Source organism: Lissotriton vulgaris, chromosome 2_1, assembly GCF_964263255.1.
Source record: "Lissotriton vulgaris chromosome 2_1, aLisVul1.2, whole genome shotgun sequence".
In the NCBI taxonomy this organism is placed as follows: Eukaryota; Metazoa; Chordata; class Amphibia; order Caudata; family Salamandridae; genus Lissotriton; species Lissotriton vulgaris.
Genome location: NC_141687.1, coordinates 1,757,197,071 through 1,757,773,786, shown reverse-complemented (window position 1 = coordinate 1,757,773,786; position 576,716 = coordinate 1,757,197,071). Strand labels below are relative to the sequence as shown.

The following is a 576,716-nucleotide window of genomic DNA, read 5'->3' as shown; positions in this document are numbered from 1 at the left end:
TTTTGTTTATATGAGAAGTGAAATGTAGATTGAGAGAGTTTCTGTTAATATCTTCTATGAACTTGAGTGCTTCTTGCTCATCTCCTTGCCATAGAATAAAAATAGTGTCTATGTATCTGAGATAGCAGCATTTATTTTCATTGACCCAAGTTTTGTGCTCAATTTTAAGGACCTGTTCCTCCCACCAGCTGACGTGTAAACACGCGTAGCTGGGGAGAAACAGGATCCCATCGCCACTCCTCTAAGTTGTTTAAACAAATCCTTACCAAACAAAAAGAAATTATTATTGAGACACCATTCAATAAGGTCGACAATAATCTTGTTGTGTTCATGATATTCAGCAGTTTTATTAGCTAAAAAGAGTTTTACTGCTGCTAACCCCTGTGTGTGATTAATACGAGAATAAAGAGACTCCATGTCTAATGTTATTAAAAGCATATCAGAATTCCATTTCAAATTTTTGATTTTTCTATAAAATCGCTGGTATCTCTTACATAACTGGGTAAGGCTTTAACCATATTCTGTAGAAAATAATCAATATATTCACCCACTTGTTCACCCATGCTTTTGATGGCAGATATAATCGGTCCGCCGGGATTTGGGCTTACTCCCTTATGAACTTTAGGAATTAGATAAAGGGTAGGCAAAACAGGAAATTCAACATTCAGAAATTTAAATTCCTCCAAGGAAATTAAACCTTCCCTGCGCCATTGTCCCAACATTTTTTGTGTATATATATATATATATATATATATATATATATATATATATATATATATATATATATATATATATATATATATATATATATATATATATATATATATATATATATATATATATATTATATATATATATTTATATATATATATATATATATATATATATATATATATATATATGGATGGCAGCGACCACGGCGTAGGTAGAGGATTGGGATATTCTTTGCTCCTCTAGTGTTGGGCAAATATCAGCGTGGTGACGGAAAAGAAAACCAAGCCCACAAATTTGAGCACTGCCTGAGCAAAGATGGATCAGGAAGGCGTGAATCCAATGTCATTAGATGATGGAGGTAAGGGGTGGTTCCCTCAATACAGGAGTTAATGGTTGCCATTACTATCCTTCAGACCGACGTACAGGATTTGAGGCAGGAGAATCATGGGTTACATCAGGAATTGAATGCCTTTAGAGCGAGAGAACATCCCTGGGGAAAGGGGTTGGGTCCTTCTTCCAAAGTGCAGGGACCAATTGTACAACCCACTACCTTTCAGTTTGACCGGACTGCTAGTCAGGGGGCTAGTGGTGGACCACCTGTAGCCATCAGTTACCAGTCCGGTTCCAGTTCCTTTGGCTGTTCCAGAAAGGTTTTCTGGGGATTGTAATAAATATGGGGTTTTCATGAACCAGTGCCATTTACACATTATGTGGCGTCCCACTACATTTCCGGATGATTCAGCTAAGGTGCGTTTATCATTTCCTATTTAGCTAGTACAGCAGCTAAGTGGGCTATTCTTCTGGTGGAGGGTGATGATCCTGTACTGTATAATTAAGAGCTGATGAGTTGTTTATTAGCAAAGCATTCATTTTTTCAGGCTAGTGATGCTGAATTGCTCAAACTGAGACAAGGGAAACAGGATCTGTTAACATACATCTATTCCTCCAACCGTCTTTTGTCAGAAACACACTGGCCCCTATCAAAAAGAACTTCATTATTTTATCAGGGGTTATGTGAAGAGTCAAAGGATGTGGTATCCCAGGTTGGTAATCCTCCAGAAGATTGTACCAAATTCATTGATTTGGTAGTTAAGTTGAACCATCGGTTGTCTGAAAGAAAAGGTGAGAGGAATCGCTTTAAGGCATCTCGTGTGGTAGTATTTAGAGGGAAGTCAAAAGAAAATGTTGAGTCTAAACAATTGCCTGAACCTATGCGGATTGGTGGGGTAGGGGGTCCATTGACAAGCAAAGAGAAGGGAAGACGGCGAGCTCCAAATTTGTGCTTGTATTGTGGGAAGAGCAGGCATTATGCCCGTGGAATGCGCCTTAAACCTCCTAGTTTTCCTACAAGCAAAGCAGTGGCTTTTGTAGGAAGAAATATTGCTGGGTTATCTTCTGAAGAAATTGTTTGTAGCAACCCATATGTTATCCTAGGTGGAGTACAAAGGGTACCACGTCATTTTAGCATTACACTGTGTTTGGTGTTGTCTGACAGCAGCAGGTCTACTATGTCGGGATTTCTTGATTCCGGTGCTACTGGGAATTTTATGGACATTTGGCTAGCTGACAAATTGAATGTTCCATGTGTGTAAAAAGAACAGCTTGAACCTGTAAGAGCAATTGATGGGACAGAAGTATTATCTGGGTTGACAATTCGGCAAACAGAACCTCTTTTTTTACTTTGTGTCAATGGGCACTCAGAAAATATTAGTTTTGACCTTATAGATACTCCATCTTTTAAGGTCATACTCGGAGTACCTTGGCTGGCAGATACACAATCCTAGGATCGATTGGGTGAGGCGGACTGTTACGTTAGACTCTGAACATTGTTTACAACATTGTTATCAGGTAGTGACAGATTGGGTTGTGCCTTTAACCTGTGCAGTGGGCACTTGTGGAGACCATTTTTTTTTTAAATCGTTTTTATTAACTTTCTCAGCAAAGGAAAAGCTGTCACAGTACATCATTTGTCGTTAGAGGTGTTACAACAGTATAAACATACCAGTGAGATGTACACAATAATCCGTGGATATGCGGTTTGGGGGCACAGATATGCTGGTAACTGAGGCATCGGGAAGGCGGGGGGAAACCTGGGAAAAATAGGGGGGGGACGGGGAACCATAAGGGGAAGTGGGATGTGGACATAAATGGTCGCGTGGCTGCAAGAGAGAGGGGAGAACGCATCCCAGTGAGGGGAGAAAAACACCCCCCGGGGGAAGAAAAAAAGGGGGTGGGAGGGTAGAGAGGCGAAGACTGTGGCAGGGGAGCCAGATTAGACAGGTCGTGTAGGGCACATCTGTGGGGGCGGCGATGGGGGGGCGGTGGCATGGGGGAGGGAGGCAGCGGGCGAGAGTTGGGGAGGCGAAATGTGGTGCAGAGGGGGGACTAGGTCATGTGTGTACTAGAGAGGCGTTGGTGCCGTTGGAGACGCGGTGGCGTGTTGGGAGGTGTTCGGGGGTCACGTGTGTGGGCAATCATGAATTGGTGATATAAAGTGGCCCATTCCAATGATATAGGATGTTTACGTTGGCCCTTTGCCTCCTCCTCCCGCAGCGTGTCCTCCTCCGCCAAAGACAATTTTTTAACCGCGCCCACCCATGTCTCGAATGAGGGCCCGGCAGCCGCACGCCACTGCATGGCTATGTTCCTTTTGGCTAATAGCAGGGATAGAGCAGCATATCTGACCTGTACCTTGTGTGTCTTTGGCCTGCGAAAGACCCCCAACGCAACTGCCTCCCAGGAGCGCAACTCTGTGAGGCCCTTGAGGATGCAGATGGAGTCCAGTATGGCCGACCAGTACGGCCGAAGGGTTGGGCAACTCCAGAACATGTGTAGAAGGTGTGCATCTGGGGATTGACATCGGGGGCATAGGAACTGAGTGTCGGGGTAGAATCATCGCTGTAGGCATGCAGGGGACTGGTAGGCCCGGTGTAAAATGTAGTATTGTATACTTTTGAATCTTACGTTTCTCGAGACTTTCTTAGGGAATTCCAGCGCCCTCTCCCATTCCCGGTCGTGCAGTTGTCGTCCGAACTCGTCCTCCCAGGTCGCCCTCAGAGTGAGTAACGGGTGGTGTGTGAGTTCCCAGATTGATTTATACAGCCATGTAACAAGGTGTCTACCGCAACCCATGTGAAGGATGGTGTGAACTACAGGGTGCGTCGCGGGTTTACCCGCTGTGAGGTCGCTGTGTGGGCGAAAGCAGTCCATGAGTTAACGATGTGTCAGAAACTGTCATGGTGAGAGGTTGCGGTCTTCCATGAGTCTGTCGTACGGGCGTAGCTGCCCCTCCACGAACAGTGCCTCCGCCTCCATGACCCCCGCGTCCGTCCATGTGTGCACCATAGTGCTCGTGAAGTATGAGTCCCCCCGGGGCCACCCCGCCAGTGGTAGTCGTGGTGAATAACAAGAGGTCCCTGGCGCCATACGGTGAATTCGCATCATACATTGGCGGGCTACAGACACCTGTAAGGGATAGGTTCGGCAAGGCTTGGTGCCGGGAAGCAGCAGACGAGAGAGTTCTGGTATGGGGATAGGGCTGTGTGTTGTTTGCGTTTCTCCAGAGTGTCTGCCAGCTGTCCAGTACGACAGCCACTGGAGCTGTGCTGCCAAGAAGTACGACTCGAAGTCGGGGGCGCCCAGGCCCCCCTGAGTGATGGGTAGCTGGAGCTTGGCGAGGGCAATTCTATGTCGGCTATTTCCCCACACAAGTGTGCGCAGTAACTTATCCAACTCTCTGAAAAAGCTTCTGGGTGGCACAACCGGTAGATTGGTGAAGTAATACAGTAGTCGGGGAACGATGACCATTTTCGCGAGCACTATACGGCCGATAGGGGCCAGCGGGAGGGTTTTCCAGAAGCCCACCGAGGCGCGGACACTGGCGAGAACCCTACTGTGATTGCCCTCGTAGATGTCGGCGGGTGAGCGATAGAGGCAGACCCCTAGGTAACGAGGGGCACCCGAGGTCCAAGAGAGGGTCTGCGTACCGATCCGGACTTCCCGAGGATCAGAGGGATGGTGCAGGGGATACACCGCTGACTTCTCCCAATTCACTCGGAGGCCGGATGCCTCTGCAAATTCGGACAGGGTCGTCCATACGGGGGTTAAGTCCTCGGCGATGTCCCAAACATACAGTAGAAGATCGTCCGCATACATAGAGACACAGTGGATCGTACCGGCCAAGGGAATGCCCCAGGCTACGCCCTCCCGGCGTAGACGGATCGCCAAAGTCTCCACGGCTAGGGCGAAGATCAATGGTGACAGGGGGCAGCCCTGCCTGGTGCCCCTCTCAACACGCAGCGGGGCCGAGATGTATTTGTCAAGTCTAACCCGAGACGTTAGGTTAGTGTAAAGAAGCTGAGTGTATTGTAGTAGGGTGGTACCAATTCCCGTCCGGCGAAGAACCGCAAGGAGGTATGGCCAGGTCACTGTATCGAAAGCTTTCTCGAGATCTTAAATAATGCATGCCGCACGGGGAAAGGCGTCTCCCACTTGATCTTGAATATGAAAGACCCGTCTGATATTCTGGGACGTGTTCCTGCCGGGGACGAAACCATTTTGATCTGGGTGTACTAGGGGGCGGAGTATCTGCTCAAAGCGGGTGGCCAGAATTTTCCCCAGGAGTTTGCAGTCAGCGGAGAGAAGCGTGATGGGGCGGTAGGAGGAGAGTTGTTGCGGGTCTCTGTGCGGTTTGAGAAAGGAGACAATTACCGATTCCCGGAGAGACTGTGGGCGTTCCCTCCGATCAAGAGCCTCCGCAAACATAGTGGTCAACCGGGGGGTCAACATTGTGGAGAATGTACTGTAGTATTCAAGAGGTAGCCCATCCAGGCCTGGGGCCTTGTTCCGGGCCAGGGAGCGTATTGCACTGGAGACGTCGGCCGCTGTAATTTCCGCATCCAGGGCATCCCTGGTTGCCTCTGTGATATGGGGAAGTAGCAGTGGGTCCAAGAACTGGAAGATCGCCTCCTGCCGATAGTGTGTCTGGGTGCTGTACACGTCCGCATAATAGTGTTGGAACGCATAAAGTATATCTTGTTGAGAGCGCACCAGAGTACCCGCGGGAGTCCGAATTTCAGTAATGGGTGTCGCGTCCGAGTCTTGATGTGCCAACCACGCCAATAGTGTACCAGTTTTGACACGCTCCTTATGTACTTGTGTCGCATAAGCACGTAAATTAAATTTCCGCATGTCTGCCAGCACCGTGACGTACTTTGTTTTGGCCTCGGCTACCTGGGCCACCGTGGCCGAATGGGCATCTTCCTTCTTGGTGAGTGTCGCTAGGGTACGCTCTGAGTCGGCGAGTGTGCGTTCAAGTGTGCGACTGGCCCCTGTTATCTGCTTAATACAAGCGCCGGTGCAAATACTTTGAAAGCGTCCCATTCCATGAGTCTGGAGGTGGCAGTCCCTGTGTTGTGGGTAAAATATTTTTGGATCGTCTACGCGTGATCATGTCTAAATACCTGGTCCATGAGGCAGTCCTTCGGGAGGCGCCAAGTGGGAACCGGAGGGTGGGGCAGCCTCCAACGTAGGCCAAGGATGTGAGCGTCGTGGTCTGAGATCACGAGGCCCAGGTAGTCGGTATGTCGGACTTTGGGTATTACTGACGGAGTGCACAAAAGTCTGTCAAGTCTGGTCCGCAGATTATGTGGGACAGAGTGAAAGGAGTACAACCGGCTGAGGGGATAGTGTGCTCTCCAAGCGTCTACTAGTGACCAGTGTGCGACCCAGCGGCAGAACCTTCCAGAACATGTGTGGGCTGGGGAATGTGGGGATGGTGGGTGGGACCTGTCGAGTGTAACGTCTAGCTCGCAGTTATAGTCACCCCCCAAAATCCACAGGAGCATGGCGAATTGGGCCAGCACCCCCGAGAGGGTATCCCAGTCCTTATCCTGCTCTACATTGGGAGTGTAGATACTACCTAATAGGACTGGCTGTCCGTCTAGCAGGCCCTCCAGCAGGACATAACTCCCCTCCTTGTCCACTACCCTGCGCGTCTCCAGAAAGGGGGTGCCTGGGCGAACCCAGATGAGCGCGCCACACGCAAATACCGAGTATGATGTAGCGCATAGAATTCCATGCCAACGGGATCTCAGTTTGTCTGACTCCGCCGCTGTAAGATGCGTTTATTGTAGGAACGCGATTTGGGCCTGTTGGAGCTTAATGTATGCGAAGGCCGTGTATCTTTTACGTGGCGTGTGTAAGCGCGCACATTCAGGGTGAGTATATTGACGTCTGCGTGCGGCATGGGTTGGCATGTGTAAGGCGCACTGCGCCTGGATACTGGATATGCAGCTCAAACACGTCCGTGATCACGGTGGTGCTGTGAGTGTAGATAACCCCCGTGGGCCCCCCTTCGCGTGTGGCGCCTGCCCTTATGCTCATGTCTTCAGTGGGGTGTAGGGGATGAGGGTGCAGGGTAAACAAAAATCAACAACTGGATGGGTAAACTGTCCCAATACATGGAGCGCATCGACAAGCTCGATGCGTCCAAACTAGCTCTCCTAGAACCAGGGAGCAAACAGTCAAATCTTCGGGGTGGCAGGCCGAGCCTGCGAGGCGTGTTCCTTTACAGGTGGTTGCAGGAGAAATGATCGTCCATTCGGGGTGTGCTGTGTCCATCATGTCCTGATAGGGAGCGTGGTCGGTCCCCGGGCGGAGTGCCCACAAGTAACGATCCTCCAGCGAGCATGTTGTCGGGTTGCAGCCATTGATATCATTATTGAGCAGAATCAGCGATCAAGGGCGTGACTGGGGGCATGGTGACGGGATCATCTATGGGATGAAGTAAGTTACTGTCCTCCTCACTGCTTGACGAGAAAAGATGCGGGATCCCCGCGGCGTCATCCTCCGATTGGGGAGCTCCAAGGTCCGCCACGGCCTGAAGGGCCCTGCGACGTTCCTGCATGAGCTGTTCCAAGTCCGGCGATTCAACATCTTGGCTTTTGGTGGGGTCTCTCCAGTTCTGTTGTCCCTGCTGTTGCTGTTGTTGGGTGGCTCTCTTCCTGTTGCGGGGCGCCTTTTGGTTGCGTTTCTGGGACTGAGTCGTTGTCATCGATCCACGCACACAGTGGAGATCAGCCCAGTCACACGCTTCCTCGGCCGTGGAAAAAAAGCGCATGGAACCGGCGAGAATTACTTTCAGGCGGGCAGGGAAGAGTAGGGAGTACTGTACATCATTCTCCCGTAGGCGCCGTTTCACGTCAAGGAAGGACGCCCTGAGTTTTTGTACTACCTTGGCGTAGTCCGGGAAGATCATGACGTGTTGGTTTTCGACCTGCAGAGGACCTGCTCATCTAGCTGCCCGCAGCACTGCGTCTCGGTCTTGGAAATGGAGAAATTTCGCCAGTAGTGTGCGAGGGGCCTTGCCAGTTATCTGTCTTCCGGTTGGGACCCGGTGGGACCGTTCCAGTGAGTAGAAGGCGGTGCGGTCCCTAGTCGGTGTGAAGGATTTCACCCTGGCCTCCACATATTCAATGGGGTGCGCCCCCTCCACCCCTTCCGGCAGACCTATCACACGTATGTTGCAGCGCCGGGAGCGTCCTTCCAAATCGTCCACCTGGTCCTCCACCTCGGCCAGACAGTCCATGATCGTTCGAAGGGTTAGTTGATGGGTCTTTAGGGTGGGCTGTACTTCTGCCAGAGTCTTCTCCCCCTCCCCGACCCTATCCGACAGTTTCCGCTGGTCGTCGCAAATTAGGTTAATGTCTGTGGTAAGAGTGCCCAGGCGTTCTTCCATGGATGCCCTGGAGAGTTCAATGGCCGCGAGGACTCAATCTAGTTTGTCGGATATGGTAGGGTCAGGTTGTGGCAGCATTTTTTTTCCTAGGGTGTTAGTGCGGGGTTGGTTTTCCGGCGCTGTTTCAGGGACCGCAATCAAAAACAAAGAAACCTCCCCTAGAACAAAATATATAGTCAGGTAATCACTCTAATCTTTTTCAAAACATCATCATTGTCCCACACAGAGAATATTTATTTGAAAAACATATGTCTATTTATTATTTTTTCTAAAAGGTTCATTCATAGATCCAAAGACAGTAAAGACATCAATATATATACACTCTATTTACATTTTGAAACATATGTGAAACCGCCCTCTCATAACTCCAAAACATCCAACACTCTCACACCCATCCAAACCATCATCAGTCATACCACTAGACAAACCACAAATGATTACAAATAATTGACATTCATATATATACATAAAAACAAAACAAGCAAAAGCGCCGACGCGCGTTTCGGAAAAGGACCGATCTCCACCAATCCTTCTTCAGGGCGCAAATGAATATCTACAATGTCTTCAGTATCTTCTCTCGATATCGGAAGTATACAGTTCAATTCAAATTTGAAATTTTTTATTTAAAATAGCGTGACAAAGTGGAATCAGGGCTGTATCTTCACATCCTTACATTGAGTCTTTAAGGAATATCTGTGGGGACAATGAGACAACCTATCAATAAAACTAATTTAAAACAATATAAACTGCTGGGAAACTACCACCCAAGAAAGAGATACACCCGAATGAGAGTATCACAAAGGAATAATTTAAAAAGAAGAGTAAAAAAAGATAAAAAAGATACCATAGGATACCGGTCGAAGAGAAAAGGGCAGAAAAGTACCAAAAAGCACAGAAAATAAGTAAATATAGACTTAAAGCCATCACCATGAGACAAATTACATATCACCCATGCACCATACTTTCATGCATGTGATGTGTAACACCGATGATCAAAGGAGCACATACCCCTATATCCATACAGGAAACAAGCTTAGTAGTACACGTACTAAATATGATATTCAAAGGAGCATTTGCTCGAAATCTAAAGAAACAAGGAGGGAATTAAGTCCAGAAAACCACTGACTGGACAACCTTATAACTCTGCCTCAAAGGTCATAAAAAAATGAGAGGTAATTAACATATCATAGGGTGGGGTGTACCACCAATATCCCCACACATGAATATATCACATCACCCCCATTTCAGTCAGGATGGACATTCTCCTCGTATCCTAACTACAATATCTATTGACCCCACCTGAGAGATAAACGGATCTCTAGTCCCAGCCACTGCTGAGAATAAATTTCAAGGTGCTTGAAAGGGGCTGAATAAGCCAAATAGGTGGCGCCTATAGTCTAACTGAATTGCATGGTCAAACTCTAAACATGTAACTAACAACAGACTCATCCGTACTGAAGGACCTACCGTGAGTATATTAATCATGGAGAATGTTAGTGAATCAAAGCAATGGTTCGACTTGCGATATTAATAATGGGGCCCAAGTTCCTAGGATGTCTCCAGGCGGTTTAAATCCCGTGACTAAGCATAAAAGAGGGATAAATGGTTAGAGAAAGACCTAACGTCTCATAATAAAATACATAACCTATTCAGAAATATTTGAAAACCTACCGTGAGTATATTTATCATGGAGAAGGTAACTGAATAGAGGCGAAGGTTCAACCAGCGGTATTTAGAAGAGGGACACAAATTCCCAAGTCCCCATACGGTTTAAATCCTGTGGCTAGGAAAACGGAAAAGGAAAATGTTTAGAGAAAAAACCTAGAGTAAATAAGAAAAAATACACAGCCAGACTACGATCGGAGCGGGGTGAGGGGTTTTGAAATTCCCCACAGAATTAGCTCTTACCGCCTGAAGGTAACGCGCCCTCCTTCAAAACTGTAGCAGCGTGGATCCAGGTATAGAAATAGAACGGGCCAGAATCTAGAGAGAGACACACTCTCTTATATATTCGATTTACCCGCCTAATTGAGATGACTTACACCTGGAAGAATACCGATATCAACAACCGACTCGACCCTAGTGAGCATGTGAAAGCCTAGAGGTAAAAAGCGGACTTGACGCGATGCCTCGAGACCTACTTAAAGGTCAATAGCTCATAGATGTCCCAAAGGTAGAGAGCGGACTAAACGCAATGCCTCATAGAAAATCAAGGCTGATAGTGATATCCGAAGGAAAGACACCAGTTCCCAACAATTGGAAACTAAAGTTCTAACCAAGACACCCCACAGGATAGCAACAGTACACCCAAAATTAAATAAAAATAAAAATAAAATAAAAACAACCGGGAATCAAAATACACAACAATACAAAATATATAAATAGAACCTAAATGGCCGGAGATAATAACAAGGACCCTAAAGAATATGGGGTTAGACAAAACAAGTTTCAGCTAGATATACAGGAAAAAACTTGATAAAGCCCCTACCCTATAGAAAAGACTTCATAACAGGGCATTGTGCCAGGGTATGGATTCATTGAGTCCTAATTCTGCTGTTCGTAAAGTATAAATCCAAAGCACCTCTCTTTTGGCCCTATATCCATTGATGTTGTTATCAATGAGCTTATGAACCTTTTCCAGGATTCTCCACCTTAAGTCACTGAGGAGATGTTGTTTTTCCTGCCAATGGGCCACCAAAGGTGCTCCACTTTTGTTATTTTTGATGGCCGACCTATGCTCACTCAGTCGGAATCTAAATTCTCGACTAGTTTCACCCACATACCCCAAAGGGCAGGGGCATAGAATGAGATAGATCACGTTAGATGATCTACAGTTCGTCATTTCTTTTGCAATTAATTTATTTTTACCCCCATGTCAATTCTGGAGAGACAATTGCTGACTCACATGCGTGGCAATGGCAACATTTGTGGGTGCCAAGTACGGGATTTGACCCTGTGATAGATTTCTGAAGAACTTGGGCCTCCAATGCAAGTTTAGAATGGACTAAGTGGTTTCTTAGATTTTTATTTCTGCGAAATGCAAAAATAGGTTTAGGAATAGCCATACCCTCTGATCCCGAATTAAGTATGTGCCACTGGGAACAGACAATATGTCGAATCTGGTTTTCGAAGTTGGAGTGACGTGTCACACAGACCAGCTTGGGCTCAGTGGTCTTTGTCTCATTCTTCAAGAGCGCATCCCTATTGTAGTATTTAGCCCTCTTATATGAATCTTTGAGTAATCTAGATGGATAACCTAGTTTAAGCAATTTCATTCTTAGTTCCTCAGCATGTAATTCGAAATCACGCATGGCCGTACATTTACGTCTCAACCTCAGGAATTGACTAAATGGTATCCCATCTTTCTGGCATCGAGGATGGAAACTCTCGTATCTAAGGAGAGTATTGCGTGCCATGGGTTTAGTGTACAGTGACACTTCAAATAGAACTTCCAGTGCCATAATCCAGATGTCTAAAAATTCAATTTTATTCCTTCTTTTGTTGGTACTGCACTTGAGGTAAGGATTACATAGATTGAGCCACAGAGTGAATTCATCCAATTGTTCTTCTGGTCCCCTCCAAATAAAAAAGACATTGTCGATATAACGGTGCCAATGAAAAATGTTTTTTAAAAAAAAGGGAGCAATTTCGTTATAGATAAAACGATTCTCGAACTCCCCCATATATATATTGGCCACATTAGTGGCGCAAGCTGCGCCCATACTTACTACTTGCACCTGTTTGTAGATGGATCTGTTAAATTCCAAATAATTCTCTTGGAGCACTGTGCTCAAACATTCCAGAACAAATAGATTATCCGAGTGACTGTTAGCCCTCTCTAAAGCAATTTTAACTGCTTCGAGTGCACCCCTTTGAGGGATTGAGGTATAAAGCACCTCAATATCCATTGTGACGAGTATATCCGACTGATGATTAAATGTCAATCCTTCTATGACACTGATAAAATGACCAGTGTCCCTAATATAGGCAGGCAAGCTCAGAACAAGAAGTTTCAAAAATGTGTCCACATACTTCGACAAAGGTTCAGTAGTTGAACCAATTGTCGAGACGATCGGCCTATATGGGGGCAAACGAATACTTTTATGGGTTCTGGGTAACCCATATAGCACGGGTATACTGGTATATGGAGGATTTAAATATTCAAACTCTTGTTTGCAAATGGTACCTCTATTCAGGGCATTCTGAGTAAAGCATAATATGTCACTTCTGATTCTCCTTTCGGGATAAGCTGCGAACATGTTGGTAATGTTCTGGAATACTCAACATGGCTTCAATTTGTGAAACATAGTCCTGGTATTGAGGACCACTATCCCCCCTTGTGTGTTTTTGGCTGTTTCAGGGACCACCATCTGCTGCGTGGACCTTGGCTTCCCCATGGCGAGGATCCGAGGCGCGGTGCCCGCGTTCGTCTTCTTCGAGCACAAGCCTGGGGCTGGGGCGTCTGTGGCTCGTGTGGCAGTCGTGTGACTCGTCGCCTTCTTGTGGTAGGGGGCGTAGGGTGCTCTAAGGTCTCCAGCGCCCCAGCGGGGGCCGCCTCATTGCGTCGCCAGCCGTGCCTGTCTGGGGCGCTCCACCACGCACAGTCTATCCTGCGCCGTCTCTCTCATCACACCCACGCTTACAAGCAGGGTGGGGGATCACCGATCCACTGTACTCTGGTTCCCACCCAGCAGTGGGGGACACGCGTGCATCCAAGGGGATTCACCCTCCTCGGAAGGATCCGTGGTGGGGCTTCGTTTCTGTCCAATTCAAGCACGTGTGGCCGCCATTTTAAGGTCAGGCACTGGTCTTTTGGAGGCTGGCGCGCCAGTAGAGTGTCCAGGTCGGCAGGGGGTATAACAGGGGGGCCACGAGGTTGCTATCCAGGTATGTCACTCACCCCCAGGAGTCAGCTCATCAGGTCTCCGGGAGGGTCATCAACGTCAGGGTTGTCCCATCGCGGCCGCCATTTTGAAAGCAGGCAGGTGCCTTTGTGAAGAGCTCTCACCAATTATCCTGTTTACCGGGGAGGGAAACCGGGTCTCCTGGGCAGTCGCATGTGCCAGGGGGGTTCAAGGCCTCCTCAGACCCCCGTAGCGGTACGTGGTGTGACGGCATCTCCCCACGTCACCGGCCCGTCTCCGCCGCTACTGGGGTGTTCTGCAGCGGTCCACCAGTATCAGGCGCGAGTATTGGGCATTCCAACCGGGGACAGACAGGGTCGCTGTGTCTCCGATGTTGATCACTAGTGCCCGCCGGACAGTGCAGGCTTGGGCGAATCGTGGTCTTCAGCCCGGTCCCGGCCCGGGCCGAGCCGCCGCCATCTTGGGCTCAGGTCCGCGGGACCAAGTCGGCACCGGTTTCTGCACGTACGATGCAGGGCAGCTGGGTTTCACTGCAGCCCCCCGGCTTCTCTGGTGATCCGGTGTCCGGAGGTGTGTTCTGGACCCCGAAAGGACGAGGATCCACTGGCTATCCGGCCGCCTGACTGCGGAGCCTCAGCAGTCAGCAGCCGCCATTGTGGCCCGCTAATCTTATGGAGACCATAGTGATATCCCATCACCCTATCTGGAATTTAGTGATGTTTTTCATAAAGTACAAGCTAGTGTATTGCCTCCACAGAGGTCTTTTGGTTGTCGCATTGATTTGTTGCCTTGTGCTACATTTCCATGTAGCCGCATATATGCATTGTTTGAACCAAAAGAGCAGGGCTTGCGGGTGTATCTTGATGAAATGCTGGCATCTGGTTTCATACGGCAAACGTTGTCACCTGTTCGTCTTCCATCTTTTTTATCCCTAGGAAGGAAGGAGATCTTTGTGCTAGTGAGGATTATAGAGCGCTCAATAAAGTGACAATTAAAAACAAAAATCCACTCCCTCTGGTACCGGTTTTATTGGATCAGTTAAGTCATGCAACTGTTTTTACAAAACTCGATTTAAGGGGCGCTTACCATCTCATTCCTGTCCGTGAGAGGGACAAATGGAAAACTGCGTTTCGTACAAAATGTGGTTTATTTGAGTATTGCGGTATAGCTTCGGTGAACACATCAAACCATGGGGCAATTATAGAGGACCCTACACCTATCACTGTGCATAGCATACCACCTGTGGCCCCCCTCGGGACGTAGTATCTAGCCCCACCTTACATGATGACCTCAACTCTCATTCTACTGGATGTTTACCCAAGGAGGACAATTTAAAAGATTTATCTTGGAATATAGCTGGTCTTAAGACCAAAAGGGGAGACAGCCATTGGGACCATTTTCTTGCTGGCGCCGACATAATTGCCCTCCAGGAAACTTGGGACCCTAAAGATTCCTATTTCCTGTACGTTTTTTTAATGTTCTGTAAATATGCTACACCATCCAGTATGGGGTGAGCCAGTTGGGGGCTCCTGCTGTTAATTAACCTGAAACTAATATATAAAGTCAAGCTAATGGACTCACGTTCTCCAAATATTTTAGTAGTTGAACTAACAGCTAAGAACTTACCTACTCTGTTAGTGATTAATTTTACAACTCTTTCACGAGAGATGATAACTTAGAGCACCTAAGGTCTCTCTCTACTTGTTTGACTGAGTACGAGTCCAAGGTTGATACGCTCTACCACATACTAGTCCTAGGTGATTTTAATATCCATGTTTGTTCGACTGATTGTTTTTTAAAATTAGACGAGGAATATTGCCCGCAGGGGTTACCGCATTTTGAACATTCCCCCTCGGGGATCTTTCTAGAGAGTCTCTTATCTGACCATAATTTGATCTGCCCAATTCAGCGGTATACGTTATCCCCCATACCTGTATACATTGGCCATGGCCATCATAGCACCATTGACTATATCCTAGTCTCTGGTTCTCTGGCGGACCACTTAGGTACATTTGGGGTAACTGATAATTGCCTAAGTGATCACAACCCACTGACACTGAATCGTAACATTTGTGCCACTGATAAAGTTAGCCTTTTGGTCCACATAATTAATACCAACATTGATCCAAAAGCTCAAGCTCGCCGGCTAAGATGGGATTCAATTACCCCGGACAGTTTTATTGAAAGCCTAACCGGTGTTTGTATAGAGGGGTTTGGCATTTGTTCAGACCAGGACGCCAATCCATTAAAAGTCCTGGATGCTTTTGATCGTATTACAAAACATGTGGCGACTAACTTGACAGTTTCTTGCAAAACTAGGCCTACAAAACATAAAAAATGGTTTGATGACACTTGTATAAGAGCCCATAAAGCACTCAGGGACGAGCTTAATGGGAAACCCAGATCTGCAGATAGGATTAAGGATACAAGGAGGGCATGTAAAATTGTCGTGGGGAGTAGGAAGAAACACCTAAGAGAGATGGCATGGGAAGAGCTTAGCCAAGCAAGTGTTTTATCAAATAGTTCCAGATTCTGGAGTGTGGTGAATAGTCCTACCTTTGATGAATCATCTAATCCCGTTTTAGATTGCCTCATTCCCCCTGAGAAATGGGTACAACACTTTGGGGCTGTTTATAGTGAGGTTAGTCAGGGTTCTCCACGCTGGACAGTGGACAGTGGGTGTGTTTCGTCCCCTTTGCATTTTACTAAGGACAAAGTAATAGAAGCAATTGGGTCAACATCAAGGGGGAAAGCGCTGGGCCTTGACGGCGTTCCAACTGAGCTTTATAGAGCAGATCCTATTTTATGGTCCAAAGTCTTAACTTAACGGTTTTTAATGCAGTTGCCCAGGTTGGTATTCCCCTGTCTTGGGCAAAAGCAGTTATCATTCCAATTTTCAAAAAGGGTGCCAGAGATGACCCGGCCTGTTACAGGCCAATATCTCTCATGGATTCTGCGTCCAAAATCATGGGGAAAGTTGTCCTTGCCCGACTAACGGGCTGGTTGGATCAAAATAATATCATCTCAGATCTCCAATATGGGTTTAGGCAGGGCAATGTCTCAATCTTCATTTAATAATTGGAAAGTACACGGTCGCTAAGCAGGGGGACCTGCATCTGGCATTTATGGATTTATCTTCTGCCTTTGATCTTGTTAATCGATCAAAGTTATGGGCGATATTACATGGCATGGGCTTAGATGCAGATATGATTTCCTTCTTGGCGGCCATGCATGAGAATTCTACAGCTTCTATGCGTTATAACAAAGATGCAAGTCTCACAGATTTTTGGCCCGTCAAAAGAGGGGTGAGACAGGGGTGCAGTTTAGCACCCCTTTTGTGCACACTCTATATTAATAATCGAGGGGCCGTTTTAACTTCCAGTTGTAAAGACATCCCAAGGGCTGGTACCAAAATTATTCCCGCTCTGCTTTACGCAGATGATGCAGTTTTGCTGGCAAGGACTTGAAGAGGGCTTCAAACTCTTTTAAATTGTTTTATCGATTTTATAGGCTCTCTAGATTTGGTCACGAATTTTAAAAAGTCCCATTCTATGTCCATTGGCTCTGGTAGAGCAAGGAAGGCTAAATTCTATTGCAAGAATATGGAATTAACAATGGTCCCCGCTTTCCCTTATTTGGGGGTTCTTTTTGACGACAGACGCTCGTGGGTTACCCAGCGTATGCATAAAAGTAATACCTTAGCCTGAGCCTCGGGGGCCATTTTGCAATTTGCAAAAAGAATTGGCTCGAAACCTCTCCCTGCACTTTTGAAAATGTACAATGCCAAGTGTCTTCCAATGGTGACTTATGGGAGTGACCTATGGGGTTACTTAGAGACGGGTGAAATCCAGGCGGTTGAAAATGGGTTTTTTCGTAAATTACTGTCGGTCCCGGCCTCTACCCCTGTTTTTAACATCCATGAGGATCTTGGAGCTGGCTTCATCTCAGATCAGATTGCGGTTGCCCCTATAATGTGCTGACTGAGAATCTGGGCCCAACCGTCGCCTAATTTAAATCAGCTGATCATACAAGACTGCATCTCGCTAGACAAGGGCCTAGATATGCCTTGTGTTGTTATATCAAGTCTCAAATGGCTTCTCTCGGTTGTCCTGAGCTCTTCTTGAGCCCAAGAGCTCTGGGCAAACCAGCGATTAGAGACCTGAAGCTGCAGTTTTCTGACAGATCTATACGGTTTAGGGAGGAAAGGGAACTAGCTAAATCCACAGTGAGAAGTTTCGTCACACTGAGCATAGGTAGACAGTTGGAACCATATCTAACATATATAAATAGGCCTGATCACTTGTTTGTCCTAGTTAGATTTAAGCATAACATGGTTCCCTGGCTACTGGCCTTTCCGAAAGGGTTTTTTAAAGTAGGTTTGTTAAGACCCTGTCCTTGTGGCCACTTCTCAGAACAAATTATTCTTCACATGATATTTTTCTGTGGGTTCTACGTCTCGCTACGTAGGAAATTTATTATCCCCCTCCTAAAAGGTCAACATTTTAGAAAGTCAGACCAGCGCTAGCATACTTACAAATGTTGGCATCGCCCGTGGTGTGCTTTGGGGTTGCCAGTTACATAACAGGCGCTATTAGATGCATGAATAGGCTGATGATATCATAGATGGGATCATGTTTTAAATGAAGTTATTTATTTAATATTAAGTGTTTTTTAATAGTATATCATGTAACTAACAGATATGTTTGATAACTGTAGATTTATTATTATGTATTTATTCACTTAGGACCTATTATGTTGGATAGGATTGCGTTGTATATGATAGTTTTTACAAATTGTGCAGTACTATGAAATTTGGAACAATAACTTATGTAATAATGAACTGATTGCTTTAGAATGTTCTGTGTTGTGTACTTTGATGGTTTTAATCTAACCGAATAAAGTTAAACTTGAGTATTGCGTTAAGCCTTTTGGTTTATGTAATGCCCCTGCTGCTTTTCAGTTTTTTTTTAATGAAGTTTTGCAGGAGTCCCTTGATGTGAGTTTGATTGTCTATATTGACGATATTTAGATTTTTTGTAAAACTACTGAGGAGCATGAACACCATGTATCACAGGTATTACAGAAACTACGAGAACATCATTTATTCGTAAAATTGGAGAAGTGTACGTTCAGTGTGTCCTGTATGTTTTTGGGTTTTCTTATTTTCTGTGATGGCATTAAGATGGACACTCAAAAGGTTGAAGCTATTGTTACTTGGCCTTCTCCTACTTGCGTGATGGACATTCAGGCTCTCTTATGGTTAACCAATTTCTATAGGCGTTTTATCTCCCATTTTTCAAATATTATCACGCCTATGACAGCCCTATTGAGGAAAGGAGTGCCTTTTCTTTGGTCTTCTGCAGCCCAATCCGCTTAGAACAGTTAATAGCCAAATTTACCACAGCTCCGGTTTTCATGCATCCGGATCCGGCCCTGACTTTTTATGTGGAGGCTGACGCTTCCGAACATGCTGAGGGAGGGGTTTTGTCCCAGAGGGATGTTCATACAGGTGTTACGCACCCTATTGCTTTCTATTCAAAAAAGCTGTTACCAGTTGAGAAAAACTATACAGTGGCCGAAAGAGAGTTGTTGGCTACTAAATTGTCTTCTGAGGAGTGGCGTCATCATTTATGGGGGCTAGACATCCCATTGCGATCTATACAGATTATAAAAACTTGCAGTTCTTTCTCTCTGCAAGGGCTTTAACCCCGAGACAAATTAGATGGGTGTTGTTTTTTAATGGATACGATTTTACCATCACATATAGACCTGCTGCACCACAAGTTAAATCAGATGCACTGTCTCGTATTCATGTGATGAGGTGTCGGTTTCTGACGTTAGGCCTATGATCTCAGCAGATAAGATAGTGGAGTGTGTCTCATTGGATGATTTTCTGGCAACAGTAAAGGAAGAGGTGGGAATACTGGATTTGACGCCATGGTTGACCAATCCATTGTTTAAGCTGAAGGACGGGTTGTTATACCATGATGGACGGCTATTTATACCACCTGATTGAGGAAGTAAGTGCTCACCTGGTGTCATTCCTCTTCTCTTGTCGGACATCCAGGGATGAATAAGACCAAGGAGTTTTGTTTATGGTGGTTTTGGTGGAATATGGTAGGAAATGATGTTCAGGTATTTGTGGCATCCTATCCTGTTTGTGCGGTTAGTAAATCTTCACACACACATCCTTCTGGGTTATTGCACCCTTTACGTGTGCCTCCTACTCCCTGGCATACTATTATATGGATTTCGTGATGGTTCTTCCTTTGGAAGCGAGGTATACTACCATATTGGTGCTGGTAGATTTATTCACAAAGACAGCACATTTTATCTCTTTACCTAAGGTGCCTACGGCTGGAGAATTGGCTCTTGTTTTTACAGCACAGGTGTTGAGGATGCATGGCTTTCCCACTGCCATTGTGTCCGATAGGGGACCGCAGTTTATATCCCATTTTGGACAGAGTTGGGCTCCTCGCTGAAGATGGAGTTGCGGTTGGCCTCCGCCTACCATCCACAGACGGATGGGCAAATGGAACGTATTATTCAATGGTGCAGTATATACAATGTCTACTGTCCTCCTTAACAGGAAGCTGGGTAACAGAACTCCCCTTGGCTAAGTTTGCATACAATAACAGCATGCACTCAGTTTTGGGTATGACCCCTTTTTTGTTTGATGGGGTTTCATCCTAAGGCCATACCTATCCAACCCTCTGGGCGGGTACCTGCTATAGAAACATTGAGTCGTGCTCTGGAGGAGATTTGGGAGAAGGCACAGGAACAGTTATTGGCTACTAAGCTTAGTATGAAGAAACAGGCAGACTGGCAAAGGTGTCCTGCTCCTTCATATGCAGTGGGATATGGTGTGGTTAGACACAAAGAATTTGAGGTTGGTAGGCCCTAGGAAATTGCAGCCTAGGTATGTGGGACCCTTTAGTATTCTCAAGGTGGTGAACCCTAAAAGCTATGAAACTAGCTAACCCTGATGAGTATCGCATTCACCTAGTGTTTCATACATCCCTGTTAAGACCTTACACTAGATTACCCAGGCATTGCCTCCAGCTCCCCCTGTGGTGCTTGATGACCATGAGGAATTTAAAGTCAATGCTATATTGGAATCCAGGAGGAGACGAGGGAGATTATTTTATCTAGTGGACTGGAAGGGACACACACGATGATCATAGCTAGAAATGTACATGCTCATCGGTTGGTGCGCCTGTTCCATGTATGTCACCCTTGTAAACCTCGTCTGGTGGGGAGGCGTTTGGGAAGAGGTACTGTTGGGTTGTAGGTGATTAGTGGGATTGGGGCTTTTTTCAATACTCCCACCCCCCTTCCTGTTAGCTACATACTTGATCGGGTGCACTTGCAGGAGTAATCAGCTCACCGGCAGCAGGTATTTAAAACCTTGCCTGCTGGACGTCTGTGCTTGGTTTCGCTTCCAGTTCTTGTAACCGGAAGGTCTGCGCCGACGACGCTCCTGTTACGCTCGTGGATTTCTGGATCTTTGCCCTGCAGAGGATTCGTTGCATCGGGTTTTGGACAGATTGATTTGGACCCTTGCTGGGACTATTCTTACCTTACTTTCCTCTTCCCTCACTGCGGTTTCATTTTTGTTTGGTTATGAACCTCCCTTACTAGGGTATATGGGTGAAGTAACGCAGCTGCGTTCGCGTCTTCACTTCTTGCAGTTCATGTATTTTTGTATCTTGTCCATATCATTATGGGCAATTCAGGCATTTTTACAGAGTAGTTCTATGCTGGCAGTTCTACGGGCTCTCCTCTCCTTGGTATATTTTTTTGGGGGCTCACTTTGTCTTTTTCCCCCTATTGATTATTTTTGGCTTAGAGTAGCTGTCTTTTTGGGGATCAGGAATATTGGACATTTCAAAAGTCGAATGCCTTTCCTCTTGCGGATTGCCTACACTAGTTCCTGGTTTCGAACAACAAGTTGGGATTGGTAATTCTTGAGTATTTCCTATCTCAAGGCAACTGGACCATCGTGAGGGGGTAAGAATAACGTTAAACCTGCAATATTCTGAACCTGGTCATGTATGTTTGCTATTTGTTTAGCACCCTGCTGAATTATATTTCTTCTTTTCACTCTTCTAAGGGCCAGCTGTGCCTTCATGACGTTCGATCACTGGTCGAGGTGAGACAGAGGGAGGTTCCACCTGATTGTTGTTTTTCTTTTCCCTGGTTTCTCCCACCTTCTCCCGGCGCCTTTGTTAGCTGTCACCTTTATATGCCGCGACCGCGGCATAGGTAGATGATTGGTTTATTCTTCGCTCCTGCAATGTTGGGCAAATATCAGCGAGGTGATGGAACACAGAGACCCTAGATATAGGAAACCTATATCTTTAGTAAGAAGTGCTAGCACCAGCTTACACAGGCTGCCATGGCAGGCCTGTAGTTCCATGTTGAATGGTCTCTCATGGGTGGCATAATTCATGCTTCAGCGCGTGGTAGACCTCTGGGGTACCTATGGCCTGGGTACATTGGTACCATATACTAGGGACTTATAAGGGTAACCCAGTATCCAATCTGGAGTGCACCTTAGTACTGAACACAACAATTTGAAGCCAGAATCCAACTCAAACTGGTACCCACAAAGCGCTACACACCAAATTCCCTGCATATCTTGCCCAGAAAATCATGGTTTCTGGAGGAGCCAGAAACTCCCGGTCCGCCAGAGACTTTGTGCTCCTGCCAACCCGCTTCTGAAAAGAAAAAAATTACAATTGTGCTTTTTCTAGGCTAGCACCAAGAATCTGGAACTCGCTGCCATCTTTCATCAGAAGAATTCTCTCTCTCTGTCAATATTTAAAAAGGAAGCTAAAACCTTCCTAATGGGCAGGTTTCTCCCATAAATCATGCATTGCACACATTGCTCAGTGGCTTTGCTTATTTTTGTTGCCGCTAGAGTTTGGTCTTACTGGCTGCTTTCCATCTGCATTATGATCTGAGCATTGTATATACACTTGTTATTCCCGAAATGTTTCACTTCCTTCTACCCCTCCTTATGTTTTTTTTCTTTTGACTATTTCATACTTATATACAATGTGTTATCTCTGTAAAGCACTCTGATACCCTAACGGGACAAGTTCATGCTCTATAAAGCACTAAATAAATACATTTTGGGGGAAAGCAGATATATTGGGTTCCTGGTTAGCAGGATCCCAGTCAGACTAGCCAGTAACAGCTTAGCAAAAGGCAAAAAATGTGGGTAAACATAAAAGGAGATCCTACTTTCCTACAATGATTGTATCCCAATGTTCTAAAAGGCTTTGTCCATTTTGCAACTTGAGAGTTGGAGTACAGATGGCTTTCCACAATTTAAATTGTTCCTTGGAGTTTGGATCTCAATGTATTCAACTAAATAATTGACTTGCTTTGTCCCCTCTGGATGACCTAATTGTCTTCATATGGTTGTGCCTTGTAGTTTTTAATTGTAACTATATACAGAGCGGAAGATGGTCGCTCGCGGATGATGGAAGGATTTTAAAGCACACCAGCTGCTCCATGATAGTAGCCGTCATAAACATGTAGTCTACTGTGGTGACTCCTCTAAAGGTTTTCTAGAAATTACGATAAGAGTGGCTCTGTTCTAGTAAATGTTGGATGGATTTAAGGTTGTGTCTGTTCAACGTATTCCATAGTTGACCAGATGGTACTTCAGCAGAGTTGAATTTAAAGATTGATGCCCCAAGATAGTGGAGATTAAAATCACCGCAAATTATTATCTCGTTGGTGGGGTGGTCACAGAGGAGCCTTCTAAGGAATCACATGGGTGTGTCATCGTTCTGGCCCGGTCTGAGCCAAAACTATTGAAGAATAGGTTACTCAGTGTTATTCTTGTTTTACAATCTGATTTTTGTGCCTTCGATTGTAATAGCTTGTATCATGCTATTTTCAGTTGTAAGTTTATTTCGCTTTAATTTTAATCCAATATTGACATTATGTTCAGAGTCCGCCAGAAGGACTTCCAAATATATATTTTTTTATTTGCAGGACAATGGATTTCATAAAGCCTGGTATGATTATTGGGTCTAATGACCACGTTGCTTGAAACCACAGAACATCGTGGGATGCAATCAGGGATCTTGCGAAGGGCAGGTTGAGTATTCTGGACAGTCCTGCTACTTTCAATGAAAGGATCTTTAATTCTGTATTGCAGCTAGATGGTTGTTTACTGGTGCTTGGAATTATACTGTCTATTACTAATCAAAGATGGGGCTATCCAGATACAGTCTTGATTGTTCTTATCCACCACTCGCCCCATGATGACTTTTCTAGGATGTACTCCTATACTTGAAAGCTGGCATGATATGCTCATTGTGCATTGTGTAATCACTGTGGACTCGCTGGAATTAATAGGCTCCAACTATGTTTTGAATTCAATGCTCAGAATGTCCTCTGTAGTAATATTGGTCAAGTTTGGGATGACTTTAAAAAGGAGTAGTAATTTGGCTCGATTAAGGCTGTTGTGGTTGTCCTCTGAGCTGAACTACGGTGTTAGTACCAACTTAGTGGAGCTGAGATCACTACTTGGTCCATTGTAATGAGTATTGGTTCATGTGTAGAGAGTTGATTCCAAATTTGTTTCCACCCAAATGTTCCATTCTATCTGTTGACCTAAACATTTGCAAAGATTAGAGGGTCTGGCAGTGACTAGTCGTATGGGTGGGGAAGGAACAGACTGAGAAGATATTGCTGTTACTGGACTTTGGTCATCTGGGGATCCGACTCAGCCCTCAGCTGGGGAAAGTCGAGAGGCCTGGGTTTATCAGTCAGTTGAGTAGTTTCTTTTGAGTCTGCTGTGTTCGTTCCTGTACCTCGTCTTGAAAAGAAGGTACACTTTATTGGCCTTGCTAATTTTGGGGCCTTGTTTAATCGACTGCTCATTATATATTTGTTCTTTAGCTGCTTTATTTTTAGCCTTTTTTTGACCTATTGGAGAGAATCCTCAACCAATGTTTTTCCATTTGAGTCGCGTTGGCCTCAGAGGCCTTATTGACATTACACAGGTTTATTCCAGGTGACCCTATCGTAGTGGCAGTGATAGCTGCATTCTCTTAAAGTTGGTTTGCCGGGAGCACTCCAGTGCCTGATACCGGCTCCATGTTTTGTTTTATTGAAACGTTTAATAGGGTCTTGGGTAGCCTCCTGAAGGTAAGTAGATCTTCGGTCTGCCATAGGAGGATGGGGAGGGTGTTCCAGGACTTGGCAGCGAGGTAGGAGAATGATCTGCTGCCAGTAGTCGCTCTCCGGATGCGGGGGGATGGTGCCGAGGGCGAGGTCAGTGGAGCGGAGCTGGCGGTTTGGGGTGTAGAAGGTGAGTCGTTTGTTGAGGTATGCTGGTCCGGTGTTGCGGAGTGCTTTGTTTGCGTGGGTGAGGAACTTGAAGGTGATCCTCTTGTTGACGGGAAGCCAGTGCTGGTCTCTCCGGTGGGGTGTGATGTGGCTGTGGCGAGGGATGTAGAGGATCAGGCATGCAGAGGCGTCTGTATGTGTTGCAGTCGTTTCACCAGTTTGGCCGGTGCTCCGGCATAGAGGGCGTTTCGGTAGGCCAGTCTGCTGCTGACAAGGGCCTGGGTGACCGTTCTTCTAGTGTCGATGGGGATCCACCTCTAGATCTTTCGGAGCATGCGGAGGGTGTTGAAACAGGAGGATAAGACCGGGTTGACTTGCTTGGTCATGGAGAGTGTTGAATCGAGGATAAATCCCAGGTTGCGTGAGTGGTTGGTGGGTGTTAGTGCTGCTCACAGGACTGTCGGCCACCAGTAGTCGTCCCAGGCAGAGGAGGTGGAGCCAAGGATGAGGACCTTCGTCTTGACCGAGTTCAGCTTCAGGCGGCTGTTCTTCATCCATTTGGGGTCGGCTTTCATTCCTTCGTGGGGGTTGGTTTTGGCTGTGAGAGGGTCCTTGGTAAGTGAGAGGATCAGTTGTGTGTCGTCGGCGTAAGAGATGATGTTGAGGTTGTGCAGTCTGGTGACGTGGTCGAGCGGGGCCATGTAGATGTTGAACAACGTCGGGCTGAGGGAGGATCCTTGGGGTACACTGCTATGTTGTGGCAGTTGGCAGTTGCATGGCAGTTTTCCTTTTCCGGTTTAGTTCATAAGTTGCTTGTTTTGCTCCATGCTAGTGAATTTAGCCTCCATTTTGGCTATGGACGTGGCTAGAGCTTGAATCAACTCTAGTTGTAGTTCGAGTTTCTCTGACTGCCAAGTAAGTGCATTTATTGTAGCTACCAAACAGTAGCTCATGTTGCTCCTTAGAGGACTGCGGCATTAACTGGACAGATCTAATGTAGATGCTCTTATCTCATGTTAGACTAAAATCATAAGGCTGGGATTGCTGAATTTCACGTTGTTGCAGCTCAAAGGCATTGGTTATAATCTGCTTGTGAACCTCAGGGGCTGGTGATGTGTGCTTAAAATCTTGGGAAGTTCTTGATTTCCGCTCTGAGCCTATTAGCTCTGTTGTAATGGCTAAGGCTCTGCTAGCACCCTTCACTGGTCTGAAGATGTTGGTTTCTTGCGGCATTTCAATATGGATTTGTGCGATAAACTAGGCGTTACAGCTTCAGATATCTTGTGGGGATTTGTAGCTCTTGGAGCTGTAGAACTTTAGCCTGTGGTGCTTCTGGGCTAGCTGCTGCGATATGGCCTTCTGTAGGACTAAGTCCTACAAAAATTCTGTCTGATCGGTCTGCAGAAGAAATTTCTACTATAGAAGTAGCTACATTTTGATCCCTCAGTCTGGATATCATCATATTACTTTCGTAGGAGGATTTGAAGGTTGTATTAAGTTCTTTATGCTTAGTTATTATAAACCATTTTGCCTCTGGGAGTTGCACATGTTGTGCATTGCACTGAGAGATTCATAGAGTTGCCAGTGGTGGATTTCTTGCTGCTCTGCTTAAAGCATTTGCCAGGTTTGGAAATTACCTTTGGGCCTCCAGTGTTTCAATTTAGATTCCGTATGCATTTCCCGATTCATGCCCTTATATAGGTATAATTCACATTGCCCTTATATAGTCATAGAAATCCAGTCCTTATTTAGGCATAGCCCATGCTACTGGAGAAGTGTGGCTCAATGGTTAGAGCAGCAGACCCTGATGCAGAGGTCTATCCTGGGACCAGGGTTCAATTCCTCGCCTCGGCGGTCTTGGGCTAAAAAATTCCACGGACCTGATAATTCTCACCTCGGTGCCTATTCGAATCATGGAGTCCCACTCTGCAACTCTGGGCAATAGCTTGCTTAATCTCCACAATGGCCCCCACAACGCTAAGGATGCCTGGTCTGCACCTTGGGGGTGCCCAGGAGTGGACGCCTCACAGGGAAAGCCAGGATGGGTTCCACAGTGGTATTCGTACAAGCGCCTTGAGACCCTTGCGGGTGAGTAGTGCGCTATACAAGTATCAATTTACATTTACATTTTACTCAAATACAGGCATGACTACTGACATCCGTTCGTCTACGTCACAACGACTTCTTGGAAAACCAGGCTCTTAAGCTTGAGCGACTTACCCTTGCCTGGATATTGATTTCTCCAAGAACTCATTCATTATGCATGAAACTTCTATTCTTTAGGGGTTCATTCATGACGTTCATATGCCTGACATTTACGTCAATACTGGCATTTCTAGGGGGCGTGGCCAACAACATGGCCGACTAGGTCGAGTCTCCCGGTAGCTCCGGCGAGCCGACTGTAATCCGGCATATTAACGGTGCCCGAGAGTCCTGTGCTCGACTCCCGGAGCAGCTTGATGGCCCCGCGCGCCTGAGGGGAATAAATTGTGGTGTGTGGTGCCCTAGCGGTCGTTCTGACGGCAGATGACGACTCCGGTGCGGGGCCTGAGAGGAATTAAGATGGCGCCCGCCCGCTATTGAGACTCTGCGGCCGTTGCTGGTTACGGATACGCTGTGGAGTCCGACAGTGAGCAGAGTGAGCGGCCGGACCCGGACCCGTCTGAGGAGCCGGCGCACGAGTGGACCTTCCGGTGAGGCGGAGCGGGGGTGCTCCGAGCGGCTTGGCGGAGAGACGGCGCAGCCCGCGGCTGTGAACGGGACCGCGCGTGGAAGACGGGATCCTCTGCCCCCCCCCCTGTGGGGCCTGTGAGCGGCGCTGGGGTCCCAGCCTTATTATTGCATAGGGTCTGTGTAGCGGCCCGTGAGGACGGCACCCATCCTGGCAGCCGACCCCTGACACAGGAGTGCCCGGCTCCGGACACCAACCTGAGGCGGGGGCAACGGGGCCCGTAGTGCCGGGGCCTGGAGGAGTCCGCCGGTGAATGGTGCGGAGACGGAGGCTGGCGTGGCCTGCAGTGCCGCGTTTGGGTCGGGAGGCCCCAGAGCCAAGAGTCCGGTGAGTGGGGCTGCACGGCCTGGGGACCCACAATCGACGCGGCTTATGAACTCCCTGAGACTGGCAGCGGTGAAAGGGAGGCCAGGCCCAGGGAGTGCTTGCCCACGGTGGCGTCCTGGAGATACTGTGAGGCATTGGGAGGCACAGGAGCCCTGGATGGCAGCTGGAGGTGGCGCAGAGGCCCGCACATAGTTTGGGGTCTGCAGGCGGCGCCAGGTTGTGGCCCACACCTGAACTGTAAACCGTCCCCTGGGGGCCCCAGAAAGAGGCTTGTGGGAGCGCACTGCGCTGGTACGATCCTGGAGGTGTACCTGGCGCTCCTGGCCTTGAGTGTTGCTCCTGTGGATGGGGTATCTGGAGCTCCGACCAGACGGCGGTAGCTGCAGTGGGGACTGGCCCTAGACATTGATCTCGCGACGGCTGTGGCGACTGGGAGCGAGGTGTGACGGGGAGTTTGTACCCAGTGGCTGGTGGCTGATACTGTGGAGGAAGGTGGACTGATCTCTCTTGGGCGCTCAGGATGGGGAAGAGGGACGCAACGGCCCGGATCCCTAAGCAGGGGACACTGGATAGATATGCTACGGCCCCTCCCGCCTTTGACGCTGATACGCAACCCTCACGCTCGGACACTGCTCTTCTAATGGGGGCCATCCCAGCATCTAGGGATGATATCCAGGCTTCACGAGCGGCCCTTGAAATTAAAATTGGAGAGGTGGGTTCAGAGGTAACTCTAGTGCGCCAAGACTTCCGTAACTTGACGGAGAGAGTGACTATTGCAGAGAATGGATTGGGTGACGTGGAAGATGTCATTCAGGGGCTCAGGAAGGACGTCGCAGAGCTCCAGGCCTCTCACAAAAACCTCCAGTGGAAGGTGGACGATGCGGAAAACAGGGCCCGCCGCAACAACCTCTGCTTCGTGGGCTTTAGGGAAGGAATCGAGGGGAACAATATGGAGGCCTTTCTGCATGGGTGGCTCCTAAAGACCTTCCAGACGGTACGCTTCTCTAACTGCTTTATCATAGAGAGGGCACACCGTGCAGTGGCCGTTTTCAGAACTTCGCGGATTGAGACACAATCCTGAGAGAAGCCAAAAGACTTGGGGAGATCCGACTGAAGAATGGGTCCATTATGATCTTCCCAGACTACAGTCAGGAAGTCCAGAAACAACGTCGCTCCTTCAACCAAGTAAAGGCGAAGCTCAGAGACTTACATTTGCAATACATGCTCCTCTTTCCGGCTAAATTGAAAGTTATGTTCCAAGGAAAGACGCACTTCTTTACACATCCGGAGGACGCCTGGCAGTGGCTCGAGGCACCTCGGCGGGACATGGAGGGCAGACGGGAGTCCGGACCTGGTAGGTCGGCAGAAGGGGCCCAGTGGCGGCAGCTGAGATCTCAGAGGTCCAGGGGGTCCAGGGGGTCTCGCGGCAACAGGAGGCAGCTGTCGACTCCTTATCCTGCACATAACTCTAATTGGAAGACCCAAAGGAATTCGTCCTCGCTGGTGCTGGGCGATCGCACCGGCCCAGATACAGTTGTTTGGCGCGGAACGCAGGATCTGAAGGGGAGGAGGACACTGGTGGACGCTCTTCTGAGGACGAGGAACCAAGGACTCAGTCGATGCATCTTCTGGTGGTAGCAATTAATGAAATGGAGAAGGAGGTGGACGGAGGGGCTACGGCATCCCCAGGCAATCTTCAAGACTCTCATTTGTGAAGCCGGGACATTGCTGATGCAGGCTCGTGACCGGAAAACACGCAAGTTGGCATACCCCTCCCTGTATTTTTCCATTTTTGACTCTTTGTCCTTGAAAACACATTGTTTGCTAGTGTTGGTGAACGGCAGAGAAGGGGGATTCAGGGCCCCAGGGTTTCTTTGGGGTTGGGTTTCTGAGGGGGTTACAGGGGTGGGCGACAGACCCTCTCCTCCTGGAAAGTCCTGTACGTGACCACTTGGCGGGGATGGGACCGAAGGGGGAGGAGCTGGGGTGGGGGGAGTGGGGTTGGGGGGAGTTGTTTCCAGTTCTGGGATTTTGGTCGGGAGGTGGGTCTAATTTGTGGTTCTTATGGGGGTGGTTGAGCCGGGGGGGGAACAGTTTATTGTTTGTCATTGCACTCAAGCGTTTCTGAATCTGTGGGCTTACACCATGGCTCCTCCGGGGCACTACACACAATCCTGTGGGATAGGATGACGTCCGTCTCGCCAAGGGGGGACTCCTCTTTAGGGAGGATGAAGATTTTAACGTGGAATGTTAATGGCATGGGCAGCAAGATTAAACGGGGATTAGTGCATAATTATATTAAGAGACTGAAAGTAGACGCGGTTTTATTGCAAGAAACTCATCTACAGGGCACGCACTGTAATTTCCTCGCTAGAGGACAATACAAGATGCTGGCACATGCAGGCTTCACATCAGGCTCCAGGGGGGTGGCTATTCTCTTCAGGAAGCAACCACCATTTCACATTTCACAGACATGGGTGGACCCGCATGGGACGTATGTGGGAGTGAGGGGGCGTTGGAGGAGGAGGGACTACACGTTCCTCTCGGTATATGCACCACCTAAACTGCAACCAGGTACACTGCGAGCCATCACTGATATTCTACTTAACACTTCAGACACGATTCAGGTCCTCGGGGGGGGATTTTAATGATGTAATGGACCCCAGTAGGGACAGAACGGGCAGGAGGGACAGACCCATGGCTGCCACTTTGTTAGCAAGGACAATGGCGACGCTGGGCCTTATTGATGTGTGGAGATGGCGGCACCAAGAGGCGGTGGAGTTCTCGTTTTTTTCTGGAGCACATAGTGTTTACTCCCGGTTGGACTATACCTTTATGGCCAGAAGGATGCTGCAGGCTACTGACACGGTAGATTACCAAGCGAGGGGCATATCGGACCACTCTCCGCTTTTAGCCGACATCGGGGGAGGCCGGGGGAAGCCGAGAACGGATACGTGGAGATTAACGGCCTGGGATATTCAAAATACTGACATTGTCTGTGGCCTTAGGGCTGATGTAAAGGTATACTTAGGAGAAAACGAGGGCTCGGTACTGTCCCGGGTGACGCTCTGGGAATCCCTTAAGGCGGTCCTGCGAGATAGGGCCCAGAATAGGGTAGCGGGAGAGAGGAGGAAAGCGTGGGAAGACGCGCGCGCGCTAGAAGCACAGATCCTGGCCCTGGAACGACAGCACCGATTGGGGGGGGACTGGGGTACCCTCCGACGACTGTAGACGCGCAACACCAGTACAGACACCTGGTGATGGGTCAGGCAAAGGCCCAGGCCATGGCGACGCTGCATCGCCTGTATGACGTCGGGGATAAGTCCGGTAGGCTGTTAGCATGGCTTAGCAGGAAGGAGAGAGAGGCGAGGTGGGTGGAGAAAATAAGAGATAGCATGGGGAACTGGGTACACACGGACGACCAGATAGCTGATACTTTTGCGGTATACTACGGCGCCTTCTATGAGGCCAGGGACCTAGGGAGGACGGGTGATGCGCTGCAATATATGTCTTCTATAGACCTCCCCGGCCTCGAGGAAGCGGATCAATGCAGCTTGGAAGCGGACATTATGGTGGACGAGGTCAGGGATGCACTGTCAAGGCTTAGAGCAGGGAAATCCCCGGGTCCCAATGGCTTCCCGGCTGAATTCTTTAAAAAGACGGCGGATCTTCTGGCCCGTCATTTATTGGGGCTATTCGAAGATGTAGCGGAGGAGGGAGAATTACCTTTAGATCTCCGACGGGCCACGATTGTCCCCATTTACAAAGAAGGTAAACCGCCGGAGGACTGTGCATCCTATAGGCCCATCTCTTTATTGAATGTTGAAGTCAAGCTCCTTGCGACGATCTTGGCTCTTCGCCTTCGGGTTGTTATTACGAGACTGGTCCACCTGGACCAGATGGGCTTTCTTCCTGATAGAGCGACTCGGTATAACCTTAGGCGGACACACAACTGTTTGCTTGAGATCTGTGAACGGGAGGACCCCCATCTCTTTTTATCCCTTGATGCTGAAAAGGCGTTTGATGCCGTCCACTCGCCCTTTCTGGAGGGGGTTTTGCTTAGATTTGGGTTCGGGCCCAAGTTTAGGAAGTGGGTGAGCCACTTTATACAGATCCCAGGGCAAGGGTTAGGGTGAACGGAGTACTATCCACAGACTTCCCGGTCAGGCGAGGCACCAGGCAGGGGTGCCCCCTGTCCCCGTTATTGTTTGCTCTGACTATAGAGGTACTGGCAAGTGCAATCCGCCAAAATGAAGAGATTGCGGGGTTCCGACTGGGCAGGACGGGAGCCACACATGAGAAAATATCCCTCTACGCGGATGATGCTCTTCTTTATATTACACACCCGGACACGACGATCCCTGCTCTGTTTGCGGAACTGGCCAGATATGGGGCCCGGGCGGGATACCAAATAAATTGGCACAAATCAGTACTTTATGACCCTTCGGACAGGGAGGGTTGGCCTGCTCTCCCGGAGAGACTCCAGACGACTAGGGAGGGCTTTACTTACTTAGGGATCTTTGTGACTACGGAAAGTTCCCCTTCCTACGAAAGGAATATTAAGAGAGTGTTGACCAACTTCACGGACCACGCGGCACGGTGGAGGCTACTCCAGCTGACGCTCTTGGGCCGAGCGGCCCTGTTTAAGATGATCTCGCTCCCGAGATTCTTGTATGCCTTCCAGAATGAGTATTTCCCCCTCCAGAGGAAGGTCTTTCGTGCCATACACGCGGAACTACGCAGATTCCTGTGGCTGGGGAAGCAGCCCCGGGTGGCCCTATCTACCCTGCAGAGGCACCAGTATGATGGGGGCATTTCGCTGCAAAATATAGAAGCCTATTACTGGCCGAAGCACTTGACGCCAATCAATGAATGGATACATGCCCCGGCACATCACCCAACCTACGCCCTAGAACGCCACTTGGTGGACACACTCACCTGTATACACTTTTTGTATGGGGGCAAAGGGAGAGATAGGCTGCTACCGGCTACAAGAGTTACTCTGGGAGCGTGGTTTAAGGCGGCAAAGGCTACCGGGTGGGATAGTAAACCAACACGTCAGACTCCCCTATGGAAGTGCACCTGGCTCAAGGAACTGCATAAGTTGAATGGCTTTTTGGCCTGGGATGCAATAGGTATCTCTACACTGGGGGATGTGATGAAGAGGGGGCAGCAGCAATCGTTTGCTGAGCTGAGAAAAGAATATGGACTTAGTCACACACAGTCTTTTAGATACACGCAACTGAGGCATGCCTGGAGGGCGGAGAGAGCGCTGGCAGGTCCCCTCCCAGACTATGCTCCACTGGAGGGCCGTCTCCTGCAGGAACAGATCATAATATTTGGCCCTGTCCGAACATTCAGGATTTCTGGGGTGAGGTGCTCCGGGAACTGGGAGCGGGACTGGAGATTGCTTAAGTTGGTTCTGCTGGGAAGGACGAATGAAGTTGACGTGAGTCGCCCGCAACTAATCTTTTTAGTACTGGCTCTGGTGGTGGCTAAGAGGGATGTGGCCAGGAAGTGGGGAACCCCAGAATGCCCACAGCTGGAGGAATGGCGCAGAGGCCTGGATCTGTATATGGCTGCGGAGAGGGTCACGTACAAAGCAAGAGGGTGCCCCAAGAAGTTCGGTAGAGTGTGGGGGAAGTGGCGTCGCTATCATGGGCTGGATGGCGGTCTTTGATATGGTTGCTGTGGCTGGGAGGAGGGGGGTTATATGGCTCTGGGTTGCGGGCTATTACTCTACCCTCTTGAACTGCGGGATGATTACAGTGTCCGTATTGACTGTGTTACTTATCTGTGTACAGGGATACGGGGTGCTGGGGGGAGGTGGTGGGGTTCCGGGATGGGAGCTGCTGAGTGATGCTGACGTGTTTGTTCTTTTGTTTTGCACTGAAAAAACGAATGAAAATATTTTTAAAATTGAAAAAAAAATACTGGCATTTCTAAACACATTCAAGGTATAAATATACCTTCACTTGCTATGGCAAAGCACGGTGTGGTTAGGTGCAGGGGTGGGAAGAAGATCAGGCCAGGTAGAAACGGTAAAGGGGAAAGTACTTCAGAAGAACCAAAAGTCAATGTGAAAGTCAAAACCAACCACTCGCATACCAGGATCATGAGCTCTGGTTTAAAGGCTCCCTAAACATTTAAATCACATTACCGGCTCGGTCCACTAGGTAGACCAGGAGCAACATGGCCGGTTTTAGCTGGCTATACACCACATCCTGACATGAAAGAAATGTTAGACATAGAGTTACTAGCTCAACTCAAAGAGTTAATAAAAATCTACAGACAATTGGTTCAATATGTCATGCGGACTCTTACAGTCCAACCCCTAATAGTTATTCCATAACAAACCTCTCACCTGGGGAATACACTAAAAATTACACCACAGACTTTACACGCAGTCAGGGGTAAATTACCTGCAAAACGTGAACAAATTCCATTCTGGGTAGCTCAAAAAATTACTCAAATCAAAGCAGTATTTCCTAATACTAGCCCTCATGAAAAACACAGAATTGTAACAATCTGTTTACCGATTGGGATCACACCACATCTGGAGGACTGCACCACTTGGGGTACCGTCTTCGCTGCTATCTACACTAAAACACATGGTGTTCCGTCTATGGCAGTAATACCTGACTTCCTGAAACAGATTCAAAATGAATACATGGCAGAACCTGCTCTAAATTTAGGTATGAAATTACTGAAAATTTTTAACCAGGTCTCATCAATAATATTATCTGATATTAACCCCTTCCATGCTCATGACGGAACGGTTCCGTCATGAGCGTAAGTTGGCCAGTGCTTATGACGGAACCGTTCCGTCATGGTTCCATAGGCCCAATGGAACGTTCAGCACCGCAGCAAAATTCGCGCAGCACAGAAGGGGTTAAAGGAGAAGCAGCATAAGTGGCGATCCGCCAGAAATTAAGGGAATTTGATGTAATACAACAACCACAAGAACTTGCCAGAATAAATGAAAAATCCTATGAAGAAATAGGCAGAGACAGTCTGGGTTGGAAACCAGTGAAGCCACAACTGTCTGAAAGTCCTGAAAAGGTCTTCTCTATAAACACTCCTACCTCTTCAAAAAAGAAGTGGGAAAATAGCAAACAAACTTCCAAAGAGAAGCTTTCTCATTCCAGAGGTAGGTCTCCTCAAAAGGAGCCCTCTGAAAGGAGGTACAACCTCAGGTATAGGGATAATTTGAGAAAACCTACTGGAGACTAGAGTGAAAGACCACGAGGATGTAATCACCTGTGTGACCACATTCACAAAGAACTCTGCCTTCATTAAGAAGACAATTAACAGACATTGGAACATTATTAATTCCGGGGGTTTGAGCTTTCCACATCCAAGATTTGCATTTAAACGCTGTGGGCTTTGGGTATGGGCGGACCGGAATAACAGGCGTGGAGGCCGTATGTAGTGAGCTATGTCTTTAGCTGTTTTTATTAACACACACAGATATAGAGTTTGCAGAGGTAGAGGCACCAAAGGATTGGAGAGGGAAGGTAGTCGTCAGGGAGGAGCGATCCGCGATGAGCTGGCGTGGTACGTCTTCTTCTCTCCGACTTGAGGATCCGGTGGCCCTCGGAGTTAAAGAGAGACAAAATAGGGCAGTTTAGTGCTCTACGTTGAGTACTGACCGATGACACCAACACCCGGTTTGTGATGGGACAGAGGAGAGAGTGAGGAGGGTTCGGGAGGGTCGAAGACGGAAGGGGATACAAGCGGGAAAGGAAAAGGGTGAAAGGAGTGAGGGGTCCGGTGGCGGTATTCTCTATATACAGTGGCTCGGGAAGTGCGCGTATATACAGTGCTCCTAGGAGTGCTATACAGTGAGGGGATTTCTTATATACACTATGATACAAGTCGGCCTGCAGTTCAGGAGACAGGGTACTCACATGCCCCGCCGCAACTCTTCTCCGAGTTGCGGCCGCTCTCCAGCCACCTCCTGGGGACTCCACCAGTCCTCGCTCCAGATCTCTTCCTCCTCGCCTCCGGTCTTCACTTCTCCTTGGCTTCCGCTATCTCCGTCCACCGCCTCCAGTTCTTGGGTTGCTGTCTCCTGCCACGAGTCCGCCGTCAAGAACCCTGGTCCTTCTCTGCGGCGTCCTTTTCCGTGTTCCGGTCCGGGATCGTAGGCGGGACTTCCGGGGTCAGCGATAGTTGCTTCCGGGTTGTTGTCACTCGTACTCGATTCCTGCATGGAAAGAGAAAGGGGAGTATGCCGGGTTGCCAGGGACGCGGTGGGACCATCAACGGAGCCCAAAGAATCGGTACTGAGCCACCGCCCAATAGAGGTAGGGGCACGGTCCGTTCCACATCCCTTTCCCCTAGCCATCTTTCTACTAGAGTTTGTTGGGGGTGGGTAACGAGACAAGTAGTCGGCATTTCCCTGCTCCACCCCTTTTCTGTGTAGCGTTTTAAATCTGTAGGGCTGAAGAGTAAGGAACCATCGCAGAACACGGTCATTGTGTCCTTTGTTTCTGGCCATCCATTCTAATGGCGCATGGTCCGTATATAAGATGAATTCGCGACCATCCAGGTAATAACGAAGGCTTTCTACGGCCCATTTGATAGCCAAGGCCTCCTTTTCGATTACTGCATAATTCCGCTCTCGGGGAAAGAGTTTTCGGCTTAGGTAGAGGATTGGTCTCTCATTACCGTCCCGGTCTTTCTGGGATAGTACGGCCCCTATACCTTGGTCTGAAGCATCCGTTTGAAGGATAAACGCCTTGGTGTAGTCGGGACTGATTAGAACGGGTTCGGAAACCAGAGACTGCTTCAGTTGGCTGAAGGCATGTAGCAACTCCGGGGTTGGATGGGAGAGGGCCTCCTCGGCTTTTGTGGACTTCTTGAGGAGATCGGTTAAGGGAGCAGCTGTTTGGGAGAAACGGGGAATGAACCTCCTGTAGTAACCCAGGAGGCCCAGAAAAGCCCTTAATTCTTTCCGTGTTTGTGGGAAGGGGATGGACTGTATGGCATCTATTTTTTTGTTTTGGGGTCTGATGACACCCCCGCCCAGGAGGAAACCCAGATATTTTACGGTTTGTGCTGCCAGTGTGGTCTTGGAAGGATTGATGGTAAAGCCATGGCTTCCCAGCGAGGAGATGACTTTCTGTAAGTGTTGTAGATGTTGGGTCCAGGTGTCGCTATAGATGATAATGTCATCCAGATACGCCCCGGCGTATTGGGAATGAGGTTGGAGGACCTGATTCATGGCCCTCTGAAAGGTGGCGGGGGCACCGTGAAGGCCAAAGGGCATCACTTTGAATTGAAACAGGCCATCCGGGGTTGAAAAGGCTGTTTTCTTTTTGTCCTCTGCACGGAGGGGGATTTGCCAATAGCCTTTACAGAGGTCAAGGGTACTGATGAACTTAGCCTTGCCTATGCGTTCTACCATTTCATCTACCCGGGGTAACGGGTATGTATCAAAACAGGAGACTTTGTTGACCTCCCGGAAGTCTATGCAAAATCGTACCGAGCCATCCGGCTTCGGTACCAAGACAATAGGGGAATTCCAGTGACTGATGGACGGCTCAATGATGCCCATTTGTAGCATCATGTCGGTCTCCTCCTTGATCACCGTCCTTCGAGCCTCTGGAACTCGATAGGGCCGTTGTCTCACGGTTTTCCCAGGTTCAGTTCGGATACAGTGTTCTATAACCGAGGTATGGCCTGGTAAGGAGGAAAACACCTGCTGAAGGGAGGTCAAGGCAGCACGTAGATCTTCTTTTTGGGGCTCCCGTAAGTCGGGATCAAAACAGACCTCATAAGGGAGGACTGTTGGCGTAGCACGACCGGACAGAACAGGACGGGGTCCTTCCCATCGTTTTAGAAGATTTATGTGGTAAATCTGGGTAACCCCTCGTTGAGGATCCAACTCAATTTCATAGGTCACAGGGGTTACCTGACGCAGGACTTCAAAAGGGCCCTGCCACTGACCCAGCAGTTTATGGTCTGAGGATGGCAGAAGGAGAAGTACCAGATCACCTGGGTTGAATGAACGTGACCTAGTTCCCTTGTCATATTGACGTTTTTGAGAGGCCTGTGCTGTTAACAGGTTCTGACGCACAATCTCTCGTATTTGTCCTAAGTGGGTTTTTAGGTTAGCAACATATTCTGGGAGGGGTTTGGTGCGATCAGGTTCGGCCTCCCAGGCTTCTTTTGCCATGTCCAACAGGGTTCGGGGAGCCCTCCCATATAAAAGTTCGTAGGGGGAGAAACCTGTACTACTTTGGACCTTGCATCGGATTGCAAACAAGGCTAGGGGCAGCATCTCTTCCCATCTTTTGCTTTCGAGGGCCAGCAGTTTCTTAAGCGTAGTCTTGAGGGTGGCATTATATCGTTCGACTAGGCCATCGGTCTGGGGGTGATAAGCCGAGGTCCTTATCTGTTTTACACCAAGCTGTGAACATACCTGTTTCATAAGGGAGGAGACAAAGGGGGTCCCTTGATCCGTTAGGATCTCTCGGGGAAAACCTACTCGGGAAAATATTGAAATAAGTGCTTTTGCAATGTTCTGGGTGGTAGGCTGTTTTAAGGCCACTGCTTCTGGAAAACGAGTGGCATAGTCTACCAAAACCAGGGCGTATCGACACCCACTTCTGGAAGGAAGCAGAGGACCTATAAGATCCATGCCAACCCGACTAAAAGGAATGTCTATGAGGGGCATAGGCTGGAGGGGTACCCGGGGAGGGCGATATCGGCTATTTTTCTGGCACACGGGACATTCTTGACAGTATCGTTTTATCTGCTGATAGACCCCCGGCCAATAGAACCGGTCGAGGATGGATTGTCCCGTTTTTACGTCACCAAAATGTCCCCCTAGTAGGTGGCTGTGGGCTAGGAATAACACTTTCTCCTGAAAGGGACCAGGGATTAACAACTGCGAAGCTTGCTGAGGGCTGCCCTTCCTGTATAATAGTCCATTCCGCTTATAGAAGTAGGGACCTACTTGAAGAGGGTCTTCATTGTCCAGAGCCCGGTTCCAGGCATTCTGTAACATGGGATCTTCTTGTTGAGCCGCCCGGAACTCCCTATCAGATTCCCAAGGATGGTCGTTCACTTGAACGGGATACGCGGTGGTGTGATTTCTTTTCTCCTTCTTCTTTTGGCTCTTAGTTTTGTACGGTTTGATTGGTAGGTTTGCTTCATTATTGGTTTGGGGAAATGGTGCTTCTGCCCACCATTTCTCAAGGGAATCGGTTGTTTTCTGGAGGAGATGAGGAAGTCCGCTATAGTCACTGCCCAGTATTATTTGTTCTGGTAAATTGGGTACTAAGCCTACGTTCAGAAGGCTTCCTTGGTCTGCATGATGTTGTACCCGCACCCTAGCAGTGGGATAAGTCTTGGTGTCGCCGTGTACGCACTGGATGGCAACTGTACCGGTCACTGGTCCTATGCGAGTGGGTAGTTCCTGAGGGCGCAACAAGCTTTGCCGGCAACCGGAATCAGCCAGCGCGCGTAATGGTTGACCGTCTATTCTCACCGGACAGTGAAAACGAGGGGGTTCCATCTCCGGGGTGTCACATACCAGATTCCTAACCAGCCCCACCTCCATGGGTTCCTCTCTCTGGGGGCAAACTCTGGCGATGTGCCCATAACCCCCACAATGGTAGCATTGGGGTCCGGGGTTCGGTGGTCGTGGTAGGACGGGGTAAGGAAATAGGGGAGTTGGTTCTGGTTTTCTAGGTAGTGGAGGTCTTTGGGCTCGGATGTGATTGGGGTGATGACCTCGGGTTGGGTGCTCCTCCTTTATCCTCTGAGTCTCCTGGGCACGATTGAAAGCGCTGGCGATTTCCACGGCCGTATCTAGCGTTAGGCGGGCGTGCTGGCGTACCCACTTCTGCGTGGAGGGATGCAATGAAGCCAAAAATTGCTCCAGATATATTTTAGCCAAAATATTGTCCTTGGAGGAGGTGGCGGGTTTCAGCCAACGATTAGCCAAATCCTGGATACGGAAGGAAAGAGCTCTGGGGTTTTCTTGTGGCCCTTCCTTCACTTGTCTGAGGCGTATCCTATAAGTTTCATCGTCGATTCCTAGCCGCTCCAGAATGCATGTCTTTATATCAGCATACGGGTCTGCCCCTGGACGTTGGCCTGCTGGTAGGCCGCCTGTAACTCCCCAGTTAGCAAAGGACCCAAATAGTGACCCCAGCGGTCGGCTGGCCAAGCAGCAGCGTGGGCCAGGCGTTCAAAGTTTGTAAAGAAAAAGTCCGGGTCTTCGCCTGGAACATACTTTTGAAGCACCACCGACGGAAGGGAAGTAACCGGCCTCTGTTGTCCCAACACGTCAGTGAGTTTTCCTAGGGCCTGGTCTTGGGCCGTACCTTGACCCTTCAGGACATCGTGTAATTGTCCACGATCCTCTTCGGCAGTCTTTAGGAATTGTTCCATGAGCTTTCCCATCTGCTCCTGGGATTCGGCCAGCTTCTTTACTGCAGCCTCCATGCTTCCGGTGGATCCCACTTCTGACACCACCTGTGGGCTTTGGGTATGGGCGGACCGGAATAACAGGCGTGGAGGCCGTATGTAGTGAGCTATGTCTTTAGCTGTTTTTATTAACACACACAGATATAGAGTTTGCAGAGGTAGAGGCACCAAAGGATTGGAGAGGGAAGGTCCTGGAAGGTAGTCGTCAGGGAGGAGCGATCCGCGATGAGCTGGCGTGGTACGTCTTCTTCTCTCCGACTTGAGGATCCGGTGGCCCTCGGAGTTAAAGAGAGACAAAATAGGGCAGTTTAGTGCTCTACGTTGAGTACTGACCGATGACACCAACACCCGGTTTGTGATGGGACAGAGGAGAGAGTGAGGAGGGTTTGGGAGGGTCGAAGACGGAAGGGGATACAAGCGGGAAAGGAAAAGGGTGAAAGGAGTGAGGGGTCCGGTGGCGGTATTCTCTATATACAGTGGCTCGGGAAGTGCGCGTATATACAGTGCTCCTAGGAGTGCTATACAGTGAGGGGATTTCTTATATACACTATGATACAAGTCGACCTGCAGTTCAGGAGACAGGGTACTCACATGCCCCGCCGCAACTCTTCTCCGAGTTGCGGCCGCTCTCCAGCCACCTCCTGGGGACTCCACCAGTCCTCGCTCCAGATCTCTTCCTCCTCGCCTCCGGTCTTCACTTCTCCTTGGCTTCCGCTATCTCCGTCCACCGCCTCCAGTTCTTGGGTTGCTGTCTCCTGCCACGAGTCCGCCGTCAAGAACCCTGGTCCTTCTCTGCGGCGTCCTTTTCCGTGTTCCGGTCCGGGATCGTAGGCGGGACTTCTGGGGTCAGCGATAGTTGCTTCCGGGTTGTTGTCACTCGTACTCGATTCCTGCATGGAAAGAGAAAGGGGAGTATGCCGGGTTGCCAGGGACGCGGTGGGACCATCAACGGAGCCCAAAGAATCGGTACTGAGCCACCGCCCAATAGAGGTAGGGGCACGGTCCGTTCCACAAACGCACACCCAATCTGAAAGATGCCTTGGTCCACACTAGACCAAAAAAACAAAATACAAACAATCAGAGCACCCTGTGGGACCTCCATCCGGTAGTTGGCCATTTCCCCTGCGGTGGATGCACAGTGTGCCCCCAAACCAGTGTCACCAAAGAGATTCAGCTATCCCACACATTCACCTGGCGTTTGCAAAGACATACCAATTGTAATAGCGCCAAGTGTATTTATCTCCTCACCTGTCCCTGTAACCAACAATACATTGGGATGACAATGAGACAGATAAAATTGCGCATTCAAGAACATAAAAGTAACATAAGATGCCTGAAAATAAATACTAGACTGTATCAACACTACACTCAAATGGGACACACAGCCGACAGTATTCGCTGGCTGGTTCTAGAATGCCATCCAGGAATCACCAAAGAAGGCTTGTTCAGGATTGAACAAAGGTGGGTCCATCATCTCAAACTGGATACACTGGGACTTAATGACGCTGTGCCTTGGTCATCTATTCACACCTAGACTATCTCGCTATACTTAGATTATTATAGTGATCTGCACTCAACCAGTGTGTTCTTACCTGACCCCTGGCTCACATTTGCTCACTAATTGACCCTCTATGTGCAGCTATATTGTGACGCGACCACGCCCACTATGGCAATCACCGTAATCCGGAGACGCAGGGTACAATGGCGACTTAGTCACCAGTCGCTCCGGTTCCGTCACGGATTCCTCGTGGGGGTAGGTGTTGCAGGCAGAGACCGCACGCCGTTCGGGTAAGTCTTTTGATAATGGTGTCGGCTCAGCAATTGGGTTGAGCTTCATTGAGATACTCGTGGTTTTCAGGGCAATTGCGTGCTGAGGTCTGATGTAGAGTTTGAGACAGGCTAACCGGGAGCAGATGGGCTAGCTCTGGAGACGGGATCCGTACCTTGCCATTAATCTTAGTGGATATAACCTTGAGAGTGGAACGTGGGCTTCTCCTCCCCTCGCGCTCTCACGTCTCCTTCCCTTGTTGACGTTGTAGACTCGAGGGGCATGGCGAGGCTCATAGGTTCTCCTTATCATTCACCACTGATCAGTGGAGGGGCGGTACATTCCAAATCCATTCTGCAGGCCTAATGTTGCCACAGTTACCGCTCTGAGAACTGGACACTGGGCATCAGTAGTGGAATTGGCCAGGTTAGCCCAGCTGAAAATGTTCTCTCCCAACAATTGAATACCGGCCCCCATTTAAGAAAATTATTTTTCCCCATCCTCCCCCTACCTCCCCTAGGTTCCTGACTCCTCTGTGCAGGTCCCACAGGAGCAGACTGCGGGGCACCTTAGGGATACTCTTAGGGTAAGCACCTTTTTGTCCAATCTTCTATTGTTTTTGACTCGGCTGAGTCTTGTAAATAATTTAGTGTGTGTATTTTATGTATAGGGAAATGCACCTAGGTTCTAGAGGAGAATTATGCTGATCACCCCTCCTATATGTTCTCCCCTTCTCTAGGTTGCACCACTTGAAGCAGGACCAATTGGCCTGCCTATCACAGACCAATCAAATCAAGGTTGTATAAAAGTTTTTTAATTCACTGTGTAGTACTAGACACCAAGGTCCTGAGGAATTGCTAGATTAGCAAGAAACATGTCGACCTAAAAAGAGGGTTGCAGATACCTTTGCCACTTACTTCCGTAGCGTCTATCTCCCCTCCCACTTTTTTAACCAAGGGAGTCAGCCACGCCATTAAAAATCCTTGTGGACTAACTTACCTTTTTTAACCACCACCACCTTCTCACAACTACACACTTTTTCTGCCCTCTCACACGCATGCACCATATGGCTGGAACAAAAGATCTCCGCTGAAGAGCCCCTTCACAGGTGTCCGTCAGACATTGCAGCGCCAGTCTGACGAGGAGCAGGACCCATATGATGAAGCATGACACCTAGCTTTCTGGGTGTGTGAGGGTTCTAGTTCCCAAGAGGGAAATTTCCCTTTCTTCTTTCCCTCTTGGTTTTCTCTATACACATACACACTTTTCTTTCTTAATCCTTCTGGGGAACTTTGGGCTCTATTTTGCTACTAAAACCTGACAAGTATCAAGAGACTGATACACGTTCCTCTCGTAGCTTTCAGACGGTCAGATAATAAAGAAGAACGTGTGAAGTTCAAAGACGATTAACACGTTCAGAAAAGTAAACCAAAGACTCAATTCACCAAAAAGAAGGTAGCAGGTCTAAAAATCAGACATGCCGAGGTTCTTGAGGACACAACTCAAGAATGGAGAATGGGCTCAGACAATGTTGGAAAGCGCAGCAGAAGTAACAATAGCTCGCCAGAACCTGAAGGGACTTCTGGAAACAGTGGACTTGAATGAATACATTGAAGTTGAAACTGCAGATACCAGGGTTAGTTCTCCACAGAGGTTATATGAAATAACACTCCGGATGGAGGGAGACATACCAAGAAAAGTGAACTCTTTTGGGAGCGACTTTCTAAGGGTTACAATATACTTCTGGCTGAACAAGACTGGCCACCAGCATTTGTCAGGGAGTGCCCATATGGTGAAGACATCATTATGCCAGCCTTCTCTAACCATATTCCAATTCATTTAAAGTGTACTTATGCCAGGAAATGGGCAGTTGCCCAAGCCCCAGCATTATATAAAAATCATATAGGATGGGATGAGGACTCACCTCACCATAAAATCCAGTTGAAAAATCAACCAACTGTGCAAAGGCAGTACCCAGATAAGCAAGAAGCTAAAAAACAGGTCAGGGAGATATTAGATCAACTTGAATTCCAAGGGGTGATTGAAACATACTTTGTCTCATTGTTCCTACAGAGATATTGTAAATTTGCAATTTTGAATTCTCAAGAGACAGCCCTGGTTGTTTATGTACCTAAATTTGGATTGAGTATTTGAAAATGTAAGAATTCTACACCTTTGAAGAAATTGCGTAATTTTTCCATGCGCCCTGACGAAGGATTTGTGGATACTTGTCCTTTCCGAAATGCTCGTCGGCGCTCTTTGTCTTTATATAATTTTGTCTTTGTTTTCTGGATTTTTGTATTGTAATGTGTCATACCTGTGTATTGTTGTGTTATGGTACATGGTGTTGTGGTTGCTTGTGAGGACGCCTGGTTGCTTGAGGTTGTTTGGGGGCTGTATGATATGTTTATTTTATTGAATTGTACTGTATAAATATTAATGGAAAAGTTATTATTGATGAACAAAAAAATTAAAAAGTGATATGTTTTTCAATAAATACTCTTGTGTGGGACAATGTTGATATATAGAAATGAATGGATATATTACCTACAGAATAACAGTTTTTTAGGAGAGGTTTTCCTGTTCTTGTTGGTATTTTCTTCCCTGCTTCCTCTTCCTAGTATTTTTGCTTCCAGGGACCCTCGCTTGTTGTGGATATTTTCCCCAGCACGTTGCTGTGAGGGTTGCTCTCATGTTCTCTTGCTGCTGGAGATTTCCATTTTTTGTCTTCATATCTTTTTCTTTACTGTAATTTAAAACAAAAAAAATCTTCTTTCTTTCCTTTTCACTGATCGGGTGAGGGTGTATTTGTTTGTGTGCCTGCCTCGAATTTCGAACTTTTACCTGACCATCTGTTCCCTTTTGGTTAGGTAGGATCAATCTATGGAGAAAATTAAAACCTTCGGATTTTCTGACAAAGATTTTTCTAAACTCATTGGACAGAGTATATCTGCTGAACGCCGCTTTACTTTGAACAAAACAGATAATGACGAATGGCTCAAATTATTGAACCTTAAAAAGAAAGCCAGAAGAACTGAGTCCCATGCGGAGTTTATGTTAGCTTATTTAAAAGCGGGGGTTATTCTGAACGGACTTTGTGTGAGAAATATTCCAGGCCTTTTCATTGAAATAAGAAAATTCCTTGAAAAGTGGTCGCTCATTGCTAACTGGTGTTCGAGGGATTTAATGATTCTTATTATTGAAACAGCCCGTGAGGTGATAGATTCACTTTTGAAAAAAATAGCAGAGATTGAGGAAGCTCTTAATAAGAACAATCCAGTTGAAGAGGCTAAGAAAAAGTTAGAGGAGGTCAATTTTGAACTTGACTCCTTCAGTGACTACTTGATAAAAAAGAAAACTGAAAAATTAAAAAAGGATATCCGCTTTTTCTCTGAAGAAAGAGTTTACCCATATTTGGGTGTCCAGTATTACAATACTCGTAGGGACCAGGGCTACCAAGGAGATTTTCCCTATTGGTCTAACAAAAAGATATTGACCTTCTCTGAGTCCTCTGAATCTGAAGGAGAAGCTGGATCTAACTTTTATAGGGGAAATAATTACAGGAGACCAGCTTTCGATCAACACTTTAGAGGTAGTTGTTTTTTAGGGAACAGACAGTACACTCCAAGAACCAGGTTCAGATCCCTGGGCAGGGGCCAATATCAGCAAGCGGAGGATCAATATTACTCAGAGAGTTACCCTCGACATCCTCAAGGGAGGAGGAACCAGTACTGGAGATACTGAACACCACAAGAGAGGTAGGAATAGATTCTGAGATAATGGATGCATCTGGGCAGCGTGATCTTATTCCTATCTTTAACTTATCTAAGGTTCCATTTGATACCTACACTTTGAGCCTATTGTCCAAAGGCATATCCTTTGTCCCGAGTACTGGACTTGACAAATTTGAACTCAATCGGGACATACAATCTTTTTTTAGAAAGATCAGATTAAAAATATTATTTGAAAACCACGACCCACCATCTGTCAATAATTTATCAGGACTTCGTCCTGATTCCATTTTTACTCCTACCCTGGATGAAGTCGGACCAGAGGTTGGTATTTTTGAAAGGATTGTATGCTCTAAGATTCAGAACTTGATTAAGTTTGTCCCCACACCTGTATATAACCTCAACTATGAAGAATATATGGCTTAAGACACTGTCTAAAAACCAGGATATTACCTTTAAGCCCTGTGACAAGGGAGGGGGCATTGTGGCTTTGAATACCGAAGATTATGTAGTGCAAATTGAAGCGATGCTTAGCATCCCAGAACACTACCAGGGAGGTCTCTTATCCGGGAAAAATAATTAAAAATGACATCTTACTTTCACTCAAGGAGCATTAGGTAGAGGGACTATCTGCCAGCAGAAATTTGATTACCTTAGTCAGCCCTATACTAGTATACCTGTGCTCTATGGGCTACCGAAAATACACAAAAGTATTTCACAACCACCCTATAGGCCTATTGTTTCGACAATTGGTTCGATTACCGAACCACTGTCAAAATATGTCGATACATTTCTTAGACCTTTGGGTCAGCTGCTCCCAGCTTACATCAGGGATACTAGACACTTGATCAGCAATATTGAGGGCCTGACATTTAACCATGATTCTGACATTCTAGTCTCTATGGACATAGAGGCACTTTATACTGCCATTCCCCAAAGGGGTGCGTTAGAAGCGGATAAAAAAGCTCTAAAGAGGGCTGACAATCATTTGGATAATTTGTTTATCCTGGAATGTCTAGGTACAGTCCTTCAGGAAAACTATTTTGAGTGTAATAAATACATCTTTAAGCAAGTACAGGGCATGAGTATGGGCGCTGCCTGCGCCTCAAACGTGGCTAACATCTATATGGGAGAATTTGAGAATCGTTTTATTTTTAATGAAATTGCCCCTTTTTTTGAAAATATTTGTCAATGGTATTGTTACATTGACGATATTTTTTTCATGTGGAGGGGACCGGAAGAGCAGCTAGAAGAATTTACTCTATGGCTCAATTTATGCTATTCCCATCTCAAATTCAGTACCAATACGAGCAGGAATCAGATTGAATTCCTGGACATCTGGATTCAAGCCTTGGATGGAGTGATTGAAGTATCACTCTATACCAAGCCTAATGTGCGTAACACGCTTCTACAATACCAGACCTTCCGTCCACGAAGTCAGAAATATGGCATACCGTTCAGCCAATTTTTGAGGCTGAGGCGTAACTGTACCAACATGAGAAATTTTGAGACTCACGTCGAAGAACTGAGAAACAAATTACTTAGACGAGGTTATCCTCCTAGACTTCTTAAAGAATCATATAAGAGGGCGAAATATTATAACAGAGATGCCCAGTTGGAGAATAAAAAGGAGAGTAGTGACCCTAAACTCGTCTGTGTCACACGACATTCCAGTATCAATAACCAACTACGTCAGATTGTCTGCTCCCAATGGCATATTCTTAACTCAGGATCCCATGGAGTAGCCATACATAAACCTGTTTTTGCGTTCCGTTGGAATAAGAATATTCGGAACCAGTTGGTTCATTCTAAATTTAACACCACTGTGCTGCCTCTCCAAAAATCCATCAGTGGGGAGAATCCCATCTACGGTACCCACAGATGTGGAAATTGTCATGCCTGTAGTTCGGCGATTGTTGCCGCAGAATTGGTATGGGGTAAGAAAAAGTTCTCCTTGAAGGAAATGACGAATTGTAGATCGGCCAATGTGGTCTAACTTATACTGTGCCCATGCCCGAAGGGGTATGTAGGTGAGACCAGTCATGAGTTTAGAATTCGACTCAGCGAACACAGGTCTGCTATTAAGAACAATAAAAGAGGGCCCCTCTAGTGGCACATTGGCACGAAAAGCAACACTCACTGTCTGATATCAAATGTAGAATTCTGGAGATAGTGCATAAGCCCCATGACAATAATATCAATGGCTTAAGAGCTAAAAGAGAGGTTTTCTGGATCTATACCTTACAGACAGCGGTCACAGGTCTGAATGAATCTATACCGTGGCAGAATGCACTATTGTGATCATCTTCCCGGTGACCGCCCCATTATCTATATGCTGTATTGATATATATATTTCTTTCCTTACTTGTAGTTTCTCTTTTATTTTCTTATTTTTTCATATATTTTTTTCTTACTTTTTTAGTATTGGTTTCCTTTGTTTTTTCGGGACTATGTTTGAGCATCTTAGTTTGAGCATCTTGTTGCTCATTTTTCTCTAGGTTGCGGGCTGGATTTTCCCGTTCTAATATGGCACCCACCTTTAGCTGTGAGTCATTTACTAGCCCGCTCTTTATGTCTAGCGTCCTGATGCTCCTACCTAAGTTTCTGTTTCCTGTTCCATCATGGCGCCACTATTTTGTCCTGCTAGTCCTCTTTCTATCGTTGTGCATGAACCAGGTGTTTGAATCTATCTGTGGGGGCTTATATGTAAAGACAGAAGGAGAGTAGGGCGCATTCCATCGGCGTATTGTTGGAATACTTGCGACCGCCTGAGGACGTTGTTACTTGATCTAAGGTATGGTTTCGGTCTGGGCTCGTTTGATCCACATGGGTCTGTGTGGTTTCTTGAGGGGCTGCCTGGTTACCCGTGTTTGTTTTACCTTGGTTTTGTTTAGCCCCCATTACATCGGATAGAGTACACAAATTCTGCCCCCCGTGTTCTACCCTGCAGCATCAGAGGGAGCACACTAAAATATTGGCCCCTTGGGATGTACTTACATCGCATCTTTCATATTCTTAGGTATGTTATTCATTTCCTTCGCTATCTTCCTTTGTTCAAGGGACTGCCTCAGTCTTTTTATGTTTATCTTTTTTCTTTGGTCTTTTTCTTTGTTATTTTCTACTGCAGTTACCTTTGAGACGTACTTTAGCTATTTTCGTGTCACCCGTGGTCGTGGGATATATTGTTTGAGGGTAAGTCTACTCTTGTTTTCCCTGGGTTTGGGGCCGGTCTTAGGTTGCCATTTCTCCTTTCTTTAACGCCCACTTAGCATTGCGTCCTACCTACTTAGCATGGGACACTTATAGATAGGGGGTAGGCTCTGGCGGGATGGTAGGTGTGGATGGCCCAGTCTCTAACTGTTATTAGGGTAATTCTTTGCCATCACCTCCCCCCTTGGCCATGGAATTTTCACCCGGTCTGGTACCTTTGGGTCCTCTGATCTTTGATAGTTCTTCGAGATTAGGACTATTGTGATCTTTCTATTCGTTGTGCACATGCTGTCTATCGTCTTAGGATACATATATGTGTTTCCTTTTTTCCTTGTTTCTATTAGGCGCCCTTGCCCTGGAAATTGAAGTAGGCCACTGCTGGATGAATTTTTGGCGTGGCCTAGTAGTGTTATTCCGCATTGGACCTCGTGGTAGGTTCAATTGCGGTATCTTTTCTGGATTTTTCTTAAAGACTATCATGCACTTGGTTCACTCCTCCTTTTCGTCACAGGTGAAATGGGTTTATCATTTCTATATCTTTCTCCATCTTACTTTCTCACATTAGATCTGCTTTTTTGGCATCATTCTCTATTCGTACACATTTGGAGACTTTTGTATCTAACTTGGTGTTGGTTTCTCCAACAGTTTTTTACTTTGATCAGCTTATCGTATATTTACTTTGTCTCATTGTTCCCACAGAGATATTATACATTTGCAATTTTGAATTCTCAAGAGACAGCCCTGGTTGTTTATGTACCTGAATTTGGATTGATTATTTGAAAATTGAAGAACTCTACGCCTTTGAAGAAATTGTGTACATTTTTCCATGCGCCCTGACGAAGGATTTGTGGATACTTGTCCTTTCCAAAACGCGCGTCGGCGCTCTTTGTCTGTATATAATTTTGTCTTTGTTTTCTGGATTTTTGTATTGTAATGTGTCATACCTGGGTATTGTTGTGTTATTGTACATGGTGTTGTGGTTGCTTGTGAGGATGCCTGGTTGCTTGAGAGTGTTTTGGGGCTGTATGATATGTTTATTTTATTGGATTGTACTGTATACATTTTTATGAAAAAGTTATTATTGATGGACAAAAAATTTAAAAAGTGATATGTTTTTCAAATAAATACTCTTGTGTGGAACAATGTTGATATATAGAAACTAATGGATATATTACCTACAGATTAACAGTTTTTTAGGAGAGTTTTTCCTGTTCTTGTTGTGATTGAAACATGCACCTCATCAATGAACAATCCTTTGTTTCCTGTCTCCAAACCAGACAATACATATCGTCTAGTATTGGCTTACAGACATCTAAACTCTTGTTGCAAAACATTTGCAGTGCAAAATGCACACAGTACAGCATTATTGAATAACATTGTGCGTAAAAAATATAAAACCACATTAGATATTTCTAACGGTTTCTTTTGTCAAAATATTGCACCTGAAAGTAGGTATTGTACGGCTTTCTCAATAATAGGGACACAGTGTCACTTCTGTCGTCTCCCTCAAGGATTCAAGAATAGTCCTGGGTTATTCTCAGCAAGGGTAACAGAGTTACTAAAAAACTTATGATGATTAGGCATTGCCTTACGTCGATGATATCTACATTACAGACGATGACCTGGATAGGCACTTGGACAGGGTGCACACCATTATCCTTGACTTCGCCTCTGAGGGGTATAAATTAAATTTTAAGAAATCGAGAATTGCCCATTTCAACGTCCTTTTTCTAGGATATGAACTTTCAAGTGAAGGCAACAGCCTGGCAGCCAACTTTTTAGAAAAGTGTGCGCTGCTCCAACCTCCAAAAACGCTGAAAAACTTACAGTAAATTCTAGGTTTCCTAATTTGAATACACAACCAGAAATGAAATTCACTTCAACAGAAAAAATTCTGACAGCTGGTCAAACCACTGTAGCAAGAGAAAGAGCTCTAGCACAGGGGAAACGCATTATGGTCGTACCTCCCGTACCTGCCTTAGAGGCAGTGACAAAAGCGAGCATTCCAAATGCTAAAGCTTTACATCCAAGATGGATACAATGGGTAAATTCTCTTACTGCAACTGATGTTGAATATGTTTTTATCCATATTTAAAAACACAAGCATTTTTACAATAGAAACAAGAATGTCCTCTGCCTTCTGAAATTATGCCTCTAGACCAGTATAAATGTATTATTTATACTGACGGATCAGCTCAACCTGCTACGGGGGTAAACAAGCCTATAGTGCTGCATGTGTGATCGTTAAAGGTTGTATGCGGTTCTATGGTGACAAAAACGCAATCTCTAGTAGATTGTACAGCTCAGCGAGCTGAACTACAAGCATTCAAAATGGCACTTGAAAATACGGATTGCGAATTCCCCACACTCTTAGTGTGCGATTCTTTCTATTGTGTCCAATCTTACAATGAATATTTACAGAATTGGCTTCAAAACGGTTTCAAAGATGCAAAAGGTGGACAATTAAGCATAAAACGCTTTGGGAACAAGTAGTTCAGTTATGAGAAGGACTACAAAACACTAACGTGATACACACGCTGAGTCATCAACGTGATGCCGTTTACGTTGAAGGGAATTCATTGGCTGATGAAGCCGCGAAGGGGGCTGTGCAATCGGCTTCCGTAGTTGCAATCACTCGTTCAAAAACGAAAATAGACAGTGAAATAATTCTGGCTGTCAATTTGACATGCAAAGCCAGCAGTGCAGCGTTACCTAAGAAGTTTCCACTCAAATACTCATATATAATTGATGCAAATAGCGTTCCGTTTGCTCGAATTCCTGGAGTGGGGTATAGAGTAATTCCAAACAGGTAACGTAGAGCATCTTTGATTTACGAAGCACATTTGGGAGAGGGTCTGATACATCTAGGGATCTCTAAGACAATTTTAACTGTAAAAGAGATGTGCTGGTGGTCAGGAATGAATGCACACAGTCACATACTTATAATTAACTGCATAGGCTGCAATAGAGATCGCAGCACAGAACGCCGCCAGATACCTGACTATAGCATAGTCAGTCCAGTACAGACACCATTGTTAGACAGCATTAGACTTTCTAAACGCAGACGTCCCTGTGGACAAATGCCGTCCCACAAATACTAAGACAAGGTTCCTTTGGATGTGGCCTCAGTGCTTGGCTGACGCTCAAACTGTTATAAAAGATTTGCGAGTCTTTAGCGGCACATACACAATTGGCACGCTACTGTAGAACTGGGCGGTCTTAGAAGCAGACCACCCAGCGGTGCAGGAAACACCCAAGACCACAGCTTCCTCCAAGTACGTTAAAAATTGGGAGACCACACCACTGGGAGTGAAGAAATACAGGTTTATTAATCTTACACAGGAATCTCTAGAGATGGAAAAGTGTCTGTGACACACTGGAGGTAGGTAATGGGAGGCTGTTCAATTTGAAAGGAGCACGCAGCATCCTTTATAGAACGTGGACACTCCCTTCACAGGGAAGAAAAGCAGAAAGTTCATATAGTTTGCTGGATGGAGATACGGATCACCTGCCCTTTGTCACGGAGCTTGATGCTGGAATGGGGCAGTCTAAGCCTTAGGCACATCACCTGCCTCTTGCTGTGTATTTTGGACAGGAATGGAACCCCCCCCCCGGCGAGGTAATCTGCCATCTCAACATTCCTGAAACATTTTAGCATGGGTGCAGAGAAGTGTGGCTCACTGGTTAGAAGCGTCAGACCCTGAAGCAGAGATCAGGCCCGGGACCAGGGTTCAATTCCCGACGCGGCAGGGTCTTGGGCTTAATGTCCGCGGACTCGATAATTCTCTCGCCTCGGCGCCTACTCTTATCATGGGTCCCGCGCTGCAACTCTTGCCAATAGCTTGCTTAATCTCCACAACGGCCCCTACAACGCTGGGATGCCTGGCTTCACCTGGGGGTGCCCAGGAGGGGAATCTCACAGGGAGAGCCAGGAAGGGTTCCACAGCGTTATACAGTGCCGGTTGGCCCCGTTGCTGGGGCAGCTGTGCGCTTTACAAGTATACTTCATTTACATTTACATTTACAAGGTCAGCTCGAGTGCAGGTCAACCTGTATGTGGTCAGTGGGACAGAGGTGAAATGGACGCTGTAGGCACAAAGATGGTGGGGCACATGGCAACTTAGCAGATTCAGGTTTCACAGTCCCTCCTTTTGCCATGGGGAACACCTCAGTCAATTTCGATCCGCATAAGCTCGTCTACAGCTTGTTGATACAGTATTTTACTATCTTTAGTCCCTTGAGGCAGCATGGTAGGTGGTGTACATCTGATAGCACAGATAGAACAGAGTGCAGGCCACAGTGGATGCACAGACAGCAGAAGAACAGGAGAGCTAGCGGAATCAGTAAGATTGTTATAATTTTCCAACCCCAGGAGACAAGCAGTTGCCAGAATCCAGAACTCCAAGACCAGGGAGTTTCAGTTTCTTGATGGTTTTCGGAGGCAATTTGGTGAAGCTTGGAGATAGCATCATATACTGACGGTGACGAATCAGGAAATATACACACAACAGCTTACGCCGATGATGCGTCACGCTCCTCCCCTATCGGCTAAGATGACGTCTAGCACCATACGATTTTGGAGGGCAACCATGCGGGTGGCATCAAGTTCGGCAGAGTAGTTGGTCAGTATTCCTGCAGTCGCATTAATTGTTGCTTCAAGGACTCTGGTTAGTCTTCTGATTTGAAGGCTGTTGGACATAGAACCCCAGTACAGCAAAAGTCCTTTCATAGCATCATAGAACTGTTGACCGGTGGTTTCTGTCTGGTCAACATCTGGCAATTGTCTTCTTTGGCGGTGGTACATATTGTCTCTGTTGAAAGCGGGTGGTAAGAGGAAAGCAACGTAGCACGTACCACTCCAGTCTGGAGGTAACCATGTGTAAGCTTTGTTTCCACACACAAAATGCAATCCTGTAGGAAGGCGGAGATATGGGGTGAAATTGTCATAAGTCATTGTAGTATTGCATAGACTGACTCCTACAGGTGTTTTTCCTCGGCCTTGCAGACATAATGTACAAGGGCGTGGAGTGACAGAAATGGCAACTGTTTTAGCTCGAATGGTAACGAAAGTGTAAGACCACATACCTCGCATCGTGGGACACATGATAGTACGCATTGGTGCTTAGTCAGAGGCATTACAGATGGTATTGTTGTGGGCATGGAATGTCCAAAGAAAGGGCTGGAATGTAGTAAGGTTGCCAATGCCAGCGTCGCCACGTAAGGGAAAGACATTTGTCAGGTTGTACATTAGAGTGCAAGTATAAGCAGACGAGGCAGGGAACACTAAGAACTGTACATTGTGTTGAGTTGCAAGAGGTAGAAGTCCACAAACATAACAGTCAGTTGCACCCGCAACTTGATTAATCTGCTGCAGCATTTGGATGAAAGTATTATTACTGAATTCAGAATGTCTGTTGAAGTGGGAATCAGGCCACAGAACATATGAATGTTCAGGAACTTCAAATGGTTGTGGGGTGTGAGGCAGGACAGTGTGATGGGCTGGAGCTGTTTCTTCAATAATCCAGAACACTACACTGAACAGAACAGCTAACATAGTCAGGACAATCAGTACTATTGTCCAGGTACTGTAAACTCTCAATCTAGCTTTCTTGAGCGTGGGGGTAGTATCACGGGTGCATGTGGCCTCTGGATTCATAAAGTTCCTGTGTCGTTGACTGTTTTATTCATCGGGGGAAACATTGGCAGACCTGGATGATGGCCCTTGTTGGTAATCATTGTTCAAGGGGGTGCGTAGTCTTTGGTACTCATGAATAGGACAGATCATGAAGTATCCGTGTTTTGGGGACATTGGTCCCACATTATCGTAACCTCCAGCCATGATAGCTCTACAAGCGTCCCAAGAATACTGCAATATCCCTAATAGCCGCCAATAGTTAATGCTTCACTGACCAATATTTGCCCCGGTAACCCACTACTAGGGGTACCCAGGACACTCAGTCAGGTTTTTCTACCGCCCTGCAGCAATGGACAATGGAGTACTAACAGCCATTGGAGCTGGGCTGGTTCTTCAGCTTAGCCTTGGATCGGAGGTAGTATCCGTCTGTTCCCTCGTCACAAAGTTCTAGTTCAGGTTCAGAATCTGAGTCACAGTCTATTGGTCTGTTGTGGGTCAGAACGTCTTTGTGTATTTTCAAGTTGTCTTCAGTTATGGAATCCACTTTTCTGCAGTGGAAGGCGTGCACCCAGGATTTCTTTCCCTCTACTCGTAAGGCCGTTCTGGTCCCCAGCAGCACCTGCAAGGGACCTTTCCAGCGAGGCTGAAGCGACTGGGTGCGTGCAAATTTCTTCACCAGGACAAAGTCTCCGGGTTTGATATTGTGGCCCGGACCTGTTCATGGAGTAAAGACATTGTTTTAGTGAGTTCATACAGATAATCAGTCAATACTTCCTGGGGAAGGTCAGTCAGGGATTTTGGAGTTGGGGCATTCCAAATATTCAATATTCATAGGTCTACCAAAAACTGTCTCGTAGGGCGAATGTGGGACTGATCATATAGACAGCAGTAGAGGTAGAGCATTTACCCAATTCAATCCTGTCTCAGTTGTTATCTTAGCTGATTTCTCCTTCAGGATTCCATTATAACGTTCCACTAATCCTGCTGCCTGGGGGTGAAATGCAGTGTGGAATTTTTGTTTGACCCCCCAGTCCTTCTAAGATATGTTTGACTGTCTGGCTGATAAAATGTGATCCTCGATCACTTTGCATCAATCTACAAAGGCCATACCTGAGAAAGAATTCAGGAGTACTTTAGCTGTAGTAATGGCAGTATTATCCTTGATGGGGTATGCTTCCACCCATTTACTGAATGCACAGACCACCACCAAGACATACTTGTAGCTGTTAACTCTGTTCATTTGGATATAATCCATCTGAAGGACTTCGAAAGGGGCAGAGGGCAGTGCAAATCCTGCTGTCTGAACCTTTGTTCCCTTTCCCACATTGTATCTTAAACAGGTCAGACAGTGCTTGACAAATCGCTCGGCCAAGGGTCTCAATTTGGTATGGTCCCATACTTCCTTGGGCATAGTATACATGGCTTGAGACCCAATGTGTGCAGGTAAGTGTGTCATTGTAAGTAAGGGAATAATATATACTGTTGGTAGTTTCCACGTAAGAGTATCCTGAGATCTCCAGCATCCCTCCTCATCAAACATACCATCTGTTTTCCACTGTTCTTTTTCCTTTATGGCAGCGGATTCTTGTATGTCAATAATCCGTTGTCTGGCAACATGCCATTTCTCAGCTTGCGATTTTAGGACATACATTGGTGCAGGTATTAATCCTAAGGCTTTGTTCCTGGCTGTGCTGTCGGCCAGAGCGTTCCCCTGTCCTACTTCGTCAATAACTTTCTTGTGTGCCGCGCATTTGATCACTGCTAACTTAGCAGGGAGAGTGATGGCTTCCAAAAGGGCATTAACCAATTCACCATGTTGCATAGGCGTCCCATGAGAAGTGAGTAACCCTCTTTCTTTCCATAGTAGTGCAAAATTGTGTACTACCCCAAAGGCATGCTGACTGTCGGTGTAGATGTTTACAGTCATGCCTGTACTGAGGATGCAAGTGCGCGTAAGTGCTGTTATCTCTGCCGCTTGGGATGATTTCTGTAATATACGGGCGGTCTCAACTACTGTAAGTGCTGTGGTGACAGAATAGGCTACAGATGTGGTGCCATTCTGGAGTTTCTAGCAAGAACCGTCTACCCACAGGTGGCCTTCTGCATCTGTTAAGGTAGGGGTAAGAGTGTAGTGGGATTCAGAGTGGTACAGCGTTGAATAGTTATGTGCACATTTAACAGAGTGAGTTCGTATCCATACAGTCGGGCACTAGTAAGGTGTTGGGTTTTGGTTTTATTCAACAGAATATCAACGCCATGTGATACCAGAACTGTTAATGGGGACCCTAGAACTATACACTATGTCTGGCGTACTGCCACAGCAGCCGCTGCTACAGCGCGCAGACAGGTAGGCAAAGCTCGGGCAACTGGATCCGAAACAGCAGAAAAATAGCCACAGGGTCGTTTGTATGTACCATGCATTTGACAGAGAAGTGAGAGGGCACAACCTGAACGTTCGTGTAAAAAGAGAAAAAATGGCTTTTGATAATCAGGTGTAGCTAAGACTGGTGCTGAACACAGAGCCTGTCGTAGGGTCATAAATGCTTCTGCATGCTGTGATGTCCAGAGAATAGGATCAGAAACATCTTTAGTCATCAAGGAAAGAAGTGGCTTGATAATGAGTGAAAAATTTGGGACCCACTATCTACAGAAGGAGGTGAGACCTATTAGTGCTCTCACATATCTTTGGGTGGTTGGAGTAGGGAAGTTCAAAATAGTCTGAATCCCGTCTGGTGTAAGAGTGCGACCCTCCTTAGACAACAGGTGACCTAAGTAAGTCACCTGTTTTCTACAATACTGCAATTTATCTTTGGATACCTTGTGGCCATGTTCAGCAAGGAATTTGAGGGTCAGTAATGATGCCTGTCGAGCCAATTGGGTAGTATCTGCTGCTAACAAAATGTCATCTACATATTGAATAAGAGCCACTCCCTTTGGGAGATGGACCGGGTCAAGTTGTTTTTTCAATGCTTGGTTGTAAATGCTCGGACTTTCTGTATAGCCCTGAGCGGCGAGACAGAATCTATATGACCTGTTCATTAGGGTGAAGCCAAAAAGAAAAAGTGAGTCTTCATGAATGGGGATGAAAAAGAATGCATTTTTCAAATTGATTACTGTAAAAGCTTTAGCTGTAGGTGGAAGCATGGTGAGGATAGTAGTTATGTCTGAAACTACCGGAAATTGTGGTACTACTATCTTATTAATGGCCCACAAGTCAATCACAAATCTGAACACCTTTTGGTGTGTAGCTGATCGTTTTCATACGGGCAAAATGAGGCTGTTGCAGACGTTGGAAGGAACCTGTTCCACCACGCCAGCCTGAATGAGGCCTGTTACAAATTTTTGTTGTGCAAGCTCTCCCTCTTTAGATATTTTATACTGTGGTAATCTAGGCAAGTGTGCACCTTCTCTGACAGTGATGTGAGCTGGTGGCATCTGGATAGTACCAACATCAGTATCAGAAGTTGCCCATAAGGTGTTTGGTATGGTAGCTAAATCTTCCTGAATGTCGGGAAGTTGGAGTAGCTGTACAGACAGTTGGCACGGGGAAACATTGTCATACAGAATGACTCTAACATTATCTGGGGAACATCAGATAGTGGCACAGTAATGTTTTAAAAGATCCAATCCCATGAGATTCTCAGGACAATCTGGTGATAGCAAGAATGTTGCAGAAGTGTCAGAACCGTTGATAGAGAATGGCGTAGGTTTGGAAAGGGAGTTCACAGAGGGCTTACCATCGAACCCAGTCGATGTAATTAGTTTGCCGGATGGAGGAGCCCTAGGAATCAGTGGGGTGGTCAAGGTGCTTGGGATGCTCCTGTATCCTCAAGGAAATATCCTTTAGCGCCAGCCACCGATGCTGTAACATAGGGTCCCTGTTGATCTACAGGTATACCTCCACTGGTTCCTTCCCCCATACTTGAGCTCCATAGGCTGACGAATATACTGGGCTCATCTCAGTATCGTCAGCGGCATAATCCTGAAGGGTAGCCTGGCGTTCTGAATTATTATCAAACCTGTTGCCTCTATATTGATATTGGGGTCGGGAGGGGATGTTGAACAGTCGTGGTTGCGTTTTGCCTGTGGCAATGTTATCATCTAATATCGGGCAATCCTTCTTCCAATGTCCCCGTTTCGCGCAATAGGCACAAATATCAGTAGACTGGGGACCAGATCGATATGATTGCTGGTACTGTACTGGAGTGTTTTGTGTTTTCGGGGTAAACCTGGCATTTTGCTGACGGACATTATTTGTGTAGCGAGGGCAATTACGAGTGTCTAACTGGCTAAGCAACACTTGTTCTTTTAATTTCTTCTTTTTAGTCTCCTTTTCTTCTTCTGCGTTTTTATACTGAGCCTCGTAATATTGTGCCATTGTCAATATAGTGGTGGGCGTTGCTGCTGGCCAGCTACTTTCACTGGCCATAAGCCTGTTCCGCACTGCTGGTAAGAGCCCTTTAACAAAAGTCTGAATAAGCAGATGGCGACCAGTTTCGGTTGCGACATCCTGACCACTGAAATTGGTATATGCCTTTCCTAGTCTAGTAAAATAATCAGAAACGGATTCATCAGTATTCTGTTTGCAAGCATTGAGAAGGGTCCAATCTACCTTTCTCACTGGAGCGAGAGTTTTTAGTTTGGCTAACAGTCTTTTTTTCGGCAGTGCTGATATATCTTCATGTGGCTTTTCACCAGGTTTTCTGTCTTTTTCCCTTGTTTCCAGGTCTTCCTGTGTACCATGGAAAGCTGCCTGATCGTTAACATATCTGAGTGGTTTCCAAAGCTCATCTGGCAATATAAAGCCTTAAAATAGAGTGATGTCAATTAGGGTCAAGGTATAAGTGTTCAATATCTGCTGGACACTCTCATAGAATCCCGTAGGATTCTTTCTGATGTCAGGTATATCTTTTCGTAACTGTAACATCTCAGCCTTTGTTCGAGGAGTATATACAAAGCTAAACATTAATCTGGAACAGGCATTCAGGTTGTCTGGGTTATTCAGGACTGTTCCAGTACCCCGCGGAGGGACATAGATGGGGGCAGCCTCTTTGACTGGCATCTGAACAATACTCTCTGTCTGACTATTGGAATGCAGAGTATTTTTTATCATTGCTAGTAATGCATCTCTGTCATTTTTTGTAGATTCACCATCGTGCGAGCGCCTATATATTTTCCGGAAAACAAGCGGTATTTCCACCCTTTGGTCCTCCTGTTTGGCCATAAGGTGGTAAGCCATTCTTTCTAAAAAATAGAGCTTTCTTGTCGAATGTACCTGGCCTTCTGCTGCGGCGTGGATGTCTGAAGGGGAGGCACAGTCTGTAATTAGTTTGTAAGCTATGCGATCTATTTTTTTCTTTTCCTCGTCTCTGAGTTTCAGAGAATGTGACCTTTTATACTCGCCAGGGTCGGAGTCATAACTGCTGTCTGAATCTCTAACCTCCTTTCGGAGTCCCTTTCTGTCATATTTCTTCACAATTTTAGGAATAACTACAGGGGCAAGGTACCTCCACCTGAGCCGGTGGGGTTGGGGCATCAGAAATGGGAGTGCTCTGGGAAGCTGCTGGCTGCGGCTGTATCAATTGTTGTGTCTCATGATAAGCGGGAGGTCTAAAAAGCAACATAGCATCGTCTTCGTCAATTTTTGGGGGCAGTAAGGGGTACTGTCCTGTTGTGTTGAGTCGGTGTTCCCTATCACATCCTTCTATATTTCTCTCTATTTCTCGCCCTCTAAGGGCTGCCATTTCCTGTTGAGCAGTTTCTCTGAGTGTCTTATTCTCTCTAACTTGAGCTCTTCTCTTTCTTTCATTAATTTCTTTCATCCATAGACCAAAGGAATCAAACATACTCGTTCGCACCTTCCGTCTATGCAGCTGCTCTTCCAAATATGTAAGTTTAGGTACCTCAAAAGAACCGAATTCTGGCCACTGTAACTCAGCATTATTTTTTGTGTATTTCCGCCATAATTTTGTATAAATTATACCGGAAATACCATATTTGATGTACATCTCTTTATTAGGGGTCCCCTCTGGAGGGGCTGGCTGACTTTCTTCTAACACATCCTGACTGTTCGAGCAACAACAACAGAGTTTACAAAACTTACTAAAAACAGGCATGTTCACTGTACTTAAATAATATTTCTCTCAGAAACCAGACAGTTCCCAATCAGGAATACATTACCTGTCCTTCGATCTTTGCAAAGATGAAATCAGAAACCATAAAACAGAAAAACAGACACATGCATGCGTAACTGAATCAGTATATAAGAATTATTTTTATGTCGCTTAAAGCGACCCTACCAGAATACCCGATGTGTTTCTCCGCTCCCGGGTGGTTCTCCTCCTTATTTTCCAGACAGCCTAGATGGACCAGAAGGGATTCCAGTCAGGACCGGGGCCATTATAGTCAAGGACAACGGCGAGGGAAGAAAATCCAGGCAACGTTGGCTGCCGAAACTTCAGTCTCCTTTCCGCAGGTGCACTCCTCAGTTACCGATCTTCGTTTCCTCTCTGGGTCATCAAGCTTAGACCACAGAGTCTCTGATGGAGCCCCGAGTTTATGCGCCAATTGTAGAACCGGGGGGTCTTAGAAGCAGATCACCCAGCGGTGCAGGAAACACCCATGTCCACAGCTTCCTCCAAGAAGGTTAAAAAATGGGAGACCACACCATTGGGAGTGAAGAAACACAAGTTTATTAATCTTACACAGGAATCTCTAGAGATGGAAAAGCGTCCGTGACCCACTGGAGGTAGGTAATGGGGGACTGTTCAATTTTCAAGGAGCACGCAGCATCCTTTATAGGACGTGGACACTCCCTTCGCAGGGAAGGAATGCAGAAAGTTCATATAGCTTGCGGGATGGAGATACGGATCACCTGCCCTTTGTCACGGAGCTTGATGCTGGAATGGGGCAGTCTAGGCCTTAGGTACCTGCCTCTTGCTGTGTAGTTTGGACAGGAAAGGATCGCACCCCCCCCCCCCGGCGAGGTCAGCTGCAATCTCAACATTCCTGAAACATTTTAGCATGGGTGCGGGGGAAAGGACAGCTCAAGTGCAAGTCGACCTGTACGTGGTCAGTGGGACTGAGGTGAAATGGACGCTGTAGTCACAAAGATGGTGGGGCACATTGCAACTTAGCAGATTCAGGTTTCACACTACATTCTGACCAGGGTCCTGCATTTAGCTCTCGGGCTTAAAAAGAGGCCATGGCCAGTTTGGGCGTTGCATTGCAATACTCTTCTCCATTCTATCCTGAGAGAAATTCGGTTGTCTACATTCAGAGGAGTAGAAAAGACAACCACCTAAGGATAACCACATTTAGGGGCATAAACCAGAACACCTTACCCATGATGCATGAACACATTCAGAGGAGTAATAAGGAGAAACACATGATGACTAAACATTCAGAGGTGTTAAGAATAGAGCACATGATGCAATAAAATCACATTCAGGGGTGCAGCGCAAGAAGACACATGATGACTAAACATTCAGAGGTGCAGCGCATGGAAAGGAAGACACATAATGCATAAACATTCAGAGGTGCCTAATAAATCAATAGCGCAAAAACACACAGCAGGCAATTACTATTTAAAAGCATAGAAATCACATTGCGCCTACCCTACATAAGCCACTACCTGTGGCAGTCCCTAGGCCAACTGGCCTTGTTGGGGCAAGGATGCCCTGGGTCCAAAGTCAGGGCGCGCTGCCATGCAGCGCCAGTCCAAAGTACAAAAAGCCTAAACGTGGCAGGTGCCCACTAAGTGCTGGGCACCTGGAGAATCAACAAAACGGCGCCAGCTAAGCCACACAGGCTCTGAAGCCAACACTGCGCACGTTGGAGCCACACAGGCTCTGGCCAACACTGGTCAAACGTTGGAGCCACACAGGCTCTTAAAAACACATATGGCCCCTCTGAGCCACACAGGCTCTCTTCAGCGTTGGGGCGACCCACTGCCATCCGGGGCCGCCCTGACTCTCCAGTCACTTCATAGAATGCCCCCAGCGCCTCTCAGGGCACGAAATACAAAACAAATGGGGCTGGGAGCCTCTCCGGGCTCCGTGCACGTTGGGGCGACCCACTGCCAACCGGGGCCGCCCATGAAGCCTTCATGGCTTCCTTCTGGCACTCTGGGTAACGTTGGGGCGGCCCACTGCCATCTGGGGCCGCCCTTGAAGCCTTCGTGGCTTCTCTTCACCGAGCGCGAGCTCGCGCTACTGCGGGGGAGGGGCGGACACCGACATCGCGTCCCGGCGCCCCTCCCCTGCTCTGCCCCACTCCAGCCCAGACTCACCGGGGCTCTCGTTGCTGCCGGTCTTCCTCCTGCAGCAGGGCTCCCTCGCATCACGGGAGCCCTGCGATCCGGCCGCCATGCTGCCTCCTCTCTCTCGCCGGGGAGCCTCGCGGTGGGGGCAGGCACCGACAAATGTGCCTCGCGCCCCCTCCGCTTCCGTCCTCAGGCCGCTCCTCTCGCTGCAGGGCTCCCTCCGCTCACGGGAGCCCTGCCGACCAGCCGCCATCACTCGTCCTCCTTCTCTCCCCCGGGCAGCCTCTCTCCTCTCGGGCTGCGGGGGCGGGACTTCCGGCCGGCCGCGCTGGGATTGGCCGGCCGGCCATCCACTTCCGGGTCGCTGCGGGCAGCGCAGCGGCCCTTCTCCTTTAGGCAGGCAGGCGGGGAGGCATTTTAAAAGATCGGCAATACCGGCGTGGGCAGCCGAAGTTTAAATAAAGTAACAAATAAGCGAGGTGGGCACTCGCCAGGCTGGCAAAGCGCTCCTCAGCGCTAGAATCAAAAATAAAGCGCTCGAAAGCGCTATGGGCAATAAAGTGCTCCCAAAGCGCTAGAATAAAAAGTAAAAAGGGTCCTTCCAGCAATGCAGCTCCACCATGCTGCACAAAGGTCCAGAGAGTCCCAGGGGGCAAAGCAAAGTCCCCCCCATCAGCCCAGCAAGGCAGAGGGGTCCCCCAGGAGTCCAGGAAAGTCCATCAGGTGCCCAGGGCTGGGCAGAGCCAGGGATTCCCCTTAGCTCAAGCAGCAGCAGCCCCTGGCAGATTCAAGTTGAAAACAAGAACAATTTGGAAGGGGATACAAGCCCTTTTTATACAGTGCAAAACCTTTGAAGTTCTTTGAAGTCCTTTGAAGCAGGCAGTGTGAGAACCAGCTGGACTGGTTTAGAGGGAAGTCCCCTTCAGTATCAGGGACAGAGGTGTCAGTCGCCCAGCGGGAGGTGGAGCCAGCTTTGTAGTTACACAGGAACAGCCCTTCACTATCAGGTGCCATCTCCTCCCACTTCCCTGGCAGCAGATGCTGCCTTTCATCCATGGGCTGACTTCAGACAACCTCCTGGGCTCTCCAGCCCCTGTCATCCTCAAACCAGACAGTCAATCCACAAGCAGGCCCATGCACTCTGGGCCAGGCTCACCAGCCAATCACACGCTAGCACCAACTTGCACAAATATGCCAACTTCCAAAAGTAGGACTTCTAGACTAGACACAGCCATGTCGCATACATCATTTTGCGGCATTCATTCTCACGAGTTCTCTCATACCAAACTCGCCCCTGCACTCCCCACGCATCAGGAACTACCATGGGCATACATATTCCCCATTCATTCCTATGGGAGGGCAGGTCACTCACCATTCATCCACAGAGAGCTCAAGCACTTTACACTGTACCACAGTGAAAAAGTGCGCAGAGGCCTAAAATCACAAATACCAGGTTCCATAAATAGGCTAGGAAAACGCAAAAAGTCTAGGGGTGAACCTGCCTAATGGGCCGGGTCCAACACAACCCCCTTCCAGCCAAAACGCAGGGTAGACCAATCACACCACTGATGGGCTTCACTGCTTTGGGCGACAAAACCACGGACACGGCCTTGCACAGCAGGGACACCGTCCAGTTTTTCGCCACTCTGAACCTACATGGTTTCCTCCAAATAATAACTCTCTGACTCAACTAGGGTACCCCACTGGTACACACTAGTCATCCACAGCCAAGACCAGGCCATAGGCCATCCAAATCACAGGTCCTAACTAATCCACAGAGTGGGGGGTAGTAACCCCTGGCATACAATAGCCATGCTCCACTCTCTCTCTCAGTGTAGCTACAACCACCACTGATCCAACAACCTAGGGACCATACCCTCAGGCTGACCAGAGGTCACGGGCAAGAATGCCCCACCCTACCTCTACTTCTGGGTTTCCGCACCCTCACAGAAAAGCACTTCACCAGAACACAATTCTCCTACCAGATCAGGACCTCACTCCATCACTGGTCTACCACCTGGAAACTATTTCACTTCTGAGGTACAAAGCACACAGCACAGTTCCTCTTCAAGCAGGTGGGGGGACACAGCACACAGCAAAGCCCCCTTTCCTCTTCCTTGGTGGAAACAACAAACTGCAGGTGAGCCCCAGAACACACAGCAAGGGCAGCCCCCTCAGTCTCTTCAGCTGATCCACTTTGGTAGAGATTCCTCTTGACCTAGAAGTTTCCTAATCTCCCAACCTAAGATCTAAACCCTCAGGTTACACCGGGGTCAGAAGCAAGGATACCGTCCCTCTGCACCCCCTTCCAGTTCCAGTATGTCTCAGGCTAGACAGAGCACACGCCAGCGGCGTATCAGCGACACACTCTCCTCCAGTACTCCCTATCAGGTCAGGCCACACCCCAACCCGGCTTTCCCCCCTCCTCGGGGAACGACCTCCAGAGGCCCCACAAATGGTCAAGCACTCTAGACGGTCAAATGCTCAGCGAGCCAGGACTTCTGCACCCTCCACTTAGGAGCGGTACTGCCCAACACTAGGACCGCCGGAGTTCTGGTTACAGACACTCCCCGTCCTCTAGACACAGGAAGATCCTCCTCAAATGACCTATGTACAGCTTAGGCCCCTGACCTGGCGCTCCCTTAAGGAACCCTCCAGGCCCTGAGATAGGGTTTCAGGCCAACGTGGGACACACCGTCCCACACTCACTCCGCCTCCACTGAGACAGGGCGTGAGCCCCTACACCCCTACCATACTACTGGGACCAAGCTGGGTTACACATGAACCTCTTCCCCTTTACAGGATCATCAGATACACAAGCCACTCCTTTTGGAACCACTCCCTAATGCCTCTGCAAGACATCTAGCACACCGCCAGACATCCACCTTCTTGTCCAGTGCCTCTGCAGGACCTCCTGCACACCACCAGAGGTACACCTCTCACGCAAGCTTTTTAACAAAAAGAAAACTCACACCAACTCCTCCAGTTCAGCACATCACTCATTCGCACAAACCCCCCCCTCGGACTGGTAAGGCAGTTACTACCACCCCTGATCACTTAACCTGACCACACGTGACACAGGTACCAAACTCTGGGAGCGGGGAATGGGAATTAACACACTGGACACATTAAAGCTGCCACCACTGGATCCTACCACACTGGGGAATCCAGACACACACTACACTCAGGGAACAACCACCCTCCTGAGCAAGTCATTTCTCCTCACACTCCCTCTCTTCCATCTACCCACACAGGGACAGGATTTGGGATTGGACATTGGACCCAGCAAGGGATTCCTAAGCTATGGGAACCTCCCCCTCTACTGGCGTCCCGCCCTATCACTTTCTCTCATCTGCCACTAAACATAAAGCGCAGAAACACATTTGAAAATGACACTCTTGAGGAAAAAAATCAAAAACAATAATCCCAAACATGTGACTATCTGAAAAACAATTGTAGAGTTTTGTAATGTAGCCAGTTGTTGCTATGGCACTGCGCAAACACAAGTCCAAAATCCGCACCGCTGACCAACAATGTTAGAACTGGCTATTTCTGGTAGGCTAAGGCTGACGCCAAAGCCAGGCAGAAACCACCATTCTAGTCAGGGCAAGGAAGTCACACGCCAAGATAACCTCTGCTCACCCCCTTGGTAGCTTGGCACAAGCAGTAAGGCTAAACTCGGAGGCAATGTGTAAAGCATTTGCGCCAGCGCACAACAGCAACAACATACTAGGCACACCACAGAAGAGACTCCACACAAGGTTATTATAAAAATAACTTTTGTATTGTAAAAACACATCAGATAAAATCACACATATACATGGTGCCAACTGGCACGGGCAATATTCACAGGGATTATGTACACAAGACAGGGCCACAAGGGCCACTGTCATAGTCAGATATAGCACTTCTAGAATAAGAAATAATAAAACATAAAATGGTAATCACAAAGATAACAACCAGTAACCACTGGTAACAGGAACCAGGACCTTACTAGGACCACCTGTACTAAGAAAGAAGAACCACCTAAGTATCACACAGCATTAGGGGTCTAAGAAAGAATACATTACTCATGATGCAATAAACCTACATTCAGAGGAGTAGAAAAGACAACCACCTAAGGATAACCACATTTAGGGGCATAAACCAGAACACCTTACCCATGATGCATGAACACATTCAGAGGAGTAATAAGGAGAAACACATGATGACTAAACATTCAGAGGTGTTAAGAATAGAGCACATGATGCAATAAAATCACATTCAGGGGTGCAGCGCAAGAAGACACATGATGACTAAACATTCAGAGGTGCAGCGCATGGAAAGGAAGACACATAATGCATAAACATTCAGAGGTGCCTAATAAATCAATAGCGCAAAAACACACAGCAGGCAATTACTATTTAAAAGCATAGAAATCACATTGCGCCTACCCTACATAAGCCACTACCTGTGGCAGTCCCTAGGCCAACTGGCCTTGTTGGGGCAAGGATGCCCTGGGTCCAAAGTCAGGGCGCGCTGCCATGCAGCGCCAGTCCAAAGTACAAAAAGCCTAAACGTGGCAGGTGCCCACTAAGTGCTGGGCACCTGGAGAATCAACAAAACGGCGCCAGCTAAGCCACACAGGCTCTGAAGCCAACACTGCGCACGTTGGAGCCACACAGGCTCTGGCCAACACTGGTCAAACGTTGGAGCCACACAGGCTCTTAAAAACACATATGGCCCCTCTGAGCCACACAGGCTCTCTTCAGCGTTGGGGCGACCCACTGCCATCCGGGGCCGCCCTGACTCTCCAGTCACTTCATAGAATGCCCCCAGCGCCTCTCAGGGCACGAAATACAAAACAAATGGGGCTGGGAGCCTCTCCGGGCTCCGTGCACGTTGGGGCGACCCACTGCCAACCGGGGCCGCCCATGAAGCCTTCGTGGCTTCTCTTCACCGAGCGCGAGCTCGCGCTACTGCGGGGGAGGGGCGGACACCGACATCGCGTCCCGGCGCCCCTCCCCTGCTCTGCCCCACTCCAGCCCAGACTCACCGGGGCTCTCGTTGCTGCCGGTCTTCCTCCTGCAGCAGGGCTCCCTCGCATCACGGGAGCCCTGCGATCCGGCCGCCATGCTGCCTCCTCTCTCTCGCCGGGGAGCCTCGCGGTGGGGGCAGGCACCGACAAATGTGCCTCGCGCCCCCTCCGCTTCCGTCCTCAGGCCGCTCCTCTCGCTGCAGGGCTCCCTCCGCTCACGGGAGCCCTGCCGACCAGCCGCCATCACTCGTCCTCCTTCTCTCCCCCGGGCAGCCTCTCTCCTCTCGGGCTGCGGGGGCGGGACTTCCGGCCGGCCGCGCTGGGATTGGCCGGCCGGCCATCCACTTCCGGGTCGCTGCGGGCAGCGCAGCGGCCCTTCTCCTTTAGGCAGGCAGGCGGGGAGGCATTTTAAAAGATCGGCAATACCGGCGTGGGCAGCCGAAGTTTAAATAAAGTAACAAATAAGCGAGGTGGGCACTCGCCAGGCTGGCAAAGCGCTCCTCAGCGCTAGAATCAAAAATAAAGCGCTCGAAAGCGCTATGGGCAATAAAGTGCTCCCAAAGCGCTAGAATAAAAAGTAAAAAGGGTCCTTCCAGCAATGCAGCTCCACCATGCTGCACAAAGGTCCAGAGAGTCCCAGGGGGCAAAGCAAAGTCCCCCCCATCAGCCCAGCAAGGCAGAGGGGTCCCCCAGGAGTCCAGGAAAGTCCATCAGGTGCCCAGGGCTGGGCAGAGCCAGGGATTCCCCTTAGCTCAAGCAGCAGCAGCCCCTGGCAGATTCAAGTTGAAAACAAGAACAATTTGGAAGGGGATACAACCCCTTTTTATACAGTGCAAAACCTTTGAAGTTCTTTGAAGTCCTTTGAAGCAGGCAGTGTGAGAACCAGCTGGACTGGTTTAGAGGGAAGTCCCCTTCAGTATCAGGGACAGAGGTGTCAGTCGCCCAGCGGGAGGTGGAGCCAGCTTTGTAGTTACACAGGAACAGCCCTTCACTATCAGGTGCCATCTCCTCCCACTTCCCTGGCAGCAGATGCTGCCTTTCATCCATGGGCTGACTTCAGACAACCTCCTGGGCTCTCCAGCCCCTGTCATCCTCAAACCAGACAGTCAATCCACAAGCAGGCCCATGCACTCTGGGCCAGGCTCACCAGCCAATCACACGCTAGCACCAACTTGCACAAATATGCCAACTTCCAAAAGTAGGACTTCTAGACTAGACACAGCCATGTCGCATACATCATTTTGCGGCATTCATTCTCACGAGTTCTCTCATACCAAACTCGCCCCTGCACTCCCCACGCATCAGGAACTACCATGGGCATACATATTCCCCATTCATTCCTATGGGAGGGCAGGTCACTCACCATTCATCCACAGAGAGCTCAAGCACTTTACACTGTACCACAGTGAAAAAGTGCGCAGAGGCCTAAAATCACAAATACCAGGTTCCATAAATAGGCTAGGAAAACGCAAAAAGTCTAGGGGTGAACCTGCCTAATGGGCCGGGTCCAACACAACCCCCTTCCAGCCAAAACGCAGGGTAGACCAATCACACCACTGATGGGCTTCACTGCTTTGGGCGACAAAACCACGGACACGGCCTTGCACAGCAGGGACACCGTCCAGTTTTTCGCCACTCTGAACCTACATGGTTTCCTCCAAATAATAACTCTCTGACTCAACTAGGGTACCCCACTGGTACACACTAGTCATCCACAGCCAAGACCAGGCCATAGGCCATCCAAATCACAGGTCCTAACTAATCCACAGAGTGGGGGGTAGTAACCCCTGGCATACAATAGCCATGCTCCACTCTCTCTCTCAGTGTAGCTACAACCACCACTGATCCAACAACCTAGGGACCATACCCTACAAGAAGGAATTTGGGCCTTCTTACAGACAACCAGTACCTGTCCTAGCAATCCACGGATCAAGAACAGTTTTGCTGCAGCCCCTTGCTGGTAAAAAGGATAAGAGGTTTGTGTCTATCGACCTAATGAAACCACACTATGTGGCCGATGCTAAGCAGTAGGCCAAGTGGACTCCGACCAAGTAGCAGACGCACTCCTCTAGCTACAATCCAAGAGGTTCATACTAAGAGACTCATCAGCTTTGAAGAAGCTGCAGTGAGAAAAGAAGGACTATTCAACAAAGCTATGGACCTTGTACCTCTTGAGACCCAAATAACAGTTCGTCATGAAACACCTGTCTACAATGAAGTAACAAGTGATCAAGGGCCAGATGTAGGTGGCCATTTACCGGCCGATAACGGCCGATTTCGGCCGTTACCGACCGGTAAATGCAAATTGAGATGTAGGGCCCTGTATTTTACAGAATCGGTAAATTTACCGATCGGTAAATTTACCGATTCTGTAAAATACCGAATCGGTATTTTTACAGATTCGGTAATAATGAGATGTAGGTGGGACTCTTCTGAGTCCCACAAGCCTTACAGAATCGGTATTTTACCATCAAATACTATTTGATGGTAAAATACCGATTGTGGTGTGCATGCACATGTGTGCATGCACACCTGTGCCATATGACAGGCAGACCTGCCCTTAGGGCAGGTATGCCTGCCACATGGCCCCCGAACCTTTTTTGGGGGTGCTAGAGGGTGTCAAAGTGACACCCCCTGCACCCTTGTCAGAATCGGTATTTACCGATTCGGTAAATACCGACCGGTAATGCCCCATTCATTCCTATGGGCTTCAAAGCCCATAGGAATGAATGGGGCATTACCGGTCGGTATCTACCGAATCGGTAAATACCGATATTTACCGATTCGGTAAAAGGAACATCTGGATGTTCCTACATATCCACCCCTGAGATTTACCGATTTTTAATTACCGAATCGGAAAAATTCGGTAATTAAAAATCGGTAAATCTCATTTACCTACATCTGGCCCCAAGTGTTTTCAGCGATTTCAACAAATACGGATGCAATCCAAACCATTGACAGAACTGCCTCTGGCTATTTTATTAACTTTGACACGTTTTCTGAGGATACCAGCAAACCTGAAACGACGCCAGCAAAAATAATTGTTAAAGAACAAGCAACTGACTTTTTTCATCACCATGGATTGAACTTTGGATTGTGTTGGGAATAATGTTTCTTCTACTTTGGTTAGCTCTGGTAATAACTCTGGGTATGCTGATAAATGGAAGATATGTCAAAATGGACACAGAAGTAAGAACGTCAACTTACTCCTCAAACCACACAAATCATCTCATTGTGAATAAAGAGACTTGTCAGCAGTGAACATCAAATGGTGGTATAGCTTGGGACAAAACAGAATATGACATTTTTGGCCCGTTGGAGCTGTTGAAGATTCCACACCCGGTCAAGATTTTATTAAGTGACTTTGTTTCATCTAGTACCTTTACTGATGATTGGGACTTCGACACTGTTAATAATATGATGTCAGATCTAGAAATGTCTGCAGTATTCACAAATCATGAATATAAGGTTCTTCAGACTATGAACACATTTATTGATATAACCATTATGGTCATCATTTCTTGCACAAATCTGCAAGTCCTAGAAATGTATTAATGTATAACCAATGGGAACATTGTCCTACACCGCCAAGGAGTAGCTTAAAAACATTTGCGAATAAGTTTCCATATTTTTCAGGGTTCAATGTATCCAATCCAGAATCATTTTATTTTTGAAAAGTAAACCAAACAGGACTGAAGAGTATGTTAACAAACACCAAACAGATTTATTCTGCAGCCTTTTTTGCCCAACAGTCTAGACTAGGTTTCGACTTTTGGAAAGACGACATTGAGACAAAAACTGTCTGAGGGAAGAAAGATTGGCAGGTATAGAGGGTAGAGGCTATGTTTAGAGCCTGTATCATCCCTGAGCAAATAAGGTTTTTGAACGACACTGTTCAACAGACGTCTTGCATTGGGTTAGCCAAGATCAAAGACATGAACAACCCGTCCATACCTACACTTACACCTGAAAGTGATAACACTTCAGAGGGGGAGGTCGACGTACATACTATTTTGCATCACAACTGAACAGATCCAGATTGGAAAAAATGGTTAATCTGGCCTACAGACACAAACAACTGTCAACATAGATTCCCGAACAAAACACAAGGGTTTAAAATCAATAGGCCAGACCCAAGATATGTTCAAAGACAGCATCCTGGAATAGTAACAATGTATAGTGTAGGGAAGGTCGGCCTTGATTGGCTACAAAGATCTACACTTAAGGATGTAAAGCAACACTTATCTTTACTTAAAGATGCGCAGACCTTAGGGAATTCTTGCTAGGACCAAGAAAACCGCGTCAAAAAACTTTTTATATATGCCAGTATATATGCTGTATATAACGAAATATGGAAGATTACGCAAGCAGAGACTGCAGAACGAATACGAGAAATGGATCTATTCATTTAGAGAAATCTCTCTCTGTAGTTGACAATGGGTTAACAACTCTGTCGTCCAGAATATATTCATTGGACAGCATAGTATCTTCTGCCATAGACATCCTGGAGCAGGACTTGGTCATGTTGCAACATGGTTGTTAGATCCTGCTGTCTCTAGTTGACAGAGGTATACACTTCTGACAAATAGGGACATACCTTTTCTAGTCAGGGCAAGGGGATCACACCCTTTGATAACCCCTGCTCACCCCCTTGGTAGCTTGGCAGAGCAGAACAGGCTTATCTCGGAGGCTGTGCGTTAAGCATTTATGACCACATACAGTAATAAAGTGAATACACTACAAATGGACACGACACCATAGTATTATAAAAATAAATATTTTTATATAAGGCTTAGCACAAGACCAAATAACGACAAAAATATACACAATCTTAATAAATACTTTTGGAAGGGAAAATAACGGTTCAAATGCGGATGCTTCTTTAGGACAAAGTCTTTTCGTATCAAAGCAATTCTTCTTCTTGGAAACACAGTTATTAGCAACAAGGTAACCCACACGGGGGCTACACGACGTCGAGGCAAAGTTAATCCAAAGGTTCGGCGTCGACCGCGAGGAGCGCTACGTCGAGCCCGGAGTCACACGGACCCCCAACAACACAGTACCTTGGAAAATGAAGCACACGATGATCAGCGGCGTCGAGCAATCCGGCGTCGCGTCTTCGGTGTCGATCAGGCCTCAGCAGTCGTCGATATCGATGATTCTGTTGCAAGTGTGAGCAGCACTCACGGCGTCGAGAGGGCACGAGGGCGATGTGATCAGCAGCGGTGCAGACACGAGGTCCCTTGGAGCTGGAGCCGAACTCACTACTCACTGGCGTTGCTGCTGGCGTCGATCGGGCCCGGCGGCTGGCGTCGAGGAAGCGGGACACTTGAGCCGTCACTCACGGTGTCGAGCTGGATTCGGCGACGTCCGTCGGCGTCGAGATTGCTGGTTCTTTCAGAGGTGCTGGATTCACAGGTTCCAGCAAATAGCACTTAAAGCAGATGAAGTCCTTTAGCCCTGTGACTTCAACAGGAGACTATTTACAAAAAGGGGGTGGTGATGAACAGAGTGTCTGAGTTAAACAGACCACTCTTACCCAGTCCAAAGATCAGGGCTTGATCCATCACCGTTATTTATCTCACTGCCCCATCCCAGCTCAGAACCTGGCTATATGCAAATCAGTCTGTCCCTGGCCCAGTGCATCATGGGAACAGGGCAGACTAAACTACCAAGCCAATTCTTCACCAGAAAGGAGACAAGCTACCGGGGACCGGTTTCTGGCATTTCAGCCTTCTTCGGCCCGGCTTGCTTGAATCCTGATGGAGCAGTGAGAAAGGGACTCATGTCTGAGTATACCCTGCCACACCTATAGTGGCCAAAACGATTTACAAAAAGGGGGTGGTGATGAACAGAGTGTCTGAGTTAAACAGACCACTCTTACCCAGTCCAAAGATCAGGGCTTGATCCATCACCGTTATTTATCTCACTGCCCCATCCCAGCTCAGAACCTGGCTATATGCAAATCAGTCTGTCCCTGGCCCAGTGCATCATGGGAACAGGGCAGACTAAACTACCAAGCCAATTCTTCACCAGAAAGGAGACAAGCTACCGGGGACCGGTTTCTGGCATTTCAGCCTTCTTCGGCCCGGCTTGAATTAAGCTTTCTGCTTAATTCAGAGACTCTGTGCCTCACCACCCCTTGTTGTAAATATTTTTGTCCACCCTAAGCGTGGAAGGGTATTCTCAGATGTGAGACCCTTGCTCATTGCACCATCAGGATTCAAGCAAACCGGGCCGAAGACGGCTGTAATGCCAGAAACCGGTCCCCGGGAGCTTGTTTCCTTCCCAGTGTAAGAATTGGCTTTTGTAGTTTGGTTTGCCCTGTTCCCATCATGCACTGGGACAGGAACAGACTAATTTGCATACAGCCAGGTTCTGAAACTGGGATGGTGCAGTGAGCAAAAAAACGGTGTTGGATCTAGCCCTGATCTCTTGACTGGGTGAGAGCTTTCTGCTTAATTCAGAGACTCTGTGCCTCACCACCCCTTGTTGTAAATATTTTTGTCCACCCTAAGCGTGGAAGGGTATTCTCAGATGTGAGACCCTTGCTCATTGCACCATCAGGATTCAAGCAAACCGGGCCGAAGACGGCTGTAATGCCAGAAACCGGTCCCCGGGAGCTTGTTTCCTTCCCAATGTAAGAATTGGCTTTTGTAGTTTGGTTTGCCCTGTTCCCATCATGCACTGGGACAGGAACAGACTAATTTGCATACAGCCAGGTTCTGAAACTGGGATGGTGCAGTGAGCAAAAAAACGGTGTTGGATCTAGCCCTGATCTCTTGACTGGGTGAGAGCTTTCTGCTTAATTCAGAGACTCTGTGCCTCACCACCCCTTGTTGTAAATATTTTTGTCCACCCTAAGCGTGGAAGGGTATTCTCAGATGTGAGACCCTTGCTCATTGCACCATCAGGATTCAAGCAAACCGGGCCGAAGACGGCTGTAATGCCAGAAACCGGTCCCCGGGAGCTTGTTTCCTTCCCAGTGTAAGAATTGGCTTTTGTAGTTTGGTTTGCCCTGTTCCCATCATGCACTGGGACAGGAACAGACTAATTTGCATACAGCCAGGTTCTGAAACTGGGATGGTGCAGTGAGCAAAAAAACGGTGTTGGATCTAGCCCTGATCTCTTGACTGGGTGAGAGCTTTCTGCTTAATTCAGAGACTCTGTGCCTCACCACCCCTTGTTGTAAATATTCAACAGGAGACTGGCACTCTTCCAGTCCTTGGAGATTTTCTTAGCAAGCGTGAGAGTACACACACAGTTCCTCTCTCCTGGTTCCTTGGCAAAAATAAAGAAGCACTGCAGGATTCCCCACAGAAAACAGCACACTGGCAGAAGGGGTAGGCAAGTCCTCAGATCAGCAGGCCTCTTGTCCTTGGTTACAGGGTTCCTTGTCAGAAGTGATCTGAATTCTTGGTTCAGGGGTCCTTCTCTTATACCCCTTTTTGGCTTTGATCCCTTTGTCCATGCAGGGGACTTTCCCAACATCCTGGGTCCGTTGTGGATGGAGCCAGGCAGAAGCACCTGGCTTATTCACGGAGCAGGGCTGGGTCCTCAGACGCCCAGCAGGAGGTGGAGCCAGCATTGTTACTGGCAGGAGCAGAGCTATCGGCCTCCTGGCAGGAGGTGGGGCTAGGATCGTCCATGGCAGGCACAGAGCCATCCATGGCTTGGCAGGAGGTGGAGCCAGCATTGTATCAGGCAGGGCAGGCTATCAGCAACTACTCTCCCCCTACTCTCAACGCAAATGTCCCACTCATCCCACACTGACTCATCCAGACCTCTGGAGCCACCCAGCTCCTGTCACACTCACGCAAGACCAGCAGAAACCAGAAATGGTTAGACAAGAAAATAGACACTTTCTAAAAGTGCTATTTTCAAACCCAGAGTCCAAAAACCATCCATATCAACGGATGCGTAATTAAACCCCTAGTTCAGGGATACCAAACTCGACATTGCACCATGCTCCCCGAGCCAACTAGGATCATAGCAGTAATAATCCCGGCGGCCCATTCTAACTAATGGAGAGCAGGCTACCTCGCAATAGTGAAGAACGAGATGGCTGTTGTTCACTATCAGGACATGCCAACTTGGTCAGGCGTATCCTACCTTATACTTACAATGCACCCTGCCCGTGGGCCTACCATAGGGGTGACTAACATGACGTTAAGGGAAGGTTTGAGGGACTGGCAAGTAAGTATACTCGCGCAGCCTGCGTGACAGTACTAGACTGCACGTGGGTCTCGCAATGACCGACCCGTAGACATTCTTTTACGAGGCCGCTCTTGTGGGTGGCACAACACGTGCTGCAAGCCCACAAGCGGTATTTGGATTTACAAGCCCGGGCACTCCTCGTGCACTAGACTAGGGACTGACAGTAAACCAAATAAGCCAAACATGGATACAATCGATACATCAATTTAACATTGGGAGCACTTGCGCTGTGGCACTGATCAGCAGTGGCACGGCGCCCAAAGCATTATCCAGAAAAACATCGTAAAAACAGTGGGGGCAAACAGAAAAAATGGAGGAGAGACTCAAGCCAATGATGTCAGGTCTAACAATGGTCAATCGCAACTACGTTCTATCATGCTATTAGGCTGGATGTTACAAAACCTTCTTTCAGGCTATGTGCCTTGGAGTTTAATCAATACCACGTCACTGTTTTCAAAATTCAATCTCACTGATAAACAGAAGGAATTTGCACAAAGGGGAGCAGACTATACGGTGATGAGCATTGACAAACTGGAAAGATTGCTATTTATGGTAAAAGAAAAACCAGCTACTGAATGGATAATACATGAAACAATCACTCTGCCTGTTACAGTTTTTCATTTTCAGTATTGCCTAAAACACATACCAGCAGGCACATATGAAAGGTTGGGTGAAGAATACCTCAAGACATCCTGGAATTTACCATACACACACAGATGTTGGAGTGCGGGACATGAAGTGTTTCTCAGCGGTACAAACTGTGAAAATGCACTAAGCTGTTCTCTCCTTTGTCAGGGTATTAATTTACACGGGGCCTGTGATGGTTCCTCTAACAACTTATCCTGTCACCTGCAAGGTTCACCAGCTGCGGTGATTGATCAAATTTTTGGACAACTTTCGAATGGGAGTTACCTCATGTTGAACGATCACAGCTGCTGATGTTGCCAGGTATACCATATCTAGAAACTGTGTCATCCAGGGTCACTTGCTGTATGCAAGTATTATTTCCATAAACCAAGACAGTCAGGGAGTTGCCTCTATGGCCTTCACTGAACATCTCTTCTATACAAATTGATACTCTAAGCAGAATGAAAGCCATTCTTTTGCAAAAATAGTGCCACTGACCTTCGGCCAAAGAGACCTATGATCTACAAGTCGCAAGGACTTCTGCCGAGATACATGCCCTTTTGAATACAAACTGCCCTACACATTTCTCAGAAATGTTAAGGCGTATCTTAAACTTGTCTGATACCAGCGGTACTGTACATCTATTTAAGAACGTGTGTTCCAGACAGTTAGCACCCTTTCAAGCAGTCCTCCTTTTAGGACTCATTGCAGGGATATTCTTTTTGCTCCTTCTGCTACGATATGGAAAGCCAAATCACCAGCGCCACTCCAAGCACCATAGAGAGAGCTCTATTGGAGATGCAGTGTCGGGAGCGCATCGTACAAATGTTGGGGTTACCTCGTCTACGAGAATTAAATACCACATGGTTTCTGTCATTCAGACCAATCTGGCAGGATTGCATCTTACCGGTTTTACGCTGCCTGCTATGCGGAGAAGAATGCGTGCTAAACATCTGTCTAACATTCCCATCCGTCATGCCAACGGATGTTCATACTTTCCTGGAACCGGTAACGGCCCATGCTCTGTGTTGTCCCCAGTGGCTACCAATTCTGATGACGGCATTCATTGAGATCTTACAGACGCAAATTGCTGATGCTGAGGTACGAGAGGAAACTTCAGGCGCACAGGTAACATCCGATTCGAACATTGCTGTTGCGACTAATGATGAAGGCTATGCTTCACATCTATGTGCGGTTACTCTTCTAAACAAGGTAATCCAACTTTCGCCTACAATGATAGACAATTTTTTTGTCCTCAGACATAGAAGATTTCATGTTTTCTCCTAACACTGACTTTTGATTTTGGCACACAGTGTTCTGAGAGACTTTGAATTTGACCTTCATTTTTGACAACAAAGAACTTTTTCCTATGATTAATTTTTTGTCCACATTTTTATTTTTCATTTTTTGGCACAAGTAATCTGCTTATAGTAGAACTAATCATAGAGAACAAGAATGATTTGAATACTTCCAGAGACAATATATGACCTTGTCCACAAACAAACAGTTTTATGTAATCTGACATGAAATGGTTTCGACCCTTTTTCTTCTGTATTCTTCTATATTTACGAGCCATTTCATAAATGTATATTTTTATGATTCATTCAATTAGCAATTCAAATGTCTACATTTGATTGGATTGGAATGAAACATTGCTTTAATGTGTACAGCACCAATGCAATTTTAGGCTTACAACTAGTTTTGATGCATTATTTACAATGTGTTTGAAACATGCTTTTAGCACTTCGTGTATAGATACATTTTAGATATGTAATCATGTTTAGAATTTAGTAATGTTGTACATACGAAAATGGAGTGGATGTTGTGTTTTGTATAGAATCCGTATGCATTTCCCAATTCATGCCCTTTAATGTTCACTTGGAAGATCCGTTGGATAGTGATGCTGCTCATCTTATCGATATTGCTAATAGTATGGGCCTCACTCAGCTGGTGACTGGTAGTACAAACTTGGGGGGTCATTTATTGGATGGAATATTCTCCAGTAATAACCATCTACAATGCCTTCCACCAATGCCAACAGTTTGGTCAGACCATAAAGCCATTTTGTTTTCATTTCCGGTACAAAACCCCCAGACAAGGAATCTGATAAACAGGCAGAGGAAAATGGTCCGGCCCTGGAATAAGCTGGAAGTGGACGTATTTCAATCAGTACTAGCCCAAAATCCTCCAACATCCCTAGAAGACCCAAATGATGCCGTGGCTGCATTTGAGGACTGGCTGCGAAAGTCAATAGACCAAGCCCTACCAGCCAAGTGCATCTCTTGTCATAGGCCTAAACCTACCAAACCCTGGAATTCTGAGGAGCTTTGGACACAAAAGCAAAAATGTCGCTGCCTGGAAAGGAGGTGGAGATTATCATTTGACCCGGAAAATAAAGTACAAAAATCTTATTTTTAAAGGAAAAAAACAACTATTTCACTACGGCCATACTGAGAGCAAAACATTCACCCAAATAACTTTTTTGGACAGTAAAACGATTAGCCAAAGGCGCCGAGACGCTGAATCACCAAAAACTCAAGCATTCTGTGACAAGGTGGCTATGGTTTTTCAAGATAAAGTTAAGGTGGTCTACAACTGTTTTGCCAAAACTATAGATCAAGAAATAGCTGTCATTCCAGAGGTTTTAGTTAAACCTCGGTTTGCCAGAACTATTCTCAGGACCGACATTGAATCTAGGGATTCTCCTGAATTATCTACCTTTCCAATACTTACAATGGAAGCAACAATTAACCTATTAAGATCTATTAAATCAGGCTCTCCTCTGGCTTTATGTCCTCCAAACATTTTTCATCTTTTTTCTGAGACTTTTGCGTATTCTTAATCAAATATTTTCCACTGGCACTTTCCCCACCAGTTGGAAGTTGGCCTCTGTGCTCTCCCTTTTAAAGAAACCAAATCTGGAAGATACTGATCCCAATAATTACCGTCCAATCTCCAGACTGCCGTTACCATCAAAATTGGTTGAGAAAGCAATGAATAGTGTCCTATCTGAATACATTGAAAATAAATGATTTTTTAGATGACACTCAGTATGGTTTTTGAAAGCACCACAGCACTAAATTAGCATTCATCACAGCATCGGAAATGATAAGGCAAACAGTTGACGCGGGGGGCAGTGCAGCACTTGTGCTGCTTGACCTCTCGGCCGCGTTTGACATAGTGAAGTATCAGAAGCTCTTGGAAGTTCTAAGGAGCATTGGTATCAAAGGGAATGCATTTACCCTACTTAACTCCTTTTTGTCAGACAGGGAACAATATATGGCGTTAGATTATCTTAGATCGCCCAATTTTACATTGTCATGTGGGGTGCCACAGGGCTCTTCCCTGAGCCTGACTCTTTTTAACATTTATGTTGCTCCATTGGCAAAGTTGATTAGGTCATTGGGCTTTTCGGCTGTCTCTTATGCAGATGACACACAGATTATCGTCTCTGTATCAGCATCCCCCACTGACACTTTGAAACAATTCCACGCTTGTCTTCGTCAGGTTGGGGAATGGATGACCTCTAATTGTTTAAAACTTAACGCACGCAAGACAGAGGCCTTGCTCTTCGGTGCATATACTAACTTCTGGTCACCTGACATTTGGCCCCTGGAATTTGGGCCATTACCGATGCCAGTGACCAAGGTTAAGAACCTGGGAATCATTTTTGACTCCAAACTTTCATTTGAAAATCATGTCAACCAGGTTACTTCCCTCTCTTTCTACACGTTAAAACTCCTACGAAAAATCCTCCATTTTATACCCGTTGAGCTTCGTAAATTAATGATCTCAGCGCTTGTCCTTTTTAGAACCGACTACTGCAATAGGCTTTTTATCAACCTCCGGAAAAAGTGCCTAACGAAACTGCCGGTTGTGCAGAATGCAGCTGCTAGGCTGAATATCCCAAGACACAGATCTGTGTCGAAGACACTCAAGGACTTACATTGACTGCAAATAAACCAAAGTATTGAGTTTAAAACTCTAACTATTGTCGTTAAGACCACACAGGGCATAGGACCAGATTTTTTTAAACTGAACTTGATACCCTATATACCAGTACGCAATCTTCGCTCATCCTCTGCACATGATCTCATTGTTCCCAGGGTGAAAAAATGCTCCTGAGGGGGTAGAAGCTTTGTGTTGGGCGCAACTAAATTGTGGAATTCTCTACCTATAAAACTGAAACTGGAGACACATCTGTTAGCCTTCAGAAAAGCGTTAAAGACCTGGTTATTCATTAAAGCTTCTGCGAATTCTTCAGTCAAAATTTGGTCTCAATGAGTAAGCACCTTGATACCCTCAGGTGAATGTTTCACGCTCTATAAATCGCCATTTCATTTCATTATATAGGTATAATTCACATTGCCCTTATACAGGCATATAAATCCAGTCCTTATTTAGGCATAGCCCATGCTACCCAAATACAGGCATGGCTACTTACATCCGTTCATCTACGTCACAACGACTTCTTGGAAAACCAGGCTCTTGAGGTTTAGGGACCTCCCCTTGCCTGGATATTGATTTCTCCAAGAACTCATTTATTATGCATGAACATCTATTCCCTAGGGGTTCATTCATGACGTTCATATGCCCAACTTTTACGTCAATACTGGCATTCGTAAACACCTTCAAGGTATAAATATACCTTCACTTGCTATGGCAAAGCACGGTGTGGTTCGATGCAGTTCGACTACCTACTTGCATGACACAGCTCGCTACAGCAAGTGCCGAAGGAAGCCAGCACCCCAGCTGATGCACTGACCAGAAGCTGTCTTCCTCCTGCCCAGAATCCAGCTCCAGTTTTTCTGACTCCCCTTGCGCGGTGTTAGGAAATCGAGTCCGGGAAAGAGATACCAATCTCTCTCATTCTAAGGTATGGAGTTGATAAGAACCTAGAGAAACCTTCGGCAATTCTTGGCAAAACTAAACTATAGCTAAGACAGCACCTACTTCTTCGCTCGTACTAGACCTGGGTTAGGTACACTGGGGTAGGCGTATTTTAGAAGCACCAGTTGAGTATTTTAGCCTGTGTTATTTATGTATGTATTTTTAAATATGTCATAGCAACAGACAATGCTATTACAGTATTATTTTATATTACTGTTTACGCTGTACGCATTATACTTCGAATTCTGACTAACGATTGTAGCAGTTGACCTCTCTTTCATGAGAAAGAAGACTGTTCAATAAACCCCTTTTATTGAAACGCCCGTCTCTCTATTTTCTGTGCAAACTCTGTAGAAACGAAGCATGCACGATTGACGGAGTGAAATAGTTATCTATTGTTTCCACAACTCTGAAGATATTGTTCCGACTCTAAGGGAAACAAAGTTATCATGTTTATGCGGTTGTCAGAGACTAATCCCTTCTTGTTTATGTGAGAAAGTTTCTAGTGACCTTCGAGTTAGCTGGCACACACACTTAAGTTTAATGTACTCGATAGAGACATACTGACCTCAGTCCTATGTCAAATCTATAGTGTATATTATTTCAATGCGCAGAGCCAATTAGGGATATAGGAACTACACTACACCAGGGAACTTGGCCATAGTGTCTCCCAGTTGTCTGAAAGTCCAGTTGCCATTTTCGCTTAATATACTTGCTGTGTTTAAAGGGTCTACGGCCTCACAAGCTACGTTTGACATTAAATCTACTCGTTGTAATGGATCAGAGTTTATTGGCATTGAAGTCAGTTTTATCGCGTTAGTTCTTGAAAGATTACACATGTGGAGATGGATCAGTTTTCTATTTTGACAGAGCTTTTGCACGACACAGGTGGAATAGTCTGTGAGACAATTTCCACCCTTATGAAAAAAAGAGGTTTGTGATCTGTTTGTACTGTGCTCCTCCTAGGCCTATCTATTGTTTCCACAACTCTGAAGATATTGTTCCGACTCTAAGGGAAACAAAGTTATCATGTTTATGCGGTTGTCAGAGACTAATCCCTTCTTGTTTATGTGAGAAAGTTTTTAGTGACCTCCGAGTTAGCTGGCACACACACTTAAGTTTAATGTACTCGATAGAGACATACTGACCTCAGTCCTATGTCAAATCTATGGTGTATATTATTCCAATGCGCAGAGCCAATTAGGGATATAGGAACTACACTACACCAGGGAACTTGGCCATAGTGTCTCCCAGTTGTCTGAAAGTCCAGTTGCCATTTTCGCTTAAAATACTTGCTGTGTTTAAAGGGTCTAGGGCCTCACAAGCTACGTTTGACATTAAATCTACTCGTTGTAATGGATCAGAGTTTATTGGCATTGAAGTCAGTTTTATCACGTTAGTTCTTGAAAGATTACACATGTGGAGATGGATCCGTTTTCTATTTTAACAGAGCTTTTGCACAACACAGGTGGAATAGTCTGTGAGACAATTTCCACCCTTATGAAAAAGAGAGGTTTGTGATCGGTTTGTACTGTGCTCCTCCTAGGCCTCTGTGCACGCCAGTGCTCGAAATTGGGACTGGATGCAATTGACTAATTGCTAAGGGCACCCTGGGTGAGCCTTATAGCCCTCTCCCTCTTTTTTGGCTGCGTTTTGTTTTGTGGAGGCACCATTAAGTGGTTGGTGTTAAGACATGCGCTGAGGTGGCCAGAAGTAGGGCCACAGCTTTACTTCCTGTTTGTAGTGGGATATGATAAAGGAGGCCAATTTATGTGAAGAGTCTGAAGCTGGTTGAGACAAGAAGGAGTGTAAGTTAGGTGGAACAGGGGCGAAGCAGGCGGGCCCCCATCCTCCCCTATAGTTACAAAGCAGAGGCTACGGTTCTTCTGTGGTGGTTTGCCAGTTTTGTCAGTTTCAATGTTGTTTGTATGCGCCGATATACCCCCTGACAGCGGCTGGGGCTGACCCCTCAGGAAGAGTCTGGCGGGAGCTGAAGGTAGCTCAAGGTGACTATGGTCGATACAATGCCCGCGCCTGAGGTACTGAGAGGAAGGGGTCCCAGCTTGAGTGTTATATAATGTGAACAATTCAAAAAATTATTTACACAGACAATGAATGCATCCACATTGTTTTATTCACAATGGGACTAGGTATACTGAATATACAAACAACTAATCAATAATTTTAAACGGTTGTACAGTGCCCCAGGGAGGGAGGGGAAGGTGATCAGGTGAGGATATTGTGATGGAAGGGAATTAGTGACAATGAAATCAGCCAGTTAACAAAACTGTATTGGCGAGTTATATACAGAACAAAGGACCATTAGTTCAAAGTTTAAATCAAAAGATATCATACTTCACAGAATACAATGAATGTAAAGATAGTGGGGTGAAGTTGACGATCAAACAGGTAATTGTCGACGTTTCGACCCTCAAAAGTTCGCAGGGATTAGTCGTGCCCTTGCTGTGGGGTCTTCATCAGGACAAAATGTGGGGCAGGCAACCTTGGTTGGTACATAAATTGGCACAAGGTTAGGGACTGTGGTCACATGGGGTCACTTCGCAACGTGCATGTCCTGTAGTAAAAATAAGTTTGGCACGAGTTCAATAGTGTAGTTCAGGGAAGGTCATAATATCCAGAGTTGAGAGATGTCGGAACTCGGGTCTGCGGGTATAAAGACTCCGTGATATGCAACGCCGATTGAATCTGGCAGAGGACGCCACTCTTACTCGCAATCTTGTCAGTTTCAATGTTGTTTGTATGCGTCGATATACCCCCTGACAGCGGCTGGGGCTGACCCCTCAGGAAGAGTCTGGCGGGAGCTGAAGGTAGCTCAAGGTGACTATGGTCGATACAATGCCCGCGCCTGAGGTACACCGCGTGGAGGGCCTAACAGGCCTAAACAGTAAGATGATGTGAGGTGTGTGGAGGAGCAGGACAAAGAAAGCTATTATTCTTGGTTTGGGGGTGCAAGGGGATTCAAATTTTACCAGCTGCAGTGAAAAGAAGCAAAAGGAGTTTAACCCCCTGACATTTTCCGCCTGCACCAGTGTCTGCCATCCTTGCTCCTCTCTCTCTGTCCTCCTATCTCCCCCAAGCAGAGTGGTGAGTGGGGCATGCCGGGCGAGCCACAATCCGCACCTGGACCTAAACGGTCTTTTAGCTACCAATAGCAATTTTGGTGTGTCATTGGATATATACTTACATGATCAAAAAGTTTATGGATACACTTCAAATAGGCTCCGAAACCCATTTCCTGTGAGCAAGGAGGCAAGATGGCCGCTGACAGACCGTAGGGAGCAGTCGCTACCCTCCCAGGCTCCTGCTCAATGGTGAAAGTAACGGGAGAATGCCGACGATTGCCGCCTGCATAAAGATAGTATGCAGTACTCTGTAAAACTTGTAAAGCGGCTGTTTTACTGGATAGTGAGAAGCGGATTGAATCTGTCAAGTGTGCTTTGCTGGTTTGGATCTCAGGGCAAACCTCCACTTGCTTCATGACAAGCCCTGATGCAAAGTATGGCCCCACGCGGTCCAAGACCGCAGAAAGATGCACAGAGAGAGAAAGAAAAAGACAACGCTGCTTTAAGTGATCCCGGCGTAGCCCCAAGCTCTAATCTTCGGTCGATGACACAGAACTGAACCCGCAGAAATATGTTGAGAGACAATGTAGACAACGCAGACTATGCAGAGGAGGACGAGAATATTGAAAAACCACAAAAAAAGAATGAACCAAAGTCAAAGGAGAAATCAAAGGAGAAAAAGGAGAAACCTCAATTAAATAAAAAAGGAATAAAGCGCCAGAACAATGAAGCCGCTGGTAAAGCTGCTGGTAAAGAGGGAAGTATGCGCCAACCTACCCTCCACGAATCCTTTGCAGCGCCCGCTTTGACCCAGTCCTCAGTTACAGCGGCTGTGGCAGGGACGGAAGCGGTAACCGCCTCACTACAGGCAGATTCGGGACTGGCGGAGATCGCGGAGCCGTGCATGGACTGGCAAAATCGAGTGCGGACCCCCGAGAGGCTCGGATAGAGAGCGCAGGTGAAACTGACGCACGGACAATGGAGGGAGCCTCACGTTCGACGGATGCACAGCCGACTGTGTTGGAGACTGGGAGGATGCAGCGGCACGAGCACGAGCAACACCAGCTACGCGAACAGCCTCAGGATGGGAAAAGGCAGGCTGCCGCTTTGCCTGAAGATCGAAACCCCATGGAAGTCTTGGGTAGAGAACAGCACCCTACGACTCAAGCACTACTCGCTGGTAAGGAGGGCAGTGAGGGCGGCGAGGGTCTTGACAATGTGCTTAGCAACGAGATACAGACCCGGTCGAAGGAACTTGTGGATGGGGTGGAGAGACCGGCGCTCATGCAGATTGTGGTTGATGCAGTGGAGTTGACCCCGGATGGGGTGAATGACGCGCAGTCTGTTCCCTTTGCTACTTCTAACATATCCCTCCTTGACTGCATTGAAGAGCGCACTGAAGTCCTAATCACAGAGGAGGGGGGTATGACTCAACAAGCAGACCAAGATGGTGGAGACCAGGGATCGGGGCAACTGTGAGAGAAGGCAGACCAGTATCTATCATGCAAGCCCCAGCTGGCTCCTCTATGAATCCGGGATCTCCAAGTGACGAATGCTTTTATTCGGTCAATGACGAGGAGGACAATGATGAGAGTGAGGACTCCATTTCTGAAAGTGACATTGGGGTTTCCGAGACAGAATGGGAGCTGGAATCTGAAGCTGTAACGTCGGATAGTGGGGGAACTCATAAAGTGACCACTAAAAGAAGGGGAAAAAGTCTGAAAAATAGATTTCGCAGTAAGTCAAAAACCAATATGAGTCCCTCACATACAGAAGTCTGTAAAAGGTTAGACTGGGATTACTCAGCAACCTCACAGCTTTATCAAGAGGGGGCTGCAGCTGTGCCTGACTCTCAACCCAACTCATCTGCACAAGCGACAACGATGGATATGCTGTATACAACATTAAAACAAATGCAGGGGGAGGCTAGAACTGAGTCCCGGAGGGCAAAGCACGCTAATCAAAAAATACAAGCATCTCTACGAAAAGTTAATAAACTATTACAGATATGGCATCAAGGGTTACTGAAGTAGAAACAAGAACTGAGAAATTGGAGGAAGAAGTTGGGAATTGGAACGAGTTTCGGAAGGAACAGGAAAAGATGGCAAGTGATGTGCACTGGAAACTCGAGGACTATGAGAACCGCCAACGACGTAACAATATAAGATTATTGGGGGTGGTGGAAGGAAGGGAAGGGCAGGATGTGCGGGCATTTGTTATTGAGTTGCTTAAGGGGGCCTTTCCTGAATTAACGGGTTGGGCATGGGAAAGGGAGATACAAAGAGCGCACAGGTTCCCTATGGTTCAAAAAAGGGCCTCACCTGCTGATAAACCTAGGGCTATTTTGATATTCGTAGGGAATTTCCTTTTAAGACAGGAGATCATGGACAAAGCCAAGCCTGAAGCTAGACGAGCATATAATGGTGTGGTACGACTTTCTTTGCCCGTCCCGATTTCTGTCACGCCACAGTGGAAAGGAGGTGGCGGATGAGGCAAATGATAACCCCTTTCCAAAGCATGGGCTGTGAAGCATACTTGATGTTTCCATCTCGTCCTAAGGTAATCGATGAGGGACAGACCAAGATCTTTTTCTCTGAGATTAAAGGGCAGGAGTACCTTGATGAGATCAAACAAAGAATAGGGGGCACAAAAAATATGGTGGTTGCACTAATCCAGACAAAACAAAAGGTTTAACAATAATGTGGATAACCTGAAAGGAAAAGGCTAAAACGGGTGTCTTAAATAAAATAGTATTGGAGGCTCAGCACTGTCTTGGCTGGAGAGTTTCCTTTCCGGGAGATCGCAATCTGTCAGCTTGGGCCCCTATTGTTCCACCTCGAAGGCGCTCACAAAGGGGGTGCCACAAGGCTCATGTCTCAGCCCTACATTGTTTAATGTATATGTGGCCCCCCTTGCTGAGATTGTACGGAAGTATGGGTTCACACCAGTTTCTTACGCTGATGACACCCAGCTCCTCTACCCTTTCAGCTCCCTTGATCCTACGGTCAAGGCAAATTTTGCTGAGGGTATGAGGGCAGTGTCACATTGGATGGCCGCAAATTGCCTCCAATGTAACGTCACAAAGACTGAAGTTATGCTCTTCGGCAGAGCGAGTCTTCTCTGGTCCCCTGAATGGTGGCCGCTGGACTTGGGCCCAGTCCCTACACCTAAGCCTCATGTTAAAAATCTTGGGGTTAAGATTGACCAAAAACTGACACTCAAGGAGCATACCAATCATATTGCAGGACTATGCTTTTATACCATTGGCCTCCTAAGACGAGTATTTCCTTATCTTCCTGATATTTACAGGAAGACACTCGTGCAGGCTCTGGTTACTAGCCGCCTAGACTACTGCAACGGCCTGCTGACGCTAGCAAACGCTGACGCAGTAGGTCGCTTGCAGGTGGTCCAGAATACGGCGGCTAGGCTGGTCATGGGTGCGCCAGCTAGGACTCCTTCTAAGCCTTTGTTGATGGAGCTACACTGGCTCCCGATACGGCAGCGTATCAGTTTCAAAATATGCTGCACGGTCCACAAATGCTTATATGGGGATGGCCCTAAATATCTCTCCCAATCTGTTGAACCATACCAACCTAGCCGCTCACTTCGTTCAAGCAACCAAGCACTCCTGAAACCCCCTGCAACAAAAAGAGCGAGACAGGGAGACCGAGCATTTTCGTCGGTTGGGCCTGCCCTATGGAATAAACTTCCCACAGAAATGAGGCTGAACACCAATCACCTGGCCTTTAGAAAGGCCCTGAAAACACTCCTCTTTCAGGAAGCATTTCAGTCCCATTAATACACCTGAAGATTACGACAACGTCCTGGCTAGCAAAGCGCGGAGATACCCTCATGGGATTGATTCCTGCGCGATATAAGAAATTAAAATAAATAATGGCATAAAGAAATAGATGGTAACTAGAGCAGGGGAGGGAGGGAGGAGCGGGTGGCACCTGGGACTACAGCTGTCACGCATAGGTCAGGATTTACATATTTGCCTGTAAGGGGGGGCGGGGTGAGGAGGGGGGGGTACAGGGCACTTGGATGTTTTTTGTTTAAATATTTATGTACAGGAAAGATTTCATGAAATATGTAAAACTCAGAGGGTGGATAGATCACTTCAAGGAGGAGATGATATGACATTGTGTGCTACTGATGTTAACTTGCTGGGACAGATAACTTATGTACATTAATGGGTACGCGTATAATCACTGTAAATGTTTGCAGATTAAATGATCGAACCAAGAGGCAGCGGGTGGCAACGTGGCTAAGATCTTTAAATGTGGACTTGGTGTGCCTCCACTAAACTCATATAGCGGGAGAGCAGGGTCATTTGTTAGATCAGTTGGGATATCAATACTAGCCTACACTAAGCAGGGTGCCAAAAACAGAGGTGTGGCAATTTTGTCTAAACAAAGGGATCTTACAATAAGGAGAAAACTTGAAGACCGATGGGGGAGATGGGTCCTTATAGAGTATAAAATGAATGAGGAATGGTTTACTTTAGGGTGTGTATATGGCTCAATGGAAGATGATCCTGATATCTTCGATTTTTGGGATTTGGAGTTGTCCACATGGTCACCAACTATTATCTTAACTGGAGACTTTAATATTAATGGGGCAGGTGGGCTTGGACTGGCTTATAATAGGGGGTATCAGGGTAGAAAAGGGAGAGTTTGGTGTTCACTATGTAATCTTGCAAGGAATAATGCCCTGATGGATGTCTGGGGGACACTCCATCCTGATAAACAGGGATTCACTTACTATTCAGCACCTCATAGGGTATGTGCTAGGTTAGATTACGTTTTTGTTTCAAACTCTCTTCAATCAAAAGTAAAAATTGAAAAGCTCCCACGTATATTCTCTGACCATAACCCTCTTATTTTAACAGTAAGCCTTAGCAGTAAAAGACCAGACCATATCTGGACATTCGAGAGGGGACTGTTAAAGGATGAGGCATATATTACCCATATGAAAGAGTGGATTACGGGTTTTTTAAATATCAATAGAGGCAGTACGGAAGCTGGGAACATCTGGGATGCATTTAAGGCAGCTATTCGAGGGGAGACAATAAGCTACAGTGTAGCTAGTCGGAGGAGGGAAAGGCAAAAAGATGAAGACCTCATTAAAGCGGTGATAGAAGCAGAGGATGAGTTAACTAGCAACGTCATAAGGGGAGCACCTCTAGATCAAGTATTAATAAAAATAGCTAAGGCAAAGATGGAGGCACAGGAGAGCATAGCTAACAAAGCTGCTAAAGCATATTTAGCAAATAGAGAGAGATGCTCTGTGGGTCGTACTCTTGCTATACGAACTAGGCAGAATGTCTCTATTGGTCAAGTGTGCGGGGTTCAGGATGAAGCAGGAATAATAGTCTCAGATACAGAGGGAATAAGAGAAGTATTTAGAAAATGTTATACCTCACTATATGACCAAGAGAACCCAACTGATGCCTCTAAGATAGGTGATTACCTCCGAGATATTCCAGTAACAATGCTATTGGAGAACGAGGCAAAGGGACTGGAAGATCCTTTTAGTTCTGATGAGATATTTATTGTCCTGACTAGTCTACCCTCTGGGAAGGCTGCAGGACCTGACCAGATCCCATTGGATTTTTTTTAAATTTTTTGGGACATAATTAAACAGGATCTGACAACTACAATGCTGCAGGGGCAGGGAGGGATATCGATCCCAAAAAGCTGGGATGGGGCAGATATTGTCATAATTTGGAAAAAGGGCAAACCCCCTAACCAACCTGGATCGTACAGACCCATAACATTGATGAATGCGGACACAAAAATATATTCGAAGGCATTGGCGCTTAGAGTTGCCAAAGTCATCAATAGACTCGTGAGTATTAACCAGCACGGGTTTATACCAGGGAGAGGCACCACCCACCACATACGAAAAGTCATTACCCTTCTTGATGCTGCAGAGGTAGCAGGAGACCCGATGGCGATTATGTTATTGGACGCAGAAAAAGCCTTCAATTGGGTCTCCTGGGACTTTCTATGGTTTATATTGAGGAGACTGGGCTTTGGAGGGGGACTGGTGAGAGCGCTGCAGGTATTATATGAGGCCCCAACCGCTCGTATTCGAGTAAATGCTGGATATACGCTTTCATTTAAAATAAAAAGGGGAAGGCGACAGGTGTGCCCCTGCTCCCCACTCCTGTTCGCTCTTTATATGGAATCGGACATGCGCCGCATAGAATTAAATAATAATATCTGCCCAGTAGACACTTACGGGGCCCAATACAAAATCTTGGCCTAAGCCGACGACGTAGCGATTGTGACACCTAAACCTATGGAAGCCATGGCATTGGTTGAGATGGAAGCCCAGCAGTTTGGAGAAGTGTCTGGTTACGCTCTCAACACTACTAAAACACAGATTATTAAAAACTGTAAAGCACACTGCTTAGATAATCGGGTGGTGGAAAGTGGAGTATATTTAGGGGTAACAATCACAGCGGATCTAGACAAACTAGTGGAGGCAAACATAGCACCTATAATAAGTAAAGCCAAGAAAGATCTGGACAGGTTACATAACATCCATTTTTCATTAGTAGGACGAACTAATATAATTAAAATGATCTTCCTCCCAAATTTTTATACCTATTTAGGGCTATACCTTTGTTATTTGAGGCGAAATGGTTCAAAACTCTGGAGCATATGATAAACCGGTTTGTCTGGTCGCATGGAAAGACCCGAAGGGCATTGAGATTTATGGCACTACCGAGGGAGCATGGTGGATGGGCCTTGCCAGACTTAAAACTATATTACTGGGCGGCATCTCTTCAATACATGGCAGGGCAATTAGGAGGGGGAGAAAGTGAAGGACAAGATCAGTTAGGAACCCTAGCAATTTACACATTGGCTTTAGGAGATCACGCTGAGAATCTTTTCTTGAAAATTACTGATCATAGTTATTTTAAGAGGACTAAATTTAAAACAGTCAAAGCAGCACATAGGATTTGGATTTCATTTGCGAAAACGTTTGGCCTTGGTAGATATATAACGCTTACACTAGGTTAAAAAATAATCCTAATCTCCCTGATTATATATTCTCAGGGGTTGTCTTTAATGAATGGGCAAGACGCGGCATTACGAAGATGGGTGCTAGGATGGGAGCACAGGGGGTAATGCAGTTTAGTGGTTTGCAGGCAATATATGGTTTGGATACAACTCATTTTTTTAAGTATCTGCAAATAAGGAGTTTTATGACGACAAAAACTGGAGGGTTGGCGGGATTTAACTCGAACCCCATCTTGGATATTATAGAGAACGGTATAGAGGGTACAATAAGAAGATTTTACTCTGAATTGATAGAGCATCAAGTTGATGATTTGGAAAAGTTTGAGAATAAGTGGACACAGAAACTGGGGGTTGAGAAGAACTGTTTTCATAGATCATTGGAATTAGGTCAGAAACTCCTGTGCTCAGCACCACTTCAGGCACAACATTATAAGACTCTCTATTTATTATATCACACACCCGCCAGGATAGCGCAATGGGGAGGTACAGCTGGAACTACGTGTCCAAAATGTGATAGTGATGAAGCTGATCTAGTCCATATGCTTGCGACGTGTACCCATTTAAAAACCACCTGTGATGAAATTGAACTATTGCTTAAAAACTCATTAAGGATAGAGATCACACTTACCCCAGCAGTGGTGATGTTTGGAATAAATCATAATGCTACCCAGGTACCTTATGAATATTTTGTATTCTTGGCTATGGCTGTTCTTAGACTATGTATTGCCACAGCTTGGCTGGACCGTATACCACCCATATTCCATCAATGGTTAATGAAGCTATTAACCATGTATAATCTTGAAAAAGCAATTTATGCTAGGAAAGGTGCAAATGGTAAGAAAATAGGAAAGGAAATATGGGAACCTATTTAAAGATGGAGAGACATAGATCCAGGGTAGGAGGTACTAAAAGCAGTGCTTCAAGGACTTAATTCACTTATTTGATTTATGATTCTCTATGTTTTGACTATATCTGATGAAGATATATTAGGATTGTAATGTGATTGTTCATGCCTCTTTATGCCGTAGCGCTCAAGATATACTGTTGGATTATATGATCTGGATTAACTTTTTATGTTGTATTGCCTTATGTGTTAATTTCTATTACCCTATATGTATATGTAAGCCCTGTACAAACATAAAATGGGGAAAAATCCAAATAAAAATATTTTTAAAAAAAAGGATACACTTCAAATAAGATACAAGAAAAAAACACTATGCTTCAGAAATCCTTTACTTAGTGAAGTTATAACTGTTGCAAAAGGCAGTGTACATTCCATTGAATCATCTAAAGTCATGGGTCAGGATTCAGCTAGTTCAACGCCTGTACATGTTATTGATTACAAAGTGGATGTAAATGTTGTTAAACTAAAATCCAAGGTGAACAAACAGTTTAAGAAAACAGGAGTTTTTTGTTACGGGTGCGGGTCGAAAGCTCACATAGGTAACTCGCCTCACTGTCCAGATTTTGGTAAACGTTGTATTAAATGTAAAACAATTGGACATTTTCATACAGTATGCAGAATGAGCAGGAATCAGCCTAGTGGAAACAATGTAATTTCATCCTTAAAAAGTGAAAATACTGATAGTTCAGATATTGTACTCAATCTTGGTGTACTTCAAATTGCTGACAATGATATTAAGTATCCTATATGTCAGGCTACCATACCTGGATTCCTAACTTTGGACATGATGTCAGGTGCACCTTTCACATGTCAGGTGCACCTATCACAATTATATCTGATGCTCTATTTTTTTCTAAATGGGGTAATTACATTGCTCTGATGTACGTCCAAAAGCGTATGGAGACCAAGATATTGATATGTTAGGTTTCTTCAGTGACAGTATCACTTCCTTGGGAAGGACTGCACATACTGAAATATATGTTGCAAAAAAAAGGTATAGCTGTTGTGGGATGGAAGGATCTCGCTAAATTAGGTATCTACCAAGTTCCTGGTGGTGATCCAGCTTGTCAGGATTAATGATTTTGCTAATACATACTTGTGCACACTTGAGGAGTCAGTCAGTCAGTCATTTAGACTTTATTTAGTTTGTTACAACCATAAAAGTATACACTATACATTTATAAAACTTTATAAAAACACATAATATGGAACTTTTGTAAAATTGCAACTCAATAATTTCCCGGAAGATAACCTCGACACCTTTGTTATTAAACAGTATCCTCCTAGGTTGTTAAAATCACATGAGTTAACATGAGTAAACACAATACATACATTAAAATGCAATCTCATTTTTGTTGTTGTTATAAAAGGTGGGTTACATACACCTATAACTCTGTACTCTGGAGAAACCCCTTAACTCTACTCATGTATTTCCCCAAAGCACAGGCTATATCCAGATTAGACATTCCCACCAGAAGGTCTGCAGCTTGCTTTCTATTCATTGTCCTGTATTTTTTTAATATCGGGCCTAAAATCTCCTTACGTATATCAAGGACCATCCTACAGTCTAATGAAATATTAATAATATCACAGGAGGTACCTAACGTACAAGTACAGTTGCCATTACTATTTATCATGAGATTTTTAACCCTGCTATTTAAATAACAGGGATTTATTCCCATTCTCAATTTTAATACCTCTCTTCTTAAGTGCTGGTTCGGCAACCTGTCCAAGTAATGGTAGGAATGGTCTTCTGAAATCCATACTTGAATCATATGGGACACTGATATTTTTTGCCGGAGATACTCTTGATCGCTTATACGGGACGCGTCCGCTCCCAATGACTGTAGTTCCTTTTTACCTATATTGACGTGTCCTAGTTGCGTATCTAGTTCTTTTCCTAGCTTCCCATATGCTTCTTTTAATAAGGCTCTTGTTTCTTTTGCCCAAGATAACTCGCTAGAGGCAATTTCCCTCTACACCACTGTGATATTTTTCTGGGGGGCTCCCCTGTCTCCAGACGCTGCTAAAGCCGTATTAGTGCCATCCTAGTTGTAATTGCCCAGGAGGTAACTCCCAGCTCCATTCTTGCTGCTTGTACCATTGCTGATTTTGGCAACGAGAACAAGCTTTTCAGGATCATACCCTCATCTTTATCCCAACCTTTTTTCCCTCTTAGGAGGAGAACCTCTGATCCATATAGAAATTGTGCCGGGACCATTGCTAGGTAGGCCTTTATAACCGGCCCATCTGACATGTCTCTGTAGAAGCTATTAAATCTTTTTAAGCCCTTTATAGAAGCTGTTGCCCTAATTTTTAATGCTTCCAGATGGGTGGTCCAATTCAAGTTACTTGTGAACCATATTCCCAAGTATCTATATTTCGTTACCCTCTTAAGTAATTCCGTGCCTAGATGCCAAGGGAACCGGGTCTTGCTTTTAACAAAACATAGTATTTTGGTCTTTTCCATATTTAGTACCAGTTTTTAATTTAAGCAGTATTAATGGAACATATTTAGTTTCTTCTGCAAGCCTATCTCCGTCTGGTCCATAATCACCAGATCGTCTGCATAAAGCAGACAAGATATGAGGTTACCTCCTAGCTTTGGACTAGCCCCTCTAACCTCTCTTAGATTCCGAGGTAGGTCTGCTATAAACAGAGAGAAAAGCAATGGGGCTAATATGCACCCCTGCCTCAGGCCATTTCCATTTGTAGTATCGGGTTCCCAAGGCCTACATGCTCCGAAGATAACCCACTTACATTCAAGAACTGTTGGCACGGAAACTGAAAAATTCAAAGAACAAGTTTATTAAGACCCCATGGGGTGGTGGTACATTCCTACAGCACCCTTCGGTAATGCAAGAAGTATCACACCGAACATCGGTGTGACTCATTCTTTTATACAATTTGCAGGTAATAAAAAGATAGGCGGTACAAAGTTACAGAGCGTTATGTACATATATGGTCATTTTTGGAACACAGCCAGCTCATTGGAGGGGTTACAACTCCACTGGTCAGTTTGGCGGCACATTCCTGAGGGGTGATTGGTCAGTGGGGACTGCGCATGTACAGGCATGACCAGTACTAAAAATAGCCTGTTGCTGGGCAAACTCGAGTGGTCAGTGGCACGGACAACGGACTAAAGGACACACTGGCCATGAGGCCGCTTATGATCTAAGATGGCCGCCGTAACACACAAAATGGCGTTTCCAAGTATAGCCAATTTAAGCGGGAAAACGTGTAGCACAGCTAAGCGCTAACTCAGCCATTGTCAAATTACGACAGACGACCCTTTTAGCGTTTAGCTGAAGCTACCTCATAGTGAACATAGTCAGGGTGTTCATCTTCAATATCAATTAGCATTATTTGAGTTACTTCTTTATGAAGCATCATTTTGTCATGAGCAAGAGCTCGTCTTGATGGTATGCAAGCCGATAAGCACATAGAACACAAAGCTGGGCCACATTGAATACATAAGCATACAAAGAACAGTATCCCCACAATGATGCATAAAATCGTTAGCAGTTTCCAACCCCAAGTGGTAAGCATTGACCAGAACCACCCTGAAAGAGTCCAAGTTCCATTGTCCGGGTGTATTTCAGCAGCTATCTTATGCAATTTAGAAATAGCATCATAAACAGATGGAGAATTGTCAGGTACGTATACACAGCAGCTGCTTCCGATAATTCTACACGCCCCCCCACGGTCAGCTAGAACTACATCTAGAACCATTCTATTTTGGAGCGTAACAATCCTAGAAATCTGGAGTTCTTCCGTAATATTTCCAAGTGCAATAGCAGTATCATTGGCCACAGCCTCAACAACACGGGTCAATCGTCGTATTTTCCGACTATTCAGAGCGGCCCCCACAAAGGAAAACAGTCCCAAATTAAAGTCCACATATTGTTGTAAGGCAGTATCAGTCTGGTCGATATCGTCCAGAACAACAGTCCGTTTGACACGATTCAAAACAAAGTCGTGATACAAAATATAATCATTATGATACATGGGCGGGGCGATGAATACAGGGGGTAGTACAAAAGATACATAACAAGTGCCTAACCATCCCAACGGAAGCTGATGATAACCTTTCATTCCACAAATGAAATAAGTGTTGCGAGATGCTACAAACGATATGCCATTCGGGCTGTCAAAGGTAAGTGTGGTGTTGCATTCACTTTTCCCCACCGGAATTGTACCTTTATTGCGTATACACAGATCAGCTTTAGTAGCAATGACATTAATAACATGTGAGCTAGATACATTGATGTTCCGTTGGGGCAGATGCATTATCGGGGCGGTACTCCTCCCATTCAAATCGAGTACCCTCAGCTCGTGGATACCCATCCCTGTCGTGATAAAAAATTTTATTCAAACGGAAAAGCACCCCCCCTTTTGTTGGCCATCTCAAAGTGAAGAGAAGAGTGTACCAGGCATTACAGGATCCATTATGTGAAAACAGGAGAGGAATGAGTGGAGTGCCCCCTTTCTTCTGGTGCCCAGGCAACATTCCACACACCCAACAATTAGACGTATTTGTCATGTTATGCGTATGATGCAGAATCTGAATAAAGCTATTGTTCAAATAAGTCTGTCGGTGCCGTTCTTCATGATAGGGTAATGTGAAGTGAAAATGTTCAGATGGAGCCGGGGTAGTCGGCAGCAAATGTTCACGTGCAGGCACCACGAGTTCAACTACCCAGGCTATCACAGCTATTACCACAATTGTCAAGACAAAAAGGATGGCACCAAGTATTCTTTTGTCTCGTGATGCGGAAGACGCCATAGTTCAAAAAGTTCTTAATGTCTCAGATAGTTCAAATTGTTCACAAAGTCTCAAATATACATATGTATATACCTAAAAAAGAAAAATACGGTGCTGAGCTCCGAGGTAGCCGTTGTTTTCTTCTCCGGGGTCAAGACGGGTGTCGCTACTCTTGGCAGAACTGATCCCCCCCCCTTGAGATTCCCGGTTTCCGTTCACAAACCCCAGAGTGGTAACCAACCAGTCTCGAAAACCAAAAAAAATCTTCTTATCTTGGCCGCAGATTATAGCGCTCTCGTCCAGAAACAGTATGGTCCGGGAAGGCTCCCTCAACTTCGGCCGACGTCACAGCTGGGCTCTTTTCTTTCTCCAGAATCTCTTTGTAGTCAGTCAACACAGCAGGATTCACCAGATTAGGAGAGACACAACGGCAGTGAGTTGAATGCACCCACCGCTTCCTATTGGTCACTCGTACAGCTGTCCGAGTCGCCAGGAGGACCTGCTCGGGGCCACGCCACCTCGGTTCCAAGCTGTTCGCCCTCTCAAACGATTTGACCATAACGTGATCTCCAGGGCGAAGATCATGGGCCTCTCCAGTAGAGTTGTCAGGGAGCGCTTCTCGAACCTGTTGATGAATAGAAAGCAAATCATTTGTTAATCGTGCCAAGTAATCGTTCATCATTATACAAGGCACATCATGTATTAATCGCGGCTTGGGCACTCCCCAAATATTCATAGGCCTTCCAAACACCACCTCATACGGTGTGAGGCCAGTTTGCGAGTGGGGCACTGATCTGAGAGAGAGTAATGCTAACGGCAAAGCATCCGGCCACTTCAATGACGTAGACGCCACAATCTTAGCCAGTTTGAGTTTCAACGTGGCATTGTACCGTTCAACGAGACCTGCCGACTGAGGGTGGAACACAGCATGAAACTTCTGCTGAATCCCCAGCCCCTTCAGCACATACTCCACAATCTTCCCGACAAAATGAGGCCCATTATCGCTCCACAAAAATTTGCAAACTCCAAATCGAGGGAAAAACTCCTTAAGCAACACCTTAGCTGTTGTCAGAGCTGTATTGTCTTTCGTGGGGAAAGCCTCTACCCATTTGCTAAAAGCACATACCACCACTAAGACATACTTCAGGTTGTTGCAACGCTCAAGCTGGATATAATCCATTTGGAGTACCTCGAATGGTGCGGAAGGTGGAACGAACCCTCCTTTCGGAGTATGGGTCCCCTTTGCAGGATTGTGCTGCAAACATATCAGGCAGGTCTGCACTACTCTCTTGGCGGTATTAGCAATCTCGGGATGCTCCCAAACTCGTGTTAACAGTCGAGTGATTGCAAGAGCCCCCACGTGCGCCAACCCATGTGTCATCTGGACCATCGCTTGCAAGTAAGCTGCAGGCAATTTCCATTTCTCCATGTTCTTGCTTCTCCAACAACCTTCATCATCTAGCACCCCATCTGCTGCCCATGCCGCAAGTTCTGATTCAGTAGCTGATTTCTGAATATCTAATATCTCTGCTCTAGCATCATTCCATCGCTCAGCCTGTGATGTGTCACGTACATGGGGGAGTCAGTTCGGGACATAGCTGTTTGTCTCGCTATACTGTCCGCAAAGGCATTTCCCTGACCCACTTTATCGGTTATCTTTTTATGGGCACTACATTTTATTATCGCTACTTTCTTTGGACCAAGCAACGCGTTTAGGAGATCACGCACTAACTCTCCGTGCATAATGTGTACTCCGTGAGAAGTCAAAAACCCACGCTCTCTCCAGAGTAGCCCGAAGTCATGTGCTACTCCGAAGGCGTACCGGCTGTCTGTATATATGTTCACACATAGGCCAGCACTCAGTTCGCAGGCTCTTGTCAAGGCTATCAGCTCTGCTGCTTGAGCCGATTTCTGTGGTATTCTAGCTGTTTCCACCACTGTCTTAAGTGTCGTGATCGCATAGGCTGCGGAAGTCGTGCCATTTGGCAGCCTCAAACAGGATCCATCAACCCACAGTTCCCCATCCACATCTGGAAGTGGCATATCCTGTAAGTTGACACGACCCTTTGTCTGTTCCTCGGTCAGGAAAACACAGTCATGATGTTTTTCTTCCTGACCCTCCTCGACCGGATAGGGCAATAAAGTGGCAGGGTTCAGGGTAGCACATCTTTTCAGTGTGATATGTGGCGCCAACAGTGTAAGCTCATATCCTGTTAACCGTGCACTCGTGAGATATTGGGTCTTTGTTTGATTTAGCAGGGCATCTACTGCGTGGGGAACTAGCACCAACAATTTGTGCGATAACACTATTCCCTCACTCTGCCTTATAGCTACTGCTGTTGCTGCCACTGCTCGAAAACACCCAGGTAACCCTCGTGCTACAGGATCAAGAATGGCTGAAAAATACGCACATGGCCTCTGCTTATCCCCGTGTGCTTGCATTAACACTTATAACGCGCACCCATCTTTCTCGTGCACGTACAATGTGAAAATCTTCGTGTAATCTGGTGTACCTAACACGGGAGCGGAGCAGAGGGCCTGTCTCAATTGTTAAAAGGATTTTGACATTCATCTGTCCATTCAAGGGGCATTGGTGTAGCTTTGGACAGTAACGCTAGCAAGGGTTTTATAATGTGCGAAAACCCCATGATCCACTGCCTACAAAAGGACGTTAACCCTATGAAGGCGCGTACATCTCTCTGTGTGCGGGGGACTGGCGTATCTAAAATCGCCTGAATTCGATCTGATGTTAATGCACGCCCCTCCTTAGACAAAAGATGACCGAGGTAGGTCACCTTGGGTCTACAGTATTGAAGTTTTTTCTTAGAAACCTTGTGATTATTCTGTGCCAGAAAAGAAAGCAACGCAATCGTACTCTCCTCACATTGTGCATAAGAATCTGCAGCAAGCAGAAGGTCATCCACATATTGGATAAGGACAACCCCAGACTGTAACTCAAAGGAATCAAGCTGTCTTTTCAAAGCCTGACTGTAGATACTCGGGCTCTCAGTGTAACCTTGAGGAACACGACAAAATCTATACGATTTATTATTTAACGTGAAGGCAAACAAATATCTGCTATCAGGATGGACAGGGATGGAAAAGAACGCATTTTTCAAGTCAATTACACTAAAGGTCGTTGCCGTTGGTGGTACCAGTGTAAGCAAGGTCGTAATGTCAGACACCACCGTGTATTGGGGAATGACAATTTTGTTAATTTCTCTCAAGTCAATAATAAACCGATAGACTTTGTCGTCAGTATCTCTCTTAAGGATCGGAAGAATAGGGCTGTTACAAACATTATAAGGAACCTCCTCCACCACTCCTGCAGTTATCAAATCTTGAACAATATGTGTCAGGGCAATTTCAGCTTCCCTCGAAATCTTATACTGTGGCACCCGTGGCAGAGAGGCCCCCTCCTTAACAGTAATATGAATAGGCGGAATACGCATCTCTCCCACATCCGTGTCTGAGGTCGCCCATAACGTGTGCGGGAGAGAGGCCAAAGCTGGAATGTCTAGTATAGTGCAAAACCTATCTAAGTCAGGATAATTGTCATTCAGGATAACCCGCACTCCCTCAGGAGCGCACCGTATCGTTGCTCGAAAATATTTAAGCAAATCAATGCCCAGGATATTATCTGGTGTATGGGGCGATAGCAAAAATTTACCAAAACTAAACAATTTGTCAAGACAAAGTGCAAGGGGTTTTGACAATGGGCTAGGGGAGGGTGTGCCATCGAACCCTACACATGTTATCATTTCCCCAGACAGGGGAGCCCTCGGAACCAAGTTTTTTGACAAAGCGCTACGAGTAGCTCCTGTGTCGACTAGAAATTGATCAGTAGAACCCAAAATGCCCGCTGTTACATATGGACCCTTCTGATCTACCGGCACTTCAATTGATTCCGTACCCCATCCTACGCAGTCCTATGCATGCACGTAATCCTGGTGCTCCACATTCTCACCCTCCGATATCTGATATTGGTTTCGTCTATCAAAAGTATTTCGTTCATCCTGGCCACGGCCCCTCTCCTCAGCCCTTCCGCGATCGCCTCCACCACCTCTCGCCCCCGTATAACTGCCCCGCGACCTACCGCCTCCTCGACCACGCTGGCTACGTTGTTCACGAAGTACCGGACAATCTTCAGCCCAATGCCCAAACTCTTTACAATAAGCACATTGATCCTCCGCTATATCCGTACGACCGTACGACGTATTGCCTCCACCTCGTCTACCTCTATCATTCCCTCTACCCTGTGTTCCACGAACCTGTGCCAACATCACCTTCGTTTTCAATTCTTTCGCTTTTCTATCAACACTTTCTTTAGCCTCCAACTCCTGCCGCTCATAATACTGAGCCATAGTTAACAAAGACGCAGGGGTCGCCGTGGGCCAGGAACTCTCACTCAATTTCAATCGCTTTGCAATCTCCGGTAGGAGATTAGCCACATACTTATCTACGAACAAATGCCGACCCGTATCATCTGTTAAAGATTGACCACTGTAAACATGAAACGCCTCTTCGAAGCGTGTAAAGAAATCTGAAACCGTTTCATCTGGCTTTTGTTTGCACGAAGCTAACATGGTCCAATCGATCTTTTTAGAAGGTACGAGCGTTTTTAATTTATTCAAAATAGCCGCCGGGAGGTCTAAAATCAACTGGCAAGGCTTACATGCCGGTTCCCTATCTAAATCAGCTGCATTTATTTCTTTCCATGTTCCCCCAAGTATTGTTTCATCATTATTTTTACGAATTTGTCTCCACATATCAGGCGGAAGAATTAACCCAAAAAACAGATCTATATCGACAAGAGTCATCACACAAGACGAAATAGCCCCTTCCACCCCTTCATAGAATGCTGCCGGATTTTTACGAAGATCAGGTAAAGAATTTTTCAACGCCATAACATCTGCTCTATTCCAAGGCGTATACACCCAGTTATATATAAAATACCCCTTCGCATCCTTTGACAATTTATCATCATCTGTACCTTCCCCTTTTGGTGGAACATACAAAGGTGCGGCTTCACGCATAGGCATAACATGCATTGCAGAACTCTTATCTGAACCCCGGAGAGAACACTCCTTAGACTGCCCATTAGACTCCGGCCTGGACTCCTTATTCTTTTTCCGCTCGTCCCGCAATCTGGTAGTCTCATCTCGCAGCTGGATCAGTTGCTTGTAAAGGGCATCGACATCTGCAAGATCAAATATACCTTTATCCAAATTCTCACTGTGAACTGACACAACCTTAGGTTCTAGCGTATCTGAAAGTTGACGATATGCGATAACAACTTCATCTGCCAAAGTAGCCAAAAAATACAGTCATTCTTGTTCTGTCCAATTACCCCTTTCAGTAACAACTTCAGACTGAGAAACAAAATTCGTATTCACTTTACGAGCCCAACTACGTAAATGTGCGGATCTCTCCGCAGAAAACCTGACACCAGATGCACCCTTCTTTCCCGGCTTATCCTGTCCGTCGTCATCTGAATCTGCAGTTGGAGCCGTAGGCGAAACGTACGGAGGCGGTGATCGATCTAGCAATGAAAAATCATCAATTTCATTATTAAGGACAGGATAAAGCGGTCGGCAAATAGGGAATTGACCAGTCGTTTGCAATTTACGTTCCCGTTCCTCCCTTTCTTTCTTCTCCTGAGCCTCCTTTTCCTCAAGCTGTAAAGCCTTATCACGAGCAGCCTTGCGCTGCTCTTTGTCCGCCAAGGCAACTTCACGTTTCTTTCGCTCACGCACTGCTTTCTCCCACATTCGTACACAATCAAACATATTTTGTCTAGACCTTCGGTGAAACAAACATTGCTCCACAAACTGTACTTTACGCAAATCGAACGACCCATGTAGAGGCCATTGCAATTCAGGATCCGATTTAGTATACTTATTCCATAATTTACTGTACATTATAGGGGGAAGGCCAAATTTGATATACATTTCACGATTTGGTGTTCCTTCTGGGGGAGCCGGTTGTGCTTCCGCTAACCTAATTGTGGTACCATTTCCAAGACAGCACATCCCTCGGAGTGTGCTTAAAACAGGCATGTTCAAAAGGTATCACGAAAGCGCGATACCGTATAAAATGGCACTTACAGTACTTCACACAAACGTGCCGCTCAGAGGAAAAAAAACAAAATTAGAGAAACATCTCTACATGCCTGCCTATGTGAAGTGCACTACACATATAGATTCAAAGTTCACAAATTCACAAATGTTAGCTAACTCAAATCAAAGTCATAGGTCATAGAACTTCGGCAAGCGTCCGAGGACTACCTTACCGATCACAAATCATAGAACTTCAGTAAGCGTCCGCAGACTACCTTACCGATCACAAATCTTACCCAAAGTCTCAAAGGTCCAGATTCCAACTGCCAAGGTCTTTTAATCGAATCAGCCAAACTGCACTTTATCCAGCAACGCAGACGATCGAGAACTCAGTCGCAGACCGGCGCCACCTGGAAGGTCAGATCAGAAGGAAAGGAAGAAACACCGCGGGTGCCAAGACTCGGGTCACTCGGTGGCAGCGTACGCGTCCATGGTGAGTTTCCAAACCTTCGTCACGACCTCTCCTTCGGGCATCCGAGTCGCCGATGAGTCCCTTCGTGGTCGCCAATTTGTAGTATCGGGTTCCCAAGGCCTACATGCTCCGAAGATAACCCACTTACATAATACATTCAAGAACTGTTGGCACGGAAACTGAAAAATTCAAAGAACAAGTTTATTAAGACCCCATGGGGTGGTGGTACATTCCTACAGCACCCTTCGGTAATGCAAGAAGTATCACACCGAACATCGGTGTGACTCATTCTTTTATACAATTTGCAGGTAATAAAAAGATAGGCGGTACAAAGTTACAGAGCGTTATGTACATATATGGTCATTTTTGAAACACAGCCAGCTCATTGGAGGGGTTACAACTCCGCTGGTCAGTTTGGCGGCACATTCCTGAGGGGTGACTGGTCAGAGGGGACTGCGCATGTACAGGCTTGACCAGTACTAAAAATAGCCTGTTGCTGGGCAAACTCGAGCGGTCCGTGGCACGGACAACGGACTAAAGGACACACTGGCCACGAGGCCGCTTATGATCTAAGATGGCCGCCGTAACACACAAAATGGCGTTTCCAAGTATAGCCAATTTAAGCGGGAAAACGTGTAGCACAGCTAAGCGCTAACTCGGCCATTGTCAAATTACGACACAATCTGGATCCTTCCAGATAATCCGACCTCCTCGTACAGGATTACCTGGGCCCAGTTGTCTGTATGTAAGGCCTGGATAAGGGCTAACAGGTCTGCGTATATCTTGTAGCCCACCAAGGTAGACTATAGCTGCTCCCTGCCTACAAGGTCGAATGCCGCGCGGAAGTCAACAAAACAACAAAACAGGTTACTCCTTTGCTCTATAGACTTCCGCGTTACCGCCCAGAGGGCAAAACAATGATCCACCGTTGAATGCCCTTCTTTAAATTCTCCCAGTTCAGGAGGTACCATACAGTTATCTTCAGCCTAATCTTTTAGCGAACCTAAAATTATTTTAGAGAAAACTTTTTCCTAAATATCCAAGAGGTTTATCAGGCGATAATTTTTAGGGGAGTTTACATCACCTTTTTTATGTATGGGACTAATGATGGCCCCTTTCCAGCTATCTGGTAACTTTCCTGTTTTTAGTATTCTTAAGATCATCTTTGAGAACAAATCCGCCCACCAATCTATATTTGTTTGTGTAATAATGGCGGGTAGATTGTCTGGGCCAGCAGCTCGTGTTAAATTTAAGTTGCCTATCACGGTTTTAATATGGCCTTGAGAGAACTGCTCCATTACTTTTTCCCTAACTCCAGGCCAACTAGATGGTACTATCACCTCCCTCTTTGGCCAATTGCCGTAGATCTCTTCAAGATAGATTACCCACTTATCCTCTGGGACAGAACATTGCATGGACCCTGCCGTTTTCCCCGTACATTCCTGTATCAGTTTCCAGAAGCCTTTGACATTTTTTTCTTCAATTGCCACAAGTAGGTTCTTCCAGCAATTTTCTTTAAACAATCTTTTTTTTCTCTAATAGATGCCTTGTATTTTATCCTTAATTTCCAAAGTGCTAGAAATGCTGCATCATTATAGCTACGCCTAAGGCTTCTTTCACTCTTTCTAATAGCGGCCTTTGCTTTACAGCATTCTGCATCAAACCATGGTTTACTAATTTCATGTAGTGATAATTTCCTTACCAAGCTAAACTTCCCCCGTTTAGTTTTTATTCTGAGGCATTCTACAAGTTGTCTTATCATATCCTCATACCAGGATATCTCCTCCCCCTTTGCTAGATTTCCTAAGTCAACTACTATCTGAAGATCCTTCAGCTTATTTAGGTGTTCTTCACTTATCCGGGTTATAAGTCGCTTGGGATATTCAACCTCTACATGTAACACCTTCTGTCTCGGTGGAACCTTATTAGCATACATTTCTATCGATAGTGGGAAATGATCCCTGCCCTCTACTTGGAGTATTTTGAAATGTTGAGTTAAGTGGAAACACCAAGCCTGAATAAAGACATAGTCTATGGGGCACATTTGCTGTCCTATTTTAAATGTGCGCTTTGCGGGCCGATCTGTATCTTTCCGACCATTAACACAAACCAAGCCCATGGCCCCCAGCAGCCGACCAAGCTCCACATGCTGATTTGAGAGCTCAGTGCTGATGAACATTGCAGACTCTATGTTATACGATTTTAGCAAGTCGCTATTCCAGGCATCAGTTTTTAGGGGATTTAGTCTATGATTAAAATCCCCTAAAATTAAAATCACATCTCTTGGGTAGAGTTCATATAAATTCTCTATATCCTTTTTTAAACGATACAGCTCTACTTTATACTCATGTTTTTCCCCTTTCTGTATGTACACATTCATAATACATAAACCTTCACAACCTATGTTATTATTTAGAATCAGCACTCTGCTACCCAATGCCCAGATACATGTTAAGTCGAGGTGAAAAATATCTCTATCCTTGTGGAGACCAACGTCATCTGGCCACCTGATGCCCTACCCATTTGATTCTTTCTTGCAGGTTTTATATGATTAGCAAAACCTTCCGTAACGGGGGTTTCGTCGCACAGCCATGCCTCCAGTAGGCACATAATATCGGTCTTCCCGAGGAGATGTTTAAAAGTCTCTTAAGGCTGTATTCTTTTGTAGCCATTGATATTTCAAGACAAGATGCGCAGGCTGTGCGACGACCCAGTTTCCTAATCGATGTTACTCAAATTCCCCTCCTCCTCCTGGTCTATATAAGCCAGCTCTCTATACCTGTTCCCGACCAAGACATCTTCCTCCACCCACCCTATCTTTTTGGGAATTATTGTAATTTCCAGGCCTTCCTTGTTACTCCGTCCAGATGATCTAATTTTTATTTGCCGTTCTCCCAACCCTGCATGGTCTAAGGAATTGGTGCCCTTGGTTATCCATTTTCAGACCCTCTCTATTTACTAATCTGATTCCTTTCCTTAGCATCTCAGCTTCTGCTTTTTCCATTGCAACTTTTATTAAAGCTGAGTGAAGAAGGACCTTTGTTATTTCTTCCCCTTTAGCATTAACCAAAACCCCCACTTCTTTTAGGTCATCTGTACTGACATATTTTAAGCTGAGGCATTTAGCAAATGAGAACAGTAACTGCGAGCGATTTAGGGGTTTTAGTTTCTTACCCCATTTCCCCGCTTTTCCCTGGCCCATAGCTTCTAGGTATAGCCAGGTGTTCACAATCCTGGATGCCTGTAAAGTCTTTTGGCTTTCCTCTGGTCTTTTGTCCCTTCTCTTCAAATTACTTTGTACTCTACCTCCATTCTTATAATTAGTCGGCAGGAATAAGTTACTGGGCCCTGTATCAGTGGACATCTCCATTTCCCATATGGGTTCTAACCCCTCTTTTCTCCCCCTGGGCTTCCTCATAGAGGCCTTTACATTCTTAGCCAAGTATTTACCTAGGTCCCAACATGATTTTTCCTGGGGACTAAAGGTGCTTGCCCCGGTGTCTACAAGGGTTAACTTATCTATTTCTACTCTCACCGCCTTGTCCCTGGACCTTAGGTCATGGAGTACCTTTTTCCTGTTTACCCGTTGTTGTACTGCCTATTTGACTCGTTGGACCTTTTCCCCTTTCCTCCTCTTCAGGCAACGCCTCCTTTCACCATATCTCTTTATAATCATGGGACAGCGGGAGATATATACGGTGGGCTCCTCCTCTTTAGGAGTCTTTCCCCTAGTCACATCTCCCGCCTCGTCAACTGTGTTCTCTACCGCTCTTACAAGGGATGGCATTTGGTCTTTAATCTGCATCAGTACCCCAATTATGTTCTTAAACTGATTAATTTGGGTTTTCAGAATTTCATTATTTACAACTGAAACCTCTAGGATTCCTTGCAAAGTTTTCTGAAGCATCAGCATAACCTCGATCATTGATGAGCTCGAGGTACCCGTCACCTCCAAACTATTCACAGGTAGACCTGATAGCTCAGTCTGGGCAATATTTGCATTTTCCAAACTGTCTTTCCCATTAAGTCCATATTCCTCGTCTGCAGCTTCTCTCTCCGTTTGTGAATCGCTCTGATTTTCATTTTCTTCCTCCCCCTCTACCTCTGAGTCTTGAATTAATACTGACTGAAACAGCCGTGGGGAGGAGGACAGCCGGGGTTCTTTCGTGATCTTAGCAATGTCGAAGTTTGTCTGGTTCAAGGAATCGGCGTCTGATACCAGGATCTCTGTCATTTTTGGGGACTCCACCGCCTTTAGTTCTCTTTCTGGTGTCTCCTTTTCTTTAAAATGTTTATAAAAGAAGTCTTTAATAGATTTTGAGACTGTAGAACTGCCTTTTACATCTGCTGCCTTAGCGGTCATCGGCCCCTTGTGTTTAATTCAACTTGAGGATGCAGTAGACCCCACTACAGATGTTTTATTTCTGGTAGGTGTCGTTATTGCACTCTCCAAGTCTTTGGTTAGTTCTGTTATGCCCTCTACCCCAGAACTTGTATTTGCTGTTGTTTTAGAGTTCTTTACTACCTTACGTCGTTTGTTTTTTTCCTAATGCCATATCTTTTAAATTTTCGTTTTCTGCTTACTTCCAAGAGAGCAGAGATTTTTCCGGGCAGTTTTCTTCACTTGTTATATTACCCGCACTTTCTAGGTGCACTACGGCCCCTCTGGCAATAACTCTTTGCTGCAGCTCCCCCAATTATAATTTTGCTTTTCCTTTTTTTTCCACTTACCTCTGTCCTGTGGGCCCGCTCTCTTCCTCCACCACCTTTTCCTCTTTTCCTCTGTCTCTTCGTGTCCTCGTGCTCCCAATCCTGGCAGCCTCTTGTGTGTCTTTCCTTGCTGGTTTGCGGTCCCGGGGTCACTATCCTCGCCCTGACCTGCTATGGGCGACCACCGGCTAATAACCGGTCACTCCAGTTGGTGCCTGCAATCCGCTGCCGCCCTCACCGTGACGTCTCCTCAAATCAGTCGCCAATGGGGGACAACGAGGGTGGATGCTCCTCGCGTATGCTGTAGCACTTTTCCCACAAAACGCAGCGTACGGATACGTGGAGTAGCGGGCAGCCAGCCACCACTTCCACGGTGCCTGTCCAGCACGGCAACGCCGCCGAGGCTGACCCGGAAACCGGAAGCCTGCAGGCCGGAGGCGCAACGATGACGGTGAAGGTGGGAGGTTTTCTCAGCAGAGCAGCGGCACACACAGTAACAGAGATTGCAGAACTGACTTGAGGAGTCTAATTTAGTGATGTGGAAAAAGAAATTTCCGCTTGTCTTTAGTGACTCACTAGGTTGTGTTAAGAAATACTTAAACAACATTGTGTTAAAAAAAAACTCTGTCCTGGTCACTCATAAAACACGCCCCATTTCTTTAAGTGTCAGGCATGAACTCAAACCTCTTCTTGACAAAATGTTAGTTGAAGGGGTAATCGTTAAAGCAGAGGCTTCTGAGTTGGTCAGTTCCATAGTTATTGTGCGCAAAAAGGAGAAAAGCATCAGATTGTGTGCAGACTTGCGCAGTATTAATATGTGTATAATTATTGAAAATCATCCTTTACCCAAAATGCAGAAATTGTTAGCTAAAATAGATGGTGCACAACACTTTTCATTATTGGATCTCAAATCTGCTTACCATCAAATTCCTCTTCATCCTAATTCTCAGAGTTTCACCACGTTTGTCACACCCTTTGGTGCTTACAAATTCACTAAACTGTCTTTTGGTCTAGCGTCTGCCGCCAGTGTATTTCAGAGACAAATAGACACAATTCTAGAGGATATATCTGGCGTGCAGGCTTATAAGGATGATGTTCTTATATTTGCCCTAAACATTGCTGAACATGATAATATATTGGAAAAGGTTCTCAGCAAATCCACTGATTATGGAATCACTGTCAGGTTGGATAAATGTTAGGTTAATGTTAAGGAATTTGATTATTTGGGGCATTCCATTAGTGCCAAAGGTATTTTGCCAAAACTTTGTTTGGTGAAAGCCATTAAGGATGCACCTGTTCCAAGAGATAATGATTCATTACTCTAATTTTTGGGTTTGAGGGAGTACTTTTCAAGGTTTGTGGGGGGATATTCAATTGTTGTACAACCTTTGAGAGAGCTGCTTAGAAAGGGGCAGAAATGTATTTGGAATGATGAGACACAGACTACGTTTGAGAATGTGAAACAATTGATTATTTCAGCGCCTGCACTTTTCCCTTTTCAACCAGATATGGAATGCATGCTTACAGTGGACGCAAGTCAGGTTGGGTTGGGTGCAGTCCTTTCACAAACCATTCAAGGTAAAGAACGCACAGTCGCATTTGCATCTCACTCTTTGTCTTTAGTGGAATCAAGTTATAGTACTATAGAGCGAGAGGCACTGGCATGTTCATGGGCTGTGGAAAAGTTTAAAATGTTTTTGCGGGGGCAGCACTTCACTATGTTCACTGATCACAGACCATTGTTACACTTATTTAATGGGACTGGATCAGGAAAAGCATCTTCTCGTTTAGTAAGGATTTTGTCAAAGTTACAAGGGCAGAACTTTACTTTGAAATATATACCAGGTGGAAAAAATGTTAGAGCTGACTGCCTTTCCAGGTTACCCATTTTGGAGGATGTTAAAGCGGATATGAGTTCTGATGAATGTGTTTTTGCAATGGTCGATGAGGTCATTTCTAATTCTGCCTCACTTTCACATGAGGATTGGTTAAAAGCTTTTGCCTTAGATCCTGCTTTAGTTATGGTGGCTGATTTCACAAAAAAAGTATGGCCTACAATCAAAAGTGTGGAACCCTCTTTACGTCCTTTTTTACAGGTCGCTGAGGAACTAGCGATGGTGTCCCACCTGTTTCCCTAAGAATGTCTCTTATCAAAGAAGGTCATGCTGGTCACTTAGGAATTTCAAGCACATGTAAAGCATTGAAGCAGTTTTTTTGGTGGCCATCTTTGGCGTCACAAGTAGAAAAGTTTGTTGAGGATTGTCCCATTTGTTTAGTGTCGGACAAACATTGGAAAAGACATGAAAGACCCCTTATGCCTGTTCCTTTGCCAGAGGAAGCTTGGTGTAAGATTGCATTGGATTTTGCAGGACTGTTGGAATTATTGCCTTCAGGTCAACCTTATCTTATGATAGATGTAGATTAATTTAGCAAATGGGTTTACTTCAAATTTGCATCACAACCTGATACTGATTCAGTCATAAACTTTTTGAGGAGTATATTTTTCATTGAAGGGGTTCCAAATGAGTTAGTTTCTGATAATGGCACACACTTTGTGTCTAGGAAAATATGTGCATTTTTAGATTAACATTCTATCAGACACCTAACCACAGCTTTCTATTCTCCTTCTATAAATGGACTCACGGAAAGAATTAATCGCTTTTCAAAAGAAGGAGTTCAGACAGCCTTGATGGGGTGGGATGTGAAGACTTTTTAGGAAAAAAAGTCTGGTCACATTTACTCACACCTCACAGCACAACTTGTGTATCACTGTTTCATTTATTAAGAAAAGGGTTTCCCAGGTGTTCATCTTGCTCAGATTGGGTCAGAAATGTGAATAAAGAAGGTTCTAGTCAATGGTTGAAAGCTGTAGCTGAAAGAGTTGAAAGAAAACAACAGCAAAGCAAAGCAGCTTTTGATTGCAGACATAGAATTCATGAAAGTAAATTGAAAGTTTGAGATTTTGTTTTGGTTAAAGTTCCTAGGAGAGTAAGAAAAGGAGAGTCCAAATGGTCTCTTCCTGTGGAAATTGAAAACATTTCAAAAGGGTCAGCATTATTGAAAGGAAAAGGTTAGTGGAGTAGGAGAGATTTAGGATATTTAAACCAGGAAGAGAAACGAGCCATACTTCCATGCGGAACGAGACACCGATAATCCACGACCCCCGGGACCAGTGGTCCAGTGTCAGAATCCAGGGACCTAGAAAGAGGGATATAAACCCATTCCAACACAGGAATTGCAATAACTATGACATCGAGAAGCAGAAACCATAATTCAATACAGTCAAATAGAGCGTAGCAGTGAAGAACCAGAAAGGAACCGCTTCAATATACATTAAATAACAACGAGCTTTCCGGCCTATTTCAGCCCTCTTACTCGAGACATTGTTTGAAGTTAGGGCAGAAGGAAGGATAAATCTGTGATTAGTTCTCTGGGGGGAGAAAGAAGAGAAAAACAAGAGGACCCTGCGCAGAAGCATAAAGCATCAGGTCTGTGCATCTTCCTGATCAAATCAACCAAATAGCTGAACTGCATGAAAAACCCTACAAGATTAGATAAAACAGGTCCTCACAATATCCTGATCAAGTCAATCGAATACCTGAACCGCATGAAAAATCCTACAAGATTAGACATAACAGCACTTACTGGTAAAACAGAAATCCTGAGGTAGGCATTGGCCGAAACGCGTTGGTGATTTGTTCTGCTCTTCATTACCAGTGACGTTATCAATTATGTCCTTTACATCATTAATATTGAATCGACTATTCATGTCTCTTGATTATGCTGTATACCACTAGTAATTACGTTGTTAATTTTACTTATTGCAAATAATGTATCAATTTGCACAAATATTGATCAAATGGAAACATTGTTCAATCTGAAACATATGGAACAAGTATAACCTTTTATGTGCTAGACCATCAGATGAAATACTGTGTATACTAAATGTACAAGTTTTATAAATGATCACTACATAAATACATATTTTTGATAAAAGAGAAAAAAAGAAAAAAGAGATTAACAATAAAAATAATATTTTTCCAATAGTTTGCTTGATACATTGTCTTAATAGAAGTGTTAACACATAGAACTTCTTACTATATTCTACACTGAACCCGGTGTTTTTGTCCATTTTCTAAATAAGTAAGAGAGATTTAGTACATGTTACAAAGAACAGGCATGTAAAATATTCATGAATTTGCGTGCAGACAGCTTTGTTCTGCGCGCGGATGCATGTTGCCTTTCAAACTTCAGTAAGCTTTATAAATAATCTTAAGACTCACAGTTGAGTCAGTTGTCTCTGGATTTGCTCGCTGCTAGACCTGCTGCTATGGGCTCCTTGTATTTATACTTAAAAAATAAGTACTTAATTACTTTTCATACCCAGGATTGCCTTTCTTCTTTTTCTTACTGATGTGCCATTGTTCCTGGAAATCTCATACCACAGAGGGGTCCCTTCTGAAGGAGATAGGGATAGGGAAATTGGAAGAGTTCATGGCCTGGGATACAATTGGGATTGCCAAGATGGGAGATATCATAAAGGGAGAGACCTTAATTTTATTTGCCTCCCTACAGCAAGAATACCAACTGAGCAAGTCACAATAGTTTAAATACATACAACTTAAACATGCAGGGGGGTACAGAGAGGTTAGACGTGGCAGAAATCCCTGCGTATGCCCTACTAGAAGGGAGATTGCTCCAAGGAGAATTAGAGGCCAAGGCTGTCTCCTGGACCTACAGGACTATCAATACCGCACCCTAATACATGGGCTGCAAATGGTCGATGAAATGGAGGACACAGACTGGGAGGCTGCCCTGGTGCACCTGAAGGAGAGGCAGTGATCAAAATCAGGTTCAGACTGATCCAATTTAAGATTGTACATTGGATATATTACGATAGGGCCTGTTTACATCGAATGAGTAGAGCAGATTCCCCTACTAGCCTCAGATGTGGAGCGGAGAGGGGCACGTTCCTACACACCTCCTGGCGCTGCACCAAAATACAATCATACTGGATCGCCGTCTTAAGAAAGCTGAATCAGATACTAGACATAACTATCCCAACAGACCCCAAATATATCCTACTAGGTGTACCAATGGAGGTCGACCATCCCACTTTCAGGGTCCTATTCTGTAACCTAGGCCTCATAGTGGCAAAGAGAGACATGTACAGGTATTGGGGTGCCACAGAGATGACTAGGGATAGATCTTTACATGGCAGCGAGAAAAAAAAATCACATATAAAGTGAGAAAACGCCCGAGGAAATTCAGAAAAATATGGGGTGCATGGTTTAAGTATTATGGTATAGACCTGGGAGAAGAGAAGGGAAGGCCCCATTTACGCTAACTCGTTGCCTGGAAGTACAATTCTTAAGTCTTGGCATGTTTTATATAGATTATGTAGTTGCTGTGCATTATTTGTGTAAGTCCTGTACTCAGAAGAACACACCACAAATGTATTTCCACTCCAATGAAGATATGGTTGTAGGTGTGCTGTTGAGCACCTTGTGTTGCTTGTTCCAATATCTAATAAAAAACATTTTTTTTAATCTAGGTAAAAAGTTCTCTGCGAATCACACTGTGGTCCCAATCTGTGAGACCTTGGAAAAACATTTAGTTTGCTAGCAGATCACAAAAACAAAGAATCGGGTTATACATGAGAGAATGATATTGTGTTCAAAACATTTTCTACAAAATATTATTTATACTTTGAAGGTACAGTTTGAAAATGTAATAAAGTGGCTCTATATATCCTGGACCAAAGTAAGGTACAGTGTGTATAGAGTCCCCAGTCCCCAGAGGTATGACAGAGGTTAAAGTTAGATATAACCTTACTCTGTAAAGTGGTAGCTTGGTCGAGCAGTAAGGCAGTATCAGAGGACAGTGTAAAGCATTTATTGTACACAGTCAGCAAAAGGTTTCACACATTCAAGAACTGAACTCCAGGCCAATTGTTTTATATCAAAAGATATAGTTGTTTTATTTTAGAACCAACAGGTATCAACATATACTTTTCTCAATATGCGTGACTTTAGATAAGTACTTTGCAAAAAGGCAATAGACTTTGTAGGTACAATAGCTACAGTGGTTGCAGTAGGCAACACAATTCTAAACACAATTTTACATTGAGCTCAATGGGTTTTTCTACATAAATGCAGTTGATTACTTTAAGGATTACTTTTCTAACCATAGGACTGGATCCTGGATTCAGTCCCGGACCTACGCTTTGAACAGTTAAGTAAAAGCGTTTTGGTTACAGTTGGGATTTTTAAGGAATATAAATGTATTTTCAAAGTTGACACTTGGAAATTTTTCTGTGAAAAACAAACAATGTTATCCCATGGAAGGAAATTCAAGTCACAGGTAAAGTAAGTTCTCGTTACTTTTGTAGTCTAGTACTGGACCCTAGGTTCAGCATTGGGACCTCTACATAAGACAGGTAAGCAATTACGTTTTGGTACTTGGTATGATTTTTAAAGAATATTTGTAGTTTGCAAAATTCGACACTTGGAAGAAATTTCACAGAAAATCAATCAATAGTTTCCTATAGAAGAAAATGCAGGTAACTGGTAAGTACAGTTAGGATTACTTTTGCGGTTCAGTACTGGGCTAAAAAGTACAGTACTGGCTTCTCCCCTGATCACAGGTGAGTAATTCGGAATTCGTTATTCTGCTGATTTTAGATGAATATTTTAAAGTTTCAGAAATCGACAGAAGAAATTTCAAGAGAAAACCAGTCAATGTTAACCTATGGAAGGAAAGTGAGTTATCGGCTGGTAGGTAAGTACTCGACTGGCAGAGTTGAGGTTCTGGGCATAGACTCAGGGGTCTCCCAGGGTCGGAAAGGTACAGTTGTCACACCCTCAGCGGCACAGGAGCAGCCGGGTGCAGAGAGAGTGGGCCCAATGCAATCCAATGGAGGGTAGGGGGCCTTTGGTTGGTGGCTGCAAGCAAGCAGGCCACGCGGCTGTGGGAGCTGAGCTCCTGGTCACTTACTCAGGGCAAGTGGGGAAATAGAGTAGGGTAGAAGTTGCTCTTCCAGTGGCACTCGGGCGGCTGGGTGCAGGGTGCTTTTGAGACGTCTGGCGCTTAATGTTATCCAAGGGGAAAGTAAAAAAGTGAACAAAGGCTGCAGGCTCGGGCCTGAGATTCTTCAGGTGCGACCACCACTTTGAGAGGTAAGTTGGGATCTTGGAGAAGAGGTAGGTACCCAAAAGGAGGGTATAGGGGGACGCAGGGCGCCGGGTGCAGGGGTGTCTTTTGGTGACTGGAAATCTTACCCTCGGCTGGTCGCGGTTGGGGGGGCCCTGGTTCTGAGGCTGCAGGCGTTGTCTGTTTGATGAGGAGGGTCTTTGGGCACTGGACTTCGGGTCCCAGTCGCCGGGAGGACGTCTTCGTGGTCTTGGGTCACTCAGGCACAGGCCGGGCTTGGAGGGTGCAGAGGGGGTTGGATTTGCGGTTCCTGGTTGGCACCAGGGGTATTGTTGTGGGAGCAAAACCACTGCTTGTGGGAGTCCCAATCTTTTGGAAGGTTCAAGGCAGGCAAGTCCTCCGGGGTAGTCGAGGCTGCTGTCCGCAGGAGACGCCGGAGTTTCACAGGAGCAAATTCAAGGATCAACAGGCCTGTAGGGTTCTGGGGCCAAGTCAGTGGGCATTGTCGTTTTGTTAGCAGCTGCGCGGCAGGTCTTCTTGTTTCTTGGTCTTCTTGTTGCCAATCGGGATCTGAGGAAGGAAGGTTCAGAGTGCCCCTAAATACTAAATTTAGGGGCGTTACAGGTAGGGCAAGGGCAGTGACCAATGGGTCCCTGTCCTGGGGTGGGTACACCCCCAAGCCTGCTCCTCTCCTGTGGGAGGGGGGCAGGAGCCTAGCTGTGATAGGGCAGGGCTCCCCATCTTCAAGATGTCCGGAGCCCGGAGTCGTGCTTCACCTCGTCTCTCCCACCTGAGGGGTGTGGTTGGCATGGGCTAGCGCACCCCCTTTTCTCTTGGGGTTTCCCACCGTTCTTCCCGCCAGAATGGGGGTCAGAACCGGTGGGGGCCAGTTGCTGAGTACAGCAAGTGGCCTGGAGAAGCTCACAGAGGCGGTATGCCTTTGAAGCTTCCCCTACCCATCCTGGGGGAGGAGGCTTGGCACCTTGTCCCAGGATGTGCATTGTTTCAGGCCCCCAAGAGCGGCAGGCTCTCGACCCAGGGGTCCAGAAACATGTCTGGTGGTGGCAGCCTCGGTAGCCACACAATCAGGACACTGGGAGTTGGTTAGGTTTCAGGGGGCATCTCTAAGATGCCCTCTGTCGTGCATTTTACATTAAATCTCACACTGGCATCAGTGCAGGTTTAATGTGCCAAACTTCTCAGTTCTCAGTGAAGCCATCATGGTGCTGTGAAGTTCGTAATGACAACCTCCCAGCACCATATACTCTTAATGGCAGCACTGCACTTACAGTGCCCAGGAATGGCCGTGGGTACTGTAGGGGCACAGGGCTCATGCGCCTGTGCCCACACCACTGGAATAGGGCACACAGCTAGAGGGCTGACTGATGCATGCCAGGGCAGTGAGCTTGTGGGCATGGCACACAGGTGTGCCATGTTGACTCTCTGTTTAGTTCTGTACTTAGACACTCAGCCTGCAAAGGCAGTGTGTGGGTGTCAGGGTACAGAGCCCCTAAGGGTGGCACAATAAGTGCTGCAGCCCTTAGAGGTCTTCTCTGGTCACCATGCCCGGGGTACCTAGGGTACCATTTACTAGGGGCTGACAGATGGCCAGGGATGCCAATTAGGTTTTAGTTTCAACACAGTTTTAGGGAAGGAGCACAGGCCCTGGGCACCTGGTTGGCAGGAGCCCAGGGCACACTCAGTCAAAGCACATCAGCAATTCAGCAAAAAGTGGGGGGCATACACATGCAAGAAAGATGGCACTTTCTCACAGAAAAGGACAGAAAGATGACTGTGTGCAAGAATATGACAGCAATAGGCAGCAAGAACCATTTTGAAATCGAGACCTACAGGTCAATGTTAAAATGAACAAAGCTTCACAGCAGAAGATCTCAAATTCCACCTCCGAACTCTAGTGGAAGCAGAGCTGGATCGTTTGGAAAGAGAAGGAGTCATAGAGAAGGTGTCGGGCCCCACCCCGAGGGTGTCCCCCTTGGTGATAGCCCACTAACCAAAGAAACCTGGGGCCATCAGGCTGTGCGTGGACATGCGGTTACCAAACAAGGCTATCCGCCGGGAGAGGCACATCTCGCTGACCATCGATGAGATTGTGACGGACTTGAACAGAGCCCAATGGCTCTCGAAGGTAGATCTGAACTTGAGATACCATCAGTTGATGTTGGCAGAAGGGAGCAGGTACATCACAACATTTCTCACCCATGTGAGGCTGCGCAGGTTTAGGACACTGAGTTTTGGGGTGTACTCGGCCGCAAAGGTCTTTCAAGAAGCCGTAAGAGAAGCCCTGTCTGGCCTAGTAGGAGTTCTTAACGTAAGCGACGACATCCTAATTTACTCGAAGTCACTAGAGGAGCACCATGTGAGGTTAAGACCGACACTGAAAAGGTTGGTGGAACAAGGTCTGATGTTGCATCAAACAAAGTGCGAGTTCTATGCTACCGAGGTAGAATTCTTCGGTTATCGGTTCTCTACCAAAAGACTACAGGTTAATCCTGCCAAAGTAGAGGCTATCTGGACAGCAGCCATACCACAGATGCCCTCAGACGTGAGGAGCTTCCTGGGGATGGCCAATTACTGTGGCCGATTCATACCGCGGCTAGCCACTCTGTCGGAGCGGCTGCGAGAGTTAACGAAGAAGGATAACCCCTGGCAGTGGACAGACAAGGAGGCCCAAGCCTTTGCGGATGTGAAGAGAGCGCTCTTGAAAGGAGCTACCGTGGCGTATTTATTCGGCCGGGAGCGGCCACCGAGTTGATAGCGGACCCTAGCCCCGTAGGGTTGGAAGCCGTACTCCTGCAGTTGTCGGACCAGGAGGAGTGGGTACCCATTGCCTACGCTAATCGATCGCTCACTGCGGTGGAGACCAGGTATGCCCAGATCGAAAGGGAAGCACTTGCTAACAGGTGGGCGTGTCAACACTTTCACATCTACCTGTGTGAGCACCGTTTCATGGTAATAACAGATCATAAGCCGTTATTGCCCCTCTTCGCTGGAACCGCCAGGAGTGGACCATCCCGAATTGGAAGATGGGCTGTTCAGACTCAGTAATATGAGTTTGAAGTAGTGTACCGCCCAGGAGCAAGCAACCAGGCTGATTATCTGTCAAGACACCCTCTAGCCCCAAAGCGGACACAGGGCATGGAAGTCGACGAGGGTGCCGAGATTTACGTGAGGTAGCTAATGGATGATGGTCGCCCCCAAGCGCTGCTGATGGAAGATATCCGGAAAGCGTCGGCAGAAGATGAGTGTCTACAAATGGTGAACCGAACACTTCAGGACAACCAGTGGAAGTGGTTCCTGAGCGGAAATGAGAGAAGAACAACCGAAGAAAAGGACTACTGGGAGAGTGTGTGGAGGAGTCGAGGTGAGCTGAGTGCGGCAGGAAATGGGGTAATCCTGCAGGGTTCCTGGATTGTAATACCCTTGGCCCTCTGAGAACGCACGATCGTGTTGGCACACCAGGGACACCAAGGGGTCGAGAAAACCAAGGCTCGGCTGCGAACCACAGTGTGGTTTCCTGGGGTGGATCGGATGGTGGAAGACAAGGTCCGGCGATGTCACGTCTGCATCATAACAGGGGCCGATCCACCAGATACCCCCATCATCACGGAAGAACCCAGCTTATCACCCTGGGAACGGGTGAGATTGGACTTTGGCAGTTCTCTGGATGGCCGACAAATGGCTGTGATGGTTGATAGTCACTTCAAATTCCTGGTAGTTGAGATGGTGGCGTTGACGGCATTCGAATGTTTGCAGCCTGCACTTGAGAAGATATTTGCGCTGCTGGGGCTGCCTGTCGAGATCAGGCCAATGGAGATGGGGAACAATTTATGCAGACCCTGAACAAGGCCTTATGTTTCGGAATAGCGCAAGAGGCGCATCTGGAGACATGTCTACATCAATTCCTGAAGGCCTATCGCCAAACCCCTCATTGTACCACGAAGTGTGCACCCCATGACCTCTTGCTGAAGAGAGCTGTGCGGGACGGAATACCTTCCAGTGAAACATGGACTCCCGCAGCCATTGATGTGGAGAGGTCGCAGGCTCGCTGCAAAAACAATAATGACTGAGCCATCCAGAAAAGGAGGGTGTGACCCTCGGACATCCACGTGGGGGACTATGTGGTAGGGACGGACCGATATCCCGGATCTAAGTTCCGCACACCTTTTGAACCTGACTCCTGGAAAGTAATGCAGATCCAAGGAACACTTGTGGAGGCTGAAAAGGGACACCAGCGGATAGCGCAAAATATTTCCTGGTTCAAGAAGGTATCCCGGCCAAGCATGGCCGTCTCTGAACCGGGGGGATACAGGTGGGGAGAGGAGGAGTCCGTTGGACAGGACGATGAAAGCCCCACCCTGGGTGCTAGCCTGCAATGCTTGGATGATAATGTGGCAAGCAGGGGACCTGTACCCGGTATGGGCAGTTCTGCGGAAGAGTCTGAAGGAGAAGGCCGAAGTCAACCCCACTGGTATGCTTTCCACAACAACCCAGTGCCGAACACCAGGCTGAAGCACTTTGTGGGGTAAGATTCATGAACTATGATACGGTGCACAGGTACCGCAACCTTGACTGAGCCTTGTGGACTGGCTGAGTTGAATGAACAGTTATTTCGTTTTGTTTAAAAGTCAATGGGTGCATTGGATGGGATGTGGTGAGCCACCTGGCCGCTATCCTATTTTGTTTGCAGGAACCTCCCTGGGCCAGGCGCGGACCAGGGGTATATAATAAACGGTGGCGCTAGCGCACTTGGCTGACGGCACGGACATAGTATCCGTGTGGCTGTTCTACGTGTACGTCTCTGGGTGTATCATAGGCCCCTATCCTGCTACTACCCGTCGCGTCGAGGGTAGCGCTGCGATCCACCTACACACTTGCCCGTAGCCCGGATCACCACACCGGTGTCTATAACTGCATTTCTTCTGAAATCCTTTGTAGACTTTTGACCGGACCCAATTAATCTTCTTGGAATACCTATGCTTCTTCATTCCCCTCTTTAATCCAGAATACTGCTGAGCTTGAATGGTCAATGTATGTGCCACTGATGGTTTTTATTAGACGGAGTTCTGTATGAAACAGTAGATGAAGTATTACTTTATAAATATTTTTTAATAAAACCTTGACTCAAAACGTTTGACATAGAATGGAACAGTCCTTCCATAAATCTTCCCTTGGAGTCCTCTTGTCTCCGTCCATAAAGGGATTTGAGGCCGGCAGGGCAGGGGAGGCTTAGGTTCTTACCTGTGAGACCCTGGCTATATTATCTTTTGATTAACATTACCGCACTCTCATTATCAGCCCAATTGTGTAGAGAAGCCAGTGCACGTTTATCCTCCACTTTCACGCTTCATTAAGACGAACCAAAATATATTTTTTTTAAAACGTTCATGTAGGGTAGGAAAATGGTCTGGGTGGAGTATCAAGCGTCAAATTAATTAGCATCAAGCCTTTCTCGCTGAGAGCCAGCGCCCACATACCCTTCGAAGAAGCTCACGCTCTGAGAAATGCGCAGGCGCTCAGTTCCAACACCTAACAGCCGTTAGAAGCCGCGGCCCGAATGACGTCGTTTTAAAAAAAAAGACACACACAACTAGGACCCACCAATGAGGAGCGAGGGGAGGTCCTGTCCATTCTCCCTTACGTGGAAGGCGGGAGGTGGGCGCGGTTAGCGTGGGCCCTGGTTGGGCGTGTGCCGCGCCCGCCGCTGCACATTGTTCAGTGGCCAGGGCTGGTGCCAATGCGGTACGGACTTAGTGGGCACGAAGCCGCTCAGGGGCTGCGGCAGGGCGTGCGAGCCTGAGCCCCTGCACCTGGCTGCGAAAGCTACGCCCAGAGGAGCTCGGGGTAAGTCACATCCCCAGCACTGGGCATGAGAAATAACTCAGTTTGCAGGCTTTCAGATCGTGGTGGCAGGAAGGATATGCTGCATCATATGGACGAGTTTCGCCCATAGCTAATGCACGGGCGTGTTGTGGGTGCATTATTATTATGATGTGTCTGAGTCTATCTCTCCGTCCGTGCCTGGAAAGGTGTGGGCTATTCTTGGCATGCACCCCTGCACAGCCGAGCCTCTATGCGGAGCTGCTCTTTATTCGTGAAAATCATCATTAGGGTTTGGTGCATGAAGGGATGCGCTTTATTTTTACTGCATACATTGCAATGCCGGTTCTTGTTAAGCACTGTATCAGCGACATGCTATGTTCTTGTATGTACTGGCCACAATTTCAGTGAATGGTACAGGCAGGGGTGTTTTGGTGTGTACTCCGCCTTTACAATGTATTTGCAGTACATGTTGGATTGCTATATTACCCCATGGACAGGGCCTCAGCATGGACATTCATTATTGTTTTAGGTTACTGTTAAGGCCTCAGTGCAATTTGAGGGTGGGATGTGAGATTTTGTTGCCCTATGTTCTATCTACAGCGGCCATGGCATGGCCTATTTCACTGCCCTCGGGATATGTTGTGCATGGTGCAGGAGGAAGGCTCAGTATTATTGTATTCAACCTATGATGCAGGAGCTGGTGCAGTGCTGATGTTCCCCATACTGGGTAGTGGTTTAACTGCTTTTAATGGTTTTGTGCTTCAGGGATGTGTTGTATTCTTGGTATTTACGCTGCCCTCATGACCTCATTTCTTTCTGCAGGCAGTATGTGTATTGTTCTCACAATATTTTGTCTTAAGGGTGTTTGTTCACGGTACAAGAGAGGAGAGTTATCTATAATAGGGTATATGGTTCCCACAGGCAGAAGATGGGATGACTCTTAAACTTGGTGTTTAATCTGACCACATAGATGGGTGGATTTTACGAGAAGGGAGTTAATTACTTTATTGTTCACCTTTGCCGTCAGGATCCCAGTGGGTGGTACTGAAGGGGTATGCGACCAACTCGTAGAAAGTATACGCCTTTCCCCATATGGAGATTTTTTTGTTGTTGAGTGGAACAAGCCAGACGCAACTTCCATAACTAAAAGCCACAAGGTGTCCTACTGCAAAAATGTCTACCTCTTATTTGTGTAGCTTGCATTGTAAGTTGCTACCTTTCTAGACTGGGTATGTCTCTGCCCCACAGATATATGCACTCTTGAAAGTTTGCAACCCAAACACGATATAGCTATATAAAGGACTATACTTTGTAAGCGATCACATTTCTTTTACTGTCATGTTGAACAGACCAACACATCTGCGTGACGGAACCCATGAAGTATATTTAACGTGGTATACTGCCAATCAAAAGTATGTGCCTTTGTTTACATGTCGTATCATACTGGCATGAAGGCCAGCAAAGGCACATAGATCATTTTTCCAGGATCACACCACGTGGTCAGGTGGAGAAGCATGTCGTCGAGGTTCATAAATCAGCAATTAAACCACTTGGTCACATTTGCCAGTGGTTATGCTGTGCTACGTGGCTGGATATGGGTGGTGGTTTTTGATAGACCAGGTTTATCTTTGTGCAGTGATAGATGATGTTCACCTTCCAGGTTATTAATCTATTGCATGTATTGGGTGACGTTATTGGCATGGCGCAACCCTGCACATTCTTCAACAACAGATCCATGCACTGAAATCAGGTGTATCCATGTGCATGTTTTAGTGTGCATGTATAATGGCAGGAACCAGAACCCCAGTGGAATATGTAGGTAGGTGGCCGTAATAGGGTCACGCATTGGAGTCATATCAATCAACCACAACCAGCTTAGAATGTGGACCTTGAAAGTAGCAGGGTTACAACAGACAGGAACATGGGCTACTAAAGGAAATGGACCACGTTAATGAATGGGCGATATGCTTCAAAGTGTACATTCACGGGCATTGCTTGTGCAATTGTCCAGCTCGTGCCGCCCGTCACTTTTACCCCTCTGCACTTCTTTCTGTATATCTTTGTTACGTAATCTAGGTCTGCATGCAATGCGCTGGGCCTTGAACAATGCTTTTGATTGTTGTACAGGCCTGCAAATCCCCGTGCGGTGATTTAGTTGGTTGTGTCGCAGATGACATATGCACTGCTCTGGATTATGTACCAGAGTCTGTAGAAGGCAGGGTAGGGTGTCTGAAGGAGGAGTGAAACCTAAGCAGCCAGAAGCAAGGCCTGTCTTCGGAGGTTCACTTTCCTTTGCACTGTGGCCTGGCATCCCTCCCCCCGTCTGTTTTAGCAGCAGGTTATTCTGTCAGCCACCTCCCTTGTGTGTGTTTGTCGTCCTCCCTTCTGCCCCACGCCCTACAGGATATCCTTCATTGAAGGGAAGCCAGAGTCATGGGGGCTTGCTTGTAGAGAGCCTTTGGGGGACTGAGATAATCCACTGCCATACTACACCACTGTGCAGAGACACCTACCATCAGTAACGAGCCATGTGTGGTTCAATGCGCAGAAGAACCATAGTGCATTGCAATTCCTTTTGGCAGGCATACCTTCAAGACAGCCCATACCTCTGACCCACTGTTGGATCTTTAGCAGTTAACACTCCTATATTAACGTTCTTTTATTCTTTCATTACCTGTTATTGAGATGTAAATAATTATTTCATGTGATGCACACCTACGTATGAATGTGTCCAGGTGTTGTGCTCCACTCACTCCTTCTTAGGTCTGGTGTTATCCAAGACCTTTTTAATTTCAGTAAAAATGCATGTTAATATATTTACTTATAGGGTTTTTCAGCCAACCCTCTTGATCCATTGGTCTGCTAATATGCCATTCACATTTTCTTTCACTACAGCTTGCGTTGCGCAATGGGGGCCATATATGTATAGTATGGTCAGTTTCAATAAGAACATTTTTTGTTTTGCTAATAACTTTGGTGCCATTTTATGAATCTTCCAACTTGCTAAAAAAAAAATCCTCCACCTCATCTCTTTTCTGAAACGTTTCCGGGTTATCCTTAATTCCTCTGATCTTGGGTCTGCCGCCTCTAACCAGTGAGCCACACCACTCCAAAAAACTAGAAAAACTGGGGAAAGGGCTCCCAACAAGTTGTTTTTCCATGTAAATTCCTGTAGGTAATTTTGTGAAGCGATACAGAAAAAACAGATGAATGGAATTATAATAATTTATCAGGAAGTTAGAACTTTAATCAGAAAGCGTGCTTTGTGTGATTTGGTGTAAATCAATTGACCGTTTTTGAGAAATTAATGTTTAAAGATGGGCTGAAAGGGTTAAAACCATTTGGGTATATCTGGAAGGTTGGTCATGCGGGACTGCCATTGTACTGAAGATTTAAAAAATAGAACAATCTGATTGGCCAAGGGAGCTTTTTTCCCCCACTAACCATCTGCGTCTCACTGGACTCAGTGATCTCATTGGCTGGCAGGAATTTTGCTGCCTCCTATACAGGATGCTTCGACTCAGTCTCTGTATGCTGAAGATGAATTTAAGAACCTGTAAGGGGTAGAGTTGAACTACATGTAAAGCGATACATATGTGGGACCTGGTGCGACCCTCCGTGAGGTCCTGAGATTCTTCCACACAAGCGGCACTCCATGGCACTGGGGGCTGTGCAAGGTTCAATAAGAGAAGCTTGCAAGGTGATATGTAGGTGATGCTTGGGCGACAGCAACGCAAGAGTACCGCATAAATAAATAAATGCGGGTAATGTGTGGTCTGTAATGTTCAGGGGAGTAGTGTGTGCCTGAGGGGCTGGGTGAATATTTTGAAACTAAAAAAACCCTGAAATTCACTGAAAAAGCAAAGATTAAAGTGACGTTTTGCTTAGACTTGATAACATCTTACTTTATGTTAGAAAAACCCTAGGAGTTCACTGGGGGAAAAAAAAGTTTCAAGTGACTTTTTAGTTAGAAATGGTACTAAGATCTTACCTTATGTTGAAACAAAAATCCTCAAATTCACTGAAACCTCCACCCCCCACAAAGCTTAAAGTGACATCATAGGAACTTTTAAATACTATTATGTGCACAGAAAACAGCTGGTGAATACTGTATTTTAAGGAGAAACTTTAGTTTTTTGCATGCTTTGGCAAGAGGCCTTAGATCGAATCCCCAAACTATTTGAAACGTATACCTGCAACTCATACAAGCCCTGCTTAGTCGCTCTCTTGTTTGAATGAGAACTGCTTGCACTAATAACGTCACTGGTAGCAAAACTGGGAACAATTTAACTTTTAACACACTGAATCCGACTTGTTTCCAATACTACACGGTTTCGATTTCGTACATGTACATAAAGTCAATCTATGCTCTGTCTTTGTGTTTTTTTGTTAAAAGAATAAATAAAAATTTTATTTTACTTTTTAATAAGCAGTAGTTTGGATGATGTCATCAATTATGTTGTTTAACATATGATTGATGTGATTGCTGAGGTCCTAAGCAGTGCATGGAGGGAGCATAAGTAATAGTTAGCTCAGTAAAGTAAAAATTATTAATGTAATGATTTTTTGTTGTTGTTTGTAAACATTAGTTAACTATAATGCCACTTTGTTTTTTTTCTGTCAGTATAACTGAACTTTACACACAAAAGAGAGAGGGGAGGGACCAATGGGTTGTTTAGAGACCCCACACTACTATAACCCCTTAATACAAACTCATTTGAACAAAAAATAGTAGTGGGTCTATTGAACAATTGGCTCTAGTATGTGTCTGCAAAGGTAGGCTTGAACTAAGTCAAAAAGTTGAGCATCTTTCCTGTGTGGAAAAATACCCATCAGTTGTCGATCCTGGGCGCCCTGTTCATCATTTGGGTTTCCTTCACACCGGGAAGGTAGGTTTAAGGCCCATAGTAATGATGGAGATGGAAACCTTTTTCTTGTTTTAAGGGTAAGGATGGACAACTCAGGAGCAGTGCATATGTGGAGTGAAAGGGTGTGAACTGTGATTGTGAACAGATAAAATTAGGTAAAAGAAAGGCAAACAGACTTTAATAAACACCTTTCTATTCCTAGTGTAAAAAAGCGTGCAATACTAGTGGTTTTAACAAATAGCCACTACATTTTATATGTGGTCTACATGTTTCTGCAGGCTCAATTATGGATCCTCTCCGGTATCCTGCTGCTTTCTTCAGGACCTTATTCGCGACTGCTCATTTTTTTCTGAGGGGGGGGCAAAAAGCCCATTAGACACCATGGATGATGTTTACTAATAGGATTGCTTTATGGTATGGAAAATATAGACTATTTCGGGAGTCACATCCACATTGTGGTTTTATAGACAAAATGTCTTTGGTTGTTATTGTGTTTATCATTACCTATGCATTTCAATGCTCATGCTTATTTGTTGCTGAAGCACTCACAACAGAACTTTATTGAATGTGGACTCTTGCAAGAGAGGGCCATGGGGAAATCGTGTCGCATTTATGCCCCCTAACGGACCGAGTGTAGAGGGATAGCAGACATTAGGGTCTGGAAAGGAAATTAATATTTGTCATAGTAGTTTTGATGTTTATGAAACAATTTTTGTAATTTTTTTTGGGTGTACTTTTATTATCATTTTGAAAAGCGAACAAACAAATTGACAGCACATACGTTATGAAGTGATGTAGTCTGCCCCCAAAAGGCAGTAGAAACCACAGCCATGGTAGGAATAATTAGGCAAGCCACCCAAGCTGAAGATCACAGGGTTACATAGTGAAGCCAATATGGTAGGTTTAAAACAATAGATTCAACCATTTGCCCCAGACCCTGTGGAATTTCGCTTGGCAGCCACATGACTCAAAAAGGGGTACCTCCTGAGCGGCGCACCAATCTACCCCTCATCGCCATTTTCGTAAGGTAGGATTATTGGCCTGAGCCCAGGCCGCCGCAATATCTCTCTTGGCCACAGCGACCGCTGTCCACAGAAAATGTTTATCCGCTCTAGAGCCGTCAAAGCCATCAAACAGGCCAAGGAAAAGACGCAGGGAGTCATGGGCGACCTGCCGACCCAAGATCTGTGCAAGTTCAGACTCCACCACTGACCAGAACCGGGGTAAGCCAGGGCACGACCAGACCATATGGTAAAAATCAGCCAAAGCCTGGCCGCATCGTGTGCAGTCCGGGGAGGGGCGCAGTCCCGCTTTATGTAGATGCGCTGGAGTGAGATAGGCCATGTGTAGGTAATGGAGTTGAATGAGGCGGAGTTTAGAGGAGGTCGTAAGGGTTTTGGGAGTCATAAGAGCATCGCGCCAGTCCGCTTCTACCATGGGGACCCACCCATCCCTCACAGCGGGCCGCAGAGAGGCTAAAGTGGCTGGACCATTGTCACCAGGGAGGTGTATATCTGAGACCCCCCCCCCCTCCGATCCCCCCCTTCCCAAATTGCCCATCATGACCTGTGCCTCCAACGGGCTAAATTCTGGGATTGATGCACCTGCTGGGATGTGGACCGTGAGGGCATGGTGGAGCTGCAAGTACTTGTAGAATTGGGAGGTGTGAAGGATGTGACGCTGCTGGGGAAGGCCCTGAAATCATCCCCAGCCTACACATCCCCCAAGAGAGAAATCCCGACATGATCCCACTGCTGGAAGCCTGTGTGGGTCGCCACCTCTCGCAAACACGTGCCCTGCCAGAGAGGTGTCTGTTGAGTGAGTCGGTTGTCCTAGCGCGTATTTCGCAAGGCAGAGCGCCAGGCCACCAGGACCGCTCTAGTGACACCTAACCAAGGTAAATATAGTTTAACAAGGAACAGTGGTTCCTGTGGACAATCAACATGTAGTAAACAATAAACGGCACAATGGCAATAGTCGAAAGCAAGGAGATGTTAGAATGAGAAAAGAACGTATATATCACAAATTATTCAGGAATTTGAGTTGTTTATGTAAATGCGCATTCACATTATTCAAAATCCAGTGCATGGTGTCCCAAGTGAAGGTGGAACCTACATATCAATGTTGTGACTATTTGTGACATAAAACAAGGTTTCAAAAAAATATACAAAGATGACCATAACCGTAATATGCAGTGAGTGATCACAGCCTCCTAATATGATGGTAGGGGCTGGGAAATGGTTTGCTTTGGGTTGTCGATGACGTTTCGACCCAACGGTCAATAGGTGGTCTCTTCAGGACCTAACAATGGAGGGACACCTGAGAATAAGATTCACTTTCAGAGTGTGCAGTGTACACCTTAAGGCAGTGAAATTACAAAGGAGGGTACTTGCATAGGGGCCAGCCAGGCACCCAGTGAGGGGAGTGGTACTGACATTCTATGAGGTTTGGTTGTATATTTGCTTTATCTAAAGTGTGGACGATCGACAATCCGTTTCTGAGTGTGCTTCTCCAAATCAGGAGAGTAAACAATTACTCATCAATATCCTGTTTGAAAGCTACCTGAGTCACCTTTACAGTTTCCCACTCTAGAGATGAGGGAGAACTGCTTCTGTCTGACGTCGTCGATAACCCAAAGTGAAGCATTTCCCAGGCCCGTACCATTGTATTAGGAGGCTATTATCACTCATTGCATATTACTGTTATGGTCGTCCTTGTATATTTTTTAAAAACTTTGTTTTATGTCACAAATAGTCACAACCTTGATATGCAGGTTCCACCTTCACTTGGGACACCATGCACTGGATTTTGAATAATGTGAATATGCATTTACATAAACACCTTGAATTCATGAATAATTTGTGATATATTTTATTTTCTCTTTCTGACATCTCCTTGCCTTAGAATATTGCCATTGTGCTGTTTAATATTGTTTACATGTTGATTGGCCACAGGAACCACAGTTCCTTGTTAAACTAGTGGGCCTGCAGCATTGATTGTGCCACCCAAGCACTTTTAAACATGCCTCCGACCTGCCAATGCAGAGCCTGTGTGTCCAGTTTTAAACTGACATGCCGACCTGGCAAGTTAACCTAATTACCAGGCCCAAACCTTCCATTTTTGTTTTTTTTTACATATAGGTGACCTCAAAACTAGGCCCAGGACAGCCCATGGGCATGGGCAATGTATTTAAAAAGCAGGACATGCACATTTAAGTTTTCCATGTCCTAGTAGTGAAATAGTCTTACATTTTGTTTTTTCACTACCTCAAGGCCTATCCCTCACATAGGATAAGATTGGGACTATCTTGTTACATTTTATAAGTGTTGTTTCCAATTGGAAAAATAAATTTGGTGTCTCTGGACTCACAATTTAAAAATACAAAGTACAGTTAGGCTGGTTTTTAAATTACAGCTCTGAAAATGACACTTTTAGAAGGCTGGCATTTTCTTACTTAAACGATTTGGTGACTTTTGCCTGTCTCTGGAATACATGTCTGGGGTGGGTGACAGCTGGCTTCCTGCACACCCTCTAGATACCCACACACAAAGGAAGGGTAGATGTGACTTTGTAGCCATCTGCATGTTGATGGGTCGTCCTGAACCAGATGGGAGGGAGGAACTGACACTTCAAACCTGAAAGGGGAGGGAGGAGCTGACACTTCAAACCACAAAGGGTTGCATACTCCCTGTAGTGAGTCTGGAGCCAGGACAGGAAAGGCAGGGTTTAGTGCACTTCAGAACATCTCTTTGAAGTTTCCCAACTTCAAAGGCCCAACTTGGTGTAAGCGCTGGAACTCTGATACCATGAACTCCGAACACTTCTACAACTGAGGACATTCTACCAGGAAGAAGGATTGCTGCGCTGCCAGGAGGGATTGTCAATTAGCTGAACTGCTTTGCTGTGTTGGGCTACTGCTTATTGCCTGGGAGTGAGAAGGACTGGACCTGACTCTCTGCATTCCAAAACCTAAGTATCTCCAAGGGTTTGTTGGCTTCCCTCCCTGTTTCTGAAGTCTCACGGCTATCAAAGACCACCTCCCCCCTTGCAACCATAGCCTGGTCTCTGTCTGATGCGAGTCCTGCCCTGCCAAGTGGTGCCAATCCAGTCCTAGGCCCATGGAAGTGAGTAGCTGTGCTGCAGCCCAAGAAAGGCCATGCATCGATGACGTTGTGCTGATCGGAATTGGTGCATTTCCCTAGACAGCCGCTGCTGCACAAACTGCAGCCACTGCATCACCAACTACGCAATGCATCGTCCCCTGGTTCTGACGCATTCACGACTTTGCTCTGTGCCAATGCATCGATATGTGCTGCTTGCATCGCCTACAGCCCTGTGGTTTGACGAATTGCCTTGATTTCCATCGCATCTTGCTGCATACTCAACTCGGCGTAGCTAGGAATCGCTTACATCTCTACGCTCGACAGCGACGCATCACCTCCTTTGCTCCACGCACCGCCATCTACGTTGATGGGTCCAAGTTATTATTCAGCGGGCCTGCGTGGCTCCTGTGTCTGGTCCACGCTCCATTGTGGTCGGTCTGAACTTTTGGATTTGGCCGGGTCATATGTGACCAGATGGCCCCAGTTGCTGCTATCTGTTTCTAAGCACTACAAAACAGTTTATACTTTAATGAACCCCTTTTGTTGCACACTTCCTGATATTCTGTGCTTTGTACTCTTTGGAGTTCAAAAAGGATTGCAGTCTTTTCTTTGACGGTATATTTGGTTGCTCCTTCTGCTTTTATATGCCTTCCTGATCAATCCTCTCTATTCAGGTCGTGCTTAGTGGTGTGATTCTTGAAAGTCTTTTTGTGTTTATTTCATACAACTGCGTTCATTATTCTGCATTGGGAATTATATTTGGTGTTAACCTTTTTCATGCTTTCACTGTTCAGCTCCGTTGTTAAGTTTGTCTGCTTACTTCTAAAACTGCATTTCAAATTTCTGGCACTTAAGCCCATAAGGTCATCAGGTCACATGTTCTGTTGGTCTGGCCTCTTTTCACCGTATTTTACCCAGACGAGCTGGTCCTTCATACCTGTCCACAGTTTCTGTATACAGCTGTATCTGCCTTCCACACGGGCTAGCTTATAACAATACTCATGTCCTTGTCTTCTCCTTTAATGTAAAGGAAGGACCACTTTGAATGTGACTTAGACCCACGCAAGCATTTCTCAAAGTAGTTTGACAGTCACAGACACAGAGTGCTGTGCTTGGGCTCATTTGTGTTGTGTGGTTGGGATGTCAATAACTAGCAACCTCGGTGTTGCGGTGGGTTAGATAATTAATCTTCCTTAGAAAAGAAGGCCTATATTATTATAGGAGTTGTCACGGGATGGTTAAACAGCCAGTGTTATTCTGACTCTGGCATACAGGCTCGCTGTAGTGTCACCGGGAGTACAATTGAAGAACGCGAGTTGCATATTTCAGCCCTCATCCCATGTCCCCAGGGGTAGGCGGCGGGGAAGAGTCCTCTCGTGCATGCACATCTGCTCCGCGTGGTCAGGCTTCACGAGCTCCTTCAGCCGCTGCGTCACCTCGGCCGCGCGCATGGGCCCGTCGATGGAGTTATGGGAAGTGAGGGTGTCGGGTTCTGGCAGTGACCTCACCCCTGGGCCTAGGCCATTCCTGAAAACCGATCTCTTGCTCTTCCTTTATGAATCACTTCGGCACATCACATTACCTTCCATGAAAGATGCGGCCAATCCACGGCCTTGCGCGTGCCGTAAAATCACTCTTCCTCGTTCCTCCTTCGCGAGAGATGTTTTGACCGACTTCCCACATGAAACAAAGCCCGTGACGTACATAATGAAGGCTCCTTGTTGGTAATGAACATACGCGTTTCTCTGACTCTACCTTTTAAATGAGTCGCCCTACTTTTGGAAATGTTAGTAGACGGTGCACCACAAATCCATTGCCAGGAAATACCTCGGTCTCCTTCGGGTTGTCTGCAGTGGCTGTTCATGTGACAGACACCGGTGCCTTGTGTTGGTGCTTTAGTAAACCAGCAGGTTAGGACATGGAGTGCAGAAGATATATAGCGCTGCCTTTTATCGCCCTCTTGCAGCACTATCGTAACAGGGAGGACCGTGGCATCGGTGGCTTCACTTCACTTCAGCAAAGCGCCCTGAGAGAGAAGAATGCAGCGCCCAGAAGCAGGTGCTGCTCAGCGTGCCAGCAAGGTTCCACATTTACAGGCATATTTGTGTATGGGGATAACAACTAAGGTATAAAGAGTCTGCCGAGCTTGTCAGGTCTCTTGCTGGTACAGCCTGTGCCTATCCGGCTCAAACTTCATGTGTAGGGAAGGGCTACTTTGAAAAGACCCAATTGTGCACTCATTAGTATGAAGGGATGCTAACAAGAAGGCACATTTACCCCAGAGTTCTCCAACATGTAGCTCTATGTGCCGTCCAACCCATTGGATGAAAAGCTTTTGTTTGATTGAATTAGGTATGTTTCCAACATTAAAATGTATGTATTTACCTATAAATTGTGCTTTTTTCCAAAACTGATAAGCAGATGTTAGGAGAAAACAATATTTAAAGAGAATATTCAAAAGGAAATTCTTGCTGCACTGGGGGATTTTATAATTGATGTTCTTTCCTGGGAGCCAGGCGGCATTATGTATATGTGTGCATAGACTTACTCAACATTTGGAGTATGGGTTCATGACACACAAGTACACACATGATCACCTCTTTTTTACAGACCTGCTATTTTGTAACAATCTCTGTAGAATTGAAACGATGAGAGAATTCATTATGTTTGAAAAATGGGCCATGCCATTGATAAAGTTGAAACTCATTCTGATATATATAAAATGCCTTTTCATCTCTGCTGCACAGATTTTTCTGCCAGGTAGAGACTCCCGTCAACCAATATCGTTTAAAGGCGCAAAATGTTTTCTTGTGGATTTCACGGTCTTCGCTTGAGGCAAGAGTGAAAATTAGGCATGGGCTGGCTTGAGTTTAGGGCTCATGTCCATGAAAACACCTGTCCTCTTATTTAAAAATTATAGAAAAGTTTAATAAACTGCAAAAATGTACAGTGCACATATTACCAGAACTCTAGAGTAATACACAACAAAAGAAGCTAATCACATGCCCTCTACGTTGGAGTCAAGAACATTCCCCTGTTTCTCCACTGTGCCTGTTCCCTGAGGGTAATGGGGGATGTTAAAAAAAAAAACACGGATAATAGCATGATGTATTTTTCTATTCCGTGGCAGGTTCAGCAGTGCCAACTCGGTGTCCCAACTTGTGTCACATGATATCTCCTCCCTTCCCACACTCACCCAGCCCAGTGCCAATATCACACATTGGGAGGTGAAGTGGGCTGTAAACCCATACTCCCAGTAGATTCCCAGGTCCTGTGAGGTGGTTCAGCATTGCAGATGATCATTGGGGGTTTGGCCCTTACCTTGGAGCCCCAGAAGTGTGTGTTTGTTTTATTTTCTCAACCAGTGTTGTCACAGAGCAACACCACCAATTCCTTGGCTTTCCACAACTGTGCTCCATCACCAAACCCGACCTGCACCTTTCACAAAAGAAAACATTTTTTCAAGTTGGCAGGTCTGACGGTTAATTTAATTTCAGGTGACAGTAGTTGGACTGCAACCTGTGACAGCAGCTTTATTTTTTAGTATATCTGTGCAAGCCCTTTGAACCACCTGCCGATCTTTGTGGGCTTGATTCACCATTTTCATAGTGATGAAATACCAGTATCTTTTTAGAATCTCTTGAGTGTCAGAAAAATGGGGACAACAATTTCATTCTTTGTTCTTGAACCATAGAGAAGATTTCAGGGAACACAATGGGCCAAGATCTCCTCTCCAGGCTCTGAAAGACGTTGAAAACTGTACTTCTGTCAACGGCAGAAGTTAACATTTTCCTAAAGTGAGAAAAATGATGGTGTAGGGAAAGTTAATTTGCAATCAGTTTGTAGATTTTCACATTAACAAATGCATTTGTATTTTTGCTCTTACAAAAATGTAAATTAGAAACGTTTGCTAGGAGTGCGGTTTCCTAGCCTACTTCTGTAAACACTTGTGTGTTCCTAAAAGTCGTAAATCTGCACCAATGTAAACTTGCAGGTACACTTTTGTGGCTTTCTTTAAGACTTGATCCTCTAATTTATTTTCATGTTGCTCATTATGAGTTTTTACACTGATTCTCAATTATCTTTTTTTAAAACACATTTTACTGATTATTGCCTCAGAGGATTGTTATTTTAAGATTCAGTCGTTTATCAAGACTCTTGTTTCAGGATGCAGTTTTTTTGTGTTCGTCATCAGTCTTGCTTTCATGCTTTTGCATAAGCGGTATCGTTAATCTGAGCTGCATTGTGTGACTGTACCCTATTTAGAACTGCTAAATATTTGTATTGACCTCGCCTGCTTGCCGGTATCTTTAAGTGCGCTGCATTGTTTGATTGTGCCATATTTCGACCTGTGCATTTTTTCGAACAGCTAATTAAGTGTATTAACTGCACCTCGCTTGCTTGCACCATTTGTTGTTTTGACATAGAGTTAACTGCGCGATACCCCCCGGCGCCCTGCTCGACTCCCCCCTCCATTTTGGATCTGTTGTTGTTGTGCTCCGTGTTGACCTGAGCCCGCCCCGCCTCCCAGCTGAGCCGCCCTCCCACTAACTATTTACAGCGCTCCCTGTCCCAGAAGCGCTGTGATCCCTCTTTGCTTCTGCCATGAGTGGTCGCTCCCCTGCCTCTCCACCTGAAGCGGTATCGTTAATCTGAGCTGCATTGTGTAACTGTACCCTATTTAGAACTGCTAAATATTTGTATTGACCTCGCCTGCTTGCCGGTATCTTTAAGTGCGCTGCATTGTTTGATTGTGCCATATTTCGACCTGTGCATTTTTTCGAACAGCTAATTAAGTGTATTAACTGCACCTCGCTTGCTTGCACCATTGTTGTTTTGACATAGAGTTAACTGCGCGATACCCCCCCGGCGCCCTGCTCGACTCCCCCCTCCATTTTGGATCTGTTGTTATTGTGCTCCGTGTTGACCTGAGCCCGCCCCGCCTCCCAGCTGAGCCGCCCTCGCCCCTCCCCCTTCCCACCATCCATATGACAGCAGCCCAAGCGTGCAGCATCCACGCGCAGCGACCGCGCCCAACCCGCGCCGAAGGTGCGCCAAAGGTAAGCCCGTCTACGCCCGTCTGCGCCTGGACCGCGCCCAGCGCCATACCCCCTGCCCTTCGCGCTGCCCAGCCCTCCCGCATTACCTACGATGCCGCCACCCTCCTAGCCCTTAACCCCGGTCGCGCCCCCAACTGCGTCCAAGCCGCTCCTGGACACACCCATGGACCTTTCTCTTGCTACTCCTGCAAATTCATCGGCACCGACAACATCTCCGCCACAACCACACCACAGATTCCCGACCCCAACCACCTACAATGCATCCTCCTCAACACTCGATCGGTCCACAGACACGCCATTGACCTATGGAATCTACTAGACACCATCTCTCCAGACATCGCCTTCCTAACAGAAACATGGATGAACGCTTCCTCCGCCCCAGACATCACCATTGCCATCCCTGAAGACTATAAGATCACACGCAAGGACCGTACCGGCCACACAGGAGGAGGAATCGCTATCGTCCATAAAAAATCAATCCACATCTCAACCAGCTCTGACGTCAACCTCGCCAACTCTGAACACCTTCACTTCCAGATCCACATCGACCCCAAGACCACACTCAGAGGTACCCTCCTTTACAGACCACCAGGACCCCGCGCAAAATTCAGTGAAGACATCACGGACTTAATCACTCCACACGCGCTCCCCTCCAAAGATTACATCCTTCTGGGAGACCTCAACTTTCACCTTGAAAAGAACAACGACCGCAACACCACCACCCTCTTGGACAACCTCGCCAACCTCGGACTTAAACAACTGGTCACTTCCCCCACCCACATCGCAGGTCACACACTCGACCCCATCTTCACCTCCAGCAATCATGTCTCCTTCAGCCACACTACGGATCTCCTCTGGACTGACCACAGCTGCGTTCACTTCACCTACAACAAGCCGAAACCCACCAACCAACTCTGCAAAGAAACTGGAACAAAATCACCATCGACCAGATCTCCTCATCGCTCCTTCTAAACACCCCAGCCCACTCTTCTAACCCAGACCAAGCCGCCGCCAACTTCACCCTATGGTTATCCAACACCGCCGACATCCTAGCACCACTGAAAAAACGTCAACGCAAACCTAGCAGCAAGAAGGCCTCATGGTTCAACGATGATCTTAAGAAGTCCAAGAAACTCTGCCGCTCCCTTGAAAAGGCCTGGAAAAAAGACCCAACCACTAGCACCAAGGACGCCTTCAAAAACGCCACCCGCACACACCACCAACTAATCCGAAAGGCCAAGAAAACAGCATTCAAGGATCGACTAGACAACAACGCCCACAACAGCAAGGAACTTTTCAACATCGTCAAGGAATTTACCAACCCCTCGGCCAACTCCAACGACCTTACCCCTTCTCAAGCCCTCTGCGACTCCCTGGCTTTATTCTTCCACAACAAAATTGCAGACATCCACAACAGCTTTGACAACCAACCCGGAGACCAACCCACCCAACCATATGCTGAACATTCTCCCCCCTTGAACGCTCTTAACGACTGGAACCCAATCTCCACTGAGGACACCATCCGCCTGATGAACTCTATCCACTCAGGATCCCCCACAGACCCATGTCCTCACCACATCTTCAACAAAGCAGACTCCGTCATAGCACCGCACCTCCGAGACGTCATCAACTGCTCCTTCAACTCCGCCACCTTCCCGGAAAGCTGGAAACACGCTGAACTCACCGCCCTTCTGAAAAAACCCACAGCGGACCCCACCGAACTCAAAAATTACCGCCCCATATCGCTCCTTCCATTCCCAGCCAAAGTCATCGAGAAAGCTGTCAACAACCAACTCGCCGCCTTCCTCGAAGCCAACAAATCCCTCGACTCCTCACAATCTGGCTTCCGAGCAAATCACAGCACTGAGACCGCCCTCATCGCAGCAACCGACGACATTCGAACTCTACTGGACAATGGAGACACAGTCGCCCTCATCCTCCTCGACCTCTCTGCAGCCTTCGACACAGTCTGCCACAGTACCCTTTTACAACGCCTCAGAAACATCGGAATACAAGGAAAAGCACTCGAATGGATCACCTCGTTCCTCACCGGAAGAACCCAGAGAGTCCGCCTTCCACCACTCAAATCCGAAGCCACTGAACTCATCTGTGGCGTACCACAAGGATCCTCACTCAGTCCCACCCTCTTCAACGTATACATGAGCCCCCTTGCGGCCATCGCTCGCCAACACAACCTCAACATCATCTCCTACGCGGATGACACTCCACTGATCCTTTCTCTCACCAATGACCCCAGCACCGCCAAAACAAACCTACACGAAGGAATGAAAGAAGTTGCCGAATGGATGAAACAAAGCCGTCTGAAACTGAACTCAGATAAAACAGAAGTCCTCATCTTAGGTACATCCCCCTCTGCATGGGACGACTCTTGGTGGCCGGAAGCCCTTGGAAAAGCACCCATCCCAACAGACCACGCACGGAACCTAGGCGTTATCCTGGACTCTTCACTCTCAATGAACAGACAAGTCAACGCCGTATCCTCATCCTGCTTCAACATTCTTCGCATGCTCAAAAAAACATTTCGCTGGATCCCCACCGAAACCAGAAAAACAGTCACCCATGCTCTGGTCACGAGCCGACTGGACTACGGAAACACCCTCTACGCAGGTACTACCGCTAAACTCCAGAAGAAACTCCAACGAATCCAAAACGCCTCAGCCAGGATCATATTAGACATCCCACGTAACGAACACATCTCTGGCCACCTGAAAGACCTCCACTGGCTACCCGTCAATAAGAGGATCACTTTCCGACTGCTAACCCACGCACACAAATCACTCTACGACATCGGCCCAGAATGCCTCAACTCACGACTGTCCTTCTACACCCCCTCCCGCCAACTACGTTCTTCCAGCCAAGCCCTCGCCACTGTTCCCCCGCATCAACAAGACCACCATGGGAGGCAGATCCTTCTCATACCTGGCAGCTAAAACCTGGAACTCACTCCCCACCTACCTTCGCCTTACCCAGAACCACCTAGCTTTTAGAAAGCAACTTAAAACTTGGATATTTGACAAGTAAGCGTCCTCCCCTCCCTATGCGCCTTGAGACCCTCTGGGTATGTAGTGCGCTATATAAATTCTCTGACTTGACTTGAACTTGACTTAGTTGAACAAGCTGGGCCCTCCTTTTTTTTCCTTAAAGAACTTCATAATGGTAAAGGCTCTAGTATTAAGGAACCATCTATTGAAGTTTGAAACGACTTCTACATTTAGATACAAATCTCACATTTAGTGGCAGAAAAAACCTCTTTCAAAGATCCATACTATGGTACTGTAAACTAGCAGCAAAGGGTTTGCGCAGCAGGGGTTTGGGTCTTGTTGTCTTATGGACAAAATAGAAATGGGTAAAATAAACATGAAACCTTGTCCTTAACTCAGTTTCATGCTCCTATATGACCATCCGTTAATGCCATAATCAAAACTGTATGGTGAGGTTAACCACCAACATGTTTATTTACTTCAGTGAACTCTGACAAATGCCTCTTGCTCTTGAAGCCCTCACCTGCTTTAGTGGACAGTTTGTCCCTTACACTGTGGTCTCCTTCAAAAGATTTAAAGATTTGGTACAGAAAACACTATTGACACTTGAGGCAGGCAGGAGGTCTCAGAGATTGGTTTGGTTTTCTCTGCTTTAAACTCGGGCTATGGCGTCCTGGTGGTTTGAGTCCTACACATGTCCTACAGTTTTGCCAGTCTTCAAAATCTTTGATTGTTCAAGATTTGGAAGACCAAACATACTTGAGGTGGAGGTCTCTGCTCCGTAGAAGTGCTTAGAAGCTTTAGCACAACAACAAGGTGATGAATGGAATCCTTGAATTAATCTCATCCACTAGCAATCGCTCTGGGCGCATTCGACCCTGCTCCTCATGGGAACAGTGTGTATGTCCAGAGCTGCCACCAGGTGCCTCCCTTCCTCCACATCCTCTCTAAGCAATACCATCTTACTTCACACACAGCTAATCCAGATGGAGAGCTTACCCTTGGATATACTGGGTCAAGCACAGGCTCCGGACCGGAGTGGGCCACCTTTTTGCAGCTGAGACATGGTGTTGGCCCACCATGCCACCACCATCAAGTCTAAAAGCTGCCTGAGCAAAAAAAGCTGGCCAGAACTACACTTATGAGGCTACCATCTTAAAGCTTCCTAGTTTTTGCCCATCTGATGGTGTTTGACAAGATTGTGCTCGCATATCCCAATTCCCTCAGGTACACAGCTGTCTTAAACAGCAGGGGTGACTGCGCATACTGCGTAATTTCCATTATCATCTTTGTATGCTGCTGCCCCGGGTAAATGTAGAAAATTAAAAGTTTGGAACCCCTGAATTGTGAAAAAATCTCTAATTTCCTTCTGTACCCTCTTCAGAAAATGTAGGCCTCTTGCATGGCAATATGGTGGACCCTTACATTCGAATGAAGATTTCATACAATTTTGGAGGTATAGGGAGAAGGCTATTGAGATCATTCAGTGCTCTCCTGATACTGGGAAGCTGAGGGATCAGATGACTGTTTTAAAAAAGCAAAGGATTTAGAGAAGTTTCTTCAAAAGAGAGGGAAGGCTAGGCATTTTCTGAGGTTTTTGTAAGATTCTATGAAAGAAGGCTATTGACTGAAAAGGGTTCTGTTGTGAGTCAATAATAATAATTCTATATTGCATGATTAATTAAAATCTTACAATAAAGAAGAAAAAAAAGGCATCAAAACACAAACATAAAAACAGAGCTATGAATCCAAAATCCATCAGACCCCTTAGCTGAACAATTTCCACCGCGGATAATAGAGTATACATTATATACGATACTTTTGGTAATACATTATTGCAAATCAACAGGTCAAGTCTTAAAATAGTAGTAATATACAGTTACAAGTTCATTACTTATGTGCAAATACTCATGTGCAATTCGGAATTCTTCTCTAGCTATCAGTAACTTCCAATTTTGTTATGCTCAAATCACTGGCATCAAATTTCATTTTCGCAAGAATCAGAAATTTGCTAAAATGTGCGTTTATTATTATATCCGTTGGATTGAAACAAACTACCATGGCTTTTCTACATGATCGTACACCTCTATCGTTCAGACGATTCTTTAAGTATCTCATTCTTTCATCATTAATTGATGTACATATGCAAACCAAATGTATGTTTTCTTCCCACTGATTGCATAGTCTATAGGGAATCGTCTTAGTTGGTCTCAGCCAAGGCATTGCATGCATTAGTCCCGGCAGATTGCCAAATCTTGCTTTCATAAATATATTTTTTGTTTGTATTGTTCAAGGTATAATTAGATATGGCTATGACTTTGTGAATGACCATTAACGAGAACTTATTGTTTGTGTGCTGTCCGAGGAGCCAACTCACCGCCTGTTCCCGAGTTGAGGGGAAAGACGCTGTAACTTGCCGGACCCGCTCCGCGGGTCCCTCTGCGCCAGGAGCACCCGAGGGAGTAGAGGAGAAGACCAACTGACCCCTCCTGCACCAGCAGGGCTGCGAGCAGCCTAGCAGGGACTCCGTTGACCAGGAGTCCCTGCGCGGAACACCTGTGGCCGCTCTCCCTGCCGGACACGCCCCTGACAGCTCAAAAGCTGTTCTGTGCTCCAAGTCTGCGGGAAAACTTGTTGTTTGTGTGCTGTCCGAGGAGCCAACTCACCGCCTGTTCCCGAGTTGAGGGGAAAGACGCTGTAACTTGCCGGACCCGCTCCGCGGGTCCCGCTGCGCCAGGAGCACCCGAGGGAGTAGAGGAGAAGACCAACTGACCCCTCCCGCACCGGCAGGGCTGCGAGCAGCCTAGCAGGGACTCCGTTGACCAGGAGTCCCTGCACGGAACACCTGTGGCCGCTCTCCCTGCCGGACACGCCCCTGACAGCTCAAAAGCTGTTCTGTGCTCCAAGTCTGCGGGAAAACTTGTTGTTTGTGTGCTGTCCGAGGAGCCAACTCACCGCCTGTTCCCGAGTTGAGGGGAAAGACGCTGTAACTTGCCGGACCCGCTCCGCGGGTCCCGCTGCGCCAGGAGCACCCGAGGGAGTAGAGGAGAAGACCAACTGACCCCTCCCGCACCGGCAGGGCTGCGAGCAGCCTAGCAGCGACTCCGTTGACCAGGAGTCCCTGCGCGGAACACCTGTGGCCGCTCTCCCTGCCGGACACGCCCCGGACAGCTCAAAAGCTGTTCTGTGCTCCAAGTCTGCGGGAAAACTTGTTGTTTGTGTGCTGTCCGAGGAGCCAACTCACCGCCTGTTCCCGAGTTGAGGGGAAAGGCGCTGTAACTTGCCGGACCCGCTCCGCGGGTCCAGCTGCGCCAGGAGCACCCGAGGGAGTAGAGGAGAAGACCAACTGACCCCTCCCGCACCGTCAGGGCTGCGAGCAGCCTAGCAGGGACTCCGTTGACCAGGAGTCCCTGCGCGGAACACCTGTGGCCGCTCGCCCTGCCGGACACGCCCCTGACAGCTCAAAAGCTGTTCTGTGCTCCAAGTCTGCGGGAAAACTTGTTGTTTGTGTGCTGTCCGAGGAGCCAACTCACCGCCTGTTCCCGAGTTGAGGGGAAAGACGCTGTAACTTGCCGGACCCGCTCCGCGGGTCCCGCTGCGCCAGGAGCACCCGAGGGAGTAGAGGAGAAGACCAACTGACCCCTCCCGCACCGGCAGGGCTGCGAGCAGCCTAGCAGGGACTCCGTTGACCAGGAGTCCCTGCGCGGAACACCTGTGGCCGCTCTCCCTGCCGGACACGCCCCCTGCCCTGTCAACATCTTACATAACTGGGCAGGGCCGCCCCTGCGCGGGAGCGACCGGGGCGAAGACCGGGCCGTTTGAGGCCGTTTGAGGCCGTTTGAGGCCGTTTGAGGCCGTTTGAGGCCGTTTGAGGCCGTTTGAGTACGGCCTAGGCCCACCCCCCCATGTCGATTGGAAGGCCATAAGGTAGGCGGCGGATTCCGCACTAACATCTCCCGTTCCTTGGTGTTGCTAATACAGCCTGACATTATTGTAAAACCCTGCCATCTGTATCCACTGCAATGCCGCTACGGTCAGGCAAAGAACGATCTGTGCAAATCCACACTACCAAGGGAGTCGTATCCGGCCCCCTTGACGCTTTTATATCACGGGCTACTGGAATCCTGGAGAAGGAAATTGCCATGGTAGAGAAAAGACTCTCAATAGATCTCATCAGTGGCAAGCGATCGTCATTGGGGGCCTTAGCTAATTCCACCTCCCCTGTGCCCTCTGCCCCACATGCTGCCTTTAACTGCGTCCACACTACCTCTACGGACGTAATCGTCCATCTAGAAAGCATAGGGGCGAGCCCATCAGCTGATATTCTGAAGAAAGAAAGGCACAGTATAGAAGCTTCCCAATGCAGTCAGGGGGATGATGATAATGACTCATTGATTAGTGGGGGGCCTGATCCTAGTCAGCTTTCTGGATACCTCCCCCCTTAACCACTGTAATAACTCTAATTCTGCTGAAACCTCCAACCACCCCGTACCCAACCCTGGTCCCAACATTAAAAAGAGAAAGTTGGACTCTAGATTGTCGGGGGAGAGAGATTTAAAAATTCCTAAAGTAAATGAAGCCCAAGACGATAGGAGACAGGGGTCTGAGCTTCCTCCAGACCCTCTAATCCCCTCTGTATTTACCAATATGCTATGCCCTTCCCTCTCGGCCTTGGGCTCCTCAAGTACCTGCCCCATGTGCCTTAATAGTGACGAAGTCTTGTTAGCAAAAATGGAGGCCATGTTTAAAACTTTACCTCTACCTGTCCTGGAGCGGACAAGGCTCATGACCTCAAAAATTGATAGTATGGAGGCCTTGATTAATTCAAACCATGCAATGCTACAAACATTACTTGGCACAAATCACACGGGTGCCAGCAAAACACTAACAGCTACTAAGGCCCCTGGTAACAACAATATGGCAAGGGGTAAACCACTTCCTAATAAAACCTCAGGGCCGAACACTACCATGCTTAAAGGGGGTGAAAAATCTAACACTACATCTTCTAAACCAGGCACTAGCACCCATGTCCAGGCACCAAAGCCACATTCAAAAACAGTGGATAAACATAATACTGGTGGGCGTCAAACCATGGGACCTCCCCCACAACCTACCTCAAACCCTGCCCCCCCTAGCACGCAAAGAGACCAACGTACTGCCCTCACTAACTACAGGGAGGGGGGGCGCAAAAGACCAACTACTCCTTGTGTTGATTTACCACCTGAAGCAGCTCAACACACGATTGTCCTGACAGGTGTAGCACCGCTAAAACCAGGTACCAGGGAGTCTTATGGGGACCTTCGTAATAAAGTCATTTTCTGGCTAAATAAAAACCGCCCGTTACCTCCCTCCACTCCTACGGAGATACTATTCGTGAGGAGAGTAGATTGGGTGGGACATGGGACCAAAGACTTGGAGGGAGATTGTATCTTAATCTCGTTCAAAGATATGTGGGTGGTAGATGCCATCCGACGAGAACCGAGGTTTGCAAGACAGGGGGATGTACAAACCTTAGCCTTATCGTATTTTTACCCACATAGGCAAATACCCCCCCCAATCCTACCCCTTATTTCGCCAGGCCCCAGCCGTAAGACACCCCCTGGCATTAACCCCTCTTGACTGTCAGCGTCCCTTTCTCTTTAATCACTTTGGTCCCCTCTCTGGCCTTGAGGCTATCGATTGACTCAACGATCCACCCAGTGAGCCTTCCCCTGTTAAAGCAGCAGCCCAAGAGCCTATTGAGCTCAGCATGGTGAGTCCATACCAACTTAGTAATCTAGTAGATGAGGGTGGAGGTCCAGTTTCTTTGCTACTTAATCCACCACCCCACATAGTTGTTCAAGAGATCCCGATCAAGGATAACTCCATAGTTCCAATAGACCATGTTAGGCACATAGAGGTTAAAGATGATAAAGGGCGTCCACAGGGAGTTACACAGCCCTTACCCTTGCAACCTCCATGGTCCACTTGAATGACAATTTGAAAATCTTGTCCTGGAACATAGCGGGTATTAAGGCCCGTCTTGCCTCTACTGATTGGTCGAACTTTGTGGACAACTACGACATCATTCTGTTGCAGGAAACCTGGGCAACTGAGCCTGTCTACAAGTTGGGTTACATTAACTTTTTTAAACCTGCAATTAAAGGGGGCAAAGGGCGGGCCTCAGGTGGCCTGACGATCTGGGTGAAACAGTCTCTGGGTTTTCATCCAACTGAACTCCCTGCTGAGCATCCGGATCTCCTCCAAATCAAACTAAGCAAAGGGAATCAGCAAAATGTGAACATTCTTAATATCTATGCTAGAGGTCTGCCCGGTGGTCGAAGTCCGCCCTTGTTGAACATTATCGACCATATAATTTCGGAAATGGACAGCGGAAATGTCACCATTCTTGCTGGTGACCTAAATTGCACCATAGAACCATTGTTTGATATGGGAGACACCTGGAGCATGGCTGAGGACTCTGTTTGGGGCATCCCCGACTTAAAAGTGGCAAAGAGGGCAAAAGCAACAGAGGCGGCAGTGTCTTGGATGGCATTCTGCCTACAAAAGGGTTTTCGTGCATGTAACGGCCGCTCTACTTCGGACATTAAAGCAAATTGTACTTTTGACAATGGGCAGAGGCAGAGCCGCATTGACTACATCTTGTTGAATATGGAACATTGGCAGTTACTAATTGATATGGCAGTACTACAGCGCCCGGAAAGCGACCACAACCCGCTGTCATTGCATTGAAGATACCAGGTCTAAAGAGACAGGAGGAGTCCACCGCCACCTACACAGGGGACGCCCAACTTACTAACGATAGGAGGAGATTGAAATGGTCCCGGGTCATGGAGGATAAGTGTCTATGGGACAATATTAATACTGTGGCAAAAAATGCGTTTAATGAAATGTCGCAAATTGACTTGTTGGGGCGGACTCTGGTTTGGCTAATAATGTGATGGGACTACATACTAAATGCTTTGATCAGTTAAAATCCCTTCTCTCCCTCCCGTGCCGAAATGCTCCTACTACAACAAATTCCTTGCCCCAGAAATGGTACAATAGGAAATGTAGGGAGGCACATACAGCTCTCATTTCAGCCATTAAATCACGGGACATGGTCGCAGTGAAGGCTGCAAGGCTCAATTACAGGAAAACTCTTAGAGAAGCTAAACGGGAGTGGGAAGATAAGTTCTGGTCAGATCTTCTGGAGGCATCTTCCTCTAACAACCAAAAAAGATTTTGGGACTTAGTTAAATGGGGGAAAAACTCGGACTCTTCTACCCCGGGAAACAATGTGCCCCTCGAGGATTGGGTATCATTTTACTCTGCCCAATTCAGAGCTGATGACCCCGAAGCTATGAATCCCTCGGGCAATATACTCTCGATGACCCCCCCCATGGGGAAAAATTAACCTTCACAGTTGCTGAGGCCGAGCTGGCCCTGGCCTTGACTCTCCGAGGGAAAGCTCCTGGCATGGATCTGATCCCGGCGGATTTATTTAAATCCAACCCCGCCTTGTGGCTCCCGTATATAACTATGATAGCCAACACCCTAGCCTATGGAGCCACAGTCCCGAAATCGTGGAAGGGAGCTGAAATAGTCCCGATCTATAAAAAGGGCGATAAGTCCATCCCAGGAAATTACCGCCCTATCAGTTTATTCGATTCAAAAGATAATAGCACGTATGGTCTTGGGACGGGTCCAGGGATGGATTGAAACAGAGGGCATTCTATCTTCCATGCAGGCGGGCTTCAGATCAGGAATGAGCACCATAGATCAGGTGTTTAGACTCTGCTTGATCTATTGGAAGGTGGTTTGGCTCGGCGGCGGTACCATCTTTGCTGCATTCATTGATCTGAAGTCCGCCTTCGACCTGGTGCCAAGGGATAAACTGTGGGGTGTGCTGAAAAACTTGGGGTGCCCATTAGAACTGCTAGACCTCATTGTTAGACTCCATGAGGACAACTATGCGAGGGTAAGGTGGGGTGGCCAGGGACAAGTGACAGAGACATTTCCCGTAACTCGAGGTGTCCGCCAGGGGTGTGTCCTGGCCCCAACACTCTTCTTCCTTTTTATTGATCAAGTTGTCAAATTCTTCATGGACACCCCCACTGATGCCCCAATGCTGGCTGGGATGAGATTTCCTCTTCTCATCTTCGCAGATGACACTTTAATCCTCTCAAAAACACGTAGCGGACTCCAGCGGGCTCTGGAACGCTTTGAGGAGTACTGTGCCATCAACAACTTGGTGGTAAATGTGGGGAAAACTAAGTTCATGGTTTTTACTAAAAATTATCCAGTTCGGAGCTCCGTGAGGTTGAATGGAGTAAACCTCGAGCAGGTCGATACCATGACCTACTTAGGGGTTACCCTTGATAGCCGTTTGAGATGGAAGGACCAAATTAACATTCAACATCTCAAACTTGCAAGGCTGACTGGTTGCCTTATTAAAGAGCAAAAGGGATCAACTACAAAGCGGGTCCTACCGGCCCTCAAGATCTATGATGTTAAAATCTCTACCGCCATTTTATATGGCGCGGATCTTTGGGGCCATATGGACTTGCTTAACTTGTTTAAAATCCAATGTAGATTCCTCCGTAACTTAGTAGGCCTCCCACAGTCGACCCCTTCGATCCCCCTCTGCCTAGACCTTGGTTCCCCTCCGATCAATGAGATGGCTAGATTTAGGCTGGTGGCCCTGTGGAGACGTATATGGACGTCCCCAGATCTATCTCTATTTGCAAGAGAACTGGCCGAAGTTAGGTCTATCACTGGTTCGGGGAAAATGCCATGGCTCTCTGCTGTCAAAACTATCCTTACTGATATGGGCTTAGAACACCTTTGGTCATCGCCCCAATCCAACGTTTTCCCCTCTAAAGATGAGTTCAAATCCCTGTACTGGGCCACGACTCGCCTAAAAAGAGTCCTACTCTCTAATAAAAATAGTCTCACAGGCAGGTTCCTAACATTCAAACTTGACCTATCGCGAGAGCCCTACTGGGACATAATAACTAGACCGCTAGACAAAAAGCTGTACCATCAGTTTAGAGTGGGTTCTTTGCCTCTGAACCCTTTCTCAAACAAATGGTCTACAGGGTCATCGTCCAACTGTACATGTTGTCCAGGTCATATTGAATCTGAAGGACATTTTCTTTTTGCTTGCCCTAGATATGCTGCACCCCGAAAGAAATGGTTAAAACCCCTGTTTCAAAAATTACCATTCAAAACATCGATGGAAGCAATTTGGGTGCTTAGGACCAATACCTCCGAACTTTTTGTTGTAAGTCTGGCAAAATATTTGGGTTGGGCTTGGCTCCTAAGGCTAAAAAAAAAACATGCCATAGTTCCCAGGCCGACCAAAATGGCTCGTAATCTGTCATAACCTGTTTGATTATGTATCAGCTAAACGATCTGTGATTATAATTAGCTTTTCCATCTGCATTCCTTGTAATCCTGCCAAGAAAGGGCCCACTGATAATGAATACGAACCATAATGTCTCTTTTTAATATATTTCATCGTTTCATAAATTCAGGTTCTACATTAATTGACATTTAATTCTCTTTTATCTATTTGTTTTAAATGCCCTTTTGTGCTTGCTTTTCGATGGTTGTTTATTTTTTCTATTCCTGAACAGTTTTCTTTTTTTCTTGTTGTTTTTGTTTAAATGTATTGAATTAGTCAATTTCCTTTGTATTTTAATGTGTCTTTTATGATTTGTCAAAAATCGAAATAAAGACTTGAAACCTAGATATGGCCGAACTCTAAGGATCTTATGTTCATTCACTATCATCCAGGCATGTGTACGCTTAGTAAATAGATCCCTATCTTTCAGAAGGGATAGAAGTTTTGTTGATCTGTTCGTTATATTTTTTAAAGATTAGTGGTTTTAACAACATTTACCGAATCTCGTGGAGTGACCACTCTTTTAGTGCTTTTTGAAGATATTTATAGAAATGAGAGGCTTGATTCTGATGCATTTCTTGCCAGAGTAGACAGCTCAATGGATTGAAAGTGTTGCTTTTAATTTGTTTCCATACCTTTACATACTGTCCCATCCTAGCGATTTGCTGGTTGCAAAAAACAAATTCCAGTTGGATCTGGCCGGCGATGCATTAGTCGAAAGTCAAAACAAATATTTAAAAGTTTTTGTTAATACATTATTCAATAATGAAGAGTCCATACCGCAAAGAAGTTCACTTCCATAGGTGAGGCTTGCAGCAATTTTGTTTTTATAACCTTTAGTAGTGGAAGATAGGTTGGCCCGCCAAGAGTGCCATGTAGTGAGCGAAAGGCCATTAGTAAACAATTACTTCTTTTTGTCAACTCTGCTTCATATTGTGAAAATGTGCACTTTTCGTCAAACAGATACCAAGGTATTTATAAAATCTCACTTGTTCTAACTGCCGATTTGCAGATACCATTTATGTTTACTGTGGTTCGATGCCCTATTACTAACGGCCATTTCTTTTAGTTTTTGTTTCCTTTATCACCATCTTGTTCTTAATTGAATACATTGATATTTTGTTTATAAGTCGCTGCAATCCTATCTTTGTTTGACTGAGCAAAACATCATCATCGGCATAAAATAGATTGGAGATTTGTTTATCTGCCAGTTTCGGTGAGTGTGCCAACTCATTGTCCAGTACATCCATAAGGTCCGATAAGAATAAATTAAATAAATACGCTTTAGACCCTGGGATGTTTCAATTGTTCTTGATAGCTGTGAGCCTTTACCCAATTGAACCCTAGTGCAAGTCTTGGTGTATAGTAATTGGATTGCTTTTAAAAGGCCAGGACTAATACATAGTTAACCAGTTTCCTCCATAAAATTTGCCTATCTACACAGTCAAAATATGATTTAAAATCCATGAAATAAAGTATAGTGGGTGCTTTATCGCCTTAGATTTTTCTATTAACATTCCCAGTATTAACATATTAGTTGCCGTCGCTTGACCTTGCATAAAACCAGATTGATTTGTTGGGATTAAGTGCTTTTCTGTTGCCCACTCAGTTAATTCTTTGAGGAGAAGTGATGCAAAGAGATTAGCTTCTGTATCTTGCAGCGTAATTAGTCTGTAGTTAGCTGGTAGGGACCACGCTCCATTTTTGTAAATAGGTGAAATTATAAAACCCCTCCAGGACTCGGGATGATCGATGTTTGCAGTGCTTGGTTGAATACTAGTTTTGGGTAACTAGACCAAATTAGTGCATTCTCTGTGTAAAAGACAGCTGGAATCACATTTGGGCCAGGGGCACCATCAGATCTCTGCTTCTTAATGAGTTTGCATACTTGACTTTCGGTTATAGATCGGTCAGTATTCTTATTATCCTCTGTTCTACTTGTATGGTCTATACCGGGGATTCAAATCCATACCTTGGTTATAACTCAAATGTGAATGTAGAAACTTTACCCATTCTGACTAATAAACTACAGAAGATGTGGGTGGTGGGTGTCGTACTAGATCTGTTCCTGTTGTTAATTAATATCCAGAATTCTCTTGCATTATTCTTTTTACTAGTATATAATGCTTTTGCCCAGAGCGCTTGTTTTGCTTGAATGTGTTTCTTTCCAAGTTGTGAGTCAGGAAAGCAGATGTTTAGAAATCAAACAGTAAGACTTTGGGGGAAAAACATTTTATATAATTTAATCTCTTTTGTTTTGCGATTCAGAAAAAACTAGCGAGGAGTGTGCTGCATAGCAAACAGAGGAACTGACTGGGTAACATAGTAACTTCTAATCGTGAAACCACATACAAACGTATGATCAACAATTTCGAGCAGATTCTAAAGTGGATATTGGTGCAAAAGTAGGTATACAAATCATCATACAACATGATCATTTGACGAGTAGAGAAAGGCACGACTGCAAGAGTTAGTACGAAGAGTGTGAGATGGGGGAAGGAGCTGGACTCAGCTGTGAGAGAAAGACCAATTACACCGTCGCTAAGAGGGGTTTCTGAGGCCGGGCTTCGGAATCGAGTCTCCTGTGAACTGAAGTGTCTTCCAAATCCTTGATGCATATCCTGAGAAGGAGGTTTAGGGGGCAGGTCTCTTTCTGGAGCATCGAGGTTTCATTTTAAAAGCAGAGATTAACCTCCTAGAGGTCTGTTCTTATCAAATGCCTTAGCTCCTCGTATGGTAGGAGTGGAGTTTGAGTAGACCGTGGATTTACCCCTAGGAATGAGTTAGTCACTGTGTGTTGACAGAGGGTGTGAAATGAGAGCTGAGGTGAAGATGATGTATGATTAATTTAGTCAACATGTAGCGGAACTGTGGTGTGACTGAACTTTTTTGGGATACATTTTGGTAGCATAGTTTGAAGGCAGGGGGAGAGATGGTGGAGGTGTCAAGAAGATTCCATTTGAAAAGTGATTTGAAGGTACAGAAAAGAAGTTGTCGATTTAATTTGTAACTCTAGTGAAAAAGATATCTTCTTATTGTATTCTGACTGATAGAGTAAACCTAATGCACAAAAATAGTGCATGGTACTAGAAATGCAGAAATTGTGAGGTTTTTGGCACAAATCAGGCCAGAGATGAGAGGCAACAGAACTATTGAAAATAGCTTTATTTTAGAGTGCGGTGTGTTTTAACAGATAAACCTAACCACTGCAAGATTTCCCGTAAACTGCAGACAGCAGTGGAATACTTAGAACGTTGGAAGCTGAAAAGACAATGTGGAGAGACTTTGATATAGAAGAAAAGGGAGGGGTGGGCTTTTTTCCTCTTTTTTTTTTCATCTTTTTTTAATAGACCAATGCTGCTCGGCTGGGCAGCTTTCCACGTGGAATGAAAAACATTATGATACTTGTTTTGATCGTCCTGTTAAGGTATAATTGTCCCCAGTCAACCTAGGTGTAACCCAGCAACACATGACGCACATGGCCTGTTGTTGCAGCCGATGCAGGTCATTTTTCAGCCAGCTGTCCAGACCTTTTCAGCTGCAGCTCCTTTTTTTCAAGAATCCGTGGTGACCGCTGTGTAAATTGAAGGAGTCTTCCGACGAGCTCCTGGTATGCATTATATGGCAAACCAACTTATGAAACTTGAATTAAATGAAAACTAGTGCCATTGTAGAAAAGGTATTCAGTAGATCTACTTTACCTCTGGGATCAGGAAACCTGGTACTTTGACCAGCGGACCTAACTTGAACAACATGTGCGATCATCCTTGTGTGAAGCATCATTTTAGCTCCTATCTCTAAGTTCACTTGAATACAAATATTAGTAGCACATACAAATAGACAGATTACCAATATAAGGACTGTTGAAAAAAATAAGATATTTATTTCTTCCACCTTGTACCTAGCACTGTACATCGGAGTATTATTTGAGTGGAGTAATTTCAAATGTACTATATTGCAATACAGACAAAACACAAAGGGACCGATTTTGATGTCCGTCTGAGTTGCCTCAGACCAACATCGTCGTGGAACTGGTACCCATTAATTACTAAGCGACTGCACATGGTGTGGCCGCATACTCCCATTTCCTTATGGGAGCTTGTGCTCCATTGGGAAATAGGAGATTGTGTACCTCAGGGTGCCTGCCACGTGGTGCAGAGAACAGCGGGGGCACCATAAGTGCCCCCTCGGCCCCCAACTGGAGGCAGCACGGAGAAAGGGGGCCCTGCTAGGGGACCCCAAACATGCTTTCCTACAGGCTTTACATGTCAGAAAGTCCAGCATGTAAAGCATGTCGGAAACCGAGCTTCGCAATCCCAACTGCGGAAACGCCATACATTGGGATTACAAAACGGTCTCCGACAGGCTGCCGGGCTCCTTGAGCCTGTCGTAATTCAGCCAGAATGACTGGCTAGTTTCAATTCCGACCGCTTACATTGAAATTAGGCGTTGGAATTGAAACCATCTGTCGGTCAGAAAGCCTCCGACCGCAGCCGACCAACATCGAACTAGGCCCCTATGTGCTCTTTATTTAAAGTAATAGGTCTTTTGGGTGTCCTGTGTAGTTGTGTATTTCGAACTGGCTTGGACAACACCAGAAATTTCTCGCTTCTTTGTAGTCTGTGAATGTTCAGTGAAATAAATTGTGTTAGTTGACTGGGGTATGAGCTATGGTCAAGCAACAGCCACAATCCCTGGTAGGGTCAACCAGAAAAAGTTACTAAATGAACCTATGCTTAATCCTGGGTGACTTGGCACAAAACACTGTTTAACCTTCGAGGCAATAGGTGTAGTCTTTTTTAGCACTCACACAGCAGTAAAGTTAAAACAAAACAAAAACTTCAACTCCAATTTAGAAAAATAGAGTACGTTTTAATACATTATTTGATACCAATGCAATACAAATCCAATTAGTAGAACAGAGTAATGAATTTTTAAAGTGTTTAGTAAAAACTAGCACCTAAAAGTGGGTGGCACAGTATGAACTGTAAGCCCACTAGTAGCCTATAATTTACAGGCCCTGGGTATAAGATATACCATTTCTACAAGGGACTTATAGGTAAATAAAATATGCCAATCCGGTGTAAGCCAATTTTACTGTGATCAGGGGAGAGAGCACAAGTACTTTAGAACTGGTTGGCAGTGGTAAAGTACACAGAGTCCTAAGACCAACGAAAGGAAATCTGGTCACCCTGAGAGCTGGCCAGGTCCAACATTGAGTAAGTGACCTTGTTTCACCAGGTTGTATTTATGGTATCACTTGACTGCTGTGATGTGTTTTGGAGGTAAATGGCCTAAGCAGAAACTTTTTTTCAAGGTGGTCATATGGTGTCTGATTCTAGGGAATGCTCATGATGCGCTGTAGAAGAATGAACAAGTGTTTAAAGCGTAAGGTTGTTTAGCAGCAATTTTGAGGGACCATCTATTCAAGAGAAAAGAACAGTTCTCTTTCCCCAGTTCTGCGTCACTGACAATCGCTGGCAATAATTATTCCAGAATGTTTTGTTTTTGTCAATGCCAGCTTTGGTATTGAGTAATTTTGTGACCTCATTCACCGGGTGTCACCTTTATGCAGAATGCAACCTGTGGGGAATTGCCAAATCCATGGTAAAATACGTAATAGAAGAAAATTCTGCAGAACAAAAACGCAAAATCTGCATGGGAAAGTAGAAAAATCTGCTGCAATGACGGAAAATGGTTATTAATTGTTGTAAATTTATGGTCGGCAGACAGAGCTCCCTATAATTGTGGTTTTTCTCACATTACTCGGTGTCCATAAAAGCAAGCCGGCTGAAATACATAGGGTTTTTGACTCCCTCATTCGATCAGCTTTCTCCTTGGCAATCTCTCTTTGTGTGTCACTCGGCCACTCTGTGCCCTGGTGCCAAGGTGACTTCACCCTCCATAGCGTAGTCCCCCTTGCATGGCACTCCTAGCCCATGTCTATAGATAGCTTACACTAATCTCCCATTGCCTCAACGCTAGCCATTCCTCAGATGTGCCTGATGTTTTTATGGGCTATCATTATGCTTGGAAATTAAGACGAAGATAGAAAATCTGCAGAAATGTTCCAAAATAAGTGGGAATGTAGAATGTTGCCTTTTCCAGAGGAAAATATACAGTGCAGATGGACACTAACACTTATTTACCAATGCTTGCTGCATAGACACCTGGGACCCGTAAATATGGGGAAAAATAAGCCATCGAGTGGAGTGACTCGGGGCTCTTCCAGTAATGCTTTATTTCTCGTAGTACCAAAGTGTTGAAGGAGATCTAGGCAGCATTACACCGTTTAGGCAATCTGAGGACATGGCAGTCCAGAAGTGGGACATGTGCAGGTTCTGGTCATAGCCTTTTGGCAGGCAGTTCTAAAAGGGTAATGACCGGTATTCAAATAATCGGTGAGCCATAGTACTTGCGGATGTCCAGTAATACGCAGGTCTCTTTAGCAGGGCCTGAGGTTCCAGACTGACCTGTCCTGAGAGAGTGTTTGTAATCAGTGGTCATTAAAGGTGTTGGCTAAAGCTCAAGTTCTTTCTCACAGACAAGAAGTCAAATCTTGCCAATCACTGAAGACCAAAGGATTTGTCTTTATTCAAGCCTAAATGTCAAGATAATAGTGAGCAATTTGATTGAGGTAACATTTTTTAGGACCTTGACAACGAGCATCTTAGCGGCTCAAGATGACCATGTCCTGGAGTTCATACCTTGGGCCTGCCTGGGTCTCGAGTAGGTGCCCCCTGCGAAGAGCCATGGTGGTGCTGGTGCAAGAGTAGTGTTGCTGCTTTGCTCAGTCTCACACGTGCACTTCTTGGCTGCACCACTGGTTAGTGCTACCCGTGGCTCATCGGTAACCTCATGGATACTTGATCTGCTCTTTTTTTGAATGTTTCATCTTCTGTGTCCCGTGTTCATGCATTACTATAATCGTTTTATTAGGTCTCGTGGCGATTACCGCGCGAAAGCACGGTCTCGCCAGAGACCTATAGTCACCGGCTCAGCTTCCCAGGAGACAAGAGATGGCCACGCGCATCTTCAAGAATCGAATCGGAGCGGGGCGCGCGCGCGTGTGCACATCTCCTGTCTCCTGGGAAGCTCCAACACACACAGCCACACCTCCCCCTGTTTTCGCGCACACACACACACACACACGAGCGCACATACACGCGCACATACACGCACACATACAGAGACACCCCTCCCCCCCGCCGCCGCACACTGAAAACCCCTGGTTCTGCGTAAAGCGTATGAAGGACTCCAAAGCGGTGCCGGCTGCAGCGCCAGGCTCTGTATAGCTCACTCCCTGCCCACTGATCTGCTGTTTTTATTTATTTTTATTTTGCGTGTTTGTACCGCGCTAGGATCACCTCCCGAAGGAGTATCTCCGCGCCTTTGGCGACCAAAAAAGAAGAGCAAATAGCGGACCCTAACCATAAGCATAGATCAATTTTGAAAAAGGAATGTCTTTAATTGCTTCCTAAAAGGAAGGTGGTCCTTGCACTGTCTCAGAAACAGTGGGAGGCTGTTCCACAAGGTTGGACCAGCAACCGTAAGAGATCTTCCCCCTTGTCTTACTTTTCTAAATTTTGGAATCTGTAACAATGCCTGCTCACTAGATCTCAAAGAGCGTGTGGTGTATACCAGGAGAATTTCTTAATCAAATATGCTGGACCATTTCCCTGTAGACACTTATGCATTGTACAGCAGATCTTAAACTTCACCCTCTGTTTGATGGATAACCAATGTAACTTCTCCAGAAGGGGTTTAGAGGGGGTGCGAGAGGGCTGGTTCAGGACCAGACGGGCAGCAGTATTCTGGACCACCTGGAGTCTAGAGATTACCGCTTCATTTGTTGACAGCAGCAACCCATTGCAGTAGTCCAAGCGACTCAATACTAGGGCCTGCACCAAAGTTCTCCTAGTAGAGTCTGGTAGTAGAGGAAATACCTTTCGTAGCATCCCGATGATATGGAAGCAGGAGCCCACCACTTGATTGCTATGATGTTTTAATGAAAGCTCCTGATCAAGTCGGACGCCAAGGTTTTTCACTACCTGCTTGGGCTCTGGAGCCGGGCCAAGATCTTGAGGCCACCAGTCTGGGGTCCACAGAAGTTTGGCCTCGCCGAACAGCATCACCTCCGTTTTTGCAACATTACACTGCAGGAGGTTAGATGCCATCCAGTGTGCCACCGCCTTCATCCCCTGAGCAAAGGAGTTCCTGACCTCCACCGTAAGGGTTTCAAAAGGAAAGAGGAGTTGGGTGTCATCTGCATATGACACAGGAATAAATCCATACGATCTCATGATGTTAGCTAGGGGGGCCACATAGATATTAAAAAGAGTAGGGCTCAGACAGGAGCCCTGTGGCACCCCCTTAGAGATCTCCAACTCCTCTGACCGATAATCCCCCAGGGTGACCCTTTGGGTACGACCTGTCAGGAAACTCCTCAGCCATGACAGCGCCTTGCCTTCCAGGCCGATGTTAACTAGCCTGGTTGTCATGATGTCGTGTGACACGGTGTCAAACGCCGCAGACAGATCCAGCAGAATCAGGATAACAGAATGACCTTTATCCTGGAACATGCGTAGATCGTCTGCGACTGATAGCAAGGTGGTCTCGGTACTGTGTCTTGGTCTAAAGCCCGACTGGGATGGATCCAGACTGCCTACTAGCTCAATATAGCTGGATAGGTGGCGATTTACATATTTCTCTATAATTTTCCCCAAAAAGGGGAGAAGAGAGATGGGCCTTAAATTCGCCAACTCCGTCCAGGGAATGGCAGTATTTTTCCTCAGTGGCCTTACTAACGCCCTCTTCCAGTCCATAGGGACCTGCCCTGTACAAAGGGAAAGATTAATCAAGTTCTGGATTTCTGGTCCAAGAACTTCTACCAGTTTAGGCAAGATACGGGCAGGAATGCTATCATAAGGACTTCCACTCTTGATCTGTGCAACCAAAGAGATTACCTCCTCCAAAGAGATAGGAGGAAAGCTAGAGAGACATTGAGTAGGTGGTCCTGATTGTACACTCGACTGGGATCTGTTGTTATTGTTCATTCCCTCAGCCGTCTTTGAGGCCATTATCTTCTCATAGATAGCCTCTATCTTCTTCATAAAGAAGGTAGAGATCTCATTGCACAGCTCTTGGGTGGCTACCTCAGCAGTCTCACAGGCTGCTGGTCTGGTAAAGGTTTGTAAGATGTTATACAAAACTCTAGAATCTTTCCCTGCCTCTATAAGTTGTGCTGCAATATGGTTTTTCCGAGCAGTCCTGATGGCTTTATGGTACAACTTAAGAGAGGATTTGTAGAGTGTTTTATCCTCCAGCCTTCTAGACCGTCTCCATAATTTTTCCAGTTTTCTAGTATTTTGTTTCAAAGATCTTAGGTCTTCCGAGAACCAGATTTCTTGCTTTTTAGCTGGGCGGGGTTTGTAGATTTTCTGGGGGATAGTAGTATTTATTGCATCCCTAACTGCCTCCTCAAACCTGTACAACTCTGTTGTTATATCTCCTGTAGTAAGTCCATACAGGGGAGCTTTGTACTGATCTCTAAAGGCTTCCACCGTGAGTTTATGCCAGGGTCTCCTTTTAGTGGCCAGAATTCTCCGCTTTTGAGGCTTATTATTAGTGGCAGTATGGAACTTTAAGATAAAATGATCTGTCCATTCTACTGGTTCAGGAGGCATACATTTAATTAAAGGAGAGTTGGACATTACCAAGTCCAAAGTATGGCCTGCCTCATGAGTGGGGCCGTCATTGATCTTTTTCAATCCTAGGGAGTCTAGGTCCATTAGGAGAGTTCTTGCCTCCTTACAGTTCTCTAGCTCACTATGGACATTAAAATCCCCTACCAAGAGGAAATCCTGATTATCTTGTACAAATGGTGCTAAAGCCTCTATTAGCACGACTGGGAAGGTCCCAGTCGGACCTGGTGGTCTATACAATAATGCACCCTTCCTTTGATCTCTGGGATTAGGACTAAGTTTAAAAATGAGTAATTCCATTTGAGGATTACTAATTTCCTCCAGGATAGTTAAGTTCAATTCCTCTTTGTAAACAATTGCAACCCCCCCTCCGGTTTTCTTTAAGCGGTCAACCCTGGCAATCTTGTATCCTAATGGGACACTAAGTGTGATCGCTGGAACCAAATGGGGCTTAAGCCAGGTTTCTGTAAAAAAACAGAGGTCTGGCTCCTCAGTCAATATAAGATCCCATACCTGTGTGGAATGCTTCACTAAAGATCGAATATTACAGAGTAGATTTTTACTCCACGTAATGGAGTTATCTGCCGGTATAGTAATAGGGGCAAAATCTTGTCTTCTGGCTGGTATGACCTCAGCTACCTGTAAATGCCTGTTCAGCTTCATATCCAGATCAAACTGCATATGGCATCTATAACAGGAAAAAGGACCTTCAGCTGGAGTGTCAATACCAATAGTACAGGCATGGGGCATATCAGCGCGAATCGCCAGCAATACCTGCGACGTGTATGATCTTCGTGTGGTAAATGATGTTTCCGGGACATGTAATGGTCGCGCCATAATCTCCAGCCCCTTAGCCCTGTCCTGTCGCGGACGGGCGCAGACGGGCTGGTCTTCGGCTCGTCTTAGGCGCTGGAGTAGGCGCCCCCCTGCGCGCCAACGCTGCGCGCTAGGGCCGACGAGGGGCTAAATAGCCCAGGAAGTGCCAGAGTCTAGAGCGCTAACCGCTCGCTTTCCAGTATGTCCTGCCTCAGCCCCGCCCTCCACACACCGGGATTGGCTGCCGAGCGTGCAGGCTTAGGTAGGATTTTAAACTATCGTAGCTTTGGTGTTTGCGGGTATGCAAGATAGTTGCAGTGTGACTCTGAGTGATTTACAACCTAATTCCTTCAGTTCAGTTTAAAACACAGTCAACACTATTCTAAAATCATCAAATTAAAAACAAATTCGGTCGTTTTTCAAAACAGTTTCCTTTACAATTTTAGCGCCGCTATTTGGTTTTGTAGCGCCAAGCGGGGTCAGGAGAAGCTGCCACCACCTCCCTACCGCAAAAAGCGATGCCTCCTCGCCGCCTAAATAGCCCAGGAAGTGCCAGAGTCTAGAGCGCTAACCGCTCGCTTTCCAGTATGTCCTGCCTCAGCCCCGCCCTCCACACACCGGGATTGGCTGCCGAGCGTGCAGGCTTAGGTAGGATTTTAAACTATCGTAGCTTTGGTGTTTGCGGGTATGCAAGATAGTTGCAGTGTGACTCTGAGTGATTTACAACCTAATTCCTTCAGTTCAGTTTAAAACACAGTCAACACTATTCTAAAATCATCAAATTAAAAACAAATTCGGTCGTTTTTCAAAACAGTTTCCTTTACAATTTTAGCGCCGCTATTTGGTTTTGTAGCGCCAAGCGGGGTCAGGAGAAGCTGCCACCACCTCCCTACTGTTGCCGGCGCGAGCTGTCCCTGCCCGCGTGCCGCTCTCTGGCTCCTGCCCACGCGCTGCTTTACGGGCCATGGATTTTAAGTACTTTCTTGCCAGGTTAAACAAAAAACCACAGGTCCCAGAATGAAATGAGTAGCTATTTGCTAAAAACCAACCACGTCCAGCATCTCACGTGGTACGTGGTATGTAGAGCCCTATAGAACCCAGTCCGACTGGGCTGAGAAACACGGGTAAAACTGGAGAGCATACAAAGGGGAATAATGTCCGAAGGAGTCAGGAAATGCACTGTCTGTCTGCGTGGTCTTTAAATAACGTTTGTGTATGTAATGAAGTCCCACTGATTGTTGATTTGGGGTGGGGACAGAACCCTGACTTATTTTGGAGTTGCAGTGTACACAGTCTTTTTGAGAGACTCAATGCTTAATATAATGTAACGAGTACAGAAGTTGTCTTTAATTTGAGCACTGGAACATGCAAAATATGGGACCCAAAATAACAAAGAAATGAGCCATTGCATATTAATTCCCCGCTCTGGCTCATTTAAATATGCTTTGGTTCAGGTCTACTTTTTAGGTCGAGCCTGGGCAGCTTATGCGCTGCCCTGCGAGGCATGCTGTGTTAAGGTAGGGACTTGAAGCCCCGCCCAAGCCGCCCCCTACTGGTCTCTATTCCAGGCATGCTGCCCTTCGTGTTATTGACTCGGGTGCGTGTATTTTTAGAAGCGGTTTTCTGTAATTTCCGCCCGTTCACGCTGTTTTGTAGCGCTATGCAGTGGAGCCAGCGCCAGCCAACGCACACATGGGCACTGCCGGGCGTGCACGGCTCTCGGTTCTGATTCACTTGCACACATGTGTGTCTGTGTGCTGTACGTCTCTGTGTGTCTGAATGTGTACTGTGTTTGTATTTGTGCGTTGTGTATCTGTGTGTGTTGTGTGCGTGTGTTGTGTGTCTGTATGTGTCTCTGTAGGTGTGTGTGTTTGAAAATGCGTGCGAGTGTGTCTGTGTAAACACATTGCTAGGATGCACCAGTGCGTTTTAATCGATTCAGCTGTACAATGTCTTCGAGAAATGAACAACGGCTTGTAGGCACACATGGCAGTGCCGTGTTGTTGAATGGCTAGGACGGTCTATCCTAGGGATACTAATATGCCACACAACACTGCACCGAGGAAAAAGAACAAGCAGGAAATGTGGCCAGCCTGGCTCCCAGTAATAAAATCGCCCCCCAGCCCCCCCCACTAGCTTCATAAACAGCCAACACCATGCCAGCCTCGGGTAAAACAACAGTCCGGCCTTGCTGGAAACTCGTCCTCCTTGATACCCTCCCTAAACAATGTACTCTTAGTACAAAGCCTGTTCTCCTATTCCTCTGTACTATCTCCACTAGAAACACCTACTATTGCTCTTCCTCTCCAGTGCCCTCACTACAGCTCCTACTGCTGCTCTACCTCTCCAGTGCCCTCACTACTGCTCCTACTGCTGCTCTTCCTCTCCAGTGCCCCCACTACAGCTCCTACTGCTGCTCTTACTCTCCAGTGCCCTCAAAACAGGTCCCTCTTCACACTCTCCGCACCCTCCCACTCTCCACACCCTCCCACTCTCCGCACCCTCCCACTCTCCGCACCCTCCCACTCTCCGCACCCTCCCACTCTCCGCACCCTCCCACTCTCTGCACTCTCACACACTCTGCACCCTCACACAATTACACTCTACTGATTACAATATACACTCCACACAATACCACTCAGTGCCACATAATTATATGCTACATAATTACACTGTGCACAATGCAACATACACTCCAAATACCACTCAGTGCCACATACTTACACTCCACATAATTACACTGCACTCAATTCAACATACACACCAAATACCACTAGGTGCCAGATAATTACACGCCACATAATTACACTGCACTCAATGCAACATACACTCCAAATACAACTCAGTGCCACATAATTACACTCTACTAAATGCAACACACACTCCACACAGAACCACTCAGTGCCACATAATTATATGCTACATAATTATGCTGCACTCAATGCAACATACACAATACCACTCAGTGCCTCATAATTACACACCACATAATTACACTCTACTGAATACAACATACACTCCAAATACCACTCAGTGCCACATAATTACCCGCCACATAATTACCCGCCACATAATTACCCGCCACATAATTACCCGCCACATAATTACCCGCCACATAATTACCCGCCACATAATTACCCGCCACATAATTACCCGCCACATAATTACCCGCCACATAATTACCCGCCACATAATTAAACTGCACTCAATGCAACATGCACTCCAAATACCACTCAGTGCCCCATAATTACACTGCACTCAATGCAACATTCACTCCAAACAATACCACTCAGTGCCACATAATTATACACCACAAAATTACACTCTACTGAATACAACATACACTCCAGACAATACCACTCAGTTCCACATAATTATATGCTACATATTTACACTGCACTCAGTGCAACATACACTCCAGATTCCACTCAGTGCCACATAATTACTCGCAGCATAATTACACTGCACTCAATGCAACATACACTCCAAATACCACTCAGTGCCACATAGTTACACACCACATAATTACACTATCTATCGCACCACCACAGCATCACTCAGCACTACCACAGCATCACTCAGCACCACCACAGCATCACTCAGCACCACCACAGCATCACTCAGCACCACCACAGCATCACTCAGCACCACCGCAGCATCACTCGGCACTACCGCAGCATCACTCGGCACTACCGCAGCATCACTCGGCACCACCGCAGCATCACTCGGCACCACTGCAGCATCACTCGGCACCACTGCAGCATCACTCGGCACCACCGCAGCATCACTCGGCACCACCGCAGCATCACTCGGCACCACCGCAGCATCACTCGGCACCACCGCAGCATCACTCGGCACCACCGCAGCATCACTCGGCACCACCGCAGCATCACTCGGCACCACCGCAGCATCACTCGGCACCACCGCAGCATCACTCGGCACCACCGCAGCATCACTCGGCACCACCGCAGCATCACTCGGCACCACCGCAGCATCACTCGGCACCACCGCAGCATCACTCGGCACCACCGCAGCATCACTCGGCACCACCGCAGCATCACTCGGCACCACCGCAGCATCACTCGGCACCACCGCAGCATCACTCGGCACCACCGCAGCATCACTCGGCACCACCGCAGCATCACTCGGCACCACCGCAGCATCACTCGGCACCACCGCAGCATCACTCGGCACCACCGCAGCATCACTCGGCACCACCGCAGCATCACTCGGCACCACCGCAGCATCACTCAGGGGCACCACAACATCACTATGCGCTACCACAGCATCAATCTGTACAACCATTCAACAACAACTGGTTCAAATATGTTCTCTCAATGTTTCAAGCTTTATTACAAATGTCACAAAAAGAGGTTAATATTTCACTTCTGTCCTTGGATTTTTGTCACTATAAAATACACTGAACATAATCTTCACAAAAGTTATTTACAAAAGTTTAACCTATTGCCATTATAAAGTACAATAACTTTTATTTAAGTATTAATTATTAAAAAATTCAAAGCTATTGTTATTTGTAATATCAATACATCTAAGTCACGTAAATACAACACATATTGCCTTACAAATGCTATAGGTGTCACGGACAAGGTGGAAGACTGAGGCAAGATGGCACCCACGCGAGTGGATGCATAGGCTGACCGCTCCTCAACTCACCTGCAAGCCCGGGAAGTCAAGCGGAGAGACGTGGCGAGAGAGGCGAAGTGCTGGATACTACGGCCACGGATTTGGCTTCGGCTACGGCTTCTACGCTAACATACTGATTTTAAGCCGCGGCTATCCGGAGTACATCGAATTTTGGTTGCAGCGGCTGGCGGGATCTTACATTTGGCGTTTTGGGTGTCTGTCAGCTACAGCGGCGTTTCCGGACTGAGAGTGCAGTGCGGTGTCGGTGAAGGGGAAACCCGAGCGACCAGAGAAGCTTGGAAAACGCTCAGACTGAAAGAATAGACAGCCGGTGAGTGGCTGTTGACACACCTGCTCGGGCACCTGAAACCGGGGATCGGCGGACGAGTGGTGCAGGCGTGCTGCAGCGCCGGGACAGGTTGTGGGAGGAGTCGAGCATTCTCGGCGGTGAGTAGCTTCGGGGGCAAGGTGCTTCTCCTAAGGCAACACGCCTGTTTTCAGAGCAGAGTGCAGTGTGGTGGTACGCAGGCAGACGGATAGGGGCTTGTCAGCTACATCGGAAAAAAGCTAGCAGTAGCTGCCTCCATGCCGCCCAAAGGTATAAGGGGGAAGCCGCGGATTCCAGAGGAACAGGGGGAGAGTGGTGCCCCCAGCGAGGTGTCTAAGACTGTAACTGGCAAAAATTCTAAAATACAGCCGAAAATACCACAGGAGCCAGTAAAAACAAACGGAGTACAGCCAAACGCAAATGCAATGGGAGTGGGGTCAGACAAAAATATAGTGATCCCTTCAATCTTCCCAGCCGTTGCATTAGGGAAAGATAAATCGAAGGGGGTACCTGCAAAAGGATTAACAGATGTGCCCTCCCCTAATCCTAAATCTAATATTGACGAGATTCAACAAATGGGGGAGATCCCTCTTAATGGCAATGGTGTACCCCCTGTATTAGGAGCCAATGGAGTAGACAAAGAGTTGTCTTTACAACAGGATGGTGAGTCGGGGGACTTTTTTTCCATGTCAGAAACCTCTTTACCCTCATCATGCGATGACTTGGTTGCACAATATGCTCAGCATATGAGTATGGAAGGAGGGAGCCCAGCAAGTAGTTTGTGCTTGGACGACTCTATAGATATTACGGAGGACAGCCCCTCTACAGTGCATAACTTTGCATCTGAATCCTCAGTCCACATAGGTAAAGATGGCATGGCATGTCAATCTCAGGATAACTCTCCAACTGCAGCAAACAGTGATATTTCATTGGCCCTGATCTACGAATCTATAATATTGCTGTGTGATGAGACAAGGGAGGAGAGCCAAAGGGTACAAACCTCATGCAGTAAGCTCCAGAATTCAGTGCGGAGGATTGCGAAGTCACAGGCAGATTCTGCAAACAGGTTTAGTGAGGCAGAGACCTGCATCTCCAACCTTGAAGACGTAGTCGAGCAGCAGAAAGGTGTGACAGAGGCACTGCAGGGCGTAAAGGAGGACACTCTGGAAACATGCCGATTTTGAAAACCGGGCTCGTCGAAACTACTAGAGGGTTCTCCAAATCCCTGAAGGCAAAGAGGGCCAGGATCCACGCAAGTTTGTAGTAGACCTGTTTAAGAGTGCTTTTCCGGAGTTAACCAAATGGGATTGGGACAGCGAGGTAGAAAGAGCGCACCGGTTTCCATTCAATATTCGAGGGCCTGCCGTACATATAGCTGTTAATTCAGCTGAGAGAAACTTGGGCAGACCTAGGGTCTTGCTAATCTCCTTCAATAGCTTTTTAGCTCAGGATGTTTTCAAACTTGCACGGCCAGACAAGCGGCGACCTGGCCCAGGTTTTGAGTTTTTTGTCACCCCTGACCTTTGTAAATACACTATAGACACTCACTGGCAGCTTCGACAATTAATCGCCCCGCTACAGTCCAAGGGAGCAGAAGCGTTTCTTCTTAACCCAGCAAAACTGAAGATTATACACAAAGATCGGACACTATTTTTCACTAATGTAGGGCTGGCCAAGGAATTTTTGAATAAGATTTAGAAATATAGTATGCGGGTCAGCTTGTCTACAGTTTAACTCCAGAGCTATGTCTAGTCTACTGCTTGAGTTTTTCTAATTTTCCTTGTGTATTAGGTTTGCTTCCATATAGTTGGATTCATTTGGTAAATTCAGTATCTCTCGTTTGTATATAGCCTCTCTAGTTAAGGAGGAGTTTTTGTTCCTTTTGAATTGATCAGTGCAGTAGAGGTCTTGTGGGTGGGTATGAGGGAACTGTCAGATGGCATCTGCAGGACCATAAGTCCTAACGCCTCGTTATTGGGAGGGGTGGGGAGGAAGGGGGCGGGGGGGGGGTTGTAGGGGGAATGGGTGCTAGGGGGGTTTTGGTGGTGGGGTTAAAGGGGGAAAACAAATTCATACTTCCTGTCAAAAATGATAATAAATGTAAAAGAGTTAATAAAAATTTTGCTACACAGTGGCACAGAAGGATTTTGTGTGGTAGGAGCCATGTTAATTTGTATTAAACTTCGGTGGGGAAACTTAGTCAAGACATATGGCTGTTGCTAGAGACATTCGAATATGCTCCTTAAATGTTTCAGGGTTAAATAATTTCAATAAACGAAGAAGAATAGCGGCTGAGCTACATTATGTGTCCCTGGATATGGTGTGTATTCAAGAAAACCATCTCCCATGTAATAAACACCAGGTTTCCTCTCAACAAACAGGAAAAATTCATGGGGTTGCTATTTTAGCGAAAAAGAACTTGGTTACTGTACGACGGAAATTATCAGACAAAACTGGCCGATGGGCTATAGTTGAATGTGTGGGGCGACAGGGGAGCTTCACTGTGTGTAATATTTATGGCTCCAATCTAGATGAACCTATGGTTTTGAAAGATCTCCATATGGAGCTTGCAACTTGGGCTACCCCTTAAATTGATATTCATATCCCCGCAAATAATTATACTGGCCAGGATATTGCTGGGGGGTAAATGGTTATAAAGGCCAGAAACCACAGGTATACAGGGCGCTCCTTAATTTACTAAAGGATTATGGCTTGGCAGATGTTTGGAGCACTCTGTTCCTGACAGACCCTGGTTACACTTTTTATTCTCACCCCCATAAAAAGAAAGTGAGGCTGGATTTTTTTTTTCATGGATGTGCCTCACTTAGCTAAAGCCAAAATGCAGACCTATCCGAGAATGGCTTCAGACCACTCACCAATTGTTTTAAGATTACTTGGTTGGGGGGGCATTGGGTACCGTAAGGAAATTTACCTTTGACCGAAAATTGTGTTTGAGTTTATAGCATATATGACAAGATGGTTAAGGGAATTTTTTTACCACAATAGGGACACTGCCCAAATTAACATTGTATGGGATACTTTTAAAGCCTACTTTAGGGGAGAGGTTTTAAGTTTTGGGCTTGCTCTGCAAAAAAAAGTAAAATTAGAGATGGAGTTGCTTTACCAGGAACTACAGGCCGCCGAGGAGAAGCTAACGAGATGGATAGCCACTCGGGGTAACATAGATACTTTAGCGGTTGAGGTGGCAAAGAAAATGGCTAAAATTTTGGGAGTATGGGAAAGTGAGAATGCGAGAAAATATCTGGCACAGCAGAAAAATTGTCATGTGTATGGTGAAGTAGTAGGACGACCTTTAGCTTTAAAATTACGTATGAACGAAGCTAGCCGCAATATACCAGCTTTGAAAGACAAATCCGGGGGGTTAAAGACGGACCCTAAGGAAAATTTGGCCATCTTTCATGAATTCTTTTGTACTTTATATAAGACTGAGCAAAGCTCTATGGACGAATTACATGTCACGGCATTAGGGGAGTTAGTTAAAGTAGAACCAGTAGCGGCTGACTTTTTGGACGCCCCGGTATCACTGGACGAGCTAACCAATGCAGTTAAAACGTTGGCAATGGGGAAAGCATCAGGCCCTGACCAACTACCAGGGGAGATATACAAAGTGTTTTTCGAAGAGGTAAAAGAGGTGATGTTGGATATGTTTAGGTCAGCTCAAACCGTACTAGCGCCAATGTCATGGAATGAGGCTACAATTGTAGTCTTCAGTAAGAAGGGCAAAGAGGCTGAACTTCCGGGGTCATATACACCCATTTCACTTTTAAATTGTGATGGGAAGATATATTCCAAGATCTTGGCTAATCGTTTTTCCAAAGTAATAGCTTCTCTAGTTTCTCCTGACCAACATGGGTTTATTCCCGGCCGAGGAACGGTGGCACATATAAATAAAGTTATCACTTTATTTGATATTGCGGAAGTAGAGAAACGCAATATGGGGCTGATTCTGCTTGACGCAGAAAAAGCGTTAGACCGCGTTGAATGGAAATATCTATGGCTACTAATGGAGAGTATGGGATTTCCTAGGAAATTCATGACGGCACTGCAAGTTTTATGAGTCACCGATAGCGAGAATAACATCCATGGGCACAATCTCAGAAATAGTATAGATTACTAGAGGCACAAGACAGGGGAGCCCCTGCTCTCCCCGGCTTTTTGCACTATATATTAACCCTTTTATTTTAATGCTTTGTAATAGCGGAGCTATTAAACCCTTTTTGGTACGCAACATCCCCCACATAGTTTTTGCCTTTGCTGATGATATTGTGATAACAACGGAAGATCAGGCCTCTGCTTTGATAGCGATTGAACGGTTGACCAAGAAGTTTGGCCTTATGTCTGGCTATAAGCTAAATGCAACGAAAACGCAGCTTGTATGTTATGAAACGGTGAGAGTTAATGATCCTAGAGTAGTTGCGGAAGCAACTTACCTGGGAGTTAAGATAAGGGCAGCAATGTCTGAGGTAGTGGAGGCAAATTGGGGATGGCTATATAGGAACATAGCAGACTCCTTGGAGAAGGGGGGGGAGGTTGCACTTCACTCTATTCGGCCGGACAAATATATTAAAAATGAATGTACTACCAATGGTGCTATATCTCTTTAGAGCATTACCACTAGAAATAGTACCAGCTCAGCTTCAGAAGCTACAGGCTTTGTGCTCTAGATTCATATGGACCCCTGGGAAGCCACGGAGAGCTATGATATTAATGACATTATCTAAGGATAGGGGTGGGTTAGGGGTACCTGATTTTGTTTTATATTACTACGATTGTTTTCTTCAAAGAATGAGCATTTTATTGCTTGGAGGGGATGAGGGCAATATAACAACATTAAGTTCTAGTAGGTCTATTTATCAGTCAGTCAAAAATACTTTATTCGGTTCATTACAAAAACCACAAAAGTATACAAAAACATGCAAAGAGGTCCAAAGGGCACCAAGTAGCACAATGACATAAAAAAATATATGCAATTTAGGTGCAAACCAGGGGTGAATGCCCAATTAAAAATGCATAAAAGTACAAGTACACGGTGTCCAATTTAAAAAAGTTATGAGCAGCAATCCATGGTTAAAAAAGAGGAATAAAAATGTATGCACCTATTTTAAAAAGAAATAAGATGTATTATAATTCATCTAAGTCCAATTTATCTTTTTACTGAGTCTCATTGCTATGGTAAAAAATTTGGCGACATTGCAGATTTCCCATATGTTTGGCAGTAATTGAAGGTACAGTAAAGCGGGCTTCACTTGGCTAAATCCTTTCCCCTTTAATAAGGATATAATAAACTTTTTCCTTATATAAGTGAAGTAACCACAGAAAAACAAGAAATGGGCAGTATCCATGAGGGAACAACCATCGCATTTGCACAAATCCAGATCAAGGGATTTAGTCCAACAGGGGCGGCCAGAAATCAAAAAGTGGATTTTATTTAACCAAAACTTAGTTAAAAGATATCTATGGCTTGAGATGCTGACGACCTTTAGATAGTTCCAGTTCGCACCCAGAGGGCACGATCAATTGATGCGTTCTCACAGTAGGCTTTGCCAGTTCCAGGCCTTCTCTGTCCGACCCTCTATTTAACATAAAGGTGCTTTTCACCCACTTTAGGTCGCCCTTAACCAAGTGAGATGGCTTATTAAACAGTTCTGGCCGTCCCAGCTTTATGGATAATTGTTGGACATATTTCAACCACGGAATGTAGTCCCAATGATCTAGTGCGAGGCAATCATTTAAAACTTTGTGGTTCACCTTCAATTCCGGGTTCAGCCAGACTGAAATCCACTTCAGTAGTGGGGCCATAGCGATTCGATCCCCAAATAATCTATGCCACATTCCTGATGTACAATAAAACCGGCTGTAGATCTTGGTAAGGAAAGGATTGTTTTGAGAAAATTGTCCTCCGCTACCTTAAGCATCTTAACGGGTCTGAAGCCCCACAAGTCTGCACCATACATCGCAATAGCAATGCATGTTGCAGTATAAACCTTCAGTACCGCCTCCAGAGGTTTCACCCTTAATTTGCGGGAAAAACCCAGAACTGCCGAGATAGAACGAACAAAGGCATTCTTTTCTCCAACAGTTGGGGATGCCAAGTTGAACAGTCATCAAAAACAACCCCCAAATAGGGAAATCTCGACACTCTTGTCAATTTTTGCCCATTGCAATGCAACGCCTTAACCTTTTTCTGGGCCCTACCTGTCTGGCCCACAACCATTACATGAAATTTACCATAATTGACACTTAGCTCAAGAGATGACATAAAAACATAAAAAGAATTTAGTAGGCATTGGAGACCCACTGCGGTGCGGGCTAAGAGGGCGGCATCATCCGCATATAATAATGCTGGTAATAGAAACTTCCCAGCCCTGGGTATATCTTTACATGATAGTTCTAAAACACCTCCCAGATCGTTAATATATAGTGTAAAAAGCAAAGGAGCTAAAATGCATCCTTGCCTTACACCATTGTAGATGCTAATCTTCCCCGTGCTGTTACCTTTTCGATCATACCTCACAGAGGCTGTAAGATCCCTATGGAGGTCTGACAGGAAGTACACAATTTTGGGGTCAATACCAGTCCTTAAAAGCAAACCCCATAACTTGGACCTATTTACTCGATCAAACGCTGAGGATAGGTCCATAAATGCAATATACAGATTTCCTTGCTTCGCTATTGTGTACTTCCCTATGAGCAGTTGCAAATTGAGGCTTTGGTCTATTGTGCTTCGCCCTTTACTAAAACCATACTGTAGGGCGGAAAGAGTATCCGTTTCTTCAAGCCAATCAGGAAGTTTGCATAAGACCACTCTCCCTAGGACCTTTACGGCTGAATCAATGAGAGAAATTGGGCGGTAATTACCCGGGTCACCTCTATCGCCTTTTTTGTAGATAGGGACAATCACCGACTGGGACCATGTCTCCGGAATGCCTATACTAGAAATTCTATTAAAAACATTTGTTAAGATTTTAGACCAAAATGCTATGTTAGCTTTGAAAAGGTCGGAGGGGACACCATCCGGCCCTGGAGCCTTATTACTAGTCATTTTGCCAATTGCGTCGGCCACCTCACCTTTGTTTACTACTAAGGTATAAGGGAGCCTGGTGAAGGTGGTCGACGCCCCAGCCCCAGAATTCTCATCCTCATAAACTGACTTAAAGTGCAGCAGCCATTTATCTTCTTGTATTCTGCAGTCCAGTTCATTGTTACAAGAGTCAGCAAAATAAGATTGGTTTACCACTGCCCAGAACTTGGCGCTATTTTTCAACACTCAAAATACCAAGGAGCTCAGAGGGAATACGGACAGGGTCGCCCTCCACTCACAAACTACAATTCAAATAAAGACCCAGTCCAAAGGCGTGCCCATATATCAGTGACTCCCAGGGGGGGGGGGGGGTTTAAATGTCCTACTCCCCACTACACTCTTATACACATTATAAGGAGGTAATGCACTGTACTCCGCCCACGTTAAAAGACCTGTTCTCTCAGGCAACACCACAGAACACCCACTCAAAGTGAGCCAACCCGGAGTTGGTCACACAAGTCCACAACAAACATTGGACATTCCTCTTAATAGAGGAAAAAATGTGTGAGAAACAAGTGACCCCTCACAAACACACCACCATCGGGGTAACTAGTATGAAATTTCCAGACAGACCCCTGTCTCATCATCGGTGGTCACTTGCTTCTCAAAGGAAAGTGAGAGGAAAGAAAAGACGTGTCCAAAACAAACAACACATAAAGTGACAAATAGTGAAGTGCAGAAAAATCTGCTAGTGACAAACAAACACAAATATAACTGAGTGCTTAAAAACACACACAGCACACCAGTCCCTTAACCAATTTTATTCATAGGGGGGTGATCGTGTGCTGTTGGATATTAAAAAGGCTGGTAGCTAATCATGCATACCACAGGGGTCTGTCTGGAAATTTCATACCAGTTACCCCGATGGTGGTGTTTCCGTGAGGGGTCACTTGTTTCTCACACATTTTTTCCTCTATTAAGAGGAATGCCCAATGTTTGTTGTGGACTTGTGTGACCAACTCCGGGTTGGCTCACTTTGAGTGGGTGTTCTGTGGTGTTGCCTGAGAGAACAGGTCTTTTAACGTGGGCGGAGTACAGTGCATTACCTCCTTATAATGTGTATGAGTGTAGTGGGGAGTAGGATATTTAAAACCCCCCCCTGGGAGTCACTGATATTTGGGCACGCCTTTGGACTGGGTCTTTATTTGAATTGCTATTTTTCAACACGTCAATTGACGTTAACTCTGCCCAGGCGTCCTCTCTAATCTCACGTCGCCTCCTTTCAACGGCTACCTTATAATCTTTCCTGAGGGTGGCTACAAGGAGTCTGTCCACTGGTTTGCTTTTAAGGGCCGCTTTTAGTTTTTTGTTGGCCATTGAACAATTTTTATCAAACCAGCCTGCCCTCCCATTGGTTTTACCTTTGCCATGTCGTGTCATGTTGGAGGCAATTTCATGACAGACTTTTTGATACGCCTCCACTACTTATTTGTCCCCAGCATCGGCATTCATACAAAGGTCCAGTTCCTCCCGGCTACCATTACAGAGATTTGAGAAACTCCTTTGGGACTATCTTGCACCACTTAATTCTGCGGGCTTGGTCAGTTGACCGGATATCGCATTTGTCCACCATATTCGGCCTACTCTCAGTTATTTTGATAACATTTCTTATCCTTAACAGGACTGGATTGTGGTCACTGAAATGGGTCCTCACAACGGAATAACTGAAGATATGACTGCCACAGGTACTACTTAAAAAAATAAAATCTATTGTTGACCCGCTGCCTTGTCCTTTTAAATGTGGGAATGTCTTCACCTCCCCTACTTGGTAACATCAGCCCATTTTCAGCCAACATGGTTTCCAGTAAAACACCCTGGTCTATATGCTCGAAGTGAATGTCAACTTGATCCGGGGGACCCAAAAAAACGTTTGGTGGACATTTGTCCGGACACTCCTGGATATTAAAGTCCCCCCACAGTAAAATGGTGCATTCAGCCTCAAGTGACTCTTAAGAAGAAAGAGTTTAGCATCATTAAGTTGCTAGTAGGTTGAGCCCTGTCAAAGGAATTCTAAAAGTTTACCACAAGGACATTGTGGTGACCCTTACGTGTTATTTGTACTGCCAGGCAATAGGGGCAGCCAGTGGCTATTTCTTTGTACATACCAGGGATTTTAGCAGAGATCAGCGTTACCAAACCACCCCGCGCCCGTCCCCGAGTAGAGGAGACAGCTGGGAGATAGAAGGTGGTGAAACCATCTACTGTTAAGACATTTTGTGTGTCCCAGGTTTCCTGCATTCCGATAATGTCCATAGTACTTAGGAAATCCTTCCAAATGGGGTCATCAACTTTGTTCCTAAGACCGGCAATATTCCATGTGGCCACAAATAACTCCCCCTTCCCTCTTACTTTCTTATTTTCAATTTTCAATTACAGGTTCTTGTTCGCCACCGTCAATACATGGGTCGGTAACTAAGGCTGGTAGGCCCGTGTCTGTATTCAACTCCTGAAAAGCCTGGGTAGTTTTTACCTGCTGTGGTGGGGTTTGGGGGGTGTTTTCCATCTCACTTACCAATGGGCCCTGTGTTTGTCAATCTACCCAGCCTAGGTTGGACAAGCAGTCCTAACGATTAGCCATGGGGATATTAAAGTATTGTTCTTGACAGTTAACAGACTGGGGTTAACTGTTAAAATGGCCTTAAATGACCCTGCCCCAAATCCCCCATGTGTGGATCTACCACCTCTTCCATAAACCATGCACCAGCTATCCTCACCTCCATCACCCCATCCATGGGCATTAGCATTCCATGGGAAGTTAGACCTCCTCCTTCCCTTTTGGTCATTTGGAGCTCTCAGCTAACTCCATCTTTTGTCCATCTGCTCAGTTGGCAGATAGAAATAAGAGAGTGGCCTAGCAGTGACTGTACTGGCTTGATAGCGAGGGGTCCTACTGCAGATATGTTCCACCACCTGCGGGTTTTCAAAGGTTACCACTATGCAATCCCCTTGTAATCATTTCTTGTTTCCACCCACCCAAGGGGTTCTTTCCACCATTAAAATGTTACTGGGGGTGTTCACTGGTAGGGGATGGTTATTTGATCGCCAGTGGCATACCTTATTCTTTAGTGCTTGGAAGGGTTCCACGTAGGGTGGTGTTAGTTCTGTTACCCCAGTCAGAACCACAACATAGGGGCCAGCATCTGGAGGAAGGTGAATATTTCTTCGGGGCTCTGCCTTTTCTAGTGGGGCTGAGTCCAGATTTGGGGTCAGAGGGGTCTGTAGTACCTGGTCATTAAATTTAACCTGGGTGGTAGGCTTGGGTTTAACAGGAATAGGTGTTTTATTTAATTCAGGTGTCTTAACATTTGATCCTCCCAAGTTTGAGGTCCTAGTCGGGTTCTTTGGCATGATTTTTTTTACCCGTGGCTGCATTGTTATTAGCCAAAGGTTGTTTACGAGCGTTAGTTGTCGCACTGGGGGCCATGGTATTCTTAGCGGGGCTAGGGGCACTTATATCCGTATGGATATTTTTCAACACAAGTTCAATGCCGCGAAGCCTTGCCTCCAAAGGTGCAGGTAGAGTTCAAGATTTCAATGACATTGTTGCTCATCAGGTTTGCCGCTCTTCCTTCCTTGCGAGTATCCCCCAAGTTGTCATCTTCCCCACTTACTTCCAGGATATCATCCAAACTGTCATCTGCAAGCGTATCATCAGGTAAACTCAATGATAGGCCACCAGCTACCAGCTGGATGTCCCCTGGATCTTCGACTCTTACGGCCGAGTCCCCACTAACAACTACAGTCTCTTTGCCAGCTGTCATCTAGTTAGAGATGATTTCTACTTTCCTGGTTTTATTAACAATCGACTTGGAGGCCTAATTCTAGGAATCGCCCCCTCTATCTGTCCCCTCCAGTTAATATCAGTAGTCATGGATTGGGTGTTCACATGCAGGGCTGCAGAATCGTTTCCCAATGTGCCTTCTAACAAAGAATTAGAGTCAGGGGGTAGACCAGGGCTTTGTTGGGGACTCGACCTAGCTGGCATAGTAATGCATACTGAGGTGTCAGGTGTTCGTGTCTGGGCAATATGGCCTAATGAGGATCTTTTGGCCGATGCCAAATCTTGTGACACCCTTCTGCCCATTAAGACTATCCCCTCATCAATTAGTGAGTTGGTACGAACTATAAAATCATCTAGGGTACCAGTCAACTTTTTAACCCCTGCAGTCATACTTCTGGTCTCTCGGCACTCCATATCAACTCCTCTTAATGCTTAAGTTACAGTCTTATCATATCCCAGCAAAAAACAAATACTAAGCAAGTATACACACCCCCTTTGTATCTAAGTGAGAAGAAGTTCGAATTAATGCACCCGTGCTTACAGTTCAGATGTCCATGTGTCGGTAAGTTGATACGATTGAAGCAGGGTGAGTGGCCCAGCCCAGGCTCTTCAGGCCTCTGAGGGCCACAGAGGGCCCGCCCTTTGCCCGGGCTTAGCCCGGCGCCACCCGCGCGGCGGCGAGTGACGCTTGGTCTTAAGCGCCTCCTGGCGCGCTTCCCGGGTGAGCTACTTCCGGCCAAGGAGGCTGCTGGGAGATGTAGTTGCAGCCTCCTGATGCTCGCCCCCACTGTAGAGTGTTGTGCGCGGCGGCGGGGGTGAGCTGCACTGCCGGTGGCGAGGGAAGGGCTCCGATGCACAGGTTGCAGAATGCAGGTAAGGGCTCTCCTTGCGTAAGGAAAAGGAAGCGGATTGTCCCACTCACCCGGGAGTGACGCTTGGTCTTAAGCGCCTCTTGGCGCGCTTCTCGGGTGAGGTACTTCCGGCCAAGGAGGCTGCTGGGAGATGTAGTTGCAGCCTCCTGATGCCCGCCCCCACTCTGCGGCCGCTGTAGAGTGTTGTGCGCGGCGGCGGGGGGTGAGCTGCACTGCCGGTGGCGAGGGAAGGGCTCTGATGCACAGGTTGCAGAATGCAGGTAAGGGCTCTCCTTGCCTAGGGAAAAGGAAGCGGATGGTCTATTTATCATTTAACCCTAGGAATGGAAGCTAACAGGAGTCTATTTAGGGAGATAGAATGGAGCTACTTTAAAAGAACCAGGTTTAAGACTGTAGCAGCAGCTAGTAAAGTATGGAAGAAAGTGCGCAAATCGATTTAATTTAGGAGTTCTCTCGTACTATACCCCAATGAATGCAGTAAAATTGCTCCCATCCATTTTTGGGGACAATTTGGCTAGGGCTTGGCAAGGAAAAGGCATTAACCTATTGGGGGATTTATCTGATCATAGGGGAGCCATTAAACAGTTTGTGATCTTACTACAGGCTCATAAATTATCGCAGTCACAGTTTTTTAAGTTCTTACAAATTAGGGATTTATTAGCTAAATGAAAATTGAAGTTAATTTCTAACCCCTTGATGGAGGCTTTAAAGTTTCAGAGCAGAATTGGTGGGCTGCACAAAATTTTAAGTGCTGGCAAAAAGGATGATCTGGTAAAGCATATGCTACAATGGTCTGAGACTGGGGGGGGGGATCGAATCTGATATTTCAATGGAAGAAGCACTTACAAGAGCCAATGTAGTTCTTATGTCAGCAAACTTAAAAGTACAATTTTTCAAAACTTTATTTATACTTTATTACACACCTGCGCGGATGAAAAAATGGGGCAGTCGGTATGACGTTAGATGCTTTCGCTGTTCGGCAGAAAATGCGGACATTGAACATATTTTTTTAGTTGTGTTAAATTGCATCTGTTTTTACAAGATATGGACCGGTTTTTATCCAACATCTTAGGGGATCCAGTCCGCATTACCCCTGCCCTAATGCTATTAGGGATGGGGCAGGTTGTTTCAAAGGGGGCTGTTTGTATCAACATCGATTGATTTTATTTGTAGCAATGACTATAGCCCGATGTATGTATAGCTGGGGATTGGCTATGTCCTGAACCTCTAAGGTTTGAGGTTTGGAGGGCGAAAATGTATAGAATAGCTAGTTTGGAATTTAGTTTATACTCCTTAAAGGGAGTTAGGAAACGGAAATTGGGCCTTATGATTTGGGATTTTTTTGGGCTCATATGAACAATTGAGGGCACTATTAGGTAAATACGCATGGATGTACGATTTGTATTACAAGACCCATGGTGGATTTAAATAACAATCTATATCATTGGGGTATTCTGATGACGAGTGATGGAACGTTATTGCTTGTAAGATCTGACTTGGGCCTATCTGCCCTACTTAATCTCCATGTGATATAGAGGATGTGTATAAATGTATTTTTACTCTTCTTTAGATGTATTAACTCTCGTGTTATCTTATTGCTGTGTAATCTTTGTATTTTGCTTAATTCTTGTACTTCGGTATTGATGTACAGAACTTCAAAGCAAGAGCAGTTTTTTTTATGTTTATCATGTTTCTGGAAGTGTGGAACTAAAATAAAATTTAAAAAACAAATGCTATAGGTTTCACATTTGTGAAAGTTAAACGTATTGGCATTGTAAATGACAAAGCTATGTAGCTATTTTCAAAACCAACACATAAATAAAGTGTCATTTACAATACCAATAGCTCAAACTTTCTTAATCGGAGACCTATTGCATTGCAAATGCTTGTTTTGTGAAGAGCTTTGACGTATGTCAGGTGGGGTCTGCATGAATGCAATGTCTGAATTAGAAATGCGTGTCTCTCGGTGCACAATTGCAAATGTCAATGTGTTGTTGTATCTCTAAGTTTGTGTGTGTTTTGTGGTCATATGCGCTGCGCTATGTTTGGTTTTGTGTAGGTTTCTGTCACTTTGCCTGCGAGGACTGCGTGTCTGTATTAGTACACGTACACTTGCAGTAGTTTGTTCATTTCGCTTGTTCATTGAGGTTGATTTGCCTGTTCACGTGCCTAGTTTCTGGACTTTTGTATACACATCTAAGATAAATATTTATGTATTTATCTCTTAGTGTATTTACAGGCTTTATTATTATTCCCGCTCTGTGGTGTTTTCTTGTTTGGGGTGTTTGTATACGACTTCCTGTGCATTATTAGTCTTTACATTTGTGTTCTTAATTCCGCTGCCTGACCTCGTGCAGCTGGGTGTAACCGGTGCGTCCAGATGCAGGAATTCCTTCCTTCCTGCGTGCCCCTCCCGTTAACCTCACGGGACCCCTCTCCACTTCCTGATGTGCTCGCGCCCATGAATGGCCACCAGTTGCACATCCACAGCTGGGGCGCGCTCCAGATGTTCAGCGGTGCTTACATGTGAACCGTCAGCCTGCCAAGCCACTGGGCTGGCTTTCATCCAAGCGTCGACCCATCCTGGGTGTGTGCGCCCAGCTCACCGTGCAAGCCTGGACCGCAGGGCCTGCGAGGAACTGACTGGTTCGAGGCACTGTGTTTTCAGCCTGACGTTCGCACTTAATGATTCTCAATGTTCCTCAAAACGTATGAGGGTCTCCATTTTATCGGAGTTGTTCGTGAAGTGTTCACAGACATTTCATTATATTTTTCTTACCAGTGTATTTTTCACTTGTTTTGTTTGTCTCTGCCTCGGGAATTGTTGTGAATTTGTCGTGGTTTTATTTTCCTATTTTCCTATGTTCCTTGTTACCCCCTGGAGTTGTGCTTTTTATGGTTGGAGAGAGTGTCATGGCTTTAAGCGGGGCGGGCCCTGCCGGACCCAGGAGAAATTAAAAAACGAATTTGAAATGGCCCCTATCAGGCTTTATATTCACATCCGTAACTGGCCAAGCACGGCTCGACAATGACTGTAAATAGCTTTAAGATATTCCATGTCAGTAACTCAGTCCATATTTGTACTTCACGTGCTTTACTTCATTTTGCGTTCTTTAAGAGTGTTTGATTTTCCACATTATTTTTTTGTAGTATTTATTTGATGCGACCTATGAATGACACTGGCATAGTGCTTAATTTGAACAAAGTCGCCTCCAAGTATATTGAGTGAGTTTAGCTTTTGGGTGGGTGGCTTATGATGGCGCACAATTGTGAGCTGTGGAGTTGAGGAAGAAGGAAGTGCTAGGTTCTCACAGTGCCTGAGTGGGTCATAAGGGTGTCCAGACTATAAGCACATTATTTAAAAATATCTTTTTATTTTGGAATATTTACTGTAACCATATTGAAAAATAAACATTAAGAACAGTGGTGCGGAGGACACATACATAGATTCAGGGCACAACTCCTAAAAAAAGAAGTGGGGGGACGCTGACGTCACGACAGGAAGTGACGTCATGAAAGGTGGCTTGCACTCAGTTGCAGTTTATAGTTATCGAACTCCCGGTAAAATGAGTGGGGGGATGCCGTCCACCCTCGTGGTACCCCGACTCGAGCCCTGCATAGATTATAATAAGTAATAGTGGTTCGTTCACATGCAATAGGTGGTACATGGGAGTCCTTCGGTTCTAATGCAGTCAGGCATCATCTCCCACCCGCCCCTCGAGTGCCACAGTCTTATTTACTGGCCACTCAGCCCAGGAACCCCTCATGATCTTGTTCACCCTAGTGTCTGGTGTGCTGTTCGGACCATCTACAAGATGAAGCCCATAGTAGCTTATCCACTGGCTCCATATTTTACAGAACTTTCGGGGGTAGCCCCTACTGGCTTATGTTACCTTCTCTGCCGCCATGTAAAGGTCCATACCTCTTCTCCATTAAAAAAAATATTTTATGAACTTTGTAATAAACAATACAGGTCATATTGGCTTCTAAATAAATAACTGTTATGCACAAAATACCAGGGATGTTTCACCAAGGAGGGGCCCCCGCTGCATGTGTGATCATGTGTGTTCATTTCCTCGTCTTTCTTTCAGCTCCATTTCAGTAGTTGGGGAGATGACTGATTAACATCTGTAGTAGTATTAGGTCTGTATCCCCCAGGGACCCGGCTCCTCCGAAAAGGTTAAAAGGGAGTCTGGAATGCCTGGAGCCTAAGACATCTGGTGGCGACTTCTTTAGGAACGTGTTGTGTTCCCGGGTGCTGGAAGGAAGCCATGGTTTTGCCGCTCCCTAAGAAACCGCACCTCGGGTTAGATCGTTTAGATAACCTACGCCCTATCTCCCTTTTGCCATACTTTGCAAAGGTGCCTGAAAAAGTGGTGAATGCACAGCTAACGGCCTATATTGAGGAACATGATCTTCACCCCACCCAGTCCGGCTTTCGAGCTAGGTACTCGACAGAATCAGCTCTGCTCTTAGCCACTGAATCCATCAGGCAACTTGTGGACGCAGGTCAAACGGCGGCCTTGATCCTGCTGGATCTAAGTGCCTTCTTTGACACTGTAGCTCATCACACGCTGGTGCAATGTCTGAGGAAGGGTGGGGTGTCTGGCAGTGCCATGAATTGGCTAAAATCTTTTCTGTCTGGTTAGTGCTTTCAGATGAGACATGGCGAACACTACTCCAGGGTCATCAAGCTGAAACTGGGAGTGCCGCAGGGCTCGACCCTGGGCCCAACCCTGTTTAATATATATGTAGCTCCTGTGGCGGAGATTGCAGAGGGGTTTGAGATCAGGGTCGTATCCTATGCCGATGACACGCAGCTGGTGGTCTCCCTGACCCAGGCACCCGAGTCGGCTTCCTCCAGCTTCAGGGCATGCAGGCCAGAATTGGCTGCTTGGATGGCTAAGAACTGCCTGAAGCTGAATGGCGACAAGACAGAGGTGCTTGTGGTGGGTAGGGCCCCGACTGTGTGGTCATCTGCATGGTGGCCCCAGGATTTGGGGGTGACACCCACGCGATGTGTGCAGGCGAGGAACTTGGGAGTTTGGTTGGATCCCAGCCTTTTTTTCGAGTATCAAACTAGGTGGGTGGCAGGCGCCTGCTTTGGGATCCTGAAGGTCCTGCGTAAAACCCTGGACCTACTACCCGTGTCGGCTAGAAAGATTCTGGTTCATGCGGTGGTGACGTCGCGCCTAGACTACGGTAAGAAAGCTTCATTTTCAAGGCACTTTGTGTCTGCCACCGGATCCTGCAGGGAAAGGCCCCTTCGTATTTGTCAGAACTCCTGTGCCCCTATGTTCCCACACGTCAGCTGAGGTCCGGTGGGGTAGACTTGGTGTGCGTACTTGCTACCAAAAAGGCCAGGATGGGAGGTCGGTCTTTCCGACTATTGGCGGCCAAGCAATGGAATGCTCTCCAAATTGAGCTCCGGATGGAGGCCCAGGAGGGATGTTTCAGGAAAAAATTAAAAACGCTTCTCTTTCCCCAAGTTTAGTAGGGTGAGGGCTGTGGGTTTCTGAATTCTGTCTGACTTTACCACAGCGCGGGGACACACTGGCATTAGTGTAACAATTGAGCTTTATAAATGGACCTATTATTATTATTATCATTATTATTATTATTATGCATAGCTCTCCTCAGTAAGTGTTCCATTTCCCCCACTTTTTATCCCATTTCTTGGGACACTCTCTATTTTTAAACACTTCTTCTCTGTGATCATGCATTTGTCCATTTCTTTAGCCCATTTTCTCGAGGTCGGCACCTCCGCTGCTCCCCAGCGCATTGTTATGCTGTGTTTGACCATTGTGTACCCCAGGGTGGCCCATTGTTGTTCTGTTGTGGTGAGATCTGTTGCATCCCATATTTTGAGAAGTCCCTATTTTGGTGTTAATTGGATATTTTTACCTATAGCAATATGTAGGTGTCGTGTAGCTTTGGGCTAAAATAGGGCATTCCCATAGTATATGATAGAATTATTATTAGTTTTTATTAGTCGCAAATTGGATCATTCCCATGGGGATCTCTCTGCGCCACAATATCAGACAAAGCAGTGCAGAGACCGTTAACTAGTGACAGAGCAGCCAGGTTTTGAGAAGTTTTTTAAACTGCCGGAGATTGGAACATGTACAGATGTTATCTGACAATTTGTTCCAGTGAGAGGGGGCGTGATACGAGAAAGAACAGCCACCCATTCTGACTATTAATTCTTAATGGGCACAGTAGCTGTCGATCATTTGATCTCAATTGGCGAGAGGGGATGTACGGTGTTAGCTTCTTCCTCAGGTAAGCTGGACCCTTCTCCTGGAGGGTTTTGAATACCAGATATAGAAGCTTAAACTCTGCTCTTTTCCTGATGGGCAGCCAGTGAAGCTGTGGGAGGAGGGGTCCCGAAGGGTTTCGAGCAGGCTGATTAAGGGCTAGACGCACAGCTGTGTTATGCACAACCTGCAGCCTGGATAGTAGGTCTCCCTGATCCCTACCAGTAGGCGAGTTTCCATAATCTAGTCTGCTCACTAGAAGTGCCTGTATAATGGATTTTCTTGCTGAGATAGGGATCCAGGGAAAGATCTTTCTAAGCATTCGCATCAGACCAAAGCATGTGGTTGAGATGCTTTTTACGTGTTCTTCCATGGAGAGTCTGTCATCAATTAGAACACCCACATTTTTCACCCATTTTTTTGGCGTAAGGGGTTCTCCCAGCTCAGACGGCCACCAGTCTGGGGACCAGAGTTCCCCTGCTTTCCCGAACAGCAGAATCTCGGTTTTATTTGTGTTAAGCTGTAAGAAATTCACAGTCATCCATGCTGCAGTTTTTAACACGCATCCGTATCTATAGTAGCTATCAATTGAGAATCGTCCGCGTTCGAGATGTTGTCAAACCCACAAGATCTAATGATAGTGGCCACGGAAGACACATAGATGTTGAATAAAGTGGGGCTTTAGATGGACCCCTGTGGGACCCCTTTGTCTAGAGCCGTGGTCTGCGATATAAACAAATCTAGTTGGACTCGTGACCTCTTCCGCATAGTGTCAGAGGCAAAGTGGATCTTCTCTACACCCAATCTTGTTGAGGGGGGTCCCAGTGAAGTAAGTTCTGTGTAAAATCTTGAGTTGGATAAGGCTGAGTTTTAGTGGGATATCTGCTTCACGTGGGGACATTAGTGCAGTTTGCCATTCCTCGTCCTCAAGTGGCCCTAGTTCAGCTTGCCATTTTTTTCGGAGACGTTGGAGTGGGTCGGGTAAACTGTTGCTTATTTTCCTATGTCAGCTGTAGTGTTTTTTTTTCCCAAAGGGCTCTGAAAGTAGTCTGTCTTTTAAAGGGGAAGCCCACGGTATCTTCCCTGGTGTGGAAATTGCGGCAGTTAGGGCGTGACAGCTTTGTAGGTAGCAAAACACTTCCCTGTAGTCCAGGTAATACTCTTTTTGGAGTTTAGAGCATTTTAAAATGTTCCCCTTTTTCCATAGGTCACCTACGCTAGAGATACCAATGGTGTCCCATCTGTCAAATCCTGGTTGGTTACCTAGCCTGAGTCTATGGGCGGATCATAATGGTGAGGCAAGGGTCATGGTATCCTGCCAGCCGAGTTTTTTATTGGTCTGGCGCCAGACTTCAATGGTTAGGGCAGTGGGGCCAAAGTAAAGGCTTTTCTTGGCTTTTGAAAATGGAGCCCCATTATACCCCTCTCTCCCCATCTGGTATCTGTCTAATTGATAAGCAGGTTCTGTCTGGGGATGGTAATCCCAGTGATTAACCTCCACTAGCTGTGATGTCCAATAGTAAAGGAGCATATCGGAGAGTGATATTCCACCATCGTACCAACTTCTGGTTAATTTATGCATGGCTATACGGTGTGTCTTGCCATCCCATATCAGTGTCCGGATTTCACTGTCTATGTTTTTGAAGTAAGACTCTGGGACTTTAATGGGGCTTTTCTGGAGGATATATAACACCGCCATTCTTGAATGGTTGGAACTTCTGCCAAACACCCCCTCCCCTCACTTCCACGTCACATCTATTTTTACAGCTACTAGATCCATAGCGCTGAAGAGATGATGTTGCTTTGTAATATCTATATTGTTTGGTATACCCAGTATAACATAGGTGAGTTCAGCCGGAAGCACAACCTCCAGAACCGTACTGAGTTTCACCAGGATCGCATTCCAATACCACTGGATAAAGGGGCAACTCCATAACGTGTGCATAAAATCCCCTGTAGCATCATTACACCTCAGGCATGCAGGCGATGTTGCTCTACCCATTGGGTGTTATTTAAACCTGTCATAGAACTCCCTGTGTAGGATTTTGTATTATATTTGGTGCAACCGGGACTTTATATTGACTTTCCTGGGATGCATAAGCGCTGCCTCTCAGTCAATGCCTTCCAGTTATGTTATTAGGTTCTTATAGAGTGCACATACAGCAGTTGGTTTCATGGCGCTGTGTCTAGGATTAGCCGGACCAAGATGGAGTTTATTCATATGCTTGTGTGAACAACCATGTCTTGAGGGATTTTCTGAAGCTCAGTAGATTTGTACATGATCTAGTTTCCAGAGGAAAGGAATTCCAGAGTCCGGGTGCCCGAGTTGCGAACCTACAGCCCCCTTGTCGCTTCAGCTTGAAAGCGGGAGTTGCCAGCAGGTGTAGGTGAGTAGAGCGCAGGTTACGTGAAGGAAAGTATCTTTGGATAAGGGTATCAATGAATTTAGGGCATTGGCCATGTAGTGTTTTAAAAACCAGGCTGCCTACTTTAAATGCGCAGCGCTGGAGATAAGAAGCCAGTGCAATTTCCTCAGAAGTGGGGTAACATTTTACCACCTGGGTTGCTGGTGGATCATTCTGGCTGCTTTATTCTCCACCATCTGTAGACGTTTGGTTAAAAACAGTGGCATACCAAAATAGACTGAGTTTGCGTAGTCTAAATGGGACATGATCGTGGCTGTCGGCACCTATGTTAGTGCTTCCTGAATGAGCAACCTGCTGATCTTTCTTATCTTCTGTAATTGGAAGAAAAAGGTAGAGATCACAGAGCTGACCTGGGATTTTAGTGATAAGTCGTTGTTAATTGTGACGCTGAGACTTTTAACAGAGGGAGAAGGGGTAGGGGAGGGCCAACCAAGTTCCAGTGGCCAGAGTGTGGGCCCCAGAGGGTATGGCTGCCGCCCGTATGGACCAAGTGATTGCAGTCCATCCAGTGGTGGATGTGCAGCATGGTAGACTGAAATTCAAGGGCTGATTGGGAACAGTTGTCAATTGTGAACATTAATGGGCCCATCCGATGGCTACATGCACATTGAATCCTTGGCCTTTCTGTAGAGTGCTTAGAGTAGAGATCGCATATTTGCAAATTCTAATTGTGGGAGAGTGAGATGTGAAGATGGAGGATTTCATAAAGATGTGGGGAGAAAGGGGGCTTAATTGCTTAGTAGGGTGAGTAGGGTGAGAGACTGCAGAAGTAAATGGTGTGAAATGGAGAACAGGAGTAAATGAGACACCTCAAAGACCACTTCCCCCTTCTATTTTAGTAGTGTTTAACTCCGTCTCTGTTTCAGAATTGAAACATTTTCAATTGTAATTATTCACAACAAAATCATTGTTATTCATGTATCTGGTACAGCTAATCAGCATTACCAAAGCCAATAGGTTTGATCTGGTTTAGGTGTATGTGCTAGTTGTTGTGTGACTTGTCATCTGTTTAATGGTACTACTGCAGAATCTTGTGTTACCTTAATGTTCTTCTCTCGGAGATGTCCTTACATGGTTCTGGAATGTTAGTGAGTCATCATTCACCTTTTTCTTTCAGTATTTCCTAATACTTTGTTAACAAACAAATCCTGTGTCTAGTTAAGGGAATGTTTTTTATTTTCAGATTTCTTAAGATATGTGTCTGGGATTTAGTGGTCGTTTCACAGTTTCATGTCAGAACCTCATTAAACCAGGGTTTTCTTCTCCATAAAGTAATTGTAAAGAACGTAAATGAATAGATTAACAGGACGTCATGGCGTTATTGGCAATTCCAAATGTGTATGTTAATGTTTAACTTCTAATTATCCCATTCATTTTGCTGTTAGAGGCCTCCATTTTCTCCCCTAATTTGACTGAAAAAGCCTATGATTTAGAATGCGTTTCTTCTTGTGTAACTGTACCTTTAGGTTGTATAAATACGTTGTAGTTTTGGAACATAATCAAATACTTAGACCTCCTTTTTTGTGTGCAATTTAAGTGCAGGCCAAAGTACCGGATTTGTATGCATTCTGGCCTCCTCGTCCAACCTCCCTTGCTTATTGTATAGAGTCTGTGCAGGTGTGGAGAGTATTGCTAGAAATGTGGAATTTAGGAAGGATTACATCCTTGTTTACCAGAAACGCATGTTTTTCTGCTAGATAGTGGCAACACGTTTTTGGAAATTGATGTATATGTCCAGAAGTGTTAACCAGTAGAAGTTCACGAAATCACACAATCAGTGAATCCAGTATACACCTATAACCATTTCTAGATGCAGCTGAAACCAAGAGACATTTCTACCAGAAAAGTGCAATGTTCATAAACCCATATGTACTAATAGAAGGTGGTCTACAGAAGTTTCCACCACAGCATTCTCCTAACTCTGCATTATTGCTCTTAAAAAGTGCCCAGACCCGGTACCAAGGTTGGCATACTCCACACTGTTTAAAAGGTCTGTCCTAGGGGCCACACAGCAGGTTAGATTCTTAATGTTAAGTGATGTGAACACTTGAACTTGCATGTTTTAAGCAATTGACCCCGGATATGGAGCATTATGTATTTTTTTTTTACACCTTACATTCTCCAATAGCTTTCTACAGCTTACATCCGTAGATAGCTTGTCATCCCCGAAAGCTGCATTCCACGATGCTCCTAAAATCCTGCATGAAGAAACGAAACTCGATTTAATTCCATTTGATTTTTTTGGGTGTTATTCCTCTCCTTTCTTTCTTCAGTGTCCCTCGTTTTACCTTCAATCCTCCGCATACTTTCTATTTCTCTGTATAGCCTCCTCCCAGTCTTATGCCTGTCTGCATTATTCTCTCTTATTATAACTCTGCAAAAGGCTGACACCTCATTACATAGATCACAACCTCTGCAGCTATAAAAGTCTATCCCTGCAGCTTAACATTATCTAATCTCCCCCATCCTATTTATCTCACTGTCCATTCACCTGAAACTACATAGCCCCATTCAAGTTAACACCTAATTGGTATTAATATAATCTATCACAGAGTAAATGCATGTAATGCTTTTTTTGTTTTTGTTCTGAGCACGACTAATCCCAATAACCAGAATTTAACCACTGGATTATTGTGCTGCTCACTTTAAAGCACTTCAATGCGTTGTAAGGAGTAGTAAGCGCCATATACATGCAATTACAATTACATGGCTGGATGCAATAATAAAAGCCTCACGGTAAGGTGCTCAAGTACTGGCCAGGTGGTACGCTGAAGCACCACATTTTAGTTTACATGTTTTTTTTGTAAATCTTTTTATTAACTTTGCTCAGTGACTCCGCAAATACCAAACAATGTAAACACATGATATGTGCAGGGATAACAACACAGTCCGCACATGAGAGAATTATATAGGCCATGCCTCTAGGAAATAATTCCAGTTCACAGTTCTTTGCTCACAACTATTTTAAAGACTCATCCCCCTCACCTTTTTCATCCCACTTAAAGCATTGTGGAAATTGTACCTTGAAGCTGAAGCCGACAGCACTAGAGCTTTTCCTAGCATGCGCCTCCTGAACTTATAACATGCACCCCTTCAAAAGATCCTCTGCTCTGCACCCATTGTGAAAAGTTTGAAGATACCAAAACTAGCTACGGTTCTATGTACATTTGAAAAATATCAATATGATTTGGCTCACTGTAAGGCTACCTACCCGTCTTAAAGAAATGTAAGTGTTTTCTCCACACTCTAGTCTCTGAAATGTGTTTCCTGATCTGCGGTTGACTGCCATTTCAGAGGCAGTGGCCTAGCAGTGAATAACCCACTTCCACCATATTCCAGTTCATCTCAGAAAATCAATACCAATTCACGTACGGTGAAGTAGTAAAAAGAGTTAATATACCTCTGATGCACACTCTACCATTCGTCTGGTGTCAAGGCGCTGATATTGAATGTTAGTGGCATATCATAAAAGTACCCTGTGGGTATTGGATAGATTGGTTACTGTTGGCGAAATAATATATTTAGGTTGATCCTGCTTTTTAATGGTTATATAGGCACAACATTTCTGTTTTGAATGAAGCGGGAGCAGGGATGACTGAGTTCCACGACCTTTGAAATTTGAAAAGCAGTATTAGAAATGGCCAAGTAATCTTTACTAAGCTTCCTGTAGTGACCTTCTATTTGCGAAAGGTGCCAAGGAAACTGGTGCAGCATTTACAGGCTTCCTTCCATACCGACTTGTAACATCCCCAGTAGCATTGCAGTTGCTGTGTCCCACCACTCATGAAATGCATATGTGGTGGAGTAGATTTGCAAAGGAGGAAGTGCAAATGTAAGTATTGACATGAACAGCACATTGCTCATACTTGGGATCAGGATCCTTCTGACACCAAGATGCTCCTGCCACAACCCGATGTAGCTCATGGAAGCCAGGCTATATAAGCAGTAGTCGTGCATCTGCTCTCTGGATAACCATGAAGGCTCAAGCTAGACTGTGTCCACAGCTCTCCTACGCTTTCTGCCCACAGATACAGTAGGTGAGCTTGAATCCATATCATAAATAAAATTTAGCCACGCATCTGCAACCATCATTTTACCTCCTGCAAGAGTACATCTTCATTTGTTTTGTCAGTGAGGCCTAAATAATTGAGCACTAATCTTGAATAGCGGAGATGTGCTATTATTTTTATTTTGGTCAACATACGTAGGAAATGTTAAATAGAATGAGAATAACCTGGTTATTAAAATCTGCATCAGGATTCAGGCCAATTAACAATTGGCTATTGTGAAGAGGCTTCATGACTGCCGAAATTCACGTTATAGTGTCCCAGACAGCGGAGTCATTTTTGTTTTCCTTTTTTTTAAGGTGCTGGGCTGTATACTATGTTCACTGCCTCAAACGTGCCTGAGACCTCATCCATGTGTGACAGTGTGCGTTATAGTCCCCTATGAATGGAAGGTATGGATCGCAGATTCAGGGTTGAGTGGCTCTAGAGTTGCTTCAAAGCAAAATTTGTGCAGCCTGTCAGGCATTGACATAAACGTGGTCTTCACAGTGACTGGTCAGGGGTGTTTTGCTGCAAGGACAGAGTCTTCTGCACCATACTTCCTTCTCCTCCGTTGTATCATTATCACCACACTTCTGTCTGATTGGAGACATCGGTTTCCCTTGTTTGCAGTCATTAGCATTTCCTTAGTTTCTTTTTTACTGCAAGGGCAGTTACTTCTGTGACACATCTCCCACGCGGCTACACTGTGACGTGCTTACTCAATATAGCTGCTGTCTCTGCATTACAGCATATTTACTGCAGAACCTATGTTGCTCGCCACCTGGAATTGTATTTGCATGGCAATCTTTCAGAAGCCCGTTAACGAGTCCTGATTGCAGCTGCATCTGTGGTTTTATGTTTAAATCCCCCAGGGCCAAACAGTTAGGCTTACAGTAACGCGTGCCCCGCCTGCAACATTTGGATCACTGCCGTGTCGCCTTGAGTGCTCTTTGCACTTTGTGTGCCTTGCCTTCTTGGGAGTAAGTTCTTTTTATGCATAGTATCTGGCAGCCTTTTTGGGTCTGCTTACTACACTGGCTACGAGTGCCATCAACTTGGTGTCGGAGAGAGGAGATGTGTGCTGTTCGCGCTTCTTCCTAGTATCAAAGTTGGACATAGGCCTCGGGCCAGTACTGGACATTTGTAAACTGAATGCCTTTCGGCAGAAAGCCACATTTAAAATGCTCAGTCTGTCCCAGATTCTTTCTGTTCTGGACCAAGAAAACTGAATGCTGTCCCTAGAGTTACAGGGTGCATATTTTCCTATACCCATTGAAGAAATGTGCCCCCCTATTTAATCTGCCCTGGGTTTTTTATTGCTTTACGAACTACCTGCATTATGGACATCTGTGGTACCTTTGCACAGGTAGCATGTCACTGAGGGGACTCTTCATGGGTTGGTGTCGACTTATCCCCCTTACTCATTTGTAAGGGGGAGGTGGTTTCAAGGGTTACCGTCTTCCCCTACTTGGGGGTCCTGTTCGATGAGAGGGGATCGTGGGTTCCCCAGAGAAAGGCTAAGAGCATATCCCTGGCCCATTCCACATCCGCCCTGATGGGTTTCTCAAAAAGGCTAGGGGCCAGGCCAATGGAGGCCCTTTTGAAAGTCTACAATAACAAATGCATCCCCATTGCCACCTATGGGTCAGCCATGTGGGGTTATGTTGCCCAAGATAAAATCCAAAGGGTAGAAAATGGGCTCTTGAGACAATTTCTGTCTGTCCCTAAGTCCTCCCCCACCTTCTCTATCCACTCTGAGGTGGGCTTGGTTTATATAACGGATAGATTGAAATTGGCCCCTCTAGTATTCTGGGCAAAAACATGGCTTAACTCAGAATTAACCCTGAACCACGCAATTCTGTCGGATGTTTTGTCTATGATTACGCCATGAAAATACCCTGGTTGAACTACCTAAAAAACACCTTTACATACCTAGGGAGACCCAAACTTTTTTTTGTCACCGTCCAACATTAGGAGAGAGGATGTTAAATGGATCAAGAGTCACTTCTTGGAGAGGGCACGTTTGGCCAGAGAGGAGAGGGAACTTGCGAAACGCTCAGTAAGATCACACCTCATGTTAATCACCACCCCTTCTCTCAAACCTTACCTTAAAATTGTCACCAAACCCCTACACAGATTTTTATTGACCAAGTTTAGGTTTCATCTGATTCATTTTTCTTTAGGTTGCTATCAATCATGGGCCAAACCAGAAAAGGCTCCCCCCCTGTGACTGTGACAAATTTTCTCACCAAGATACCATGCATTTTATGATGTTTTGTGGGTTTTACGCGGTTGCAAGGAAAAAATATTTATTACCTGTTTTGAGGGAGGCCGGCTTTATCCAAGTCAGGCCTGCATTAATTTACCTCCAGATGTTGAGCAACACTCGCATTATCTATTTTGTGGCAAGTTTCTTAGCGACGGCTTTCAGAATTAAGAATAAACATGCGCCACCAAATGCATTATACTAATCATGGTATTGCCCACATTGATTTTATTTTCGTGTAATTTGTAGTGTAAATGTTTACTTCGGCTTAACACTGACTTCGTACATCCATGAATTGCCTATTTTAACCTTGTATGTAATTTCTTATGCCTTTTATGATTTTTAACAAATCGAATAAAGTGTATTTTGACTGACTTATGGTGGCCTTAATAATGAGAGTATTTGCATCTGGAGTGTTTCACTGAACTATATAGCGTTCTTAGCGTATTATGAACCATGCACAGAATCCTGCCATTATCAAGCCTAGAGATTAGTATGAAACGAGTGTGATCATCATTCCTATGGCAAAGCAGGATACCCAGTGGAGGTTTCCATTATTGAACCTCTTGTGGCACTTCAAGATTTAGCAATTTTCACTGGCTTGGCTGCTAATTAGATGGCCTTTGAATCCACTTACCAGTCCATGTTAATTACTCTGCTAGCCAGCTGGGGTATCAGAGGAGGGAGTCCCCAATATTGGCGTGTCCTTTAGTTCTCTGAGCTTATCATTTTTTTTTACCTTGCACCCCAAATTGATTAGGCCTGGTTTTTCGCCAGTACCTCAAGTTAAAAAACCAACATACTGCCTCCTTCACCACTTGGGTAGTACTCAACTGGCCTGCTGGTGAGGTTTGTTGTCCCAGCACAAGGTGACTTTTTTCTCCCAAGGTTTTCCCAAGGTAGCAAAATAAGGTTTTGCTGCAGTGATGTGTCCCGGAAGAATCGGAAACTGTGCTGCCTGGTGTGTAGCAGGGAGCTGGCTGCTGGACAAGGTGTAGGGCCACACTGACTCAGGCCAGCCTGTAGGTTCTCATGGTGATAAGCCAACCAAAAACCACGAGGACTATATAGCCATGGTGGAAATAACTTAATTTAAGGCTTCTCCTTTGCAAGAGGGTAAGGAATTTCTAAGTGAATTTCCAGAACGGCGTTTACTATGAGCATGTCTACTCTTAGCATTTTCTGATATTGTAGGAGCCTGTAGTACCTCTTTTCCAGCTCATGAAGGACACAGGGGTTTTTCCTTTCGCATTTGGTTTTAGGGCATATTGTTTTGGCTGTGCCTCAACAGGTCCAGAATTTGGGCAACTAAGTATCCTTCAAGCCCTTACAGTCCCCATAATACTGCACTTCAAATATGCTCCTGGACCCTGACACTAAATCTCAGTTATGTGTTGATTTTGGGAGCCAATGAACTCTGCTGGAGTTGTAAATGAAACAAAGTTCGACTTTCACAGGCAGTTCACAAGGTATAGGTCCCAAAAGTGTGGTACCAATTAGGAGATTTTCTTTGTGTGATTGCCCATTTGTAGCATCACTAGCCCCTAGTTTGCAAATTTGGAGAACAGTTGAGTCTGTATCTAATCTTGTAGACTGTGTTGAGTGCCCCACTGTGACTGTTCAACAGATCTCCATTTGTCCTTTCATTGAAACGTCAACCTATAATTTGATCCCGTTCTTTTGCAACTTAAAATCATCATTTTGTGTGGGTGGTAGACCTTCTTTATGCCTGGGTGGTAGTCATTTGGGCTGTTCAGATGTGCTTTGTGACATTTTTGCATGATTTTCACTTGTATGAGCTGAAGTCCACTGGTTAACTTCTTCCCCAACTTGCAATCAGGGCTGCTGAGAATTTAGTTCCACGGGTCTAGATAGTTATAGTAACCTATTTGTACTTTATAGCACCCTACCTAGTATCTTTCATAATATTTTCTAGGGGTTGTAAAGAGAGCAGGATACAGACAACTGTAGTCTGAGCCATTATTCAATCTCGTCTTGACTAAGATAACAGGTTCCCAGAGTTTGGGTTGAAGAGGTTACAGTTGATCCAAAGTGTGTCAGCCTGATTGTTGGCTGCCCATAAAAAGGAGGACCATATTCCAGTTTTTTCGCGCTCTAATGGCTACAAGTAGGCAAGAGAATAGAATTTAGTACCCAGGCCAATGAGCTTATAACCTTGTACTTGCAGATGCCAGGTTTCTTTGCAGCTGCAGATGCCAGCTTTAATGGCAGCTAAATTCAGTTGACTCAATCTGATAAGAACCCTAGATCATCTAACCTGAACTTGGTGCAAATTCTGGTGCCAAACACTGTTAGAATAGGTGGACTATCCTCCTCTATCATAGCCAGGCTCTGGAACTCTGTCATGTTTCTCTTTGCAGTAAATCTTTACTGCTGAAGTTTAGAAAGTCTCTTTAAAATTATAGCGTGCATTAGTGCTGTAATATTACTTGTCAAGTCTCATTTAGGATGCTTTATGAATAATGTAACATATATATTTCCCAGTCAACCCTCAACCCCACCAAGTATCGTTTCCCAATTGTCTCAATGGTAATTTGAACTGTAATGCATTGCTTTGTCGGTTCTATAAAACTGGCTTCAGATTTCTGCCGCAGAAGGTGCTGGGGGCGCCTGGTTTTGTTGGTTGGTTCTTCGATGTGACTGACTCACATTTTTCTTATATGCAAGTAATGAATGAAATACTAATAAAAGTATTCAAATGCTTTATTGGCAACCTCGGGACAGCACAGGCAAGTAGGTGATAGCACGTCCTCAGCTACACCGTACTGGCTCCCAAGTATTTTAATTTACACGTACAGACTAAAGAATAACAGAACACTCTACACTCTAAGATCTATCAAAGACATATCACTACACACTACTTTTTTCAAAAGATATAATTCTGATCGGGAATAGAGGTTTATTTATGTGGTAAGTGTGTCCTTTTGCACTGTTATGCTCAAGCTCCAGTCACTGTGACCTATCAACCTAGCTACCATTGTAAAGTCAAGTGTACAAAAGGAGTAACTTGGTTTTTGAGTTGTAACGCGTTTGTACCTGATGCTATGTGTCACCAGTGGTACGCGGCCCTTCCTACAACAAACTCTTCCCTTACAGCAATAGAAATTTCCTTGTATTGTCCCATCCGTATGTAACTTCAAGTTTGATTCAAATTGTTCAAAGATGACAACTAGCAGACTAATGGTTATGTCAAACATTTAAATAGAGTGGGTGTTTTCCAATTCTTGACGCCCCTTTTGGAATGCAAATGCCCAAATTTTGATAGTAATGGGGTAAAAAAATGCCTCGCTTTAGAAGTTTTAGGTGCTTAAGACCACCACCTGCTGTGAAAACAAAAGTCTTCCAGCAGAGCGATGAAGGTGATTGGCTGCAAATAGACAGCACAGCAGCTGATCCTTAATTACCATGGCAAAGAGGTTGTTTCTAGGGCTTGTTTTGGTGAAGAACTCCTGCCCACAGGAAACTGCAGACCCTGGAGTCCTCTTACTCATAGAACTATCTGCTACGGCTGCACACCAGAGATGCCAGAACACCAAAACCCATTTCAGTAACATTGCTTAAAGTTTCTTTATCCTCCAAATCCAGTGCTGCATGCTCAGTTCAAGGGTGAGGTCGAGGTCATCAGCAGATACTTAATCGCGATATGGGCATGTTGTTTTTGCAGTTGTAAATGTGTGATGAGGAAAGGGTTTGGGCAGATGACTAACCTGGCACTAGTGATGGCCCTCCTTGTACGAGATGGATTCCAAGCTGGTACTTCTACTATTCCTAACGGCTCTTAAATATTCTTCGAATGCAGTAAGGTCTTCTGTTGATGGTGTGCACATCTAGCTCATTCCAGGACAGGACTTAACGGCATATTTAACCAGCATTTGCAATGCAATAGGCCTCACAATTATGAGAGTTTGAGCTACTGGCATTGTAAATGACAATGCCTTTTACTTATGTGTGGTTTTAAAACCGATACATAAAAGACATTGTCATTTACAATGCCAATAGCTTAAACTCTCGAAAATGCGAGACCTATTGGATTATAAATGCTTTACAGGCAGGACAAATCTATTTGAGAAAATAGTACTTGAGGCTGTAATGAAAGCCTACTAAGTAACGAAACACGTACCGGGGGTGTCGCCATAGGAGATTACAAAATGAGACAAGGCGGTACTAAGGAGGGACTGCTTAGCCTATTGACCAATGAACAGCCACAGTTCACAGTGTACAACGACAAAAGCCAATGAAAAATATGAGGGGAGAGGGGCGAAGCTTCAAGTCCCTACTTGAATACAGCATGCCTCGCAGGCTTGACCTAAAAAATACAAGTTACTAGATCCGTTTTTAATCTTTTGATTTTTTTAACCTTCGAATCCCTAGTCAACTAGTCCATGTTTTTGCAGCTTCTATTGGGAAAGCTCTGCCTCTTGTGAGCATACCAGCTTATTTGGGTGCAGTAAGGCAGTTCAGTAGGAAGTGATCTTATTATGAACGCATTTAAATACTCGACTCAAAGTTTGAAGAGAGTACTCTGCCTCCAGCGAGCTAGTGTAAGTCAGCCTAGCTGCAGCATTGTGTACATCTTGCAGTCTGGCAATTGCCTTATTTGATAAACCAGTGTATAATGCATTACAGTAATACAAGGGTGAATTTACTGCTGCACCTATGATTGATTAGCCCTCTGGGTTTTGATGAGGCTGCGAGTCTAACGTATCTTTTTGTGTTGGAAATAGCAGTTTTTGACCAATGGTTGGATCCGATGAACCCAGGTTATTTCCATATCCAGTTAGTCCCTAAATGTATTGCTCTACAAGCGGTTTGTAAGTGTTTGCCCCACCAAGTCTAAGGGGTTTGAAGTTCAAACAAAAGGGTCTTCTATTGAGACTGGAGAAGATAGTTTCGATTTTGCATTGTCTTCCTGTATGGTTGATTAGTGTATTACATAGGTTTTCAAAAGTGACTGGCTCTGGTGTTACTGTTTTGTACACAAATGTGTAATCACCATACCATGGTACCCCCTTTTTTAATATGCATAGTTCCTCGAACAGCAGGGACAGATGTATATGAAACTGTACTGTGAAATAGAGCTTTAGAGTGGCCCAGGACACGTTGGTAGTGTTGCTTGTCTTCTAATTGATGATTTGATGATGTTAACACGATTTTCATTCACCTTTGCTATATTTGTTTAGCATTTAGAGACACCGAGCCAAGTAATTTGTATTTTTAGCTCCCAGCAGTGCCTCTGTTTTGTTCGGTGGCCTATGGCCGCCAGTGTGACACTATCAGGGTTCAAAGGCTTCACGCACAAAACCTGACCTCTTACAACAAGGGCTGGAAGATTCTGTGACACTTGAGCTTTTATGAGAGCAATGTTACCCCAGAGTGTCTTGCCAAGTGATAAGGGTTCTAGGTGAGGAGTCTATCTGGAAAACCCGTTTCAGCTCTTTCAAGGAAGTTGTGTGAGGCGCTGTACCACAGTAATGAAAAGTGGTGTTATCCCTGCAACTCTATATGTATTAAAGGGTGTGTAGAAGAGTCATGGGATTTGGTGGATGGTGCCAGGTCCTTAGGTGCTGGTTGATGGACTGCCTCTTCTTTCGTATCCCTTGAGACAGCTAGTTGAGTCCTTCGGGCGGAGTTTGGCGGGGATACATTTTGAAGTATGTGGACGTTAATCAAAGCTCTTCTATTGGGTAATGTGTTGCACCTGATCTGGATGAGGCATAATTCACACATTGGAGATTCGGAGTTTGAGACAAGAAGCAAATCATTTTGTAGACTCTGTCTCCTGCCCTGCTCCTAGCTCTTCCCAGACTTGACAATTACAGCTTCAAGCGAGCTCTGCTAAAGTGGAGCGTTCATTGTGTTGGTCCAGTCAGGGCCTGCCCTCATCAAACGCTCCCATTCACAAATCCTATTGTAGGTGGAAGTATGCCCAGGGTTTTTTCCACTCAAGGTTTAGTTTGATTATACCAAAATAATGTTTAAAGCATTAGTTTCATTAACTCCATATAATTATTAGAAAATGCGGCCCCTTTTATTTCGTACTGTCAGTCAACATGGCCTTTGAGTTAAGCTCTCAAGCGAAATAGAAGACAAAGAAGGAAGTACTGTTTTCCTTGGTGTGAACGAGTCGAGGCACATCCCTAGGTACACAATGAAGCGGTGGCCAGGAAGGATCAAAAGTCTCTTGCAATCCAGCAAAACATTTTATGACATCAGTGCAGCGGGATTTCCAGCATCGCCTCCTTTCTCTAACATTATGTCTCTCTCTCTCTCTCTCTCTCTCTCTCTCTCTCTCTCTCTCTCTCTCTCTCTCTCTCTCTCTCTCTCTCTCTCTCTCTCTCTCTCTCTCTCTCTCTCTCTCCTGCACATTCTCCGCTCTTGCTTTCTTCCTCTCTCGCTCTCCCTCTCTCTCCTGCACATTCTCCGCTCTTTCTCTCTCTCTCTCTCCCTCTCTCTCTCATACACATTCTCCGCTCTTTCTTTCTCTCTCGCTCTCCCTCTCTCTCTCATACACATTCTCCGCTCTTTCTTTCTCTCTCGCTCTCCCTCTCTCTCTCATACACATTCTCCGCTCTTTCTTTCTTTCTCTCTCTCTCCAAACAAATAAACAAATCGTGCAATCTGCACAGTCGGTCTAGTTGCACTGAACATGACGCAAATGGCGAAGCTCTGACAGAAGTTGTGTTAGGCCGCTCTAGTCTAAGCACAGTACAGTACGTACATAACGGAGGCTTTACTTACATACAGCACTTTACGCTGAAGCCTCAGTAGATTCAGTGATGCAGTTGTTTCAGATATTGTTGTGTGGACAGTGTGTCTGGCTGCACTAGCACGTGATAGGTAATGCAGTGAGTCTGTACAGTAAGTACTCTGTCTTGCTGCACTAAACCCGCGATATACTTAATGCATCTACACAAGTTGTGACTGATTACTATAGGCTGATGGAAAAGTACCGTGTGTGTGTGTGTGTGTGTGTGTGTGTGTGTGTGTGTGTGTGTGTGTGTGTGTGTGTGTGTGTGTTTCTGTGCCTGACCGCACTAAGCACGCGATGCGCGTAATGCGTTGTCTTGCCCAAACAGTGGGAGTGATTGATCCAGGCGACAGAAGAGTTCGATTGGTCTGGCTCCACTAAACTTGTACAAACTGTGCTCATAACAGTATAGAAACAGAGCTGGCCCCAAGATCCTTAATGGGCAGATCTGTGGCGCAGTTTACCTCCACTCTATTGAATAATGATAAATGACTACAAGCAATTTGTTCAACTGCTTGCAACAAGGTTGGACAGTTTTTTTTTTTTTTACACCAGAGGATGATAAAATGCTTCTGCCGTAAAGATGCATTCCATACATATTGGGCCAGGACGTTTGTGATCTGTTGCTTAATGTGAACATTATCAAGCCTATTATGTGTATAGTCCGTCGCTTTTTTCAACATGCATTCATTAATAATGCTCCAGGTAAAGGGTGTTTGCACATATTATCAAAAATGTGGAAAATTACGAACATGCAAAGAAAACATCATGGGAACTTTTGGGTAACACCCCTGTTTTAATCCATTCCATGATACAAGGAGCCCCTATGAACTTCCATTACTATTCTGCTCCTCATGTTCGTTTATTGTGCTGTCACAAGTTTTAGGAGTCAAGATGAAATTTCAAGAAAAGCCATGGTCCACAATCTAGGTCCTTTACCTGATCGAAAGCCTTTGAAAAAGGAGTAAAAGCTGATTACATCGTCTGCCCCTGAGACCTGGAATACTTGGGCAACCCAATGTAGAGCTGCAATGTTACCAAGCACAGGCAAATTAGTTCTGAACCCCGATTGCGCAGTCAGGATTTCACAACCATCCTTCACTTCTTGTGCAAGGGTGCATATGGGATTCCCAGTAACAAGCTTCCAGAATCCAGACCCACAATTAGTCTGTAGGTACGTTGTGTATCTTGTGGTCCGTTCTTCTAAATAGTTAGTAAAATAATCCCTTTTCAAGAATTGGGACCTAATCCTCCAAAAAAACAATAGCTGTACCAGGAACCCAGAAAAAGCATATTTCTTCATCATAGATACCTGGATACTAACAGGCTCCACAACACCTAAATCCATTGCCTTCAATGTACATTTTGTAATCTGGTTGAAGATGAGGCCCAGAACAGAAACCAACTCCAATTTATCGCCCTAATCAAATTTGACAGCAGACCATTCATTTCATTACCTTCATGATGCTCAAAGTTTTTATTTTACAGAGACTTGGTATTAGATGGAGACCACAAAAAATGTATTCTTTGTTCCTACACTCAGTGCTCTAATCCACTAATAGTATTAATTGTCCAGGGCTGCTCTATTTTTTTCAATTTACACCGTCCATTTTCCAGTGTTTTTTCAGTCTTTTACAATTAAACCTGTAATTCCAGAGTTTTTTCTAAGTTCTGAAGTTTGTTAGAAGCGATTAGGCAGGTACCTCTTCAACCGCATCCATGTCTTATTTATCTGTCGCTCTACTTTATACTTGCATCTCCATTTGTCTACTTACCAGCTTTTTACTTTTTACCTATTATAGCAACCAAGGGTGAAACAAAGAATTCATAACCACACAGCCTATTTCCCCGTGTATCTGTGACATTAAGATACACTAGGGGGCAAATCAAAACGTGTAAATTATCAGAGTTTCACAGCAATCAATCCAAGCTGGTACCTGATGCTACCTCCAATTCTAAGTATACCATATTGTGATCCCTACGTTTGCTCAGAATAACCATCAGAACTTGAATGCAGTTCAGCTAGAGGTAATATGTAGTTATTATTCAAAAAACTACATAATCTCCTTCTAGCGGAACAGTCGGGTTTGCTTTAAGCAGAACATCCATCAGTTATTAAACTTTATATTTCTGCCAGTTTCAGCAACAATAGCATCCCTCTTTTATCTGCTTTCATTTATGAAGGAGCAATGCGTCAAAGTTGTCCAAGCTAATTTACATCTTCATTCTTATCCATGCTTATTGCATGGTTAAATACGTTCACATTAGATCTTCAGTAATCATTACACATGCAATATTTTCTTTCTGATTTGTGCCCAAAATCTCTTCTATAACACTGCCTAACGAGTCTAGGTTACACCTGGGGTTGGGGGGAGGGATTAGGGTTATCCACTTTAAATAATAACAAAGCGAATTCCGGTGCAGCCAGGTAGTCCTGTACCTGAAGTCTCAAACCAAGGGTTGTGTGAAAGTCCAAATGCAATAACTGGCATTTCTATGACTGTAATCCGAAAGAAGACCTGCAAGGCCACCTATAGCGTTTCACCATACTCCGTATATAGCTGGGTTAGAAATAGTATATTAGTTATCAAGCTCAACCGAATGGCATATCCTGGTTTCTTAAAGGCGAATAATGAACACTTTTAATTGAATTAAGAACTCTTTCTTTGGCATATCCTTTGTAAGCCCAGTTACATTTTAGCGAGACAGTCCCATGACTCATCCTGCCTAACTTCAGAAGAAAAAGGCCTTATCTTCACCCCACATTTAGCAGCATGAGTCTGTTTAAATTTTAAATTAAGGCACTCTCCCTACCCCCTGTGAAGTAGACCACTGTTCCGTTTTCCAGTATTCATCTTAGTGTTAAATGTGAGACAAACTTGTCTCTCAACGCATTAGAATAGATTTCACTCCAGCAGTCCCAGGCCCTACTCAAATTAGTATCCAAAGTGTTCTGTTGTTGAATTATGCTGTCAAATATAAGATCTCTAAAACATGGGATCTGTTAAGGAGACTGCAAATAAATCCGTAAAATCAAAGGATGGACATCATCTAATAGTAGCCTCATTCGTTCATTGGCAGCACTCCACAGCAGACACAGTCTGAGTGGAGAAGCTCTCCTCCTCAGTAGAGTGTAGCTACCTTCCAGTTCGGTCCCGAATGCCAGTCTTTAACTTTATACTCAAAACCCAAGTAAATTTACTTGGGGCATTTTTTTGAGATTAGATTCTATCGACCCATCGTGATGGACCTGGGCATTGTTTGGTTTACAATTCCAGCATCCTGTGGCTTAAAATCCTTTGGTAGATAATTTACAATATGGGGCATTGCCATTGATTCTCTTGTGTGTCTACATTTACAGTCCTACTGATATATCGAACAAAACAACCTCCTGGACGAGTCTCAGTTTGGGTTCCGGAAACTTCATGGAACAGAGACTGCTCTCATAAAGGCCGCCGATGACATCAGAACCATCAGGGACCAAGGAGGAACCGCGATACTGGTCCTGCTGGTTCTCTCGGCGGCCTTCGACACGGTCAATCATGTCGTTTTGATTGACCGTGTCGAGGAAATGGGCATTTGCGCAAGGGCCAAGGAGCTTCTGGCCTCGTTTCTGTCAAACAGAACGCAAGCAGTGACCCTGGGCGCCTTTCAATCTACTGAGCTCGCCCTTCCATGTGGCGTTCCGCAAGGCTCATCCCTAAGTCCGACACTTTTTAACATCTATGTGTCGGACTTAGCGAGGGTAATTAAGAACTACCGGATGAGCCTTACCTCATACGCCGACGACACCCAACTGGTGATCGCAATTAAGAATGATGGTGAGGAGGTAGCTGCCAGGTTCCAAGAAGGCATGCTGGCCATCAAGGAATGGATGTCTGAGAACTGCTTACGTCTCAACTCAGATAAAACCGAGGTAATGATCTTTGGAAAACTATCGCCACAGTGGTCCACCTCTTGGTGGCCGACCACACTCGGAGCCCCCCCAGAACCGGTGCAAAAGGTCAGGAACCTGGGAATTATATTTGACGACAATCTCAATTTCTCCAGCCATGCCAATCAGGTTTCGTCGTCTGCCTTTTATAAGCTTAAGATCATTAGGACAATCCTGCCCTATCTTCCTGAGAGTACAAGGAAAACAGTGGTGACCTCCTTAGTACTCTCATCACTTGATTATTGCAACGGATTATTTGTAAATGCTCAGGCACGGGTGGTGGCCAAACTGCAGCTTATTCAAAATGCGGCCGCAAGGCTATTAGCTGGCATTCCCAAATTTCAGTCCACCAAGCAAGCGATAAGGAACTACCACTGGTTAACGGTGAGAAATCGCATCAGATTCAAGACCTTATGTCTCACCTATAAAGCTCTCAAAGGTCACGGACCAGCATTTCTCAAACAGAAACTCTTTCACTACCTAACGAAAAGATCCTTACGATCTGAACAGAGACATCTACTGGTAGTGCCACGTACCAGGACGGTTACATGGGGCGACAGATGTTTCACCAATTCTGCAGCCAGACTTTGGAACACGCTTCCAAAGGAATTAAAACTGGCACCCTCGCTACTTCAATTCAGAAAATTGGTAAAAACCTGGTTATTTGACCAATAAACTGCACAGGACAATCTTTATAAGGTAGACACATGCTCAATCAGAGATCGTCAGCTAAGTCACAGCGCCAAGACACCCACGGGTATATGCTGCGCTTTATACATTTTTTAAAATAAATAAATTATCCACACTTTGACGTTGTCTAAATTGTTCATGTAATTACTAGACTTTTATCAGCTAAATGATCAAGTTGCTTATATTTCCATGTTGACACTGTTGTTTTTTATTAACCACTTAGGTTTTGAGTAGCTGTGTTTTGATTTTCAGCATCATTGGCAATTTCACCCTGACTTTATTTTAAGTATGGTGATCTGGGAGAGAATCTTCTGGCTCGATTAACTTTGAAGATACCCCTCAAGTAAAAAAAAAACATGATCTTACAAACACACAAAACACATAACCAAAATCTGGTCCAAATTCCCTAGGGATTTTTTACTTTAACTGCTGTATATATCCGAGAACTTTAATATCTCGGATACCTGCATGTAGTACCTTGCTTGGATAACGGAAGTATACTTTAGAAAATGGTATCAAGGCTAACAAATGAGTATCAGAACTAACTGTGCACTGGAAAAAATATGAGTACTAATAATAAGGTTTTGTTTTCAGAACTTTTAGATTCAGAGATGTGTTTAACCTGCTGCTGCACAATTGCTTAAAGTTAACACCCGGCAAAGAATAGTCCATTATTAATATTTTAGAGTTAGAAAACCCACGAGGGAGCAAAGGATGTCCACTTCCTTTTACTTGTTTTTGCATTTCAGTCCTGTTCAATACTACTATTCTTCTTAACAGTCATGCTCTGCAGTAATACTACCCATCAAAGGTATCTACAGTGAGATAAAGAGTGCTGTAAAGAACAAAACGGAGAAATCAAAACCTGAAGAGTGAGTCAGTGGCCCTGTCAGTCAAACGGTTGACGAAGCAAAGATGCACCTTCCTTGGTGATGCTTCGGGCAATAAAAAAATAGTTTGTAGTAAATGAGCACCTACTTCTTTGTATACCTGCAGCCACTCTGACGCCGCACCATAGGGACAAAGAACACACTTTAAGTGACTGTGCAAATCGGAGATAAGTCCAACAGCATTGTTGCCCTTAATGTCAAAGACAGTCAAAGAAAAGTCCAAGCACGTAAAGGGCAACTCTAAGGGCTTTTGTGGTCCGTGTTTTAAAGAGTTGCACTTCGTTGAGGGTTGTCAGTATTTCAGGTGGGTCAGTGTTCCCACAGGCCTTCTCACCCTTAATTTAGGCTGGACCACATGCTTGTGAATTGGGTGTTCCACAAAAAAGATATTAAAGACCCCATAGAACCTAACATGAATATTGTTCTGGGGGCCTAGGCCCATTCCTCACCCACTTATCTGGGACTGCTCTGACTTTACTTCGAGGCTTCCCCTTGCGCTCTCTCCTCCTTCTCACCCAGCCACCTCTTTCCTTCTTCTTTCACTCTCTCTCTCGCTCACTTACTTTCTCTGCCATCTTCACTCTTGTGCTCGTTTTCTGCTCTCTTTTACCACTTTCATACTCTTCTCTCTTTTAGTGCCTTTCTCACTTTTTTGCCTTTTTAGGTCTCGCTGGTTTTAGCAGCGCATAGCGCTGCTCCAGCGAAAGACCTATTGTTGCGGGTTTGCCGGGAATGGCTGACAGGGGGTGGTTACGCGCTTTCCCTCAGCGATTTCATCTCTAGGAAGCGCACGCCCAGCCCGGCGCCGTGCACATCTCCTGTTCTGTTCTCAACATTCAGCAGCCTCTCGCCTCTCTCATTCGCGCACACGCACACACACAGCCACACTCCCGCATGCACACTCCCGCATGCACACTCACGCATGCACACACACACAAACACGCACACACACACACACGCAGGGACGTTCAAATTGGACTACTATTTATCCAGAGTACCCATGACTGAAAGGATAAGAATGGTCTCCATGCGTGGCGTCTCCTGGTGAAGGCTACACTTCACGGGTCTCACACCAACGTTCCCCTCCGCCGCTGCTCGTCGTGGGCTACCCCTTTCTCCAGCCTCACTCACCTGCCTCTCCTTATCCTATCGCCCCTCCTCCGGCTCACCTAACCTATGTAAAATGCTCTGCATCTCGCTTCCGGCTTCATTGCATGCTCCAGGGGGCATGTGCCTCATTTCCCCTCTCTCCTCACCTCCTCATCCGATCCGTGCGGGTGGGCGCCTCTGCCCTGCCTCTCTACTTCTACTCCCAGCTGCTGCTGCTCTCCCGATCCAGCCGGTTTTGATCTGACTCAGGCCAGAGTCTGAGGCACACAGGAACCGCCCACAGTGGGCGGTCCCACACACAGTATGCTCCTCCAGGTAACCACCCATTCCAGGCACCACGCATATCCTGATTGTTTCTGTCCTTGATTGCCCGTGGAAGAAAAGGAGGGACGTGCGTAAACAGTAGAGTGCCGTATCACCTAACCCAGAAGTAGAAGCGAGACAGCAGAGAACAGTGAATCCTGACTCAACGCATGTGATTGCGGCGAAGTAAGCAGCTAAATCTTCTATTCTAAGGAAAATAACTATCCAAAACAAACATCTTAACCCCTTCCATGCTCATGACGAGCTCAGCTCGTCATGAGGCACAGTGGAGCTGTGCTCATGACGAGCTCAGCTCGTGATGATCATGTCCACTAACATTAGGGCCCAGCACAACAGGGTAATCTCCCTAGCAGCCAAGGTGTTAAACCATGCTTGGCTCCCATCATGCAATATAAATCATCGACTTTCGTTGATTTTGATAAAATATATATATATATATATATATATATATATATATATATATATATATATATATATTTTATGTGTGTGTGTTTATATAAATATATATACTTTTTATATTTGTGTACTTGACTAGAATTGAGAATTACTGGCTCATTTAACACAGCACCTAAATCCTAGAATGGACAAAGAAGCGCTATTGTAGGTGCCAGGATTTCCTTTTGCTTAAGTGTTGAATTTCCATCTTTTCAGTATGCTTGTGTGACATTTTAATGTCTTATGTGTGATCTTCTTTTTTTTTATTTTATTTTTACTGTATTTAATGCATTTTTATAAAGCGCAGACGTTATCCGAAGGTGTCAGAGCACTGTACAATAGAACCAGTTACGTTACATGAGAGAACTGTTACAAAAATGGAACAAACAAAAATAGCAGGCCATAAAATCTAAACAACGCAGTCAAAAGGAACACAATATCAAACACAGCAAGCACGGAATGTACAAATAAAAATATAAATATATAGGACAAATTTACAATGACTAAAACACTTCCTGGCGAAAAATAGCAGGTCATAGAATCAAAACAACTTGGGCAAAAGGAACACAATATCCAACACAACAAGCACATAATGTACAATCAAAAATATAAATATATAAGACAAATTTACAATGACTAAAGAACTTCCGGGTGGGGTCTGAGAAGGAGGGAATTAGTTCTGAAAGTGTATTTGGAATAGAAGAGATTTGAGGTCCGCTTTGAAGATATGGATGGAGGTGATGGCACGGAGCAAAGTAGGAAGCGAGTTCCAGATTCTCACTGCATTACCTGAGAACGATTGCGCCATCAATTTCGTTTCCTCTGTGAACTGTTATACTCTTAAAAAAGGAACCAAACAAGCTGCAACATTCCTGCAGTGCTGATGCAAGGCCACCGATTACATTCTTTGCTAACATGATATGGGCTACCTGACAGTTATGGTAGGTAATGTTCTTCCCGCTGTGTACATCTGGGCCATGTGCTGGTAAAAATTTCAGATCAGGACAGACGGTGAGCGACAGTCATGACCTTCCCAAAAGAAACAAGCATTTGCAATGCAATAAGTCTTGCATTTACGCGAGTTTAAGCTATTGGAATTGCAAACGACAATGCCTTTTTATTTATGTTTTAAAAATGAAAACAAAACTTAAAGGCATTGCCATTTGTAATGTCAATAGCTCAAACTCGCGTATATGCGAGACCTATTGCATTGCAAATGCTTGTTTCCATTTCTGGCAGCTTTTTCTTTGTGCCTTTTCTGTATTTTTCTCTTTTGTGTCCCTTTTTGTATTTTGTGCATCTTTCTCTGCGCCTCTGCTATGTTTTTGTGCAGCTTTCTCTTTTTGCCTCTTTTCTATGTTTGTGCAGCTTTCTCTTTATGCTGTTTTCGCCTTCCTGCTCCCCTCCTCCCCTCCGTTTCAAGCTCCCTCACATTTTTCCAACCTCCCCCGCTTTTTACTGCTCCTGAAGGAGTCCCCTTCCTGCATCTTCTACCCGCTCCTAAAAGCCCTGCTCACGACCCCACAGCCCCTCCCCCTTCTAGTACCTACTTAATAGCAGCCCAGGGCAATAAAATCTGGCCAGATAAGCCCCCCCCACACCTCCCTCCCAGCAATACTCCGCACCCTTCCTTTGGTCGATTGACCTGGGACGCCACTCACCAAGCTGCTGCCCAACAGTGCACAGCTCAGTAGGAGCCTTCATCTGCTTCCACTGCCAATTGTCATGCAGCCTCCTCTCGCACAAGCCAACAACCTAACACTGCACGCCATTACAAACTCGCACTATAACACTTACTCACTCGCATGCATGCTGCTCAACACATGGCCACTCAGCAAACGTGACCGAAGTCTGGGGCCTGCTAAGCAGCAACATACCAGACCACCTCTTCATCATGGAAACCTGTCTCAACTCCCGACATTTCCATGACAATACCTACAGGCTACAAGATCGCATGATGGGATCTCAACCACAAGCCTGGTGGAGGACTCCTCCTTTTTCAAAGAATCCATCAAGTGCTTGACATCCGTAAACCGCTATCCCATTCATGGAACACCTACACTTTAAGCAACAAATCTCCGATTACTTCACCCTGCACGGGACCCCGCCTACCAACCACCTGGGCTGCAAACCACCCGTACTAATCTCATCACCGCCTTCGCGCCCAGCTCACCATCAACTCCAGAGCCGCCTTACTGCTCAGCGACCTCAGCTTCCACCTGGAAGACAGGACCAACCACTGCTCCACAGCACTCCTTGAAATCCTGGGCAGCATTGGCCTCACCCAGCTTGCCTCTCCACAAAGGACATACACTGGACCTCATCTTCACCACTAGCGACCGCATCAACTCCAAAGCCACCACGCCGCTTATACGGACTGGCCACTCCATCATGCACTTTAAGAACGACACCCCACAAGTCAGTGCACCCTCCAGCACCAGTCTTCCCAGCTACAGCTGGGGCAAAATCTCCAAAACAGACTGGCCCAGCTCCCTCACCACGGATCAACACAACCCCGCAAACTACCTCGACAAGGATGTCACAAACTTCAACAAGTGGGTCAGGAATTGCGCTAACTGGAATGCACCCATCAAACCCAACAAACAAAAAATCCAGCAAGCAAGCCAGCTGATACACAGAGGACATCTGACAATCAAAACACTACAAACATTTAGAAAGGGAATGGAGAACCAGCCACGAAACTGCCGACCAATCCTCCTATAAGGCTGCTGTCCGATGCTACCACCAGCAAATATGAGACACCAAGAAATATGCACTAGCTGAACGCATTGAAGCCAGCTCCAACAGCAGCACAGAGCTATTTTCAATCACAAGAGACTTCACCACTCCTGCAACTGTCAGCAACATCGGCTCTCTCAAGAACTCTGCAGCGACCCATCAGACTTCTTCCACAGCAAAGTCACCAATATTTACAGAAACTTCCCTTACCCAACGGACACTGCTGACATTGCCAAGCTACCAACCACCACCTAAAACAACCACCTGGCTGAATGTACACCCCTCACGAGAGACAACACATAGGGACCATTTATTCAGGGAATCTCATGGAACCACCACATCTACAACTTGGGACCTCCCCCAATCAGCATCAACCTCTCCCACATCAACACCTCCAACACATCTGCCACACTGATGACTGTAAACATGCAGACGTTAACACTCTCCCCAAAAAAGGATCAGCTGATCCAAACGAACTATGGAACTTTTGTCTAATATTCCTGCACTCGTACACAGTCAAAGTGATGGTGAAGGCCATCAACAGACCTAGAGGCATCACCTACTGGATAACCCTAACTCTGGCTTCTGAAAGAACCATAGCACTGAAACGGCATTCATAGCTCCATTATTTGGACCATCCTAGATCATGGAGAAACAGCAGCCCTCATTCTACTCGACCTATCCACAGCTTTTGACACCGTCTCCCACTACACTCTTATCAGGAGACTCCAAGGCATAGGCCTCTAAGGATCCACACTTCACTGGATCTGCTCTTTCATCACGGGAAGAACCCAAAGAGTATGCCTCCGTTTAAATCAGAAACCAAGAAATTGATCTGCGGAATCCCCCATGGATCTGATCGCAGCCCCACCCTGTTAAGCACCTAAATAGCCCTGCTAGCCAATATCACCCAATATTGAGGTATCTCTGTCATCTCTAATGATGCTGCTGCCCGACTCATCCTCTACCTGACGGACAAGACTACCACCCCCAGAACCAACTTCACCACCTGCATAACCATAGTTGCAGACTGGATGAGAACCCACTACCTGAAGCTCAATTCTGATGAGACGAAAGTTCTGATTTTTTTGTATCAAGACCTCCTACAGGGACACCACCTGGCAGCAGTGTGAGCAAGGAGCTACACCCACTGACAACGCTGTAATCCTGGGACTCATCCTAGATAGCAAACTCTTCATGACCGCACAAGTCAATGCAATGCCCCATCCTATGCATGCTACATAAAATCTAGTGTCTTCCATAGAACACCAGACGGACGGTCACCCAAGCAGTCATCACAAGCAGGCTTGACTATGGCAACAAACTCTATGCCGGAATCTCCAAGCAACTCCTGCAAAGACTCCAGACCATACAGAACACCACAGCAAAACTCATACTAGATCTCCCATGCGGCACCCACATTGCTCCGCACCTCCGGGAACTCCACGGACTCCCCATTCACAAACACAGCCAATTCAAACAACTCCCTCTCTCTTGCAAAACCCTACACAATATTGGGCCAACATACCTTAACAACCTCATACACTTTAACCATGCCTTTCAACTTTAACACTTACAATGCAAATCTTCTTACTCCTTCTTGTAACATTCCCATATGAGGATTCAGATTAACTTTCTATATACCTCCTGTCAGCAGTGGGGCCAATCTTCCAGCGTTCTTATTTTAGCCTAAGATATTGCTTCATTTTCGGGTATTCTTTCTTTCCAGGACATCCAAGGGCAACAAACACATTTCTCAACAAATGCTTTTCCTAACAAAAAGCCAGGCCTATTTGCTTTGTCAGTACCTGTATAATACTCTTATATACTGATCAGGAAGATAGGCCAACAGAATACATAAATCATGCCCTTTCCGTCTTGCCTCCCTGGAACCCTGTCTGGTAAACAGTCCCTCTTGTTTTAGGAAAAAAAAGTTCCCACTGTTAATTTGTTATGATTTGTATTCAGTTGGGGAAATATCATTTACACACGCTATTGGACCAGTTTTTGACCCCCCCCCCCTATTTGACAGCTTGGGTCGAGTTACCTAATTGCTATAGTATAAGATGAGTTACACTCATGGCCTATGCACTGTTTTAATACTGGGCCAGTAGTGAACAGGAGGTATCCACAGAAAGACTGGTCTGTGTAGGAACACTCCCAAGTCCTGGCTACGTCGGTACCTCTGAAATGCTGGGAACTCATAGAGGACCCCGCCTGCCATGTCACGAACTACACCTTTCGGAGGCACAGATCTTTTTTATAAATTCTCCTCCTCACTTTTCTCATGTAGGCCACGTTTGTCTCTTGTGGTTCAGGTATTTTCCTTGAGAAAGAAGCTACTTGGGTTAAGAGGTGCCCTCTTTGGGGTGTGCAGAAAGGGGCCTGGAATCCTTATTTATTTTTTTGTGGGGCTTATATTCTTAGTTTTTGGACACTAGTCAGAAGGCATCAATAGCTGCGGCCTTGAAATATTGGTTTGGAGAATGTTTCAAGATGCCCATTGCTGAATTCAATACCCTTTTCTATTTGCTAATCGGGATATAAACATGATCTCAGCCGTTACTGCAGCTTTGAGGTTAAAAAGCCCCCCATCCCCTCCTCTGTGGTACCATTAGGATGGTTCGTTCTGCTGGAAGCCGCACTCTCGATCACCAATCAATAAACCGCTCAGAGCTCTGTTGTCCTAATGGAGGCTTTCATTTATTTTTAGCTAAATGCTATTTCCCACTCCATCTTAATAGAATGTGCGCTGATCCATCCATCGATGACACTCCCTGCGACTGTGTGGCAGCCATGGTGACCTTTTTGTCCTGGACCACCATGTCGCCATATTGTTATGCAGTTACTTGTCAAACCGGGCTTCTGCTTCAGGGAATGTCATTGCACATTGCGCAGCAGAGGCCAGAGTGTCCTAGATCCAATCTGGAACTGCCACTGCTGATGTAAGTGAGACTTCACCTAACGTCACCTGTACTTTGGGAAGAGGGGAGCAGCTCAGACCCCTGACACAAGCTTTGTGTGAAAAAAAGTCCTTTTATTGAAACAGGTGCACATCACAATTAACTTAGGCATTCGCCTCACAAAACTAAAACCTCACTGTAGAAAGTTCCAAACCTATTTAACTCCACCCCTACGGTATCCCTCCCCCTTCATTACAACTTAATACATCAATATTCTATCTGATCAATGGATGTTCGAATGTAACGGATACCTCTAAAATCCCTTGCCTCTTTCCAACATCTTTTTATCTGTTAGCCACTAAATCTCGTATCTAAGCTTAAACTTCCTGTCTCAACTAGGCATGAACTTACCTACCCGTTGCCCTTTCAGCCAGAACTGCCATTGAAAACAACGAAAAACTTTGATAAACCATGGCAACTTCTCTGCCTACCACCAGCAGGGGCGCAACTAGGTCTTAATTTCGGGAGGGGCTAACATGGCAGATGAAGGGGCGTGGCTAATGTAAATCAATGGGGCGGAGCTAAAATGGCAGATAATCAGGATCGGTTAATGCTCAGGTCAAGCTGAGAAAAAAATGTGGTGAATTATGCATTTGAAACTGGACAACAATTAAAGCACATATTTTTGGTAGCTTGATGCATTGCCCCCAAAACCCATACTCACCCTGAATCTTAAAATTACCCCTGGCACACCAAAACACATACCCACGCTGAACCCTAAAATTAACCCCCTCACACCCTAAAACCCATACCCTCCCTGAAATCTATAATTACCCCTGGCACCCCAAAAACCCATACCCACCCCACACCCTAAAATTACCCCCTGGCACCCCAAAACCCAATACCACCCTGAACCCTAAAATCACCCCCCTGGAGCCCCAAAACCCATACCCGCCCTGAACCTTAAATTACCCCTGGCACCCCAGAAACCATACCCATGCTGAACCATAAATTCCCCCTTGCCCCCCAAAACCCAAACCCACCCTGAACCTTAAAATTACCCCAGGCACCCCAAAACCCATACCCATACCCATGCTGAACCATAAATTCCCATCTGGCACCCCATAACCCATACCCACCATGAACCCTAAAATAGCCCCCTGACATCCCAAACCTGCCCTAAACCCTAAAATTACCCCTAGCACTATAAAACACATACCCACGCTGAACCCTAAAATTAATCCCATGGCACCCCAAAACCCACACCTACCCTGTACCTTAAAATTACCCCTGGCACCCCAAACTCCATACCCATGCTGAACCCTAAAATGTCCCCTGGCACCCCATACCCACCCTGAACCCTAAAATAGCCCCCTGACATCCGAAAACCCACACCTGCCCTAAACCCTAAAATTACCCCTGGCACCCCAAAACCCATACCGAACCATAAATTCCCCCGGCACCCCATAACCCATACCCACCCTGAACCATAAATTCCCCCCTGGCACGCCATAACCCATTCCCACCCTGAACCCTAAAATTGCCCCCTGACATCCCAAAAGCCACACCTGCCCTGAACCCTAAAATTACCCCTGGCACAGCAAAACACATACCCACGCTGAACCCTAAAATGTCCCCTGGCACCCCAAAACCCATACCTACCCTGAACCCTAAAATTGCCCCCTGGAATCCCAAGACCCATACCTGCTCAGAACCCTAAAATTACCCCCTGACACCCCAATCCGTAACCCACCCTGAACCATAAAATTACTCACTGGCACCCTAAAACCCACACCCACCGTGAACTCTAAAATTACCCGCTAGCACCCCCAAAAAAAATAAACACTACAAACTTACACTACATTTGCATATTTGGAGGGGACTGTCCTCTTTGACTTTTCTATGTATGTAAGTCAAGAACAACATTCACAGTAACCTAGATATGCAGGCAGTAGGTAATGCTGTGCTGAAAAATGCATTAAAGTTACTGGAACTTACACAAAAAACTGCTGCCTGCTCTTCTGATACTATACTGTGGAGTCTGGCTGATCAGCAGCACTGTGTCCTATCATCCAGCCCCTCCTGAAGGTCTCACTGTGTAGATCAATGTGGGTCAAATGCACAGACAGCAGGGGGAAAGGGATGGCCAGTGCAGGTGAAGCTTTTCCTTTGTAAATTAATTCCTGCTGGCGTCATAGCCCAGGGTTTGCTGTCTGTGCACTTGTATGGAATACACATCTATACAAGTGCACAGACAGCACACCCTGGGCTAAGATGCCAGCAGAAATTCCTTTACAAAGGAAAAGCATCACCTTAACTGGCCATGCCTTCCCCCTGCTGTGCACATCTTCACACCCCATGCTCACAACCCATCAAGTGCTTAGGTGAAATCCCTGCCTTCAGGCAAGGATTTCACCTCTGCGCCACTCTAAAGGAAACACAAGAGGTCAGAGCAGGGGGGGGGTTCACTCGCTGAAACTGTCCAGAGGCTGGCTGTCTGGCTCAGGCTGCTGGGCCTCTCAGAAATCATTAAAACAATCACATTCTCGGATCGGATGCGCAGCCTTCCTGCACCATTTCAGTGCGTGTCATCTTAGCCCGGGCAGAGGAGGCGACGGGGGGGGGGGGGGCTGAAGCCCGGTGAGCCCAATGGGTGTTGCGCGCCTGACCACCAGTGCACCTGCCTCAAGCGACCACTTCTCTTAACAGCATAAACCCCCTTTACACACTTATTGCAATAAACATGCCCAAAAATGAAAAGAGAAACTTTAATGCCAAGACAAAAAACCCTGGAGAAGGGACGGGTGGATGGGAAAAAAAGTTACCACTTGCAGCCACAGTGTCACCTGAAAAACGGTGGCAGGCATACAAAATGGCCGGATTTATATCCTTGGGCTGCAAAAGTAGCCGAAACCCCCGAGCGGTCGTGCGACATCTCCACTTCCCCAAAGTACCCGGCGGGAGACCTCTTTAGGAAGCTGGGTTTCTGTTGCAGTATTGCACAACCAGTAATACAAAATGTAACCAAACCAAAGTGTATATATACAACTGCAATCTACTTTTTACCTCTGCCTACCTTTGGGGTTCCACTGGACTCTGTGCACAGTATACCTCTCTTTGGTATAGTATGAACAGAGCCAGCTTCCTACAACCTCTCCCTGGTCAGCTGCTCCTCAAGTCCTCCATTGATGCAAAGAATAACGGCTGGGATTCAGGCAAGTGAGCAACTGTTGACACACTATAGTTATCAGTTTAGGGCTGACTTGAGCGCGCTGCTATCGCTAGACGTAATGTGAGCAACACCGGTGTACTGCATTATCTGCATAGAAGGACTTTCACTCCACCCACAAGTCAGTAGGCAGGAAGGAGTACATGGTTTGATTGAGCAGAAGTTGCGTTCTTTCACAGTGAAAAAGTGCTTTGCTTCACCCACACACAGCTGCTATTTTATTTATTTATCCTGCCCCCATCGCCACCAGCAGTATGGCTGCCTAAGCTTGAACTTTGTGGGCACACACATGGTAATGCTGGTAAAGTGTCATGGATAACTAGATGATTTACGGTGTTCGTTTTTCTCTGGATGGAATACTGCATAGGCCACAGGGTAATGGTTCAGCCCTCATCATTCATTAGCTCTCTTGGCCGGTGAATGATGACATTTTCTGGTATGTATATCCAACTGAAAATGAGTGCATTTCGGTGTTGGGGCCGGACAGTTCTTTAGTTTTCAATGTTCTCCTTTTATATTTCCCCTTTTATTTGTTTGCTTCTCTTTATATTTCATTGATTCCTAAGAGGATATTACAGCTCTCCAGTCACTTCTAAAGTTTTGCTTGCTTGCTGCTCATTTTATCTGTAGTGTGCCACATTCCACATAGCCACTTTTTTTAAACCATGAGACGTTATGGAATGCTATTGTCTGTAGTCAGGGCCACTGGACTTATGTGGCAGGACAGGGCTAAGTAATGTGGCAGAATTGAGTGAATTATGCAGTAAGATAAGGCAAATCATGCAGAGAAATTTGGCACTTATTTGCGAAAGTATTATTTTGTTGTTTTTACACTTGTTAACACTCTCCGAGTATTGGTTGCATGTCATTAGTAACATTTGCAAAGGGCCTTCCACTGACCATAACAAGTGTCGCTGTCTTTTTAGTAATTTTTTAACTGTTTGAGTTGGAAACAATTTTTGGGGGGTTCAAATCTGGCAAATCTATAATCATGCAGAAAATGCTGCAGCCCTATTGTTGCATAATTCCAGTGGTCCTCTCTGTAGTGTATTATTTTTTTACCTTTACAAAAAGGGCAAAATATTGGTTCTAAATATGGTGACCATGATCGACCTTTAAACCACTGATATACTATTTACAATACCCCTGCAAGGCGGATGCCTGTTGCTATGTTTAATTTTGTTATTGTAAGCATATTCCTGCTGTCTTGAGATGGCAGCATGTTTTCTTTTTTCCACTTGTATTCTTTTAATTTATTTTGCATATGTTGTTGAGTTTGTGTTTTGTATGCAGTTGTCTAAGGATGAATGTCAAAATTAGTTGGTGGATGGATGAATTGATGCATGAGTGCAATGATTAGTGATAGTGCATGTGATGAATTCACGAGTGCCTAAATCCATCAGGGACACAAAGTGCACGTTCCCTAATAAGTCGTAAGTACCTATTGGCTTTTTTTTTAATTGCCTGACTTTTTTTAATTATCGAATATGCCACATATTATGGGAACTGGGAATTATGGTGCCAAGGTATGTTTGGAGGTAGGAAAGAACTCTTTTGACTACGTTTCTGTGTGCGGTTTCCATGGAAGGCAGTTTAGCTAGGAGCGAGTTCCTCTTGTATAAGACAGTGACCCTAATGGATCTTCCACCAGATTTTGTCAGTCTGCACATAGTATTTTCATGGCTGGTGCATGCCTGGGTGTCCATGCTTGTCAAGTGCTGTTATTTTGCTGGCTTTGTATGCATTCATATTTGCTTGTGAAGCTTTGAACATGGGTTTGAATCTGGAACTGGTGCAATATGATTTTCATATGGGCACAACATTTATTGCCGTTTTTAAGTTGTGTAATTGATGTTTGAATTAGTTAGACCTATTGTAAGTTGATTCAATGGCACCCTAAAAAACACGACGGCGCATTGAGTTACTATTTTTTGGGGTGGCCTGACAATGTTAGGGGTATGTGTTTGAATATCGTCTTTTTGGTGCCAGCGCATCATTGATTGATTGATTGATGCTCATTTCTCATTTGCCGCTCACATCAATGATGACTTTTGTGAACTTCAACAAGGTTTTTATTTCCCGGGTAGTTGGTGCTTGTTGCTGGTGATGTGCACTGGTGCTATTAGCAGGAAAATCCAATGTGATAGGTGGAAAGCTTGAATTAATTCCCGACACTGGTAATAGCTGAGGCCACCTTCCGTTTTCTGATTGATATACCCTCCTGCAGATTCTTCACCTTAAGAATATGCAGAGGTGGTTCCTCCATTAAGGTGGAGGAACGTCGCCCCACTGTTTTAAAGCTCCCCCCCCATGCCCCAGAGATAAAAATAAAATAGTAATAAAGTTAATTTTTCGCTATTTTTTTCAATATCCCTGTCCCAAGTTTCGGGACGTGGGTGAGACCGCTGCTGACTGGGCGCAGCAGAAAGACGTGATGGGCAGGGCACACCCACAAGCTAGGGGATGCTGCTTTAAAGTGTTTGCTACCTCAGAAGGATGAAAGGCTGAGTTGTACCTTCGGCATCCCAAGCGGTGCCCACGAATCTCACGCAGTTCTTAAGAAGGGTTGACTTAGCTCACGAAGTCATCAGGCAAGGTGTTGGATTGGTCCCAGTTTTGTGAACAGAGTAAATCTCCCCACCCCATTTCTCCACTGCAGGACAGGACAGTGGAAGCAGGGACCAGCCCTATGCAAAACCTTGGGGGCTTTTTCCCTCTCCTGGAAACATTCTTCGAGGTCCACACATTTTTTGTGTTCTTTGACAAGGGATAGTCAAACTGAACCACAACACAGTAGTCTTTGTCGTACACTTGGATGGGTATTCCTATCACTGCGTGAGGAATTCATCAGCACTCCATGGCATGCAGGCGGGGCGTTCCCACCCTCCGCTCTGGGGCATTTAGTGTGCGGTGAGTTCAGAGCCAACAGCAAGCAGGCGAGGTGAAGTGCGATTCGTTCCCACCATAAACTCTGGGAAGCTTCATAACGGAGTAGTGAGTTTAAATATCCTGCCATGGAATATCATGAAGGTAAGCGAGTATACATAGATCAGTATGGATGCACTGTTTTTACCTCCAACTACATGTACCTTGGCAATCTTCAAGGTACGTAGATGTTAAGCATAATAAATATACAATTACCTATACATACTTTCAGATTGATTTTAGTCATATTGGTTTGGTAGTATGTATTTTATTCTGGTCGATATATTTTGTAGCAGAATCTGTGCATAATGTTCTTTCTGTCGACCCTTCTGGTACCCGTCCAGCCGCGCAGGGTTGGGGAGAGCAGTGTGCTCACAGAAGTCTTGCTAGACTCTTAGACAGGAGGAGCTGGGAAAAAACAACGGTCATGGAAGAGAAGTCATTCTGTACTCACAATGCAATATTAGTATTGGCAAAAATGTGTAACGAGTCGCCACAGTAATAGTCTTATTTAAAACGTAACCTGTCTGCATCTCAGAAGGGTTGTGTTCTTTTCCCTTTGCCTGTCTGTGCACGGTCAAGAAGTCTCTTTTGACCTATCTCACTAGCAGGAAGGAGCCTGGGCTCGAGGGCCGGATTGTGATTGCGTAACATGAAGTTGATATGGAGCCAGACCTCCATCTCACCAGCGCCTCCTTGTGGCGTGGTTGCCTCGGTGCAGCTCTGGACCGGAGGCTGCAGGAGCCCCGCCATGTTGCAGCAGGCCTGAAGAAGGAGAATCGCAGAGGCCGCCGCACCCACCCGCAGGGTGGGGGAGGCTCAAAGGCCGGCGCCATAACCCACGCTGTGCCAACAGGGGGATGGAACTGGTCCTGGGCGCCCCGAAGCGGCCTGGACCAGCGGAAGCGGGGTGCGCACCAGCCACCCCGACAGGAAGTGACCTTGGGACTTTGGCGCCCACGGGGGGCGACCAATGGCCAACCTTGCTACCTTCGAACCCCCCAATCAAAGGGGGTTTCACCTGAAGCCCATAAGGGGCTCAGGGGTGGCGGAAACGGGGTGCGCACCAGCCACCCCGACAGGAAGTGACCTTGTGACCTCGGCGCCCATGGGGGGCGACCAATGGCTAAACTTGCTACCTTTGAACCCCCCAATCAATGGGGGTCTCACCTGGAGCCCATAGGGGGCTCAAGGGGATTTAAGCACCGCCGCTCCCCAGCCAGAATCACAACGTCTTCGAGGGAGCTGGGAGAGCGGCGCGACAACGACATCGTTTGAAGAAGACCGACTACGACAGGAGGCGGCGAAGGACGGACGAAACAGAAGGACGACAGCACGGAGCAGCGCGCCGTTCAAGTTCTCCACCCAGCTCCCCGGGATCCGAGGCGTCGGAGAGAGAAGACGACCTCGGCGACCTTTTCCAAGCTCCAGCGCGGTAAGCATTGTCTGGCTTGAAGCGCGCATCGGGCCGCTTCTTCGGACACACGGCACGCACGTGCAAAGAAGTTCAAAGGCGGGTCCGGAATTCCTTCCGACCCAGCGGCGCAGGCTAGCCCGCTGAAACCAGATCTAGGCCTTGGGGACAACATGGCGGAAGATCAGCCAGGAGACATGGCGGAAGTGTTGAAGAAGATCCGCGAGATATCGGCGATACACGGCGACGAATGGCTCCAGCCCCATTTGGCCAAAGGGAAGGAGAATAGGCCAGACGGCCAGGCGGAGGAGGAAGCAGGCCCGTCAGCACCCAAGAAGCCTAAGACCTCGCCGAGGAAGAGGACGGCCAAGAGGAATCCCCCAAAGAAAGTGCGCCAGAAGCTCCCGCCGCTGAAGGCAGTCGACAGCAAGAAAAAGGACACGAACGACAGAGCGGTTAATGGTGAGCATATTAGTACCATTGTGAAAGAATGCTTGAAATCGCTCGCTCCGTCGCTACTAAACAGCTCAGGGCAGGGGGCGGCGGGGCCCAGGGAACAACGCACCGACGAGTCAGGGGGCTTAACTTGGCATATGTTGGATCCAGGGTGGGCCCGACAGTCAAGGGTACAGGATCAGGTGGGCCTGTCCCCACAGGGGGATCAGGTTTCCCCATTACCCGGTTGGGGGTATAATACTGGGTCCGGGAGCCCGGGGTCGGGGGGGCTAGGCAGTGACCTGTACGCCAGACCATCCCCCGGTCCTGCCTCCTTGACGACGAAAGCCACGGGGCTCGCGTGCCTTATCCCTCTCGCAGTGAAAGAGAGGATATGGCGCAAGGAGTTTATCGATATATTCTCGCTCCTAGAAATACAGCTAGAGGGCCTCGACCTGACCACATGTGACAGGAGAGAGGACGAGAAAAGGGAGAGGCGAGGGGCCAGAAAGGAGCGGAACTTTGAGAATTGGCTAGACGCTTTTAGGATCATGGCATGTATCATAGTAGAGAGGTTCCCGCATTGCGCGGCTGACCTATGGCTGTACGAGGCTAACATACATTCTGCGCAGAGGCAATTCCCCGGGGATGCATGGTTGGAATACGATAAGGGTTTTAGGTTAAAAATGCAGAGGCACCCAGAGATGGAGTGGAACGAAGAGGACGTTTCAGGTTTTATTCACAAAATGCTCGCGGCCAAAGAAGTGAGAGCCTGGCCGGGGAAATACGACCAGTCCTTTCGGAGCTCGTCCCACAAGGGGAAGAACAAAAGTCACCAGAAACATTTCCCTAGGCGGTCCAACTCCCCCCCCGCGACCAAGGCCATATGCTGGCGGTATGATGCGGGGGACTGTTCATGGGGCTCCTCGTGCAAATTCCAACATGCGTGCTCAAGCTGCGGAGGGAAGCACGCGGCAGCTGCATGCAAAGGCTCCAAGCGGGAAGCAAAGAGCGAAAAGAAGGAGAAGCACAAGAAGCACTAGCCCGAAGGCCAGTGGGGGCATGACACTAGTAGACATTAAGCAGTGCCAGCTGGCTATGTCGCCCATTAATACACAACAGCTGCGCAGTTTAGCAAACAGGTATCCAAACAAAACAGACGCAAAGACGCTGGTGGAGGGTTTTGAAGAAGGCTTCATTATCCCCTTTCAAGGCTCACTGCCATTAACAGGAGCAAAAAAAACTTACAGTCAGCCAGGCAGCACCCCCGGGTGGTGGGCGCGAAGATAGAAAAAGAGAGGAACTTGGGCAGAATCGAGGGCCCCCTACCTCAAGAAGTGTGCGAGGGAATAGTCATCTCCCCACTGGGGGTGGTTCCGAAGAAAGAAAAGGGCCAATTCAGGCTGATACACCACTTGTCATATCCTGAGGGGGGGTCCGTAAACGATGGCATCGACCAGGAAGCATGCTCGGTGGGTTATGCGTCAGTGGATGACGCTATCGCGCTAGTCAAAGCGTCAGGGAAAGGGGCTCTCATGGCCAAGGCGGACATCGAATCTGCCTTCCGTTTATTACCGGTACACCCGACCAGCTTTCACCTGCTGGGCTTCCAATGGGAAGGGGACACGTACGTCGACAAAGCCATGCCCATGGGGTGTGCCATATCTTGTGCCTATTTCGAACAATTCGCCACTTTCCTGGAATGGGCCCTCCACGACAGACATCAAGGGGGCGGGAAACTGCACTACCTGGACGACTTCCTGTTCACAGGGCCGGCGGGATCGCCGACGTGCGCCAGTACATTGGCGGCGTTCGAGGACCTGACCGAAACACTCGGAGTCCCCTTAGCAAAAGAGAAGACGACAGGCCCAACGACTAGACTGACGTTCTTGGGCATTGAGCTTGACTCCACGACGGGGACCGCCAGGCTCCCCCCGGAGAAGGTACAAGAGTTCAGGGAAGAAATAGCCAAACTAAGAGGCCGGCACAAAGCCACCCTCAGGGACATACAAGGGGTGATAGGCAGGCTGAACTTTGCGGCGAGGGTCATCCCGCCTGCCAGGGTCTTTTCCAGGCGCCTCACCGCGCTTACGGCTGGTGTTACCCACAAGCACCACCACATCCGACTGAGCACGGGGGTAAGGCAGGACCTACAAGTATGGGACGAATTCCTGCAGGATTTCAATGGTGTGCTGATTTGGAAAAAGGGTTGGGTATCAGCCGATCAGCTAGCACTATACACAGACTCAGCCGGGAGCCTGGGATTTGGGGCGGTCCTGGGGAACAAATGGTGTGCCAGCCAGTGGCCAGACAGGTGGCATGCGCAGGGGCTCACAAAAAACATCACGTTCCTCGAACTATTCCCGATAATAGTGGCTCTGACGGTATGGAAAAAAGAGATAAGGAATCTAAAGCTCACTTTGTGGTCGGATAATTTGGGGGTAGTGCAGGCCATTAACAGAGGCGCAGCAAAATGCCCGGGCATGTTGAGGCTAATGCGAGAGTTGGTTAAATTGCAGCTCGAAGGGAACCTGGAGCTGAAGGCTCGGCACGTGCCGGGGACGGAGAACACGGTCGCCGATGCGCTATCCCGGTCCCAGATGACACGGTTCAAACAACTTCTACCCGGTGCGGACGAGGTGATGACCCCCTTTCCAACATACCTGTGGGACCTGGGGGGGTTGACTTGTCCAGACTAATAGGGCACTCGCTCACCTCTGAGGCGCACAAGAGATACAAGAAATACGCGGCCACAGTAATGAAAATCGGGGGCATAGTGTCGCTGGTAGACAATTCAACGGTCCGCACAGCGGCTGAGAAATTTGTGCAATGGGCATTCGACGCCAAGAAAACAAGGTCTTGGGCACAGGCGCACCTGGCCGCCATTGCATACTTTGCCAGGCTCCACACAGGCGAGGACCCCACGGCAACGGTTTACCTGAAGGCAGCCCTGAAAGGCTGGCGAAAGTTTGAGGGGACCAAAAAGGACACCAGACGCCCCATTGATTACGACAAGCTGGGTCAGTTACTTAGCGCCCTAACCAGCATCATTGCAGACAGGTATGAACGGCTACTCTTCGGGGCCGCGTTCACCACGGCCTTCTTTGGGGCTTTTCGGGTAAGCGAAATAGTAGCCCCCAACAGGTCAGGCCCGGCGCAGCGCTGCTTGCAGGCAAGGGACGTCAAGCCGATGGTAAAAACGGTGGAGCTCACGCTTAGACAATCCAAAACGGATAGGGCTCGAAAAGGGGCGACGATTCGGCTACATTGTATCCCGGAGGTGGGGCGCTGCGCAGTGTGCTGGCTGCTGCGATACATGGCGGTTCGGCCGGCGGGGGATGGCCCCCTCTTTGTGCACCAAGATGGAAGGAACTTGAGCAGGTTCCAGTTCACGGCCATAATGCGCCAAGGCCTCAGCAAGGTGGGGCTCCAGGCAACATCATTTGCCCCGCACTCCTTCAGGATCGGGGCGGCCACCTCGGCATCGCAGTATGGCATGCCAGAGGACAGGATCCAGGCCGTGGGTAGATGGCGGTCCAGGGCATACAAGTCTTACATACGGCCGCATCTCATATAAAAAAAAAAAAAAAAAAATGGGGTAGGACGGGGGAGGGGGAGCAGCCGCCTTGGGATGCCGCACGGCAGGGTTTTATTGCCCCCCCTTTTCCTCGCCCACACCCGGTGCGCAGAAAGCCACCTTAATGGAACATTTTCTCTCGACAGGAGGACGCCCACAACTGGTATGGGTCGTGGGACACTCATTCGTGTCCAGGATGGAGTCCTGGTGGAGGCGAGTGGGGCACAACCAAAGCAGACCCAAGGCGACGTACATCCGCTGGATCGGACGGCCCGGCATGAAGTGGGAGCAGTTACTACCGACCCTGGACGGCCTCATGGCAGATTCAGCCTGGCTGCCAGATGTGCTGATCATACATCTAGGAGGGAACGACCTAACGCAGTTGGGCCGCAAAGCGGTGGGCCAAGCCATCCAGAGGGATATCGCCAAAGCGGCGGCGTGGCTGGGGACCACGACAGTGGTGTGGTCGGAAATGATCAGCAGGAGGCACTGGAGGGGTGCCGACTCAAATAAAGCGGTGGACAACGCAAGGCGCAAGCTAAATACCGCCATGCACAAGTTTTGCGCAACCAACGGCCTGGAATCAATCCGGCACGGCCTCATCCACCCAGGCCGCCCAGAGCTATATGGACAAGATGGGGTGCATCTGTCCGATAAAGGAATGGAGGTGTTCTGGGGCAACCTGTGGGGCGCAATGACGCTCGCGGGTTGTCGTTGAAAAGGAGCAAGAAAAAGGGGTAAGTAGGTAGCCACGAACCAAGGGGCAAAGGGGGGAGCCGCAGAAAGACGTGCGCCTCCCTGCGGCGTGGCGGAAATCCTACAATCGTTGGCTAACCAAACACACCGGTGGGCGGTGTGTAGGAGGAGGGCCACTCACTTTTCAATGCCGTACGGCAGGGTGACGTGGCCGCACAAAGGAGGGGAGGAAAAAACGGAGACGGCACTCGCGGCCCAGACCCGGCCGGACGGCAGGGCTCAAATGGTAGCGAGCTGGGGACCTAACTCCAGGCAAAGAAGCTCCCCTCCACAACACCCAAAAGGGGTGTGGCCAACCAACTACCGGAACACCAAGAAACTGATTAAGAACTGGTTGTACAAAAGTGCCATTTACGAACTGATGGGTGCACGAGAGACAGACACCTGTACCACGGGAAGGTGTCGTAAACTGTAATGTGATGTGCATGATTTATGGCTAAAGTTCGCAAATGAAGATTGTACAACCAGTATGTTATTAATATTGTTATTAATAAGCAATATTGTTATTAATAAATCTGCGGCCAGCAATGACCATCAACAAGAGCTGAGATTGTTGGCTGACATTATTTGCTAGGATGGTCGTGGAGATGGGGGAGGAATGCAGATGCCGACCGGCAAGTAAGTATATACGGGGGCCCACTGAGTAGGCACATGCGAGGGTTATCGCAGAGGCCGCCGCACCCACCCGCAGGGTGGGGGAGGCTCAAAGGCCGGCGCCATAACCCACGCTGTGCCAACAGGGGGATGGAACTGGTCCTGGGCGCCCCGAAGCGGCCTGGACCAGCGGAAGCGGGGTGCGCACCAGCCACCCCGACAGGAAGTGACCTTGGGACTTTGGCGCCCACGGGGGGCGACCAATGGCCAACCTTGCTACCTTCGAACCCCCCAATCAAAGGGGGTTTCACCTGAAGCCCATAAGGGGCTCAGGGGTGGCGGAAACGGGGTGCGCACCAGCCACCCCGACAGGAAGTGACCTTGTGACCTCGGCGCCCATGGGGGGCGACCAATGGCTAAACTTGCTACCTTTGAACCCCCCAATCAATGGGGGTCTCACCTGGAGCCCATAGGGGGCTCAAGGGGATTTAAGCACCGCCGCTCCCCAGCCAGAATCACAACGTCTTCGAGGGAGCTGGGAGAGCGGCGCGACAACGACATCGTTTGAAGCCCACCCACCCACACCTAAGGAACAGCAGAGTCGCAGTGCTGGACAGTGGGGAAAGCGTTGGCGGAAATCCTACAATCGTTGGCTAACCAAACACACCGGTGGGCGGTGTGTAGGAGGAGGGCCACTCACTTTTCAATGCCGTACGGCAGGGTGACGTGGCCGCACAAAGGAGGGGAGGAAAAAACGGAGACGGCACTCGCGGCCCAGACCCGGCCGGACGGCAGGGCTCAAATGGTAGCGAGCTGGGGACCTAACTCCAGGCAAAGAAGCTCCCCTCCACGACACCCAAAAGGGGTGTGGCCAACCAACTACCGGAACACCAAGAAACTGATTAAGAACTGGTTGTACAAAAGTGCCATTTACGAACTGATGGGTGCACGAGAGACAGACACCTGTACCACGGGAAGGTGTCGTAAACTGTAATGTGATGTGCATGATTTATGGCTAAAGTTCGCAAATGAAGATTGTACAACCAGTATGTTATTAATATTGTTATTAATAAGCAATATTGTTATTAATAAATCTGCGGCCAGCAATGACCATCAACAAGAGCTGAGATTGTTGGCTGACATTATTTGCTAGGATGGTCGTGGAGATGGGGGAGGAATGCAGATGCCGACCGGCAAGTAAGTATATACGGGGGCCCACTGAGTAGGCACATGCGAGGGTTATGGGAGACGTTTTTTAGAAGTACATCCTCCCCTCCCTTCCTGTTTTGCAAGCAGCTTCCTTCAAGGATCGCGCACCCTTGCGGTGGAAGGGGGAGGGGGCACTACAGGCCGTTTTATGGTAAGTGAAGAGGCGAGGTCTATTAATGCCGGTAACTGATGACTGGGATGGGCGACTGGGTGGAATGGGGTGTGGAGAAACGTCATTAGGTGCCCTTCGGAGGGACGTCAATGTGTGCCCTTGTGCACCACGTGCCAGGGTTCAGGCCTGCACTGCCTCCTGCTAGCACGGTAGTTATTAATCTGCGGTCGGCCCTTTTCCTACCAGGGGCCGTGTGTTTCTCCGTGTGATGTGAAGCTCGCAGCGCACGTGGCTCCTACAGTGAGGCTGTTGGCCCTGGTGTAACAAATACCCTAATGCAGCGCGAGGACACACTGTGCCGCTCAGCAGGGGAGTCCTTTCTGGATACAAGCCTCACGTGGACCGCCAGCATGTGTCACTTCAGCACCGGCCCAGAGCAGGCCAGGCGTGAACGGAGCCCCCTCGGGTCAGCCGCGGTGCTTTAGCAGCATATTGCAGTGAGGCTGAGGCGGTGTCCCTGGCCTTCCCTGGAGGCAGAAACACACACATACCCTCCCTGCATGGGAGGAACTAACATCAACGCCCTCGGTGTGTTTGGCACCAACATCCATCCTTTGCATGTGAGGAACCAACAGCAACGCCCTCGTCATGCGAGGCACTAACACCCACCCTCCCTGCATGTGAGGAACTAACAGCAATGCCCTCGTCATGCGAGGCACTAACACCCACCCACCCACCCACCCACCCTACCTGCATGTAAGGAGCTAACAGCAACGCCCTCGTCATGCGAGGCACTAACACCCACCCACCCTCCCTGCATGTGAGGAACTAACAGCAATGCCCTCGGTGTGTTTGGCACCAACATCCATCCTTTGCATGTGAGGAACTAACAGCAACACCCTCGTCATGCGAGGCACTAACATGCATGTGAGGAACTAACAGCAATGCCCTCGTCATGCGAGGCAATAACACCCACCCACCCTACCTGCATGTAAGGAGCTAACAGCAACGCCCTCGTCATGCGAGGCACTAACACCCACCCTCCCTGCATGTGAGGAACTAAAAGCAACGCCCTCGTCATGCGAGGCACTAACAGCCCACCCACCCTGCATGTGAGGAATTAACAGCAACACCCTCGTCATGCGAGGCACTAACACCCACCCTCCCTGCATGTGAGGAACTAACAGCAATGCCCTCGTCATGCGAGGCACTAACAGCCCACCCACCCTGCATGTGAGGAATTAACAGCAACGCCCTCGTCATGCGAGGCACTAACACCCACCCTCCCTGCATGTGAGGAACTAACAGCAATGCCCTCGTCATGCGAGGCACTAACAGCCCACCCACCCTGCATGTGAGGAATTAACAGCAACACCCTCGTCATGCGAGGCACTAACACCCACCCTCCCTGCATGTGAGGAACTAAAAGCAACGCCCTCGTCATGCGAGGCACTAACAGCCCACCCACCCTGCATGTGAGGAATTAACAGCAACGCCCTAGTCATGTGAGGTACCAACATCCACCCTCTCTGCATGTGAGGAACAGCAACATCCTCGTCATGTGAAGCAGTAACAGTTCCACCTACATGTGAGGCATTAACAGCAATCATCTCGTCCTGTGAGGCAGTGACAGCCATCCTCCGCTTGTGATGCTCTAACTACAATGCTTTTATCATGTGAGGCCTTAACAGTTACCCCTGCATAAGAGGCATTAACAACAACACTCTCTTGTAACATCCACCCTCTGTCATGTGAGGCAGTAGCAACCCCCTCTCTGCTTATGGTGCCCTAACAGTCTCATCATGTGAGGCAGTAAAAACCACCCCCTCTGCATGCGAGGCAGTAATAACCACCCCCTCTGCATGTGAGGCAGTATTAACCACCCTATCTGCATGTGAGGCAGTAATAACCTCCCTCTCTGCATGTGACACTTTAGCAGCCACCCTCTCTGCATGTGAGGCAGTATCAACCACCCTCTCTGCATGTGAGGCAGTATCAACCGCCCTCTCTGCATGTGAGGCAGTATCAACCTCCCTCTCTGCATTTGAGACAGTAATAACCGCTCTCTCTGCATGTGACACTTTAGCAGCCACCCTCTCTGCATGTGAGGCAGTATCAACCACCTCTCTGCATTTGAGGCAGTAATATCCGCCCTCTCTGCATGTGAGGTTTTAACAGCCACCCTCTCTGCATGTAAGGCAGTAATAACTACCCTCTCTGCATGTGACGCTTTAGCAGCCACCCTCTGCATGTAAGGCAGTAATAACCACCCTCTCTGCATGTGAGGCAGTAATGACATATTACAGTTGAGTTGTGATGTCATAATGCCTAATGCCAGAGCCAGCAGCCAAGGTAAAAGACAGGCAAGGGGGCATCTTTGCAGCTGCAGTTTTATTTAAAAAAAAAATATATATATATATATATATATTGAGAAGATTTTCCAAAACAGTAAACAATAAAAATGAAAACTGTTTGTTCCTTCTTATGGTATTTTTTTTAATTGAACCGTGATCAGCGTGTTTACTTTTTGTACACTGTAAGTCATTACAGGAAAGATAGAATCTTTGTGCTCTGAGCTACAGCATTTTTTTTTAAATGTTGCATTAAACTGTATCTTTTTTGTTTGTCAAATGTTTTTATTAACCTTTCCGTATATAAAACATATTGCATGGTAGTGCATTAAAACTGACTTCATTACATAGGTTTCAAACATTTGTACATGCAGTTGTTTGTCCCGGATGACATTTACTTTTTACATAGTATGGTCGCTGCAACGTACATTATCCCATTGCTGTGTATGCCTTTACATGTGAAAACGCATCTCCTTCCTTTTGACAACTGGTGTACTAACTACAGGTTGTGGGTATTAACTATTTACTGGGGTACAAAACTGGGGAGGTGTTCGTGAGGTCTGAGATATGTACATCAGGCGGGGTGCTAGGTCCATAATGTATCCTGTCTGCGGGTATGGTTAATTTCTTCAGGTTGGAACCTGTCCAGCCGTCCCAGCCGTTTTGGCTGACCAAGTTAGTATATGATTGAATGGTCGAACGCTGCTACGCACTTGCAGTTGTTAGGGGAGTTGAGTGTGTGCCTATGGTCTGGGTCTGTGCTTGCAAGCCTGCTGGGGCTTGCAACAATATGCTTGGATCGCCACGCATTTTGTTGTTTGAATTGGTGTAAAAGTAGGGTCCACTCCATGGATATGTGGCGTTTGCGTATTCCTTTTATTTCCTCCTTCCTTATTGCCTCCTCTTCTTCTGCTGCCCATTTGCTCACTGCTCCCACCCAGGCTGCTATCGGGTTTCCAATAGGGGCCTGCCAATGAATAGCTATTCCTCTTTTAGCTAGTAGTGTTGCTATCGACCAAAACGGATTTGCACTTTGTTGTTTCCGCCTTCGGAAGATTCCGAGTGAGCAGGCCTCCCAATTGTTCATGTCGGATAGACCCGTGAGGTCTTAGTGTCTCATTGATATTGTTCCAATATGATCATATTGTAGGACATGTCCAGAACATGTGATGAAAGTGTGCGTCCAGTCATCGACAACGGGGGCATAGGAACTGAGTGGTTGGATAATTTCGCTGGAGACGCACTGGTGTTTGATATGCTCTGTGTAATATGTAAAATTGTATGTTTTTAAAGCGCACATTCTTCCTCCCATGTCGCCCGCAGCGCATCTAGTGGTTTGTTTATGAGCTCCCGTATGGCTTTATGAAGCCAGGTGGCCAGGTGCCGGCCCATTCCCATGTGCAGGATTGTGTGTATGACCGGTAGAGTTGTGGTTTCTCCTTCTGTCAAATCATGAAATGGAAGGTAGCTTGCTATAATCTGCCTTTGAAGAAGGAATTGCCTGTGAGGAAGTTCAAATCGGGGTGCAAATATGGGCAAATTTGTAAAGTGATCTAATAATCTTGGAACTAATATAATCTTGGCCAAGCCACCGGTCCTATCGGGGCTAGGGGAAGGTTCTTCCAGAATCCTACCGCTGATCTAATCCCCGCCAGTGCTTTGCAGTAACTGCCTTCAAATATATTGGATGGGAGTGCTACAAGCAAACTCCTAAGTATCGAGGGGCGCCAGCGCTCCATGCTATTCCCTGCTCTCCTATCCTAACGTCCTGAGGAGTAAGGTCTTGGTGTAGGGGATATATCGTAGATTTGTCCCAGTTCACTCTGAGTCCGGATGCTTCTGCGAAGTCTGCGAATGTTGTCCATATGGGAGTGAGGTCTGCAGTGATGTCCCGTAAATATATTAGTAAGTTGTCCACATATATTGAGACGGTGTGTGTTGTGCCCGCTATGGGAATGCCCCAACCCTCTCCCTCTAGGCGTAATGGTATTGCCAGGGCTTCTACCGCAAGGGCAAAAGGTAGAGGCGAGAGCGGGCACCCTTGTCTCGTGCCTCTTTCCACCTTAAAGGAGGATGATATGTATTGACCCATGCGTATTCAAGAGGAAAGTTTAGTGTACAGGAGTCGTGTGTATGCCATGAGAGTTGGACCTATCCCTATCCGTTGAAGGACTGCAAACAGGTATGGCCATGTGAGAGTATCAAATGCCTGTTCGAGGTCTAAGATGAGACAGGCCGCTCTGGGTAAGATGACACTCACTTGATCTTGCACATGGAATAGTCTGCGCAAATTTTGGGATGTGTTCCTTCCCAGAACAAACCCACATTGGTCTGGGTGGACCCGTGGTCGCAGGATCTGCGTATATCGTTCCGCCAGTATCTTCCCGAATATCTTACAATCACCTGATACAGCTTGATGGGTCGATATGAGGCCAGCTTTTTCGGGTCTCGGTTTAGTTTTGGGAAGGTTACTAATACGGATTCCCTAAGGGATCCCGGGAGCTCTCCCTTTTCTAGTGCGTCTACGAACAACTCCATGAGGGGGGGGAACTAACAATGAGGAGAAGGTTGCGTGATATTTCAGTGGGAAACCATCCATCCCTGACACTTAGTTATGCGCCTGGGCATGGATTGCTTGGGTAATGTCCATTGACTTTATCCCTGTGTCTAGTGCAGTTTTCTCTCCTGCCTTAATTTGTGGTATAGTCAGTGGATTAAGGAATTGATCTATTGCTTCCTGTCTGGCCTGCACTTGAGTTCTATATACCTGAGTAGAATATTGGTGGAATAGCTGCAGTATTTCTGTTTGAGATCGTATGTGGTTTAAGATCGCATGTGGATCTAACACTTCAGTGATTGGCTTTAACACTTCAGTGATTGGCTTTAACTCCGTGTCCTGTCTAGTTAGCAAAAAAATGGTCAGGGGTTCTGCCCACTTAACCCTCCCATACCTGAACAGGAGACATCCTAGGATGAAAAAGTAGCAGCAAAGGGTACCGAAGGGATTGATCAAAATTTAATTCTCGAACAAGAAGCAATTAATTCTCTTGTGAAACCGAAATTAAACATGAAATAATTACATATATAAATTCATCAACATATATGAGCTGGCATCAAGGGAAGCACAATAACCGACAATCTATCTACAAAATATCACATATACATATATACAAATATACAGCACATTTACAATATCAAATACCTATGTACCCCAAACACAAGATATATATAAACAAAATATATATATATATATATATATCTATCCTAATTCGGATCAGTGCCTCAACTCAATTAATAATGAGAGCACAAAACAATGGTAGTCCCAAAAGAAAAGCACCTGGGGGTTACTAAATCAACCCAGACTATATTTGTGTTGGTGCCAAAACATAAATCAAACAAATTATTTGATGGTAACAAGGGACTCCAATTGAAATAAAAGATGTCGACGCAGTCGCGGTCGCGTTTCAGCCAGATGATGTAGGCTTCATCAGGACAATGGGTACTCTGGTAACAACAATTATATACATATATTATACCATCTTCCTTAAATACAAATACATAAACTCAAATCATATCACAGCTGCATCAATAACATTATCTCCCCCATGCGTGGAAATGCAAGGTCTATTTATATATCCGCTAATGAAGTGAAAGAAAAAAGGCTAAGGAAAGACAAGAAACCAAACACAATATATAAACCACCCGTGTGCAAAGAAACATCAAGCATACTGAGGGAAAGAGAAATGCATAAACTCACGTGTATATAGAAGAAACCTTAAACTTCATCTCTCTGAGAAGAAGCAAATGTCTCAAGAAACACCAGGTGCACCAGACATAGTTACTCAATATCATCCCATAGTGGAATCCAACGCTCCGTTACTAAACCCCTGTCACCCGACCGGTCAAATATATATATATATATAATATATCTATATACCTATTCATCAGGTCCTCGTGATGTCTAGGGCAGATGCCGGCAGCCAGCAGACATACCCGCCCACACAAAGGTGGGGGGTAGGGTAGGGGCAGGAATCACTCTCAAACCCCAATATAAGGAATTCACCCTAGAGGGGACAAATGACAACAAGCTATAGATACATCACTCCATGAGGAACTGGGCAGAGAAATCCTATCATAGTATCAAAAAATGTGGACTCAACAAATTGGAAAGTATCATACTCGTAAGTCTGACATACCTTTATATATAACAACTGACAGTCCACTTGGATAAGGCAAGAGGAGGGCAGGCGTGGCTTGAATAACACGTCCTATCTGACATCGCAAGATCATCAAGCAAGAAGGAGGGAGATAAAAAGGAGAAATCGTCCATTACAAAAGGGTACCAGGACCTCTGTATCTACTAGTTAAAAAACACACAAGCATGTTGCGTGAGAGGAACACGCACAAAGAGACCAGGTATCCCGTAGTGGTCAGAAATCATAATATGTGCCTGTGTCTCATATGCACACACTCAACGTCTAGGGGACTAAGTGGGAACTAGAGCATTTAGCCAAACAGGATATAAACAGGTCCAATTGAGGCGGGAAACAAACGCTTATTCATAAGTACAAGCGTTATTCATAGTACAAGTAAAACAGCCAAAAGTGGGTCTACCATTTCGCCCGTGTTAGAAGAAAACACCTGATAGACAGAGAGACCATTATCTCACAACTACGGCCCTATCGCACTGACTGGAGAGAACGTGAAACTCCAACCTATGTTACACACCGGTCACATAGATTAAAACTTAGTATGCCGGGAAACTAGCCACAAAGAAAAACTTATCGCACTAGCTCGCATGGTCCTGACAAAATACCGGGTCTACCAGGCAGGCGCATCACATCTATCTAGATGCGCCGAGCAGGGAACAGAAGGAAGAGATCAATACCTGCAGTCTTATGAGCACGGCGACACGGAAAGCCGGTGTACGCTACCACGAGAATGAATCTCCAGGCGAAGAAAGGCGGGGCTCCACACGCCTATAGAGGGCGCGTCTAGAGCGTCAACACGGGCGTCAGTCCCAAAGTGGACACAAAGAACAGACAAATCTCCCTACGCGGCTATCTAACGGGTCCAGAATTATACTACTCGGATATTGGAACAGCAAAACTCAGTCCCGGTCGTCTCAAAAGGTGAAAAGCTGGTACATACACTCAAGAAAGGACAATCATTCCAGAGCAGAGGTTTTATTAACGAGAAAAATTAATCATTTATAAACAAAAAGCAGATGCTCACAAGTAGCTAAGGAAAAGGAATAAAGAATAGTCTAATTGAAAACAAAGAGCTCAAGCATTTCCACAAATTGGGTTCCCATTCTGGATATTGCATATTTATCCTATTTACGAAAAGACGGAGAAAAAAACACACATAATAATTTAATGAAAACTGGCTATCCAAAATTGGTTTCCTAAGAGTATAAAAACTATCTATACATAGAAGAATATACAAAGAAGTCAAGATGAAGATAATTGCAATAGTGCTAAGCATACAACACTGCTATTAATCATATTTTCATCATCTATATCAAATAGCAAGAGGAAGCAGCAAAAAGGCAGCAAATCAGAGAAACTTCAAGAAGGAACAAATGACAAATCGGATCAATGCCCAAATTTCATCACGTTCATTCAGACCTATTTCAGACTTGTGGTATCTCTCTATTAATCTCGCTTCAGTTCGATTAAGCTTAGTTTCTAGATCTGTTTTATTTTTGGCTATGATTGTAACCAGAACTGCCCAAGAGAGATCTTCTTCATTGTGGTCTGCCTTCATAAAATGCTGTACAAGCGGCGCCCCAATGTACTTGCATCTTATGCGTGATTTATGTTGTCCAATGCGCATTTTAACAGCTTGTGACGTCTGACCAATATATGCCAGGTCACAAGGACAGGTGACAACATAGATACAATTCTTGGTGTTACAGTTTGAAAAAGTACGTATCGTATGCGTGTGGCCATTGATCTCTACTTCTTTCAGATCTCTAGTATTAGGACATACAGAGCAGTTCATACAGCGATAATGTCCAGTTACGGGTGGTAATCCCAGCAAACCCCTAGTGTCTTTTTTGGGTGGTAGCATTCTGTTTGCCTTAACCAAATGCTGCTTTATATTCTTTCCTCTACGAAACGCAAAAAGAGGTTTCGGTATATTCAAATGGTCTATTAGTCTCCAGTTTTTTTAAATAATCTGTTTGAACTTATTCGCTTTGGGATTGAAAGTCAATACGCAGGTCAATGCAATACCTTCTTTTTTATCTCTAGGTGTAAGTAAACTTTCGCGGGGTGTATACCATGCCCGTTTGAGAGCTGTTCTAATCAACTTCCTGGGGTACCCTCTGTTGCAGAGTTTTTTCATTAAGATCTCTGCATTGTCGAAGTAATCACTTCTATTGGAGCAGTTGCGACGAATGCGCAAAAATTGCCCATAGGGCAAGTTTTCTTTAAGGCTCCTAGGATGGCCACTACTGAACTCTAAAAGCGTATTACGGTCCGTAGGTTTAGTGAAGAGATTAACTTTTAAGGTTCCTTCGTTGTTAAAAATCCAGACATCAAGGAAATTGATTTTATCGTTGCTTACACTTATGGTGAAATTCAAATCGGCGGAACATGAATTAAGCCACTCATAAAAGAGAGTCAATTCCTCATTATTGCTGTTCCAAATGAGGAACACATCATCGATGTAGCGAACCCACCTCGACAACAAATGTCGAAATGGATTCGCCACACCGAAGACGTACACCTCCTCAAACCGATCCATCACCAAATTAGCAATTTCAGGTGCAAAGCAACACCCCATTGCGACTCCCTTAAGTTGTAAATACAGGGAGTCCTTAAATGAAAAAAAGTTATTTTTAAGACAGATTTTAGCCAGTTCTATGATAAACGTCGTAGGGACCTGGTGAGGTCTACTTCTACGATCCAAGACCAATTCCATCACCAATAATGCCTCGTCTTGGGGTATATTAGTGTACAGACTTTCGATGTCGAGGGTGACCAACAATTGTTGGTCACCGTCGAACACCGAGTCTTCCACCTTATGTATGAAATTCATCGTATCTCTCACAAAAGCCCTGGTGGTACTCACAAATGGTTTAAGGAACGTATCGATATATTTGGCAAGGGGCTCCAGGATTGAGCCACATGCCGCAATAATCGGACGTCCCGGGGGCTTTAGAGCGTCCTTATGTACCTTTGGGAGTACATATATCATAGGTGTTCTTTGTTCAGAAGTGTTCAAAAACTCGTACTCTTTTTTGCTAAGGTATCCCAGATCCACAGCCTCAGTCGTCGGGTGTAGAATTTTGGCTCTCAACATAGGTGCGGGGCTATTTAATATTACAGGCTAGTAATGTCCTCGTTTTATCCCTCTCCTTATGTACCCTAGTTGTGTATACCTTAAAATTGTATCTGCGCAGATCTATATTAGCGGCTGCTTATACTTTTTTCGCTTCTGCCACATGAGCTATGGTCGCTGTGTTCGTATCTTCTTTTTTGGTGAGGGCTGCTAGCTTAGTTTCAGCTTGTGTCGGTGCTCCTTCCAGTGTTCTCTTAACCCCCAATATTTGCTTTATACACTCTCCTGGGCTATTACTTTGAACGCATCCTACTCCACCAATTTGGAAGATGCCGTTCCAGCATTGTTAGAGAAATATTCCTGTATGCTTTCTCCCTGTTCGTGTTTGAAGACCTGGTCCGTCAGACATTCCCGTGGTAATCTCCACCTGGGTACTGGTGGGTGGGGAGGTTTCCATTGTAGACTTGGTATATGGGCGTGATGGTCATAAAATACCCTGCCTAGATAACCAGAATGCTGGATTTTGGGGATTAGCATCACTGTGCAAAGGAATCTGTCTAGTTGTATCCGAAATTGTGTGGGATGGAGTGGAGCAAGTATAGCCTGGTTTGCATTTGGCGAGCTCTCCAGGCGTCTGCGAGTGCCCAGTGTGTGACCCATGTTTGATAGCGTTCCGTTTGTTTGTGGGCGGGAGAGTGTGCCGGTGGGGTGTTGGATCTGTCCAGGGCGAGATCCAATAAACACTTATAGTCTCCTCCTAATATCCACGGTATAGAAGCATATTGGGCTAGTACTCCTGTAAGGTGATCCCAAAACCTGTCTTGTTCAGTGTTTGGGGCGTATATGCTAACCAAAAGTATCGGTTGTCCCTCTAGGAGTCCCCTATGAGAGCATACCTCCCCTCCCTGTCCACTGTTCTCTTGAGTTCTTGAATGGGGTTTCCGCTCAGACCCAGATCAGCCCCCCTTGTACGAAGGCAGAATATGATGTAGCACATATAGTCCCGCGCCATCTCGTACGTAGTTTGTCTATTTCCCTTGCAGTTAAGTGTGTCTCTTGTAATCGAGCAATCTATGCCTTTTGGCGTTTTGGTATAGGAGTAAACTGCGTATCGCTCAGTGTATACAGGCCTCTAACATTTAGCGTTAAGAGGCTAATATCTGTGGTCTTTACTCTGTTAGCCTTTTTGCATTATCTATGAGGTCTGGTGTGTCATGTCCCAGCTGGACTAAGATGCCCGGTGGTTCCCTACTGCAATGGTGGGCATGTGTATACCACAGTATTGCCTGCCTGTATTGTGTAGTGAGCCAGTGTTGTAAGATGCTTTGAAGGGAAGTGGTTAAACTTGACAAGGGGACCACATCCCAACTTTGAGGAGCTACAGCACACGGTGGTATGTCCAGACTAGACATACTGTGATTATGTTAATTCAATTCTTTTTAACGGGGGGGGGGGGGTAGGGGGTTGTGGTTCTAAGTACTAGTGATGTCATTTCTACGTAGCCCTAATGGATCAATGAATTGAGCATGGTGCCAGCGTTTTCCCCTGCCAGTGTGCACTGGAGTCCTGCCAGTGTGGTCCCATTCTCTACTCTGAGTCGACCTTAGTGGCGGGCAGATGCGGTGTGTTTCCTTGATTCCTTACTGGACAATATGGGGTGGGTGTGATGTATTACAGGTCTCACTACAGCCAGTTAAGTCTATCAAATGAAAGTGTCCGCAGTCTGTGGGGTCACCTCCGGTGGGGTACCGAGCCCACTCGGGACGTATTGTTGTCTTGTCTTCTACTTCATCATCTGTTGTGACAATATGAGGGCCCCCCCTCTCACTGTCTGAGCCACCCAAGGTAGGCCCTATTTCTGCTGCCGCTTGCAGGGCTCTTCGACGCTCCGCTATGATTTGTTTGAGGTTTGGGGGGCCTCTTACTAATGTCTCCATGCGATGTTCGGACTGCTTTTAGATGGATCTTTTCGATTGTTGAAGTTTACCTTTGGAGTCTTGTTTTTCCAGCATGGTATCTCGAGGTCTCACATTTTGTAGATGCTGTTCCGCCCAGTCATATGTAACTTTGGGGGTCGTAAAGAAGAGAGAGCGGCCCTCGTGCATTATTTTCAGCTGTGCTGGGAAGAGCAGAGTGTATTGGATTGCTTTTTTCCAGAGCATTAACTTTCAGGAACGATGCCCGTTGTAGTTGCACCGACCGGGAGTAGTCCGGAAACAACATAACTGTCTTGTCTTCTACTTGTATGGGTCCTTGTTGCCTGGCAGCCCTGAGTTTAGCGTCTCTCTCCCTAAAGTGCTGAAATTTTAGCAGTAGGGGTCTAGGTGGATTTCCTGGAGGTGCCTTCCTTGCTGGACTCTGTGTGCTATTTCCACCGAGAAATATGGGATCTGCTCCTAGTCCGGAGTGAACAATTTGAGCCAGGATTCCACATATTTGACGGGATTTGGGTCCTCCACTCCTTCCAGTAGGTTGATCACTCTAATGTTGCATCATCAGGAACTACCTTCCAAATCATCCGTCTTTTCTTCCAGGGCCTTAACTCTACATTGAAGTTCCGTCAGCGTGTTCTTGCTGAGTTTTGATTTGGGGTTCTATATTCTTGAGGGTTTTGTCTCCCTGTACCACTCTATCTGCTAGTTTCCGATGGTCATCTCTGAGTAGATTGAGGTCTGTGGCTAGTGCTCCAAACCTGTCTTCCCTCCTTACTTGTGAGTGTTCAGTTACCTCCAGCTCTTTGTCAAGTTTGTCTGCCATTGACGCTGATGTTGTGGCGTCCTCTTCCGCTCTGGAGCATTTTGTGGACAAGGAGGATTGTCTTGTGTGGGCTGGCGTTTGTGGGTTCCAGATTGCGCAATGTCGTCCCATTCTTGGGGTCGATAAGGGCACTGTAGTGGGTGGATCTTTGGCTATGTATGCTCCACTGTCCGGTTATCCCAGCGTTTTTTAGGTGTATTAGAAACTTTCTCTTCTTTGGCTGTCCTTCGGTCTCCCTGCTCTACGTTTTATGCGTAGTTTCTCGCCTGTCCTACCGGCACCTCGAGCCCTGGCGCTGATTGAGACCACCTTGTGAGGTGTGACAGTAGGTCTAAAAGGGTGGGAGGAAGAATGAGAGGATCCTCTGCGATCTACTCATGATCGCTCCTTTTGGGGGTTGCTCCTTTGAGTGTGAGAAGGGGGCTGATTGATACGCCCTGTTCAGGTATCACCTGTTCAAAGGTAGCGGTGGGCACTCGCCCCATCTTTTTTCATGAGGGTGCGCGGTTGTGGCGCATGCTGTCTACGGGGGTTATTCCTGCCCTTCGTTGTCTCAAGGGTGCCAGGTATCATATGGTGACACTGGGCCTCCTGGTGCCCCCACAGTGACTTGAGTTCCCAGCGATGTCTCCCACCCTGTTGTCGGGGTCCTCTTTGATGCCCCCCTCTCCGTGGGCCACCAACTGTGTCAGTGATGCTGCTTGGCAGGACTTCGGATACTGGTGTTGGGCTTTGCTTCCGCAGTATGGCCCTCAGCGCCTCTCTGTCCCAGTCTAGTAGTGCGTTACCCTCGGGCTTTTCCAGCCTTGATGATGTTGTTGCCAGCGGGTTCTCCCCCTGCTGTGTTTCTTCCCTGCCAACTACTTGGTTGGGCACTGACGCATGCTGCCTATTGACTCCCCAGTGCAGGCCTGGTTGCCCTCCGGTTCCCTAGAAGCGGCTCCCCGGCGCCTTTGCGCGTCTGGAGCACCAGTCTCCTTACTGCTGGTGTCGACCCTGGCGCTCACCTGCAACTGCTTGTCACTGCGGTCTCGGCTGATGTCTGCCTCGACCCCTCCGATCGGAGCTGGATCTCGCCTCCTAACCGTGCTCTGGAAGCGTTGAAGAGCCTCCCTCTCCGGGCGCTGCCATCTGGGGGATAAAGCCTCTGGCAACTGCGGGCCTCACATCAGGTATTTCCTGCATCCACTCCTTCATCGCTCCCCAGCAATTCCGCTATTTCCCGTCCGCCCATTCTCTGGGCATCAGTGTGGGATCTCTGACCTGCACCGCTGGTCTCGCCGTCTCCACTGTAGATAGATAGGAGTCGGGCGTTATTTTGTCACCTCCCTACTTCCCGCCAGTCCCGTCGCTGGACCGTATCTGCTATTCAGTCCCACAGATCTTGGCAGATATTGGGCGTTGGGGTCCCCCCCGCTCACCGAATGGTACTGAGCGGGAACCGCCGGGACCAGTAAATGCCGAAAATTGAGGCTGCCTGCTGGAGCTTTATCCCGGCGCGTCCACCATCGTGGCTGTCGTAACCACGCCAACCTGATTCTGATATCTTAAGTAACAAACTACAAACTGCTTTCTGAAAGAGCAGGATATCAAAGATGTAAGAAGTTTGTGGGAAGGGTGATTGTGTGACCATGTATTATAAGGAATAAAATACCCTGTGCTATTGGATACAATTATAGTTTGTCACCTTTGAGTTCCAGGACCTTGTAAATGAGCTCCTCAATGACTTACAATATCTTTATAATGTTCAGCAGGGGCGACTTTATCCCATAGATAACATGAAACCATAGCAGCCACACTTTCAGCAGAGGAGAGTGACAGACAGCCATGTAGAACATTAGGCTGTGACTGCAACTCCCGCCGCTTGTGTTGCTGAGGCAATAACCCGGTCAGTTCAAAAGCTTATAACAGTCACCCTCATGGCACATAAAGCAATAGCAGTGAATTTCAGCATGTGAGGTCTACCACTGACCCTCATATAATGTAGGACTGAAACCGTCACCCTCTCAACGCACAAGGCTGTTAATGTGAGGCTTGCAGCACATGGAACTTGATCAGTGGACATCCTAATATCTGCATCTGTATCAAGTACACTGCAGGTGAAGTAGCATTGGGATATTTCTACCATGTAAGGCTGTAGTATGCACCTATATAGTACTTGAAAGTATTTAACTGCTAAATCATGTAACACTGCGACATTGCCTTTCATGTAAACAAATAATCTTCCAAGACCTCCTGTTTTGAGGGAAGGAAAATGGTTTTTTATGACAAAGGATACCAAGAAGTCATTTGTTCTCTATGGAACACCTTCTCCTGGAAAGCTTGATAGTTTTCTACATCCCTGAATATTAATCCTGTACTATAGGATCTCCTTTGCTGACCTCCAGGCTTTTTGGACAGCCTCGCTAATAGCTCTTCTCCATGCAGTTTCAAGTTTGACTACAGACAAGGAAGTCTGACAATATTGTAAGAAATTGGATTATCATTTGGGGTAGATGACTACCCACTTCAAGGAATAATCACAACCCTAGTCATGATGAACACTTAAAGTCACAAAATCAACCAGAGCTTAACCACTCTGGTAGCTTTGGCACACAGAGCAGACATGCTTAACTTGAAGCAATGTGTAAAGTATTTATAGAGATCCAAAAGAACAATAGTGTCAAAAGGCAATGCAATAAAAAACCCAAATCGACATGGGAAAAGAAAGTACGATGTAATGAACAAAAATGACACCAAAATTACCAAAATCCAATAAGGGGAATCAGGAAATATGACTTTTGCAAGTTTTAAGGAGAAATGTCACTAAGAAGAACAAAGCACCAATAATAGTCTGTGATCACGGTAGACTGGGACCTAGGTGCAATTTGACTCTGATAGTGATTGACAGCAGGTTGCATCCACTAATCTGGTTTGTCTTGGTCAAAGATTTTACCATCGGACTTTAGACCCTTAAGTCCCAGTCTACCAGAGGAGAACACGTCTAAAGCCCTACAGGATCTCAGCGGAGACACTTGGAGACTCACAGGTTCTCAGGCAGATGCTAACAGCAGAGTCCAACCGAGATTCAGTTGCTGCTGAGCAGTGTCAGGAAAGGGCCTATTGTAGCTTATTGTGTCTGTGTAATTTTAACAGGTGGTCGGTCTTATGACCCCTGGAGTACACTTCTCTCTCCTGGGTACAAGAGAGAGCAGGCCCAGGCCTTCAAGGCCCCTCAGGTCACAGAGAGCAGGTTCAGTCCTCTTCTCCTCTCTTGCTCTTTAGGTTCAGGGGTGTTCTGAAGTGGATGCCCGGAGTGGACACATTTATATCTGGCACGTGCTCGCTGGTGGGAATCATTCCTGGGCATGCCCTAACCAATGGGGTAAATGGTTCAAGAGCTAACACCACCCACTTTGGCCATTTTCAAGATGGTGAAAGTCTTCGGCCACTATAAGTGCTGTGTGTGTGTGTGTGGGGGGAGGGGTAATGTACTATGGTAATCCTAGTGTCCTCCCACATCTAAAACTAAAATCCGGTTTGGGCCGGCAATGTACCCCCAATAAACAGAGTCTTAAGTCTGGTAGAGAACCCCCGACCTAAGGAATGACATTTAATGACCTCCCTCAACACATCAGAGCTTTCTCTCCTCTTCTTGAGTTCCCCAAGAAGCTGAACACCTGTCTCTTTGTATAAGCAGTTTAGGGAGCACACACCTGCCCAAGCGCCTGGATACCGTATCAGGCGATTAGTGCGCTATGCAAATCAACATAACATTACATAACCGGGAATCAAAACCCCTAGTATCGGTCATGCACAAAGCCCTTACCGTTTTAACAAAAAATTCTACAACTTTATCTTTTATGTGTACTCTGACAGCGTTCAAAAACTGAATCTAAAGAGAAGTGACACAGCGGCTAGGAGAGTGAACGGCTAGATATTATTGGAATGCTGACAGAATTGAAGTATTCATACTAAGTGCAACTTACCAATGGAATCCTTCCTACTTGTCAAATACTCTGGGTACTCCTATCTTCCCTGCTGTCAATTTTGGGATTCCACGTTTTAAATCAGAAGTGTAGTGTTGCTTTCTGTAGCTGCAGTAGAAGTGTGCTGGTGTCCTGGAAGTTTGGTGCTTCTAGGCAAGGCAGTTATGCTATATGTGACAAATTTGGAAGAAGTGGTGATGCCAGAAATTGTGCTGGACCAGTATTCCTACATTTAGAAGTTGGCTCAACGCCTTCTCCTGCCACTCCCATTTGGAGAGCTGAGAGAACTGTGCCATATAATAAGAAGTCTTCCAGAGTTGAGCGGTAGGTTTTGCCTTGATTTAAAAAAAATAAAAAATAAAAATATATATATATATAGATAGATAGATAGATAGATAGATAGATAGATAGATAGATAGATAGATAGATAGATAGAATTCCCATTACAGCTCAACTTTAAACCAAAACCTTTGAACATGGGCTATAGCAACGTGCGAAGTCCTCTTTAGCTGCAAGTCTCGTCTGGCTGGATGTGTTGAGGAGGACACAGGGACACTCAGCTATGCATTCAGCCTACCAAGGTTAATAAGTCCTCCCCATACACAGTTTTGTAGTAATAAGGTGGCTTTTTTCAAGTCGCTGTGTGACTTGTGTTTTGTTTCTGGGCTTCATCTTATTTGGGTGTAAGGAAGAGTGGTAGGAATATCAGCATATTGTCTGTCCTCCAAGCAGCCCCATATCCGACATGACATTCGATTCTAAGAAGGCACTAGCAAAGCCAGTAGGTGTTGCCTTATTGTTGGCAGACTTTTTACCTTTGTGTAGACGTGTTGCCGATGTTGAGCACCATGGACATAAGCAAAAAAGAAATGGTTGCCACAGTGGGATGATGCGGGCACCTATCTTGGCGAGATGAAAAATGTGCATGAAAGCACGTTGTAGTGAAAGGAGTAGCCCCAGATAACAAAAATATATTTTTTTAAATGGGGAGAGGAAAAGTAGCACTATGGTGAGCAGCGGATGAAAATGCAAGAACGAAATGCTGTGTATGATGGAGTGGAACGGGTGAAGCAATGGGCGAACTGGGCGAGCAACACCGAGAGGATGTGAAAGAGGGTGGAAGAAGCACACTTGGCAGAAAGCAAGAAACGCATGCACGCCCAGGAAGGGTTACACGATAATGAAAAAATGTTTACTTATGTGAATTTTAAAAGGACCCAAGTCATCCGATCAAAAGGATGGTGAAGAGGCTATGATTCAGAGAATGGACAAACAGAGGAAGGAAAGCAATTGAATAAGACTTAACCAAAGGAGATTCACCCGAACGGCGACTAAAGATGAGCAGTAGTAGGTCAACTTCAAGTATTGGTATTGTACATAATAGTTCTTTGACAACAGATGGATCAAAGCTTGCAGTCAAGACCTAAAAGCACCCAAAGCAAGCCTTGAAAGTAAAGAACGAGATGGGCTTGTCTATTTCTTCGTGGCATAACGTAAAAAGCTGCACAGCTACACACAGCGAGCGTCTAGAGGGTTACAAAAAGGTAAAGAGTCAGTTCTTGTACAATGAAGCAGCAATTTTGGGGTTAAAGTATTGCAGCATGTGCCCGTGGCTCCCCCGTTCCTTAGTAAATAACTACAGAGGATAGTAGATCAATCAATATTAGGCATCTAGGTAAGTTATTAAGTGATAGCATGTATTTGGAGAGTATACTGAAAAATAGTCTATAAGTCCAGCACTTGGGTAAGTCACAGTAACCAAAACACATTGTACTTAAATTGCCTGATAAACAAACAAAATTCCAAGCAATAGCAATTCGCAATAACCGTTGATGCAGCACGGTGACTAGAAAACCATTGGGTGGCTTTTACCTCCATAGGGCTCAAGCTCTGGTGCTTGGTGGACACTATTGTTATAAGATTAGAAGCGTATGTGGCAATTCCTGTATGAGAAACCTGGGTTGAAGAGCATGGTGGTGGACATTCCCTTGGCAAAAGAGGATAAAGGAGCACCTAGGGTCGAAGGGCAGCTGCCTTGGTACGTCGTGGTGGAATTGCACTCCACATTCCAAAAGGTCAGTCTACACGTACTGCTAAGTGTTGTGTGCGTCTGCACATAACATATAAAGATGAAGGATTGGAACCTGGAAGCTTGGGTGCACTCTTGTGCCTTTGTGTTCTAGTGTGAGTGGGCGTTGAAGTGACCAGTGGTGAAAGAGAACAGGAGGCAGTGGAAGTAGTGTTGTAGGATTTTTTATTGAATAGTTCTGCTGGCTGGTAATCTGATTTATTTGAAATAAACACCCTCTGTGGCATGCGAGTGAGTAGTACAAATCCTTTGAACGCATACAGTTCTGCCTAAAATGCATAACCGTAAACTGGTTATACTTCTGGTGCTCTGGCAAATAACTTAAATCCGACATAACCGCTCCAAACAAATGTTTTTAAATTCTGCCTTAAAAAATACATCCACAATCTCACACCTGTGGCAACCAAATCAGAGTTATGGACCATGGCCAGCAAATCCAACTTCACCCTGAGGCTAAAACCGAATTTAGGCACTGCTGCCAGAAATTAATCTTTAGCTCTGGGGTCTTTTGTAGCTTGACAACAATCTGTTAACTTTCCTTCAAATAAGCTGCAGCCATGCATAAACAGTCACTGTAGCCGCCTCACTTTAATGAAATTTTTACCCAAGGTTTCCTCCTCGAAATCAGTCAATTGCTTCCTGAGGCAATGCAAACGTTTCTCAAGGTTTACAGTAAGCTGCAGTCTTGCAATAACCTGAGCACGGGTTAAATGAAGAACTAGCAACAGTGTTCATTAGGTCTACAGGAAATGCTTGAATCGCACCTCTGAAAACAGTAAAAGTGAAGGTTGCAGGTTTTCACTAAGCTATGTCCCATTCAAGAAAACAAGCTTTTGCAAAGCCAATAGTTCTCACCTATGCAAGAGCTATTGGCTTTGTCATTTTATTGTAGTCATGTTGTACACCATCGTGGCTGCTGTTCTGCATTGCTAAATGTTTGTGGTGCAGAGTGGAGCGAGCACAGAGGGGAGAGGCATAGAGTGTAGGTCTGTATGGGTTTATTATTGCACCTGGCTTAAATTAACACATTACAGCCACCCAGAACGGATGTAAAGATTCCAAAAATGTTTCAATAAGTTGTTTGCAGTGAAGCAGCCATTTTGGGGTCGGGCACAAAGCCTTGTGTCACTGAGTCTGACGCAGCATACCTTGCATAAAGACTTTCAATATCTACCCCTGTGTCTTTCTCTCTCTCTCGCCCTTCCTATTTACCAATTTCCTACTCTATCTCGTCCCAGAAATCTGAGATTGGGCCATAGTGGACAAAGGAAAGTCTTGCACGCTTCACTAAGCAGCACATTAGCACTGCCAGTGAGCTGAACAGGATTTGGAGCAGAGAACATCATTCAGATGAGGCAGTAGTGAAAGGACAGATTGAGGACTGGACAATATCAAGGGGCAGTCAGGGTGTAGAATTTTTTGAAAAATGTACCTGTCCAAGGGAGCGGATGCTTCGGAAATCTACATGTCAAAAAATGCATTTGTCCCCTTTGGTGCCAATTCAGTGAGGTGAGAAATGATGGAAGTGTTCTCATTCTATCAGAGCTATGCTAAAAGCCTCCTCGATTGTGCCAGTGCTTGTTTCCATCTCTATATATATCATGTTGGTCCATTGTTCCTTTTTGCTTTGTGTGTCGCTGGACGGTTTCTTTTATTCATTCGTTCAATCTTTATTTTGATCAATTTAGATCATAAAAGAATACAGCAATTTAAAACCATTAAAAAGAGTATACAATATGAGGGGATTTAAAAACAATACATTTATTCTGTTTAAAATCAGTTACAATACAATAAATTTAGGAGTCATCAAGAGCAATTTTTTTATAAAAATGCTGCCTTTTCATTTAGAGCTGGACCAGAGGAAGGAATGTTATTGAAAGTGGAACTAGTGCAAGAGACATGATTGGGAGGACCAACAAGATGAATACTGTTCAGATTTGACCGGGCCAGAGGGGAGTACTGAGATGGGGCAGGAGAGGAGACAGACTATTGAGAGATGGGTAGTGCTGGGGCAGTACTAAAACAAAGTCCAGGGCAGTGGGTCATAATGATGGACATGGTTTCTCTGTTTAGCGCCAGTATTTTAGGAAAGTAATTAAGAAGACCTGATCAACCAAATAGGCTAAACTTGAACCTGCAGCATAAAAAGCGTTCCTAGGTTATGTGAACTCTGGTGTCGAGAGGTCAGCTTTGCAGCATCACTAATCACACTCACTAGTTTGTGTGATGTATGCTCGAGTATATTTAATGTGAAAGAAAGGGACCCCCTGTAACGAGTAAGAAGTTCCTAGGTCAGGGCAACAATGTAACAACATCCTAGGCAACTTAAGGGTCCTGTAGGATGACAGGCACAACAACACAGAAGATAACCAGTGCTACAGTGTACTGGACTAATAACGACAAAATAAGTTACAAAATATATTGTTCATTTATTATAAAAAACCTACATACACAATACAAGTAAAAAAACAAACTAGTTATCACATATATAGTAAATAGCAATATATGCCAAATGATGTAGGGCATGTAATGATAAAAATTGAATACACATATAATAAAAATCAATACAGAATTGGGTTGTAAAGACAATAAAGTAGGTTAGATGGTGATCTCTACGTGCGTTTCGGCGCACACGCCTTCTTCTGGAGAACCACTTGAAGATTCTAAGAATTAATAAAAAAATGGCGCAGGGTTGCGCATGGAAGGTATATCTCAAGTAGGGACAGCAATCTTTACCAAAAATGATCGAGCCAATGATGAGGACCTTAGATAAATCTTTGGACTGGATAATCGTGGGGTTCCTTCATATCAGGAACCCCACTCAGACGGACACCTTACGCCAGCTGCCTCTCATCAATATTTGCCACAAGTGGCGACCTATGCCCTATTGCAACAAACGTACCACGATTATCCAGTCCAAAGATTTATCTACGGTCCTTGGTTTCATTCGGCGCTCAGCACCTGGAGGAATCAACCCCACGATCTTTAAGTTTTTTTATAACTATGCTAACCTTGATGGTTCATCCATTCAAGACCCTGGCATTACACCTTATCAGAATGGAAACTGGGTTCTAAACTCCTCCTCACTGACGTTGCCACCTATCATTGACCTTATCATTGGCCCGATAATTTTTGGTAAACTTTGCTCAGGCAGCCGAGGCAGTCAGACCCAACACTAATTTTTTCCCCTCCGTAGTTTTTATATACTACAAACTTGCCCCAAGGGCATTGCAGCACTTTACATGAACACCAGATTTCATTACACAATCAGATATTTTTTTTTGGCATGGGGATAAGTAGTGAACCCCCCCCCCCCCCCCAAATCATATGATAGCGAGCCGTGGCCGGGACTTGAACTTGGTTCCCCACTTCCAATGTCAGCTGCGCAGCAGGTAAGGGTATAGAAGGCACTACATTTCTGTGGGGGGACTGGGGACATGATCAGCCTTGGAGAGCCTGCCTAGGGGGGTCTGGCTTGGCCCTAACAGCCAAGGCATGCGCCGAACCATCAAAAGATGTCAAATAGGAAAACAATAGTAGGAAAAATATGATAAAGACTTTAACATTATAAAACATATTTTTCAACGTTTCTTGGTGTCTCAATAAGTACATACGATTATATAACTTGAGTGACGTTAATTTGAAGAAAAAAAATTAAATAATGAAACATTTGAGAAAACCCCTATGCCCTGGCGATGTTGCCACACGTTACGTTACCCAGAATCTGTCACTTTGGCATGTCCTCTATTTGTGTCCTATATTCTGAATAAATGAAAAGCCAGATTATTTTATATTTAGCACGTATGTGAGGTTTTGGTAGAGCATACATTCTGTACTGAGTTGCTTCAATGTGCTCTGAAATTGAAGGGTGAAGGAAAATGATACCCAGTGAAATAAAGCGGTGGGTGATGTGGGGTGAGCCAGTAATCGAGTCCAGGATTGCATATGGTGCTGTTAATAGACTGTAGGGTTACATCCTTTTTTCTCCCGTTTAACGACGTAGGTCAGTGCTTTGTGTTCAGTTATTCAGTTGTTATTCAATTAGTGGTAATATGGGGGAGGGGCATACGATTCAAATGGGTGGTTTTCTGGTTAAAATCTTTCCACAGGCTTTGAAGTCCAAACACGGGGACAGAGCATGCCTGTCCAAAATGATGCTGTGTTTTGCAAGCGTTTCCTTGAAGAGTTTTAATGTAATCTAATGAGCACATGCTCGGGTGGGACCTCTTTGTTTTTTGTTATTTATTTAATTGCGGTGGTTGCGGTGTTGAGTCTCTCCCAAAATCCTTATTTTTCTCTCAAGTCAGCTGAGCTAACAATAACATAAAATCAGGGCTCGAGTCGGGGTACCACGCGGGTGGACGCCGTCCCCCCACTTATTTTACCGGGAGCTCGATAGCTAAAAACTGCAACTGAGTGCAAGCCACCTTTCGTGACTTCACTTCCTGTTGTGACGTCAGCGTCCCCCCACTTCTTTTTTTAGGACTTGTGCCCTGCATAAAATAGCATCTCCTGCCTTCCTCTCCTCTACTGGAATACACGGAATGATTTTAGGAGAGGTTGAACACGTCAGTGATTATAATGAAATATTTAACAACACCAAGAGATTTCGCTGATACGCAGAGAGATTATATGTTCTATCTGTATATTTTTCAATTGCAATTCAAAATCCGGGGGGCTATTTCCCCATTACCCCCACACTCCAAAATCTCAAGGAGATAAATTCCCAGGGTCCCTACGCCCATTCCTATCCACTCTTCTTTCTCTTCCGGGTCAGCACGCTGTACAGGAGAGCTCGTGTAATACAATGTGCCAAGAAAGAAAGGCCCCATCTCCCATCCTCCATCCCCCAGGGTCCGCCGCACCGCAGCCTGTTCCTGGGATGCGCTCACAGTTGCAGAGTGCTGGGGCCTGTCTACACTCCAGCCTGCATTAAGCCACCTGATAACCCCTCGGGGCTCCCTGATGAGAGCAGCAGGCACAGACCAGGCAGCTGGCCTTGGTCCAGACTGTCATTTCCTCTCCTAATGTCCCTCATTCGACGCTCGTTGTAGGGCGGCCCCCTCCTCCCGCGGAAAGCTCTTATAGATTACGTCTCATCACCAGCCCCACCCCCCAACCCCTGCAGGGACGTCTGCGGGCTCCAGTTCAGTTCTTAAGCAAGCCCTTGCCCGCGAGCCCCCACGCGGCCACGCCTGTGCGCGTGCTGAGATGACAAGACGGCCTCGTAATGTACGCGCTGTGCCCTGATGTTCAAAGGTAGCGACTAGAGTGCCAATCAATCAATCAATCACAGGCATTTATATATCGCACTACTTACCCGGAGGGTCTCAAGGCGCTTGGGGGGGGGGGGCGGCGGGGGGGGGGGGGGGGAGGGGGGGGGGGGAGTGCTGCTACTGCTCGAATAGCCAGGTCTTGAGCTTTTTCCTGAAGGAGAGATGGTCTTGGGTCAGGCGCAGGTCGGTCGGTAGGGAGTTCCAGGTCTTGGCGGCCAGGTAGGAGAAGGATCTTCCTCCTGATGTCTTTCTTCGGATGTGGGGGACGGCGGCGAGGGCGTGGCTGGCTGATCGGAGATGTCGTTTGGGAGCGTAGAAGTTGATGCGGTTGTTGAGGTAGCTCGGGCCTTGATCGTGTAGGGCTTTGTGTGCGTGGGTGAGGAGGCGGAAGGTGATTCTTTTGTTGACGGGGATCAGTGCAGGTCTCTCAGATGTCCGGAGATGTGGCTGTGTCGTGGGATGTCGAGGATGAGTCTGGCTGAGGCGTTCTGGATCCGCTGGAGTCTCTTCTGGAGCTTGGCGGTGGTTCCGGCGTAGAGGGCGTTGCCGTAGTCCAGTCGGCTGGTGACGAGGGCCTGGGTGACCGTCTTCCTGGTCTCGGTGGGGATCCACCGGAAGATCTTCCGTAGCATGCGCAGGATGTTAAAGCATGACGAGGAGATGGCGTTGACTTGTCTGGTCATGGTGAGGGAGGAGTCCAAGATGAAGCCCAGGTTGCGTGCGTGGTCTGTCGGTTTGGGTGCGCTGCCCAGGGCGGGGGGCCACCAGGAGTCGTCCCAGGCTGAGGGCGAGGAGCCCAGGATGAGGACTTCTGTCTTGTCTGAGTTCAGTTTCAGGCGGCTGGTCGTCATCCACTCGGCTACGTCTTTCATCCCTTCGTGAAGGTTGGCTCTGGCGGCGGCGGGGTCGTTGGTCAGGGAGAGGATCAGCTGGGTGTCGTCGGCGTAGGAGATGATGTTGAGGTTGTGTTGGCGTGCGATGGCCGCGAGGGGGCTCATGTAGACGTTTAAGAGGGTGGGGCTCAGCGAGGATCCTTGAGGGACGCCGCAGATGACTTTGGTGGCCTCTGACTTGTACGGTGGTAGGTGGACTCTCTGTGTTCTTCCGTCGAGGAAGGAGATGATCCATTCCAGCGCCTTCTCCTGGATTCCGACGTTGCTGAGGCGCTGCACTAGGGTGCGGTGGCAGACAGTGTCGAATGCCGCGGAGAGGTCTAGGAGGATGAGGGCCGCTGTTTCTCCGTTGTCCATCAGGGCTCGGATGTCATCGGTGGCAGCGATGAGGGCGGTCTCGGTGCTGTGGTTGGCTCGGAAGCCAGACTGTGAGGGGTCGAGGGATCCATTCGTCTCGAGGAAGGCGGCCAGCTGCTTGTTGACGGTCTTCTCGATGACTTTGGCTGGGAACGGGAGGAGCGAGATGGGGCGGTAATTCTTGAGTTCGGTGGGGTCCTCTGTGGGTTTCTTGAGTAGGGCGCTGAGTTCGGCGTGCTTCCAGCTCTCAGGGAAGGTGGCGGTGTCGAAGGAGGTGTTGATGATTTCTCGCAGGTGGGGTGCGATGGCTGCGTCGGCCTTGTTGAAGACGTGGTGGGGGCAGGGGTCGGTCGGAGATCCAGAATGGATGGAGTTCATCAAGCGGATGGTGTCTTCGGTGCTGATTGGAGTCCAGGCGCGGAGGGTGGTGGTGGGGGGCGGTGGTTCGGTTGTGGCGTGCGTCGGTTGAGTGCTGAAGCTGTTGTGTATGTCCGCGATCTTGTTGTGGAAGTAGGAAGCGAGGGAGTTGCAGAGGTCTTGCGATGGGGTGATGTCGTTGTTTCCGGCATTGGGGTTGGAGAGCTCTTTCACGATGTTGAAGAGTTCCTTGCAATTGTGTGCGTTGTTGTCTAGCCGGTCCTTGAATGCAGTTTTCTTAGTGGCGCGGATCAGTTGGTGGTGCTTCCGGGTGGCAAGCTTGAGGGCGGTCATGTTATCCGGTGTTGGTTCCCTTCTCCAGGCTTTCTCGAGGGCTCGGCAATTCTGGAGCTCTTGAGTTCATTGGTGAACCATGGGGCCTTCTTGCTGCCGGGTCTGCTAGGCGGGGTCCTCAGTGGGGCGAGTTCGTCCGCGCTGTTGCAGATCCACTTCGTGAGGTTGTCGGCGGCCTGGCTGGGGTTCGCTGAGCTGGCGGGGGGGTGCTGGCTCAGGGAAGCGGCGAGCTGGTCGGCTGTGATCTTGTTCCAGCTTCTTTGAGCAATCGGTTGCTGGTGGGTCGTCGTTCTTCTGAAGGTGAAGTGGATGCAGCTGTGGTCCGTCCAGTGGAGTCCGGTGGCGTGGCTGAAGGCGATGTCTTTGCTGGATGAGAAGACTGCGTCGAGTGTGTGTCCGGCGAGGTGGGTGGGGGTGGATACCAGCTGCTTGAGTCCGAGGTTGGCGAGGTTGGCGAGCAGGGTGGTGGTATTGCGGTCGTTGTTGTTCTCCAGGTGCCGTGGCCCTACTCGGAGTACGAGGGCCTAGGCGGCTCTTGCTGCTGAAATGAGCTACTCTGCGGAACTCTTATAAGTCCATTAGAGATATTCTACGCGTGTACTCGACCTTGTTGGTACTATGTATTTTTAATATTTATCAAATAGGGCATCTTTGGTAGACGACTGAGTGATGGACATAAACACAACTAAATCGTGTTGCAGTAGTAAGGAATTTAAAACCAACCGCTAGAAGGCCTGTATACGGACCCCCCCCCAGGAAAGAAAATACAGGCACTGGATAAGATCAGTAAGGATGAAAACTTGTCAGTTATATTATAAAAGTGTGGAGCGGTTACCTCTCTGTCCTGTACTTTCGTCAGATCCGGGGCAGTTAGTCCCTTCCGGGCTGTTCTCAGGTAAGTAACGGGCTGTTACTTCTGGTGTCTATGGATCTTGAGCACTGTTGCACTACCCAGATCCACAACACATATTTATTTCCTGGGAAAATGCAGATTACTTAGTTCCACGTACATTTTGGACTACTTAAACATTTCCTGCGGGTTTCATACATTTTCGGAAGTTTTTACATATTTTCATATCGGGCTGAATTTTCAGGCGACAAGTAATTGTGCAGAAAGGAAGGGAGAATGTATAGGGTCAAGAAACCTAGTCACTGCGGTTGCTGTCAACGTAAGCAACCAGCACTACTGGCACGTGCTGATGGTGGCACCTCTGGTGAATCATTGGCTCCGTTGAGCAGACCCCAGGTGCATAACGAGTCATTGCAGGGAATCAAGTTGCTCTGAATCTGTCGCTGAGTGCGTGTGTCGCGTAGAGCACACTCGTGCTTTCTATCTACCGAAAGGGGGACCTGAGAAGAGTAATGTGAGGGATATAGTGTAGAATTCTAAAAATGAATAAATAGAGCCACTGCCATTGAGCATATTTTGCTTCATTTTTGCCTTTAAAGTAAAAAAAGTTAACATACAGTTCGACTGAAGTTCATGTATCTATTTGGAGTTTCCATCAAATCTTGCAATTTTCTCTGATACATTTTACAATGTTTTTGCAGGCACGTGTTTTTCTCCATATTTAAATTGCCTCCAGGGGCGGCTGGTGACATTTGAAAGTGGTGAGGCATAAACTAATTTGAATAATCTTCCAGCAACCCAAATATCAACATGTCTCCCCGCTGTTAAAAACCTTGCACTGGCTCCCGGTTGCGCAACGCTGCATTTTCAAACTTGCTTGCACTGTTTTTAAATCTTTTTGTTACTGCTCCAGCTTTTATTTCTTTCTGCCTTCACCCTTATGTTCCCCCTCGACACCTCAGATCCTCTGCCCACAACCTGTTGGTCACTCCCAGGTTTAGACGCAAGAAGCACAGCGGTGCTGGCTTTTCCTTTCTTGCCCCATTCACTTGGAACTCCCTTCCCCTCCCTATTCGACTCATCTCTGACTACCCCAACTTCCGTAAATCTCTAAAAACTCACTTGTTTCGTCTTGCCCACGGCTAGCTGCCTACACCCCCCACACCATAGCCCACTGTCTTTGAGCGCCAAGAAACCAATTGGTGTATGTGCGCGTTATTAAATTTTTATTAACATAACATAACATATGGCACCGCAGCGAGCGAGCGAGCCCGAACCACCTTGCATCCATCCATACATCAATCATGCATATTTTGCTTCATTTTTGCCTTTAAAGTAAAAAAAGTTAACATACAGTTCGACTGAAGTTCATGTATCTATTTGGAGTTTCCATCAAATCTTGCAATTTTCTCTGATACATTTTACAATGTTTTTGCAGGCACGTGTTTTTCTCCATATTTAAATTGCCTCCAGGGGCGGCTGGTGACATTTGAAAGTGGTGAGGCATAAACTAATTTGCATAATCTTCCAGCAACCCAAATATCAACATGTCTCCCCGCTGTTAAAAACCTTGCACTGGCTCCCGGTTGCGCAACGCTGCATTTTCAAACTTGCTTGCACTGTTTTTAAATCTCTTTTTGTTTCTGCTCCAGCTTTTATTTCTTTCTGCCTTCACCCTTATGTTCCCCCTCGACACCTCAGATCCTCTGCCCACAACCTGTTGGTCACTCCCAGGTTTAGACGCAAGAAGCACGGCGGTGCTGGCTTTTCCTTTCTTGCCCCATTCACTTGGAACTCCCTTCCCCTCCCTATTCGACTCATCTCTGACTACCCCACCTTCCGTAAATCTCTAAAAACTCACTTGTTTCGTCTTGCCCACGGCTAGCTGCCTACACTCCCCACGCCATAGCCCACTGTCTTTGAGCGCCAAGAAACCAATTGGTGTATGTGCGCGTTATTAAATTTTTATTAACATAACATAACATATGGCACCGCAGCGAGCGAGCCCGAACCACCTTGCATCCATCCATACATCAATCATGCATCCACCCATCCATCCACCCACCCATCCTGCATCCATACATCATTCATTCATGCATCCACCCACCCATCTGCATCCATACATCATTCATGCATCCACCCATCCATCCATCATGCATCCACCCATCATGCTTGCATCCATCCATCATCCATCCATCCATCCACCCACCCATCCTGCATCCATACATCATTCATTCATGCATCCGCCCATCCTGCATCCATACATCATTCATTAATTCATGCATCCGCCCATCCTGCATCCATACATCATTCATTCATGCATCCACCCATCCATCCATCATGCATCCACCCATCATGCTTGCATCCATCCATCCATCATCCATCCATCCACCCACCCATCCTGCATCCATACATCATTCATTCATGCATCCGCCCATCCTGCATCCATACATCATTCATTCATTCATCCACCCATCCATACATCATTCATGCATCCACCCATCCATCATGCATCCACGCATCCATCCATACATCATTCATGCATCCACCCACCCATCTAGCATCCATACATCATTCATTAATGCATCCACCCACCCACCCACCCATACATCATTCATGCATCCACCCATTATGCATGCATCCATGCATACATCATTCATGCATCCACCCATCCATCCACCCATCCTGCATCCATACATCATTCATTCATGCATCCATCCACCCACCCATCCTGCATCCATACATCATTCATTCATGCAACCACTCATCCATCCATCATGCATCCACCCATCATGCTTGCATCCATCCATCCATCATCCATCCATCCATCATCCATCCATCCACCATCATCCATCCACCCACCCATCCTGCATCCATACATCATTCATTCAAGCATCCACCAATCCATCCTGCATCCATACATCATTCATGCATCCACCCATCATGCACCCACGCATCCATCCATACATCATTCATGCATCCACCCATCCATCCACCCACCCACCCATCTAGCATCCATACATCACTCATTAATGCATCCACCCACCCATCCATACATCATTCATTCATGCATCCACCCGTCATGCATGCATCCATGCATACACCATTCATGCATCCACCCATCCATCCATCCATCCTGCATCCATACATCATTCATGCATCCATCCACCCACCCTGCATCCATACATCATTCATTCATGCATCCACCCATCATGCATGCATCTATCCATACATCATTCATGCATCCACCCACCCATCATTCATGCATCCACCCACCCATCCGGCATCCATACATCATTCATTCATGCATCCACCCATCCATCCACCCACCCTGCATCATTCATTTATGCATCCACCCATCATGCATGCATCCATCCATACATCATTCATGCATCCATCCACCCATCCACCCACCCACCCTGCATCCATACATCATTCATGCATCCACCCATCCATGAGTGAGAGTTCGAACCTGAAGCCAGTCGCATCGGGTGGCCGATCCTCTCGGCTCTCCTTAATTGCTTTCTACAGATCTTAGAGTTCTTTTGCAGTTACCGCGGCGACGGCTGTGACAGTGATGTCGCAGTGAAGAAGGACGGAGGAGGGTAGAGGAGAGTGGCGGGTGGCGGGTGGTAGTTTTTCGTGGTATTACAAACAGCAGCAATAAGCAATAAGAGGAGAAAAGAAAAGAGATAAGACTGAAGCCCCTTAGTGCTCGCTGAGCACCTCGCCCCCACCACGCCTCACCTCTCCTCCTAGTTGATCACAGATCGCAGGTTACAGACGCAGGTTACAGGTGCAGGTTGCGTGTAGTAGTAGGCAGGCAGCCGATCGCAGATCGATGGACGACGGATCAAGTTTTCAACTGAGACTTTCAGAGTCTTTGAGTTATAGTTATAGTCTATAGGCTATAGGTCGACTGTAGACTGTAGACTGCAGGCACTGCTTCACCACAGCTTCTCCATAGGGTCTCCTTTTTGCAAGCAGGATCGGCCGAGCTGGGCTAGGCTAGGCATGGTTCTCGTCATGCAGGTCTCATCCTGGTGCTGTATGCAGCGCCGGGATTAGCTGGGGGGGCACCATGACTGCTCGCCCAGTCGCCCTGTGCAACCCCGGGGGCTGCGGCCCGCCCCCTGGTCCTCTTTCTAAGGGGAACTGCTCAGGGGAAACAATCTGCGCATGCGTGGGCTAGTTTCTGCCCAAAAATCCACTTGCGCAGCTGCAGAAGGCCCAGCCTCCACCCCCCCCCCCCCCCTCACTACCACCTCCCCCGCCCCCCTGTGCACTCCGGTATAAATTGGGTGCCTCCCGGATTCCCGGCCGGCGGGTAGCGCGATTATTTTAATATTTGCATTTGTATTTTAGTGACGACGCTGTGGGTCCATGGGGCTTAGTGGGGCTATGCCCCTACGCCCCCAATGGACGCACCTCGCCCGATTGCCTCTCTCCCCCTTGGTGTCTCTTTTTTTCTATTTGGGTCCTTACTGGCCAGGGGCAATGTTGTGCATGTATGTATATATTACTTCTATAGCGCAAACCTAGCTAAATGGTAGCTGAGTGCAGTACATGGTCAACTACAAGCATAAAGTCAATGAGTAGTAGGAGAGCGAGCTGGTTTGTGGATGGTTAATGTATTGTGAAGTAGTGTTCTTTCTTCAATTGGATGATCATTTTTGGGGCAGTCATCCTGATGGATACAGCAATGAAGTACCAGATCTTCAGAGCATGGATGGAAATGGTCTGCTGTCCTTCTTTTTTTTATTTTTTTTTCTTCTTCTTCTTTTTTTTACACTTCTTAGTTTGCAGTCTGTTGATGTCTTGGCTTTGGATGTGTTGAGCACCACTAGAGATGGTGAGCTTGTTTGAAAGATAAGCAGCATGCTGGTTATGATAGATTGGTAAACAATGTTGCTGTTTTTGTATATGGTGCAGGCTGGCAAGCCGAGCCAGTTCCATCAGGAATGGGGGTGATGTGATCATGTCTTCAGGCCCTGAATGAGATGTGCAGCAGCATGTAGGGTGCCCTTATGGGGTGGCAGTGTGGAGTCTGGGAGGCCATGGAGTAGGGCATTATCACCACCCATATGTGCCAGTACGAGGGCTGAAACAGCAGTCCTGAAGTTACCGTTTGGAAGAAATGGTTTGACTTTCTTCAGAAGAGAAAGCAGTTACCAGATTGTCTTTGTGGTTTTTTGGTAGTGTATTTCCCGAGGGTGAGGTTGGTGTCCATTACGAATCCAAGTGACTTGGCGTTCAATGAAAATTTGAGTTCAGCGCTGTCAAGGTTCATGTCATTGAGTCAGGTTTGTTGTACCTTGTTTGTTGCTGTTCGCAAATAACAAATGTTGTCTTGGTTGGGTTGAACTTCATGATGTGCAGGAAGTGTTAGAGCAGAGGTCTTCAAACTGTGGGACGCGCCCCCTGGGGGGCCGTGGATGGGTTTCCAGGGGGGGGGGGGGACGCAAATGCCTCGGCAATGACATGTAAATGAGGATGGCCTGGAAGTGCGGCGATGTTGATCTTCTGCATTTCCAGGCTATCTTCATTTACTCTGAGCCCTTGAAATGAGAACTGAGATTAGAGTGCTGTGGGGGCGGGGGTCAAAGAGGCTGCTAAAAAAGGGTTTTGACAGTCATGTAAGTGTCTAATTATTTTGCCATATACATGTGCTTACCAAATGCTATACAATACAAGGTTATTTTTCTTCATTTTCACATTTCATTATTTTGTCTAGCTTGTGCTTTTGAAATTGCGTTCAATTTGGAAGACTCAATGGGTATTTCCAAGTATAACTTGAATTCTTTATCTGAGTCTCCCACAATCACTATTTCTGCAAGAAAAGAAAAAAACTTGTGTTATTATTTGCCCGTTATACTTCCTGCCAAAGATCCGAGATAAAGGGCACAATTCTCAAAAAGAATTCAATGGGAGCTAATTAAGAAAGGCACAGTATACTTGTGTGGTGACAAAATGAACAATTTAGGCGATACACAAACTAACATTTGCATAATCCATCATTGGTTTATGGTCATTGGTGTCAAATGTACATGGACATATTTTTAAATCGCACAGAAAATTTGAATTTTGTCCTTTGCAGAGGTCTTCAAACTGTGGGGCCCGCCCCCCTTGGGGGTATGGGTGGGTTATGAGGGGCACGCCAATGCCTCTGCAAGTACATGTAAATGAGGATGGACTGGAAGTGCGTGATGTAAATTTGCTGCATTTCCAGGCTGTCTTCATTTACTCCAGTCCCTTGAAGTGAGAACTGTGATCAGAGTGCAGTGGGTCAAAGAGGTTGCTAAAGTAAAAAGTACGTGTTTTGTGTTTCCAGTCATGTAAACACAGTAACAACTTAATTGAACAATAAATGCAAGTTAAACTAACTGGTGATAAATGCACTCTTTTAGGTTATGAAACCTCAGTTAGTGACTACCCTCACTCCTGATGTCTGTGCTTTAAAGCTGAGCGACACATAATTGAACCCTAATTGGCGCAGAGGAATAGTGACCTTTGTATTTATAGTCTGGGCCACTGGAATTATGAAATTGTGTGGTTTTGGCTTTTTGCTCATAGTAATAGATATCCTGCATTTGCCACATAATTCATCATCTATTGCTGCATAATTTGTATATTTTAACAAAAAAAATATTGTTTTGAGCTCAAACGGTTCAAAAGTAAGAAAACATAATGCAGCAACATGTTACCCTCGCAGTGGAAGGGCCTTTATAAAGGTTGACTAGTTACCTTTCTTTTACTTATTGCTATATGTGGGGGGTTAAATTGGTACTTATGAGGGGCAATATATGTAAGGACAGTGTTAACAAGTATAAAAATGATAAAATAATGTAGTAATGCTATCACAAAATATGCAGCATAATTCGGCTTTGTTTGCTGCATAATGTAGTCAACCCTGCTGCATAATTTGGCCTTCTCCTGCCGCATAATTCCAGTGGCCGTCTTTATAGTGCTATGAGGTCCCAGCCTACGACAGAGAGCACTGTGAATATGTAAGTCATTATTTTAAAATAGTATTTACATATTCTAAGCTAGGCTGCTGCAAAAGGATGCAATGATTGAGATAATACAACTTCTTAAAAAAAATTGTAAGTAATCAAATTGTATCCAATGCAGATACTTTTATAAGTGTCTCCATTTTTTTTCTTCTTTTTTTCCTGAGTTTTATATAGTGCAAACTTGACCCGCAGGTATCGGGTATCAGAGCGCTTTACATAGCACCAGTTGCATTACATGAGGACATATTCATTTTTGTTAGGCACTGGGAGATTAAGTAATTTGTCCAGAATCACAGGATGTTCAGCGTCATTGCAGAGACTTGAACCCAGTTCCCCAGATTCGAGGTCGATCAGATAACACCCTACATTACATGTCAAAAAGAATAAATATTTGCCACCATGAAGCTTTAAGCAGAGCGACTGGAATTATTCGGCAGGAGAGAACCACATTAAGCGGCATGGTTGACTAAATTATGCAGTAAGAAAAGGTAAACTATGCGGCTCAATGCAGCACATTTTTTAGTTAGCATCACTTCATTATTTTTTTCATTTTATCTCTTGGTAACGCTGTCAGGGGAAATATTTTACCTCATTAGCACCAGTTTAACACCCAAATACAGAAGTAGGCAACTACAAGATTACAAGTGAATGTTTTCAAAGGGCCTTCCACTGCTCCGGAACACTTGGCCACGTTTTAAGTAACTTTTTGTTCCATTTGAGCTAGAATCACGTTTTTGTTGAAATATACATCTTATGCAGCAGATTTTGGATTATGTAGCAAGTGCGTTAAATTCATAATTATGTGGAAAACACTGCTGCTGCAGAAACTCATAAATTCAGTGGCCCTGGCTTTAAGTGGCTCAATCAGTTAGCGGCTGGTATGAAGGCTGGCTTCTTTTTTTAACTTTCTGAACTACCACCAGACCCTTCGCTTTCAGGCAGAGGCACCACAAAGTCAGCTTAAACCATTCAGGGGCAGTTTGTTTTGTGAAAGGTGAGTCCATGGGTTAGCAGGTAGAAGGCTAGCAGGGTTGCACTCGGATGCAGAGCCCTAATCCTCTCAACCCCTGGGGCCTCACAGTAATGGTTGAGGAGAAAAAGGAAAGGAACAAGATTGATAGATATTGCCAAAGAGATGGCCCAGAATAGAGAGCACTGTATGGGGGCTAATTTTAATGTTTAAAATGGCCATAGACCGCTTCTTCAGAGAGTTATCACAAAGAAGGGTACAGCAGGTACTTCTGCCAGGTGTATAAGTGGCCACTGCTGGAAGCTGATGCAGCAGGACTGGAGCCCAGGGGATTCAGGGGCCCACTGCATCACAATTATGAATGTGTACCTTTAAAAAAAGGGCATGGGAGCTTATTTTCGTTTCTAGCCTTAGGACTGAGGTACTGGTCCGTCATTGTGGGGAAGAGGTAAAATATGCATCGGAGATAGCCTGCCACTCAGGACTGCAGTTATCAGTAGTACAGCAGGTGTAGTTGCATTGAGGTCCAGGAGTGTGAGGGGCTCACATCACCCCAATTACGGGAGCAGTATATTTGGAATACTACTTGTTTTTGTTTGATGCATTTGCTGTTTTGTAAGTCTCATATTTGTGCCGTTTATGAGCTATGGAAAAAGTACTCTGGAAATCCTCTCATACGTCCAGCATGCAGCCATGTTCCTTCCGCACCCCCAATCCTTTCCATAAAGTTTTGGAGGGAGGGCCCGATGTCAAAATATTTTGCTTAGGGGTGCTCGGAGCAAAAAAGTTTGAAGACCTCTGTGTTAGAGGGATTAGATATCGGAAGTAGAAGTGAATTTAAAGAAGAATTGTTATCCTCTGCATACCGGTGGATCTTGATGCTGTTATCTGTGAGTAGAACACCAAGTAGTTGCACGTAAATGTTAGAGAGGACAGGAGACCCCATGGAACCCTGGGGGCATCCACAGATGATTGGGATCTTTTGTAACCTGGAGTTGCATATGTAAATAAACTGGTGTTGGTTGGAAAGGTAAGAGGAGATACAGTGAAACACATTGCTGGTGAATCCCATTCGACACTCCAAGGTGCATATGCGGGTGGGAAGGCAGACTCTTTTGAAAGGCAGTTGAGAAGAGCCGCATCAGAACGCAGAAATCATCCTCATCTGTGGTCAACAGGGCATCATCTACGCTTTGTAAGTTAGTAGTCTCCATGCTGCAGTGTGATCAAAGCCAATTTGGTAGCCGTGCAGGAGATGGTTTGCATTGATGTGATCTTGGAGTTGAACATAGTCTGCCTTTTTAATGAACTTACTGTTGAAGATCAGATGAGTGATAGGCCGAAGGTGGCAAAGTAATAAGTGTCTAATGTAAGTTTCTTTAGGAGTGGGAGGGTCTGGCCTGTCTTGAGAGCTTCTATGAAGATGCCTTGTGTGGAGGGAGTTGAGTATGTCAGCAAGATCCGGACTTTGAAGCCTGACCATAGTGGGATTCTACTGTAAGGGTAGGTTGTAAAGCAAGCCTGGTGTCGATGTGCTGTCAGCTTGTCTGTCTTTTTTTCACAGCAGAAGAGCTTGATGGTATTTCACTTTTCTGGCACAGTGGTAGGTGTGCGCAGTACGAAGTTGATGCAGAACTTGATTTTCTTGTTCAGCGTTGTGCTTCTGTTTGTGGTTTCATTGATATATAGCATTCGGGGCTTACTGTGGAACTTGATAAGGGTTTGGGACCCCAAACATTTGTATGACTAAAACTTATAGCCCGTAGTAAAGATTTCTGTGCAGACAGAACAATGGGCTAGATGTAGCTAATTCTATTTTACCACTTCTAAAATAACGAATTTTACCGATTCGGTATTTAAGAAGTGGTAAAATAGAAGGGGGCACATGTAGGTATTTCAGAATCGGTATCCCCCATTGATTCCTATGGGCCTTGAAGCCCATAGGAATCAATGGTGAATACCGAATCGGTATTTACCGTTCGGTAAATTCCGATTTTTGCAAGGGTGCAGGGGGTGTCACTTTGACACCCTCTGGCATCCCAATTCCGGACTTGTGTGCCATGTGGCCCACAGACATGCCCTAAGGGCATGTCTGTGTGTCACATTGCACAGGTGTGCATGCACAGATGTGCATGCACACCTGGATTCGGTATTTTACCACCTAATTGGATTGGGTGGTAAAATACCGAATCTGAAAGGCCTGCGGCACTCAAAGATGTGCTACCTACATGTGCTTTTACAGAATCGGTATTTTTACTGAGTCTGTATTTACCGATTCAGTAATTTTACCGAATCTGTATCATGCTCCTACATTAGAAAACCCTAATACCGGTCGGAAACTGCCGAAATCGGCCGTTTCCGACCGGCATTAGGGCTCCTACATCGGGCCCAATGCGCCTTATTTAGAGTAAGGCAAGAGGCGATTCTCTTAAGAAACGCAACAGATATTCCATCTGCCGTAATGCACGTGCCATAGGCTATAGTGCATGTGTGATAAGGTGGACAGGATATCAACACATTTGTCACGGTGTATCCCATCAACCAAACTCTAAATCAGACCTCAGTACAGGGCTTGAAAAATCAAAAATATTTTCCTAGACCTGCAGGTCTAGTAACTTAAAAATACTCAACCTAACTGTAATGTATTTGAACTCTGTCTCTAAAAGCTGAGCAAATGTGATAAGTTAACAAGCTTTAAAGGCATTTTTTTTGCTCATCAGCTTTGTGAGCAATAAAGATGCCTTTAAATCTTGCCATCTTGTCACATTTGCTCTGCTTTCAGACAGAGGTCAAAAGTCAGTTTTTCTTCCTACTCGAGAAGGACCTAAAAATAGCTTATGCTAATTAAATCTAGCTCGCAATTGCAAGCTGGCGAGAGTCCTGCTAAATCTTTAAAATACTATTAGTCTTTACTTACAACAACTAAGTGTACAACAGTTACCTTCTGGGGAACATTGTCAGTCACGTACACCAACCATAATGAATAGCAGTTAAAAATAATATGGGAGCCTACAGGACAATGTTATTGAACTTCGATCCAGTTTCTACCAATGCTCAAAAGCATGCTACAATCTTCCTCAAATAATTTTAAGAAGCCATAAAGGTTAAGGTGGTGACACCCATTGTGGAAAAAAAAGTACAAACACTCACCCAGTGACCCAATCTACATCAGAGGCCAAGCCCCCTTTGACTCCTTAATTGTTTAAACCATAGGCGTTGTCCCTACGCACTGTAAGGAGGGAAAAAGACTAGATGCTGTGGTAAAAAAAGAGGTGGTAGGAGCAGCTACACATTGGTGCATATCGTACTCTGCCAGACTTCTCTCCATTTATGACCTGTTTTAATGAAAGGAGATGCAGGGAGAGTGTGGATGGGATAGTGTCCAAAGGCAAGACTATCTTAAAGACCAACATTTGTTGCATGCTCAATGCTGCGGACACACCCTGCAGTGGCATTAACACTAGCGCCCTCTTGAGAAACTACGACTGGCTTTTCATCTTTGGGTTTAAACTCAAAGTGAAGCAGCATCTCCTCAAATCCCTTTCGACAGGGAGCATCTCTTCGACCCCCACCCAGGTTGATGAGATTGTAGACGAAAAGAAAAGGACACCAAGATCGCCAAGTCCATGGGCACCTGCAAACTCCAGCTACAAGATGCACTTTTCACAAACCGCAATAAGGAGGAGATAAAGCTGTCTCCCCGTACTAGCTTAATTCTTATCAAATGCAACACCACAATTCCTACCAGCATATGGGAAAGGGCCAAGGTGGCTCCAGTGAAGGAGCTTCCACCTCTAAACAGTGACTCACCAATACCCCTGCATACATCTGCCAGGGATAGAATGCAAGATTTCCTCTCTTGCTGGGAGTAAATCATATCAGACCAAAGGGTTTAGCTATGATTTGCCACTTCTACTGCCTACCACTACACACATGCCCTCCCAACATTCCACCCCACTGACACGTCCTCAGCTGAGACCATCTATGGCTCCTCAAGGAAGAGGTACATAAATACTGCTTCCTCCCGCGCTCGTTTGGTGGCTAAGGTGATCCCATCCACTAGCTTCTGATTCTGGATGCAATTTTAAATACTGGGAATTTTATTGTTTCAAATGTGAAGCGGACACTTTTTTAGTTGAAGTGCATTCCGGTTACTGCTACTGTACACGCGCTCCTTAGCGCTTAGCCTTACCTGGAAGGGTCTCACGCCTGAACTCCGTGACCTGTCCTACCCGCCCTGGTCCGACGCGGTAACTAGTACCGTTGCGCGGAGGGTGTGGTAGGTAGAGTCAGGCACTTCCGGTTTGGAGGGTCAGCACTCTAGCTGCAGGGGGAGAATCGGGCATAAATACCGCTTGGACCGGCAACGGCGCTGCGAGCAGAGGGGGTCGGTGGCCGCTTCCTCCGCGCTCGTTTGGTGGCAATGGTGATCCCATCCACTAGCTTCTGATTCTGGATTCAATTTTAAATACTGGGAATTTTATTGTTTTAAATGTGAAGCTAACACTTTTTTAGTTGAAGTGCATTCCGGTTACTGCTACTGTACACGCGCTCCTTAGCGCTTAGCCTTACCTGGAAGGGTGTCACGCCTGAACTCAGTGACCTGTCCTATCCGCCCTGGTCCGACGCTGTAACTAGTACCGTTGCGCGGAGGGCGTGGTAGGTAGTCAGGCACTTCCGGTTTGGAGGGTCAGCGCTCTAGCAGCAGGGGGAGAATCTGGCATAAATTCCACATGCCCCAGCGACCGCGCCGAAGGCGCGCCGAAGGCAGGGATTGCTGTTATCCATAAGGGTGATATTAAATGTACCATGGAGTCAGCTACTATATCTGATAGCGAAGCAGGCGCTTTTTCCATTACTGTCTCTAACAACTATATAATTAAAGGCCTACTGGTGTATAGACCCCCTGGAGGCAGAAGTCATTTCTCGGCTAGCCTCATACAAAATATATTGTCTCCTGCTATGAGAAATTCTTACTGCTAGGGATTTTAATTTGCATTTCGACGATGCCGCTAACACTCTGGCCCAAGAGGTTCGTCAGGATTTGCTAACCCTGCAATTAGTATTAAAATCTGAGTTACCCACACACCGGCTAGGACATACGCTAGACCCAATCTTTTGTAATTGGGAAGCACTTAAAATTGATCCCCCAGAACCGATGGTTTAGACGGACCATTTTCTGGTGCCATTCCAAATTGAGTGTTCTACAGGAAATAACCCTGGGAAAGGGGGAGGCATCACTAAAAGGCAGAGAAAATGGGCCAGGTTCTCCCTAGAAGATTTCAGCGCGAGTTTGGTGCGGGGGGGACCCCCGGAAGGACTTGGCACAGCTATTGAAGGGGCTTGTGTAGTACTGGACCTTCGTATTCAGCTTGCCTTGGAATAAACGGCCCCCTGGTCCAGCAGGGGACCCACGCGGCGTACTGAATCCGCAGCGTGGTTTAATGCCGAATTAAAAGAGGCTAAGACGGCTTGTAAGCGTCTTGAAAGAACTTGGAGAAAGTGAGGTTCCGTGACAATTGTAAGTGGTGTTTTCGACTCGCACGAATATGGTCGAGTCTGGTATCTATGAACCGCAAATGACGAGTTTAGTAAGTGTGCGCAGTTTCGCTGTGCTAACTTAAACCGTTCGTTTGTTATGTGGGTTTCTCATCTGTACCCACGGGTTCCATCTTAGATACGGCATCCATTTTGTCTCTTGCCCTCAAGTAGCCAGCGAACGGACGCTGTCCGCTTCGCGACCCTGGGACTCTGTAGAGGGAATCCGTTACATAAATTAGAAGCCAAGTCCAAGTAAGGATTTCACCATTTAAGATTTAATGGCAGAGAAATCAACCCACGACCATTGAAGCAGAGAAACAGGTAAGCAATGGTCACAGTAAACATATCACAATTCTAAGAACATGGAACTAGAACCAAAACACAACATTCCTTAAAGAGCAAGTAAGGAAAAGTGAAATATAACTATAAGTACATACTACACATCCTTCCCCTAATAAATGAAAAAGAGAAGCAGATGAAAAAGAAAAGGAGACAAAAGAAAACACAGTAAAACAATATAAATGGATACATAAAAAAAAACAAGGTTAATTCAAAACATAATCATGGAGTCTCACTGGAACAGATCTGATTCTGCGACCAAGATCCCTACCATCACCCGCACCAATGGAATTGGAAACAGGCTGTAAATTGGGAGAGGGAGTCAAAACACTTGAATCACCATGTGCTAAAAAGGATGGATCAAGGGAAGAGGAGTTAGAAGGAACTGAAGTAACAGATGGGGACATAGAGGATTCTCCAACTCCGAACCAATCAGAAGTGCAATCCTCAGGCAAATCAGAGGACAGCTTGTTGGAAGAAATGATCTTAGCTTGTTGGTCAGAGATTTTAATAAGGGCATTCTTGTTCCACCAACCCCTTTCAAATAGAAGAGCAGCAGAACGAGAAACTTTTAAAACCTTAACAGGAGCAGAAAATTTGGATTGCCCCTTAGTTATTTTAACCGGTTTCTTAATGATAACCCAATCACCAGAAACAAGTGGTTTTTCAGAGACATGCATGCGTTTGTCGTAATAATTCTTGTAACTTTCCTGTTTGCTCTTAACATGTTCACGAATTTTAGTTAAATCCACGTTGACAACAGAACTTTTCATCAACCAAGATGGGTTCAATCTAGAAATGGGAATTCTACCTCGCAGTAAAACAAAAGGGGACACACCAGTAGTACTATGCGGGGTACAATTATAATTCCAGATCTTTTCTCTTAGGAATTCAGCAATAACAAGTCTATTAGCACAGGCTGTTTGAATAGCTTCCTTCAATAAACGGTTAGCTCTTTCTACAAGGCCATTAGAAGCAGGACTGTAAAGAGGAACCAACATGTGCTTAATGTCTAAATTGTTTAAAAACAAATTCATCTCCTGTGAAATAAAGTGCGAACCGTTATCTGAAACAATTTCATGTGGATAACCCTCAATGGCAAACAAACTCTTTAAAAAAAAAATTACAGCAACAGAATTAGGGTTCTTGACAAAAGAAAAATAGATCCATTTTGAAAAGTAATCAATGGCCACAATTAAAAATTTGAAATCATCATTGAAAACAGAAAATGGACCAGAGAAATCTATGGCAATTTTCTGCCACGGAGACTCAGGCCACTCTACAGGAACAAGTGGTGCATTGGACAACTTCCAGTGTTTATCAGAACATAGACACTGTGGGCATTGATTGACAAAGGTTTTAACTTGGCTATCGATACCCGGCCACCAATAAGTGGTTTTAATCTTATTGGTAGTACCAGTGATACCAGGGTGAGACTCATGGGCCAAAGAAATAATGGATTGTCGGATGCCAACAGGTGGGACAAACTTGTCTTGCCTGAACAAGATGTCACCTGACACTGACAATTCAGAAGCAACTTGTGCAAAATGATTTTCCTCAGTAGACATGCTTCTATCTTTGGGCCACCCTTTAATCAAAAATTTCTTGACATTGAGTAAACAAGAATCGTTATCCATACCCTTTAACCACTCTTGTTTAGTAAGTTTAGTACCAAGGAGGGCATCATCTACGGCAAACACAAACTCAATATCAGAGTTGACTAAATTACAAGTGGACAAAGGAATGCGTGACAAACAATCAGCACGAATGTTTTTGCCACCCGGTAAATATTTTATCTCAAAATTAAATTCTTGGAGACGTGCCAATAGTCTAACTAAGCGAGAAGAAGCTCGATTGGAGGAACTCTCACCAAGCATGTATATTAACGGCTTGTGGTCTGTGTATAAAAGAAATCTGGTACCCCAAATGTACATTTTAAATTTTTCCACAGACCATGAGCAAGCCAAGGCTTCTCGCTCTATGGTGCTGTAATTTGCTTCAGCAGAAGATAGCGAACGAGAAGCGAATGCAATGGTGCATTCCTCACCCTTAATCACTTGACTAAGAACAGCCCCTAGACCACGGGAACTAGCATCAACAGTAATAATGCACTGTACACCATGGGAAAAGGGCTTAATGGCAGGAGCAGATAGTATCAAATCTTTGACGGAGTCAAAAGCAGACTGAGATTCAGAGGACCAGACAAATCTAGCATGTTTTTTTAACAGATCCCTAAGAGGCTGAACAACAAGAGCATAGCTCCTAACAAAACGAGCATAATACTCACTCAACCCCAAAAATGCTCTGAGCGAGTCTTTATCCAGAGGAGGAGGAGCGTTTCTAATAGCTTCCAACAAAGAAGATTTGGGTTTAATACCGTCTTTCGAGAGATTGTGACCTAAGTAATCAACCTCATCAGCCAAAAACTTACATTTCTTCTTGTTGACAGTAAGACCATTGTTTTGTAGAGATTTCAAAACATACTCCATCAAAATGTAATGCTGATCCAGGGATTCGGAATGAACCAAAATGTCATCCTGGAAAGCCTGAATGCCAGGACAATTATAAAAAATAGAGTCCATTAATCTCTGAAATATACTGGCTGCCGAGGCCAGACCAAAAGGTAACCTTTTATACATATACACTCCAAAGGGTGTAACAAAAGTTGTGAGAGGTTGAGAATTTAAAGATAAAGGAATTTGGTGGTACGCTGAGCGCAAATCGATAGTGGAGAAAAATGTACTACTACCAATGTTGGCTAGCATATCGTGGATTTTAGGCAAGGGGTGTACATCAATAACAATATTACGATTAAGTACTCGCAGGTCTGCACATAAACGAATTTCCCCAGAAGGTTTTCGTGCTACGACGGCAGCAGAAACCCATTCTGAAGACTCAACTGGACAAATAATGTCTTGGGCAATAAGTGACTCGATGTGCTTTCTCAAATCCTCTCTCACAGACAGGGGAACAGGCCGTACCTTTTGGACAACAGGACAAGAGTTGTCTTTTAACTTAATATCATGTTCGAAATTCTTCACTAACCCAATCTTATCTTCAAAAACAACTTTGTATTTCTCTAAAACATTGCAAAGAATGGGGTCATTACAATAATCAAAGACAGCCAGAATGGGAAGATCACCCAAAGTAACAGGTTCAGGATGTCCGGGTCTTAAAATAATACCAAGTCTGGCTTGGTCTTGCCAACCTATAATATCACGGCCATTGTGTGCAACATATATTTTAGTATATATGATGCGACCTTTAAAATCAATGTTGTCTGGAAAATACCCTCGCATTGTTATATCAAAACCCCCGAAAGCCTTAGGATTAACATCAGTAGTGAATAATTCTTTGTTATTCCAAGAGCACTGAAAAGTAGCTTCATCCAAAATGGTAATAGGGGATCCGGAGTCAGCCATAACCTGTATGGTCTGAATCCCAATAGAAATGGAGCAAATAGGACCCTTGATGCTGAAATCACATAAAGCATTTACCTGAATGAACGAAATGGAAGAAAGATTTAATGCATCACAAATTTCTTCCTCGGAATAAACCAAATTAACCTTAGACTTATCTTTGGGTAAACGACACGAAGCAGCAAAGTGACCTACACGCTTACAATTAGAACACCTTTTACCCTGTGCAGGACATTTTGGATTATTTGCAACATGAAACTTCGAGCCGCACCTGTAACAAAAAGCATTAGCTTTGGATTCAAAAGCTCTTTTCCCAACATTTCGGTTAGAAACAACATTAACATTACAATTGTCCCCTGATGCCTGCGAAATATTGCACACAGTTGAAGACGAGGCATATTCAGCTAAAATTTTAGAGGAGACAACAGAACACTCAATACTTTTCGCAATTACAATAACTTCATCTAAAGATGGATTTTTACATGTCAAAATTCGCTCTTGGATCTTCTTATTAAAGCAATTAAAAACTAACTGATCACGTAGAGCAGTCTCAAGATAAGTTCCAAATTCGCATTTTGATGCAAGAACTCGTAAGGTAGCCACATAGTCTTCTATAGACTCCTCCTGTAATTGTTTTCTTTTAAAGAACATATGTCTCTCCACCATGACTGATGGATCATCTTTAAATTGTTTGCCCAAACGTGTTAACGCCTCTGTGTATACATTCCACGAGTCATCATCCGCAGGTGCTTGTACCACTGCCAAATTGTCAAATAATTGTTGGCCAGCATCTCCTAAATGATTGAAAAGGATAGCTCTTTTTCGGGACGCAGGATAATCTAAAGCATCTATAGCTTCTAAATAGTTAGTAAACACACGTAGCCATTTGTGCCATGGTGTAGGAGGCTTGCCAGGATTAATTAGAAATGAAGGAGGAGCTACAATCCCATTGTTGTTATTTCCAGAAGTTGCCATAATGAAGTAAAATGAATAATGGCAATTTTAAATAATAAAATATAATGTTCTCAGTAGTAAGCCTTTTTGAAACTTATGCGATTTCTTCTTTTATCTTATTAAAAAAACAAATTACCTGTACAGGAAACCATCGACTATAGACCATATAGTCGCGTTGCGCTGACAAATTGCCCGTTAATTGTAAGTTAAATGCCTTTTTACACACTCGTGTTGAACAAACGTTACGAGATGGAAAGGCAAACGAGGCAGGTTACCATGGTAGCGACTTCCTGTGTAGCGCGTGTGTGAGCGGCAAGGCAGGTTGCTATGACAGTCACGTGATGACGTCTGAATGAAAGACGTGCTGCGCCTGCGTGAGAGCCGCGTGAACACACAAGTCAGGAAGCGCGAGATCGAATCCTTCACGGATTTGAATCCAACGGTGGTGTCAGGCCTGAACAACTTCTTCACAGGTAATCGAGAAAAAAAAGAAATAAATAACTCACAGTTTTGAAAGTTACGTTAATAGATAACGCATAAATGTAGAGCGAAGAGTCGAAATCGGCAATTTCCGTTGAAACGCGATAACTGGAATACTCAACAGCTGAACGGCTCACGTCGGTGGGTTTGATTTGAAAACGAGATCCCAAATGTTTTTTCTAATCGTCGCCAATATATGTAGAGGGAATCCGTTACATAAATTAGAAGCCAAGTCCAAGTAAGGATTTCACCATTTAAGATTTAATGGCAGAGAAATCAACCCACGACCATTGAAGCAGAGAAACAGGTAAGCAATGGTCACAGTAAACATATCACAATTCTAAGAACATGGAACTAGAACCAAAACACAACATTCCTTAAAGAGCAAGTAAGGAAAAGTGAAATATAACTATAAGTACATACTACAGACTCCCAAGATATTTGCGGAAGACACATGTTCTTTGAAAGTGTCTTTATGACGAGGGGGTTGCTACTGTAAGGCAGGTGGCGCCGCTCGAGGCTCATCTTGCCGCACGGGCTTATTGTCTCAGCCGTGCATCTCATTAGGCACGTCCCTTTGATGCCTGTATCTCGTGCTTCCCGACACCTCCCCTTTTACACCCTTTCCGATCTCCCCACTGTCTCCGTCTTCCTCTGCACCTGTCTTCGTTCCTATTTCGATCTACTTTACTGCTGATTGGAATTTGCTAATGGTGGGAAGATGGGTTTTTACAGTTGGGAACCGCCAAATGTTTCCGCACTTATGTTCCGGATCTTGTGTGTTTCAAAGTGACCAAAGCGACCCCTCTGAGAGCTAAATGTGGGAACCGGGTTGTAAACTATTGTGTATCATGTTAGCCTATGGGTAAAAACTGTATAAAAGGAGCGATCCACAGAACCAATTTGAAGCAGTCTCCCCGAACTACACTCGATGTACTTCCTGTGACTTCTGTGTTCCCTGCAGTAAATAAACCTTGACTCTTTGACGCCGAAGGAAGTGTCCCGTGTCTCTGTGACTTGTACGCCGGAGCAGGTTACCCACGAAGGTTTCAGGTGTTGTGCCCTGGCACCGCTGGGTCCAAAAGAACCCAGTCCTTCAGTTGGCGCCCAACGTGGGGCTGCATCAGTGGTACCGGTCCAAGCCCGACGATCGTGAGGAACTTCGTGTGAAATCTCCGAGGGAAGGTGCACCCCGCTTCATCGATCCTGTTGTCGAAATAAGTGGCCCGAAGACTTTTCCCGCGAAGATTCCCGCCTCCTAACGGCTGCGACGGACTGCTGCCCTGACTGTAGACCTGTTTTGGCGCCTGGCGTAGACCTTGGTATAGCGAGACGATTGACGGGCCTTCCTGAGGACGCCATTGATCTTTGAGTTAAGTATTTGTGGGTCGCTCCCAGAATTCTTGGTTGTAAACACTTTAGCGAGTGTTTTTGTTGTAGACACTTTAGCGAGTGTCTTTGTTGTAAACACTAGTGTTTTTGTTGTACACGCTGTGTGAGTGTTTTTGTCGGTGACACTTTGCTAGCGTACTTTGTTGTTGTTGTATTTGTTTGACGACTGCAGCCGCCAAAGACCGAGGGTTTTGTTCTTGCTGGGGCTTGGTAAATCCCGTAACCCTTGAAGTTTGTGAAACTCGGCTAGTGTGCAAGATGCCTGGTCGCAGTACTTTGTTCAGTTGCTTTAGACCTTGTGGTGCGGATTCCCTGCTGGAGGACTCGTGTCCGATACCTCCGGTTGGAACTCCTACTTATGACTTATATAGCAAACATGGGCTAGGCCCGATTGCTTTTAATGATTATTGGATAAAATATACAAAGAAAGACGGCGATCTTCGTTGGCCACCTCACGGTAGCTTCGAAGCGTCGATCTTAGATAATTTGGAAATAAAGTTGTTCGAACGTAAATCTAGGCCGGCCATGTTTGATGCCTTTCGGTTGTGGCGCAAAGAAGCCCGACAGAAAGAGATCAGACAGAATAAACGTAGTGAGCGAGATACTGTTGCTACCATAGTGAAGAAAGCTGAGCAGTTTCAGCGTGATAAGGAGGATAAGGATAAGGAAGTGTTTGAGAGACTACAGCGTATGTCCATAGATAAATGCTATCCTGCTTTGCCTACGGAGTCGGATAAGAAGGAAGAGGCAGTTGAGGATTCTTTAATGTCCTATCTTATGAAGTCGCCACCTCCGTACGTACAGGGTACCGCAGCTCCTGTGGTCCCTGCCGTACCTATTCTTCCGCCTGTTATTCCTCCACCAGTTCCTCAACCTGCACCCGCTCTTCCGACTATTCCTGCTCCTGTGCCTGTTTCTATTCCTACTGCTCCTCCGCTTCCACATACTCCTGTTCCCGCTACTGCTCACGCTGCTGCTCCTGTGTTGTTAACCCCTGTTGTTGCTAATGTCTCTACTCCTTCTCTTGTTAGTCCTGTGTCTTATTCTTGTCCCTCTACTCGTAACCGTAATTCTCCCATTGCGACAAACTTCTTTCAGTCGCTCGGGCCTGTTTTTGGGTCTGCTGGTTTCGATGCACCGCAGAGACGTAGTCAGCTTCCTGGTAATAGAGAACGTGTTGCGCTATACAATATGGCGATGGGTTGGATGGTAAACCCTATTAGAAATCCACCTCGTGTTGTCCTCGAAACGTTTGATCAATTCAACATACCGACTCAGAGATATGTGTTTGATGAAATGTGCAAGTTTTTACATGATCAGATAGCGACCTATGCGCCTGACGAGGTGCTGACCGCCCTGTCTGAACTTCGACTTCAGTTCGCCACTGGACTGATAGTCGATACTAATGTCCGACGTGCTATTGAGCGGTTACTGTCTTTACGTCCCGCTCCCATTCCTCACGCACTGTTTGTTGAGGATCTTGAACGCCAACAAGCCGAGTCTGGCCAATATCCTATGCGTGAAGTTCCGCCGGTTTGGGTACCCGCTGATAATACTAATGCTAATGCTCCAGTGGCGGCACATTTCCAGAGAGTGTGGATACACCTCCCATGGAAACGATCGGAAGTGCTTCAGGTGAAACAAACTTTGCCTGATCCTCGCAAAAATCCTGCGGGGTATTACAAAGAATTATCGCAGCTTGTGGATGCTACGGTAATGAATCTTGCCGATATCGACATGTTGTTTGGTAACGTCGTACCGCAACCGGTATGGGCTAAGATTCGTCACCAAGATCACGCAAATGAATTAGGTGGTGATTGGAATGCCATTACAGCGGCAGACGCTGGACAAGCGGCTGCTACTAAACCCGACCAATTGATTGAACTTCTTCCCCAGCGAATCATTACATTAATGAAAACGCTTATGCCAGCTATGAGGGTAAATTGGGATAAGTTGTCAGCCTGTAAACAAAAGAAAGATGAGAGTGTATCAGACTTCTTTACGAGGTTTGAGGAAACATTCGTTGATCATAGTGGACAGGATATGGGTACTGAGGGTGGACAAAGGTTGTTTGTGGATAAATTCGTATCGAACTTATTGCCCGATTTGTGCAATAAGTTGAAGAATTCAGAAAGTGCGTGGGCCGTTTCTACCTCAGCTCAGATATTGGCTACGGCACAATATTATGAAAATAGGGAAAAAGAGGAAACTGACCGTGCTGATAAAAAGACGAAATAGCTAAAAACTAAAGTGTTGTTGCAACAAGCATATCCGCCGCGTTCTAATCAGAATGCGCCTCAGCAGAATAGATCACAGTCGCAATCGAATCGATCGCAGTCGCGTAATGATTCCTCTTTCCAAAGATCTTCGTTAGGGTACAATCAATGTGCTTATTGTAGACAGGAGGGACACATTAAATTTGATTGTCCTGCTTTAAATGACCGTAATAGTGGTAATTCGTCTAGAGGAGGCCGTGGTGGTTCACAGAATGCGTCACGTGGTAGAGGTCGTGGTGCTCAGAACGACCGCTCTGACAACTCATCAAATTCTAATAACTGTTTCGATCAACGTGGATCATCGCAAGGACGATCTGCGCAGTACAATGTAGACGATTATTACGTCGATCAGGGAACTGACGACAGTAATTACTAGGACAGCCAAAGACAAGGAGAGGGAGTGGTATCAGTTCCGGTTGATCAGAGAGGGCCTTACGTCGCAGTTGCTACATCGGGCGTCGTTGAGCCTTTTCTGTTGGACACTGGTGCAGCGAAAAGTTCTATCATGCATTCGAAACTCCCTGGCGCACCTTTGTCTGGCTTAACAAATGTATCCGTTGGATTCTCTGGCGCCCCCGTTAGCAATCCAGTTTCACGCCCTTTGCCCCTTAAAATTGGGCCTCGTGAGCTCGAAGCTCCGTTGATTTTGACCACTGGCTGTGGCGAAAATCTTTTGGGTCTGGATTTGCTTAAACGTTTGTATGCAACTTTGTATTGTTCTCCTGCGGGTGTAAAGCTTACGTTCGGAGAGAGAGTAGTCTCTCCCATGTATTTGTCCCTCGATAAGCTTCCACCGGAATTGGATTCTCTTCCTGCGTCTTTGTGGGCGACGGGTCCAAATGATGTGGGCCTACTTGATATCTCCCCTTATGTTGTTCAGTTGAAATCGAATGTGCGATTGCCACGTATTCCCCAATACCGTATCTCCCTTGATGGTGAACGAGCTTTGTTAGCGATCATCTATGATTTGATCGAGAAAGATGTTATTGAGGAGACTCGGGGGAACGTGTGCAACAGCCCTGTACTGCCCATTCTTAAACGTACTGATCCTACCAAACCGCCTGTTTATCGTTTTGTTATCGATTTACGGGAGGTAAATAAAATTGTGGTTCCTCAATTCCCTGTTGTGCCTGACATCACGGCGCTACTGACTCTGATTCCAGCTACTGCTTCGTGGTTTTCGGTGATTGATTTGAAAAATGCGTTTTTCAGCATCCCGATTGCCGAAGAGAGCAGGGACCTTTTCGGTTTCTCTCTTGGTGGACGTAGCTTCCGCTTCAAACGCGCTCCTCAAGGCTACTGTGAAAGTCCATCGATTTACAGTCAAGCTTTGAAGGGTCAACTGGATGCGTTTAGGTTGCCGGTTGGTGCGGCTTTAATCCAATACGTCGACGACTTATTGGTGGCTGCTGATACTCAGGACATTTGCAAAATTGCCACGGTATTGTTGCTGCAACATCTCTGTGAATTAAATCACAAGGTGTCACCTTCTAAACTCCAATATTGTTGTCAAGAAGTAACCTATCTAGGTCACTTATTGTCAAAGGAGGGAAGGAGATTGACCCCAGAGAGAATTGCAGCGATTGCGCGAATGGCTGTGCCACAAACCCAAAGAGATGTGCGTGCCTTTCTAGGTATCACGTCGTACTGTAGGCAGTGGATTCCTAATTTTTCATTGCTAGCGAAACCATTGGTGGCTCTTACGTGCAAGGATGTTTCAACTCCTTTACCATGGACGGAAGAATGTCAGAAAAATTTTTCTGAATTACGTGACTCATTGTGTTCGGCTCCTGTGTTAGGTACTCCTGATTACAGCAAACCGTTCACGTTATATGTTCACGAGAGGGAAGGTTGTGCTTTGAGTGTCTTAACGCAACCTTTTGGTGGTAAGCAACGTCCATGTGCATATTTTTCCTCGACCTTAGACCCAGTAGCTAGAGCATTGCCGAGTTGTTTGAGAGCAACTGCGGCAGCTGCGGTCTCCATCCGACAATCAGCAGGATTGGTCATGGATAATATGCTTACGGTGATGGTTCCGCATGCAGTCGACACTCTTTTGAATCGAACGAAAACTCAGCACTTGACGAGTGCAAGGTTGTCTGGGTACGAATTGACGCTCTTGGCAAGCCACATTCAAATAAAACGTTGTAATGTCCTAAATCCGGCAACTTTGTTACCAATTAGTGCAGAGTCAGATGAAGTAGCAGAACATGACTGTTACTTGCGGACAGAGGAGGAAACGAAAGGTCGAGTGGACCTTAAAAACACCCCATTGGAAGACCCTGATGGAACTCTGTATGTGGATGGGTCATGTTTTAAGTTACCGAATGGCGATGTGACTACTGCTTATGCTGTTGTGACGTTGAATACTGTTGTTGAGTCTGCAAGATTGAATCAGAACTCTGCCCAAGCTGCAGAACTGATTGCTCTTACTAGAGCATGTGTGTTAGCAAAAGGGAAACGTGTGAATGTGTACACCGATAGTCAGTATGCTTTCGGTGTAGCGCATAGCTTTGGACGGTTGTGGCGAGAGCGTGGTTTCTTAACGTCACATGGCACGAAAATACAGCATGGCCAGCTTGTGAACGATCTTTTGGATGCATTGACTTTGCCTGCTCAAGTTGCAATTGTTAAGTGTAGTGCGCATCGTAAGGTGACGGATGATATTGGTCGTGGTAATGCTTTTGCAGATGAGATTGCTAAGGAGACTGCCCGGAACCTTAGCACTCGAATGTATGTGACGAGTTCGGTTAGGTGGCCTACAGAATCGAGTATGTGTGAAAATACCATAGAAAGCGTGAAAGCAATACAGAATGAGGCCACCGAGACTGAAAAGACAAAGTGGAAAGAAAGTACGGGAAGGTTGGATGCGAATGGTTGCTGGATTGATTTGTCGGATCAGAAAAGATGGATGTTGCCTGATGCGTATGTACTGGCCGTTGTGACAATGGCACACGGGTTAGCACATATTAGCGCGAAAGGTATTTGCAAGTTGTTGGCTGATGTGTGGAAGAATGATGGTATTACGAAATGTGCTGAACGTCTGGTGAAGAATTGTATGGTGTGTATAATGTACAATCCTGGCAAAGGAACCCCAACTCCCCCTGGCAGTTTTGATCCTCCTTCGTATCCCTTTGAGGTAATCCAATTGGACTTCATCCATATGGAGCGATGCAATAACCTGAAATACGTTTTGGTTGTGGTTTGCGCATTCTCCCGATGGATCGAGGCCTATCCCCTCAAAGATAATACTGCTTTGTCTACTGCGAAAATCCTACTGAAGGAATACTTTCCTCGGTACGGAATGCCTAGAGTCGTGTGGTCAGATAACGGAAGTGAGTTTGTTGGAAGTGTGATGAAGAGCGTGTGTAAGGGCCTTGGAATTAACCAGAAATTCCATAGCGCCAATCACCCCCAGTCAGCTGGATTGGTTGAAGGGTACAATGGCACCCTTAAACTAAAACTAGCGAAGATTCAGGCTACGACTGGACTTTCGTGGCCTGACGCTTTGCCTCTAGCATTGCTGTCAACTAGGGCGACTGTACACTCCCGAATAGGGCTTAGTCCCTATGAAATAGTGTTCGGCCGTCCTGCGAATGTGTGGGGGGTTCCTAGGCCAGGACTATTCACTGATCTTGAGTATCCGATGTTGATTGACTACTTACATGACTTGACTGCTAAACTGAGGTTAATTCATCAACAGGTTTACGACGCCTTGCCGACGCAGACGGAGGGTCCAGGCCACCAGCTCCAGCCCGGAGATTGGGTAGTTACCCGTAACTTCTCACGCAAGAAGAATCTGGACCCCCGCTTTGTTGGACCTTACCAGGTGCTCCTGGCCACGAGGACTGCCGTTCGTCTTGAGGGGCGGAAAAATTGGGTACATGCTACCCATTGTAAGCGAGTCCCTATTCCTTTGCCGGCAGACCCGTGGGTAAGGAAAGGCATTGCGTCAACAGAAACAGAGACATTGCCGGCGTTTGTACCTTTTAGCGACGCACAGCTTGTTGAAGAACCCTCAGCGCAGCAGAAAGCCATTGTTGAAACATTGTCAGCAAAAGACTCAAGATCAGATCAACAAACTGATCAGCAGGACGCTGACTCTTCGACGGATCCTTTGTTCGATGAGCAGACACGTCCCGGGAAACATCGATATTCTTTGCGTTCTCACACTAAGGACAAATAAAATTTTCTTGCTTTGCTGAAATTGATAACTGCAATATCTTCGTTTCCCCTGATCAACTTTGAATATTCGTATCATTGAAATTTGTTTTGTACATATATCAAGCTACTTTTTGTATCTTTTTCCTTCCACAGCTGAGAAATATTGTGCTAAATAAATACATATTGTGTATTGAGGGCCGTAGGGCCGCGCGCGTACTTCCTTCTGGACAGTAGGTCTTGACGCTAGGTTAAAGGCCGTCGGTTCCTAGGAACTCCTGGGGATTGACTATTGCTGCACAGAACGAAGTGCGTCAAGAAACGTTGCGGACGGTCGTAGGGAAATGGCATTTTCGAAGCTGAACGATTTGGAAGGAGCTCAGGCGTACAGAGTCAAACTGCAGAACCTCAGTCGTACTAAATGTTTTGTATTCCAATTGTTTGTATTGTTTTTAACTGCTTCTGCATTTTTGGCGGGTGGGGTGTATTACACTATGTCTCACTTCTTACTTGCTACCCCTACTCCTACTCCTTACCCTAACATTACTTCTACTACTTCTACTGCTTCTCCCCATTCTTTTCACATATTACCGGAACACGAACAGGCTAGACGTGTAGAATTCCGCAACAATTCCTTTATTCAGCTCCTCCATCAGCATCAGTTAGTGGTTAACACTACTAATTGTTGGGTGTGTGGGTTGATGCCACATACTACGGGTAAGGGAATTCCATATCTGGTGTTACCGTATAGTTCCCAAGGGTCAGCTCGAGCATTCCAAACAATGTTTCGAAGCGCACTAGGTTTCCACCCCACTCAAGAACAACGTTCCCCCAACTCTGGTCCTACCTCGTATCAGTGGGTGCTATCGATGGCAATAGAGGATATGGAAGATGAGATACATGATGCTTTTCTCATCCCTAAAGAAGAGGTACAAGCCTATAGGGTCCTAAGTAGAGGGGAATATAGTATGTTCACTAATGAAAAGCAGCTTAAAAGCTCGCCTCCAATATGGGTCGTACCCCACACTGGTAATCTTTGTCTTGTGGGTCGTGGTTCGCAAGCCTCACTTGGATCAAGTGCTTGCACTGAAAGTTACGTTCTGCCAATGTCCCCGTCCCCTGTGTTTCTGGCTGCCAAGGGTACGTACTTCATCTGTCATGATCGTGCATACACATGGTTGCCCGCAGACTTCACGGGCTCATGTTTCGTTGCAAATCTGTTGCCTCCGACGTTCACTGTAGATGCCGATTATCATAAGACTAGAGTTGTACGAGGCGTAATTAGCGAAGAGGATACTGCCGGTCAAGAGGCAGGAGACTTTTTCAAGGGTTTCCTCCCGTTTTGGGGACCTATGGTTAATAGTAGGAACCTGAGACATTTGACTCGAGTGGTAGAATCGACAGCTAATGTTACTGCCAGTGCCCTTGGTAATATCACCACAGAACTTCAGGCGGAGAGACTTATGACGTTACAAAACCGTATGGTTTTAGATGTCGTCTTGGCAGATCGCGGTGGGGTATGTAAAGTGATCCATTCGAGCTGTTGCATTTTCATTCCTGATAATGCTCCTACTGTCTATCAAGCCATCTCGAAGTTGCATAAGATCTCCGAATCCATACACGTGGATGTAGGGGATTGGACGCTACTTGGATGGTTTTGGGGCCTGATGTCGACTTGGGGTTGGAAGATTCTGATGATCATCGGGGTTGTGGTAGTGTTCCTGTTCACGTGTTGCCTTTGTGTGCAGTGTGGTCCTGCCTTATGTGGCCTCTGTGCTACAACGTGTATGAGACAACCATCTGTTACCAAGGGGACTCGGTTGGACAGAGCTATGCTACAACGACATCTTGATGGTCTGATGAATATCGAATATGATTCCGACTAGTGCTTGCCTACATGAGGGCAAAAGGAGCGTCTGAGGTTCCGTGACAATTGTAAGTGGTGTTTTCGACTCGCACGAATATGGTCGAGTCTGGTATCTATGAACCGCAAATGACGAGTTTAGTAAGTGTGCGCAGTTTCGCTGTGCTAACTTAAACCGTTCGTTTGTTATGTGGGTTTCTCATCTGTACCCACGGGTTCCATCTTAGATACGGCATCCATTTTGTCTCTTGCCCTCAAGTAGCCAGCGAACGGACGCTGTCCGCTTCGCGACCCTGGGACTCCCAAGATATTTGCGGAAGACACATGTTCTTTGAAAGTGTCTTTATGACGAGGGGGTTGCTACTGTAAGGCAGGTGGCGCCGCTCGAGGCTCATCTTGCCGCACGGGCTTATTGTCTCAGCCGTGCATCTCATTAGGCACGTCCCTTTGATGCCTGTATCTCGTGCTTCCCGACACCTCCCCTTTTACACCCTTTCCGATCTCCCCACTGTCTCCGTCTTCCTCTGCACCTGTCTTCGTTCCTATTTCGATCTACTTTACTGCTGATTGGAATTTGCTAATGGTGGGAAGATGGGTTTTTACAGTTGGGAACCGCCAAATGTTTCCGCACTTATGTTCCGGATCTTGTGTGTTTCAAAGTGACCAAAGCGACCCCTCTGAGAGCTAAATGTGGGAACCGGGTTGTAAACTATTGTGTATCATGTTAGCCTATGGGTAAAAACTGTATAAAAGGAGCGATCCACAGAACCAATTTGAAGCAGTCTCCCCGAACTACACTCGATGTACTTCCTGTGACTTCTGTGTTCCCTGCAGTAAATAAACCTTGACTCTTTGACGCCGAAGGAAGTGTCCCGTGTCTCTGTGACTTGTACGCCGGAGCAGGTTACCCACGAAGGTTTCAGGTGTTGTGCCCTGGCACCGCTGGGTCCAAAAGAACCCAGTCCTTCAGTAGGGTTATTTGCCTGACCATGAGAGAGCGTATAAATCGAGCCTTAGAGGGTATCATGCCTTGACGAAAACTTGGTCGGCTCATTACATTGAGTGGATTGACAAGGCAGACTGCTCCGCTAAGGAACTTTTCGTGGTCTACAAAGAGATATCCTCACTGGCCCAATTGGAGAACAGGTGGTGGCCTCTGCGCAATCCTGTAATAAGATAGCTGAATTTGTCTATAATAAGGTGCAGGATATTTATTCTACCTTCCCAAATCAGGCTAGGGCTTGTTCCGGTGGTAGAGAGCCACTGGGGGAGGGACTCTTGGAAAAGGACAGCCTGAGTGCGCTTACGGTTCCTGATGAGGATCTGTTGATCAAAGTAGCGGGAGGTGTGAAATCTGGTTGCCCCAGAGATCCGGCTCCAGCTAAAATCTTAAGAGGTAACATTGAGATGTTGGCACCGTACATCAGGCATCTTCTAACACTGTCTTTTGAATCTGGCAGGGTGCCGACAACTTGGAAACAAGCTGTGGTGCTCCCACTCAAGAAAAAAACTCAGATTAGTATAACTCAATTGAGCAACCTACGGCCTATTTCTCCAACAACTTTCCGCACATATTGAAGCTCATATGCTCGTACATCACACTCGGGTGGGTTTTCGTGCCTGCCACTCAACGGAGTCGGCGCTACTCTTCTCCATGGAGGCCCTGCGGAAACATGTGGATGAGGGTCAGACAGCGGCACTGATTCTTCTTGACCTCAGTGCCGCGTTCGACACTGTGGCGCATCACACCTTGCTACAGTGACTGAGGATGGGCGGAGTGGTAGGGAAGGCTTGGCAATGGCTGGAATCCTTCCTCCGCGAGCGTAGCTTTTGTGTTGAGCAGGTACCCTGCAGGTCAGAGGCTTTTGACCTGAATCAAGGAGTCCCCCTGGGTTCCAGTCTTAGCCCCAACCTTTTCTACCTATATGTGGCACCTGTGGCATTGATCACGGAACAATATGGGGTGGAAGTGGTGACTTATGCTGATGACACGCAACTGGTTGTGGCTCTGTCACAGCCGGCTGAGCACGCAGCCAGGAGGTTTGCGTCTTGTCTTCAAGACCTGGCTAGCTGGATGTCTGATAACTGTCTCAGATTAAATGGGGACAAAACGGAGGTACTAATTGTAGGCAAGTCTCCTTCTGTTTGGACATCTGCATGGTGGCCTCAGACTTTGGGTACCTTACTTGTACCTAAGGATCAGGTTAAGAACCTCTGCATTTGGATAGACTCTAAAATCTCTTTTGAGTATCATACTAGACGTGTGGCCGGAACTTGCTTTGGCATTCTTCGCAGTCTGAGGAAGACGCTCGATTTGCTTCCTATGTCAGCTAGGAGGGCCCTGGTCCATGCCTTGGTTAATTCCAGGCTGGACTATGGGAATGCCCTCAACCTGGGAGTGAATGCGAGGTGTCTCCAGAGACTGCAGCACATTCGAATGCTGCTGCACGCCTGGTACGAATGCTTCCCAGTAGATCTCCCTCCAAAAAGGCCCTGGAGACATTGCACTGGTTGCCGATCAGGGAGCGCATCCAGTTTAAAGCCCTCTGTATTAGCCATAGCATTGTTCAGGGGAATGGCCCTTGCTTCCTGCGGAGCTTGCTTACACCGTACACGCCTACTCTGCTACTGCGGTCTCAGGGTGCTGGTTTGATGTACGTCCCCAAGACCAGTAGGGCAGAATGGGAGGCAGATCCATCCGCCTTTTGGCGGCTCGTAGATGGAATACCCTTCCCCTAAGACTCCGTATTGAGCCCTCGGAGGCTGTTTTCCGGAGGGAACTTGAAACATTTCTGTTCCAAGGATTTAGTTATGTTGTCGGGTAAGCTGCATTGGGGGGTTGCTGAGGCCACTGAATAGCGCGGGGACACACTGGTTAGTGTAACCAGGCGCTGTATAAACTCAGAATTATTATTACATGCACTCCTCCAAAAAGGAATGCTGGAAAGGATGCCTCCACACCATCAAGGGAAGGAGAGTGCTCTTTACTTCCTCACTCTCAAGAAGGGCTGCCCCCTAAGGCCCATCCTAGACCTCAAACGTCTCAACAAAAACATCTGTTCAACACTTCTATATGATATTCTTGCAAAATGTCATGTCTCTGCTCTGACAAAGCGACTACATAACACTTGATCTCAAACTCGTGTACTTTCCTATACCTGTCCACTTTTCCCACCGTTGATACCTTTGCTATGTGGTAAGTGGGCATCAATGCTAGTTCAAAATGCTCACTTTGGGGTCACCACGAATCCATATTGTTCACACACTGCCTAGGAGTGCATCTGCAACGGGGGTGTGTCATTCATGTCTTCCCCTATCAACGATTAACTGATTAAGAGCGGTGAGAGACAGCAATGCCTAGTCGCACTCAAGTGACGATTTGCCAGCTCCACAGCTTGGGATTCACCATAAATGCTATCAAATCTCACCTTCACTCTCAACAGATCAGCCCTTCTTGGAATCTGTGTTGAATGCTGTTACACTGAAGGCCTATCCCAAGTACCAGAGAGTGTTGGCATTCCAGCAGCTGCTACCTCTTTCTTTTTCAGCACAGTCATCAGAACCGCGATACAGTTTCTCAGAATGCTGTTCACAAATTTTCATTGTACCGCATGCTCCTCATGTTCTCACTACATGAGTGGCTTGCGAGGAAATGTTCACAAGCAATGGGGCAATGGGACGTTTTGGTGAAAAACAGCACTCACGGCTGTCTGCACTGGTGAAAAGGCAACAACTTGTTGCATGGTAGGCCTTTGTCAGACCCCCTTCTGCAGGTGACCATTGCCACAGACGCCTACCTCGCAAACTGAGGATCACATCGCAGTGCTGTGACTGGGAGGGGGTGTGAGCCCATCAACACTGGGGATTACATTAGATGCCTACTATTACTAACCATACACTTTAACCCTCAAAGCATTCTTAAAGGTCAAATGGGGGACAACAGTCCTCATCAAGACGTACAGTATGATGGCCATATATTACCTGTAGAAATAGGGTGGTAGACAGACCCCCAGCTTGCAGCAGTAGGGTGGGGCATTTGACAGTGGGTGGTGAACCACAACATCCAACTCCTAGCAGAGCATCTTCCGGGGATTCTCGACAACTGCAGTCCTACTCAGCAGGACTGACAACAGGTCCAGGAGGGGGAACTCCACTCGTAAGTCCTACCCAGGCTCTTTCAGGAATAGGGAAATGCACAAATGGAACACTTTGGTTATGAGTACCAGAGGTGAAGTTTGGACATTTTGAGTTTTCCTTGTTGCCACAGTCCACAGGCAATGCACTATGGATGCTTTTCCTCGTCCCACCTCTCCTGTACGTGGTAAGGAAAATGAGACCAGTGTCTGTGACCCACATCTTGACGTCCTCCACCTAGGCCAGGCAGGCTTGGTACTCCATGTATCTGGAAATGTCCCATCAGCCCCCATGAGACGCTTTCCCATAGGCTGGACCTTCTCACCAGAAACGATGCCAGATATCTAGTGCCCAATCAGCTCAACCTAGCGATCTGGCACCTGATGTCCTAGAGTTTGAATATGTCATCCTCATTCTGCAGGAGGTGTGTAGGCCCTTCACACCGGCCTATTACGTGGCAAATTGGAAAATGTATGTCCTTTACTGCCTTTCCAATATCTAGGCCCTGTGGAGGCTAACATCCGGGACATTCCCTGCACCTTGCTGCTGTGGCAGCTTACATGCACATTCATCTCGCTTTAGAATCCCAATAGTCAATACTTTTGTGGTGGGTCATGCCTCCTCGAAAACCTCCTTTCCCTGAGTGGAAACTCAACATAATGCCCCCTTCAAACTTTTACATTCATGCCCCTTACAGTTCCTTCCCTGGAAGGTAGCCTTCTTAGTGGCCATAACAGCCCCCAAGCGGGTTAGCGAGCTGCAGGCACTCGCCATGCAAGAGTCATTTGTTCAGGTTCACAAGGATAGGGTTGTTCTCGGAACCAATCCCAAATTTCTCTTAGAGGTGGTTTTGCCCTTTCACTTCAGTAAGACGTTGGAGTTCCCAGATTTCTTGCCGCAACTTCATTCAGTAGCTGAAAACGTTTTTTGAATGCTAGATATCAAACGAGCTCTTACATTGACACAACCAAGCCTTTTTGCAAGTCTGATCAACTTTTTGTAGTCTTTAATATAGGATTGCATTTATAATGTTTCGCAAAGGCAATTATTATAAGATGGATAGTTAACTGGACTAGGAACCCAAAGGAGCCCTGGCAAATTTTGTCAAAACAACCCCCATACTTTATATATCGAGAGTGCGCCTGCCCACTACAAGGTGGGTTCTCTCCCCAGGAAAATCTGGGGAAAATGGTGCATTCTACAACATATTTTCATTATATAGTCAATTGTATTAGTTTATAAAGCGTAGTAAGTGATGACCTTATAGTGCCAGAATACGGCAATCTCTATTGGGGCTCGTCAATGCTTCCCTCACTATCACCCTCCAACAGTGCCTCTCATCTCTGCTTAGTCCCTCTGTCACATCTATTTTATTTGTTTTACAGCGCCCCTTATACCAGTGAAGGGTGTCACAGCATTTCCCTCACACACACATACAGAGACAATGAATCATACAAGTGTAAATCTGTGTATAGATAATGTTAAATTAGACAATGGGGACAACCAGGTGTAGAATCCACATCCCAACAATATTGGTAGCCGTTTTTTAAGAGCGCTTGGTCTGGGAAAGCACAAACTCAGAACATAACACAGTGGTTTAGGGTTGACCTTACTTATAAGAATTTCTTTCCAACCAAACAAACCATTTTTTGCAACAATAGGATAATGATACACTGGGGAAAAAACATAACTTTCTAACCTAGCTTACGACTGCAATTTATGAACTGCACAGTAATAGCATTTCTTTGAACGGGGCGAGGGTGTTGGTGCAGTCGTTGATCCACTGTCTGAGGTTGCGGGCGGCGGTGTCTGGGTCGGTGGGTGGGCTCTGGGCGAGGGAGGTGGTTAGCTGGTCTTCAGTGACTTTGCTCCAGCAGCGGCGGGGGGGGATTTGTTGGGTGCGGTGGTGCGGGGTGGTTTCCGGAAGGTGAAGTGTATGCAGCGATGGTCGCTCCAGAGGAGTTGGGTGGTGTGGTTGAAGGAGACGTGGGAGCTTATGGAGAAGATGGTGTGTGTGTGTGTGTGTGAATATGGGTTCAAGTGGGTGGGTGTTGTGACGAGTTGTCGGAGTCCGAGGTTGTCGATCAGGGTGGTGGCGTTGTTGTTCTCTAAGTGAAGGTTCAGGTCCCCGAGGAGGATGTAGTCTGTGGAGGTGAGTGCTAGCCAAGCACACAGGAACCGTATTCTCGATGGGTAAATTATAGGTTTTAAAAATGGTCAGAGACAAGACAGTAAGCCTCAGACGCAGATATGTAGGCTGCACATTTCCATCACCAACAGTTAGTTATGTTGAAATTTGCTCCCAGGATTATTTTCATTAACACATAACTGGTAACTGCGTTGTATGGTCCTGTATTACATCTAGCGTTACTGGTGACCTCCTAAACCACAAAACCAGAGGCTTAATGGTTTGTAAATGTAACTAGAACTTAAAGATAGTAGTTTTGGACCATGTTACCCAATTATTGAATTTGCCTTACAAGATGTCCTTTTTGGCGCTTTACTTGTTCCTCCAAGCCACGTTATCCTTGTAGCCCTGACAATGTCTAAGCTCTGCAGACTAGTCTGAGGGTTGTTATTGTGCAATCCATATTTGACCGCAATTCGAAATATTTTCCAAACATAAGTTTGGGTTTAACCTGGGCCACCCTGACTCCTCTCTCTGGGTAAATAATTCAACTAGTTTCTCAATTGTGTACATTTCCTCAACAATAGAAAATGTGCCAGAGAGTTATTTTGCTCAACACGTGGTTTATGGTTATGGAGAGGCATGTGCTAATAACTCTGCATCAGTATCCTGTGCTTATGTGTTGTAATTATGTACGATGGCGGCTCTGGGCCAGGTCCAAGATCTGGGCAGGATGAAGGATGAAGCACTCTGAAATGAACCTTTCTGCAGCACCTTTGTGTTTCATTGGCTTGTGTCGGTGCCACTAACAGATGTTGTGGTTAGGGACATATCTTTACTGCTGGGCTCCAGCGTCAGAAAAGATCTGTCACTGCCTAATAAAAACTATAACCGAACTTGTAAAACTTGAACTCCAACTGCTAGTCCTGTATTTTGTGGGTGGTAGGGTGTCTGGTTTACTTCGAGGCGGATACATTAACTTTTCTGAGGGATGCTTGTATGCATTCCCTCCCCTCCCCTCCCCTCCCAAAAGTCTACTATGTGGTCGCCTCATTGACTGTGTACTCCGTCGGCTAATCTAAACTTGGGCATAGCAAAACTGATTATTTGAATGCTTATTACAGGACAAACGCAGGGTCCGTGATAATCTGCATGAGCAGTTCTTTCCCTTTTAGAAACCACTGAGGCGTCTCCATCCATTGTGTCTACGTCTGAGCTTGAGCATGGTACCTGAAGGATTAGCACCTCCAAGGGAGCCTCAGCACATGTGCCGGATGAGGATACAGAAATACATCTTTTTCGGTGGACCTTTGTCTTGTATATACAGTACACCTTTCTTGTTGAGATATCAAGTTGGACACTTGTAAGTGCAAATGCCTACTTGTTATAGATCCTATTGACCAGTGGTGGCCGCTATTTACCGGGGGTATCGGGCGTGGGGAAGGGGAGGGTTGTAAATGGAATAAAAACTAAAAAAAACACTTACATTCAGGCCGGCCACCGCCTCTCGGTCTGCTCGTCACCACCTCTCGCTCCTGGAAGCAGGAATAGGAAGCACCCAGGCACCTGACTCCACAAGCAAATCATAACGCTGCAATGCAGTGCTGTGATTGGTCTGAGCACCGTGGATCTGCGCTCAGGAGGGAATGGGAGCCTGGGGCATGTTCTGCACCTAGGTTGTAATGCAGAATGGGTGCAGAACATGCAAAGTGCGCATGGTGGTTTGGCCAGTACGAGAGGGCCGGTCAAAGCATCAGTGCACACCCTGGAGTTAGCAAACAACTCCTCCCCTGCCCTTTTCTGGCAGTCCAGCCCCGCCCTGGGAAAGAAAATCTGAAATGATGATAATGGTAGTTATCATTTTAGTTTTCTTTAACTACTGCTGACAGAGCAGTGAGGCGACGCTCCTCCGCCTTAGCGGAGAAGCCGCCATTGGTATTGACATGTGCACCTAATTTTACCTTCTGCACAAGTAATTGGACCCTGATTTAGATATCTGCGGAAATTTGCCAAAGTGGTATTACTGCTATGTTATTTCTGTTATTTCTCCAGGTAGTTTAAGTGACGTGATGGTCCTGCTCGACACATGAGGGGTAGGTTCCTACTAGCAAAATGCTGATGTTAATACAGACCTAGTCAGAAAAAAAGTGCAGTAACTCTGTTACCGCAAGTTATTCCTACTTTTTTTTTTAATCTCTGGGGAAGTGGTTCTTACACTTCTGACTTCTCTGGTGTCTTACATTACTGGAATGTGGGAACTCCACTGAATGATTATTGGTATTTTGGAGACCCCCACTGAGGTATTACTGGTAGCTGTGGACCCCGGCATACGCAATTTTAATGATTTAAACTTCAAAACAATACACCAAAATACAGAAAGAACCATTCCTCAAATACACAAATGATTAAACATTTTATTTAATTCACAAATGAATAAAAAAAAGAATTTTAATTTTAATGTGAAGGTTAAGGCTTTCTTAAATTCAACTTGGGCCGCCCATCTTCCATGCTGTCTTCTGTTTGATGCATTTGCACTGTTTTTATAAATTAATCCGAGTACACCAACTTAATTTTTAGCCTCCAATTTCAAATTCCTTCATACTTAGTAAAAGTTTTAACATTTTCAACTTTGCTTCTTTATTTATATGCGCTTTATGAATATGTTAAAATTTAATTTTCTAAGCAGTCGTATACCCCCTGAGTAGTCGTCGCGGACTCTCAGGAGTCCCCGGATCATAGGTTAAGAACTGGTGCTTTAGAATAATACCATTGTAACTGTAATACCATGTTGAACATAAACACCTCTTTGGGGTATTGCCCCTTGATTTAATGCAAGGCTCTGAAGGAAGTAACTTTGTTTATTTGGCTATGTACAGGAAAGCCTCTTTTTAAAACAGTGGCTTCCTATAGATTGCATCTTTTGCGTTGGAGGAGAGGTCTCTCTGCTAGCCATCATGTTGTGCTATTAAGTCAGGCAAGTCCAGGCTCCTTCGCTACAAATCATATGTTTTTGCGCAACAAAATGGTACTCCTCACCCATCCACACTTCAGAAGCATTGCACAGTCTGGGAAAATAGCCACTATAAATTGGTCCACTCGACAAACGTATAATTTTAGTTGTATTTCTTTGCTCTTTGTGACTATAATGAAACGTCTGCTGGTCAGTGAACTTTCAAGACCTCCTTTTTCTGTTAGTGTGCTGTATCCGCAAAACTAGAGTCCCTGTTATGACCGTGGCAGGCTAGAATGGCTGAACTCAACAATACTCAACAATACTCGAAGGGGTCAGAGATAGGAGGATAATTATCCCTATCTTGTTAACTAATAAAGCATGTACAAGCAAGGTAAGTTGGACAGATACACAAACTTATTTGAAAATATACTCAGAAGGACAGTTTTTGTTGATTACAAAAATAATCATAACATTTATTTAACACCTCCCAGCATGGGTTACATTCTAAAACATAATAAAAACATATTAAGATAAAAACCACCTGCGGTGGTGAAGCAATAAGTCTATCTTTAGTCAAAAGTAAACAAAACAGTCGACGCAGCGTTTCGGTGCTTTCTAGATCTTCACACCTTCTTCAGGACATTTGTAACTTTTTGACTCAGTATCTATAAAGTTAAAACAATGCATTTTATTCTATATAAAGAAAAAATACAACAACATTGTAATCGCCCTGCCTTCCTACAGCTTGTACATGGCTACTGTCTCAATTTCTTACATCATAGTCAACCCCTTATTCTATAAATGCACATCTCGTCATAGAGCAAAGAGAAAAAAAAAACAATTATAAAGTTGTAATACAACCTATGTTGCAATTGTTATTAGACTTAAAGAAGTATTTCATTTATATCATATGACTAGGCTCCCTGATTACTACACATGTATAGATAGTTAAGTCATACCTGATTTCATATAGGAAAGGGTTTAAATTGCTTTCCGTTTGGATTTGAACTTCTTATGCGAATGATAATTCTCAGGCTGTTTCGAAACAAAGATAGAATACTTCTTTAACGATCTATTTTGTTTTACATTGACAGATTTTGTATACAGTTATGGCCTTTGTCCAATTAATTACCTTCAATAACAATGGAATAAGCCTCTATCTGCACGGAGGGACCACCGTCAAATAGCAGGAATACGCACTCGGTTTCTTGGGATCTAAGAATATCATATAAATCTTGGTTTACCAAATATGTTTACATAAAGGTTGTTGTCTAATTTATAACCGTGTGGTACCCAAGCCTACTAACCTGTTTATAATGTTAAGTAGATCTTGAAGATATGGTGATGCTCTCTTTGTCCAAGTCTTCACCTTTATTGATTTGATGTACGAATCTGTACATAGGCAAAAAAAATACTAAACTCAGAATTTTACGGCCGCTGTGTTATTTTGTTCTAGACTAACGTTCTGAGTCTCAGATATAATAAATCAGAACGGTATTTTGGGTCGCTATATGGCTAGTGCTCGAAATGTCGGGACGTGTTTAATGGCGTGATTAATCTAGTCATAGAAACCGATATCTAGATTTGGACCTATTGCAGGATAAGTTTAAGATATGGCCCCTAATGTTGATACACAAAGCTTTCCTACTCATAAGATATTTTTATGCATATATCTGGAATGTCGGTAGACGGTCCACCTGACATTACAGTCTCTTTTGAAGTTTAAAAGAGGAACTATCATGGCCCCATTTCTTCAGAGCCTCTGCATACCTTTCGTTTAAAATGCGGCCTCCCTGCTCCTCCGTGCTTCCGTCTTCATGGCGATTCGAAGTAGAATAAGCGTATTTTGGGGCGGCCTTTTTATGCTGACGCCTCCTGGGTTGACCCGGAAACAGTGACAACAATATGGGTCGAATCTATATGTGGAATTTATCTGAGAAGGGCTTTCTCAAAGTCGCGGTCCTTTCTTTTAAACTTAATGCACCATGCGCATTATTTATATGGAGACCTGTGTATGTTAAATTATCCATCTTATGTCGATCGTCTGAGTTTCTGACCCGGAAGTGCTTGCTTTAGGTATATGGTCCCGTAATCTACGTGTTCACGACTTCACAATTTTTACAAAAGTTTAAAATAGAGGCCAGCATATACAAGAAAATACTGAAATTCAATAATTATTCAGGCTCAAAATAGTTATCTGTCTTATAAGAAAATTCCGTTGTTCGTGCGTCGGCCATTTTGGATTGGGATTGCCCGGAATTCAAATTTGCTTGCACTCAATCATAACTTTGTCTACTTTAGAACATATTACAGTGCCCTTAATGACATACATCCTTAATGACATGCTATATTTAATCGTATCTCATATAATCATACAGTCTCTTTGCTCGGAACACCATGATAATTATGCTGGATCAATCATGCCTCAGTACTAGCGCTAGACTTCATAATTGTCTTGGGTAAAAACCAAGTTTATAAAAATCATTGCAACTATATCAATAGGGCACCTTCTCAAACACCTAATAAATGTTTAACAATGCAATATATAGAGACAACATCGTATGCTACCCTCAATACATTATTACAGAAACATTTTTGAAATACACATGTCTAACTGCCGTCATACTCGGAGTTATACCTCAAGCTATAGTTCTTTTTTCTGATTAGGCTGGCGGGAACATGGCACGTATTCCGTATTATCTTGACCCTGGTCATTTGTCTATATTTACTGGATTGGTCTTATCATCTCGCTGAATTACGAGAATTCCCTCCCCGTGGGAAAGTTTGTCACATGTTTTGGAATAAAAGGAGGAAGGTAATTTCGTTGTTTATATTATTTTCAGAATTACTACTACATCAGGGAGAACTGTTTCAGAAATTACAGAATTAATCTTTCCCATTCTTCTCTATTGTTAAGACTGGTACGGAAAGTGTCGAATAGAGACATATAGAATTGTTCTCTCTTTTTTCTTTTTTTTTTATTGAAATTTCTCCCTCTCAAGCTATGAGATATAACTTCAACCACACACCACTTAAGATCTTCTAATTTGTGGTTGTGTGTTATCCAATGTTCCACTAACGGGGCAGATTTCTTTTTCGTTCTAATGGCTGACTCAAGTTTCCTTTGATCATTGATATACAGTTGGAACATGTATTACTGGTGAAATTTCCGGTTGGAAGCAGAGTTTTATTGATTGTATTAGAGGTGCTACGAGTCTTTTCTTTATAAGTATGGACTAGACAATTTTTGATTGTTTTGTTCCGTCGAAAACTAAACATTGGTTTTGGGATCTTTTCCCCTGGTCTGTTTAATAAAGACCAATTGCGGTTGATGATGTTTTTTATTTTGTTACTCGCTGTACTAAAATTAGTTACAAAATTAGTCTGCTTTTATCCATTTTGTCTTTATTATTGTCAAACAGTGCCTCTCTGTTATAGTATTTCGCACGTTTGTACGCGCTTTTAATTAGTTTGTCTGGATATCCCCGACTCCTAAGTTTAATGGAGAGGGCATCCGCATGTTTATTGAAATCTTGCATGTTAGTACAATTGCTTCTAATGCGCAAATACTGTCAATATGGTATGTTGTCTTTTTGACTGTTGGGGTGGTTACTTTTATAATGTAACAATGTGTTACGATCACTCGGTTTGGTATACAGATCAACCCCTTAGTCCATACTTATAAAGAAAAGACTCGTAGCACCTCTAATACAATCAATAAAACTCCGCTTCCAACCGGAAATTTCACCTGTAATACATGTTCCAACTGTATATTAATGATCAAAGGAAACTTGATATCATATAATGGTATATCACATAATGTCAAAAACTTTGCAAACTGTAAAACTAAAGATCTGATTTACATGATCTGTCCTTGTAATAAGGCCTACATAGGTGAAACCGCGAGAGAGATAAAAACGAGAATAACTGAACATAAGTCAGCCATTAGAACGAAAAAGAAATCTGCCCCGTTAGTGGAACATTGGATAACACACGACCACAAATTAGAAGATCTTTAGTGGTGTGTGGTTGAAGTTATATCTCATAGCTTGAGAGGGGGAAATTTCAATAATGAAAGAAAAAAGAGAGAACAATTCTATATGTCTCTATTCGACACTTTCCGTACTGGTCTCAACAATAGAGAAGAATGGGAAAGATTAATTCTTTAATTTCTGAAACAGTTCTCCCTGATGTAGTAGTAATTCTGAAAATAATATAAACAACGAAATTACCTTCCTTCTTTTATTCCAAAACATGTGACAAACTTTCCCACGGGGAGGGAATTCTCGTAATTCAGCGAGATGATAAGACCAATCCAGTAAATATAGACAAATGACCAGGGTCAATATAATACGGAATACGTGCCATGTTCCCGCCAGCCCAATCAGAAAAAAGAACTATAGCTTGAGGTATAACTCTGAGTATGAGGGCAGTTAGACATGTGTATTTCAAAAATGTTTCTGTAATAATGTATTGAGGGTAGCATACGATGTTGTCTCTATATATTGCATTGTTAAACATTTATTAGGTGTTTGAGAAGGTGCCCTATTGATATAGTTGCAATGATTTTTATAAACTTGGTTTTTACCCAAGACAATTATGAAGTCTAGCGCTAGTACTGAGGCATGATTGATCCAGCATAATTATCATGGTGTTCCGAGCAAATAGACTGTATGATTATATGAGATACGATTAAATACAGCATGTCATTAAGGATGTATGTCATTAAGGGCACTGTAATATGTTCTAAAGTAGACAACGTTATGATTGAGTGCAAGCAAATTTGAATTCCGGGCTATCCCAATCCAAAATAGCCGACGCACGAACAACGGAATTTTCTTATAAGACAGATAGCTATTTTGAGCCTGAATAATTATTGAATTTCAGTATATTCTTATATATGCTGGCCTCTATTTTAAAATTTTGTAAAAATTGTGAAGTCGTGAACACGTAGATTACGGGACCATATACCTAAAGCAAGCACTTCCAGGTCAGAAACTCAGACGATCGACATAAGATGGATAATTTAACATACACAGGTCTCCATATAAATAATGCGCATGGTGCATTAAGTTTAAAAGAAAGGACCGCGACTTTGAGAATGCCCTTTTTAGATAAATTCCACATATAGATTCGACCCATATTGTCACTGTTTCCGGGTCAACCCAGGAGGCGTCAGCATAAAAAGGCCGCCCCAAAATACGCTTCTTCTACTTCGAATCGCCATGAAGACGGAAGCACGGAGGAGTAGGGAGGCTGCATTTTAAACGAAAGGTATGCAGAAGCTATGAAGAATTGGGGCCATGATAGTTCCTCTTTTAAACTTCAAAAGAGACTGTAATGTCAGGTGGACCGTCTACCGACCGTCCAGATATATGCATAAAAATATCTCTTATGAGTAGGAAAGCTTTTTGTATCAACATTAGGGGCCATAGGGGGGCGCTAGAGGGCGCCGAGCAAGATGGCCGCACGTATGCGAGGCTCTGCCGGGACCGTCTATAATTTGCAATAAAATCCTGCATTTTCCGCTGCCTTCTTCCCCCAACTCGACGGCAAAGCACTCCTACGACTCCAGGGGCACGGTTGGTGAACTTTCCCTCGGCTGAAAGACTGTAGGGCTGAGATATTGGTCTCACCGTCGGCTGGCGGTTGGACGTCCGGAGCTGCGCGGGCTGGTGGCGCTGCCTGCACACCGGCTGGGGCCTTACGATCTGCTCCTATCTCCCTGCCTAATCGTCTGCTTCTGTGCGGCCTGGAGCCTGGGTGCGGAATCGACAACTGCCTGACGGCGACCTGGTGCTGAGGACTGGAGCAGTGGAGACCTTGCCCAGCGGGCGGCGGTGAGTGGGGAACTAGCCGACGCGAGGTCGGGGCTGCGGAGGTGGCGCTAGGCCTCGCGGGGTTTTTCCTGCATGCTGCGCTCGGCTGGGAGGTGAGAAGGAGGCGCACCGCGGCGGCCGCTGGCTGGCTGTGCACACAGTATTGGCGTCTTTTGAAGGCTTCTCCCACGGCAGCCCTATCGCGCTTGGTCTCTTGCTGACCCATCGGCGGCTGCCGGTGCGCAGTTCGAGGGGACCCACGACCACGTGGGCGATAGATCCTACACCCGGAGGGCCATTATAGCTGCAGCATGGGCAGACCGGACCGTAACCAGCCCAAGATCAACTTCGAGGCGAAGAAAACGGCGACCTCCTCATCGCAATCGCCGCCGGACACTGGGACCTCAGGGGCCGTTGGCGGGGCCCCGAGCCTGGAAAACACTTTGGTTGCAATGCAGAAAACGTTGCAATCCATAGAATGCACCATGGAGGCGGTCAACCATAGGCTCGACCATTTGGCAACGCAATTCGATCGACAGAATGAACGGATGGGAGAGGTGGAGCAAAGGGTGTCGGCGACGGAGGATGGTCTGGCCACTATGACCACTAAGGTATTCAACATGGAGAGAGTACTGGCGGTCATCCAGGCCAAGAACGAAGACTTGGAAGGGAGGTCCAGGCGCAATAACATCCGCGTCACGGGCCTTCCGGAGTCCACAAATGTGGGCCGCATGGAAGACTTCATGGAGAGAATGCTGGTGGACATTTTTGGCGCTGAGAAGTTCTCGAAAGTTTTCATAGTGGAGCGTGCACACAGATCTCTGGCTAAGCGGCCTGCGCCTGGCGCCAACCCACGCCCAATTATTGCCCGGCTCCTCAACTACAGGGACCGGGACCTTGTGTTGCGTTTGGCCAGGGAGAAGGGCACCATTGACTACCAGGGCAACCGTCTGGAGTTCTTCCCAGATTTTACTATGGCGGTTCAAACCGCGCGCAAGGAGTTCGCTCCGGTGAAACAACTGCTGAGGGACGAGAACATTCCATACGCCATGTTGTACCCAGCGCGCCTACGGATAGGGCCGCCCTCGGATAACAGAATTTTTGCTACCCCCAAGGCGGCCATGGACTACGCGAAGAAACAAAAGAAACGCAAGAGGGACGCTAATGTGCAGCAGGGTGGAGAGAAGGACGTCATGGATGATGTTGAATAGCTGTGTGTAGTCCGAGGAGGTTTGCTATGCCGTTTGGATGCGTCATGGTACATTGATTCTTGAGATCTTGACTGTTCCTGCCTTTATGCATGTTCTAGTTGGGCCATGGGCCACGTATGTTATACGGCTACACGCCGCTGCTGCGACGTTGGGCTCTGCTCTTATAGTTGACTGTTCACACCTTTTTTTTTTGTGTTGCATTGTGCTGAGGCTTAGCGTGGGACACTGCATTCCTATCATGGGGCCCTCGTGGCATTGCTCGTAGCTATGGGCCACAGATCTGATTGTTCTTTTATATGCTATTGCTGAGAGGGACGGTTGCTTGACTGGAACCACTGGGTGGTCAAATTTGGCAGGAATGATAGTTGCTTTGCTGTTGGGGGCGGGGGGGGACGGGGATGTCGACTATCGCTTGTACGGTCCGCTCTCTCGTCAGATTTCTGGCGGGAGAAGTGTGCCGCTACGTCCCCGAGTATGGGAGATCCCCACACAGTTTTGAGCTCACAGTTGGGGTTGTTGGGGGACAGGGGAGAGGGTCGGCTTTGGCAGGTTGGGGATGCTGAAGTGGGAGGTGGGGGAATGGGGGGGGTGTTTTTATCCTGGGTTCGGTCACGGTGTTGCACTCGAAGTGCTGGGAGGTATGTGTGGAATAGGCCTTGGTGGGGGGTGGAGAGGGCCTGGTATTTTTTGACGGGGTATGCTGTTCTTACTGCACTGTTGAGATCTGTACGGGGTGCCTGCTCTGCTTTTGTGGGGTGGACTGTTCTTCTTAAGACTATGTTACTGGGGTGGCTGAATGGCGGGGGGGGGGTAAACTTGTTTGTGTTACATGGAATGTCAGGGGGTTGAATCGCCCTCAAAAATCTAGACAGGTGTTGGCGTTTCTTAACAGACATGGTGCACTTGTTGCTTTTTTGCAGGAAACGCATTTGTGGGGCACAGCGGCAGACACTGTGGGTAAGAAATGGGCGGGGGTTCGACTAGCATCCAGTTATTCCTCGTATGCCCGCGGGGTAATGATCCTGGTTAAAAAATCTGTGCCTTTTCTTGTTCAACATGAAGAAGTTGATGTGGATGGACGCTATATAGTTGTACATGGTACCCTGTGCGGCTCACCGGTTACGCTCGTGAATGTGTATGGACCTAATATCGATGACCCCGATTTCTATGTTACGCTCTGGAATAAGTTACATATTTTGCCTCAGTCGGCTGTGATTTGCGGGGGTGATTTCAATGTGATCCTGGATAAGGAGCTGGACAGGAAGCAGGACAGACCATGGGTGCGAAAGAGGGCGACTGCTGAGATTCTAGGGGGTATGCATTAGTTGGGACTGGTTGACGTGTGGCGTATGAAACACCCTGGGAAGAAAGAGGGTACTTGCTATACTTCTGCCCATGACACTTGGTCGCGTCTAGACTATTGGCTGGTGACTCGAGATGTGAGTGGATGGGTGTTGGATGTCGCTCATATGCCACGTACGCTGTCTGATCACGCACCGGTCCGCATGCTATTGCAAATGCCACTGTGCACACCTGCTCCGTTCACTTGGCGATTATCGCCGGGTACTCTGACTGATCAAGTGCTCCGTGAGAGGCTCAGGACGATTATCGCGGAGTTTTTTGACAAAAATGTCGGCTCGGTTGACGATGCATGTACGGTATGGGAGGCCTTCAAGGTGACTATTCGAGGGGCATGTATAGGCCTGCGCTCTGGGGTACTCGCGTCTTTACTTGACTCCATGTCCTGGTTGGAGAGGGAGTTGACGGGGTTGGAAAGGCGTTTGGAGGAATGTCCTGGGGATGCCCTTCTGGCCGATATTCGGTCGAAAGTGACTGAATATAATGAATTGGCTGATCAAGAGGTTAAATTCTTGTCCAAGCACACCAGGGCGCGCTACTATGGCGAGGGGGGCAGACCGGGTAGGGGGCTGGCGGACCGCATACGGCAGCCGTGGGCCAAGCATTGCTCTGTTCAGGAGATTGTGGAGGACGGAGTGGTCGTCACTGACACTCCTGGCATCTTAAACTGCTTTACCAGATACTATGAAGGCATGTATGGGTACACTGAGACGGCGTCGGAGGCCGAAATCGCTGACTACTTTGCTGACATAGCTTTGGTATGGCTCTCGAGGGGGCAGCAGGAATTCTTGATGCATCACATCACCGAGGAGGAGATGCGGGAGGCAATTGCAGCTCTACCTAATGGGAAGGCTGCTGGCACAGACGGCTTGCCGGCTGAATTCTACAAGGAATACGTTGATGTTCTGCTCCCGCATTTGGCGATGGTACTGGAGGAATCTGTGGAAAGGGGCCGTTTCCCGTCCACAATGAGGGAGGCCTTGTTGGTTGCGTTACCGAAACCTGGGAAACCCCCGGACCGCTGTGAGTCCTATCGCCCCCTCTCGCTCATGAATACTGACATTAAAATTATAGCTAAGGTGCTGGCCACCCGGCTGCGGCTACTGCTCCCGGTGATGGTTTTACCGGACCAGTCGGGGTTTATACCGCTTCGCTCGACCACCCACAACCTCAGGGCCCTTTTCGCTGTGTTGCATCTCCTCAAACCGGACCTGGCCGCCGTGGCGGTGTTGTTAGATGCTGCAAAAGCGTTTGACTCAGTGGCATGGCGGTACATGATAGCTGTCTTACATCGTATGGGTGTTCCCTTTTTTTTCACGTCGCTGGTGACTCTTCTATATACCGACCCTATGGCACGGGTGCGTGTTAACGGCCATGTCTCCAACTCGTTCCCGGTGAGGAGGGGTACCCGACAGGGCTGCCCTCTCTCCCCTCTACTGTTTGCACTGGTTATGGAGCCATTGGCTTGCGTACTGAGGCAGAGGTATGCTGCGGCGGCCTTGAAGTTTCCCCTTCGCTCGTTGGCTGTCTCTATGTATGCTGACGATATGGTGCTTTATGTGCGTGAGCCTGCCCTACATCTAGAGCCTGTCCTTCGGGAATTCATTCGATTTGGGCGCCATTCCGGATTAACTATTAACTGGGATAAATCTGTCCTGCTACCGCTCACGGATATAACCGTGCCATTCCCCCTGGAATTCCCTCTGGAATGGGCCGAGGACTCGGTGCGGTATCTTGGGATCCAAGTCCACCGGGACAGTCAGGAGGTTATCAGAGCCATCTATGGGGTGGCTGTATCCAAGCTGGAGGACCAAGTGGCCCGATGGATCAAGCTTCCTCTCACCCTTGCGGATCGTGTGTCTTTAATCAAAATGGTTGTCTTACCGAAATTTCTGTATCTTTTTGTTAACATTCCGATCCGTCTGACTTCTCACTTTTTTGCACAATTGCGCTCTTTGCTGATCTCCCTGGTCTGGGCGGGTAAGAAGCCTAGGGTGACGTGGGAGGTGCTGACTAAGCCCTATGCTCTTGGCGGTTATGCTGTACCGGATATGAAATTGTACTACCTCTGTGCACAGGCGCATTTTGCTGCCTATTGGATATCTGCCCCCCCGTATACCCCCCATGTAGCGCTTGAAGCCAGTGCCGTTCTGCCGTTTCCGTTGAGAGCCATGATGGGTAATACCCACTCGGTGTTTGAGAAAGGAGAGGTGGATACTGTCCGGTCCACGGCGGCAGCGTGGCATGAACTTGGCAGGAGAGCCGACAGACTGCCGCTCTATGCTCCCGCTATGCCGTTGCTGTACCATTCCGATATTTCGGTGTCGAGTGAAATTGGTGGTCTACAGGTTCTCCAGGGGGCCGGACTCCACACTATGGGGGCTCTCTTCCCGGGGGCAAAGTTCCTTCCTCTACGCACAATGGCGGACCAGTCCACCAATGAGGTCATGGCTACTTTCCTTTATGTTCGGCTCCGTGCGGCCGTGCGCTCCTTGTACCCTACCTTCCCGGAAGAACCCCCGACGTTGAGCGCTTTGCAACTACTCTATAACACGACGGACAGGGTCAAGTTGCTCTCCAGATTGTACCGAGCTGCTCAGGAAGATGAAGGGGGGGGGGGCGTTGCTTGCCAGGGCCAGGTGGGACAGGGACTTACCCGAACCTCTGACGGACGAGGAATGGACCGAATCTTGCTCCATGACCGGGGGTTACGAGGCAAACGGCAATTTTCGCTTGCTTCATTTTAAATTTATCCATCAGTGGTATTACACTCCCAAACAACTGGTTCGGTACGGCCTTAGAGATACTGCGAATTGTGTTCGGTGCGGAGCAGACGATGCAGACTTTGTGCACTTAGCGTGGGGTTGTCCTAAGGTGTATGATTTTTGGCTGGCTGTGACGGACGCCCTCACTAAGATGGCGGCCACGGAGGTGCCGATGGATATGCGCCTGTGTTTACTAGGGATTGCATCCGGAGTGCCGAGTAAAGAGCGGAAACTGATTGTGCTGGCATTACAGCTTGCTAAGCGGAGAGTGGCTGTGGGTTGGGGAGGTAGGAGGGCGCCTGCTGTGCAGTTGTGGTTGAAGGACATGGCCTATTGCAGGGACCAGTTAACATGTTATGCCGAAGCTCTACCGGAGAAGTCCCGGCCCCGGGATATTTGGGCCTCGTATACTGCCTACATGCTTGGGTTGGAAGATACTGACAGCTCTGACGATGGGGATGGGGGACTCTTGCCTGTGGACGGTGTGTCTGAGGATTAGCCTGTATGCCTGTTTGATTGGTGCATGTCGAAGTGGGATGTCTTGATTTGCTGTGAATGTAGCTCCTGGGGGGTGATTTGGGTTTAGACTCTTTCCTGATCCTGCGCAACGACTAGTGGCATGGGATGCCTCGTGCCTTTGTGATGACGCCACATATCTGCTTGTTAGCGGACTCGTGCGTACCTTTTGCACGATTTTTAACTTCTGCACTACTACTACGCACTTTCATATGACCTGAGACCGGGATTGTTGGGTTGGGGGTGGGGGGTTTGTTACTGTTCTTGAAAAACAATGCAAAATAAGACCTACAGGGATTAAGTGGGGAACACTTGTGGAGGCTCATTTCTATCTGGACTGTGGACATTTGTTGCCCTCTACAGACTTGGCTAGTCCCTGCCTGTTCTCCTCAATATATGCTTGCAGATCTACACTGTTAAAATATTAGCAGCCGGCCCTATATGGGTTGTAGGCAAATTGCTGTGTATGTGAGCGTATTTCCAATAAAGGTCTTGCAAAAAAAAAAAACCATTAGGGGCCATATCTTAAACTTATCCTGCGATAGGTCCAAATCTAGATATCGGTTTCTATGACTAGATTAATCACGCCATTAAACACGTGCCGACATTTCGAGCACTAGCCATATAGCGACCCAAAATACCGTTCTGATTTATTATATCTGAGACTCAGAATGTTAGTCTAGAACAAAATAACACAGCGGCCGTAAGATTCTGAGTTTAGTATTTTTTTTGCCTATGTACAGATTCGTACATCAAATCAATAAAGGTGAAGACTTGGACAAAGAGAGCATCACCATATCTTCAAGATCTACTTAACATTATAAACAGGTTAGTAGGCTTGGGTACCACACGGTTATAAATTAGACAACAGCCTTTATGTAAACATATTTGGTAAATCAAGATTTATATGATATTCTTAGATCCCAAGAAACCGAGTGCGTATTCCTGCTATTTGACGGTGGCCCCTCCGTGCAGATAGAGGCTTATTCCATTGTTATTGAAGGTAATTAATTGGACAAAGGCCATAACTGTATACAAAATCTGTCAATGTAAAACAAAATAGATCGTTAAAGAAGTATTCTATCTTTGTTTCGAAACAGCCTGAGAATTATCATTCGCATAAGAAGTTCAAATCCAAACGGAAAGCAATTTAAATCCTTTCCTATATGAAATCAGGTATGACTTAACTATCTATACATGTGTAGTAATCAGGGAGCCTAGTCATATGATATAAATGAAATACTTCTTTAAGTCTAATAACAATTGCAACATAGGTTGTATTACAACTTTATAATTGTTTTTTTTTTTTCTCTTTGCTCTATGTCGAGATGTGCATTTATAGAATAAGGGGTTGTCTATGATGTATGAAATTGAGACAGTAGCCATGTACAAGCTGTAGGAAGGCAGGGCGATTACAATGTTGTATTTTTTCTCAAAAATTTCTTTATAGAATAAAATGCATTGTTTTAACTTCATAGATACTGAGTCAAAAAGTTACAAATGTCCTGAAGAAGGTGTGAAGATGTAGAAAGCACCGAAACTCTGCGTCGACTGTTTTGTTTACTTTTGACTAAAGATAGACTTATTGCTTCACCACCGCAGGTGGTTTTTATCTTAATATGTTTTTATTATGTTTTAGAATGTAACCCATGCTGGGAGGTGTTAAATAAATGTTATGATTATTTTTGTAATCAACAAAAACTGTCCTTCTGAGTATATTTTCAAATAAGTTTGTGTATCTGTCCAACTTACCTTGCTTGTACATGCTTTATTAGTTAACAAGATAGGGATAATTATCCTCCTATCTCTGACCCCTTCGAGTATTGTTGAGTTCAGCCATTCTAGCCTGCCACGGTCCTAACAGGGACTCTAGTTTTGCTGATGTGAATATCCCCCTCCCTGTCATATATTACAGGGGTACCTCCTTTTCTCGAATATTAGTGTGCTGTATCCTCCAGTGTGTTGTTGCATCCAGTTTTAACTGTATCTAAGTAGCAACAGATTTTCTTGGCTGTTCCCCGAGGGGTTGTGTGCAGTCTCACCTGAGGCATGGTAGCTTTCTAGGAGCAAGTTGTGCCTTTTACATGTGGGGCAGCACCTTGAGCCAGCCCAAATGCCTTCTGCAAATGCTTCTCTGGTTGCCAGCAGAAGATCACATGTTTCTTATGCGCAAGCATTGTTTCCTAGTCTTGACGCCTCCTATGTAGACTAAGCAGTAAACCATCTTAGTTTGTGTTATTTGGGAATCCACTCTAGTGCAGCGGCAATGCAATGAAGAGTGACATTTGTAAATCTAATATTTCATCCATTGACCATGCCCATCCACCATCCTTGGTGCAGCTGCTGCCATACAAATATGCCTCGCTACTACATTATATTGTGACACAACATAAAGATTATCTGGGCTCTGATTGATTGCTACAGGCATTCAGAGTGTAACTAGTGCTGAAGAATAGTGGTTCAGGTGTGTGGTGTAGGAACTGTTCTGAGGAGCGTATCTACTATAGGATTGTGGTGTTTCAGAAGTCGGGTTGCCTTATTTGGAGCATTTTATCTGCTACTGCCTCTCATTAAGCCTTGCCATATACCAGTGATGTTGCTGCATCTGTAAACTTTTCTGACTGATGTGTCTCTTCCTGCAGAGTGATCCCGAAGGCAGCCTTCGAAGATGACGGAGTACAAGCTGGTGGTGGTGGGAGCAGGTGGTGTTGGGAAGAGCGCTCTGACCATTCAACTCATTCAAAACCACTTTGTAGATGAATACGACCCCACAATAGAGGTAAGACGTTTAGAGCACTTCTCTCCATTTTGCTTTTTAGCTCCTACAGATTGGTCCTCTCGTTCACTTTCTTTTTTATAAGAACAATACTAAAGTTTTGTCAAGTAGTAAGGAACGTTTGCATTTCAATTGTGAATATTGCTTAGGCAAGGTGTTCGATCCATAGAAGTGGGCAATAACACACTAACTACATTCCTCCTCCGGGCAAGCCTAGAGCCAAATGCACAGTGCAGTTACCCCTTCTTCATTGAGAAAAATGTGTTATGTTACTTCAAAAGGCCTTTTGTAGATACTATGTCACTTTATATAATTTAAACTGCAATAGGTTGCTCGGTATTATGTTCATAAATACCTCGTACATGAGCTTGTATTGCATTCTAAAGTCTAGTTCAGTGTGCAGTTCAGACCCTTCAAGTTTTTTTAAATACAGTAGCTTAGATGGCTGAATGTCTTTATGGGCCATGATAAAGATCTTATTTTGTGCAACCACTACCAAGCTGTCATTAATGTTGTACCGTTTCTGGAAAGATGTAGACCATGGTGCCTAATTTACGTGTATATCACAAACTTGCAGTGACTAAGTCTGTGCAACATACATTCAAGGAATTGTAATTACATGTCAACAAAAAGATGCCCATGCACACAGCTATTTGGGTATTGGGTATCCATAGAGTGCACGATGTTTCGGATGGATACGTCAAACCTCAGATTCCTCATCTGCAGAATATTCCCAAAGAGCCAAGGATCCCGTGTGTATCTTAGTGGACTGAAAACGCACCAGACGGACCAGCAAGAGTGCAAAAAAATACACAGCATGGCCTCCTTAAATGCCTCAACCTGCTGTGGTGTCGCTGATGGTCCAGGGAACTTGGGGCTCATTGGAATAAACCGCGGAATTGGCTCTCAAGTTGAAAACCAGGAGCAAGATCGGGTGGCACCTTGATGCCCTCACGACTTCTCTATTGATAGAGAGTGGCGAGATGGGGTTGAGTCCGACTTCACTTTGCTGTTTCCACTTGGGCTTTAACACACAGTGGAACTTTGACTACAAACAAGACTTCTCACAGGAGCTGCCCCGAGCAGAAGGGGGACCACGCCCTGGACTTAGACTAGAGTGGGTCTTACATGAGATCTGTGACTTCTTCCAGTGTGTGGCAACGTACCGTTTCAGTTAACAGGCTTGGATCACGTTCGGGTACATGAGAGCACACTCCTTGCATGACTTGGTCGTGCCTCGAGCCCAAACACGCACCTTGTGTGGATCCATTTTCGACCTCTGTTTTCTTCAGTCACTGCATGGTTTGAAACCTTTAGTTGTAGGTGTGGACAACCGACATTGTTTCCTTACATACTAGATTTAATTTGCAGAGATTAATCGTAAGACTGACTGAATTGGGAGCAGAGCTCCCAACCCACGTTCAAAGGTGCAGAAAAAAAAGAACTGATGTCAGCACGCTGGGGTGGCACTTGTATGCTGCTCCGTTCCTTCACTTAATTGGCAGAACGAAGTCAGTGCAGAGCTGCAAGGTGCCACCTAGCAGAGCACAGGAGCACTGCTATTAAAAGTTTATGGAATTAGTCTGGTGCCTGGGTAATAGTCTAAAAGGCGAGGAATCTGTTAGAGTGTTACCGAAGAGGAGTTATTTGCTCTTCTAGTTCTAGCTGAAGGTGATAATTGTTGGCTCCAACAACGTGCTTATTCATTTTTCTCATAGATAAATCACAATTTACCTAGACTCCATCATCTTCCCAAAAAGAGAATAGAAAAAGGACTGGATCCAGGAGGCTGATGCAAAAGACACAAAAGTGGTTTTCCCTGTGTATACAACCACATCCTTGCCCCCCCCCCTTAGGGTTTGCTTGCTTTAATCTCACCCACCCCTGAATATTCACCTGGCAGCCTGCAGTTGAACCCTCCTTTCCTTGAACTGGGTATAGTCTGTATACATCTCGAAATTTATAGCCATGTAACCCAGCCAACGGTTCCTTATACAGGCTGAATGAACAAAGGTGGGACAAGTGCTGAACCCTGAGAAGCTGCACATCTAGCAGCTGACGAAATACTCCTGTCAGCCGCAAATCTCAGGCTCATCAGCCAGTCAGTGATCTCTAGCAGGGCCACCCCATGCACCACCCTTTATCGCAGCTGGTTGGTATCCGTGACGCAATGTATCTCCAGGAGTTTCAGCAGTTGTTCATACAAAATAGCTCCCATGATCTTAGTAATTAAAGGGAGCTTAGATTGGCAAACTACTGAAAGGATTTTTATTTAAAGTGAAGTCACAGCTACTAATTACAATGTAGCTGGCGCTGGCCCAGAGGTGAAGCTATGACAGTTAATCTATACATGGGCCGGCTGTACAATATTAGCTATGTTCTTGATAAATAATGTTGGACAGCAGGTCCACTGAAGAGGAAGAAGGGACCAGCTTAATGAGCCAATATTCCACGTTAACTATATAACAGTGCGACATACCCACAACTAGTATATACACAGTCCCAACTCCCAGAAACCCAATTTTAAGCTGTTCCTCTCAATATTACCTGGATATTGTTACAAATGTCTGACTGATTGGGAGAGGAGCTCCTCGCCTATGGCTGTTTGACCTCTACAGTCACTACAAGCTGGAGTGTCCGGTGATTGCCCACCATCCTGCTGTGATCAGACACTACTCTTTAAACCTGAAGCGTCCATCATTAATATCTCTACAACATGCTTGAACATATTATAAGATGTGTTTTACTAACTCTACAATGAGCAAAATTGCCACTGGCATATCCCATCATCATAATGTCCTCCAGTCTCATCTCAACCCATAATGACTTAGACGCCATTGCTCATCTTGCTGAGTGAGCCCCGAATTTGTTAATGTCAATGCCTGCCTTCTGCATGACCCAGCAAACCCATCTCGCTATGGTGGTTAATGAAACTGCTTTGAAAGATTTCCTTAAGGCAATCAGAAGTTGCTCTTCTCCCATGGGGCAAATTCCTCAGTAGCCTCCCCATAGACCTACATGCATCCCACCACGTTCAATTTAGGATAGTCTGCAAAGACCGGGTCAGAGATCACTCTAGTTTGCATTTTAGTAGGCCTAGATATGGTGAAGGTGACCCCGTCTGGGGTGTACATTCTGCCTGTGAGCTCCAATGCTCTGATATTAGACACGTGTCTGCAAGACACCATGTACAGTAACATAGGCAATTTACCAGATAATTACGCCCTGCTCAGATATTTATTATGAGCCCATGACAGGAAGAGGTTAAGAACACAGTTGACACCGCACATAGCAGAAGCCCTTGATTTAAGGGAAAGAGATAGTCTGATACCTCTCAAAAGTTTGCAGACTGGTGGATGTTGCCTTACCGTCAGACCTTCCACCGGCAGGTGACCGGGAGATATGGCCGACCTGTAAGCCATATCATTGAGATCCAGATCCTCCAGACTCCACAGGATCCAGGTATCTGTAGCAGCAGGGACTAGGTGACGTCTCGCATGGCTGTACAGCAGCTGGTTTTGGCTGTGCAGTAGCCTTGTGTAAAAGCTGGGGGTTGCTTTACATTGCTCTGGTATCTGTGTAGCAGCAGGGATTAGGTGAAGTCTCGCATGGCTGTATACAACTGGTTTTGGGTGTGCAGTAGTCTTGTGTAAAAGCTGGGGGTTGCTTTACATTGCTCCGGAATCTGTGTAGCAGCAGGGATTAGGTGAAGTCTTGCATGACTGTATACAAATGGTTTTGGCTGTGCAGTAGTCTTGTGTAACAGCTGGGGTTTGCTTTACATTTCTCTGGTATCTGTAGCAGCTTCGATTAGGTGGTGAAGTCTCGCATGGCTGTATAGCAACAGGTTTTAGGTGTGCAGTAGTCTTGTGTAACAGCTTGGTTTTGCTTTGCATTCTGTGTAGCAACTGGGATTAGGTGAAGTCTCGCATGGCTGTATAGCAGTTTGCATAGGGTACGCAGAAGTGCTGTGTAATAGCTAGGTTTTGGTTTGTATTACTCTGGTATTTGTGTAGCAGCTTGGATTAGGGGGAAGTCTCGCATGACTGTATAGCAGCTGGTTTTGGGTGTGCAGTAGTCTTGTGTAGCAGCTGGGTTTTGGTTTGTTCTAATTTGGTATCTGTGTAGCTGCTAGGATTAGGTGAAGTCTCACATGGCTGTATTGCAGCTTGCATTGGGTGTGCAGTATTCTTGTGTAGCAGCTGGGATTTGGTTTACATTACTCCGGTATCTGTGTAGCTGTTGGGATTGGGTGCATGTCATTGTAGCATTTAGTTTTGGTGTGCTGTAGTCTTGTGCAGCATGTGGGGTTTTGTTTGCACTGATTTGGGTTGCCTGTGTAGCAGGTGTGTTTCATTTTGCCCTGATTGGGTATGTTTGTGTAGCAGCCTTTTCTTTGTAGAAAGGTTGCAAGAGGCTCTTGGCATGAGTAGCTTTTCTGGTGATGTACTGTTAGGTTATCTTCCATTCATTAACTTTTTTCATCTCAATCTTGAAATAAAAGCAACGTATTTTGTACCACACGAGTATATAAATTAGGTTGTAATTCAGTACCATGGTATTTGCTGCTGCCGCTGTGTATATGTATGTGTTCAACAATTTCAATAAATGTATTGCATGTCAGGGCATCTAAATTTGCTCTTTGTAGGGTTGGATTGACAGTGCAGTTGTTTATTTCATGTGATCACCAGAAAAAGAGCTCGAAGAAGCACCTCAATTTTGGGGTGGAAGTCCTTGCCCTGCTGAACAAAAAGGGTCCATTGAGATGGTGCCTAAGGAAGAAAGAGGTTCAGTGTTGTAGTCCCTTTATATCTTGGTACCAAAGAAGTCTTCTGAAATTTTCGTTTGGAAGGACAAGTCTCAGATGCTGTACTTTGGGCAAGTCTTAATAGCCTTGAGGGATGGAGATTGGCGTCTCCAAGTTGCCTTTTTTTATCTTGCAGTCTTTCTTCCTACTCAGATGTTACTCCAGTACATGCATCTACTGTTGAAACTGACAAGTACGTCACACGTCTTTAGGAAAGTGCAGGCAGTTGTGTTTGTTTCACTACGATGGTTAGGAGTCCATGTATTTCTATACTTGTATGACTGGCTAGTGAAATTGGAGTCACCAGCACTGTTCAGTGACCACCTTCAGCGGACACCCTCGATGACTATGGCTTTACTGTCCGCAGCCAAAAGTCTCACCTCTCTCTTAGGCAGGGGCTGACCTTCATAGGGCGGCTACTGGACAAGTCCCACAAGAAGTAATTTTTCCCCACAGAGGGTTGCAGATATTTGATAGGTGATTCTGAGATTTCTAACTCAGTCTGACCTCAGTTCTGCAGATCTTGCGCCTTCTTGGCCTCATGCATCCAGTTAGTGCCACTTCCCAGATGGTGGATGAGGAACCTTCTGTTGTTCCTGAGGTTAAATTGGCTCCAGCATCAGGAGAATTTCGCGGCTCATGAGCAAGGCACCCGTTCTATTCATCTTGGCCTGTGCAACCTTTAGATTGGTGTCCTGAGGAAGAAAAATTACTACAAGCCGACTTAAAGCCTAAAACACTTTTATTATGCAGAAACGAGCAAAAATAGAGATATTGAAGCTGAGGAAGGCAGAGTTTTTCCTTTCTAAGCAGTTGAGCATTTAATGCTAGATCCTCCCCAAATTTTGCCAACATTTATAAATTTTTTCACAAAGGTATTCGAAGGAGAATACAGGTGACCGACATTGAAACTTTAGGTAGTAGTGTTATCAGGTGTGTAAGAAATTGCGTTATTTCCTGAAGGCGGGGTAAGTACCTACCTAGAGTAGTAATTCTATGGCACAGAGCAGACAGCCCCAACTTAAAGGCAATGTGTAAAGTATTTGTGCAGTACTAAGACAATAATGAAGTCGAAATGTAAAATAATAAAAATCCCATAATGAATTAGAAAACTTGAGTAAAATTTTATTTAAATGACAGAAAAATGACAAAAATATAATCATTCTGAGAGTGAATTTTTTGAACTTGCCATCACTTACTGGAAGATACAAGCGGCGCTTGATTAAAATGATTCAAACAAGGCTGTAGCTTGAATTGACCCAAATCAAAGGGCCCATAACATGGGGCTACAATTACTGTGAAGTACAAGTTGCACTGAGTTAATTGGAATTAGGCAAAGAGGGGGAGATTGAATAATTACTCTGAAATATAAGTAATGCTAAAATACTAAGTCAAATGCCCTTGACTTCCACTTCATAGCTCCCTGACGGAAGTACCCTCCTGGATTGACTCATGCTTTCCTTCCTCCTTCTCCCTGGGCAAGCTGAAATACTTCACTCTCACTTACCTTTTCAAGCCCAGATTCGCCTTCCCATGATTCTCATACATATGTTTTTAAATTTCTAGATATCAGGTGCTTACGCCCTTTCCTAATAATGACCTCATATCACCAGAGGTCGAAATGCTGTCGACAGTAGACCTATATAGACTCCTGTATATTGTATAGAGTTTATAAGTCAGACGGGGGGATCCCTGGGATCTACAGGTTGAACGATAAATGTTGGCCTTCCCTGTTTTGAGAGGAAAAAGGTCACACAGTGCAGAGGGTATTTGAACAATTATAAGAATAGTATTCCACAAAGAAAATGGGATCGTTAACAATCTATATTTATTAAAAAAATATTTTTCAATCAATCACATAATAAAAACAAAGCAAGTTCATAGAATTTTCACAAAACAGTTTAAAATCCAAGTGAAAGATACCTTGGAGGAATAAAAATCAACAGTGTTGCACATACATGATATTACGCCACGCAGGAAGTGGAGACATAACTAAAACATATGTGAAAAAATATATACAGCAAAATACATGTAATTACAATAAACCCCTTGGTGAATATGTGGCTCACCAGATATCTTAGCCACTCAATAAAACAAGATCCAAAGAGCCTGGCCTAGTTCAATTACTGTAACGCTTTAGTGGAGAAATGAGACACCCATCTAAAGTATTACCCGGCCCTAACTGGATTCTTCTGAACAAAGAAACAGTGCGTCGACGCGTTTCGGTGCTGTACAGTTGATTTTGTGGCACCTTCCTCAGGACTTCTCTTTTCTGGGGTTTCAGAGAACGGATGATTATACCGTATCCTTAAGGTTCTGTGGGCGAAGTACCGTGATGTGGTCAGGTTGTTATCGCTCTGGGCTATCTCAAATTTTGTTCATTCGGCCTTCTTTCTCCTAGCTTTGGAGCTCCTTATCTTGGGGTCTCTTTTCTTCTCTCAATTGTCAGGAGTTCTCTCAAATTTCATGCATCTCAAATAGTTTTAAAACATGCTTCGAACGGGCATATAAAGTTGGAGTTCTCTTCCAGAACCAGATATGTTCCGAATTTCAAGGTGGCCGTATTTCTGCCTCGTTCCTTCTCTTGCTGTCGTATATTGTATAGAGTTACCTTAAGAAGCCTATTTCTTTTTATGTGTGATGCACGTTCTTTCTTGCTCCCTTATCACCTATCACTGCACTCCAATTCACTAAAGTTTGAGCACTGGATCTTCATTAATACACCCAAAAAAGTATTAGTGATAAAAGTATTTAATGAATTAATAAATTGGTCCAAAAAAGCTAGTTTTAAAAAAAGAATACAAAATGGCTTTAGGGCAAGCAACATGCACACAGTAAATATGCTATATCTAACCAAAATTGCATGAATTCTCAGTCCTTCTAGCCATCTGCAGGCTCTAGTTACCATGATTACTGATGCCTCTTTGTTTGCTTGGTTTTCCATCTGGCCTACTTGATGGCGCAGTACCCTTAGCCTGCATGGGAGCAATGCCTGCACAATAATGTGCTTGAGTTTTGGGCAGTCCATCTTGCAATCAAGGCATTTCTCCTTTCCACCTGGGGAGCAACATCAGTTTCTGTTGGACAGCACCACTATTATCTATTGTGTCAACTGGGAGGGTAGGTTTTTGCTCCTGGACCTAATGTTAGGCAATTTAGCCTGTGGATTTTGCCACACTGACAGAGAATCATCCCGGTAGCAGCTCATCTTGCAGGCTCACTCAATGTAAGGACATATTGTATTGTATTGTTTTCATATAGCGCTTACTACCCCTGACGAGGCGTCTAAGCGCTTTTTCTGTGAGTAGCACGCTACTCTGGGACCAATAGAGGATTAGTGGTGAATTAGTATAGTGAAACATGCAAGTAAATTTTAAGTGGTGGATAGTTTAGTCAGGTATTTGGATTAGGATTCGGAAAGATAGCAGAATCTTGAAGCACGCTACTCCAGAAACCCATAAAGGACTAGTGTTGAATTAGTATGGTGAAATAGGAAAGTAATCTGTGTGGTGGCTATTAGTCAGTTATTTGGAGTGAGAAGGGTAGCAGAGGGATAAAAGGGAATAAAGGTTTGCATTTATGTAGCACCTGTTACCCTTGATGGGTGTTGAAGAGCTTTTCTGGCGAATGGGACGCTACTCTGGAACCCATAAAGGATTAGTGTTGAAAAAATTAGTGAAGTATGAAGTAATTTGAGTGGTGGATATGTTATTCAGGTATTTGGAGTGAGAAGGGTAGGTTGCGTGATAGAAGAGGGAAAGAGGTTTGTATTTATATAGTGATTGCTACCCCTTGATGGGGTTTTGAGGTGCTTTATTGGCAAGTAGCATGCTACTCTGGAACCCATAAAGGATTAGTGGTGAATTAGTTTAGTGGAATATGGAAATTGAGAAGTGAACATGTTAATCTGTTATTGTGATGGAAAAGGATAGTGGAGGGACAGAGATTTCTTTGTTTTCTTCTTTTTTTTTGTTTTAAGACCATAGCAGTAGGAGGAGGCTTTTGGATATGTAAAAGGGGGTTTTGAGGGGAAGAGTCATACTGAAGAGTTTATAAAGGTTTGTTTTGGGGGATGGGTATAGTAAAAAGAGGTGTCAGACGATGCAAGGAGGGGTAGAGTAGGAGAGAGCCTAGAAAGGGTTATTTTGGGTATTATAGTAGTGTTATGGGGTTTGGGATAAATGAGAGAGTGGATGTAGAGGATATATTGATATATGTATAGGGTGAGAGATAGGGTAGTGCTTTAGAAATAGTAGTAGAAAGAAGTTTGAGATGAGTCGGAAGGTTGGGTCAGAGCATATATTGAGAGAAGTATAGGCTGAGAAATAGGGTAGTGCATTTCAAATGCTAAGTTAGAAGAAAGGGATAAATATATAGATCCATAAGTACATTGAAAGTATATAGATGCATAGAGGAGGTAAGTATATATAGATTAAAGATATTGATAGAGGAACAGGATGAGAAATAGGGTAGTGCATTGGATATGCTTTTTTCAGGAGAAAGGTAACAGACACACAGGTCCAAGTACATGGAAAGTATATAGATGCACAATGGAAGTAAATACATGTAGACCAAAGATGATGTTTTCTTTTAATGTATGTATTTATTTATTTACAACAACATCATTATTCTACATGTTTATACAAAGCAATACACAGAGATAGGTACATATCTAAAATGAAAATAAATGCTTATATTCAGAGGAATATGCTGTAAATTTCTCTTTGCTTCTGGTGCTTATGTGGGGAAGAGCCAATTCTTGAGTAGTTTTCTGAAGATAAGGTGTCTGTCGGTGGATCTTATGTTGGGGGTAAACAGTTCCAGAGTTTGGTTACTTGAACAGAGAAGGATGTGCCACCCATGTTTTTTTTCTTGTATCTTTGGATTTTGAGGCGTGATGCCCCTTTAGAGCGTAGGTTCAATTGTTGAACGTGTTTGGTGATTTTATTCCTGACGAAGAGTGGTCCCATTCCATGTATTGGTTTGTGGGTGATACAAAGTAGCTTTAACGTGGATCTCTGACAACTGGTAACCAATGTAGGGCTTTCAAGGCAGGTGAGATGTGGTCTCGCGGTTTGATATGCAAGAGTAGTCTGGCAACCAAGTTCTGAATCAGTTGTTGTCTTATCATTGTTGTTAAAGGTGATCTGTAGTAGAGGCTATTGGGGTAATCGAGATTGGACAGAACAAGGGAGATGGTAGCTTGGACCTTGGGTGGAAATCCCAAATGAGGGAAAATTTGCTGTAGCTTTTTTTCAAAGCTTGATCTTGCTAGTTTGTCCACTTGGGCATTCATCGACAGCTTGGAGTCCATGGTCATTTCGAGGTTTCTTACTTCCTTCGATACTTTAGGCGGCGATTCCAGTTCATCGGGCCAAGCCGCAAGCGGGTCATAATGTTTCCATTCGCCACACATGAGTATTTCCGTTTTTGAAGCATTCAATGTGGATCATCCACTGATCCACAACTGTGAGACAACTGAAAATTGGGTATTTTTCATTGTCTTTGGGGCATTCCAGTTGAAGGAATATTTGCGCGTCATCTGCATAGTTATAGCACATGAGGTGAAATTGATTGATCAGTGCCAGTAATGATTTACTGTAGATGTTGAAAAGCATGGGCGAGATGATAGAACCTTGAGGGACCCCTGCTTTTGTGGAGTATGGTTTGGATGAGAAAGGTGGGGTGTGGATGACATTAGTTCTGTTTTGAAGGTAGGACGCGATCCAGTCTAGAGCAGTTCCCGCTATGCTGGCTTCATAGATTCTTTGTTTCAGTGTGTCATGGTCAAATATGATCTCAGTCGTTACTTAATAGAAGACCAGGAGTTGCACCCCGAAATAATGAAGGTGATCTTATCCGAACTGAATCTTCCATTTGTGGATTTCTTTGCCACAGCCGTGAACAGGGAGTGTCCTCTTTTCAGTGCCATGCACTTGTGAATGGTTCCCTGGGAGATTTTCCGTTTCAAGCAGTCTCAGGCTCTACTTCACACATTTCCACCAATACCACTTTTGTCAAAAGCTCTGCAGATGGGGTGGTAGTATTGTGCGCAGCTAAGTCAGACTTGGCATCAAGGATGTGATATGATGATCTCTTTGATCTCTGCATTCAGCCGTCTCTTCCATACAGAGCAGACCGGCTTTCACAGGAGGGTCAGGTCTTCCACCCTAGAATGTTGTGGAGATTGAGCAGTGCCTTCGTCCGTCTTCCCAAGCAACCTTCCTGTTTAGATCACCACCAGTGGTGTGTTTGCCAAAAGGTTTGCTTTTACTTGTTTCTACTCACTACTTTTATTGTTCCCAAGTGGGATTTGAGTTTTGCGTTTGCTTGATTGCATGCTCATTCAAGCTGATGCGCAATTGCCTGGTTTGTGTTCTTTCCGTGAAGACGGTTTTGTTGGTGGCAATTCACAGTTACATCCTTAGATAATTTGATCCTTTCATGAACCCAAGCTTTTTACCCAAGGTGGTTTATGCATTTGTATAGGCCAGTCCGTTTTTATTCATTCATATTCAGCCAGGAAGGGGTGACCGCATAGACTGCACCCCTGATGTGTAGTGCCATGTTACATCGATACATGGATCATCCGCCCTTTCTGAGCTACGCAGGAGCATATTGCATTGATCCATCCTCTGCATACATATCTGCTATGCCTTAAGTAAGAAGCATCCCCTGGAGGGCAGTTATGCCCATTTCACAAGGGCTATTGCTGTCTTCACAGCTCTTTCCAGGTGTGTTCCATTTCAACAACATGATGGGCACCTACATGGTCATTGTTGCATATTTTCATCCAGCACTACTACATGGTGTCTCAGGCACATAGTGATGGGTACTTCGCCTAAGCTGTATTGCATGACTTCCTTGCTTTACCGGCATTACTCACTCCCATCTCACAGCGAGGTATTGCTTTGGCGCTCATTAATAAGATAAAAAGACTGGGGGAAATTGCATCCATCAGAATAATGCTATTGTCCCTTTGGTAATTGTTTCTGGTGTGTACATATAACCTTGCAGTTTCCTCACTGCCTTCCATCCTCCCATGATTAGTGGATGTCATGTATAACAAGACCCCATAGCTTGCAAATATATATATATATATATGTTGCATTTGTCACTGTTATTGCTCGCTCTTCCTAGAGCCACCTAGTGATGATGGTGAGACATTGCTGGGTAAAAACCTTTTCCAGACCAGTCTGAAACCTGGAAAGAGAGTTAGTCTTACAGGAGATTCCTCCCCTTAGGAACTAATGTAGCCATCACAAATCTAATTAAGTAACTTTTCCTTCAGAATTGGACATACACTGATCTAGAGAATGCTTCTAGAGCTCAACGTGCTATTCCAGAGGTTGCCTCCAAAACTGGGCACATTATGGCAAAGTGGCATTCTTTCTGCTTCTGGGTATTGTGGATGAATGTTTTTGATTATATCCTGCCCCTTTTCTGCAGTTTTCTGTTAATATACAAGTTCCAAGTGTGGAAAAAATTACCGTACACATTGATGTCACATGGAGTGATGACCAAGGAAACAATGTTGCAGGAAGAGGCATCACAGCCCTCTCATACCCTTCACTTTAATGGGCATTAACCAATCTAAGATATGAACATTACTATGTTATATGTGACAGTAAATGTATACACTGTATAATTCATATCTAAATTACGTAGTCACTTTAGTTGTATGTCCTTGTAAAAGCAAAGCAGTTGATGTTTTATTCAATACAAGGATAAAGCGTGCATTTATAATAATCATTTGCATCGTCTGAAATGTACATACCTGTAACACAGCAGCAAAAGTGTCTTTCGGGGGCTACTCCTCCCCACATAGCTAATTTAATGCGTTTCTAAACAGGTCCCGTTAAGGTTTTTGTTTTTGTTTTCCTTTCAAAGTTAAAATCCATCAGTATATTTGCAGAAGAACAACATCGCTCATTTCATGCTGATAATATATCCATGAAAGTGCAAAACGTTTTATTAAAGCAAATATTTATTTTCTCTGTTAGACAAGTAGACAGAAATTTAGGAATGCAGACATTGCTTAAAGTTATGTACTCCTGAACCGTTCACCAAAGTATCCTGCTAATAAAATTGTGGAGGGATTCCACTACGGTCCATTGTGGACGTGCACCCTTAGTATATCAGAGGACAACAGAGTACTTTACATTGATATTAATATAGCAGCATAGACAGGTGACCATCAAGGTCTTTGGGTTACGCCTTATTTAAACACTGGCGAAAGTAAGGGTGGTAATGATGAGCAGAGCCTATACTTGTATTCTATTGCATCATTTATATGGCACTTACTACCCCTACGTGGGGCATTGAAGCACTTAGCTACATGTGTAGCAAGCTACACCATGTAGGGTGTGTGTTTGTCTGTGTTTTGTGATCCCTTATAGGAAGTGTTTCCATGTCATGAGTGAGGACCACAGAGGTGCGGTTATCCTGTTATGAGACACTGCGCATGACCGTGTGGTGGATGATGTAGTTAAAGAGGCAGGGGATCAGTCTTATGGTTTTCAGTAAGCTGGCAGCTTTGAACAGTGCTGCGAGACCCTTTATGGATTTACAAAAGGGGGTGGTGATGAACAGAGTGTCTGAATTGAGCAGACCACTCTTACCCAGTCCAAAGATCAGGGCTTGATCCATCACCGTTATTTATCTCACTGCCCCATCCCAGCTCAGAATCTGGCTATATGCAAATCAGTCTGTCCCTGGCCCAGTGCATCATGGGAACAGGGCAGACTAAACTACCAAGCCAATTCTTTACCAGAAAGCGAGACCCTTTATGGTATTTCTTATGATTATATTTTGCTTAGCTGGTTATAGCAGTTAGTTGCCCATTCTGAGACTTAGTGTATAGTTGTGATCCTGAGCTGACGTTTCATGTCCGAGCAGCTGTGTGTGATGTAAAGAAGCGGTCAGAGTGTATAGATATTTGGGACCTGAAGTGATGGACTAGATTAAAGGCCGCCAAATTGTCCAGCAGTCTCTGACTGATCTCTTCAGTTATCCTGTACCTGTTTATTTGGCGATTTAAAAAAAAAAAAAAAAAATTACTGTCCAGTACTGGTGATGGACCACCCTTGTAGAAGATATGTCTTCTATGAATGCAAGAGGTGTAAGTTAAAAATGGCTGCTGACTGCTGAGTATTATGGTCTTAGTATTATTGTGGGTCATTAATGTTATAACTGACATTGCATAATTATATAATCCCTTACCTGCATGTCAAAAGCAGTTTTATTGTTTCTAATCTGGTGGTTGTAGGGAGAAGATTGCACTTGAGGGTACGACTGTCTCTCTGGGCTTTGTTGCCAGGATATTAGGTGGTTCAGTTATCTTGGAAGTAGCCATATGCTCAACTGTCTTCGGAAGTGCATATGCTGCTACATGCTTGTAACGCTGACAGGTAGTGAGTTCCAGAGCTTGGTGCCGTTTACAGAGTACTAATAAAGCAGTGTCTCCTATGGATTTTTTATGGTAAGGTGGCATGGTAAGTGGTGCAAGCCTGGGGAGCAGTGTTCTGTTTTGTTTGAATTGCTTGAATATAACTTGTTGGGAGGGCGGTCTTTTTCCCTGGGTGGCTCTGTGGACAATGAGGAGGGCCTTGAACATTGTCCTTCTAGCATTAGGTATCCAGTGAAGCAATTGCAGGTCTGGAGTCGTGCGTTCTCCTGGATGAAGACTGCGCCACTAGTGTAGCTGGAGCAGCAGTTAGTCCAGTTGAAGGAGGCACTCCAGACCAGTACGGAACGAGTCAATAGACCGGGAGGTAGATACCCAAGAGCAGGGTGTTAAGTGAGTGAAAGGCTGGAAACCAGAATCTTCTAGAATTATGTAACAGGGTCATGGATAGATCATGGCAGCCCATCCTGCTTTGAATCCAACTGCTTAGCATTCAGCACAACATCCAATTACCAGAGGCAGTTTAGCCAGTCCAGGTGTGACTTCAGTTCCTTCCTGTGCATCAGGCAGGGAGGATGTTCTGTCATTGTAGCCACTTCAGTCTTTTTAAGTCTTGTGAGGTCAGCAGCGCATGCGCTGCTCGTCCTACGAGGGCTTCTTGGAATGGATACGATTCCAAGAAGCCATGTCCCAGCTCCGCCCGTGTTTTGCATTGGTGCGCGTCGTTTTGCATCACCAATTATGCAAAACCAGATGTTCTGATTCGCCAGGAGGGTTTTCAGTCCCTCCTGGTTACCACCCTGTCTCCTTTTGGCCCCGCCCACCAGGATTACATCTTTTACTAGCAGCGGGACACAGTGGCCCCTAAATAACTGCTATGCACTTTTTTTGTTATCACTCGGCTTTGCCAAAGAATGCAGCCACGTTTATTTATTACATTATAATTGCATCGCGTTTTCACTTAAAGTGAAAGCGCAATGCAATTATAAACAAGTGGTTGCCTTTGCCAAAGCTGAGACGTGTTTTTTTTTCTCTCTCTCTCTCCACTGACGTGCAACCTTTCGCTCTGTCTCCGTGTTTCTTGCCCTCTACCCCTTTTTCCCTCTCACAAACTGCCCCGCCTGTCCTTCACTATTTCCTCTGCTTCTCTGTTTGTAAATATCTCTACCCACTTCACCATTACATCTCGCTGTCTTTCCCTCTACGTCCACCTCGTCCCTACATCTTCCAACCACCCTCTTTCTGTCTCTCCACCCTACCCCTTTCTCTTCCCTCTGTCACCCTCTCCCCTCTCTTACACAGTCACCACATGCCTGTGTGTCTCGCTCTGTCTCACCCACTCCTTTCTCTGCCCACTTTCCTTTTCCGTCCCTCTCCGACAAACACTCTGATCCCGTCGCGTGGCGGAGTTTGAACCCGCCACCTACCCTTAGTCTTAACTAGATCTAGGGAGGTGAAATGGGTTTGCGGGTGGCATACAGGCCCTAACGCAGTGGTCGAACAGTACAGAATGGCTGCTCCAACCAGCAAGCTCTCATTATGTTTTTGATACAATGGATGTGATGAAGTGCAGAAACATCACTGTTAAAAATGGGATCTCTGGTTAGCGAAGGCTTGTGCCAAAGCCAGGCAGAGACCACCAGTCTAGTCAGGGCAAGGGAGTCACACGCTAAGATAACCCCTGCCCACCCCCTTGGTAGCTTGGCACGAGCAGTCCGGCTTATCCTGGGGGCAATGTGTGAAGCGTTTGCGCAACACACACACAGCAGCAACACACTAGGCACACCACAAAAAGGAACCCCACACAAGGTTATATATAAAAATAGCCTTTGTATTACCATAAACACATTAGATTATAATCACACATATACACTGTGCCAACTGGCACTGGGCAGTATTTACAGGGGGTTATTTCCACAACGGGGCCATGTGGGCCACTGTCAGAATCAGCACTTGGTAGAAATAGAAGATGTAGCACATAGAATAACGGTAGCACAAAATAACAATTGTAGAACACCACCAGTAACCACTGGTAAAAGGTAAGAACACACTACGCATTACTAATCACCCTAGGCATAGATCACGCTGGTAAACAAACTCGCTAGCATAAACCATACTAGGCAAAACAACCTCCTAATCATGAAACACATTTAGAGGTATAGAACAGGGTGCGTAGAACATACTATACACAATACATTTCCTAGCACCAAAAGCATTCGCACATACATTTTTCTTAGGGCCTGACGCCCTATAAATGTAAACATCCCCCTGGCTAACTGGCCATCTCAAATAGGGGGCTCAAAATGCCCTATGTCCACAGAGTCGGGCTGCTGTCTAGGCAGCGAAGGTCAAGGGTACGCCACTGCGCAAAACCTAAACGTTGCAGCTGCCCACTACTTGCTGGGCAGCTGGGAATCTTAAATGTAGGGCCTAAACGTTGCAGCTGGCACTAAGTGCTGCGGAGCTGTGCAGGTAAAGATGGGGCAAAGGAATGTGTCTCACTCCTGGGTTCAAAAGCATGTCCCTAAAAATTAAATACCTAAACGGTGCAGTTGCCCACTACTTGCTGGGCAGCTGTGAAGTAGGGAAAATGTGACATGAGCTCTGTGACCCTCAGGACAAATACGCCACACGTGGGAGCCATCTAGGCTCTAGAAACACACATGTGCCTTGGAGCACTCTGGCTCCTGAAATGATTAGGCATCCCTAATAGAGCAGGAACAGGCCCCCACGCACTGACGAGCGCACTGGCGCTCTTAACCCCATCGATGCTCATGACGGGCTCAGCTCGTCATGAGGTACACCTCTCGCACACTCATGACGAGCTGAGCTCGTCATGAACAATGGGATTTCCAATTCTACAGCACCGGAGGAGAATAGCATCAGCATCGATGGTGTTAAATAAATGTGTACCCGGTTGAGCCAACACGGACTTTAAATGAAGTATGTCCCAAGCCCCTCACAGGGGACTTTTAAACAAATAATAGCCACAAGCATGGAAGCCAAACGGGGCTTTAAATAAAGTGTGCCCCCAGATCGGTGGAGCGACACACTGCACGATGGGGCCGCTCAAAGTTAGGTAATGGCACTATAACAAGGAATCAATAAAGTAAAGGAGGCCCCCTTAACTGTCAACTTTGGGACAGGGGAGATAGCGTAGGAAAATGGAGAACGTCCCACAAGTTTACCGCAAAATGGGTAGGAAATGGAGTAGTAAACTGTAATGCGTTTTGCAATACCTAGCAATACCAGTAATATACTTCTATTGGTTGTCTGGACATAGAATACAAAATATACCCTCAAACTTATACTTATTATACCACCAGAAACTATAAATGTAATTGCATTCAAGCACACAAAGCATCAAATGTAAAAAACAAATCAGAGAATAATGTTTTAGAAAAATATATATATATTTATCAAATTATTCAAAAAGGTACATTATCAGACACAATTATAACAAATCATTAAAAAACATACATATTGCATGTTGTTACATTTATTAAAAAATTTTTTTAAAAGAAGCAACACATAGACATTCAGGTTAAAAAGTTCAAAGGAACAGGGGTCGACGCGGCGTTTCGGTTACAGTGAGATAGACAACCTTCTTCAGGACCAAGTTCTAGAAGGAAACATATAATTACTAATCATATCAAACCCAAATTTTTACAGAATCAATTTCTAAAACAACATATTTTCTTAAGCTATGGCATTTGACAAAAGGTGCTGTTGTTGTACATAAAGATTGCTAAAAAAGGTGGTTTAGTAAGGTATTGCTAAAATGCATAGCGCATTTGTACTATTACCATTTCGTGGGTCACTATGTTAATTGTCATAGTGATATAGGAAATCACTTATGTGGGTAGGTGAAACTCGTATTGCCCACTCTAAGATTACTATGCATAGGTGGTATTAATGGGAGTGCCTAAGTACTTATCTAGGACACTTACTAGTGGGTTGCCGTTATGCAAAGCGATAGATTTTTAGATTGTTATGCCCACATCTGAAATTACCTTAATGGTTTAAGTAGCCTCCAAATAAATCCAGGAGGGCACTTTGACGGTTGTATGATCCGGTATAGGAACTGAAAATGATTCCTATTGTAGTTCTATAGTTCCTCAAGGTATCTGTAAATGGCAGTAAGGTTGTATTTTAAATTTGAGCTATATGTATGCAGGAGCTAAAATAGAAAAAGGTTATAATTGTAAATAGACCAGAACTACCTTAGGATTATATAGGGATAAATCTTGTTCTGGTAGTAGGAGCCACCGATAAATATTTCCTGTGTTGCTGAAAATGAAAAGCTCCTATTAGTTTATTGCAAATAGGGAGTGATAACCATTGGTCTACTGGTCTACCTAAGTAAATTGATCACACATTTGTACTTACCCAGGTTTAAATTACTGGCAGTAGTGTGTGATGCACTTGCTTTTCGCTATGCTGGTATAGCAGCTATTTAACATTCAATTCGTGGTGGGCATTGTCCTGCCACTGGTTCTTTGGATAAAGGATAAGATAAAATATCTTTTTTAGGGTTCCAATCTAGATTCATATATGAAAAACAGCCTTATCCAATAAAATTCAATAGTCAGACTTCAGGTGTCTAGTTGTGTCAGTAATGCGTTGTTAATGGTCTGATTTCACTATATATCAAGAGTTATAGTTTTATTATCTATTTTATGCATAAAACATTTGCTACATGCACCTGTCTAGAAAATGTGGTCTTGCACTAATTATGAATCTTGCCACTGTATGTTGGAAGGCAAACGGAGCAAGCCCCCTGTGATATTAGATGTCTTACAACATTATCCAACATGTATTATAGAGGATTTGTCGAGTTCCAACAATAATGGAACGGAATACTGGGTATATAGTCCACCCCTTGGCTTTGCTGAAACGTACTGCTTGTAAAAAGTATTTCAGAGTTAGATTAGTGCGGTTATATTATCACGCCATAGTTTAAATAGCGAGGATTTGGCTCAGTACAATTCGCGTGTCCATTGGTTGACATACTATCACGCGATTTGGAAATGTCGGATATTTATTATTTAAGCGATGTAGAGCAAATGTGCTCAAATATTATAGCCTCAGGTTACTCAAATGGAACCAGAGTTTTGCGTTACAAACCTCTCCACCTAGGAGAGTATAGTTTATTGTGTTGTTCGGTGTTGGATAAAAGGCAAACCTAGTCGTTCATAAAACGTTCTGACAAGGAATAAACTGAATTCAAGATTTTAATGACTAAGACACAAATATGTGTCAAAAATTTTTTAGCCAATAAGTAGAGCAATGGGATAAGGAACAATAATATAAATAAAAGGTAAATAACAAAAATTGGTATTACCTGAATAACTTGTTAATATTCTATTTCTTCATTGCATAAATGGCATTATTAATTTATTTATGTTAAGTATATTCTTACACACTTAGCCAATATTCATATGTAACCGAGAGCTGAGTCCGATTTTATAGCACCGTCACATACAGCGTCCAAAAAGGTAAACAAACGACGCAACTATATCACGTGACATCACATGACAACACGTCGACCAATCAGGACGGCTAGCTCTTACCGCCCAATAAGATCACTCTTAACATAAATAGGGATTCCCTTTGCCTGCAAAGATACTTTCGCTTACACGGAAAAGAGAAGATTAACGGCGACGGTAGTGGGAGCAGGGAGGCCGAACGAAAAACACAAGGTAAGATGATCTAGCCCGAACCCCTGCAACCGGTTCCCTTTATGCTAAAACTCTCTTTTAGAAACGCTTGGGATAGTTAGACCTTAATTGTGAAACCGCGCTAATCTAACTCTGAAATACTTTTTACAAGCAGTACGTTTCAGCAAAGCCAAGGGGTGGACTATATACCCAGTATTCCGTTCCATTATTGTTGGAACTCGACAAATCCTCTATAATACATGTTGGATAATGTTGTAAGACATCTAATATCACAGGGGGCTTGCTCCGTTTGCCTTCCAACACACAGTGGCAAGATTCATAATTAGTGCAAGACCACATTTTCTAGACAGGTGCATGTAGCAAATGTTTTATGCATAAAATAGATAATAAAACTATAACTCTTGATATATAGTGAAATCAGACCATTAACAACGCATTACTGACACAACTAGACACCTGAAGTCTGACTATTGAATTTTATTGGATAAGGCTGTTTTTCATATATGAATCTAGATTGGAACCCTAAAAAAGATATTTTATCTTATCCTTTATCCAAAGAACCAGTGGCAGGACAATGCCCACCACGAATTGAATGTTAAATAGCTGCTATACCAGCATAGCGAAAAGCAAGTGCATCACACACTACTGCCAGTAATTTAAACCTGGGTAAGTACAAATGTGTGATCAATTTACTTAGGTAGACCAGTAGACCAATGGTTATCACTCCCTATTTGCAATAAACTAATAGGAGCTTTTCATTTTCAGCAACACAGGAAATATTGATCGGTGGCTCCTACTACCAGAACAAGATTTATCCCTATATAATCCTAAGGTAGTTCTGGTCTATTTACAATTATAACCTTTTTCTATTTTAGCTCCTGCATACATATAGCTCAAATTTAAAATACAACCTTACTGCCATTTACAGATACCTTGAGGAACTATAGAACTACAATAGGAATCATTTTCAGTTCCTATACCGGATCATACAACCGTCAAAGTGCCCTCCTGGATTTATTTTGAGGCTACTTAAACCATTAAGGTAATTTCAGATGTGGGCATAACAATCTAAAAATCTATCGCTTTGCATAACGGCAACCCACTAGTAAGTGTCCTAGATAAGTACTTAGGCACTCCCATTAATACCACCTATGCATAGTAATCTTAGAGTGGGCAATACGAGTTTCACCTACCCACATAAGTGATTTCCTATATCACTATGACAATTAACATAGTGACCCACGAAATGGTAATAGTACAAATGCGCTATGCATTTTAGCAATACCTTACTAAACCACCTTTTTTAGCAATCTTTATGTACAACAACAGCACCTTTTGTCAAATGCCATAGCTTAAGAAAATATGTTGTTTTAGAAATTGATTCTGTAAAAATTTGGGTTTGATATGATTAGTAATTATATGTTTCCTTCTAGAACTTGGTCCTGAAGAAGGTTGTCTATCTCACTGTAACCGAAACGCCGCGTCGACCCCTGTTCCTTTGAACTTTTTAACCTGAATGTCTATGTGTTGCTTCTTTTAAAAAAAATTTTTAATAAATGTAACAACATGCAATATGTATGTTTTTTAATGATTTGTTATAATTGTGTCTGATAATGTACCTTTTTGAATAATTTGATAAATATATATATATTTTTCTAAAACATTATTCTCTGATTTGTTTTTTACATTTGATGCTTTGTGTGCTTGAATGCAATTACATTTATAGTTTCTGGTGGTATAATAAGTATAAGTTTGAGCGTATATTTTGTATTCTATGTCCAGACAACCAATAGAAGTATATTACTGGTATTGCTAGGTATTGCAAAACGCATTACAGTTTACTACTCCATTTCCTACCCATTTTGCGGTAAACTTGTGGGACGTTCTCCATTTTCCTACACTATAACAAGGAGCCCCACTCACCGGAACTTTCTGGTGACTGTGCGCGGGCTCTCTCCTCAGCACTTGCTGCAGGGGCAGGCACCGGAAATGTGCCTCGCGCCCCCTCCTCCTTCCACTTCTACTGGCTGGCGCCCACGGGGCGGTCCCTCAGCGATGGGAGCCCTGCACCGGCAGGCGCCAGCCTCCTTCTTCGGGTGGCTTCTCTCCTTCCCTTCTGGCGGTGGGCACGGGACTTACTTTTGAAACCGGAAGTCGCGCCCGCCGTCGGGAACTAGAGTGCCTGATTTCCTGTTTGCCCGCGGCTGCGGAGGTGAGCTTTTAATAGCGAAAAATGAGGGGTGGGCTCCCTCGAAATAAAAAAATACCGCTGGCATGTGGGGTGGGCACCTGCTAAGGCTCCGATAAGCGGGGTGGGCACCCGCTCGAATTTAGAAAGAAATACGGACAAAGTCGCGGAGTGGGCACCCACGCAATTTAAATAAACAGCAGCACGGCGGCCATAATGCAGGGTAGGCACCTGCTTAATGAAGTCAAAAATAGGCGTACATGATGCAGGGTGGGCACCTGCCAGGCAGGCATCAAGGGGGAATCCCTAGGAGATGGGTTCCCTCACCAGGGGCTGCAGCTCAGCGCTGCGCAGCCTCCAGGTTCTCCTCCTCTGGGGGGATCAAATCAAAGCGCTCCCAAACAAAGCGCTTCCTTAGGAATGGAAAAGCGCTTCCCAGGCGCTTAAATGCAAAGTCCAGATAGTCTTTCAGGATGCAAAGGCTGGGCCCAGGGGCCAGCTCACAGGGCCCTCCAGCAGGGAGGCAGTCCCCAGTGGCGGTTCCTCCTGGCGCCCAGCAGCAGCAAGCCCCCTTATGTCAGGAACAAGAGAACCTTTTCATGGGGTCACAGCCCCTCCTTATACACCAATTTCCTTTGCCTCAAACTGTAGGGCAAGGGGAGAACCAGCCACAACTGGAACACGGCATAGACCTCGCTGTGCTGGTTACAAAAGCAGGAGCTGCAAGGTATGCAGGCGGTTACTGTGAAGCAGAGCTGTCGGATGCCGTTGCTTCATGTTGGCAATCGGTGCGGGGGCGCCACAGACTCAGGCGATCACACCCCCACGACGAACTAGGAACTGGCCTCGACAGCACACACGCGTGAATCAACCCACTCGTCGCCAATGTGGTGTTGCGGGCCCACATGCTACTAAAATGAGCCACACAGACACCGGAGCATGGTACTGGTAACTGGCCCTGGGCACGTGCGCCCGGCCCCTTTTCTTAACAGGGTCACCTGACTGGCGACGCCTGTGGTGGGTGGATGTAGAGTGTATTACATCACGGGCTAACCACTAGAATGATACTACATTACACAGCAAACCTACGGTGAGCTGGAAACTCCGCACAGAGTAGGTTCCTACCTCGTGCGTGGAGGCCGTGCATAGGTTTTGCAAATCCCCGTAACATGGGACGCATGGGCGTAGGAAGTGTGGGGGATGCGGGGGATATATCCCCTCCCAGATTTTTGAGTGGGGGGGACACAGGGGACAAGGGTGGGGGGGACGAGGGGACAAAAGAATTTCCCCTCTCCCTTATGTTATTCGCAGGGCCATTAGTGCGCGAATGCGCTACCTAATGGGCCTGTACTTGACCTGTGACCTCACCTGCTGCAGTCAAAGAGGCCACTCACACTCTGCCCTTTGTTATTCTGCAGTAATGCCTGGCCAGTCTGAGACGGGCAGAGAGGGAAAAAAAACTTGTCTCTTTTCCGTCATGCCCAGAGAAGGCAAGGACAGTGTCCGCTTCTCCTGAGCTGCCCTCCTCCCCTCCCTCTCTCTTTATTACTCCATCTCTTTCTGTCTCTGTCTCACTTATCCTTAAGTGCTGATTTCAAGAGATAGCTGTTACATACTTTCTCTTGCCTCTCCTTTTCTTTATTTGTTTCCTCGTGAAATGGATCCAAAAACGAGCAGAACACTGTGGCTGGAAATGTCCTCATTTTCTGACAGGGTTAGATTCCAGAGTACAACCTCTGGACGGAGAGAAAAAAGTAACAACATAAATATAATTAAATAACCAAATTAAGCTATACAGAGTGGTCAGCAGACAGGCCAGATTGTTATTTACACCCATGCACCTTAGTGCTGCTTTACAGAGTTTTCCAGTGAAGTGCTACTTTCTTTTTATCTTCTTTATTTGAACATTATTTTTCCCAGGGTGGGGAAGTGCACCATTCATAAAGGGACTGCAATACCTGGTTGAGGGGTGGACTGGAAAACGTTTAATATGATCATTTCCAACTGTTCATTATTTTAGCCTATAAATTGTGTACTGCAGCTCTGTTGAGGGATTTGGTCTTTTTTAAACCAAACTGCTTACATTTTGTAAGGATATAAAGAAATTGACATTGAAACGGGTCCCTTCCTGGTCCTGTAGTCATGTCCTGAACTTTTCAGGTAAAATCACTTACTGATTTCTGAATAATGAGTTTAAAACCGTTAAGGTAACCATGTTGTTCCAGCTTACATTTCACATGCGTTGCTCATCCTTTCATTCAGTGTTTGCTTTTTACAGGGTGTTGTTACTTTTTTTCAGGCAGCATTTTACTCTTGTCCAATGCATAATTTGAATTTAGTTGCAGCACAATTGGGTTGTAGCAAAAGGCAGTGCCAGTTTCTCCCAGTGGGGAAGTATGGTTTTCAGTGCGGGAGAGGATGTTGCACTCTGGCCAGAGCTGCTAATTTGGAACTTGAGCCCCATTTTCAGCCTTCATGACCAGTCCACCAGACCACACTCCTGACAGAGCTCATTCCGATGCTGCACCATAGAAGGCCCGATAGACCTTAGAAGCCCTGGTCTCTTAGTACCAGCAGGTGGACCCTAACGGTGGCAAGTGTGAGTTAACCTTGAAGGCCTGTCCACCACAATCCATGCAGTTCACCTCCAGTCTTGCGGGCAGGCATACGAAGAAGCACACACTAGAGCGACAGTGACTCAGTCACTGAGGTCACAAGACCCTTTAGGCCAGTCCACCTCACCCATTGGTACCTCCATTGGACTTTTTCAGCACTAGTAGTGCAACTTACCAGGGGTTGGTAATGTTGGATTTGCATGCACATTAAACTTAGGGGGTGATTATATTGGTGGTGGGATTGCCACATCTCCGCGTCGTTGACAGTCCCCCCGCCATTGATGACTGCATCACTGCCCGCCATATTACAATGGCGGGTGGTTCCCTCGCAGTCGGAGAGACCGATCGCCATGCACCCTTCTCCCTTTCATAGGGAAGGGAGAAGGCTGGGATCCTTGCGTCTTGCAGAAAGGAGAGAAAAGAGTGTATCTGCTCTTCAGGAAGGATATACAATGCAGAAAGAGCCAGAATAGCCACTCTGGCATTTCCTTTGTGGGCTGCAAGCTAATGATGCTTAATTTAAGTTGGTGTCTGCAGGTGAGGCGTAACTGTATTCTTTGTTAGAGACCAGTAAATTATTTAAACCATCAGACTGTAAAACCGGACAAGAGAAAGGCATCAAGAGTTGTTTGCAGAAGGAGGAAGGGAAATATGGAAAACAGAGAAAAAGGAGAAAGCAAAGATGAGAACGAACCTGGAAGAGTGAGATAATGTGGAGGGAGAGTATGTTGGTGGATAAAGGAGGCAGGAGATTAAATCAGATAGACAGCCTTGGTATTGAACAACCCAGCTCTGTCACGGATTCCCTCACCCCACCCTTTAATAGTGCTGCTCATGTCTCCATAACCACTCTCTCAGATGCATTTAATTAGTTATATAGCACCACTCATACTAGTGCAGGGTGTCAGCACTTTACATCATTCACACTACATAGAGGCTGTCAATCATAGGTGTGTAAATCTGTGTATAGGAAATGTTAAATAAAACTACAGGGTGTAGGAGTCACATGCCATCCATACTTGTAGACAGTATTGTTTAAGTGCTTGGCCTGGATGTTGAAAAGTGGGTTGATAGTAGGAGCAAATGTATATCAGTCCCCGCCAATAAGGACACTACCTCAATATATAGCTCCGTACCGGTCTTCGAAAATTATTCTCATGCTCAACCCTTGGTAGCTTGGCTGTGAGCAGGTATGTAAAGCATTTAAAAACACCAATTCAGTAAATAATTAAGACAACACACAATAAAAATCCAACACCAATTTATAAAAATACTAAATATTTTTCTCTTTAAAATGAAAAAAATCCAATGTAGGGAACCAGGATATGACTTTTTAAAAATGTAGCAAAATATAACACAAATAAACGTATATCCCCTTTTAGTACATCTGGTCATGCTAGACCTGCTCAGTCAAAGTTTCAGCCGGCCACAATGAAGCCCTGCGGGGCTACTCCTTGCGTTAGGTCTCGGTCAAACTTTTTACCTTCTGACTTAGAAACTTTTCTGGAGCTTTTCTTCACGGGGTCCTTCGAAGCTCTGTCAGCCCTGATTCGGTGAGGGTTCGCCGGCTTGCCTTGCAACGAACTCCCGGTCAAACTTATGGAAGTCCAACCTCCGGAGCTTTCCAGCGGTACGAGCTAGGGATGTAGGCTGGCACACAGTTGATGGTGGGTGGCTTGGCTCTCATGGTTAGCCCGGTCACCTTTTCTAAGTTCAGAATTAGAAATGCTTGCAGAGCTTTTTCTTGCAGGGTCCCTCAATGGTTTTTACCAGGCCAGATTCAGTGAGGGTTCGCCAGCTTGGGTTTCTGCTTATGCCCGATCAAACTCTGGAAGTCGGACCGCTGGAGCTTTTCAGCGGGAGGAACCTGGACGGCTGGACAACCCATGGTTGATGGTTGTCGGCTTGGCTAGCCAGAGTGAGTCGGTCCACTTATGGAGCTTTTTACCAAAGTTGCTCCAAACTTCTCCAAACCTCTGGAACCTCTGCCTGAAGTTTTCCAAAGGGTATCAGTTTCCAAAACTTACTCCAAGGGTCTGGAATCTCCAAGTTGGTCCTTGAAATGGACTTCAGTTCCCACAATCCACTTGGACAAAGCCCTTTCAAATTCACTGGTAGTTCTCCAGGCTGGAGATTCTTGGTGGTGGTGGTCCAGGTGTGCTCTGTTAACCTTCAGCTTGCATGGAGTCCACTCTTTAGTCCTTTTGAGGCAAGGTAGTCCATAGGCCTATAATTCCAGTTTGTGCAACAGGCACAATCTTCAGTCCAGGGCCTGGTTGGTTCAAATCAAACTCCTCAGCAGGGACCCTTCTTCTCCCAAGTTTGAAGCAGCGTCATCTGAGAGGCGTTGTCTCTTTCCGATACTTATTCTAAGTTCTCTGGGTCAAGAAGGAGGACACTCTTGTCCAATGAGGTGCAGGGCAATGCTCCAGGGTATGACCACATCCTCTAAAGTGTGCATTATTTTCCCAAAGAGAGCACAATTTCTCCAAAATTCATCATGGCTGATTTTCCAGCAGAGGGAGCAGAACGAACTAAACCAGCCTACAGGATGGCTTCATCTACCTAGGTCCACTCCCCTTACATCTGTGAATTCCTGCTTAATCCCCCCATCCGGCTGTGGGAGAGTTGTAAATGAAAGTGATTTTTCCAGCTTGTCTCCTTCTCTTGAAGAGCATTATTTAATATCCCTCCCCCTGGCTCTGGCATTCATATGCCCAGCAACCTCTACTCACAGACAGGCCTCCTAACTCCAGGGGTCATTTATAACCTCTTCAAACAGCCAGTCCAATCCACTTACCTCTGACCAATCAAGGCAGGGCACTAGAGGGCTGAATTGTGGCTTGCAGATAAGAAAGTCTTATACATTCGTGTCTGTACATTTTAGAATAAAATCAACAATACCACATTCTTACATGTATCATTAACATTCTTTTGAGTCATTTAATCCTAGTTGTATGGCTTTCCTTTCTCCATTTATTAATTAATATCCTCTTTCAATGTTAACCTATGGGCTGGGGATATGCAATGGAAAAATTAACTGGCCAATTTCTTCAATACCAGGGCTTATATAAGGATCCTACTTATACCTACAGGACCCCTCTCCCCTAGAAAGCATAGGAAAGACTTTAGGGGTTCTGATTATATCAAAATATTGCAGATCCTCACTTCACAGTGCTCCTAGCACAAAAGCCGATTTTGGGAAGCACTTTACTACAATGTAGGCAGTGAAATGTGCAATTTCACTAAACCCAGGGCATATAACACTCATTTTATAAGGGTCCTCCTTGTAGATACCTGACCTCTCACCCCTGGGACACCTAGGGGAACTCCTGGGAATACATTATAGTTTATCAATTTGTAAGTGCCCCAAACACAAAAGTCAAGATTGGGCACACTTTGCATTTTAAAAGCAGTCCTCCAACACGGGCCTACTTTTAAACTGACCTCAGGCTACAGCAGTGCACATATGCAAGTGCAGGAAGGGCTGCTGGCCTCTAAACAACTATGCCCTAATATATACTAGGGACTTCAAGGTAGTTTCAATCCCCATGCCCTATTATTTACTAGGGCTGTATAGGAGAGGTCATGTCAATCATGGAGGTGCACTAACCCATAGTGCACCCTAATGTATGTAGGTGTTTTTACTGTATTTGTGTTTCTTTCAACATAGCACTGGCCCTGGGCCTGGTTAGGCAGAGGCCAGGGTCGAAGTGAGGTACCACCAGTACCAGTCAGAAAAAAGTTGGGGATTGCCCAGAGCACGGATGGCTTTGCAACACTAGAGAAGCACAAACCCAGAATTTAAAATTTAACACCATGTTTGGGGGTTCTCTTTATTAATCGAAATTTTATTTCCATCCTAATGAACACATTTTCCAACCTTAGGACAACGAAAGACTGGGTAAAAATCATAACGTTCTAATCTATACCTTACAGTTTTCATGCAGCTCTTTGATGAAGGTTAATAGCTCACTGTTTAATGTTAGGATTTGAACTTATAAACTGCAAATAGCAAAAGAATCTCTCAGACAAAAGCAGGAACTCACTGACCTATTTACATTATATGCATTTTGTGATCTGCGTGGTACACGCTCTTTGTAGCAGGCATATTAACACATTGTGGCTACCTTACCATGAGTCAAGACTTCCAGTAGTCAGACCTCTGATCTCTCTCAATAAAGATCATTAATCACCAAAGTTATCTTCACATGTTTATCGTTGCCTGAAAATTGCTGGAGACCAGGAATGCAGCAGCAGGTACTTTTCAAACCATAATGCACTTACAAACATGTCGTCCTCACCCGAAGTCTGCGACCTTTTTTGCTTGGTGCATGAAGATGCAAGTTTCATATACATGTTTTTTTAACATTTGGTCTGATTACTATGTGAATGTAAATAATAAAGCATACATGCAAACTGTGACTACATGCCTGCTTTTTTCAATATTTCACTTCAAAACTATGCAACTGTATTTGTTTAACTGGTGGTGATTTGTATAGGGTCAATGGAAAGTCTACAAGGTTGTCCCTGTTCCCCCCCCAGGATTTTAGTGTCTCCTACGCCCCTGATGGGACGCTGCTTCACTATTGTTGTTAAGGGTGGGAGTGGCGGTTCCTTTAGTACCAGACTGAAAGTCCCTTCTGCCCCCTCTTGGTGGCCAAATGACTTCTCAAGAAGTGACTGGTCAACGCCCTGTCTCTCGGGGCCCTGCTCTGCACAACCTGTCGCCGCCCTTCACGCGGTGGACTTTCTTGCAAGATTACGGGCCACGCTGCTGGTTTAGGGCTGCTTGACTGTGTTAATATTCCTTATTAGCATCACTGGAGGTAACACGTGTGTTAAAGCTGTGTTTCGAAAAATCTTTTCGGTGTTGTGGCTCCTCCTTCCTATGCACAGTGTAAACCAACCCTGATCGCTCACAGGAACTTCTGCACTCTTAAGTGTGCTCTCGAGGCGCCCCCTGGGGATGGGGGGGATGGGGGGGGGGGGGAGGGGGGGAGCAGGACAGGGTCACTCGAGGAGTATCCCGCCGATACACTCGAGTCATCCTGCGTTTGCCCCGCTTGGGTGACATCGCGTTACCCTGCACCTCGCCTGCTCCTTGACAGGGGACACACACAGTAGAAACCAGTCTTCGGCTGCAGGATAAGCGGTTCTTTCCACGAGCGCCGCGCCGAGCACCTGCAAGACGACAGTCTGTGTAGAAGTAGATAATTAAAAAAGCAGAACATGTCCGATGAAAAACAAGCGCCGATTTAAAGAGATTTCCAGCTTTCCACAGCCCACGCCTCTCTTCCTTTTCCTTACTTCCCTGATTGACCTGTCTGTGGGGGCACGATGTGTTTTCCAGGAGCCCGTCACTTCCTGGAGAGCTGTGTTTTGGTTCAGGTCGCGATCGTGCAGGAGGAAGTTGGGATACTGCCAGCAAGAGTCTGAAGAGGGCCTACACACACTCGCAGATTGTTTAGAGACACGGGGCCTGTGTCATTGTCTTTGTTTATAGCATCAGGAGCTGCCGGGTTTCTGTATTTGTACTGCGCCGCCCCCTCATTGCACATCTGTCTATCCGTCCCTGCAGGGCTGTCCGGACCCACAGAGAGGATAGACCGATTCTAGCGTAAAATAACAGCTATGGGCAGACACTTACTTTGCTTTGTGAAGTGAACGTGGGAAGTGCATGTTTGTAAACACTACAATTCACCCGCAGATGTAGAGGTAGGACAGCCAGAACATTTATAGGACGAACCGAGCCTTTGCTGTAAGAGCTAAAACACGAGACGAGCAAACCAAAGATGTTCATGGCATGGGGGCTGAAGTGGGGCCCGGGGCCTAGGAGGGGGACACAAGGAAGAAGATAGCGGCAGCCTGGCCCCTAGTTAGATATGCACTTCCTATGACATGCTGGTGCCCCTAATTGGCTGATAGAGAAGGCAGTCGCAGTCAGGCATAACACACTACTGACTCTTCCCCAGCCCCACCTGACTTTCACATTAGCCTGTCACAGTCCCGCCACTCCTCCATGGCTTTCCTCCCCCTGCTTTTCCCTCACATTTCTTACTGCTCCATATGCCAAATTCTCCCCCTTTTGTTCTCCCATGTTCCTCGCTTGGCTGCCACCTGTATGCTTTGTCTCTTCCTAACCAATGACCATCTTCCTCTGCCCAATGTCTGTTCCTCTCCCTTGACCTGTCTGTTCCTCCAATTTCTTTACCCTCCCTCATGCTATGTGCCGGAGTGCACAGAAAGGGAACGACTGGAAGCAGCAACAGCATCTGCAGGGCATAGTCGTAGAAAGGATCCGATGCGGAGTGTGCTTTGGACTGGTTGCGCTTGCAGCTTGTCTCCTTTTAGGCTCGCGAGCCCTAAAGGATATGAAGCTGAGCCAGAGCCAGAGCCCGAAATCTGGCTGGAGACAAGGGGGCAAACTTTTTCCTTTAAATTCAGACACTTCCCGAGACCGCTGTTGCCTTCTTCTATTAAATCCCTACAACTAGACCTCTGTTATCCTTAAGCTAGACAGCATGCAACAGGATGTCTACAGTTTGTTCAGAGTAACTTGCACAAAATGTGAAAAACTAAAACAATTCATTCGATAAAGATTGAAAATAAAGGGGATTTTGTTCACAGCATCCACCTTTCCAAACCCATCAGCGAAGGCCGTACATAGCACAATGTTCATGAGGGTCATAGTGACTGTTAGCAGGAAAAGTACACTAATAGCAACGGGGATTACAAGTAGTCATCTGGGCATTACATCCTTTTACTCCTTACGTAGTATGTATGGTGTATGAGAAGTACATATCCTTTGGTGCACAACGGAAATCCTCAGCATCCCTGATGAAAGCCCGTGGACCCTGTTGCGTCAATGGGCTGCCAGCCACAAAGGATGCCTGGGGCAATAGTAGAGAGGGTGAGCTAAAGCTGGGGGGAAAACACTAAATGTCTGCTGATCCTGCCTTGTCCACATCCTAAACGGGGGCAATAGGTAGTCTGGCTGTAGGGATGAGTCCTACATCAAATACAAGAGAATTATGCAGCAGTGAAGGGGCCAGAGCCGGCTGAGTTCAGAGAATGAGAAAGGGAAAAGACAGGTACAGACAAGCGTGTGACTGTAACCCAAGCACGAATGAAGAGCTGCCGGAGTAAACCGAGAAAACAAGTACTTCCGACTCGCAACAAAAATATGACTACTGTATATGGGTCCCGGCAAAAGCTCCCTTGCATGGGCTAGGGGTCAGTGATCTGGAAATATACAGAGCTGCTGTGTACTGACGACACCCCTCCGTGTGGTCCATAGTGACTCAAATGAGAGCTCCGAGAGCCAGCAAGGAAAAAAATGCTGGATTTGTGGTGTACAACACAAAAGCTGTGCACGAAAGCATTGAATTCACAATCTCCGTAAAGGCAGTGTATGTGCAATCCTACTCTTTTCCATGTGGCGCACCTCTCTGTACGGCCTCCTCTACCTGCACAGCCTGGCAAGCCCAGTCTCTACGAGCCAGAACAAATGGAACTTGTGTTCAGCCGAGGAAAAGGAAGAAGGGGATACTTCATAAATCAACAAATGCACAAAGACTACAAAAGGAAGCCCTAAAGCTCAAGGGCCAAATAGACTACAAATAGGATTGACACCCACCTGCCTCTTAGAGAAGCAAACACTGCTCCTGTGAATATGGTAAGAGCGATGTTGAAGATCACCCTTGGTCCAGTGAACCGAGCCTACCCAGGACGCCCAAAAGCCCTGGATCCTGAGGTATCACATGCTCACAGAAGAGTATGCACTTGGTAGGGAGCATGGCTGTCTCAATTTGTCTCCCTCTGCCTGCCACCAGAGACGGAGGAATGAATGGGAAAGACGTATTGCCTTTCATGTATTGAGGTACCTGGACGAGTGGCTTCTGCTTCAGCAAGGCCCACATGCTCAGTTCTGTGGGATTTTTGCTGGCCAGGTTCTCTTGACACTGAAACAATCCATTATTGAGGGAATAAGGGTGGATATCGACAAGACACCCCCTCCCAACTATCTGACACCTGGCCAAGGACCGTAAGAGCATGAAAGCTGTGGTAGAGGGCGATCCTGGTCACTGTTGCAGTAGAATAGTACTTGTAGTGCGTAACTTGTCACTCACCAGAGTGCTAAAGTGGTCTATGTTGCTGAAGGGAAAACCGGTACTTACACCTGTGAGGTGCCTAAGCCACAATCTAGTGTTGTAGAGCCCTGAGAAGCAGTGGTACGTCGGGGGGTGTTGTGTCATGAAAAAAAGAAGCATTTCGCAGCTAGACTCACCGGGAGGAGGCTATGGAGCGGAATTTGTCATGCCATACCAGAATACGCAAACTTTAGAAGCACCAAGCATCCCCTTTAACTAAAATAAAGGTAAAATTGGCTATTTTATTGCTAGTTTTCGTTGTTGTCTAGTTGCAAGAAGTGGGATGCAGATTACGAGAAAATCAAATCCCAGACTCATCCTTTTATGAGATGATAAAGGAGATGGTGGATGAGAAGCATGAGAATGGAGCTAGTTCACTTTTCTTGTAAGATCCACACCTCTCCTTTGTGTGTCTTGGAGGCTCTGGCCATCAGGGGCCTTGGGGCTGGAGGCCGAACATATCTGCACACCCACTGTCACATTACATGTGAGAGGGCAAGGCCTCTTGGCTTTGCCCGGGGGTTGTCTAACTGTTGAAGACTGCCTTGCTGGATGCAGTTTTCGACGGCTGTGAACTTGGTGCTTGAGCTCTGGTGGTATCTACCCACCTGTCCTGGCTCTGAACCCCCAGATCCAGTTATGAAGGACCTGCTCACTAAGCCGACCTCCTCTTCCTCCCCAAGGAAGCAGGAGCTCCTATAGTCATAGCTTTTGACGTCATTTGGTGCAGGGAAGAGAAGGAGGAATAGGTTGAGACGGTTCTACTGTAGGAACACCTGGAAAGGCCGCACACGCCAGTTCTGCTGACATTCCCGCAAAAGAGCAGCGCATGGTCACGTGATTCCTTGTAGCCCTTGGCATGAGCGACGTGTTTCAACGTGCCTGCTTCTCCTCGAAGGGTGTTTCTTCGGAGCTGGGCCCTGTATGTGGGACTTGGAGGTGCTGAACACGTGCAGGCGATGCATTGCTTTTGAAGTAAACTCCCCCTGAGCTCGAGGGGTACACTCACTCTCGCCCGTTCTCTTTCTCTCTTTATTTCTCTCTCTCATTCTCCCCCCCTACCCCTCTGAAATGAGGGACGCGCAGACTTTCCCCGTCCCTTTGAGTATGAGGTTAAGTTGGGCGGAACCCCTCTGGGCTGCCATGTGAGGGGGAGATGCCATTGTATATGAACATTAAGACCCCGAACAGGAACAGCCATCCTGTTGTTGCTCAAATGAGCCCTGTTCTATATGGATTTGGCACAAAACAAGGGAACGTAGTATTTGCATGTTTTTCTCCCAATTTCCCCCTATATCCATATCGGTGCAAAAATGCAACCAATACCCCCACCCAGTCCAGATATAATGTATATAGTCCGTTTTTGCTCTCGTTCTAATTGTAGCCCTGCTTCTAACAAGCCTTTGTGTCCTCTTCATCATCTTGTGACCTTTAAACACTGCCAGTTATAAATGCAGTTCTAGTGAGTAATTATCTGGCACTCACTTTATCTACCTTAGAAGGATGAGAGGATACGTTTTCATTGTCGCAGTTCGATCCCCCTTAATTGCTGTTTGCATCAGCAGGAACATTATCCCCCTTGAAACTGTCCTATTCCTTACAAATGTACATTGATTGTGCCTAAAATGCTGCCTTATTTCGTCTCTTAACCTCCGGTTCAGATAGTGATGATGTGATTGGCAGTGCCATGTAAAGTATACAAACGTAAGGTGAATCTGCCGGGAGGGTGCCTTCACAACATTTTTTCTTATTGGTAAGGGGTTTAATGAGTTCCCGTGCAGGTTCTCTATTAACCAAGAACACTCCACTTAACACAAAACAAACTGTATTTAAGAAAAGTAAGGTAAAAAAGCGTCACACATGGGTGCTCTGCTGGGTGAACAACGGCGCAGTGATTATGAAAGTGAGATCACAACACAACAAATGGACCACATAGATTATAAAAATAGGGGTTTATAAAATGGTAAGTACACAATCAGTGGGACAGACTGTCGACTCCTTATTCTGCCCCTCAGCAGTCCATATCTATCAAGCTCATCATTTATTTACATGGGGAACTTTGAATTGTGTATATCTTCATCAGGACAACGAAGAAGGGGAAGCATCCTGAAACCACTTGATGTTGAGCAGAGGTCTTTGTAGCAGCCTTCCTGCTGATGGGTGACTGACCATCCGCTGACACCAGGATACGCTGCCGCCAAGCTGTGAATGAATGGAACTGCATGGGAAAGAGTAGCCGCAGCCACCAGGATACGCTGCCGCCAAGCTGTGAATGAATGGAACTGCATGGGAAAGAGTAGCCGCATGGGAGGTGGGCCCTGGGAGAAGGGGCAGCAACCGTCCTTGTAGCCCAGGTTGTTAGGAAGGGGAAGTCACAGCAGTGGTGGCCGTTGTATCGCTTTGTTGCTCTCTGGAGCATTTGGGATACATTTTTCCTAAGACCAGGGGCCGTATTATGCATTTTGCTTGTTTGTGCCGGGCTCACCTATTAAAAGGTGCATCCAGTGCAAACAATGAAAATGCGCCCTATTACAGTGAATGTGCTGCCCCCAGGGCAGCCGCAAACTCATGCTGCCCTGGGGCAGAGCATTAAAGTGGAAAACTCGTATGAGTGCACCCTTTGAAGGCTTCTTTGCCTCTGTGCCTATGCCTGTAATATGGCGCGGGCGCAGAGACAAAGGAATTCCCTCATTTACAAAGGGCAAACCCCTATACAATTGAAGGAACACCCCTGAAGGTAGTGCTGGTGCTTTAAGTGCGCTAGCACTATCAATATTACTGAAGGGGACGCACCAGCGTCTACACCCCTTTCTGTAATACCAAAGTGCCCCATGAGCGCAAAAAGCGGGAGCAACCTCCAGCTGCGTCCCTGAGGCACCTACTGTAATAAGGCCCCAGAGAGGGCAAAGCAGGGGAAAAAAGGAGTGAAGACGAGTGCAATGGAGGGTAATACAGACGGCAGCAGTAGCCCGCACAGGGTGACAAGGATACAAGCTCGGGTGCAGAGAGACAGCGACTCTCAGTAACCAGAAGGAGAGACTGGTATACAGGTGAGCCGGCCGTGGAGGGTGCTCCCCTTGTGCGGACGACCCTCTGGGATGCGACAGGAGGGAACCACTGGCCCCCCATGTGTCGGAGGACCCCAGATCTCCAGTGAAAGTGCAGAGAGGGGGCATTGGGCAGAGCCTTCCACCGCACGGAAGACAAGTGAGGTAGTACTATCATATAATCCCCCCAAGAGGAGCAGGCATGGGGGTTTATCCCCGCAGCAGGATAACATAGGCAAGGTGACAAGAGATGTGAAGGAGCTGCAGGGCACATAAAACTGCACCAGGTCCAGCCGCAGCCCATAGGGAATGAGGAAGAAAGAAGAGGCACTCAGGAAATGTGCGAACCACTACCAGGGCCGTCCCTATCCAGGATCCCCGTCGTAAGGTATAGGCCGCTGTGGGAGGGCGCCCCTGGCGAAACTAGCAACTTTGTTAGATATCAAATAGGAGCAGTTCAGTGGTAGAAGAATATTTAGACAACATAACACAAGCAAAAAGGGAAAGCGCAATGAAATGGAATGCCGAGGGGACATGAAGAGAAGGTGGCGGGGCGGTCTGAGAGGTACCACTATGGCGTAGTAAAACAAAGCCCTACTGAGTCATGCTGGAACTTTTTTTTAACAATAGGGTTTAAGTTTTTTCCGTACCAATAGGGCAAAGCCCATTATGAATAAGACATACAAAATGCAAGAGGTACAGTACATATGTAATAGCCACATGGCCTGCAAAATAAAGAACCAAACAAATTACAAACCGCACCAAACACCTTTGTACATTATTACACATACAATACATATCCTTGTCCAGTCACTTGAACACAGAAACCACACACTACACAGGGGAGTTGCGAACCACCAATCGTTCAACGGGGTCATGGGAGGCAGATTGTGACAATGGGGGAGATCTATACCTTTGTATGTGGCCCAACGGGCTCCAATGTCATGCTGGAACTTTAAGAAAGGCAAAAAGAACAGTTGATGGACAGAATGTCAAACATTCACACCAGTACAGAGATCTGGGCCTAAATCCATCGTTTTTTGCTCCCCATGCCAGTCCAGTTTTAACCCAGCCATATGCAAATCAGTTCCGCGGGAACAGTCCAGCTCAAACTGCAAGCATCCTGGGACCAGTTTCGGGGTTTCACCCCTCATCAGCCAGCTTAGCTTGACTCCAGTGGCACTGAGAGCACGGGACCCACGTCTGCGTATACCCGACCCACGCGGGGTGACAAATGCAAAAAGAACAATTGATGGACAGAATGTTAAACAATGTCAAATATTCACCCCAGTACAGAGATCTGAGCCTACATCCATCGTTATGGGTAGAACGGCAACCAAAGGTGAATATAAATTGCATCTATTGGGAAAATTGGTTCTGACTGTTCTGGAATGAAGCATATTATTCCAGGCGAGACACATTGTAGGTTTAAGCAATAGGGTGGCTGATGCATTATTTTATTCATAGTGGGGAAAATTCTGTGATTTGCTCCAAAGTGGATGAGACACACAAAGGAAGCACAGTAGAGCTTAGCCTGCTGCTGTGGCTGTCGTCTTGCTCAAACTTGCTCATATCTATGATGCACACATTGGAATTCTGGTACGCAGGACAGAGGAAGATGTAATACATTGCAGGCGCATGATAAGACGGTAGAAAGCTGTCCGCCTAACGCCACACTTTAGCATCAGATGTTTCAAGCTAAAGCTCAGCATGCCGCGATTGCTACAAAAGTAAATAAATGGAAAAGAAATGCACTGGAGTCCGTCTTTTATTCTATTTATTTACTTTTGTAAAAATCAAGACATGCTGCGCTTTAGCTTAAGATTTTTTAAAACAAAAAGCACGGCATGCCACCATTGCTACAAAAGTAAATAAATGGAAAACAAACGCGGCGCCCACACACCTTTTTTCCCTATTTATTGATTTTTGTAGCAATGGCAGCAGGCTGCGCTTTTGCTTCAGATGTTTAAGCTAAAGCACAGCATGCTGCGATTGCTACAAAAGTAAATAAATCAAAAAGAAATGCGGTGGCTGTCCATGCAGTATGTCGTGCCTGCTTCAGTAAGGCATTAATTAACTAAATAGTACTCACTAATTGTTAATGAAACCTAGAGAGTAAGAGGGGCTGTCCTCATGGGAGGTAACAGAAGAGTTGAAGTACTAAGGAGGGCACTGCTAAGCCTATTGACTAATCCAAAGCCACCATTTACAGAGGAGAGTAAGAGGAGCAAATTGAAAACATGGGTAGAAAATGGTCTGAGCTTAAAGTCCATACCTGAATACAGAATGTCTTGAAGAGACAGCGCAAGCACTGCCTAGGCGAGACCTAAAAAATACAGTGGTTTATTAGGTTGTGATGCCTTTTCCTGCTGATAGTCTTGGTCATGCAACGTCATGGCAGGAGGGGGGAGCGCGCGCGTCGAGTGACTGAGCCAAATGTCAGGAAGATCTCTCTTCTTTTGTCACTGAAATCCAGATCTACAGTCAATGCAATTTTTTCTTTTGAATGGATAAATAATTGAATGCACACTTCTCTCCGGGCCTCTTTATCTCAACCGGATGTGTTCAACACATAGTAACTATTGATGGAATAAATTAATATACACATACAAAGTGCTGAGTAACTATTTTTTGTAAATATACATAAAATATATTCTTGTGTGTTATAAGAAAGGTAGAATGCGCCTTTGCCCCATAACCACCCTTTTTCTTGCTTTCCGAAAGGATACGCTAATTACTTTTGTACATCGCCATTTGGGTTTTTGTTCTCGCAAAGCCTGCCATTTAATACTGCACAGGGTTTGCAATCCTGTTATATCTGGCACTAAGTGTGTAAACTCAAATATGAAGTTACTTATAGAGTATTTAATGTTATTTTTTCCGATAAATGCTAACAGACTATATTCATGAGGGACGAATGATGTGTAGATCCAGGCACAAGTGGAGGAAATACAGGCTGTGTTCCAACCACTTCTTTGTGACCTGTGGCCAGCCAGTAGCAAAGCCTACATTACATCCTACTCCTCTCCTTCCTGTGTTCCACAAACTGACCGACAGATCCTAATCTGGTGTCTGAGCACACTCCCCCAGAGCTTAGGGTAGTTTATTGGTACTTTGTAGGCACACGCCTCTCACAAAAATATGTTGTATGTCTACTGTAGCGTGCGTTGTTTTTGAGCTGTTCTCTCAAGTGTTGCAGAATTTGGCCAATTGGATTTACAAGACCTGCTTCCTTGGGTATGTCCTGTTTGACGCCTGATAACACTACTTTTCTGGATCTCTTTCCACTGGTCTTAAATCATATACCTAGCATTTGCTTCAGCATATTCCTGAAGGGTGATTAATGGATAGGAAACCTAATATCCACTAGAAAAGAATTACAGACACAGGGTCTGCCAAGAGAAGGACCAGGCTGAAGGAATTAACGCTGTATTTAGGCACTTGTAGTAAAGCGTTGTTTTCACTGCCCATATTATGGCATGAGAAGAAAGGAAATCGTCTGGAAGTTAGTTATGATCATGTCCAGATCAGTGAGACATTTGTGGAAGAGGCCGACAGATTTACATCTGATGCAGTCATTCATCTGTAGCCAGTGCTTCACTCTGCATGTGTTGGAGGCTTGCTTATATTCCTTAGGGCCAGGGCTGACTTTGTTGCGGAATATGGGAGTTTTATAGCCATCCCCGGTGGAAGTGGAGTAGACAACCATAGAGTGGGTTACGGTAGTCTAAGCAAGAGTTAATAGATTCTGCTGCTACTAGCATTTTTCAGACAACAGCAGGTTCAGCATCCAGAGTTGAAGGTGACTGGCTTGGATGGCTGTTAACAGGAGTGGCTAGGGGGGCTTCTGAATGGTAAACGAAGCCAAAATATTTTACTTTCTTAGCTAACGGGAGGCTAGCCCAGAATACTTGCAGGAATAATAAAATGAGGGCTCCTCAGTTGTAGTTGAAGGGCAGGGTCTTCAGCCATTCCAGTATGGAGTAAGATCTCTATTCGATGGTAAGCTCTTAAGTTACAACCGCAGGTCCTGTTAGTACTCCGTTATCTCTCCAACTGTAATCAAGTCTCAAGCTTCAACCAGGACACAGACACCGACATTCCATGTATCGTCACATTCTCGCAGCCTCCACACTCCGCATTTAACAGTATGCCCAGTTAGCCTACGCATACACAGAGACAGACACCCTGTCACTGCAGTCTCCCTCTTGATGATTGTCAGTGCCTGGAACTCAGTAACAAGGTGTATTCCTGGAGTGAGAATGTAATTTACACCTGAATGTCATCCCTGTTTGATTGGATAGATCCCTTCTACTCATAAATAAGATTGAAATTAGGGCAGTGGCAATATTTAAGGTGCATGGGACAGGGAAGAACCCTGTGGAACTCCACAATCCAGCCTAAAGAGCTCAAACACAGTGAACAAATATAACCAGCTCGGTTTCATTCTACTTAGAGGAGCAAATTAACCCTATCGTGCTATCTGAAGCCCTTACAGGAGTATACAGGCACTCCGTCTCCACCAAGATGCAACAAGCCACTTACCTTAGGCGACAGAAAGATCCAGCACCATAAGCAGAGAGCTAGTCCCCTCATTAATGAGCCAAAGAGTGTTATCCCAGAAAACAGCAGTGCAGTCTGGGTGCTCTGGTGAGGTCTTCGTTCTGAGCTTAGAGGCGATTTATTCTAAGTTTACTGTAAAGGTTTCTACTTTCCATTGATCCGGCTGGAAAGGAAATGTATCCACAGTCCTGTTATTCGGTGGAACTGCGTTGCCTGCTTGCTATGTGCTAAGTTTTGTAAACACTCACTTAATACTTATTTGTATTTTCCTGCCAGCAGGTTTGTGGACTGACTCCCAGGTTAAAGGAACTGCCTTTTCGATCTTCCTGGCCTAAAGAGTAGCATGATTGTGAAAAGATGTATTTGTCTTATTATAGAAAGAGGAATCGGCGGGACTATAATTTGAATTTTCCGGTGTGTAAGAACACAGATGAGATAGATGCAGGACTGCTGCTTGTAACTCAAAAACAGATGTCCACTGACCTGGCATTTTTTCAAAACATTATCAAGGGGCTGAGTCACAAAAGCTTTTTTGAGTACAGGAAGTAACACTGCAGGGGGATTCTTTACATATTCTATACATATTCTCCCATTCCTTTCTGCATCATCCTCAAAACGTCCAACTCCATATTAGTAAAAAGTGGGCACAGTCCTTTTTAACTGTACTAGTTATTTAAGAATATTGCTCATATAGTCTAATATAATTACCAGTTTAGGTATTTTTGGGGTCAATTCACAAAGCCATGTAGGAGTACAGTAAAGAGTACTACAGTGGTGCTGTTTTACAAACGCTTGCAAGCCTTTGTCAATCGGCTCCATTGTAGGGTGCACAGCCAAGGGTGCCATTTCTGGTGCAGCTGTAGACGTGCACTGCGGTGGTTACATGCTGGCTCTACTTACATCTCTTGTGTTTTGGGTGTAGTTTGAAGGTGTCCAACACACCTGACAGAATTCTGTTGAAGGATTGTGTCTGCACATCACCTTTTGGACGAGAATTGTGGTTCTGGTGTAATTTAACCCTGTTAAAACCACTGTTTAATTCAGTGTCTCTTCTGGGGTATAATGTTGTCTTGACTCCCAGTAGTGGACAACAAGCCTAGCTCACTAGTATCTTCTATTGCACTTTTCAACAGTAGTTTCTTTTCATCCTTGGAGGGATGTACACTTTCTCATCCGAGCAAACTAGTTCTGTGGGCCAGGATCCCGTGGCTGGGTGGAGTCTGGGACAGGATCCCGTGGCTGTTCGGACTCTGGAACAGGATCCTGTGGCTGGGCAAACTCTGAGACAGGATCCCGTTGCTGGGCAGACTCTGGGACAGGATTCCATGGCTGGGCGAACTCTGGGATAGGATCCCGTGGCTGGGTGAACTCTGGGACAGGATCCCATGGCTGGGTGAACTCTGGGACAGGATCCCGTGGCTGGGCGAAATCTGGGACTGGATCTCGTGGCTGGGCGAAATCTGGGACTGGATCCTGTGGCTGGGCGAACTCTGGGACCGGATCCCGTGGCTGGGCGAACTCTGGGACCGGACCCATTGGCTGGGCGAACTCTGGGACAGGACCCATTGGCTGGGCAAACTCTCGGACAAGATCCATTGGCTGGGCAAACTCTGGGACAGGATCCATTGGCTGGGCAAACTCTGGGACAGGATCCATTGGCTGGGCAAACTCTGGGGCAGGATCCATTGGCTGGGCAAACTCTTAACGAACCACGGCTCGTGAAGATGTGTAGTGAACCTGATCTGAGATGTAATACCAAGAGTTGAACAATCCTATTTCCCTGATGCTCTTATCCACATTGTTTTGCCGCGCGTTAGGATTCTTGATGGTTGGGTGATAAGGTAACAAAACTTTCATCACGCTTTACAGTATCAAGGTTAATCATGGTGCTACTGATGTTTGTTGTGATTGGGGATAGAACTAACAATAGAAGTAACTGGGACAGGTGAGTTGTCTTTTCTTTTTTGGCTTTGCTGTGTCCCAATTGCTCTTTCCCAGGACGTGATCCTGTCAGATTTGTATCCATGAATCATTTTGCTGCCTTTCAGGATACAAGTGGGACCAGTAATTCATTTTTGATCCTGCTAGCACAGGTGCCGTGTTCACTTAAAAGAGTTCACGCAAGGATGGCATGGTGTGATGCTCTGTAGCAAGTGTTAAACAAATGTACTGTTTTGGTTGTTACCTTTAGTGCCTAATAAAAAAGGGGTACTGAGCCGGGAATCTGCTCTGACGTGGAAGAGTACTTTTTTCTCGTATTTGGACCTGTCGTTGTTGCTTGAACTTTACTTTATGTGCATCTTTTACTGGGTGTATTGGGGCAGGTCTGATGATCGTCCCCTTCGTTCTGACCCTGAAACTCTCTCTCCCTGTCCTCTCAACCAATGTAGGACTCCTACCGAAAGCAGGTGGTGATTGATGGGGAAACATGCCTGTTGGACATCCTGGACACGGCGGGTCAAGAGGAGTACAGTGCGATGAGAGACCAGTACATGAGGACAGGCGAGGGCTTCCTGTGCGTCTTTGCCATTAACAACACCAAGTCCTTTGAAGACATTCACCAGTACAGGTACGTTACACGGGAAGCAGTGTGGGCAGTGGTGCTAGTTTAAAGACTAGTGTAAAGGCTGTGTAAAAGAGCACGTGAAGCGCACAGGCTATCGCTTGTGGTACTCAAGGGCCACAGTTGGACTTGGTTTTCAGGACGGCAATCTCCTGTGTAGGTGTTCATTTAAAGTGTCCTTAAGACATTTGATCGATTGTACATCGTTCTGAAATCTTGTCATACTTTCTGACAACGAGAACGTGGCTGGTTCCGTCTGCTTTACAGGGATCCTTCATGTGCTAGACTGGAGGCTTTGGGGGACGTGATACTGTTTACAGGGACACATGCTTCTGCCCAGATACTGCCAGAGAAGGGGCTCTGTTTAAACTTTAAAGGGACACACGATGGGCATCTCAGGCTGTCTAAAGTGATGCTGCTTTCTGTATAGATAATCACACAAGTTGCTGATATAAGTATACCAGTCCCAAGATGCTCTCTCCGATATAAGATGCTAAAAGATCATCGTAAACCAATGCATTCAATGTCAGCCAAATGTATTCACTGGAACATCGTTTTTTATTGTGCATTTTGTTGAAATATACGGAACGTTGTAATTCCAATTTTCAAGTGCTGTATAATGTCCAATTGCCTTTAATACAACATGTAGAAGTCCCAAGTTCCATAAATTATGTCAAAAGTTTAACTCGATGCATTTCGGGCCTTTTTTGCCCTTCATCAGGGGTTCTTTTCTGTAAAGTTAAAAACAAAAGAATTTTACCATTAATTTAATCTGTACTTATGACAAAATGTCCTGTCATCATGCTACAACCCCCGTTCAAATCTACACTTTCCCTCTAAGAAAGCGCATTGTAACGCTTTCAAAATGTATTACCAAGTTTAACCAGATTTGTACCTTCATTCTGACTTGATCGAAAAAATAATCTTGACCTAAAGTTATAAAACAATCTATCATACCTCTGTTTATCTCTCAAAAGCGAGCTTAACATTTTCCACCTCCCCTCTAGGGTACTGTTTGTTTCTCCCTCCCGTACAAACGATTTCTTTATAGAGACACAAGGTGGTGCACAGAGACTTCTAGGAATGCATCCGTGTTGTGTGCATTTGGCAGTACGACGCCGGGTACATAATGCTCCTCAGAGTAGACAGTTCAGAACAATTGGCATTGCTTGCAGGGGATGTTGGCAAAACGTCCTGTTTACAGATGACCCCACAGACCAGCAAAGATGTCTTTGCTGGTGGCGAGGGGGGGTCCATTGTTATGATGTGTTGTCTCATGTTATTGTCCTAGTGCTACACTTGCTCCCTACATTCAGAGCTAAGTGTCCTACAGCCAGGAAGATGGAGAGACCTCTTTTTGTCTAGACTCGGGGACAGCATACGCTGAGCTCTTCTCGGTTACCAAAGCTACTCCAACTGAAGTTATTGCACCCACAGTCCAGGGGTTATTTTTCACTGGACAGCATCAAAGTGTTAGATGTAAAATTTGAACCGACCGTAGCTACTGGCAATTACTCTGGGCACATTACTGTCCATCTTTTATTTGATCTCATCTGTGTTTTAGTTCAGGGGAAAAAATGCAAATCATTTCTGACCACTGCTTTTTTGGGAACAGTCTAGTCTCCTTTGAAACGCAAACAATCTCACAAACGTGGTGGCCTTATTAGGCCTCACCGGTGAGGTGGACCTTAAATTCCATGGTACACTGAACTCTGATGGTTCCTGGGCTGTCATACATATGCCACTTTAGTGAAACTCGATTATAGGAAATGTTAAAGTAACACATATTCTTCATTTCTGCATCTTATTCAGAACTCCACGAAGAGCTTGGAAGTAAGAGCCTGGTATTTTATATCACCAGCGCACATAAAATGACGTGACCTAAAGATGCCTGAAAATATATTTTTAATCTTTAAACAACATTGCACCCTTTTCATCCTGATTGATTATTTAGTAACATGTTGCAGCAGCTTTCATTTTTAGGTCTCGCCTAGACGGCGCTTAGAGCCCACATTTTGCTTACCATTGGTTGGTTGCATTGTCACTCTTAAGTGCTTGCTTTTTATTAGTCGGCTGTCGTAGGCTTCTTTCCTCTTCATGCATTCATCCCTCCCGTGGAGGATGGATCTATTACTTGTGTCCTTCTGCAGTTTATTTTTATGCACTGCTTTTTTCTTTGTGCTTTTAAAACTGTCTCCCTGGTACATTGTTCCCCCTCTTTGTCCTTTCCATGTCAGTGTTGCTGGTCCCCACCTGTCCTTCCTTCTTTTCGGTGTCTTTTATCACTTGCCTCCTCTCGCGTCGTCCGTTGTTGTCTGTACTTTCGCTTGCTTCCACTCTCCATCCCTTCTTTCGTTGTTGTGTGTTTTTGTATGAGAACAGGCTTGTACAACATGTCCAAAAAAGATTGAGAAAAGCAATAGCTCTTTTTTAGGTGAGCTCTATTGTCTTTGCCAGTGCTTGTTACAAAAGCTCTCTAAGCGCGATTCCACCCACTCTTTGTTTCTTGTCTCCCTTGTTGTGCAGAGAACAAATCAAACGGGTGAAGGACTCTGATGACGTACCAATGGTGTTAGTGGGAAACAAATGTGACCTCCCGGCACGGACGGTGGAGACACGACAAGCGCATGACCTGGCCAGGAGTTATGGCATTCCTTATATCGAGACGTCTGCAAAAACAAGACAGGTAGGAACATTTATTCACTGGTGAGCATCCTCTTTTATGCAGAATTTATGTTTTGGCAGCGTGTAAAAAAATTACTTTTGCATAAAGTGGTAGAATTGGTAATTATGTAGAGGGTAGCCAAATTACCAGAGACACCGTATTTCCTGTCAGACCTTCTTTTTACAATGCATTGTAAACTGAAACGTTAGATGATTTGCATAAAACTATGTGAACTGAGACTCAAGCTCGCAATAGGCATTGTTTACTTCCATAAATTTATTTAAGTGATATTAAATCTCCCATTAGCAATGAAGAGTAATGCTAGAAGGGCAGTGAGCAACTGCTCAGTCAGAAAATGGGGATTATTTATTGCAGCACCTTAGCACCTCCAAGATTCATGTGTTTAGTATATTCTTTACTTTATTTCCATAGATCCCTAGTGTTAAGTTAGATGTCAAATAAAATGCATCAGGCTCCAGTGGGAATCTCCTGGGAGATCAAATCGATAGAGATTATATTTGGTATTATTCCCAAAATGAAACCATCCCCACAGGAGCAATAGCATCTGCCATGCATGAAGATCAGAGAATCCTTCCATGTTCTCCCAGAACACCGGCCGGTAAAGGCAGACTTCAGATCAGAACCATTATATCAGTAAAAGAGCAATAACACCCAGAAAGGAGAAAAAAAAATCCATATCAATGTCCTTTTTTATAACTTCTTGAGTGTTGATTGTGCTTTCAGTGCTAAGCAGTCCATAGGGTAGCAGGCGTTAACCTGCGATCATACATTGCTGAGTTGGAGAACCCTGTACTGGTTATTCTAGTAGAGTACCTACTACCCTAGGTGGAGTTGAGATCACTTCTGCTGCTGAGCACATCCTCAAAGTATTTAGCAGGATGACTATCTAGGTTTTGGGGTGTCGTCGGCTGTCACTTCTGGGTACCATGAGGGAATAGACTGGGACGGTTAACCCAAATTTAAGCTGGTAGAAGATCCTGGCATCTGCTGAAGGTCACAGTAGAAATAGATGTTCTCCTCCGAGGGATGTTCCATTAGTACTCTTTGAGTGTTAGTAACTTTCCTGGCTTCTTTAGTGGCTCATGACCACATTCACACACGTTTCTGACTTGAAGCAGACTTTTAGTGAGACCCAGAGACTGCTTGGGTTGAAATTCACTGTGCTCCATGTTTTCAGGTTAGTGTGCCAATACTTATTGGGTAGCTAGCGTGTATGTTTCATGTTAGTCTGGTCACCGTTATACCAAAGCCAACCCTTAAACTTAACAATGTGTTTTTGTGAATGCCATTTACAATGTGTTTTTGTGAATGCCATTTTTTTAGGGGGTCGAAGATGCCTTTTATACATTAGTACGGGAGATCCGTCAGCACAAGCTTCGCAAGTTGAATCCTCCAGATGAGAGCGGCCAAGGGTGTCTGAACTGCAAGTGTGTGATATCATGACTAAGGTAAGTCAGTAGAGATGGGGGGCAGCATGTGTGTTTGTTGAAGCATTGGAAGGTTCAAATGGAACGTTTTCCTGAAGGTGCAAGAACTGCAATTGGCCACATTTTGATTTTGATTGATTCTCAGAGGATTGAAGTCCGAATTACCTCCCCAGGGGCGTGGTCCATACTGAGAAGCTTAAAAGTCGGATCCACATGAAGTGCCCCCCCCCCCTTCTTCCCCCATTAATCCTGCAGCACACCAGGGCAGCGCTTCCTGAGGTGGAACTTAATGAACTGGTTTCCTTAATTTATTGTGCTCTTTTACCATTGCGTTTCAGCAGATGCTGTTTTAGATTCATTTCACTGTGCTTTTGTCCTATAGAATTATGTATGCAAGCACTGTATCATTAGATCTGACATTTAAAAAGAACCATAATGCTGTGATTGACTACAAATCCATTTTCTTCGTCATAAGTATATTCCTGGTTTAAGCTTGCCTCATTGTTTCATTGTGCCTTTGTTGTCTCCTTCCTCGGTCTTTGTGTGTTCATTTGTGTCCGCTTTTTTTCATTGCCTGCCTGGATGTGTCTCGCAGGCCTTACCTGTAATTATCTTCTCTCTCCAATGGCTACAACTCATTTTTCGCACTCCCGCTCCACAGATTACTAATCATCAGCCTGTCGCTCACTCCTCATTTCTCTCTTGCAATCTCTTCTATTTTGGTGAAATGAGAGCCTTAGAAGGGAGGTAAGTTACACAGTTTATTTGGCCCCCACAGCAGACGGCTCCTGCAGCCAACGGAGAAACGGCCAGGGATGCTGAACCTCCCCCACTTGAAAACAATATGTAGTAAATTGCATGTGTAGTAAATTGCTTCTCTACTGTTCTCCACTGAATAGAATGTACCATGACATCATAGAATGCCTGGGTGTCTCTTGGGCTCACACGGTCAGTTGGTCAACTCCGGCTGAGCTGCTTGGAGCTTGCTCCTGGTGGGGCTACATCTGTACTTCCTATCTTCTCCTACTCACCTATTCTAGAAGAGAGCTACAATAAAGGATTATCTAACTATACAGCTGGACTGTGTATCTTCCTTTACCACACAATACATCAGAAAGAGCGCGAGAGCAATCGCGATGACGAACACGGAAGGCAGCACAAGGAATACAGGGGAATGGCCACTGGACGAGGGAGGAAGTAATTACAGGAGGGAAAATGGTGGGAAAAGGAACACAAACGCAAAAACAAATGAAGCAGCAAAGAAAATAAAGAGAATAATACAACCCATTTACTAATCTTTGGCCCTCTTGGTCACGTGGTTCCTTTCTTTTGCAGTTGCTAGTCTTCTGCATATCTGAATATTCTTTATGATAAACAGTGTCTTCCATTGTTCTCTGGTATTACGGTAATTAATTTGGGGAAGAGGGGAGCAGCACAAACCACTGACGTCAGGTTTGTGTGGTAAAGGCTGCTTTAATCAAAGAGGTGCAAATCACAAAAACTGGCCTTTAGCCTTACGAAACTACAACCTCACCATACAAAGATAATCCTAGGTTAATCGACTCCCCTCCCCTATGCTATCTCTCCTACCTTCATAACACTTTAATACCGCAATATTGTATCTGCTCCGGGGCTGTTCAGATGTAGCTTAGACCTCCTAACAACCTTTCCCTCTTTCCTTCATCTATTAACGTCTTAGCCCATTAAACTTCCTACCTAAACTTAAACTTCTTGTCTCATCCATTCGTGAATCTGCCTACTTGTTCCCTTTTTGCCTGAACTGCAGCTGCCAACAACTATAAACTTTGGTAAACCAAGGCAAATTCTCTGCCACCCGCCTATGCAACTGCTTTGTGACAATCTAAACCGTATAAACCCCTTTGCACACCTGTGATCAATGAAAGTATACCCACAGATCCAAAGAAAGTATATATAAGCACCACCACCCCCTTTCAACAACATAAAACAGGGACGGGAAGGTGGGACAAAAATCTACTATCGGGTACCAGTCACTATGTCCTCGGACAAAATGGTGGCTGGAACCTCAAAATGTCTGGTTTTTTTTTAATACACTTGGACTACAAAGTAGCCCAAAAATAGCCCAAACCCACAGCAGTTGTCAGACTGCTCCACTTCCCAAAATAATTCAGAGGGCAGACCTCCCGCTAGTCGGCTGCCCCTCCAATCCCTCTTTGGGGAGAGGGGAGCAACACAGACAACTGACACCAGGTTTGTGTAGAAGAGGCAGCATTATTGAAACGGGTGCTCATTACAAAAACAAACCTTGGCCTTTAGCCTTACAAAACTACAACCTCACTATACAAGGATAATTCTGTGTTTGTCTACCCCCCCTCCTCTAACATATCCCTGTCACTTTCATAACTTAATACCTCAATATTGTATCTGCTCCAGGGCTGGTCAGATGTAGCTGATACCTCCTAACAACCTTTCCCTCTTTCCTACATCTATTAACGTCTTAGCCCATTAAACGTCCTACCTAACCATAAACTTCCTGTCTCGTCCAGTGTGAACCTGCCTACTTGTTCCCTTTGAGCCTGAACTGCAGCTGCCAACAACTATAAACTTCGGTTAACCATGGAAAGTTCTCTACCAACCACCAACCAGAAAAAGGAGGGGAGCTATGCTAACACTGCACCGCCCCCCCTTTTTCTTCACACTCCCTTCCCACCACCCCCCAGCCGCTGCTAACTTGGTCTTCTCTCTACTTTGTTATGCACATCCGTTAAAACCAGCTTAATCTGCAACAAGTAAAGCTCCATACCAATGAATGACAAATGCACAATGAACCTGCTATCAGATGAAGTATCTGGTCTCTCGGATTGACCAGAGGTCCTGCATTATCCGTGTCCAGACTGTCTGTTTCATTGGCCAGACCATGGAATCTCTACCACAGTGAACAAGACAAAGCATCAGCAATGTCATTCTCCACACCTGTCTAGCCCTAAAAATGATATTGAGGTGTATGCATTTTAGCACAAAAACTTTCAGCAACTTCCTAGCTGTGCGTCCCTTGCTGACTGCCTATTCACCACCTGCACTATGGACATGTCCGTTCTGAGAAAAAATCTCTTGGGAGATAAGTGGTCACCCTACAACACCAAGGGTACAACCAAGGGAAAAACTCCAGGAATGCAATGCTCCTGCTACCCCGCTTTCAAGCCGGGGGCAATTCCTCCGCACATCAATATCCTTACCAAAAAAGGTAAACACCCGAGCCCCCTGCTGCATCTGAAAATATCTGAGCGTCCCAGTCCATGTCGATCATTGCTGCAATGGGAATCTTTCGGGTGATATGTGGCCATACAAGGGCTGTGCTTGGACACCTCTTAGCCAACCATATGATTTCTATGAGCAGGGCTTCGAATAGGGTTCTTTTGACCCTCACAACCAGATAATTGCTGCCGATATGAACGATGATGAGTGCCGGTTCCCTTCCTTGCTCACTTTTTAGCTGGTGGGAATGCTGCTTTTGGGGGGACCCTGCCTGTCTTGGGCACACTTCACTCATTGGTATGGTAATAGTGGTACTACTGTAATAGGCCCGGGTTTTGTATAAGCCGCTATCTGAACCAGGAAGGTCAATGCAAGTTGAATTAGCACTAGAATCTGATCTATGACATTTAAACGTCCCATGATTACCGCCATGTGTGCCTTTCTTTTCATCTGCTTTGGCATTTTTACACCCCAGTGGTGAGGCTCGACCTCCAAATATATATATTTTCACGCTCCCAGTCCACTTTTTCTGGAAGTACTCTCGAGCGGGTGCAGATATGCAGCTGTGGAGTCTGCACTAAATTATCGCTCCACTTTCTTAATCTGTAAAGAAAAGTCTGCCTTCACGGGGCGCTTGAAGAACCTTGATTTTCAAGCGCTCAACAGACGCGTTTCAGCAGTCAGCCTTCCTCGGTGTTACCATCACACCGGAAGACGACATGTTCAAATTCATTGGTCAGTGTGTTTCACAATAGAAAAGGGACAAGCGCAGTAAGAGTAATTCATACACCCAAATGTGAGGCTAATTCTTCCCCGCATTTCAATCTCTTCGGAAATTTAGTCTGCAGATCTATTATATATCGTGATTCTCATCTGCGCACCTTGCGGGTTCTGTCCCCTCCTCTCACATTTGAGGAAACACAGTCCAAATCAAAAAAACTGTAATTTGTTGTGATCACTGGAATGTTTTTACTGCAAAATGACACGCAACAGGATATGCGGCATCTTTTTTATCAATCGCCCTCAAATGTTCGGCTATTCTCATTTTTAGAGGGTTGATAGTGCTGCCTATATTGCGCAGCCCGCATGCACATATCAGACAATGTACTGCATAGGGTGTGCTGCAAGTAATACATTTAGTTATCTTCCGATTTATACCCGTCTCTGGTATGTTGTATGTGAATACTCTTTTACTCTTAGAGCATGCCGTGCATTTACTGCAAGCAAAAAACCCTTTAATTTCTCTCAGGGTACTGACCTGCTTGGGTACAGGGTCTAAAGGGCTCCTGACTAACATGTCCCCTATCGATCTTGCCTTCTTGAAAGTTACCAATGGATAAGGCGGAAGAACCTCACCAATAACGTTATCAGTTTTTAAAATATGCCAGTTTTTCCTTAGCATATGTTTCAAAAAGTTTCCCTCTGCCGAATAGGTGGTTACCATTCTGAACTTTCCCTCGCTTTCATTGCCTTTTTTGCTTTTGTTCTTTTGTACCAACAACTGTTTTCATGGGATGTTTTTTACCTTATTATATGCGCTTTCTAGAGTTTTGCTTGTATATCCTCTAAGCCCAAATCTAACGGATTTTTCTAGCTGCCATTTCAAAGTCTTCATCCCTGGTACTGTTCTTTTTATTCGCAAAAGCTCACCATAAGGTATACTTTGTACGAGTTTGGGTGGGTGATAGCTGGTGGCAAACAGTGTAGAGTTCCCGGCCGTAGATTTTCGGTACAGGGCTGTCTCTATTTTGTTGTCCACTATAAACACTTTCATGCCCAGATAGTCTACTGCTACCGGGCTTACTGTACCTGAAAAAATGTAAATTCAAGGTGTTTGTATTCAACATTTTAATGTATTCCTCAGCCGATTCAGTTGTCCCTTGCCATATGATAAATAAGTCATCGATATATCGATGCCAAGCAATCACTTTCCATCCCCTTCCTTTCATGCGACCTGGGCACCTGCTCCTCCCACCAGCCAACGAATACATTTGCGTAACTGGGGGCAAAGCATGTGCCCATCGCTGTACCAGAGGTTTGCCTGAATAATTGATTTTCAAACAAAAAGATATTGTGGATTAGGCAAAACTTGGTGAATTCAAGTAACATTTGGTTGTGCTTGGAAAACAGTAGTTGTCGTCTGTCTAGATAGAATTGTACAGCATTCAAACCATCCTCATGGCTAATGCAAGTATATAAGCTTGCAATATCGAGCACAATTAATTGATGCGATGAATCCCATGTTATGTCAGCAATTTTTGACAAGAAATCTTTAGTGTCCCTTATATAAGAGTTTAATTGTACCACATATGCAGATAGGAAGTGATTGACAAACATAGAAAGGTGTTCTGTCAGGCTGTTTATGAATGAAACAATCGGCCTCCCTGGAGGTTGCAGGCTGTCCTTATGTAATTAGGGAATATTGTAAAAAGTCGGTGTGGCTGGATTTCAACTGCGAAGGAATAAATATTCTTCAGTCCCCAACATAGATTGATCATACCACAATTTAATTAGAGCATCATATTCTTGTATACTCTGTTGGTAAATATCCATCGTTGTTGTTTCATAGTACTTTTCATTTGAGAGTTGTATTTGAGCCTCCATACAGTACTGTTCTCTACTTTGAAGAACTACATTTCTGCCCTTGTCCGAAGGCTTTATTATTATCGATGTATCCAACATCTGTTTTTGTAACTTTCTTTTCTTCCAAAGTTATATTGTTTTGCCTCCGGCCTTTATTTTTCTTTGATCTGAAGCTTTACAGGTCATTGACCATTGCTTTTGAAAAGACGTCGATGGCATCCAACGGCATTTGTGGGTTTAAGACCGATTTCGGTTTAAAAGGGATCTCCTCCATTTCTTGTTCAATTCCTTCTGCTGTGGCTCTGTCTGCAATATTTCTCATAAGTTGTAATATTGTCTTCCTTTTCAAGCTGGATGTTCTTCAAGATTTCAATAGTGGTGAACTTAGCTGTTGCTTTTTGTCTCATTGGTGTTTTCTTCATTTCTTTGAGACTAGATCTTATTTTAAAATATTTATGTAATTTCAATTTTCTTACGAAACTGAAAAGGTCAATCCTTGTTCGGGTAAATTCGAGGTCATTGCTTGGACGAAATGTCAATCCCAGGCTTAAAACTCTGGTCTCAGTATTGGTTAGTGATCTGGTGGTATGGTTCACAACCGTTAAGCTTGTAGCGGTCACTGCCGTTTGTTCGTTTTCTTTTTGCGATTTCCCCACACCGGTGCTCTTCCTGTTTCCCCCCGCCTGCTCGTCGCGTCTTTCTGTGTCTTCCTCCGGGGGTTTGTTCTTTCCCCCTCGGAGCCACGATTGGCAGATGATATGAAATTCGTCCTGAAAAGGAGTAGTGGTACTCCTTCCTGCCACAAAGTTGTCCCCACGCTAGTCTCCTGATTCATTTTTGGTTACATCTGACTCCGATGTCTCCACCCTTGAAATCTGTGCTTGTTTTCGCTCTCTGTGTGAGCTCCTTTCTTGAACCATCAAATTTCTGGGTAAATGGTCACGGCGCGGCCGCCCCGCCCACGCTGCAGGAATTCCATGCCTGCGCGGCCGTCCTAATGAGCGGGAACCACTCCGTCACAAGCACAGCGCGCCCGTGACGGAGTGGTTCAGTCACGAGCATGGCGGCGCCGCGCGGCCCCCCCCCCAGCGTCGCAGCGGAATTACCGCTACGACCAAGGGGTTAAAGTGAGTGTGCAGTGCCACCTACTGCCCAAACAGGGGAACCTCCCCTTATAATACAACATATTTTCATGGCAATGATTGCTTCTGTAGTAGGGGATCTCTGTGTATAGTCACAATCCTCACCTGGCTGAGAAGGCTGCTTGCACAGCGTGTTGTCAGCGTGTTGTCTGTGCTCTCAGCATTTTGCTCGGCTGAGCTTCGGTAGGCGGACTACGGAGTGCTGGACTCGCCCCTCCCTCCCGCCTCGGTCTGACGCCGGTGATTAGCGCCGTTTGAGCAGAGGGCGTGGAGGGTCCGAGCCAGGCACTTCCGGTAGGGAACAGCAGTGCTCTAGTTGTTGGGACGCTGGGGGGGATATAAGGCACTGGACACAGGAGCCTTGTGTGGTAAGTGGACTGTGGCAGCGTCCCTACCGCTTTTAAACCTAAGCGCATTTGCGTGTAGCTCGCATGCTTTGCGGCGCGTGAGCGTTTTAATGCTTTTTTAATTCTGCACATTACTTTCTCCTCACCTGGCTGAGAAGGCTGCTTGCACAGCGTGTTGTCAGCGTGTTGTCTGTGCTCTCAGCATTTTGCTCGGCTGAGATTCGGTAGGCGGACTACGGAGTGCTGGACTCGCCCCTCCCTCCCGCCTCGGTCTGACGCCGGTGATTAGCGCCGTTTGAGCAGAGGGCGTGGAGGGTCCGAGCCAGGCACTTCCGGTAGGGAACAGCAGCGCTCTAGTTGTTGGGACGCTGGGGGGGATACAAGGCGGATGTGCTGTCGTCAGCGCAGCGGACGAGCGCAGCGGGCGCGACGAAGGCGCGCCGGAGTTGCGCCTGAGTTAAGCCCGTCTGCGCCCGTCCACGGCCGATTGCGGTCCAGGGCCAGACCCCCTGCCTCTCCCTCCTATCAAGTCTGCTGGAGTCGAGATGATTTACTTCTCCTCCGCAGAGAGCTGCGTGGGCTTTGCCCTCACAGCATTGAGGCAGGGAACAATGCGGGCTGTAGCCACTGTAATTACACTTTCAACACTGGTAAGGCACTGACCGCAGGCCAGCATACTTTGGTATGTGGTCTACTAAACGCTCCCTTCGAAAACACTCCCTCGACATCCATGACCTTCTCACTGGGAAACAATGGGATCTGTTTTTCCTCACGGAAACCTGGCTTGACCAAGACTCCATGCCGGAGATCATTGTGGCCATTCCAGAAAGTTACTGCCTGCAAAGGCTAGACAGAATACGGGGGAGAGGGGGCGGCATAGCTATTGTTGCTCGACAAGACTATCAATGTCAGCTAGATCGCACTGTGATTGACGACAGTGAGGCTGGCGCCTTTTCCATTTCTATTAATGGCTGTTTCACTTTGAAAGGCCTGTTGATTTACCGCCCTCCAGGCTCCACTGCAGCCTTTGTTGAAAAGCTAGTGGAAGGCGTCACAGAAGCCGCTTTACGCTCGGACAAATACCTGGTCCTAGGGGATCTTAACTTACATCTAGATACCCCCACGGACAGGGTGGCGAGTGAGCTATGCAATACGATGGCCAGCTTACAATTCGAACAGAAGGTATTGCAACCCACCCATAAGTTGGGCCACCTTCTGGACCTAGTTTTTGCTAACTGGAACCAAGTGGATGCCCAAACTCCGATTCCCATCGCATGGTCCGACCATCTCCTCGTCCCCTTTACCATCGAAATACAGGGACCACCCCCCAATGACCCTCCCGCTGATAAACACCCTAGGCGCAGATGGACAGCGTTCTCCCAGGCCAAATTCAATCTGGCACTCACCGAGAAAGGTCATCCTGGGGGCGATGGGGTTGATGAAATTAATTCCAACCTTGACCAGCGCATTCTGGAAGCCCTGAATCAGGTGGCACCTTTGTGTATGGCGAAGTCAGGGGGCCGAGTGCAACGTTCGGCACCTTGGTACAATGAGGATCTGCGAACGGCCAAAGCAACATGTAAACGCGCCGAAAGGCAATGGAGGATAGCCTATTCCACGCAGGCTAAAACAGTTTACATAGATTGCAGACGCGCCTATCACACGCTGATTAGGAAGGCCAAATCATTGTACTACTGCAATAAGATAGAGGAAGCAAAGCAGTCCACCAAGGAGCTTTTCTCTATTTATAAATCTATTGCAATAGGAAAACCCGCCGCAGTGCCTAAGAAACTCTGCACCACGGAGGGCTGCAATCGAATTGCTGAGTTCTTTGCAACCAAGGTCTCCAACATTTACAATTCCTTCCCCCAGAGGACAGACAGTGGTCCTGCCCCCTCGGAATTCCCAAGAATGAAAGGGGAACATCAGCTAACTACTTTTGTTACTCCTTCCACTACGGAACTTCTCCGTATTTGTGGATCCATAAAATCCGGTTCCCCCAGAGATCCGACCACTCCCAGTCGGCTAAAGGACAGTTTGCCAGCACTAGAGCCCTATGTGCGTCAGTTACTGGACATCTCCTTTGAGTCTCAGGTGGTCCCAAAGGCCTGGAAACAGGCAGTGGTACTTCCTCTGCAAAAGAAGACCAACGTTAGCTTTGAAAAGTTGGATAACCTCCGTCCTATTTCCCTCCTTCCCTATATGGCGAAGGTGGCGGAAAAAATAGCCAACATACAGCTTATGCAGTTCGTGGAGACGGCTTTGCTACTCCACGACTCGCAATTTGGCTTCCGCCCCCGTCACTCGACGGAGTCTGCTCTCCTCGTGGCGGTGGAAGCACTCAGACAGGGAGTAGATGAGGGCCAAACGATGGCATTGATCCTACTAGACTTAAGCGCAGCATTCGACACTATAGCACATTCCACCTTGCTGCAGTGTCTGAATGGAGGAGGGGTGACAGGAGCTGCGCTTGGCTGGATCAAGTCCTTCCTTTCTGAGAGGTGCTTTCAAGTCAGATTGGGTGACTGCTATTCCAGGGAGATTGAGTTGGGCCAGGGCGTACCTCAGGGTTCGTCCCTGAGCCCAACTCTATTCAACATCTACGTCTCCCCCCTGGCGGCTATCGTGGAGGGGTATGGTCTCCGCTTGGTGTCCTACGCCGATGACACGCAGTTGGTCATCTCCCTATCGCGTGCGCCCGGACTTGCGGCGGACATCTTCAGGAACTGCATGAAAGACCTTGCTGCCTGGATGTCTGCCAACTGTTTAAAGTTGAACGGGAGCAAGACCGAGGTGCTCGTGGTGGGGGGTGCACCGTCTGCGTGGTCGTCGGCGTGGTGGCCACCCTGTCTGGGGGAAGTTCCTGCTCCCTGCCGTGAGGCCAGGAACCTTGGTGTGTGGCTGAATAAGGACCTCACCTTTGGCCCACAGGTCGGTCGGGTGGCAGGGATATGCTTCAGTGTTCTGAGAGCCCTTAGGAAAGTATTAGATCTGCTTCCCATTTCTGCTCGTCAGACACTGGTGCATGCCTTGGTCACCTCCCGACTTGATTATGGGAACCTGCTCTATTTGGGGGCCACAGGCAGGGTTATCGGCCGCCTGCAGGTTCTTCAAAATGCGGCAGCGCGGCTGGTCCTCAGACTCCCTAGGAGGTAATCCGCTAAACCAGCCTTACGGGCCCTCCACTGGCTCCCCATTGAGAGGAGAGTGGAGTTTAAGGCCCTTGCCACGTGTCATCGTATCTTGAACGGCAAAGCACGTCTTCCGCTTCAGAGCCTAGTATCCCATTATGAGCCTGCACGCAGTCTTCGGTCCTCGCAGACCGGGCTGTTAAAAGTCCCAAGAATTTTCAAAGCTCGTATGGGAGGTAGATCCTTTAGATACCTTGCTCCCAAGCGCTGGAACAATCTTCCGCTGGAACTTCGGCTTGAACCCTCCCAAGTCCAGTTTAGGAAAAAACTTAAAACGCACCTTTTCAGCAGATAGCTTGGTTGGGAGGAGGGGGGACAGTCACTCCACTTGTCATAGCGCGGGGACACGCCAGTGGCGTAACCAGGCGCTTAATAAATGTCCATTAATAATAATAAAAATAATAGTCCCGCTCATGTGCGTAGACCTCGGCAATCAAAAATAATCTCTTAAGTTGTCAAGAAATGCAGAACTGCAAGACACTTAAGAGAGAATTAAAGACAAATAATGAAGCCTATATCCACAGGCTACACTGTCCAGTACTTCAACTAGAAATTCCACCAAAAACACCACACACAATACAGCCTGCCCAGTTTCTTCGATAGCGAAACTTGCCTCTACCAGTAAAAGCCTCTGGAATGATAGAGAGGAAGGCATGGACAGACAAGCCCCATAGGCTGCCATTATGTGGCTTACAATAGGATACTGTGCCTTTAAGAGAACTTTCCAGAACTTTCTCCCAGTATCCCAGAATGAACATCAGGTCCCTTTTACTTTCAGTTCTTTTTTCCGGCTCCTGCTAACAGGACCCTGGCATTGAGCTCTCCCCTTTTTCAAGGGTTTATTGGATTTTGTTCACTTTTTTGATAAAAAGTGTTTGTGATATATATTCCTTGGTGCTTTTCTTCTCTCCTGTGTGTTTGTTCAGGCTTTTAGGGCTCTAAAATGCCTGCTCTCTTCGACAAATGCCCAGTGTGTGGAAGGAAGAAGGCCAAGAGTGATCCACATGAGGTCTGCATTATCTGTCTCCCTGAGGCACATGTCCCTGAAGACTGCGACATCTGCCAGCACCTTTCAGCTAGAACCCTGAGGGAAAGACTGAAGATTAGGCTTCAAGGCCTTGAGGAGAGACGACTGCAGGCTGCAGGTGGGTATGGGCAGGCTGGGAAGGTTCCCTCTGCCTCTGCTGAGGCCTCTGGGGGGCTCCCCAGGGGCAGGAAGACCAGCAAACGGTCCCAATCTCCGCCGGCGTCGATTGCCTCGACGACGGCGTCGAGAGGGATGACGACGGTGTGTTCCCCATCTCCCCGGGGCTCCGGGTCCAGAAGGCATGAGAGATCGACGTTGAGGGGCCTGGTTCGGCCGCCGTCGAGCCAAACGTTGATGGTGTCTTCATCTTCGTCGTCGACGTCAGCGTCGAGCCATCGGCGACGAAGGAGGACAGTCAGGCGTCTGCGCTCGTCGTCGAGACGACACCGCGTTCGCCGTCGAGAGGACGGTCGCCGTCGAGAAGACGGTCGCCGTCGAGGGGATCTTCAGCATCGAAGACCTCGAGGAAGAGGACGGCATCGAGGAGGAGTCGACGTTCGTCGTCGAAAAGGGATCGGTCGATGTCGCGGATGCGGCGTTCGACGTCGAGGAAGGATAGTTTGGCGTCGCGGAGGCGGCGTTCGACACCTGAGTCGCGGAGGCGACATCCAACACCGGAACAACGTCGTTCGGAGTCGAGGAGAAAGAGGTCGGCGTTGAGGAGTCGTTCGCACTCCCAGAAGCGGCGCAGAAGGGATTCTGGTGCCAGAAGTCACGCTGGGTCTGATGGAGGCCGCCGGAGGCGGCGATCATGTACTGGAGGGGCTGATTCGCAGTCCCCTCCTCCGAAGAAGTCACCGGGCTTGGTGTACTCGGTGGTATATACGCCACCCAGCCCAAGGTCTCCTCCTCCGCCTCCTCCTATACCGAAGGAGAATCCTTCCGTCAAGCCTCCTCTACCATCAGGACAGCCACCACCACCGCTTCCGCCGCATGGGCCCGCCCCTCGGCCGGTGATACCCCCTGTCCCTCCGCCGAGATCTGTGTCGCTACCGCTTCTCCCCACTCCGCCTAAGGGGACTCCAAAACCTCGTCCCCAGGATAAGCCACGGAAGACGCCCCCAAGGAAACCTGCGGAGCGCCCACGGACCGGGAGGTCACGCTCTCGTTCCGGGAGGAGGGAGCGATCGCGTAACAGGTCGTCCACGCGGTCGAGACATCGCCATAGAAGGCACAGATCTCGCTCACGCACGAGGTCCTCAGGAACAAGGGACTTCTCCCCGACGTTGTCAGGATCACCGGATACAAGGGTCTCCCCGGTTGATGACTTGGTGGCGTTCCATGATGTCCTTCTGCGAGGCGCTGCCAAATTGGGCATATACTTGACGGTGCCCACGCCTAAGACATCAGTCATCTTCGAGACACTGCACCAGAAACACCTGTCTCGTCCACTACTACCTTTGGTGCCGGGCCTGGAGGAACCAGCCAAGGACCTTTTCCTCACCCCTGCGGTGACTAGGGCAGCACCATCTAGGTTACAGAAGAAGTACCGGGCTCCTGATTCGGACCCGGCTTTTCTTCGGGTGGACCCTCCTCCGGATTCGGTGATTGTGACGGCGGCCCGCAAACAGAATGCCACCACCCGATCATCCACCGTCCCCCCAGACAAAGAAACTAAGCGGATAGATTCGGCGGGAAGGAAGATGTGTGGAACATCGGCGATCTCCATGAAGGCTGCAAGTGCCACAGCTCTTTTGGGTCGCTACGACCGCTCCCTCTGTGAATCTCTTCAGCAGTTTGCAGAGCACTTACCTCTCGAAAAACGGGAGGATTTCCTGGAAGTGCTAAATGAGGGGATGCTGGTAGCTAATCAGATTATAAGGACTGCGGCAGATTCATCCCTATTAGCGGCACATGGCTTTTGCCATGGAATTAACCAGAGACGACACGCCTGGCTACGCCTTACCTCACTAAAACCAGACGCGCAGCAGAGGGTGGCCAACCTTCCATTCTCTGGCGAAACCCTCTTTGGGAAACATGCGGGTGACGAAATGGCACGCATGAAGGCGGAGGCCGAAACACTCACGGCTGTGGGTCTGGAGAAGCCTAAAGACACGAAGAAATCGTTCCGCCCATTCCAACGGCGGTTCGGTGGGCAGGGCAGAGGACGTGGCCAAGCTTCGGGACAGTCGCAACAACAACAACAGTTCCGTAAGCTGTTCCAGAAACGCCAGAAAGGCAGAGGAGGCCAGCAGTCGGCTCCAGCGACCAAGGGCCAGGCTGGGTCTAGGCCCTAGGAACCTTCTGTTACCCACTCCGGTAGGGAGAAGCATTCAATTTTTTCTGGCAGAGTGGAGAAAAATTACTCAGGACAAGTGGGTGCTGAATATTGTTTGCAATGGATACAGACTTCGGTTCACCAGCCCGCCTCCATCAATCCCTCCAGTCAGTTCGCAGTATCAACTGCAGGAGCTCCAGGAGGAGGCAGATATCCTGTTAAGGAAAAGGGCAATAGAAGACGTACCTCTGTCTCAGAGAGGAAGAGGTCTGTACTCCCGGTTCTTCCTGGTTCGCAAGAAGGACAAGAACGAGTTCAGGCCCATTCTGGACTTGCGACAGGCAAACAGATGGATTTGCAGGCAAATGTTTCGCATGCTGTCGTTGCATCAGATTTATCCTCAGTTGCAACAAGGAGACTGGCTATGTGCTAATGACCTACAGGATGCTAACTTCCATGTGCCCATTGCACACAAACACAGGAAGTTCCTGCGGTTCCAAGTCGGCGCCAATCATTATCAATACACAGTACTCCCATTCGGACTGAAGTCTGCGCCGAGAACGTTCTCGAAGTGCATGGCGGTGGTAGCGGCACACCTGAGGAAGAACAAGGTGTTTGTCTACCCGTACCTGGACGATTGGTTGATCAAGGCATACTCCTCGGAAGCGCGAGCACACTTCCAGAAGACCTGCGTTCTCTTGAACAAACTGGGGTTGCACGTCAACATGTCCAAGTCTGTCCCGACTCCAGTCCAATGCATACAGTACTTGGGAGCCTCCATCAATACGCTGTCAGCAAGCGTGTCTCCTTCGGAGGAGCGACGGTTATCACTCCTTCGGAAGGCTCAGGCTCTTATGACCACTCCATCTACAACATTGAGGATGGTGTCTTCTCTACTGGGATCGATGGCCTCTTGTATCTTCCTGACGCAAAACACGCACGGCTGAACATGAGACCGCTGCAGGAGTGCTTGGAGGACCAGTGGGATCAGAGGAAAGGATCTTGGGACGACAAGATACAGCTGTCTCTGCATGCTCTTCAGTCTCTGAAGTGGTGGTGTTCGGCGGAGAATCTCCTCAGAGGGGTTCCCTTCCACAAGGATATTCCCACGCAGACTGTCGTGACGGATGCTTCTCTCCAGGGGTGGGGAGCGCATTCCGTAAGTCTACAGATTCAAGGAACGTGGTCCCCGATGGAGGCCACGTATCACAAAAATTTCCTGGAACTCAGAGCTGTTCACTTGGCACTGAAGGCTTTTCTTACGTCCTTCCGGACCAACTCTCTGCTTGTACAGACAGACAATACCACCACGATGTATTACCTCAACAAGCAGGGGGGTTCGAGATCATGCACTCTGTCGTAGGAGGCGCTGGCGATCTGGCACTGGCTTCTGGCCAGAGGACTGACGATGACTGCTACCCATCTGCCAGGTGTGCAGAATGTTCAGGCAGACGCGCTGAGCAGACTGATTCAGGAAAACCACGAATGGGTCATAAACGACGAAGTACTAGGTGACGTCTTCGCAAGGTGGGGAACTCCAGACGTAGATCTGTTCGCCACCGCCGAAAACAGCAAATGGCGAGACTTCGCCTCCAGGTACTACCAGCAGGGGTTGCTGGGGAATGCGTTATGGATCAACTGGTCGAACAGCTTTCTGTACGCTTTCCCACCCATTCCCCTGATTCCGGCGGTACTCATCAAGCTTGCCCGGTCCAGGGCTCGGATGATCCTGATCGCCCCGGAATGGCCCAGACAGTAGTGGTTCACGGACCTGCTTCACCGTTCTCTCCTTCCTCACATTCGGCTGCCGTGCAGGCCGGACCTTCTCACCAAGTTCGGGGGGCAGATGTTGCACCCCAACCTCTCGTCTTTGAGTTTGGCAGCATGGCTCCTGAGATAGTGCAATATGGCCATCTTAATCTGCCCGAAGATTGCATGGACATACTGAAGGAGTCTAAGAGACCTTCCACTCGGACTTCCTATGCTTACAAGTGGAAGAGGTTCTGTATCTGGTGTCAGTCCAAGAACTATGACCCGACGACGTGCAAGGAAGATGTCATCCTTCCTTACCTTCTGCATTTGGCACAATCTGGCCTTAATGTTCATTCCATTAAGGTTCATCTTGCTGCATTGACTGCCTACAGGAGATGCCCTTCACAGACTTCCTTTTACCAGGTCCCTGTGATCAAAGATTTTTTGGAAGGCTTGAAGAAAGTGTTCCCTCCTGTCAGGCTTCCTTCGCCTTCATGGGAATTGAATGTGGTGCTGTCCAGATTGATGAAGGAGCCTTTTGAACCCGTTGCAGCACCTGTCCTGGAAGGCGGCGTTCCTCGTGGTCATTACATAGGCCCGCAGGGTGAGTGAAATTCAGGCGTTGTGTTGCCAAGAACCTTATACTGTATTTCATGCTGCTAAGGTTGTTATGCGTACTCACCCTAAATTTCTTCCCAAGGTTATTTCTGATTTTCATGTCAACCAGACTATAACTTTGCCTACGTTTTTTCAAAATCCTTCATCTCCCGCGGAAAGGTCTCTGCATTTCCTGGATGTTAGGAGGGTGTTGAAATTTTATCTGGATAAGACCAAAGATATTCATAGGTCAGACCAATTATTTGTCAATTATGGATCGGTCAGGACAGGTCTTGCTACCTCTAAGCAGTCCATCTCTAGGTGGATTGTGTCCTGCATACAGTTGTGTTACCAAAAAGCTAATAAGACCTTAGGGGGTAAGCCTAAGGCTCATTCCACCAGGGGAAAAGCTGCCACGACAGCTTTACTCCGTAATGTTCCGATTGCAGAGATCTGCAAGGCGGCCACTTGGAAGTCGGTTCATACCTTTGCTAAGCATTACTGCCTGGACACTGATGCCAGGGCGGATGCTCAGGTTGGACAGGCTTCGCTGCAGAATTTGTTCGCACAATAGTGGTGTTGGTTTTCTTCTTTCCACCGCCGCTTTGGTGTGGGGATGGGCTTGCCATTCTATTCACTAGATTATGACTATACACAGAGATCCCCTACTACATAAGGAGTAGTTTCTGTCCTGTAACTCCAGTTCTGTAGTAGGGGTATCTCTGTTATAGTCATAAGCGCCCGCCCTCCTCCCCTGTGGAGATAAATATTCATGCAAGGAATGCTACAGGTCTGGCGTGCTATGCCTTCAAAAAGAACTGAAAGTAAAAGGGACCTGCTGTGCATTCTGGGATACTGGGAGAAAGTTCTGGAAAGTTCTCTTAAAGGCACAGTATCCTATTGTAAGCCACATAATGGCAGCCTATGGGGCTTGTCTGTCCATGCCTTCCTCTCTATCATTCCAGAGGCTTTTACTGGTAGAGGCAAGTTTCTCTATGGAAGAAACTGGGAAGGCTGTATTGTGTGTGGTGTTTATGGTGGAATTTCTAGTTGAAGTACTGGACAGTGTAGCCTGTGGATATAGGCTGCATTATTTGTCTTTAATTCTCTCTTAATTCTCTCTTAAGTGTCTTGCAGTTCTGCATTTCTTGACAATGTAAGAGATTATTTTGGATTGCCGGGGTCCACGCACACTAGATTATGACTATAACAGAGATACCCCTACTACAGAGCTGGAGTTACAGGACAGAAACTACTCCATCTCAATGAGAAACCAAGGCCCGCTCTCCCCTCCCTCCATCATCTGCCCCCTCCCCCCCCCCCCCCCCTCCTGGGACTGGACTATGCTCTGTGCCTTCCTCCCTGGGCCCACATCACCATACCTTGCTCTGCTGCAACAGCGCCCTTCAGCACCTGAGGAATCAGACGATGGGACCAGCTAAGAAGGATTTCCCTGTGAGTAATGGGGATTGCCACCACCGGAGTCCCCCGGCGGAGGAAACCGTCCGGTCGAACATTGGTGTATAGGAAAAAGCTGACACCACTCCAACACTACCATGAGCATATGCTTAAGATATTTGGAATGTTTCTATTGCAGGAACTGGATTTGATTGGGCTTTAACATTTTTACCTGTGTACAACTTGTGTTCCACTGTATCTGGTGCCCCTTCGATTAGGCACTAGACATTTTGCCTGGCTTCGCAGGCACCTGCTGCCTTGGATTGCTAATAAGTCCCTTAGTGACCCATTTTCCGTACTCTTCTTTGGGTTTGCGGCTTCTTCACAAAGCGAGGTTTGAACCACTAGCCTACGAGGAAACCTGTGCTTCTGCACAGGAATCACAACATACAGGGTTTGCTAACACAGATGCAGGTTGCCCAGTAACTATCTCTGCATCGACTGAGACCAGAGCTCATCTCTGTCATTTGGAACTAGTGACTTTGGCAGTTGACCAATCATCATATGCGGAATTAGACTCTGGAGCGGCCTGTGAAAGTAAGAGTGGTGGAGCGAGGAGGGGGTGGGGTGGGCAGGGGATGTTGACATCCAACTACGAGGTAAAAAATTAAAAAGAAAAAAACGTACCTTGTGCTCGCCGCATTCCCTATTCATAGATGCGGCGAGCGCAAGGTAAGTAGTTTTTTTACCTCGTCATTGTATGTTGACCCATACCCCCTCACCCACAGCTCTTACCTACAAGGGTTGGTCCTGAACTCCTTTATGGAGTCTTTAGCATTTGAGATGGCAAGTGGCACAATGAATTCCCCTGAAGCACCATAATTTGATTATTTTTTCAAATTTACCTTTTCTTCTATTAATATTCAGTTAACCCCAAGTCTGAACTATGCTTTGAGTATGTTTACCGTATGATTACATTTATTACATTTAGTATCCTCTTTAGTGCAATTATCCTGATCGAAGAGAGGGCGTCATGCCTTCCTGCATGGTCCATTTTAGTTTCCCCTATTTTAACCTAATTGTCAGTGGCGACTCGCAGAGGGAGTGCTGTGGGGTGGTTGGGTCGGGCGAGGGGTAGGGTGGGGGGGGGGGTAATGGAGTCGGATATACGACGTGCAGAAGTAAGGTAAGTAAATAAATAAATAAAACTGTTTACATTGCGATTGCTGCATTGTCGAGTTGGCGATGCAGGGAGTGCAAGGTACATTGATTTAATTATTTACTTACTTACCTTACTCCTGCCAGTCGTATGTCTGACTCCACTACCCGCCCGCCTCACCACTCGCTCTGCCAGCCACCACTGCTAATTGTGCATGATGTAGGCCACATTTTCATTTGCACACATTACTTATAAACCTGATTCCTTTTGTGCCACATTGTACTTTCACACAGAACCTCTGTATGTTTTTACGTTCCGTTTTTTTCTTGGGATTTAGTCTGAACACCACAGACAAAGTCAACAATACCACTTGTTGTTCTCTCTAGGCCCCAGCACCTAGACACAACACGAGAACGCAGCTGCTGTTTGTTACCACACTTGTCTTGTCATATAACAGCACAAGAGTTTAAGCAAGGACAATGAACGAACAATGAACTGAGGCAAGATTACTGCTTAAGTTGAGCTGTAGAACAGTCATCTGTATATGCTAAGGTATGAGGTCCGCCACTCATTCCAGAGATCCTTGATATATAATCATTTAGCTTCAGTATACGGGTTGCGGGTAGGGGAGTTTAGGCTAATCTGTCTTAAAACATGATAGGGCTTTTTATGGTATATGGTTTGTTAACCATGCTAGCGATATTTTTGCTATGCATTTCCTTCCTACGTATCGCTTGTTTATCTTATTATGGACAAGTATGAGTGAGAGAGCGAAAGGGGGTCCCCTTATCTTGATCCCTGAGAGGGTCGAGAGTGTTGTGTTCTGGGTGCCAATTCACTTGTCTAGGTCAAGTGAGGCACTATAGCTAGTCTGACTCGGGCTCATAGATTTGTATTTGTATGTCGATTTGTAGAGCGCGATTGCTGCCCGGGGGCGTCCAAGCGCTAAAAAACCAAGAGGAGGTAGCCAGGGCGTTATTGGGCGGCATTGAAGAGGAATGTTTTTAGCTGTTTCCTAAATGAGGTAAGATTGGGGTTTTTCCTTAGGTGGAGGGGTAGGGTGTTCCATAGCTTGGAAGCGTTGTAGGTGAAAGTCCTACCGCCAGTTCTGGATTTTTTTATTTTGGGAACTGTGGCCGTGAAGGTCTGGTTGGATCGCAGATTCCTAGTGGGTTGGTAGTGTGACACTAGGTTGTGGGTGATGAGAGGGCCCGTTTTCCAGAACGCCTGGTGCGCAATGCATAAGGCTTTGAATTGTATTCTTTGGGGAATGGGTAGCCAATGCATTTTTTTCGGTCCGTTTTTGACTGATTGACGTCGAGGGATCTGAAGCAAAGTGCGCGCGGCGCAGTTCTGCACCGTTTGTAGTCTCCGTATCGTGTACTCTGGGGCGGCGAGGTAAAGGGCGTTGTTATAATCCAGTCGTGACTGGATAAGGCCCTGGATGGCTACTTGTTTTGCCTCCATCGGTAGAAGATGGAGTACCTTCCTTAGCACTCTGAGAAGGCCGAAGCAGGTGGCTGCCAGTTTGGTGGATTGGGTGCCGAAAGATTCTGAGGTAGTATGGTGACTTGGTCCCTAGATGCCGATGTCCTATGGTCCAAAGCGTAGTTCTGTTCCTGAGCAGAATCCATGCAACACACCAAGACACTAGTGGACGCCTCAGTGCACCCAGCTGAAATAAAGAGCGAACTGTACCTCCTTTGGCGGCAAAGATTAACAGGTGTGAATTATGTGTAATGTTTTGTAACATAAATATGCTTCATCTGCATTTGGTGAGGCATTGTCACAAATCAGAAAAATATGTGACAAAATAAAAGTACCATCTACATTTGCAAGTCATAAAACCTATTTATGTGCCTTTTATAATATGGTGGTGTATTGCCATTATCCATTTTGGACATGGAAATGTAAACAAAGTTGAAATTTAAACTGCATTCTGGATCTCTTTATTACAAATGGACATCCACTGCTCTAGGTAAGTGTGCCACGAATAAATGTATTTCTGTAGTAAATTCATGTCTACACAACCAAGTGCTGTCCTGCACTTTGGCCAGACACTGACAGTTTGTCTCTTGGCTTTAAAGGCTACACAATTGTGCTGCCAGAAGGTATATGTTCGAGGCATGTTGGCTGCTGAATTCATATCTGTGCATAGATCGCCGCCTAGTGTTGGGTCCGGATGATTGCACTTTGTTGTCCTGGAAGAGTCTTCGAAGTATCACGAGATAGGTGACTCCTCCCCTGGACTACAGTGCGCATGGGCATCTTCTCCATCCTCAGATAGTTTTTTCCGCCATTGGGTTTGGATGCTAACTCCTATACTCCAACTTCGGAATCGAAAACAAAACTTTTCTAAAGGCCAAAAGGCCTTCGACTTCGACTGTATCGTTCTCGTTCGGTACCTCTCTACTCGATCCAGCCTTCCATCACGAATCAGTCGTCGACGCGGGCCGTTGGGCCTTTTCGATGCCACGTGAGCCGACCGTCGATGTAAAGAAGCCCTTTTAAAAGGTGCCCACAATGCCACTCCAAGTTACCACATACTGTTAAACACTCAGTATGCAACAAGTGCCTTTCCCCAGACCATAGGGAAGAAACTTGCCCAGCCTGCGCCTAGTTTTGATCAAAGAAAACTATACGAAACCGAAGGCCGCTAGGCAAGAAATGCAGCGACAGGCACCGGATCCGGACAACATCTTCGGTGATGACCAGGATCTTCCGGAAGCTCCAGACTCTGACCTAGAAATTGTCACCGTCGAGGACTACTCTGACTGCGATGACGAGATCCCACCCGGGCAAATCGTGAGTACCCTGCCCCCGACACCAATTAGCCCGTACCAAAGGCTCCGGTCGAGGCATCGCCAAAAGGCCTTAGCCAAGATCATAAAGTTTTGCCAGCCCTGCCATCCGGCTCGGCTCCAAAACTGAAACCTTCAGAGACCCCAGGGCCCAGTACCATCGTCCCGAAGAAGGTTCCAGAGCCAAAGAAGGTCGTCGACCCGAAGGGCGCCGATCCAAAAAAGGCCGTACAGCCAAAGAGCATTGAGCCAAAGAAGACTGTCGACCCCAAAAAGGCCGTTCAGCCAAAAACTGTCGACCCCAAAAAAGTGGTTGAACCGAACAAAGGCACACGGCTGTAGGGCGCCGAACCAAAGAAGGTCGCCAACCTGAACAAGCTTACTGTTCCGAAATCCGTCGACCCGACAGACGGTGCTGTACCGAAGCCCGTAGCAAGGCCGGAAAAACCTGTCGACCCAAAGATAACTGCTCCAAACACACCAGTTGATCCAAAAAAGAACATCGACTCTGAAAAGGGCACTCATCCAAAGAAGCCTACGGAGCACAAAAACGTGTCGAACCGAAAGTTCTGGTCGACCCGAAGACACAGGGCCGAGCCGAAAAAATCCAACAAAACACCAAAAGTCGTCAAAAAAACAGGTATTACCGACCCAAACAAGTCTAACACTCAACCCAGGACTGTAGAGGAAGAACTATTCCATCCAGATCCATCAGACGACCAGGCAAAGATATATATTAATCCAGAGACTGTTGAAGTTACCATCCTGCATAGGAAAAAGAGGCCTTTGTACTTTGAACCTCATTCCCCTATTCCATTAAAGAAAAAAGACTTTGGGACTTCTCCCTCTAGACCCTTCATCCCTTTTCAACCTATCATGCCTACTACACCTTTTGCTCCTTACTCTCCTTCTCACTACGGGGACAATGAGGGGAACCCAGGTGATGAGCCACAGCCTCTATATGATTTCCCACAGGATCCTGAACCACAAGAGGAACCTTGGGATGAGCCAACAGACCCTTACAACACCCATCCCATCCCTGATGTACCCACTTATCCTACTAAGCCATCACCTACTGATGACACAGTAGTCTTCAATGAATTTATAGACAGGGCAGCACAATTCCACAATGTGGACATGCATAAAGACCCTGTGGAGAAAGACTTCTTATTTGACACATTCCCTACTGTAGAAAAAAGTGTCAGAACACTTCCCATGTTAAAGGGAGTTCTAAAACACGTACCTGACATATTTAAGGATACAGCCAGGGCACGGGTAATCAATCCCTGAATAGAAAAGAAGTATAGGGCAGCTCCTAAAGACCCTACTTACATCAAAGGGCAGTTGCCACTAGACTCACTAGTAGTAGCTAACGCACGTAAAAGAGCCAACTCCCAGACAACAGGGGAAGCACCTCCCCTGAGTCAAAAATACTGAAGGCATCAGGCAAAAGGGTAGCAGCACAAGCCTCCAACTCATGGAGGATTGCTAATACACAAGCCCTACTGGCTCGTTACGACAGGGCGCACTATGATCTGCTCGAAAGCCTAATGCAACACCTACCTGAGCCTTTTAAAGCACAAGCTAATCTATACTACTATTATAAAGGAAGAACTTTGAACCTTTGAGGCGGGTAAACTCAGGAACCACAGCGCCAATCCACACACCCGATACATCGTTGTAATCGTGAGGGTGTGCAGATGGACATAGGCTATATAAACGTAATAAATATACGCTATTTAAAAAATTTACTGGAAAAAAAAGTAGTCCCTTGGAAGAAGCGCCGGCCGCGACATGCTTTCTGACGTGAGGAGCGCGGGGAGGAACTGCGTCCAAGAGCGCGAGGAGGACCGGCGGACATGGCGCGGGGAGGAGCGATGAGGAGCGGCGGACAGGCGGGGTGGAGCGGTGAGCGGCGGATGAGGTAGGTTATTTATTTATGTATTTAGGAGCGGTGAACGGCGGGAAAATGAAGCCAAAATTACAATCGTGAGCAAGAGGAAGCAAACGGAGCATTACAAAAGTGAGCCAAACGGTGCATTACAGGAGGAAAAAGTTACGTGTGCAGGTTACAAAAGCGTACATCGTGAGCAAGAGGAAGCAAACGGAGTATTACAAAAGTGAGCCAAACGGTGCATTACAAGAGGAAAAAGTTACGTGTGCATGTTACAAAAGCGTACAAAGTAAACATAGAGGTATAATACTGCATTACAGGAGGAAAAAGTGACGTGTGCAGGTTACAAAAGCGTACAAAGTAAACATAGAGGTATAATACTGCAATATATGGAGGAAGGCTCCGGGGGACCCACGGACAACGTCGGGGCGGGCGGGGGCACTGAAGCCTAATTGCTCCCGTACAACGTCGGGACGGGCTGCTAGTGATCTTATACAGGAGGGAAAATTCATATCAAACGCCTCCATCAAATGTGCGCTTGACGCAGCAGACACCGCAGCTAGGTCAATTAACACTATCGTCTTACTACGCAGACATGCATGGCTGTGTATTTCCGGTTTTAAGAATGAGGTGCAGTCCACCCTTCTTAACCAACCTGTCAATCAGGACTTTCTATTTGCTGGCGACACCATTTTGGATAAAATGAAAAAAGACACAGAAACCGCAAAATCAATGGGGGCATTGCAATTTCTGCAACATAGGGGCTCCTTTCGACGCTCCTCATACAGAGCAAATACACGAGGAAATACCTCGCAAACATCTGCCTCATACAAAAGTACCACACAAGGTTCCTTCAACAAGAACACAACCAGAGGAGGTTACAGAGGTAACAATAATAATGGAAGAGGACGTGGAGGCAATAACACCAGAGCCTCCACTGCCACAAAACAGTGACTTCATTACGCTACCTCAAGACCACTTAACACCGGTCGGAGGCAGACTCCAACAGTTCCTACCTGTCTGGCACGCAATTACCACGGACAGATGGGTGAGAGAAATTATCCAGTCTGGTTATTGCCTAGAACTAACTTCTACACCACCAAACATACCACCCAGACATCGTCCTATGTCCACGGAACACATCACCCTGCTACAACAAGAGGTGACATGCATGCTGGAAAATGGGGCTATAGAGCAAGTCTCTTTCCACCAACAAGGGACAGGAGTATACTCCCTATACTTCCTCATTCCAAAGAAGGACGGTTCCCTGAGATCAATATTGGACCTCAGACCCCTAAATCAATATATACTATCGGAGCACTTCCATATGATCACACTACAACAAGTGCTCCCGTTGCTACAACAAGGAGATTTCCTAGCAACACTGGACCTCAAAGATGCATATTTTCATATACCCATCCATCCAGCCCACAGAAAATACCTCAGGTTCACAATAGAAGGTCAAAACTACCAACTCAAGGTTTTGCCCTTCGGGGTTACCACGGCTCCAAGAGTGTTTACAAAATGTTTCGCGACAGTGGCAGCACATCTTAGGAGGCAACACGCCCATGTGTACCCTTACCTGGACGATTGGCTAATACAAGCAAAATCGTACCAAGAGTGTGCAGCACACACGTCTCAAACAATTCAGTTGCTACACAGCTCAGGCTTTTCAATCAACTACACAAAATCGCATCTGCAACCATCCCACGTACAGCAATACCGGGGAGCCACTATAAACACCTCAGTGGCGAAGGCATATCCAAACTCAGCAAGCATAGCCAGTTTGCAGATACTCATTTGCAAATTCCTGCCACAACACTCTCTGCCAGCTCGAGTCTTTATGCAGCTCATAGGCATGATGGCCTCCTGCATATTCATTGTCCCCCATGCCAGACTTCAAATGCGCCCATTACAGGAATGCCTAGCACGGCAATGGAACCAGGCTCAAGGACAACCAAAAGACCTAGTGTTGGTAGACCGTCGTGCTCACAACTCTCTGCAGTGGTGGAACCCACAAAACCTTTCCAAGGAGAGACTGTTCCAAGAGCCGGTTCCACAACTATTACTAACAGCGGACGCATCACTGACAGGCTGGGGAGCCCATCTCCTTCAATACACAGTACAAGGGCTCTGGACAACCAAACAGAAGAAGCTGCATATCAACCAACTAGAATTGCTAGCGATATTTCTAGCCCTAAAAGCATTTAAAAAATACTTGTACAACAAGAAGGTGTTGATCCGGACGGACAACATGACCGCAATGTATTATATCCAGAAACTGGGAGGAACGCACTCTCCACAGCTGTCCCATCTGGCACAAAGCATATGGAAGTGGGCGATTCCCAAAAACATTTTTCTCCTAGCAGAACACCTCCCAGGGAAGGACAATCAGATTGCCGACCTGCTCAGCAGGCACAGCCAACAACTACATGAATGGGAGATTCACCCCCAAGTTCTCCAGCCATTCTTCAAAGAGTGGGGTCACCCCAGAAGTAGACCTGTTTGCCACAAAAGAAAACTCCAAATGCCAGTACTTTGCCGCCAGATTCCCACGTCCGTTGTCGCAGGGCAACGAGGTATGGATGAACTGGTCAGGCAGATTTGCGTACGCTTTTCCCCCAGCACCGCTAATCCCGCTGGTGGCACGCAAACTGCGGCAACACTGATCCTAGTTGCTCCCACATGGGCGAGACAACTGTGGTACACCACGTTCCTAGAACTTTCAGTAGTTCCTCATCAAAGACCGTGCCTTGCACCCCATCTTCTAATTCAGAACCATGGAGAAATCAGACACCCAGATCCCAATCAGATGAACCTAGCGATCTGGCTCCTGAGGTCTTAGAGTTTGGATACCTTAACTTGCCCCCAGATTGCATGAACATCATTAGGGAGGCAAGACGACCAACCACACGAGCGTGCTATGCAGCTAAATGGAAGAGATTTGTTATTTACTGCAACAATAACCAAATCAACCCTTTAGACGATTCCATACAAAACATTATATGTTACCTGCTGCATCTACAAAGATGTAACTTAGCATACTCTTCTATATGACTACACCTCGCTGCTATAGCAGCATACCTTCAAAACAGGCAACACCTTTCACTGTTTAGGGTACCAGCAATCAAAGCCTTCATGGAGGGTTTGAAAAGGGTGATCCCTCCAAGACACCCCCCTTCCCCAGTCTGGAATCTAAATATAGTACTAACCAGACTTATGGGCCCTCCTTTCGAACCCCTACACTCATGCGAACTACAATTCTTAACGTGGAGGTTGCATTCTTGGTTGCCATTACCTCACTCAGACGAGTGAGCGAATTACAAGCACTAACAATTCAAGAACCTTTCATGCAGGTACATGCCAACAGGGTGGTTCTTAGAACTAACCCTAAGTTCATGCCTAAGGTTGTATCCAATTTCCATATCAATCAATCAGTAGAACTGCCGGTTTTCTTTCAAAGCCCACAGTCAGTAGCTGAAAGAGCCCTACACACATTAGATGTAAAAAGAGCTCTACTTTATTATGTGGACAGGACTAAATCATTTAGGAAAACAAAACAACTATTTGTGCTTTTGCACCACAACACAAAGGAAATCCTATTTCAAAGTCAGGAATAGCCAGATGGATAGTTAAATGCATTCAAATATGTTATCAAAAGGCAAAACACACTTTAACCGTTCCCCCAAGAGCACACTCTACAAGGAAAATGGGGGCATCCATGGCTTTCCTAGGAAATATTCTTCTTGAAGACATCTGTAAGGCAGCCACATGGAACACCATACACACTTTCACAAAACACTATTGTGTAGACGTGCAAGCAAAACAGCAAGCTGCTGTAGTCCAGGCTGTCCTCAAAACTCTTTTTCAAACTGCTGCAGCTGGCACAGGTAGCCACCGCTAGAGGAGGTACTGCTATACAGTCTATGCACAGATATGAATTCAACTGCCCACATGCCTCGAACGGAATATGCTACTTACCAGTATGCATCTGTTCTTGGCATGTAGGGCTGCTGACATTCATATTATTGCTTTCTGCCATCGCTGTTTTTGCCAGCACCACCCCCTCCTACATAAACGCAGCATTTCCCTTATCAAAGAGACCCCCGACACAAATGATGTGTTGTAACGCGCTGAATTCTCAGCACACATGGAGTGAGTCAGTTTATCAACAATCCCACTGTAAAGCTTGCCTCAATTTCTGATCTTTTTTTTCTTTTTCTTAAGGTAGCTTTTCCCTTCCCACCACCCTCCCACACAAATGCAGCATTTCCCTGGGTGCTTTCGGCGTAGCTGCTTCTGCCCTCCTATCACCATCCGACACAAATGCAGCGTCTAGATCTATTTCTGATTTCTTTCTTTAACTTTGCGCATTGAGGCCACATTTGCATCATGAATGCGACGCAACAAAGCATCAAAGTTCTTAACTCAGTAAGCAAGATGTATAAAGCAAAAATTGCCGTTAGTTGCACTGCACAGAGAAGTGAAACTCTGCATTGCCCCTTTAAGTTACCAGCCTTTTATTTGCCTCACAAGACGGTAACCCGCATGTGTGCTTGCACATACATATGTGGCGGATACCTATAAATGTTTTCAGTTTAATGTAAGAAATGTCTTCCTCAGCAAAGTTGTGCATACGAAGCACCCATCTTTGAATTGCTTCAGCTCCGGTTATACTCATCAAATAAGATCTGCAAAAGCCAACAGCACTATAACACATGGGTAAACACATTGTCATTTACAATCCCAATAGTTCTAACTCAAGCAAATACAAGACCTATTGCATTTCCAATTCTTGTTTCTTCTGCTGAGACTCTGTATGAAAGAGCATTCAGCTCTTCACTAATTATTTTAAGATCTATTCATGGACCATTTCATCTAGTCTCCTCGTCTGGCTTTGTGGTCTTTAGATAATGTGCTACCGAAAATGGTCCCTTTAAAGAAAGAAAACATGCAAGCAACTAGTCTTAAAATGGCCTCAATCAGTTGAAGATTGGCTTAAAGTCTGTGCCTGAGGCCCACAGTCCATGAAATTCAGGTGGTATACGTAACTACTTTGAAAATTGTCTCCCCCGCGTGGTCTTTCGTGTTGCTCCTGTAGCAGAAGGTAGTACTGGTCTGCTTGACTTCCCCACTGTAGAAGCACTGTATTTTCGCAGTTGTGTTGGCTGGCCATGGATTTTTGACTGATGCAAGCTCACATAATTTTCCTCATTGCTAATCATTTGTTGAGAGTCGGATAAGTGGAAGCCGCACAGCTTAGTCAACTCTGAATCTCAGCATCTGTACATCTTTTTTTCATGATTCCTTACTCTCGTTTGCTCATAATGTCTCTGGTTGGGAATGAAGTCCCATCTCCAAGTACTTAGTGTCAAATTTGGGCATCATATATAGCCTCCCAGTCATGCAGAGGTCGTTTACATGTACAGAACAAGTCACAATGATGTGTATTTTATAAAATATCTCCTTGTGCAATGGTCAGAGGGTTCAGAAATGCACTTGTCCGGCGAAATAAGTTCGCTTGTCCCATTGTGTGCCATGCAGTGACTTGACACATAATGAGAGCCTTCTTATTGAATCAGTTATGGTAACTTCTCTGATCACGTCAGGGCTCAAGTTAAGCTCGGAATTAGATTCTAGCAAACCAGTGAATATGCCACGTTTCTGATTCTGCTATGTTCGAGGCATGAGGGCTGCTGAATTCATATCTGTGCATAGATCGCTGCCTAGTGTTGGGTCCGGATGATTGCACATTGTTGTCCTGGAAGAGTCTTCGAAGTATCATGAGATAGGTGGCTCCTCCCCTGGACTACAGTGCGCATGGGCATCCTCTCCATCCCCAGATTGTTTTTTTCCGCCATTGGGTTCGGATGTCTAATCTCTTACTCCAGTTACTTAACTTGTACTCTTTCTGTTCCTAAGGCCAAAAGGCCTTCTTAGCGTCGGTATTGTATCGTTCGGTGCCTGGCCCTTTCGGTTCTTCGATCGGCGTCGAAAAAAGTTTCTCTCGACGACTCAGGCCCAGTCTACATCGACGATGGAACGGACCCCGTTTAAGCGGTGTCCTGTGTGTAATTCGAAATATTCGAACTTAGATGTGCACCCAGTGTGCAACACCTGTTTGTCCCCCGACCACGACGAGTCAAAATGTTTCGCCTGCTCGAGGTTCCGGTCAAAGAAAACTATTAAACTTCGACGTGCGGCGAGGTAGTCGGCCCAACAGTCTGCTCCAGCACCTGCAAACATCTTTGATGCTGGGGATGAGGAACTCTTCCAAGATGAGGATGAGGCGGAAGATGACGTTCCCGAAGAAATGTCGGAACCAGCGTCGGAGCACGACTCCAATTTTGAAGTGGACGAGCCAGACGAGGAGTTCGCCCACAACCAGGATGTTGTCGAGGTAGGGGACGACGATCAGGCCCTTGCGGCTGTTGATGACGACTCCGGTGGTGAACCGAGTCCGCCCGCAGTTCCGGGGCCTATCATTGACATTCAGCCCGCTCCGGCTCCGGTCGAGGCATCGCCGAAAGGCCTTAGCCAAGATCCATCCTTTCGGTCTACAGCCCCGCGACATAGCCAGGCTAAGACCCTTTCAAAGGAGCCATCGGTCGATTCCGTGAAATCTAAACCGAAACAGACGGAGACGAAATGGAAACCGAAACTACTCAAAATGGTGGTCGGTTCGACGTCGACGCCCGCCTCGAAGGTTGCCATCGATCCTTCGACGCCGAAGCTGCCCGTCGGCGCCAAGACTGGGACTCCGAAGCAGGGCTCTGCCACCAAGACCGTCCACAGCCAAGCATGCCGAGAAGGGCAAGGGTCTTCCATTCGGGAAAGGTCTCCAGCCACCCCTCTCGGGACTCAAGGCTGGGCTGGCGAAGAGGGTCGAAGCCACGACCAAGGACGCCCCGAAATTTTCGTCGACGCCCAAGGAAGGAGGCGCACCGCGCAAGGAGGTAGATTCGACGCGCTCAAGCGAGCGGCCTACTCAGGCGTCGAAGAAACACAAGGCCAGCGCTTCCGGTTCGAAGCAGGCTGAATCGACGCCACTTAAGTTTGGCGTTCCGCCCACTGCCCGTCCAAAAACTCAAGAGGCCTCCAAGGTGGTGAAGATGTCCTCGCATGCACAGGTCGTCTATCACGAGCCTTCTTACGACAACCAAACGAAACTGTTTATTGACTCGGAGTCGGGCAGGCTTACCGTCCACAAGCGGAAGATCACGCCTGAACATCCTTTGGAGGGTTACAAGATTCCCCTCAAAAAGAAGATGGCCTCCGCCACCTCTCCGGTTCTTGTTGAACCTCTTCAGGACTACTCGCACCACACTGTTCATTCTCCAACTCAAAGTGAGGAGGACTTAACTGCAGACTATAGCCAAATGGGCTTCTCTTACAATACTGACACTGATCAGGATGTCTCAAATCAGTGGTCAGGGGCGGCGGATCAAGGTGATGACCCTGATGACCCCCATACCGCCCCAGACTCTCAGTCCCAAAATGTCAAACAGTCTCCAACTGAGGACACTGCGGCGTTCAATGCATTGATAGAGCGTGCAGCCCTCAATCATGACGTCGAAATGCATGCTGAGCCAGTGGATGAGGACTTCTTATTCGACACCTTCTCCACATCTGAACGCTCCACCAAGACTCTGCCCATGCTTAAGGGGGTCCTCAAACATGCCACAGCCATTTTCAAGGAGCCAACAAAAGCCAGAGTTATCAATCCACGGATCGACAAGAAATACAGGCCTGCTCCAGTGGACCCCACCTATATCAAAGGACAGCTCCCCTTGGACTCCCTTGTGGTGGCTAACGCGCGCAAAAGGGCTAACTCTCAATCAACGGGAGACGCTCCCCCTCCGGACAAAGAGTCCAAAATCTTTGAGGCGTCTGGGAAGCGGGTGGCTGCGCAGGCCGCTAACACTTGGAGAATAGCCAATACACAGGCCCTGTTGGCTAGGTACGACAGGGCGCACTACGACACCCTAGAACAGTTAATGCAGCACGTGCCTGATATGTACAGAGAGGCTGCCGAAATGGTTATACAAGAGGGTAAACTGATCTCCAATGCGTCCATCAAGTGCGCACTGGACGCAGCGGACACTGCAGCAAGGGCAATCAATACTAGCGTGATGCTGCGACGCCACGCATGGCTGCGCATCTTTGGGTTTAAACCCGAGATCCAGACTACTCTTCTCAATCAGCCGGTTAATCCGGACTTCCTGTTTTGACCCGATGTTGACACACCACTCGAAAAAAGACACAGACGGCGAAGTCCATGGGGGCTCTCCAGTCACAACAGTTTCGGAGCGGTTCCTTTCGTCGCTCCGGTAACAGGGGAGCAACAAGAGGTCAAGCTCTACAGCATTCTCAGTACGCCAAGGGCAACACGCAGTCTGCATACACTAAAAACACCAGAGGTGGATACTGTGGGAACAGCGCCAAAGTGAGAGGCCGCGGCAATAACAACGCCAGGTCCTCCACTCCCAACAAACAGTGACTTCTTGTCACTGCCCCCGACCATCTAACACCTGTCGGGGGGAGACTTCAGCAGTTCCTGCCACTCTGGGAAGACATCACAACAGACAGGTGGGTGAGGCAACTTATCCGTTACGGCTATTGTCTAGAACTAACCTCCACCCCCCCCCCCCCCAACCCCCCCCCCAACATACCCCCAAGAAACCGTCCTATGTCCGCAGAGCACTCGCACTTATTGCAGCAAGAAGTCCTCTCCATGCTGCAAAAAGGAGCCATAGAACTGGTGCCTGCCGAAGAAAGGGGTGCAGGGGTGTACTCCCTGTACTTCTTGATTCCAAAAAAGGACGGGTCCCTAAGGCCCATTCTAGACCTCAGACCCCTCAACCAATACATCCTCTCGGAGCACTTTCACATGCTAACTTTACAACAAGTCCTGCCGCTGCTCCGTCAGGGCGATTTCCTAGCCACCCTGGACCTCAAGGATGCGTATTTCCACATTCCCATCCACCCGAGTCACAAGAAGTATCTCAGGTTCACAGTCAACGGTCAGCATTACCAATTCAAAGTCCTGCCATTCGGGGTCACTACCGCTCCCAGGGTTTTCACCAAGTGCTTACCAACTGTGCAAGCGCACTTGCGCAGGGAAGGTATTCACGTGTATCCCTACCTGGACGACTGGCTCGTCCAGGCGAGGTCTGCCATTCAGTGCGGCCACGACATGTCGTGGACCATTCACCTCCTTCACAGTCTGGGGTTCTCTCTCAACTACGCAAAATCTCACCTGCAGCCAGCCCATGCGCAACAGTACCTGGGGGCGTCAATAAACACTCAGTTGGCCACGGCGCAGCCGGCCGCAGCCAGGGTTAACAGCATGCAGGCACTCATCCGGAGGTTCCGACCTCAGCAATCCCTCCCAGCACAGGTTTTCATGCAACTGATCGGCATGATGGCATCCTGCATATTCATAGTCCCGCACGAGAGGCTGCACATGCGACCCCTCCAGGAATGCTTAGCCCGTCAGTGGAACCAGGCTCATGGACATCTAAAAGACCTAGTGTTGGTGACCGGTCTTGCTTACAACTCTCTGCATTGGTGGAACCCACAAAACCTTTGCAGGGGACGACCGTTCCAGGAGCCTGTCCCACAAATAGTGCTGACGACGGTCGCATCTCTCCAGGGTTGGGGGGGCGCATGTCCTCCACTACACAGTGCAGGGACTATGGACAGCACAACAGCAACGGATGCATATCAATGTGTTGGAACTCATGGCAATCTTCATGGCACTGAAGGCATTCAAGTTGCACCTGTGCAACAAGGTCGTGTTAGTCCGGACGGACAACATGACCGCCATGTATTACATCCAGAAGCAGGGAGGCACGCACTCCCCGCAGCTGTCTCACCTAGCCCAGAGCATGTGGAAGTGGGCCATTCAGAGGAACATCTTCCTCATGGCGGAGCATCTCCCGGGTGTCGACAACCAGATGGCGGACCTGCTCAGCAGGCACAGTCATCAGATGCACGAATGGGAGATCCACCCGTCGGTTCTCCATCCGTACTTCCAACAGTGGGGTCATCCAGACATCGACCTGTACGCCACAAGCGAGAACGCAAAATGCCCAAGCTTCGCCGCCAGGTTCCCACACCCGCAGTCTCAGGGCAATGCGATATGGATGAACTGGTCAGGCAGATTTGCGTACGCTTTTCCGCCAGCCCCCCTCATACATCTGGTGGTGCGCAAACTACGACAGCACTCCATGACACTCATCCTGGTTGCTCCAACGTGGGCACGGCAAGCTTGGTACACCACGTTCCTGGAACTTTCAGTGGTGCCTCACCAGCGGCTGCACCTCACCCCCAGCCTCCTCACGCAGAGCCAGGGCGACATTCAGCACCCAGATCCACAACAGCTGAACCTTGCGATTTGGCTCCTGAGGTCATAGAGTTTGGATACCTGAACTTGCCTCCTGAGTGTATCGACATCATCAAGGAGGCAAGGCGACCAACTACCAGGGCCTGCTATGCGGCCAAATGGAAGCGTTTTGTTATTTATTGCTCCAACAATAACGTTAACCCGTTGGACGCATCTACGCAAAACATCATATGTTACTTGTTGCATCTGTACCGATGCAACCTGGTGTACAGTTCCATCAGGATCCATCTGGCGGCCATAGCCGCTTACCTTCAAAACAGGCAACACCTTTCCGTTTTTAGGGTACCTGCCATTAAAGCCTTTTTGGAAGGCCTTAAAAGAGTGATCCCTCCCAGACACCCCCCTTCACCAGTATGGAACTTAAATATCGTTCTCACCAGACTCATGGGGCCACCCTTTGAGCCACTCCATTCCTGTGACATACAGTTCCTCACCTGGAAGGTGGCCTTCCTGATGGCTATTACATCCCTGCGGAGGGTCAGTGAGCTGTAAGCCCTCACCATTCAGGAACCCTATCTGCAAATCCATGCGAATAGAGTGGTGCTTCGCACCAACCCTAAATTCATGCCAAAAGTGGTTTCACAGTTCCACATCAATCAAAACATAGAACTGCCCGTTTTCTTTCCTAACCCAGATTCGGTGGCAGACAGAGCACTGCACACCTTAGACGTCAAAAGAGCTCTCCTGTATTACATCGACAGGACCAAAGACTTTCCAAAGACTAAACAGCTATTCGTTGCATTCTCTCCACAACATAAAGGCAACCCTATCTCCAAATCAGGTATAGCCAGGTGGATTGTTGTATCCAGATCTGTTATCAGAAAGCTAAACGCACACTAACAGTTCCCCCTAGGGCGCATTCCACACGCAAATTGGGGGCCTCCATGGCTTTCCTGGGTAATATTCCTCTAGAGGACATATGTAGAGCAGCCACATGGACCACTATACATACATTTACCAAACACTACTGCGTGGATGAACACTCCAAACAGCAAGCTGCTGTAGGTCAGGCTGTTCTCAGAACTCTCTTTCAGACTGCTGCAGCTGGCACGGGCACCCGCAAGTAAGGAGGAAACTGCTATTTATTCTATGCACGGATATGAATTCAGCAGCCCTCATGCCTCGAACGGAATATGCTACTTACCAGTATGCATCTGTTCTTGGCATGAAGGGCTGCTGACATTCATATCGCCCGCCCTCCTCCCCGGTGCCTGTCGCAGCTGCAGCTCTCAAAAGCATTTTCAGGCATGGTCATCACTTTCAGTATTACACTCCATCTCTGCCACAATGGCGAAAAACAATCTGGGGATGGAGAGGATGCCCATGCGCACTGTAGTCCAGGGGAGGAGCCACCTATCTCGTGATACTTCAAAGACTCTTCCAGGACAACAATGTGCAATCATCCGGACCCAACACTAGGCGGCGATCTATGCACAGATATGAATGTCAGCAGCCCTTCATGCCAAGAACAGATGCATACTGGTAAGTAGCATATTCCTTTTATGATTATACCAAACTCCCTCTTTGTGCCAGACATTCACAGGTTCTGCATTGGGGGTGGGGGGGGGCTCCATTGATAAATGTATATGTTTAGGCCATTTTGGTGCTCTAGGTTAGAATGTGAATATGACAGCACTCTTGTTAGAGTAGTGTTTCGATTACAGCAGTGTTCAGGATCTATACTTTTTCTAAATGTTCCATTTACGGTCTTTCTTACTGTATGTTCAAAGGAAGCATTTAGTGAACTGCTCTGGTAAACTTACTCTATTTTACAAATGTTACTGCAAATAAACCTAAATACTTGGGGTCCCGTGCCTGGGTTTCTGTATGTGGTACAATGAGAAAGCTGACTGTCTAACCTTTTCCACTTGACCACATTGTGTAATTCTAGAGCAAATCACTTAATCTCACTGTGTCTCATTCCCTGTGGCTGAATTGATTGTGAGTATGTGTTTAGTACTATTTCCATGGTGGAACATTTACAGTTGGCAACTACATGAAGTGTGCAAGGTCACAGTCTGCTATGTAAGTGTGTAGATTTTGAAGATACACAAATATTGGTTTTGCACTCATTAAAAGATTCACAATGATTGACAATTTTTGTGTGATCAAATCTACTCATGGGGGCAGGAAGTAGATGGGAGGCAGTAGTTTCAGAGTAAAAGAGAGTGGTTTTATTTTCACTTCCAAATAGCAACTACTTAAGTCTTAATTTAGTGCTAATTCTACAATATCTAAGCCTCAATTCTGAAAGATCTGCCTTCTGTTATTGGACTCATTTAGAGTAGACCACGCAACCTGCTGGGTTGTGTGGGATTGTCCTCCTCTTACTTGAGGGGGGACCCCTGCTGCTCTGGTTACTGATTCCCTTCCTGCCGGGTGAGGATCTCTAAGCGGTTCCACTTTCGGTTGACCGAACTGCCAACTAGGCACCATGTTCTTTTGACCCTCCTCTTTACTTTTGTTTGTTTAGCACAAAAAACTCTCAGAGCAGGAGTTAGTATTACATTATTAATAGCTCTGACACTTAGGGTGATTTTATCCTGCACATGAGGACCAATAATTGATTTCCAAGTTTGGAACTGCCATGCCTCAACTGACCCAGACAGGGAAATCTAGTGATGTTTCCCCACCCTAAATAGGGCAGAGTGACCTTCACGGTCAGCTGTGGTCGATGGGCCTTCAGGTTAAGGTTTTCGTACAGAGAGCCAGTTGGGGTTCCGCTGTCAAAAATCCTGGGGTTCCCCAACTTCTGAGTAGTGCAGGTGATCCTCCGGTTTGGTGGGTAGGGCTCCAGCAGTTGTAAGTCAGATGCCTCACTACCTCCTAACTTTAAAATTACCTCAGTAGATTGAATTTGTGATTACATGTATGGTATCCAATCTAAGAGCCTTACCTTGGTGGCACTGTCAGGTATTCTTGGGGTCATTTGCATGGACCAATGTGTGTGTTAGGGTAAGTAAGTGAAATTTGACTCTTGCTTTGTGCATGTATTGGAGTGTAAAAGCGGTATGGTTTGAAATAGATGGGGCACGTCAGTAACTTTGTCATCTACCTCTCCATTTCAGTTGACATGGCCCTGGCTGTGTGGAGAAGGAAGGCCATCTCTCCAGATGGTGCACAACGACAAACAAAGGAGATGAAGAAGAAGACAAACCAAAAAACGAAACAACCAGAAGCTAACAATATAATACTCTTGAAGAAATGCACACAAAATGGTCAGCACCATTTCAAACCCCTGGCTCTTTTGCCTTGGATGTCATGAGGTTTTGTCGTAACAAATCACCCCATTGGAGAAGATCGCATCAACTAACGGAGAACTCATCTTTTTCTGTTGCCGACGCCACAGCTTCAAACCACAGAGAATCATTATTTGATGATACTTACACTGATTCCGTTTGAGACTGTCCTCACCTGTTCTTTGGAGTTCTGCACTGCTGTTTTCTTTATTCTTCTGAATTGACTTTTTATTGAACTTTTTGGGGGGGTTTCGGGGGTTATTTCCGTTTTTTTTTTCCTTTTACTGTCAATGGCAGACTACAAGCAAAGACCACTTGACAGGGATGTTCTGTGTGTAGTGGGTTGTTACGGGAATCCGCCATGTTAATCAATCTGGTTCTGAAAGTGCAACAGTTTTATGGAAAACAGTTGGGTGGGTTGGGATACCGGAATAAGGAGACTATCTTTTTATGTGTTTTTGGTTCTTTAAACAAAAGACAAACAGTGCACCAACGCTAAAACTATTCTTAAGACATGTTAAGTGCCAGTTCATAAACCCTCATTTCCTTTCCAAATATCCACAAACCAGGAAATGTGATGACTCCGTTTAGGTTGCATATTCCGCTACCATGACCGATTTGTTTTGAGGTTCCGCACCGCCCAACGCACAAGCAGCTTTTTCTGTTTCGAATGGGTTTTTGATGTGCTGTTTCATCGTTTCTCAGTGCAAGAGTGCCAGGGACTAGGGAGGTTCATTTACTCGTGGTCTGTACTGTACATCTCTCTCCGGTTACGGGATATGCACTTCCTTCTGCTGGTGCTGACGTTTTACACTTAAAAAAAAAAAGGAGAGAGAGATATGTTGTGCTACTTCCTGCTTCTTGGAAAGCAGTTATATGCCCCTAGGTTTATTTATTCTAGGCCAGTGCCACCACAGCAGTGGAGAATCAGAAAAGCGGGGACTTTTCTCGAAGCGCTGGTGATTGTTTATGCTCTGGACAATGCAGTATTTATAACACAGTGTGTCTTCTAGGTCCGTATTTCAATGAATGTACAGAATTCTGGATGTTAAACATTTTTTTTTTAATTGTGGTTGTTTTCAGGTTTCATAATGTTTATACCTAACCCTGATGCAGTCCTCTGTGGGCCTGGGTAGATTGTGTTGCCTTGGGTACCATTTGCACTGTTAGCAATTGGGTTCCTAGTTAGGGGTCAGCACTGCACACTTGGTCCATCTCTGTAGTTAGGCTTTAAACGGACTTCCAGTTTATAGGTTACCCATGGGGTCTACAATGTAAATCTTAGTTTATTTGGTCAGAATGGGTGTTTACTTTTATTGGCAAGAAAACACGGTTGTGCTGGGGAGCATTCAGCCCTCGTTAGGCGCATTCCAAGCACTCGTCAGGGTAACTTCAGTATATTCCGCAGTGCCCAACCTGCTGGGTGTCACTCGTATTCACCTTTCCCGCTATTTCCAGTTGAGGCAAGTGCGCTGACAGATGTGTTTGGGTCTCAGAAAAGAGTGGTATAGATCTATCATAAGGAGACCTTCCTCAAGACTTTTTCCTTTAGCATTTTTTGTGGAGGAAGTTGATGTCTGATTTCCACAGCGAGGCAGTCTAATCGGAAGCCAGCTGTTAGTGATGGAAAAGGGGATGGTTCACTTCAGAAACCAGATGTAGATATTTCCTTCGAATTTGAAGGTCAGTTAAGGGGGAAGACGAAAGGAGCATAGATTTAAGCTTACTCCAGTGCCACGTTTTAGACCAACAAATAATATTGGCCAACAATGGAGTTTAGTAGTACATTGAAACTCCTAGTATTAAGCCAAAGGGGATGCTTCTGTCTGCAGCATTAGATCTCATACATCTGTGACTGCCTGCAATCTTACACTGTCTTTCATACAAATGATTAAGGTAGGTGTGATGGCGTGAGCCGTTCCAAAAGGTTCAACCAAACTAAGTATTGTACAGGGCCTCCCACATCATTTCATTGAAGGTGATGGGACAGTAGTAAATGGTGAATGTTCTAAATGCAGAGACACCTGGTACCCGAGTCCAGCCTCCCCATGTACATTATCTGCACAAATCCCCATGATGGGGTAACTCTTTTTGACTGTCGAAGTCTTGCAGTCGGGTCAGCTGAAGATTAATCTTCAACCCTCTTGAAGTGTGATCTTTCCAAACATGTTAAACGAGGTCAGGCACTGTTTACACGTTAGTACAGTCATTGGGCTCTGCAATGCCCGATGCCCAAAACATTGCAAGCACACATCTCGGCGCCCTTGTTTGCTCAACTTTCTGTGCATGATTTATTTGTCTGTCTTCTGAGCAGAGCATATTCATGCAAAACCTGTGCCTTTAATGAATCCCGGCAAACCTAATTCCACTTAGTTTTTATCTTCAATTTCATGAAGTTTAGCTAGACTTGGCTCTCCCTTGCCCCCACCCTCCGGTTGAATATAGTTCCTTGTAGTAAGAGTCACTAGTAATACAGAGTGCATTCCTTTCTACCTCTTTCCATTAGCATGAACCGAGTAGTTGGTAATTTGGTTATCTGAAGGAAAGGATGACATTGCTCTAACCTTCCCCATGTTTACTACAGTCTTTCCAGGCTCGGTACAGAGTGATGCTTACTCCTTTCCATCAGCTTTCGCTACCTTGTGTTTCATTGCACCAGGCTGATGGAAAGCCTTCAAAACAAGATATGGGGGGCTGTTCTGAATTCTACTGATGCACAACCGATGTTTTTTTTTTTTATTCCACTCTTCTTGATGTGGTCACTGGTTATAGGCTTTTCCCTTTTTCATGGTCCTGTGAAATGCGCATATCATCGGAGCAGAGTGCAGTGGTTTAGAGGCCAGTTTGGAACCACATGTTAACAAGACAGCACGCACCTGCTTTGCTTTCATAAAAGCACTGCGTAAGATTCTCCCTCTGCTATGCTCTTCAAGAGCGCTGGTACTTCGCCATCTGGACTATTGCAATACCTTACTCCTTGGGACTTCAGACTATTTGATTGGCTGGCTGCAGAGGGTCCTAGCAGCAGCCAGATTGGCACTGAGTAGGCCAAGAAGGACCTTGTTGTCGCTAGCAAGGAAGATCTACGCCGGCTGTCACGGAAACAAAGAATACAGTTTGTCTCTTTGTAGTGGTTTTAAATCATTGCATGCTTTTGGTCGGACCCCACTACAAAAGAGAGTAAAATGGTATGTCTATGCTAATTTGGCATGCGTTGCTAGATATAGAAGACCTAGACATGGAGAACAAGCCTTTTCCATTGAAGCAGCCCAACTCTGGAATCAACTACCGGACAACCCGAGACTATCCATCAACCTACTGCAATTCAGGAATGGGCTTAAAACCAGGCTTTTTTCTTTGTGACACTGACATTGTTTGACATGGCTTGAAAATTATCACAATACAGGACAACTCTCCCACCCTCAATAGTTACAATAATGCCAGAATGGCTGTTCGGTGACAGTTGCACTTTAGAAATATGTTAAATAAATGAATAAAATAAAATCTAAATGTTACCCACTCACAAATATCACATAAACCAAAGCATCATTAAATGCATGCATAGAGTAAGCAGGCTTGCACACCCAAAGGGAAAGAGTGGTGGGCGGACCACATGCAGGGATTATTGGGTTATTGGTTGAGCCACACACAATGTCAAATAGTATCTTAAGATGCTTTGGGCCATATTCTCAAAGTAATTAAAGTATGTACGTTCTTAGGTTTAGACCACTGTTTGAGTGTAGATTTTTTATGTCTTGATTTCCCTACACTTTCTATGAGTACTGAAAAGCTGGAACAGTCAGAAATGTTCATGTGCTCTCATGGAAATCATTTGTGATTTAATCCTTTGTGATTTCACATTTACGTTCATGCAACGCTCTTACAAGATGCTGGATGTACATAGTAGACAATTGCACACGTAGAAATAGTTTTGCATTAGTGCAATTAGACTTTTTGTTGTTGTTTTTTAGTTTTCCCTCATGGGGAAAAAAACCTTCATCTACATGAGTGACAATTTTGTGGTGTTACCAGCTGATTCCTACAAGGCAAAGGGATCCATTCTCCTGCCATTGCCTGGAATAAACGTTTGACGGTTTTCAGGGTTAAAATGGATGAGAAAGTTGTGACTGGCCAGAAACTTAAAAGTGAGAGTATGCAGAAACTTATGAGGGTGTAATCACTGTGAACGTTAAGTCCCTTACATTTGTAGAATATTAAATCATGGGTTTACAAGTGGCAGTACTCCTTTGGTGAAATCAATTTGATTTGGTCAGCCAAGCCAGTTGCACCTGCAAGATAAGCGTTCAGGTGCAATGTCTTTGTGAATAAGGCTTTCTGTCTTCGGTTCACTGCCTGTGTAAGAAAGAACACAAATGTCGGTACAGGACCTCACAAAGAGTACAGAGAACAGACTGAATACACAGCATTGGGAGGGGAGCGTTGGAGAAACTGTCTTTTTTCAGATCATTACTCTGCAGGAAAGCTGCACAGTGCCTAAGGGCTGCAGGCACCCTGCATGAGAGAGGGGTCCTGCATCAGCCTTACCGCAGCGTTTTATGAAAAGAGAAATGTGCTGCCATTTGGTCCATCCGCTGATTGACCGTGCATATACTTCAGTATTTGAAATCTGATAGAGGTGTACACAACTCTTAAATCGGCTCCTCTGGAAGCCCGAGAGGATGTAAAACGGCTGCTGCGTCAAGTTACAGGTGATTGTGCTTATAGGGCCCATAACCTGTTCCTGACAGACTTTTGCTGCTCTTATGAAGGCAGCAGCCTCAAAACTGTGTTTTTGAGCTCACAGTTGTCAGAAAAGACGCGTTGGACACTGTGCTCCACCCTGTCTGCACCGGTCACCTTATGCTGCAGAGTGAAAACCCTGGCACCTGCCCATACTTACAGCTAGAGCGAATTTTTTCTACTTTCACTCGGAAAAACGAAAGCAAGAAATATTTGTTGGAGGGAAAACTGAACCCAGGGAGCTAAGCAAAGCAAGAACTCCACACCACTTTTCCTAGATCCGAGAGTCCTATATACGCTGCCCTGCTTGGGGTGATGCTGTTTGTTAGTGGAAAGATGGAAGTGAACCTTGTAAAGCCTGACCAACAGGTGAGACCGTCTCATCCGCCGCGTGCACAGCCTGAGCCAATCCTTGAAGGTGTTGCTTTGTTCCTCATGAAGCGAACATGGCTGAGATTGCATTGCTTAATTCAACACATAATCATTGTCAAGCAGTGAGCCAATGAGATGTTGACTTTGATGCCACCTGTCACCTTCTACGTAATACAGTGGGTGCTTCCGCTATACGAGGAGTGGAGATCATCTCTCCACACGGTGCATGACCACAGCATTCAAACCTGACCCCCCCCCCCCCCCCACCCCCACTCCCCCCTCCATCCGGAACTGGTAATCTGGAAGTCCTGAAAGATACAATGTGCTTAGCTTTATAGATGTGCTGAACTCGCCCCAGAATAGTATATTTTTTATTTCCAGAGATTAACTGATGTGCCTAGGAAGTTACAGCTTCCTTTTTCATTTCATGTAAATTGTATTTCGATGACAATGGATACTGCCTGTATGATGTGTATTTGTGCTGCGTCCTTGAGGCACATGGATCATCTATCTCTTTTATGCAGTCGCTTGCAAGCTCTGACTGTATGCATGCCAAACTGTACATTCAGTTTATGTTGTAGCAGAATACTAGATATAAATATATTATACACACTCAGACACACACACCTCTTATATAAATACAGTATAACTATACAATAATCAGGTGATATATAGGTTTATTAAAGTTCATGGTGGGCTTAAGATGGTGTCTAATTGTGAAGCACAGTTAGAAGGTACAGTTAAGTAGGGCAGTGTATGGTGGTGGCATTGGAACTCCGAAAAGCACCCCTAATCCAAATTCTTATCTTTAGGGGACTGTTAATGGGGACCATAAGTGCATCGTCTGACACTTAAAATGTGACTTGCTTGTCCTTTAACTTTGTGAAAAGAAGCCCCTGTAGTAACAAGCGTCCTCTTATGTTGTTCTCTGATTTCCTATGTTAGAGATGTCATCTAGCGAATTGCGCCACAATTGCTTTTACAACTCAACCAGACCCCATCAAGCAAAGGGACTTCCAGTAACCTTTATTATTGGTGTATAACTGCATTCAGCACTGACACCATATGGGTTGGACTGTGAGATAAACAGCCACTACCGAGAGAACTGCTCCTGATACAATTGAGCTATATAGCACCATTGAAGGAGGCAGTTATGGTAAGGTAGTGTCTGGGTGATGTGCTGCCGTAGAAAGCAGAATCAAGAGTCTGGATTGTGTATGATGGGGAAAGCTAAACACAATTGTGCAGTAACCACCCCCCCTTTGTGATCCATGTAGGGAAGTCCATGTTTTTAACCTTACTGTGTTTGTGAAAGAAATAAACTTTTCAATGGATTTTTTGTTTTGTTTTTCCTGTCTGTCCTATGCTTCAAGTGTAGGTATTGTTCAGTGCTACAAGGCATGCAGCTTTCGTCTGTAATCAACAGGATAAGGTCTAAGAAAGTAACGCAGTAGTTCTGAGGATGCATTCATTACCCTTGTTCAGCGATGCTTGTCGTATGACAAAGGTCTTTCCAATTAATACTTACAGGAACCGAATTGTCATGAGAGTTTTTGAAGAATCTTCCTATCTGTGGCCCAGCCAGGTTGTTAAATTTGTGTGAGCCGGTCCTGGTTGTTGGTTTGGAGTCGTTGGGTCGCTCTTTCTACAAGGCCACTTTTACACTTGGCACACCCGGAGCTGCAGGTAGACTCCTTGGACTCTTGCTAATTATAAGTTTGGTTCTGAGGTGATTAGAGATCTCACAGGATGGTGAAGTGGCACTGCATTTAGGGCATGATTGCATTCAGACCAGTCACTTGGAATAGTTAAAGCTAAAAGAAAATGGGCATTTCTCTGTGCTGTATTTTCTTACAGGCATCTTCTGCTTTGTATTTATTATATTTGAATCCCTTCATCAGGCTCTAGGAGAGTGTATGTTGTTTAGGTGATCAGGAGCCATATTACATTTCTACTCTCTGACATTCATTAACATACAGCCCAGCGGGTGTGTCACCCCTAGAACAGTGCCTGAGCCCTCACCCATTTTCTGCAGGAACATAATGAGGTCTGGTGTAGGGGTTCTTCCCACAGAATCACTGCATAATAAATGCAGTGGCAACTCTAGATTTGATTTTTTTTTGGGGTTGGAGACCACACAATGAGCTACAGATAAATCTAGCGGGCCACCTATCAAGGGTGATCATGAAATTTGCGTTCATCTGTCAAATATATGTATTACCTGCGGGTGGTAGCCAGTAGGGGTTATAATAAGGCCTAGTTTCTATAGATGAAGCTTTTTTTTTGTTTGGCAGGTAACTTTGGCACAGTTTGACAAATCTTCACAAAATGTCCTCCGTCTATCGCTGCAGTGTTGCAGAATATACTGTTAAAACGAACCACCTGGTCTATTGTACAGATTTTACGGAAGCCTGTTTGGAGATCTGATAATATATGGCTGTTTTGTATTCAAGATTGTAAGTGGGCCAGTACCTGTTTACAGATTATTGGTTTTGGGACAAATGTGTCAACCAGACGGATTGGTCTGCAATTCGCTGATTTGTTACGTGACCCCTTTTTTTAAATAATTGGATAATCTCTGCAGACTTCCAGGATGGGGGTATATGGTTTCCTGCAGTATAGCATTGGAAAGTAGATTTATGTATGGACCCCATTCTTCCAGGTCAGCCAAACCGAGGTCATCAGGTAACATGTCTGCACCGGGGGCTTTGGAGGCATGGTAAGATTTTATTGCAGCCCCAGTTTTGCTAAGCTCAAATCTCAGACTTCTACAAACATCGGGCTCAGGGATAACTAAGGGATCCTCACTTTCCCTTCCCAGCGGCGCCTCTGTACACGAGTATAGATCACCAAAATGAGAAGCCCATTCCTGGGGTTGGATAAAAAACTCAACATCCCTTTTGGCGCTAGTGGCACTATCCGAGGCAAATTTCCAGAAAGATCTTGTGTCTTTAGTTGTCTTTACTGAATACATGTTTTCTCACAACTTGCTTTCACACACTCTCTTTGCTTAAGCTAATTCCATTTTATAAGCAGCTCGAATTCTCACCCAGTATGCCCTCCATTTAGATTCCACTGCCCTCAACAAGTCCCCTCTGGCCACCCTGCAAGATTTATTGTACCAGGTCACCTCTTTACCCCTAGAGGGGCCAGCTCTTTTGTTTTGATCTTCAATCTTTTTGTAGAGGCTTTTGTGAATTCTCTGCTAATCATGATCCTCTGCTCAAAATTGAGACTGTAGAACTTTTCAGTTTGTGTTTTTAACATTATGAGGGCATTTTATAGGGCCTCGGGCTGCTTGGATACATTTCCCCTTGATAGTTTTCCTGTTGTTTGATTGGAGGATATATCATTTACCGCCCTACTACCTGTGGTTTAGTTTCTCTTGATCATATCACCCTCTACAGCCAGTGAAAGGGTGTTGTGGTCACTGCCCATTCTGTCTCGAATGACTATGCCCTTCAAGAATGGCCAAAGGTGTAGCCCCACAAGGAAGTAACCAATGCGGCTGGTTTTGCCCACTCTAATGAAGGTGACTCTGCCCTCCTTGTCGGAGGAAGGATGTCCTTCCACTTGCTGCTCTTAAATCATAATTAAAAGTGAGTGATAATAGTTGTGCTGCTCTTGTTGATCATCTCACCATGGGAAGATCGAATTGTGGGTCTTCCACATATTGTCTTGTTCAGAGGTCATGTCTTGTGGAGCTACCCCCATTGGTATGAAGGTTTTGTTAAAATCCCCCCCGCCCCCCCCCCCCCCCCCCCCCAATCCCCCCAATCCCCCCAATGAAAAGGAAACCATTACCAGGCAAGACTTTGCATCATCAATTACCTTTGACACCAGGGTCTCAGAATTACAACCACCCGTCCTGATTATAGACATTAAAAATTGTCAAGCTAGGTGTGATGGCAGAAATAGACTAATCGCCAGTATGTCCGGTGAATCGATACTGATTTTATTAATTTTACAGCCTTGCGTTGTATTAACCGAGATCTTTAGCCGACCAGGTCTCCCTTTAACAGACCAGAGTTGCATTAATTCAGTAGGAGGTGAATCCGTTCCTATGTATGTCAACAGAGCACCACGTTTCTTGGACTAGGCAGATGTCATAGACATCAGCAAAAACACCCCAATCAATTTCAGGAAACTTCCTACATTACCCTGCCACATACCCAAAAAATAATCTTTACGGCATCTTGAACAGCCTCAGTTGCACGACTAACATAGGTGCCCTGTTCTCTTTAAGTGCATATGGATTCCCTTCAATCTTGCGAATTGCTTGAATCTCCATCAGTGTCACTAGCAACATGGACTAGGGCTCGGTTTATGCTATATTCGGGTGAAACGAAGAACCTCCTTCTACTTCAGTGTGTTTCTGGACTAAGGGAGTTCCAACTCAGTTTAATTTGGGACTACTCTGCATTTTCAGTCAATTAACTGAGCTGGTCTCCATGGCATTGGGGATCTCTTGTACCTCCTGAACTTGTGGGACACTCGTGGCCCCAGGATGCAGGCTGGGTCAGCGAGTTCCGCTGCGGTAATGTCCTGAGGCATCCCACGCTGCGGGAGGTGCTTATGAAGCGTGCAGTGTGGACTCTGTGACACCAGTGACTCCTCCTTCTCACACCAGGATGCAGGCTGGGACAGCAAGTCCTGCAGCATCATTTACGTTCTTTTTCTCCTCCTCTTTCTGACACTCAATCTTCATATCTTACACCTAATCTCTTTCCTCTTCAGCACCCTTCTTTCACTCTCCTGCACGTATTTCCTTGCATCTCCTTCACATCACCAATACCACCCCATGCACGAAGCAGCCACTTGCCTGTACACACTGAATTCTCTAACTTTCACAATGCAGATACTGTGTACCTACACACATTTTTGCATACAACCACAATTGCTATTGGCACACCTGACCATTGCTCTGTGCTCTACAACGAGGCCAAGGATTGAGTGAGAATGTATTCTAAATCGCTTTATGACCCACTGTCGGGCACTGTGTGAAATTTGCACCACGTTCAGACTAAACTCCACAACCTGAACTCGCACAGTTCCATAGGAGCAGCCCTTTTCACACTACCACTACAATTTAATAAAAAGATGCATGAAAAACTACAGAAACACAACATCCTGGAAATAGCAATTACTGAAATGTAACACTAAGTAAAATATGAAATGTACCCAGGAATAATGTCACTGTTCCCAGGCTTTAAGGCAGAGGTCTTCAAACTGTGTGGCGCGCCCCCCCTGGAAGGGTTTCCAGGGGGTCGCAAATGCCTCTGCAAGGACATGTAAATGAAGATGGCCTGGAAGTGCGGCGATGTTTATTTGTTGCATTTCCAGGCTGTCTTCATTTCCACCGAAGCCCTTGAAGTGAGTTCAGTGTCGTGAGGCAGGAGAGACATTGGTAATTACTGGTATCTAAATATAGAATATTTATCATTCTAAATTAGTTAATACTTGTGATGCTAATGTGGTCTGTACTTTTTTTTTTCTATGCATATTATGATGCCAAAAAAGGAGTATGATTTAATTTCATAAAAACATTGAAGATCTGTTCCGTTAATTAATTGTTTCCCCACAATATCAGATGCAAATGTCTGGCCATGGGTAAAGTAGGGTCCCCATTGCTTCTGCTACATAACCACCCATCATTTTTGATGTGACATTATTTGGCATGTGCCTGTATACTGAGTAGATGAAATACTTAATTTGGCGAGGCACATCGCATTAAAGAGAAAGTTATATACCTAAATGAATATCAAGACCTATTTTCCCAGAGGAGTACAAAAAGAGAATCTGTGTAAACAAGAGCAGCATCCAAATTGATGAGTGAAATGATGCGGTTAGTGCATGTGGGGGCAGCAAGTGGTACAGGAATGTGCAGAACGAGTAGAAAACATGGTGAATAGTGAATTGAGCTGATAAAAGAGACCCAGGAAGATTATTTAGCAAAAGCAGTACACTGATAATTATGTGGAACATACTGCTGCTGCAGAAACTGATAAATCCAGTGGCCCTGACTTTAAGTGACTCAATCAATTCATAATAACAAGAAAAAGTACCTCCAAGGGTTTTATTAGTTTATCTTATCAGAGCTCAGACTTCATAGATATATCTCATTGTTTGTCTGATCCAGCTTAATTTGGAGTCTGAACAATTATTTTTAAAAGCTACAACAAATTGCCAGGTCGTTAATTCACTGACAAATGTGTGTATTAAAAAGGATTTAACAACAACACGGGGAAGTTTTCTTATTCAAGGAAATTTTATCTTTATATCTTGATACAAAAAGTAAAATCAAGGGTACAGATCATGAAGAATCAATCATTATAACAAATGACCAAAGGAATCAACAAATTATCCTAATGAACATTTGTGTCACACAAGTCCAATCAAAATTAATGTAAGCCTGATACTCCTATTAAAATAATAGAGGATAAGTGCAAAATCAATTGAAACTGCAGAGATGGACTTGGTAGTCGACGTTTCGGTCTTCTTATTCGATTTTGAAAACCATCTTCAGGACTATGATAATTACAATTTGACGGTGAACCCTTAATCGATATGGGACTAAGTCCGCAGATCTGGATGATTTCTAACGCAGATTGTATTGGCTTCTTGATGTATACTTGAGGCACAAATGTAAAGGTGATAATGTTGGTTCGGTCAAGACTTCCTATTTTTTGGAAACCGTTTCTTTTCGCCTGGAAACCAATCTTGTGCTGGCAAAGAGCGTATTCACAGCACTCGGATCTCCCACTATCCGTCTTTGCATCAAGTAGCAAACGAGTTACCTTATGCTGACGCTCTCTCCTTTCGTCAGACCGCAAGACGAATTATTGGCTGATAAAAAGGCTGGTTTCTTTTTTAACTCTTCACTTTCAGGCAGAGGCACATCTAAGTCAGTATAAAACATTCAGGGGCAGTTTTTTTGTGAAAGCTGAATCTATGGGGTGGCAGGTAGATGGACAGCAGGGTTGCAGTCAGATGCAGGGCCCTAATCCTCTCGATCCCTGGGGCCTCACAGTAATGGTCTAGGAGACAGAGGGAAGGAGCGAGATTCATAGATATTTTATCAAGGAAAAGGGCCAGAATAGGGAGAACTGTATGGGGACTCATTTTTATGTTTACAAATGGCTAGAGACAGCTTCTTCAGAGAGATACCCCAAAGAAAGGGACAATATATATATATATATATATATATATATATATATATATATATATATATATATATATATACTTTTGCACTTTCCTCGACTGGAAACCGGGACACTCTGCGCATCGGTGCAGCAAATCAGGGCTCAAGGTAACCCTGTCACATCCACACCACCACATACTTCCAAAGTACAGCTGCACTCCAACAATGATCTCCGCCACAAAAATAAGTGGTTTTCAGGAAGTCTTTATTCCATATTCAGCCAAACTTTAGGACAAGAAACCCAACGCGTTTCGGCGACACACTCGCCTTGGTCACGGGTATATATATATTTCTCCAATCTCGCCCAAATTATGAACGAGCCGACACATGCTAGGTTTGCCCAACTTGAATTTAATTGCCACCAGGTCACAGCATTTCAGTAGCGCGCAGCTCACACTTTCGCAGCCCTTGGCAGACGCGTTTCGGCGGTTGCCTCATCAGTGCCGGCTGTGTGATTCAGTTACCAGTTTTTCGCGGGGCTTTTCTTCATAAGTCCTGCCAGCGAACCCCATTGGCTGGATGTTTGTAGCCATAGAAAGCAGACAAGCGAGATGTGTACCGGCTGTTGCTTGTCGCTTTTTATATATATATATATATATATATATATATATATATATATATATATATATATATATATATTTTTTTTTTTAAGGGACATTCAGTAGTGAAGCTGGCACTGCTGCCAAGTGTGTAAGTGGCCACTGCTGGTTATCATTAAGGAAGCAGCCACTGTAGGACTGGGGCCCAGGGATTTGAGGGGCCCACTGCATCACAATTTTGACCCTCTACCTATAAAAAAGGGGCATCAGAGCTTATTTTCCTTTCAAGCATAGGGACCGGGGTGATGGTCCGTCATGGTGGGGAAGAGGTAAAAGATGCAGAGAAGATTGCCTGCTACTCAGGACTGCAGTTATCATTAGTGCAGCAGGTGTAGTTGCATTGTGGTCAGAGTGTGAGGGGCTCATAACTCACCAATTATGGGGAGCAGTTTGTTTGGGATAATATCTGTTTTTGTTTGATGCATTTATAAGTCTCATATTTAGCGCAGTTCATAAGCTATAGACAAAGTATTCCTGAAATCATCTCATAAGCCCCGCTCCCTACATGCAGCCATGTCCCTATCGCTCCCCCAATCCTTGCGATAAAGTTTTGGAGGGGGGGCCCGAGCTCAAAACATTTTGCTTAGGGGGGCCTCAGTAAAAAAGTTTGAAGTCCTCTTCTTTAAGGGAATTGTCTCTCTTTGCTGACTGCTGCGGTCACATGTGATGGGGAAGGAGGAGATATTTACAGGTGGGGCACGGACCTACCACAACCCCTGACCACCCTCAAATCCTGCGATGCCACTACATACATCGGAAGATACTCAAGGGTAACCTAATCAAATGCAAAGGAGCTCACTTGCTTTACTGACAACTTTCAAAATGAAAAGGGATTAGCTCAAATGAAAGTGAAGAGAAAGAGACTGCCGTCACACACGAAAATATGCAAATTATTATAAAGGTAATCCTAATTCATTTGTATTTATTATTTGCTACCTTTTTATGAATACATTTCGCTAGAAAACAGTGAGGTGCACAGTCAGGCACGCAACGCCCATTGGGCTCATTGGCTTCAGTCTGCCACCCCCCCCCCCCCCCCCCCCCCCCCCATTCTATGTGTCAGCCCGGGCTGAGACAGTTTCGCGGGCTGGCGACCATCTAATTGCAGCCACACCTGAGTACTTCACAAGTCCTTAAAAGACCATTTACTTGTTAATGAGGCTTTTGATGTGTTTTCACCCCTTCTTAGAGCCACTCTGCCTATGGCTGGAAGAATTATCACACCCCCCCCAAATCTTTTTCAGCCCCCTCCCCTGAAATTTGGCTCCAGTGCACAGTGACGGATCAAAGTACCAAAAATACATTTATTCAATTGATGAAAAAGTAGAATGACAATATACTGAATGCCAAAAGATGGCAGAAATTTAAAGAAGTTAACCAAAATATAATTGAAAGGTTTTCAGCGCCTATGAAAAAAAAGCATCAAAATGATGATAGATGAGGGCATTGGTGGGAACATATATAAGCGTCATCTGCTGCTTTTGGGGCTTGTTGTTGCCAAACGGGACCTGGCCCGGGCGTGGAAGGCTGTGAGGGCTCCTCCCCTGTCTGCGTGGAAATCTGGGCTGGACTACTTCATGGGCCTGGAAAGGCCGATCTTTGAGGCGAGGGGCTGCCCACGCAAACACTACAATATTTGGAAGCGGTGGGCCGATTACCGGGGTCTGTCGCTGGATCCCCCAGCGGAGCGAGAAGAAGACATTTGATTGTACGGACATTGTTGGCCCGAGTCTGCGACACTCCTGTCGCGCTACACCTACACCTATTCTCTGTTGCTATATGTACACGTGTGGGGGGGGGGTTTCTGGGTGTTGGGGGGGCCGGGGTTGGGGGGTAGGGTGGGTTGGGGGTTTCTTCATACTGAGCCTATTCTTGATGCCTACTTGGACGTTTGCTACTCATATGATGTACTGTACCGGTATTGTTGTGGTGATCTCCGGCTTTGGGGGTGCTACGATTTTATTGCTCACTTGCTCAATAAAATTGGTTGTGAAAAAAATGATGATAGATGGATACAAAAACTGAATTTCAAAATCCAGATGCTGCAGTGGAAAAGCCAATATCATTATGCGTTTATAAATATATTAAAAGAACTTTGTTAGAAAAGACCAGCCATCAGCTCCTCTCTAGAAGGTTTGGAGAAACCCTTGTCTGTACAGACTTCAGTTTGAACATAAATTAACTCTTACCCTTTTGCTCGCCCTCCTAGTGACGGAGCATAAAATGGGTTAATTGACATGCATCTATAAAAAAGTAACATGGAAATATTTGGAAACTTTCCTTCAACATTGTTGAATAGTTCAAAATACATGCAAGATTACATCACACGATGCTACAATATGTGTGTGGAATTAAACAATCACAAAATCATTGACATTTTTGTACAAATGCAAGAATAGTTTTATTTTTCTAAATTTCTCAGTTATCTTCTATGTATCGCATTCAATTTTGTAAAACTATTGCATTGTACAAAATCTGTGTGAATCCAGTAAAAACTCTATACAGAAACTAGTCACAACATTGATCAATTTTGCCCACATGTGTTTAAATATTACTTACTGCAGGTTCTCACCTTTTGAATATTTCCCATGCATCATACTAAATCCAGAACTTTTGAGCAGCACCTCTGTGCGCCAGTAGGTGGCACTGTGCAGCTCCGCATTGAAAAGTTGTTCTGCTCTAGAAATCACTTGTGGGGTCCATATAGGTGCCACTCCAGTTTGCTGATGTCAGTTCCTTTCTTTCTGCACCACCAGATGTGATTCCGAGCTATTTCTCATCTCTTTGAGACACTTATTTTTTCCACAAAATAATTGTGTGAAAGATGACAGGTTTCAAACTCTGTAGGGCCTGTTCCAACCAGATGTCTGACAGATGCTTATGAGGTTTGCCTGAGGTCAGATCAAGACTCTCTAAGGCCTCTGTGACAGTGCGTTGATAAACCCAAAGGCAATAAAGGACCGCAAGGTGAAATTATACATCACCAGGCACCTGCAGACTCCGCAACGAGACCACTCCAAGTCAGTCAATCCCATTCCTAGTTCAGATGTTGCAGGAGGTGCTCCCGAGGTTGGTCGTTGTGCTCTGCTCTAAGGCTTTGGGTACGCGGAAGAAGAAACATAAAAAATCCAAATAGGACTCAACCCTCTTCCCGTCACTCACATTCTTCTGAGATGGTGCAAGAGCATTGCTCTGCCTCTCGATTTCACTCCTGAAGTCGGTCAACCTCAGAGCCCATCACGCAACTTGTCCTGGTACAGCCCAAGTTTCTAGGGTCATCTGTGATACTGAGGCAGATTGAACATTTCCATGAGGCCATTTTCTGACTCTTCAAATCCCTACCAATTCCCTTTTGCGGGCCTAAAGGCCCCAAGGTGCTGGGAGGTCCGCCATCTAAGACATCACCAGCCGTTTTGCCCTTGGTGCAAGTTGGACCCTGCAAATCCACCACTCTGCCTTCCTCTGGTACATTGTTCCACTCTAGTTCCAGGAGCCTTGATGCTGATGCAAAGTCCACTGATGCCAATCGTGCAATTCCAGTGGCCCTGCCAATACAAGTTAATAACTCATGTGTGGGCATACATAGTGTTTAGTTATGAGCCCAGTTGTAGAATGAAAGCACTCAGTACACCACTGGTAGAAGTCTCTGGTTGTTACAATCTCAGTCAGTTAAATGGAACTGCTGAAAATGTTTCCACAATCTTGAGAGACTGTGTAACAGTTTTATTTATTTATTTATTTTTACCATTTATTAAGCGCACTGTTACCGGGCAGGTGTCCTGGCGCTGAAATGATATGCTTTCTCCATGCGATGATAGTCCTATAAATTGAAAAGCCATGTTTTGATGTTCTTCCTAAATGTCATTAGGTCAGTGCTTTGTTTTAGGGGGAGGGGCAATTTATTCCAGATGCCAGCTGCTCCGGAGATAAAACTGCGACCTCCCCATCGAACTTTCCTAATACGGTCAGTCTTGACAAGCCATTTATTGGATGATCTTAAATGTCGACCTGGCTTGTACAGCTGAAAATGTTGTTGAAGGAAAGACGGACCTAGTCCATTCACTGCCTTGAACACTATGCACAGTGCTTTGAACATCATACGTTTCCGTACTGGGAGCCAGTGCAATTTGCTCAGTTCCCCAGAAACGGAGGCAAACTTGGGTAGACCCGTAATTAAGCGAACAGCAGCATTTTGCAGCGTCTGTAGCTTGTTCAAGATCCCTTGCTGTGCTTGTAAATACAGACTATTGCAGTAATCGAGGCGTGACAGCACTAATGCTGTCACGACAGTTTTCCTACTGCTACTGGAGAGGAAGGGGAGAATTTTCCTTATAGTTTTTATTATCCAGTGGACCGAGGATGAGAGGGCATTGACTTGTGCCTTAAAAGTAAGTTGGTTGTCAATGAGTATCCCTAGATTTTTTACTGTTGTGGCAGGTATGGGAGGATCACCCATTTCTTGAGGCCACCAGTTGGGGGTCCATAGGTTGGTTTCATTGCCAAAGAGAAGAACCTCTGTCTTCGAGGAGTTCAATTTAAGACAATTCCTAGCCATCCATGAGCTTACTGCGGTCATACAGTCCTGAAATCTTGCTGCTGTTCCCTCCTCTCGGCCCGGGAGCAGAGATACCACAATTTGTGTATCATCTGCATAAGATGTAAGTTCAAAGCCAAATGACCGAATCACCGGGGCGAGGGAGGAGATGTAGATATTAAAAAGGGTGGGGCTCAGGGAGGAGCCCTGAGGCACCCCTCCTGGGAGTGTGAACGGAGTAGATTCAAAATCTCCCAGGGCAACCACCTGAACTCTGTCCGAGAGGAAAGATTTCAGCAAGCTCAGCGCAACTCCCCGTACTCCGCAGCTCTCAAGGCGGTCCACCAGAATACTGTGGTGGACCGTATCGAAGGCCGCGGACAGGTCGAGAAGTACCAGGACCGCCCGCCCGCCCGCATCCATCACCTTCCTAATTTCTTCCGTGGACTTAATGAGGGCAGTCTCGGTGCTGTGGCCCTCCCTAAATCCATGTTGCGCCATGTCAAGCCCCCGAGAGGATCTGAGGAAGTCGCAGAGCTGAGCATTCATGGCCCTCTCAATAAGCTTGGCCGGCAATGGGAGTCTAGCTATGGGCCGGTAACTATTGGGATCTGAGATGTCTAGGGTAGCTTTTTTAAGCAAAGGTGCGATGGAGACCTGCTTCCAGCACAGTGGATATTCTCCTCCTTTAAACATCATATTAAAAACTTCAGTAAGCATAGCTGAGATGGGAGTGGCTGCAAGTTGGGCCACAGCAGCTGGACAGGGATCGTGGGGTGAGCCTGATTTGGTTTTTAGTAATAACTTTGTAGTTTCTTCTACTTTTACTGGGCTGAACTCCACGAGTTCCAGGGACTGTGAGTTCTTTTGCATGGGCTTGTGGGTTCTCTCACTGAGAGTGAGCCTCACTTGATCCTCCAGGGTGGTAAATATTTGCTCTACCTTTCCCAAGAAGAATTTTGCAAGAGTCTCGCATAGCTCCAGACTAGGGGGAATAGTGACTGATTTCAAAGTACTTAGATTAGTCACGGTTTTAAAAAGTTCTTGAGAGGAATTCTTCGCGATCTCAATTTTTGCGCAGAAATAGGCGCTTTTTGCCTTTTTAATCATTCCTTTATATATCTTAAGTCTGGCATTTAGTGTCATTTTGTCTGCCTTTGAGTATTTTGTGCGCCAATGGCGCTCTAATTTTTTACATGACACCTTATAATCGCGTAGTTCCTCGGTAAACCAAGGGGCAGAAGGTGTTATACGCGTTGGGCGGCAGAGTTTGGACTGAACTAGGGAGGTACATGCTTCCTCTAACCAATTTGTATAGCTTTCAGCTGCTTCATTTATATCTGTAGGTGGCACGAAAGTGGAGGTTGACAGGTAGTCCTCCAATGCTTTGCCATCCAAATCCTTCCAGAGCCTACAGAGCTTGGCCGGCTTTCTGTTCTTTTTGGTTCTGTTGGGCTCGAGCGGTTGGATTTTGAAAAGGACTACTGAATGATCCGACCAGGCTAAAGGATCTACCTGGCTGAAATGGAGATCTGGATTATTTGTAAAGATACCGTCCAGGGTATGTCCCTTGACGTGTGTGGCTCCACTAACTACCTGAATCAATCCAGCTGCGAGCATTGCGTCGGCTAGGGATGCAGTATCAGGGTCTGAGTCTTCCTCTAGATGAAAATTGAAATCACCTAGCATGGTGAAAAACTTCACGCAGAGAGCTGCTTCCAGATAGGTGCCTATCTCATTTAGGAATTTATTTTTAGAGCCTGGTGGCCTATATAGGAGGCAGCCTTGGAAGGTGCAGTGGTTGGAGATGGAAAACTTAAACCCCAGTGCTTCAGACGACTGTGAGGTCACTGTCTGAAATGTGCCTTGGAGCGAGGAGTGATAAATAATGGCAATCCCGCCCCCTCTTTGACCTGATCTGTCTTGGACACGACAGCAGTAACCTGTAGGTGTAGCTTTGACCAAGTCCGGACCTGAAGCGGCGTCCGTCCAGGTCTCTGTGATAAATACAATTTTTGCTCTTCTCTCTAAAATCAGGTCAGCACAGTCAATGCTGTGTTTAACCAGCGATCTGGCATTAAATAGAATACAGTTAATAGTGTCATCTTCTACATATTGTTTGACGTTATGGGGAACGGTTAGGGCCTTAATGGGTGTCCACAAAATGTCTGGTAAGCTAAGACGGCAGACTCCACAGACCTTTGGAATGACAGGCTTATCGTTACCTGGGATAATGCGTCGGCAGTCAACTTGATTCGCTCCCTTAAGACTCATGAGTTGATCGCGATTGTAAACCCTCCTTGCGTGTATATTTAGTTTTACATGACCAGGGGTCCTGGCACTGGGCACTGAGCTGGCGCTGACGGGCGCAGACGGGCTTGCCTTAGGCGCGCCTTCGGCGCGCCGTCGGCGCGCCCGCTGCGCCCGCCCGCTGCGCGGACGGGAAGTGGTCGTCTTTAAATCCAGGGTAGAGGGGGGGCGTGAAGCGTCCAACTGCTGGACCGCTCCCGTCTTCCTCTCCCAAGATGGCGTCACCCCTCGTAGCTTCCCGGCGTCAGCCCTGGATCGGCTGAGCCGGTCAAGAGGTGGCTGTCAAGTAACTCGGGGGCGACGTGAGTCTCGCGCCGAGGAAACAGCAATGCCAATGATAAAAACGCACTATTTAAAATATTTACACGAAGTAAAATCACTAAATGGCAGTCAATCCAATTTATGCCCGAGGGCGCAAGGGAAAGATAGAGAACCCCCGGCTTCCGCCTCAGGGGTGAAAATAATCAAATCAAATCTGGGTGCAGATAGAGGAGGCTCCTTAAATGCACTGGGAGGGCGGGAAGCGTCCAACTGCTGGACCGCTCCCGTCTTCCTCTCCCAAGATGGCGTCACCCCTCGTAGCTTCCCGGCGTCAGCCCTGGATCGGCTGAGCCGGTCAAGAGGTGGCTGTCAAGTAACTCGGGGGCGACGTGAGTCTCGCGCCGAGGAAACAGCAATGCCAATGATAAAAACGCACTATTTAAAATATTTACACGAAGTAAAATCACTAAATGGCAGTCAATCCAATTTATGCCCGAGGGCGCAAGGGAAAGATAGAGAACCCCCGGCTTCCGCCTCAGGGGTGAAAATAATCAAATCAAATCTGGGTGCAGATAGAGGAGGCTCCTTAAATGCACTGGGAGGGCGGGAAGCGTCCAACTGCTGGACCGCTCCCGTCTTCCTCTCCCAAGATGGCGTCACCCCTCGTAGCTTCCCGGCGTCAGCCCTGGATCGGCTGAGCCGGTCAAGAGGTGGCTGTCAAGTAACTCGGGGGCGACGTGAGTCTCGCGCCGAGGAAACAGCAATGCCAATGATAAAAACGCACTATTTAAAATATTTACACGAAGTAAAATCACTAAATGGCAGTCAATCCAATTTATGCCCGAGGGCGCAAGGGAAAGATAGAGAACCCCCGGCTTCCGCCTCAGGGGTGAAAATAATCAAATCAAATCTGGGTGCAGATAGAGGAGGCTCCTTAAATGCACTGGGAGGGCGGGAAGCGTCCAACTGCTGGACCGCTCCCGTCTTCCTCTCCCAAGATGGCGTCACCCCTCGTAGCTTCCCGGCGTCAGCCCTGGATCGGCTGAGCCGGTCAAGAGGTGGCTGTCAAGTAACTCGGGGGCGGCGTGAGTCTCGCGCCGAGGAAACAGCAATGCCAATGATAAAAACGCACTATTTAAAATATTTACACGAAGTAAAATCACTAAATGGCAGTCAATCCAATTTATGCCCGAGGGCGCAAGGGAAAGATAGAGAACCCCCGGCTTCCGCCTCAGGGGTGAAAATAATCAAATCAAGTATGGTGTCCCTGAGTAGTGTGGTGGTGTCCCCGAGTAGTGTGGTGGTGTCCCCGAGTAGAGGTTGAAGTTTCAGCTCTTGTTTTATTTTTTCTAGTGCATCACTTCTCAACTTGGTGTAATCTTGCCTCCATTTGGGCATAATCGTACAGTCTCTTAAGAAGTAAAAGTATACAAACAGTTCTTTTACTAGTTACATTTGCTGGTCTGCATAGTCTAATAATGACAGGTATGTATAGCTTTCAAGATATTACCCTTGGGCATCAGCACCAATATCCCTCGTGTAATATCAAATGTGTGGGCTACAGAATGGAGCTTAAAAACCTGATTACATCCAATATTGTTACATTTGTATTTTGTTAGAATATCAACCATCACCATGATGCTAACAATCCCTTGTGTATCTCAAACCCCCTTAAGTATTGTAGCCACATGTGTGCCATGTTCTGTTCATAGGTCTCTCCCAGTTTCACATATTCTCTTGACAACCAAATGTGTATGTCTTCCATGTAGTAAGTGTAGCTGGAAAGACCTTGTCAATTCCAACTCGCATTTATTTTTGTCAACAATATCAACCTGTAATGATATGTATATTTGTTACCTATTGAGTTCTAATGAGTGACCCCTTCTGCACTAGTAGTTCTGCATCTTACCTGTATCAGGACGAATAGCGAATCAATGATCGTCTTGTGCTGCATGGGATCTTTAGTTTGGACCAAACAAAACTGCTTATTTGCCAGTTTGTAAAAATGTTTACAAACTGGCAAATATGGAGAGCACGCTTGTTCCTGTGTGTGGGGTCTTTACAAGAGAATTTGCAGTGATTATGTGGGGTGTACTTGTGCATACATTCAAAGTGGGTGCTTGTGGCGACTCCATGGGCTCCTTTTTGGATCTTGGTGAGAAGCTTGGTTAGAAGCTTCGAGTTAACCTCATTGCAGGCCATCAGGGAAGGATGCTACAGCCACAGAGTTAAGTAAGAATGTAAGAGTCTTTTCAAGGTGCTTGATCAGTGTGAATGTTTCCAGAGGGAATGTTCTGTTGTTCAAGTGAGCCAGTTGTTTATCACCCTCCCACTTTTCAGATGCAGCTGTTCTTGGAACATGTAGATCACCTTTTGTTTTCAACCACTACACACAGTAGCCAGCCCAGTTTCGGTCAAGCTACTAGGGGTGACTATACATTTATCAGTTGAAACAGACATAAGAATTATAGTACCCTTTGAAAATTAAGGTATAAAATGCAAACAAAAATCAAAATGGGATCTCTGAAATGTTTGGTATCACTTTTTTTTCCGAGAGATCTGAATACGAATTGTAAGTACATGCATGTCTACAAATAAGTCAATTAGCATGCGCTGATTAGATAATTGTTAAACTAAAATACTAGTTAGCTGAAATTCAATCAAAGTGAAAATGTTCATGGTGTACTGTAGAGGTAATATATGATTTGCACATTCATGAAGTGGCAGACAATCGGAACTATCATCGCATGTCAATATATCATTTCCATTCAATGTTGATTTTTAGATTGCTTCCTAAACCGTAGGGAATAGAAGAAAAGTGTGTGCTCTGCTCATAGTGGGCTTTGAGCCAGAAGATGAGTGACCTGAACAGCTGCATCCCGCGCACATGTTCTGCAGACAAATAGGCAAGTGTTGAGAGTCATGTGTCCCGAAGAGAGACTTCCATCAGAAGGCACCAGCAGGAGGTAGAGAAACGAAGTCAAGTGAACTTGGATCTTCTCCAACACCAGACAGAGAAACCAGAGATTTGAGAAGATTCTTAGGCTCGAAGGTGTTGAATCCAACTCCTTGTACTAGCTCCTTTACCCTGGAAGAGGCCAAAGGGAGAAGGGAGTCCAGTGGGCCGTTGACCTGATCTTGTCGCAAGGCTTTTCTCTTTCCATCTCTTCCTCGCTCTACTCCACAAAGATATACATGACAAAAAAAACATGCATTTTAGTTCACACACATCCAATATATTACCGTTACTGGAATGAATGCATACCCAGTAAAAAGACTCACTCTGAAAGGTCTGTGAGAATGAGATGCAACAGGAGCTACTTCCGGCCTACTTGTGTACCACTGGTCTTCTACATCGTGTAGCATTTACTTCCAGTGGTAAACTTGCCCTACTAAGGTAGTATTTGGATGTGATGCAGGGGTGTGGGCTTAGTCGTGGTATGATTGAAAGTTATGTCCATTAGGTTTGGATGAAATATTTCGCTGTAGAGCATTTCAGGGGACAGACCTAGGATAAGGTACACTTGACCTGGTATTCACTTCAGAGCTTCTCTAAGTGCAGAGACGAGTCTACTTTTTCACAGAGGTCCAGTTGAATCCCTAATGAAGCTGCATATCTGTAACTGAGAAATGTTGTAATAGGCTGGACCTTTTGCAGAGGAGAGAGGAAGTAAGGCGAAGATTTATGGGGACCAGTCGCATTTGGCACCCCCATATAGTGAGAAGCTTGTGTAGAATGTTTTGTTTAATATCCATTTCTTTCTGGGACTTTTTATTCACTTTCTTGATTAATTGAAAAAAGGGACCTTGAGCTCTGCTGCTGGCAGCTTGCCACTGGTCTGATTTCTTCGAGAGACCTCCCCCTGGTATTCAGTGATCTGGCAAATGGTCTTATGCATGCCCAATGCTTGCTGGTGCTGTCTTTAGGCAGGGTTAACCACCAGTGACGCCAGTCGGCGCTCTGTCCTGGTCACCCAGAATAATCAAGTGACTAAGGACTAGAAAATAAGGAGCAATACTATTTTGAAGAGAATCCTAAAAATACATGCAATAATAAAGGAAGGACCCACTATTATAAAGAATGTCTACTCCTAAAACCTGAAAGTGAGACAATGCTTATTATGGGGCAATCACTCTGCTTCACCCAGCGAAAAACAAGGCACTCTACACCACTTCACCAAGGAGTTGGAGACACGTTTTGCAGTGGGTGTCTACTAGCAAGTTCCCTTCTTGCCAGATGTACATTTAAAGATCCACTTCTGGTTCTTTCAATTGTACTGTAGTGCAGCTCGCTATGCTCTTATATGAACCTATATATCCCAGAGCGTTCTGAGGGCAGAGCAGGGGCCATATTCAACAAAGCAGATGCTGCCAACGCAACTACGAAAGGTCATCAACATCTCCTTCGAAACAGCCACATTTCCGGAAAGCTGGAAACACGCCGAAATCAACGCCCTCCTCAAGAAGCCCAAGGCAGACCCCAAAGACCTCAAGAACTTCCGGCCCATCTCCCTGCTCCCGTGCCCGGCGAAGGTCATCGAGACCTGGAAGACAACAACATCTTGGACCTGTCCCAGTCCGGGTTAGATGAAAGCACAGCACAGAGACAGCCCTCATCGCCGCCACAGACGACATCAGGCGCCAACTAGACAACGGCGAAAATCAGCCCTCATCCTCCTGGACCCGTCAGCTGCTTTTGTCACGGTCTGCCATCGCACTCTAAAGACACGCCTCCTAGAAGCCGGAATCCAAGAGAAGGCCCTTGACTGGACCACGTCCTTCAACTCCGGCAGAACCAAGAGCGTCTGCCTCACGCCCTTCCGATCCGAGGCCACCGACATCTGCGGCATCCCCTAGGGCACATCCCTCAGCCCGACGCTGTTCAACGTCTACATGGCCCCCCTCGAACAAGTGGCCCGCCAACACGACCTCAACATCATCTCCTACGCCGAGGACATCCAGCTCATCCTCTCCCTCACCAAGGACCCGCACACCGCCAAAACCAACCTCCACAAGGGAATGAAGGCCGTCACCGACTGGATGAGGAACAGCCTTCTGAAGCTGAACTCAGACAAGACGAAGGTGCTCATCTTCGGACCCACCCCCTCAGCCTGGGACGACTCCTGGTGGCCGACCACACTGAGAACAGCACCGACACCCACCGACCATGCACTCAACCTAGGATTCATCCTCGACTCCTCCCTCTCCATGTCCAAACAGGTCAACGCCGTCTCCTCCTGCTACAACACCCTACGCATTCTTAGCAGGATCTACAAGTGGTTTTTGAGCGAAACAAGAAGAACGTTGACACAGGCCCTCGTCAGCAGCAGACTGGACTTCGGCAACATACTCTACGTAGTAATCCCAGCAAAACACCTACGACAACTACAACGCATCCAAAACGCCTCCGCCCGACTGATCGTCAACGTACGCAGCCTCTTCCCCCTCCCCCCCCCACCTGAGAGACCTACACTTGCTCCCCGTCGACAAGAGCATCACCTTCAAGCTCCTCGCCCATGCACACAAAGCACTCCACAACGCCGGACCAGCCTACCTGAACAGCAGACTCAGCTTCTACACCCCCACCTGCCAGCTCCGCTCCGCCAGCCTCGCCCTCGCCGCTGTTCCCCGAAATCCAACGAACAACCTCCGGCGGCAGATCCTTCTCCTACCTCGCCGCCAACACCTGGAAAACCCTCCCTACCCACCTACGGCCGACCCAAGACCTACTCTCCTTCAGAAGACTCCTCAAGACCTGGCTTTTCGAGCAGTAGCGGCACCCCCTCTCCTCAGCGCCTTAAGACCTTCACGGGTAAGTAGCGCGCTTTACAAGTACTCTGTTTGATTGATTGATTGAAAGTGCCCCGGGGGCACAACAAGCGTTTGCGCCCGCTCTGCGTGCCCCCGGGGCACTGTGGTATTACAGAATGCGCCGCAGATGATTGTTTGGCCACTTCTGTAATACGGATTGCGCTGGCGCACATAAAGTGCCAGTGCGATCTTCAGGGGACGTTCTCTCGTTTGCATGGGGGCATGCCCCATGCAAATGAAGGAATCACTTTGCCTCTGCGCCTGCACCGAGATTCAGACACAGAGGCAAGGAAGCTCTCCGGAGGCGCACTGACAGCCTGAACCTGTGAAAATGTGCTACACTAAGATTCTGACATTGATACATTATTGGAAAAATACTATGTGTGAATACTAAATGTGGCCAAGACATTAGTGACTGGATTCAGTGAACCAGTACTGTTTATCCTTGTTTGTGTTTTTTTACAAATATCACCAACTTTTGCTCTCACCCTTTCAACTCTTGAGCACCTCTCTTTTTGCACGTTCCTATGAGCATCCTTTTATCGTACCGAAAGTGTTAAGTGATTAACTTTCCAAATGATTAAGAAATGTGGTGGAATAAAAATGTGTTTCCCCATCATGTCAGTCTGGGTTGTTGCATTTCTATTTTGTTTATATTGAAGCTCTAAAACAGGAGACTCAGGAGGACCACTGTCTATGTACGAAAAGGCAGCGGTCGAAGTACAAAAAATAAATGGGAATTCTAATCCTGAGTGCAATGGGGGCAGAATCAAAAACATGCCTAAAAAGTAGAAAATATTCTGTAACTATTCTGTTGGCCTTTCACCTTCAGGTAAGTATATATAAAATATCGTGCACGTTAAATGAAAAATAAATGCACGGTAATCTAATCAGTAAGTGGTGCACTAACGTACTTTAGGAAACCTTTGTTGTATAATTTGATCACTACAGGTGTGTGTGTGTGTAATCGGAAAGCCACAGAATTGAATCCAGGTTGGTGCAGTTGTTGAATAGTAATTTGTGTATTTTTAGTGCTAGGGATTCCCTGCCTGTGACCTAAAACACTGTGAACATGTAGGTCATTATTTCTTTAGACACAGTGTAAGACAGAATGCCAAAAAATGATATGGGTTTAAGATTTTTTTTAAGTACTTCCTAAATATAGCTGTTTGTAATATGCAGACTTTACCAAACATGCAAAAAAAAATTATATCTCTTTTAAAATCACGCACTCTATAAAGCTCATCTGGTCCTCTTACAATACCTCAGTAAAATAATAAATCGTTGTCATTATGTAGCTTCAAGTGAGTCACTTCCAAGTAGCCTTACAATTGCAGATTAACCAATTGCACACATTCACATTTCTTTCAGGCTGGAGGCACCCGGACAAGAAGGCTTGTTTCTTGTTTATCACTGTTTCCCTCAATCAGTGTCATAAGCACTGGAAACTCCCTCCCGTCTACTTCAAAGGAGGCATCTCAAATGTTGGAGTTAACCGTCCTGGGACAGTTGTCTTTTAGCATAAAGTAGGGGAACTGTTTTCAGCCAATTAGAAAAGTCTGAGCACATCGTGCCCTTCAGATCCCGTCCACTTCGACCTCTGCTCAAAGGTTGGTTCACAAAATTCTGAGTTGTAGTGGATTGTAATCTGACCTACCTCATCAATATTCAAGAAGAAGGTTGTAAATTGCGATCCACTATGATTGACTAGAGCCACAGGCCTCGTGGCCTGCTGGGGTCAGCAGGCTAACATGTCTATGATTGTTTTCATATAAAGCAAATTTTGTTTTTTTAAGCGGTCCATTTCCCTGAAAGGAAAGCGGGCGTGTTAAAAAAAAAGTAGAATTAAAAGTTACACAACCATTTTATGGGAATAGTCCGTGTTTCTAAATACGTTTGTCTACATTATCAAAGAGGAAGGAGCCCTCTGGAGACCACTTCCCATTTGGGAATAGCTTGCTATCAATTTTTAATTGATGGTAAAATATTAATATTTTGCACCCAGATTTTGGTCTCTAAATACACCTACGGGAATCGATATTTGGAAGGAACACCCTCAACACGCTCCTTCCCAATAACGCTTCCTTAAGATTTACTTAACCGATTTAACGATTCAGCAAACCTTTTCAGAATCATTAATTGGGGTTAATACATTATGAAATGGTCACAACCTTCAGATTATAGAATCTGAGGGTTTCCAACCGTTGAAGTTTTTCATTCTGAAAGCAGACACTTCGAAGACAGTATCCTCATGGCTTGAGAAATTAGGCATTACTCTTCCATTAAGGAAAACAGGCACTTCCATTCCACTCAGAAAGCAGTTCATCAACGTCAATTGAAGTCACGCTTTACAAATTACTTTGGGAAGATCTGTGTTTTCGGGTCATGAAAACAGGCACCACTAGGTGGTTCAGACCTTTCAGATGACTCGTTGAGGACAGGTTTAGTCTAAAAATGAAACAGACACGCTGCAAATATTGCAACATATTTAATGTATCTATGGATGATTTTCTTGGTACATCAGGCTGATTTTGTGGAACAAAGATGCGAGAGGTCGAATTTACATAAGATGTTACATCAGTACAAAGAGGTTGTCAAACATATGACATCTATTGTGTAAACTTTAGCACAGAACCACATTACTACGTTCATGGTGTTTTTTCCCACTGGATTCTTTGTAATGTGCTTAAAAAGTAGTCCTTTCCTGCATGCCACTTCTTGGGAGTTTGAAAAATAATAGATCTGCATCATATCACATGTTAGAATAGAGGGAATGCCTGTGCTGTGGCATTGCTCTGGCTGCTATCACTCTTGAGATGGCATGATATTTCTGGTATCTTGTATCTTGCTTAGCATGAGACTTATTCACATGTTGTACAGGAAAATGCCATATCCACACTGCATTGTAGTAACATTACTGCTTCATCAAGTATCAGGGCTTCATTTATCGATGTTTGTTGCCAACTCCTCCTGCGATCGCTGTATGAGCTGCCTCTATCAATAGGACGGTAAACTGGTTTGTTGCTATTTTAGATTGAATTGCCTTCCATTTCTGTAGATGCAAGTCAGTTGTTCCTCACCCCAGTCTGTCTTCCACCTTGTCCCAGTAGATCCTTCAAGTGGTCAAGGTCTGTAGACTTGCAGCCTCCTACCTGCGAATCACATGGACGTCCACAGTGAAAGGTGGGTAACTCAGAAATTTGAACCCATATTTGGACCGGGCACTCTTCTGGGTTAGGAGAGCTACCACAGGACTTCTGGTGTTGAGTCTTGTCTGGAAGGCCTGGAAAAAAAGAACTCAATTTGAGGAATTGTTTGAACCTGGAAGTGTTATTATCAGTTGTAAGGGAGACTCCGCAGATTGCATGGTAACATTACAAAGGTTTAAGCAAGCGCAATTAGCAGGTTCTCTTAATTTACAATGCAGCCTTATATGTTGGTAGGGATGTCACTAGTTACTGTATATCCATAAATACCCACGTTTGCACCCAGAAATAATGGACTAGAATAATTTTGAATTGCACCCCAGAACCGTTGGTCTAAACTGACTTAAATAAACTTTATTAATTTTAATTAATTGGAATATTTTTTTGTAAAACAGTTGTGAACCCCCTGAGTAGGTCTTGCGGACCCTCAGGGGTCATCGGACCACAGGTTCAGAACCACTGCATTAGAACTTTTCGTATATTTAGAAATACTTTATAACTGTACAATGTTACTTTTTGCTCCACTGGTGACTTAGGGCGCAAGGATCTGGGGACTAGGCATCACAGGTAGTGAACAATAATCGCCATAGTTTGAAACATGCCTTTTTGTTTCCAGGGTAGAATATCCATCTGTCTGTGTCCAACTCTATTGCCTCCAGCATTGTGGTTAATCAGAATTCAACGTTTAGTATAGAAAGGAACTGAACTGTAGGGAAACTCAAATGTCAAGGAGAGAGGGCATGCAACTTACTCTGCCATGGTCGTCTCATCTTTTCCAGTGTGTAACTAAACCTCCCTATGGGCCTGTATGCCTTTAAGATAGTGCAAGATCATTCCAAGCTTTTCTAGCGGCTGGGAAAATATGCAGGTCTTTTATTTGTCTCATCTGTAAAGTGACAGATTTGTTGTGGTGTTCAAAGAAAAAAAAGCATTTACAATGCAATAGGTCTCGCATTTGAGAGAGTTTGAGTTGTTGGCATTGTAAATGACAGTGCCTTTTATTTATTTATTATTGATGGAGGAATAGAAGTGAATAGAAAGATGGACAGAAGAGTGAAAATATCAGTGGCTGGGAGAGTAAAAGGATGCTAGATCTACATGTGAACTGAATGGTTGATGGATGGACGGATGTAAAGGCGAGAAGATGGATGGGTAGCATGATTGATATTGAAACTATGGATCAGAATGTGAAAGGATGATGGTTGGGTGGACAGGTCGCAGAGTGGATGGACAAATGAGTGGATGCAAGGCAGAAGGATTCTATCATAGGAAGGCTTACTTTCTTTGCGCACTCATTGTCATTAGAGGTTTGTTTCGAAGTGGGGGGTATTGTAATTTTCTGGCTACTAAGTTACTCACCAGACACACAAACACAGGTGATTCCTCCAATAAAGACTCTGTTGGGAGTGACTGGGTGAGGAAATTCGTAGACAAAGTCAGCCCTCAGCAGCCAGAGCGAGGTGCTGCTAATGAGTTCCTGGTAGGTCACCTTCCTCTCTAGGCGCCGTTGAGGCGAGGCGCTCATTTGAAGAGTAGGGTTCATGACCGAGCCACCATTCTGGGAGGGCGACAAGCATGTACTTGAATCACTGGGTAAACTCCACGTGGTGCGTTTGGCCTGTGAACAGCCTTGGGGAGATGAATGAAGGACCTGGGCACTGAGCGGCCTTATGGTTGAAGCCACATGGAAATGTTCGTGAGAAGAACGCTGACGGCCTTAGATAGATACTCAGCCACTATCTGCCCACAAGAAAACATGGGGACAGTAGGACATCCAACTGACCCTCCTGCAGACTCTGGAGCAGCTCTAGGTCATCCACCAAGTGCCGACATGCAGAGAGCATCATTTCGGTCATGTTGAATATCCGCTGATACAGGGGAAGGATCTTTTCTAGAAAGGAGTCTTTCTTTAGGATGGAAAGACAGAGCGACTTGACCTTGGACTCCCAGTACTCTTTGGTGTAGGGCACAGAGTAGGTATTCACAGTGTAGGCTTGGGGCGCCCCTGTTCTAATGCTGATGACCGGCACCAGTAGGACAATCTGGTGACCTCGCCCGAGTTCCCTCACTAGCGAGCTCACACTGGGCCACTGACCCCCATCCTGTAGCACCACCAGCAGCTTCCCACCCTCTGCGAGGGTGGTCAGTGTCAAGATCAGAAGCCAGGTTACGGTCCAGGAGGAAGACACAGAAGCCATCAGCAGCAGCACTTTCAGGACAGCCGAGGAGCCCCTTACTATCAAGACGGGCTCGTCTTTGACATGTGTGAGTTGGGCTCACACCCAGGGAGGGCACCGGCCTCCGCAGTCTCCCAATGATAGAGGTCCAAAGAATGGTGTGTTTAAACACTTTCTCTCAAGGCTATGGGCATCCTTGTCTGCTTTATTGTTTGTTTATCTTTTTTGGCGCTCCCTAATTGTGTCTTCATCTTACTACATTTTCTATACAAAGACATTTCAAGAGTTTGAGTGGTAGAGGGCGCTATATTTGGATTCGCCCAGGGTGCTCTCTGAGCTCAGAGCAGATCAGTTACTATCAACCACAGTTAATTATATCACTCTACGGGGCATCCACGGACAGGAGTTCGTGTAGAATCAACACTCCAGACAGTCCTGTTTAGATGCTGGCGGCGGGGGAAGGAGGACTCGCAGTATTTGAATAAGCAACAAGCCCCCCTCCCGCTTGTTCTTCTGCAGCAATAATCACGCAGAATGTGGTTGCCTGTATTAAGTAACAAAATCTGCAAATATCTTCTGTGGCGTTAGGCAGGGGAATATTATCTGAAGCCGTAACTACGAGGCCCACGGGCTCCACTCCCTGCACCTGCAGCGGAGCGCCCTCCGAGACACGCAAGGCCTCCTTCTCTTCTCCATCTCTATCACCCCAGTGCACTCACTGCCTTCCTGCCCCGAGCTCACTGCCCTGGCATGATGCTTTGTAGATTAACTGCCTGAAGCCCCCAGTATACATCTACACCACAATGGCGCGCGTGACAGCCGTCCTCACAGACAAAGACTGCACAGCTACCTCTGAATGCCATTACCAGAGGCAGCCAACATCTGTTTTTGTTGTGATATACACAACAGATAAAGAAATGTTTTTGATGCTCACAGAAACCCTGTTAGGATATTTCTTCTTGATTTTCCCTCCTTCTTTCTTCCTGTATTCGAAGGGGTGATCTTCCTTGTACTGGAACTTCATTGCAGCTGATCTGCCTGAGGCTGCCTTCTGTGCTCACAGACGGCACCCGTCACAGAGGAGATGCTGCCCTTTGTGAGAGAGGAGCTTTCAGTTTTGCGATCGCTTTCAGGAAAAACAAAGCCGGGAGTGGTGCGTGCGCACGCCATATGCTTTCAATTATCACGCCTGTGTCTTGGCATGATAATTGAAAGCATATGGCAGGAAATGCACGTAATAGACACCAATAGGCCTGGGGCGGAGCTATGCGCCCACCTCTGGCCTATTGTTTGCTATTTCAAAAAAGAACACGCAGGGACAGGCCAATAGCAGGCCACAAAAGTAAAAACACACGCACGAGCGTGTGCAATTCCAGGGTTCATTTCTGAAACCAGGACAAAAGGACTATCGCTGCGCGAACACTGCTGCACAGTGTAACACTAGGCGCGAGACCTAAAAAGAGGTAAGGGCTATTGACTTTATCCTTGGGTCCTAAAATACACAGGGGCTTATTCACAAGCCCTTTGCGCCGTAAGTGCATTACTTTTTATATGGAAAAAAGTGGCGTGCTGGTGTCGCAAGGGGCTTGTAAATATGTCCCTCGTCTTTTATTTTTTTTAAAGTTCATTCATTGGCTGAAACATGCACTTAAATAGGTAAAAAAAACCCTTACACCTTAGAAACAAGTTCACTGTTTAAGTAAATGGTGCATTGGCTGGTATACAAAAAAGATATGCAAACAATGTAATCAAACAAAATCTTGAAATTCTAAATGTAAGCAACTTAAGCAAAAATTATTTAACATTTACGCTTTATAACTTCTATTCCATGTTCATGCTTAGTTACATAGAGAAATCTACTTGTGTGCAGAAACAAGGACTTGGCATTTTTTGTTATTAAACATTCAAGATTTAGAACTCATATTGCACGTTCATACTGGGTTACCTAGAAAAATCTATTTGTGTGTAGAAACAAGGACTCAGCTAACACGTTTCACCCTGTGATGGCTGAGAGCTTTTTCAAGGCAATAAAGACATCTGTATTGGGCCCAAGTTGGCTCAATGGATGGATAGGACGGTAAACACAGAGGTAACTTGTATCTGATGGGTAAGAATATGTCCAGGGAACGAGATTTCCATGCTAGTCGCACGGTACACTGAACATTTCAGTGTTCTGTAGGACAATGTATAGATTCAACATTTGGTCCGGTACAAGCGTCAGTGTGTAAGCCATGGCTGTACCCAAGAACAAAAATATTGGGCCATGGAATCTCATGAGGTCTGTTAGTGATGAAAGGACTTGAAGCCTGGAGACCGGATTGGAAGAGGGCAACCAATTGCACACAGGACTTAAAGTGTTTAGTCAAACAATGTCACAATACTATCAATGCCATGCTACACCCCTGTATGAGGATTCAAGAGGGCCATGAATCCATGTCAAAATAGAAAGGTACCGTTAGAGGTGTTTCATGTGTTGTGTTAGTAGGTTAGTATTGTATTCTAGTATCTTTGGGTTACGTTAACCAGGACTTCACCTTTTAGCCTCATTCAGGGTTTTGCTTCAATGTTCAGTGTTAAACATTCTTAAATGTCTGTGCGCTCCACTATCTGAACCTTCGCTCAGCTAGTGCACCTCAGCACAGAGCACCCAGAGTCATGACCTGAGGCCATCTATGTTTATTACATTAGAACCTATTTATTTTGCAGTAGCCTCTGGTACTGATCTAACTTTTATCCTTCATCTGACAGATATTGTATCGCATGTCCGGTCACTGGTTAGATCCTGTAATCCAGTTTTGTGGCAATTGCCTTTTAAGGGAATTTGACTGAGAATCAATCTCTTTCTACTTTGAGGTGCTAAACAACATTTTGATTGGCACAGCCTTTTGTATACACTGGTTTGATGACCCAGATCAGATTGCGATTGGGCATTTGCATGTGCTGTTTTGCCTCATAAGCCTTTTGTGACCTCGGTATCCAATGGCCTTTCTGGTGGCTGTGATGTTTTGTCTGCCTGGCCTTCAGTGAAGTTAAACTAGTGACATTATAGACTGTTTATGTCAATATGAATCTACTTGCCAATTCAGCGACATGTGGGCTGTTTCTGCTGAAGAGCAATATGAAACATTGACCTTGTTTTTAACCCTTCTTTAGAAGCTAAGTGGCCCTTCTATCACCTAGATTCAAATGGCTCAAGTTCGCAGGAACCTACCAAGTTTATCTAAGAGGCACCCTCATCTACAGGCCTCCAGATACCCGCACTCAATTCAGCGATGACATCACGGACTTTGTCAGCCCACATGCCCTCGCCTCCGAGAACTACATTCTTTTAGGAGACTTCAACTACCACCTTGAAAACAAACACGACAGCAACACCACCACCCTTCTGGACAACCTGGCCGATCTTGAACTCAAACAACTTGTTGACACCCCCACCCACGTAGCCGGACACACGCTCGACCCCATCTTCACCTCCAGCAAGCACATCTCCTTCGATCGCACCACAGCTCTCCATTGGAGGGACCACAGCTGTGTCCACTTCAGCTACAAAACCACCCTGACCCACAACCGCCCACAACCTATCCCTCGAAGAAACTGGAACAAAATCACCCCCGAACAACTCCTCACTTCACTCAACCAAAACCCTCCTACCCTCTCATCGGACCCAAACCAAGCGGCCACCAACCTCAAGCAATGGATCGCCCTCTGTGCTGACGAATTAGCGCCCTTGAAAAAGCACCAGATCAAATCAACCAGCAAAAAGGCCCCCTGGTTCAATGATGACCTTAAAAAATCCAAGAAGCTATGCCGCGCCCTGGAGAAAACATGGAGAAAAAACCCAACCACCGACAACATGTCCACCCTCAAAGCAGCCACCCGTAAACACCACCAACTGATTCGATCCGCCAAGAAATCTGCACTCAAGGATCGTCTCGACAACAACAATCACAACAGCAAGGAACTCTTCAACATCGTCAAAGAATTCACCAACCCCACCGCAGCATCTAACGACATCACTCCTTCCCAAGACCTCTGCAACGCGTTATCCTCCTTCTACAACAAAATTGCCGACATTCACAACAGCTTCAAGAACACTCCCAGCGCTCAACCCTCCCCACCCCCCTCAAATCCTGCTCCGCCATCTAACAACCTTAGCGCCTGGAACCCAATCACCACTGAAGACACCATCCGCCTGATGAACTCCATCCACTTTGGCTCGCCTACCGACCCCTGACCCCACCACATCTTCAAGAAAGCGAACTCCATCATCGCACCCCATCTCCGTGATGTCATCAACTGCTCGTTCAACTCTGCCACCTTTCCAGAAATCTGGAAACACGCCGAACTCGGCGCCCTCCTGAAGAAACCGACAGCAGACCCCTCGGATCCCAAAAACTACCGACCCATATCCCTCCTCCCATTCCCGGCCAAAGTCATCGAGAAAGCCGTCAACAACCAGCTCGCCACCTTCCTTGAATCCAACAACTCCCTCGATCCATCTCAATCCGGGTTTCGAGCCAAACACAGCACCGAAACCGCCCTCATTGCAGCGACTGACGACATCCGAACACTACTGGACAACGGTGAAACAGTGGCCCTCATTCTACTCGACCTCTCCGCCGCTTTCGACACAGTCTGCCACAGCACCCTTATACAACGCCTCTGCAGCATCGGCATACAAGGAAAAGCCTTGGACTGGATCACCTCATTCCTCGCTGGGAGAACTCAAAGAGTCCGACTTCCCCCATTCAACTCTGAGGCTACTGAAGTCATCTGTGGCGTACCACAAGGATCTTCACTCAGTCCCACCCTCTTCAACGTTTACATGAGTCCACTCGCCTCCATCGCGCGTCATCACAACCTTAACATCATCTCCTACGCCGACGACACCCAGCTTATCCTTTCCCTCACCAAAGACCCTAACACCGCCAAAACCAATCTACACGAAGGAATGAAAGAAGTAGCCGAATGGATGAAACATAGCCGCCTAAAACTCAACTCAGACAAAACGGAAGTGCTCATCCTAGGATCTTCCCCCTCTGCCTGGGACGACTCTTGGGCACAGCACCCACACCCACAGAGCATGCACGTAACCTTGGCTTTATCCTAGACTCATCTCTCTCGATGTCCAGACAAGTCAACGCAGTCTCATCCTCCTGCTTCAACGTACTTCGCATTCTCAAAAAGATCTTCCGCTGGATCCCCCTCGAGACAAGAAAGACTGTCACCCACGCACTGGTCACAAGTCGACTGGATTATGGTAACACACTATACGCCGGAATCACAGCAAAACTACAGAAAAAACTACAACGCATCCAAAACGCATCAGTGAGACTCATATTAGACATTCCTCGCCAAGACCACATCACCGGACACCTAAAAGACCTCCACTGGCTTCCCGTCAACAAAAGAATTACATTCCGCCTTCTCACCCACGCACACAAGGCCCTTTACAATCTAGGACCCGAATGCCTTAACACTCGACTGTCCTTCTACAAACCCACCCGACAACTAAGATCATCCATCCAAGCCCTCGCCGCTGTCCCGCGCATCCGTAAATCCACCATGGGTGGCAGATCCTTCTCCTTCCTTGCTGCCAAGACCTGGAACTCACTCCCCACTCACCTCCGACTTACTCAAAACCACATCTCCTTCAGAAAAGAACTTAAAACCTGGCTATTCGACAAATAATGAACCCCTTCCCCAAGCGCCTTGAGACCCTCTGGGTGAGCAGTGCGCTATACAAATGCCCGAACTTGAACTTGAACTTGAACTATGCTAGACCCAGCGGCGGTCAGTGCAGGTAACGCCTGGAGGTGGGAGGGAACTCAACTGAAGACGGAATAGGGGGAAAAAATATTCGATTCCATCGTCTGTCGACATCCCCCCCCCGCCCCAACATGCATACCTGCACGGATCGCTGCTGAATAGACCTTACACTGTTGAAAACAGACCCTTATGCCTCTCAAGCCAGTTTGATTATATATATTGTGTACTTATGCAGGGTCATGGCAGAACCAGCGGCCTTTTAAATGCATATCTTCCTCCATATAATCTACAATACATCCATATAAGCTGTGAAAAACACCTGCAACCACAATGAGATGCACGTCGGCTCTAGAGTAGATGCTCACCTTAGCCCCCTGTTGCAAAGGAGAAGGGCTACAACACATTTTCTTGGACCCTTTAGTGTACAGGGCCCTTGTCTCTCTTCCACAAGGGAACCCACTCAGTCAGTCCTATTGTTTGATTTTTTTTTTTATTATCAGGAACTGCTAGTCATTCTCTCGATTCGGGCTTGAACTGTAACCTGAAAAGGGAATCCTTACTCTTAGTCGGTTGATTACTATTGGTTGGCTTTCTTATCACTCTTGTTTGCTAGCTTCTTTTTTTTGTTGGCTTTCCTTTTTCATCTTCGATTTGTCCCTCCCCTGGAGCATACCCCCTTTATCATGCTTTTGATTGGCTCACTTATACCCAGCGGTTAATTTGTCAAAAAACATGGGTCTCTTGTCAGGAGGCGGCCTGTACCAGCTCATTTCTTCTGTAACACTGCCTAAAACAGAGCCAACTTTTAAACCAGGAAGTGGGGAATGGATGTGGCATAATGGCCATAGCTGCCAATTCCGGAGCCTGGGAACCAGGTTCGAGTCTCAGAATCGGCTCAATACCCTGTGATTCAGGGCAATCACTTAATTTCCATGTGCTTATCAAAAATGAGCGTGTCAACTGGTGCTCATGAAACTATAGCACCAGTATTGATTAAGTGCTGGTGCTGAGCACCAGAAACCACTGGCTCAAATTAAGCACTGCTTAAGCCCTTCTACTACTCACGTTCAAAGAACTACATTTTCTTTTAAGCACTCCATGAGACCTGCCGTATAATTTGTCCCTCTCCTGTCACATAATTCCAGTGGCCTTGTTCATAGTTTTTCCAGCAGTCTTTTTGTTGTTAAAGTTGCTTGTCCACCTAACGCAAAACAAATTATTATGTAGACTTCAAGTTTTTTTAATTTAACAACAAGAAAAACTTCTGGAATAAGTGCTAGTAAATGTCCTTCCTGTTCCCTATTCTGACCATTTACTGTGCATTTGTTATCACTTACATGTACACATTAAAACTCTACACACATGGGCTTTTTACAACATAATGTTTGGTGCTCAGAAAAATACTGCAAGCCTTCCTTGTAGATGGGGAATGGGCGATTCCCCTCCCTGGACTCTTGGTTAAGATTCAGAAACAAGTTTATTTAGACATTTGTCTATAAAACATTCTAAAAGAAAACACATTTAACAATTAAAACATTTAAAAGGACCCCCTCCTAGCTATCCTACCCCCCAGCCCACTACAATTCATAATTGTTTAACAGATAGTAAAAACTGAGCAATTCCAACTGCCAAATCGAAATATCGCATTTCAGACGATAGCTCCATAGCAATATTCCTATGGAGAGCATCCTATTTAAAAGACAGAGGTCTTAAAAACTTGACTCGATTTGCAAAATGAAAGACGCAGTCCATAAGTATATGCATAAGGGTATATATAACTTTCAGGGGTCAGGGGCAGAGACCACTATTATTATGCACCCTTATCAATTGTGTGGGTGAGATGAGTAGATTGGATTATATCCCACCCTAGCCCTTAATATTAAATTTCTCAATCCTGGGTCTGGTAACCATGATAAATAAGAGAAAACACTATCCTGACCGAATGTAGCAATCGAGAAGCTAATAGATGATCTCTTCTTTTGATACAGTAGGTCAATCGATTCGAACGCAGTAGCAACATATTCTCTCAGTGCTCGTTTGCCTGGGTAGGAGAGCCAAGATGTAATTGTACCACTATTTAAATGGGGGTTACGAAGTGCAATTATTCTGGTTCTTACGGCCTTTGCCCACATCCTTTCACTGCTTTCGACTTTAACCACCTCATCATCCTCCAATAATGGACTATTGGGCTATTTGTAGGGTATTGAGGACTAACTAGAGATTTTTTATTGTACAAATTCATTTTTGTCCAGACTTAATTTTCAATACTACTTTTCCGATGTGCTTGAAATCTAGGTGCCTGAGGAATTCCAGGATAAACAAGAGTTTGGTTGATTTTTAAGTACATTTCAAAATTATTTATGAATATTTTGGCAATTGTGCAACTTGAGCAGCAGGAGAAAAAGTGACTAATTGGCTCTAATTTACTTTCTGAAAAGCCCTGCCCTCCTTAGCGGTCTTCAACACTGGAAATGGAAGACAAAATATTCTAATTTCCAAGTACAGTTTTAATGTATTCTTGTAATCGGATTCAGCTGTAAAGCGCACATCATCTAGCCTCACAGCACTTCGAGGTAAATGGCAGACGGCACCAGCAGCTCTATAGTTGTGCCTCATACACACAGGTTATTGCAACATGAAAATGAGTCGCACTTCTCACGAAAGAGATCAGAGAAATGAAATAATTTAATTAGCAAAGCGCATTTTAGTTGGAAAAGGCACAGATCAAAAGGGTACCAATTTCTTACTTTGCAAAACTTCAACACACAAAGAACGTCACAGAATAAAAAGGCACCAAAGAAGCTGTTTATTTATGAATATTAAAGAAAACGAAGGCATTCCATCATTTAGGATTTTTTCTCTCAAATGCACAAATCTTCATTTATAAAAAAAATGGACAAACTGAAGGCAGTTCATGAGTGAAAAGGTTATCAGAAGTATACATAACACTATAGATGGGTAGCAATTATTTACAGGGATGTTTTTGCACCTCTGGGTTCTGAATGACATCGACATCTCGAGGTTTGCTCTCTTTGTCTCTAACGTCACTCAAAACCCACTGGTGACAAACGCCCCCATAATGGATGGCTGCCTATCTATAAATCTATATATTATTATAAGTGCTATCACTATTAATGTTTATTCTACCTTTTCTAGGACCCAAAGTTCTAACACAACCTGTTATTCACACTCTATGGAAACATTGGTCATGTGAAGAGAAACACCAGTTGATTTCACAAGAATTGGGATTATTTATGTTCAGCACTGTTTCAGAATATGGACATGAGAAAAACAGTTTCTGTATGTGAATAGAACCGCCTCATGCTGCATATCTCCCTCGATTAAAATATACTGCACATAGCTAGAACATCAGTGGAAAAACGTTTTTTAGGGCTCGACCCCTGCCAATGCGCAAGCATTGCAGATGTCGAACATATTATGGCTTATCCAGATCTTAACTAAAGGGGCGATTTGATGCTGTGCCCATGAAAAAGCGCGGGCACAGCATCAAAGCCACCAGCCTCCCTCCACAAGCTTACCCCAGCGTGCGCTCTGTCATTTCTCCTCCCCTAATTATTCACTGCCCACGGCCGGTCGGCACATCAAAGGCTGCTGCTCCCCGTGCGTCTCATCACCCTTACTCTCAGCTATTCTTCCCTTCTTGCCTCTCCCCGCCCCCCACCCCCCTCCCCACCACAGCAATGCTGAGGGCTTGTATGCCTTCTCCCAGGCTTGTTTACTTAACGGTCCCTGGCCTGCACACTTAACTTTCCCTAGCTCTGATGCCTGGGACTTCATTCCGCTTTTTTTGTTACAATGCATTTACCAATGCTTGTGTTTTTTATTTGCGGCCTTGCATTTCTATCTACCCCTCCTTCCTCTCTCCTTCACTCCCTCTCGCTCAGCGCCGAGGCCGAGCCCCTGGAACAGCTTTGCAACAGAGGCCCTCGGCAACAGGGAGAGTCGATTTACACAGGCAGCAATGCAGCCTCTAGACTCTGCAGCCTGGGCCTACATACAAACAGGCAACCATGGACACGAAGAAACGACATAGCAAAAATATATCAATCTAACCATGGAGACTTTATGGCCACCATTTGCACGGTTCCAGGCAAATACCAGATCAGGCCTCTTTTGCTGTTAAACGATTGACAGTTATTACCCAAATCAATTAACTCTTGTTTTGTAGATCACGAAAGCCTTGGCTGCCCCTGCCAGAGCACAATTCCCATACAGAGCAACAACGCCTATGCTCATTTGATCTCTCATTCAGTGATGTTTTTCTTCGCAGTCTCAAACGTAACTTTGCCATACATGCAGACGCTTGCTTGTTAACTTACCCTTATTTGGATGATGTCCGCTTTTCAGTGATTTTCGCCATCCTACAAAGCACCATGCTTCTAAAGACTTCAATATGGGTAACCATTTATGCAAACCTGCAACACCTTCCTAAAGAGGTTTACTCCTCATTGAATGTATGTGATGAAATCAACCTCATTCGCGAGTCAACAAAAAGGTTGACATTAATACACAGGTCCCGTGATGCAAATAGAAGAAGAAAAAAAAAAACAGCCCTTCGGCCCATTCACTCCAGACATCTCCATTCGCACCTCTGCATTATCTTCCTAGAGCACAACCACCAGAGACGAGTTGTTCCCAAATAAAACACAGTGACTGCTACTTGAGGCCCTGAAATTAGAAGTGTGCACAATGCAGTTTCCGGGATCGGACATTAACACAACTGATTTAAATATGCCTCAAGTTGTAACATGTAGAACAATGATGGAAATTAAAGCCAGTTCACAAGAGAAGCAACATTCCAGTTTTCACTCACACAGCTCCACCGATGCATCCACCACACAGCTACACCACACAGCTCCACTGATGCACCCACCACACAGCTCCACCAATGCACCCACCACACAGCTCGACCGATGCTCCAACTAAGCTCCACCAATGCACCCACCACACAGCTCCACCAATGCACCCACTAGGCTCCACCGATGCACCCACCACAGAACTTCACTGATGCATCCACCACAGAGCTCCACCGAGGCACCCACCACACAACTCCACCGAGGCACCCACCACACAGTTCTACCATGCCCCCACCACACAGCTCCACCGAGGCACCCACCACACAGCTCCACGAGGCACCCACCACACAGCCCTACCGATGCACCCACCACACAGCTCCACTGATGCACCCACCACCACCGATGCACCCACCACAGTGCTCCACCAACACAGCTCCACCGATGCAGCCACCGCACAGCTCCACCGATGCAGCCACCACACAGCTCCACTGACACAGCTCCACCGATGCACCCACCACCCAGCTCCACCGATGCACCCACCACACAGCTCCACCGAGGCACCCACCACACAGCTCCACTGAGGCACCCACCACACGGCTCCACCGATGCACCCACCACACGGCTCCACCAATGCACCCACCACACAGCTCCACCGATGCACCCACCTCCACCGATGCACCCACCACACAGCTCCACCGATGCACCCACCACACAGCTCCACCGAGGCACCCACCATACAGCTCCACCAAGGCACCCACCACACAGCTCCACCGATGCACCCACCACACAGCTCCACCGAAGCACCCACCACACAGCTCCACCGATGCACCCACCACATAGCTCCACAGATGCACTCACCACACAGCTCCACAGATGCACTCACCACACAGCTCCACAGATGCACTCACCACACAGCTCCACAGATGCACCCACCACACAGCTCCACAGATGCACCCACCACACAGCTCCACAGATGCACCCACCACACAGCTCCACAGATGCACCCATCACACAGCTCCACAGATGCACCCATCACACAGCTCCACCGAAGCACCCAACAAACAGCTCTGCCGATGCACCCACCACACAACTCCGTCGAGGCACCCACCACACAGCTCCACCGATGCAGCCACCACACAGCTCCACCGATGCAGCCACCACACAGCTCCACCGATGCAGCCACCACACAGCTCCACCGATGCACCCACCACACAGCTCCACCGAGGCACCCACCACACAGCTCCACTGAGGCACCCACCATACAGCTCCACCAAGGCACCCACCACACAGCTCCACCGATGCACCCTCCACACAGCTTCACAGATGCACCCACCACACCGCTCCACAGAGGCACCCACCACACAGCTCCACAGATGCACCCACCACACAGCTCCACAGATGCACCCACCACACAGCTTCACCGATGCACCCACCACACAGCTTCACCGATGCACCCACCACACAGCTCCGCCGATGCACCCACCACACAGCTCCGCCGATGCACCCAACACACATCTCTGCCGAGGCACCCTCCACACAGCTCCACCGATGCACCCACCACACAGCTCCACCGATGCTCCACCAATGCACCCACCACACAGCTCCACCAATGCACCCACTAAGCTCCACCGATGCACACACCACTCAGCGCAACCACAGTATCACTCAGCGCAACCACAGCATCACTCAGCACCACCACAGCATCACTCAGCGCAACCACAGCATCACTCAGTGCAACCACAGCATCACTGGTTCAAATATGTTCTTTCAATGTTTCAAACTGTTTTCAAGCTTTCACGGTTTATTACAAATCACAAAAAGATGTTAACATTTCACTTCTGTTCTTGGATTTTCGTCACAATAAAAAACACTGAACATAATCTTCACAAAAGGTATTTACAAAAGTTTAAGCTATTGCCATTACAAATTAAATAAATTATTTAAGTATAAATTATTTTAAAAAAATTAAAAGCCATTGTTATTTGTAATATCAATACATCTAAGTCACGTAAATACAAAACATCTTGCATTACAAATGGTATAGGTGTCACATTTGCGAAAGTTATAACTATTGGCATTGTAAATGACAAAGCTATAAATTTGGCTATTTTAAAAAATAACACATAAATAAAACAAATTTAATTTATAAGACCAATAGCTCAAACTTTCCAAATGCGAGCCCTATTGCATTTCCAATGCTTGTTTAGTTTCTGTTTTACTTTTATAAAACTGCAAAATGTAGACTGCTCCCTCATCCCACTTAATCTGAAGGCTGTGTGTGTTGGTGATCTCGGGGTCACTGTAGAATCTGACCCCATGCATGGCTGAGAGTGGTGACCCTTACCCTCCGAACCTGCAGGGCAGCATTGAGGAACAGAGTTCTCTGTCGTAGCAGTGACTGCCAATGTCTGCTTGAAGCAGATTCCTGTTATGTTCCTGGTTTGGACACGCCTGTGACGCCCCGGGCGTGCAACGTTGAGTCATGTGACCTCCTAGAATAAAAAGGGGCCACGCACGCACGTACGCCAGTTAGGCGCGGGTGCGGAGAGCCATAAAGAGATCCCAAGAGTCTGTCTCCATTATTTCCCGGGGCCACGTGTTAGGCCTTAGCCACCCTAGGTGCCCCCTGAGAGTAGGGCCCCAGCACATGCCCCAGGTTTATCCCTACCACTTCAACAACACAACAACTGGCGACGAGGGTGGTTGCCGAGCCCTCGCTGTGCGTGTGTGTGCACCTGCCTCCTCGTGTGGCGGCCGCGAGCGTGTCTCCCCGCTCGCGGTACTCGTGCCCCACGTTTGCACACGCACGCGCCGTGCGAGCACACGGACTTCGCGCAGAGCCCGGTGGGCGTGCAGGTGAGCCATCTACCCCCTGCGCCCCACCCGCCGCCCTGCCGGCCTGCCCTGGGACCCTAGAGGGCGTGCTGCTGCGCTCAATTCCCGCTGGCGGGATCGGGAGACCTGTCCTGTGGGCCCCTCTCCAGCGCCGCACCGGGCCTCCCTGCTGGTGCGTGAAGCGCGCTTTCCACCAGGCCTGTGCGGCCGAAGACACTGCGCCCCGCCGCCTCCCACGCATCACGCGGACGCAGCGCCTGCCGCTTCCGCAGGCTGACTCTGCTGCGCGCGGAGGCTGCACCGGTCGCACGCGCCCTCTGCTCTGCTGCCTCTGGGGGGGGGGGAAGAACACTTCGCTGCAGCATGTGCTCCCTCTCCATCCGTCCCCCACTTCTCCTCGAGACCGAGGCAAGCCCCAGCAGCAGACCGGAAAAGCCAGGCTCCCGTGGCCACCACTCCCCATCACAGATCGCCTAACTCTCTGGGGCTCAACACATTGCCTGTGGAACAATGGCCACAATTCCGCCAATTGAACCCTTTGTGGTGGAAGGATCTCCGTCATCCTTAGTTCCCAAATGGAAAGAGTGGGTGGACAGGCTCCTAGTGTTTTTTGAGGCCACGAAAGTTCATAAGGAACAGAAGAGAGCCATGGTGCTCCACCTTGGAGGCAAAGACGTGCACTCCATCGCCAGAACGCTCACAGAAGCGACTCCCAGGACGCATCACACGCTGATCAATGCCCTGAATGCACACTTTGAACCCATGGCCAATCAGGACTACGAAAGGTTCATATTCAGGCAAGCGCGACAGTTGCCGGAGGAGTCTTTGGACACATACTACACTAGGCTCAAGAAGCTGGCGCTATCCTGTGGATTCGCCGACACCACGGAGGAAATACGAGGCCAAATCATCCAGGGCTGCGCCTCCGCAAAACTGAGGGAACGCATACTGGAGGAATCCGGCAAACCACTAGCCGACATTCTGACCCTTGGTCGCACGAAAGAATTATCCAAAGCTCGGGCTGCTCACATGGAGGCAGCGCTTCAAGCAACGGTCAAAGCGGAACCTGTCAACAAAATCCAGGTCCAATCACCAACCAAATGGAACAAGAAACTGGCCCGGACACCTAATGGAGCCTCCGGACAACCCTGTGGATACTGTGGAGGCCCGAGCCACCCAGCAACAGACTGCCCAGCTCGAGGGAAGCGATGCTCAGGATGCGGCAAGCTCAATCACTTTGAAAAGGTATGCCGTTCGAAGAAATTCCGCAAGCCCCGACAGGTGGTAAACACAATACCGGAAGGAGAACCGAGTCAAAGCGACATGGACGATGAAGAGGAAAAGACAGTGCACATGATAGGCACCGCCACTCGTCGCACCAGGAAACTCCCACAATGTCCAATCAGAGTGGCTGAACAAGACATCATGGCGGTAGTGGACACGGGAGCCACCATCAATCTCATGAGTGCAGCACTCTACAGGACAATGACTCGGCCTCCTGCTCTAAGCCCTACGCCCATCCCCGTATTCGCATATGGTCAGGACACCCCTCTTAAAATCCGAAGAAAGTTCCGGGCTGCCATCCACCACGGCGACAAAACAATCACCGCAAACATCTTCCTGTCGGAAGATGGGCAGGGCATGCTGCTAGGATGTAGGGCTGCCGAAGATCTGGGAGTCGTCACCTTTGCTTTTGGTGTCCATGAAGAGTCGGTGCAGCAGCTCATAATGGAGTTCGCGGACATATTCAAGGGAATTGGCCGATTCACTGGTCGGGAAGTACACCTACACGTAGATCACACGGTGCAGCCAGTAGCCCTGCGACATCGCCGCATCGCCTTCCACCTCAGGCCCCTGGTGGAGGAAGAACTCAGGAAGCTAGAGGCGGCTGGTATCATCGAGAAGGTAACAGGCCCCACCCCCTGGGTGTCGCCCATTGTGGTCACCAGGAAGCCAAAACAACCGGGCCCAGTCAGGATCTGCGTGGACATGCGCCTCCCCAACGCTGCCATCAAACGAGAACGTCACATCACGCCCACAATTGATGATCTAATTGGAGAAATGGCGGGAGCCTGCTGGTTCTCGAAGCTGGACCTACGGTCGGGGTATCATCAGTTGGTGCTAGACAAAGAGTCGCGAAACATAACAACCTTCTCGACTCACATAGGACTCAGGAGATACACCCGACTCAGTTTTGGCGTCTCCAGTGCAGCGGAGGTCTTCCAGAATGTAATCCAGGAATTGATCGCAGACATACCAGGTGTAATCAACGTCAGTGATGATATAATGATACATGTTCGCACCATTGCAGAGCACAATCAACGACTAGCACAAGTGTTCCGGAGACTGAGAGAGGCCGGTCTCACCCTGCATAGAGAAAAGTGTGAATTCCTGCAGAGGAAGATCGGATTCTTCGGATACACGTTCTCTGCAGACGGTGTTAACCCCGACCCGGAAAAGGTCAAGGACGTCAAGGAAGCCAAACCCCCCACCACCGTTACGGAAGTTCGAAGCTTCCTAGGTATGGTCAATTACTGTGGGAGGTTCATCAGAGATCTTGCCAATCTGACACTCCCTCTGCGAGAGCTCACGAAAGACTCCACACCGTGGACCTGGGGACCGGAGCAAGAAAAGGCATTCGAGGACATCAAGGCAGCACTATCGGACAACACCACTTTGGCCTTCTTCGACCCCAGAAACCTCACCATGGTAGCGGTAGACGCTGGCCCGGCAGGGCTAGGCGCGGTGCTGATGCAGAAGCAGCGGGATGACCTGGACTGGGTGCCGATAGCGTTCGCTAGTCGCTCCCTCGCGGACACAGAACAACGATATTCACAAATCGAAAAGGAGGCCATTGCCATACACTGGGGATGCCAACATTTTCATCTCTACATATATGGCAAACCCTTTACAGTTGTGACAGATCACAAGCCGTTGGTGGCTTTGTTCTCGGGGACCTCGACAAAACCACCACCCCGCATCGAAAAATGGATGCTACAACTGCAAGAATATAACTGTAACATTGAATATCAGCCGGGGGCAAGGAACCCTGCAGACTACCTCTCACGGCACCCCCGGGCAGCCACCCCTGAGGAAATGGAAGAGGCTGAAGACACTGAAGCCTACGTAAGGTGTGTTACCGCCCGGTCATGTCCACGACCCCTCTCAGTAAGTGACATCGCGGAGGCCACGGCACAAGACGTCTGCTTACAAATAGCCCGAGAGGCTCTTAGGAATGGAAACTGGCACCGCGTCAAAGAAAGCTGGAAAGCACTCACACCGGAAGCTCAAAGAATAATGGAAAGTCTACACCACGTGAAAGGGGAACTAAATGAGGACGACACAGGATGCCTCCTCCAAGGGCACCGGCTGGTAATACCTTCAGCACTGACCGAGCAAGTAGCACAACTTGCCCATGTCGGTCACCAAGGAATGGTCAAGATGAGATGGTGGAAAGAATGGTGAGATCGTGCACCGCCTGCCGAATCACTGGAGATGTCCCGCGCGAGGCCCCCGTCATAGTGGAGCCTCGGCCTCAACAACCATGGGAGCGGGTCAGCATGGACTTTGGCAGTTTACCGGATGGAAGACACACCTTAGTAGTAATTGACGACCACTCCAAGTATCCAGAGGTCGAGATCATAAGGAGTACCAGTGCGACCGAAGTCATACCCATGCTGGAAAAGATCGTCGCTGCTCATGGGGTATTGCGCGAATTAAAGACTGACAATGGACCCCCATTCCAAGGACAGGAACTAGCCACCTATCTAGCTTCCCTTGGCACTCGGCATCGCCGCATCACCCCTCGCTGGCCACAGGCCAATGGCGAGGCCGAACGTTTCATGAGGACTCTGAACAAAGTAATCCGAATTGCACATGATAAGAACCAGTCAGTGGAAATGGCTATCTTTACATTCCTCCGAAGCTATCGGCAAACACCTCACTCCACCACGGGGGTGGCGCCGGCCCATATCCTCATGGGACGAGTAGTGGCTGACTCCATCCCTCATCATCCCCACTGGACCCCACAAGGGGCGGATGAAGACAGGATTGCAAGGAAACGGCAGGCAACCTATGCACAGGTCAGCAAGAGAAGAGGAGCCATAACAGTCAAGTTCAGCAGGGGAGACATGGTGCTCCTAAGAAACAGAGTGACCAGTGGGAAGTTTAGACTGACCTATGAACAAGGACCCTGGAGGGTAATCAGTGTGAAAGGCACCCGCATCATAGCTGCTCGAGGAAGAGAGATAGTGACCAGTAATGTATCACACTTCAAGCGGTTCCACCCTGAAGTAGGGTCACGCTGTAACCTAGACCTCCCTCCGGCAAGGGGCCCAGAGGTCAGTCTCACTGCCCCTGACGTAACAACAAGCCAGGAAGATTCTCGAAGAGACACTAATCCTGCGGGATCCAGCAGTGGATCGAACGAGAGTGCCGAGGACCACGAAATCCTGGAGAGTCCCGAAGTTGCAGCCAACAGTCCTCGATCTCCAGTCTAGCTCAGTGGAGATGGCACCCTGAGGCGAGGGGAGTCACAATATGGACTGAGAAGAAGCCCCGAGCCTTCCTGTCGTCTGCGGGACTACCTCACGTAAGACTGTTCTGATGCTAACACAGTTGTGTACGCAGTAGAGGCTTTTGTATCACATATCATGTTGGTTGATCCAAAAGGTTTCGAGCAGAGAGTGCCAGCTGCACTGTATCAAAGTAGACTGCCCAAATTTGTTTGTATGTTTGTTTTATTTCTTCATGTTTTAGGAGGAATGTTATGTTCCTAGAATAAAAAGGGGCCACGCACGCACGTACGCCAGTTAGGCGTACGTGCGTGCGTACTCTAGGTGCCCCCTGAGAGTAGGGCCCCAGCACATGCCCCAGGTCGCTCCCTCACAACAAATGTACACAGGGCTACTGATACCCATGACAATGGTGCTTGTAATGCTGCACTCAGAAAGACGGAAGCTGGAGTGAGTCCCTTCCCGGGTGGACATGGCATCACACAGATAGCAGCATGCCCAGTGGCTCAAGACCTATATCATCTATTGATTGGAGCGAATACCTTTTTTAGGTGTCACCTACAGAGATTTTTTAGAAGTCTGCTGTGGACGACCCATGGGCTTATTTAAAAAACCCTTGCACCTCCGGTAAGGCACTTTTTCCCATATTAAAAGCAACACACTGGTGGCGCAAGGGACTTGTAAATAATTCATTTATTTATGTGTTTTTATATAGCGGAAACTTTACGCGAAGGTGTCAAAGCGCTTAACAATAGAACCATTTACATAAGGACTTCAGAGTACATGAATTACATAAAAGATACGAAACAGAAACTCTAAACTCACATAAGAATGATAGTAAGTACATATGTCTACTACAGATACTAGCGGTTAGAGTTACATATGTACAAGTTGAAAATTCACTCGAAATGACATTTTATGAAAAAATAAAGTGATTATGGTTGGACATAAATAGGACATATTTACAGACCATGATCCTCTTGCAATTGCTGGGGTTCTTGCTGTGCTCGTTCAGCCAGGCCTTAAGGGTGGTGTTGCTCTCGGGGGCAATGATTTTGGACCTGGAGTGATCCCCGAGCTGGCGATAGCCAGATGTCCGCCACGCTTGTGGTCCTGGTTGCCACAACTTCTACAAGGCAGCAGCAGAGATCACCGGGTGCCTGGGTGCCAATGGGGGAATGGGAGTTCGCGTTTGTGCTGCTCAACCCAGCACACGGACTGGGGGTCGCGAGAGGGGTGGGGGGAGCAGCTGAGTGGGTCCGATGATTAAGTCGGATGGGGCCGCGGGTTTATCTTTGGCGCCCAGTTGGTTCCTTCACGTTGACCGCAGTAGTCCCGTAGTGTGGATGGTTCAGATATTTACAGAGGACTTTGGGCCAGCTCATTCCTTACCATTTGATTGCTTTCCTGTCCTTCTCATTTGCTTGCTTATTAATTATCTCTCCTTTTGCTTCTTATGTTTGTCCCTTCCCTGAAACATAGCTTCTTTACAGTCCCTTGATTGGATGACCTGTATCCTACCACTGCCAATCCATGGGAGTGTGTGTGTTTTCCACTCTCCCACAGGTGCTGCTTCCACCCTGAGACAGCCTCTCAACTTATTCTTTCCTTCTGTAAACCCTCTCAGCTTTTTTCCTGCTTATGACTTTTTTATTTAATTTTTCTCCCTCAAGCTCCTTCGCTGCCCTCCCATTTCAACTTCTTCCCTACACCTGCCCTTTTTTCCGTTTCTTCCTCACCCCTCGCATCACAGTCTACTTAAAAAATCTTTTTTTAATAAATTCTTTGGAGCTTTCAACAGCTACAATATGTTACTCATTTTTCAGTGCGTGCTTTCGCGCATATTCAAATAATCTTTTTATTCACTGCTTCACGATTGTCACCTGCCGTCTTCGAATGGAAAAAATATTGAAAAAAAGTGGTGCATGGGTCATGTCATGCCTGGTGCCCATGAATGCGTGGTGACGACAAGCCACTATACCATCATGACATGAGTGTGTACATTTAGCTGCATACATGCACAGATACACGTAATCAGGTTTTTTTTTTTTTTAGTTCACAAATTTTTATTGGGAGTTTAAGAGATGATCAGCATGTAAAACAATCGTAAGTGCAAAGTAAATATTACATGAAGGAAATAATAAAGAGTACATGGTGGAGGTGAGATCAAAGAAACTGGTGAAAGTGCACATAATTATACATACATAAATTACATATAAGAAATCTTACAAAGAAATAAGATACAATAGCGTTGCAACAGTTCACTGATATGAAGGTAAGTCAGCAAGCAGGCCTACAGGATATATACAAACGTAATAGCAGCCTTGCCATAATAACATACGGTCAACAGGCGATCACGGTGGTTTGTGTAAGTCAAAGTAGTCATCCAGGGAGGTCCAGAGTTTCCTATGTGGGGGGCGCCAGGGGGTAGAGGCAAGGGCTAAATTATCGGCTCCTCTGAGATTTGAGACCCAATTAAGCCAGTGGGGAAAGGAGGCTTCAGTAGTGTCCTTCCAATTATTTAATATGATCTTAACCGCCGCCGTCAGTAAAAGGTCAAGAAGGGCTTTGTCATTATCATTGAGTGTGATGGCTTTAGTAAATCCCAACACGAGGGTTGAGAATTCTCTCGGAAGCGAGACATGTAAGACTTTAGTGACGAAATCAAAGATTCTGTCCCAGTAGGTGGTGACACATGGGCATTTAAGTATTAGGTGTTCGAGATCCCCACTTCCTTCATTGCAATTCCAGCAGGTGCAGTCTTCCCTAATGTTGTATAGGAATAACCTCTTAGGCGTCCAGAAGGCTTTGTGAAGAAGCCAGAACTTAGTTTGGGACAAAGTGGGGCTGATTTTGTGACGTGTGGTGGATTCCCAAGTTCTGGCCCACTCTATTTCTGAAGTTGGTGTGGACGAATAGGATTCCCGGAACACTCTTAGGGAGTCAGTCAAGGTGGAACTTTGTGGGCGGATTTATTTGTAGATTCCCGAAACTTGATGGCCAAGTCTGTTGAGCGTACTGAGAAAGTCGGCGAGGGAGGGGGTGAGATCACTTAGGTCTGCCTTTGTGAGTGCCACTTTGATGTGTAGAAAGTTAAAGAATTCCATGTATTGGAGCTGATATCTATTTTGTAGTTCGCTAAAGGGGAGCGGTGACGAGCCCTCGTAGAGTTGGTGTGGAAAGTGTATCCCTTTGGCTATCCATGAGGCGAAGTGCAGTGGTTTCCCCTTATATGTTAGGGAATTGTTTTGCCAGAGCGATTCCCATCTTGATTTCCGGAACTGGTGTGGTAGGTGTTTGCTCACTTGGAGTAAGGCCGTTTTGGTGTTTTTAAAGATGGGGCATGAGCCTAGGTTGGGGCTAATTTTAAAGGTGAGAAGATTAGAGGGGTCAAGGCCTTGGAGGAGGGATTTTTACACAGCCATCCACACTGGGGTGTAGTCCGACTGTGATGTTAACCAATATGAACCTTGTCTGGCTAGAAAGGCGGTTTGGTATAGCTTAAAGTCCGCCAGATTAACGCCTCCTACGTTTTTATCTAAACGTAGCTTTTTTTAGGCTAATCCTGGCTTTTTTGCCTTGCCAGAGGAAGGAGGAAATCAGTTTGTCCAGTTTGTTATGGAATTCTTTGGAGAGGATGAGGGGTAGCATCGTGCTGAGATAGTTGACTAACGGGGACACCATCATTTTTATGGTCTCCACCCGACCCCACCAGGTGATGAACCGAGGAGACCAACCATCAAGTAGGCGTTTAATTTTGGTAAGGGTAGTGGATTCATTGTGTCTGAGTGTGCTCAGAAGGGAGTCAGTAAATTCCAATCCTAAGTACTTAATAACATCCGTTTGCCATGCTAGTCCCGTGTCACCTAGGACCTCCCTGGTGGTGTGGACATTTAGAGGCTTGACTTCAGATTTGTCCCTATTTAATTTATAACCTGATAGGGCTGAGTATTTACGATTGAGGACATGAGTCCAGAGATAGATTTAGCGGGGTCTTCTGTAGCGATAAAGATGTTGTCAGCGTAGGCTGCTAGTTTTACCCGAGTGTCACCGAAAGAGACTCCGGCTATTTCTTCGTTGCGCATAATATCAGTTAGGAGGGGTTCAAGGGCTAGGAGGAAAAGTGAAAAGTGCTGGGGAGAGCGGGCAGCCTTGCCTGGTGCCCTTATAGTCGAAACGGGTTGGAGAGGGTACCGTTGATTGCTATTCTGGCTGACGGGGCGGAGTAAAGGGCCATCACCATTCTGATAAAGGATTGACCGAGTTTGAAACTATGCCTACATTGTTGGAGGAAAGACCATGAGACCTTATCGAAGAACTTTTCTGCGTCTAAGGTTATCGCCACCATTAATGAGGTAGAGTTCTTAGCTTTTTCCAATAGGTGACACAGTAATCTTGTATTGTCGTTCGACATCCGATGTTTTAGGAAGCCAACCTGTGCTGGGCCAACCAGTTTTGGGAGGAAAGAATTTAATCTATTCGCTAAGATTTTGGCGTAAATCTTGCAGTCAAGGCTTATCAAAGAGATGGGGCGGTAATTATTGGTTAGGAGAAGGTCTTTACCCTCCTTGGGGATGACTATGATTGTGGCTTCGCTCATGGAGGGGGAAACGCTTCCACTGGTCGCTGTGGAGTTAAAAAGGGATTGGAGCGCGGGGTTGAGATGGTTAGTGAAGGCTTTATAGAAGGCCGCGAAAAAGCCGTCGGGCCCGGGGGCCTTATTGCTCTTTAATGTTTTGATGGCCTCTGTAATCTCTGCGTTTGTGATGGGGGACCCTAGTTGAGATTTATCGACTTCTGATAATTTGGGGAGTTGTAGGGACGCAAGGTAGTCAGAGCCCTGTCATGTCCAATGTTTTATCATTTTTGTATAGATCTTCATAGAAGGTTTTGAATGTCTCAAGGATTTTGGATTGTCCGGTATGTGTGTTGTTTGTGGAGTCCTTTATCGAGGATATGGTGGTTAGTCTCTGTTTATGTTTGAGATATGAAGCGAGGAGCTCGCCCGCTTTGTTTCCCTCACATAGTTTCAGGGCGTTGAAGCGATTGATCCATACACCCGCTCTCTTACTAGTGATGGTATTGTACTCAAACTTCTTTTGGGTCAATAGGTCTAGAGATTTGGAATCGAGGGGGTTGGATTTGTGGTGGGATACTAGGAGCCCGATCTGTTGTTCCAGTAATTCTAGATCCTTATTTAATGCTTTATTAGTTTTAGCTCTGATATCGATAATGACCCCACGGATCGTAGCCTTTAGTGTGTCCCATAATGTATTAGGTGCAGTGTCTTGAACATCATTTAGCAACAAATATTCTTCGATGGCGTTAGCTATGAGTAGTTTGTTAGAGGGGTCGGATAGGGTTTCCTCATTAAATCTCCATCTCCTAGGGGGAAGAATTGAGCGGGAGCCAGCAGGTTTGGTGCGGATACAAGCATGATCGGATACTAATTTAGGGGCTATTTCAGTTTCCTCTATCAGGTGTGTGAAGGAGCTTGAGATTAAGATTAAATCAATGCGTGAATATGACTTATGTGGGGCAGAAAAGAAGGTATAGTCTCTACCATCTGGATTTTGGAGGCGCCAGGAATCTTTTAGGCAGTATCGCTCACATAGGCGTAAGAGGGCTTCGTGTGAACGGGAGGAGTGAAACATGCATTTGGATTGTCTGTCCAATATTGGGTCCAGTGGGAGATTGAACTCGCCCCCCACTATTAGTAGATCGTCTTGTGGGATGTGTTCTATCGAGCGAGAAACTGAGTCCCAGAATTCGGGGTCATCAGAGTTGGGACCGTAGATGTTCACCACATGAATAGGGTCATCTTCCCTGAGGAGGAGTGTCACCGATAGTCTTCCCTTCGTGTCATGTGTATGTGAGACTAGAGTTAAGTTGGATTTTTTCGCCATTAAAGTGATAACACCGCCTTTTTTGTATGTCGCGGGGGAGCTCAGTATATGCGATGCCCAGTGTATGTTCAGGAAACGTAAGTCCTCCTCTGACAACGTGGACTCCTGGAGTAAGATGACGTCCCCTTTTGTTTTAGCGAGGTAATCGAAAACTTTCCGTCTTTTTACCGGGTGGTTAAGTCCTTTGACATTCAGGGAGATTATGTTAAGGTCGTCTGCTAATTATTTGGCGCTAGACATCACTGTGGGCCTTACTCGCTAAGGATTGATCTGGTGGAATAAGCGTTCCGTGGGCGGGGTATCGTGGTTGCCCGCGTGAGTCGAGTGGTGGATGTAGGCCTTGACTTGTTGTGTCCAGAAAGGGTAGCCTGCAAAGTTTAGTGTATGGAGATGCAACTTTAAATAAAGGGTAAGGGTTACAGCATGTAGTCAAAGGTGACTGTGTCGAGAAAAAGTGAGTGCTGTACCTGCAAAGAACAAACATAAGCAAAAAGCTATACAAAATATAGGTAGAATCTCTTTACTTCTGGATCATCTTAACTCTCTGTAGTTCCCTCCCAACCATTTTCACCCAAAGTCCCCCCTCCCCCCCCCCCCCCCCAAATACGTACGTAGGGAGTACAACAACAGTACCTTGCTAGGTAGAACAGGAGTAATCTTAACAAACATAGTAACATTCCCAGTAATGGAGTAAGTTGGGAGAATACAGTCCCACTGTAAGAGCCGGAGTAATAAATATTAAACCATCCAAGCCATTTTTAAGATCGGCAGGAGGGGCTAGGGTTGGGAACCTATTGTGTGAGCACATTGGCTCTATTCAATAATAAAGGTTCCCGGTTTTCCGTTTAAACAGATATTTACATATAAATACAGACGGGAAACTATTTTTCCTTTGTCTGTATTTATAACTTAGAAACGGGAAAATACTGACAAACAGTGCGTCGCAGCCTCACTCCTGTAGAGGGTTACCGCGCCATGCTTCTCTTACTAATCTACATCACTCAGGCCCCTTTAAGAGAACTGCTAAGGTAGAAGCACAAAGCAGCAGGTGGTAGTAGCTTTTGCATGTTAAGGGGGTGGGGGACGCTGTAAGGAATGCAAGTACTTAACCTTTTAAGCAGCACTGTGTCCATTCTAGTAATGCCTTATAGCCGAGCGCGAGGTGTTAATGGGTGCATTAGGAGGCCGCCTCACTGATAGAATGTTAGGCATCATCTGGCGGGGCCTGCTGGGGTCTGCGCAACTAAGGTAGCCTGTGAATACAATCAGTGGCGGCAAGGCAGAGAGGACTGTTAGCTGGTAGTGTTGTGCTCAACAGCAGGTGGCAGGCTTTGAGAAATAAAACAATTAACATACTGCCAGTGTACAGACTCCATCGAGTCCCCATTTAAAGAAAACGCAGAATATCTTTTTCTTTTTTTTTTAAATGTTTACACGTGGAATGCCAGCTGATTCTATGCAATTTTCCATCTCCATCGAGAGTTGTGGATCGCAGTCCATTTCCTTTCTTGAGGTTGCCCTTGCAAAAGTAATTTCCCATGCTTTCATGCATTCTTCATTCCTTTTCTAATCGTACTCATTAACGTTGCGCTTGCTCTCTGCATCACGAAGGTTGCAGGTAACTTTCAGGAGAGATTTTGTACCACAGTGCGTGTTAGATACCATCTGAATAACAATTATTTCAAACATTGCCAAAAGAGAGGCTTCACCAAACATCACTCCCTCTTAGAACGAGCTGTTTAACAATACCTGCGTAATCTGCTTCAGATGTCAGTACAATAAATGCACACTTTTTGTTTAAAATAGAATGTTATGTCTTCCAGTGTTTTCAATTTTGTTTGGTAACCTTCTAAGTGTGTGCAGGCGTTACAATCTCTACATAGCCCCTTTCGCATAAATGTGAAAAAATACTAGCTCCAGCAATGTCATTTACTTGCGACAAAAATAAATGTGGATAAATACAGAAAAAATGACCAAAAAATAAATATGGATAAATACAGACGGAAATGGTGAAAAAATAAATACCATAAAACTGGGAGCCCTATTAATAACTAAACAAACAGTGAGGATATAGGTTGCCCAGGTCTAGGTGATAACTTGGCTTGAAAAGAGCTACAAGGCTGGGTAGATAGAGTTCATCTGATTTGCGATAAAGGCATTGTATGGAACAAGAATACAGTGTTTGAGACCAGAGTAGACTATGTAGAACTCTAGTGTTGAATAGCCCAGTACTTAAAGTCTTAGACTATAAACTCACGGAGCAAGAGAACACTCAGGCAGGGTGTCGCACTTCTTGATTGAAGGGTTAGTCGCATCTGTATATAGGTCCATATTGTCGAGCACATCTCTAGCTTGCAGGTAGCAAAACCTTAACCCTGTCAGAGCAGGGAGTCAGTGAATCAGAAGGGCTGCATCATGAGGGGTTAGAGCTGCCGTTTTTCTTTTATTGGAGAGTCCGGTTGATTGATCCATTTCTTGTGCAGTGTGGTCTTCGAGTAGGTGTGCAAGGACCTTGGGATCCGTGAAGAATCTAGGGCGGCCGTCTATCATGATCTTGAATTTAGCGGGGCCTGCGACGGAGAAGGTGATGTTTTTGGATCTGAGCTTGTCGCGCAGGTCTAGAAAACCCTTGCGCACTTCCACCGTGTCCTTTGAATAGTCCTGTGTGAAGATGATTCTCTGGCCCTCCCATAGTATGGAGTGGTTTTTCCTTGCATATTGGAGGATCATCTCAACATGCTGGAACCTAAGCGGCTTACAGATCAGTGGCCTAGGGCCTTTGGAGTGTTTGCTTGCGAAGGTGGGGATCCTGTGTGCCCTGTCCTATTCGAGGCCATGAGGGAAGTCTATTTTGGTGATCATGGGGATCCATGATTCTAGGAAGGGAACGCAAGAGTCCGCATCCTTTTCAGAATTCTCTGGTACGCCAAAAATGTTAATGTTTCCCCTTCTGTTCCGATCTTCCAACTCAGCATTGTGACGTCTAGGAGCGTCAGTTGTATCCTCTAGGCGTTGGATTTTCTTCGTTGATTATCTTGATAGATCTTCCACGTCGCTAATGCGCTGTTCGGCGACCTCCAGTCCCGTGTTCAGGGCGCTCATGTCTGCCCTAATCTTTGTTAATTCGAGCTGCAGGGATTCGGTGTTAGCTTTGGTGGATTTAGAGAGCTCATGGAGGTTCGCTAATTTCTTAAGGATCATTTCCATCGTGGACGCCAAGTCCGTTTTGTTTTTAATGGGTGATTCTGAAATCGTCGGTTCTGGTTTTACCTTCTTGACAGTGTTCCTATCTTCCCTGTTTGACATTATGGCAGAATAGAGTGGTGATTGAAATGGCAGAAGTTGCAGGAGAACTTAAAGGTAGGTCTTCCAGTCACGGTTATCGCTTTGTGTGGGTAGACCAAGCGTGGTTGAAAATGAGTCTGAATTACAGGTCTCCGCCTTATCGTGTGAGAGTCAGCAGTGCCTGGAGTTGATGTGGAGATGCAGCTTGAAGGCGATGTTTAAAGGGCTTTGGTTAGAGACATCGGGATGTATCCAGCACTTGGACAGGATCAGGTGGGTCTGGAAAACGCAGGTGATCGCAGGTAGAAGTGAGCAGGTCACTGGACATCGAAGTGGAGGCGAGGGCCTCGTGCCTCGTGCCGCTCTCTAGAAGTGTCGGTTAGAGACTTCTCACCTTTGGCTACAGACTTGTGAAGGGCAGAGGCATCTGACTGTTTGATGATGACCATGAGGTGTAGGGATAATCCTCATCACATGAATGGCTGGGAGCGCGGGGTGTTGGCAGCACTCCTCGCATTGTGGAGACAGCAGGGGCTTCGGTGGTCAGCGCCTAGGACTGTGTGTGGTGAGCACGAAGGTGAGGGGTGCACCTTTGTAGTGCTTAAATACGCTCTTGGAGCTCACAGGGCATCTCTCCCCTTATAGGGCTGCTTGGAGGGATCTTGTGGCGGTAGATAGCCACGCCGTGATGTGAGGCTCTTCACCAGGAACAGCAGTCAGAGAAATGTCGAAGCTCCGAGGGCGCCGCCATTTTGAGGTCAGGCACGTCAGGCCGATGTTCGGACTTTAGAGGCACTTCCTTAGGGTCTTCTCACCTCGGTGGGGGTCTGTCTGTATTTTCAGGTGTACATCCACATCAACGGGCCGTGTGGAGGGTGGACGCTGCCCGTGAGTGAAGGAAACAGCCTACGGTGTCAGGCAGAGAATCCGTGACCGGGCGCCGCCATTTTGAGGCTTCTCGGAGTCAGAGCGCAGGCAAACGAAAACTGGAGAAAGGTCTGCAAGCAGATGTCCGGGCCGCAGATCAGGAAACCGGAGGACACCTCATGGCTTCAGGCATCGTGCTCTCTGATTTCCGTTCGAATTCGTGCGGGGAATCACCGGGATGAAAGCTGTAGTCGCTCTCCTGGACTACGGAGCTCCGGGTTAAGCAGCCATTGCTACCACCGTCCAAACCACGCCCCAATCAGGTTTTTTTTTTTTTCTCTCTTTAGCCGATGCTGGAGAGAACTGGCAAAAAGCACAAGCAAATCCAATAGGTGTGTACAGTGGTGGCTGCTACCTGGAAGCAGCAGTGGGGTGGTGGGGAAGGGGCAGGGGGTGGGGGTGGATGGGTTCACTTACCTCCCGGCCGGCCGCTGCCTCTCCTACATACTCTTTCTGGTTTCTTGCGGGAGACAGGAAGCAGGGAGCACCAGGGCTCCCTGCAACCAATCACAAAGCTACAATACAGCGTTGTGGTTGGTCTGAGCGCCGTGACATGGCACTCAGCCAGGGGCTGGAGGGGTGGGCATGTTCTCCTCGTAGGCTGTAATGCAGCCTTCATGTAGAAAACAGTATGTGCGCATGACTATTTTGGGCAGCCCAAGTGGGTTGGCAAAGCACTCATGCTCACATAGGGAGCGCAAACTACTCCTCCCCCTGCTCTGAGAGCAGCCCTGCCCCACAAAGACACCGCAACGGGGAAAACTAAAATGACAATAACCTCGAATTTTAATTTTTCCTTTTTTTACACTGCAAAAGGCAGTGGGGCGACGCTCCACATTAGCGGAGAAGCCACCACTGGGTGTCTATTGGCAGGGAAAGGGTAGACCTGTTTTTGTTTTGTTTCTGTGATGGAGATGGGTTTACCTGTTAACACCGACTGCAGTCTTGTTGATATATATATATATATATATATATATATATATATATATATATATATATATATATATCCACACCACTCCCCATCCAACAGACAGGGAACCGACACATGCTGGCTGGTTCAGAATTTAATGGTAATTGGCAGGGCTCGTTGTTACAATGCGAAACGCAGGGGCAGACGCGTTTCAGCCTTGCGGCTTCTTCAGTGCCCGTTTCGCTGCCGATTTGAAAAACAGACTGAGGGGGCTTGTGATTTAAAAGTCTTTACAGTCGCTCCCAATTGGTGCTGCTCTTTTGCCCCACCCCCACAGCGTTTTTCCACTCCACTCCATAGTGATCCAGGCCGGAGTTTAGTCACCTCTCACATAGGCTGCGGACATAGTATTCCGAAGGCGCCTTACACCCAGTGATGCCCAAACAAAGTTCGGTGTGGGAAGGTTTTCAGCTCCGAGGGTCCCAGGAGCGTGTGATGATGAATGCTCATTCTCCGAGCCAGCCACATACAGCGGACCAATGTTGCCCGCCGTATGCTTCCTCCTCATGCCATCAGGATTACCAGGTAAGCAACTCTGACTGCTTGAGGGGGCGCTGCGTGTGCCTCTGCTAGAAACTGTCACCACCTTCTTTACAAGTTGCACGCGGAGCTCCTGACCGGAAGGCGTGCCGGTAAGACGGTACTTGCTACCCGTCTAATATCTCCACACCACTCCCCATCCAACAGACAGGGAACCGACACATGCTGGCTGGTTCAGAATTTAATGGTAATTGGCAGGGCTCGTTGTTACAATGCGAAACGCAGGGGCAGACGCGTTTCAGCCTTGCGGCTTCTTCAGTGCCCGTTTCGCTGCCGATTTTAAAAACAGACTGAGGGGGCTTGTGATTTAAAAGTCTTTACAGTCTCTCCCAATTGGTGCTGCTCTTTTGCCCCACCCCCACAGCGTTTTTCCACTCCACTCCATAGTGATCCAGGCCGGAGTTTAGTCACCTCTCACATAGGCTGCGGACATAGTATTCCGAAGGCGCCTTACACCCAGTGATGCCCAAACAAAGTTTGGTGTGGGAAGGTTTTCAGCTCCGAGGGTCCCAGGAGCGTGTGATGATGAATGCTCATTCTCCGAGCCAGCCACATACAGCGGACCAATGTTGCCCGCCGTATGCTTCCTCCTCATGCCATCAGGATTACCAGGTAAGCAACTCTGACTGCTTGAGGGGGCGCCGCGTGTGCCTCTGCTAGAAACTGTCACCACCTTCTTTACAAGTTGCACGCGGAGCTCCTGACCGGAAGGCGTGCCGGTAAGACGGTACTTGCTACCCGTCTAATATCTCCACATATCTTCACATGGATGGCCGGGAGCGCGGGGTGTTGGCAGCACTCCTCGCATTGTGGAGACAGCAGGGGCTTCGGTGGTCAGCGCCTAGGACTGTGTGTGGTGAGCACGAAGGTGAGGGGAGCACCTTTGTAGTGCTTAAATACGCTCTTGGAGCTCACAGGGCATCTCTCCCCTTATAGGGCTGCTTGGAGGGATCTTGTGGCGGTAGATAGCCACGCCGTGATGTGAGGCTCTTCACCAGGAACAGCAGTCAGAGAAATGTCGAAGCTCCGAGGGCGCCGCCATTTTGAGGTCAGGCACGTCAGGCCGATGTTCGGACTTTAGAGGCACTTCCTTAGGGTCTTCTCACCTCGGTGGGGGTCTGTCTGTATTTTCAGGTGTACATCCACATCACCGGGCCGTGTGGAGGGTGGACGCTGTCCGTGAGTGAAGGAAACAGCCTACGCTGTCAGGCAGAGAATCCGTGACCGGGCGCCGCCATTTTGAGGCTTCTCGGAGTCAGAGCGCAGGCAAACGAAAACTGGAGAAAGGTCTGCAAGCAGATGTCCGGGCCGCAGATCAGGAAACCGGAGGACACCTCATGGCTTCAGGCATCGTGCTCTCTGATTTCCGTTCGAATTCGTGCAGGGAATCACCGGGATGAAAGCTGTAGTCGCTCTCCTGGACTACGGAGCTCCGGGTTAAGCAGCCATTGCTACCACCGTCCAAACCACGCCCCAATCAGGTTTTTTTTTTTTCTCTCTTTAGCCGATGCTGGAGAGAACTGGCAAAAAGCACAAGCAAATCCAATAGGTGTGTACAGTGGTGGCTGCTACCTGGAAGCAGCAGTGGGGTGGTGGGGAAGGGGCAGGGGGTGGGGGTGGATGGGTTCACTTACCTCCCGGCCGGCCGCTGCCTCTCCTACATACTCTTTCTGGTTTCTTGCGGGAGACAGGAAGCAGGGAGCACCAGGGCTCCCTGCAACCAATCACAAAGCTACAATACAGCGTTGTGGTTGGTCTGAGCGCCGTGACATGGCACTCAGCCAGGGGCTGGAGGGGTGGGCATGTTCTCCTCGTAGGCTGTAATGCAGCCTTCATGTAGAAAACAGTATGTGCGCATGACTATTTTGGGCAGCCCAAGTGGGTTGGCAAAGCACTCATGCTCACATAGGGAGCGCAAACTACTCCTCCCCCTGCTCTGAGAGCAGCCCTGCCCCACAAAGACACCGCAACGGGGAAAACTAAAATGACAATAACCTCGAATTTTAATTTTTCCTTTTTTTACACTGCAAAAGGCAGTGGGGCGACGCTCCACATTAGCGGAGAAGCCACCACTGGGTGTCTATTGGCAGGGAAAGGGTAGACCTGTTTTTGTTTTGTTTCTGTGATGGAGATGGGTTTACCTGTTAACACCGACTGCAGTCTTGTTGATACAAATATATATATATATATATATATATATATATATATATATATATATATATATATATATTCCGTTGTGATTATCTCCTTTTAGTTTACAGGAACCCTCTTCCCCGTGGACATTCTTGATTCAGGTGCTCATATTCACAAAAATGTCTGCAGAGACACTAAATAGCTCGCTTGTGTTATCACAATAATGCAGTACCTATCTGTGGCACATTGGTGGCAGCAGAGGACTGAACATAGGATAGTGATTATTTTTTCAAAACCATTTTAAGCATTGGATGTAAAGTGCTATAGTATGCAGAAAGAACTCTGTAAATCAACTACATGTAGAAGCCTATTTAGGATGAGGAGAGAAGATCCTAAAGGTTAATGTAGGTTGTAGTAGAGGGTAAATAGGTCAGTGACCTTCTTTAGCAGGGGTGAGGTACGGCTGCTGTTTGAAGGACATTTCCCTAGAGCGTGTCCCTGCGCAAAAGGGGGGCATTTCACTGCTTGATTTTACTCGTAATATAGACTCACTCAAATTGTCATACATTTTTTTAGTGGCTTGTCACACATAAAAGTACGCTAAAACAATTACAATTTCACACCTAAGCTATGTGAACACTTGCCAGCTGTGCATTCTTTGATGCTTATGTTACAACAAATGCTCCGAGTCAAAGTGTACTTTCATATTCATGAAAAGTAAAAAATACAACATTTTACTTTGACTTTCGCTGTTGTTAATACATCTACAGGCTGCACTAACTAGCCACCTCTGATTCCCATTCCAGTGTCATAGCTTGAAGGCTTGTAGAGAAAGTATAAAGCAGATAGTGTTAAGAAGACTGTTGCACTGTTTTTGACTTCACAATAACTCACGAAGAAATGTTAGGAACACATTACAAATATCCATGTTATCATCATCATGATCTTTCACGTTTAAAAGCATGCCTAGGTGTACCTTAATTAATAACATTTGAGCCTTTCATATACGTGAATGTCAGAATAACTAACTTCAAGAAAACATTACATCTCCCAAATCACAGTTGTATCTGCTGTACATATGTTCATGTTTTTCCTAAATGGACAGAGGTGGCTCGACATCCATTCTAAAATGTAAAGACATGGCTCCCTAGGTTGTACATGCCCCTGTAGAGGGAATGCTTCCCTGTAGGGGTTGCATTCTGATCTCATACTGCAAAGGGCACATTAGGAGCGTGCTGTTATCTTGGGAGCCCATGTGACACACATACCTGGGCGGGTTCATACTCAAGCCAAGTGTTGCCACAGTTACGTAGGTCATTTACAGTCTCCCCGCTTTGTTTAGAGCACACCATCAGTTCTAATGTTTTATTCATTTTAGGTATTAGCCACTCGACCTATCACCGCTCCAAGACTAAACCCAGAAGAGCATATTATCAAGCAGGGCGTTAAAATTATCGCCGTTTTACAACTGCTGCTAAAGCGGCGATAATGGGCTTGATAATATGTCCTGGAGAATTCCAATAGAAGCCCATGTATACACCAGAACATGGGTTTCTATTGGAATTCACAAGGCCATATTATCAAGCCCATTATCGCCGCTTTGGCAGCAGTTTTCTGCTGCTAAACCGGCGATCATTTTTAACGCCCTGCTTGATAATATGCCCCAGAGTCTCTTGATCTGCACTTGCTACTACGTTGTATGGAAAACAACCCAAAAAAGCTCTTTAAAACTTGCTAGAATGCTTTTGAGGTCCCCAGGTATCCTCATTTTGAATAATTTAATCTGTTGTCATTCCCTGTGGTCCTCGATAGTTTGGTTTATTCTTGAATATATGAGAGAGAAATTGGACCAGCTGGTATGCATTACCTCAACCACCCAATAGTGGGGTTATTCTGAATATTTTGGGCAGAACCATGAGTTCTTCTGCCCCAGGTAGAAAAGGAAGGACAGGTGTGTGCTCTATCATGGCATACATAGCCTACCATCTTAAAATGTGCAAACTGGCGTCTTACCATGGTCTGATCGAATGACCTGGGCAGGTCTGAACTCGAAGCTGAAAGGCCATCCATGGAGGACAGAGAGTATGCCGTAGACGGTACCCCTAAAGAGAGACATAAGGAGTTCCTTGTTATCAGTGATTTTATAGACTCTTCCTCTTTATCCATTTCTTGCACCTTTTACCCAATAGGCACAAATGTTCCACTGTATACAGCAAAAGAGTATAGGGAGTAGCCAGAAAATGTAAATACCCCCCGGTTTGAACCAAAGCTCTTATGGCACCAAGCAAGCAAAGCAAGTCACTGTGATCCTCCTCAGAAAAGCCTCATTGGCTCTTCCATTCAAGCATCCACCCCTTTATCCTTTCATCCTTCCACTCACCTGCTGATATCCACCATTTCATGTTAACATTGTCATCCATCAATCTGTCACCATTCCGTTCATTCATTCAACCGTCCATCCATATCCAAACCCATTCTACATCTTCAAATCTATTAATCCATCCATCCACCCTTTCATTCAGTCATCCATCCTTCCACTTATCCACCCTTCTCCCATCTATCCATTCATCCATTCACTCTTTAATTTAGCGCCATCCTTTCACTTATCCCTCCATCCTTTGACCCACTCATCCATCCACTTATCCGTCATCCATTTACCCTTTTACCCCTAGCAGTCTTTTTTTTTTTAATGATTGTTATATGCAGGAAGGGACACCTTCCTGCACATAAACAATCAATGGCCGTTTGCTTTTTCTATGTGTGGCGCACAATGCAGCACACATGTAAACAGCAAAAACTTGAAGAAATTAAACATTTCTCCTTGTTGCACCCGGGTAAGACCAGGTTTTCCCTGGTCTTAATTTTTGCGCTTCCTCATATTTATACCACCCTTGTAAATATGGGGCAGCGTCAAAAATCAATGGGTGTTGCGGTTGAACACCCACTACAAAACCCATTGCCCGCACCTTTCACACTAAGTATAGCGTGAAAGCATGCCTTATTTACAAGGCAGTGTTAAGCCACGTTAAGTAGGTTAATGCTGCCTTGTAAATAAGGCGAAGGCTGTATGCCACCACAACATCAGAAAAAGTGACATTTTGGTGGCAATAGGGGCTTGTAAATATGCCCCCAAGTGCTTCTCCTGAAAAGTCCTGGGGCGATGGATGTTCAGATGAACTAATCAATATGGCGATTAGGACCAAAACCACATTAATGTTGTCCAAAAGTAGATACAGGAAAAGGAGCAACTACTGCTATCATTAGGAAGCCACCTACACATGGTGAAAATTAGCAATAAGCCCATGAAAAAGAAAAAAATATCCATTACAAAAGAAATGGTAGGGTACCTTGGCAGCTGAAGAGAATGGAACTTAACTGCCCAGGGAACTGGTAACAAAACATGCGCATTGAGGCAAAGGTCAGAGAGGAGAAAAGGATGCATAGCTGTAGAGCAATATTTAACCGTCTGGACCATTCATCAAAGTCTGACAACACCCTCATGGAAACGAACACAATAACCAGGGTGCAACATTTATTCCGACAGTATTAAGCACGTCCACTGGCCCATGAGAGCTGAGAAACCCCTACAGTGAATCAAGACCTTAAAAAGTTGAGTAAAGGCGAAGTGCCAGGCCCAAATATGATACTTCCAGAACTTTTCAAGTGGGGCTCCAGCACTTTACTGTCATTTACAAAAAGGATTATTTCTCCTAACCTGAGCCATACAGGCCAGTAGTCTACACTAATTTTGTCCCACAGCGATGTCTCAAGGAGTCCAAAGCATATGTGAACAGGAGGCAGCGAGGGTTCAGATAAAACCGCTACTGATAAAGTCGAAACACTGCGAGCAAATGAAGCAAAACATTTTCTTGCTATTCCTTAATTTCGCCAAAGCTTTTGATTCAGCCAATTTAATTGCACTTAGAACCTAGAGTGAAAAGAGTGGGCTGAAGTTGGTCGGGAGAATTAAAACCATCGAAGCAACAAAGTCTCCCCAATTGAGGCTTGGCCTGAATTAGGACATTTCCAGGAGATTTCGATCCACTGGAGGGTTAAAGTGAGGTTCATATTACCGCACCCCCCCCCGAACCTTAAGAAGTCTATGTAGTATGTTAGTCCATACATACAAGTAATGATGTAGTAGAGGCAGATGTAGTTGAGTTATGTTGTTGGTTTATTCAGCCATAAGTAGGATAACAGGAAGTATAAGTCTGGAACAAGCAGCCCCACCAGGAGCAGACTCCTAGCTGCTCAGCCCATCTCCCAACTGACAACACTCACACCAGGCACTGAAGCATTCCATTCATGTAAATCACACTAACATTCTACCCGGAACACCCACACTGGCTGAGCAGCTAGATGCAGGGGAGTACAGAAACATAAGTACAAATCTGAGGATACTACATTATCCTCTTCCTCTCGAAATGAAAAACAAATGAGAAAATAACAATGAAGAGAAAAACAATACACAGTAAAAATATACAATTGTAATAAGAAATCCGTAAACCCAGGGTTGAGGATGACATCACATCACGAGAGGGAAAACAGACAAATAAGAAAAGAAAGAAGGAAGAAAGAGACAGTAAACAATAACACTATCCTCCTCCTTAAACATAAGTACAAATCTGAGGATACTACAGTCTATATGTTAGTTACATAAATCATGCCGTGAAGGCAGTTATGCATGGCTTCTCCAACATCGGCGTTCCCTGTTCATCTTGAGCTATTGGTGAATGAGTCAGCCTAAAGCAGAAAAAAAACAGGACAGCGCTAGAGAAACAACTGGATGTTAGGAAAGTGCAAGGTTAATAAGTTGGAACTGAACATAAGGGAATCTAAACTGAGAAAAGGAAAAAGAGCTTCCAAACGACATTCTGTTTACGTGGAGTCAAAATGCCTGCAAAATCTGTCCATAAGGCAAGAATGGTTGACCATAATGTAGAGTCCAAGCATGATGCAAAGGAATTTAAAATGCTCCTTTTAGATGTTTGTGAAACTATCCCCTAGCAGTGGATATCTGATCATTTTTCTTCCGACCTTTTCGCTTCCTAATTGCAAATTTCTGAAGAAGTAAATGGGGGAGAGGATGTTTTGTTAGGTACGCCAGAGCTGCCAACATGTGAACCAGGTTTGAGATTTGGTGTCCGCTCAACATTCTGTAATGCTGGCCAAATCACTTAATATCCCGGTGTCTAAAAAATTAATGTGACCGTGTGTAATGTGACTGGCGCTTATGGAAAGAGCTCCAATACTTTGGGTCGAGTTTACGCTACACACAACTGAGAAAAAAAATGCAGCATGGAGAAAGTGGAGTTTAGAGACCTAACTAGAAAACATTATATTAGTTTAAACGTTTTAATTAGGTATCAATGGGAGAGGGAGGAACTACAGGGCTAGTTCACTTCCTCTGAAATATGTGTATTATCTATGGGAACTAGCCTCAAAGGGCATAGGGATAGTGTGTTTGTACGGAAGAAAAGAAATATTATTTCTTTTGAAAGCCCTCACCCACCAACCTAGTTGGTGGCATGCTTCATCATCGGGCTCCACCCGGTGGTACCGAATGTGTCCCAGGTGTGCTTCAACGCCTGTTTACAGCTAAGCTGGTTTCGTGGTGAATGAGTGTGCCGTGATGGCGTGTGAGTGTGAATTAAAAACTGTCCTCTGGTCCCAATTCCTATACTAGGTAATTTTATTAGCGGTACCTTGGCAGTGTTAAAAACAAGGCAATGGATGTGTTGTGGAGTTATCTATGGTCTCCCACATCCTGTGTGGTCAATAAGTTTCAGCCAGGCCTTGGTAATGAGCTAGCTTTCTTCAGGACCTATGAATGTGTGAAGTGCTCGTGAAGTGATTTAAAAAAAAAGGTAGGGTCAGGAATTGAGTGAAAGTGACCAGCTATGTGTAGCACTCGCTAAGGTGCAATATGAGTTAGAGGGTGCTTCCCTCTGTGCTTTGTACATGTAAAAAGAAAGGACATAAAACAATACAAACAAACACATAATGAATGGAAATTAGCATCCCAGAATGCACATATCGTATGTGCTTAAATGCCGCTGTGTCCGTGCTAAAATAGTGGACACGGTACCCGAGGACAGTTTTTAATTCACACCCACACGCTATCCCGGCTCACTCATTCACCACAAAACCAGCTCCGCTGTAAACGGGCGTTGAAGCACACCCGGGACACATTTGGTGCCATCGGCAGGAGCCCGATGATGAAGCATGCCACCAACTAGGTTGGTGGGCGAGGGCTTTCAAAATAAATAATATTTCTTTCTTCCATACAAACACACTATCCCTATGCCCTTTGAGGCTAATTCCCATTGATAATACAATAGTTTAAAAAACGTGACATCACAAATGCAGAAACTACCGTAGCATGATACTTTGAAAGAACGGTGCCAAAGGCATCACATGTCAAGTTTTTTTTTTTAACCTGTTTTTATTAACATTTCATCATACATTAATCCACATACATTATTAGTATTTTCTCCATAATAGTGTCCACAACATGCATGATACAATCGACCTTGGAGAAGAATTATTACAAAGGTCAGTACAGTAGCCGAGTGCTCTGGATCTTTTCATATCAACTTTTGACTGGTACAGTAGGTATGTATACCAACAGCTAGGGGTACCCCATTCGGACATTGCTGGACCCTAACTTCAGGTGTCTGCTCCGTTGCCTCCCTGGTCCCATATAAGCGTACATTCTCGGAAGTATGCAACGTGTTTATGTCTGGGTATGCGGAGTCTCCTCCACTTCAAGACCATGTAGTCATAAAAATAAACACGTCAAATGGGGAATTAAAAACTGGGATGTTAGCTGCCTGTCAGTGTCCAGTAGGGCACTATACATACATAGCATGTCGTAAGCCTCAGTCAGTAGCCGGGTAGGGAGGGTAAAGGTGAAGAGGGGGGCAGGTGGGGGAGAACGGTCCCAACAGTCATTCCCGCAGATTAAACCCAGCCCCCCTGATGAGGGGGGAAGAAAGAAAGAAAGAAAGGTGGAGAGGGGAGGAGGGGGGAAGAATCCATTCCAATCAGTCATTCCCTCCGGACTCCATGGGGGTGTCGCTTTCTACGCTTGTGGCGTCTGGGGAGTCCGGTCCCTGTATTCCCAGGCATGTAATATGTCCCTCCATTGGTCTGCTATCCGACGCAGTCGCAGCCCTCTCAACTCTTCCCTACGCAGCACTCTCACTTCTGCACCAGCCCACGTCATTACCTCCCTCCGCCACACAGTGGCGTGCGGTCCCGCAGGTGCTTTCTATGTGATTGCTATACGCCGTCTCGCCAACACCAGGGCCAGATCTATGAACTTATTTCCAGCTTTACTTTTGGGTGGCCTAGGAAAGAGTCCCAGCAGACAGACAGCCACAGTGCAAGGAAGATGATGATATTGAAAACAATGGTCTTGACCTTTTTCTTTAAATGGCAGAATCAATCAGTACATAGTCGTTATTCATACAACATTTCAGAGCATGTCCCTTAGATCAGCTCTAGCTAATAAATGCACCAGTCAAAGGAAAGGATTGCAACAGCACCAATACAAAAACCAGAAACTATTTTAATTCATTGCATCTAGATTAAACGCGATAAATCACAGTTTGAAAATTGCTAGAAACATGTAGTTTGCCCCAAGAAGGCGTGCAAAGGAAAAAGGGTTGAGTGGGACAGTGTTTGGTGAATGGGAATAAGAAAAATTCAAAGAAATAGTGACATAAAATTATTTACAATAATGCTATACAAAGGAACGGTTGAACAATTCAACGTCCTAATAAACCTGGCAACAAGGATTAATTATGCACACATTTTTGAAAAATTCTTTCAAAGAAACAAACATGTATTTCTTTCCTATTTGCACGTTTTATGGCGAAAATAGGGTCCAGGTTAAGAAATAACAAGGGCGTCGACGTTTCGACTCGTCTTAGGGCCTATGGGTTAGTTGGACCAGGGCCTTGCGAGTCTTCATCAGGACTAAAAACGGGGCAACCAAGGGTTGTTGATGACCCTAAGGGGAGGAGAATAAAAAATGAGGCTCTTGCAGTTGATTTGGGCTAGAATTAATCTCACAAGGGGGCAGGAACGCTTACCCTAGGGAAAGGAACCGGAAACAAGCTTCCGAGGACCGGTTTCTGGCATTCCAGCCGTCTTCAGCCCGGCTTGCCTGAATCCAGTGGCAAAGTGAGCAAGGGACTCACGTCTGAGCATACCCATGAGGCACAGGGTCAGACTGATTTGCATATAGCCATGTCTGAACTGGGGTGGCAGAGTGGGCTAAAGAACGGTGATGGATTAAACCCAGATCTTTTGACTGGGTGTGAGTGTTTGATTGGTTCAGATGCTCCGTCCATTACCACCCCCTTTTGTACCGCTTTTGCCCGCCATAAGTGTGGCAGGGTATGCTCAGACGTGAGTCCCGTGCTCACTTTGCCACTGGATTCAAGCAAGCCGGGCTGAAGACTGCTGGAATGCCAGAAACCGGTCCTCGGAAGCTTGTGTCCGGTCCAGGGAAGACATGGCTTGGCAGTTCGGGCTGGACTGTTCCCATGAAGCACAGGGCAAGACTGATTTGCATATAGCCATGTCTGAACTGGGATGGCAGAGTGGGCTAAAGAACGGTGATGGATTAATCCCAGATCTTTTGACTGGGAGTGAGTGTTTTATTGATTCCGATGCTCAGTCCATCACCACCCCCTTTTGTACCGCTTTTGGCCGCCATAAGTGTGGCAGGGTATGCTCAGACGTGAGTCCCTTGCTCACTTTGCCACTGGATTCAAGTAAGCCGGGCTGAAGACGGCTGGAATGCCAGAAACTGGTCTTCGGAAGCTTGTTTCCGGTCCAGGGAAGACATGGCTTGGCAGTTCGGGCTGGACTGTTCCCATGAGGCACAGGGTCAGACTGATTTGCATATAGCCATGTCTGAACTGGGGTGGCAGAGTGGGCTAAAGAACGGTGATGGATTAATCCCAGATCTTTTGACTGGGTGTGAGTGTTTGATTGATTCAGATGCTCAGTCCATCACCACCCCCTTTTGTACCGCTTTTGGCCGCCATTAGTGTGGCAGGGTACGCTCAGACGTGAGTCCCTTGCTCACTTTGCCACTGGATTCCATCAAGCCGGGCTGAAGACGGCTGGAATGCCAGAAACCGGTCCTCGGAAGCTTGTTTCCGGTCCAGGGAAGACATGGCTTGGCAGTTCGGGCTGGACTGTTCCCATGAGCCACAGGGTCAGACTGATTTGCATATAGCCATGTCTGAACTGGGGTGGCAGAGTGGGCTAAAGAACGGTGATGGATTAATCCCAGATCTTTTGACTGGGTGTGAGTGTTTGATTGATTCAGATGCTCAGTCCATCACCACCCCCTTTTGCACCGCTCTAGGAAAAGCAGCACCGCAGGTGCTTCAAATCTTTCATCATTAGTATAACCTTGTTAGGTTGCATTTTTCATCTGCTTGTTTCATTTCTTTTATAGCGCCTCTCCTACCAGTGTAGGATGTTGGAGCACTATACATCACATTCATATACAGAGACAATGAATCATACGTGTGTAAATCAGTGTATAGAAAATGTTACAGAAGACAAAGGGGACTACACGTGTGGAATTAAAATTTCATCCATACTGATAATCGTTTTTTAAGAGTGATTGGTCTGGAGAAGCACAAACTCAGGATTCAGAATGTAACACAGTGGTTAGGGTTGGCTTTACTAACAAGAATTTATTTCTATCCCAAAAAACTTTAGCAACATTAGGATTATGAAAAACCTGAAAAAAGCATAACTTTATAACCTGTATCATGCAGTTTGCATGCATCTCTTTAGCAGTTCATAGCTCACTTTGCTATATTACGATTGGAACTTATGAACTGCAAGTAAGAAAAGGGTCTCAATGAAAAGCAGTACCCCACTGAGCTATCCATATTCAGTAGAAATCTGTGATCTGCATGGTACATGTACTTTGCATCAGGGTTGATAACACTCTGCAGGGGTTTAGGTGAGTCAAAACTACCTCTAGACAAAACTCTGAACACTCTCCAGCTAAAACATTAATCACCAGTTATTGTGACATTTGAATTGTTGCCTGAAAACTGTTGGATATTAAAGGAACTCTGCAACAGGTGCTTTTAAACCCATAACAATTTGAAAAACACAGTTGCTCCCAACTCAGCGATGAACCAACCCCCCGTACCATAGCCAGCCGCCAGGAGCAATCCAGTCGGATTCGTCCAGCCTCCTGGAGAAACACCAGATGCTCTGTCTGGCCTTGTCCTTCAGTCATAGTAAAGAGAGCAACTGACTGCATCAGTTTTATGTTTGTTTGGCTGGTGTGAGAATGACTGCAGGTTAGATCTCAAGATATTTATGTTGGGTAACTTGTGTGATATTCCATTTTTCAGAAATCCTGGAGTCTGTAGCACTTGAAATTTTTAGGTTTTACACTTGCCTCTGAACGGTGCTCCAAGCCTCACTGTCAGGAGTCGAAATGTTGGGCCATGAAAGGTAACTGGTCATTGGTGCTCTGCCCCATGCAAGCGTCTGTCCCACCCCAGATGACTATCTGTTCTCTTCTCTTGGGTTGGTTGATAGGGTTGATGTCTTTGATGCTTGTTCCCTTCCTGATTTATCTAGCACATAGCTGCTTTCAAACACCTCATCTTCACATCAGTCTTGCCGCTGACTTTGACTCATTCATCCTTTCAAAACAGGTCACAAATTGTATACTTTTTGGCTGGGGCAGCAAATTACTGATCCCAGATGCTAAGGATGAGAGAGCACAATAGGTTTGTCCCATTGTCTTGCATTGTTCCAGTTTGTGGGGTGCATGTGATTCTTGAAGGTGAGTTGATGTGCCTCAGTCTGAGTGCTGAACAGACGGCAAATGCAAAAACCACAGTTGATGGACAGAATACAGAACAATGTCATACGTTCACCCCCAGTACAGAGATCTGGGCAAAAATCCATCGTTTGTTTTTTTTGCACTCCACACCACCCCAGTTCAGACATCAGCCTTGACCCTGTGCCTCATGGGAACAGTCCAGCCCGAACTGCTAAGCCATGTCTTTCCTGGATCGGAATCAAGCATCCTAGGACCGGTTTCTGGCTATCAGCCGTCTTCAGCCAGGATCGCTTGACTCCAGTTGTGTGGAGAGCATGGGCCTTACACCTGAGCGTACTCATCCCACTCGGGATGACAAATGCAAAAACCACAGTTGATGGACAGAATGCAGAACAATGTCATACATTCACCCCAGTACAGAGATCTGGGCCTAAATTCATCGTATTTTTGCACTCCACACCACCCCAGTTGAGACATGGCCATATGCAAATCAGCCTTGACCTTGTGCCTCATGGGAACAGTCCAGCTCGAATTGCCAAGCCATGTCTTTCCTGGACCGGAATCAAGCATCCTAGGACCAGTTTCTGGCTATCAGCCATCTTCAGCCAGGATAGCTTGACTCCAGTGGTGTGGAGAGCATGGGACTCACGTCTGAGCATACCCATCCCACTCAGGGTGACAAATGCAAAAACAACAATTGATGGACAATGTCTGAACTGGGGTGGTGTGGAGTGCAATAAAAAGATGGATTTAGGCCCAGATCTCTGTACTGGGGTGAATGTATGACCTTGTTCTGCATTCTGTCATCAATTGTTGTTTTTGAACAGATGGCAAGGCCTTCAGTCTGGAAAACTGGCAACGCATGCCGCATTGTAATCTGACTAGACACTGTTCCTGGTTATCCGATGCACTGCTAGCTTTTCGCAGTTATAGCGAAGTTGGTTGTATGTGCCAACCCGTGACTCCTAGCAGGCTGTCTTTGTTGGGCTCTTGTTTCCTACTTGAAGGCTGCTTTTATTGTTGTCTTGGTTGAGACTTTAGGAGCCCATAACTCACTAAAGGAACCTGTAACTGCGCCTTCGTTTTGGGTGACAATCAATTCAGATACAGACGTGAGCACCTGCGGCGTGCTCTGTCTCTTGTTCTTCAGCTTCTGTGCATGTAGGATGTCTCACTACTGAGCCGATCAATCTTGTGGTGGCTGGTGTGGGCCTAAAGGTCTCCTTTCCTCATGCTGGTGTAACTTGTTGGCTAAGAATATTAGCCCCAGCAGACTTCTAACCCTATCTTCATTCATGTTCCAGCTAAGCGTAGGTTGGTCTTTTGAGTTACTTTTGGTCAGGAACTTTTGGATGCTCTTGAGTTTCCCTTTGAGTTGCTCTTCTCTGACCCACAGCAGACTGTGGTCTCACACGTTCAGCTTTAACATATTTTCCTCTTCTGCGTTCAGGATCTTTTCCAGGTGTCTGTCATGAGCCCCCTGTATCCACCCAGCATATCCGTCAAAAGGTCTTCTGTTTCTTTGTCACCTCGGCCCCATGGAGGGAAATGAAGTTAAAGTGCATACTTGGTATGGATGTCCCTCAAGGACGCTGCAAGCACGGGCAGTACATGGGGTACGGCTGCACCATGCTCAATCACAGCAGGTGGAGGTGTATCCCAAAAAGGGAGTTGCATGTACAGCAGGGGGAGCCTGGACGGTATGCTCTTTGCATTTACAATGCCGCCCTTCTTTGCTTTTGCCCCTGTCCCAGTCTCTCCTGCATGTATCATCTCTCCCATGTGATTTCTGCAGAGATTCCCCGTTTACCGCCTACCAAAACGTGCCTTTCCTGGGCTTTGCTTTGCAATACTTGGGGTAGCTTCCATTATTAGTGGCATAAGCCAATTTTTTAATGAGCTGGTAACTGTTGGCTGATTTTTTAAAGTGGGAATATCAGGATATTCCTTTTGGAAGGGAGGGACATTTACAACATTGTTATGTGTATGTCACTGAGGCGGACATGTGTCTGCACAGCGTGGGTACCCGCAGTGGAAGCTCCCACCTTCCTTGGCAGTCCATGACTCCTCGACTCTAATTCACTTCGCTTCTCCTTCACGCCCCTACTCTTACCCCTTCTGCAGGTTGCCATTTGAAGGATTATTCATCGTGGTGCCACTTGGGACTCAGATGGTGTTTCTACATAGGCGCTGCAGCAAGCTGCACAAAAACATGAGGAAGAGCACATGCACTTGAAGCACTGCATGTTAGGCACGTAGGACCTCTGCTACAGAGACATCAGCTTGTATGCCATCCCTATAAGTGCTGTTTATGCTTGTTCATGGATTAAACCCTGTATTTTTTTATCTAAATTCTTGACCTCATCTACTCTTTCTTAAGCCCACTGTGTTGTTGTCTGGATGTGACTGCCCTGCCCACATTGTTAATTGGAATTCATTGAAATGATTTCCCATTTGCCTTATCCCTTTCGGTCTGAAGATGAGGCCTTCCCCCAGTGCCCTTCCTATTATGTACGACGAAGGGTCATATAATTGACACCCTTTCCTTTGCAATTCTGCCAACATCATACACTACCAACCTGTTTTGTTTGTTTTTAAAAATCATATGCAGTAGGGTCTCTCATTTAGAGGTACATTGAATATGTTTATGTGCTTCCACGAAAAATATCAGCATATTCAGCAAACTTGAAGCATAAATGGGTACCTGTGGCAGTGCTGAGGTTTCCTGGTAGGAAGCAGTCCCAGCTGCACTCTCGCGCTGTGCTCCGGGAGTAGATCCTGGGATTTCTCTTCTCGCTGGCTGTAGGATTCCATGCACTTCTCCGGAGGGATGGTGGTGCTGATGGAGGACGTGCTCTGTTCCAAAGAATGTGGGAAGGACAGAGGGTACACATAAATTGTACATCCATAGAAACACCCATGGCATTGGTAGGGTCATATATGTGGTCTAGTGAATAAGGTAGACACTGCAGAGCCTAAACATCTCAATTGTAGTTCTTACATGATTGCATCTTTCCCACTTCACCAGAGACCCAGGGTCTCATCAACAGAAAATGTGTCAGCAATTAAGAACAAGCTAACTTAATCTTCCTGTCATTAGATAGTTCATCACTGTTGAGATTTCACCTCAGTGCAGTGGTGGATGACGTGGCCTCTCTGTTAAAGACCGAGACCCATTCCAAGCACATACCCTGCACCAGCACTGTCAAAGCCCTCAGCTCTGCTCATTCCTACCTAACTCCTTGTTATGTAGGGGCATCATACGTGAAGGGAGGTTAGGAGTGAGGTAGTGGAAGGGTCGGAGACAGTATTTGGAGACATTATGGACTTTTCGCTCTCTGTAGGTTGATAGACTCTACCCTGCCAACCTCCTTGGTGCCCACGCTGCACGCTCCTTTCCCAGAGGGACCAAAGAGCGATAGAGACGTATACATATTGTTCACAAAGGAATATTGCCACCACACCATTGCTAGAGCCCAGCTAAGCTGCCAGGTGTTCGCAGGTGAAGAACATTAGGACCTTCAGAAGGAGCTGAGGTGGTTCATTGATCGAAAACTTCGCGCCAGTGGGACAGTGAAAGGAAGGTAGTATTACCAGCTGAGCTCTATGGTCATGTTGTTTCCCCAAAATGTTCTTGTTAACAGCTGGAAAACATTCCTGATAGTAAGGAGACATTTACCTCAGTGGTGGGGACATTGCCAGATTTTTTGTTGTGACCACTCCTGTTGGCTCTGCTGGTGGACTTTGGGTGACCGGTTCTCCACCATTTGTTGGCTCCTGTTGCTGGGTTTGGGAGTGCTCTGAAACATTCACCTTATGATACAACACAGGAGAGGCTCTGTGAGGTGCTCGGAACCAGTCAATGGGCTGAAAGAAGAAAGACGATAACAATGAGCGTGCTTCTGGCTAACAGTGGCCCAATGTAGATGAAGGCAAGCAAAAGCATATTCACAATTAACCTTCCTTGCAAAGACCTCTGATGTCCTTGAAGGGATCTGTGTGGGCATCTCAAACTGTCTGCTCTGTATGCCAACATTATTCCAAATGGAAGCTAATCAAAGATTAGGAAGTAATAACTTATTTCACAGAAAATCTCCCGCTATACTGCTGGCCTTTATGGCAACCCAATGTGAGTAAGTGAAAGATTGTTCAAGTCAATGTCAAAAACAGATTACACCGAGAAGTGAAGAGTAATGTAGCCTGTTACACAATATATATGTAAGAGAAACGAAGGGAAACTAGTAATGTAACCACTGTAGGCGAACGCCTTCAATACCCCACTTTCAAAAACAAGTTGGTCAATGCTAAGGCATTTCTGGTTTGCCATTTGTGCACGTACTAAAGTTATGACATAAAGAATATAAAGGTAAATGTAAAAATAGTAAGCATTTATGTATTTGGGGCCTAATGTACAAAATACTTTTGCAGCCACAAACCCTTCAATTAACAAAAAGATTGCTTTCACTGTACTTAAGCCCTTTTCTGAGTTGGAAAAGACTTTGCGACACACAAGGATTCTGTGACTCATTATGTATCGTCCATTAAGAGATAGTTAGAAGGGTCCCCCTCCCTGTTGCAAATCACAATGATGTGTTTAAATGTTTTGTGGCTACAATTGCAGTCACATTTCACTGACTCCTACTGCCAACTGAGATGGTGTAGTATCTGTTTCATGAAGGGGGCGCTGTCTCCTAGCTCCAGCAGGACCAGTTGCACATTCCGTTCACTGTTCCTGGTTGCTGTAGGGGCCAGCGCCAAGAGACTCCCTGGAGTGAAAGCTGCAGTGAATGCAAGTATCCATAAATAAATAATTCAAACCTCTCCTTTGGTACTCATTTTAAGGAAGTAAAAAGAAGAATGTTATTAACAGTCAATTGTCAAATTAGTACCACTATCATTGGTGCCTTTAATTAGGGCTTTCGTTGAAAAAGTGAATGCATAGTCGTGTACTGCTGCCCTTTAAACTCTCTGGTTGGACCTTTTGAAGACAACCTACAGAAGAGCACATGTAGGAAGCGCCACCATTCGCTTTGTGCGGGTATAATGATGGAAGCCATTCAACCGGAGTTTGGTTGGCCCTCCATTAGAACGGATGCAGAGATACTCGTCCTGGTGTTTTTCTTAGAATAACCCGGCAAATGCGTTCATCATTTGGTATGAGTGAGCAGCTGGTTGGGCTAGCACTGTTATCCAAAGAAAGAACACGCTCTTCCAAAAGAATTGCCAATGGATGGCGAATAGAAAGGTGGAAATGCTAAAGTTTTGTCAACTACTTATTTGTTTGAGGAAGATACATTGTACTGATGGGGTAGAAATGCGTTGGTATGTGTAAGATCACTACGGCAATGTCTTTGTATCTCAAGTTTTATTTGACCCTACATTGCGCAATCTCTTGCTGAAACTAAATCTGACCATTAAATATAATGGGGTGACCCTGTAACCCTCAGAACCTGGGCGGGTAGTTAAACAATCAATAATGGTTCTGTTGGACTGGATACCGCATCACTAGGTATTCCAGTACAACAGATCCATTATTGAAACTAAATCTGAAGCTGGTTTGAACTGTTGACCAGCTCATTGGAGGGGAGAAAGGAATGTCCTAAACCGGTGTTTCTATGTTAGCCAGAGATGGGTGTGGTGTCGTCCCTGTGATGCAACAGGTGCGACATGGTACCGCCCACTCGGGCAGGGGGATCTGTTAGAAGACCCCCGTTGTTCTGTTATATTGTTGCGGTCCCAATGACCACGTGAGGCAGTCAATAAATGGGAGACCGGTACTCATGACGTCAGTCATGTACTGAGGCCAGCGCTCCGAACTGCATATACGTGTGCTGTGTGGTTCCTGCTGCGTGGCCCGGCCTTGCTGTCAGCGCGCACTCACTGCACCAACTGGCAGAGTGTGTACCCCCCCCCTGCACAAGACAACATTGGTGACGAGGGTGGGGCGCCCAGCTTCACCTTTCCTCACTCCGTGGCAGCGGCAGGTGTGTTGCAACCGCACGCAGTGCTCGTGCATCGGATGGCGGCTCGCCTTCGCACAATGTGGTGGCACCAACCCAGTGGTACGGAGGAGGGAGTGTAGCGCTCTCTGTGTGCCTCATTGCTGTCACGTGCCACACCGTTAGCCCTGGAAACGTGCACCACCCTCTGCGACAGGTCAGTGGCCCTGCATGCTTGAGCCAGGTGCAACAAAACAAAACTGAAACTAACAGCCAGCATACTTCATTACCATCACTGGAGTCTCTGCTTTGCAGCTGGGATGTCAGGGGTAGGAGACCATGGTAATTGGGGGTTGGAGGGGCATGTAATTGCGGGTGCCCACGCACTCCAATCTACACAAGCGCATGCCCTGCTGCCTGAAGGGGGGCGAGGTACACTGAACGAACACGATGGCCACCATAGGGCCCATAGAGCACTTCCTGGTGGAAGGGCCGCCTTCTGCTCAGGCCCCAAAATGGAAGGAAAGGGTTGAGCAGCTAATTATATTTTTTGAAGCAACAAAAGTAGAAAATGACCAAAAGAGAGCAATGCTACTGCATTTAGGAGGCAGAGACATCTACAGGATTGCTAAATCACTTAATGAACCAGCCCCCAAAGCACATCTCACATTGATTGCTGCACTTTCGGCGCACTTTCAGCCCATGGCAAACCAGGGCTAAGAACGTTTTATCTTTCGGCAAGCGTGCCAACAAACAGACTAATCCATTGACGCATTCCATGCTCGCCTGAAAGACCTAGCAAGTACGTGTGGATTTCATGATGAAGGTGATGAAATAAGGGGCCAGATAATACAAGGTTGTGCCTCTGCCAAATTCCGATAAAGGATATTAGAGGAGTCTGCAAAGTCACTGGCTGACATACTAACTCTAGGTCGGACAAAAGAGTTATCACGGGTCCGAGCAGCCCACTTGGAAGCAGCGCTCCAACCACCTGTGAAGGTAGAACCGGTCAAAGCGGTCACTCCCCGCCAGGTGACCAGACCACCCAGGAAGACCAACGCAAGCCCCAGGAAATGTGGATAGTGTGGCAGAGACCCCCATGGATCGGCTGACTGTCCGGCATGCTGGAAAGGGTCCACGGGATGAGGCAAGATGAATCACTTTGAACGTGTGTACCGATCTCGCAAGGCTCGATGCCCCAGAACATCTGTGAACTTCATTCCCGAAGCGGAAACAGAGACATGGATGATGATGATGATGAAGTGGAGGAACACACAGTCCATTCAGCATACCAGATAGGTGCTGCTGCTCAGGCTTCATGCAGACTTCCGCAATGTCAAGTACAAGTCGAAGAGCACACCGTCACGGCTGTCGTCGACACTGGTGCCACTATCAATATCATGTCTGCGGAAGTATAAGAGACCTTGGAGCAAGGCCCCTCGCTGAACTCCTCGTCCATCAAAGTCTTTGCGTATGGTCAGGATCAGCCACTAGCCATGAGGGGAAAGTTCAAAACGACCATCTCATATGGTGCCAAGTCCATTAGTCACAAATCTACATTGCTGAGGAAGGGCAAGGCATGCTGCTGGGGTGCCGAGCAGCGGAGATCATCACTTTCTCCTTTGGAGTACACCACGAAACAGTCCAGTACATTCTCGCTGAATTCCCTGCTGTCGTCGAGGGGATCGGGCGGCTCAACTGGTGAAAAAGTACACTTACACATTGACCCCACGGTCAAACCTGTGGCCCCTACGCCATAGGCGCATCGCCTTCCACCTACGGCCATTGGTCGAAAAAAAACTTGGCTAAACTAGAAGGCGACGGGATCATTGAGAAGGTAACGGGACCCACACTGTGGGTGTCCCCTATCATTGTCACTCACAAGCCAGAGCAGCCAGGAGGGGTGCGAATCTGCATCGACATGAGGCTGCCTTAGCAGCCATGAAGAGAGAGCGACCCCTCACTCCCACGAACAATGACCTTATCGGGGAGCTGAACAGAGCATGTTGGTTCTCAAAGCTTGATCTTCAGTCCGGCTACCATCAGGTGGTGTTAGATGAGAGTCCCGGTATATAACCACATTCTCAACCCATGTAGGTCTGAGGAGATACACCCGTCTTAGCTTCGGGGTGTCAAGCGCGGCTGAGGTGTTTCAGAAAGTGATACAAGAATTGCTAATGGACCTGCCAAGAGTGATAAACGTCAGTGACGATATTCTTATCCATGCCAGGACCATCCCAGAGCACAATGCCAGGTTGACCCTGGTATTACAACAAATCCAGGAATCCGGACTCCCCCTACACTGCAAGAAATGCGAGTTTCTGAAACAACAATTACAATTCTTCGGATATGTCTTCTCTGCATCAGGGGTTACTCCAGACCCCGACAAGGTCCAAGACATTAAAATGGCCCCAGCTCCCACAACTACCACCGAGGTGAGGAGTTTTCTCTGCATAATCAATTACTGTAGCCGGTTTATACGAGACCTAACCACCCTCAAGCAGCCTCTCGGGGAGCTCACCAAGGGATTAGTCCCCTGGCCTTAGGGTCCAGACCAAGAAACAGCATTCCATGCAACCAAAGATGCTCTATCTGGGACTACCACCTTAGCATATTTGGACCCGCGCAAGCTAACCATGATCACAGTTGATGCTGGACCACAAAGGGCTCGGAGCTGTTCTATCACAGAAAGGCCAGGCGGAAGAAGACTGGAGCCTTGTGGCTTTTGCCAGTCGGTCCTTAACAGACACCAAACAGAGATTCTCTCAAATTGAAAAAGAGGCAATAGCCATCCATTGGGGATGTCGCCATTTTCATTTGTATGTGTATGGACACCCGTGTGTCTTAGCAACGGATCACAAACCTCTTATCCCTTTTTTTTACCGGCACTGCTTTCAAACCAACTCCTCGCATCGAAAAGTGGATGCTTCAGTTGCAGGAATATAACTGTTGTGTGGAATTCCACCCTGGAGTATTGAACCCCGCGGACTATCTATCACGTCACCTTCGAGCGGCCACCCCAGAGGAGGAAGCTGATGCCGACGACATTGAGGAATATGTCCTGTGTATCACAGCTAGGTCATGCCCCATTCATGCCCCATTCCCCTGTTGATGGAGGTACTGGGAAAGGTAACTTGTTGTGATGAGTGTCTTCAATGAGCAAAGCAAATCATGAGGCATGATCAGTGGCCCGTTATTAAGCTGGAGTGGAAAGCCCTCGCTGAAGAAGCCTGACACACGATGGAAAGTCTATACCACATGCAACAGGAGCTGAATGAAGATTCCACAGGGTGCCTTCTCAGGGGCCATCTGTTGGTCATCCCTACAGCTCTGACCGGTCGAGTAATCCAATTAGCGCATGCTGGACACCAGGGGATGGTGAAGACCAAGAGCCACCTGAGAACAAAGGTGTGGTTCCCCTTGATGGACGAAAAGGTGGAAGAGGCAGTGAGGTCTTGCCAGTGGTGCCAAACTACCGGAGAAGTCAGCCACCCGGCTCCAATAATCAGGAGCCTCGACCCCGCCATCCATGGTATAGTGTCAGCCTGGACTTTGGAAGTCTCCCGGACGGGACCATTCAAAATACCCGGAGGTGGAAATAATATCGTCATTGAGTGCCCATGAAGTCATTCCTAAGCTCGAGAAAGTAATTGCCACTCACGCACTAATCTAAGAACTGAAGACTAACAACGGACCTCCGTACCAAGGACAGGAGACAGCGAACTATCTAGCCTCGCTTAACATTACCCACAAGAAGGTCTCTCCAAGGTGGCCTCAAGCAAACGGTGAGGCAGAGAGGTTCATGAGGAGTCTGAACAAACTCATTTGCATTGCCCATGAGCGCCAACAATCTCTGGAGTTAGCCATCTTTTCATTTCTCAGAGTATACCGACAAAAGCCACACTCCATGACGGGGAGAGCTCTAGGAAATCTGTAGATGGGTCAGCCGGTAGCTGACCCCATCCCGCACCACCCTCAATGGCGACCAGAGCCTCTGCAAGAGTCCGTGATTCAAGATCGACTACAATCTCGAAATGATCAGGTCAGTCAACGGAGGGGAGCATGTACGTCTGATCTCAAGGTTGTAGATCTGGTTCTTCTATGGGACCGCACCCCAGGGGGCAAATTCAGACTCCCCTATGAAAAGGAACCCTGGGCTATCACTCACCGGAGAAGCACCCAGTTCATGGTGCAGCAAGGCCCAGAGACTGTCACACAGAATGTGTCCTTCAAGGCTTTCCACACTCCCTCGAGAATGTCCTTGGATTCTGCAGTGCCTGGGGCTGCCAGTGAAGACATCCCAGATGTGGAGGAGTAGGGAGGCTTAGAACCTGATTCGCGGATGGCTGTTGTTCCTATTCCGGAGGTGGCTGTGAGCAACCCTGTTGCCTCCAGTTGGCCCCCTGGGATGTCAGGCGTTTACCCGGAACAGTCTGAGAAAAAAATAATGAGCCCTACAGCCGGATGAAAGACCACTTCATGTAAGACTGTTCTTTATTATTTTTATACAAGGTGTGACACTGTTGATTTGACCGCAGATCTGTTTGGGGAGGAATGTGGTGTCGTCCCTGTGACGCAACAGGTGCGACACGGGACCATCCACTTGGGCAGGAGGATCTGTTAGAAGACCCCTTTGTTCTGTTATTTTGTTGTGGTCCCAATGACCACATGAGGCAGTCAATAAATGGGAGCCCGGCACTCATGACGTCAGTCGCGTACTGAGGCCGGAGCTCCGAACTGCATATACGCGTGCTGTGTGGTTCCTGCTGCGCGGCCGGCCTTGCTGTCAGCACGCACTCACCACACCTACTGGCAGAGTGTGTGTGTCCCCTCCCCTCACACAACACAACAATGGCTTCCTCAATTTACATTGTACTAGTGGCTAAACTGTTGAAGCAGACATTTGTCATCTTATTTCAGACTGTTTGTATTGTATTGTATGTCTTTTATCTGTGCCTGTTGTTTTTAAAATATAATATATTTAATAGCGATAAAAGAATGATATTTCTAGCTTAAATGTCATAATAATTTTGAGGGAGTTGTAATAATGACTTTTGCAAAAATGTAAGTGATGTGGACTCAGAATGAGTGACTTTAATTATGGCCAGCTTGTGGGTAGTTTTACAAGACTGTAATGGGAGCCAGACGTGTCCAGCAGCAGTGGTGGTGGCAGCCATCTTGGCGGAGCATACTGTGTCCTGCACCCCACCCCCACCCCTGCCTTCAGACTTTCTTAACTACGAGGCGCGCATCCTTTCCCCATTTCTCGTCCTGCACTCCTCTCTTCCCGTGACTTCATTCACCCCCATACACCCAGGGGCGTAGCTGCTACTGGCGCAGTGGCACCGGGGGCCCACTGAATCGTGATTATTGCTGTATTTCTATGTTTTTTTACCTTTCCTAACGTCACTTCCTGTCGTGACGTCACTTTCTGTCTCTGAGCGTCCCCCCACTTCTTTATTTAGGACTTCTGGATCTGCAGGTGTCACCGATCTGGTTTGGGGCTCTAGCGGTTAGAGTCGCACTGTCAACCTGAAGGGTTATCCTTAACGTCATTCGCCTAAAACGCTACGTTTATGTGTTTAATAGGGGCGGGCAGTTATTTGAAGTTATGCCACATTTTTTAATCAAATGCCAAGAAATATGCAACACTTTATTTATTTGTAATATGGGCGAATATGCTTTGAACTGGTTAGATATAATAATCTAAGGTAATACTTAAGCAATACGTACATCGAACGCTATCGGTAAAGGATTTGGAACGACAGGCAACAAACACTCAGTAACTTAAGTTCTAAGCATTTCCGACACTTCCTCAATCAAGACACTAGAGGGCAGCACGGGACAAGCAAACGAAACAGACATTCTTTATCCTTTAGGTGTACTTTAAATCTAGCAGGGTACCTCGGTGGCTACGGGATTAATCGGCCACTCGCTAGAAATGTAACAAGTAAAATAGATCTTGACAAAAACAATACAATAGATTTCACGCCGGCGAAACCTAACAATAGTCCTGCCATGTATTTATAAAAAAAAGACAGCGCCTTGGTAACAAGCTCGAGGAAGTGTTTATTTTTTATTTGTTTAAGGGTGTGTCTCGGCAAGGCAAGTGATTTACAAACAAATATGTAACTCCGGAAGAACGAGAGCGCGTGACTTGTTAATGTTTGTGCCAATAGACATTTTATGATGCGCATAAAAGCCATGATTTTCGAAGGTGGTCACATACTTTACACTGCAAGATCAATGTCGCATTACAAAAATAGAGATGGGCAAGAACAGACCTGCTTATCCTTATCTACAATCACTCAATTTCTTTTTATTTTTTTCTCCTTCGATGCTGATGACGGAACCGCTCCGTCATCAGCCGCGGTAGCGCTGTGCTGATGACGGAGCGGTTCCGTCGTGGCGCGCTCGCTGGATTCCGCGCCTGCGCTGGGCGTTCCATTGAGCGGGCAGGGCCATGACGGAACCGCTCCGTCATGAGCACAGCTCAACCGAGGCTGGTGACGGAGCGGTTCCGTCACCAGCATGGGCGCGCCGCACGGCCGCCCCGCCCCCTTAGCACTGCGGCGGAATAGCCGCCGCAGCAAAGGTGTTAAGCATACATGTCAACACGCGATTTAGGCGGGAGTCATACGCTTTCTTAAACCAAAAAAGGATGTATTTTAACTTTCTTACGCTGAATGACGGGCCCCGGGCGAAGCACACTCGCAGACTAGTCTTCCCCCGGGGTCATTCGCGCGAGACCAGGCCAGCTAGGGGCAAAGGGAGGAGTTGGGGGGATGTCATAAGTGCAAGGGAGGAAGGGAACTTCCTCTTCCTGCACCCAGCACCATCAGGAGGGTCTTTGCGAAAGGCCACCCACCCACCCTGCAGTTCATGGGGTTTGAGGCATGGGTTGGCTTAGCGTGCCAGTTTAGGCCAGGGCTGCGGGTAGGCGGTACTTTGGAGGGATAGGGGGGTCAAGAGCGGGCGCACCCATCCCTGGGGCGGTGGGGGTGGGGGAAGTTTGAATGATGTGGGGAGCTGGAGGCATGACTGGAATGTCAGAGGTATCGGGGCAGGAGGCTAGGTGATTTCTGCATATGGATGAGGTACGGTATGGGCATGGAGCAGTTGGAGATAGGAGGGAGAGTGGGTGAAGAGTGTGAGGCATGAAGAGTTGATATGGGGGTTGTTGTTATTAATGTTGATGTTTTTGGTTATTGTTATGTTGTGCAGCCAGGTCTATTAAATGGCCGTTTATGCTTTAACACCTGCGTGGTCTGTTTATTGCAGGAAATGTCCTCCGCTTTATTCAATTTTAAGGGAAATGGGTGTATCCTAAAGCGCTCAACATTGTCTTTCAGCAATTTCAGGGCGCTTTGATGTACATGAACAAGGCACGCATAGAACACAGATCAAGGGTAGATACAGCCCATTCGGATGTAAGGCCTCCAGCTATCGAGCCCCCTGCAGCCGCAGCCACTAGGCCTGAACAGTACTCAAACATAGGGAGTCTGATGATCCTCAGGTTAGGGTGTGTAGAGTCTCGAAGATGGTTTCTCTGCGCTCGCAGAGATCGGTAGCAATCATTTTGCTGTTTGAAATATCGTTGATGTCTCACTCAAGTATGAACTGGCTCACGGAAGAAATCTAGATATAGTGATATTAACACCTTGGCTGCTAGGGGGTTTTCCACTCCTGTGCTGCATTTACTCAATCCCCTTTGTTCATGACAAGGTCAACTCGTCATAAGCACAGGGCAGTGTGGACGTGGGTGAAGGGACGACCGTGACACCAACTGTAGGGTTTAAGGAAGGTTTTATTTTGATGGTTCTTATAGGCTTATTAACCAACGTCTTTCGTGTCCTGAAAGTTAGTCTTTCCCGGGCGAAGGTACTGGAGTCCGTGGCGCTGCTCGTCTATAGGCGTTTCCCCGGGAAGTTGAGTTCTTACTTCGGGCGTCAGGAGTCTCTCCACATGTAAGAAAGAAGACCAACAGGGCGGAAAGCCGTTAGGTCACAGTCCTCTATAGGGATTGCACCATGGGAACCCAGGGAGTGCGTGGTTTACACCCGGTGTATCTACTGGTAACTACAGTGCTCAGTGCAAGAGGGGTGGAGGTAGCGGTAAGAAAGGGTAGGGTGAGGGAAAGGGGAGATAGGTCTGAAGGTCGGTTTCAGCGGGGAAAGAATTACACACAGCTGCGCTCTACACACTAGCATTACGCTTTCCTAGCCAAGCCGCCAAACGCCGCCGTACCTGTGTCAGCCACACTCCTCCCTCGGGAGTGTGGCACGGCGGTCCGCAGGGTCGTTGGCCTCCTGGCTCGCCTCGTGGCTCAGCTTCTCCGCCAGCTCCTCCGTAGGCTCCTGCTTCGGTCCCTCCGGTCTCTTCTTCCGACGTACTCCGCTTCTCCGTCTCTTCGGGTTCCGCCCTCCTCCTCGCGGTGTCTCCACACCCGGTGTACAGGACTTCCCCTGTTTTAACCAATCCAGAGACAGGGACGTCACGGAGGGTCGGGGCTTCACCCTCGTATGACGACGCCCACTTAAAGGGCTTGTTGTCTTCGAACTCGCTAGCAGTCTCGTTTCTGTGTACCCACTCGGGATCCTGTGGAGAAGCCGGAAACGACAGATCAGTAGAGGTTGGGCTCCACCATTCCCGACGGGTAAGGTCGCCGGCTTTACATTCCTCCCCCCCTGGATTCTCCCGATCGGGGAGAATGGGCATTCTGGAGAGAAAATCAGCTTTCCCATTGTCAACCCCCTTCCGATGCACAACCTTGAAGGCAAACGGTTGCAGGAAGAGAAACCAGCGGAGTATCCTAGCGTTCTGGGACCTGTTTCGTTGCATCCACTGGAGGGGAGCGTGATCGGAGTATAAGGTGAAAGATTTACCCTCCAGGTAATACCTCAGTTTGTCAATGGCCCATCTTATGGCGAGGCACTCCTTTTCCACCGTGGGGTACTTCTGTTCCCTTGGATGGAGCTTTCTGCTGACATAGTGCACAGGATGTTCGACACCGTCATCCCCTTCCTGTGATAGCACAGCTCCTATGCCGGTGTCAGAGGCATCAGTGGCCAGTGAAAAGGGTTTCTCGAAATTAGGTGGGATGAGAACCGGACTAGTGGTAAGGGCAGTTTTCAGGGTCTGGAACGCTTTGGTGGCACCGTCTGGTGGTGGGTTTGGCAGAACGTTTTTGACGTGTTTCTGCAAAAGGTCTGTGAGGGGACTAGAAAGGTCTGCAAAGTTCTTTATAAATCTTCTATAGTACCCTATAAGACCTAGGAATGCTTGTAACTCTTTTTTTGTGGTTGGGAAAGGAGTGCTAGTTATAGCCTTGATCTTTTCCTCCTGAGGTGCTATGACTCCCTCCCCTAGCATGAACCCCAGGTATTTCACCTTTGGGAATGCCGCCCTTGATTTTTTTGCATTCACATGGAGTCCGGCTGCCTGTAGTGCGGTTAATATATTGGATACATGTACCAGATGTTCTTTCCAGGATGAACTAAAGATGACTATATCATCCAGATACACCGAACTGTATAAGGTGTGCTTTGCCAGTACCCTGTTCATTAACCGCTGAAAGGTAGCGGGGGCTCCATGGAGTCCAAATGGTAAAACAGTAAACTCAAAGAGCCCATCTTCCGTTGCAAAGGCTGTTTTGTGGCGATCCTCCTCCCTGAGTGGTACCTGCCAATAGCCCTTGGTCAGGTCAAGAGTGGTAATGTCTGGTTGCTCCAGACTGGCCCTTGCTTCCTTCTTGAAGAGAGGCACCCCGGACCCTCCTGGTCCACTCCAGACGCCATTTTAGGTCCACCGCGTGGGCTTGAATTTGCCAAGGCTTTGTTGCCCAATCCTGGGTCCAGCAACGCCGACAGCTTCTATCTTCGTGGGACAGCTCGATCCTCCTTCCTGGTCGCCGACAACGCCTCCTGGTCCGTGAGATCTCCGAGCCCAGCGTCACCCACACGCCTTGTCGAGGTGGCTACCATCCGGTGCCCTCCTGGTGCCCACTGACTACTGGCTAGTAGTCCCGAACTTGGTCCCCTCTGCTTTCAGGTGTCATCTTCCATCGATCCAGGCTTGGATCCACCGAACTTTCTTCAATGGTCGCCTGCCAGCAACTTCTTTCCTCCAGGCTCCTGGTCCGTCAACGAGGATTCCCGACGTCTTTTGAGTCCTATGCAGCTGCAGCCCCTGGGCTAGGTAACTTCGGCATTTCGGTGCCCCAGCATAGCCTCACTATCCAAGGGTCAGAATCTACTTTCGTTTTCTCCCTACCAGGTCGGGTTCGCCCGAGAACACTAACTTTGCAAATTCTAGCTACCATAGACTTTGTCCCGCATCTCGCGTGAGAGTGCACACACTGCACCCGAGTCCCCTGGGTCTCCTAGAAGTAATCTAACGATTCTATAGTCAAGTCCTAGCGATTCCAAAGCCTATTAGTACTGTACTTACCTGCTAGTAATTTCGCATTCCACTTTTGAAGTATATGGTTTTCCGTGCCCCTCGGGCATTTGTATATACTGTGCTAACTTAAGTATTTTTGTAAGAGTTTTGGTTTGTGCTTAGTACCCTGTCCTCATAAAGAGTACAGGGCTGTTGTGATTCTTAATAAATAACTGTTTATTTTCATAACACTTGTGTGGTGTCCTTTCACTTGGTATTCAAGGGGTATATGTGTGGTATAACAGCTGGCTTAACACGCCCTCTCGAGTCTTTAGCCTTAGACTGCTCGTATCCACGCTACTAGGATAGCTAGTCTATAAGGTTGACTTACAACCAATCATCAATAAGGGTTGCTGGACTGATACATAGTGTTCACTAGAATAGTGAGCACTGCATATCAGGCCACCTTCTCACATCCTCCATTTCTTTCCTTTGTCATAGTACTGCTTTTGAGCAACTTGAGCTTTCTCTAAGTTAGAATATGCCAAGTCTCTCAATTTGCCTAACCGAGATCTTAATTGCTGAGTGTATTCTAACAAATTTCTCTGTTCCGCAGCTCCTTCTTTTTCCCAGGCCTCCCTGGTGATTTCTAACAGAGACCGTGGTTGGCGGCCATAGAGCAATTCGAAGGGTGAAAATCCCAAACTACTCTGTACTTGAGCTCTTATTACATACAACGCTAGAGGTAGTACTCTGTCCCAATCCTTATTTTCGGTAGTCAGTAGTTTCTTCAAGGTGGTTTTTAGGGTTCTATTGTACCTCTCCATGAGGCCGTCCGTTTGTGGATGATAGGCGGACGTTCGGATGTGGTGGAGATCAAGCGTTTTGCACACCTCTTTCATCATCCGGGAAACAAAGGGTGTTCCCTGGTCCGTGAGAATTTCACGAGGGAACCCTACTCTTGAGAATAGTTCTACCAACTTGTCCGCTACATTCTTAGTAGTCGGGGTACTGAGCGCAAAGGCTTCTGGGAACCTAGTGTTGTAATCAACCACAACAAGAGCGTATGTATGGCCACGTGATGTACGTGGTAGTGGACCAATCAGGTCCATTCCTACTCTATCCCAGGGATTCCCTATGATGGGCATAGGCTGTAGAGGTACTGCTGGTGGACGTGTTAGATTCTTTTTTTGGCAAACCTCGCACTGTTTGCAATATGTGTCGGCTTCCTTGTATATTCCTGGCCAATAAAAGAGCCGTAGAATATTCTGTGTTGTTTTCTCACTACCACTATGCCCAGCAGTAAGGTGGGTATGAGCATAGAATAGTATCTGGTCCCTGAACTCCTGGGGCACTACCAGCTGGGTGGGCTCTCCCTCTTTGCTTTCTCTATAGAGCAGATCATTTTCTATCCTGAATCTGGGGTAGCTCTTGGAGGGAGTGGTCTGTGAGATATGTGCTGCTTCCCAGGCGTTTAACAGAGAGGGATCATTGACTTGTGCGAACTTGAACCCTTTATCTAACACCCATGGGTCTGCTGACAGGTAGGCTTCTGCGGTGTTTTCTTTTAACTCCCTTTTGAATAAGGACAGGAAGTCTGGGTTATCCACTCCTAGTATCAACTCTTCGGGCAAAGACCTTACTACCCCCACCTTTACTGAACAGGGTTCTCTACCTATAGGGTGTAGGGTAATTCTTGCCATAGGGTAGGGTTTGACATCACCATGGACGCACCTAATTAATACAGTCCCTTCCTGGCCTATCTGATCTGGGTGTAGAAGTCGCTCTTGAATCACTGATTGACGACAACCCGAGTCTAGCAAGGCTTTCACTAACTTCTGGTTGACTCGTACCCTTACGTAAAAGGAGGGGCCCATTTCAGAGGTGTACATGACCGCCCTTGGGATATATCCGACCTCCATGGGTTCTTCTGCGGGTCTTCGTTGGGGGCACATTCGGGCTATGTGGCCCCATTCCCCGCATTCAAAACACTGTGGTCCTTTCATAGGAGGTCCTTCATGCTTGAACTGCCGGGGTTTCATAGGTTCTGGTACAGTTTTTTTCTTCTCCGGTTTGGTCGTCGATGTTATGGCTTTGGAATTTTTCTCATTGTCCCAGGGAAAAGACCGGGGTGCTGCTCTGTTATAGTTGGCTGCCATTTCTATGGCTTGGGCTGCCGTTAGTCCAGGGTGTTGTCTTAACCATCTCTGTGTTCCGTATGGTAAGACTTCCATGAACTGTTCCAGTATAATACTGGTCATGACCTCTTCTTTACTCCGGATATCTGGCCTGAGCCATTTCTCAGCCGCCATTTTTACTCTCAGATACATGGTTTTTGGGTTCTCACCCGGTATTCCTTTCTCTTTTCTAAACCGAAGACGGTATGCTTCCGCATCCATTCCTAGGTGATCTAAAATCACCGCTTTTATGTCGGCATACGAAGACGTTCCTGTATGATTCGCCACTTGATAGGCGGTTTGTGCTTCTCCCGAGAGTAAGGGCGCCAAAAAGAATGGCCATTTCTCTTCCGGCCACCCACATGCCCTGGCGGCACGTTCAAAATTTAGCAGAAACGCGTCCGGATCTTCCCCATTTACATATTTTTGCAAGGCTACCCCTGATGGGTGTGGACCTATTGGTCTCCTGTCCGTTGTGGTTGTTGAGAGAGGAATTTGTACAACTTTTTGGATGGCGTCCGTCCAACTGTTGGGTCATAGACATTTTGAATAAGTCCCGGTCAGCGTCTGCTGTATTTATCTGTTGGCCTATTGCCCATTCCAATTTTTGTTGTCCATCAATAAGCGTTTGGATCACTTGTTCCATTGCCATGGTCGTTTGGGAAGGGGAGGATCCCACTTCTGACACCAGTGTGGACGTGGGTGAAGGGACGACCGTGACACCAACTGTAGGGTTTAAGGAAGGTTTTATTTTGATGGTTCTTATAGGCTTATTAACCAACGTCTTTCGTGTCCTGAAAGTTAGTCTTTCCCGGGCGAAGGTACTGGAGTCCGTGGCGCTGCTCGTCTATAGGCGTTTCCCCGGGAAGTTGAGTTCTTACTTCGGGCGTCAGGAGTCTCTCCACATGTAAGAAAGAAGACCAACAGGGCGGAAAGCCGTTAGGTCACAGTCCTCTATAGGGATTGCACCATGGGAACCCAGGGAGTGCGTGGTTTACACCCGGTGTATCTACTGGTAACTACAGTGCTCAGTGCAAGAGGGGTGGAGGTAGCGGTAAGAAAGGGTAGGGTGAGGGAAAGGGGAGATAGGTCTGAAGGTCGGTTTCAGCGGGGAAAGAATTACACACAGCTGCGCTCTACACACTAGCATTACGCTTTCCTAGCCAAGCCGCCAAACGCCGCCGTACCTGTGTCAGCCACACTTCTCCCTCGGGAGTGTGGCACGGCGGTCCGCAGGGTCGTTGGCCTCCTGGCTCGCCTCGTGGCTCAGCTTCTCCGCCAGCTCCTCCGTAGGCTCCTGCTTCAGTCCCTCCGGTCTCTTCTGCCGACGTACTCCGCTTCTCCGTCTCTTCGGGTTCCGCCCTCCTCCTCCTGGTGTCTCCACACCCGGTGTACAGGACTTCCCCTGTTTTAACCAATCCAGAGACAGGGACGTCACGGAGGGTCGGGGCTTCACCCTCGTATGACGACGCCCACTTAAAGGGCTCGTTGTCTTCGAACTCGCTAGCAGTCTCGTTTCTGTGTACCCACTCGGGATCCTGTGGAGAAGCCGGAAACGACAGAACAGTAGAGGTTGGGCTCCACCATTCCCGACGGGTAAGGTCGCCGGCTTTACAGGCAGGTAAAACCCATGACGAGTTGACCTTGTCATGAGCACTGAAGGGGTTAAAATGCATTCTTGCAAAATATCCAACAACTTTGCTCTTGTTAGTTTTCAAAAGCTGCATTTGCACCAGCATAATTACAATGTTTGTATCTTTAATAGGCCTGGGTGGTGAACTCGGCTCCCCTGGAGCATGCAACGTTCTGAAAACCTGCGGAGCAGAGTTTTTTCCTCGTTCGCGCTTGCCAAAGTTAAATTGGCGAGTGCGAGCAAGCAAAATCCAACACTAGACCACATCCTAGTGAGATTTTTCAACGCGGGCGGTCGTGAATGGTCGAGTTTGGCATCAGATATTTAATCAATCAATCAGTAACTTGTAAAGCGCACTACTTACCTGTGAGGGTCTTAAGGCGCTGAGGGGGGGGGGGGGGGGGAGGGGGGAAGAGCTGCTGCTGCTCAAAGAGCCAAGTCTTGAGGAGCTTCCTGAAGGTGAGCAGGTCCTGGGTCTGTCCCAGCTGGGTGGGGAGAGTGTTCCAGGTTTTGGCGGCGAGGAAGGAGAAGGATCTGCCACCGGAGGTCGTTCGTTGGATGCGCGGGTCAGCGGCGAGGGCTAGGCTGGTGGAGCAGAGATGGCGGGCGGGGGTGTAGAAGCTGAGTCTGCTGTTCAGGTAGGCTGGTCCGGTGTTGTGGAGTGCTTTGTGTGCGTGGGTGAGGAGCTTGAAAGTGATCCTCTTGTTGACGGGGAGCCAATGCAGGTCTCTAGGGTGGGGGGTGATGTGGATGCGTCGAGGGATGTTGAGGATCAGGCGGGCAGAGGCGTTCTGGATGCGTTGCAGTTGTAGGTGTTTGGCCGGGATTCCTGCATAGAGTGCGTAGCCGTAGTCCAGTCTGCAGGTGACGAGGGCTTGGGTCACCAGTCTTCTGGTTTCGGTTGGGATCCATTTGTAGATTCTGCGAAGCATGCAGAGGGTGTTGTAGCAGGAGGAGGAGATGGCGTTGACCTGTCTTGACATGGAGAGGTAGGAGTCGAGGATGAATCCTAGGTTGCGTGCGTGGTCAGTGGGTGTTGGTGCTGTTCCCAGTGTGGTCGGCCACCAGGAGTCGTCACAGGCAGAGGGGGTGGGGCCGAGGATGAGGACTTCCGTCTTGTCCGAGTTCAGTTTCAGGCGGCTGTTCCTCATCCACTCGGGGACGGTCTTCATTCCCTTGTGAAGGTTGGTTTTAGCGGTGTGCGGGTCTTTGGTGAGGGAGAGGATGAGTTGTGTGTCGTCGGCTTAGGAGATGATGTTCAGGTCGTGCTGGTGGGCCACTTGAGCGAGGGGGTCATGTAGACTTTGAACAGGGTCGGGCTGAGGAATGAGCTGGATTCCGGCTTCTTGGAGGCGTGTCATTAGTGTGCGGTGGCAGACCGTGTCGAAGGCGGCTAACAGGTCCAGGAGGATAAGGGCTGAGGTTTCGCCGTTGTCTAGTTGGCGCCTGATGTCGTCTGTGGCGGCGATGAGGGCTGTCTCGGTGCTGTGATTTCGTCTGAACCTGGACTGGGATGGCTCTAACGTGTTGTTGTCCTCGAGGTGAAGGGTCAGCTGCATGTTGACGATTTTCTCGATTACCTTTGCCGGGAAGGGGAGCAGGGAGATGGGGCGGAAGTTCTTGAGGTCTTTGGGGTCCACCTTGGGCTTCTTGAGGAGGGCGTTAATTTCTGCGTGCTTCCAGCATTTCGGAAACGCCGCTGTGTCGAAGGAGATATTGATAACCTTCCGTAGTTGGGGTGCGATGGTAGCGCCAGCTTTGTTGAACACGCAGTGTGGGCAAGGATCTGACGGAGATCCAGAGTGGAAGGAGCTCATGACCTTGGGTGTTTCTTCGTCGTTGACGTGAGACCAGGTGGTCAACTGGTTGCTGCGGGTGACGATCGGGGTGGGGTCTGTTGCGGTCGGGGCGGGTGAGGCATTGAGGCTGTCATGGATGTCGGCGATCTTGCGATGGAAAAAGGTGGCCACTCCAAGTCATAAATAAAAGGAAGAAAAAGCACCCCTTATGCAATCAATATTAAAACGAGCATTGGCACACCAATTACGTCTAGCTTTAATGTACTAACGATTGCAACCTCCATTTCTGCATGTTTGTGTCTGTATGCGTTACTACGTTAAAGCTTGAGCTCTAATCTTTGTCAATACCTATTTTGTTTTAAGCTGCTCTGTGGTGCAGCCTTGTGTTTTTATGTGTCATGTACTGCAACACAAGTGCTTCATAGCAGGATGAATGCTACATCAAATAGCCAGTAGCATGAGTTGAGAGAAAAATACTCCTCTCGGTGGAGCCAAAGCAATCTCTTTATTCCAAAGAATTGATAACAATAGGTACTCTGAAAAGCTGTGCTGCATAGTCAGACCTAAAATCATTCCTTCCTACATATTACATATGCAAGTATTTGTATATATTCCCACGCCTATATGTGTATTGATCGTGTTGTGAAGTTTTCATAAAACCACAACATTCCCATGATTTCCAAACTCCACTTATTACGTATGCAATTTTTTTTTATTCCCATGTATTTAGGGTGTGGTGAAAGTCGCTCTCTAATTAAGATTATGGATCACACTCTACATCTTTCATTAATGAACCACAGAAAGAAAATCTGAAGAGGAAATAATGAGTATTTCATTGAGGAATGTGCAACTTACTTGGATGAGAAGGGTTATGCATGGAGTTGAAGTCCATAAGGATTACCACAATGTAATATGGTACCAAAAAGGTGAAAAATTTGCAGGTGTTTTTTTGGATGCAGTGAAATTTCTCTCAGACGTGTCCTTTGATCACCTAAAAGAATCTGCACTGGCTTCTGGGCTCACAATTGCTGGTCATTACAGGAAGGTGGAGTATTATGATGTGATCCTATTTAAGCTTCAACATTCCATACTCTCAACAGACCCCGAATGTGGTCCTTGGATTCACAATAATAAATCATTAGCTCAGTCCTGGTAGTGTGGCAAACAGCAGTCAGGCTTTACTAGAGGAACGTGTTAAGCATTTCTGAGTACCAACATGGACAATAAGTAATTGACACAACTCAATACAAACCTGACACTAATTTAGAAAAGTACAGTGTATTTTTATCTTAATTTAGACACCAAAATGAACAGAATAGCATACATAACCGGGGTTATACATTTGCTTCTAAAATCAGTGCAAACTAATACAGCAAGCCTTTATCATTGCGGTCAATGGAAAAAAAACCACAAGTGGCAATCCGTCACTTGCAGGTCGAGTGTCGTGGAACCCTTGCAGGGTAAAGGTAATGTGGGTCTCAGGACCAGGCCAAGAAAGTCAGTTAAATTTTACCTGCCCATGGAGCCCAATTCAGGGTTGTCCTGGCTGTCCCTTGTGCTGAATGGGAGCCACGGGAGAGTTGCTGTCACCGGTTACACAGTCTGCGGGGTAACAAGATGCAAAAACACAACAACGGGGTGGTTGCTGATGTCGGTCGAAGGTTGGGTGGAATTCCCTCTAGGTGCAGCGTCATGTGCAGGGGTCAGTTGTCACTTGTCAGACTGGTGTCCAACAACCCTTGACAGTAGTAATCCTTGGAAAAAGGTACTTCCTTGCCAGGTGATCATGGGGAACGCAGTAGCTGCCTGTAACTTTGTAGAAGGCAGGACTACAGTTCCCACAATGTACTAAACCATCTGGATTTGGGCAATCCCTAAGAGGGCCTGATGGCCAGTGATTCTTCGGATCTGGAGCATTGTTTTACCTGCAGTTTACAGGGCATTAGGCACTAGTGCCACTAGTCCAGGGGAGTCTGAGGGCACTTCAAGCTCTCACAGGGGTCCCGCTGTCTGATGTAACCATGAGTTAGGCTAGGATGAGTCTTGATCAGGCAAGTCCAGGAGCGTTGCAACAGGGACAAAGTATCCCTATTGTGCTATGTGCAAGTCCTGTTGTTGCAGACACAGGTCTCATCTTTGTCCACTTCAATGCAGGTTGTGCAGAACAGATGTTCTGGTGTCATGACTAGCCCTTACATCCAAGATTTAGGGATAAAGAGGGGTGTAGGTGCAAGTGGCCAATGGGCTGCTTGCCCAAGTGGCTAATGCACCCCTGTGGTGACCACATCCAGGGTGTAGGTCACCTTTTCTACCCAGAATCCACTTTTTTCTACCACTTTTTAAAACGGCAGACGTCTTCCTTAGCTCTACAGAGCAGGTAACCCACCCCAGGGGTGCAGTAGCTTTTTGGGAGAGTACACCTCTAGCATACCTAATTTCCAACCTGGGGAAGGCTCTCTTGGAGTCAGCCCAGATGCATATCAGAGGCGGTGCAGCCTTTGAAGATCACCACTTTAATGCGCCGCTTCACTAGCCATCCTGGGAGGGAGAAGGTGTGATCTCCTTCCTGCCAAGGCCTCTGTTCCTGACTCCGGGAGTGATCACACTGCCTGGCAGGAGGTCAGAATCCTGTCTTGGTTGAAGCAAGCGCAGGCTGCTAGCCAGAGCACAGAAATGCTGGGGCAACCAGGTAGACAACCTCAAAGGTAGCCATCCAGGTACATGTCAAATCGCCTCAACACAAGATTCCTGGCAGGGGTGAGAAGGCACGCTGTTTGATACCAAACACGACATATTTCGGCATTACCGATATGGAGCTGCCAACCTCTGGTTTGCCAGGATGTCAGCACATGTTATCCCATGGATCACCTCTCAATTATAGTGTACTTTAATTGTAAAGGCCACTATAGGGACATATAAGCTTGCACTTACATGCCCACACCTTTAATATCAGGCACCCTGCCTCCTGAGCTCAGAAGGCCTTCCTTAGGGGTGACTGACATATATAAAAAGCAGTGCATTAACTTGGCCACACATGGTGAAGGCAAAGTCGAAAAGGAGCAGTTTACTCTGTTCCTGCAGTCTGCAATGGCAGACCTGCTGTTACTAGTTTTCTTGGGTCACTCAGGGTGGTACAAGCCGTTCTGCAAGCCCTGGTGACCCCTTTACCACCCAAGTCATGCAGTGCATGGATTGGTCAGGGAGTCTGTCCCTGGGGCTGCTGAGACCAGCAGGCAGGAAGAGGAAAGGTGGCATGCGGAGACGGTAGACAGTCAAAATATCGAGTAGGAAATATCGACCTACCATAATATCGAGTCTGAAATATCGTAGGTGCATAATATCGAAGGCAAGAATATCGTAGGACAGAATATCGACCCAAGGTAAGTAATATCGAAATACTTAATATCGATGTAAGTAATATCGAAGTTAGCAATATCGATAGCATGTATATCGATGTTACTAATTTCGATGACACTAATATCGATATTTGTATTATTGTATAGTTTTTTATTATGTATGTGTTATATGTTTAATTTAAGTATTTAAAATAATTACTATTATATGTGTATAAATTTAATATAATAATAAATACATTTATAAGTAAATTTTATGTTTTTGTACCGGAGCGGGTTGTGGGTTTATAGGGGAATAGGGTGGGAAGTAATTTAATTATGGTAAATTGATTAGTAATTAGTAGGATTTATTACTAAATTATAATTAATTGGTAATTATGTGAAAATAATAGGAAAATAATTTTAATTAATGTATTATTTGATATATATGTTCTGTAGCGGGTTGTGGGTTTATAGGGGAATAGGGTGGGAAGTAATTTAATTATGGTAAGTTGATTAATAATTAGTAGGATTAATTAATTAATTATAATTAATTGCTAATTAATATTGATTAATTTGGTAAAAAATTAATTGATTAATTGATATATATTTTCTGTAGCGGGATGTGGGTTTATAGGGGAATGGGGTGGGGAGTAATTTAATAATAATTAATTAATTAATATATGTTTTAAAAATGTATATTTAATTTATTGGGAAGTAATTAATATTAATTAGTTAATTAATTATTATAATTTTGTACATATTTAACGTTATTAATTAATTGGTAATTAAATAATATTAATTAGTTACATTAATTAGAGTAATTTAGTTATATATAATTGTTAGTTACTGTTAATTAATCAATTGGGGGAAAATAATATTAATTATTAAATTATATTAATTACAGCTAATGTGCTAATATATTTACTTTGTTTGTTATTGTTAATTAATAATTAATTGCTAATTAAATAATATTAATTAAGTTTGGGTAAAGGAGTATTTTTAGGGTTTAGGGTCAGTTTTGGGTTTTTGGGTAAAGGGCTATTTTTAGTGTTCAGGGTCAGTTTTCAGTTTTTGGGTAAAGGGGTATTTTGAGGGTTTAGGGTCAGTTTTCAGTTTTTGGGTAAAGGGTTATTTTTAGGGTTCAGGGTCAGTTTTCAGTTTTTGGGTAAAGGGGTATTTTTAGGGTTCAGTGTCAGTTTTCAGTTCTTGGGTAAAGGGGTATTATTTGGGTTGAGGGTCAGTTTTCAGTTCTTGGGTAAAGGGGTATTTTTTGGGTTCAGGGTCAGTTTTCAGTTTTTGGGTAAAGGGGTATTTTTTGGGTTCAGGGTCAGTTTTCAGTTTTTGGGTTAAGGGGTATTTTTAGGGTTCTGGGTCAGTTTTCAGTTCTTGGGTAAAGGGGTATTTTTAGGGTTCAGGGTCAGTTTTCAGTTTTTGGGTAAAGGGGTATTTTGAGGGTTTAGGGTCAGTTTTCAGTTTTTGGGTAAAGGGTTATTTTTAGGGTTCAGGGTCAGTTTTCAGTTCTTGGGTAAAGGGGTATTTTTTGGGTTCAGGGTCAGTTTTCAGTTTTTGGGTAAAGGGGTATTTTTTGGGTTCAGGGTCAGTTTTCAGTTTTTGGGTAAAGGGGTATTCTTAGGGTTCAGGGTCAGTTTCAGTTCTTGGGTAAAGGGGTGTTTTTTGAGTTCACGGTCAGTTTTCCCTACTGTTGCACTCTCTGGAGTAGGAATAGAAATTTTTACCCTTACGCTATCCAACGTTTTATTTAATTAATTGTTAAAATATCAAATGTTTATTTTATTTTTTATATTACTTACATTTTATTTATGTTACTCTTTTATGTTTGTAAATGTGTTAGTAAATTAGAATATATTTCATTAATTTATAAATTCGTAAAATAATTATTAATACTTATTGTTCAGTGCATATATATTACATATTTACTGTATATATTTAATTAATGTATTCTTAATATATATGTATTATTTATTACTTTTAAACATTATTAGATACTTTTAAATATGTTTTTTTTATTTATTAGTCTTATAGACTTAATTTTACATTTATATATTAAAAAAAAAAACGATATTTTTAGCATCGATATTTTTGACATCGATATATTTTTTTCGATATTTTTGTACTTACCATGTTGTAGATAGGATGTCGATATTTTTGCCCTCGATATTGTTGACTCGATATTCTTGTAGGTCGATATTTCTGTAGTCGAAATTCTGTCAGTGATTCGCGGAGACGCGACGTTGGAGCGCCAGGCGGCAAAATGTAAGTTTTATTATTATTATTTTATATTCAATGCCCCCAGCTGTCCGACCACACCCACCCCCCTTTGTTTATATAGGCCGCTGCTGGGGGTTACGTTTACTTCATAGATCTTTCATAGTGCCTAGGTGTTTAAATGTCCCACAGAGGCATGCATCCAGCATACATTTTCCAAAGGATGTTAATTATCCAGTTTGTTTCTGGAATTAAGCTGTCCAAGATAAATTACTGGATTAAATCTACCCCAAATATTTGTATTCATTATCGGACTCCAGTGGTAACTCACATACAAGCCACCTAAATGTGGCCTTTGCCTGACCATTCAAAAAGATCACCATCTAATTTTTGGTGATGTTAATTATTGGATGGTTTCCATGGCATAATTAGATACCGTATTTTCCGGCGTATAAGACGACCCGGCGTATAAGACGACCCCCCACTTTGCTTGATAAACTTTAGGTTTCATGCTATACTCGCCGTATAAGACGACCCCCACTTCCAGCGCAGTCCAACTTTCTATCTCCATGGACTGAGGAGATCACGTGGTACTGACACTCCCCTCCTTCCGACGAGCATGAGATTTCTGGAAGGAGAGAGAGATCAGCACATGTGGAACACAGTGGGGGCCGCCATCTTCAGAGCTGCCTGTTATATTTCAGGACCTCCTGCTGCCTCATCCATCTGCCTGGGGATGTGGAGGCGCGTGTGCAGGTCAGTCTAGGCACTTGATCCATGTAACTTAACGTTGGGTTTATGTAATAAACGTTCCGCTCCACGGTGGAAGCTGCTCGGTATCCCTGGCTGCAGGCATGCGATTTTATATAGCGCGGACTTTACCCGTTTGTGTCTCCACGGTGGAAGCTGCTCGGTATCCCTGGCTGCAGGCATGCGATTTTATATAGCGCGGACTTTACCCGTTTGTGTCTCCACGGTGGAAGCTGCTCGGTATCCCTGGCTGCAGGCATGCGATTTTATATAGCGCGGACTTTACCCGTTTGTGTCTCCACGGTGGAAGCTGCTCGGTATCCCTGGCTGCAGGCATGCGATTTTATATAGCGCGGACTTTACCCGTTTGTGTCGGACGGCAGTTTAGAGCCCCCCCACGCTCCCGCTGGGTCGCAAGCGTGGGCGGGAAATGGTGCAAAGCTGCTCGGTATCCCTGGCTGCAGGCATGCGATTTTATATAGCGCGGACTTTACCCGTTTGTGTCGGACGGCAGTTTAGAGCCCCCCCACGCTCCCGCTGGGTCGCAAGCGCTGTCGAAAAATCCATGAAAACAAAGGGTCTAATTTTGTATCCGGCGTATAAGACGACCCCCGACTTTCAAAAACATTTTCAGGGGTTCAAAAGTCGTCTTATACGCCGGAAAATACGGTAACTGATCATATCTCTGCTGAAGAGTGATGGGGGTGAGAATAAATCATCTGCCTGCATCAGAACTGGCAAATTACCATTTCTTTATTTGGGGGGAAAGGACCACCATTGTTTTAGTGGCTCACAGGCAGCCTTGCTAATCCACATGATACCAAGACTTCAGCTCTAGATCTCTCAAAGGCTTGGAGTTGGCGATCTCTCCTTTTTGGCCAAGGATGTTTCAGTTTCTGCTACCTTGACAACTATTGGTGGAATGCAAATGGATTCTCCTTGTATTTTCATCTCCACTGAGGGCTCCTCCTCATCCACATGCGACTCTCTAGAAGCTGAAGTTTGACAGCTTGGCTTTTGAGAGGTTAGAACTTCAACATCTAGCTTTTCTAGTTCAGAGTTCCATAGTTTAAAGATCTTGCAGAGATTCAACCCTAAAAGCTTATGACCACCATTATACTTTTAGGCACTGGGCTAGGTCCTGAGAGTTACGGCTTGGAATTGTGAAGAAGCCTTGGTTTTACACTTTCCCCAGGATGCATTTCCAAAGATACAACTGTTTCGACTCTTTGCTTTCAATTGTCATTTAAAGAGCTGCAAGGCTTATAGGACCATTGGGTGGTTTTTCTAAATGTATTTCCCACAAGATTCTCTTCCTCGCTGCTGTTATCTATGCTAAAAGGTTGGATGAATGTGGATGTTTGCTGTGGGTACCTCCTGATCTCAGGATGTTTCTGGCAAAGTATTATTGAGGCTGGGTCCCTGATTCATTTGAAAGATCAACCTCTAGACAAGAATTACAGGAAAAGATTTCTGTTCATTCTTACCTACTAATCCTTTTTATAATAGGAGCATGCTCTTCGCACTCTAGTTTCTCACAAGATCGTCTCTATTTACCTGGCTAGGACAGCTGACTTTCATAGCTGTGATCCTCTTTTCTATAAGTTTGCCTCCCCCCGGCTGGGCCAAAAGATTATTGTGCTTTCTCTAAGCAGATGTATTAGGTCGATAATTGTTTCAACAAACGCATCTGTGGGTTCTGATTCTCCTTATTACACCTAGGGGAAGTCTTCAAAGGGTCTGTCTCTTTGATGGAGGACCAGGGGGGTTCTATTTCTGATATTTGCAGGCCTGCCTGGTGGGCTGCATCTTCTGCATTCATCCTTCATTACCGGCTACAGGAGGATAGTAAGGCTGTCTGGGTTTTGGATCCAAGTTATTGCCCTCAGCTGGGATTTAAGTAATTCACACTGCAAACAATGTGTGCAGTTCCCAGGAACAAGCCCCTAAGGAAAGACAAATCCCATCCCTTTAATGTACCTTTTTAAATAATGCCCTTCATCAATAAAGACATTTTCAGAAGGACATTTCGTGCCAACAGGATTTGCGTCTTGTGGTTTTCATTTTCCCTAAATAGGAGAGTGCATGAAGTTAAATACATAAAGGCAGGTCCAACAAATCAGTGTGATGTTTTTTGGAGAGTTAGATGTGACCTGTAAAACTTTAGTACCCAAGTTAATTTCATAATTAAATGACTGATAGCCTGCTTATGAGACGTTCCTCGCATTTGACAAAGCAAACTAATAGCATTCAAATATGTGTTTGCTACCTGCCACAGCTGCTGCCAGTGTCTGTTTAGGGAAAAAGTTTCATACAGACCAAAATGCACTTCAAGAATAGTCAAGTAATCACACTCTAAATATGAATAGCAACCTGTCTGGTTGAAAGATCTAATTTCAGCTTACCAAGAACTTACAGTGGGCTTAACGACTGCCCATTTCTTACCTTTAGTAGGCTTTATAGGCAATTTGATTTGTTTCTAATTGTCCATCCTTTGCTTGTCCTTCTTTGGACGCCTAGACTTTTTACTTGTGTCCTTCCACTCTTCACATCTACAGAACATTTTTTCCTTTTCCTTAAATGCTCCACAAGACTGTTGTATTTTCCAGCTGTATCCCTCGTGTGCTTCTCTCCTACCCCCACACTTCATGTTGCTCTCTCTTGTCTGTTTCTATTCGCCCCACACTGTACTCTCTCGCCTATGTGTTTCTCTCCCCACATGGCTCTTGCTTGTGTGCTTCTCCATTCGCCACTGGGTTGTTCTCTCCCTCATGTGCCCTTTCCCCGCTTTCCTTGTTGTTGTTCCCTTGTCTTGTGCTTCTTTTTCCTTCTTCCCCCACCCAATACTATGAGGTACTCTGTTCCATCTCCCAACCCAAACACCAGGCAGAGCTATTGTTTTATTAGAGCTTTGTTTTTCTTTTTGAAGGGCTAGACAGGAAATGACTTATGACTATTCTGCTTTATAAATAAAAGCACTTTTGTGCTACTACATGTTCATATTTTTAATTTACCAATCCATCTCGGGTCGGTAAATTAAAAAAAAATGGCACCCACGTCACACGCGTACGTCATGAAGCAAGCATGAACGCACCTACAAAATGACGTGGCCACCTTTTTCCCCCCTTTTGTTCATGCTGCACTGCATCGGCATTTTTGTTGGTGCTGTATAGCAAGAACAAAACGCATTGACCAAGCCAACAAGTCCCAAAGGTGAGACCTATTGGCTTTGTTGCTGCTTGTTATGTGCACGTGTGCCCCCGAGTGCCCCGTTTAATTTCCTAAGATAAATAAACTGCATTGGCAGATTCAAACTTATGACCTGCTGCAGATCCCTGCTGGGGAGGGGGTCGTAAACAAACCAGGCTGTTGTGGCATCAAGCAGAATTGCCTCCTGGGGCTAAACCCGTTTATGGTCTTGACAGGTTTAATGTCCCTGATGAAGAGTGAACGAAGGGAGGGGTTCACTAATTGCTGGGTTCAGCACAGAGCCCTAAGCACTGTTGTGCAAAGAGACTGGTGCATCCAGAGTGGACGCAAGCTGATTCATCCCGCCCTATCACCGCAGGAGACAGCTAACAAAGGGACGGGGCTTTGTGGGCCTATGGCAGTAGGCAGAACGACCTACAGCCAATTAACCTTTTGTTTACTGCACTTAACCGATAGCCGCAGCCTCAACAGCGGCATTTAATCGGAACATTTTCAATGGCAGAGTCAGACCTGCAAAGAAGAAGGGCCAATGCTTATTGAGTAAAAGCAGCCAAGTGTAACCATGTCATATGTGACATATGGCTTTTACCCAACTGAGATTTTTATTCTGGGACTTGTAGTTTTGTTTTAACACAGAGTGGGAGGATTCAAAATTCCAGTATGCATCGTTATTGTAAACTGTTCGTTTTAAGCAGATATTACATCTTTGTAAAATTATTTGGACCCACCTATGTCTTTTTGTGATTTCCCCAAAAATGTTTTAAAGATTTTCTGTGACTCTATTTTGCTGGCTCGGCTTGTTTTTTTGTTCTTAAGAGCGAAGCCGAACCCATGAATCGTGTCTCCCCTTGGTATCGCTGACCTGTCCACCTCTATTCTGTAGTCTGACATGTGAATGCTCCTAGCCACGCCCCCTCTGGCCACTCACCTGTCCGCCAGGCCTGGTCAGCAGAGTGGTGCATTCTGGGCCGGTCCGGAAGTGCAGTTGCTGCTTCCAGTGCAGCTCGGTGGATGACTCACAGGGGATGTCGGCGGCCGAGGCCCAGATCTGAAATCCAAAACAAACACGGATGTAAATACAGCAGGGCAACGGTGCCAAGGGCAGGCAGGCTCGCTTCCTGGCTCCTATTTACATAGCTGCCTGCCTTCCTACCTGTGTAAGACACCGTCTCTTGCTTGAAGATGTCAGCCCATGACTCATATCAGATGATGAGGCTGACAGGGTTTTAGCGCGCTGCTTCCTGGCCCAGCGGTGCCCCACGGGGGCACACGCTGTTTGTGCCAGAGGCAGCGGCCCTTCTGCGCATGCGCAGCGGATGACATGCGGATTTGTGGTGTGTCTCATCTCATGCACATAAAAGCACACACACACCCAAAGCCTTCAGCATGGTATGGCGAGTCCAGAAACTGCAACAACCTTCCCTGCTACCAGGGCACAAGTCCTAAACAAACATTGGCATAGCCAATAGGTCTCGCCTTTGGGGCCTTTTAAGTATTTAGCCAGAGCTATTGGCTTTGCCAATGTCTTCAAGCTGTGCTGTAGAGATGTGTGGCCGCTGTGCAGCATGCTGAAAAGTGATAATAAAAAAGTGTCAGAGCAATTTTATTACCTTATATATGACCAAGAAGGCATTATGTTCAACTGCACCACAATATTAAAAAAAGTATTTACAATAAAACATTTCCTAATTTTTCTTTTGTTATTGCAATGCTGGCAACTTGTTTATGCCTATTCCAATGGTTGTTTGTTAAAGCTTTTTTGAGGGGGCATAAACATTTGGAGGGTGAAGTTTGGGAACTAGTACCTGTATTATAACACTAGCAGCGGACAGACGCTAGGGGAGAATCAACATATGCCAGATTCCGAGAGCAGGCTGAAGTGGTGCTGAGTGATGCTAAGGTGGTACTGGTGGTGGTGACTGATGAGGAGACTATGTTGAAGTGATGCTGAATGATACTTAGGTCTTGCAGGAAGCTTCGGCGTCAGTGCGCTTTATAAATGGCACCTAACATAACATAACATAACATGATGATGTGGTGGTGTAATAGTGCAAAGGCGATGCTGAGTGATACCGATGTGGTGCTGAGTGATACTGATGTGGTGCTGAGTGATACTGATGTGGTGCTGAGTGATACTGATGTGGTGCTGAGTGATGCTGTGGTTAGGCTGAGTGATGCTGTGGTAGCGCTGAGTGATGCTGTGGTGATGCAGTGGTAACGCCGAGTGATGCTGTTGTGGCACTGAGTGATACTGTGGTGACGCTGAGTGATGCTGTGGTGACACTAAGTGATACTGTTGTGGCCCTGAGTGGTGCAGTGCTTGTGCTGAGTGATGCTGTGGTGGCGTTGAGTGATGCTGTTGTCGCGCTGAGTGATGCTGTTGTGGCACTGAGTGGTGATGTTGCGCTGAGTGGTGATGTTGCGCTGAGTGATGCTGTGGTGGCGCTGAGTGATGCAGTGGTAGCCCTGAGTGATGCAGTGGTAGCCCTGAGTGATGCAGTGGTAGCCCTGAGTGATGCAGTGGTGGCCCTGAGTGATGCAGTGGTGGCCCTGAGTGATGCTGTTGTGGCGCTGAGTAATGCTGTTGTGGCGCTGAGTGATGCTGTGGTGGCCCTGAGTGATGCTGAGGCTGTGCTGAGTGATACTGTGGTGGCGCTGAGTGATGCTGTGGTGGCGCTGAGTGATGCTGTGGGGGCGCTGAGTGATGCTGAGGTGGCGCTGAGTGATGCTGCAGTTGCGCTGTGTGATGCTGTGTTGGTGCTGAGTGATGCTGCCGTGACACAGTGTCTTTGCGAGTTACAGTGGTAAAGAACACCCTCCAAATATGATGACATTGCCAGGCTGCTGCTCTATCATTGCCTTTAACAATTAGACAAACCCATGCCCTCCCTTACTCAGGAGAGAAAATATTTAGCAGTCTCTGACATAATCTGGTCAAGACTTGACTAAGGAAATGTTACTTCTCAGCTGGGCATATTTCCAGTGGCCCGACTGCAAGAACCCCAAAATTCCACAGGCACTATTGTGACTGGCACTGCAACATGTAGCTATGCTAAACTGATCCGTGAGGCTTGCTCTCTTAAAATCCCTTATATAGTCCACAGACCCTTGTGTGGAAACACACCACTTGTTTTGTGCACACCTGAAAATTGCTCCTCCTGTTTCAAAATGTGACTGTAGTGATTTGTAGTGTATGGGGAGTACGTGTTAGCATGTTGTGTGTTGGGGGTAATAGAGAAGCATGTGAAGTGAGCCAGCTCATGCATCTGTTTCTTGGTCTGTATCCATTCTACCGCAGGGGTGACAGGAGAAGTGTGCTAGAACAGAATTGAGCGCTAAAAAATTTTCTTTTAATTCTTGCAGTAGCGCCTACTGCCAGATGACCTTTTTCTGCCTTTAGGCTGTTTTTGCAATTACTTTCACACAAAGCAGGTGGAAAGCCGCAAAAAATGCAATCATGACAAATACACAACAACGAAAATACAATTTTCAGGTAGGTGTCTTCGCTGCTTGAGACAAGAGACAGAAAAGAGAGTATAGAGGGATGGAAAGAAAACAATGAGGAGAAAGGAGAGTGTAAAAGAAAAGCATAAATGTGTTTGCGTAAATGTCTACCAAGAGGCACATACATAAAACTGTAAAAAAAAAGGCACGCCAAGTTTTGGACTACCAGCCAGCGCTATTAGTATCTGCAGATGTTGAGATTGAGGGTGTTGGCAGACATGTGTTCTGCGCTCTTGGAAGCATGCATTTTCTGCCAAGATTTGGACTTTATAACATGTTCTCATTCGATGGAAATAAGAGAGCTGGAGAGACAGAGAGAAAGAGAGAGAGAGAAAGGGAGAAGGGAGAGAGAGAGCGCCAGGGAGTGGTGCATGCGTGCGCGCGCAGTCTGCTCATCTTCAAGCAGTGTACTCATGCTTGTGGCGCATCCCAGCTTGCTCCCGTAAGGTGGATGCCGCCACAAGCACAAGTTTGTGCTTGAAAATGGCAAGAGCGACGGCTAAAGGTCCTTATAAGCAGCGCATGCGCGCTGCATAGGTGAGGCCTAAAAAAGAAGTGGGGGACTAATCTAGTTAATCAGTATGCAAGTGGCATTGCAGCATGTGGCGTCACAGCGCGTGACATTTCAGCACAAGACATTACAGCACGAGTCATTACAGCACGTGACATCACAAGAACAGGTATCACAAGAAGTGATATCAGAGATTAACCCTCACATATATGTTTAGCAAGTGTATCATGAGTACATTTGAGCACATTTCGAGTATACTTGCAAACCCTCCTGATTTAGGCAGAAGATTCACACTTTTGTACGCTGAACATAATACAATGTTACCTTTTGTCAGCGTTAAGCTTTCTATAGCCATAGTGCTTTAAAAGAAATAGTGATATTTAATTTTTTACAATGCCCCCTCAAGGGTAGTAAGCGTATATAAATGCTATTTATTTTGTGCAAATACTGGGAAAGATCAACACATCTGACGTTCTAACAGTGCATTCAAATCTCCTAAACAGAGCCTGAACAAAGAGCTGCCTTTCTTAAGTATGTGTGAAGTGCTAACAAGCTGAGCCTTTGTTTCCCCTCTGCTGCATTTGCATGAGGTGTGCGGCTCTTGACTGCTGCCAGCCAGGAAACTCCAACAAAAGGAGGCCTGATGACCCCTGAGACTCAGCCTTTGTTAAGGGCCAGCAGGAGTCAGAAATAATAGAGCCCCGTCCCGACTGCACGTTGTTGTGATCGAAAGCAGACAACACCGTGCAGGCGCTGCTGAATGTGTCCTGGTGTTTAGAAATTACACAAATTCAGCATCTTTTTTGGTGGGGCCCAACTTCTTGGCAGGGTGGACGGCATCCACCCTGTGAAAGAAGTGGGGGGACGCCGTCCACCCACGTGCCCTGCCCCCGACTCGTGCCCTGCCTGCTGCATAGTAATGCAGGGTTCGTACCTCACTGTATGTCCTGAAATGGAGGCCTGATGACCCCTGAGACTCAGCCTTTGTTAAGGGCCAGCAGGAGTCAGAAATAATAGAGCCCCGTCCCGACTGCACGTTGTTGTGATCGAAAGCAGACAACACCGTGCAGGCGCTGCTGAATGTGTCCTGTGTTTAGAAATTACACAAATTCAGCATCTTTTTTGGTGGGGCCCAACTTCTTGGCAGGGTGGACGGCATCCACCCTGTGAAAGAAGTGGGGGGACGCCGTCCACCCACGTGCCCTGCCCCCGACTCGTGCCCTGCCTGCTGCATAGTAATGCAGGGTTCGTACCTCACTGTATGTCCTGAAATGGAGGCCTGATGACCCCTGAGACTCAGCCTTTGTTAAGGGCCAGCAGGAGTCAGAAATAAAAGAGCCCCGTCCCGACTGCACGTTGTTGTGATCGAAAGCAGACAACACCGTGCAGGCGCTGCTGAATGTGTCCTGTGTTTAGAAATTACACAAATTCAGCATCTTTTTTGGTGGGGCCCAACTTCTTGGCAGGGTGGACGGCATCCACCCTGTGAAAGAAGTGGGGGGACGCCGTCCACCCACGTGCCCTGCCCCCGACTCGTGCCCTGCCTGCTACATAGTAATGCAGGGTTCGTACCTCACTGTATGTCCTGAAATGGACACGTCCTGCACCTAACTGGGGGGGCGGGGGGGATGGGATTAAGGCATGCACCCGGGAGGATTAGAATAACCCAGATTCAGAATAATTCTGCATAATACACAAACAGGTGCACATTCAGAGGGCTGCACTCACCAGGTCCCAGTGGCCTCCTCAAGTGAAACGTTACAGTCACGTACCTTGATCCTAACCTCTGGGTCTCGAAGCCAGCGAATCTCCTGACAGAATACTGGGGTTAACCTGCCCCTGGTCCTGACAACGTCTTTTCAGCACAGAGGGATACAGAGGGAAGGTGACAACATCATGAAAACGAGGATACAGGACATCGTGGCCTACATTGAGGGTAGCAAATACCTGATGGGGGCCAGAACAGCTGTGCGAGGACCTGTCCTGTCCTGTTCATGCAGCCTGGACAAGGTAGGGTGCTGTCCTGTGTCCAGACCCGCAAAAAGCTTGGTGGCCCTAATACTGCCATGCCACATGCTTACGCATTCACTTTTCCCGCCCTGGCCTGTTCTCTGCTATATTGCCACCTGTGTCCAGCACACTCCATTCATTTGAGTGACAGGGGCCCAGGCTGCACAAGGGCAAAGCTGGGATGGACTCTAGACGGATTTGTGTGTGTTCTTTGGGAACCCTCAGGTTCTGTCATGGTCATAGAAGGACCCTCCATCGTACCCGATTCAGTATCTACCCTGTCCCTCAGATACTCAGTGTCAGCCCCTCTCACAACAGAGCATCCCAGCTCAGGTACACCCAACCACCCACCTGGCCAATCATGCTCATCCAGTGTGCACCAGTCAGGCTCTCACCTCACCCTTGCCTCCGGTTGCTAGGAGACGCTAACACTAATCTCGCTCTCTCTCACTAGGCGATACCTAGTGAACAACAGGTGCACGTGCAGAGACCACTCAGCCTAATGTTGATGGCAATCTCTCCAGTGCCCCAGTCAGTGCATTCATCTGACCGTTCGCGTTGAAAGGAGGGCCCCTAATCAGCCTCTGTCCATCGTCACTGTGTTATTAACTGACTACAGAAACACATGAAACAAAAGTAACATTATACCTGTAAAAGAAACGGACCAAATCCCTCCGCTGTAATGTTCAGTACAAGCGCTGGCGTTGAATCCATTTTTTCTGGGAGTAAATCTCTGCATAAAGGGCTGCTGGGGCCACTGGTTAACAGATTCCCGTGGATACTGTGCACTGCAGAAGCCGGATTTAATAGAGGACCAGGAGTCATGGCCAATCGAGGCGTCACATGCTTTCCTACTTTTGTACCCTGCCTGTATATGGTCTCCGCCATTATCATCGACTGCCGAGCGCCATATGCTTTCAGAATTCATTTACCGACGAAAAATAGGCAAGGGCGGATGAGGACCACTAAGACCCATCCCTCGAGCACCTTTCCTGCCGGCAGTTCTATGAAGTTTCATCACACTCACCTCCTTACAAAGAAGCTTGCCCCCACAACTTTAGCCGCTGTGTTAGTTGCCTCTGGACAAGCCCTGTGTGTTTGCTTCCTTAACATTGTGCTGTTTAGCGGAGCTTTAAAATTCTGGAGCCTCATTTATGAGGCTGTGCGTCACTTTTATGCCGCCGGTGCGTCACTTTTTGTGACGCACCAGTGGCGTAAAAAATGCACCTTGTTGCGCCATATTTAGAAAGTGACGTATCTAGGTAGATGCGTCACTTTGTAAACCCCTGCGCCACATTATACCTGCGCCAGGTATAATGTATGCAAGGGGGGGCGTATTGACGCAAGGAAGGGTCGTATAAGTGACGGAGTGAAATCTATGAGATTTCACTGCGTCACTTTTAGGACGTCGTTGCGTCAAAATCTTGCGCCTGCCTCACAGCAGGCGTAAGACTGACGCAGGCCCTTTCACATGGGGCTTGCCCCATGTGAAAGGATGCATTGCTGGAGTTGCGTCACTTTTGTGACACACTCCAGCAATGCGTCACTTTTGCGCTTACAGATATGTCAGAAATACTGACGGATCTGTAACTCCTTGCGACATGATGCGTCATACATTAAATATGACACATCAGGAATGTCGCAAGGAGTGCGCACTGAGAAGTGACGCATCGCTGCTTCCACGCAGCGATGCGTCATTTCTCATAAATGAGGCCCCTTGTGCTCAGGAAAGGAGGTTTAATGGGTCTCACAAAGATGACAATTGCCCAGAGCACCAACTTGTGAACAGTATCTTTACTTAATGCTTTTCTGAGCAGACCACAGCTGGAAAGGGGGGCAGTCTCACCTGTGAAAGGTGAAATGGCCTCTGTGGAGACCAGCACTTTGCCCATTTAGTCTGCGCTACTAGCAGGCCAGTAAGGAAGGGTCAGAAACTGCTTGATAATTGGTGTGTGTATGCGTGCATATCTGCCTGTGGTCTTCTAGTCACCTGAAAATAATGACCACAGGACTCAGTCCACGAAGGCACAAGAGACATCGGTGGGGAGCCTTTTTAGACAGAGGGATTGAAATCATTATTTACCAGTAGTCTTCATCACTCTGAGTCCACACTCTCCTCGTCATAGTCCTTACCCAAGCGAGGTGTTCAGCATCCCAGGACTGAATACCCCGATAAATACACTTGGGAAGATAAAATTATTTCACACAAACAACAGACTTTCGTCCCTTTCCATGATGGCGGCTAGTTCCCTCCTCCTGCCCCTCTCCCAAATGGACAAAGAGTTAATGAGAAAGCAGAGACTGAGCACACATGTGCAACACAAGGAAACAAGAAGATAAACATTTGAAGAATGTTGTACAATCTCTCTCTGTCTAGGCTCTCCCAACCAAGGAAACTGGGAAAGAAGGGGATCATGTAAATGGTCCAGGTTCACAAATGAGTGGGGAAGATACGCTTAGCCTTAGGGGGATCCCAATTCCACAGCCGATAATTTAGCCAACTGACCACCTCACAGACAATAACCCTAAGGATCTGAGTAGAATGTGGGGAAACCACCCACCATAATGCTTGTTGTCCTCTCTAACACAGGTCAAAATGCTTTTGTGATTGTTGCCCATTTTGGAGAGATGTCTGTCACTGCCTGGCAAACACATCATTAAAACGAGCCTGGCTTTAGATTGGGACAATCTACTGTTTGCATGGAGTCACTGGAAACGAACAGGGGTGTTTCACAGTGAACAAGCGCAAGACTCCCGTCTTGTCTGTACCTCGGTTGCAGAGGGTGACTCCTTGTGGGATGCTAGGATAGGTGAGTGTGTGCAGTTTAAAGGGCAGCTGACTGATGGGTAGTTGTTGTGCATAACAAGGCATTGCAAGTGCTGCTCCAGAGGATTCTGACCAAGGGGTGCCTGCCCTGCACAGCATACACAAGGAGTTCCTCCCAGGCCTGTTGTGGTGCAAGCAGAAATCGGGATGACTGAACTTGCACATTTCACTTGTTTTTTTTTCTTTATTCTTCCTCCAGCAGAAAATGTCTTACACAAACTATGAACCTGGTTGTGTGTTGTAGCCGCCGTGTGGGAGATATGTGGAGCTGGTGTCCGGCCTGAAATATGAAGAATGACATTTGGCAGAGCTTGATGGGACACCTCAAATGTTAAGGTTTGCATGTAAGGGCACGGCTCAGGCACAGCTTTCATGCAGACAACAGCCCACGCGTATTTCACGTAATACACCCGCGTTTCTTGAAAGTGGTGCATATTTCAGGTGGGAAAAGACGCAATTTCGCCCACATTTAAGCCCGGTGCATTGGTGACATGCATCATGCCGTGCAATTTTAAAAAAGATTTATTTTAGTCTTTGTAAATTGTTACGTGTTAAACTCTGATATATGTCAATATCCATTATTGTCACCCATTTCCCCGCATGCCGTGCATTTTAACGGGAAGAGGCACGTGCTTCTGAGCGTCGCGCTCTGTCCCAAAGTGGGCCCTTGTGGTTAAATATCAGTGAGCTCCTGGGAGAAGAAATCCTCACCCTTCTTAGGCATACGGCTACCTGTTCAATGCTCCCAGCATTCTCACATCTGTTCTCAGCTCGGTGCCACCGGTCCAAGCACCGACAGCCCTTCTCACAATGTGTAGCTCACCAAAGACCTCAGGGAAGATTTACAAGCCCTTTGCGCCATTTTTGCGTCACTTTTCCCGTGTTAAAAATGATGCTAAAGTGGCGCAACAGCTTCTTGCGCCACATTTGCGGCCCTTTTGAAAAGTGACGCATTGCGTCACTTTTCCCATGTTTAAAGTGACGCAAAAGTGGCGCAAGGGGCTTGTAAATCTGCCCCCTGGGCGGAACTGAGGTGCTTCTTCATCCCATCCTGGCAGCACGGGGACAGTGTAAACAGTGCTTGCCTGGCTCACAGAAGACCACTGCTCTACTGCACCGTGCGAGCCCTGCTGGTGTTAAAAGACCTCATGATCCCCTGTAGTGCACCCAGACTTGGGAGATTCCAATTTAAAGACCGCTCTGTTATGCGCTGCTTTGAGCTCAACTGACTTACAAGAAACATCCTTAAAATGTGTAGGTCTAACCCTCACTGTGTGACATTTGGCAGAGTTTGATGGGACACCTCAAATGTCAAGGAAGTCGACGAGAAAGAGGGATGAAGTTTCTTCTATGAGCAAGAGAAGCATGGACAGAGGTGGTGCAGTCTTCAATCTCACTGCAAATATAGTTATATTAAATGCATTTGATCCTATTCTTCATACCGTAATACACTGCTGAGGCGGTAACCCTGTATTCAGTGGAAAGCGAAAGAGAGCCACTGGGTGTCCTCCAATCCACTGCTGGATGACACAGCCACTCAGGTCAGCCGTCTCCGCACGCGAGGAGTTGAAGATCCGAATGTATCTCCCTGAAGGATTCACTTCTGAAATCTTCAGGAATCCAGTGGGTCTGGAACAGAGTGTGAAAGGAGGGAGATACATTGATGAAAGCACATAAAATAAATAGCAGCAAGAGTATTCGAAGTAATTTAGTTATGATTATGCGATTAGATGCAGTACATTGATAACATTTTTGAGGTACCATGCTATGTATTTGGTCATACAATGGTGTCACTAGCTCAGAGAGCCCGAGTCTCCGTTCTTTTCTTGCCTGACATCTTTAAGTAGGAGGCTAGACAGTCTTCTTTCTAAGTTGTCTCCATAGTCCCTTGTCCATTCCAGCCAGCCACAAGCCTCCCAAAAAATGTCCTCTCTCCAGAAAATTTACTATCCTAGTGCTTCTCTGGAAAGTGGGACTAAAACATTCGATCGGTTTACGTGTATGCATATTGACAGCTGTTCCTAAGAGTCAGTTTCAGGTACGTAATGGTCCTTTACTCCTCCCTAAGGCCAGTGTTGAATATCCCTCAAAACGGGTATCTTTTGTACGACGCAGGCCAGAAAGGAGACGTCTTTCTGGGGATGAATATTCCATATTCATAGGATATTTATGGTCAAATATTGACATACATGTGCACACCTGTGGCTCAGACAGCCATCAGAATCTCCTCGAGAAGGGAGAGGGGATTGTGTCATATTTCAAAAGAGGCCACACACTGATTGGCACACCTGCAACAGTTTTCTACTGTAGCTGCAATGCCCAGTAGGTCTCAGGTGCCCACCACTTGCACAGACAACCATCACCAATTCCTCCAGAGGGGAGGAGCTTTTGACGGAAGAATCGCACAGTCGTGGCAACCCTACAACCATGCTCCTGGAGTCATTTACTCATTTCTATAGATCAGTTCAGATAAGACCGGGTTCAATAGCCCTCGCCTCATGTATGTGATTATTTGTGCATTCTTAGAAAGCGCACACAAACCTGAGCACATCAGTTCACTTTACAAACCATAAGGTGAAGTCAAAGAAGTGTAACATTACATAGAACGTGGGAAAAGAAGAGAAGCATTACAGCAAGAATTACATATGTGGATGGTTGGTTACTAAAAGAGACCAACATCCCAGCCAAGTGAGCATAAAAGGAGAAATCAGAGGGAGAAAGGGTTGAGGAGATTGAGATGTGTTTAGAAGAGAGTGGATAAAGAAGGAAAAGGTAAGTCCCTGAGAGCTGACCTTAGAAAGGTCACTGAATGCCAGGGAAGTCAAGAGGAGAGGAACTTAGTTAAGGGAAGGTATGTTTGGAGATGGGTGAGGAGATGATAAAGAACAGCATGGGAAGAAAGAGTCTGGGAGACGGAATAGAAAGACGAGTTGGGAAGGAGGGAAGTACTTAAGGTGAAGAGGCAGCGACAGTTAGAAGAGATAAATGGCATTAGGGTAGATGTAGGTCAAACAGGAAAGATTTCACTATTTTTTTTTAAAATCAGTACGTATTTGGCTAGTCTGTTCCCAACAGACCATGAATTCTAAAAACATTTTTGTTAAAATCTGCAAATTATGCAGTAGAGTATGTGACAGTATCATGAAAAAGAAAAAAATAAGGGGCTCTGATTGGTCCAGGGATCTTTTTCTCCCGTTGGACTTTTTGGTACAGCAGGACTGCTTCCGTCTTGCAGTACCACGAGATCTGGTGTGCTGGCCGCAACTTCGAGAGAAATGCTGCAGCTGCCATTACAGAACTGAAGTTAAAAAAAGGGTAATAGGGCAGGGACACCCTTACCTGCTAACACTTGTGTGAGGTGAGGGGGGAAGGTTCCCGTAAGACTAACGCCATGGAACAAAGATTTTCAAAAAATAGTGTTGTTGGTACCAATGTCCTCACACAGGACACACAGCATGGCCCTTCATGAGGTACCAGGGTACACTTGCTTTATCGCCGCTCTGGCTTCACCTTCATGGTACCGCAGGACTCTGCAAGCTTCATTGGGTGAAACATGCACGATTCTGCAGTACCATGGAGGTGAAGCTCGAGCAGTGGCATTGCAGGAGTACCGAGGTACCGCACAAAAATAAAAGATAAATAAATATGTAAAATGTGGTGTCAGAGTCGATGGAGGGATTGGCCTCCATTGGGGGGTTGGGCGCAGGGCCTGGTCACTTGCTAGGTCCTGCTGTCAACACACTGCTGCGCATGGCCGAAGGCTGTGCATAGCAGGAGTCGGATGCCCATGGTACCACAAAAAACAAAAAAAAGTGTACAATGTGTGATGTGGATCTGCAGGGGGATTTGCATTCATAGAGGGTCGGTCCAGAGGCAGCCAACCCCCATGTGTGCAGGGCTGAAGGCCATGCACAGTGTGGGGGCGGTGGGCGTTGTCTGCCTAAAGGTGGTCCGGCACAAGGCCTGACTGGAGGTCAAAAAAATTATATATGTAAAACGTGGGGGATTGGCAGTCCTGAGGCCATCAGTGATGTCATTAATGTCACTTAAGATGTCATCAGTGATGTTATGTAACATGTCAAAGGTGATGTATACGAGGTCATAAACAGTACATGCAGGGGAGTAAGTTTTAGTTAGCTCAGTAAACTATAAATGGGGATTTTTCTGTTACTTCAACACTTAACTTTAACGTCACTTGGACTTTTGGGGGCATATTATCAAGGGGGTTTATCTCCGCTTTTTTGGCTTTAAAAGCCAAGAAAGCGGAGATAAAATTATCTCCCTATTACCTAGCTGTCGCTAACACCAGTTAGCGACAGCTAGTAGGAGATAGCGACTATCTTGGGCCCCACTTTGCATGTCAGTGATATTTATCACTAATGACATGCAAAGTGGGCGTGCCAAGATGTTAGCGACTGGAAACAGTCGCTAACATCGCTATCTCCTATTACCAACTTTTGAAGATATTCGCGCTAAGCGCGAATATCTCCAAAAGCTAACACCTGCCCTGAGCAGTTCTTAGCCATGTTATCCAATGGGAGGTGGATAACATGGCTAAGAGCATTAGCTCGGTAATGCATGAATATCGCTGAATTTTCAGCGATATTCATGCATTGCGGCCGATTTTTATCGCATTTGCGATAAACCTTGGTAATACCAAGGTTTGTCTGCGATAAAAATCGCCGCAGCTCAGCGGTAAATTTTTGTCTCTAACCAAGCAATAGCGATAATTATCGCTTTTGCTTGGTAATATGCCCCTTGCTTTTTTTAGTAAACCTCTAAGGTTTTTTTTTAACATAAGGTAAGATCCTATTACCAAACCAAGCTATAACATCAGCTTAACCTTTATATCTATCTATCTAGTTGGAAAAGTATGTGTTTTCTGTGGTTTCACATGTTAGGTCCCATAGGAAATTTCGCTCACACTTGCAGCCGAAACACTGAACACTTTTACCCCCAGGTTTGGCATGAAATTAGAACATTACTCAGAAAGGCTACTTTTTTGGTTTGGTGAAAATCTGTTCAGTCGTTTTTGGCATATTAGTGTATAAAAAAGTTGTTGAGCAGTCTTTAAAGGGTTAACACGTTTGTATATCCCTGTTATTTACAATAACAAGTCACGACTTGAGACTTCAGCCAATCGCATTGTGAATATTTTCGAAAATGTTATTGGTTGGACAAGAGCCTTAAACATTTTTTTCCACCATCATGAGAATTGCAAGCTTATTCCATAGAGAATTTCTATAGCCATGGGGTGTCACCCTCAAAGGTGTCTCAACCCAGGGAGAGCTGTGGGAACCAAGATGCATAGAAATATTGAGTAACTGAACCAGAAAATAACGCGTGGCCCACCATTTTAAGTAGCGGATTTGTAGGCTTCATTTCACAAAGGGTTAAGAGGGCATGTAAGGCAGAGAGATATAGACCAAAAAATTACAGAGAGAGAGAGAGACTTAAAGGTCCTGTGCTTATCCAAAGCCTGCTGCATAAAACCACAGCTGGGGATGGAGACCCGCAGCAATTTGGGCGCAGGCCAAGAAACAGGCCTGGCCCTGCGGCCCACCCCTGCTGTGCGCAGCCAAAACTGTGCCCAGCTGGTGTAGGCCAACTGCAGCTGGTTAGTTGGTGGCAGCAGTGATGAAGGGCCTGGCCACAAATTATGCCCTGCAGCCTACTCTCGTTGTGCAATCTGCATGGTCTAGAACTGTCGTATTTTCATTGGCACGTTGTATAATTCTCGAATTCTTATGGCTTCTGAAGAGCTGAACGCTGCATATGCAGTTCTCTGGGGCAGATTCTTTTACATACTTCACTGACCTAAGCAAGTAAGTACACATGGGGCTATGGGGATGGGGAACCTGAAATGCTTGGCATGACACAGATTCTTTTAACACGTGGGCTGGGCTGACTTTGTGGTGGAGATAGAGGCTTCGCCTTATTTACAAGGCAGCTTTAAGCCAATTAATGAGGTTTAACCCTGCCTTGTAAATAAGGCACCCTTTCACGCTGTACTTAGCGTGAAAGGGAAGGGCAATGGGTGTTGTGGTGGGCATTCCACCGCAACACCCATTGATTTTGACGCCGCCACCTATTTAGGACGGCATATATAGGAGGCAGCGGCAAAATGAAGACCAGGGAAAACGTGGTCTTAAACAGGTGAAACGAGGAGAAATGTTTTATGTGTCCTCGTTTTTTGCTGTTTCCATGCGTGTTGCATTGTGCAGCACACATAGAAACAGCAAATTGCCATTGATTGTTTATGTGCAGAAAGGTGACCCTGCCTGCACATAAACAATCAAAAAAATAATGATTTTTTGCAGCTTCTATGTGTGCTGCATTAAGCTGCACACATAAAAGTTGCAGAACATCATTTAAAGATTGTTTATGTGAAGGAAGGGAGACCTTCCTGCACATAAACAATCTCCCCCTCAATGCAGACACCCTTGCACTATGGTGGAAGGGTGCCTGCGTTGGCGCTTGGCTGCTAAGTTTAGTGTCAGTGCAGGGGGAAACGCAGGGCTGCACCATATTGTTGTAAATAGGGTGCAAGCGCCAACGCAGGCACTCTTGCACCATAGTGCAAGGGTGTCAGCATTGAGGGTAAGATTGTTTATGTGCAGGAAGGTCTCCCTTCCTTCACATAAACAATCTTTAAATGATGTTTTGTAACTTTTATGTGTGCAGCTTAATGCAGCACACATAGAAGCTTTTCTGAAGTGGCAGAGTGCGGCGTTAAGCCAAGAAGGCTAATGCGGCACTCTGTCACTTCATTGTAAATATGCCCCTTAGTTGAGGAGGGTAATACGCTCGTTCACACTGACACAGCATGGCACGGGATAGAGTAAACTGCTGGCATACATTAGGGGCAACCCACAATAGGAAAACAGACGCCAGTGCACATGATGATGCAACACCTTGACCCATTTAGAGTCCTTTTGTGGAAGTGAATGGAATAGGCTGTAAAATAATAAGAGAAGTCATCACACAGTACATCTGTAGGCACCCCCCAGACCTGGTCCTCCTGCAAGAGACGCACCTGCTGGGGAACACCTGCAGATGTCTGCAATGGGACAAATAAGTTGTGTTGGCCAATGCAGGGTATATGAAGGATTCCGGAGGGGGTCACAATTTTAGCCGAGAAGAGTCCCCCCTTTCAGGTGGGGAAAACATGGGTAGATCCCGAGGACTGCTACGTGGCAGTGAAGGGCAGGCGGTACAAGAGGGGCATCCTGATTATTGATGTGTATTTACCCTCAAGGCTTCAAAGAAGAATACTGGAGGACTTGGGCCTTATCCTTCAAGACACGCCCAGTGACCTTCACATATTGTGAGGGGACTTCAACAAGGAGGTCTTTGTGACCTCGACTGGGCCAGTTGGCTCCAAAACCGTGTCATACTCACAGCCCACCAATGTGAAGTACAGTCAGCTTGAGTCAGCCTGAGTCTTCATGCTAGATCGGCCGCTTGCATGGACTGCCATTGTTAAGTTTCAGCCTGACCGCTCACGGTGACATCAGAATTTTTGTGCTACAGCAACGCCCGTCCGCGATGCTTCCCTGCTCCTCGTGGCCCACTGCACAGCGAAGGGGACCTTCAGCTGGACTAACCTGGTCCCTGTATCTGAGCCACGTTCCATTGTCTTCAGCCTGAACTTGTGAATTTCTCCCGGTCTCGCACGACCAGATAGTCTTAAGTGGCGCTTTGGGCTTTTTGGTGCTTTTTAAAATATTTTCCATTCCACTGATTGGATATTTGTCCTATAGGTCTATGTAGACAGATTATATATATATATATATATATATATATATATATATATATATATATATATATATATATATATATATATTCACTTAAAAATCAAAGGCTAAGTTCTGAATTTACTCACTCAAAACCATAGAAATTTTGTAATTAGAGTTATTTCAAGTAACTATAACTTGCGCCTCATGGTAACTATAACTCGCGCCCACCATGCAAAGCTTTCTCACAAAAAATGTAACTGCAAATATTACATTGATATTATCAATGGTTTTAGCAAAGTTGTCATGAGTGCTGTAATATCTGGGGTATTAGCAGTGCATGGTGAGGGTACGAGTTCTAGTTACCTTAGGGAGCGAGTTATAGTTTCTTGAAATAACTCTAACTATAACTGCTGAATTTCTATAGTTTTGTGCGAGTAAATTCAGAATCTAATTATACCGTCCCTGTACATTTTTGTTTTTTTAAAGTGAATTTCTATGTTTTTTTAAATTCTAAGTTCTAACTATAACGTCCTTGTAATCTTTGTTTTTTTAAATGAAACTATAACCCTGTAACCTTGTGTATTATAAGTAGCTGCATATGTCCCAGGGACCACCCCCTCCCTAGGGCTATATTAAATCCATATAAGAGAGGGCCATGCTGCCCCCCTGGGCCCCCAGGCTCCAGGGACGACCACCTCCCTGGGGAAATATAATTTTAAAAACCCATGGGTCCCGCTCAGGGACCACCACCTCCCTGGAACACCAAGAAATACATATATATGGGGTCTGCATGGTCCACATGGACCCCCTCAGGCCCGAGGTCCACCCCCTCCCTGGAGCTACATTTAAATAAATATAAGGGGGGGGGGGGTTGAAAGCGGACACCCCTGGCCCACCACCTCTGCGGGGCAACATAACAAACAAGCATTGGCATAGCAAATAGGTCTCGCCTTTGGGACCTTATAAGTGTTTAGCTATCCAGCACAATATCCTTGGTGCAACAACATCAACTGTTGCATGGATAAACACTTATAAGGTCCCAAAGAGGAGACCTATTGGCTATGCCAATGCTTGTTGTGAGATGTGGTGACCAACACACGTCAGTAACTCACTCATACTTGCCAGCACTCTGTGACCTCACTGATAGATAACATCACCTGAAAGAACATCACATGACCTTTGGTACGATAATGACATCACAGGAAGTTACACGACATGAATGGAATGGACTATGTGCACATGACCTTTGGCATGATAACGACATCACAGTAAGTAAAATGACATGAAACTGAACCAAGATCAATGCAACCGGCTATGTCGTAGCTCACACATGATGTAAATGGCATGACAAATGAGTGGGCGTCAATCACTACATGCCCTAACCACACTGACGTGGGGTCAGTACCTCCAGAATCAGCAGGTATTTCCACTGCACGGCCTTCAGAGGTTGTTGGTCATTTCATGACACGAGAGATGGAGACCATTAGGTTTTGAGTAACCTCTTAAGCAGATCTTTCCCCTCGACATATTGGCGACTCAGCACTGGTCCAGCTGATCTATTTCCTGAAGCAGAAATCAATCCTGAGAGTAAGTGTTCGGTCGAGCTGTTCCCGTGGCCTGTATCATCCTGAGCTCAGACCTGTCCACCTCCCTAACATCTATCTTTTGCCCAACCCATCTGGGCCTATAACAGACATTGTCACTGGACATAAACATCCCATCACCAGTGAATGAATGAATGAATGAAATAGCATTTGTATTGCGCAGCTTTGCCCAATGGGCGTCAAGGCGCCTAAGTCAAATATCAGACTGTCAGCAGTCAGAAACAGAGCTTACTGGTATGCTTTAATAAAAAGCCAAGTTTTCAGTGACTTCCTGAAAAGGTCAAGAGAAGGCAGTGACTTAATCTCCAGGGGGAGTGAATTCCACATCTGGGGTGCCAGTATGGAAAAAGCTTTGCTCCCCCATCTAGCCTTCTTAGCTCGAGGGGTTACCAGTTGGTTGAGCTCACTGGAGCGTAGGCATCTGTTCGGGACATATCTAGTAAGTAGGGATCCAAGGGCATCATCCGAACCTGCAGTTAAAGCCTTATATGTTAGACAGAGAAGTTTGAATGTGATCCTTGAGGGAATAGGGAGCCAATGGAGATTCTTCCTTGCCAAGGTCATAGATGACAACCAAGGCAGGGCAAGGGCAAAGCGTGCTGCCGCATTTTGTATAACCTGCAGGCGCTGCAGAAGGCCCTTGTTAGCCCCGGCGTAAAGTGAATTACAATAATCGAGTCTTGAACCAACAAGGGCGATCACCACCTGTTTCCGTGCCTGTGGGGAAAGATAATGGACGATCCTTTTCAGGGTCTTGATGACGCCCCAACAGGTAGCCACCGTTCTGTTGACCTGAAGCTCCATCGAGAGTTGGGTGTCAAAGATGACACCAAGGTTCCTGGCAGATTGTGTAGGTGTGGGGCAGATGCCTAAAGAGGGAGGCCACCACTCATCTGACCACATGCCCTGATCTTTGCCAAAGACCAGGACCTCTGTCTTATCCCCGTTCAACTTTAAGGAGTTGGAAACCATCCACTCTGCAACAAGTTGCATGCAGGCCCTAAAGTTTGACGCAGCTTCATTCACAGAGTGGGTCAGGGATACCATAATCTGCGTGTCGTCGGCATACGACACTACCTCCATCCCCTGAGATCTTACTAGTCTTGCAAGGGGGGCCACGGAGATATTGAACAGGGTCGGGCTCAATGCCGACCCCTGTGGCACCCCACATTGCAAAGACTTAGCAGGGGAGAGGTATTCACCTAGCATGACACGCTGCTCTCGTTGGTGTAAGAAGGAGCTCAGGAGACTGAGGGCCGGTCCTTCAACCCCTGCCTCCCTTAACCTGGATGTTAAAGTGAGGGGAGACAGGGTGTCGAATGCCGCTGTAAGGTCCAGCAGTACCAGCACGGTGGTTTGACCCAAATCCACTTTTCTGCGGATGTTATCCATGACTTTAGTCAAGGCAGACTCCGTGCTATGTAGCTTTCTAAAGCCATGTTGGGACCCGTCCAGGAAACCTGAGGCATCAAGGAAGTTAGAAAGATGAAGGTTCAAATGGGTCTCCAACATCTTGGCAGGGGCCGTTAGAAGGGAGATGGGTCTGAAGTTTTTCAGTACTCCGGGGTCTAAGGTGGTCTTTTTCAGTAGCGGCTTTACAATGGCTTTCTTCCAGAGTGAAGGAAAAATGCCTTGTTCCAAGGCTCCATTCATTACTTCCAGCATCGGAGGAAGAATGATATCCCTACAGTTCTTTAGTTGTTTCAAAGGAACTGGATCAAGTGGGGAAGACGATTTCAATGTGTCCAACAGGCTATTAAGTCCCTCCAAAGAAAGAGCAGGGAAATGTTCAAGGGCCAGGGGGGTGTCTCTGCTCCAGGATTCCAGCAGTTTAATTCGAGAAGAATCCTCAGAACTCAAAGAGTTCCTCTGTGATTGTAGAGCCATGTAGATATCATCTATTTTTTTATAGAAGAAATCTGACATATTGTTGCAGTACTTGGCAGGACAAGAGCTTTTTAGGAGGGCATTTAACAACCAGATTATAGCCATATTTGCCAAACTTACGCTTGCTGACAAAACTCCTGTAGCAATTACATCGCTGGGAAAGTAAACAACTTCCTGGTGTCACTCTTCCCACCCTAGCAAGACAGACGGAATCAACATGACCACAATAATGGTGGGGTTAAAATCTTGAAGGGTGGAGAGTTAACACAGGTGAAAAAGAGGTGTCCCCACAAGTAGCTTTTCTTTCTGGTCAGGGACCTAGCTATAAAGACCCCTGGACAGAGCATGGTCTGCGGTCAGACTTGTGTAGGGTGTGATAAAAGAAGAGGCACTACATTTTAATAGGGCTGGCTGGCAGGGGCAGTACGGTGCCGAGGAGGAGGAGGATGCTGAGGAGAAGTACCATGCCTAAGAAAAGGATCATGTCAAGAACACAAAGAGAAATACTAAGCATGGGTGGAAAATCCGTTCCGCTCGCGGATTTCGTGAATTTTTGGTAAATTCGCAATCCATGAGATTCGCGAATTTCCCGCAAAATCCGCGAACGGAAATCCACGAACGGGGATTGGGTCAAAAGTTCAAGCTGACTTTTGTAACTCTTTTAGAATGGCGCCAGCAAGCTGCCAGAGCCATTCTAAAATAGTTACAAAAGTCAGCTTCAACAGGAAGCTCTAATAGATAAAGTAAAGCAGGTGCTGCTCAAATTCAGTTACGCAATCATTAATCACCCCCAAACTTGGGGTGATTATTGATTGTGTAACTTAATTTGACCTTCAACTGGAGCACCTGCTTTACTTTATCTATCAGTGCTTCCTTTTGAAGCTATTTCTAGCTATTTTAGAATGGCGCTGGCAGCTTGCCGGCGCCATTCTAAGTGGGGCTGAGGGCAGAAGGGCACAAAAGTGGGACTGAGGGCAGAAGGGGACAAAAAATGAGTGGGGCAGAGGGCAGAAGGGCATAAAAAACAAGAGGGTGGCAGTGATTAAGCAGGCCAAAAAAAAAAAACTGCGAAATTGCAAAGCGCCTCGCGAACACCCGCGAACACCCACGAACACGCAAAGCGCCTGGCGAACACCCGCAAACACGCAAAAATAAAAAAATCCACAAATTCGCGCAAATTCGCGAATTTTGCAGATTGCCAATTCGCAAATCCGCAAATTCGCTAATTGCCAATTCGCAAAATTCGCCCATGCTTAAGAAATACCATTCATCTCCAGATTCACCCTTTGACCTCAGCATCACTGCTCCTCTGTGCTCAGCATGAAGGGGGGAGGGGGCTCAAGGCACTCGAAGCAGCTTTCTGCCAGTGAAAAGATGCATTGGGGTCAAAGGAAAAGTGTGATCAGATTAAATGAAGGATTTCTGTGCTGGAAGACGATAGATGGACAGCACCCGGATAGAGGTTAGGGGCCAAGAGCAGAACTTGGGGTGTAAGGGAGAGGTGCAAGTGACCCCCAGTAATGGAGACGGTAAGAATGACCCAGAGATGAACAAGAGGCGACAAAAGGACTTTGTGAATGGACCAGTTCCATTTTCCTGATTGCCCTTTGTCGTTCGCTTGCATTACTTGTAGTCCATTTCAATAGTCAATGAAGACTGGAATGAGGCATTCAAATGATGCTTCACCTGAGCTAATTAAAAACAGATGGTCCCTGCATGCTGCTGCTAGCTCTGGTAGTAAACATTTCATAAGAAGCTGGGACCTCCACATGCCTATTGGCAATTGCGTACTAAAGCCCGACGCAAAGGCTAATCGCTTGTGAGGACCACAGGCATGAGCTTCTACACAAGCCGAAGTGATTCCAAGAGGTTGATTTCCTATACAGCGCATACGCGCTGCCATAGGCTCGACCTAAATAAGTTAGGGGGACCATGCGGACCACCACCTCCCCAGGGCTCCATTAAATAAATATAGAGGGGGCCAAGTGGACATAACATAATTAAGATAGTTAGGCGCCCACCCCCTCCCCCCGGGGATCACCACCTCGCAGTGACAACATAAAATGAATATATGGGTGGCAGTATGGACACCCCGGGCCTCGGGGACCAGCACCTCCTGCGGGGGCCTCCATTAACTAAATAAAATGAGGGGCCACTTGGATCCCTGAGCCTTGGGGCCCACCACCTCCCTGGGCGCAAATAATTATTTTTTAATGGTGAAGAGGCTATGTGGCCCCCTCCCAAGGCCAACTTAGGTCCCAGGGACGCCATTACCAGGGCCCAGCCATGTGTTTCTGGAGCCTACCCAGGGCACCAAGTGTGCAATGGGACCGCGGGGAGAGCCTCAATGACCCCCCAGTCCCAGCCAGCTCCTCACTCCTTCGGGAGCCAGCATTGCTCCAGCAAGCCCGGAGTTGCTTTAACTAGCAGCTCCCTGCTTGCTGAAGCAATGCTTTCATCTGTTTCCCTACACGCATAACTGAGGGCAAAGAAACAGATGGAAACTCCTCTTTCTGCAAGCGGAAGCTTTTTATCAGCTTCGGCTTGCATAAAGCGGAGATATGTTTGCTTTTGCTGGGTGGGTGGGAATTCCCACCAAGCAAAAGCAAACAGCTACCTCCTGAGGATGGGCACCCCGGGAGGTAGCAGGAGCTGGCGTTTGGGAGTGGTGTTTCCCAGGACCATCTGTGACTCCTCCAGGGAGGCTGTGCGCCCCCCCCTGCAGCCTTTACCTTAGCCTCGAGGAGGTGGTAGTCCCCGGGAGCGCAATGGACCCCTTCATTGTTTGATTGTAGCCCCGGGCAGGTAGCAGTCCAGGGGCACGTGGGGTGCACACCCCATACAATTTAATAATTGCACCTGGACCCCGGGGTTGTGGGATGTCCTGGGTTGCCCCGCATTCTTTTATGTTCAGCTCTAGTAAGGTAGCGGTGTCCGGGGCTACGGGGGGCCTATGGGGCCTCACATTTATTTAAACAATGCCCCGTGGAGGTGGCTGTCACGGGGCAGTGGGGTTGGACACTCGCCCCGCATTATGTTACATTTATTGCCCCGGGGAGGTGGCAGTCCCCGGGCCCTGCATGCCCCCTACAATATAATGATTAACCCTGTGCGGTGGCTCTCCCCGCGGCTGCGGGCCCATGCTGGCCCCCGCATTCATTTTGTTTATTTAACCCGAGGGAGTTGGCCGTCCCCAGGGTTGCGGGTGAGCCCCTCATTATTATGAAACAGTGCCCTGGGGAGGTGGCGGGCCTCGAGCTTTTATTAAGCCTAGGAGGTGGGGCTCCATGGCCCTACTCCTACATTTATAAACAGCAGTAATGCGCCAGGGATTTAACCCTCCCGGGGCTTCCTCTTTCAATTTTGCTGTAGATCCACCCAGGAAATCGCAATACAGTTGAAAAAAATATTTGTAACACCGACGGGGTCACTCTGGGTCCCCCCCCCCAGATAAGGGTTTTTTTTCTTACCCTGTCCCCTTTTCTTTATTGTTTACCTTTTTTGTGTGACTCGGCTTCAAGCCTGGTTGAAGTGTAGGCAGCCAATCAAACTTCAGCATGGGGACTGTGGATCCGCGAGTCACTTCCCTGGATACGCATATTTTTTTAACCTTGAATATCTCTAAATCTACTGAATAGATTTATACCAAATCACAAGAAGCACGCTTTTTGGAATAACATCTAGCTCTCTGGCAAATTTGTTGCAATTTCTGTTCAGCGGTGCAAGCTGTAGCCCTGTTCAAAATCGCTATGGGAAAATGCATAGGGAAAGCACGTTTTTGGCACCCCTTTTTCTCGGCCCCTGCTTGACGGATATCCGAAACATATGACCACATTATAGTTTTATGTTTATGTTGCAAGTTGGGTAATTCTCAACAACATATTGTTGTCTTGGCCATGAAATGTATTATGTTTTTACAGTATTTGGTTTTGCTTTTAAGACAACAATTTAGCCGATATACGACAGTATTAGGATGTGGCATACTTACTAGCAATCTAGTGTAATATATGTTGAATTTATACATTCCAAGATGGCGCCCCGCGCTGCGAACAAGAATTAGTCCTTTGTTTGTTTTGAAATGCCTTACAAACATTTATAATGGCGCTGCGCACGTCTTATCAGATGTAAACATTGAAAAAGGGAGGGCTCTCCCGAAACGCGTCTGTCTTTTGAATAAACTGTCCTGCTAAACGAACTGTGCCGTGCTTGAGAGTGCTTATTCTTCCTGGAACCCGGCTGGGCATTTTCAGGATTTGGGAGCTTGGATATTTCTCCGCGAGCACCATCGGGGCAGATCGCACCCGCTACCTTGGAGTGACTCGTGTTCTGTTGGTGCAACTTTGGAGCGGATTTTCTATTACACGAGTGCACCGCCACCACCGGAGAACGTGAATTGAGGTCTGAAGCATACCCCCACGTTGAATTGCTCCGGATCAAGCATAACAGGGACTGCAGCCAACCGGCCGACCTACGAAGCGGTAAGCCGTTTTCACAACTTGGCAATCCCGATTTGTTTGTTTGAACTCTGTTTTTGGTGGCTTAGCGAAAGCCGGCAGCAAATTCATAGCAGGGCAACTCGTTGGATCCTGGGATCAGGCTCCAATTGGAATATAAGACAAAAATTCCAACATGTTTAATATGTCAGAGCGCAGAGACGCCGCTGGGGGCATGTTCAAGAACAAAAACCCGGACATTTCCAAACTGGCACGAGCCACTAACGTGACCACTCCTAATGCCTTGACAACACAGTTCCATAAACTGGAAAAACTTTATGAACGTGAACTGCGCAAGTGGTGGGAGGGAACTTCCCTGCAGGGCTACATCGAGGTACAGAGGGTACCTAGAGGTTTGAGAATCTTCACCGTCCCTGCATATGAAAACCCAGACCCCCTCCTACTAGAAGCCTGGGCTGCCCATATAGCCAGTCCATGTAAAGGCATGTTGGAGATTTTAATCCAGTTTGCTTGGAGTGATCGCGAGAAAGTGGTGAAAGAAATTGAAGAATTGGAAACCTTAATAGCACAAAACACTGACAAAGAGGAACAAGAAGCGCTTAGGGCTAACATGAAGAAGACACTTAAATATGAAACAAAAATTAAATTGCGCAAACAAGAAAAGTTTGACTACGCTATGGGAAGGGTTCTGACTTTTTCAAAAAAATATGATCAGCCACGCAAGGAGGTGGCAAGGAAAAGACAAATGCCTAAATCAAATGTGGAAACCAGAGTGGAAACATCAGACTCCGACGTGAATGCCAGCGAACTGTCAGGCGATGAAACAACTGGCTTGGCATCTACATCTGAGACATTGGCCCAGCAGACCCCTTTTCAACAGGAGTTCACGGTCATCCAAGAGAGCTGGCTAAGGGACGGCAAGAACAAACCACCAGAAGAGGCCGGCAAACCCGACGGGGAGGCTGGAAGGGGAAGAGGCAGAGGCACCAACCAGACCAAAACCACCGCGAGGGTTACCAGGACTCAGAGGAGAGGAAGATTGTGAGCTCGTCGGAACAACTCTCCATCGTTAATCTTTCTGAAAGACATCTTACGCCAGCTGAAGAGTCCGTTTTAAAGCTAGGACTCACTTTTTGTCCGAATAAAAACATGGAGTATACGCAAACGCGTATTGACTTGTACAAATTTATTCGGAAAGTCAAACTGCACAAGTTTCACAAAACCAAGCCTACAGCGAAAGAAGCCCAACAATTAAGACTGAATCGCAAGGAAACGGACCTCCTCACAGTGAACGACTTGACAGCCTGTGAAGTACTACATAATTTAAGGAGAGAAGGCGACATGGAAGCTAGTTTGGTGGATAACACACTTACGCAAAGACTGGCTAATGTCAACTTGGCCTCCAAATTTGTCCCCCAACTAGCTGTGGATCCTATTGACGTCTTCTCAGATGTGGTCACCAGGGATCTGATGGCTTTAAGAAATACACAAAGCAACCAGAAGACGCAATACAACACCACCAAAGAGCAACAATCTGCTATTAATTCACTCCTGGAGGACAAAACCATTGTATGCAAACCCTCAGATAAGGGAGGCAACATTGTGATCATGTCGAGGCCCAAATATGTTGCAGAAGCCATGCGCCAACTTCAGGATACTTCCTGCTATGTTGTGATCAAGAAACAGGAATATTCTACCAGCATCAACGACCTTCATACCTTACTTAAGAAGTGGTATGATAAACAAATGTTAGACTTGGAGGAGTATCTGTTTCTGAAAACCACTAACCCTATACTACCTTGTTTCTACCATCTACCCAAGGTTCACAAGGACATCAAGGAACCCCCAGGAAGACCTATAATTTCATCCATGGGAGGATTGACGGAAAATGTTTCGAAATTCTTGGATCACCACCTGTTTAATTTTGTACTGTCCCTAAGATCATATATCAGAGACACCACTGATTTCATTGAAAAGGTGGAACTGTTGGAGTGGCAATCATCTTATATCCTGATTACCCTGGATATCACAAGTTTATATACTTGTATTGACCATGAACAGGGGCTACACGCAGTGGAATATTTCCTGAGCAAAAGAGAACTCAAATATGCAATGCGTAATAAGATGCTATTGGAATTCATTGCATTTTGTCTGCACAATAATATCTTTCTCTTTCAGGACACTATGTATCGCCAACTCTCTGGTACGGCCATGGGTTCCTGCTTCGCCCCCAGCTACGCGAATCTATTCGTTGGCTGGTGGGAGGAGCAGGTAGCCTGGTCCCCCAGACTTGCCACATGGAACACCAAGGTGGTAACCTGGAGCAGATACATAGATGATCTGTTCCTGGTGTGGAATGGTACAGTTGAGGAAGCCAACCAATATATTTAATTGCTCAACGAGAACGAGTATCATCTGAGATTTACCAGTGAAATCAGCAGGGACAGGGTCAATTACCTAGACCTAGAAGTTAGTGTCAGTGAGGGACGCATTTGCACACAACTTTACCGCAAGCCCACGGCCGGAAATAGCGTCTTACACGCTTCCAGCGGCCATCCTCGTAAATTGATTAACAATATCCCATACGGGGAATTTTTGCGGTTAAAGCGCAACTGCAGCCAAAACACTCATTTTGAGAAAGCAGCTGGTGAATGCATGGAACGATTTATAACAAGAGGTTACAGCTCTTCTCTTCTTCAAGACACCCTTAACAGGGTTAGGAAAATACCACGTGCTAGTCTCTTTGTCAAGAAGAAAGGCCCCAACATTGAAGGTAAATTTTGCATAATAACACCATATGCTGCTGACTCCTTCAAACTGCGATCCATTTTGTCCAAACATTGGCACATCTTAAAATCGGATCAGATTGTAGGGCCTGATATTCCCAACACACCACTTATTACATTCAGGAAGGCCAGATCTCTAAGAGATCAAATAGTCCACAGCTATTTGCCATCAATTAAGAAACCATTAGGAACTTTGAAAGACACCAAAGGTTTTTTCCCTTGTGGAAAATGCAAAGCCTGTGCTTCAAGTAAAAGGACACTGACATACCAAGTCCCGGGTAGAAAGGATGGGAGGAGAATAACAAAGTTTATGTCATGTCACTCTGACTTTGCTGTCTATTGCCTAATGTGTCCCTGTCTGTTACGGTATGTTGGGAGTACCATTAATCCTGTCAAGTTGAGAATATTAGAACACATGCGGGCCATTGCAAATAAAGACTTTACGTATCCCGTGGCCCGACATTTCTCCTTGAAACATAACAGTGACAGGAATCTTCTCAGATATTTTTGTTTGGACCAAGTCGAAGAGAATCCCAGGGGGGGCAATAGATTGCTCACACTCAGGAGACTTGAGTCCCGGTACATCATTGACCTGGAGACTAAAGCACCTGGAGGCTTAAATATGGGAGAAGAACTGGCCTCTCATTTGGGTTAACTGAGTGTATCATTGTGCTATGAGTTTTGTTTAGTTGAATACTGAGTCTCCAATAACAATTTTACAGTTTGATTATTTGTGCAATACTTTCTGGAAATGGTCTGAGTGTTTTTGTTTTGTGATGGACGATATCATCACTACCGAGACCGAGCTAGATGATTTGCTTTAGTTTTTGACCACATCGTAGTTTTGGCAGTCCTTTTGGGCTGCAATTGCCGATCCACGGCAAGATTGTGTCCGACCTGACCACATTATAGTTTTGTGTTTATGTCGCAAGTTGGGTAATTCTCAACAACATATTGTTGTCTTGGCCATGAAATGTATTATGTTTATACAGTATTTGGTTTTGCTTTTAAGACAACAATTTAGCCGATATACGGCAGTATTAGGATGTGGCATACTTACTAGCAATCTAGTGTAATATATGTTGAATTTATACATTCCAAGATGGCGTCCCGCGCTGCGAACAAGAATTAGTCCTTTGTTTGTTTTGAAATGCCTTACAAACATTTATAATGGCGCTGCGCACGTCTTATCAGATGTAAACATTGAGAAAGGGAGGGCTCTCCCGAAACGCGTCTGTCTTTTGAATAAACTGTCCTGCTAAACGAACTGTGCCGTGCTTGAGAGTGCTTATTCTTCCTGGAACCCGGCTGGGCATTTTCAGGATTTGGGAGCTTGGATATATATATATATATATATATATATATATATATATATATATATATATATATATATATATATATATATATATATATATATATATATATATATATATATGAAGCTCAAGGTTTCCACCAGATTTGCCCAAGAAACCACGCACTCCGGGGGTAGTTCTCCGATGTTGTTTATTTCAGAATTCGCAACAGACGCGTTTCGGCGCTCCGCCTTCCTCAATGTTCCTGCAGGGGACTGAGCGAAATATATATATATATATATATATATATATATATATATATATCCTCAACTCGTACACAGCATCTGTTCTCTCCATGAAAAGACGAGCGTGGACCCAGGTTATGTACACTTTTTAATTCTTCTTTAGCCAGCTCTGCCATTATGCGTTTCGGGCATTCCCGCCCTTGATCACATGACATCTCTCTGACATTTTTCACCGCCTTATAAAGTGCAAGTGCAATTGGCAATTCATTAACCTGGAAAGAATACTATACATATTCAAATCAGTTTGGCGTCTAATAAAAACATAAATGTTGTTTAGTAGCCAAAAATGTACATGATGGGTATAACAATATATACAAACATATAAAATATATATTAATACCAGCTTTAATGCCTGTACCACATCATCCAACAAAATATAAACCATGTACTACTCATCAACCATTTTAAAAAAATGCATATCAAAAATAGTGCAATTAGTGAAACTTTTTTATGAGCAAAACATAAACCACTATCCCTTTGTACCAATTAAAAATAGTTTAACAATTTCAGGTTCCAGCATTGCATAGACCATGAAGCAGCTCATTTAAAGGGTCCCCTTTACGAAAACACAACCATGCATCCGGTTTCTAGATCAAATCATGTGTCATAATTATATACTCTGAACCTACGGATACTCAATTTGTAAAGTGCAAATGTGCTAAAGACAATTCTATATACTATTACAGATATATATGTATATGTATATGTTTGTGTATATATATATATACACAAACATAAATATATATATATATATATCTGTAATAGTAAGCAAGGCGGGCTTGACTGCTGAAACGCGTCTGATAGTCTTACTTGTGAATAAAGACCCTTGATTACGAATCCCACGGAGTCGGTGCCTGCTTTTGAAAGACTTTGAACACAGGATTGGTTTCATATATATATATATATATATATATATATATATATGTCCATCCACTTTCCTCCAAAAAGAAAAGAAAGACCAACTTCAGGGGAGACGTTGGAGACACCTTTATTCAGGAAACAGATGGCAAACTGGAGTTCAAAATACCCGCTGTGGCGAGTGCATTTCGGCGTTATGTGCCTTCTTCAGCGCCGTGGGTGTAGCGTTCACGAAGCAGGTGAGTATCCCAAAGTTTATATGTCCTGCCCCATCCTGCTTCTGAAAAGACTGCTCCGCCCCCAGAGGTGGATACCAAAACGCCTTGACCTCCATGCAGACACCAGATGAACAGCGCCTACAGGTCCCAGCATGCACTTCATAATGCTGGTAGGAAATGCGTGGGGTGGAGCAGCGCCACGTGGAGCCCCAATGTCCAGCCGTCCCAAAGTCAGGTGCCCCCTCGAGTCCCCAACTGCATCACCCTCCTTGTCGCAGGATTTCTTACAGCGGGGGCAAGGCTACGATGTCACCTCGCCCAGCGTGATGCCGGATGACACCAACACCGCTTACTTGTGAATAAAGACCCTTGATTACGAATCCCACGGAGTCGGTGCCTGCTTTTGAAAGACTTTGAACACAGGATTGGTTTCATGTATATATATATATATATTTTTTTTTTTTTTCAAAACAAATGCCCCAAGCATATGAAGAGCAACTCGACCTCTCTGTAATGGTGTTTATGAGCTGCCCAGGAAGAAGGGGCCACAGTGCCTTGAAACGAGTCGGCTAATCTGAAACAGAGGGAAAATATTGGCGAGCTGCACAATACTGCTGGAGAGCATGAGAGAGGTCGAGTTGCTCTTCATATGCTTGGGGCATTTGTTTTGAAATATATATATATATATATGAACAGGAACTCGCCAGACACCCACGGCGCCACCAACTATTTGTTCAATTGGAAAATGACGAAGAGTGGAACCCGATTCTGGTGCCAAAACAAAAGGTGCCTTTATTTGTGCAGATTAATGCTCAGCATGCCGCCATGACGCTTTTCGACTGTCTCCACAGTCTTGATCACATGATGTGAGTGCATTGAAACAGAAGAGGTATAAATAGTAAACACAGAGTGCGGACTGTTAGTTAACACCCTCCACATGTCAAAGGTTTTTTGTCAAGGAAACAAAAGAAAGACTAAGGAAAAAAGAAGAATTGTTTTTCCATTTTTTAGTCTAAAAATAGAACTCATAGTGAGTTCTGTCTCAACATATTACACAATTTATACAATGTTATGTTATGTTAATAAAAATTTAATACCGCGCACATACACCAATTGGTTTCTTGGCGCTCAAAGACAGTGGGCTATGGCGTGGGGGGTGTAGGCAGCTAGCCGTGGGCAAGACGAAACAAGTGAGTTTTTAGAGATTTACGGAAGGTGGGGTAGTCAGAGATGAGTCGAATAGGGAGGGGAAGGGAGTTCCAAGTGAATGGGGCAAGAAAGGAAAAGCCAGCACCGCCGTGCTTCTTGCTTCTAAACCTGGGAGTGACCAACAGGTTGTGGGCAGAGGATCTGAGGTGTCGAGGGGGAACATAAGGGTGAAGGCAGAAATAAATAAAAGCTGGAGCAGAAACAAAAAGAGATTTAAAAACAGTGCAAGCAAGTTTGAAAATGCAGCGTTGCGCAACCGGGAGCCAGTGCAAGGTTTTTAACAGCGGGGAGACATGTTGATATTTAGGTTGCTGGAAGATTAATCTGGCTGCCTGGTTTTGCACCAGTTGAAGCCGTTGAAGATGGTAGGCTGGAATCCCCACGTATAGACAGTTGGCATAGTCTAAACGTGAGGTAACCAGGGCCAAGATGACAAGAATAAGAGCCTCTGGAGAGAGGTACCTTCGGATCTTACCGATCCTGCGAAGGTGGAAAAAGCAGGCCGAGGTAACAGCATTGATATATGGCCGCATCGAGAGGTCGCTGGAGATGACGACACCTAGGCTCTTCACGGAGTCAACTGGGCAGGGGGGGGGGGCCGAGGGCAGGGGGCCAGAAGTTGGAAGTCCAAGGATGTGAAGGCCCACCGATCAGGACCAGCTCTGTCTTGCTAGGATTGAGCTTCAGCTGGCTGAAGTTCATCCACTCGTAGATGGAGAGCATGGTGGTTTGGAATTTAGAGCAGGAGAGAGGAGAGGAGTCGATAGGGAAAATGAGTTGCAGATCATCTGCATAATTAAAAGTGGTAACAGAAGAGTGGCGGAGGGAGACCAACAGAGGCTGCATATAAAGATTGAACAGAAGGGGAGATAAAGCAGAACCTTGGGGGACACCGCAGGAAAGTGAAGTGCAAGGAGCAGAAAAGGAAGATAAGTGTACAGATTGGGTCCGGAGTTGGAGAAAGGACACAATCCAGGACAGGGCCAGGCCCGAGATCCCAGCATTTCTGACACGGTCGACCAAGATGTCGTGGTCGACCGTGTCGAAAGCGGCCGAGAGATCGAGTAACACCAGGGCCTGGGCCAAGTTCTTATCGGCCCCCTGTCTCAGCGTGTCCATAAACGCTATCACCACTGCCTCCGTGGAATGGGAGGGTCTGAATCCGGCCTGTTGGTCATCGAGGAAATGAGTTTCCTCGATGAAAGTGCTCAGACAGCGGGTGACGTAGGTTTCCAAGACTTTCCCCAGATATGGGAGAAGGGAGATAGGTCGGTAGTTGCCCAGAACCGCGGGGTCGGAACCGGGTTTTTTCAAAATAGGTACCACCACAGCGCTTTTGAAAGCATTGGGGACAGAGCCTAAGGAGAGTGAGCGGTTTAGAAGGTCCAGAGGAGGGTCAGGGCATGCCATAAAGGCGTCTCTAAGAATTTTGGGAGGACAGCAATCCTTGGGGGAGCCTGAGTCCACAGCCGAGAGTAGTGAGCGGAAGGTGTCTAAAGAGATCGGGGGAAAAACATTCAGGGAGTGGGGATTCGAGGGAGGAAGGGCACTCAGGTGAGACATAGTGGTGGGGGGAATATTATTTTTAATCGTGGCAATTTTATCAATAAAAAAAGAATTGAGGGAATCGCACAAAGCTTGTGATGGCTGAGGCTGAGGTGTTACGCGGTCGGGTAAGGAGAGTTCAGCTACAATTGAGAAAATTTCTTTGGTTTTAGATGCAGAATTGATTACTTTTTGAGAGAAATAAGCAGATTTAGCCAAAGTGATGGATTGTTTGTAGGATTTGAGTAAGTCAGTGTAGGTAGTTTTCAGTGAAAGATCATAATTACAATGTAATAAAATTTTAATAAAAGTTGTGCAAAGTATCGCAATGGTCATAAATACACATATTAATAAATATATAAATATATGAATACCATAAAAGATATATTGATACAATTTCAATTGAGACCTTATGTTTCCTATTTAAAAGAAAACCTGTGCAAATATACCCCAAGTGGGGACCTATAAAAGTGCATGTGCTAATTTCAGATGTAAACGTAGAAATACCTGAGAGTGTGACAAGGAGCAGCTATTGTAGCATAGTGCAAATTATATAAAAGTGCAAAGTGCCAATAATAAATAATTAAAACTTGCAATTTTGATTTTTAAAGTTTAAAAGGAGGAGCCCCTCCCTTTAATAGTTGATAACATAAAAGATGATGCCTAACCAGCTAATGCAAAAGCAAAATAGTTCTAATTCTATTGAGGTATAAATTGGTTGGCAGCCCATAAATAATAAAGGAGTGAGTACCATGTATCATTGAAAATCCTGTGTGATTTTTGTTTTTGTTATGTATAAATAGAATCACAGGCATGTGTAAAGGTCCTCGCTAGCGTTAAGACCCCTGGGGGTTCGACTATCTAATTCTAATATATAACGGGTCTCAAGCAACCGTAATAGTGCATCTCTGTTACCCCCTCGTTTCAGAGGCACCACACAGTCAATGATATAATATAGTAGATGTCTTGGGTCACTGTCATGTGTACTCTCAAAATGGCGTGCCACCGGATAAGACTGATCTTTAGTGCTAATGGCTCTTATGTGTTGCAATATCCGCTTGTGAGCCGGCAGTCAGGTGCTCCCCACATACCGGAGCTCACAAGGGCACCGCAACACATAAACCGCAAATTCTGTTTTGCAGGTGAGCTGTTTGGATATTTGTACAGGCGTATCTTTGAAAGGTGTCAGATATTGAGTTTTGCTGCAGCCATATTTGCAAGCTTTACAGCTTTAGCATTTTTTGAAACCTTTCCTCAAAGCCATAAAGGTATCTGAAATTGGCTGCTCTAGATAGTTCTTGACCAATCTGTCCGCCATAGAAGTGGATTTCCTGAAAGAGATTTCTGGTTTTTTACCCACTACATCACCGATGACAGGCTCCCCAGTCACTAGGTTCCAATTGCGGGAAAAGATTTTCCGAATCTCTTTATGCTGTCGGCTGTAAGTAACAATGATCCTAGGAGGGTCTGGTATTGTTGCTGTATTAGCTATGCTAGGGATAGGTTTGGGTAATAATGCCTGCGCTCTGGGTATAGTTTTTGAGCATTCAATTGCTTTTTGTACTACCCCCTCTGAATAATCCCTGGCAAGGAAGCGCAATTTACTTGCTTCCTGAGCTTTGGTACATTCAGCCTCTGTGCTGCATATTCTTTTGATACGCAGCATCTCCCCAAAGGGGATACTGCGTATCAAATGATGAGGGTGCTGACTGGCCGCGTGCAGGACTGTGTTGCCTGCCGTTGGCTTTCTATGCAGTCTCGTGGCTAACCCTCCAGATTCTATGTACACTTCTATGTCTAGAAAACATATTGACAATGTGCCAATTGTAGATGTGAATTCTAGGTTCAGGTCATTATTATTCAACTGTGCCACAAAAGAGAGTGCTTCATCTAACGATCCCTGCCAAATCAAAAAGAGGTAATCGATGTACCTTAAATATAGCGGGACATGGTTTTGCATGGTAATCCGGTGCTGTCCCAAGAGGACCTGTTCCTCCCACCAGCCCATGTGCAAGCACGCTAGGCTGGGGGAAAAACAGGCCCCCATGGCCACCCCTCTGATCTGCTGGTACACTTGATTATTAAAGTGAAAAAGTTCTGTTCCAGACAGATCTTGGTCATGGAAATTAGCATAGTGTTATGAGCAGAGAAATTGATCGCACGCTGATTTAAATAATGGCTGACTGCTCTTATTCCATCATTGTGGCGTATTGACGTATACAAGGATGCTATGTCTAATGTAATGAGCAAACATTCTGAATTCCATGTAATATCAGTCAATTTACGCACAAAGTCAGATGAATCCTGCACATAGGACCTTAAATTTTTAACACTGTCTTGTAAAAAATAGTCAATGTAGGTTGAAATGTTCTCAGTTGAGCTGTTAATGGCGGAGATTATTGGGCGCCCAGGTGGTTTGTCCATCTGTTTGTGGACCTTAGGAAGCAAATAAAACGAAGGTATGACTGGAAATTCCTTCTTTAAGAATCCAAATTCCTCTTTCGAAATTAGGTTGCCCCTCCTCCACGCAACTAGTTTTGAGTTTTGGTCCTGCCATGCCAATTTAATTTATATATATAGACACACCCTTCCAAAGGTTGTGTAATGGAACCACGCATGCCTTTACCATGCATGCCGATTCCATGAGGTCTCAACCACGCAAGTCTTAACCACTCAGGTACCTTTACCGTAGATGCCCTTACAATGAAATATGCGTTGTTAAGGCATGCATGGCAAAGACATTTCCGTTGTTAAGACTTGACAGGTAAGTCTTAACCCCTCGACCCTTGCCCCGCCCTGAGTCCTAAAACTACCCCCCTGCACAGGCAGTAAAGAATTCTACCTATGCGGCCCTTTTACCTAAAATTACATAATAAGGAAAAAATAGAGTTTGGCGAGCTTGTCAGAGAAAAGACAGGCATGGCCGCCATTGTCAAAGATGAAGGTGTGCATCGCTATGTGTGCAGAGTGAAGCGGGAGAGCTTTCCTGCCTGCAACAGCACCTAGAAGAAAGTCAGTAGTAAAATAGTCCTCACAGACTGTAAATAAAACATACGGAGTAACAACACACGTAAGTGGGCCAGTCCTCATGGGAGGTTACAAAAGGAGAAAAGGCTGTACTAAGGAGGGACTACTAAGCCTACTCAAGAATCAAAAGCAAACATTTAGAAAGGACAGTAACAAGAGAAAAATTGAAAAGATGGGCGGTAAATGGACAGAGCTTCAAGCCCATACCTGAATACAGCATGTCTCTAACAGACAGCTCAAGCACTGCTTAAGCGAGACCTAACAAGCTAACTGTGATTTTAAAAGTACTCCTGAAATGCAAGAATTTTTACCAACACTAACGCTCGAGTGTGACAATTGCCCCCACTTCAGAGCATATCAATGGGTAAATTTTTTCCAACTTTCAATTTAGGTTTCCCATGAATTGGTGTGGGTGTAGTATTTGCGTCTTGTCGAATAGCATGCAAATGACAAAGGCCTTGGTAAAAACCACTGTCGTTGTACCTGTACTCTGAAACCCTTGTTGTTGTTTTCCTCAATGTGTTTCCTTCTTCATGGAACCCAGCGGGCTCTTTGACGCGTGCAGGACCAGGTACACTCTGATCATGTTCCAAAACCTAGCACAAGACAGAAAACTGTTTGTGGTGAGTATTTAATGTGCTCCTATCCAGCTATCCCTGAACAAAGGTCTGTGGCCAATCATCCTTAACGTGGAAGATCACGGCCAAGGCCAACTTAAGGATTTATGGGGCCCTGGGCAAGCTATTTTTGGGTCCTCCTTTATTTTGTGATCTCCTTTTTTAAACAAAATTCAATTTATTCGCTGTTTTCAGCACATTCATACTCTTGTGATGATTAAAAAAAAAATGAATTATACATTCAACTTTCAGACACAGTAAAATAATGAAGAGAAAAGATATGCAAAAAAGTTACATTAAATGGTGCAGTTATTATATTTGTTTAATCAACAGCCTGTGGCAAGGAAATGTTGGAGCATCCCTGACATCATCTGGTTGTGCTCTGAAACCATCTTCAGTAGGCTTTCGCAGTCTCTGTTGGTCTTGTTCAGATTCATACGACTAATTTTCTAGTTCTCAGTCCACTCCGCATACCTAATAACCTAGTCATACAACAAAGAGGGAGAATACCGGTCTACCCGTATAAAGACGGAGTATCTAGAATAAGTGAAGTCTATGAACAGTGCAGATTCAGCCCCACTATGCTGAGATGAATCCCATCAGCCCACCACACTGGCGGAGCATCGTCATCTGGGAGTTAGGTAAATGAAAATTGTGCAGGACACCCCTAACTCGGGAGAACCTTCCTGCACTTTACTCAAAAAATAGACGATCAACCCAAGTGTGATCTCATTCAGTGGTGCTGAAAGTTTTTGCACTGCAATTTTTTCAGCACCACTGACTGAGATCACACTTGGGTTGATCGTCCATTTTTTGAGTAAAGTGCAGGAAAGTTCCCCCGAGTTAGGGGCTGAATCTCCACTGTTCGTAGACTTCGCCTATTCTAGATTCTCCGGCTTTATACGGGTAGACCGGTATTCTCCCTCTTTGTTGTATGACTAGTTATTGGGGATTGGAGAATATCAGGTTGTTAAAAATGTTTTCCCTTGGACCCTCCTTTATAATTGTGTTTGCTAGCACCTAATAACCTACCCATATTACTGTTCGGGCAAGTGCCCTATGCCATTCCCTGCTCATAGCCCTTTTAATATTGCCTACATCCCTTCGGCCCATCACACTGCTTTTTCTGCTTCCAGGCTAACTAGTCCCTTAACAAGCCCTTGGACAATACCCATGAGGTTTTCCAAGAGCCTAGAAGAGTGGTGTGGGTGCAAACACAAGAAAGGACAGTTGGCCATTAACTCACAATTTAAAACTCAAAACAATGCTTACAACGGGCTCGAGAATGTGAGACTTTCACAATCAGATACGCTGCAGATAGAAAAGGGCCCGGGAATAGCCAGATGTAATGACCAGCAACAGTAGAATCTCTATAAATTCATGTCTGGCCTTGCATCTCTTAAAGAAACAGAAATGTATCTGCGAAGCTGCGCTTACTACATTCATCTTTTTAAATACCCTAGAAGTATATGGATTGCAATGCTATGATTATGTGCAGTTGTTTAAATCAACAGCACTACTTTTCATGTTCAGAGAAATTATGTAAAAGTGGTTGTTTCCTTACTGTCAAATACAGGCTGCAGACACTCAGTACAGCAATCCATTCAGGGAATATATGACGTTACAACGCAAACAATTACAATGCATGCCTTTACAATGCGGGTTTACATTGCAACTACCATAACAATGCATATTTTACAACGCATTTTTAGAAAACACCATTACAATGCATACCATTACAAAGCATACCATTACAACGCATAATACTTTTGGGGCATCAGTGGGGTAAGTGTTGGATGATGTATGGGTCAAAATTACTATTCCCACTCCAGTGAGTGCAACACGAGGGTAAGTGTTGGATAGTGTAGGGGTAAAAATTACTATTCTTACTCCAGTGAAAGCAACAGTAGGGTAATGTTGGATAGTGTAGGAGTAAAAATACGATCCTCATGTATCCCAATACTCACACCCACCCTAAAACAAAAAAATCCCCATTACTTACCTTATAATGCGTTGTAATGACATGCGTTGTAATGGTATATGTTGTAATGGTATGCGTTGTAATGGCATGTGTTGTAGTGACATGCATTGTGTAATGGCATGCATTGTAATGTCATGCGATGTAAAGGCAGTTGCATTGTAACAGCTGTGTTGTAAAGGTAGTGCGGTGTAATGACTGCGTTGTAATTGTTGTTTCCCCATTCAGGTTGGCTTTGTAGCTGAACCCACTTGATAAGAGAGAAAGCGTTCCCCTTCAGCATTGATGGCATAAGGGATGAAGGGCCACGGATCTGGCAACTGATGGAGAAATCTTGTATTATGTGAGCAAAAGCTCGGTGGGCTGGCTGTGACCGTCGGGTGCAGAGGACCCCCCACCTGTGGCCAGCACCCCCAGGGCTTAAAGGGGGCCATTTCATATTGAGTCTGGCAAGCAATGGTGTTAGCGGGGGGATGTGATGATTCGCTGGTGAAGAAGCAGGGCAGGGGATGCTCACTGCTACTTAGATTACTGGTAGGGGTCACACACTGTCCTAAATGGGCTACTGGTGCTAGGACTTGCAAGGGGTAGGGTGACCAACTGGCATGGGTGCACATTCAGGACGGTGAATGTAAAAATACAGGAAAAGGTTCAAAATTCAGGACAAAAATTTGGGACGGCATGTCAAAATTCAGGACAAAACTTTGGGAGAAATTGTAAGTTTTACAGACCTATCAGAGGATGTTGTGTGATAGAATATAAGTACGTATATAGACAAAAACTTAAATAAAAGTCAAAATAAGTCTATATTAGATTGAGACAATCGGTATGTAGGCAGCTTTGAACAACTGCAGGTCTTTTTGTGGTATTTCGTATGATCATAATCTATTTATATGGTTCTGGGTTGTCCAGTCAGATATTTTGTTTACAACTCATGGTCCTGAGTAGACATGTTTGGTGGGAGAAGTGGTCGGGTGCTCATATAGACTGTGATACTAGCATCTCATATTAGAGTGCCATTGTGAAATGTAAAGCGGCATGTATAGGTACACAAAAGGGAGGATTGATGTGATGAACCCACTATAGAGAACGCATTATGGGTCTATCAGCAAGTAAAACTTAAAATATGGAGTCAGACTTTGTTTATGGGGGCTTTGCATAGAGTTGCCCTGGCTGACAAAAGTCACAAAGGTGCTTTTCCCGGCAGCTTTCTTGAAGAATGTACTTTCGATACACTATTACATAGTTTATTTTTGAAGCCTTGCCTTTTGCTACAAACACAATATATATCTCAAGCACAGCTCATGTCACTATGAGGCTCTCCCTAAAACCTTACACCTAAAACAAAACATGCAAACATTTATAATTACTAGTTTAACATTCAAGAAGTTGTTGGGTGTCACTCAAAATGTCATATGCAAGATGTATATATCCCACACATAAGCACACAGCAAATACAGATAAGTCACTAATTGGCAAGGGAGTAGCCAGAAAATTAAAATACCTCCCACTTTGAACTAAAGCTCTTATGGCACCAAAAAAACAAAGTAAGTAATCACAACACTCCCCAGAAGAGCTCTCTTGTCCAAGGATCTAGCCATTCAGCATTCCATCATACTGCTGTTATCCACCATTTCACATTTACACTGTCATTAATTCATTCTGTCATCAATCATTCAGTCTTTCACCATTCATGCTGTCCTTTGATCTGTGTGCCCATCCATATCTAAACCTATTCAACCATTTGCAGACCTATTCATCATTTCACTCATCCATCCCTCCATCCAATCTTTCACTCATCCATCAATCCATCCTTTCACCCAATCCATTCTTTCTCTCATCCATCCACTCTTCCACCCATATATCCATTCACTCATTCATCCACCCATTTACCCTTTCACCCATCCAGCCATCCTTTCACTTACACATCCATCCACCCAGTCACTCATCCAGCCACCCATTCACCCTTTCACTCATCCATCCATCTGCCCATCTGACCTGTCAATCATCCATCCATACTTTCACTCATCCATCCATCCTCCTTTTCTCTCTCTATCCCCCTTCACTTAGACATCCATCCTTCGTCCATCCACCCACCCATCCGTCTACTCATCCACTTGTGAATCCCTCCATTGACCCAATCACTCATCCATCCTTTCACTCGCCAATCATCCTTTCACTCATCCCTCCATCCTTTCTCTCATCCATCCACCCTTTCACTCATTTATCCATCCTTTTGTTCATCTACCCTCCCTTTCACTCGCTCATCCATCCTTACATCCACCCCTTCACTCATCCATCCATTTACCCTTTAACTTATCAATTCATCAAGCCATCCACCAATCTATCCACCAATCCATCCACCATTTCACTCATCCATCCACCCATTCATTTCTCCATCATCCACACTTTCACTAATTCATCCACCATTTTACCCATCCATCTACCCTTCCACCCATACATCCATCTATTTACCCTTTCTCTCATCCAGCCATCCTTCCACTCACTCATGCATGCTTTTTCTCATTAGCCATACATTCACCATTTCACTCACTTTGTTGGCATATATTGTCTCTTGATTGAAAAGCCCTAGTACAGGGTACTTGCATGTGTCTAAGATGCCTCTTCATCCTAGGACTTTGATTTTGGAGAAGGTCTAGTGAGTGTGTTTGTTATGAGGCAGTGGAGAGCCTTTGCTCTAGATGCATTTTGTGATGCTGTTCACACTGTCTTTTGGGAACTTTATTCATTTTATTGATCTGTTTGGTTGGAATTGGAGTGTCCCAGCGTTTGCTGCACTGCCCTGTGGCCGTGTTTAATGTTAGGAAGATAAATCGGACCATAGGTGGTCTGCACTTAAATTTGATTCATTGATGTTGAGTGTAATCACTAAATCCAACCTTTGGCTGGTTTTGTGTGTGGGGTCACTTACTGCACATAGGTAAACTGAAAACCTGCATGATGCACAGTGCCAGGACATGAGGTGACTGTGACTGGGATGAAAAAATGGGAGTGTGGGGGTCTCTCCAAAGGGCGTGTTCTATGTACTTAAGGGTGTGGCTTAAAACACTTAAGCTAAAAATCTGTGATTAGGATAGTGAGCCACCAACTGGTATTTTGCTGCTTCGGTTATTGCATCCAGATATGTAATAGAACAAGTAACATTACATCTACAACAAGCCATGACTATAGGCGTCAGTTGCATGAAAAAAAAAGGCTGCAACTATGGCTTTGTTGTATATAATATTGAAAATGCTTAAGCTCTGAAGTGATGAGACAGTGAAAGAACTTTATCCTCTTCTGTTTAACTTCTTTCGCCGGCTTCTTTTCATTAACACAATGCAGCATGGGCGTTTTTGTACATTTCTTCCATCTGACAGGCCGAGGCAGGAGATTAGAAGGCCACCACATGCTTTAAATAGCCCAGACTGCCCCATTGTCATTCTGTATGTGACAATCAGCCGGCATACAAAATGACAATGGGTGGGGCTGCTCTTGTGCTGAGATGAGGAGTGCGAGGTGGCCCAATCAAGGAGTTGAGACTTCTCGCAGGGGAACAGCACTGCTCCTTGCATTGCCCAAAATTACGGACAAAAGGCATATAAGGGATCATCATGGACAACAGACGTGAGATCCAAATCGCGGACGGTCCATTAAATTTACAGACGGTTGGTCAACCTATCAATATCATAGCATAGCACAAAATGTAGCAGATTCAGGCTGTCCACCCTATTGAACACTTCTTAATGAAATGGCACTGCAGCAGTACAATGGTAGATTCAGATTATGCTCCTTTGTGAACAGCTGTCAATAACATGACACAGAACGGTAGCAGACTTTAACTGTCCCCTGGTGCACAAGTGACAATAATATGGTGCAGTACCAGGACAGTAACCACATGTGAACACATGCCACTGACACAGGGCAGCACCAGAACACCAGCAGATTTAGACTTTGTCCCCTCGTGCACACTTGACAATAAGATGGTACAGTACCGGGACAGTGGCTTCTGGTGAACGCCTCATAGCAAACACAAGGAGATGATGGATGGAGTGCTGAAACTTTCAGACAAGGGAAGACCGGGTGAGTGTCTGAAAAGTTTTAGCACCCCGTCCATCATCTCCTAGTGTTTGCTTTGTTTGCCCTAAGTTGGCAGGGTATGCCCAGACTTGGGTCCGTGGCTCACTTTGCTACTGGATCCAAGCTAGCCTAGCTGATGAGGGGTGATACCCCGAAAATGGACCCAGGATATTTGTTTCTGGTCCAGGGAAGACCTGGCTCAGCAGTTCGAGCTGACTGTTCCTATAAGGAACATGGTCAAGACTGATTTGCAAATGGCTTGGTCTGAACTGTGTTGGCAAATTAAGCTAAAGAACAATGATGGATTAAACCCAGATCTGTGACTGGAGGTGAGTGTCTGAAAAGTTTCAGTACTCTGTTTATCATCTCCTGGTGTTTGCTTTGTTTGCCCTGAGTTGGCAGGGTATGCCCAGAGGTGGGTCCCTTGCCCACTTTGCCAATGAATTAAAGCTAGCCTGTCTGATGAGGGATGTTATCCAGAAACCTGTCCCAGGATGCAAATTTCCAGTCAAAGGAAGACTGTGCTTGGCATTTCGGGCTGTACAGCTCCCATAAGGCACAGGGTCAAGACTGATTTGCATAAGGCTTGGTCTGAACTGGGGTGGCAAACTGAGCTAACGAATGATGATGGATTCCACCCAGATCTGTGACTGGGGGTGGTTGTCTGAAAAGTTTAAGCACTCCGTCCATCATCTCCTTTTGTTTGCTCTACTGAACACCTGCCACTGACACAGGGCAGCACCAGAACAGTAGGAGATGAAGGCTCTGTCTCCTGGTGAATGCATGAAAATAACACTGCCAAGCACCGGAAGAAAGGTACATTCAGACACTGCCCCCAGTAAACACCTGCTAATGTCATGCCATAGCTCTAAGACAGCGCCAGACACACAGGACAGCACCCGAGCAATGGCAGAGGCACACATTCCCCTTTTGAACGATGCCAAAAGAAAGGGCACAACATTAGGACAGTGGCAGATTCAGGCACTGTCATCAGATAGAAACCTGCCAATTAACGACAAGCACAGGACAAAAACAGTGGCAAATAGCACATGTGACCCAATGAAGACACAAATTAATAAAATGGCAAAGCACCGAGCTAGAAGGGCGCATACAGGCAAAGATATGTTAGTGATGCGGAATCGACAGGGCAAAGCACCACGACAATGACACACCAAAAGAACACCCGGCAGCATGGAGAGCAAAGATAAATATAGTGACCTCTAACAAGAATCTAGCAAAGACAGGGCACCGTTCTAGGACTGAAGCAGTTACAAACGCAGCGTCTGGCAATGACAGGGGGCAGTGCCAGATCAAAGATGGGTAGACATTCAAACTGCCCGCTGCTGAACAGCTGTCACTGCAAGAAGGCACAACAGCATGGCAAAGGTAGATATCGTATTGCATTTCAGTGTCTGACCTATTTATTCGTGCCACCCACGAGCTTTTCAGAAGACAAGAGGTGCCTTGCCTGCTTGCCAAAAGCAGGGTAGGTGATCTTGTTTTCTTCTTTCCATCTTCCTTTGCTTCTATCCTGCTTCTTTCATGTTATCGCTCCTTCTTTATATTATTTAATTGTTATTCTTTTCCCATATTTCTTTCCTTCCTCCCATCCTTCTTTCCTTCTTTTTTTCTCCTTACCCTTCTGTCCTTCCGTCTCCCTTTCTTTTCAACTTCTTTGTTTCTCATTACTTCCCTTCTTTAAATCTTTGTACTTCTCATCTCTTCTTTCATCATCCTTCCTGCCTTCCATTGCTCATTCCTCCTTTCCATATTTCTTTACTTTCTTTAATAATGTATATTTTATACTTTCCTTTTCTTTCTTTCCTTCCATTTTTATTTTACTTTGTTTCTTCCTTCTTTTCTTCTTGCCCATCTAGTACTCTTCCTTCTTCTGCCTTTCTTTCTTTCTTTTCTTCTCATTCCTTGTATCTTTCTTATTTCATTCTTTTAAGCCTGCTTACCACCTACCCTGCGTCCTTTCTTTCCCTCTTTGCATTTTTCCTTTTCTTCATTTCGCGCTTGTTCACTCCATTTGCCCTTCACTTATTTTTTCTTGGCATTTTCTTTATTTCTCGTTCTGTCTGTCGCGTTTGGCACTTTTACTATCCTCCACCCCTCCCCCCCGACTCACCCCGCTGTCACCCACAGTTTTGCCATGCATGGCATCTTGTTTGGCCACATGGACAGACACCGTGAGGAGCTATGGGCACATGGACAGACAGTGGAAGGAGCATGAGGAATATGGACAGTTCAGAGACAGATTTACAAGCCCCTTGCGACATCTTTACAACACTGTTGTGTCACTTCTGTGACGCAGCGTCGTCGTAAACAATGCACCACTATGCGACATATTTACAACATGACGCATCTTTGCGTCACGTTGTAAAGCCCTGCGCTACATTATAACTGCGTCGGGTATAATATATGCAGGGTGGGCGTTCCGACGTAGTAATGCCTTGTAAAAGTGCAGCGGTGAAATCTGCAAGATTTCACTGAGACACTTTTACGACACCACTACGTCAAAACCTTACACTTGCTTGAAGCAGGCGTAAGGAGTGACGCAGCATGTTAAGAATAGTCATTCCTAATCACTGCTAGAGTTGCGTGGTGCTTGCGACACAACTCCAGCAATGCGCTTCCTATACGTCAGAAGATACATCACGCATCTTTCCATACAAGCGTCGCATCCATGGTGGCGCAAGGCTATTTTTCTGTGCGCTGGAATAACTGGCGCAGCTCGGCTAATATGCAGAGATGTGCCAGTTATTGTAAATCTGTCCTCAGTTTGCGAAGCTTAGAGCCGAGGGGCAGACAGTGTGAGGAGTTAGGGGAGCTAGAGTCTGAGAAGTTGGCACACATTTACTGTTCGAGGGGCTTGAAGCATGCGGCACAGGCAGACTTGGGGTTTGTAAGAAGAACATTTGTGTGGGCACAAAGAAAGCGTGAGAAGCATCGCATATCCATTTCCCAAGACTTTGCCAGAGACACGGTCATAAGACGGAAAGGTTTCTTGAATCTTCGGAAACGTCTCACTGACTTGGGCATTCCTTTTTCCTTTTCTGGTCCATCCAAGTTTCGCATTACATATAAAGGGCGTTCCAGAATCTTCGATGAACCGGCAGACTTGACAACGTTCTTGGACAACCAGGAGGAGATAGAGATGGAGATTCAAAGAGCAACGACGCAGACTCCTGGGGCCTCAGGGACCTGATTTGTTGTTCTCTTTACTTCTGGTTATGTCTTTTTCTGGATGGTTACCTTCTCTTTTTTCTCCAGTCATGTTTTCATGTTGATCTACACCTCCGCTATTGTATGTCCTATCTCTGTTCTTCTTTCTATACTACTCTGATGGATCTCCTTCTTACTAGTTTCTGACCTCTCCTTCTTTTTTCTCTTCATTATCCTTCGAGGAACTTCTTGTAGATCCTTTCAATTTTCTCTTCTTCTTTCTTTTACCCGTCTTCTCTGATTTCGTGCGTATTTGTATCTCTTTTTCAACTCCCTCTTTCTTGCTCCTATCTATTTTTATTACGGTGTATTTCACCTATATTGTTGCTGTTTCTACTTACTAGTTACCTGCACGTTTTATAGTTATTAGTTGCAGATTTAGTGTCTATAATTCAAGTATTATTACTTCTCTCAATAGCATCTTGTATTATATTTGCATTACACTATGTAGCATTGTAGTATCGTGTGTAGACTTCTCCTTTGTCTTTCTGCTCTTTTTTCATCTTCCCTCTCGGTTTCTTCCTCTTTTCTACATGCTGTTCTCATACACCTTTTTTTCTTTCCTCTTATGTACCTCCATTTTATAGTATAGTTATAATTAGGTGTTTTGTATGATTCATATGCGATTTCAACACATATTTGTTCCTCTAGTCACAAAATGATATATGCTTTTGTTTTTTTAAGATGTTTCGTACATAATTAAGCTTTTCCTACGTTTTATAGTATTGTTATTTAAGTCATGCTCTTGCGCTTGCTGGGGTACTGTTAATATATTCTGAGTGGTATTTTTCTTCTATTAGCATTATAGTATCTCATTATGAAATGTATTTCTATGTGTATGGTTTATCTATTGCTTTTTAGCTCACTGACAGTTGTTTTTTTTTTCATAATGGGCTATTCTTCTTTACCAATTTTTGCTCCTAGTACGGGTCTTCGACTCGCCTTTTCCACGTTCTCCCTTGCATGATATGGGTCTCTTTTAGACCTCCCCCTCTGCCTCGTTTCTCTCTCTTTTCTAATCTTTCTTCTCTCCTTCTGGCTTTTCTTTTTTCATGGTTCTCCCACATGGTTGCTCCCGTAACATCTATTTTGTTTTGTGGTTGGTCTACTATATTTTTGTACTTCGTCCTTTCTCTGTTATCATTGTTGTCTTCGTGTGTATCCCCTTCAGTTATATGCCAGGTTTAAATGTATTATCCCTTAATGTTAAGGGTTTAAACCATCCGGTCAAACGGTCTAAAATCTTAGACTATTGTAAATCTCTCTCAGCGGACTTAGTATTATTTCAAGAATCTAAGATCACTAGTAGAGAAGCGGTATTCTTGAAGAAAGAATGGGTGTCGGATGTGTCTTGTTCGGATGCATCTGGTAAACGCAATGGTGTGGTTACGTTGGTTTCGAGAAATTCGGGTTTATCGATTCTCTCTTCTGAGCACGACTCTGATGGTCGATGGCTCTTATCTAAACTATCAGATGGACAACATGATCTGTTTGTTATGAATATCTATGCTCCGAATATTGATAGCCCTGCTTTTTGGAAATCCATTTCTAAAAAATTGCATGATACCCCACATGCGGGTAATCTTATTGTTGGTGGGGATTTTAACTTACCTATGGATCCTTTATTGGACAGAAATTCCGCATTTCAGTTTCGTCCGCCTAAAGCACACAAACAGATGCTTAACATGTGTTCCATTGCTCAATTGCATGATATTTGGCGTCTCCATAATCCCACTGGCAGTGACTTTTCTTTCTTTTCCTCCCCTCATTCCTCATTCTCGCGCATTGATTATCTTCTAGTCCACTCTTCTCTTGTCGCAGCTTCTACTTCCCCACTTATACATCCCATTGTCATCTCCGACCATGCTGCGGTCACTTTTACGCTATCGTCCTTTGCTCCGAAACCACGTGGTCGTTCCTGGAGACTTAATACGGAGGTGTTATATGACTCTACCCAAGTGGAAGAATTTTCCAAGGATATAAACACTTTTTTCCGTGAAAATGAGGCTTCTGTATCTTCTCCAATAATTCTTTGGGACTCTTTTAAATGTACTTTCCGAGGCCAAGTTATTGCATGCATGTCCAAACGCAATTTAGCGATTAAAAAAGAACTTACTGATTTATCATCTGAAATCAAGACTCTGGAGGCGTCCTTTAGACATACTAAAGATCCGACTTTCCTACAACAAATTAAGCTTCTAAAATACAAATATAATACAATTGTCACTAAAAGAGCTCATATTGGTTTCCAAGCACAAAAGTCCAAAAAATTACTCTTAAAGAATCGGGCTGGCAAACTTTTGGCTGCTACTTTAAAATTCCAAGACTCTTCCTCTAAATCCTCTCAGATCTCCTCTATTAAAGATCATAATGGCTCTAAAAAATTCCAAACTGAGGAAATTCTTGAAGTTTTTCGTGATTTTTATAACAAATTGTATACCCCCTCTAACCAAGCCTCTTTTGATAAATGCCAAGATTTTTTAAAATCAATTCCGATTCAATCAGTTTCTGAGGACGATCGCTCCACTCTAAATGAACCTATTTCACCTGAGGAAATAGTTTCTGCCATCAAGGCCACCCGTTCGGGGAAAGCTCCGGGCCCTGATGGTTATCCGATCTTATTTTATAAAACCTTTCTCCCGTTGCTTGTTCCTAAGTTGCAGGCTGTCTTTGACGCTTTTGTTCGTAATGGTTCTGTCTCTGGTACGGCTGCCGAAGCCACCATAGTGGTGATCCCAAAAGAGGGGAAGGACCATTCGGACCCTAAGAATTTCCGCCCTATTTCGCTTCTCAATATGGAAGCGAAGATTTTTGCTAAAATCTTGGCTAAACGTCTGGAATCCTTTATTCCCAACTTAGTCCATCCCTCCCAAACTGGTTTTGTTAAAGGTAGGCTAGCAAGAGACAATATTCGCACTTTCTGCCATATTATTGGGGCGGCCAAGCGATCCCAATTACCTGCCGCGGCCTTGGCCCTCGATGCGGAGAAGGCCTTCGATAAGGTTTCTTGGCCTTTTCTTCGAGCTGTCTTACATGCACATAACCTTGGGGAATCATTTATTAACATGGTAATGTCTTTGTATTCCCAACCTAAAGCTAATATTAGAGTTAATGGTTCTACATCCTCTTTTTTTAATCTTTGCCAGGGCACGAGACAAGGATGTCCCTTATCCCCTCTCTTGTTTTTGTTATCTATCGATCCTCTCCTTCGGCTGATTGATTTACACCCTGATATCAAAGGGTTCTCTTTTGGCCCTCATTGTCTTAAAACTGCAGCCTACGCTGACGATGTTCTCATTTTCTCGGACGATATCGCGTTAGCCATTCCTGCTATTTCTGACACCATTTCATTGTTTTCTAAAGTTTCGGGATATACCCTAAATAAAGACAAGACAGAAATGTTCCCTTTAAATGCCTATTGCTTTCCTGCGCATATGGGTTTGGCTGGCTTTAAATGGCAAGCTACCCATCTCAAATATCTAGGCATTTATTTCTGTTCGACACTACATACCACGGTTACGTATAATGAGTCTCAAACTCTGGCTAAAGTTCGTCGTCTTCTGGACACATGGTCTCCAAAACATATTTCATGGTGGGGGCGCCTACAAACCCTTAAAATGATGATCACGCCGATTATCAATTTTGTCTCTTCCATGATTCCGATTAAATTATCTGACTCTTTTTTTCGGGAAATCGATGGTATCACCTCCAAATTTTTATGGAGCGGAAAACGGGCTCGGTTAGCATACAAATATTTACGTAGACCCTGTGATATGGGAGGTTGCAACTTCCCGGATTGGGAAAAATACCAGACTGCTTTTTTGGCCTCTCAAGGTGCCCTATGGTTTTCTCCCCCAACCCGTCATATTCCTCTATGGCTACGCATAGAACAGGATTTAGCTGCTCCCTTACCACTTGCCTCTTTTTGTACTACTTCCACTCTACATATTCTGTTCTCCCGATCTATCATTATTGATACAATTGTCGCAATTAAGAAAGTGGACAGGAAGATGGCATTTCCTCTGCACAAAACTAGATGGTCTTCCATTTGGCGTAATTCCAAAATTAAAATCAATATCACTCCCACTCTCATGTCGTATTGGGCGATGAAAGGTGTCTCTCTTGTACAACATCTGTATAATGAGTCTGGTGAGCCCTTACCTTTCTCTACCTTAGCGCTCAAATACTCTCTAACAAATCTAGACTTCTATACTTTTCTTAAAATCAAGGTTGCGATCTCGAAAACTCGTCTTCACCCCTCCTCGTCCACCATCTCACTGTTTTCTATCTGGCTCAAAGCGGGTCATGTTGCTTCCCACATATATAGGTTTTTATCCTCTACTTCGCTTCCTGATCAGACGGTTGCACAGCAAAAATGGTCGCGTCATTTTGATCACAATATTACGGATCGTATCTCCTCCGAAGCTTGGCAATCCATTGGCAAACTAGCGTTACGTAACAAAATAGCTCCTTCCTTAATACAGTCCAAGTTTTTCTCGATCAATCTACTCCACTGGACTCCGGTACGTCTTCACTCTCTCAACCTTAAAGAGGATGACCTCTGTTGGAGTTGTGGCGTTGAGGCAGGTGATTTTCCACATATGTTCTATAACTGTTCCTTACTTAAATCTTTCTGGGACCTTATTCAGCAACATTTGTCTCTTATCTTTGACGTTGAGCTCCAGCTCTCTTTTCCTTTAGTTATTTTAGGCCCCTGGGCGGCTCCTACGCCTCTTCCCCTTGATCCATTACAATTACAACTGTTAGACCTTCTTTTATCTGTAGCGATCAAAGTTATCCTTATGGATTGGAAGTCTTTCTCGTCTGTCTCCTATCATACTTGGTGGGCATGGGTTTCCTTCTTACGCAGTGCTCACACCTCAGTAGATCTAGCACACCTGTCACCTTCCATCTCTAGTGGGGTTTGGGCAACTCTGGATGAATATATGGAACTTTCTGCGAATGGGGTAGTCCCTCAATTTCCTGCTGTTATGTCTACCTAATTTTCGTCTGGTAGTGGCGTTACATTGGGTTGTTCCTGTGGGAGTCCTTCTTTCTTTCTTCCTCTTTCCTGTCCTCTCATCCCGTTCCTTCTTTCTGCTGCTTTTTTCCTTGCTCTTCTTCCTTCTTCCTGTGGTTCCTATTACCTTCCCCTGCCCCTATTCTCATCTTAGGGACTGATACGTTCTACGTTCTGAAAATTGTATCCCTCTATTGGCTCAATTCATTACCTTCATTTTAGGTGCCTGTTATCCAATTTTACTTACATTGAGCTTCGTTCTTGATCAGATATTACCCATGGTTTCATGTTTTTTCTCATATTGGAATGTATCGCCTCTTTGTATTTTGTTGGATATTATTTGGATCATTATTTCTCTCAATAAAATCCTCTTGAAATGAAAAAAAAGAAAGCGTGAGAAGCAGAGGGCAAACGGAAAGAAAGTGTGAGGGGTAAACTGCACAGTGGCAGGTCCCGGGAGGGGCTCTGGGTACATGGATAGAAAACGTGTGCAGCTTGCCCTGCCACAGAGGCCCCCCCTGAATAGTTTATGACTTTCACGAAAACTAAACAAAGACAGAAATAATCTTAATCGCTCTCGTCACCCTATTTCAAGAGCCTATAATCTTAAAAGTAAAGCCCCAAACTCCAAGACACGAGAAGAAAATGGAATCACAACGTGCCGGGCTCTGTTCCCGCATGAAGTGTGTACTGTCTCTTTAAACGCCGTGAATCTTGCGGTGCCGCGTGGTGACAGGGCTCTTGTTGTGGTGGGCAGCCCACAAACTGGTGGCTGCCAGACTGGCGCGTGCTGTGCGTAGTGCACGCGACGAATGCCAGGCAGCGTCTGTTAGAGCAGGTTGCAGCCTGCCCTTGACTCCATGCCTTGAGAGTGAGCACAGTGTAAATAAATACAATTTTCAAGGGGCTGCTTGTTCAATGACGCTCTCCTTTCAATTGCCAAAATACAGAATGGCTTTGAACCTAAGCAGAAGAGGACTTGTTCTCCCCTGGGGCGACATGGTGTTCATTTAAAGATTTGTTCTGGGGCCGCTTTTCTCTCCTCCACTCCTAGGTGTTTTGTAAATAACCTGCCCTAGGTGCCAGGCTGACGCCGGCCCCGCCTGCTGAACCAAGTTCATTTAGTAGGGTTTTGCTGCACGTGGAAACAGCTTTGCAATACCCATTAACAGGTTTGTGGCCGCATCATTCCTTTCATCACCAACACCTTAAAGGGGCAGTGCCACTGAGTGTTGTGAGTCAAAGAACAAATACTGGCTCCCACAGGAGTGTTTGTGTGAAGTGGCTCACATTGGGCAAGGCCCCGTCCTTCAGTTGGTTTTACTCCTTGATGTGCACATGCGTGCATGTCACTTTAGAGTTAGCAAGGGGCCGGTGTTGGGATGGGTGGCAGCTTTGGGGGGGAAGGGTGGTAGGCTGCTGGGGGCCTTGCCCCTCCCCCACTTCCTGGGTTTTCGGGCGAGTGGATAATGCCAAAGGGGCATGAAGCTCGGTGGCTGGTTGAAGGGGAAAGGGGTAGGGCTAAAAGGGGAGAAAGCCACGGGAGGGTTCTCTTTCAGTGAGTGTACGACTGGCCACAAGAGGCGGGTAGGGAGTGGGAGTTGGCGCAGGCCCAAGTACAGATAGACCCACAGTTTTGGTTAGAGGGGTTACTGGCGGGGAGGACTCAGGTTGCAGAATAGGGTATGGGATGGCGGCGCTGAAGGCCCTCCTCAAGCCAGGGGCCTTGGTGCGGGTAGTGGCGGCTCCTACGCAAAGGCCGCTTGAGCAGTGCAAAGAAAAAGAAAATGATAATGATAATAAGTTATCATCATTTTATTTTTCTTTGCTCCAGCCAGGCCGGTGGAGGCGGGGTTGGCTCCCCGCAGAGGGAGCAGGAGTGGTTTGCAGTCCCTCCCTACGTGCGCATGACGGATTGTCTGTCCCTCTAGGGCCGGCCAAACCGTCATGCACACTTGGCATGTTCTTCATTGGGCTGTGTTGCACAACCCCATGGAAAACATGCCCAGCCTCCCATGTACTGCCTGAGCGGCCAAACAGGCCGCTCAGACCAATCACGATGCTGCTCAGGCAGGGTCGTGATTGGCTGGGACAGTCTGGGAGCCCGGGTGCATAGGTACTGCCAGCAGACAGAGGAGAGGCATGCGACGGCAGGAGAGGCGTGCAGCGACGGCGGAGAAGGTACGTTTTTAAAAGTTTTTTTTTACCCACCACCTGTTCAGAGGCACCCGCCACTGGGAGAATGGAAGCGGGAGGGGTAGCAGCCCCAGTATTGTCTTGCTCCCTTCTAAAAGCAAAATCAAGAAAGGAAGGGGCCGCCCGGGGACAAGCCACAGAAGCCGCAAGGACAGAGGAGAGGGCTGGCAGGCAGCACTATTTTTTAGGGTGGTTAGGCCGCACAGAGCAGCAATGCTGAGTGAAAAATTGATTGGTCGCTCACCGGCATTCCAGGAGCAGGTGGAGACTAGTTCTGTCTAACCCTGGGCGTAGTTCATGTAGTAGCGCTACGCATAGCTACGCGAAGTGCACTTCACACTATGCGAGCTACGCATAGCTATGCAAACTGCGTAGTGCACTGTGCAAATGCTGTTCGCACTGATTGCACAGTGCCAGACGCTTGTCCGCACTGTATAATCAGTGCAAACCGCATCTTGCACAGTGCAAGCGGTCGTTTTCTGCCGCTCGAGTAGATTTCTAGCTGCTTTCTCAACACGGACTGGTAGTTTCTCATCGTGAGCGGTCGCGAGCAATGAGAAACCTGCCCTACCTGCGTTGAGAATCTCGCCGGGAGGTTTATTTTCCATGCTCGCGATCGGCAATTTGATGTTGCTGATCGCGTACAAGGAAAAAGTCTCCAGGATGTCATTTTGCTCACTCGCGGTTGCGTTCTTGACGTTGAGGACCGCGAGCAAGCGAAAAGTGACTACTATGCTACACGTGTTTGCACTGTGCTACGTGCAATTCGTGCAGTGCAAAGTAGCACATACTTCGCAAACTACGCAAGCGTAGCATAGTACTTCGCCCAGGATTAGTTCCTGTCCAGGTTGATATGGCGGCTCAGCAGGCCGGCAGTGCAGTGGAGCGCCACATTGGATCATGAGGGTCAGAGATGCTGAGCCACCCTGACCACCCGATGTCCATGGAAAGCGGGATACCGACATTGAACACTACAGGTAAACACAGTCAGAATTTCCATCTACTTCGGGTTCAGCTTTGGAGTCTGCATCAGCAAACAAAAGGCAGGTTGATGCCCGTAAAGTCTAAAGTGCCTGCCAAATGTAAGGAATTTGTAATGCATTGATTCTTGCAAACATCATTATTTTATTGTTTTCAGTGTTATTTTATTATCTTCGCTGTTTGTTTTTTAGGGGGAAGGGAATGTGGTAGTGGCAATAATGTTATTGTTATTCATTCAGAGTGCGCCTCTGCTTGCTCCTTGTTCTATTGCAATCTGTGTATTTACAAGTGGCTCTTGCGGCTCTGTGAGCGGTGGATGAGAATTCCAGGTCAGTTATGTTCTGATCTGGAGTCCTAACTAGCCGGTCGGAGCGTATAGTGGATGTTGTCAGAGGAATAAACTCTTATTCTAAATCATCTATTGTCAGCCTAATTCACTTCTACAGACTAACAGTTTAGGTTCTCATCAACAGCTCTTAGATTTTCAGATTGCAACCAGGGATGACGGGGCTACCCCCGGGGGTGGAGAGAGGGAAAGGCTTGACATGGAGGCTGTAAGGATTAGGAGGGATAGCTCAGCAGCTTGGAAGGAGGGAGGGAGACAGGTATGGCTTGAAGAGAGCCAGCTGGCAGTGGAGTGCCCACTTGTGGTCCAGTAACTTTAGACTTTGCATTAGCAGGAGAAGGGCACCACTCCGTGGCAACGGGAGAGCATCTGATGAGGTCTTGTGTGGCTTCAGTACATTGTCCCGAAGCAAAGTCTTGGTCTGGTGCGGCCAGCTGTAAACTAGCTCTGGACAGGTACACTGGAGGGTGAGGTGCAGTCACTACAGTCCCCTTGCACAATGCTTCTTTGATTGATATGCATGATTTCAAAGCCTGGGTTGATGGTGGAGTAGGTGATGGGGAGCAGCCAAGCACAAGCTTCACTCTACATGTAGTGGACCTGCATGGGCATACAAAGGATGTAACTTTGTTGGATTATGAGGAAGAATTGATGAATTGGAGGAAGGTGAAATTGTAGAGAATACGAAAGGTCAGCCAACGGATGAAACAGAATGGCAATGGTGGTTGGATGATTGGGTGGCAGTGAAAGGGAGGGAGGCTAACAGGAAAAAGTTGGTGTACTACAGGAAAAACCACGAACTATGAAAACCTCAGCAGGTGCAGCAAGTGAGACAACAGTTTTTAAATATATGTCAGCGTTTACTGCGAAAAGTACCTAGAGTGTGGCATTGCACTTTGGAAAATATATGGATGTCACCAGAGAAATTCAAATAACTTTTGGGAGTTTGTCTTGGGTCCGCTATGGCAAGGAGTTTAGAGCTTGGTTATCAGCAGATGGGAAATGGAATGAATTGGATAACGGTTTATGGTTATATATACAGTGAGCAGTCTGCGATTAATATATTGCGCCTTTCCATAACGTCATGGTCCAGGGCCCCCAGGGGGGGGGGGGGGTGTTGGAGCATTAATAAAGGCTCCTCTCTCAGGGAGTATTGCACATTTTGGCACAAATGCTCCAGATGCAACAACAGATACCCAATCACACATTCTGGAGTACCGGCCAATGCAGCAACAGCTAGTCAAGGAGGACAATTGAGCACCTTCTCAGGGTTCCCAGCTGCCCGTCTACACAGCATGCACTCGGCTAATCTCTTCCCAGCATCTGCCCGGTAATACTGAACTGAGACTTGCACTCACTGCATCGGTCTCCTGCCTCAAGCGATTGCTGCTGGTTCAAATTACACCTCACGATGGATAATACCATTTATTTTACCTAATCATAGCCTGTAATTTAATCACTGCATAGCTACTTGATACTCCCTTTAATTCCAGATATTATTTTGCCAGGCTGCCTTGGACAGCCCCTTCTGCCCCATTTGGAACTACACTACCCTTCTGGGAGCTCCTCCATAGGCATTTTCATCTCAGGCATAATCTATTATGTTCTGATATTGGTCCCTATATCCTATGGAGGGATCGAAACGTCGTTGACAAACAGTACCATGACTACTTAAATTGTTGTATAAATTATGTGTGCATTGGTACTTCAGATGTGGTATTTCTTCAGTCACATCAAAATGTCTGAGCCTTGAATTTTGTTTCCATTTTTTCTGTTATTGCTCCCCACTTCATTTTTATGTGTTATATATTTGAATAAAACCATTTATATCTATTTGGACATAGATTTTATTATATCTCTATGTGCTATGATTTATGTTATCCTATGGTAAGGGACCCACTATTCCTTTGTAAAATCCGACACAACGGTAGACACCCAATTACATGTTGTGGAGTACCACCCAGTGCAGCAACAGCGAGTCAAGGAATGCAATCAAGTACCTTCAACCTGAGTGGGATGGATTCTGATAAGCCTCTCTCTACTAGGGAAAGGCGCAATACACCAGTCCGTTAAACTTGATCAGTTATGAATATGGTTGCAGCAGTACAGAGGGGAAGAAGTGCAGAGGTTGTTCCCGAGTTCCAAGAAGGTTTTCACCTGGGTTACAGTGGTTAGAGGGAGGGTAGACAGACAGCAGTGGAGGGTCTGGTTAATGGCCTTCGAGGTCTTTAGCGTGGAATAGATGTAGCAATATGGGGCGGTAGTTCTTGAGTTCGATGGAGTGGGCGGGAATTTCTTCAGGAGTGGTCTGACCTCTGCGTGTTTCCATCTGTTGGGTAAGATAGTTGTGCTGATGGAGGCGTTGAGTATGTTGGTGAGTTCTGCACTGATTTCTTGGATTCTGAGGTTGAAAAACTGGTGCGGGTCTGTGGGTGCTTCAGAGTGGATTGAGGACATGACGGCTGTAGTGGTCTAATGGTGATTGGATTCCATGAGTTGATCGAGTGGGTGGTTTCTATGGGTGGGCCGAGGTTGTTGAAGTCGAAGTTGGTAGGTTGGGGGTTGAAGGTGTTGTACATGGTGGCTATCTTGCTGTGTAAGAAACGCCTCAATGAGTTGCAGAGTTCTTGTGAAGGGGGACCATGTTCTCTGTGAGTGACAGGCAGGAGACCTCCCTGGCTATGTTGAAGAGTTGCTTCATGCTATTGGCACTTGTTTTGATGCAGTCTGTGAGGGTGTCTCTTTTGGTGTCCTTGATGTGTTTGTGGCACCTGTTTAGGGCTAATTTTAAGGCGGTCCGGTCGGCTGGATCTTTGGTGGTGCACCACTGTTTCCTTAGTCGTTTGCAGTTACGCTTGATAGTTCTGGTGTGTACCAGCTGGCCCTTTTTACACCTCTGCAGGTTTTGTCTGGTTTCATTGGAACAGCTCTGTTGGAGCATTTGGTAATCCAGTCAGAGAAGTTATGGGCGGGCCTGCTCCAGTCTGAGGTGACATCGGGTTGGGAGGTGTTTAAGGCCTGCGACCATTGTGTCTCCGTTACTTTGTTCCAGCTGCGGTGTGAGGAGCTGGATGGATTGGTAGTTGCGCCCTGTGAGCCTGTGATGGTGAAATGGATGATGGCGTGGTCGGTCCAGGTGAGTTTGTAGATGTGGATGTACTTGATTCTGTCGCTGTACAGTGTGTGTCCTGCGCTGTGTGTGGGGTCTGTGACCAGTTGGGTGAGGCCCGTGTTGCTCATATTTCCAGGAGATTGGTGGAGTTGGTGTTGTTTGGGTTGTCGAGATGGAAGTTGAGGTCACAGAGTAATACGCAGTGCTTGGAGTCGATGGCAAGCGGGGCGAATAGTTCGGAGTTGACATCAAATAATGCAGGTCACAGTCCTGGGGTGTGTAGGCGAGGGTGCTATTAATGGTCATCTTGAAATCGGTTTAAGGTTGGAAGCTCAGATGTTCCATGATTGGTGTGGTGCAGTCTTCGGTGGTGGTGCATCAAATTGCACCAGTGGTGGTGCATTAAATTGTTAATCTAGTGGATTATGGCGATGCCTCGTCCGTGTTTGTTGGTGTGGTCATAATGGATGATCTTGTATCCATGCGTGTTGCGGTGGTGATGTTGGGGACCCAGGAGGGGTTGAGCCAGGTCTCAGTAATGAAGATCATTCAGGCGTGAGGGTGGTGATGGTGTCCCAGAGTTCTGTGGCATGTTTGCAGTAGGACCAGGTGTTGAGCAGGATGCACTGGAGCAGTTCCGGGGTGTTAGTGGTCTTCTGGGTGAGGTGAGGGTTCCTGGGTGGACAGGCGATCTGGCATTGCATGTGAAGCACCAGCAGAACAAAGGGTCCTTCCATGGATCGAGGAGAGGTGATGGAGCTATTGTTGTGGTGCCTGGGGTTGAGGGCCTGGAGCTCAGCAGCGGAGTAACGGATGGATGGTTGTAGTGCCAGTGGCCTGTTGCGGTCCAAGCGTGGATGGGTGCAGAAGGGTTTGCCTTTGAAGTGCTCGCTGCGTGGCCACGCAGCGGTCTCCATTCAGTAGGTCCTGGGAGGGGACAGGGTGCTGGGTGGTGGGAAGCAGGAGGGGGCAAGGAAACAGCAGGAGAGACAAAGTGGCGCAACAAGGAGAGAACAATGAGAGCACAATACTTGGTGGCACTTGCACAAACCAACTAAGAGCAAAGAGGCAGAAAAGAGGCTGACTAACCAGTACTAACTAAACAAAAAGAGGCTGACTCACCACTGACTCTGACAGGAGCAGAGGCAGAGTAGGACACAGCTTCATGTAGCGGAATAGTGGCAGGGACACGTGGTGTGTGTGAGAGTGCTCTCGGCGGCAAAAGGCAGAGGACAGCTAGACTGAGTAGGGGGAGCTGGCACAGGACCTGTTCCTATGGTCCTCCTGTTAAAGAAGGCTTCCTTGAGCCAGCAAGCTGACAAGATGTGGAGACGCACCTGTAAGCGGGACTGTGACCTGTGAAGATTTAGGCAGCATTTCCAGAAATCCCAGATGAAATTTCGCTGCTCTCTACTGATGAAGGAAGAAATCCAGAAACACATAAATGTGTCTAGAGATAAACAGCCCTATCTCCGGCAACTTTGGTTAAAAACTACAGTTAAATTTGAAGAAAGCGTTGATTGTGTACCACATGTACCATAATGCAAAGGGGTGAACTGTTCTGGGGTGTAAGGCAGTGTGCTCCCAACCTCCCTTCTAATTAAAATCTTGGCCAATGTGTCAGAATAGTCTAAAATGACCACTGTCCCAGGTCGAGCAGTCAGATGAAAGCATACTTGGAAATGATGAGGTCTTTGAGGTTATTACATGCATACCCTGAGCTGGGCGGAACAATGCTTTCAAGGCCTTTTGCCTATACAGGAAGAAAGGAGATGTAGATTGAGATTGTGCAGCCTACTGCACAAGTGTCAAAATGGCTACTGAGAACAGAAGAACTCTGCCTCTAATTTAGGTGGCACATGCTCAGAGGGTAGGTCTACGGCCTCAAGTTTATTCGCCACAGAGTGGGCATCCTATTAGGTAGCCATAGAGAGCAGGCATGTGACACAAATTATATTAATGTGTCATCAGGTACAATTCATGTTTGACTCATTGGTATTTCTTGAATGAAATCTAAATCTTTCAAAGTCTACATGACATAAATCAACCAAAATAGAATGACTTCAATATAAGTCACTTTGGGCCATATGTATCAAGGCCAAATGGGTTCGCAAACGCCGAAATTCATATAATTTCGCCGTTTGCGAACTCATTTTCGCAAAATGGTATGTATGAAAGAATTTGGGTGCAAAATAAGGAATCGCAAAATTAGCGATTCCTTATTTTGCGATTGCATTCAAGGAATCGCAAATTTAGCGATTCCTTAAATGCAATGTATTAAGCAAAAATAAATTCTAAAATGCCCTTAAGGAATCGCAAATTACCACCAACTTCTAGTTGGTGGTAAGTTGCGATTTCCTTGAAAAATGCACATTTCAGCATTTTTCAAAGTGCCATGTGACGCACATACACGCCCTTAGGGCATGTATGTGCACCAGAAGTGCACCCATACTTATTTCAGGGGTGCAACAGGGTGTCCTTTAGACACCCCCGCAACCTTTAAAAAAAATTCAATTTTCGATTAGCAAATTGCGAATCGCAAATTGAGAATAAATTCCCATTCCTTCCTATGGGCCCGGAGGCCCATAGAAATGAATGGGAAAGTATTCCTTAATTGCGAATTAGGGGCATATTATCAAGGGCATTATCGCTGCTTTAGCAGGACTTTTTCCCGCGAAAGATGCGATAATTTTATCGCCCTATTAGCAAGCTGTCGCTAACAACAGTTAGCGACAGCTTGTAGCCGATAGCGACCGGTTTGGGGCCCGCTTTGTATGTCAGCGATATTTATCGCTAATGACATGCAAAGTGGGCGTACCCAAACTGTTAGCGACTGAAAGCAGTCGCTAACATCGCTATCGCCTATTATCAACGCAGGCGAAGCGCTGAAAAAATTTGTGCTAAGCGCAAATATCGCCAAAACCTAACACCTGCTCTGAACACTTCTTAACCTGTATATACAATGGGAGGTGGATATTCAGGTTAAGACCCTATTGGTGATGATGCCTGAATATCGCTGGATTTCCAGCGATATTCACGCATTGAGCCGCTATCGCCGGATATTTTATCGCATTTGAGATAAACGTTGCTAATAGAACGTTATCTCTGCGATAAAATCCGGCGATGCGCGGCGATAAAAAAAAATATTGCTAAGCTCATTTAGCGATAAATATCGCTAGTTGTTGGTAATATGCCCACTAGAGACACAAAGCAGGCCACATCCAACATTGTACGGCAATCCAGAAGCCGAAATGAAAAACCCAACAGAAAAACAGACACCAGTATAGATTCCTTAGAATTGTTTAAAAAAACGAATACAGCAAATGTAAAAAGAAATAATTGTCAGGCCCTCAGAGCCTATCCCAGGTAAAAGCCTATTTTTAGGTCTCGCGACCTATCAATGCGCGCAAGCGCATTGAGCGGAGCGAGAATTCATGTCCTCGAAATCCTCGTCAAACCAAGGGCTTCTTGCGCTGCGGTTTTCATTAAGTTCACGTGAATCACGTGACCAAACAAGCACGCGCATTCACGGCCGCAGAGCACATCAAAGGGCTTCGCCCAGCGTGCGCTCTGCGGCTTCTCCTCCCCTAACACGCTTCTCCTCCTTTTCAACCTGAGAGCATTCACGGCCGCACATCACATCAAAGGGCTTCGCCCAGCGTGCGCTCTGCGGCTTCTCCTCCCCTACCACGCTTCTCTTCCCCTAATTAATCATGGCTGGCCGGCCGGCCGTACTTTCAGTTTCCCGGCCGCTCTCTCTTTACAAAAGTAAACATATCAGCTCTCAGAGTGTTCATTCGAAGAATATTAACCCACAGGCTTCCCACAAATGTATTTTAAACAACAATACTTGCCTTGAGCATGCACAACTGAGATAAACTCATGAATTTTTTGGGCAGCTTCCGTAAAATATATAGAATGTAAGTCTTATTTTTCAATTAGATTTTTATCAGCTTTTGTTTCTATTTTAGCATTTCCTGCTGCACTTTTTCTAGAACGATTGACATGTTGCAGATGAATTTACTCATACAAGCTCTAGAATATCGCCAGAGTCTTAGCTGGACGAAAAGCATACTTGTATAAGTTTACGAAGTGAGAAACTTCATTAAATTATAAAAAAATGATTTTTTATACTGGTTTTTAATGTTGGAACTTGCACAAGTGCCACCGCCGCCTACGTAACGTTAACACTTGTTCTTGCGAGTCTGCCATATATTGCGGTATTATACTCCTGATTGTAGTTTTTGTTTTCTCTTGTAACCTGCACACATGTCACTCTTCCTCGTATATTGCAGTTTGCTACCTCATGTATTATACTCGCTCGTACTGTCACCTTTATCTGTACAGCGCCCCTCCACCCCCGCTCCTAGCGACCTCGCACATTCTCTACTGCAATCAAATTTCTCCACAGCGCATAACCCCCGCATTGTCCTCCCAGCCCCCGCAATAGTAAACACCCATCCAAATCGGCCCTAGAAGGATGAAATGCCCATGTCTGACGTCCTTCTAACTGAAGCTCCAGCCCCCTCCCTCAACCTCTGGTGCACAGTCTCCTCCAAACAGCTTCAGACACTCCATGCTTAAATCCCTCCTGCATGCCCGCCCTCACTGTCCCTAGTTAAGTTCTGCTAGGCAACCTGGCAGCCCTCATCGAATCCCTGTTGTCTGTTATTTTAATACACTTTCTGCTATTAAATTTTATGTTATTGGTTTGCGCTCGCACACCCTGATCAAATCCCTGTTTTCTTTTGAAACTCTTTTGTAACTTGACCCCGCCACTTTCCTCTTGTAACACACTCTTTACTACCTCTTACTTATTTTTATGTTGGAACTTGCACAAGTGCCACCATCGCCTACGTAACGTTAACGCTTGTTCTTGAGAGTCTGCATATATATTGCGGCATTATACTTCTGGTTGTAGTTTTTGGTTTCTCTCGTAACCTGCACACATGTCACTCTTCCTCATGTATTGCACCGTTTGCTACCTCATGTATTATGCTCGCTCGTACTGTCACCTTTGTCTGTACAGCGCCCCCCCACACCCACTCCCATCGCCATCCCACAACCGCTCCCATCGCCCTTGCACATCCGCACATTCTTTACTGCAATCAACTTTATCAACATCGTTCGACCCCCCCGCATAGTTCTCCCCGCACCCGCGGCAGTAAACACCTCCTAATCGGCCCTAGAAGGATGAAAGGCCCGTGTTTGACGCCCTTCTAACTCGAGCACCAGCCCCCTCCCTCAACCTCTGCTCCGGCGCACAGTCTCCTCCAAACAGCTTCAGACGCTCCATGCTTAAATCCCCCCTGCATGCCCCCCCCCCCCCTGCCCCTAGTTTGCAGCGTCAGGAGACGCTCACAATTTACATTACAACGAAAATGGGCGAATGCTGTTATCCTGTGCACTGCTCACAGATAACCTACCCTCCATTTCTGACCCTGCATTTTGGCTACTGTTACGGAATAGAATTCGTCATGCATTAACCCCATAACTACTGCCCACCCTAAACCCCCCACCCCCACTGTGACCACCCATCCGTAATTTTCACGGACTGTCCCTGAATTAACCCAGTTCGCTGTCCGTGATGAAGATTTCGACAGACGGCATTTGCCTGTAATTTTAGGCCTTTGTGCTGAAAGACCTATGTTATAAATGCCTCGGCTGCCCGAGGCATTTGTGGTCTCGTGTGCTGTGATCAGAAGGGAGGGGCAGTTACATAAACAAGAAACAAGCTTTCTCGCCAGGGTGCCAGGTGCCTGAAAAGAAATGTAGATCAATGCATTTGGTTTGTCACTCACAACCCCACACACACACAACCCCCCCCCACACACACACACACACAAAACCCCCCCACACACACCCACACACACACAACTACACTTACACACAACCCACTCACACAGTTCCCACTCACACACTGCCCCCTCACACACTGCCCCTCACACACTGCCCCCTCACGCACTGCCCCGTCACACACCGCCCCCTCACACACCGCCCCCTCACACACAACCCTCCACTAACAAACACAACCCCCCACACACAAACACACAACCCCACACAGACACAACCCCCACACACAACCATACACACACATAACCACACACACAGACACACATACCCACACACACACACACACACAAGGATAGCAAAACATAGCATAGCAAAACAAAACATAGTATAGCATAACAAAACACATACACTCCAAATACCACTCAGTGACACATAATTACGCGCAACCATTCAACAACAACTGGTTTAAATATGTTCTCTCAATGTTTCAAACTTTATTACAAATGTCACAAAAAGATGTTAATATTTCACTTCTGTTCTTGGATTTTCATCACAATAAAATACACTGAACATAATCTTCACAAAAGTTATTTACAAAAGTTTAAGCTATTTCTATTATAAATTAAAATCACTTTTATTTAGGTATTAATTATTTAAAACAATTAAAAGCCATTGTAATTTGTAATATCAATACATCTAAGTCACGTAAATACAAACATGTTGCATTACAAATACTATAGGTGTCACATTTGCAAAAGTTATAACTATTGGCATTGTAAATGACAAAGCGATTAATTTAGCTATTTTCAAAACCAACACATAAATAAATAAAAAATTGCATTTACAAGACCAATAGCTCAAACTTTCCTACTGCGAGACCTATTGGCCAACAGGTCCCGCAGTAGGAAAGTTGGAGCTATTACAATTGCAAATAACAATGCCTTTTATTTTTGTTTACATTTGAAAAACATAAAGGGCTTTGTCATTTACAAAACCAATAGCTCCAACTTTCCTACTGCGAGACCTATTGGCAACGCCAGTGCTTGTTTCTAGAGCTAGTGTGTCTTCTCATTTTGACCATGAAAGAAAAAATATGCATAATGGGTTGCAAATTGTTAGTTTGCTTTTGTTCAGCATTCATGGGAGAGAGAAACCACTGAAGGCTTTTAACATACGTTATGTAAGTAACAATAATCCACGTGGTTGATGTGGCTGGGTGGGAGGATTGTGCGTGTTCCTGTGTCACTCTACCAACAGATCCGGAGATACAAGTACAAATGGTAGGGGCTTAGATCGTGATAGTTATTCTATAGATAAGAGGATATCTGTACATTATAATCGATTGTCAGGTTTGTTCAAGTACAAGATGTCTTGGGAATTTTTAGCCTCAGGCATCGCAGAGACCCAAGTCCTTCTTTTCTGTCACTGGTAAGCAAGTGGTATTTACAAGAATGGGGAGATTTCCCAGCAGTCTAGAGTCTGTGAAGGGCCACCAGTATGCGCCGGGTGACAAGTCAGATACCTCCCTAGGGGCCAGATGTAGGTAAATCCGATTTACCGACTCTTAAATACCGACTCATACCGATTCGGTATGTAAGAGTCGGTAAATTGGAAGGAGGCAGATGTAGGTAAAAAATTACCGAATCTGTTAGAGTTGGTATTTACAGATTCTGTAAATACCGAATCTGTATTTCCCATTGATTCCTATGGGCCTTGAAGCCCATAGGAATCAATGGGAAATACAGATTCGGTATTTACAGAATCTGTAAATACCGTATCCTGCAAGGGTGCAGGGGGTGTCACTTTGACACCCTCTAGCACCCCAATTCCGGACTTGTGTGCCATGTGGCACACAGACATGCCCTAAGGGCATGTCTGTGTGTCACATTGCACAGGTGTGCATGCACAGATGTGCATGCACACCTGAATTCGGTATTTTACCACCCAATAGGATTGGGTGGTAAAATACCGAATTTTAAGGGCCTGTGGCACTCTTAGGAGTGCCACCTACATGTGGTTTTTCCGAATCAGTAAATATACCGATTCGGTATTTTACCGCTTCTGTAAATTTACCGATTCGGTAACTTTACAGAATTGGTAAAATATAGGCCCCCTACATCTGGAAACCCTAATACCGGTCGGTAACGGCCGAATTCGGCCGTTACCGACCGGTATTAGGGCTCCTACATCTGGCCCTAGATCTCTTAAGGTGGGAGGAGATGTGGTCTAGTGTGAGACTCGAGTTTCCTGCCTTCCCCATTTGCCCAACTTGCGTTATCCTGCGTCTATCACTTTATTTTTCTCTACCTCAGTTCTCTGTCCAGTCAAAATAAGGTTCCTGAAAACATCATTATGAATTATCATAAAAAAAGACCAAAACATGCATTTTCCAATCTATCCCACTGCCAGTGCGGTTATCTGTCTTCGCCCCACGCATTGAACTAGAGCCCTCTTACCTCTAGTTTCTTCCTATGCACAGAGCTCTGGCCCAAGTCTTCACAGCAGGGGCCATCCAAGCGTTCAACTTCTTCGCTGAGTAGCAGGAGCAGCCTCTCTGATCGAGCCACTCTTTCCTTCAGCACGTGCAATTCCTTTAGAAAGAATACAGGTTTGTGAGAGGTTGTGTCCGATGGACAGGACACAAAATGTAATGTCGTTAGTAGGTCCCTCACACAGAGCACACGTTGTCAGGTATTATGCAGGAACTCAGGTTTATTTCAATACAGAAAGATCGCTATATAACAGAGCGCCGAGCGTCTAACTATGCAGCTCCGGTCGCCACTGCCGTTCTTTACCCTTCGCGCGCTTTCCTTCTCACTCGCGCGCATGCGCAGGTGTTCCGCTCTTGCTCCGGCGAGGCAACGTCATCACGCTGAGCGCCGGAGACTAGAGCGCAACACCACATATCTCCTCCTTTTACCAATAACACAAACAACACTGGAATTACAATTCAATAGTCACTCATTTCATAGTCTTTGAAACGTGGGGGCAGGGTGACTGCCCTCCCAGCAAGGGTTCGTCTTACCGGGGTGAGTTCTTCCCTGTTACTTTCACCGGGGAGACTTATGTCCTTCTGGGGGCCTTTTTCCTTCTCCCTAGCCGGGACCGTGTTTGTCTCCGCTCCTTCATCCGTACGTGATTCCTCGTTCTCTTCCTTGTCCTCTAGGGCAGTGCTTTCCCTCTGCCTCTCCTGACTCGTCTCCATCTCTTCCACTCTCGGTTTGCCTCTGCTCCATCGTTTCTTCTTCCTTGTCCGCCGGCCACTGGATGATCCTGTTGACCTTTGCCATGCGGTCTTGGGACCACACTCTCCCATCGCTGAGCAAGGCTGCTCTACCATACACGTCTTGAACCTGTAAGGGTTTGCTCTACTTGCTTTCGCCTTTCTTTTGGAGAGTTGGGAGCTTAACTCTAACCGATTCCCCTTTTTCCAGGATGGTGTCTTTGGTGTTGTGCCTCATGTTGTAATGAGCGGCATACACTTTTTGGGCTTTGTCCAGGTTGTGTTGTACCACTGCTGGTGACCATTTACTAGTCACTGTTTTTTCTCTCCATACCACATTGTCTTTAGTAAACGGGAACCTTCCCCTCAGGATTTGGAAGGGGCTGTATCCTAGCACCGTCGGTGTGATCCTGTATGCCCACAGCATGTTTTGGACTTCCAATTCCCAATCTTTACCTTGCATTATGGCAGCCTGTATGGACCCCATCAGTACACGGTTGAACCGTTCTACTTGGCCATTACATGCGGGATGGTACACTGCCGTGTGTTTAGACTTTATCCCATTCCTTTCCATGTACTTCTTCCATTTATCAGAGGTGAATTGTGGCCCATTGTCACTTAATATCGTTCTCGGTATCCCTTCCCTCAAGAACAGTGAGGTGAGGAATCTCAACACTGCGTCCGTGTCCATGGATTCTTGTACATCTATCTCCGGCCATTTGGAGTATTTATCTACGACCACACACAAATATTTGGCTATGCCTCTGTTATCAAGCACAGGACCCAGTATGTCCACTGCAATGTCTTCCCATGGGTTCTGCGGCCTCTCAAATTCCCCTAGTGCCGGTCTCAGTGGTCTCAGAATTGTATCCGCTCCCTGGCATTGGACACAATCTCTGACTTGCCGCTCTATTTGACTGTCCATTCCCGGCCACCAGTACATTTGTTTTACTCTGACCTTTGTTTTCACGATGCCCAGGTGCCCCTCATGAAGTTGGTTAAGCAGCAGCGGGATTAAAGTCATAGGAGGTATCACTTTATCGCTCCGGTACAGGAAAATGCCTGAGTCGCTCATCGACAATTCCTCCCGTATCTCATAGTACTTCCTCAGATCCGTTTTGAGGTGCCGTTTTTCTGGCCATCCTGAGACGAGGTATTGTTTGACCTCCTCTATTTCGCTGTCTTTCTCATACGCCAGGGCCCATTCTTGCCTGCTGATCGTTCTCTCAGCATCAGCCATTTCTGCCACCATCTCGTCAGTGTCTGGTGGGGCCACGGGTGCGTCCTCCATGGCGGAAGCTCTGCTCAAATAGTCCGCCACTTTATTCTGAGTACCCGGCAGATATTCCACATCATATGTGTAATCCAGCAACTTAAGTGTCATCTTGGCGATGCGTGGGGTGGCTGTGTCGTGGCCGCAGGATGTCAACACCTTAACCAATGGTTTATGGTCAGTTTGTAGTTTGAAGCGGGTGCCCCATATGAATTGTCTGAATTTTCCCGTGGCCCATGTGACTGCCAGCATCTCTTTCTCGATGACGCTATATTTCTGCTCGGTGGGGGATAACGCCCTGGATGCGAAACAGATGGTCTCTATGGAGCCGTCCTTCCTTTCCTGTGCAAGCACTGCTCCCAATCCTTTCTCGCTGGCATCCGTTGTCAATATGGTGTTGCCTGAGGGGGTCATATCCATGTAGGGGTACAGCACCCCTTATGTCGATCTTCAGGCCTTCAAATTCGCTCTGTGCTTCTTCGTCCCATTTAAACTGTGACTTGTCCCTGATGAGTTGACGGAGTCTGTGAGTCTTGGTGGCGAAGTGTCTTACAAATTTACTATAATACTCCGCCATACCGAGGAAAGACCTCACTTCCTCCTTGTTGACGGGGGCTCTGGCGTCGCAAATAGCTTTCACATTCTGCCTTTTGGGAGATATTCCTTGATTCCCTATGTCATGACCAAGGTATGTGACGGACGACATGCCAAGCCTGCATTTACTCCACTCGGCGGTGAGGCCTTTTTCTTGTAGTACTGTCAGCACCTTTGTCAGTTTATTGTCATGGTCCTCTTGGTTTGATCCCATGATCAGGATGTCGTCCTGGAAGTACTGGATGCCTGGCAGATCTTTGAACAGACGGTGCATTAACTTCTGGTACACCGCGGCTGCTGAGGCCAGACCAAATGGCATCCGACGGAACTGATAACACCCGAAGGGTGTGATGAACGAGGTTAGTTTTCTGCTCGATGGGTGCAAGTCAATCTGATGATACGCTGATGTGAGGTCGATCGTAGAGAACCATGACACTCCTTTGGTTCTTGCCAACATTTCTTCGATCCTTGGAAGGGGGAATTTCTCCACTATTAAGCATTTGTTGAGCTCGCGGAGGTCCACACATAAACGTACCTTGCCATTGGGTTTCTTGGCTACGACCAAGGGGGCCAACCATTCTGAGCTGTCAGTCGGTTCAATGATCCCTTGGTCTTCTAATCTCTGGAGCTCCTGCTGGACTGCGTCTTTGACGGCAATGGGGATGTTCCTGACCTTGTGGGACACCGGGCGGGCATCCTCCTTGAGGATTATCTTGTGCACGAACTTGTCCAGTTTACCAACTGTGCCCCCGAACACTTTGGGAAATTTCTGCTTTAGTTTGTCTTGCTGAGGCCAGCTGCTGTCTTCAGTTAAGAGGATCTGCTCCTTGCCCCCTGGATCCAATTTAATTCCCAGGTCACCTTGGTCCCTCCAGCCTAGCACGGATGGTCCCCGCTCTGCCACATAAAGCTTGCAGATCGCCGTTCTACCTCTGAATTCGAACTTCAAGGCGCGAAAGCCCACCATGGGGATTGCGTTGCTGGTGTATGAAATGGGACGGATGTCTGGCGGGTGTAACTTCGGGCCCAGGGTGGGTACAAAGTCTTCCTTCCATACCGATCGCTGTACTATGGAGTAGGGAGAACCCGAGTTGATGGCAATGTGCACCTTCACTCCTCCTATAAGCATGTCCGTGCGCGGCTTGCCCGAGCGCTTGCCTGTCACTTCCAATACCTGGTCTTCAACACATAAAATCATGTCGTCGTCTTCCAGGTCTTCCTCCGTTAGGTCTTCCGACACGGACTGTCCTATGCACTTCACCTTGGCTTTTTTTCCTTTCTTGCGGCATACCTTTTCAAAATGGCCGACCAGGCCACAGAAGGAGCATCTGGCGCGAAATGCAGGGCACCGTTTGTCTTGCGCAGAGTGGGCAGTACTCCCGCACCTGTAACAAGAAAATTTGCTGTCCGTGGGCTGTCTATCTGGAAGAGTTTGCTTCCCTGTCCACCTGGGATCCTGCCTCTTTTCTCCCGTTGATCCCTTTTGTTTATTTGTCGAGGGAGCTTCCTCAATTTTGTTGACCATCTGCCTCTGCGTGTTTTCCTTCTTGGCTGCGTCAGCGCAGCGTTTTGAAAGTTCTGCTTTCTTCACCATGTCAATTACGTCTTTGAGCGACGCTTCTCCTTGTGCCCACAACTTGTCTTGGACCGACTTGTTCGTGGTGTGCATGACTATTTGGTCTTTGATGTATTCGTCCTGTAGCAGTCCATATTTGCACGTGATGGCTAATCGTCTCAAGGCTGCCACGTAGTCATCTATCGACTCTCCCTCTTCCTGCTTTCTTTGCTGGAAGTTGTACCGGTCGATTGATACACATACCGCCGGTCGATAGTGGTTGTCAAGGTCTTCCAGAGCATTCTTGAAGATGTCATCCTCCGTGTCTGGTCTCTCTTTAGGCACAATGTTGGCGAATACGCGTACTCCCTCCGGGCCTAAGTTATGCAGTAGCAGCCTCTTCTTCCTAGCGCTGGGGAATGGCTCACCGTTTTCATCTTCCAAGGCCTCCACATAGTTCTTGAAATACTCCCTCCCGTCTTCCCATTTCATTAGGGGTTCACCTGGCCTGGGTAGGAAGGGGATGGGTGCCATTAGAGCTGTTGCCTGGTTGCTCATTCTGGGCGCTGTCCTGGGACCTCCGTCACTGTTCCCTGGGCTGCCAGGTGCACTGGGGTTCCCTTCTCTGTCTGCGTCGTCGCCTTGGCTTTTTGGACTGCCCGGTGTGCTGCTGGTTCCACCTCTTGCGGCGCTGGGGAGGTGTGCACTACCTTCCCCCTCGCCACTGCCCCTCCTTTCAGCCAGGGTCTCAGCTACGTGCCTCTCTGCGTGCTGTGCTGGTTCTGACCTGAACTGATGCTGCCTGGTGCCACGTGGTTTGCAAGTTGAAGTGGGATTGCGCTTCTGCCACGCTCTGTTGCGAATAGCGTCGCTGCTCTGGGCGCGCTCATCTTGAGGTGCCCTTGTCCACAGCCTCTGACTCGCTGTAGGCTCTTTGCCCCCCGGTGTCTGCTCCTTCTGTGTGACTGATGGGGTGCCAGTGGGGTGCTCCCAGTCCTCGTTGCCACTGTAATGTCGTTAGTAGGTCCCTCCCACAGAGCACACGTTGTCAGGTATTATGCAGGAACTCAGGTTTATTTCAATACAGCAAGATCGCTATATAACAGAGCGCTGAGCGTCTAACTATGCAGCTCCGGTCGCCTCTGCCGTTCTTTACCCTTCGCGCGTTTTCCTTCTCACTCGAGCGCATGCGCAGGTGTTCCGCTCTTGCTCCGGCGCGGAAACATCATCACGCCGAGCGCCGGAGACTAGAGCGCAACACCACTGGTGAACACCCTAGAGGCACAACCAAAGATAGTTTAGGGGACATAGTGTTTGGTGGGAATGGATGAGCGAATCACCATCAATCTCCAAGCTCGGATCCCCCCACTTCGAGGTGTGGAAACTCCTGATTGACTGCTGTGGAGGGGATGTTAATCCCAGACACAAACCGTGCACCATTTCCTACTAAGTACCAGTGTGACCCTTCCTTCACGTGGGGAGGACCTCCGGCTACATTTTTTCCTTGTCGAGGCATTGCTGACCCAGGCAGGGAAAATTAACAATGGCCCCTGCAAACGCCATGGCTATTATGTATTTACTTTTCAAAATAAAGTCCTGCTTTAGAGATTTGTTTCTGAAAAGCAAAAACGAATTCTGATTGGGTCATATCGACATTGCAGCCTGCTCAGCTGGGATGAAAGTGCATGAACCACACTGATAGATACGTTTTTGCCACAGGGCACAGTGTTACTTTACTGGGGGTAGACAGGTGGGAACCCCGCTGACCCATCGGGGTTCCCACAAAAAAAAAAAATTACCCCCTTAATCTTTATTGACACACTCTACTGCTGAAACATATCAAAGGGCCTTATGTGGAGATTGGTGGATGCAAGACATCGGCAAAAACTGGTAGTTCTCCGATCTGCCAAAGGAAGAATGTAATTGATGATGTCAATGGCACTCTACCATTTGACACTTTCTGGCAGATGCGCTGCTCTGCCAAACACGAATTAAAGCCCAAGCAGCTTTCCCTTCTATATATTTTCCTTCTCTTTGGTACAATTTCATCCTCTGTGTTTGAGAAATCTGAGAACTTTAATGAGCTATTTCCAGAGTTGCGTATGTCAGCATAGCATCCATTTTTTTAAAACTGAAAATGTACGTAAGTCACTCCCAAAGCTTGGAATGACGACTTATCACTGATTTTCACAAAGCTACCAATCTCTTTATTCTGCTGCAAGGCTACTGTGTCTGAAGTGTACTCTTTATTTTCAGAGACCAGAGATCTTCTTTCATTAATTTTCTGAGCTTTGGGTGGTTGCTTATTCTCCATTTTCAGAGATCTGAGATTTTCCACATGCTCCTTCCCGAGAAGTGTGGCTCAATGGTTAGAGCGGCAAATCCTGATGCAGAGGTCTAGCCCGGGACCAGGGTTCAATTACCCACCTCGGCGGGTCTTGGGCTCAAAATTCCTCGGACCTGATAATTCTCGCCTCGGTGCCAATTCCAATCATGGAGTCCCACTCTGCAACTCTGGGCAATAGCTTGCTTAATCTCCACAACGGCCCCCACAACGCTAAGGATGCCTGGCCTCCACCTTGGGGGTGCCCAGGAGACGACACCTCACAGGGAAAGCCAGGATGGGTTCCACAGCGGTATTCGTACAAGCGCCTTGAGACCCTTGCGGGTGAGTAGTGCGCTATACAAGTATCACTTTACCGAGCACAGTGCGTTGGCTTCTCTGTGATGTTTAGGTATCTGAGAAGTTCCCTAAGATGTTCTGAAAGTAGCATGCACTTTATTCTACTTCATTTTCAGCCATACAACGACTTTCGGCCATGCCCTGTATATTGACTTATCATTAATTTGAGGTAAATATGAATTCCTATAAGGCACCCCAAAACTATTGACTTTTGTTTTACCCTTGATTATTAGAACTCTGGGAACGTACATATGCTGCTGACACAGCTTGGCATATTGGCTTAACCTTGACTTTGAGAGAAATTTAAATCTCTTTAGCTACCCCTTAATGCTAGTTTACCCTTGATTTTCAGAATTATGGAACCTCCGTGCAGACATTTGGAGGGACTGGCATGCTAGCTTGGAGTACCTTGGTGTGGAGAGCCTGTAGAGTTTGTTGTTGAAGCCCCAGGCGATCCATCTGGTTCTGGAGAGGACTTTGTTGAGCTGCTTCTGTTTCAAACCTGAAGAAGAGAGAAAAAAAAGAACTGAGGCTGTAATATGGGACGTTGTGCACAACATCATGGGTAATGGATTCGGTTCTTTTTACGATTTCTTTTTTTTAATGTTGTACAATACTTCAATAAGACATGTGGTCTCTAATCATAAACTAATCACATACTATTTGAGTGACAGCTCACTTTCAGTTATGCCCTACCTGGGAACTGTGTAAGCGAATGTGGTAGCAGGTTATGCCTCTGCAAACAAAAACTGACTGCAATCACTTCCACAGATAATCATCCTCTTAAATGGTCTTTGGTAGACTTATGTGAATGTAAGCTCACCTGGTTCTACCTCCAAAGACCTTTATTTACCCAAATCACCTTACTCAGGCTATAATTTACCTTCAGGGTACTTATGTAGACCAGACCTTCTCATATGAATCTCAGTCTACCAATTTGTGTCGAATTCCATTTAAGTAAATGTGGAGGCTCGACTAGAGGAACCAGTTTGCTTATATGGGCTTGAGTCTGTGGCCTGTCTATATGAAACCACAAATGCAGACCTTAGTTCACTTTCAAAGGCTGAGATCTTCCTGCATAGATTGAGGTCAACGTAGGTGAACTTCATTCCAGTTACCTGAACATGATTTGCCACGGCAGGATGCAGTCCATGTACGTGGACATTGGTCTGGCTATTGGGACCAGATTCTACCTTCATGAATCTCAGTGCACTGATCCAACATGACCACACCTGTAGTCCTGGGTGATCATTATCTTCATCTGCAGATCAGGAACCACATCCATGGACTAAGTCTGCATCTGCTAGCAGATCTTGGTAAAACTCAAAGATATCGGTCTACTTTTAATGTCGGTTGTAGATCTAGATGCACTTCTTTGATCGCAATAAACTTATGCACATGGTCCACCTGGTCAGCTTCTGCTGAGCATTTACAATATTAGCAAAGCATTTCATCTGCGTTGGCATCAGTGTCAGCCAGAATGTGTGAAATATGTGGGTAGCATTGCAATGTTGAGAACATTACATGTTTGGGGTCCTCAACTTCCACAGACCAAGTATGCTATATGCAAGATTTAGTTTGAAGATATGTGCGTTCAACTGCAGACCCAAGACTTTACCAATTACAAATGTCCTGCATCCAGGACTTAGGCGTAGTGTTGTGTCTAAGGAAAAGTCTTTGGTCATTTGTCGCTGATAAAAAGCTACAATATTCTGCTACTCCCACTATGAGGTACCCACTTCGCATCTTGCACGATGCACTAATATCAGACAATGTGAAATGGGTTTCTAGCATTGTAAAATAAGAACTTTATTAAAATGTATGATTGAGAGCAGGCCAGGCTCAACAAACGTTGCAAATGGCAGCTGTGTGGTAGTTTCGTAACTGGTTTGAAAACTACAGAAACTAACTTAAAATATTCAGTGAGCGAATGGAGACGGTGCAAATGTATTCTACCAAAGTCCAATTTCAAACTCAGTGAGCGAATGGACAGGGTGCAAATGTATTCTACAAAAGTCCAGTTTCAAGCTCAGTGAGCGAATGGACACTGTGCTAATGTATTCTACGAAAGTCCAATTTCAAACTCAGTGAGCGAATGGACACGGTGCAAATGTATTCTACGAAAGTCCAGTTTCAAGCTCAGTGAGCAAATGGACACTGTGCAAATGCATTCTACCAAAGTCCAGTTTCTTACATACGAAGCCCTTTGTTTATTTTTAAAGAGACATATTACCTGTTCTTTATGGGAATACTTCTGATTACACAGTCTCTAAATCAAGGGAACTATTGAGCTATTAGGATACATATTGTGCTGACCGAGGGCACAGCCAATGGTTCCTTTCTTTTGACCGGAATATGTCTTTCCCTGGGTCCACCACATGTAGAAGAAGGAGGCAGGTAGTGCCCCATACCTTGGGCAAGTCTGAGTAGTCTTCAAATTTATTGCACGGACCAGAATTAGGGGTGAGTGGGTATGTGTGGCTTTTGTGGGTGTAACAATTTCATGTCAGTCATTGGTGTTCAAATCGACATCCCACTTGCAAAGACTCTTAACCCCTGCCATACCCCCATTGACAATCCAGTCCTGTGCAGTGGAGATGTGCCTTCTCCCTCTTTCCCTCTAATGCCAACCCTGCAAACTCCAGAAAGTATCAGTTGTTTGAGTCTGTAAGCTCATAAAATGGGGAAATGTTCATAAACCAATGTTCCCAACGCACGCAAATAGATGGCTGAAAAAGCCCATTGTCCCAGTTATAAGCAACTGGTCTGATTTCTTTACTGCTATGTTCCGTAATTCAACAGCGCTCAATGTTTATTCGTCAATGTTTGAAGACGGCCAGGGCGGGGACACTCTGATAAAAGCATGCATTATAGTTCACAATCCTGGCTATGCTGAACCAGATCATTTGTATTGATTTTATTGGCTGTGTCATCTAATCTGTGCTTGACTGATTGCCAAAATGCCCACTGTTCTCTCAGACAGTAGAGATCATCAAATCACATGCCACTATATTTAATGTAACCAGAAGTTCCCTGGATTCTTCATAACATGTCTGGTGTTTAGAGACTCAATTAAAAAAACACTTTTGCATTTTTGTTCTTTATAAATACCTATTCAGTGAAAGTGGCATTAATAGTTGTGTTTCATAGTCTGTTTAAATTTAAAAAAACAGTGATCTAAAGTCAACCATTTTGGGTAGAACGGTGGAATGGCGTAAACTTTGAATGCCGGATTAATTTGGTAAACAGTAGTTTAACAGTTTTTATAACATGAATGTTATATGGTTCATCAAACAAGAAAGTGGATTTCTCTCTAGTTCAAACTTCTCCAAATTTCAGCATCTGAATTGTGGAATGCTATCCTGGGGGGTGCGGTAGTCTCATTAGTTGACTCATCCCAGGGTAGCTTATAAAATGAGGAAATTGAATGACTGATCCCTTCATCATTTAATGGCAAGTATTAGGACACATTTCAGACCTCATTCTGAGACGTTCAGTATTTCTGCGAGTTTGCATGGGAATAAACTGCAGGCCCAAGCGCTATGTAGGTGTGATTAAGAATGTCACATTGGGTGCATTTTGTGTAATTTGACATTTATTGATCACCTCCGAGTGAGTGGTTTACTGTTTTATGTCTCTACTATAAGAAAAGCAGGCCACCAAGAGGTAGAAAAAGAGACAGTAAGTCTAGGGTGGTTAGTGGTGTAGCTAGGCCTTATCCCGCCTGTGGCGGCCAGCGTGTTGGCAGCCCGTGGCGGCCGCATGTAGGAGCAGGATGGGGGTGCTGGGCAATTCCTGTCGCCACTGCCCCGCAACAGCTGCATGTAAGGGCTGGGGGGGCTGGGGGAGGCCACCGCCCCTAAAACTCGTGCCGCCCGGAGCAGACCACCACCCCACCCCTCACTTGCTACGCCACTGAGAGTGGTGGAAGAAAGAGGCATCAGCTGGAAGCAAACTAGGCAGCCGTTGTTTTCAGCAGGCGGGCATTCAGCAGTCATGGTATTCAGCAGCACTGGCAGCGGGCTCCTAAGAAAAATGTGGGCTCCTAATAAAAAATGTGGGCTCCGCTCTTATTTATTTCTTTTTACACAATAAGTCCTATCTGTTCGTCCCAGTGCAAAGATTTGCGAATCTCAAACCTCTCTTCTTTAATGGCCCAAAAGGGCTGAAAGCTAGGGAGATGTGGGTTGCCACCTGGCCAGTTTTCCACAGGCACCACCAATATTTTAATGCCCCGGCCGGTACGCAAATAGACAACATCACCTAAAGCCCTTATCTGTACATACTTCAACCAGCAAATATAAATAGCAAACACTTTTAAATGTGTTCTAGAGCTGGGTTAACCATCCCCAACTAATAAAGTAAACAAAGGCAGAAAAGTCATGTTACAAATGAATACATTTTGTATAAAGTCCTACATCATGTCCGTGCCTCTGCTGAACAACAAATGGCCAGTATTTTTCTGTAGGAAAGCTGGTGGCAACCCTATGGAAGACCCATGGAAAATCTAACTTGTTAAAAATTGTTTAAAGTTATTTCATGCTTTGGCAGCGAAGCGGTGTGTAGTGGTAATTAAGTCAGCCAGGAATGTGCGTCTGAGGACAGGATTGTGTTCATCCGCCTCTTCAATGTCGACAGCGTTCACTGATGAAAGCGAGAGGGAGGACTTCGAGGGGCTGGAGAAAGAGAACGCAGCCAGGGAAGAAGGATTAAACAGCAGAAGAACCGGCAACAGGCAGGGTCTGGATCCAACAGCCATCAGGAAGCGAGGGCTCGCGCTCGGAGGCTGACGGGAGAGGAACATGGCCGCCGGAACAGCTAGTATTCCTGTGAGAAGCGACAGAGCAGCAGCAGCATACATGCCGACATTTTAAACTTGAAAAAGCAAGTTTATTGTGGGGAAGAAAATTATAATACAGAAAAAATAATAAAAATTAGTTATTACATACACTAAAAGCACTTTAGAATTAATAAACACAAAAGATATAAACATTAATCAAGTATACATATCATATATATGTGAGAAAGACAATAATGTACACATAGTTGGCATACGAGTGCAAATTACATTCTATGGTGAGATATAAAATTAGAAGAGGAAAGTGGGAGATTTTCAAAAAATTATTGGGGAATGTATTTCACCCATTGTCTGCCATGGACGCAGCAGACATTTAAGGCGGGTGACAGCCAAAGTAAGGCCCTTTTAGGCTTAAAAAACTGGGAGTCTATACGTCCTTCGCATGTGTGCATGAGGGCTATCCCAGTTTGGTGCACATGCACTTCACAGGCGCTCTCGACTTCCAAAAGCTTCCGATATAGCAATTTTGTTAGACATGGATTGGCCGCGTATGAACGTCCTGTTTCCCTCTGCCTTGCCTTGCGCTGGGCGGCCTTTGGTGGGAGGGTACTGTGTGAGCAGTGTGCCCATGCAATCGTAAGTAATCCTTGCTAATGTTAAAAGGGTGCCGGTTAGTGTTAGGCTCGTACTTCCATGTGTAAGTGTGGAGAAGGGGCACGCCTTCCCTAATATCAAGAGGGAAGGAACCCTAAATAACACGAGGTTATTACTAGCGCTGCAGCCCATGAGGATGGGGACATGCTCTGCTCCGAGGCACGTGCGTATAAGCTGCCCGAACCCTCTAATGCTAATCCATTCAAGGCTGCCATCTTGAATGATGCATGGATTTCATTTTAGTCTTTACTTACTCAATGAACTGAGGACATTACCTATCAGTAGCAAAGAGCTGACCATATTGCAATGCATTCTCTACTACAAATACACTAATGTACATTGACAGGAATAACAAAGGTCCTCAAGAAACCAAAACCCAAAAGTGTACTTATTATGAGAATAAAGCGAATAGTTGTGTTTTTATCTCCTTTTGACATAAGCATTGGCAAACCCAAAAGGTTGCACCTCTGGGACCAATTGGCTTTTCCAATGGTTTTTTAGCGATGCTGTACAGCATGGCTAAAGAGTAAACAAAAAAAAGGCACTATGGCATGCCCCTTTGGTAGGCCCGAACAGAATGCACGCTACGATAATATGACACAAGCAATCTCTTTTTATTTACCAATATGAGTTCAATCAGTAAATAAAATGTTTTAACAAGCATTTGCAATGCAATAGGTCTCGCATTAGGAAAATTTGAGCTATTGGTATTGTAAATGACAAATTTCTTATTTATGTGTTGGTTTTGAAAATAGCGAAATTAATAGCTTTGTCATCTACAATGCCAATAGTTATAACTTTCGCAAATGTGACACCTATAGCATTTGTAATACAATATGTGTTGTATTTACGTGATTTAGATGTATTGATATTACAAATAACAATGGCTTTTAATTTTTTTAAATAATTAATACCTAAATAAAAGTTATTGTAATTTAGAATGGCAATAGCTTAAAGTTTTGTAAATAACTTTTGTGAAGATTATGTTCAGTGTTTTTTATTGTGACGAAAATCCAAGAACAGAAGTTAAATATTAACATCTTGTTGTGACATTTGTAATAAAGCTTGAAACATTGATAGAACATATTTGAACCAGTTGTTGTTGCACAGATTGATGCTGTGGTGGCACTGAGTGATGTTGTGGTGGCGACGAGTAATGCTGTGGCGTTCAGTGATGCTGTGGAAGCGCATAGTGATGTTGTGGTGCCCCTGAGTGATGCTGTGGTGGTGCTGAGTGATGCTGGCGTGATGTGCTACATAGATAGAGTGAGTGCGATAGATAGATAGAGTGAGTGCGATAGATAGATAGAGGGAGGGCGATAGATAGAATGAGTGCGATAGATAGATAGATAGATAGATAGATAGATAGATAGATAGATAGATAGATAGATAGATAGATAGAGTGAGTGAGGGGCGATAGATAGAGTGAGGGGCGATAGATAAATAGATAGATAGAGGGCGATAGATAGATAGATAGACTGGGGGCGACAGATAGATAGATAGATAGATAGATAGATAGATAGATAGATAGATAGATAGATAGATAGATAGATAGATAGAATCAGGAGAGTGTAATTATGTGGCATGTAATTATGTGGCACTGAGTGGTATTTGGAGTGTATGTTGTATTGAGTGCAGTGTAATTATGTGGCGTGCAATTATGTGTGTGGCACTGAGTGGTATTGTGTGGAGTGTGTGTTGCATTCAGTAAAGTGTAATTAGGTGGCATGTAATTATGTGGCACTGAGTGGTATTTAGAGTGTATGTTGCTTTGAGTGCAGTGTAATTATGTGGCGTGTAATTATGTGGCACTGAGTGGTATTTGGAGTGTATGTTGCATGAGTGCAGTGTAATAATGTGGCATGTAATTATGTGGCACTGAGTGGTATTTGGAGTGTATGTTGCATTGAGTGCAGTGTAATTATGTGACGTGTAATTATGTGGCACTGAGTGGTATTTGGAGTGTATGTTGCGTTGAGCGCAGTGTAATTATGTAGCATATAATTATGTGGCACTGAGTGTTATTATGAAGAGTGTATGTTGCATTGTAATTATGTAGAATATAATTATGTGGCACTGAGTGGTATTATGTGGAGTGTGTGTTGCATTCAGTAGAGTGTAATTATGTGGTGTGCAATTATGTGACACTGAGTGGTATTTGGAGTGTATGTTGCATTGAGCGCAGTGTAATTATGCAGCATATAATTATGTGGCACTGAGTGGTATTGAGTGGAGTGTATGTTGTATTCAGTAGAGTGTAATTGTGTGGCGTGTAATTATGTGGCACTGAGTGGTATTGTTTGGAGTGTATGTTGCATTGTAATTATGTAGAATATAATTATGTGGCACTGAGTGGTATTGTGTGGAGTGTGTGTTGCATTCAGTAGAGTGTAATTATGTGGTGTGTAATTATGTGACACTGAGTGGTATTTGGAGTGTATGTTGCATTGAGCGCAGTGTAATTATGCAGCATATAATTATGTGGCACTAAGTGGTATTGAGTGGAGTGTATGTTGTATTCAGTATAGTGTAATTGTGTGGTGTGTAATTATGTGGTACTGAGTGGTATTGTTTGGAGTGTATGTTGCTTTGAGTGCAGTGTAATTATGTAGCATATAATTATGTGGCACTGAGTGGTATTGTGTGGAGTGTGTGTTCCATTCAGTGGAGTGTAATTATGTGGCATGTAATTATGTGTCACTGAGTGGTATTTGAAGTGTATGTTGCATTGAGTGCAGTGTAATTATGTGGTGTGTAATTATGTGGCACTGAGAGGTATTTGTAGTGTATGTTGCATTGAGTAGAGTGTAATTATGTTGATTGTAATTATGTGGCACTGAGTGGTATTATGAGGAGTGTATGTTGTATTCAGTAGAGTGTAATTTTGTGGTGTGTTATTATGTGGCTCTGAGTGGTATTGTTTGGAGGTTATGTTGCATTGAGTGCAGTGTAATTACGTGGCACTGAGTGGTATTATGAGGAGTGTATGTTGTATTCAGTAGAGTGTAATTGTGGGGCATGTAATTATGTGGAACTGAGTGGTATTGTGTAGAGTGTGTGTTGCATTCAGTAGAGTGTAATTATGTGGTGTGTAATTATGTGGCACTGAGTGGTATTTGGAGTGTATGTTGCACTGAGTGCAGTGTAATTATGTTGCACATAACTATGTACTTATGCAAGAAGTGGGGTTGTGTCCTTCACTGTGGCCGGGTAGGACAACGTCTTGGAATTAGAAAATGAGAGACCTGGTCACTATTTAGTTCTGCCGCTTTTTTTATTTTGAGCAGAATATCACCCTAAGGTAATTAATCCTTGGGTGATGTATAAACTTTTTTGAGTAATACCAGTTACATCTCTTTTTTTTTAATTTCTGAAAACAGTCTGAGGTTTGTTCGTTGCCGTACAAAAAACATAAATTTACACATTTACTATAAACACTTTTTACAAATCACAAACAATTGAATTACATTTTATCTGTTAAACAATACATTTACCAAAGAACATTTTTGCCAAACTTCAAGGTTGTACCCTACTGACTACTTCTACTACCAAGCCTACGTTATCCTGATTCCATCTAGTCTAGGACTGGTCACGCAAAGGCATAAAACTTAGTGTGCATTCTTTATTCTATTGCTTTCAAAAGAACTTTTAGAGGCCTTTTGCGGAAAAAGCATTCGTCTTTGCGACAAATGTGCCAAAGCCGACGTTTCCAAGCCTGTGTCATTTATCGGGCTTTTCTTCAGGGCTTTTAGTTGGGTACCTGTGTGAAAATAGGGGGGACATACTTTAGTGTGGGACCTTCGAATATACTGTCACTGGAAGGGAGTTGTTTACACTTATTTTTACCTTCCTGCGTTGTATGTACAACTCTGTTCTAGTGCTTTCAGACTCTAGACTGGCGTTTTGCTTTATTCTGTAAAGTAGAAAACAGGAATTGTATCTACTTTCTGTAGGGGACATTGTATCACAAGGTTTTTTCGCGAAAGAGATTGCCCACAATGTAACTTACGTTTTTTTGGTTTCAGTTCTGTCGCTACATGTCATCTGTTATAGGTTTTTACGAGTTTGTGCGAAGGGGCTCACCGGGTTCTGCAACATTTAAACAGAACGGTTTTCAATTGTTGAATCTAATTGTTTGTTCGAGGCTGTAAAGGTTTTTTTTGTTAGCTGTTACTTACTTGGAGTTATCAGAGTGCTAGCGGAGCGCCAAACTATTGTTTAAGGGGGGCGCCGCCTTTTCTTTTTATCTGGTTTACAGCATACACTGTAGGATTAAAATAGACCAAATTTAAAAGTTCTCTGGGATCTGAGTCTCCAGATGAATCAGAGGATGAACTCTCTGAAAAGGTGAGAAAACGATTTTTGGATCTTCCTTGATATTGGGAAAGGGCTTGGCGGGATTCCTGCTGGGTATTGAAATCTTCCCTCAAATATGGGTAAACGGTCTCAATATTAAATGCCTTAATGTCTTTCTCAAACTTATTAATTCTGTAATGTATTGTATTGTCCTTGAATGTTTGTAGATCTTTGTCTATTTTATCAATTAACTCTTTTGCTTCAAGAGTACTGTGGTTGTCGTTAATGGCCTTTGTTAAAGCGTCAATTTCCTCCTGTTTTTTAGCACAGGAATAAAGGCTCCACCACGTGGAGGCAATGTGGAAACTTTGCTGCTAAAAAGAGAAACCTATCTAATTATGAAATATGACTGCGTGAGTGCGGGACTGAACGAATATGGTGAATGTTGAAACTTGTTAACGAGTCCCATGTAAAATGACCACATGTAAGAAATGCACCAAACCAGTTTGACTTCAAAAGAGCAAAACACACTTACACACACCCAATGAACTTAAGACTACATGTCCCACAACTGCCTAATCACATGACGCAAGCGTTTTTGTATAAATTAGTCATGTGACCTTAACAACAAACACTTACTCGAGAAGGAAACCGGCAGAAACAAGCAGGTACACACAGATACTGCAGGTAATAACCTACACGGAGTGGAGAAAGAAAATATTCACCTCCGCTTTGTGGTAAACAAACTTTTAAATTTGGTCTATTTTAATCCTACAGTGTATGCGGTAAACCAGATAAAAAGAAAAGGCGGCGCCCCACCCTTAAACGATAGTTCGGCGCTCCGCTAGCACTCTGATAACTCCAAGTAAGTAACAGCTAACAAAAAAAAACCTTTGCAGCCTCGAACAAACAATTAGATTCAACAATTGAAAACCGTTCTGTTTTAACGTTGCAGAACCCGGTGAGCCCCTTCGCACAAAGTCATAAAAACCTATAACAGATGACATGTAGCGACAGAAATGAAACCAAAAAAACGTAAGTTACATTGTGGGCAATCTCTTTCGCGAAAAAACCTTGTGATACAATGTCCCCTACAGAAAGTAGATACAATTCCTGTTTTTTACTTTACAGAATAAAGCAAAACGCCAGTCAAGAATCTGAAAGCACTAGAACAGAGTTGTACATACAACGCAGGAAGGTAAAAATAAGTGTAAACAACTCCCTTGCAGTGACGGTATATTCGAAGGTCCCACACTAAAGTGTGTCCCCCCTATTTTCACACAGGTACCTAACTAAAAGCCGTGAAGAAAAGCCCGATAAATGAGACACAGGCTTGGAAACGCGTCGGCTTTGGCACATTCGTCGCAAAGACGAATGCTTTTTCCGCAAAAGGCCTTTGAAAGTTCTTTTGAAAGCAATAGAATAAAGAATGTACACTAAGTTTTATGCCTTTGCGTGACCAGTCCTAGACTAGATGGAATCAGGATACGTAGGCCAGGTAGTAGAAGTAGTTGGTAGGGTACAACCTTGAAGTTTGGCAAAAATGTTCTTTGGTAAATGTATTGATTAACAGATAAAATGTAATTCAATTGTTTGTGATTTTTAAAAGTGTTTATAGTAAATGTGTAAATTTATGTTTTTTGTACGGCAACGAACAAACCTCAGACTGTTTTCAGAAATTTTAAAAAAAGTGATGTAACTGGTATTACTCAAAAAAGTGTATACATCACCCAAGGATTAATTACCTTAGGGTGATATTCTGCTCAAAATAAAAAATGCGGCAGAACTAAACAGTGACCGAGCATATAACTATGTGGCACTGAGTGGTATTTGGAGTGTATGTTGCATTGAGTGCAGTCTAATTATGTGGCACTAAGTGGTATTTGGAGTGTATGTTGCATTGAGTGCAGTGTAATTATGTAGCGTGTATTTATGTGGCACTGAGTGGTATATGGAGTGTATGTTGCATTGAGTGCAGTGTAATTATGTGTTGTGTAATTATGTGGCACTGAGTGGTATTTGGAGTGTATGTTGCATTGAAAGCAGTGTAATTATGTGGCGTGTAATTATGTGACACTGAGTGGTATTTGGAGTGTATGTTGCATTGAGTGCAGTGTAATTATGTGGCATGTTATTATGTGGCACTGAGTGGTATTTGGAGTGTATGTTACATTGAGTGCAGTGTAATTATGTGGCGTGTAATGTGGCACTGAGTGGTATTTGGAGTGTATGTTGCATTGAGTGCAGTGTAATTATGTGGCGTGTAATTGTGTGGCACTCAGTGGTATGTGAGTG

The 576,716-nt window shown here is 46.0% G+C and overlaps 2 protein-coding genes across 2 annotated transcripts in view; one reads left to right on the top strand and one right to left on the bottom strand.

Annotated features, from left to right (window-relative positions):
* Positions 1–121,359: 121,359 nt before the first annotated feature.
* On the top strand, positions 121,360–393,462 carry HRAS (HRas proto-oncogene, GTPase). The gene is made up of 6 exons (XM_086957809.1): positions 121,360–121,531; positions 302,700–302,836; positions 345,684–345,862; positions 348,383–348,542; positions 349,866–349,990; positions 386,849–393,462. The coding sequence occupies exons 2-5, from the start codon at positions 302,726–302,728 to the stop codon at positions 349,983–349,985; spliced, it is 570 nt and encodes a 189-aa protein (XP_086813935.1). The 5' UTR covers positions 121,360–121,531; positions 302,700–302,725; the 3' UTR covers positions 349,986–349,990; positions 386,849–393,462.
* A 21,858-nt stretch (positions 393,463–415,320) lies between these two features.
* The window catches only part of LOC147733243 (lamin tail domain-containing protein 2-like), a 256,043-nt gene continuing 94,647 nt past the window's right edge, over positions 415,321–576,716 (bottom strand). The window contains exons 2-10 of the mRNA XM_086957808.1: positions 565,082–565,175; positions 557,802–557,936; positions 528,478–528,590; positions 502,513–502,699; positions 493,147–493,266; positions 464,449–464,636; positions 463,474–463,625; positions 451,940–452,028; positions 415,321–416,130 (exon numbers count right to left, since the gene is read on the bottom strand). Coding sequence (XP_086813934.1) covers positions 415,996–416,130; positions 451,940–452,028; positions 463,474–463,625; positions 464,449–464,636; positions 493,147–493,266; positions 502,513–502,699; positions 528,478–528,590; positions 557,802–557,936; positions 565,082–565,175 — 1,213 coding nt within the window. The 3' untranslated portion in view covers positions 415,321–415,995. The remainder of the gene's footprint in view (positions 416,131–451,939; positions 452,029–463,473; positions 463,626–464,448; positions 464,637–493,146; positions 493,267–502,512; positions 502,700–528,477; positions 528,591–557,801; positions 557,937–565,081; positions 565,176–576,716) is intronic.

Bases quoted from the DNA above. Each gene is read 5' to 3' on its own strand.
- HRAS (XM_086957809.1), top strand. From the start codon at position 302,726: ATGACGGAGTACAAGCTGGTGGTGGTGGGAGCAGGTGGTGTTGGGAAG. The intron at 302,837-345,683 runs GTAAGACGTTTA...CAACCAATGTAG, and splicing joins AATACGACCCCACAATAGAG to GACTCCTACCGAAAGCAGGT. The intron at 345,863-348,382 runs GTACGTTACACG...CTTGTTGTGCAG, and splicing joins GAAGACATTCACCAGTACAG to AGAACAAATCAAACGGGTGA.